This window comes from Adiantum capillus-veneris, chromosome 22 (genome assembly GCF_014529385.1).
Source record: "Adiantum capillus-veneris isolate H3 chromosome 22, ASM1452938v2, whole genome shotgun sequence".
In the NCBI taxonomy this organism is placed as follows: Eukaryota; Viridiplantae; Streptophyta; class Polypodiopsida; order Polypodiales; family Pteridaceae; genus Adiantum; species Adiantum capillus-veneris.
Genome location: NC_140952.1, coordinates 141,949,845 through 142,526,560, shown reverse-complemented (window position 1 = coordinate 142,526,560; position 576,716 = coordinate 141,949,845). Strand labels below are relative to the sequence as shown.

General features: G+C 43.5%; 4 protein-coding genes and 2 pseudogenes across 16 annotated transcripts; all 6 read left to right on the top strand.

The window, feature by feature from the left end:
- Positions 1-24,290: 24,290 nt before the first annotated feature.
- Positions 24,291-51,870, top strand: EMB1968 (ATPase family associated with various cellular activities (AAA)). 4 transcript variants are annotated; one of them, XM_086494823.1, is made up of 13 exons: positions 24,291-24,427; positions 24,513-24,591; positions 24,671-24,750; positions 24,832-24,948; positions 25,041-25,110; positions 25,186-25,259; positions 25,381-25,501; positions 25,576-25,638; positions 26,871-26,930; positions 27,021-27,146; positions 51,322-51,405; positions 51,494-51,602; positions 51,686-51,870. In XM_086494823.1, the coding sequence occupies exons 1-12, from the start codon at positions 24,384-24,386 to the stop codon at positions 51,593-51,595; spliced, it is 1,020 nt and encodes a 339-aa protein (XP_086350949.1). In that variant the 5' UTR covers positions 24,291-24,383; the 3' UTR covers positions 51,596-51,602; positions 51,686-51,870. The 4 variants fall into 4 exon arrangements, with proteins under 4 accessions (XP_086350949.1, XP_086350951.1, XP_086350948.1 ...); XM_086494825.1 differs by lacking the exon at positions 51,322-51,405; XM_086494822.1 differs by having other exon boundaries at positions 51,494-51,870.
- Positions 51,749-53,003, top strand: LOC147430349 (uncharacterized). Its single transcript, XM_086494827.1, has 3 exons — positions 51,749-51,838; positions 51,999-52,027; positions 52,104-53,003. The coding sequence occupies exons 1-3, from the start codon at positions 51,749-51,751 to the stop codon at positions 52,231-52,233; spliced, it is 249 nt and encodes an 82-aa protein (XP_086350953.1). The 3' UTR covers positions 52,234-53,003.
- Positions 53,004-111,209: 58,206 nt separating this feature from the next.
- On the top strand, positions 111,210-115,382 carry LOC147430348 (polyubiquitin 9-like). Its single transcript, XM_086495672.1, has 4 exons — positions 111,210-111,886; positions 112,170-112,358; positions 114,652-114,691; positions 114,930-115,382. The coding sequence occupies exons 1-4, from the start codon at positions 111,884-111,886 to the stop codon at positions 114,995-114,997; spliced, it is 300 nt and encodes a 99-aa protein (XP_086351798.1). The 5' UTR covers positions 111,210-111,883; the 3' UTR covers positions 114,998-115,382.
- A 113,401-nt stretch (positions 115,383-228,783) lies between these two features.
- On the top strand, positions 228,784-232,790 carry LOC147430347 (uncharacterized). Of its 9 annotated transcripts, none has more exons than XM_086494814.1 (4): positions 228,784-229,098; positions 230,334-230,358; positions 231,969-232,240; positions 232,431-232,790. In XM_086494814.1, exons 1-4 carry the CDS (start codon positions 228,784-228,786, stop codon positions 232,788-232,790), a joined length of 972 nt encoding a protein of 323 aa, XP_086350940.1. The 9 variants fall into 9 exon arrangements, 8 of the variants coding, with proteins under 8 accessions (XP_086350940.1, XP_086350945.1, XP_086350944.1 ...); XM_086494819.1 differs by lacking the exons at positions 228,784-229,098; positions 231,969-232,240; positions 232,431-232,790 and adding exons at positions 229,314-229,622; positions 230,798-231,690; positions 231,755-231,888 and having other exon boundaries at positions 230,159-230,358; XM_086494818.1 differs by lacking the exons at positions 228,784-229,098; positions 231,969-232,240; positions 232,431-232,790 and adding exons at positions 229,314-229,622; positions 230,798-231,690; positions 231,755-231,888 and having other exon boundaries at positions 230,156-230,358.
- An 18,281-nt stretch (positions 232,791-251,071) lies between these two features.
- Positions 251,072-251,481, top strand: LOC147430346 (guanosine deaminase pseudogene; annotated as a pseudogene).
- Positions 251,482-272,834: 21,353 nt separating this feature from the next.
- LOC147430345 (DNA ligase 4-like) lies at positions 272,835-500,431 on the top strand (annotated as a pseudogene). Its single transcript, XR_015185782.1, has 27 exons — positions 272,835-273,041; positions 323,861-324,025; positions 324,203-324,294; positions 324,373-324,458; positions 333,235-333,371; positions 336,205-336,279; positions 336,369-336,460; positions 336,554-336,625; positions 336,729-336,814; positions 376,218-376,255; positions 414,699-414,705; positions 414,944-415,075; positions 425,830-425,905; positions 425,985-426,109; positions 426,214-426,248; positions 426,383-426,432; positions 454,282-454,365; positions 454,475-454,573; positions 454,649-454,697; positions 454,783-454,870; positions 477,403-477,505; positions 477,668-477,773; positions 497,653-497,798; positions 497,880-498,044; positions 499,218-499,337; positions 499,418-499,702; positions 499,778-500,431. The product of XR_015185782.1 is annotated as a DNA ligase 4-like (transcript).
- The last annotated feature ends 76,285 nt before the right edge of the window (positions 500,432-576,716 follow it).

Here is a 576,716-nt window from a genome sequence, read left to right as displayed (position 1 = left end):
CCATGCCCTCGGTGATTGTTTTAAGCCATAAATACTCTTTAACAACTGCCATACCCAATCTTCCTTGCCTTTCTCAACAAACCCTTCTGGCTGCTGCATGTAAATTTCCACATCTAAATCACCATGCAAGAACGCTGTCTTGACATCCATTTGGTGCAACACCAAATCTAATATGGCAACCAATGCAAGAAAGCATCTCAATGTAGTCATCTTGACCACCGGAGAGAAGACTTCATCAAAGTCAATGCCTTGTTCTTGCTTAAAGCCCTTGGCAACAAGCCTTGCTTTGTACTTTGGCTGACTATCATGAGCGGTGATCTTATACCTGTAAACCCATTTACAAGGTAGAGCCTTTTTGCCCCGTGGTAATTTAACTAGCTTCCATGTCTGGTTTTTATGCAGAGCTGTCATCTCTGACTGCATGGCCAATTGCCAATTCCCGGAGTCCTTCATTTGCACTGCTTCCTTGTAACATGAAGGCTCATTGCAATCAGTCAACATGACATAGTTCATAGATGGAACAAACCTATTAGGAGGTCGCGTGACACGTCCAGATCTACGCACAATAGGTGGCTCAGGCTCAGCCACAACCTGTGGTTCCAATCTATCCTGTCCTTGCTCCTCTTGAGCCCTGACATTTTGTCTTGCACGTGCAGGTCCATCTTCTTGGAAGACAACTCTTCTAATCTCCTCAACCCTCTCTGGTTTAGAATGATATTTGGATTCATTAAAGTGAACATCATTGCTGCGGACAACCTTTTTGGATTCGGGATCCCAAAGTCTGTACCCCATCTCACCAGAATTATCATAGCCTAGAAAGATGCACTTTCTACTCTTTGGCTCAAGTTTGTTCCTAAATTCCTTTGGAACGTGAGTATATGCCTCACAGCCAAAGACTCTGAGATGCTTGTATGAGGGCATTTTGCCTGACCATACCATCTCTGGCACTGAATCCTTCTGCAAAACCTTGCTAGGAGATCTATTTACAAGATGAACAGCTGTTGATACAGCTTCAGCCCAAAACCCATTTGGCAGCTGTGCATTAGACAACATACTTCTGACCTTCTCTTGTATGGTCCTATTCATCCTCTCAGCAACACCATTTTGAGGAGGATTGTAAGGAGCAGTAAGTTCACGTTTTATACCTTTTGACTCACAAAAGTCCTGAAAGGCCTTTGAAACATACTCTCCACCATTGTCAGTGCGTAAGCATTTAAGCTTCTTGCCACTCTGATTCTCCACAAGTGTCACAAACGTTTTGAAAACACTAAACGCTTCATCCTTGTGCTTGAGAAAGTAAACCCATACTTTCCTCGAGTAATCATCTATAAATGTCATAACGTAAGAAGCTCCCTCTAGAGATAGGTTAGGCATAGGTCCACACAAATCACTATGAACAAGTGCCAACTGTGTATCTCTTCTACTGCTTCTATGCTTATGTGGCTGCTGTGTTTGCTTACCATACAGACAATGTTCACAGAATTCAAAATCATTAAATGAAAAGCCAGGCAAATAACCAGAACGAGACAAGATTTCCATTCCCTTCTTGGACATATGTCCTAACTGGCTATGCCACAAAGAAACGTTCGGCTGCTCGGTTACATTGATTACATTTTTAGAGACATTTGATACATAAATCATGTAAAGTCCTCCAGACTTTACTCCATGTGCTACTGTCATAGAACCCTTGGATATCTTCCACATGTTCTGTCCAAAACTGGTGACGTAGCCAGCATCATCAAGTAAACCTGTGATGATCAAGCTCTTTGTAATTGCGGGAACATGTCTCACATTCTTCAGCGTGAAAGAAGAGCCATTCTGAAACTTCAATTGAACATCTCCAACACCTAAGATCTCACATGTTTGCCCATTGCCTAGCCGAACATGATCTTTAGTGGTCACATAAGAGGTAAACCACTCCTTGTTTGGAGACACATGAAGTGATGCCCCTGAGTCTATAATCCAGTCACTCAGTGCATTTCCATCAGATGTTGTAAGAAGAGCTGAGTCCATTGTATTCTTCAAGAAGTAGATGTCTCCTGACACTAGACTGTCATTCTCTGCAACAGTGTTTGTCACATTTATTTCTTGAATCTTCACTGAGGACTTATTCTTCTCACCATGGTCTTCAGCTTTCTCTTTGCCTTTTTTCTGCTTTCCATTCTCTGCAGTCTCTTTTCATGTGACCCTTCTTGCCACAATGGTAGCATTCTATGTCACTCTTGCCTTTAGCACTGCGGGACTTGCTACGAGACTGATTCCTCTTTCCACCTTTGTACTTTTCTCTGGTCCTTCCCCTGACAACTAAGGCTGTTCCTTTGCCTTTTTCCATTGTCTTTCTATTGGTTTCTTCAGTAAGCAGACTTCCTTCTACACCTGCTATGTTCAAACCATCTGGAGGTGCATAATTACTCAAAGCTGTGCGAAAAGTGTCCCAACTTTCCGGCAATGTGATCAATAGGAACATAGCTCTAACAGGTTCATCAAACTTGACACCTTGAGCTGACAACTGACTATAGATTGTATTGAATTCATTCAGATGATTGGACATAGGTGTCCCTTCTTTCATCTTCAAGTCAACAAGCTTCTTAAGCCAGTATACCTGTGAAGCTGCACTCTGCTTCTCATAAAGATCACTCAGCTTTAACCATGCTTGATAAGCCGACATCTCGTCTGCTACATTGAAGTAAACGCTTTCTGCCAAAGTCAGCATAATGGTAGAAAGTGTCAATTCATCCATTTCGCTTCGTTCATCTTCGTCCATATCTTCTGGTTTTATCCCTTTGAGCTTTATAGGTTTTATCTGCTTCTTTTGTACCAACACGTGCCAAATCTGCTTCTTCCACAATGGGAAATTGGTTCCATCCATCTTCTTGATATTGTAAAGAGCAGTGTCCTGTGATCCAGCCATAGCTACGCTTCACAGTGGTTTACTTTCCTGGGAAAAACTCGGCAGAGTTTCCCCTGTAAACTGACCTCTGAACCAATATCAACCTGTCAAATGAACCAAAAAAGCTTCAGATTCTGCATAAATTTCGGCAGAGTCTCCTTTGTAAAATGGCTATGGTGTACTCAAAAACAGACCAAAAAACAGCTCAAAAAAACACTGTCTCTCTGACACTGTAAGCTGCGGGTAAACCTGTCTTGCACCTGTACTATCTCTGACTGTCCTGTAAGCATAGACTGCGACAATGCCTCAACGGTAGTAAAGCAAAGATGCAATCCCAACTGTCTAACTCACAGTCAATACATCCTAGCTGCCTATCTAAGGGTGCTCGAGGGATCGCTCCAAGACCTGTATCACCGAAAGGATCTCAACATTCGAAAATCCCCCAGCTCAATAAAACCTCACTCGACCCTCAACAAAGGCTGCAGTAAATCTGACAGTACATAGACTTCCCACAAAGTCATACATCCACAAATTTCCCACTGTATGCTGTAACCGCTGCGGCGGTTGTTTGCTGCGTGACTCGCATCCAGCAAACCCTCAACAGACATACATCATCTCTGACAATACACCCCATGTGGAAGTACCTGCAATGTCGGGATGAAATCTGGAATATCAAGCAGCAAACACAAGCTACCTGATGAACTAGTGGATGTCGCCTACAGACTGTGTAGATGCGCCCGTGTCGTATGTGACACGCCTCCAAGAACTGTGAGCCGTCCTTCGATGTGTAGACAGCCACAAATCAACACTATGGGAGTGTCGATATCCTCAACACCTGCAGTCATAGGCCGAAAACCCCAAATTTGCAGAGTCGGATCTGCACCCGCCGAGACCACGTAGTCGAAAATGGCCTGCGCAGACCTCTGTCGAAGCCGAACGGTGGCCGAGATGACCTTAGAATGAAATTCTGAGAACACCTAGCCCTTTGGGCTTTCCCACAGTATTTGGGGCCGTGTCTTCGCCTGTCGAATTTCACTCCAATCTGAGCTGGTGACTCTAGCCTCCTGCAGTGCTGCCCCAAGCCTCGATCTGAGCTCTGATACCAGTTGAAGGAGTACGAGCGGAAGTGCGACGCGAGAGAGAGTGCGAGAAGAAGAGCACGACGATATGGTGAACTCGCTCTACTGTAATGTGTAGAGCATAGTGAGTTCTTATTAGGTTTTTACAAAAGAATATGTGTATATACCTGGCGGCCCGCCCACTTACCTGGGCGACCACATTGGGCTTTATACCCCAACAGTTCTCCGGTGAGAGCAGCTGGGATTCATTTCTGAAGGTGATGCTCTTTAGCAGCACGTTGTAAAAGAAAGCCTCCGGATGATGCCCTGGGTGGAAGTTTGTGAAACGGACCAGTCGGTGTTGCCGCTCGGTTGGCCGTAGGTGTTCGCCTCTGAAATACTTTTTTTCCCTTCGTCACTGTGTAACTCTTGTGGAAGTCGTAGAACGTAAGATTCTCCACAATTTGTGGTTGTGCGCAGTATAGATCGACAAGGTGCAGCACGACATCGTTGTTGTGAGAAATTATTCGTTGCCGTAGTGCCGGGGGTGATGAGTCGACGTATTGGATGGTGTCACTCTTTGAAATTATTGGGATTTGCAAACAATTTAATGCCACTTTTGTTGCTGAGATAGGCTTCGACAGTAAAGAGGCTGAGATCAGCTTCAATTTCACAATGTCAAGGCCACCTAGGCCTAAGCGCTTTGCATCTTCTGAGTGGATGTTGAGATGGCCCATTGGTTCAGTTTTGAGTGCATACTTTAGGAGGTAGTAGGACAATGATGAATTGGTGACCCGCTGTATATTCATATGTGCACCCCATAGCAGAAGCAGTGTAGGGTGGTACGGTACGACATTTTTGTCTTCATGTCGGGGCCTGAAGTATTTCCATCTGTGATTTTATTCGTTGAAGACTGGGTTTGGATTTGGCTGCGCATGAAATGGAAAACCGTGTCTACATACTCCATCTCTTTGACCGTGGTAACAACTTGTACGGCACTTGTGAAGTTGTTTCCTGAGTACGAGTTGTCGGAGGCAGCTCACTTCTGGCAAAACCACACTGCTAGTTTCTTGCGGGATGTATGCAGTTATCTCAGCAGATAGTTGCTCTTTGTCTTCTTCATGCATCCACAGTATGACATGAGCATGTAGTGATCCTCTATTTTGGACCTCATATCTAACCAAGTGGTGTTGCACACACAGCCCAACACACCTTTCGCAAGTATATATTTGGACATAAGCATTTGGAACTTAGTGTGGAAGGTGAGGGCGCATTCAACTGGGCAGTCTGTCCAAGTGAAGGAGGTGTTCAAATGACGTGCAATTAGCTCGATCGTGTCAATCTCATGCCATCTTGTGTTTGTGACCTCATCGGCAGTGAAAGTCAAGAAGAAATCAGGCATTCCCCATTCGTCCACCATTGCTATCAAGTCCTTTAGGTTCTTGCAGTGCCACGAGCAGGAGCCTGGCATGCTGGAAGGGGTGCTGTACCGAAGCACATGTCTCACAGTATCCTCGTCAGTTGCTGTACGATTGGCCTTCTTGTAGTTGTCAATGTCCCTTTGCAACAAGCTCATGTGTGTATTGTTAGCCAACATAAGAGCCTGCTCTAGTTAGTACATTATGAGCAGGATGGCTTGTACAGGGTGTAAACGGAGAACAGAGTCGATGCACGTATCTTTACATATATACTGGAGTTGATTTTACCATTATACTGGCCTTCCCCAAAAGGGAACATGAATGGAAACGTTGTTGTCTCTATTGTGATGTCGTTCACGGAGCTTGATGCGGCAGGCATGTCATTGGTCTTGAAAGTAACTGTTCTCTCTAGCAATTGTTGATGGCCACAGAGCTGCAGAGAAGCAAATTTGTAAGTATCGCTAGCAGTGAATGCTCTTCTCCTGGCTGGTTCAATGATGTTTTCAATGATACCAAACATCAAACTCGTGTCCAATTGCGCCATCAGTGCAAAAGGTGCGTTGTCTTGTTGTTGTTGAATGATCTTGCTCACACTATCTTGACTTAGTATGCAGAGGCCAAGCTTCTTATTCAGCCGTTCAACCACCATCGACATGTACTTCTGTAGTACGAAGTTGTTCTCAAGATTGAATGCAAGTATGTCTGCCACTTGTGATGTAGCTAGATCTTGCTCTGTGAAGGTTGTTCTATGCTCTTTACTCCATGATAGCAGAGGGTTATCTAATATTGAACGTCTGTCTAGTGTACCTCGTGCAATTGTTGTCACTGTTGAGATGGCGTTGACAGATATGTCGATGATGCTCAATAACTGTATGTGAAGCTGATTTCCGATCAATATTCTTCTAATGTAGTCTGGAAGTAAGGGCACACAATATTTGCGACGTGCGCTTGAGTTCTCACAAGCGGAGCATTGCACCTATTGTGTTCCTATTTGTGTAGCCTCTAAGCTGGATACCAATAGAATGCTAGCAAACATTGCAATCGATGTCTTGTCTGGAGCTCGAGTACAATGAAAAGAGGCACTTCTTTGGATGAAAACTACACCACAAACAAAGCATATGCTTAAAGGTCTGAATGTCATTGCTATTTTTGAACTCCATCAGTGTACTAAATTGACGATATCAATCCATGCTTGTGAGCATGGTAGAAATCTAGCCTTATTCTCGATTGAAGTGCGATGTCTCGCTTTCGATCTGCTGAGGTGTATCCTATGATGTCGGTGATGGTCCATTGAAGGCTTCAGTCGAACTCAATCTTAATGGTTCAATGCGATCAGAACCTTGTGATATTTAGTTACTAGTCACGGCTAAGCAACGAACAGTTCAAGCGTTTGAAACAACTATGTACCTGCTGCTGCTGCTGGATTGTGTTGTTGTGGGGTGTCAGACCGAGAAGAGCAAGCGATAGCTGATTTCTTGAATGTCCCTTGCAAAGAATAAGTACAAAGAGTTAGAAAAGTGAGCGCACAATGCTGAAGGTTCTAAGAGTAATCTCATTATTTGTATGTGTTCTTTATCTCTTATGTTATAGAAAAAAAAAGAAAACATGCTAGTGTCCCTGCACGGGGGAGTTTGCACAGTCCTCCCCAATTTTTATAATACGAGGGAACGTGCCATTCCCACGGCAACGTGCAATTTTCAGTGTGTTCCTTTTTACTGTGTCCTCAGTGGTCAAGATAAAAATGTGGCACTTCTTACTCACCGCACGTTGGAGTATGTCGCTGTTGCAAATGTAGAGGAGTTGTGTCCAAGTTTCTCTTGATCTGTCTGCAGTGAAACACGGTAGAGTTAGGCCATAAGTAGTTGCGGCTACAGAAACGAGTTGAGTAAGGTAGTTGAAGGTGGACATACACACATAGCTGCTATGATTGCTACGCCGGGAAGGCGCAGAGGCTTTACTGCAGATGAAGGTCAATTCGAATATGGTGACGAGGCAAACAATGACATTGTCGACGTTCTACTGCTAGAATGAATAGGGAGGAGCTTGGCCTACAGAATCTATGGTATTGAGGCTTGAAGATTTCAGGGCTAAGAGGTGGGGTTTTCTGTAATTACATTTAGAAGACTTGTGGTATCAGTCAAACTTGGTCTCATGAGGCTCTAGTTGTCATCTCTTACCTTGAGTGATCAGTATCCGGGAGGTCGAATGTATAAGCTGTCTTGATACGTTTCCCGTTTTGATTGTTTACAAATTTATGATTGATATGAACATCGTGTCTTAGGAGGTATCATACTTGCTAGTGAAGGCATCAATGGAAGCATTTGCGGGACTCGAAATACAGTCAAAAAGGTTTTGAAGCACATAGAGTCCGATGAACGATTGATGAAGTTGAGGTGGACTAAGTCGCCTGCTACTACCGATGAAGAAGAGGAGCTTCATCATGGTCATACAGTTGGGGTCATGTCAGGGATAAGCTTAAAAATGAGGTGTGTAAACTACCTTTGTGGAGTCTCGTGCTCTTTTGAAAATTCCAGACTGTTCGTTGTTTAACACAAGGTCTATAGGCTATATTGGCAGGAAGAGTGTGCAAAGGCATATTATGCTGCTTTGATGCAAAGGCAACAAGCATGACCGGCTCTTTGGCCAACAATGACATCAACCTGCGGTTTGGTGGGTCCCCCTGCGCACTTGACATGGTAGAGCACACCGCAGCCTCTCTTCAGCGCTGCACGCTGCATCAGCAGAAGCTCTTGGCCGCACGTTCAAATCTTGTCAAGCGCCTTGGTTAACAGTTCTTAGAGCTGTGTGATAGATGCGAGGAACCCTGGCGAGGCAAAGCAAATCCACCTTATCATTCAAGCCTGGCAGGAGCTCCGCCATAGCTGCGCCTACACACAACCTCCACGCTCCTACACGAGGGCAACTGTGTGTTTCTTTCAAAACATTCTTTCCTGCTCGACAAGTTAATGGTCCGTTGCTCTCGTTACCAGCGGTGGACTCGCTCGCAGTGACCTACCACACGCTCACGGGGCCTGCTCTCTAGGTAATGCTTCTTTTCCTTTACGGTGGAAGAGAGAGAGAGAGAGAGAGAGAGAGAGAGAGAGAGAGAGAGAGAGAGAGAGAGAGAGAGAGAGAGAGAGAACCTGAAGCTGCGAACAGAGCCTACTGAAGCGCTCTGTTTTGCTTGTGTCGTTTGGTAGTGAGGCAATCCTTGAGGCATAGCAAGTACAAGAGTTTGCAATGGGCATCAAGGCAAGCGGAATTGTCAACCTGCTTCAAACTGCCTGTGGAGAAGATCGACGGACCTGCAATTTTTTTTATTCTGCTTGTTTGCTGCATTTGACGACGCTTTTTAGAGCTTTACAGCGCGTCGGCGCTGTTTTTTTTGCTTAACGGCGCTGCTTTTTTTAGAGCTTCACAGCGTCGGCGCTGTTTTTTTAAGAGAGATGAGGTGCAGCCACGTGGGCTGCTGAGGGGCCAAGGAGCGAAAACTCACCACTTCGCTAACGAAGTAATGAATGCATCTCAAGCAATGGCCTCTTAATGAATCTTAAAAGAATACACTTCTATAAACCCTTGCACAACATTTGACATGTTCACTTCTCTCTCTCTCTCTCTCTCTCTCTCTCTCACACACACACACACACACACACGTGTGAGCGCATGTACGCACTCACACACAGAGAGGTGCTTGAAGCATATCAATGGCTAAAATATACATGTGACTTGGGGCACCGTGCGATGGTGGGAGGAATTTTGTAATGAATTGGGGTAGATTTTGATGAGTTCAAATTAAGTGAAAGCAACTTTTGACATAATGCCACATGCCTTCAAGATGCAAGCATAGGTGGTTTCATCCAAAGAAAATCCTTTGTTTTGCTCATTTGAAAACATCCGAGATCTTCCTCAACCTTCTCCTACTCGGAATGTACTATAATAAGCTCAAATTCAAGAGACAATTGTTGAATAAGATGAACATCAAAGATGAAGATCAAGAACTTATTGTTCTTCAATAAATACATTACATTTGGTGCACATGTTGGCTGAAGCTTTGCCAAGCACAACATGTTTACCACTACGATCGAGTGCCATTCATAACAACCCATCAAGAACTTGTAGACCCATGTGCACTTCTCTCCTTATGCCACATGCCTTCAACTCTCTCTCTCTCTCTCCCTCTCTCTCTTTCTCATTAGTTGGCAAAGTGCATCCCTCAGTATGATTTCTCCCAAAGCTAGAATTTACTATCCCTAGTTTATGTCCCACCCAATTGAGTTGTATGAGTCATGTGACATAGCCACTTTGTAATGTTTTTTTTGGTCTTATAGGTCATATTTGTCGTCAGAGGACGATACTCTCTCTCTCTCTCTCTCTCTCTCTCTCTCTCTCTCTCTCTCTCTCTCTCTCTCTCTCTCTCTCTCTCTCTCTCTCACCCTCTCCCCCCCCATGACTTGCAATGTCGAAAACTCTCTTTGTTAGGAGCTGCCTTACCAAGATCGTCAAGCCACTTGAGAAAAAGTGAGCTCTTGAAGCCAAGAGAGTACACTCAACATGCACACACATTACTATCTCAACAAATGTACCACTACCCTTGGCGGCTTATCCTCGTGTAGGGAAGTAGGAAAACTACTTACACGCTCCACCATCATTGTTGTGAGCGACTTCTACGCACCCTAGCCCTTGCTCTACTCAAGACTTTCAAGTGTCCATGTGGTAGTTGGGAGCGCCACGCTCTTACTCTCTTGCAAGCCTCTAGACGTGATCGCAAGCTACTGCCACTACTGATAAAGAAGATGCCATGTAGCAAGCGTGAATGTGGTTTTTAAGTTATAGGTTGTATATGTACCTAATGGAGTGTCATTGTACTCCTCTCTAATTCAAGGGCATAAGAGGAAAACACCCACAAATCAAGGGCAAAGAGGAGTTTGGGAGGGGGAAGTACTCAAAAAACGCTGCAACAAAGGCCACGTGGATAGTGGAGGGCTCCCCCTGTACAAGGAGATAGGCTCGGAGATATAGTAGTATAGATTTAGAGAGCTATCGATCATCCCACACCAACACTCTTGGCTATGGAATGCAAATCCAACCAAGAGCCATGCTTCAATGCTTAAGCTTGCCATCTTCTCCATCTTCATTACTATGCTATTATGTAAACTAGCAAGAAGAGTGATGACAAGTGAGGAACTGGTTCTTTCCCCTATGAAATATTTATTTTTCCTCTTCCCTACCCTTATTCCTTGCTAGCTCTCTCCACCTTTGAAGGTGTTTGAGGTCTTGGGACTGAGGCTTGGGATAGTTAATGCTTTCCACAAAGCTTATGTTATGCTCATGATGCATGAAGCTTTCCATCTTCATTGCATCACCTAGGTCACAAGGAACACAAAGATTGTATTGTAACAAGTCTCTCTTGATGGGAGAAACTATAATACAGATGCCTATTGGAGGGGGGACCGGCTCCACATAAATCCGGTCCTCAACTGTTGTCATGTTCTCTAAACTCTCTCTCTCTCTTGCAAAAGTATTGTTCATGCCAAGTTAACTAAATGCTATATTTATGTTGCTACAATCAATTATGTTCACCTGCTATGCTCACAAAGTAATTTCACAAAAGTACTCTCTCTAATTTCGGCTACTCTCAAGTTAATAGGCCAATTCCATTACATTGGTACTAGAGCATTTGGTTTCTCTTTTCTTGCTCAAGAAGAGAGGTCCTTAAGTAGCCTATAAATGGTTGATTTTGTTAATTATATTAGGGTAAGTGGGACTGGGATCTATTATCGGTTTTGTTGAGCCCATTATGTGGGATATGGTGCATACCTCAAGAGCTTTGGACTTAATAATGGGGTCTTTTTAGACTTGCCTATGGCTTTACCATTATTGATCCATAAGAAGTCCGAAAGGAGCTAGCCCTCAACAATTCTACAATATTAGACCCACTCCACTACTCTCTATAATTAACCACCTCGAACCATGGGTGTAGATACTTAAGTGCCGATTTTCAAAGGCTAAGAGGAGTGGAAACTAAGTTTTGAATTGCCAAAGCATACACTAAGTACACTGTTGGGGTATAAAGCCCAATGTGGTCGCCCAGGTAAGTGGGCGGGCCGCCAGGTATGTACACATATTCTTTTGTAAAAACCTAATAAGAACTCACTATGCTCTACACATTACAGTAGAGCGAGTTCACCATATCGTCGTGCTCTTCTTCTCGCACTCTCTCTCGCGTTGCACTTCTGCTCGTACTCCTTCAACTGGTATCAGAGCTCAGATCGAGGCTCGGGGCAACACTGCAGGAGGCTACAGTCACCAACTCATATTGGAGTGAAATTTGACAGGCGAACACACGACCCCAAATCCTGTGGGATATTCCGAAGGGCTCGGTGTTCTCAGAATTTCATTCTGAGGTCATCTCGGCCACCGTTCGGCTTCGACAAAGGTCTGCGCGGGCCATTTTTGACTATGTGGTCTCGACGGGTGCAGATCCGACTGTGCAAATTTGGGGTTTTCGGCCTACGGCTGTAGGTGCTGAGGATATCGACACTCCCAGAGTGTTGATTTGTAGCTGTCTACACATCGAAGGACGACTCACATTTCTTGGAGGCGTGTCACATACGACACAGGCGCATCTACACACAGACTGTAGGCGACATCCACTAGTTCATCAGGTAGCTTGTGTTTGCTGCTTGATATTCCAGATTTCATCCTGACATTGCAGGTACTTCCACATGGGATGTATTGTCAGAGATGATGTATGTTTGTTGAGGGTTTGCTGGCTGTGAGTCACGCAGCAAACAACCGCCGCAGCGGTTACAGCATATAGTGGGAAATTTGTGGATGTATGACTTTGTGGGAAGTCTATGTACTGTTAGATTTACTGCAGCCTTTGTTGAGGGTCGAGTGAGGTTTTATTGAGCTGGGGGATTCTCGAATGTTGAGATCCTTTCGGTGATACAGGTCTTGGAGCGATCCCTCGAGCACCCTTAGATAGGCAGCTAGGATGTATTGACTGTGAGTTAGACAGTTGGGATTGCATCTTTGCTTTACTGCCATTGAGGCATTGTTGCAGTCTATGCTTACAGGACAGTCAGAGATAGTACAGGTGCAGGACAGGTTTACCCACAGCTTACAGTGTTAGAGAGACAGTGGTTTTTGGAGCTGTTTTTTGGTCTTTTTTTAGTACACCAGAGCCATTTTACAAAGGAGACTCTGCCAAAATTTCTGCAAAATCTGAAGCTTTCTTGGTTCATTTGACAGGTTGATATTGGTTCAGAGGTCAGTTTACAGGGGAAACTCTGCCGAATTTTTCCCAGGAAAGTAAACTACTGTGAAGCGTAGCTATGGCTGGATCACAGGACACTGCTCTTTACAATATCAAGAAGCTGGATGGAACCAATTTCCCATTGTGGAAGAAGCAGATTTGGCACGTGTTGGTACAAAAGAAGCAGATAAAACCTATAAAGCTCAAGGGGATAAAACCAGAAGATATGGACGAAGATGAATGGAGCGAAATGGATGAATTGGCACTTTCTACCATTATGCTGACTTTGGCAGAAAGCGTTTACTTCAATGTAGCAGACGAGATGACGGCTTATCAAGCATGGTTAAAGCTGAGTGATCTTTATGAGAAGCAGAGTGCAGCTTCACAGGTATACTGGCTTAAGAAGCTTGTTGACTTGAAGATGAAAGAAGGGACACCTATGTCCAATCATTTGAATGAATTCAACACAATCTATAGTCAGTTGTCAGCTCAATGTGTCAAGTTTGATGAACCTGTTAGAGCTATGTTCCTGTTGATCACATTGCCGGAAAGTTGAGACACTTTTCGCACAGCTTTGAGTAATTATGCACCTCCAGATGGTTTGAACATAGCAGGTGTAGAAGGAAGTCTGCTTACTGAAGAAACCAATAGAAAGACAATGGACAGAGACAAAGGAACAGCCTTAGTTGCCAGGGGAAGGACCAGAGAAAAGTACAAAGGTGGAAAGAGGAATCAGTCTCGTAGCAAGTCCCGCAGTGCTAAAGGAAAGAGTGACATAGAATGCTACCATTGTGGCAAGAAGGGTCACATGAAAAGAGACTACAGAGAATGGAAAGCAGAAAAAGGCAAAGAGAAAGCTGAAGACCATGGTGAGAAGAACAAGTCCTCAGTGAAGATTCAAGAAATAAATGTGACAAACACTGTTGCAGAGAATGACAGTCTAGTGTCAGGAGACATCTACTTCTTGAAGAATACAATGGACTCAGCTCTTCTCACAGCATCTGATGGAAATGCACTGAGTGACTGGATTATAGACTCAGGGGCATCACTTCATGTGTCTCCAAACAAGGAGTGGTTTACCTCTTATGTGACCACTAAAGATCATGTTCGGCTAGGCAATGGGCAGACATGTGAGATCTTAGGTGTTGGAGATGTTCAATTGAAGTTTCAGAATGGCTCTTCTTTCACGCTGAAGAATGTGAGACATGTTCCCGCAATTACCAAGAGCTTGATCAGCACACGTTTACTTGATGATGCTGGCTACGTCACCACTTTTGGACAGAACATGTGGAAGATATCCAAGGGTTCTATGACAGTAGCACATGGAGTAAAGTCTGGAGGACTTTACATGATTTATGTATCAAATGTCTCTAAAAATGTAATCAATGTAACCGAGCAGCCGAACGTTTCTTTGTGGCATAGCCGGTTAGGACATATGTCCAAGAAGGGAATGGAAATCTTGTCTCGTTCTGGTTATTTGCTTGGCTTTTCATTTAATGATTTTGAATTCTGTGAACATTGTCTGTATGGTAAGCAAACACAGCAGCCACATAAGCATAGAAGCAGTAGAAGAGATACACAGTTGGCACTTGTTCATAGTGATTTGTGTGGACCTATGCCTAACCTATCTCTAGAGGGAGCTTCTTACTTTATGACATTTATAGATGATTACTCGAGGAAAGTATGGGTTTACTTTCTCAAGCACAAGGATGAAGCGTTTAGTGTTTTCAAAACGTTTGTGACACTTGTGGAGAATCAGAGTGGCAAGAAGCTTAAATGCTTACCCACTGACAATGGTGGAGAGTATGTTTCAAAGGCCTTTCAGGACTTTTGTGAGTCAAAAGGTATAACACGTGAACTTACTGCTCCTTACAATCCTCCTCAAAATGGTGTTGCTGAGAGAATGAATAGGACCATACAAGAGAAGGTCAGAAGTATGTTGTCTAATGCACAGCTGCCAAATGGGTTTTGGGCTGAAGCTGTATCAACAGCTGTTCATCTTGTAAATAGATCTCCTAGCAAGGTTTTGCATAAGGATTCCGTGCCAGAGATGGTATGGTCAGGCAAAATGCCCTCATACAAGCATCTCAGAGTCTTTGGCTGTGAGGCATATACTCACGTTCCAAAGGAATTTAGGAACAAACTTGAGCCAAAGAGTAGAAAGTGCATCCTTCTAGGCTATCGTAATTCTGGTGAGATGGGGTACAGACTTTGGGATCCCGAATCCAGAAAGGTTGTCCGCAGCAATGATGTTCACTTTAATGAATCCAAATATCACTCTAAACCAGAGAGGGTTGAGGAGATTAGAAGAGTTGTCTTCCAAGAAGATGGACCTGCACGTGCAAGACAAAATGTCAGGGCTCAATAGGAGCAAGGACAGGATAGAGTGGAACCACAGGTTGTGGCTGAGCCTGAGCCACCTATTGTGCGCAGATCTGGACGTGTCACGCGACCTCCTGATAGGTTTGTTCCATCTATGAACTATGTCATGTTGACTGATTGCAATGAGCCTTGATGTTACAAGGAAGCAATGCAAATGAAGGACTCCGGGAATTGGCAATTGGCCATGCAGTCAGAGATGACAGCTCTGCATAAAAACCAGACATGGAAGCTAGTTAAATTGCCACGGGGCAAAAAGGCTCTACCTTGTAAATGGGTTTACAGGTATAAGATCACTGCTCATGATAGTCAGCCAAAGTACAAAGCAAGGCTTGTTGCCAAGGGCTTTAAGCAAGAACAAGGCATTGACTTTGATGAAGTCTTCTCTCCGGTGGTCAAGATGACTACATTGAGATGCTTTCTTGCATTGGTTGCCATATTAGATTTGGTGTTGCACCAAATGGATGTCAAGACAGCGTTCTTGCATGGTGATTTAGATGTGGAAATTTACATGCAGCAGCCAGAAGGGTTTGTTGAGAAAGGCAAGGAAGATTGGGTATGCCAGCTGTTAAAGAGTCTTTATGGCTTAAAACAATCACCGAGGGCATGGTACCATAAATTCCACAAGTTTATGCTTTCTCAAGGCTACAAACGTAGTGAGTTCGATCACTGTCTATATACAAAGAAGGCTAAGGATGGTAGTTGGCTGATCCTTATTTTGTATGTGGATGACATGTTGATTGCTGGCAAGCACTTGGAAGAAATTTCAGCTTTGAAGTCAAAGATGGCAAAATCGTTTGACATGAAAGACATGGGTGAGGCAAATCATATACTTGGTATGCGCATTGAGAGAGACAGATCAAAGAAGTTGATTTGGTTATCTCAAACAGAGTATATTGACAAGGTTTTGCAACGTTTCAATATGGAGAAGGGAAAGGCACTGAGTGTTCCATTGCCACCATATGTGAAACTTAGCAAACAAGATTGTCCTGTGTCTGAGGAAGAACAGGCTGAAATGGATAAGATTCCATATGCGTCTGCAGTGGGTAGTTTGATGTATGCAATGATTGCTACTCGCCCAGACATTGCATTTGCAGTGGGAGTAGTAAGTCGATACATGTCAAACCCAGGCAAGAAACATTGGGAGGCAGTGAAAGGAATATTGAGATACCTGAAAGCTACAAAGAGTATGCGTATATGCTATGGGAGTTAGGAGCTAAGTGTAAAGGGTTTTATAGACTCAGATTATGCAGGTGACTTAGACAACCGAAGGTCTACGTCAGGGTATGTCTTTACATTGGCTGGTGGAGCAGTATCATGGCGTTCTAGATTACAAGATTGTGTTACTCAGTCTACTACAGAGGCTGAATATGTTGCAGCATCAGAGGCATGCAAAGAATCAATTTGGCTTAATCGACTAGTAACAGATTTGGGAATCAAAGAAGAGATGCCTGTGTTATATTGTGATAGTCAAAGTGCTATACAATTGGCTCACAATCCAGTTTATCACTCAAAGACAAAGCATGTGGATGTGAAGTATCATTTCATCAGGGAAATGCTCGAGGATAAGCAACTTCAGCTTGTCAAAGTTCACACCACAGAAAATCCTACTGATCTACTTACAAAAGGACTTCCCTCAGAGAGCTTTGCGCATTTTCGTAAGCAGTTAGGTGTAGGGTAGTACATCACTTCTCTACATCTCTTGTATATTAGCTTGTATAGTAGCTTCTCTCACACTTAAAGTACCACATTGGACTTTAAGTGGGAGGTTGTTGTGGTATAAAGCCCAATGTGGTTGCCCAGGTAAGCCGGCCGCCAGGTATGTACACATATTCTTTTGTAAAAACCTAATAAGAACTCACTATGATCTACACATTACAGTAGAGCGAGTTCACCATATCGTTGTGCTCTTCTTCTCGCACTCTCTCTCGCATCGCACTTCCGCTCGTACTCCTTCATACACAAATTTTGTTAAGATGGTTGACAATAACCAAGAGAGTAGAATGAACATTGATAGCTTTGATTTTGCACATGGAGGTTCTAATGATGATGCCCCCATGTTTGTCAATTATCTCGTTACTAGGTTGGAGCAAGCTATGGGCACCCCTACTTTGCAAGCCGAAGTTACTCAACAACTTCGTGCTCATGGGATATTTCTTCCTCTCCAAGAAGAGAGAGAGCTTAGGAGGCCTCTTGAAGAGACCCCCAAAAGAAGTCTCTCTCCCATATGAGAGGAGGAATCCACTCCTCCCAAGAGGAAAAGATCGACACACAGTCCTTCTCCTCATCACTCCGAAAGGGAAGAGAGGAAACAAAGGAATTAAAGGGCAAGAAAGAGGTCACCCTCTTCTTCTTCTTCTTCACCTTCCTCGTCTTTCGATGAAAGCTATGGCTATTCTCCTAGAAAATACAAGAGGGGAGGACATCGCAAAACATACTCTACATGGCGAAGGACACAAAAGCTCAAGAAGTTCAAAGAGGGAGGAAAGAGTATCTCTTTTCTCACCTATGATGGCACCTTTGGTGCCACCAACAAAGCTTGACCTTCATCCAACAATTTGATGCGGCCTTTGGATATGAAGGCTTCACAAAGTCCTCCAAGCTACGCCATGTAGCTATGACTTCCAAAAATTGTCTCATCAATGGTGGGCTAACCTTCGTGCCAACGGCGAAGCCCCAAAGACATGGAAAATTCTACAAGTTTCCATCATGAAGCAATTGCTTGCAAAAAGCGATGCAAAGGACAAAGTGTTCACCGAATGGCGCAGCTTGAAACTTCTCTCTCATGAGTCTATCCACAAATATGTAGACAAGTTTTGGGATTTACATCTCAAGGCTACTGTCTTTTGACTTTCAAAAGATAGACTTCGCCGAGCAAAAGCAACAATTTTGTGCGGGATTACCTGAAGAGATGGCCAAATATGTCAACTCTCAACGGCCTGGTCCTATCACCAAAGTAATCCATCACACCATGGTTGCTTCACGCATCAATTTCCAACAAGGGGCTAGACAGAATGTCAAACCCCATGGAAAACAAAGACAAAAATGATACAAAGGGGAAAACCAATGCCCAAAATTCTTCCCAAGGCACTCCCACCAACAACAACAACATTAGGTCCAAGAAGAAGGGAGTTTACAATGGCAAAAATAAACTCTCTCCTGAAGAGCTCGAAGCTTTTTGCAAGGACCATAAGTGTTTTAAGTGTGGGGAGCAAGGACATGGCTATTGTTCTTGCCCCAAGAAAAATGCTCGCAATGAGACTCCTAGGGCTTCCACCATCGAAGCTCCAAAAGAGGATGCTCATTGCAAAGGATCATCTCTCTCCTATGCTTGGGGAAAGGTAAGGGAGCATGATGCCTTCATCTTGTTTGACCGTGGCTCTACTCACAACTTCATATCAAGGGAGTTGGCCACCAAGTTGGGCATTCAAGCTTTCGAGATGGGAGATATTGTAACAGCTGACACAACTTTCAAGGGACAGCAAGCCTCCGTTACTCCCTTGATTGGGAAGTTGAGGCTCCATATCCAAAGCTATGTCGATAAAGAAGACTTTTTTATCTCTCCTCTCCAACATGAGGATGCTATCCTAGGGGCGCCATGGTTTGATCACATGGCTGCCAACATGAAGTTCCCTGAAAGGAGAATCTACTTCACCTACATGGGAAAGGACATGTATATAGATGCTAGTGAGTGTGGTCGTTCTATACCACTTGCAAATCCCCTGCTTTTAATAAATCAATGAAGAGCTCAGTTTCTGCGTACATGATTTTTGTCAAAGAGTCCCTAAAAGATCCTAATGTTTCATCAAATGTAAATGGTAGGAATCAAGAAGAGTTAGACTTGTCTAATTTTCTAAAAGGATTCCAATGTGTTCATCGATGATTTCCCTATGGTTTTACCTCCAAAACGAGGGGATGATGACCATCGAATTGAGCTCCTACCAGGAAGCTCACCACCTAACAAGCCTCCTTATCGAGTTTCTCAAGCTCGACAAGAGGAGATCATGAGGCAAGTACAAGAATTGATTGACAAAGGGATGGTGAGGCCTAGCTCCTCTCCCTTTTGTTCTCCAGTCCTTTTGGTGCAAAAGAAAGATGGTACATATTGTATGTATGTGGACTATCGAGCACTAAACCATATCATTATCAAAAATAGATTTCCCGTGCCTCGGGTAGAAGATCTGTTTGATAAGCTACAAGGCTCCACCTACTTTAGTAGGATTGACCTTAAAAGTGGCTATTATCAAATAAGGATAGTGGATGAAGACATCTTAAAGACCACGTTTTGCACAGTTGTTTGGTCTTTATGAATATCTAGTTGTGCCTTTTGGCTTGAATAATGCACCGGCCACGTTAAATCGTCTAATGTAGAAAATTTTTAGACCTTACCGCAAATTCATTGGAGTGTTCTTTGATGATATCATCATCTACTCCAAGTCTTTGGAGGAACATAAGCAACATCTCCAAGTGTTTTTTCAAGCATCACGGGAGAACAAGCTTTTCCTCAACCAAAAGAAAAGCGAAATTTTCCTTCAAGAGATTCAATACTTAGGTCATATTATCTCTCAAGATGGTATCCGTATGGATCCATCAAAGTTAAAGGAGTTAATAAAAGCATGGCCTAATCCAAGGAATCTACATGAGCTAAGAAGCTTTATTGGTATGTGTGCATACTATAGACGCTTCATAGCAAAATTCTCTCAAATAGCAGGACCATTACATGACTTAACAAAGAAGAACATTAAGTATTTATGGATTGCTAAGGAGCAAAATGCTTTTGACAAGCTTAAAGAGAAGCTTACCTCCCAACCAGTCCTCATGCTTCCGGATCTCTCAAAGCCATTTGAGGTCCAATGTGATGCTTGTGGTGATTCCCTTGGATCAGTTTTGCTACAAGAAGGACATGCCATAGCATATGAGAGCCGAAGGCTCAATACGGATGAACACGTCTTGGGCATTTATGAGAAAGCGATTTTAGATGTTCTACATGCCCTAGACACATGGAAGCACTACTTATTGGGGACTCCATTTATTATACGAATTGACCACCAAAGTCTCAAGTATTTCATGATGCAAACCAAGATTTCCGACTAACAAATGAGGTGGGCAAATTTTCTTTCACAATTTAATTTCCATATTGCTCATGTTGTTGGTAAGCACAATCAAGTGGTTGATGCACTTTCACGACGACCAAAAGTTAATGCGGTGTCTATAGCTACTCACAATGATCTATCTTCTATGATAGATGAGTATGCTACTGACCCTGACTTTAGAAACATAATGTCAGTCCTTGATTTGGGAAAGAAAGAGGAACCATTCACCTTGCAGGATGGTTATCTTCTCCACGACAATAGGCTATGTGTTACCCATGCTCCTCCCTATGCGGGACATAGAGGCATTCAGCCTACTCTTCGAGGAGTAGAAACATACTTCTATTGGATTATCATGAAAGTGGACATATAAGAGTATGTTTCAAAATGTGTAGTATGCCAAAAGACAAAGTATGATAGAGGGAAGCAACTTGAATTACTCCAGCCATTGACTATCCCAAATTCACCATGGGAGAGTATATCCATGGATTTTATCTTTGGATTACCCAAGTCTATCCATGGGATTACGGGAATATGGACAATAGTCGACAGGTTTAGCAAGCAAGCACACTTTATTCCTGTCAAAAAGACTATTAAGGCACACCAAATGGCAACTCTCTGCATATCCCAGATTTCAAGCACCATGGATTACCAACATCCATCATGTCAGATAGAGATCCTAGAATGACCAGTAATTTTTGGAAAGGTCTCTTTGCAAATCTAAGAACAAGATTGAATTTCTCTTTGGCCTATCACCCACAAACGGATGGCCAAAATTAGATAGCCAATCTTACAATACTCGATCTACTAAAGACTTATGTTACAGAAGTAGATCAATGCTCACAATGGGAAACGTACTTACCTCTTGTGGATTATGCCTACAATAATACTGTACATACTTCTACGGGAAAAGCACCTTTTGAAATAATTGAGGAAAGACCTAAAAGTCCCTTGCTACTTAAAGTACATGGGAAAATCTTTGCTGTCAGTGAGTATATCCGTGACCTACAAGAATCTTTTCAAAAGATTAAGGAGGGTATATCCATCTCTCAACAAGTTGCTGCTGACAAGCATAGAAGGGCCTTAACGTTCAAAGAAAATAATTGGGTCTTACTTAAGTTTCATAAGGATCGATTGAGGCAAACGACGGCCAAAAATCCTACGGGCCATCAAAAGTATTATGTTACGCTAGCAAAAAGATACTATGGTCCTTTCCAAATCTTGAAGCTTATCAATGAGACTGCTTACCAACTCAAGTTGCCCAACCATTGGCTCATACATAGTGCTTTTCATGTGAACCTAGTTAAGCCCTACAAAGAAGAGCCACCAAGTGAACCAATCATTGAAGACCCTCCCAAAGTTGAAGACCAAGAAGAGGTGCTACAACATGAAGCTATCCTTTGGTATGAAGACAGGGTATTACGATATGGTAAGATTATCTTATTAAGTTCAAAAATTATCCTTTTTGAAGATGCTAAATGGATGCAAGGAACACAACTTAAGGATAATATGAACCTTGTCAATGCTTACAATGCTACATAAGCAAATGCACAAATTTCTTTTAAATGACCCATGTTTTTGTCTTATAAGACTAGTTCTCTTTTTCATTGTGCACAAATTCAAATAGTATGCATGCTTGGAATCATGTTTGTGGTCTCTCAAACACCAAGTAGAATTTGTCGCTCTACTTTGGAAGAATGAAATGGACTAAAGAGCAGACATGCTTGCGGCAGCTATGTCTCCCAAGCACCAAACGGATTAGTCATCCATCTCGGAAATATGTGGTAGGGTAAAAAGAAATCCTCTACTCGCTAAGCAAGATTGACTAATGACTACGGATTTATCTCTTCTACCTCATAGTCGAGGACGACTATGATTTCAAGAGAGAGATAATGTCATAAAATCTAATATCTAACTAACCCAAATGATTTTCTCTTATTAAATTGATCATTTAATATGGGAGAATAAACGGGAATAGGGGTTAGGATATGAAGATGCGCTTGTAGATCTATCTCAACACAGGGCCAATGGTAAAGGGACCCAAATGAGAGATGGTCTATCAAATAGCAAGGCTAACCAATGGAGCATAAAGACCTTAGGGTTAGCTTCATCGAAGACCTCCAATAGTTAGTGTTAAAAGTCCTTTGACCTTAGGTAAGCTAGGGCTGTGCTTGAGGTGGGAACCCGACCCTTGAGATACTAGGGCTGTACTTGAGGTGGGAACCCAACCCAAGCTTGAGGGGCTTAAGGGCCAAGCTTGTGGTGAGAACTAGGCCCAATGTTGAGGGGCTTGAGGTGGCACAAAATTAGAAGAAAATCCCTACAAGGAGGGGGCGAGCCATGTAAGAAGGGGGGTGGTTGCTTGACCACTCTCTCTCCCAAAGGGCACCCCTTGCCCAAGAGGCAAGCAGGACACATGTCAAGCCCCTAGCTAGGATACCCTCATGGTGTGCTTAAAGCCTATTGGTTGGCCTCCCAAGGGATCCAATGATAAATTAGTTAAACTAATTAATTGTTTTAACATTTATCAAGCCCTCTCTCTCAAAGGGGAACGGGGGACACTTGTCCCAAGGCTACCCTTGTTGCTTGGGATGACTCTTGCTTGTGATTGGCTAGGCCTGGAGGGTCCAATGAGCTTCAAGCATGAGCTACGAGGCGGGGGGGGGTCAACCAAAGCATGCTAGGGGGTTGCTTGAGAGGTATACTCTCCCACACTTATCACACATACACTCTCATTGTGTATTGTGCAAAGTGCAAGAGCTCCCTCTCCTTCTCCAAGCAAGTAGAGAGGTTGAGAGCTTACACCAACACTCTTGGCTATGGAATGCAAATCCAACCAAGAGCCATGCTTCAATGCTTAAGCTTTCCATCTTCTCCATCTTCATTACTATGCTAGTATGTATACTAGCAAGAAGAGTGATGACAAGTGAGGAACTAGTTCTTTCCCCTATGAAATGTTTATTCTTCTCTTCCCTATCCTGATTCCCTGCTAGCTCTCTCCACCTTTGAAGGTGTTCGAGGTCTTGGTACTGAGGCTTGGGATAGTTAATGCTTTCCACAGTTTATGTTATGCTCGTGATGCATGAAGCTTTCCATCTTCATTGCATCACCTAGGTCACAAAGAACAAAAAGATTGTATTGTAACAAGTCTCTCTTGATGGGAGAAACTGTAATACAAATGCCTATCGGAGGGGGAACTGGCTCCACATAAATTTGGTTCTCAACTGTTGTCATGTTCTCTAAACTCTCTCTCTTGCAAAAGTATTGTTCATGCCAAGTTAACTAAATGCTATGTTTATGTTGCTACCATCAACTATGTTCACCTGCTATGCTCACAAAGTAATTTCACAAAAGTACTCTCTTTAATTTTCGCCACTCTCAAGTTAATAGGCCAATTCTATTAGAGATGAACATCCAAGAGTCGAGTGGACAATACCTTAAAGATTGCAAGCAATGGAGATAAAGGACTTTGGAGTCCCTAATGTGGCAAGAGTGTGGCCCCTGAAGTCTAGCAAAGAGGGAAGGCAATGGCTACACGCATGACAATAGCACACTCCAAACTCTCTAGAGTCTTAAATTCAAAATTCCAAACCCCCCCCCCCGCCCGGGGCCTCCCGCCTGCCCAAACCCCACCCCACCCCACCCACGCGCCTCGGGGCCACACACACACACTCTCTCTTTCTCGACGCCTTGGGATAGTTTCCTACGACGTTAAAACTCTCTTCTTCTCGGGTGTGTGTGTGTGTGGGTGCGTGTGTGTGCCAATAAAAAGAGGAAAATGGAATAACCTTTCTATCACCCAAGTGTGGTAGATTGGTTATGCCATTTCCCTCTTGAATAACAGGTCTTGAGTTCAACTCCTCGTCGGCTAGATCTTTAAGGTCTCTTGGGATAGTTTCCTACGACGTTAAAACTCTCTTCTTCTTCTTCTTCTTCTCTTCTTCTCTAAGGCCAAGGCCGGATATGCAGATAAGTGGCAGTGGAAGCATTATATGAAAATATAGATATAAATAAATACTAGTACGACCAACCGCCTTCGGTGGCCTCTCTCTCTTTCTCTCTCCCTCTTTATCGTGTGTCCAAGAGCTTTTTGAAATCTAGCCTTTATCTCGTAGCTTGCGCCACGTGTAAAGGGGACTCCCTTCAGCCATATTATGTTAAGTATATAGACAAATACCGATATAGATGTTCTAGTTTTTTAATTTTGAAAAATTGAGCCCTAAATGGTGCACTATTTGCAAGCCAACAATTTGAGTTTTCCCGGTCTGGTGTTGGTAGGGAGGGAGGAAGATGGCTCCCGTTGCGCCAACGTCGCAGCAGTGGGTGGAGAAGTAGTAAGTTACGCATCGTTGATTCTCTCGTTCCTCTGTACCAACTTCCCGTGTTTGTGTCTTTGCGATATTTGCCTATGCTGTGCAGTCGACCTCGGCAGGTGAAGGACGTGGTGCATCAGGAGGAAGTTGTACTGACCCTCACCAATGCTCTTGAAACGGGAAATGTATGGTTTCAACGTTCATTTTTCTGCTTGAGGTTCAAATGTAAATGAGGTCCATGCGTTCCAAAATGACGTGATGCAGCTTCCGCATCTGCTGTTTTATGGACCCCCTGGCACTGGCAAGACTTCAACAGCTCTAGCAATCTCACATCAACTATTTGGGTAAACCACTGGATGCAGGGAAGCTTCATTTTGTTTTAAGTTTTTGTGTAATTTTCCAAGTTATCTCTTTCCGATTATCAGGCCAGAGCTCTACAAAACTCGGGTTTTGGAGCTGAATGCTAGTGATGACCGAGGTATTAATGTTGTTCGGACGAAGATAAAAGATTTTGCAGCTGTGGCTGTTGGACCTGGTGTAAGGTTCGGTCACTGTTAATCAACGGTTTGCAGTCTCATCTCGAGGTCATGCCATGGCTTACTGGTTTTCTTTTTTATTTGGTCCCTCGCATCAGTGGTTACCCTTGTCCACCATTCAAGATTATCATATTAGATGAAGCAGACTCCATGACAGAAGATGCACAGGTTGTTAGCTACCGTGTTAGGTACAAAGCTATTTAACTGCCCCACCGATTTTCATTATGTATGTTCTTTGTACAGAATGCTCTAAGGCGCACTATGGAAACATACTCCAAAGTCACGCGCTTTTGTTTTATCTGCAATTATGTGAGCAGGTATTTTTTACATGAGTGTGTTGCATTTGTGCCTCTGATTTGCTCTTTGGGTGTCAGACAGCATATCATGTCAACATGGTAGCAGACATACAAAAGGTTGAAAACTTGGTTTTTTCTGCAGGATCATTGAGCCCTTAACATCCAGGTGTGCTAAATTTAGATTTAAGCCTCTTCTTGACAATATGCTGAGTAGCCGCATCCAATTTATTTGCCGAGAAGAAGGGCTTTCTCTGGACTCAGAGGTATGTATGGGAGAAAGCTGCACGTGTTTCTGTGTTGGGAAGTTCAAACGGGCTGATTTATTATTTATGTAAAGGCTCTGACAACCTTGAACCATGTGTCCGAGGGAGATATGCGACGAGCAATCACTTACTTGCAGGTTCGATATTTCGTATTCAGTCCTTCTGTCTGCTAACGGATATTTATTATGGGTGGGTTGAATGTGTGTTATGGCCTGCTGCATGCTAATACAGAATGCAGGCTTTGGTGTTTTATCAAGCGGGTTGATTGGCTTTTACCTACATTAAATTCTTTCTTTTATGTGAAAGATTCTGTACTGGCATGTATCGAATTTTGGCCTCATCAGTCAATATTCTGAATGATGGAGCTGATGGTTATATTGTCTCGTGGATGACTACCATGAGTCTACAAATTTTCTCTTTCCTGTGAAGTGGATTTTCCCTAAATTTATCTATATACATGTACAAATACAAAAAAAAGGTGTGAAAATATGTCTATTTGCGTGAGTGCGCGTGTGTATATATATACATACGAACACACACGGACACGCACACACACACATATTCATAATGGTTTGGGTATGTATATGTATTATATTATACCATATACGTATAAACTATTTACATGTGTTCGTATATATGTATGTATTGAATTATATGTATAAACAATATACATGTGTGTATCTAATCAAATGTCCGTGTGTATGTATACACACTAGTTTTAAACATAAGAAAAGCATACACATACACGTATGGGTATGGAAGTATGTTGTAAAAGGGGCTGCTTGAAACATACGTGACCCTAATTCTAGCCAATTTTGTAGGCAAATAAGCTATCAAAATCATCAAAAGTTCAAACAATGTTGAAACGTACAAGTTACAACTTAACATTGAACATTCAATACTAGCTTTTATTGCTCATAAAAGCTACAGAGTCCAAAATTTTCAAGTTCTAAAAATGTTTAACTCTTTTCAAAAAGACAGATTCTCAAAAAGTTCCAACTGCTTGCAAACTTACAACATACATGTATGTACTAAAATATGACACACTCATATTTATGTACACATGCACACATATAAAGTGAGGAACATTATCTGTGGATTCTTTTACACCTTAGGCTTGGTCAAGCAGGCATAGTACTCTATTTTGGTTTAGAGGTCTAGATTTTAGGTTTGCAATTTTATGTGAGTTTATGTTCTTCAACACACAAGATAGAATCACTTGACACTTAGGAGATGTGCTCTAAAAATTAGCTCAGATGTTTGCTGCCATTAGGTATAGTATTTTTTGTATCGGAGTTTGCTCAATTTGTTTCTTGAATAAGAACTGTAAGTTGCAGAGATCTGACAGTGGTTTGTTGCTCTTGACAAGGGTGCAGCACGCCTGTATGGCTCAAGTCTCTCATCTGATAACATCATCAGCATATCAGGGGTACATCTTTATCGTGTTATTTTTGTATTCTCAGAGACTTTCATGACCAATAATTTAGATAGCTTTCTTTGTGTTGCATCATTTTAACAGGTGGTTTCAGATAATGTCGTTCACTCTTTCCTTCAAGCATGCAGAACAGGACTGTTTGATCAGGCTCAGAAAGCCGTAGCTGACATCATAGATGAAGGGTATCCAGTTTCACAAATACTCTCACAGGTATGCACGTACAAGCTGCTGCTGCTCCCCCCCCCCCCCGCCCACCCTTTTCCCTTCCTCACCCCTCCCTTTCTTTCCGTTTTATTATGTCCATGTCATAGGGGAGTTGATCTAGTCCAAGCCACAGTCTGTAGGGTGTTTGGTATCAGGATGGACATTAGTGTGAACATGGCTAGTATGGCCAAGCTGAAGCATGAAACCTGCCACAATTCCCGGTGGAAAATTTGGTGCTAAATGCGGGAGTGTATGGATTTGATGACGTTGCAGGTTTGCTATGCAAGCTTTTCAAGTAGTTCCCAAGTGGATTATTAATTAAAGTTGCTTTGAGGTCAAGTTATGAATAGCTTCAGGCGATTGCATTGGCTCAGTTTTAAATCAAGAATGCCACGCAATAGCTCATGAAAGTAGACGACTTCGTGATGAGAAGGAACTCATGGCAATTATTTATGTTCTCTCAGTTTGGAAACACTACTTCTCTCTAAATGCAAGTTGTCTAAGAAAAATGTGGTGGACCAATTTTCTCTCCATGTTTCACTTGGAAGTAAGAATGTGGTGGTAGATGCTCTCTCTTGATGGCCCCAAGTAAATGCCATAACAAGTATACATCATCAAGAGTTGGAATCTCTACCCGAGATGTACTCTTAACGATCCCGACTTTGGTGAAATCTGGCAACAGCTACTAACTGGTATTGAAATTTTTCCTTACTCTATTGAAGATGGTTACCTTTATGTTCATCAGGCTCTTTGTGTGGCGCGTCCACTTAGAACAAAGGTGATGGATGAAGCACATGCTTCTCCTTATGCAGGACACAGAGGGATAATGTCCACGACACAAGCCTTAGAAAGATATTTTTATGGGCCGACACTATGAGCTAACATAGACAAATATGTCAAAAAATGTGTACCATGCCAAAAGGCTAAGTATGATTGCCATAAGACTTCTGGCTTGCTTCAACCCCTATTGGTACCTCAAGTACCGTGGGAAAGTATTGCCATGGATTTTATAATGGATTTGCAAATTGCCACGAACTCCGAATGGAAATGATGGAAATGATGCAATCTGGACTATCATAGACAGATACAATAAGCAAGCTTATTTCATTCCAGTAAGAAAGACAATTAAAGCTGATCACATGGCGAAGATCGTTCTACCGTGATTTTCAAGTATCATGGCATGCTTAAACGATTATCAGTGATCGCGACCCACAAATGACTAGTAATATCTAACAAGCACTTTTTACGAACTTAGGAACTAAGCTGAATATTTCTACAGTTTATGATCCTCAAACAGGTGGACAAAACGAAATCGCTAACTCTAAAGTCCTAGACATTTTAAAGTGCTATGTCTCAGATAACCAACGAGAATGGGAGAAGTATCTACCTCGTATAATTTGCCTATAATAACAATGTACATTCCTCTACTGGAAAAGCATCGTTCGAGGTTATTTATGGCAAACCGCATCTTCCCCTAATCCTTCTCACCAAGGATAAGATATTCGCAGTTGATGAATTTGTTCGAGACCTGGATCCGGCTTAGACGCAAGTGAAACGTGCTATCCTTAGATCTCAAGAAAAACATAAGAAAGCAGCAGATAAACATTGTCGTGATCTCAAGCTAACTGAAGGACAATTTGTTCTTCTCAAGTTTGATAAAGCATGACTTAAGAAACAGGCCAATCAGAAAAGGAAAGTTTATTATGGCCCGTTTAAGATTACAAAACAGATAAACGACGTTGCATTTAGGTTGGATCTTCCATAGACTTGGAAAATCCATAGTGCTTTTCACATGAGCCTTCTATGACCTTACGTTGGTGAATCTCCTACAAAAAAAAATTACAGAAGATCCCTTTGAGGTAGATGAAACTGAAGAGATACTTCCTATCTCTAAACCCATCTACAAAAAACGCTTATGAAGACAAATCCGGATTTCGTAAGTGCTTAAAACTGAAACCTATGAGCACATGTGCGTAGCTTATGTCACCACGATTCTAATGACTACTTGCAAGCAAAAAACAGACATTGTTTGATATACTTACAACCGCAAATAGCTCGTAGATGCATGAGCGCGTTCGCTCCGTTCTACGAGGAATTCTTGGCGTTGTCGCATACCTCTTGTTGAGCCTAGCATGATGGTGTTGTCAGATCTCCAATGTGATGAACGAGCGGGGACTTGCGCCAAGAAGAAGCTCATGCTCTCGCAAATCATTCACCATGAGGAGCGCCAATAAAGTCTGGAAGAACTCATTGTAAGTACTTAGCAAAGCTTAAGAATTACTCTGCTCTAGATTCTCAGTGGATGACGAAATCAGAATTGCAAGATTTCTCAGATATCCTTCATCAGTATCATGAAACCTTACAATTGAGGACAAATGTTTAGAAGCTAGAGGGATGTAATATTTTTAGCTATGGCTACAAATAAATGAAAATGATTTTTGTGCACACAAATGAATTTATGAATTTATTGGTACCAATTATGAACGGGCAAATTTTCCGGTGCAATGTGCCATCTGGAAATTTATTCGTGTACGGATAGTATGATAAGTAGAACAGTAGTCGGATGCAGTGCAGCTGCTCCAAGGACTTGGCAAGCTTTCAAGAGTATTTTTGCACGACGTTATATGACCTCCCTGTTTAAAGGCCAAATTTTGTCCAAATGGGAAACTTGAAAATGCTTTGCTATAGAGACCATGGAAGAACAACCAAAGGTTTCTTGACATCTACCTTTCGATGTCTTTCTTCAAGTCGACTTCCTTGAAGGACCAATGCGAGGGATATACCATTGGATTGCCATCACCCTTATATGAATATTGTCTTTCTATAGAAGTATCGACAATGCAAGAGCTTATGGATCATGCTTCGGTCAGCTACAAGCTTATGAAAGGGAAGCTGTAACAGATCTGGACACTCCAAGTCGGAAATCTACCACGACACACGCAAGCAGACTGAAAGATATGAACAAAACTTTGAGAGAGACAATACGACACGGCATAGTCCTGCGCCCAAAGAGATTGGCCCCAAAGATTGGCGTCCCTTTCGGCATTTCTTTATTATTAATGCTTCACAAAGTACAATGTGCAAGGATCTTCGTCTCAACAATGCTCCCAAGCGTATCTGCGTAAGACTGAGGCCCTGTCACTTTATTTATAAGGCCTGGGCCTTCCAAAAGAAGTGTACATGAAAAGCTTCAAGTTTAGAAGCATCTGGGTTCCAAAAGCTAGTGCTCCAGTAGCCAACGCAAATTGCAGAAATCTGTACCGTCAGCCACGTCAATATTGTAAATCGTGGGTACGTACATTTACCACGTCATGAGCTAGCGCTCCAGTAGCGAGTGCAAATCGTAGGAATCCATACTATCAACCACATCAGTAGTGTAAATCGTGGGTCCGTCCATCTGCCACATCATCAACCCTTTTTACGCTTCTTTTTGAGCCTTTAGTCCTTTTGGGTCCCATCTGCAGGACCTATGTAAGGTGTAGCGGAAGTGAATGTTTGAGTGCTCCGAAGTGTGCTCAAGGTTCCTTTTACGTAGGGAAGGGAGAGCCTTCCGTTCTTTAATGAGAGAGTGCAAGTGATCACAAACAAAGTGGATAAACATTGTGAATAAAGGTGTTGAGACTGAGAGATAGAGAGAGAAGAGAATACGACACCGGAAAGTTGTAAAACCCTCCTCCAAGGGCCCCTCTCTCGATGGCGAGAGAGGTCTAAGCTATTGATTGCACAAATCTGGTACAAGTGTAGATGTGAGGCTAAGTGATGCTAATGTGGGGAACTGAATGCTTCGAAGACGACGGTGACGATGACGACGAGCCGCTATCTGCTGCTATGGCTTGAAGGCTGAAAACACCGTCTCCTTGCTGTCAAAACGCTGAATTGGATGATGGATGGATCGCTGATTTTGCTGCTGAAGGAAACGCTGTTCTGCTGCCCTGTAAAACGCTGGATTTCTGGTCTTCTTAGGGCAACAAAATGCTGAAGTTGTGGTTGTGAAAATGCTGAACTTAGGCTGAAATCGCTACTGCAAAACGCTGGCCTGATGGCTAAAAACGCTGCTGCAAAAACGTTGGCCTGAGGTTGCTGAAATCGCCAAGTGTAGGGCTGAAATCGCTGGTTCTCATGCTGCTGAAAACTCTGGGTTAGTCTTGTGGATAAACGCCAACCTAAGGGGGTGGATCTTGCTTGAGAGAGAGAGGGAGGAACGTGTTGCAACCTATGCTTGTGTTCTCTGTAACAAACTGCTGACGTGTCAAAGCCTTAAAGAATGGAGCCAACTTGCAGATGTTGGCCGAGGGGCCTAAACCCTAAGAAGAACAAGTAAGAGAAGAAGAAGTCCTACCAACTTATGGGGGCCTCGTCCGATGGGGCCCCAAGTGACATAAAGGATTAAAATAAAGCAAGACCCGCGCACACACACAAACTGATGACGTGGCAAATTCTTGAAAATTGTGTTGAAATGATGACGTGGCAGGTTGTACAAATTTCCAATGACATGATGATGTGGCAGGTTGTACTGATTTTCGTGTTTTTCGCTGACTGTTGTACGGATTTTTGTGATTTACACTGGCAGCTTTTTGGCTTTGCTTTTGGACCAGATGCTTTTGAGTTTGAAGGCTTTTCAATGTAATTGCTTTTTAGGCCAAGGGCCTTTAAATGAGGTTAGGGCTCATTCTTTGGCATGCTTCCTAGCGAAGCTGCAGAGTCTTGAGTACCAGCTTGTACTGTGTTGATGCAATATAAAGAAATACGGAAAGGGGCGCCAAGATTTGGAATTCCGCCACTCTGTGTCGCGTATTATCTCTCTCTCTCTCTCTCTCTCAGTTCAGTCATTAATGAAGTGCTAAAAGTCTATTCAATCCGTTCTTTTCTATTGGCACGTGGTGCCCGTCTTGTGACAGTGGTATTAGAGCATCAGGCATGTGCTTTTCTGAAAGTATACCGGTCCCACAAAAGAGCAGAGAGAGCTATTGGAATTTTATTTGAGGTATCTTGGCCCTCCAACGCAGACTTGTTAGCCACTCTCACCCTTACTTCATCGCGCATCGGGCGTGCTCTCGTCTTCATCGCTGTGTCTTATAGGGCATAAGCCATAAAGAACCCAAGATTTGGAATTCATGGATTCAACAGAATATTTGCAGTTTTTGCTCAACGAGCTTCACGACATTCTTTCGCGGTATCCTCAGTAGAATCTTCCGATGCTGCAAAGTTTTCAACAATTTTTGAGCTACATGTTACCCCTTGTGATGCCCCATGTGGTACCTCCTCCTCCGGCACGAGAAAGTACGAGAGCTTTCAACCGGCAACCTTCTCAGCCGTCTGTTCCGATTGGGGGAGTTTTCAGGAATATAGTGCAATCATCTGACCCTGATCCAGTGTAACCGCCTTTGCCACCGCCATTGCTCCCACCACCACCACCACCACCACCACCACCACCACCACCAAGCAACCAGGCTACAATGGTTGGAGCCCTCTTGGATACCCTTACTATCCATACTTAGGATATCCGCCTAACCAACCCAAAGATTTTAAAGATGGCGGCACGACAGTCAAATTTTTCACTTTTTTCGTGTTGAAAGATCGCAAGAAAGCATTGCAGTTCCTACAGCAATTCGACAACATTTATGCTTTAGGGAACTATACAGAAGAATCCAAGATTTCTCGAGCAGCAGAATTTCTTAAAGATAATGCTATGCAATGGTGGTGTAAGGTGCAACGAAATGAATGTTTGCGCTTTGCTGAAGATGAGTGCTCCGAATTGTGCTCAAGGTTCCTTTTGTTCTTATGGAAGGGAGAGCCTTCCGTTCTTAATGAGAGAATGCTAGGATCACAAACAAAGTGAATGGACAAAGTGAATGGAAGTGCATGAGACTAAGAGATAGAGAAGAGGATACGACACCAGAGACGTTGTAAAACCCTCCTCCGAAGGCCCCAACTCTCTATGGCGAGAGCGGTCTACTTATGATTGCACAAATCTCTACAATGCTTGGACTCGCCGACGATGAGGACGACCACGAGACGGGCTGAAAACTGAAAATCTTCTATCTGCTTAATTCTGACTCTATGTCGATGACGATGTCAATGGCGACGATGCGACGACGACGCGCTGAAAATGCAGATGCTGAAATCTGCGTTTTCTGGGCTGAAACTGTAAAACTTGCGGGATTTGACCGTGTGACGAGCATCTGCTGCGGGAAGGTGAGATTTGCGAGGTTCGAGACTTCTTCTGCGGCGTCTAAAGGCTGAAAACTGAAAACGCTGGTGGTTCTACTGATTTCGTCGCGCAGGAATTGCAAAACGCTAGGTGCTCTGCTGTCCCAAAAACGCTAGGGCTGAAATTGGTCTTGCTGTTGCCGATGGTTCTACAAATGCAAAACGCTAGGTTGATTTGCTGTGTCGTGATGACGCCGGGCTGATCTGCTGTGCACAAATCGCCAAGGCTGATCTGATGCAAAAACACTAGGTCTTCTGTGGAGAGAAAACGCTAGGGTACTTCGGGTGTTGGTCTTGTTGAGAAGTTGCCTGTTGAGCAAGGTGCTCCTGTTGCCTCTTCTGCCAATTAGTGCTAGCCTAGGTTTGCTTATATACAAACTTACTCAATTTGCCCTACCTACTTTTCAACAAAAGTCACTTAAAAATAACAAGTGAAAAATGTCAAAATTAGGGAAAATAGGTAAAATGCAATGGAAAATTCCCCTGAAGGATTCTGATGGATTCTGATGGGAATGCTTATGATCATGTTGTGTGCAACCAGAGGATATGCATCTACACTAAGTGACTGGGCATGCACGGTCTATGAATAGACTCACAAAAGTGCTATATCACCTCTAATCTAGACTGATTGGACTGATTGAACCCTTGTCGTGCTGTAGCTTGTCCACGGACACATAGGGTTGGATGTGTCACGTGACAGGTGGAGTTCAATTGCGACACAACCGCATGCTCCAAGGACCTGGCAAGCTTTTAAGATAGTTTTTGCACGTAGTTACATGACTTCGATGTTTGAAGTCCGGATTTTGGCAGAGTGGGGCAACTTGAAAATGCTTGCCATCGAAACCATGGACGACTATAACCAAAGGTTTCGACGTGTACCTTCCAGTGTCCTTAAGTTCATTCCCTTAGAGGACCAGTGCGAGCGCTACACCATTGGACTACTATCACCATTGCAGGAATATTGTCTCTCCAAGCATGTCTCTACCATGCAAGAGCTTATGGACCACGCTGCGGTCAGCTACAAGCTCATGAAAGGAAAGTTGGAATTTACCATAGAAGAACCTTCGGCCACTAACCAAAACTCTCGGCAACAAGAAACAAATTCTCGGGAATCCTGTGAAAACCAACCTCAACGGCCTCGTCTGACACAATGTCAATGAGACGCGTTGCTACAAGAAGGCCGATGCTTTGAATGTTTCCAAACAAGGTATACGTTCAATACATGTCCCGAGCGAGCCTCGACGTCCTCAGTGCAACCTTCTGCTCCCACGTCAGACAAATCCTCGGGGCCACCTCCGGTCAAGAAGGCTAGACTTGCTATTGGACTAGTACCCGATATTTATGGTATACACCTCGAGAGTTTTAATGAAATTATGCAGAGCTTATGGAAAAGTCAACGGCTTGAAAGCCCTTATTTACTTTGACCTCGGAGCTAGCTCAACACTTTGATTATGATGCAGAGGGTGGAGAAATTGAAGCTAAGCTAGCCACGGGGCAAACTCAAAAAGTGGTACCGCTCATTGGTGCACTTCCAGTGACTATAGAAGATTATCATGGAAAAGCCGATTTCCACATTATGAAGTTGGGCAATTGCGACGTTCTCTTGGGCATGCCCTAGCACGACAAGAATGATGCAACTCTCTAGGTCCGGAACCCAACCATCACCGTGATGCAGAAGGGCAAGCTCGTTGTCCTTAAAGTTCGGTTCCACGAACAAAACCCTGAATGACCTTTGTAGTTGTTTTCTAGCTAGATACTTTCGAACATTGTTTGAGAAAGTATTGTTTGAACTTTGTTTGAAATGGATGCTATTTGTTTTAAACCTGTCTTGGTGCCGATTTGGAATGTTTGACTCTGGTTTTAATACTGGTCTCATTGATTGGTGATTTTTACTCACTGGTGGAGAAGTGAGAAATGCTATTTTGGTATTGTTTGAACCTCGGAACGACGCAAGCCGATGCTTGGGGAACGTTTCGTTGTATGCTAGAAAACCTCGGAACGACGCAAATTGTGGTCTGGGGAGCGTTTGGTTGTACAGTCCTGTGAGCTCATGGCCCGGATCTTTTTAGGTTATTGGCGGGGGGGAGTGACGAGGTAGTTGTTGAGTAGCTTCATACCGCAGACCGTTTGTCTTGGGGGAGTGCTCAGCGGCGCTGTTTGTTGTGTCTTGTAACATGCATATGTAAGCATTTGTGTTGCATTGTGATGTGCCAATTATTGAATATTCCTAATTGGATGAGATTGCCTGGGTATGTAATTTTAGTGCATCAAGACACTCGTGGAAGATTAATACATTCTGGGTGTGATGGCTAATTTTACTACACCGGAATATCAAGAGTTCCGATCTGGACGAGAGGAGAAGCTAACTCCTTGATCAAATGAGTTGAAAGGAGAAGCTAACTCCTTAACAAAAAGAGCAAACTGATTGTCCCTCGGAATGACCCTCGGAAATTTTTTGAGCTAACTTGAGTTGTTTTGCAGATATGTTGTAATTGCGGACGATTACTCTCTTTCAAGAAGGGGAGATGTAACAAACTGTTGACGTGTCAAAGCCCTAAAGAATGGAGCCAACTTGCAGATGTTGGCTGAGGGGCCTAAACCCTAAGAAGAACAAGTAACAGAAGAAGAAGTCTTACCAACTTATGGGGACCCCGTTCGATGGGGCCCCAAGTGACATAAAGGATTAAAATAAAGCAAGACCCGCACACACACACACAAACTGATGACGTGGCAAATTCTAAAAAATTGCGTTGACATGATGACGTGGCAAGTTGTATGGATTTTCGCGTTTTGCGTTGACTGTTGTACGGATTTTCGTGATTTATGTTGACAGCTTTTCGGCTTTGCTTTTGGACCAGATGCTTTTGAGTTTGAAGGCTTTTCATTGTAATTGCTTTTTAGGCCAAGGGCCTTTAAATATGAGGTTAGGGCTCATTCTTTGGCGTGCTTCCTGGCGAAGGTGCAGAGTCTCGAGTACCGGCTTGTACTGTGTTGATGCAATATAAAGAAATACCGAAAGGGGCGCCAAGGTTTGGGGCCAATACTCTTTGGGGTGGAATTCCGCCACTCCATGTCACGTGTTGTCTCTCTCTCCGTGTCGCGTGTTGTCTCTCTCTCTCTCTCTCAGTTCAGTTGTTAATGAAGTGCTAAAAGTCTGTTCAATCTGTTCTTTTCTATTGGCACGTGGTGCCCGTCTTGTGACATTCTCCTTGCTTTTCTGCCAGAAATGCTAGCGCTAGGGATTGCTTATATATTATCTTAGCAAAATTGCCCTACCTAGTTTCCAATAAAAGTCATTTAAAAATAAGTGAAAAATATCAAAAATAGGGAAAATAGATCTATGCACTGTAAAAATACTCCTGATGGGTTCTAATGGAAATCTGATGATCATGCTATGTGCAACCAGAGGATATGCATCTACTCTAACTGTTTGGACATGCACGGTTTGCGAACAGACTCACAAAAGTGCTAGATCACTTCCTTTTCTAGACTGACTTGACTGAACTGAACGTTGGTCATGCTATAGCTTGTCCACGGACACATAGAGTTGGATGTGTCACTCGACAACCTATAAGTTGGTACAACTTATAAAAGTGAAAGTCCTTCCATTATTGGCTTCCCAGCTTGGTTTTGCAAGTTGATAACACTTTTTCTGTATCTTTTAGCGGGGCTCTCACCTCTGACCTCTTTTTGTCTAGAGTCCATCCTTTAGGTCATGCCACATGATATACCCCTATCTTGAAAGAAATGTAATCGCCCTCGATTATGCCTGCAAAACCAACATAAGCCAGCAACAAGTCCAGTAGACATTGATCCAAAGTACTGACGTACTAGACAACACATATCTAGTACTTGCACGAAGACGATTGTCACCGAACATCCACATCACATTCACATCACTATCCCCGACACTGTCCACCATTTACGGGTCACCGCAGCATTGATACCACCTTGAAAGGTGTGGAGCGATACTTCTTTTGGCTTAGACTCGAGAAGGATGTGGACGATTTTGTACGTAGTTGCTTGGTATGCCAGAAGGTCAAGTTTAACAGGCAGAAAGCACAGGGATTGTTACAGCCTTTACCCATTCCCACTTGCCCCTCGGAAAGTATTGCTATGGATTTCATTTTTGATCTCCCGAAGACACAGAGTGGGCACGATGGTATCTGGACTGCTATTGACAGATTTAGCAAGCAACCTCAATGAAGAAAACAGTCAAGCCGGATCACTTAGCGAGATTGTTCATTGCCCAAAAATTCAGATAACATGGCATGCCTGAGACAATTGCCTCTGACAGAGATCCCCGATTCATGTGAGTTTGTTTTGGAAGGCTATTTGGGAGAACATTGGCACACGGTTGCAGTTCTCGTCATCTTTCCACCCGCAGACAGATGGGTTATCTGAGATTGCAAATTCAGTCCTATTGGATTTATTGAAATCTTCTTCTTTGGATCAGAAGACTACATGGGAAAAGTATTTTGCCCTTGGTGGAATTTGCCTACAAAAACACGATCCACTCTTTGATGGGGAAGGCGCCATTTGAAATTATTGAATTTGCTACGAAGGTTCCACCCTTCCTTATTACACGAAAGATAATAAGATTATTATTCATCTTTCTTCTGACACCTTGCGCGTCATTCACGAATCTACCGTGAGCTTGGAGTCCTGTTCTTTGGCCTGTAAAGTGGTGGGAAGTCTATGCTCAGCAAGGCTATTGAAGGACTACTTTCAAGCTTCGCTTCTTCACGTCAATTTTAAGATTGTGAATGTCTCTCCTCTCGGGAGAGGCTTCTTCAGGGTGCAATTCGAGTCTGAAAGTCAAGCCATGGAGGTCTTAGAACAAGGTTGAAAGGGCATAGGGAGATGGACATACCAATAACCACCCAACCATACCTATATATAGGCCCTTGGCCCTCCTATATATAGCCCCTGTACCGCATGTGTATCCATCGGCCCTTGGCCAGGGCCGTGCCCTCCTATAGTCCTACCCTTGGCATGACATTACTCCCCTCTTTGGAGAAGCGTTTTTGTCTACGAAAACAAAAGTGGTAGGATCTTCATAAGAACACTAATGTTTTCCGAAGTGGTATCCGTCATGGATCCAATTGTTTGTTTGATCAAAACACGGCACAGTAGGAGGTTCAATGAAATCAAGAATAACATCGTGATTTTGCACATTGTTGTCCTTTTGGAACCATCTAGTGTGAAGACTGTAACAAACTGTTGACGTGTCGAAGCCTAAAGAATGGAGCCAACTTACAGATGCCGGCCGAGGGGCCTAAACCCTAAGAAGAACAAGCAACAGAAGAACTTAGAAGTGTCACAGAGTGAGGACGTGGTTGCCCGAGTGCAGAAAACCCTAACCCTAATTTCTGTCAGGAACCCTAATTGCTGAAACCCTAATTCTGGAAACCCTAACCCTAAAACCTGCAAACCCTAATTTCTGCCAAAAACCCTAATCCTAAGGCAACAGACAAATTTCGAAAATTGCGTTGACATGATGACGTGGCAGGCTGTATGGATTTCTATAAATTGCGCTGGCAGCTTTTGGCATTGCTTTTTGGACCAGAAGCTTTTGAAAACTTTTTATGCTTTTTGGAGCAGAAGCTTTTGAGTTTGAAAGCTTTTTATATAAACTGCTTTTTAGGCCAAGGGCCTTTAAATATAAGGCTAGGGCTCATTCTCTGGCATGCTTCCTGGAGAAGGTGTAGAGTCTGGAGTACCGGCTTGTACTATGATGATGCAATATAAAGAAATACCGAAAGGGGCGCCAAGGTTTGGGGCCAATACTCTCTGGGGTGGAATTCCACCACTCCTTGTCGCGTGTCGTCTCTCTCTCTTTCAGTTCAGTTGTTATTGAAGTGCTAAAAGTTTGTTCAGTCTGTTCTTTTCTATTGGCACGTGGTGCCTGCCTTGTGACATAGACTCCATTTAGAATGCACATGAGCATGCTTAAACGAGTTATCACAACAAAGATGTACCTGCAAAAGTACCGCTTTTTGCTTTCCGTGAAAGTAACTTGCTGACATAACTCATCAGCTAAGTATAAGTTCTTGACTTGTTCTCAAATTTCATCAGTAAACAACCCCACCATAAGTAGTGTTCAAGGTTGAGAACTTGATTTAAACATGAAGAGACTAAACCCAATCGCAAACTTGCTTTATCTGATGGTAAGCAAACTTCAAGTAGAGCAATAAATGCTTATTAATTAGATTGTGTGGTACTAATGTACGCACTTTGTATATCCTTTAGCACAAGATTACACTTTGTAATTTTCCTATCCCCTTGGATAACTGACAGTATTGAGGTGTGTTTCCCCCACGGTTTACAGACAGTCGTTTTAGATGACTGAGAATCAACAATGTACCATCGTGGTTAACATGAAAAATCCACAAGCACCCAAACCGAGCAATGACCTCTGTTGGTGATTGGTAGACTCAAAAGTAATCTCATAGAGATACTAGTAGCACATAGAGTGCAAAATGCTTCATAAGCAACAACTTGATGAATACGCATGCCGTTCCAAATCAGCTTTTGCTAAACACTAGGGTCCATAACACCTAGTGTGCATGTATTTAGCAAAAAACAGATCCAAACGTGTATATCCATGTTCATCCTTGCCAATACTTATGGCAAATGTGATGCTCCTAGCACACATTAAAGAGGAATGTAAATAGGTCTGAAAAGAAATTAAATACTTTCAGTTGCAATCATTTGCAAGCCTTACTGAAACGTCTGAACCCTAATAGAAGGTGAGACAATGATCACTTCTAGGTACAAACAATGAAACTTTTTCATTAACAACTCATAGCCTTTCTAAAACAACCATCTGTAATGTTGTTTAGCAACACTTGTACCTTAACAAGTCAAGTCTTTCTAAGTATCCTACATTTTCTGGCCACTGAAATTGCTCCTGACACGTCGTGTTGAAAATGGTCTAGAAAATAGATGAGACAAGCACCTAGGGACATCGTCGCGACACATAATTGAAATAGCGACGCCAGTGTCTGTCCCAAAGACTCATATTCTCCACATGTGGAATATGTCTCATGTAAGGATGTTTAAAAAAAAAAAGAACATCCTTAAAGTACAAGATGTACTTGTGTGCGGAGGTAATTGCCAACACTCTACGACGTGAGTGAGAGGGACCCTCATTAGCCTTGCTCCACACTGGGTAAACCGAACTCCTTGAGTTCCTAGACCATGGTGTATCCCATGTGACAACATGTGCCAAATTGAACACGACAAGTGGGTTCATAATAGCATAATGTATAGTGGACACGACGGCCCAAAATACTTGCTCCGACATGCCCTTGGCATGGCTCTAAAACGTTCAAGTGTATTTATACGACTTGAAAAGACCAAGCAAAGCATACTAAAAAATGGAATAACACCAAATCAATAGATGTGTACGTGGAGATTTGAACTGAATGTTCACTTATCCGTATTCAAATGCACAAGAGCACCTCACCCACCTGTGGAAAAAACAAGCAACATTGCACTGGAAACCCTGGGTGTTGCCTTCGCAATCTAAACCAGTTGGTTAGAATCTACGTAGTCCAACCCCTTGGTAAGACCCTTTGTAGGAACTGCTCAACTAGCAGGTAACGATAATCAACATAGTCAAATGTGTACAGAATGGTTGGAATCAACTTGAAAAGTTGAATTTGTTCGCTACCGCGTGGTAGTTTATTGCGGACCTTTCCTTGAAAATATAACGGGAATAGATCAAAGTAAATCACCCGCTGGGTCTTACCCCAAAACTGTGCTGCCATAGACGCTCGTAGTGCTATAGAGAGAGCAAGAGGTCTACACAAGGGAGATGCCTAGCTCTTATGGACAACCATGCTATCTCAACTGATTGCTGCATCCATACTCCGTGGTAGAGATCAACTGATGTGAGTTTAAGATTATCAGAAACTCAATTCGAGCATCGCACTAAAAACATCTAGTGCGTACAAAACACCGAAAAGATCTGTAATGACAAGACTCTTGCTTGGCCATTAACATCAATGGGAACTCCATGGGATAGATCTATTCAAGTTGGAGAACAATCACCCAAGAAATAACAGCATTGGGTCTTACCCTAGGTTTGACAATGGCTCTTAGCCTGTGTGGCTCATAGCCCTTATGCCAATAACAAATTAGTGTTTAGAAACCGATGAAGACTATTTGGAGTGGCGTCTTGGCCACTTACTAGCTGAGAGTCCGAGCACCTTGGCTGTAACAAACTGTTGACGTGTCGAAGCCCTAATGCTGTAGAAACCCTAACCCTAAAATTAGAAACCCTAATTTTGTTCGAAACTCTAATTCTGTTGAAACCCTAACCCTAAAATCAAAAACCCTAATTCAGTCCAAAAACCTAATCCTGTTGAAACCCTAACCTTAAAATCAAAAACCCTAATTCTGCCCAAAACCCTAATCCTAAAATAAAAAATCCTAACCCTAACCCTAATTTGCTGACGTGGCGGGCTGACACGTGGCCTGATGAATGGACACCATCGTGATTTTCAAAAAGCTGGTAGTTTTTGGCATTGCTTTTTGGACCAAAAGCTTTTGAGTTTTGAAGGCTTTTCACTGTAATTGCTTTTTAGGCCAAGGGCCTTTAAATATGAGGTTAGGGCTCATTTTTTGGCATGGTTCCTGGAGAAGGTGCAGAGTCTGGAGTACCGGCTTGTACTGTGTTGATGCAATATAAAGAAATACCGAAAGGGGCGCCAAGGTTTAGGGCCTATACTCTTTGGGGTGGAATTTCGCCACTCTGTGTCGCGTGTCGTCTCTCTCTCTCTCTCTCTCAGTTGTTATTGAAGTGCTAAAAGTCTGTTCAATCTGTTCTTTTCTATTGGAACCTAACCCTAATTTTTGGTACAGGTTTCAAGATGGAAAGTCAGTCGACTTTTCAAGCTCGACTGATGTCGAGATTGCTTTTTATGTTTGAGTTCTATTTGATCTTGTTTGGTGATCCTGTTTGGAATTTGTTTGAAATGGATGGTATCTATTTTGAACCTGTTTTGGTGCCGATTTGGATTGTTTGACTCTAGTTTAATATCGGTTTCAATGATTGGTGATTTTACTCCCGGGTGGAGAAGTGAGAAATACTGTTTTGGTATTGTTTGAACCTTGGAACGACGCAGGCCGATGCCTGGGGAGCGTTTCGTTGTATGTTTGAAAACCTCGGAACAACGCAGGTCGATGCCTCAGGAGCGTTTGGTTGTATGCTTGTAAAACAATTGTTGTTGTGACTCCCGGCCCAGACCTGGATGGTTATGCGGGAGGAGTATTAAGAAGTCTGAGTAGTGGTTACTCTCAGCACCTCCAAATGACGCAGGCTGCGGTTTGGGGGGCGTTTGGTTGTAAAAGGCCTCTATATCTCCCGGCCCAGACCTTTTTAGGTTATGCGGGAGGAATAATGAGAGAGTCGTTGAATATCTCCCGGCCCGGACCTTGTTAGGTTATGCGGGGGGAGTGTTCATCGGTGACTTTATGTTTCTCTGTCTTGTAACATGCATATGTAAGCATTTGTGTTGCATTGTGATGTGTCAACCACTGAATATTCCTAATTGGATGAGATTGCCTGGGTATGTAATCTTAGTGCATCAAGACACCTGTGGAAGATCAGTACGGTCTGGGTGTGATGGCTAATTACTACGCCGGAATATCAAGAGTTCCGATCTGGACGAAAGGAGAAGCTAACTCCTTGATCAAAACAACCGAAAGGAGAAGCTAACTCCTTGATCGAAACAACAGAAAGGAGAAGCTTACTCCTTAATAAAAAGAGCAAATTGATTGTCCCTCGGAAATTTTTGAGCTAACTTGAGTTGTTTTGCAGATATGCTGTAATTGCGGACGATTACTCTCTTTCAAGAAGGGGAGATGTAACAAACTGTTGATGTGTCGAAACCCTAATTCTGTTGAAACCCTAACCCTAAAATTAAAAACCCTAATTCTGCCCAAAATCCTAATTCCTACAGTCTCAAGGCCTTGGTCACTGCACACCAATACCAAAGGGTACTCGAGGACCAAGATCTGAAACAGAAACTAAAGCAATCAGAGGATGAGTGCAATGGCCTAGCAAAGCACTTGCCAGTCAAGAAATCAGGTAATAGAACAGGCTAAACAATTGAAAGAGCAGGAAGAAAAGATCCTGAAGGTTACTGAAGAATAGAAGGCACTGGATCAGAGGAATGTTGGTTTGCAGACACAAATGCAAGAGCTCCAGGCTAGTCATAACAATTACTAGAAAGTCTTGAATACAGCCATCATTGGAAGGGCCATTGAAAGTCTCTTGGCCAATCATGAAGTATATTCATTGACTGCAGTGAATTAGAAAATTGATCCTGGACACAGAGGTCAAAGTTGCAATAGCAAGTCTCAGAGAGCAGTGTACAACCAATAAGCCAGATGAGAAAGAATGACTTGGTCAAAGCTGCAATAGCAAGTCTCAGAGAGCAGTGTACAACCAGTAAGCCAGATGAGAAAGAACGACAACGACGACGATGTCGATGACGAGGTACTGATGGAGTCTATGTTGATGACAAGGTTTTGTGGATCTATGTCGACGACGACGAGGGTCTTGACGGGTGTCACGTGCGCACTTCACTTGCGCTACGTGGACATGCTTTTGCCATAGTCTAGCATGAGTCTTGTTAGGACTGAGCCTGGCACCTCTGTGAGCCTCTAGCAGGATGCGCATGTCCAGGCCGATCGCACTTGCATACCCTCCACACTATCTCTCATGGGCATGCTCAAATGGGATCGACGGCTGAGGTGATCTGGGCCGTCAAATGCGCGTTTGGTAAATTCGGAGCGTTTGGTAAATTCGGGGAGAAAAGTAAATTCTGCCAGGCTTGTAAATTCGGGTCGATCCGCACCCCAGACCTCCCCACCACAAGCCATGTGCACTAACCACTATGCCCTCATGTGTACGTTGAAATATAGGGTATTCGAGTATGTCATATTGTAAATGTGGGCCGATTAGTAAATTCGGGGAAAATTTGTAAATTCGGGGCAATCTCAGATCTGACGGTGCATGATTGACGCGCCCCGCCTTTTCCTCCTCCACCATTGATCCCATTTGACCATGCACGTGTGATATAGTGATGAGGCTTGCATACCGTCTCTTGCACATAACAATTATCCCATCATGAGCATTTTCGAGAGCATAGAACGCTTTTTTCCAAAGTACACATTTTTCACTTATTTATTAAAAAGTGATTTTTGTTGGAAAATTAAGTAGGGAAAATTGCTAAAGAAACTATAAAAGAAAACCGTCGGGCACTCAGTGGAAGCAAAGGAGGCAGCAGAAGGAAAAAGTGATTTTTGTTGGAAAAGTAGGTAGGGAAAATTGCTAAAGAAACTATAAAAGAAAACCATTGGGCACTCAGTAGAAGCAGAGGAGGCAAGAGAAGGTGGTGCACCAAGTGTTGCACCCGGCAGGTGGTCTCTCTCTCAGCAATATCCCAACAACACTAGCGTTTTTGGAGCAGATTTCATCCACCAGCATTTTTGCAACAGTATCATCCTTTAGCCTCGTTGCATCCTCGATTCCATTCCCGGCAGCAGATCCTCGCCGGAAAGCCATCCATCGTGACATATTTCAGTTTTCAGCTTTGACGTCGTCGTTGTCAACACCATCGTCGTCGTCGACATTGTCATTGTCATCGCAGGTCTTGGACGTCGTCATCGTCAGAGTCCCATTGTCGTCATCGTCATTGCCACGACACATTACCGCATTTTCAGCCCTTACACCAGTGCCAATTCTCAGCCTTACAGATCAGCCAGCGTTTTCAGTTTTCAGCCCTTAGAACAGCAGTCCTCGTCAACATCGTTGTCGTCGTTGGCACAGTACCTGATCGTAGCAGATTCCCAACAATCTCAGTTTTCAGCCCTAGCCTCGCGTCGTCGTCGTCACGGCGACATCGTCGTGTTCATGATGGTCGCCGTCGTCGTCAGCATCATCGTCGCCATCGACATCATCGTCTTTGACATAGACCAACAGTGCTCGTCGTCGACTTCATCGTCTTCGACATAGACGAGCAGTACCTGTCGTCGACATCATCGTCTTCGACATAGACCAGCAGTACCCGTCGTCGACATCATCTTGTCGACATAGACCATCAACACCTCGTCGACAACATCATCATCATCGACATAGAACCTCAGTACCCCTTTAGTACCTCAGTACCCAGTACCAAGCATCAATAGCATTAGTATCCATTAGCATCAACATCCTCAGCACTTAGTCATTGTAGTAGCATTTGTGAAAGAATAAAGAAAGTACTTTCTGTGGCAACAGAGGAAGGGGGCCCTCGAGGGTTGGGACCCGACAACCCCTGTGTCGTTTCTTTTCTCTCTCTCGTCTCTCTATCATTGAGTTCAGTTCATTTCTTTCAAGTGAAGTAAAGTGTCCCTTGTGTTTGTGTTGTGCACTCTCTATTTCTTTTAGTTCAGCTGCTATTTGAAGTGCTTAAAGTTGTTAAGTCTGTTCTTTTTCGTTTGCACGTGGTGCCCGTCCCCGTGACACTCCCCATCCACGTTGCATTCAGGTGCTTGAGAAACCTCGAGTACTAGTCCCGCCTCAAAATTTGCCCCCCAGTAGACATGGAGAGGATTTCAACGTATGATCTGAGAAGCATTGCTATGTCGAAGCACAATTGCATGGAGGACTATTGCTTGGTGTCACAAATTGCTGACGTGTCAAGCTATTGAAGAACTAAGCCAACCTGTAGGTCCCGGCCGAGGGGCCGAAACACTAGAAGCAATAGAAGAAGAAGGAAGTCCCACTAACTTACAAATCCTCGTCGAGTGGGGGGTCAAAATAATAAAGTTTGTACCAACTTATGGGACCCTGTCCGATGGGGCCAAGGAACTAGATGGAGAATTCACAAAAGACCTAGCATAAAAGCATGATGACGTGCGAGCTGTACGAACCTCTGCAATTGTTGTCGTTGGTTGCTTACATTTACGGATTTTCGTAATTTGTGCTGACAGCTTTGGGTGTTAGCTCTTGGGACCAAATGCTTTTTTAATATGATCCATGGGCTCTCACTGTTGCAGTCTACACGTGGGAGATGTAGAGCAGAGCCATGGGAGTCATACCTTGATGAAGCAGTATAAAGAAATACAGAAAGGGGTGCTAGGGTTTGGGGTAGTGCTCTCTTGGGGTGAAATTTCGCCACCCCCCGTCTCGTGTGTCATGCATCTCTTTTAGTTTAATGTTATTTGAAGTGCTTAAAGTTGTTCAATTTGTTCTTTCTGTTGGCACGTGGTGCTCGTCCCGTTACATTGGTATGAGAGCTCCAGTTGTGTGCTTTTCTGAAAGCGTACTGGTCCTACCAAAGAGCAGACAAAGCAAGATGGCACTTCTAGTTGAATTTTTGTTTTTTTCAAAGAATGTTTGTGTCCCTGCCCGGACTTATTAGCCACTCCCATCCTTAGTCCATTCCTCCATAGTTACCTGGAACGGGATCGGGGAGGCCGGAACGGTCGACCAAAATAAGGCTTGAATTACCTCCATTGAGCTTAGTCGCAAATCAACTTCTAATCAAGCCAAAAACTGCTCCCAAACTTGCCCTCAAACTGCCCCAAATATGTCCCCCAAACAGCCCCAAATCTACCCCTAAATGCCTACTTTTGCCCATTCTGCCCCGCATTCTGCCCGTTTTCCCCGCTTCAGAACATTGTTTTGGTTATACACCGTTCCAGAACGGTGTTCCATCCTTGACTTCGTTTCGAAAACGGGACTCGTCCGGAACGCCGATTCGGAACGTTTGGGTTACGTTCGGCCCGTTCCCTATTACAGTGCATCGCGCATTGGCCGCACTCCCGTCTTCATCACTACGTCTTACAAGGCATAAGCCATAAAGAACCCAATACCACTTGCAAGAGAAGGATTAAAGATTTTTCAAGCAATTATTTTTTTTAGAGGCTTTGCCATGAAGTGGTGGATGTTTATAGCTACCAAGCCGCACACTCCAAGGACTTGGTAAGCTTTCAAGAAAATTTTTCCCTGAAGTTACATACTTTCTAACATCTTTCTTCGGAGTGCAGCTTTTGGTACAGTGGGGTATCCAGAAATGCTTGCCACGGAAACCCTAGCAATTTACAACTTGAAATTTCTCGACATCTCTCAGCTGGTGTCTGTTCTTGAGCCGATCACCTTGGAGACCGAGCGTGGTTTCTATATCATTGGACTATCATCACTGCTACGGGAACATTGTCTTACCAAGCCACAATTTGGACGATTCAAGAGCTTATGGACCATGCTATGGTCGGCTATAAATTTTTGGAAGAAACCTACCCTAATTTTGTCGCAGGTTTGAGAATGGAAAGCCAATCTTCTTTTCGAGCTCGACTGATGTTGAAAATGCTTCTTCACTTTGATTTAGCAGTTTTCTGAATTTTGTTTGAGAACTTGTTTGGTGATTCTGTTTGGAATTTGTTTGAAATGGATGGTATTTGTTTTAAACCTGTCATGGTGCCGATTTGAAATGTTTTGACTCTGGTTTTAATACTGGTTTCAATGCTTGGTGATTTACTCTTGGATGGAGGAGTGAGAAATGTTGTTTTGGTATTGCTTGAAAATCAAAGCGACGCAGACGGGATGTCTGGGGAGCGTTTGGTTGTATGCTTGAAACCTCCAAGTGACGCAGGCTGCGGTGTGGGGAGCGTTTGGTTGTATTAGTCCTTGAGCTCATGGTCCGGACCTTTTTAGGTTATTTGTGGGGGGAGTGACGAGGTAGTAGTTGAGTAGGTTCATACCGTCTCGGGGGAGTGCTTAGCGGTGCTGTTCGTTTTGTCTTGTAACATGCATATGTTAGCATTTGTGTTGCATTGTGATGTGCCAACCACTGAATATTCCTAATTGGATGAGATTGCATGGGTATGGAATTTTAGTGCATCAAGACACCCTTTAGAGGTCAGCGCGGTTTAGGTGTGATGGTTAATTTTGCTACGCCTAAATATGAAGAGCTCCGATCTGGAATGAGAATATACTCCTTATTGGATGAGATTTCCTGGGAAGTTAACGACCCAAGCTATCAAGAACTCCAATTTGGAATGAGAAAAATGATTGTTCTTAGAAATGTTCCTCGGAACGACCCTTGGAAATTTTTGAGATAACTTGAGTGTTTTGCAGATGTGCTGCAATCGCAGACGATTGCTCTCTTCCAAGAAGAGGGGACGTCACAAACTGCTGATGTGTCAAGCTACTGAAGAACAAAGCCAACCCGCAGATTTTGGCCGAGGGCTCAGGGGCCTAAACGCTAGAAGGAGAAGAAGAAGGAAGCCCTACTAACTTACAAATCCTCGCTGAGTGGGAGAGTTAAAATAATAAAGTTTATACCAACTTGTGGAACCCTGTTTGATAGGGCCCAAGGGACTAGAAGCAAAACCCACAAAAGATCTAGCACAAAAACGTTGACGTGGCAGCTGTATGTACCTCCGCAATTGGCGTTGCTGGTTGTTGATGTGACAGGTGTACGGATTTCATAATTTGTGCTGGCAGCTCTGGGCCTCGGCTTTTGGGACCAAATGCTTTTAGAACTTGAAGCTTTTAATGTAAACTGCTTTTAGAGGCTAAGGGCCTTTAAATATGATCCATGGGCTCTCACTTTGGCAATATGCCCGTGGGAGATGCAAAGCAAAGCCATGGGAGTTGTACCTTGTTGAAGAAGCAATATAAAGAAATACCGAAAGAGGCGCCAGGGTTTGGGACCAATGCTCCTTTGGGGTGGAACTCCTCCACTCCGCGTCTTGTGTGTCGTGCATCTCTTTTAGTTCAGTGTTATTTGAAGTGCTTAAAGTTGTTCAGTCTGTCCTTTTTTGTTGGCACGTGGTGCCTGTTCCATTACTCTTGAAGATCATAAACATTCTGGAGGAAGCTGCAGCTGTACGCCTTGCTTTGATCAACATGTGGAGGCATTCCCGTTACCCTCAATCGGTAAGAATTGGTGGATCACCTCTGGGCTTTAGTGCGTTGTCTGTTGTTATAGACTTGAACACCCCAAGTCAAGAATCTGGCACGACACACGAGAGAATCACTGAAAATACTTCACAATTTTATCACACTTTTAAAACAGAGTCGACATGGCCAGTGTGGTTTTGTGCCCAGAGGTATTGGCCCCAAAATCTGGCGCCCCTTTCGGTATTTATTTTTATATTAGTGCTTGAGCAAAGTTACAACTCCTGCGGGACCTCTACTCTTAGACTCCGTGTCCAGATTCTCTGCAAAGTGAGGCCCCAAGGGCTCTATTTATTCTTAGAAGGATTGCCCCAAAAGCAAAGCCCCAAAAGCAGCCAGCGCAAATTGCGGAAATCCGTACAACTTGCCACGTGGCATGTCAGTGCAAAACGTGGGGGTCCATACTGCTGCCACATCAGCATGCCAATGCAATTTGCGGAGATCCGTATTGCTGTCCATGTCATCAGGTGGGTGGTCATGCTGCAACAGGTTTTGTGTCTTGTACATACAGATTACTCGCTAAGCCGTTCGGCAATTTTACTGTTGATATGGTATCAGTCAAGCTCTAGCCTTTTGTCTTATTGTCTCTGTTTGTCTCGTCTTAAGTATTCATGTCTATTGCTCTTTTATCAAGCTTCCGTTTTGTTTATACTTGTCATTAGCAATCAAGTCTTAAGTCACACCATCGCCAAGACCTCTCAGTTCAACACTGTCGAGGTCAAGGTCAACTTTGAATTCCCCTTTAGTTGACATCTTGGCACTTCAAACACACATCTCAGTTTCAACAGCGGGGTGGACGAATGGTGGGCACATACCAGCAAAACTGGATACACAGTAGCGAGCACAGCTAGCAATAGGCTGTCTGCATTAGGGCTTACTACGCAGCAATATGGCAGGGGTACACACACAGGATGCTGCAAGGTGACAGGCAGTGGTGACAGCAGAGTGTGTAAAGCGTGCAAGCTGATGGTGTCTGAGTGAGTAATGTGAAAGGTGATGGGTAGTTAGCACCAGCATGTGCAGGTGAAGAAGGTTGCATTGGGTGTGGCTGGGGAGGCACAGGGGATACAGCTGCTGGCGCAGGCAAACAGGTTATTTACTGTATTGGCTTGATCGGAAGCTTTTTCATGGGTTTTTATCTCAGTTCCGGTCATGCATATCGGGACTTTGGCTTAGCAGGGCGATTGCTTATTTTTTTTGGATGCTTGAACATACAGGACTCCCAGTGGGCACTTGGGCAGCTTGTGTGGTCACGATCCTGCTTATGGCCGTTTTTCATTACTGTCCCGTGACTCTGGTGCCCAAGTGCCAGTGGGCACTTGGGCAGCTTGTCTGGCCACCATCCTGCTTATGGCCGTTTTTCATTACTGTCCCGTGACTGTGGTGCCAAGAGTCCTTAGTCATTGCTTTTCAAATTGCCTTCATGCTCGTGGATGCTTGCACATACAGGACTGCCAGTGGGCACTTGGGCAGCTTGTGTTTCATGATTCTGCTTATGGCCATTTTTCATTACTGTCCCACGACTCTGGGGCCAAGAGTCTTCAGTCATTGCGGCACATCAGTGGATCAGGTTTTCACGCTAAACAGCCGAGACACTCTAAATATGCTACTTTGTACTTGCCACTGTAAATGATTTTGATATGCATCATGAGATGTTCTCTCTTCAGTATGATCTGCTGCATTTATTTGTGGATGATGTTGAAGGCTTAATGCGGAACCTTCCACTATGACTATTACTTCATCATATATATGTATTATGATTAGGAGCTTATGGCTCTGGCTTATGGCCATACCACATAGCATTTTGCTCCCTTGTATTTGTTCATTCTCACTCATCACAAGCCACCATGAGAGGTACCCATAGTCTTTGGGCCTTGGTCTGAGTAGTCTTTAGGAGTGGTATCTTCCTTGAGATGGGCTCATTTTAGTATCCCAGAGTATGCGTATACAGGTTACAGCACCTTTTTTTTTGTGAGAGATCGATCGATTGATTGATTGATTGTGTTGCAGCTCTATGATGTGGTTGTACCTGATGAGGAACTTTCAGATACCCAAAAGGCTCAGATTTGTGAAAGAATTGCACAAGCTGACAAAGTTAGGGGTGTTTTGTGGTGTTGTTAGTGATGATAAAAATGGTTCTTGAGGGTCCTTGGTTTACTGACCGTATCATTTCCTGATGCAGTGCCTAATTGATGGTGCAGACGAGTACTTGCAAATGCTTGATGTGGCTAGTGGTACCATGCGGTCTTTCTGTAATATGCCACAAGACTCTACTTTCGTATGACTACCTGGTATAAATGTGTGCAGCAGGATGGTCTACTTGTTTCCCCTGAATCAAGGGTGGTAAGATAATCAGTGTTTAATGCTTGTGCAGAAGCTTGAGGTTTTCTAGTTCTTATGATTTTGAAATTAGGGCCCAGGTAGAACAGCTAAACTCATGCCCAAGGTTGGGTCTACTGTTGACGAGACAGTTCATGTTACCGTGATCCTAAAAGTTCATATGCCTCCAGATGTTGAAAATTTTCAGGTGCAGCGGGTAATTATGTTACTTATTTTTTAGCATGGCGCCCCCCCCCCCCCCCCCCCCGCCCCTTTCTTCTTTTTGCAGTGGAAAAGATCCTTGTATTAGTTTTTTGAAACTGTCTACAGAGCTACTGAGTGTGGCTTGTTACATTGGACGTACTGAGCATTACAAAGATAATTGTCACTTTACAAGGTTTACTTGATGGTTCTTTCCCCCTCTTTATTTCGGTTATGCATAACTTAGGATCTGATTGTTATACTGGATGCAGGGAGGATCTCTCTACACTATTTTCACAGGTTTCCCCTCCTATTTTTATGCATAGCTTTTTTGGGACTGGGACCATAATCCCGATGCAAACAGACAGGCGCAAGAGCCCATGTGTGCAAAAGGTCCATTGAAATTCATGGTAGAGTGCAAAACAGTGAGCAAGTGTGCATAGCCATAGGCAAATTTAGAGGTCGCTCACAGTCATAGAAACCCGGACTTATTTTTGAGCTTTTCAGGGTTTGCTGCTTGCATGATTGCTGTGTGTGTGTGTGTGTGTGTGAGAGAGAGAGAGAGAGAGAGAGAGAGAGAGAGAGAGAGAGAGAGAGATTTTTATTGAAAGTCTTCTGGAGGCTGAAATCAGTCTGTGAGACAATTTGGTGTACATGAGTGCCCTTTGGCTTTGCAAAAACCGAAAAGCAAAAAAACAAAAGTACAAGTAGGGACTTGAGCTGTTGTAATGGGTGTCCGCAGAATGTGCGGGATTGTTAAGCAAATAGTCACAATTTTGAGTGTGCTCTTTGAATTGTAGTGGGTATCTGTGGAATGAAAGTCCTTGATTGTACTAATATAGCCAAGCAAGGATTATACTCTTGTCCAAATTTGAGAGCACAGGCCCAACGGATGAATAGTGTAGACAATTATGTACTCTTTTGATGTGGACGTGACATACAAAGCGACAAAGAAAACATTGGAACATTATGTCTGTTGTCAACGATGATGAGCACAAACCATCCACTATATTTAACATGTCTATTGTTGCGGCGAGCTGGTACCTTCCATCGTGGTTTTAACTTGTACACTGTCATGCCTTTTTTTTATTTCACATTCAGAGGAAGCTGCCGTGCTCTTCAAGAGGAGAGATCAGGCTATTAAGTTCGGGAGGTGAATGCACACACAACTTTGAAACTTCACTATGTACATCTACAAAGCTTATTGTTCAAGGAGAAATAGGTTGTTGCATAGATAGCTGCCATAAACTTGGTAGGTACCAGAGTGTCTAGAGGATGCCGAATACTTCTTATGGCCACTTTGTTCCCCTTGTTTGTTTAGAGGATGCCCTTTCCTCTCTTCCAACACTACTTCACGCCTGCTTTTGCCTCTTCTTCATCCCCATCATCTTCATCAAGGTTAAAAAGCAGCTTCGAGCTCAGCTTGTATGACCTTCCTTGAGCTGATACACTCACTTCTTAAAGGTTTGTAATCTCATATGAGCTTGCATTGATACCCTCAAAGCTTTGAAAGCTATGGTGCCTGGATGATCATTTATGTAGTGAAACGGATAGTTGAAGTGGATGATCATTTATGTTGTGAAAAGGATAGTTGAAGTGGGATTTTAGAGGGTGGGCTTGATCAGAAGAAAGGATAGGGTTAATGTGACATTATTGTTATCCTCTTCTATGACAAGTGTTGAAGTAGGTCAGAGTGGGAATATTGTTGAAGGATAAATGGTCGTATTTAAAGTGTTAGGAGTGCAATTGAGAGGCTAAGGGTAAAGAATGCAAAAGTAACGGTTTGGCCTACTCAGTAAGGAAAAATGTACTAATATTGGGTATTATATTATGCTTTACAACGCTCAATGATAAGTTTATGACAATGAGTCACGTGAGTATTTTTCTATGGATCTAGGATGCTTATGGGAATAATGCGGTGCGATTAAAAGGTGGCAAAAGTAGATTGTGAGCACTACAATAAGTGAAATTATATTATAAACAATATAGATAGAGGTACAATCTTGGGTTAAAGAAGTGTTTTGTAAGGTGTGCAACTCTAGTGCTAGAGGTTTAACCAAGTAGAAGTTGATTTTGAGGGAGGGAGGTGACGAATTGAATAGTTGGCCTTGGATCTAGGCTACATACAATTTGACTTATAGGATAAAGGAAGGGAGAAGCACTTTGTGAGAACTAATATATTTGTGCATAGTAGGTTGCATTTCCAAGAAGGGGTAGGGTTTCACGAGAGTATTTAACGTCGGGGATTATCCTTGAAATAGGGCGCTATTGTAAACATCCTTAATAAGGATAAATGAACATGGTTTGTTGCGTAGCAAGAGCTTTCATTGACTTTCATAATAATCAATTAGAAGCTACTTACTGTACGTGGATAAATGTGTGTCCGTGACTCGAGCATTTATCCGTTGCTTAAGAGGTGAGAGTTGATAATGTAACAATCGTGAGTATTTTGGAAAAGATGTTGCTACTCTATACATGTGGTAGTGATGTGTGTGAACACACTTAGGACTGTCGGGGCATTTGGATAGATAGATTGGATGGGGACAATAACCGTATGTGGGCATTGATGTACGTTCTGGTTCTGAGGATGTTGGCGATGTTGAGGATGTTGCTACAAGGATTGTTGCTGTTAGAGTTGTTTTGCCTACGGTAGAATAAGCTCGTTGGGATGTAAAGGATACGTAGGCCCATGCGTTGATTGCGTTGTTTGTGAAGCGCACCATTACTCTTTACATTCGTTTAACAAAATCTTCAAAACAGGTTTGGGATATTCTGGCTTGTCTTTATGCAAGCCGTAATGAGGTAAAAATTGCATTGCTGCGTAGAGAGTTGTAGTCGAAGATTATGCATGAGGAAGATGATATGGATACTTTCCTTTCTAGTGTCAAGGATATCAATGAGCAACTTATTTCTACAAATGAAGTCATTTGAGACAGTTTCCTTGTGTAGATTGTTCTTGATGCCTTACCAGATTCTTACCAAACTTTTGCTAGTACTTCAAGACTTATAACCCAAGGAAATCATGAAGTTGTTAAGTTTGATGCATTATGCACATTGCTATTGCAAGAGTGACTTTCCAGAAAAAACAGGATTAGACAGCATGCAGTCGAAGAGGCTTTTATTGCTACTCAAAGAAAGGGTGGCAACAACAATGTAACCACTTCTTATGGTTCTTTTGTGAGTGGAAAATCACATGTTCCTAATGCTTCTACTGGTATCAGTTCGTCTGGAAATTCTGGTGATAAGGACAAAAAGAAGATGTGTTGCCATTATTGTAAAGCTAATGATCACTTGATCAAGCAGTGTCCTAAGTTGAAGGCAAAAGAGGCTAAGAAGAAAGAGGGTGGTTCAGCTACTAATGCAGCTATTGTTGAGTCTTCTGTGAAAGGAGACAGTGATGTTGATGATGATGTAGAATAAGCTTTTAGTGCAGAGGGTACCTATAATCCTGTTGTCCATGATGTATGCATGCTAGTCGTTGCAAGTTCACATGTGGTATTTTGACAGTGGTGCTACAAAGCACATTACCTCACATTGTGATTTGTTCACCTCCCTTGAGTCTGTCCCTCATGCGAATTCAGTTACTTGTGCCAACAATGCCTCTTACCGGTTCATGGAGTTGGAAAGATTGTGCTTATTGCTGCAAATGACACTTCTTTTACACTTGTTGATGCACTTTATGTACCTAGAATCAAGAAGAATCTTTTGTTTGTATCTGCACTTGCTAGACTTGGCCTTGTAGTCAAATTTGTGGATGATAGATGTACAATACATGATCTCAGTTTTGGTGATGAAATTGTTGCATTTGGCATTCTATGTCGTGGGTTGTATAAGCTCACTTTGTATGACAAGTGGGCAGAATTTTGCAACTGCAGTTTTGGATTCAAAGACTATTTTAGATGCAAAACTTTGGCATGCACGTTTTGGTCATCTAATTTTACCAATCTGCTATGTTTGTAGAAATCTGATATGGTTGCTTCTTTACCGTCTCTTGAGACACTCATCAATCACGTTTTTGAAGATTGTATTTTGGGTAAGATGTAGCGTTCTACGTTTCCAAAGGATGGTTCAGTTAGATCCATGCAGGTTGCAGCTTGTGCATAGTGATGTTTGTGGGTCCATGCAAACTCCATCCTTGGGCATTTAATTTTACTTCGTGACTTTCATTGATGATTACTCCAGGCATGCATGGGTATTTTCGCTTAAAGCGAAGTTCGAAGTATTTATGTGGTTCAAACAATTTCTAGTTAAGGTTGGAAATGTCTCAAAATGTACTATGGGCACCCTTCGTTCCAATTGAGGGGAGGAGTATATGTCTCATGAATTTAATGCATTTCTGTCTAATCGTGGGATAAAACTCCAATGTAAAGTGCCTTATACGCCTTAGCAAAATGGTGTTATTGAGAGGAAAAACATGTCACTTACAGAAATGACACTATGTATGGTCAAAAGTGAAGCTTTGCCGCATTCTTTTTGGCTTGAGGCCATCATGTGTTCCACTAGCATCTATATACATGTTCTTTCGCCTGTAGGTAAAGTAGATTCTCCTTTTTATTGGTAGCCATGTGATCAAACCATGGCGCCCCTAGGATAGCATCCTCATGTTGGAGAGGAGAGATAAAAAAGTCTTCTTTGTTGACATAGCTTTGGACATGAAGCCATGGCGCCCCTAGGATAGCATCCTCATGTTGGAGAGGAGAGATAAAAAAGTCTTCTTTGTTGACATAGCTTTGGACATGAAGGCGCAACTTCCCAATCAAGGGAGTAACGGAGGCTTGCTGTCCCTTGAAAGCTGTGTTAGCCATTATCATATCTCCCATCTCGAAAGCTTGAATGCCCAACTTGGTGGCCAACTCCGTTGATATGAAGTTGTGAGTAGAGCCAGGGTAAAACAAGATGAAGGTATCATGCTCTCTTACCTTTCCCCAAGCATAAGAAAGTGATGATCGTTTGCAATGAGTATCTTCTTTTGGAGTTTAGTGGAAGCCGTAGGAGTCTCATTGTAAGCATTCTTCTTGGGGCAAGAACGATAGCCATGTCCTTGCTCCCCACACTTGAAACACTTATGGTCCTTGCGAAAAGCTTCAAGCTCTTCAAGGGAGAGTTTGTTTTTGCCTTCGTAAACTCTCTTCTCCATGGACCGATTGTTGTTGTTGTTGTTGGAAGTACCTTGGGAAGATTTTTAACATTGGTTTTCCCCTTTGCATCATTTTTGTCTTTGTTTTTCATGGGCTTGACATTTTGTCTAGCCCCTTGATGGAAATTGATGCGTGAAGCAACCATGGTGTGATGGATTACTTCGCTAATAGAACCGGGCCGTTGAGAGTTGATGTATTCGGCCATCTCTTCAGGTAATCTTGCACAGAATTGCTGCCTTTGCTCGGCAAAGTCTATCTTTTGAAAGACAGTAGCCTTGAGATGTAAATACCAAAACTTATCTACATATTTGTGGATAGACTCATGAGAGAGAAGCTTCAAGCTGCGCCATTCGGTAAACACTTTGTCCTTTGCATCGCTTGCAAGGAATTACTTCATGATAGAAACTCGTAGAGTTTTCCTTGTTTTTGGGGCTTCGCTGTTGCCACGAAGGTTAGCCCACCATTGACGAATTGATTTTTGAAAGTGCATAGCTACATGGTGTAGCTTGGAGGACTTTGTGAAACCCTCGTCACCAAAGGCTACATCAAATTGCTGGATGAAGGCCAACACTTTGTCGGTAGCACCAAAGGTGCCATCATAGGTGAGAAAAGAGATACTCTTTCCTCCCTCCTTGAACTTGTTTAGCTTTTGGGACCTTCGCCATGCAGGGTATGATTTGCGATGTCCTCCCCTCCTGTATTCTCTAGGAGAATAGCCATAGCTTTCATTGGAAGAGGAGAAAGGTGAAGAAGGAGAAGAGGGTGACCTCTTCGTAGATCTTTTATTCCTTTGTTTCCTCTCTTCTCTTTTGGAATGATGAGGAGAGGGACTGTGTGATGATCTTTTTCTCTTGGGAAAGTGGACGATTGTCTAGACCGCTGTCCTCGTGGAGCCATATCTTCAGAGGAACTTAAAGTTTCATTGCTTTCTTGATCTTTAGATTCCTCCTCTCGAATGGGAGAGAGTCTTCTTCTGGGGATCTCTTCAAGAGGCCTCCTAAGCTCTCTCCCCTCTTGGAGAGGAAGGGAAATTCCATAAGCACGAAGTTGTTGAGTAAGTTTGGTTTGCAAAGCAGGGTTGCCCATAGCTTGCTGCACCCTAGTAACGAGATAATTCACGAATATGGGGACATCATCAATAGCACCTTCATGTGCAAAATCAAAGCTATCAAAGAACATGACAACAATTGAGAACCGGATTTATGTAGAGCCAGTCCCCCCTCCAATAGGCATTTGTATTATGATTTCTCCCATTAAGAGAGAGACTTGTTACAATGCAATCTTTGTGTTCTTTGTGACCTAAGTGATGCAATGAAGATGGAAAGCTTTATGCATCACAAGCATAACATAAACTTTGTGGAAAGCTTTAACTATCCCAAGCCTCGGTCCCAAGACCTCAAACACCTTCAAAGGTGGAGAGAGCTAGTAGGGAATGAGGGTAGAGAAGAGGAAGAATAAACATTTGATAGAAGAAAGAATTAGTTCCTCACTTATCATAACTCTTCTTGCTAGCATACATAATAGCATAGTAATGAAGATGGAAAGCTTAAGCATTGAAGCATGTCTCTTGGTTGGATTTGCACTCCATAGCCAAGAGTATTGGTGTAGGCTCTCAACCTCTACTTGCTTGGAGAAGGAGAGGGAGCTCTTGCACTTTGCACAATGCATAATGAGAGTGTGTGTGAGTGTGTGTGGTAGAGTATACCCCCTAAGTAAGCCCCTAGCTTGCTTTGGTCGACCTCCCCTTGTAGCTCATGATTGAAGCTCATTGGACCCCTCCAGGCTTAGCCAATCACAAGCAGTAGGCATTACAAGCAACAAGGGTAGCCTTGGGACAAGTGTCCCCCTTTCCCCTTTGAGAGAGAGGACTTGATAAATACAAAGATAATTAATTAGATCTCATAAATTATCATTTGATCCCTTGGGTGGCCAACCAATAGGCTTTAGACACACCATGAGGGCAACATGAGGAGGAACTTGACAAGTGTCCCTTATGCTTTCTTTGTACCAAGTATGTCTTGTGTGAGTGTGTGGGTGTTCTCTCTCATTCCCCCTCATGTAGGGCTCGCCCCCTCCTTGTAGGGATTGGATCTTTGACTTTTGACACCTCAAGCCCCTCAAGCTTAGGCCCAGTTCCCACTAAAAACTTGGCCCTTAAGCACTTTAAGCTTGGGCTGGGTTCTCACCTCAAGTACCGCCCTAGCATCTCAAGCATGTCAAGCACCTCAAGCATCTCAGTCATCAAGCACCTCAAGCACCTTAAGCTTGGTCCGGGTTCCCACCTTAAGCTCAGTCCTAGCTTACCTAAAGGTCAAAGGACTTTTACACTAACTATTGGAGGTCTTCAATGAAGCTACCCTAAGGTCTTATGCTCCATTGGTTAGCCTTGCTCTTTGATATACCATCTCTCATTTGGCCCCCTTTACCATTGGCCCCGTGTTGAGATAGATCTATAAGCACATGTCTATATTTTAACCCTTGTTCTTGTTTATTTTCCCACATTAAATGATCAGTTGAATATGAGAAAATCATTTGGGTTGGTTAGATATTAGATTCTATGACATCCCTTTACTCATGTGCCAGCTCTCGTTCATCGCATCACTCCAGGGGGGATTTGTTTACCATATACATGTGGTAGTGATGTGTGTGAACACACTTAGGATAGCCGGGGCATTTTTCCCCTCTTTAGGAGGTTTTTTCCCCCGTGCATTGTATATACGCCCATTCATTCTAGGGCTATCAATTTTTCTATTACACACTAAGTAATACACTTTCTGTTGTGTGCCTTGAGCTTCCTTCGTCTTCTTCAAGCTGTGTGTGCTTTCCTGCAACCCTAATTCCAACAGCTGTAAAAAGGAGAGGATACAAACAAACAATCACCATGGGTGTATCCATTTCCATCAAGTATGGGATGAATAGAAGAGATTAGACTCAATGGCAAAAGTTTGATGAAAATGGGTTGCCTTTATTAAATGTGTAGAGGCGATTTTAAACAAGCCTAGTGGTGTGAAAATTTGGCAGAGGGTTAGTGCAAATGAAGCTTTTTTGCATCATAGTAGAGGCAAAGTTGAAGATACGATGACAAAGTGAACACCATGAAGCAAGTACTCCATTATCTAGCTTACTAAGGAGTTTGGTGAGTGCTCTTCTGTTGATGTGTTGAGACCATGAGCATCGTGAGAGACAACAATAAGATGTAGATGCTTGGGACAAAGTAGGTTCATTTATCTAAGTCAACAACCATCCAAAGGGAAGGGCGTTGTTTTGTGTTTTCCAGAAAGAATGTGTAGGGTAATGGAGCTTGTTGATTTTATGTTCTTGTTGGTTGTGTGCTAGGGTGAGCTAAGTGGGAATGTTACTTCTCCAAGCCGCATAAATGGGAAAGGCACTAGAGAAGCAAGTACCCCGATGGAGGAAACAAACAAGATGATTAAATGAACGCAGGGATTAATCAAATGGAGTGATCAATTATTATGATAGGAAAACGGTGACTTGTAGGGTTTTTGTTTGTTGACCTTTTATGTTCGTCCGTTTGGTAGAAGCAACATAATTAAGCATGGCTAATCTATCCGAAGCATAAATGCACACTAAAAGCGGACAAGCAAGAAGATATAGAGCACCCAAATGCACAAAGTATGAGTTAATTGTAATTATTAATTGGTTTTACAAGCTCAACATGTTTTGGCTAGTCTTGACCGACTATGATATCGAGGTAACAACTACAAATACACTTTTGAATGACACCCTTGGCAGTGTTGACAAACCCCCAATTGAAGTGGATTAGAGCTTCTCAGAGGAGCATGAGCTTTGTGAGAAGGATTGATTCCCAACCAACCATGGGGCCCAAGACCAAGACGTGAACATAGACGGGACCGATGTTGATAATGAAGGCAAAGTCGTTCCAGGAGAAAACGGTTGGGTGACAAGGTCTAAGCTAAGAAACACAATGGAAAAGATAAGTGGACCACTTTAATTTTGCTACAACTAAGATGCTTTAGTGACAAAAGATAAATCTCAAGCATTCGTTCTTTGAAGAGAATAAGGTACACTTGCTCATCACATCATGTAATTTGTGTTGTCAAAGAAGATCTAGCAACTTTTCCCAACGGGTCCACCTCAAATCGTGTTGCACATAAGCACATCGGAAAGATTTTTAATATTTCAAAGAGTAATACAATGACATTTACAAGTGGGATTAAAAAATATAATTTTGAAAAAAAGCTACGGGTCTATGAGGGAAAAGGGGTCATTTAATTCATGGTTTATCTTGGACGCACGTGCTATAGGTGATTTTTGGAAGGTGGACCTCCCAAGCACCTTCCTCAAGTGAAATTCATGTTCTTTCTCATTGTTTGAGTATAATAAAATATCATCGACGAAGACAACAACAAAGTCATTTAGGTAAGGCATAAAAATATATTGCATCATTCTATTGAATGTAGCCAATGGGTTAGTCAAACCAGATGACATCAATATAAATTTAAAATGGCCATATTGCTTGTTAAAGGATGTCTTTTGTATATCTGATTCCTTTAGTTTAATTTGGTAATACCCCAATCTCAGATCTATTTTTGAGAAGACCTTACTTCAATAGTTTATCAATGTATGATGGTATAGGATAGTTGTTCTTAATGTTTACCTGGTTTAGTCCTCTATAATCGATGTAGATTTGGAGAGTTCCATCTCTTTGTTTTGGAAGAGTACGGATGCTCCCCAACGTGATTCACTTGGTCTAATAAATCCTTGTTCTAGAAGTAGAAGAAGTTGCTTCTTCAGTTTGATGGACTTTGGTAGGGTCATTTGTGAGGTCTCTTTAATACACATTCACTTCTTGGAGAGTCTCGAACTTATGGTCAATTCTCAAGCAGGAGGAAGATTAGTGAGATCTTTGGGAAAGACATTAAAATACTCATGTAGCCATGAAGGTTTTGAATTGTTTAATTCTAATTCAACTTGACCATAAATATATGTTGTCCAACTCTTATACCCTTGAGTACATTTTATTTAACCAATTGAACCCTTGAATTTTCATTCTTCCGTTACACTTTGTAATGTATGTGAGTTCTTTTAAATAAATTATGTGTCCTCTCAAGGACTTTCAGAAAAAGTTAAGGAACAATATCAAGCATGTTAATTATTTAGGGCTCTATCCAAACAATTTTTTTTGAGATCAAACATTGTATGTAGAAGTTATGTTAATTCTATGGTTTAGGTCTTAATGAAAAAGAGAGTTATGGAAGTATCTACTTTCAGGAAAGTGGGTGTTCAATAATTTTGTGCTCCTCAAATAACCGAAAGAAAAGGACTTCAAAATGAGAGGCCAATGTGAATTTAGAGCCAAAGGTGGAGGACAACCAAAGTTGGCTGCATAAAAAGCAATGATGTGGGAGACATGTAGCCAATATAATGATACACAAGGCAAGGAACCAAAAATCATACGCCAAAAATAATGCAACTTGAAGGCCTATATAAGGAGCAAAGGCCAAGCACAAAAGAGAGGGAGCATGAGGACGCTGCAACAAAACTTCTACACGGTGATATCCTAGCACTATCGACACCATCACCTCCCCCTTCCTTGATTTCCTCTAATGTGGCGACCAACCAAGGCCTAGTTGTTTGCATACTTGGTAGTAATGAGGCTACAGAGGCTTTGTTGGCACCTTTGGCTACGCACAAGGGACAACCATTCTTTGCAACTCAAAACTTCTTAGGAGGTATGGATCCGAGTAGTGTTTTGGCCAAAGTGTTTTTAACAACAAGATAAATCACCAATAAGTTAAACCTCTTTGTTGTTTATATCCTCAAAAGAATATGGGATTAACCTTGAAATTTCTATACCTAACGTAAAGCATGTATAGAATAATCATATGAAGGATTATCTAGGATTAGCTAAGTATGCAAACCCTTTTCTTTGTGTGATTTTGTTTACCTTAATCACCCTCCACGTTATCACTATTGCTATATAATTTTTCCCTTTCCAATCACTTGAATGTGGTAGTTGGAGCATGGCTCTTATGGTTGTGTATACGTTAGGATGTGTTCTTAGATAAATAGATGCATAAACCTTGCACTAGAGTCATCTCCTTATAGATATTCCAAATTATTTATTTGCATACCTCCTTGTTGCAACTAACATCTATGTGGTTTTGATTGGTTATAGAGTACTCCGTGAGAGATGGACCCACCAAGGAAGAGAACATGAATCTCAATGCCATGCGTAAATCTCTAGCAAGCGTTCAATCTATGGCACCGAAAAATGAAGTTAGTGATGGCCATCCGTAGTCGCACGTTGTAGTTGCACCCACACCTATTTTGGTAAGTCAAATTGTCAATTTTTGCACTGTTCATACATAAGTTTATTTTAGTAAGGAAAGCTTAGGATGTCCCAAAAATGATCAAGAATGTGATTATCATCACAAGAGATAAGCATGTGTTTTCTAAACACTACTAGGAGGCTTTGTGCATAGGGACATCGTTTTGTGTTGCTTAAGTGATGTCTTCCAACAATTGCAAATAGATGTCTTGCAAGAGCCTTAGCCTCATGGAAATTATGAATTGCCCAATCGTCTATGGCCTCTAGTACATATATGTAATTATAGATACTATGGAGGATGGGATGATCGCTTCCTAGAGATGGAGAGGTTTTTAGCTTTTGGGATTCTTGTTACACGATAGCTGTTTTTAGCCTTCTGGATGAGGACAAGGCATATTCATTTCACATGATCTACAAGATCCACCACATTCACAGGTGATCCTTATGTGCTTCCATGGGCCCATATGAATGGGGTCCCTGGCACCTGTGGCGCGCTATGGCCATTGCGTGAGCATTGGTTTGTGTCTCAAGGTAGTCTCCCTTTTAGATTGAGGGATTACCCTGGGGGATAACCTTTCAAAATAACCATAGAACCTGAATTCTAGGGGTATTTATAAAACCCCTACATGCTAGCTTTTGAGGGTCAAAGGAAACTTATTTTTTTGATCCTTTAGCCTATCCTTTTGTAATCACTAAACTCAAAATATAGGAATATTTCAAAGCCTTGTACTCAAAGACTACCAACCTTGGTAGCAAATAATGTGTATATGATCCTTTAGCCTATCCTTTTGTATTCACTAAACTCAAAATATAGGAATATTTCAAAGCCTTGTACTCAAAGACTACCAATCTTGGTAGCAAATAATGTGTATATGAATAAAGTTTGGATCAATATTGAATTTTGCCTATACTATTGTTTGATCAAGTCTTATCTTAAAGTAGATTAAAGTTACTGTATCAAATAAATTTTCACTTAATCTATATTGCACAGAGTGCCGTGTACACATCTCTTCAAGAGGAAAAGCTACTTTTCAAGCAAGCTAAACTTCCCTCTTTCAAGGGGGAAGGAACTCTAGTTGAGCGCGATGCAAAAGTGTGGCTCGAAGAGATGGAGGATTATTTTGCTGTCGTACCACTCCCGATAACCAAGCAATGTTTGCTATGTTTTGTCTCACGGGGGATGCCAAGCTTTGGTGGAAACAACACAGCAAAGATAATCAAGTAGCTCAAAACACTCAAACTTGGGAAGACATTAAGTATGTTGTCAAAGGACGCTATCTTCCACCTGCACATGAATCCCTTAAGATGAATGAATTCAGTTTCATCTTACAATGGAAGAATAATACTCCAAATTTGTAACTCTTAGGCGCTATGCTTCACCAATGACCGCAGATCAACAAGAAGCCCGTTTCTGCCAAGGGCTAAATGCTCCTTTAAATACTGGTCTAGAAGCCATCCCGTAATGTGAGTAGGAAACCCATTAGATAAGTGGAGCGGGTAGTTGGGATTGCATGCCAATTTGCTACTTCGCTTACTATCTACTTTAGTAGAATCACCCCTAAGTTTATTTTTATGAGACTGAGAGAGTGTGTGTGCGCACGTGTGTGCGAGTTTATGTATTACAAGAGATTTCTATTTTCATCCATGTGCCCTACCTCATGATCCTTAAAAGGCTCTTTATAAGATAGCAAGTGCATTCAAACTACTAACCAATCTAGTAAGTGTGTTTTTTCTCTTATCCTTGTTAGCATTTTTCTCTTATCCATCCAAGCCTCATCGTAAGGTAGCAGGTGATCAAGGCTGGTGATAGGCTAAGTAATCTAATGTGTGTGTGTGTGTGTGTGTGTGGAAATCAATTTTTGGCATATAATTTAGCATGAAAATTTTATCTACATGTTCTGCTTCAAGGAATTGGTCAGAGACAATGTCCGTAGGTCAATGGGATGGTGTGCCAGAGAGAGAGAGAGAGAGAGAGAGAGAGAGAGAGAGAGAGAGAGAGAGAGAGAGAGAGAGAAACCCGCTTAATCTAGATTTACAATGAATGCCTAAGATCTTATACTAGAGCAAAGAGATGTCTATACTAACTTTGATACCATGTGTAGGAGTGATTAGACAAGGAGGGTGCACATTAGTGGCATTCCTCTCTAGTCATGGCTTAAGTTAAACACACACACTAATCATGAATCAAAGATAATCTTAAAACACCATATTAGAAAGTTTGAGGTTTTAGAGCCAATTTGGGAATTACCAATGTCTTGAAGATTCGGCCATATGGACAAATCTCAAACTATTTTTAAGGACAAAGTCTTCCACAAGGTAGTCCTTAAAAAGATCTTTCGAGCCATGCAATCTTTGGCTAAGATTTTGACCATGTTGTCAAATATTAAGCTCTTTTTGAAAGTGAATTCGAAAATTCCTGAATTCACTAATATGGTGTTTTAATGCAAAATACCAAGCTTGAAAGGTGGCCATGTAGGGTATGTTTTGAGATGTCCTCCCCTCTTGTATTCTCTAGAGAATAGCCATAGCTTTCATTGGAAGAGGAGGAAGGTGAAGAAGAAGAAGAAGAAGGAAGAAGAAGAGGGTGACCTCTTTCTTGCCCTTTTCTTCCTTTGTTTCCTCTCTTCCCTTTCGGAGTGACGAGGAGAAGGACTGGGTGTTGATCTTTTCCTCTTGGGAGGAGTTGGCGATCGTCTAGACCTCCGTCTACGTGGAGCCACATCTTTAGAGGAACTTAAAGTTTCATTGCTTTCTTGCTCTTTGGATTCTCCTCTCGTATGGGATAGAGTCTTCTTTTGGGGTCTCTTCAAGAGGCCTCCTAAGCTCTCTCTCCTCTTGGAGAGGAAGAGAAATCCCATAAGCACAAAGTTGTTGAGTAACTTCGGCTTGCAAAGCAGAGTTTCCCATAGCTTGCTACAACCTAGTAAGGAGATAATGGACAAACTAGGGGCATCATCATTAGAACCTTCATGTGCAAAATCAAAGCTATCAATGTTCATTCTACTCTCTTGGTTATTTTCAGCCATGTTAACAAAATTTGTATACTTTCTAAGTGTATGCTTTGGCAATTGAAAACCTTAGTTGTGACTCCTCTAAGCCTTTGAAAATTGGCACTTAATTATCTACACCTACGGATCAAAGTGGTTAATTATAGAGAGTAGTGGAGTGGGTCTAATATTGCAAAATTACTGACGGCTAGCTCCTTTCAGACTTCTTATGGCTCAATAAAGGTAAAGCCATAGGAAAAAAGACCCCATTTTTAAGTCCAAAGCTTCCGAGGTGTGCACCATATCCCACATAGTGGGCTCATTAAGACCGATAATAGATCCCAATCCCACTTACCCTAATATAATTAACAAAGTCAACCATTTATAGGCTACTTAAGGACCTCTCTTCTTAGGAAAAAATAGAGAAACCAAATGCTCTGATACCAATGTAATGGAATTGGCCTATTAACTTGAGAGTAGCGGAAATTAGAGAGAGTACTTTTGTGAAATTACTTTGTGAGCATATCGGGTGAACATAATTGATGGTAGAAACATAAACATAGCATTTAGATAACTTTGCATGAACAATACTTTTGCAAGAGAGAGAGTTTAGAGAACATGACAATAGTTGAGGATCGGATTTATGTGGAGCCAGCGGTCCCCCCTCTAATAGGCATTTGTATTATAGTTTCTCCCATAAAGAGAGACTTGTTACAATACAATCTTTGTGTTCCTTGTGACCTAGGTGATGCAATGAAGATGGAAAGATTCATGCATCACGAGCATAACATAAAATTTGTGGAAAGCATTAACTATCTCAACCCTCAGTCCCAAGACCTCAAACACCTTCAAAGGTGGAGAGAGCTAGCAGGGAATGAGGGTAGGGAAGAGGAATAAGAAACATTTCATAGGAGAAAGAACTAATTCCTCAATTCTCATCACTCTTCTTGCTATTATACATAATAACATAGTAATGAAGATGGAGAAGATGACAAGCTTAAGAATTGAAGCATGGCTCTTGGTTGGATTTGCATTCCATAGCCAAGAGTGTTGGTGTAGGCTCTCAACCTCTCTACTTGCTTGGAGAAGGAGAGGGAGCTCTTGAATTTTGCACAATACACAATGAGAGTGTGTGTGTGGTAAGTGTGGGAGAGTATACCCCTCAAGAAACCCCCTAGCATGCTTTGGTTGACCCCCCCTTGTAGCTCATGCTTGAAGCTCATTGGACCCCTCCAGGCCTAGCCAATCACAAGCAAGAGTCATACCAAGCAACAAGGGTAGCCTTGAGACAAGTATCACCCTTTCTCCTTTGAGAGAGAGAGGGCTTGATAAGTGATAAAACAATTAATTAAATTAACTAATTTATCATTGGATCCCTTGGGAGGCCAACCAATAGGCTTTAGGCACACCATGAGGGTAACCTAGCTAGGGGTTTGACATGTGTCCTACTTGCCTCTTGGTCAAGGGGTGCCCTTTGGGAGAGAGAGTGGTCAAGCAACCACCCCCCTTCTTACATGGATCTCCCCCTCCTTGTAGGGATTTGCTTTGAATTTTGTGCCACCTCAAGCCCCTCAACCTTGGGCCTAGTTCTCAGCACAAGCTTGGCCCTTAAGCCCCTCAAGCTTGAGTTGAGCTTGAGTTGGGTTCCTACCTCAAGTAAAACCCTAGAATCTCAAGCATCTCAATCATCAAGCACTTCAAGCATCTCAAGCATCTAAGCCATCAGGCATGATAAGCACCTAAAGCTTGGGCCAGGTTCCCACCTCAAGCACAACCCTAGCTTACCTAAGGTCAAAGGACTTGTAACGAGGTCTTCAATGAAGCTAACCCTAAGGTCCTTATGCTCCATTGGTTACCCTTTCTCTTTGATAGACCATCTCTCATTTGGGCCCCTCTACCATTGGCCCCGTGTTGAGATCGATCTATAAGCATATCCTAACCCTTGTTCCTAATTATTCTCCCACATTAAATGATCAGTTTAATATGAGAAAATCGTTTGGGTTGGTTAGATATTAGAGTCTATGACACAACACCTTTCATATCTGTATGTTCCCAAGCAAAGACATCCATATATTTTTGAAATTTTTGCATGGCTATTTCTTTGATCTCCAATTGTACATGCTTATTGATCTTTATTACTTTAGGCTTCAACTTCAAACCTCAAATCCATTCTTCTATTTCTTGATCATGTAGTAATACCCAACTTGGCATTCCACCCCTTTTTGTTTGGCTAGGGAATCAGCTTCTTTTTCTGTACATATACCTGCTGCATACTCATTGTAAGGGTTATCTGTGCTAGCTGAATTCTCATCTTAATGAACTGGTATCGTATTATGTTTAGGCGTCTGTGTTTTTTTTTGAAGGTTTCCTATGTTTGCCCCATCAGGTCTGGTTTCCCTAGTTGTTTGTCTTTCACCCTTGTTGAAGGCCTTCCATCCATACTAACTAGACTTTACCCTTGGTTTGGCTCAGTAAAGTTATCTAGCACGGTTTTCTTTGTTGTTTTGTACTCTATTGATCCAAAAGAAATACATTCAAGTCTATTTTAGCTATGGAAAAAATATTCATTGATTCTAATATGCGCTCTACCTTTTTGGTCCCATACTTCTTGCATAGCCCCTCTAGGTACATTTCCCTTCTCCATCTTTTGGTGTTATTGATTTTAATATGGATTGTATGGCCAGTCTTTGGCCTACATAATCATGAATGACTCCTACACATCTTAGCCATGGCCTTCCAAAGAGCATACTGTACGCACCCTGGACATCTAAAAGCAAAAAATGGTTTTAAAGTTTTTTTATCCAACTTGATTAGGAGGTTTTTTATCAGACCACTAGCTTGGACAATCCTCTGGTCTGCCATTCTAATTCTAAAAGGAGCAAGCTTCATCTCCTAAATCCCTAGCTTCTGCCTGACATGCTCCCCCAAAATATTCACTTTAGCACCACCATTCAGAATGACACCTGACAATGCTTTCTGACCTTGCAGTCAATCTCAATGACTAATACTTTGTCATGCTTAATTTCATATAGGTTAACTGCCATTGCATTTGACTCTCTCTTTTTTTATATCTTTTGATGAAATTGGTATCTTCATGTAACGTCCTTTTGATATCATTAAGTTCAATAGTCAAGTTCTAGATTCTTTCACATAACTTGACCTACATCTCATCTTGTTCATTCTAAGAATGACTATGTGAACTAGATGACCTCCACTTTGGAAAAAATGTCTTCAAAGTGGCATGCCTCTGTTGGCCTCTTGTGTCTCTTAGTTGATGAATCCTTTTGTGGATATTCAAATTGTTTTTGTTGAACATTTTCTATCTTTAAATACTTTTTATCAACTTCAACGTATCAAAGTCGATGATGCGAAAGGGTAGAGAGAGAGAGAGAGAGAGAGAGAGAGAGAGAGAGAGAGAGAGAGAGAGAGAGAGAGAGAGAGAGAGAGAGAGTCTCCTGAACCAATCAACCTTGGCAATGAATAACTGAATGTGTATACAATGGAGGCAAGGGGTTGCTTATATAGCACCTCACTAAATTACCCTACCCAAGACTTTGACACATAAGTAAAATAAATACCTAAAAGCCAAACTAAATAATGGGATCACATTGGGTAGTTCACTTGAGATGCCAAAACTCTAACACCCTCTCTGCAAACAGCTGATAGTGGATATCAATATGAGACCAAGTTGAGGAAGAAGCTACCATGGACACCCTAATAGTGGCCACCAACTGGAGACACCTTGGTGTTTCTCTCCAACTTTGAACCTGAAGATAATGCCATCTTGAGCATCAAAAAGTTTGAATTGTAGACCACACTACATCCAATAATCCCCATTTGTGAACTGTGAACACATCGTCCAGAATATAAAACTCTAAGATAATGAATTCTTGGAACACATCCTGTCCATAATTTGACCAACAACAATTGATTGGTGCACTCATCCATAGTGTTTTAGATGTCAGATTGGTTCGTTGCTATGTGCATGTGCATTGAACTCTGACCTATGGATCCAAACACCGATAGCTTGAACTCCAACACAAGGGTTCAATTAATTGTAGGGAGCATTCATTACCCCTCTCTTCGATCCACAAGCCTCTCTTTGGCTGAAGCTAGTGGTGACACCTGTCATTTGACTAGAAATCTGACGTCGAGGCCACTGTGGCCGCTGCCACATGTGCCATGCCGATCTCCTTCATTAAATCTTTATTACCGTAATCTCTTTCCAGCTTGCATTTATTCTTCTCTATCTGTGAGTTCCTGCTTTTGCCTTTGGCTTGAAACTCTTGAGCCAAACAAAGCGTCGACTCACATTTATAACAACTATGGTCGTACCTTGTGGGTACCAAGATAGATAATTGAGTACTGGTACTGCCATCCTTGTCCAACTGACCTTTGTCGTTGTACTCTAGCAAACTCTACCATTTTCTTTTGACTTCACAAACTGGAGCCAAACAATTTGCCGGGTTCCTTGAGAAATGTGCTGATGCATAGGCCGCTAACTGGATGGTTGACGATCCATTATCCATAGCTTTTGGTTGGTTTTGGTCGATGTTGTTGAGGGAACTCAAGAAAGGGGGTGCCATGTTGAAGTTGCAAAACTTGGTAATCTTGTACCTTCTCACACTCCAATAGGCTGCAATAAATCCCCAAGTTGCAATGTCTCCAGACTATCCCTCTCTTGCAATCCAAGTGGCTCTGCACCTCTCAAGCCGCTCCAAACTCCAAGCTCCCCACTCACTTTCCTTTGCAAGGCCACTTTCTTACTTTTGAAGGCACTATGGCAAGCCTTCCTGTCCAAAGAATTTCCCTATCACCTCAACCTATGGCATTTCAAAATGCTAGGTTCTTTGGGAGGGGAGGAAGTGGGCGTTAACCTCCAAGGAATGTGGCCTTCATCGTTTCAAAATGCTGGCCATTACAAAAGGGGGATGAGAAATTGCCTAGCTTGGCTAAGGCAGCGTTTTAAAATGCAGTAGACCTGGGGGGGCAATGGCGGCAGTTATGGAGATGGCTAGGCGCTGCCAGGTGGTGCTGGCATTATGAAACACCTTCAACAGAGGGGAAGGACTGTGCTGCTATTGGCTACGTTTCAAAACGCAAGGGCAGAGGGAGATGGGGAGTGGAACACCGGTGATGGGTAGACTTCTGTTCCTCTTCAAGACCGCTCCTCCATGCCAAGGCCTTCCATGTACACACTACTATGATACCATGTCAATGTCGAGGATGTGGAAACGTAGAGACCAAGGGGGGAGAGAGAGAGAGAGAGAGAGAGAGAGAGAGAGAGAGAGAGAGAGAGAGAGAGAGAGAGAGAGAGAGAGAGAGAGAGAGAGAGAGAGAGATTACCAATACTGGCTCCATTGTCTATGTTCTTAGATAGCCTCCAATTACCAAAACTGGCTCCATTGTCTATGTTCTTAGATAGCCGCTCTTGCTTGGCTGGTTTTGTTTTGTTGGAGCGATCATGGAAAAATATTTTCCTTCCTTAAAATGATGCATTTTGATATTGTAAATATTCCACGAGTGCCCAAAAGATTTGCAATAAGTAAATATAGCGACATCCATCAGACCAATATTCTTTTGATTTGCATTTTGTACACTAGGTCTCTATTTTTCCCACTGAAGGTGTGGTCTTAGAGGTATCAAATATCGACTCGGATAGCACCTCAATAAAAACGTAGACGGTCTTCGAAAACTGATTCTATGCCTACCGAAACCATTCGTAGTCCATTAGATAGTCTTTAGGCAATGTGAAAAGCGCGTATGGCAAGCCGTAGATCAAACGGATAGAAGAAACATCGAATACACAAGCCGTAGGTCAAATCCGATTGCATTTTTCTACGGAGAAACGCAAACGGACTTCGAAAACTGATTCTACGCCTACCGAAACCATCCTTAGTCCATTAAGTAGTCTTAAGGCAATTTCAAGATCGTGTATGGCAAGCCGTAGGTTAAACGGACATAAAAAACGTCAAATACACAAGCCGTAGGTCAACTCCGGTTGCGTTTTTCTATGAAAAAACGCAAACGGACTTCGGAAATGGCTTCTATGCCTACTGAAACCATCCGTAGATGATTAGGTAGTCTTTAGGCAATGTCGAGAGCGCGTATGACAAGCCGTAGGTCAAACGGACAGAAGAAACGCCAAATACACAAGCCGTAGGTCAAATCCGGTTACGTTTTTCACCGAAAAAACGCAAACGGACTTCGAAAACTAATTCTACGCCTACCGAAACCATCCGTAGTCTATTAAGTAGTTTCAAGGAAATTTCAAGAACATGTATGGTAAGCTGTAGATCAAACGGACAGAAGAAACGCCAAATACACAAGCCGTAGATCAAATCCGGTTGCGTTTTTTTACGATAAAACGCAAACGGACTTCGGAAATGGCTTCTATGCCTACTGAAACCATACGTAGACGATTAGGTAGGATCCCTTATTTCTACTCTTAAGCTAGTTGACAGTCCTTCAATAGATAATTCACTGAAACTGGAACTCTCTTTCTCTTTTTTGGCCCTTCTCTTTCTTAGCTTGTTGCTTCAGTCTTAGATCTCTTTGTACCAGATTATTAGAATTTTGGGTTGGTGCGAGTACCTCTTGTTATTTTAATTTCTTACTTCTAAACCCAGTCAAAAACCATGTATGCATGCATTTTTCTGATGGTGGCTCATTCAATTTCTTGGTTCTTTGATTTTCTCCACATAACTCCTAATAGATAGCCTACCTTGTTTGATTTTGTCCAGTAAGCAAAGGATATCCTCATCCTCATGGTTTTTACTATACTCCAACGAGAAAGACTTATTCAAATTACTTTAAGTTTTGAGCTTATAGAATGGGTAATGGTACTGTGATTTTGCTTGTTTACTATGCTTGTTGAGATCACTGACATCAATATAACTTGGTTCTTTGTCTTCCCCATCTAACTACTAAGATCCATATGAATAAAAGCATCTCTCAGCTTTCTGTGAATGTTTTCTTCTTGAGTGTGATGAGTGTTGAGAGGTTCAATGCTCCTCCCCCTCTTCTCCCTAAACTGGCATGAACTTTTTAATTCTAAAAATGTGGTCATTTATTAAAGCCCTACTCTAAATCCTCATCTATGGTCCTGATCCTCAAGAACACTTTAGTATCCTTCCTTCCTCACATTGGTGGACAATGTGGAGGCATTGCAAATAGTTGATTGACTCTAAATTCTAGGTAGGAGACTACAGCTTTAGCTCACCACCGTGATTGCCAAAATGAAATGAGTTGGTCACTTGCTAGCTATTCTATGGTTAGAAAATTAGAGTTAGATGAAAAATGTCAGATCATATTAGATGAACAACATCAAACTTCAAAAGGCCAGACGAAAAAGTGAGACAGACAACTGAAATGAAATGAAATACCAAATGACATGACATAAGACAACTCGACATATAGATTTAGATTCATAAATTGGTTCAAAAGTACAAAGTTTTGAAGTACAAGTGGTAGAACACTTAGTGCTCAAAAACTCTATAAAATGTCTAGCGACTAGTTACAAGAGATACAACAGTTCCAATCTATTGATAGACAAACTGACAAACTGACCCCCAAAATGGAAGTAATTGATCCTATTTATCGGTGCTCATAGTGGTGTTTGACTATCTGCATAGTCATATTGAGTCTAGTAATTTTGTCAGGTAACTTGTTGAGGTAATTTTTGTATGTGCTATCTCCAAAGGAAGGTTCCATCCAACTACAATGATAGAACCGTCATGGGGAACGAGATGAAAAGTACGGGTTTTCAGGTAGAGAATCATCTACGTCGACATGACCATTATACCAAATTGAATCAAACTTCTATAAGAGTCTTGCTAAGAGCCAATAACCATATCCATCCAACCATGTCATCCACTATTTCGAGGTGTCATAAGTTAGCAGAATTCTATTAGACAACCGTAAATAACAAATATATTTGCTAACGTGTACAAAATCAACGAAGAAGATTTATGCTGAGGTATATCCGCTAAACAAGAAGAATACTTACTTAATTATCAACACAAAACAAAAGCATCCCCTTATTAGCAACATAAATGGTTTCGATGCATTGTACCAGGTGAAGTTAGCATTAGGTCGAGACTTATGGTAGCTAAGGAGTTTAGTGTAAACCCATGCCTGTCTAGTAGAAAGAAGAGAGAGAGAGAGAGAGAGAGAGAGAGAGAGAGAGAGAGAGAGAGAGAGAGAGAGAGAGATTGTCTATGTAGAGAATAACCAAAAAAATGTAAAAACAAAGAGTTTTATATTCAAAAATAGGAAATAGGTAATTCTATAAGAGTCTAGCTAAGAGCCAGTAACCAAATCTATCCAGCCATGCCATTCACTATTTTGAGAAGTCATAAGTTAGCCGAATTCTATTAGACAACCGTAAATCGCAACTATTTTTGTTAATGTATACAGAATCAACCAAGAAGGCACTATGCTGAGCTATATCTGTTATATCTGAGCTATTACCTGGTTATCAATACAAACCAAAAGCAGCCCCATATGAGCAGCATAAATGGTTGCGGTGCTTTATGCCAGGTGAAGTTAGCATTAGGTCGAGACTTATTGTAGCTAAGGAGTTTAGTGTAACCCATGCCTGTCTAGTAGGAAGCAAAAAGAGTGGTTTCATTAGCCTACCAGTAAAAGGTACTCACCGGAAAGGAATCTACATAGCCTATCAACCCAAGGCATCCCTCCAAACAAATGACTTAGCCCAAATAGACCAGATCAACACTTTATTCACGAAGGCAAGTTTTCTCGACTGACTCTTGCATGCTTGTTATCAAAGAGACGAGAAACCCACCAACCTAATTCACAATAACCGTCTTAGGTTGAGATCCAATTTTGCCTCATATGAAAACCCAAAAAAGCGCTCAAGAATTTAGAGCATTACCATGCCAGCCCAGGAGGAAGCAAAAGAATGACTACATCTGCATACCGGCAAATGTACTTATCCAAACCGGGTCAGCTTAGCATACAATTAAACCCTAAACTGATACGACCAGCACAAGTACCAAGTTTTCACCAAAAAATATTCCTTCATGCACGTTTATCAAACAAGTCTTTGAGATTTTTTACATACCAAGCCAACACTAATCCAATCTTAAAGAACCATAACACACAGATATAATTTTAAGCCCTTAATATGGTTATCCACACCATATTCATTCAATCATTACAAGACCTATCAAGACCAAAGTCGCCCATCCAAACAACAAGCAGACCCATGCCACAAGCACATCACAACACATTTAGAAATGTCCATAAGTTCCCAATTACCAAGCAAAGAAGTATTGCTTTCAAAACTTAGCCCATCAAGCCAAAGATCTCCACGTGAGAAGAAGAAGCCAGAGAATGGACCTCCAAGGACTACTGCTGTTCTTTCCCTTTAGCCATAGTGTCACACACTCCGAGTACAATCACTTAAACAACCCTTCCTCACCACAACAACTACTAACATAGTATATACAAGCTTGTTAAGTAAGGGAGACCCTCACCTTTATATAGGATTTGACGGATCAGGCTCAGAGTAACCTACTGCTCGTAACAACCGAATGCAGCTCCGTCGCTCATCCTCGGCCAATCATTAGTCGAAAGATGTTTTGCCATAAATGGGGCCATGTGTATTGCTAGCAAACGACCTCCAAAATAGGGCGGAATCCACGAAATCAAGAATTGATATAATCAAAAAAGTTTGATTTGGCAAATCCAACTCAGAAAGCGTGCAAGTCCAAGGTAGGATCGGACCTGAACAAACGACAATAGTTGATGACGAGAGGCAACTCTAGCAACTCTTGACTATTTTTGAAGGTTTTTACACTAGATTTTCTTTGAGTTTTGAAGGTGCTTTGGCCTTCGAGTTGTCTTGGAATTTGAATGTAAATCTCAAATTTTGTAGGTGGGATTCCACTAAACTTAGGTTTTTTCAAGCGCTTAAAGGCAAATTATAATCTTTGAGACAAATCTTAGAAATTTGTAAGTAGGGCACAATGCTTTCTTCCAAAAACTTGTAAAACTTATGTTTGAGAAATCTAAGGGGAAACTTTATTATATTTAAAGGCTTTTACACTCAATTTCTCTATACATTGTAGGTTTCCTCACCTTCAAATCTACAATTTAATGATAACTTTCAAAATGTGCAAGAGCGATTACACTAAACCTAGGATTTTTCGAGCATTTGGCTATATTATATTTATTTTTTTAAAAAATTAGAGACAAATTTACTATATTTGAAGGATTTTGCACTAAACTTCTCCACCCTCTATAGATTCTCTAAACTTTAATTTAGATTCTTTGAACTTTGTAGTTTCTTTTAAGTTTGGAGGTATTCTCACCTTCAATTTAAAATTTAAGGTTAAGTACTCGACCTCCCTGGCGGCCCGGGTCATGGGTTCAAGTGCGACCCTACGCGCTCATAAGGACGTTTGCTTCAACTTTCATGGGATTTTTGTGATTGGAACAAAAAATTTGTTATTCTTTTTGCATCCATGCCTCTTTGGAAGCATGGGGATGTTGCATTTTTTATGTTTCTAATTCATTACAATTCACTATGTTAAGTGAGTGCCGCTAAAAAATAAAAAAAATTAAAATAGGGGTAAACTTAGAAGTTTGTAGGTGGGATTATGCTAAACTTAGGTTTTTTCCTCCAATTGTTGTTGGTGTTCTAACCTTCAAATTAAATCTTACGACTGTGTGGCTCCTATTAATCACACCACATGAAAGCCCATCCTTTTTTATAAGCCATTTCTCAAGAATTGCCAAGTGGGTAAGGTGTCTTGCATTGAAAGCATACAATTACTAGCTGATTAAGTGGAGTTAGCTTTTAGTAAGCTCTCCATGTGAGGTGGTCTTAATCAAGAACGACTATTTGTGTTTCTTGCCTCAAGTTAGTGAGGTTCTCACCCAAGCACACTAAGGAGTGTTTTTATTGCACGTTTGCAAAGCTCTCCCAATATGAAGCACAACTTTTTAAACTAAGAACACTAAAAAATATGGAATCAAATCTAGTCACTTTTAACTGACTTATGGTCAAATTCTTCTTTTGGAGATTTCTTGATAATCCAAAGTGTGAGTCAACACGTATGTATAAGGGGTGAGGAGTTCAAAAATGAAGATACAAATGGGTGCAATTCCATTGCATGAGAAATTTGTTCGAGGAGGGTGGGTGACAGTATGCTCATTAGGTTGAAGGAAGCTTTCAAAATCCATTTAAAATGACCCATTTTGTTAGTGAGAATGTGTGTGTGTGTGTGTGTGTGTGTGGGGTGGTGGGGGGGCAATATTAGCATGCTCATAAGGCTGAAGGTAGCTTTTGAAACCCATTTGTAATGACCCATTTTGTCGGTGAGAACATGTGTGTGTGTGTTGGGGGGGGGGGGGGGGGGGGGGGGGGGGTTATCAGCATGCTCGTTAGGCTAATACAGCTTAAAAAAGCTTTCAAGAGCCATTTATAATGACCCATTTTTTCATTGAGTGTGTGTGTGTGTGTGTGTGTGTGTGTGTGTGTGTGTGTGTGGCCCTCCCCCAACCCGAAGAGAGCGGTAAATTTTTTGCATTAACACTAAAAAATAGGTTCATGTCTCAGGAATTCATTTGAGTATACAAAACACTTAATAGGGTCAGAATATCTCTAACCAAACATCATATTTTCAATCATAGAATGATTACCATATTTATATAAGATCAAAATATTTAACAAAAATTGATTTTGGTGAAAAGAAATCCAAAATTCTATTGGTGAAATGACAATGAATGAAATTTGCACTACAGTCCCCAGTTTTGCTTGGTAGACAGCACCTCCCGATCTTAATAACCACTACTGCATAGTCACATTTTGAAAAGGTGTTTAATAGGCAACCCTCGACCCCTTCCTCTTGTAAAGCTTTTAGATTTTTCTCTTCCAAAACTAGAGTCAGAAGACGAAGAGGGGGGAAGAAAGGAAGTAAACGTGGAGTTTGGAGTTAGCAGTGTGTTGGGCCTTTTTTGAGAAGGGGACTCATCTTCTTCAAAGTTAGGCTTCAAAAGTCCCAGAATAGTTTTTATCCCTTTGTAAGAACCGTAAGTAGTAAGGAGCATCCCTAGTTCATTTGCTCTGAGCTCCTTGAGCATGTCAACCATTAATGTACAAAAATGTATGAGCGCAATTTGCACCAAAACCAACTCCTTGGCTTGTCCACCTAACCAGGAGCAGACGAGAGTAAGATGAAAGTATGTAGGATTTTCCGGGAAAATAGATTCCAGATTGTTGAGTGCATACCAAACTGCATGGTCAAACCATATAATGCTAGACTCATATGACGCTTTTGGGTCAAGAAATTTGCAAGCACACTTGAGATATGGTCTGTAAATATTCCATACTGATTCCGCATAATAATTTGCATTGTTTTTATTGAACTCCAGGAGACCTTTAGTTCTCACGTAAAGACCTGCATTAGAGCTACACTTCTTGGAATCAAGAAAATACATGTTGAATGGAGCTTCAATCATCTCTCCTTTGTCCAAACATTGCATTCCTTTGAGTGTCCTTAGCCGAGAATTCTCCATTGTAGCAGTTGGCACATTTGCCAAAAAACCCAGGTCTCTTTCGAGATAGGAGCCAGAAAACCTTTATTAGGGAGTAACCAAAGTTTGTGCTCCACCCCTAAAGATTCAACCTTCACTTGTCGAATTGGTAGAAATGGGAAGATCGTGGATACCTTAGGTACCAATTCCAAAAGCGAAGTCTCACTAAGAGAACATAAATCTCTCTAAAATTCTTTAATAGCTTTTGTAGCTGCAACATATCTACAAAAAAGACTGTTAGTAGGTGGGAGACTTGGAATAGTCAGGGTCATGACAAAACTCAGGTTGAGCCCACACTGCTTTCTGAGAAGGTTAGCAAGTTCAACACCATCAGACGAGATTTTGGCCAAATCCTCTTTATGAGCTTTAGAGATAGTTTGATCATTAGCAATAATGTCGGTAATAACAAAGAAACCCTCCTTACTGTTTTTGACCAAAACATCTAAAGTTTTGACCCATTTGTCAAAGAAGACTGTGTGAATCAAGGAAGTAGTAGGATTGCTAGACGAGGTTACAATAAGACCAGACGCTTCCGCATCTTGAATACATCTAAGAACCAAAAGAGAAGCTCGTGACATCAGCTCCATTGGTAAATCCAGTCCTTGATACAACGAAATTGCCTGAGGAGGCATAGTTACAAATGACCACAATTTTGAGATGTCCCAAAAATTTGAAAGGAAGTATACTAAAAGGCAGAATAAAAAACAAATGATACATTTAATAGTGTAGTGTAATATTCTCGTAGCCACCCCAACCTTCAACTGGTCAAAAAACATTCATATTGACCATGTGAGGCTAGCCCTTCCTAGCTCAGATTGACTGTTTTACCAGATCATCCTGACCTAGCACAATACTAGTAGCCTGGTCCTGACCCAGTTGTAAGACTGGATCTAAGTGCAGTTTGTGTGTGTTTTAGTTATTCACATATAATACTCACAAACGATCATACACATGTTCAAAGACCAAGGTACCAAGATACATACAAGGTTTATTATACTAAACAAACTTAAATAGATTGATTTTATACAAATGAATATCAATAGGTTGGTATAAGACACCATCCTAAAGGTGAAAACTCCTTCAAACTAGCTGCCAATCTTCCAAACAGTAAAGCACCAAAAAAGCTAAACCAAAGAAAGTAGCCCTCACTTGCACCCATAGAAAGCAACACAACATTCCGTTAGCATTGGCTCTGTATGCAGCTGATTGCATGGGCATCCTAGTTGTTATCCATGTCGCAAAGGTACAACTTTTTTGTGCACGTAAAGAGAAATTTCAAGAGACTTTGGTAGCCAATTACACCATCATAAACAAACCTTTACCAGTCTGGTATACTGGTACTGGTACTGGTACTGGTACTAGTCTCAAATTTGCAGTGCTAGTACTCGTATTGCTATACCACTATCCTAGTATATTGGTTCATTCAGTATTGATATAAGTCTCATTCTTTCAGTGCTGGTATTGGTAGTGGTACTAGTAGTGCTAGAACTGATACCGTTATACTACTATATTGTTATACTTGTATATCGGTTCCCAAACGTTTGTCTATGTCGAGAATACCAAAAAATAAAAAAACTAGTAGTTCTATACTTGAAAATAGGAAATAGGTAATTCTATACGAGTCTTGCAAAGAGCCGGTGTACTGGTATTGATATATGTCTGGTATACTGATTCTGGTACTGGTACCAATTTTTAGATTTGTAGTGCTAGTACCAGTATGGTTAGTCTTGGTACTGATATTGCTATACTACTAAATAGGTATACAGGTATACTAGTACTAGTACTAGTACTAGTTTCTAGATTGTCAAAATTAGTACTAATTCTAGTAGTACTAGAACTGGTACTGCTTTATTGCTATACTAATCTGTTTGTTTAGTGGTATACTAGTTCCCAGACATATTGTCATTGAGCGAATACCAGAATGAATGTATAACTAGAAGTTATATACTCGGAGAAGGAAAATAGGTAATTCTACGAGTCCTGCTGAGAGCCGGTGTACTGACATAGATACATATTTGATATAGTGGTACTGGTACAAGTACTAGTCTTCAGATTTTCAATGCTAGTACTGGTACCGGTAGCACTGGTATTGAAAATACTGCCATATTGACATATTCATAATGGTACTTGTTTCAGACTATCCATTCTAGTATCGGTGCTGATGGTACTGGTATACTGGTATACTGGTCAACAAACAGGTAATGGTATTCAACTCGCAGAGGGTTAACACCATCAATCATATTTCTTCCCTATGTGTTAATGACATTACTTCATTATATCTAACTTAAACAAAGGTCCAAGCAGTAGGTCCACAATATCAAATCGTTTCATCATCAAGTGTTATGAAGAACATCATCCTCATGCCTCAACTTTGTAAAGCGCCAAACAACCAGCTTAACAAGTTACAATACCCTCATTAATGTTAAAACTACCCAAGCACGAGATAGGACTGAATATGCATAACGACAGGAAATCCTTCATTTACGAAAGGGACATACAACCAATTCCGTTGATACAACTTTAAGCCTCAATGTTTTAACAAGTAATTGAAAGCTCTCTTACAGGAGCATACACCATGCAAGCCACAACAAAAGTGACATTGCAAATTGAGTATGAGGAATAGCACCATAATCTTAATCTAATCAAACTTTACCATTCGAATAGTAGTAAATACTAGAAAATTAACAAAAACATGAGTTTCCATACATGTCCTTAATGTGCATGAGAAACCAATCGGGGAAAAACATCATCATCTTGCTAGACACGAATCCATTTTAATGCCAATGTTCACCTGAGCTTGAGTCAGAGAAGCCAGCTCCACAATGGCCTGCTTCTCCTTGCCTTTAGCCATATATTTATTACTTAACATTACCAACCAATAGGCCAAGTCATAGAAAGTGCTACTATGCATATAAATACATCAAGAACACATGCACACATTACCAATGCTAAGTGAGTTAAAAAGGCTCACCTTTTATAGGGTTTAGGAGCAGGTAACACCTTCTTCGCAGTAGTATAACGGACCCATCCACAATAAGTTACTGGAGTAGTGGTGCCCCGCCAGGTACAGAGGCAAATGTAGGGAGGAAGAAAAAGGAGGTGTTATGGAGCAAGTGGCAGCCAAGTATCAGGACAGAACAACAGGCCCCCACACTAGATGTGGAGTTAAGCCACTCTGCAAGTTCTCATAATGGAGAGAGCACGAGGAAGGGAGCCGCCATGGTTTTGCAAAAAATGCTAATAAATGCAGAACCATGAAACCCGCATACCCTAATGTCCTTAATTAACTACAGGGTTAGGTATTTGTACAGTCCCACCTTAGTCAATACAAGCTCCTATCCCTGCACAATAAAATGTCTCCTTTATTTTACAAGGTAAAGATATCGTAAGGTCCTCAAAACATTCTTTACTAGAGCCAATAGTACACTCTGGGCATCATCGGCTAGTAGTCCCAACAAAATAAAAATTAAAGAAATTACAATCAAGCTGGAACTAGCCATAAGAGTGTGTGTGTGTTTCTGTGTGTGTGTGTGTGCGCGCGCATGCGTGCGCACCCACCCATACCCAAGCACATACCTAATAAGGTCGTAGACCCATTAGGTATGGGCCTACTTCCTTATTAGATTGCAAAGAAAAACAGGATCTACCTTGGCTCCTCACCAGTTATTTAAGCAAATTGCTTTTGATATACTAGCAACCAGTTCACTCCGCTAAAGACCAATTATTACAAAATTTACATATCAACTTGTTGATTTCTTCATAGGTGGAAAAGTTATCCGTCGATGAGTATATAATTAGTGACAGAATACCCAAGCAAGTGTTACACGCATTTTTTATAGGTCTGTTACTTTATCTTTTGACGAATTTAGTGGGATTAAGTGACAAATTATCCCGCTTCCAAAAGAAGCGTGTAGTGTATTGTCCAATGTAGGGAGAGTGAAGTTGAATTTCCATGTTCAAAAATCAGGTTTTTTAAATTAAAGTTCTACCTTCTACCTCCACTTCTTCTAGATAGGTAGGCTCTATCAAGAGGCAAGGTGGGTAAATCTTAGTCAGGTAGTCTTTGAAGTTATGATTGTTTATACTCAATAAATCATCCATGAATATAAACATGTTATTTAAGACTGAAATTTTTTTGGCCTCCTCATAATGTTTTATTTTTTAACACAACCATTTGTATTCAAAAAATAATAAGTATAGATTGCACAATATAGGTGAGCAGGAGAACCCCATAACTATTCCCTTCTTTTGTCTATAGCAGTTTGGTCCTAATTGGATAAAGAAGTTCTACAATATCCATTTGATTACCATCATTAGAGCAGTTTTGTCAAAGCACTACGGTTGTTTTTTGACAGAACTTTTAACTCAACATGTTGTTCTAACTAGTGAGATCTTTTCAAACCCTTGTGTTTTTTTGTTGGAAAAAGCTATGTTGATAATATCTTTAAGCACTCCAAAAAGGCCATTATTCCCTGAGAGAGGAATATTTTCATAATATTGTGTAATATTAGTGGTGAAGATACAATAGATATCCGTAGGTAGGTTGATAAACACCTTTGATAAATTCCTAACAAGCCAGAAAGTACATCAATCTATACCACTCAATTTTTTAGATCTGTCCTCCTTTTTGCACAAAGATTGTAGACTCTTCCATGACTAGGTTTAGGCAGGAAGTAATATCTTTTGTAACATAAGAAAAAATACAGTTTGAAGCATCGAAAATCCATATGAACTTTTGTTTGTGTTTTTTTTAAATTTGGAAATAAAACGGGAACCTTATTTGAAGTTTCATTGTACCACATATTGTCCAAATCCCTTAGCAAGGCTAAGGCCACATCCTTTAGTGTTTCGTTTGCCTTTTTAAATTCATTTCCACCCAACCTTACCAGAGCAGCTTCATAAATCAACTTTTTACAAATAACAGATACAGTGTTAGCTGCTTTATCAAGGCCAACAATAAACCAATCACGAGCAAGCTAACTTAGAAAAAAAAAGACTACTATAAGTTTCTCAACCAGATAATGTAGGATCTTCTGCTCCAGTTGGAGCTTTATGGCTAAGTCAGCCATACAATCCAGTAGTGTGGACAGTGTCATTCCAAGATTAAGAGGTTCTACAGGTATGTGATTCAAACCCATACCAAGTAAATCTCGAAGAGAAGAAGTCTTACTAATAGTCAGGTTTGTCGTACAGACATGCATATTAAGTAAACCAAAATCCTTGCAGCAGTAAGCGGTAAAAGTTCATGTCTCAGAAATTCATTTGAGTAAAAAAAACACTTAATAGGGTCAAAATATCTCCAACCAAACACCATATTTTCAATCATAGAATGATTACCATATATTAAATCAAAGCATTAAAAAAAAATTGATTTTGGTGAAAAGAAATCCGAAATTCTATCGGTGAAATGACAATGTATGAAATTTGCACTACAGTCCCTAGTTTTGCTTGGTAGACAGCGCCTCTTGATCTTAGTAACCACTACCTGCACAGTCATATTTCCAAAAGGTGTTTAATAGGCAACCCCCGACCCCTTCCTCTTGTAAAGCTTCTAGATTTTACTCTTCCAAAACTAGAGTTAGAAGACGAAGAGGGGCTAAGAAAGGAAGTAAACGTGGAGTTTGGAGTTAGCAGTGTGTTGGGTTTTTTTTGAGAAGGGGACTCATCTTCTTCAAAGTTAGGCTTCAAAAGTCCCAGAATAGTTTTTATCCCTTTTTGTAAGAACAATAAGTAGTAAGGAGCATCCCTGGTTCATTTTCTCTGAGCTCCTTGAGCATGTCAACCATTAATGTACAAAAATGTATGAATGCAATTTGTGCCAAAACCACCTCCTTGGCTTGTCTACCTAACAAGGAGCAGATGAGAATAAGATGAAAGGATGTAGGATTTTTTGGGAAAATCGATTCTAGATTGTTGAGTGCATACCAAACTGCATGGTCAAACCATATAATGCTAGACTCAATGACGCTTTTGGGTCAAGAAATCTGCAAGCACACATGACATATGGTCTGTAAATATTCCATATTGATTTTGCATAATAATCTGCATTGTTTTTATTGAACTCCATGAGACCTTTGGTTCTCACTAAAGGCCTGCATTAGAGCTACACTTCTTGGAATCCAAAAAATAAATGTTGAATGGAGCTTTAATTAGCTCTCCTTTGTCCAAACATTGCATTCCTTTGAATGTCCTTAGTCAAGAATCTTCCATTGTAGCAGCTGGCACATTTGCCCAAAAAACCCAGGTCTCTATTGAGATAGGAGCCATAAAACCTTTATTAGGGAGTAACCAAAGTTCGTGCTCCACCCCTAAAGATTCAGCCTCCACTTGTTGAATTGGTAGAAATGGGAAGATTCTTGATACCTTAGGTACCAATTCCAAAAGTGAAGTCTCACTAAGAGAACATAAATCTCTCTGAAATTCTTTAACAACTTCCAGAGCTACAACATCCCTACAAAAAAGACTGTTGGTAGGTGGGAGGCTTGGAATATTCGGGGTCGTGACAAAACTCAGGCTGAGCCCACACTGCTTTCTAGGAAGGTTAACAAGTTCAACTCCATCAGACGAGAACTTGGCCAAATCCTCTTTATGAGCTTTAGAGATAGTTGGAATATAAGCAATAATGTCGGTAATAACAGAGACACCGTGCTTACTACTTTTGACCAAATTAGCTAAAGTGTTGACCCATTTGTCAAAGGAGACTGTGTGAATCAGGGAAGTATTAGGATTACTTGACAAGGTCACAATAAGAGCATATGATTTCAGATCTTGAATACATCTAAGAACCAAAAGTGAAGCCCGTGATAGCGGCTCCATTGGTAAATCCACTCCTTGATACAACGAAATTGCCTGAAGGAGGAATAGTTACAAATGACCACAATTTTGAGATGTCCTAGAAATTTGAAAGGAAGTATAATAAAAGGTAGAATAAAAAACAAACGATACATTTAACGGTGTAGTGTAATATTTTGGTAGCCACCCCAACCTTCAACCGGTCTAAAAACATTCATATTGACCGTGTGAGGCTAGCCCCTCCTAGCTCAGATTGACTGTTTTACTAGATCATCCTGACCTAGCACAATCTTGGGAGCCTGGTCCTGACCCAGTTGTAAGACTGGATCTAAGTGCAATTTGTGTGTATTCTAGTTATTTATATATACTACCCACAAACGAACATATACATATTTATAGACCAAGGTACCCAGATAAATACAAGGTTTATTATACAAAACAAACTTAGATAGCTTGATTTTGTACAAATGAATATCAACAGGTTGGTATAAGACACCATCCAAAAAGTGAAAAGTCCTTCGAACTAGCTGCCAATCTTCCAAACAGTAAAGCACCAAAAAAGCTAAACCAAAGAAAGTAGCCCTCACCTGCAGCCATAGAAAACAACACAACATTCCGTTAGCATTGGCTCTGTATGCAGGTGATGCATGGGCATCCTAGTTGTTATCCATGTCACAAAGGTACAACTTTTTTATGCAAGTAAAGATAAATTTCAAGAGACTTTAGAAGCCAACTACGCCATCATAAACAAACCTTTACCAGTCTGGTATACTGGTTAAGGTTGTGGTACGAGTGTCATATCTACAGTGCTAGCACTAGTAGTGCTAGTATTGTTATACCACTATCCTAGTATATTGGTTCATCATTACTACTATTAGTCTCAGTCTTTCAGTGCTGGTACTAGTATTGGTAGTGTTGGAACTGATACCATTATACTACTATATTGTTATACTAGTATATCGGCTCCCAAACATTTGTCTATGTCGAGAATACCAAAAAATTCAAAAAACTATAGTTCTATACTTGAAAATAGAAAATTGATAATTCTATATGAGTCTTGCAAAGAGCCAATGTACTGGTATTGATATAGGTCTGGTATACTAATTCTGGTAGTACTGATACCAGTTTTCAGATTTGCAGTGCTAGTACCAGTATGGTTAGTCTTGGTACTGATATTGCTATACTGCTAAATAGGTATACATGTATACTAGTACTGGTACTAGTTCCTTGATTGTCAAAATTAGTAATGGTACTAGTAGTACTAGAACTGGTACTGCTTTATTGCTATACTAATCTATCGGTTTACTAGTAAACTGGTTTCCAGACATATTGTCATGCAGTGAATACCAGCATGAACGTATAACTAGGAGCTATATACTCGGAGAAGGGAAATAGGTAATTCTATGAGTCCTATTGAGAGCCGGTGTACTGATATAGATATAGATTTGATATAGTGGTATTGGTACAAGTACTAGTCTTCAAATTTTCAATGCTAGTACTGGTACCGGTAGCACTCGTATTGAAATTGCTATACTACCATACTGGCATATTTGTATTTTGTAGTTGTTTCAGACTATCCATTCTAGTATCGGTGCTAGTGGTACTGGTATGCTGGTACACTGGTCAATCAACAAGTAATGGTATTCAACTCTCAGAGGGTTAACACCATCAAACATATTTCATTCCTATGTGTTAATGACGTTACTTCATTATATCTAACTTAAACAGAGGCCCAAGTTAACAACTTCCAGTGTTTGCCAGAAGAAACCTTAAAACTCAAACCTCTGGTTGGTGCCAAACTATGCAAGCCAAAGTTACATACCAAACCAGTAGGTCCACAATATCAAATGGTTTTATCACCAAGTGTTATGAAAAACATCATCCTCAAGCCTCAACTTTATAAGGCAAAAAACAACCAGCTTAACACGCTACAATACCCTCATTAATGTCGAAACTACCCAAGCGCGGGATAGGATTGAATATGCATAACGAAAGGAAATCCTTCATTTACAAAAGGGACATACAACCAATGCCGCTGATACAACTTTGAACCTCAATGTTTTAACAAGTAATAGAAAGCTCTTTTACAGGAGCATACACCGTGCAACCCACAACAAAAGTGACATTGCAAATTGAGTATGAGGAATAACACCATAATCTTAATCTAATTAAACTTTACCATTTGGATAGCAGTAAATACTGGAAAATTAAGAAAAACATGAGTTGCCATACATGTCCTTAATGTGCATGAGAAACCAATCCAAGAACAACATCATCATCTTGCCGAAAAAGAATCCATTTTAATGCCAATATTCACCCGAGCTTGAGTTAGAGCAGCTTGCTCCACAATGGCATGCTTCTCCTTGTCTTTAGCCATAGATCTATTACTTGATAGTACCAACCAGTAGGCCAAGTCATAGAAGTGCTACTATGCAGATAAATACATCAAGAACACATGCACACATTACCAATGCTAAGTGAGATAAAAAGGCTCACCTTTTATAGGGTTTAGGAGCAGGTAACACCTTCTTCACGGTAGTATAGCGGGCCCATCCACAGTAAGTTACTGGAGTAGTGGTATGCCGCCAGCCCTACAGAGGCAAACGTAGGGAGGAAGAAAAAGGAGGTGTTATGGAGCAAGTGGCAACCAACTGTCAGCACAGAACAACATGCCCCTACACTAGATGTGGAGTTAAGCCATGCCGCAATTTCTCGTAATGGAGAGAGCGGTTCGAGAGGAGGGAGCCACCATGGTTTTGCAAAAAATGCCAGTAAATGCAGAGCCATGAAGCCCGCATACCCTTATGTCCTTAATTAACTACAGGGTTAGGTATTTGGACGGTCCCACCTTAGTCAATATAAGCTCCCTTTCCTGCAAGAAAAATGTCCCCTTTATTTTACAAGGTAAAGATACCATAAGGTCCTCAAAACATTCTTTACCGGAGCTAGTAGTAGTACACTCTAGGCATCACCAGCTAGTAGTCCCAACAAAAATAAAAATTAAAGAAATTACAATCAAGCTGGAACTAGTCATAAGAGTGTGTGTGTGTGTGTGAGTGAGTGAGAGAGAGAGAGAGAGAGAGAGAGAGAGAGAGAGAGAGAGAGAGAGAGAGAGAGAGAGAGAGAGAGAGAGAGAGAGAGAGAGAGAGAGAGAGAGAGAGAGAGAGAGAGAGAGAGAGAGAGAGAGAGAGAGAGAGAGAGAGAGAGAGAAATGAAATGAAACGGTAAATTAGGTCTTCAAAAGGCTTTAATGACCTATGAGACCAATCTGTTACAAACCGGTGAATTTGATACCATGTTTGAGTACAAAAAGATTTATACTAAAATGAGTCTAGGAGTGTTACTAGCTGGAACTGTGTGGGGTGTGTGTGATCATTGATACAATGGGTGCTGAATACAAGAGAGAGATACAATGGGTGATGAATCCATCCTCAAATGTACTCTGGATGTCGAGATAGTATGGCTCAAATCCTCTATTGTAGTCTCCATCGATGTTGAGAACCTCCTCTCCTCAATCGTGGGCGTCTTGATCTCCCTAGCTCCAATACAATGAGAGTACCATGGGTGTGAGTGTAAATTGAGCTTTGCAATGGTAGCTGCGCCTCTATTTGTCCAGTGTCTGGTGTGAAGAAATCGGTAATTTGTCTCTAGGATTGTCTCTCTCCAGATCTCCTTAGTAAACTATCTTTATGTCTATGTAGCTCAAGTAGATACATTCTAAGACATCTTTGGTCCTAATAGCTCATTACTCTGGAGAAGGGTTTGAAGCCTTCTCTGAACAAACAATGGAAGCAAACACTATAGCAATAATACATTGTGCACTTACATACATAATGCATCGTCATCTTTGGCTCTGTATGGCATAGGAGGCATATCCTATTAGTTGTTGGTATCACCAGTCTCAATCTCAAGCTGGTGTGAGGATGTTCATGAGAAAAATAAATGAGATGAAATGTTACATTCGTCTTCAAAAAGGCCAAAATGACCGATAGCTATGACACCAAATTGATACAATCTTGGTGGATCTAATCCAATGTCTGGGTACAAAAATCAAAATAAAATAAAAGTAAATGAAGTAAAATGAAAGACTAAAATCATCATCACCATCTTCATCATAAATGCCAAAGGATGCCCGACATCCGACGTTGTCTGAGAAAGTATTGCACGTGACACTGAAAAGCTTCGTCAATGGTGTCCACCTCTGTAAATAGTTTCACTGGATGTCTCCCATGTCATGCTAGAATAGTCTCAATTCTCTGATGGAGCCTCCGTTGATGTCGTGGTTACCCTAGTAGAAGTCGGCATCTAGCTCTTTCTAGCTCAATGGCTCTGTCAACTAATATACATCTGGTATAGGTGGGCTTTGAATTCTTTTGTGAAGCAATCTCATCTAGCTGTCAAGTCTTTGCTCTAAAATGATCTCCCTCTAGGAATTTCTCCCTTTGCGTGATCTCCTCTAGAGACTTTCCCTATGTCTGCACAGCTCTAGCAAAAACAACCCAAGGCATCTCTAATCTTGATATCTCATGAGTCTAGGGGAGAGAAAGGAATATGATTTAACTGGTATCCAATTGAATCAAATCATGACGTATAAGTCTAGTGATCTTTGTCATTATGAGAGAAAGGGAGGGTGCATCCAAGGAGTATTGGAATGGGGGAAATCTATCCATGCGAAAACTATGTTCCTGAAACCATGATGTCACCTGCTTGTACCAACATGATGTGTTCTCCTATAGCACACACTGTTGGGATGACTCAAGGGATGGACGAGCATATATGTCTCTAGGGAGGTCCCATAAATTGGCATTGAGGCCTGAGCCCGAATCAACCAAGAGATCATAAAGTTAGAGGCCTCTCCGTACATCTCCATCCATCAATGTTACCAGAACTTCCATGGTGGTCCACTGAGGGTCCCCATATTTGAACCCCATAAAGCATAGTTGAAGCAACTAGAGTGCCAAACAGCCACAACTTTGTTTGAGGCTTCTAATATTGAATCTGCAAACACATATTCTCCAATCCTCCAAGGTTGCATGAGCTCTCATTTATCTAGTCTCTATTGCTCTCCACAATGAAAACACCGGTCCACTGAAGAGTGGTGTATGCATCTGTATACTTCACAATCTCCTGGCCATATGTAAAAGTGGGTGTTGACCTCTTGACCCATTGTGATGTGGTGTTAAACACCACAACCTTGGTTTTCCTTAGGTTAACAGACAATCCACTATTGTGAGCAAAAGTGTACAAAGCATCTAAGTGACCATGCATCCCCTCTAGTGAGTTAGAAATCAACACAATATCATTAGCATATATATAGCAATAGTGAGATCCATGTCTTTACCAACTCTGCTCCTCTATCACCATCCCCCTCAATGTAGTCAGCAATCTCATCCACATACATGCTAAATAGTGTAGGAGATAGTAGGCAACCTTGTGTCACTCGAATAGTGGACTTAACCAAATAAAAAATGCCCTCTAGAAATGAAATGAAATGATATATTAAGGTCGTCAAAAGGCCAAAATGACCTAAGAGACCAAGTTGTTGCAACATAGTGAATCTAATATCGTGTTTGGATACAAAAAAGAACTAAAACCAAATATATATACTACAAGCTGGGACTGTATGGATGTGCCATTTAATACAAAAGATACAGAAGGTGTAGTACAATGGAAGAAGGGGGGGTATGGCAAGGATCCATCCTCATATGTACTCTAGACATTGAGAAAGTACGGCTCAAATCATCTATTGTAGCTCCTTTACTTACTCGTGGCCGTTTGGATCTCCCTATTTCTAGTGCTTTGTCTATGATAGTGCTAGTAGTGGTAGTGTGAGTGTGGAAGAGCTCTGCAATGGTGGTTTCTCTTTTGGTTTCTCCTCTAACTGTCCAATATCTAGTGTAAAGAAAGCTGTAATCTGTCTCTGGGATTGTCTCTCTCCATCTCTCCTAAGTAAAGTATCTCTATTCCTATGTAACTCAAGTAGATACAATCCAAGACATCTCTGGATCCTCGTAACTCGTGACCCTAGATAAAGGACCAAAACCCCCCTAAATAGACAATGGAAACAGCCTCTTATCTCATAGTACACTGTGCAATGACATATGTAATGTAGCTCTATCTCTAGCTCTAGATGACATATAAGTCGCATATCCTACTAACAGCTGCTGGCATCCCTATGAATCTACCAGTCTCAATCTCGAGCTGATGTGAGGATGTGTGTACCTGACCAATGGCACAACGCAGACCATGAGATAGATGTGTGTCCATATAGCTGGGTCTAATCACAAATCCATCTCCTGTGAGGTGGAGAAGATGCTCTCTATAGAAAGCCATCTTCATGCCCAACTCCTGTGCTAGCTCTATCCAGGTCCTCCTAGTGTTAAGTTGAATGAGGTCCTAACAAATGAGTCTAGTAATCTCTATCCATGTCAGAGACATCAAGGGTGCCTAAAGAGAGTACTAGAAAGGAGGTATCCTATCCATGGTGAAGCCCTTTGTCTGAAGCCATGATGTCATATGTGCATATGAGCATAATGTGTCCCCCTGTAGAGAAAATTGTCTAGAAGACTCAAGGGCCAATCTAGCATATCTATCTCTACTAGTATCCCATGGGATGTGTACAAAGGAGAATGATCTGGTAAGCACCTTGATCTCCATAGGGGGAGCAGCTAGCTCTGCTTGAATGATATCATGATTTACATAGGCCTTGGCTCTAATCCATTGAGAGATTATAGATACCAAGGGCCTCTTCATACTGTTCCAACCATCCTGGCCTAGAGAAGGTCCCCAAACATGCACCCCATATAGCATAGCTAATTCCACCAGAGTATCAAAGAGCCATAACTTTGTGCGAGGTTCCTGGAACTGAACCTGCAAACACATCCTCTTCAAACCTCCCAAAGCTGCATAAGCTCTAGTCAGTCTAGTGTCTGCTGCTCTCCTAAGAGAAAATCTCGGCCCAGTAGAACACTACCCCAAGGTAAGTGTATGCATATGTATACTCCACAATATCTTGACCATATGTGAAAGTAGGTGCTGATCTCCTGATCCATTGTGGTGTGGTCTTAAATACCATAGCCTTGCTTTTATCAAGGTTTACCTACAATCCACTATCCTTTGCAAAACTATGTAGTGCATCCAAATGCCGTTGGATACCCTCTAGTGAGTCAAAGATCAACACAATATCATCATCATATAAAAAAAAAGGGATCCACGTCCCTGCCAATTGGGCACCTCTATCACCCTCTCTGTCAATGTAATCAGACACCTCATCAACATACATATCAAATAGAGTAGGAGACAATGGGCAACCTTGTTTCACCCCAATAATAAAGTGAACTAAATCATATACCCATTCTAGAGTGCATACATGTCCCATCACTAATCTTTATAGAGCCATAATCCCCCAAATCAACACTATGGGCACCCCCATCTTTTGCAATCAGCGCATCAGTTGAGCTCTTGGTACCATGTCAATGTAATCAGACACCTCATCAACATACATACCAAATAGAGTAGGAGACAACGGGCAACCCTTTTTCACCCCAATAATAAAGTGAACTGAATCATATACCCATTCTGGAGTGCATACATGTCCCATCACTAATCTATATAGAGCCATAATCCCCCGAATCAACACTATGGGCACCCCCATCTTTTGCAATCAACACATCAGTTGAGCTCTTGGTACCATGTCAAATGCTTTACGAAAATCCACAAAGCTACAATAAATCCATCTCCCATGTGACCTTCCCTTCTCAATGATGGCTCTGAGTGTTAGAATATGATTAAGAGTGGAGAAACCCCTCTTGAAACCGGCTTGACCCTTTGCCCAGACACCCTCACTCTCTGCCCAATTACTCAATTGCTACTCAAGAATGGAAGCATACAACCGTGTCAATGTGTGTCCAACCATAATAGTGTGGTAGATCCCAGGATCTGTAGGATGACCTGCCTTGAAGATAGGCACAATAATAGACAACCTCCAAGTCTTAGGTAATCCCTCACACATGGCACGATTAAACAACACTGCAAGAACCTCTACCAACGTATCCCTAGCATGCATAAAATGCTCTGCTACTAGACCATCATGATCACATGCCCTCCTGGTCCTCATCCTATCAATGGCTCTCTTTACTATCTTAGTGGTAAAGAAGGTGCTCATAGCTGAGCATGGCTCTGTAGGATCTGGAAGGGGCTCCTCTCCTGGAACCGTATATAACAATGTCGCATATTGGCCCCATACATCAGGAGAAGTAATCACTGGGGGAGGGGAGTGGTCATGAAAGAGTCTCCATGTCTCTCTTGAGTCTCTACTCATGAGAAACCAATACAAGTCTCTCTCCATATGGGCTAGGTAAGCTCACTTCTTCCATCGCAGAAGGCGACGAGAAGCGATCTGAGACTGTTTGTGAGTGATGACTCCTAAAAGAAGTTCCCTCTGAAGCTAGGCTCTCATCTCTCTAAATTCCTAATCATACCAACTATTCTGGGGCATGCTCCTAGAATGTCGCTTCTGATTTGTCTCAGTGTGTGGGTATGTCTCTGATGCAATGCCATGTAGTGTCTTGGTAAGTAAAGTGGTGCACTCCTCCACTGATAGGCCTGGACCAGCTATGCATAGACAATCCCAGATCTCCTCTGTATAAATCGAGCTAGTCTCTGGTGTAAATGTATAATGGGTATGTGACCTGCCTCTTGATGTTTGGGTTGTACTATACTAAAATGAGATGGACATTGTCAAGAGAACACAGATATCTGCTACAAGTTTTGCAGACACACTATGGCAACATCAACTGGTCATAAATGCAAAAAGAGCGAGTTCTTTTTGCAAGAGATACACTTTTTGGGACGCATTGTCTCTTCAAGGTGTGAAAATGGATCCGTCCAAAATTGAGACTATTTGTGATTGGCCCGACTTAAAGAATCTTCATGAAGTGTGAACTTTTTAGGTTTGTGCTCATATTATCCGTGGTTCATAAGAAAATTTGGGAAGATATCTTCTCCTTTGCATATCAACTCAAAAAGGGGTTCCTTTCTCATGGGAGCATTCCTAATGCAGGAAGGCCTTGTGATAGCTTATGAGAGCAGGATGTTTTCACGTCCTTAGTGCATTGTACAAATTTATGAGAAAGAACTTTTGGCAGTTGTTCACACACTTACTCAGTGACACCATTTTCTACTCAGAGCTGTCTTTACAATTTTCACCGACCATTAGAGTTTATGCTACTTCTTGTCACAGAAGCTGCTATCAAAAAATCAAATGAGATGGGCAAATATTCTATCACAGTTTCATTTTCAGATAGTCCATGTACAGGGATAGAAAAAATGTGGTGGCAGACACGTTGTCTCCCAAGCCCTCGGTTTTAGCTATTTCCGTGATACAGCATAGAAGCCTCAAGGATATGGTAGACCACTACGCCATAGACTCAGATTTCTTAGATATCTTCTCCTGATTGCAAAGTAGGGAGACAGCTGCATGCTATTCCATACGGGACGTCCATTTGATGCGAAAAATGATGTTGCGGAAAAGGTTATGACAAAGTGCTATTGTCTGCCTTTTGTGGGTCACGCAGCATTTATACCACCTTGAAAGTTTCCTATCATGATCCGGTACGTAGGCAACCCATCGAGCCTCACCTCGGCCATTCCCTCACCGACAGTGAGTGCTCCATTGTTGTCCATCATTGGCATCGTCGAGATCATCCCTTTGTCCCTCTCACATCGGGAGTGCAATTCAGCCCGTGGTGGCCAACCGCATTGCCCACATCGAGGAGGATCTTAGGTGCATCAAATCAGCCCCGAGGGTGCCTCTTTTGGAGGAGTTACCACGGATACCATCATCCATCGAGTCTATAGAGTCTGCATTGAGGTATTGCATTGTGTGTACTTTTTGTTCACCGTTGATATTCTGTTGCACCTGACATTGGTATAAGATATATTTGTGCACTGCACCTGACATTGGTATCAGAGCTCTGTGCATGCTCCAGATTCACAAACTCAAGTGAAGAACCAAAGAAGAAGGAATGGGTGAAAATTTGGGAAAAATCCAATCATGCTGAATCATGCTGGGTACTAATGGTTGTGCAATCAGAGGGTATGCAAGTACACTAAGTGCCTAGACATGCACGTCTTGGGAACAAGCTCACAAGGGTGCCAGAACACTTCCTAAGCTATCCTAAACCCTAGAAGTAGAATACTCTATCCACATGCACATAGGGTTAGATGTGAACGTGACATGCAATTTTTTCACGGTAGGCCTATTCAAGTGGTTGTACTTGATCGCAAGGCAGAGTTAGCACAAAGGCTGGTCTTTTGCAATAGGAGTAAGGCAACCTAGTAACTTAGTTGGACGGAGTTTCCATTGGTTGGTGCATTCACAAGCATCCAAAGCAAACAACATCAGAAGGATAGATATCATCTTGACATTGTTTGAAGAACCATCTCTCCCATTTTTCTTGGATAATTCCATCATTCCCGAGGAGGCATTGCATCGTCCTTGATCTGTACATATCCTTGGGCAACACATTGGGTCCACACCATCTTCATCTTCTTTGCAATCAGTCAACATCAAACCAGAGCAGAGGACACGACTCTTCTGCTCTCTTATTCCCTCTCTTCACGAAAAGTAAAAGGAACCATCATTCATGCTAAAAGCAATCATTGAAGCAAGAAAAGAAGTAAAGATTTGTAGAAGTGTAAAGTCTCTCTCTTTTTCTTTAATAAGAGACAAAATGTCTTTAGAGAAGCTCTATGGATCGTGTTACCTTTGACTAAAACAACCTAAAATTTTCAAACAGATCATTTTGATGGCTTCCACCTCAGGTCGAGTAGGGCTACTATTGGCGCTGAAAAGCATGTTACAAGCTACTGGCGTTTCAAGGGAGCAGATAGCAGATGAAATCCTAGAGTACGAGCAGCTCCCAACAAGAAGTTGGAGGCTACCATACGCCGACTACAGGAGGTCTTGAGACCCGTACGCCCAGACGAGGGCTCTTCTCGAGATCCTTTAGCAAGAGCAACACACATGTTGCATCTCTTGTTATATAATATAAAGTATGTATGTATGCATATCTATATATATATATATATATATATATTATATATATATATATATATATATATATATATATATATATATATATATATATATATATATATATATATATATATATATATATATATATATAGACACACACACACACACACACACACACACACACACACACACACACACACACACACACACACACACACACACACACACACATATATTGCACATAGGTATATCACTTCTTCTCACCAAAATGTGATAAACTTGTGATAATAGGAGGACCGCTCTGCCAAAGCAAGCTACTGCCACAACTCAACTGCCACCAGTACATACTACTCAGCGGCCACCGGATGACGAGGTCATTCAGCTGGCCCTTGACACACACTAGACCCGACGAGTCTGACGGTGCACCTCTATGGCCTCAAGACCTTCTCCGACCCCGACACACTCTCAATCGGGGTCCCACGCCTCTGCCACACCCTGGCCAGGACCCAGTTCTGACCACCAAGGACCTTTTTGGACCCGTGTTGGCACTTACCGCATCACTTGCGACATCAACATTCATGGGCGGGTTGTGCCCCTTGGAGGTGGCGTCCTTATTTGTCAGCACATAGGGCGGCTAGACGAGCTATACATGCCTCGACTCCACATACTTTGGGCGTACGTATCTATGCGTTGTTTTAAATGTTTTCATATAACTATTCACTTGGTCTAATCTATCTTTTTGTAATGCAGAGATTAGCTAGATATCGACAAAAATTTTGTGATTGCTCAGCTACAGTACGAGTTTGGAGAGGGATGGGAACAAAAAAAGCTCGAGCCTGAAATGGCCAAGCTTTTACAACACATGCGAGACAATGCACGAATAGTAATTACTCACACACACACACACACACACACACACACACACACACACACACACACACACACACACACACACACACACACACACACACACACACACACACACACACACACACACACACACACACAAACACACACACAGATGAAATGAAATTAAATGTTATATTGAATGTTTTCAAAGGGAAAAAATGACCTTTGAGACCAAACTGATACAATCTTGGGGGATCTAATACAATGTCTGGGTACAACCAAATAAAAATACAATGTCTGAGTACCAAAAACAAAATACATTGTCAGTAATCGATCTGGAACTATCATGCCACCACAGGGTTGATCTGCAACAACCGTCGGTACAATGTGCAACAGAAGTGAATGATGGTGAACAATGATACTCAAGGGTTCCTTTCACTAACAAAAGGGAGAGCCTTCCATGCCTTAGAGAGAGAATGCTAGTGCAATGACAAACAAAGTGGGAAAAAATTGTGTGTGCTAGTGTATGAGAGTGCTAGAGAGAGAGAGAGAGAGAGAGAGAGAGAGAGAGAGAGAGAGAGAGAGAGAGAGAGAGAGAGAGAGAGAGAGAAGATACGACACCAGATGGGGTCCCAAACCCCCCTCCAAGGATCCCCCTCTCTATTTCTAGAGAGGTATTTGCTTTAGATTGCACAAGTTTTGAACAATGGCCGTAAATTCTATGATGCTAGAGGATGGACTATGTCGACGAGACGAAGACAATAACGACAACAATGACGACGAGGCTAAAATTTGAAATTTGAAATTTTATTGGCTAAAATTTGAAAACACTATGCTAATCTGCGAGGATCTGATGTTGTCGTGCTAGTATGGGACTGATCTACAACTATCATGTCGGGCATGGACTGAAAACCAAAAAGGCTAGGCTGATCTGGCTGAATATGAAAATGCTACTGTTCTTGATGTTGGGTACTAATGGTTGTGCAATTGATGGGTATGCAACTACTCTTAGTGCTTGGACATGCACAACTTGGGAATAAGCTCACAAGGTTTTCAGAACACTTCCTAAGTTGTCCTAAACCCTAGATGTAGAAATACTCTATCCACATGCACATAGGGTTAGATGTGCACGTGACATGCCCTCCTTTTCATGGTGAGGCACTAGTACTGAGCTGTGCGTTCTAGTGCTCGAACTTCATAAATGTCTGCAATGCTTGCTTCTTTGGGCTGTGCTGAAAGCGACTCCACTTCATCTGCTTCGGGTTCATGTCTTCAACTTGGTCTACGATCTCAGATCCATCTTCTTCTAGGATCTTCGTTGAGGGATCTTCCTGAAAACACTTAAAATTCAAGACCATAAACGCATTTGTTCGATACAAAAATTTCATCCTAAACTTAACTTTTTGACCTAATACTATCCACTATGGCAAACCCCAACAGGAATACCAATGCTTGTTGGACAATCGTGCTAATGCGTCTGCTATGACTGTGTTGTGCCAAGGAATGAGCATGCAAACATGACGTAAAATTGTGAAACACTGTGGATTCCTCGAAGAGGAGCTATCCATCTTTCCTAATGTGCTTTTCATGCATCTATGCTCATCCATGAGTGAATCCTGTGCAACTTGCAATATGGTTTCCTTGTGAAAAGGTCACACACATAGACGGTGACAAACATACAAGAAACTGTCACAAATAAGACACTCTAACAATGCAAACTAACTAACCATGAAAGAAAAGGGTACTTCATGAATCGATTCTTCTAACTCAACTCGAGAGTCAAGATCTGTCCTTCGTGACTAATCGTGTCTGCAAATCGGGTTAGTGCTACTAGACAAGCTAATTTTCTTATTTTTAAAAGAGATCCAAAAATTGAGGATCTTACACATCTTGCTGCTATGAATGGAATGTGGCTACTGGAAACAAAGCCTATAAAAGGTGAGCTTCCATTCTCACTTAGCATTAGTACAGGTGTGCGCATGTGGTGTGTGTACTAGTGAAAGGTTGTCTGTACCTTAAGATTGAGGATCTTACATGTCTTGCTATGAATGGAATGTGGCTACTGGCAACAAAGCCTATAAAAGCTGAGCTTCCATGCTCACTTAGCATTAGTACATGTGTGCATCTGTGGTGTGTATGTACTAATGAAAGGTTGTCTGTACCTTAAGATTGTGAGGATTTAACTTGCAAGGGGGTGTGTGTTGTTGACTCTATGGCAAAAGGCAAAGACAAGCAAGCTATTATGGAGCTAGCTGCATTGACTCAATCTCAGGTGACTTTGTCTCCAATATGGACTATTGTCTGAGCTGCTTGGTTGTGTTGTGCCATTGTGGAGCTCTACATGTGGTAGGGGCAAATGAATGGCACTTGGTCATGGGCTTTGCAAAGACCATAGCCCCTCCTTGCATGCTACATTGGAAGTTTTCCCTAATCTCGTCACCATTTTTCACAATGAATTCACCCCGCAAGGTTACTTCTTGGCGTGGTCATTCAAGGTCGTGAGCAAGATATTACACATTGGAATCATTTTCCAAACCACCCAGGTTTTGATCCTTGTGTACAAAATCCTAGCATGAATGTTACAACTGGCTCTCAGGGCAAGGTACTTGCACAAACAGGTATCCACTATTATATCAGGTTGACAAAACTTGAAAGACTGCATAGTCTATCTTGGTTGGCATGTTATGACTACATGTACCTCCACATGTAACCATCCGTAGATAATGCATATATGTGTGTATGTTCCGCATGTAATGCATCTGTATGTATGTACATGATGCATGTATGTATGTCATTGGCTATTGATGGAAAAACTTTCAGGTAGTTGTGGGCAACTTCATATCTAATGGCAAAAAGTCAAAGCAAGCAGGTTTCGATGCACGTGTGCCTTACACATCTCAATGCAAACACAGCTCCTCAAACTTTGGCAAACAAGCCCCTTTAAAACTCTCATAAATCTTTCAACCCAAAACATCCAACAAGTGCTAACAACACCTGCAATCTATATCTCATCCATGAGATGAATGAACACGTGGACTTGGATATTGAAAAAGGATGTCGGTAACTCTTTCTTTGTCAAACAAAGGATCTCAATGCATTGCCTTTCTTTTGCGGTATTGATCTTGTAGCAACCTCCTTAGACGTGATCCATCTATAAAAAAATAGAAGAACAATGTAAAAAATATTTATTGAAAGTACATATACAAACATCCGCAAGCTATACATATACCTTGCTAGCTTCCCTAAAACGATAAATAACATATTGGATACCACTTGTTAAGTAACCATCAATAGCAAAGTCCCGGGAGAACATGCTACACGTATTAATTTACAATCAAATTAGTATCTCCTGGTTTGAGGAACGATTTGTTACGATTAAAAAAATATTCGGTTATCTTGATGAAATTATGCCAATCATGTGTCTTCAAGTTCGCAAGACTCGTGTCATCCATAGTGAATATATTCTTCAATAAGACACCATATCCCGTAGGTGTGGATAGTCATATTTTTTTATTAACTATGTCAGTCTCTTTGGAGATAAGCACCCATGGTGCATGTGCATATTCTTTTTGACTCGTCTCTTCATCAACATGGGCCACAAGCTCCGTTTGTAATTTTGATCTTTTAAGCTGTTTCGAGCTGCTTCTGTGTCTTTCAAATTAATAAGATGTTTCCACAAAGAGTGGCCTACATTTTTGAATATATGCATAGGATCAAGAAGATGAGCGATCTTCAAATCCTTCCAATACTCCAAATAATACCATACAAAGATAGAGAGAGTTAGAGAGGGTCGTCCTTGAGATCGGTCATCATCTCTGTCATTTGTAAGCTCTAATTCTAGATCAATAATAGGACCTTCGGTCCATTTTAGATACATATCTTCGAGTGTCATCCGTTCTGGACATTGTCCACTCTCGACCTCTCTATTTAAATGTCTAGTTTGTGTGCTTCTATGTAGCAAATGATCTTCGTGTAAGAATCGTCTATGTCGAAGGTATATATTTTTATTGAGTTGCTTACCATACGTAGATTTCAACCAATCATCGCATGAGGGACAAGCTTTATAACCTTTGATTGAGCACCATACATCCATAGTGAAACACTTAGTATGATAATAAAAAATAGAATGAAATAAAAAGGCTTATCTGTCTGTATTACTTAAAATGAAATCAATACCAGCACATAATTGGTAGCCAAGAAAGTCGTGTATAGTCCATGCTAAAATTCCTTGCACTCTGAATCTCCTTTCATTTTTCGGTTTTTATATACCAAGCACGTCTATGTCTCTCCACAACTCTTGGAGTTTGTCACTTAGAGGTGTCAAATATACATTAATGGTTTTAACTCGACGTTTTCTTGGAATTATGAGAGACAAAAGTAAATGTTCTTTTTTAAAACAAATAAAGGGTGACAGATTGTAGTTAGCTAGAACTACTAGCCAAGTAGACCATTTATTTGAGTGCATGGAGAATGGATTTACACCATCCAAACCAACGCCCATTTTAATGTGTCGTGGTTCTGTTTCAAAATCATGCCATTTTGTATTGGCATGTTTGAAAGCAGGGCAATCCGAGGGAATTTTGATTATCCCATCCGTACTTGCATTCTTTGCTCCCTAGTCCATAAGTCTTGCTAAATCTGGGGTTCGAAATATGTATTGTATACATGGTGCCAATGAAAAATATTGAAGTATTCTACGAGGGATATGTGCTCGTATCTTTATAACAAGATGTTTTACATTTTGGACATGCTTTTTCATTTTTGTATTTGTTTCTATACAAAATACAATCATTGGGACATACGTGTATTCCATTGTAATCGAGTCCAATCTTGCTCAACATCTTGTTCACTTCATCTCTTGATGTGGGAAGGGTATTGTTTGACGGTAAGAACTTTTGAGATAGTAGCCTGCAACACTTTGAGCAAAGACCACATACAAATTAACTATTAAAGCATTCAAAAATATTTCAATAAATATTGACAATGGAGAAGACATTTACTTTAATAGTGCAGAAACGGATGCATTACTCCAAGCATAACAACTTTGGAGGTTCAAAATAAGCAAACTTGCCCTTAACCATGAAAAATTTTCTACTTTAATAGTGCAGAAACGGATGCATTACTCCAAGCATAACAACTTTGGAGGTTCAAAATAAGCAAACTTGCGCTTAACCATGACAAATTTTCTCCTTCATAGATTTGCTTTAACGTTTTTGCTCTAAGAAAACTTTCGTTATTATATGTTTCACTTCCTTCGTATCAATCATAAATAAAATCATCCATGCCATCATCGTCATCATAAACATCGTTATCTTTGTCAAAATGCAAACCATGTAGTTTCTTTAATCTTTCATAGCTGTTTGGATCACTTTTACAAAGGATTTTCATGCACTCAATTGACATACATGAGATGCCATGAGAAGGTAAACGCACATCATTTTCACCATCATACTCTGGAACCTATCACATAGACACAATTATGAGCATTTTATATCCAAAAATCAAACTCAATATTTTGTAACACATACTTAGCATTAAAAAAGAAACAAATTGATTAAGCAAAAAACTCAATAGTATCAAACACAAACGTGTAAATTTGAAAAATTTGATACATAATCCACAATTGTATGTTTTTTGTATGCACTTTTACTTATTCAATCTAGAGGTGGAGGTGCTCTTTCAAGCCTACAAAATCCGTAGTTTACTAATAGTTCATCACTGGCATGTAATGATCTAATGGTATTTACAAGAATGTAGCTTGGAACATCTCTGCTCATGTACTCTGGTTCATGTCCATTTTTGCATTCCACAAATATACAATTGGTTCTTGCATTTCATCTATGAATTCTATTTATTAAGCTGGCTATGTTTCCATGTGTACATAATCTACCATCTACATAAAGTCTTTGACTTTTTGCATGGGTAATGACTCTATCTAAAAGGGATGTTGCATTGAGACACAAACCACAAGTGGTCATGCTATGGATGTAGCACGCCAACTAATGCCAAGGGTCCCATCCATATATAGGCCCACAAAGGCACATAAGAGTCACCTCTGAATGTGGTGGACTTGTAGATTTTGTGCAATGAATAGGCCACATCCTCCATTTGAAAGGCTGGAAGGAGCGATCATGTAACGAGCACCCCAAATGCTAAACATCACTCCATCTCTAGGAAGAGATCTTCCATGCCATCCTCCATAGTGTCTGCAATGTATGCACTAAGACAATAGACGATTGGACAATGGATAATCGCCACGAGTCTTGCTCTCAAGGCCGGGAAGCAAAGGTTGTCTCGCAAGATGTCCATTTGTAATTCTTGGATTGCATGACCATGTCATGTGTAAGAATAACAAGCATCTTGATCATAGATGGCATCCTCATCATCAACTAGAGATGCATATCCCTACATGTGAAATATATTTATATTATTGACACAATTAACTATAAGAATGTAAATAGATATAAATTAGAGTGAACAATATTAACCATAGGCTCATCTCGGTGTGCGAGTGTTGGTGCATGAGCATAAACATCCCAATCCAACTCATGTGTACGACACTGACATCGTGACCTTTGATGTAAGCCTCAACATCTATCGCACCAACATGGAATCCGCTCCTCTTCATAATAAACTAAAGGCGCTCTCTCTGAAGGCTCTTCTTCATGTCCCATCGTATGAGAGTGGTATTCATGACTATAACATGGAGACAATGGAGTACAAGATGAATCTAAATCTGTATTATAAAAAAATAATAATAATTTAATTTGATCAAAGTACTAGTATGTGTGTGTGTGTTTGTGTGTGTATGTACATACGTAAATACTCAAATGCATATATACATGTATACATACATATAAAAACACATACATTTATACATACATACATATATTGTTTCCTCTTGTTGTGAACACAAACAGGAAGTATGCTATGGCCTTTTAAAATAAGAGACTTCGCGATTCCATGAGGGGTCATGGACCCACTTTCGATGGGAGATGCGATTACGGGAAGCATTCCTGTAGCAAAAAGTACGTCAATTTATAATTTGAATTTTTGATTAAATTACTTATATATATTCACCAATAATGTAGCTGTGATATCATTTTATTTTCAATGAATATAATGTAGGAGGCAACACAGGCTAGAGTTGCAAGCGGCCACACATCCCACTTGGGTTGCATGGACAAGACCGGCTTTATAGCCACTTTCGTAAATATATATGTATAGATTTTCATACCATACTTTTTAGAATGATGTGAATACAAAATAATCCTAAACTTTGGATCTATTTACAAACCAAAGATTACAGTCGACTTTCGGCTCCAGCAAAGATCGAGATGGCGACATACCAAGGATACAGAGCCTTGCAGTGCATCCTTCCACTAGCACATCCATTTGTGAGTAATATTTGTAACTTTGAGTTCTCCTTTTATGTTAAAATGATTTTCAAATTAGTTTTTAATTGTCAAGCAATTTAATTTAACTTTTATTAATGCAGGAGGTTCACGGCGAGAGAGATCTCGATCTTGTTGTGAGAGAGGAGGAGGAGGAGGGTGGGAGGATAAACGAGCAGCGGGCACGCGTTGCATCTTCTTCACATGCTAGGAGACATGAGGATTGTATGATGAGTCCGATACGTCAGAAACATAGGCGTAGCGGCATTTAGATAGATGGTTATGTTTGAGTATTGACATTGTATGTATACACACATTGATGATTTATATATTCGGTCTGCTTCACTCAGTTCTAGTCTACTTGTATGAATACTATTAAATTTCTTCATTCATATTCAGTTTGTTCCAATCATTTTCGTTTATACTGTCAAGTATTTTTGTTCATATGCAAATTATTTTAATCTTTTTTGTTTAATCGCAAAGTGTCAAGACCATACCGTGATCATTCATACTTTTGATTTTGTGTTCGCATAAATTCATCGATTGTCTTTTTGTTGTAGTGTACATAGAACGCTTCCGAGTGTACACTTTTTGCTTCAAATCTTGTTGTTTACGTAAGCAAAAGAGAGAGAGTTTGTGTAGAGAGAGAGAGAGAGAGAGAGAGAGAGAGAGAGAGAGAGAGAGAGCCTTGTGTGTGTTCCAATAACAATAACATATACACCAAAGAATCCTTTCAAATTACAAAAGACACTAGAAATTATGTCAATAAAAATATGGTATAATTCCCATTCATAGTACATAACAGTCTTTATACACAAGTGCTGAAATCAAGGGCCAGAAGATATAATAGTCCGCCATCTTCAAGCCAAGGAACTTTGAAAACCATAGTTGAGAAGGTTACCCTCACTTGCACCCATGGAAACAACACAACTTTTAGTTAGCATTGGCACCGTATGCAGGTGATGCATGGGTATCCCACATGTTATAGATGTCACTCAACTAAATTGCTTTCAAAGATAAATAATAAGAAAGGTGAAGCTACTCAAATATTCAGAGACGGAGCTCCTTTTGCTTTGCAAGCTCTCATGAGATAAGACAGGAGACAAGTTTTATGAGGAATTCAGCCTCGAAGTGGGCCACATATACCTGTTCCTAAATTTTACAGAGTTTGGCATTAATTGCTACTATTTTTTTAAGGTCAGTAACAATGCTCATACGTGCAATCAATCTATACTTTGGAGTCACTTGTAACATAAAAAGATGCTAGTAAGTAAGTCCTAAACCTCCCTAGATGGAATAAGCCACCATATTCGGCCACATGAGTAGCCATAAGGTATCATGTACAACCATACTTGGCAACCATATTCAGCCACAACCCTTTTTAACCATATTCACACCCGCTTGGCCATATGAGCATCCATATCCAGATGTAGCAACCATATTCGGCCACATGAGCAGCCTTAAGGTACCATGCACAACCATATTCGGCCACATTTCACACCCTTCACCACCATAATCATAACCATATTCGGCCACAACCATTTTTTACCATATTCTCGACCAATCATTCACAACTATTTTTGGCTACATGAGCATCTTTGCCCATGAAGTAGCCAACCATTCCCATAACAGTCATAGTCAGGAGCATGCATAAGTTCTATATTGCTATACTATTATACCGGTACTGGTGTACTGGTACTCCTAGACTGTAGGACTGGTATTTGCATACTGTTATACTGGTACTAGTCTTAGATTTGTAGTGCTAGTACTAGAACTAGTAGTATTGGTACTGGCAGTACTAGTATTGGCCAATACTGACAGTACTAGTACTGGCAATATTGGTATAACTAGCAGTACTGGTACTGGTTAGTACTAGTAGTACTTACCAGTACTGGTAGTACTAGTATACTGGTACTGATACACCAAAGAATCCTTTCAAATTACAAAATACACTAGAAACTATGTCAATGAAAAGGTGGTATAATTCCCATTCATAGTACAGAACAGTCTTTATACACAAGTATTAAAATCAAGAGCCTAAAGATATAAAAGTCCGCCCTCTTCAAGTCAAGGAACATTGAAAACCATGGTTGAAAAGGTAACCCTCACCAAAGGGTCAGAAGAAGTAGCCAAATATTCCCATAATAGTCATACATCGACTTAGTATAGTTAAGAACATGCATGAGTTCTACTACCATATCAAAGGTGAATCACAACACAACCAAGCAGCTCGGACATTAGTCCATATTGGAGACAAAGTCACTTGAGATTGAGTCTGAGCAGCTAGCTCCACAATAACTTGCTTGTCTTTGCCTTTTGCCATAGAGCCAACAACACACACCCCTTGCGAGTTAAAATCAAGAGCCTAAAGATATAAAAGTCCGCCCTCTTCAAGTCAAGGAACATTGAAAACTATAGTTGAGAAGGTAACCCTCACCAAAGGGTCAGAAGAACTTAGCCAAATATTCCCATAATAGTCATACATAAACTTAGTATAGTTAAGAACATGCATGAGTTCTACTACCATATCAAAGGTGAATCACAACACAACCAAGCAGCTCGGACATTAGTCCATATTGGAGACAAAGTCACTTGAGATTGAGTCGGAGTAGCTAGCTCCACAATAGCTTGCTTGTCTTTGCCTTTTGCCATAGAGCCAACAAGACACACCCCCTTGCGAGTTAAATCCTCACAATCTTAAGGTACAGACAACCTTTCACTAGTACACACACACACCACAGACGCACAACTATTCCAATGCTAAGTGAGCATGGAAGCTCACCTTTTATAGCCTTTGTTTTCAGTAGCCACATTCATTTCATAGTAGCAAGGCGGGTCCGTCTTCAAGAGGGCAAGGCCAGTCTCTCATCAAGAGGGGGAAGAACCAATAGTGCCGCCTTGGGGGAGAGAGAGAGAGAGAGAGAGAGAGAGAGAGAGAGAGAGAGATGCACGTAGAGCCAATGCCGCAGGAGGAAGCCACCGCGTCATCAAGCCTCATATTGTACAGAGTGAGCCCAGCTCGTAAAAACCCATTATCCTCCTTAACTCTCTAGGTTTTAGGTACGGTATATTACACAACCACCAACAAATTTCTTATTACGAATTTCACTTCATAAATACAAATCCCCTTTTTTTACAAGAGATTTCCTAGGTCAATACAAGATATTGAGGTTAATCCCCAGTTAATTATACCGAGGCCGTGGCAACAAGCCACTCCTATATCCGGAACTTGGAAGGAGTTTAATCCTTGTATTAGCAGTAGCATGTGTGTGTGTGTGTGTGTGTGTGTGTGTGTGTGTGTGTGTGTGTGCCCTCCCTTACCCAGGCACCATAACTAATGGGTATAGTAGGCCCATTAGATATGGCCCTACTTCCTCAATAAAAGAACAAGTAATGCAACATCAAACTTTGAGGCAACCATATTCACAACCATATTCGGCCACAACCCTTTTTAACCATATTCACACGCATTTGGCCATATGAGCAGCCATATCCAGAAGTAGCAACCATATTTGGCCACATGGGCATCCTTAAGGTACCATGCACAACCATATTGGGCCACATTTCACACCCTTCACCACCATAATCATAACCATATTTGGCTACAACCATTTTTAACCATATTCTCAACCAATCATTCGCAACTATTTTTGGCTACATGAGCATCTTTGCCCATGGAGTAGCCAACCATTCCCATAACAGTCATAGTGAGGAGCATGCATGAGTTCTATACTGTTATACTGGTACTGGTACTGCTATACTGCAATACTGGTATTTTGCCTACTAGAATACTGGTAATGGTCTTAGATTTGTAGTGCTAGTACTAGTACTAGTAGTACTGGTAGGGCCAGTATTAGTATAACTGGCAGTACTGGTACTGGTAGTACTAGTATACTAGTACTGATACACCAAAGAATCCTTTCAAATTACAAAAGACACTAGAAACTATGTCAATGAAAGGTGGTATAATTCCCATTCATAGTACAGAATAGTCTTTATACAGAAGTATTAAAATCAAGAGCCTGAAGATATAAAAGTCCGCCCTCTTCAAGTCAAGGAACATTGAAAACCATAGTTGAGAAGGTAACGCTCACCAAAGGGTCAGAAGAAGTAGCCACAAATTGTGGAATGTAAATTGGTATAAAGAAAAACGGCAAAAGTGTGTAAACAACATTTCGGAGGTAAAATGGACAAGCTCAATGAAGATATTCACTCAAAAGGTATTGTGGATGGCTATCCCAATTGAAAACAGAATTCTTCTTAGAGGGCTTGGCATAGACACTTGCTCTAAATGCAAAGCAACTTCAAAGGATCCCTTGCATACGTTTAAAGGATGCCCTTCCTCGCGGTTTCTTGCTACCAAAATCTACAGATGGGTGTAGAGGACTTGGAAGGTGCTTTTCTTTAGAAATGACTTTTTCTTGAGAGGGACAAGGTTTCAAAATGAAGCAATTTTGATACGCACACAAATTACCAAGTACCATTAGCTGAACAACATTTGGAAAGCAAGGAACATTCAGGTATTTGAGAGAAGCTTTATGGTAGCCCAATCCAAGGATATCGTGCGTATAAGCACAGAGCTTGTATCTGTAATAGGGTGAAGAGTAGGGTCTAATGCACAAGCCGAAGAATGGAAAGATGCACTAAATTGTATCAGTGACTCGAGTTGATAAATTGTATACCCTCTTTTGTGGAAATTTGTCTCCTCAAAGCACATGTAGTGCTTGAGGTTCATTGTACATTCTTTGTTGAATGAATATATCATTTCCCATGTTTATTACTTTATTTGAAAGAATTTTCAGAAGATACCCCCTCTGCGATCAAAGACGAAAAAAAAGGGCCGTCAGGTGTTGTTGCACGCGGTAGGGAAGCAGTGACGCGGGCAGAAAGAGGATGACCAAAAACTTGGGAGTAGGTGGCGGCTGAGCTTGCAAGGGAAGCGATCGAACCGAGAAATCGAGAGGAAGGTGGCGATTGAGCGTGTAGGGGAGGCAAGACGAGTGCACAGGCCAGGTGGTAGAGACGATGAGCAAACCTTTTTTAAAAAAAAATGTGCAAAGGCATAATTTTTGCAACCGCGACAGCTGGGCTAGTGGTTACTGCAATGGTGGTCGAGTTAATCGTTGATACGTGCAATTTTGAATTCCTTCATAGTTTTGGCTTGACATTAACAAAAAGGGGGGGGGGGGACTCTCAAGATTCTGGGTAATACAATAAAGAACCTACTAGTAGTAGGGTAGGGATTCTTACTATTTTGAGTATGAACCAAATAAAAAGCCCCTACAACAATTACCAGATTAGGATATATTTACAATGCTATAAAGAAGGTCAAAGAATTGTTGTAAAAAGGAGGTTGGAAGCCTATTTCTGAAGTAAAGAGAGTGTCTCAATTTCTATGAAGGGTGTATTGAATCTATTATTGCATGGATTGGTGGATCTATTGTAGCTCTTGCAAACCATTAGTGGGACGGGGCTCTAAGAGCTAGTATGCATAGACACATATTGCAAAACTCAAGGTGTAGCACCAGCAAATTTGCTAGCATGAAAAACATGGGAAGAGGCACATGTAACAACATTGCTCCCTCCCTCCCTCAGGTATCCAAGAGAATTTTGGCTCTTTGAATTATTTGATGGGACAATAGGAGCGAAGGTTCCAAAGGTATCCTAATTTTAGTGGGCTCTTTTCAACTTTAGAAGCAACACATTATTTGATTGAGTGTCTCTTGTCTATTTCAAGAATCTTTTTATGCATGAAAAAAAGGCAATGAAATGCTTATTAAAAATTTATGCGTCGACTTTGGGAGTGATCAAGGAAGGAAGCTAGCGCAAAGTGGTCATGCAAAGCTCTAGATACAAAAAGCCACAAAAAAATGAGCTTGCTTGTAAAGGCATAATCGGGGAATTTTGCCAGAACAACTTCTTTTTTTTTTTGGGGGGGGGGGGGGGGGGGGGGGGGCGGGGACCAAAATCAGTTCCATAAGTAAAAAATATGTCACCCTTACAACTTGCTACTGCGCAAAACTGTCATACACTCCTCTCTCTCTCGCTCTCTCTCTCGTCACCGTTACAACTTGCTACTACGCAAAACCGTGTCATACTCTCTCTCTCTCTCTCTCTCTCTCTCTCTCTCTCTCTCTAGCCCACACACGCGGTTTAGAGTCCCACGGCTAGAAAAATACATTTTTGCTAACCGAAGAAAATAAGGGCAAACTTGAAATTCTCTTGATTTTTAGGTCAAAATTTGAAGCTTTCGTTGGTAATCACACTAAAACTTGTGAAAATTTCCCGGTTTTCTTCAAGGCAAGCTCAAAAACTAACCAGGATTTTAGGATTTCAACCGGTTAAAATACATGAGACCCTGGTTTTGTTCTAACAGTGGTTTAGACGCTTTACCTACAAAAATGTAAAGCCATCGTAAAGTCTTGTCACAAAGGGAAGCACCACTCCTACATTTGCATTTCATAAAAGGAGGGCATTTATTCCTTGTTCTATGGGGCTCCCACATAGCCTAGCCTAATGGTCCCAATTCCAAAAGTAAAGAGTGAAGGAGCCTCTGCCTCTCCATGATTTGTGGAGCTGGTTTCATAGAAAATCACGTGAGCTAGATCTTCCCCAAGATGTGGGAGCTGTCTTCCTTTAGGCCCCTCTCTCTCTCTCTCTCTCTCTCTCTCTCTCTCTCATATGCACGGCTGTGAGGGCATCCATCACTTGATGCTCAAAAATCTGACGTGATAGCAATGTGAAAAAGGAGACGAGAGCATTATGAGAGCACCTACTGAAGCATCCATTAAAGTTGTCAATCAACCCATCAGCCATGGCCTTCCTATAAAAAATCCAAGTTCTTCACTCAAGCCTTGTAGAGCAGTTTCATCACCTTTGGGAATTAACCAAAGGGAGGTAGTACTGCTTTACACAATCAATTAACTGGCATTATAATTTCGTAGAAGGGGCTTTGGGTTTCCATCTTTCTTGTTCACATGGTGAGATCTCTCTCTCTCTCTCTCTCTCTCTCTCTCTCTCTCTCATATGCATACATTCAACTGCAAGAAAGTAATGCTCAGGCAAAAGAATCAAGATGTAATAAGCTTGCTTTTGCAATCTTGGGACAATACATAGAAAGGCGTAAATGTCTCTTCATCAATATACAAGTCTACTGTGTCTCTCTTTTGAAGGCCGAATGCGTGACAGACCAAAGATATATGTACAACTTTTGAAATTAGGCAGATATCATGTGGTTGGTTGTGATGATTTTGATTGGTGCAGGCAATGATCTTCATACGCGTGAAAAGGAAGAAAAGCACCTACTTTGTGCACTGCGAACCGAATGAGACCATCCTGGAGGTGAAAGCTAAACTGCAAACATTGAGCGACCACCCCATCTACACGCAACGCCTTATCCTCCTTGCCACCCATCAAGTGCTCGATGATGCTAGAACCCTTGCTGAGCAAAAGGTCCCTCGCACCCCCCCCCCCTCTCTCTCTCTCTCTCTCTCTCTCTCTCTCACTCTCACATTTAGAGCTTTGTACGATTCACAAAATACAGCTGCAAACAAAATTTCCTCTTTGCAACACCTACCCCACCCCCCTACAAATTTTGAGACTAATCTCTAAATTTTAAATTTGAATGTGAGAAAACCAAAAAAATTTAAAGAAAATTAGTGTTAATAAACCTTTGCATTTAGTTAATTTACCTCTACTATTTCTCATAGGTAGTTTGCCAAGTTTTTCAAAAACGTTATTTTTTTCCTGAGCACTACCTCTTTGCATGTTAGACATGCATACATGACTTGAAAGCTCTCCTTTTTGGCCTCTTCCTGTACAGAATGAGTAATAATTATAGAACAAGGAGTTGGGTCATGCAACGAAGTGATCCCATTATATAGGGCTAGAAAATTACATTTTTCTTGATCGGTGAAAATAAAGGCAAACTTGAAATTCTCTCGGTTTTTAGTCAAAATTTGAAGCTTTTGTTAGTAACTACTCTAAAAATTGTGTAAATATTTTAGTTTTCTTAAAGGCAAACTCAAAATCTAACCGGGATTTTACAATTTCAGCTGGTTAAAATACACTCGACCCAGTTTTTTTTCTAACAGTGAACCCATATAAGGCTTTTAAGGAAAGGACTCCATTACAAAGTATAATGTTAAAAAAAATGTAATAGTCAAATGTATGTCTTACTCCTCCTTCACTAGGTCTTGGTTTAGAAAGCCACTTCAGCGGATAGGCTCTAGGCTAGGTAATCAAAACCATTTCACCAAGTAAGTACTAAGTAAGTCACAATGACTCACATTAGGGCAGATCCGCCTGGCGGGGGTAGAACCATAGCCACTCATCATCAATTTCGTCTTCATGCGAAATTGCAGCCAGCAATACTTTTGCATAGTTCTTCAACGCGGCGGGGATAGAACAAGGATTTTCCAACTATGCCAATTTTGGCAGAGTTGAGAAGCTTTGGCTTCGTTTGCTTATGAAAGCAGGCTGGGGTTCTTACTCCAGCCCATGCAGATCCGCCCTCTACACAGAAAAGTCATATTCACGGACCATTCATTGTCTAAAGGACCCTTCGCAATCACAACAAGGTGAAAATTCACTATGGCTTACATAAAGCTATTGAGAAGAAATTCATAATAAGAGGCTTCTTGTGTTCGAGAAATATAGAAAGTGACACCAGTAATTTAAACCATGTGGTATCGCAAAAAAATATTATGCTTTCTGTAAAACAGTGTGACAATGGACTATTTGGTTTACAAAATGCATAAAAGAAATAATTCAAAGAAAAGTTTATTATCATTAGTTTGCCATGTGGAACTAATCTACAAGCTTTATCCAATGGTCTGTCTAGAGACGCACTCAAAATTCAACCCTTTAATAAGGCCTACTTATGTAGTCCAAAAAACATCCAACATTTCAATGTTTCACGAACATCACACATGCAAAGGTTCAGGAAAAGCTCCTTGAAAGTTGAAGACAAGGAGATTGGATTCTCGAAAATAAAATTTGCAAATGTATGTCAAATTGTCGATCTCACTTCTTCTTCTTTTTTTTCAACACACAAGAGGGTCCATAGGGGGAGGTACTTATCCCTTCCAAATATTAGCCATGTTACATGGTCGGGCAAGGGCCGCATACCATTGGGCAAGAGTCATGCGTAGGCATCACCATGGCCACCTACTTGATGCATTACATGCTCGGAACGATGAAGAAAACTCGTAGCAACCAGCTAGGAACCTCCTCCTCAGGTGACCACCCCCAAGAGGAGGATGCAATAGAGTGTCCAAGGGCAAGAGCTGTAGCAAGGTGAACCTATATGAGCACAAGGTCATGTCCCTCTAGAGTGTCACCAATAGAGGATATGAACCCACAACCCATAGGTTGAGAGGCCAAAGCCTTACCGTTAGACCAACTCTATGGGGACGTCAATCTTACTTCTTCGTTGAGGCTTGTTTTGGGAAGCTGAACATAAAAAAGACACATACTAATTAATATGAAATACAAATTAGAGAAGCCCTATCTCTTGAATGAGAGAGAGAGAGAGAGTGTAGAGAAGCTGGTATTTAAATTGGATCAAGAAAAGGTTTTTTGTGAGCACTGCGTTAAAAGATACTTCCTCAATTGAACAACTGGTGCTAGGCCTACCTTACTATCAAAACCTCTTTAACTTTTTTTTGTCAGTATGGAAGAAGTCAAGGTTATTTTGCAAAGATTTGACAATAATTGGAAAAAATGTTTTTGCTGTTAAATGCAGGTTGAGAATGATGCTGTAATAGCCATGACACTTAGAAAAAGTACTACTCCTTTTGCCCTCTTCCTCTTTGTTTGTCTCTGTTTAATGGGTCAATGTACGCATATGTCGATGTATGCATGCCGTTGCTCTCTCTCTCTCACACACACACACACACACACACACACACACACACACATTATTATTAGCATAATATAGAGATCTTTCTTTTTCTTGGTTGTTGGCTTATTAGGTAGAGAGAAAAATAAAAGAAAAAGTGATGTGTATGTATGATTGGATAGGCACCGGTGAATGGGAAGACATTGATATCCAGAAGGCAACCTACCAAACTCTTTATCCGGATAGCTAGATCCATGAGTTGATCGAGTGCAGGACATCCGAGGAGAACCAACTTATCTATTCATGAGCAAGAAGCATTATTGATGTCCATATAAACTGTACGCGATGAAGATGAAGCCTGTTAGTTGCTAGGATATTCTTGCTATTACCAATCTGAAGAAGCTTAAAACAAATTGTTACAAAGATTTTGTCCAATTATAATATTGTGGAGCTCGTCGGCCAAACAATAGTTTTATGGGTATGGCAAGTATTGTAATCCTAGTGTTCTTTTTTTGTCGAATGTTCTGACGAGGAAGATTGCATACCAGAACCATCAAAGTTTATGAAGCTTTAGATTTTGTACTCTCTACTCCTATCTACTCATATCGCTATTTTTTAAATGATGGAATGTTAAATTCTTTTTCTATGAATCCTCTTGTAGCTGTCTCTCATTTAGTTGTCTAAGTTATCATCTGCGAGTATTTATGGCCTTTGAGAATAATCATCTATCATTTACTAGAAAGATGTTCATTTGGCCAAAGGTGTTCCATATTGCACTAGGAAAGCATAGTGGTGCAAAAGGTTCAATAACCTTGAAATGATTTTTTTCCTTGCAAACATGGTTGAATTGAAGCACTGTTCTAAAGCTCCTCCCCATGACACACACACACACACACACACACACACACACACACACACACACACACACACACACACACACACGATCGACACAAAAATCGGTTGACCAATTTGGATTGTTCCCAAGGAGGATAAGGGCATTCACACAAAGGTGTTATGAGAAGGGCATTCTATTGTTTCAGAGGGCCTTCTCAAGAGAGACACCTTGCTCATATACTAGCTAACATCAAGTCTTCACCAAATGCCTTTCCCCCCACACAAAACCAACACACACACACACACCTACTCCTAAAATGTAGCTAACTCTCTAAGTGGTAAGTGAAGCACTATCAAAATCTACCGATCACATATGGCCTTTTGCATGCTTTACTCATCATGCCTCCCATCAACAAAACTACTTGTAGAAGCCTGTCACTTTGAATGTTCCATAACTACACTCTACAATAGACAAAGAGTAGCATGAATCTAGTAACACTTACATGACAAAAAATCATCCAAACATTCAGTACACGAAAGAAGGTGGCCAGCTACATTCACAACAGATGCATGGCAAGAAGGTAGACCTCTCTCATTCAGTACACAAAAGATAAGGTAGCCAGCTACATTCACCACAGATGCATGGCAAGAAGGTAGACCTCTCTCATACCACAACATGCATCAAAGGGATGCATCAATGGCCCATGACGAGCATACCTTGCAAATAGTGTTGCCCAAGAGATGACATCTTGGAGAAGAGGCTCTTCTTGCATGTGTTTTCATATCGCAATCCTCCTTCCCATTCAATAAAAATAACCAAGACCTTCCACACCATGCCCCTATTTGTGTACCCATAACTTCCTAGCATTGTGCTGATTATACACACCTAGCAAGGCATACAATCAATGATATGGCATTTTGTAGCAAAATTCTTGGGCCTATGAAATAATCCAAGAAATGGAGGTGCCGCCTTCGGCAAGGGCACCTCCGTAGTGCCACATGTCTTCAAGTGCAAGTGTATGTGATTGCATCTGGAGAGACACCCTTGCTTCGCATCTTCCGAAACCAGCCCAAAGTTTTTTGGCCCCATCAAAATGGGCATATCTCGCAATCATTGCATTCCAAGAGAAGACATCCTAGATAGGAAGCTCCTCAAGTACTTTTTGTGCTTTATGAAGTGCACCACATTTGGCATATATGTCGACCAAGGCAATGCCAATCACGACATTTCTTTCAACAACCCCTGAAATTTTTTGCCCATATCAACATCTTGTGTAATGCCACATGCCTTTAAGGCACAAGTGTACGTGGTTGCAATTGGAGAGATGCCCTCTCTCTGCACATGCTGAAAACAACCCAGAGCTTCCTGAGCCAGATCCTTGCCTTGAAGATGCAAGCACATGTGATTGCATGTAGAGAGACACCCTCGCTCCGCATTTACCAAAAATAGCCAGAGCTTCTTGGCCATGCCCAAGTAGGGCATATCCCACAATGGGTGCATTCGAAGAGACGATGACATCACAGACAAGAAGCTCCTCAAGCACTTCTTGTGATTTATGAAGTGCACCACATTTGGCATACATGTTGATCAAGGTAGTGCCAAGCACGACGTTTGCTTTCAAAAACCCCTGACTAACAATATCATCGTGAGTGTCATGGTGAGTTCTTTTGCCCATATCAACATCTTGTGTAATGCCACAGGCCTTCAAGGTGCAAGTGTACATGGTTGCATTTGGAGAGATGTCCTCTCTTTGCATCTATTGAAATAGCCCAAAACTTCTTGACCCTGACCCTTGCCTTCAAGATGCAAGCATATGTGATTGCATTTGGAGACACCCTCACTTCAAATCCGCCAAAGACAGCCCAGAGCTTCTTGGCCCTACCTAAGTTCGGCATATCTTGCAATCAGTGCATTCCAAGAGATGTGTGAAATGCACCAAAGGCAGTGTCTACGCAAGTACAAAGATGTAAATGCAAATAATTAATGCAAGTCTTAATTGATGCAAACTAAAATGACTAATGCAAGTCTTGAAAATATATGTACCTTGATTGGTATCAATGTTAGAGTATGGCCTTTTGATAAGGCAAGAGAGGAAACAAGGCTTTAACTCAATAAGACAAAAGTAAAATGTTGAAACTTGATAGCCAATAAACTAATGAAGATTGGAAGGCTGCCTAGTAGCACAAACTAATTCTGAGGGAAAATATGGCGCAACACATGTGTGTGTTGAGCACACGGTATTTGTGCCATGTGGGCATGACACTGGGAGGTAGTTGTTGGACATTGCAAAAATTGCAACATCATAGAGGAGGCTGGGTTGAGATGGCTTGCTTGATGAGGCCGAGAGGCAATCTGTGAAGCTCAATGATGCACTCTTGACACGATGGCAATAGAACTAAAGCCTTTGAGCTATTGATGGATCTTCAATGGCAAGCTAGTGGCAAGCTTGAAAATGATGGTGACTTGCAGAGATGACCACCTGGACCAGAATCAATGAAGGGTGTTGAGAGGGTCTGCATGAGGTGGGGTAGCTAGAGAGATAACCAAAAGATATGGCTTAGAAGATATGGTGAGGTTTCGGGTGTGTTGAATGCCATGTGAGGCTCTGCTGATGGCAAGGTTTGAGGGTTGACCGAGCCTTAATGGTGAGGTAGCGGTTTGTCACAAGCAGAACGGGCTCACTTCCTACAGGTATGGACTTTCCACCCTTGAATTAAGAGTGAGCTAATATCAACCTTTTAAATATAGCTACTTTATTAACTTAAGGTCATGGCTAATGGAGATGCTTGGCCACCTTCTTTTCCAAAATTAGCTAGGACTTGCAAAACTCATGGTTTGTTTATGCCAAAGGGTTAAAGAAAAATCTCTATAACTAAATAGTGCAACCTAACTAAGATGCAAGATATTGAATCAACAAGAAAAATTACCTAAATACTAACCTCTATATCTTCTGCCTGCTAATTACTATTAGGGTAGTGGAGCAGTTCAAGTCAGAGCCAAACATTCTTGAATCTTGCTCTTGGAGAAAATATTAGTGATCACTCTGAAAATGAGGGATTCATATCACTTGTCAACAATCAAAAAGTTACTCCCTAGGACAACAAATAAAACCCTTAAGCAAAGTCAAAGTCAAGCTAGTCTACAAACGGTACCAGATACCAAAGTAGCTACAATTTCACTTGGAGAACATCCTAGGAAGGGAGGAACCACTGTAGCATTAACTTCAACCGCTTTATCAAAAATCACACCGTCGCTTAGAAGTCTTAAATCTTCTAGCCAATCCCTTTTGAAGACGTCATTACACTACAACATAACCCAAAGTTATCGACGCACTATATATCGACGGCCGTACCTTTCCACGCGGATATCGACGTTCTTTTATCTCGTCGATATACGCGTCAAAATAGCCGTTGATATGCGCGTGGAAATACGCATGGCAAGGCATGCTTTTCCACGCGTATATCGACGGACATTACCATGCGTATATCGACGCTAAAAAATTGGGGAAAAAAAGGGGAACCCGCACAACGCAGGGGCCATTTTTGGTATTATGGAATTCTTCCCCCCCCCCCAACCCCTCTCTCTCTCTCTCTACATCGTGTGTGTGTGTGTGTGTGTAGGAAAGAGAGAGAGACACACACACACACATAGAGAGAGAGAGAGAGAGAGAGAGAGAGAGAGAGAGAGAGAGAGAGAGAGAGAGAGAGAAGTGTGTGTGCGTGTAGGAAATTAAAGAGAGAGAGAGAAAAATATATGCGTAGGAAATTAAAACTAGAGAGAGAGAGAGAGAGAGAGAGAGAGAGAGAGAGAGAGAGAGAGAGAGAGAATTAATGTATGCGTAGGAAATTAAAATTAAAGAAAGAGAAATTAAAGAGAGAAATGAAATGAAATGTTATATTAACGTCTTCAAAAGGCCAAAGTGACCTATGAGAACAGAAAGTTACAATGTGGTGGATCTGATACAAAGTTAGAATAACAAGATGACAAAATGACAAAATAAAATATTATGGAATCCTAAACTGTTGGGTGTGGACTAAGCAGCTAAAACAACTAGCTGGGATAGGTAGATCATAGGAGATACAACATCTCGCTGGCGGACCTCATCAATCTCCTCCATGGTCAGTAGTCTAACCGGGCGTTGTGCATGTCGAGCCAAAGTAACCTGGATCCTCTGATGCAGCCTCTGTCGATGTTGTGTAGTCTGGCCTCCGCAGTCGTGGGTGTCTGGATCTCCCTAGCTCAGTCGCTCGTTCGATCAGTAGAGAGATAGGGAAGTAGAAAGAGAGAGAGAGAGAGAGAGAGAGAGAGAGAGAGAGAGAGAGAGAGAGAGAGAGAAGTGGAGAGCAAGAGAGAGAGAGAGAGATAGGAAAATAGGGAGAGTGTTAGAAGCTGGACACACCCCACGGCATCTAACTACTCGGAGGACTATTATTTTTGTAATTATTCATTCATTAAGGAAAACTCGATTTTTCACCTTGTAATTATTGGGACTTACAGAAGTTTCCAGATTGTATCCCAGTTTTGATAGTTAGATTGAGTAGATGGTTGATTTTGTAACTTTAGGGTTTGAGAAGTTGTAAGGTATATATACGATTTTTGACTTTAATGAAACACCTTTTGTCATTTTAAACAAGTTGGAAGTCTGCGAGTGAGCGTACTGTGTACGAGAGAGAGAGTGTGAGCTTCATCGTGACGCTACGTGTGCTCCGGTGGTCGGAATCGAGTGCGGAGAAGTGTAGCGTGTTGCCTCCGACTAGAGCTACGTGCCAATACCAACATTGCGCGCGTACGGTCCGGTTTTGCGAGCTCCTTCTACGAGCTTCATCGATTGTTTGGGTGAGCATACGTTGTCCGATTTTGCATTGCAGCATATCCACGCGTTCACATTGAGTAGAACTACACATTAGGCACTTTAGATTTTGGAAACGAAGACCTGCAGATTTCGGCCAGACATCCTACGTGTTTCTGCACCGGGTGTTTTGGGTCGGGATTTTGGTTCATAGACCTTAGGGAGAGTGGCCTATTGGTATTAGTAGGGTCTCCTTCAAGTTCTATGGTGTTTCGAGATTGTTTGATGGGTGTTCGGCTCTAGAAAGCGTTGTAGGAAGTTTCCTCTTATGTACTCTTGAAGGCTGTGACTTAGACAATTGGTAGAGACCTCTTGTAGCCGGGCTACAGTGTCACTTTCACAGGACACAGTTAGTACAGTTGGTCCAGGCTGGTTCACACTGGACGGACCCTCTAGACCCTGTGGCCTAGGAGTGACATGTGGCAGGGTACTGACGGTGGTCTAGTGGACATCGTGGCCAGGTCACCACCACCACTCAGTTTGGAGATAGACTTAGCTGGCTGGACATTTATGGGCCGTTGGTGGCTCCTATGGTTGTACATATCAGTAGTCGTTTTGGGACAGTTCGATATTATCTTGCACGTAGTCGTCTAGAGAGTCTTACACAGAGCACTGCTACACCATCCATGCACATCTGAGCCTCGACACCCTATTTTGTACCTGTGAGTCTTGGACTGGAGCTGAGTGTGCTGCCACTCCAGAGTCTGTACATGGTCCTTTGAGTTAGTCGAGTCCACATGTTCTGGTCTACTGCTGTGTCTCTGTTATTATCCATTGTTTCTTGTATTTCATTTTGTTGAGAGAGTTTCTGTTTGTTGAGTGAGATTGTCACGCACATTGCACTGGGGGACACCCACACTGTAGAGAGCACGACACATTATCCGCGCTACAGGTGCTCTCATTTTGGCGATCACGGTGGGACCTCAACTGAAGTCTCACTCTGTTGAGTAGCTGGTTTCTTCGCTTCGCCTGTGCAGCCTGTTGGTCGCTTCGCCTGTGCAGCCTGTTGGTTTGGTCCAGTTTCACCCTTGATAGCTTAATCTAGTTGGTCTAGTCTCTCGCCTTGCTGGCCTGGTCCCCTCTCGCCCTGGTCCAACTTGCCTCGTCTCTGATCTAGACCCCTCGACCCTGGTCTAGTCCTCCTCGTCCCTCGTCCCTGGTCCAGCTAGTCTAGTCACTCGTCTGGTCTAGTAGAGTCTAGACCAGTCTTCAGCCAGTTCAAGGTTCTCTTGCCCAAAGCTTGGTTGGATTGGAGGTCACTGCATGACACATACAAGGAGGTCAGTTGAGCGTCAAAGCCCACTACTGAGCCCTCTGAAGTACTATCACAGAAGATGACGTTTGACACCTTGTAGAAATCCTTCAACCTCATCACCTATACCTCCACATATCACATCACCCATTCCTTCATCAGGTTCCCCATCTTCGCGATCACCTTTTCCAGAAAAGCTCTCTCCTATTCTTCTACAACAAGCTATTGTGCAACAGACTCAGCAAGGAATCATGGAGCCACTAGCTAGTGTTTTGGCCAAGGTGAACATCAAGTTCCCTACATTCAAAGGGCTGTCTTCAGAAGATGCTGACGACCATGCAAGGAGATTTGTATCTCTCTGTAGGGGACATGGGCTGAACAGAGAAGATGCTTACTTGGTACTATTTTCATCCACCCTGGATGGCCTAGCAGATAAATGGTACAGCCAATTTGCAGAGAACCATTTTGCAACTTGGGCAGCCTTAAGACAACAGTTTTGTGCAGCTTTCAGGCCAGGTGACTACCAGGAGAAGGTGTTGGATGAGTTGGCCAACATGGTGCTCAAACCTGAGGAGACTTTTGCGGAGCTTATGACGAAAACTAAGTCGCTGGTGGCCAAGCTTCCCCAACAACCCGATGAATTCATGGTTAAAAAGTGGGTGGAGAAGGCGCTTCCCAAAACTTCTCAACAAAAACTCCGAGAGAGTCTCCGACCCGACGCCACTCTCGAGGAGTTCATCGCAGCTGCTACTAGGATAGAGGGGGCTAGGAAGCTGTTCAACAACTCTCCTCACATAGAAACTCCCTCTGTGTTCTCGGAAGGTAGTCCTGCTGATCCTTTAACTTCTTTACGCAGGGAACTGGAATCCCTAAAGTTACAGCGAGCTCTTCAAGAGGAGAGGTCCTTCTCTCTTAGACAAGAGAAGCCTCCAAATCATGAGGCATTGGAACAGATTAAGCGCGAGCTAGAAGAGCTCAAGTGTCAGCAAGAGACCAAGGCTACAGTTTGGTGTAGCTCATGCCGCTCTCCAGGGCACCCTCCGCAGGAATGCCCCCTTCGGGTTTACTGCCACTTCTGTGAAAAATCTGGACATGAGGACAAGGATTGTTACTACCTAAAGGGATTGCACAAAATACAACAAAGTCTTGGTCCTTCTCTCCAACAAGGGTTAGCACCATCATCCAACATGGTTTCCCACTACGGCCATCCCAACTACATGCCACCTTTGCTCAATACCCCTGCTGTCCAAGGTATGTCAAGTACTTTCCCGACTCAAAGTTTTTATAATGCTAATGCCACCTCAACCCCTCAGAGCTTCTACACTTCAGCCTCCAACTCCATGCAGCAACCACCTCGTCCCCCGTTTCGTCCTTCCAATCGGCCCATACTCTGCTACAGATGCGGAGAGTATGGGCATTATCAGAGCAAATGCCCTCTGCCAGAAGGCTCTTCTCCGTGCCAACTTTGCCCTGAGGCTCAGGATCACTACACTAAGGATTGTCCAAAACAACTCGCCTCTACCTCTGCGAGCCCAAGTCAGAGCCAACCTGAATTCACCTTTCCCAAGATCAATTTGATAGCAGTTAGTACCAACCCCAAGCCATGCCTTTCTGCCCATATGATTGCCTCTCAAGACAAGTTGCAGCTGGTAGAGGAGCCAGCTGGTGTCCTCACACGAGCTCAGAGGGTAGCCCTCGGCCTCAATCTTCCAACAGGTACAGCCCTTTCCTCCCCAATGCCTACACCTCCTCCAACAGCTGACATGCCATCCCCTAGTGCTAAGAAAGGATCTTTTACTATGCTCTCTGATATTGATGCGACTTTCTTAGAAGCAGTTGCTGACTTACAAAAGATCAAAGTACCAGAGGAACAACAACAGGTAGAAAAAAAGAAGCTTACAGCAGAGACAGTCTTGAAAAACACTTTCCAACAAGTCTACCTCTATGACATGCTGCGACTAGATGCAAAGTTTAGAAGTGACACCCTTGCAGTTATTCAGTCACTTTACCCTAGAGCCGGTCCTAGTGGCGAGCACCTCCCAGTGCGACCATGAGAGTCCTATATGATATCCAACCCCGCTGCTCCACTCACTGATTATAAAAGCCCTCGCCTCACAGTGTCCGTTTTGGGTCGGCAATTCTCAGGAGTGATAGTGGATGGTGGATCTGGCATCAACCTGATGCCCGAGTTCACTATGTTAGCTCTAGGTCTACAGCCTACTCGCCCTTCTCCCTTCACAGTTACATTGGCCGATCAACGAACAGTCTACCCAGTGGGCATAGTGGACAATGTGCCTCTGCAGGTACAAGACTTTACTTTTAACTTGGATTTTGTTGTGGTTCGTCTTCCCCAGGTTGAGGGCGGATTTCCTTTGCTCATTGGAAGACCATGGCTGCGACACACTAAAGCACTTCATGATTGGGGAAACGACGCAATGTGGATACATGATTCTAGATCCTCGATGCAACCCATTCTCTTAGAAGGTGGTATGGATCCTGTGGTGCAGCAAGTTTCTTTGTCAATGGAAACCAACCCTGCACAGGAACAACCTACTACACCTGAAGGGGCAGACGAAGATCTACTGGAGTGGTTGGAGGCTACCAAATCTATGCCTTGTTATGGAGTCTCTATTCACTCTTTGCCTGAAAAAACACCCTCTTCAAATGATTCCACAGTAGCTAAATCTAATGTGCCACCTGAGCCTATGAAGCAGCATAGAAGCAGTAAGAAATCTCCTCTACAGGAGTTCACCCCCCCTCAAACATCAATCCCTTTGGTGTTTGCTTCTCCGACCAGAACAAAGCTCTTCTCTGTGTCTAGCAACAACCCTTTACAGAGCCAGTCCTGCAAGATGAATTCCAAGATCATGATGGCTGTCTCGCTCATGATAGCTGTGTGCTCGTTATTTGCACCTATCTACCCCTATCCCCTCAATCCTATACACAATCAGAATGCCCACATCCCCTACCCACCCCCTCATCCCCTCTCGCCCCTACCTACTCTCTCCCACTCGCCCCTACCCACCCTCTCCCTCCCCCTCTCGCCCCTACCTACTCTCTCCCACTCGTCCCTACCCTCCCCCTCTCGCCCCTACCCACCCTCTCCCTCCCCCTCTCGCCCCTACCCTCCCCCTCCCACTCGCCCCTACCCTCCCTCTCTCGCCCCTACCTGCCCTCTCCCACTCGCCCCTACCCTCCCCCTCTCGCCCCTACCCACCCTCCTTCTCACCCCTCTCGCCCCTACCCTCCCCCTACCCACCCCACTCGCCCCTACCCTCCCCCTCTCGCCCCTACCCACCCCCTCATTCCCTCTCGCCCCTACCCAGTTCCCCTCGCCCATACCCCCTCACTTCCCCTCTCACCACTACCCACCCCTCACTCCCCCTAAACCCTATCTAGCCCTCTCAAGTTCAGCTTTCATTCTGTTATCATCATGGAGCTTAACCCTATTTGCGGTGTTACTCGGGTTTATGGTCATCCATCTTTTTGAGAAGAGTGTTGTTGCAAAAAGAGTGGCAAAGTCATCTGCAACTACAAGCATGGCCCAGGCTTTACAATCATACTTACTGGGTTCCTGCCTAGTTAGAGGCTTAAGGCGATTGCAAGCAGTGCAGTGTTTTTAACTCCACTTTTGAAGTCTGTAAGGTCATGGGCCTAACACCTGCTTCAGAAAGATGTACGGATGCAGTACCTAGTGGTTTTCCTTCACAGTTTTTTCAGTATTCCTCACCGAGACGGTGAGCGGTCTTGTGGCGGGCAACTTGTAGCCGGGCTACAGTGTCACTTTCACAGGACACAGTTAGTACAGTTGGTCCAGGCTGGTTCACACTGGACGGACCCTCTGGACCCTCTGGCCTAGGAGTGACATGTGGCAGGGTACCGACGGTGGTCTAGTGGACGTCGTGGCCAGGTCACCACCACCACTCAGTTTGGAGATAGACTTAGCTGGCTGGACATTTATGGGCCGTTGGTGGCTCCTATGGTTGTACATATCAATAGTCGTTTTGGGACAGTTCGATATTATCTTGTACGTAGTCGTCTAGAGAGTCTTACACAGAGCACTGCTACACCATCCATGCACATCTGAGCCTCGACACCCTATTTTGTACCTGTGAGTCTTGGGCTGGAGCTGAGTGTGCTGCCACTCCAGAGTCTGTACATGGTCGTTTGAGTTAGTCGAGTCCACATGTTCTGGTCTACTGCTGTGTCTCTGTTATTATCCATTGTTTCTTGTATTTCATTCTGTTGAGAGAGTTTCTGTTTGTTGAGTGAGATTGTCACGCACATTGCACTGGGGGACACCCACACTGTAGAGAGCACGACACATTATCCGCGCTACACCTCTGTAGGAATTAGTTAGGAGTCGGTCGAGTGTAGGTTGACACCTTATGCTTGCTTCCACGTGTCTGCGGGTCGAGCTTCGTCCTTAGCTGACATTACATGTTAGGTGAGTTCTCGCTGTGCTGACGTCCGTTGCGGCGTATCCGTCCAACATTGGCGCCGCTGCCGGGGACGAAAACCTTAGGTAGGTGACCGAGACTAATCCTTGAGAATTGGGATTTTTGGCGTGCCAAGAGTCTTGCTTTACATTTAGATAGGATCAGAGGGTGGAGGACTCTCTAGGTCTTAGAGGGAGTCTAGGAAGCGTGTGTCTGGCCTAGATCCTTCGACTTAGGTAGACGAGGTTGACTTAGGTAGTTTTAGGTAGTAGTCGATTCCTAGAGTAGGAGTTGGAGTGGTAGAAGCTGTGAGAGGAGAGCTTGAGAGTCCGGAGAGGCCAAAAAGCAACCAAAAACACCAATATCACCATTTCACACGATAGGTAGGAGTAGAGTAAGTAGGACATCATGATTAAGAATCTAGAGCATTTCATGCATGTACACTTGCTTGGTAGAATCATTACAAGTTTGTAAAAGACGCAAAAAGACGCAAAAGTGTGTTTGAAAGCCTAATTGAAGTCCAAAAGTTACTGTGAGTGTTTCTAATAGATCTACAGAGCATCATGAGCATTCATGTCAGAAAAAAACTTTAATTTTAAGGAGGAGACATCCTACGCGTAGGATGTCTACAGGCTAATCTGGGAGGAATTTTGGGATTTTGAGTTGACCAGTGTGTTCAAAAGGTAGGGTGTACCCTAATTTCAACTGGAAAGTGAAAATTTGGCCATATCTTGATAGGATATGGCCAGATAGACTAAAATTGCTAGACATCCTACCCAAATAGTGCCAAAACATTATTTTGGGACCAAAACCATAAGATGGATGCATGAGCATGTCTTGCATGATATATTGAGTGACTGAAAGGGGTTTCACCTCATTTGGGTAAGAAAATTGGGTTCAAAGCAGACTTTAGCACTTTTGACTAAAAAAGCAAAAACAGCTGAAATTTGGGACTTTTGACATCCAAAACAAAAACTAAGCATACCACTGGATTACTGACATCAAGGGGAAGCTGTGGGACAAATATGGGGTCAAACAGGCCAAAAAGACATCCTGCGCATAGGATGTCTTTTGAGTGATTTGGGACTCCAAACTGAATTCTGAGTATGCCAAAGTGATCAGCAACTCAAGGGGAGCCTGGGCTTTGAGTTTGAAGCCATAATGATGAAAAAAGACATCCTACGCGTAGGATGTCTAATACAAGAAAATGAAGCCAGACTTTGACTTTGAGCATAGTAAGGTGTTATATAGCCTAAGGCAAGCCTCTTAGTCAATTTGGTCCAATTTGGAGTTGATTAGACTGATCAATACCATCAACAGGCCGTCGAAACAAATTTCTGACTCATTGACCAGCTAATAGGTGTCCAAATCAAAAAGTAAAACCATCTGTAAGCTCAGCACAACAAGAGGGAACAACAGTGCAAAAATCCAGGCAAAACACAGCAGGAGACATCCTATGCATAGGATGTCTACTGGGGCATACTGCAAAGAAAATTTGACCTGGCATAGACAATGAGGTCCCATTTGGCTTAAGGGTTCCAAAACTTCTCTCAGAAGTGAATTTGGACCTTGTTTGCCCATTTGACGAAGCAAAAGATTGAATTCAGACTTTTTCGCGTAAATTGACCAACAACGGAGGGTAGTACAGTTTCAAATTAGCAAACCTAATCCAGAACATCAGCAGTGTATAAAATACAGTAGTGGTTGAGATTAACTCTCCAGTTATACCAATCATTACTAAGATAACCTCTAGCAGATAAATTCTTTGATTCGATTGCCGAAATTAAAAGGCTTGTGAACAGGTATATTCAACAACATAGCAAGAAGTTGTGCAGAAACTGGCCCATTGCCAGGTGAGTGGTTGAATTTGTGATAAATTGCATTGATAAGTTTGATGAATTTAAGATCACAAAGATACATTGTTAGAGACCAGAAAGTGGCAGGTGACCAAGGTAGCTTAGTGTCCACAGAAGAGAGTGTAACTCAGGCAAGGCTAGATCAGCTAGCACCGATTATTGAGGAAGGTAGTGATACTGACACTTCGTCAGAAAAATCTTTCTTCATGATGGGTAGTCAACAACTAGGAGGTTTCACCTACGATGGACCTATGCGAGGAGGAAGCACCTCCCAAAATCCTTTGAATGAGTCCAAGCTCACGGAGATCTTCTTGGAGGGAACAAACTCGAGAGGAGCCCTAGTCTATTCAGACTATCGAGGCCGCAAGTGCATTTGTATCGAAGAGAGGCCAGCTCAAAGATTGGAGATAATCCGAGTGTATGATGATGGAGATAGATTCCGAGACGAAAAGGGGGACCACTATTTAATAGTTAGTAACCCTGAAGATTACAACAGATATGGAGATAACGTGGCTAAAGGGAAAATGGTTTCAGAAACTCAAGAACCGCCACCAAACATTGATCGGCAACGAATTAAGCAAAGACAAGGTTCTTTACTAATTTTCTTATGAAACTGCTATGGGAAAGGGCATAGTTTTTGTTGATAGATACGGGCGAGAATACCAACGTATTCTCCGAGAGGAAGTAGAGAGAGCAATAGGCCCAGGAGCATCAGCATATGCCCCTGAGGAAGTGCCAAGAGCCGCCCATACCCCAAGCAAGTCAACGAATCCTTTTTCAGATGAGTATGACACTACTTCACATTCCACCCGACCGCAAGCATTCAACAACCAAGACCAACCAGCAAACCAGCCATCATTGCAGGCATGGCTTCGACAGAGTGCAACAATGGAACCAGATCGAAACCGAGATGGTTATCAAGCCGCACGAGGGCTCAGGGATTTGCAAGAACCATCACTCTATTCAAGGTATCAGGCAGAGAGTAAGCCAAAGACTTAAGGGTCAACAGAGCCTAGAGGACCACCCATGGAACGAGTTCGAAGAGAAGAACCACCTCTAGCGAGAATCGTTAGAAATTATGGCTTAGGAGCACCATTGGGAGAGGAACCAGCCTATTACAGAAGGCCTGAGGAGGTGTATCGACTGGGACGGGGTGATCCAATGATGAGGTTTGTAGACCATCGAAGAATTAGACCCTCTCAAGTGCAAAAATGGGTAAACAAGAAATACACAGGAAGCAGAGACCCAAGAGATCATGTAGCAGCCTTTGTGCGTGTAATTAGAACCGAAGAGGTGTTAGATTTTCCCACCCAATTTGCAGGGTTTGGACTAACCCTAGAGGAAGATACTGCCACCTGGTTTGACTTTGTAGAGTGTAGAGACTTTGAGTCGATGGAGGAAGTGTTTGACGAGTTTATTGAGGAATTATCTCAAAGGGGAATAGCTCATAATACCGTCTCACAAATCCATAAATTCAAACAGAAAGATGGAGAATCTGTACGAAAGGCAGCCCTAAGACTAAAAAGATATGTTAAGTTCTGTCCTGTTGAAGAACTGCCAACTCAGTCCAGACTTATTGTTTTAGGGCAAAACTACTCCCCTGTTCATACTCACGAGCACGACACAGACAACATATTTATCATCCGATGACACGACCAACCCGTAGGTGCACGTAGGCAATCTCGTTAGCTTGTCAGGCTGAGACCAATCTACACATACGCACTTTTATGATGCATCAATCACTAACCCTGGTAGAATGCAACCCACTCTATCCCTAAACGCTCACAACACAGTTTACACGTCCAATGAACTCGAAATCGCATCAAACTTACTAGGCACCATCCTCTCACTAGGATATACTTACCTATAAGTCTAATCTCACCTGATTTGAACCCTAGTTATCTCGAATACAGTCGCGATAGACTAACAGGTCATAATCCAAAAGTGGGCGAAACTTAAGTTTATGAGTATCTATGTGTAGCTAATCTCTTTCTCATTCCATAAAGCACTTCATTATTGAAAACAGACACCGTTTGTGCTACTTACAAGCAAAACAAGCTCGAGGAAGGATCGATTGCGATCAACTCGAAACGGTGAATGCGTAGCGTGGGCGCGTAGCTCTCGGAGAGACTACCGCGATGGTGTGGTCACGTTGTGAATCCGGTGAGGGAGAAGCGCGTAGCAAAGAGGATAAGACACACTCACTCTCTCTCTCTCTCTCTATCTCTCTCTCTCTCTCTCTCAGACTCGTACGACACAGGATTAATATTCAAATGTTATTCAAAAATGGTTCTAAGGTGACTTTTATACTTTAGTCACCTTAGCTCAAAAATGTACATGGGGTTCTCTTACTCATTATTACAAAGTGGGAACAAATCTGAGTCCTGACTAACTGATTAATCTTTACATAACCGGGCGAATGGATCAAAATGATAAGACGTCTTTGACATAAAATGGGAATTTGATATGCTTTACAAGATGGGCTCATTACAACAGTTGGACCAATGGGGCTCCAACACTCCCCCCCTCCTAATTCATGTCTACCACGACATGATTGTCTTTGTCTTCATTGTCGTTGTCGTCTTTCTTGGTTGATTTGATGTAGAAACGCATCATATCAAATAGACTCGCTTGCCATTAATGGCCCAAAATATTTTGACTTGTACATGAAGAAGCCTGTGTAAAATGCTTCTTCAAAGGTTTGGAGATGGTAGCTTGGCAGAAACATTAGCCGTTTGAAATAGGCATACAATACTGGCTCCGTCGGTGGCCCACTTAGATCGTACGACAACTCTGAGATGCTTCTTTCAGTATTCATATACTCTGATGTCTAGCTTTCTGAGAAGACTGTGAGAGAGGCCAAAAATGTTCGAGCTATTTTACATAGCATCTTGCAGGATAGGTCGGGAGAGCCTCCGAATTCTGCAATGGCGCCCTGAAGGGTTTTCACCATGTAAGAACCAGATATTCTCTCTCCCTCTGTTGGCCCTGGCAATACTGGATAATTTAGCCATGTCGGATTTCTGCTCTGTAGTGCTTTATGTTGGTTGTAGGTGCATGTCCGTGGAGTTGGGCAAAAAGTTCTATCATTCCTCAGCTCGGGCGGTGCGTTGACTAAGTGGATTAGGTTATTAGGATGATCCAAGAGCCATTGATGCCTCCACTTTGGCTGGTTGTTTACTATTCTATTTTGCTGTTCCCCATCCTGTGCTTCTCCTTCAAACACTGGCACTTGTGCTTCGTTTTCGAGCTGCCTTTGATGTGTTAGAGTTTTGTATTTCAGCAGAGCATAGGGTAACATAGGGGCATTCCATTCACTCCGTAGCTCTGCTGCTATTTTCCCTGATCTGGAGAGCCCTTGTAGCAACTCCTTTTCTAGTTGCATCGCCTTGTACCATATCATTTCTGATTGTTTCTCCATATGCTCGGCCAGCCTCTGCTCTTCCAATCTCGTGACTGAATCTTCTTCTGTTTCTTGGTCTTTGGAGCCAGTTTGATCAGTTTGTGTATCTGGGGCATTCTGTTCATTTGTTTCTTCCTCGTACTCATCTTGACCCCCATATACTTTGGCGAGTCCAGCCAAATTCGTTGTTGCTTGCTCCAGGTGCACTCGTACATGTCCTTGGTGTTGCCTTGCAGTTTGTAGACTTGCAATTTGCGCGGCCATTGTTCTACTATTGATTTGTAGAGCTTGAAATTCCATTTCCTTTTGAGCGGCAGACTCCTCTAACTGTTTTAACCTGATGTGCAGGTTTTCATTTTCTTCCCTGAGTGATTTGGAAACAATGCTTTCCATTTCACTATCAGGAGCTGGTCCTTGTTGTTGTTCACTTTGTAAATCTGAAATTTGTCTTTGTAGTTGATCTTCTGCTCTAAGCGCACTTTCAGCAATCATTAAACGCTGTTTTCTTTCCAACTCCAGCTCCCTTTTTAGTGCAGCCACTTCTTCTTCTAGGTGGACTACCGGTAGTGTTGGTAGCGATGTTTTTTGCTTCTTAGCTCGTTCGATTTCTCTTGCTTGTATATCTGTTACTGCTCTCAAATCTTTGACTTAAATTTGTAAGTCATAGATGACGACTTGCAAACTTTTGATGGTCTCCAATGCATCTTGCTTTTCTTTTTCCAACTTTTGGATGTGTTCATCTCTGTCACTGACATCTTCAAGGAATACGTTTATTGTATCTTCACATATGGCATTGAAGTCTTTCGACTCCTGTAAATTGTCTTTGAGGAGATTTATTGTGCCTTTGAGCCCCAAGATCTCAGCAACTCTGATGCTGATCAGCTTTAGAGTGTCCTCCCTTTGCTCTTGCAGTCTCAGAACTTCCTCATGGGTTTTTTGTAACTTCATCTTGTTGGACCGGTTCTGATCAGCTAACCATTTACTGTGCAGTCTTGTCTTGTTTAGTATTGTCGCCATTGACTGCAAATCTTCATCTATAGTAGCTTCAAGCTCAATTTCTTGAGAGGAGGAAGCTTTTTCTTTAGTCTGATCCACCTCCTTCTGCTTGCCTTTATCACTTTGTGATATGGTTCCAATGTTTGGGTGTCCATCTGTTCTTTCTTCTTCTTCTTCTGCACTGGGAGGTGTGTGAACTCTGTCATCACGATGTGAAATTTCTGAATGCGAAGTAGAGTCAGCAGGTGGGCTAGATTGCCTTTCACTTGTATCTGGCCTTGGAGATGGCGGCGGTGTTTCCTGATCACGTGAAGTTGGCCTCAATTGATCTCTCAAAGTTTGGAGATCCTCCTCTTCTAATAGCAATTCTGGTTCGTCCCTAGCATTTCTTTCTTGGATGTACCTCTCGAACCAGTCCAACTCAAAAGCTGGGTTGTTTCTATTCTTCGTTCTCAATGTGTAAGTGCTACTAGAAGGTTTCCAAGTGGCGCCTACATCGCCTCGTAGAGATCTTTCTAGAGCAAATCCTTCTAGCATCCTTTCCATTTTTGCTATCTTCTGCAACCTGGTGTTGTTTTCCATTTTCGCTTTCCGCTTCTTTAGTCGGGCATCTTCCTCTTGGGTTCTTCTTTCTTCTTCCATCTTTTCTTGTGTACTTCTTGTTACTCTTTCCAACTTGCGTCCTCCAATGGTGTTAATAGAGGCTGGTACTTTCGTTTGTGATCTGTCTTCGATATTCTCCCTTAATACCAGCCAGTCGTTCTGATGAGGGGCAGGTGGCAACTCATCTACCGCGCCTTTGGCATGGTATATTACTCTGGTTAGGACTTCTCCTCCTGCAATGTAATTTGGTCTGTCTTGCCTTAGCTTTGTCATTTCTTCAAACAGATATGACGCATGATCTATATAGAACTCATGGGTCATTCCCATAGCCCATGTCAGTGTGGTTGAGATGCTCCCGTGTGGTGTAGTGTATCTTGGCGGTCTTTTGCTGTAGCTCAACAAACACTGAATGTAGATCTGTGTCAGTTCTCTTACTTCCGGGTTTGCTATGAGTTCGAAAGAAGGTAGTTTGGACTTTTGCAAGTAGACTGTGAGGTTTTTCCTTCTTTCTCTCATGTTGGCTCCTTGATCTGACAATTTCAATGCCTCTTTGATGATCTCTTTGGTGATCTGGATCTCCATCACTTCATTATCCATGCCTGCTACTCTGCAAGTTCCATCTTCTTGGATAGTCTCTATTAGGTGTTGTACCCTCTTGAAATCTATCCCTACGGGTGGTAGTGATACAAAGTTCCACAAGCCAACTTTTTTGAGCCATGACCTTTGCGGTGATCTTTTCAAGTAATTCTCTGCCTCCTTGGGAATCATCACTGTATCCACTAAGTTTCTTTTGTCATCCACATATGAACCTTGATAGATCTGAAAGGCTGTTGCCTGTTGCACGTCTGCAGGTATCCAGGTGGCTGCTGGCTTTAGGGAATTGGGTAGAAGTGCATAGGGTACTGCACCTTCCGTTGTCAGGTTCTTGCCTTTTCTTTTTCCCGGAGAAGCCTCCATAGATCCTGTATTCACAATTAACCGTTAATGCACAAACATAGTACTACTCTTCTAAATTGATTACCACTTAATCATGCATCTAGATGAGCCTTCTTAGTCCCAAGATTAGTTATGATAAAATGTTAGCAGATAGACAAGCTCTTCCATTGTGCGACTTTGGCGGCTTCAAATTGATGTTGTTGGTGAAGGAGAACAAGTCCAAATGCCTTGAAATTTGGTGTGGTGTATGCTCACAAGGCATGTAAGGTCACTCTATAAGCCTAGGCTCAAAATCTGTTCATTTGCAGCTTTTGCTCAGTCTATCGCGATAGACTAACCTTTTTTTGACCAAGGTCCTATTTTGCAGTTGTGCCTCCACTAATTGGTGTCCCATACCTTGCACATGATCTGATCTCATTTTCACCTCAAATGAATGTCACGTGACCCCTTTTTAGATCAACTCCCACTTTTCCAGATTCCTGCCAAGGAGATGTTGGTCTGTCTCCTTCATTTTGTGTTGTTTTGGGCTCAAACTTACTGAGTGGTCCTCTTGCATCATGTTGAAGACAACTGATAATTCAAATTTTTTGATAAGATGGTCCAGTATCCCTCTGCTTAGTCTATCGTGATAAAATGGTACTTAGTGCCAATTTGTCATTTTTTGGCTCTATGACCATCTGTTTGCCTTCTCCCAGTTGATGCAAGGTTTCTTGACCCCTCACATGAGAATTTTACCTGTCTGCCCTTGAGATGTCCTATTCTGACTCTGAGTTGTCTGCATGTCTTTCTCAGCTTGCCATATGAGTCCATCTTGTCACCAAATTTGGTGTACTGCCTTCATGTGCTTCCCCAAGTCTAGCTTGTAAAAATTTTGAAAAGTCTTTTCCCCAATAATTGGTGTAGCAAGTCTATCGCGATAGACTAAGTTTTTGGCCAGAAAAGATCCTTCTTGCACTTTGACTTGATATTGGTGGTTAATAATCCTTGTTAGCACCCCTCATGAAGCTAAAGTCAAAATTTCACTTGTCTAAGTGTAAATTCAAGTCTATCGCGATAGACTAGCACTTGGTCATTTCTACCAGTTTTTTCTTGATGTTAGTTGACCACCATGGTTTTAATAGGCCCTCCTAGACACACACATCAAGTTTTAATCAATTTAGCAGAGTGTACTCCCTGTTTGCAGCACTTAGCTGGTCCTGGAGTCGAAGTAGACCACTTAGGTGATGGTCGCGGTCCCTTTTGGTCATTGTATGATTCCGGCTGTCTTTTATTTCCTTTTGACCTTCCATCCAAGCAGTCAGTTGTTGTTTTGGTGTTTACAACACCAAGAACGACCATTTGGACATCCTTCTGGTCTGTTACCGGCATTTGCCCTAGTGGAAGAGCTTTTTTCCCAAGTGGACACATTCCATCTCGTAGTTGACCTCCTTTGGATGTACCTTGTTGAATTTGGTGTCATTTTGTCACTTGGTCGGCCCTTTAGAGTATCGTGACGCTTTGTGCGATTTTCGTCAGATAGGGACTTTAGGCTCCGTTTTGACGAACTTTTTCATAGTCTAACCCTTCAGTCGGTTTGTCGAGGTTATTGGCTTGCTGTCTATGAATTTTTGCTCATTTCCGATCACCTTGGTTCAGTTGCCCTTTTGCAGGTCCTGTGAAATTAGGGTTTTCTGAGCGGCTTCCTTCGCGCTTTCGGAGGTCATAGGCTCGATCCCTAAGCTATAGGCATTGTGCCTTTCAATTTTGGTCCCATTTGGTGGCCTCTAGGTCTCCCTAACAACCATTCTACCGTATGTGTGCACAGGTTGTGATTGTGATGCCGGCAAGGTTTTGCGACTAACTGTAGTAAACAACACTTAGAGTCAGTGTTGATGAGCATACCTCTCATATCTGATGTCGATCTGGTGACCGTGCGCGATGGATGAGCTCCTGGAAGTCTCAAATGCTGTAGGGAGCTCTCTCTCTCTCACTATGGAAAATGAGTCAAATGAGGGATTTCTAGCCTAGCCTCTCTATATGTAATCGAGACTCCGACACCAAATTTTCCAATCTTTTACCTGTGGTTATAACTTTTTGTGAGATGCGGTTTAGGCTCGCAAATTTCCTGATTTGGACTTCGATTGCTCCAGTTTTACCACTTTTGTAGATTTCTCCTGTTGGAGGTCCCTTCATGACGGTGGTCATTTTGCCCTGTCACCTTTGCAGTCCCTATTTTTTCTGTGTCTTCTTTACCTTGCTCTGATCAGGCGTCTCTTCTTTTGTGTTTCCATCTGGATTACAGATTTTTTTCTATAATTTTTGCTAGAAAATGGCTAAAATAAAGCAAATAAATCCCAAAATAACCCAAAAATAGCAATTCTAACCTAGAAAAATACCAATGAAAAGAAAAACACTTTGTAGCTCACTTTTCTCTCGTTTATGTACAATCTCGCTCATTATCGTCAACCTTGGCCTATTTTTTGCTGTTTTTTTTTATATTTTCTGGCCAGATTTGACTCTCTTTATAGTCTATACACATCCCTAGGGGCTCATGAATGATGATTTGGTCCCCAATTCTGATTAATTACGAGGGCATATTCTTTTTCCAAAAATCACACAATAAAACGCAAAAATGGTTGAAAAATTGCTCACAAACATTGCCCTCTAATATATGACATGAGTCCGCATTTGGAATGCCTCCCCTCCTCCTAGTTGGAGTCCTCCCGGATGACAGGGTATCGTCAAGGGTATGTGCTGTGCATGGGTTTGAACTCGTACTAATGCACGCCTTGTAATATAGCCCTATATGCATGTACAGTCAATGCATGTAGAAAGAATTTATGCGGTGCAGGAGGAAGGTATAAGCGATTCACTTATTGGCATTTGTCGTTGAGTCTTCCTGTGGTAGCTTGAGTTGGCTGGCAGATTTTCTTTGCAAGAAGTAGTTGTAGATCTGCCGCTCTTTGTTTGATTGTTTTCGACTGGTTTTGAATTGGCGTATGTGGTTCCTTTGAAGTCGATATTGTCGTATCTGGTGGAACATTCTTTCTTTCTGCTTTGATGACTTGGGTCTTAGACATCCTTGTAGTTTTTGTTGTTGATTCTGTTTGTTTCCTCGTGCTGTTTGCATGATGTTGCATGACCTTGACAGTTGTAGATAACTGCTCGTTTGTCATCTTTGGCCGCCCTTCTTGTGTTGTTGGCTCGTTTTGAATTGGCAATTTTGGCCGCCATACCAATATAGTCCGTTGCGTATTCGACAGATTGACTATTGTTCTTTGAAGTTTTGCTGGCTTTCGGTGTTTTTTCTGTTCTTCTGACTTCTTTTTTATAGGAATTAGGCTATCGTGCCTTATCCAAACTCTGTATTTCCGCTTATCGTGCCTTATCGTGCCTTATCCAAACTCTGTATTTCCGCTTTTGATGTAATTGTGCCTCGGTTATCTCTGTACGCCGTACCCAAACTTGCCTGGTTCCCTGCATGGTTGCTGATTTTTGATAAGACGTTGCTGGACTTGTAAACTTTGTTTGTTGTTGGGTAGATCTTTGCGGTTGTATTGACTTTTGTTTCCTCCTTGACATGAATTGGTTATATGATAAGAAGGGTTCTAAACAGTGCCTCATTAGTATCCAAATCAATGAATACCCTGTTAGCTTTCATCCATGACACTGCTAAGATACACGACATTGCTGATCTACTTGGTGGCAGTACATGGAATTTTGTAGTGTACGGGTGTGCCTGCACTGTGATTGGTATTATAATAGACCACAACGTGGTCACCTCATCACCCGATGCTACTTTCAACCGGTGTGTCTCTGGGATCGTCTTCATTGGTCCAAGTTTCTGAAAGAGCTCAAAGCTGATGACACTCATTTTTGCTCCAGTGTCAAGCAATGCATAGATTTCAACTTGTTTTGTGCCTGCATAAGCTTTTTATGTAAGGACTACACCATGTATCTTCCAAGTCGTCGATGATGCCATCGTCCTGAGCCCTAAGGTCTGTCATGGTCTTTTCTAATTCGTCGCTTTGTATATCCGCCTCAATTGTTTGGGATGTTGAAAGAGGATATTCGTCATTCATCATTGTGGTGACCATGTTTATTGTCCTGAGAAACTGCTTTCGTTTAGCAATCTGTTCCTTTGCTTTTTGTTGTGCCTAGTCCTGAATTCTTTGTTGTTCCTGTCTATAGGTTTTTCCATAATGCAGTTGAAACAACATTTCCGGTGTTAAAGGTAGATGATATTTTTTTAGACGACACCCACTAATCCAGTTCGCCATTTCTTTTCCATCTAGTGTCGACAGTTTTACTGCTCCGCTGGACGATATTTCTTGGATCAAATAAGGCCCCATTCCCCTTTTGTTTAGCTTTTTGGCATGCTGTTTAAGGGTGTATACCAAGACATAGTCTCCCGTTTTAAAGTCCTTGTTCTTGACATGTTTGTCAAAAAACTCTTTCTGTTGTCTTTTTTTTGCATATATGGCCGCTACAGCATTGAGTCGTAACTCATCTAATTTTTCAAGGTCCTCTAACCATTCTGAAAGTTGATGTCCCGTCCAGTCCAATTGTTTGGCTACCCTTAGTGTGGGGATCAAAAAGTCAATAGGCAATATTGCATTTAACCCATATACCATATTAAATGGTGTAGCATTGAGTGTTGTTTTATATGCAACTCGATAAGCCCACAATGCCGAATAGAGCATTTGATCCCAATCTGTTCTTGTTTCACTAACCAGTTTCGTAAGAACCGTGCACAATATTTTGTTGGTCGCTTCCGCTTGGCCATTGGCTTGTGGATGATAGGGTGCAGATTTGCGATGAATTACCATAAAATCATTTAAGAGATGTTGGATAACTTCATTTACAAAGTGTGTCCCTCTATCACTCACCAGCTCGATTGGAAGGCCATAACGTGTAAACACATATTCATATAAGAATTGTGCCGTGGTTTTAGCGTCAGCTTTCGTTGTGGCTTTTGCTTCCACCCATTTGGTCATGTAGTCCATGGCCACTATGATATATTGTGCTTGTGAACGATACGCTGGTGGAGTGATAGGACCAACAAAATCCAATCCCCATTTAGCGAATGCTCGAGCACGCATCATTGGTCTTAAGGGCATTTCGTCTCTTTTAACTGGTACCTTAGTGCGTTGGCATTCATCACACCTTTTCACGAATTCTGCTACATCTTGAATCATGGTCGGCCACCATATACCTGCAACCATAATGATTTTTACGGTTCTCTCTGCTGAAAAATGACCTCCTACTATGCCTGCATGAGCTTGTTCCAATAATGGAAAGTAGTCATTTTCATGAGGAACTAACCTCAACTGGTCATCAGTTCCTCTTTTATACAATTGGTCACTAATGAGGGTATACCTATTCGCTTCGATTTGTAGAGCCTTTTGTCTGGCTTGAGACCAATCTCCTGGCAGCTCCTTATTAGTCAAATATTCCACAATAGCATGACTCCATGCGGGTGCTACTGTCACTTAGTATAATGTGGCATAATCCACAGTGGTATTGGATGTGCAAAAGTCGCATTTCTTGATGTAATTTGCTACATCGCCTGCCATTCCTGGCCAATACACTCCAAGTCTTCTTAATTGTTCATACATCATTTGATTTCCTCTATGGAATCCCCCTGTTTGTGTGTGGGCCTCCTCTAGATACGCTTCGTACTCCTATGGGCCTATACACAACCTTAGAATCATATCGTTTCCATGATGGTACATTCTTCCCGCAATCATTGTGTAATTTCGTGCTTGTCTAACGTCTTCCACCGTGTGTTTGTCGTCAAGATTCATTCCATATGTCAGCAACGGAATAATTTGCTCTAACCATTTCGGTATCATCTCTATATTAAACAGGTATGCGTCTAGGAGATCATCATCTACCCCGGTAGCTTTTTCGCCATGTAGTAGTCGAGAAAGGTGGTCTGCTCTTTGATGAGTTTTTCCTTTCTTAACTACTACCGTAAAATCAAACTCCAGTAACACAATGAACCATCTTACAATTCGTCCCGTGTTACAAGGTTTGTTTACTAAGTACAAGAGTGTCTGATGATCCACAAAGAATGTGAATTTGTTCGCGAGTAAGTAATGCCGAAATTTCTTTACCGCATATATCATACCCAATCCTTCTCTTTCAGTGGTAGTATAATTCTTTTCTGCATTGTTGAGTTGTTTGCTAGCATAACTGATTGGAAAGTCCGTCTTACCCTCATCTGGTTGTGCTAATATACAGCCTATTGCAAATGCCGAAGCATCTACATGTACATGGAAGATCTTTGACCAATCTGGTGCTTTTAGAATTGGTGCAGATACCAGTGCATCTTTTAGTTTCTGGAATGACTCCTCACATTCATTGGTCCAAATGAAGAGCGTGATTAGACTATACAAGGGTTTTGCTATTACAACGTACATGTAGATAAAACATCGGTAGTATCCACAATGTCCCATAAATGATTGTACCTCTCGTACAGTGTTTGGTCTTGGCAATTCTATGATCACCTTTACCTTGTCTTCATCAGTGGTAATTCCATTAGCCGACACTATGTGGCCTAAGATTTTACCTTGTCATACCATGAATACACATTTTTTTGGGTTGAGGCAAATCCTATAAGTTCTGCATTTTTCGAATACCTTTCTCAGATGATCTATATGGTCTCCTCTCAATAGAGAATAGACACACAAGTCGTCCATGTAAATATCCAAGAATTTTCGCAAGTATTCTTTAAAAGCGTGTGTCATTAATCTCTGAAACGTGGCTGGAGCATTGGTCAAGCCAAATGGCATTACCCTAAACGCATATATGTCCCATTCTGTTGCAAATGCTGTTTTGTATTGATCTTCTAATTTGACCCCCAATTGGTTATAACCAGAGAATCCGTCCATAAAGCTATAGGTTTGCTTGCCTGCTACTCGTTCCAGGACGTGTTCAGTGATAGGAAGAGGATAGTTGTCCCTTATTGTGGCTGCGTTTACCTTCTTGAGATTTACACACACTCGTAATTTCCCGTTTTTCTTGGGTACCACCACTATCGGGGACACCCAGTCCGTGTGCTCTATCTCATAAATAAATTCAGCCTCCATAAGTTTGTCTATCTCCTCTTTTATCCTTTTGGCGAATGTCTCATTATACGTGTATGGACGTTGTTTGCTTGGCTTTGCATCAGACTTCAGAGGGATTGAATGTTCACAAATGTTAGGATCCACTCCCTTCAAATCTTTGTACGACCATGCAAATACATCTCGAAATTCCTTAAGTGTTTTGATCAGTAAGTCCTCTTCTTCTCGACTTAGATCTGTGGCAATGTAAGCAGGTCGCGGATTTTCTCCTTACTCTGCTAAGTCTATTTTCTTGGCGTTCTTTGGCCCATCGTAGGACTCATTTGATTTAGGCTCCCTCATTGGTTGCTGAACCACCAATCTGCTTTCTTGAATGGTGTACTTACAATAGTGAGGAGGTACATCTATCTTTTTACTCCCATCACTAGCGTTCATTCCATCGCTACTTTCCATTTCAGTTGTCCATACATTTTTCATTTTTTGTTTCAACTCATTGTATCTCGTTTTCAGTTCAATTTTCGTCATAATTGGACTACCACAGACATTCAGTTTTTCTGTTGCAACTCTTTTTTTTGTTTTGCTGGTTTTCTTAGGTTTCAACAGTCTGGACTTCAATCCTGAGTCTTCAACAACCTTAAGAAATATTCCTGACACTTTATCCTTAGCACAATCAACAGCATGAATGTTCATAAGGAAATGTGTCTTACCCTTAAACTCCGGCATGGGTCTCAGCCTGGTTGGTGGACTGATATGGTGCCGTTTACTCTTGTATCTTTTTTGGCGTCTCTCACTTTGGTTTGAGAAATTGTAGAAGACACCATTGTTTTGATCTCGATTGTCGTCTTTTTCCGTATTTTCCGACTTCTCGTCATCCGTGTTATCCTTGTTTTCACTTTGATTAGAAGAATCATAAAATTCTTCTCCCTCCTGCTTAATTTCTTTAGTGGGGATGTCCACATAGCCCACTATCTTAATCTCAAGTTTCGTTTCTGTTTTATTGGTCCTCATATTCTCAGTATCTCCATCGTTCTTATCCTCCTCCACAATTTTGCTCAACATGTAGTATGGTATGATATCGTAGCCATTCTCATCACAAAATTTGGTGGGAGTGACTTCATTGACGCATACATCCAATGTAGCCAAAATTTGAGACCATTCTAGGGGTTCAAGCTTCTCTTCAGGAAAAGGTTCTCTTATATAGGCATCGTCTTCCAAGACCCTCTCTAGTGTCCTTTCATTGTGGTCAAATTCACTACATTGAGATGCCCCGCACATCCATATCTCCTTTTTCTTACAAAGCCACGCTGGGACTTCTGATCCACTAATGGTGGCTGAGTCAAATTCTTCCACAGGGGTCCTCGTGACATCATGGTAGCTATGATTTTTCATGTTTATGCGTGTAGTAGTTTCAGCATGTCTTAGATACAAATAATCATACCCCCAGTCCTGCACCATTTTGAGTTGCCTCATGAACGGCCTACCAAGGATAATTTCATAGTTGTTCTTCTTACCGAAATCTACTGTGGCAAAGGTATGTTCGTACTCTATGCCACAAGAAGATACCACAATTGCCTCAAGCAATCCTATAGGCCTTTCTATGTGTCCATCCGCCAGTTGCAATTTCATTTTAGTTGTTCGTATTGCCGGTTTTCCCCATTTTTCCCATAGCATTTTGGTCGCAATGGCAATTCCAGCTCCACTATCAAGTATTGCCTTAGTCTCTATGCCGTTATACTCAACTGGTAGGGTTGTGTTGTCGTCTTCACCTTCACAATACTCTCCTACCTTGTTGAGTGGCACTGGTCTAGTGTTGACTTTCTTCGGTTCTGTGTCATTAAGCTCGGTTTCGAAGAACTTAAGAGGCGTCCTTATGCGAAATTTTTCAAGACATTTGTCCACTTCCGTCCACATGCTTGGCCTAATTTTTAACAATTCTGCCAATGTGATTGTACACTTGACCGGAGTGGTCAACAAGTCTGTCAGGATTTTAGTGTCCAATTGATTTGACCCGCCTATTCTTTGAGAAGGTACTCTTCGAATTTCTGACCTTGCCTCATAGTCCCCCATATATGATGGCAAAGTTCTGAGTGATTGTGGTCTGCTATCTTCGGATGCAACTGAACCATTATCCCCTTGAAATGATTTAACGTCTAAATCCCATGGAGGCTTATTCAAGTTCAACTCCGAGAAAGGCGCTGACTCGACTGTTTTTGTCTCATATTTTTCTTGAGCTTTTTGCACCGTTTCCCATAGCTCTTCAGGCCAATTTTCTTCCACAATAGGGGAATATGGTGGAAAATCTTTTAGTGATTCATCAGTGCTATTAGGTACGTCTTTTGCATCCTCTACATCCGACAAGGAGTTAATGTTTTCTATCTTGTCGGGTATCCTTTGTTCGGTTTTGTGAGGTGTTTCATTGTTTGGTGGTTTGATTACTCTATCTCCTGCTTCCATAGGTGGAGGCTCCAGTAAAGCTTGTGCAGTTTCAATCAGCTGTTTGCACATCTCTAGTCTCTGTTTTTCTATCTCTGGATATGGATATGTCATCCATCTTTGCTCTAGAGTCTGTCTGTTCTTCAATCTTGCTTCATATGCTTGCAAGATTGCATCTAAGGGTTCATTGATCTTATCTACCAATACCGACCCTCCTGAGCTTGCACTTCTTGGTCCTTCCGTTGATTTTAGAGAGTCGGTCTCTCTTTGCTGTTTAAGTTGCTCTCGAGCTATCGTTAGCTCAGCTTCTACATCTTTTTGTTTTTGCTCACGTCTAGCTTTCATTTTCGCTCTTCATTCTTTCCAAGGATTATCACGACTGACGCTAGACTTGTCAGTCTTGATTTCTTCTTGATTTTCATCGTTACTCTTGGGATGATTGTCATTTTTCCTTGCTTGGGCTCTCGTCAAGACCTTACCAGGAATCGGAGTTTCGTTTTCTGACCCTCCACTGGAAGGTAGCGCTCCCAGCATATTCAAGGTAGTTTTTGCTCCTTTGCTCGGGTTTTTAGGGCAATCAGAGATCAAGTGAGTAATTCCACACTCCGTGCAATATGCGTTGACCCTAACGATTTTGTCATGAGGGAAGTACCTCAGCCAATGGTCTCCACCACACTTGTAGCATGGTCCTTTAGGTTGTTGAGGTGCTCTTCGAGCTCCTCTTTGTTGGTGTGCAATTCTTTGCCCGCTCATGCCTCCGTTGGCTATGAACAACAGTGTTCTTTCATCCAGGATATATCGTCCTTCTCCCGCTGCCTGTGCAGCAGTTGGTGGTCCTGTATTTCCTATCATGGTCCATGGTTTTGGTGTAGAGGGTTCGTCCGGTGGATAATAGACAGAGTTTGCCGCATATCCATTGGGCTCGTCGTAGTATGGATGCATAGGTACCAAAGCCTTCTCATCCGACTCAGTTACTGTGGATGTGTACCTTATGCCGACTGGTCGTAATCCTGGTAGGGGTGGTTGTTGTCCCAACACTGGTTGTGGTCTTTCTGCACCTCTAGGTCCTCGTAGTTTGCCAGTCTGATATCTAGGCATCGGTGGGATTTGAGGAGATGTCGCTTGAGCTTGCAGAGCATATGGTCGTTCTCTCACATATCCCTTGTTATAATAACACCCCTCCGTCCCATGGTTTGTCCATTTTTGTTCAATCGCACACCATTTTGGTTGTTTAGCTTGTGGTTTGGAATACAAGTTATTCTTTTTAAGGACTTCCTCTACAAGCTGCTCTTGGCTTACCGCTACTTCTCCTTTCAGTGTTGTCTTAGCAGATTTGCTTCCGCTATGTTGCGAGGAAGAATCATCATCAAGATCCTTGAACTCACCCTCTTTGTAGACTGCACAATTGTCCACAAGGTATAGAGCTTCCTTGGTTAAATCATTCAACGTCGTGCTCCTTTTCATATGTAAATCCTTTTGAAGATCTGCATTCCTTAGTCCTTGGATAAATATAAGCATAAGTCTGGACTGAGTTGGCAGTTCTTCCATAGGGCAGAACTTAACATATCTTTTTAATCGGAGGGCCGCCTTTCGCACAGACTCTCCATCTTTCTGTTTGAATTTATGGATTTGTGAGACTGTATTATGAGCTATTCCTCTTTGTGAGAATTCCTCGATAAACTCGTCAAACACTTCCTCCATAGACTCAAAGTCTCTTCGCTCCACCGAGTCAAACCATGTAGCAGCATCATCCTCTAAGGTTAAACCGAATCCTACAAATTGAGTAGGAAAGTCTAACACCTCTTCAGCTCTAATTACACGCACAAAGGCTGCTACATGATCTCTTGGATCCCTGCTTCCCGTATATTTCTTGTTTACCCATTTTTGCACTTGAGAAGGTCTAATTCTACGATGGTCTACAAATCTCATCATGGGATCTCCCCGTCCTAGCCGATATACCTCCTCTGGTCTTCTGTAGTGGCCAGGTTCCTCTCCCAATGGTGCTCCTAATCCATAATTTCTAACAGTTCTCGTGAGAGATGGTTCATCTCTCCGAACTCGTTCTCGGGGTGTTCTTCCAAGCTCAGTTGACCCTTGAGTCTTTGGATTACTCTCTCCTTGATACTGTGCATAGAGTGGTGGTTCTTGTAGATCCCTTAATCCTCGTGCGGTTTGATAACCCTCTCGGGTTCGGTCTTGTTCTAATGTAGCACTCTGTCGAAGCCATGCCTGCAATGATGGCTGAGTAGCTGGTTGGTCCTGGTAGTTGGACGTCGGTGGTCGGGTAGAATGTGAGGTAGCGCCATACTCTTCTGAAAAGGGATTTATCGACTTGCTAGGGGTGTAGGTGGGTCTTGGTACTTTGTCCGAGCCATAGGTCGATGCTCCCGGAACTGTTGCCTTTTCAACCTCTTCTGGGAGAATACGTTTGTATTCTCGCTCGTATCTGTCAACAAAAACAATATCCTTCCCCATAGCAGTTTCATAAGAAAATAAGTAAAGAACCTTGTCTTTGCTTAATTCATTTGGGTAGGGTTCCTTGCATTGAAAGTAAGAGACTATTCCCTCGCTTTCATGCTTGTAAATCCCTACATTCTCATTATAGGTTGGGACCCTGGTTGTTTTCTTATCATACATAAAAAGCGCTCCAGGTCGATCAATGTTAGGAGGCGGTTCTTGGGTTTCTGAAACCATTTTCCCTTTTGCCACGTTATCCCCATATCTGTTGTAATCCTCAGGGTTACTCCCTATCAGATAGTGGTTCCCCTTTTCGTCTCAGAATCTGTCACCATCATCATAGACTCGAATTATCTCTAGTCTCTGAGCCAGTCTTTCTTCAATACAAATACACTTGTGTCCCCGATAGTCAGAATAAACTAAGGCTCCCCTCGAGTTAGATCCTTCCAAGAAGATTATAGTGAACTTGGTTTCGTTTAAAGGATGTAGGGAGGTGCTCCCCCTGGCATTGGTCCTCCACCGTTGAAACCTCCTGGCTGTTGACTCCCCATCATGAAGAAGGACTTTTCCAACAAAGTGTCAGTATCACTACCCTCTTCAATGATTGGTGCTAATGGGTCTAGTCTCTTCTGAGTTACACTCTCTTCGGTGGACGTGGTGCTAATTTGACTGTTGACACTTTTAGCTCCCGACTTAACAAAGGCTCCTGACCTTAAATACATAAGAATGAAAGTTTGGTTGCAAACTTAAAGCTTACCTGGACTCCTTCTTCCTGTATGGATTTGTGCTGATCTCCTTCTGGGATCTACACAAGGATGGTTAGTCTGTTCACAAGGGTTTTCCCTGAATTACCAAAAATCTTTCAAGTATATACAGCAACCCCTTAGTCAGTCTTCTGGTGGCCCAATTTCAAATATGAAGTGCTGGCTGGGATCTATATAGAGAGTATGTCCTAGCTGTATAGTCACAAATTGCAAAAAGTGTCTAATTCACTACTTTCTTAGTCTATTGCGATAGACTGACAATTTGCTCAGCACAAGTCAATTCAAAATTGTGACTTTACCCTTGAGTTCTAGTTACCCTCTATAGCCTATCCCTCAATTTTTATGAAGTTTGGACACTTGGGTTGGGTTTTGGTCCCATTTTAGTATTTCAGTCAGAGATTGATTCTCTATCTAACCCTCAGATTGACCTTCAGTGTTCTAAATGCCTTGAATTTTGGTGTGTCTGCTATTTAGGCCCTGATAAAACTCTCCCTAGGGAAAATTTGAAAGAAAAGTTCCCCAGCAACAATTTCCTTGGTCTATCGCGATAGACTAGGCACTTTCTGCAATTTTAGCATTTTTCTCAAGTTTTCACCACAGTTGGTTCAGCCTCCCCTTGTGTAGTGCATTGACCAATTTTGGCACTGTTTGGACATTTGGTCAAAGACTTCTTGCCCTTGTCTCTGAATTCAGATTCTTAACACCAGTTTTGAAGTTTTGTGGTCAAGATGGTGTTCAAATTCACCCAATTTTTGTGAGTACCCTTGTATTGATGTGTGAAACCTGTGGTGTAAAGGTTTTTTGCTTGTTGCTAGTCAATCACCACCTTCATCAGTCTATCGCGATAGACCAGGCAGAGAGCAATGGGGACTTAATTTTTTGTCTGTTTTTGCATAGTCTTGTTCCCTGTGCCCATATAAGTCTATCCCCCAAGTTTTATGAAGTTTGGACTTATTTTGACCTCAAACTCAAGCACTTCACAAATTTCACTTTTCTCTGACAATTCACAACTCCATTGCACTTGAAGTGATGCAAATTTGATGACACTTCATCTTAAACTTGTGAACATCAGTCATACCCCATGACACAGTCAGTTTACCCTTGGCTAATGGTTATATCTCTTCTTGGCCTCTTTAGGTTCGCTTAGTGTTTCCTTATGACAATCACCTGTTTCTTTTTTTGTTGGTTTTGGTCGCAGTTTTTATGTTTTCTCGAGTGTTGGATCATAAATTTCAATGTCGACTCTTTTCACCCCTTTCAAGGGTATATGGGGTGGGTTTTGCTTTCAAGGCAAGCAAACAGCCTTATTGTTTCTTCTTTTTGTTTTTTTTTTGCGGTTTTACAGCATTTTTCTACTCTATTTCTTCACAAGTATAACAAGCATTCAAAACCAAAAACCATAACTCCACATTATCCTACTTAACTAAATCTAACTAGTCGCAGACCCTCGGCAAGACACAGGCTTCCTGGCTATCCACTAGACCTCAGGATACTCTATCCTGGATCTTATTCTAAAAGTTTAAGCTCTCTCTAGTCAAAACTAAAGTAAGCTAACCATCACACGAGTGACGTAGATCTCCCTACTTAAGGTCTTGTGTCCCCGGCAGCGGCGCCAATGTTTTAGGGCAAAACTACTCCCCTGTTCATACTCACGAGCACGACACAGACAACATACTTATCATCCGATGACATGACTAACCCGTAGGTGCACGTAGGCAATCTCGTTAGCTTGTCAGGCTGAGACCAATCTACACATACGCACTTTTATGATGCATCAATCACTAACCTTGGTAGAATGCAACCCACTCTATCCCTAAACGCTCACAACACAGTTTACACGTCCAATGAACTCGGAATCGCATCAAACTTACTAGGCACAATCCTCTCACTAGGATATACTTACCTATAAGTCTAATCTCACCAGATTTGAACCCTAGTTATCTCGAATACAGTCGCGATAGACTAACAGGTCATAATCCAAAAGTGGGTGAAACTTAAGTTTATGAGTATCTATGTGTAGCTAATATCTTTCTCATTCCATAAAGCACTTGATTATTGACAACAGACACCGTTTGTGCTACTTACAAGCAAAACAAGCTTGAGGAAGGATCGATCGCGATCAACTCGAAACGGTGAATGCGTAGCGTGGGCGCGTAGCTCTCGGAGAGACTGCCGCGATGGTGTGGTCACGTCGTGAATCCGGTGAGGGAGAAGCGCGTAGCGAAGAGGATAAGACACACTCACTCTCTCTCTCTCTCTCTCTCAGACTCGTACGACACAGGATTAATATTCAAATGTTATTCAAAAATGGTTCTAAGGTGACTTTTATACTTTAGTCACCTTAGCTCAAAAATGTACATGGGGTTCTCTTACTCATTATTACAATGTGGGAACAAATCTGAGTCCTGACTAACTGATTAATCTTTACATAACCCAGACGAATGGATCAAAATGATAAGACGTCTTTGACATAAAATGGGAATTTGATATGCTTTACAAGATGGGATCATTACAACAGTTGGACCAATGGGGCTCCAACACTTATGCTGATATTCATCCAAGGACTAAGAAATGCAGATCTCCAGAAAGACTTACATATGAAGAGGAGCACGACGTTGAATGAGTTGACCAAGGAGGCTCTTTACCTTGTGGACAATTGTGTGGTTTACAAGGAAGGGGAGTTCAAGGACCTTGATGACGATTCATCTTCACAGCAAAGTGGAAGCAACTCTTCTAAGACAGTACCAAAAGGAGAAGTAACGGTAAACCAGGAGCAACTCGTAGATGAAGTGCTAAAAAAGATCAACTTGTACACCAAACCCCATGCTAAACAGCCCAAGTGGTGTGCTATTGAACAAAAATGGACAAACCATGGGACCGAGGAATGTTATTATAACAAGGGATATGTGAGAGAGAAACCTTACGCTCCCCAAGCTCCAGTAGCTTCCCCTCAAGTTCCACCGATGCCTAGATATCAAGCAGGCAACTTACCAGGACCTGTAGGTGTAGAAAGACCACAACCGGTGTTGGGACAACAATCACCCCTACTAGGATTACGGCCAGTTGGTATAAGATACACACCAACAGTAACTGAATCAGAAGAAAAGGCTTTGGTACCTATGCATGCATATTATGAAGATCCCAATGGATATGCGGAAAACCCTGTCTATTATCCACCAGAAGAACCCTCGACACCAGAACCATGGAGCATGATAGGGAATCAAGGACCACCAACTACTGCACAGGCCACGGGAGAAGAAAGATATAGCCTAGATGAACGAACACTGATGTTCATAGCCAATGGAGGCATGGGCGGACAGAGACATGCTTACCAACAAAGAGGAGCTCAAGGAGCACCTCAACAACCCAAGGGACCCTGCTACAAGTGTGGAGGAGACCATTGGTTGAGAGACTGCCCTCATGATGAAATCATTAGAGTCAATGCGTATTGCCCAGAATGCAGAATTACTCATTTCCGATTGCCCTAAAAACCCTAGCAAAGGAGCAAAAACCACCTTAAACATGTTAGAAACAGTACCTTCCAGTGAAGGATCGGAAAATGAAACAATCATACCTATTCAGGCGGTAACACGGGCCCAAGCCCAAAGGAGGACGAATGAACCCATAGTTGAAGAACCAAAAATCGATGCCCAAAGTCCAGAAACAAAAAATCAGAGAAGCACTTGGAAAGCTAGAAAGGCGCGTAGGAAAGCCAGGAAAGAACGAGAGCAAACAGCCCTATCCGAGGAGTTGAAACATACCAAGGACAGATTGGAGCGGTTAGAGGATTTAGCTAGCTTAAGCTCACACACCGCAGCTCACACACCACAGCAGCCGTAGCACCCAAGGAAATAGCAGAGCCCAAAAGTGCAGGATCAGGAGGATCTGTACTGGCAGACAAGGTAAACAAGCAGTTGGATGCGCTTCTAAAAGCTTATGAAGCTCGACTTAAAAAGAACCAAACCCAAGAGCAAAGGTGGATGACTTACACATATGCAAAAATAAAAAAACAGAGGTTGGATATGTGTAGAAAGATGATCGAGACGGCTCAATCATTGATGGAAGAACCGCTAGGTAAACCTGCAAATTGGCATGAGGCACCAGCTCTAACCCCTATCCAACCAACGCTAGAGAAACCTGAGGAAACAAAGGAAAGACTCACTAATGACTATGAGTCCAGAGGAGAGCCTATCATAGTGCCAAATACCAGCGATGGGGCAAGTGACGGGTTCCAGCTTAAAATATTGGCAGAAATGGGTAAGGACTGTAACGGTCTAGATGAATTGTGGAAGCAAATCCGTGACTCCAACGAGGCTAATAGGATGAGTAACCACATGACTAGCATGAGAAAAGAAAAGAATGTGATCTTACCTCCTATTGAAGAATTTGAGGCAAGATCTCATATGAACTTTGAGATACATTCACAAGGGGGAGATCAAGGATCAAGCCAACCAAACTCTTTGAGAACTTTACCCTCTTACCTGGGAGAGTACGAAGCTAAGTCGGAAGTGAGAGCAATCCCATCTCAAAGACTTTCTTCTAACAAGGTGATGGATTCGCAAGGATTGATTGAGTTGTTATCCACTTTGGTGGCATGCACAATCACGTTAGCAGAACTCCTAAGGTTAAGGCCAAACATGTGGACCACAGTAGGAAAATGCCTAGAAAAATTTGGAGTGAAAGACCCCACCTTGAAGCTACAAGAAGGGATCAGAGAGTTAGACAGGCCTCAACTAAACACTAGGCCAGTACCATTGAATAAGGTTGGAGAATATTGCGAGGGAGAAGACGAAAACACCACGCTACCGGTAGAATTCCAAGGAGTAGTTTCCAAGGCTATTCTTGACAGTGGAGCGGGGGTTTCAATCGCCACCAAGGAAATCTGGAAAAAATGGGGAAAACCAGCTTTGAAGGCTACCAGAATGAAACTGCAATTGGCAGATGGGTTCATGGAGAAGCCATTAGGACTCTTAGAAAAAGTGATTGTCGCTTCATGCGGAATTGAGTATGAGCATATATTTGCAATAGTCGATTTCGACAAAAAGAACAATTATGAGATCATCTTGGGACGACCATTCATGCGACAACTGAAGATGGTCCAAGATTGGGGTTATGACCACATATACCTCAGACATGGCGAGACAACAACTAAAATACACCTGAAAGACCATAGTTACAAAGATGTGAACCAAATACCTGTGGAAGAGTTTGATTTAGCTACAATAGCAGGATCAGAACTACCAGCATGGTTAGGGCAACCAAAAGAGCTATGGATGTGCGGAGCTTCACATTGTGGAAGCTTAAGAAAATAGGAATGCGTCTTAGAAATAGCAATTGAGGACAAGGAGTATATTCCGGAACCTTTCCCTGAAGATGCCTTGGAACCTTTAGAATGGGAACACATACTAACAACATTGGATGTCTGTACCATTACCGACAGTCCAACAACAAAATTTTGTGATAAGGATGGCTATGATGTGTTACCCTATTACATGGTAAGCGTTGTACCAGAAAAGGAGACGGTAGAACCACCAGAACAAGAAGAGTTTTACAACTCCTCTGAACATTTGGAAGTAAATGATGATGCAGATAATGAGTGTTCAGACACCTCAAGTGAGCATGGAAGGGAAGCCGAGAATATCAAGTTTTATGATTTTGCTAACCAACACCCTAGACGCCAAGAACGCTATAGGAGGAAACGAGTAGGAAACAAAGCGAGAGAGAACCTGATGCCCATGATAAAAGGTAAAACTCGCTACTTGATGCTTGTAAAAGCAGAGGATTGTGTGAAAGATCAAATATCAGGAAAATTCTCAAAAAATCGAATAGAACGAACGCAAGAGGAAATAAAACAGATACGAAAAGCTAAAACCGAAACAAAATCACAAAAATCTGAAAAATCAAAAAAAGGAATAACAAAGGACCAAGAGTGGACCAAACTAGAGCGTAAACAGAAATATCAAGAACTGAAATGGTCTTTGAGAGAGATATGGACTACGGAAGAAGATAGTGATGGTAAAGGGGAGTCAGAAAAGGGGAACATAAATGTACCATCACACTATCGGAAGTTTACTATCCAGGACAGAAAAATCATCATGACACCACCAGTCAGGGAAAGAACCAACCAAGAATCTTACGATGGGCCTGAAAATGCAAAAAAGATAGACCTCGCAGAACCAGGTGAAAAGCCTCAGCCGGTCTATATAGCTAACGATTTAGAGCCTAAGGAAAAAGCACAGCTAACACAACTTCTCAAGAAGTATAAAGATGTGTTCGCTTGGTCCTATAAAGACCTCAAAGGAGTTGATCCATTGATATGCCAACATACAATTCCTTTGAAATTGGATGCAAAACCTAGCAAACAACGTCCTTATACATATAATGACACATTTCCTAAATGAATCAAAGAAGAGATTGATAAACTGATGGAAGATGAATTCATCTATGAGATCGAACATACAGATTGGGTGTCACCAATTGTGGTAGTTCCCAAAAAGAATGAAAAATTGCGCGTGTGTGTAAACCTCAAGAAGGTGAATGCTACAACCATAAGGGATAATTATCCCTTGCCAATTACAGAACATGTACTTGAGCGAGTGGCCAGGAAACCGGCTTATTCCTTTATGGATGGGTTTTCAGGATACAACCAACTAGCAATAGCAAGGGAGGATCAACACAAAACAGCGTTTGCCACAGAATGGGGGATTTATGTGTATCAAGTTATGCCATTTGACTTAACTAATGCACCAGCCACTTTCCAAAGGTTAATGACTCACGCATTCAAGGAATACCTAAGAATATTCTTAGAACTTTACATGGATGACCTGTGTGTACACTCTCTTCTGCGAGAGGAACATATGGACCATTTGCAAAAGGTCTTTGAAAAATGCAGGACATTTCGAATCTGTCTTAACCCGGAAAAGTGTGTATATGGTTAAGCAAGGACAAATCTTAGGACACATTGTCTCAAAAAATGGCATAACCACAGACCTAGACAAAGTCAAAGTCATTGTAGACCTGCCCAGGCCTACTAATGCGAAACAAGTACAATCCTTCATGGGACACTGCGGATATTGTCAAAGATTCATATACATGTATGCGGTTATCGCACAACCTCTGTATCGTTTGCTAGTCAATTTCGAGTGGACCGAGGAGTGTGAAACTTCATTCCAAAAGCTGAAGGAAAACCTTATATCAGCACCTGTACTAAAGGCACCAGATTGGGAAAAGATATTCCATGTGCACATTGATGCTTCAGCATATGCCATTGGAATTATTCTAGCTCAACCTGGAGACGGAACAATGGATTTTCCGGTTTGCTATGCGAGCTGACAGTTCAACAGTGTAGAAAAGAACTACACAACCACCGAGAGGGAAGGGTTAGGAATGATTTATGCTGTAAAGAAATTTCGGCATTATTTGCTTGCAAACAAATTTGTGTTCTTCACAGATCATCAAGCTGTTTTGTACCTAGTAAATAAACCTTGCAATACAGGGAGAATCGTACGCTGGTTTATTATATTACTAGAATTTGACTTTACAGTGGTGGTCAAAAAGGGTAAATCCCATCTATGAGCGGATCATCTTTCAAGGATACACAACGGGGAAGCTCCTGAAGGAGTAGATGATGACATACCAGATGCTTATCTTTTCAACATTGAAATGGTACCCAAATGGTCTCAGGAAATTGTTAGTATTCTTTCCTTCGGAAGTGAGTTTGATAATACGGAATGCGGATTCAAACAGCAAACAATTCGACAAACAAAAAACTTCCAGTTGATAGCAGGACGGCTGTATCATCTTGGATCTGATCTAATCCTACGATTATGTATAAATCCGGAAGAATTCGAGTGCTACCTTGAAGAGGCACATGTCCAGGGTTGTGCATTTCATTGTTCAACAGTGAAGACACACCAGAGACTGAAACAGTTAGGGGTTTACTGGCCAACTATGTATGCGGATACACATTCTTATGTTACCAATTGTACGATATGTAGTGCCAAACGACCAGTGGATCACGCAACTTTGTTTCAGGTAAACATAACACCTGCATGGAGTCAATATATCATTGACTTCTTAACCACCAGGACGTTCCCTGAGAACATCACAAGAGCACGGGAAAAAGCTATAGAGCTGGAAGCTAGCGACTTTCAGTTAATTGAGAACCAACTCTATAAGCGGGGAAAGGACAATCAACTTAGAATCTGTGCAAGTGAAAGCGGAATAAGTGGAGGCCATTTTTCGGGCGATAAGACGGCAAAAATTGTCTTAACCGCAGGAATTTGGTGGCCTACATTGCACATGGATGCTGAAGAGCTTGTAAAGCATTGTGATGCATGTCAACGCACGAAGATGCCAATAAAAAGAGATAGCAGAATAAGTGGAGGCCATTTTTCGAAACATAGCGTAGAGGGTGTCTTGCCCAATTTCTAGTTGAGAGTTAGAGCACTTTGGCTCAAGCTGACTCCCAAACAAAACATGTATCAAAAGATTCTTAAAATGTTTTATTATTCTGCAAGAGAAATAAGAGAGAGAGAGAGAGAGAGAGAGAGAATGCTGGGATGAGGAACTTTCCTTAAATACACATCTTGACCTACCTACCGTGCAGTGGTCGTAATTGTATGAGAATGACTTAGCATTGACACTTTGCCTATGAATGAAGTCCAAATGTTAGGTTCCTTTTAGTGTTGTTGTGTGTCGACAGCAACCAACCAGCATGTGAAACAATCCAGAACTTATCTTATCCTTGACAAAGTGTCTGGTGTGATAGCGGAAGCGTAATCCATGATGTGGTGGAGTTCAGTCCACTTGGCTAGCATGCCTTTTGTGGGACCTATATCACTCCCTGCATATCGTATCCATACCCAATATATCATTGTGGCTACGGACTATCTCACAAAATGGGTCGAAGCAAAAGCAACACAAAAGCTGATGCACGCACCATAGAAATCTAGAACATGCACATAGCGGAATAAGTGGAGGCCATTTTTCGGGCGATAAGACGGAAAAAATTGTCTTAACCGCAGGAATTTGGTGGCCTACATTGCACATGGATGCTGAAGAGCTTGTAAAGCGTTGTGATGCATGTCAACGCACCAAGATGCCAATAAAAAGAGATGAGATGCCATTACGGCCAATGATGGGAGCAAGAGCATTTGCAAAATGGGGCATTGATTTTGTGGGACCTATATCACCCCCTGCATATCGCACCCATACCCAATATATCATTGTGGCTACGGACTATCTCACAAAATGGGTCAAAGCCAAAGCAACACAAAAAGCTGATGCACGCACCACGACACAATTTTTGTATGAGAATGTTTTTGTACGTTACGGGTTACCAATAGAAATTGTCTGTGACCGTGGAACACATTTTCTCAATGAAGTCATTGAATATCTGCTAGAGGAATTCATGGTCATACATAGGAAATCTGCACCATACCATCCACATGCCAATGGGCAAGCTGAGGACAAATAAAACACTATGCACGGTTCTCACTAAAATAGTGTCAGAATCAAGAACAGATTGGGATCAGCAGCTACACTCAACACTATGGGCATACAGGGTAGCTTACAAAACATCAATAAGAACAACACCATACAACATGGTATTTGGCATAAATGCTATACTACCCATAGAGTTTTTAATCCCAACTCTACGAGTAGCAAAAAGCTTGGAATGGACAGGGCATGAGCTCTCTTCAAGGATTGATGATCTTGAAAAGCTAGATGAACTCCGCTTACAAGTTGTCTCTTCAATCTATGCTAAAAAGAGAAGACAAAAGGAATTTTTTGACAAACATGTGCGTATCAAAGAGTTTAAAACAGGTGATTACGTACTTGTTTATACCTTGAAGCAACATGCCAAGAAACTTAAAAAGCGAGGGATGGGACCATTTGTGATTAGTGATCTATCACAAAGTGGAGCTCTCAAGCTTGCTACATTAGCAGGTGAAGAAATGCTAAACTGGATTAGTGGATGTCGACTGAGGAGGTATCATCGACCACTCACACAGGAGATGCTCCAACAAATTCATCAAGGAAAACAAAGAATGAAGGAAAAATAGCGAGTACGGGAGGAAGCTCAAGCCGAAGCACAAGAACGCATTGCAAAAAGACGGCTTCTACGACAACAACAACAAAGTGGACCACCATTGAGAATAAATGCCATTCGACTGACGAAGTTGGAGGAGGAAACAGTGGAGCCAATAATTACGGTAAAAGTGGGCAGCAATCAAGTTGAATCAACAGTATTGCTTGATTCGGGTGCTCAAGCAAATTTAATCTCTTACGGATTATACCAACAGCTCAAAGTCACAGATCAACTTCATCCTACTCCTCAAGTACTGGAAAGTAGCACATCACACCCATTGAAAACATTGGGATGGACTATATTGCATGTACAAATACATCAATATATTTACCCACACAAATTCTATGTGGTGACAGATGAAAGCACACAACACCAAATGATGCTGGGGCAACCTTGGCAAAAAGCATACAATGTGCAGATAGATTGGAAAGCAAAGACGGTCAAAATTCAACATGAACATGAACAACAGGTGATAGCTTTTGCTCAGCAATACAAGCATGATCAACTGCAAGCCATGCAATCACTGGAAACAAAGCCCAAAGTACAAATGCCATTAAAGAACAACATGATACCCGAGACCAAAAATCAGGTAAAAGCCAACCATACTAATTACAGTCATATGAAGTCACCGGCCGCAATGCAAAGATCTAGGCTACCAAAACCCGGGAAACAAGTATGGATGCGGAAAGATAGAAATGACATGGCAGACAAACAACAATGTAACAAAAGGATTCCAACAAAGCAGACGGTTAAACCACAAACCAAGGTCATAAAAAAGATGTGGATCCCAAAGAAAATGCTTAGCAAAACCCAAATGTCACTCACATTTGGATACCAAAGCAAAAGCCAAAGGAATTACCATCAGTACAAGCAACAATGGAAAGCATACAGCGGCATTTCAAAAAGGAAAACCGACATATATGGATTCCGATGAAAGACAAACCAGTGGCAAACAAGAAAGAGCCAAACCATCTACAAAAATCGGTAGCAACAAAATACCAATGGAAAGCCAAGGTCATAAGGTCCATAGCTATTACATCCCAGCCAATTCTATCCTTAGAAACAGCTACGACTCCATCAACAGTGTCGGCAAAGCAATTGCCTTTTGCAAAAAAGACAATTAAGCAGAGAGCAACAGAGTTACAGTTGTTACTTGCAAAGAAAGAAGGAAACCTCGACGGCGAATGCCAATAAGCATCTTGCTTATTCCCTTCTCTTGCACAGCATTAATTTTTCCATGCATTGACAGAGTATGCATAAAGTAGGGCCACATTAATCGGCCAGGCATTAGCACAATTCTTTTTAACCTATGCACAGCACATACTCCGAGGCAAAACCTTGTCGTCCAGGAGGACTCCGGCTAGGAGGGGGGGAGGCATTCTAGAGGCACTCTCAAATGCGGAACCAATGACAGAAACAACAAAAAAGGGCATGATTTTCGACTATTTTAAGGGTTGTTGTTTGATTGCGAAATTTTCTGGAGTAACCCAAGTACATATGCCCTTATACAGCATGAATCTACAAGTATATGGGGCCAAACGCCAAATCAAGCCCCTAGGTGTATGTATATAAGTAGAAATAGCCATTTTTCAGGCAAAATATTGGTAAAACGGAGAAATCCGGCCATAAAAATTGCATGTGAGTGTGTATAATGTGTTGCGGTGATGTTTGTGATTTACTATGATTTTTGGGGATTTTCTGGGTTTGATTTGCTATTTTCCTTTTAATTTTGCTAATTTTCGGTAGAAAAACTTCAAAAATACAAAAAGCAGGTGAAAAATAGTCGTAATGAAAAACAAAAAATATGGTGATGATCAACGACTATAGGACAACCTGTGGTACAGTGGGGGTGCAATTATGAGACTGGAGCGGAAAGCGTGTTTTGGCCAGGTTTTGACCAAAATGCCAAATTTCTGGTAAACAGAGCAAATGGAGTCCAAATCAAGAAATTTTTGAGCCTAAACCGCATCTCGCAAGAAGATAGGAGCACATGTCAAATTTCATGAAAAGTGGTTCGGGGACCTCCATTATAAGAAATTTTCACCCCATTTTTAGCTCATTCTCACTATTGACTTTGTGGAGAGAGCTTCTGCCACCTAGAGCGGATCGACCTTCGAGCAGCTTCTACGACGTGCACGACTACCCGACGAGCTCCAGACATGAGAGGTAGGCTCACCACCTTGAGCTTTTCGCGCATGTTTGTCATTATGTCGCGAAAACTAGCGTAGGGGTCACACACAAAGCGAGCGGTAGAGACCTACAAGTAGAGGCGGCGACCTAACGGCTAACCCGAAAGCAACAAGACTTCATCGGCAGCTTACCCTAGTCTAGGAGACCAGTCCTGGATGGCCAAAGGCAGTAGGAAACCATCGAGAAAAACCCTAATTCCCAGAAAACCGCAAGAGGGCACCAAAGGGGAAATCAGCGAAACGGCGACCAAATGCTACCAAAATTCATGGGTAGGAGCATCTCGACATGCTCGACAAGTCTATATGACCCGCATGACCAAAAGTGACCCAAAGCGGCACTAAACTTCAGAAACGGCATCAGACACACAAAGCGTCAAATTGCATTTGCGGCCAAACCGCAAGTCCGTTGGCCACCAAACTTCACGAACGGCTTTCCTAAACCATCAACAACCAAATCCTATGGTGGTAGACCACCACAAATCATCAAAGGTATGTAAACGCAACCACGGGTGCTTCTAGAGCGACAAATTGCCAAATGGAGCTCCAGTGAAGCCAAAGTCGACGGAAACCATACGGCAAGGATCCCCAAGGGGTCGGGAAGCTATGGAGATCAACATCGAGAAATTTCATCGCTAAAAAGCACTCCAAAAGTCAGAAAACGGCTCGGAGGCTCTGAAGTCCACACAGGGAGTTATACTCTATCCATTTGACTTTTTTGTTGAAATTAGGCTCAAAAGGGACTTAGGGGAGCAAAGGGCAAGCACTGGGAGCACTAGCACTGAGAAAATCACCAAGAGACATCCCTGACGCGTAGGATGTCTCAAGGGCACTTTTTGGCACAAACTCCAACATCTTTTATCATGCACATGTTCTGAATGACATTTACAAGCCATACACCAAGTTTCATCACATTTGGACCAAGTTTGACCTCATATGCATGGAAAAACGCAAAGTTATGGCATAGAGGCAATAATGGGCCAAAGACCTACCAAATCTTGTCCAAATCCCATGAAACTTGCACAACACATTCACCAACACATCAACAAACAATCTGTGTGGTCAGGGAGAAAAAAATGATGAAATAGACTGTCTACGCGTAGGATGTCTAATTGACCTTTTTGACATGCAAGGGATGTTTTATCATTCCAGATCCAATTACCTCATCATCAAGATCCCATATGTCAAGTTTGAAGCCATTCTAATCACTTTTGACCCTCAACACCTTCAAGATACACTTTTTGAGCCCAAAAATACCTCACAGAGCCTTACAAGCATCAAATCTTGTCCAAATTCAAATCCAAGAACATGGCCATGTTCCATAGTCCAAGGACAACCCACAGAACAAGTTTCATGTCATTTTGATTAAAAAGACATCCTACACGTAGGATGTCTCAAGCATAAATTTAGCCTTCTGTGCAAAGAATGACATCATGGGAGCCAATACCATGGTGCAATGAGCCCATATACCAATTTTTAACCCATTTGGACATCAATTGCTACCTATGATGGACATTCTACCCAAATTGTGACCTAAAGCCTGATTCAGCCCAAAAATCAACTTTTTTGATATCCAAATTCAAATCCAAGCCTATAGCCATGTTCCATGAGCCTTACACTACCTGCATGTCAAGTATGAACCAATTCTGATGAAAAGGACATCCTACGCGTAGGATGTCTAGATGGAAATTTTTGACCAGATTTGCACTGTGAGCACATGCACAGCTTCACAAGTTCCTTTTAAGCTTTAATTTCAATTTTCAAGTCATTTGGATAAGTAAAACTCAGTTTCGCAGCTAATATGGAAAAAACGCTAACTTCGGACTACTGAGTGCAACAGGATCTATGGCAGCCTCGAAGTCACCGGCAAAGAGGAAAAGAATGACCATCAAAGATTATCTGGATGAAGTGGAACCCTTTGTCATTCCAGAGGGAACACTAAAGCCCACCAGCACCTGGATACAAGAAGATTTGTTAGAGTCAAATGACCTAAAGATCTACCAGGGAGTGTTCAAAGACAATGAAGGCAATGTAATAGAGCTACCAATGATGCCAAGAGAACTCAATGAATTTGTACGAAGCAAAATGGCCGGCTACTTGGAGAAAATTGACCTCCACAACTACTTCGAAGCAATACCAACAGGAGTGGACATCAAAAGAGTATGGGAGTTTGTAACAAGCATCAAAGAGGATGGAGTGGCCAAGGTAACAGATTTACAAGGTAGACCAGATACAGAGATAATAATCACGGAACGGGTGGTAGCCCATGCACTAGACCTCTCCAATGAGGGAGACAGTGTGACAAAAAGAAGGGATGAAGTCAAAGTGTACAAAGAGAAAAAGGCAAATTACACCTTTGAAGACATTGCCAACCCAAAGGTGGCAATTATGAGCCAGTTGTACAACCAGTACTTCCACATGTGCACTAAGAGGCCACAGAAGTACAGGATGCCGCCAGGTACAATTGCCACAACGTTTACTTGGGCAATGACGAAGGGCACCCCAAAGATAATCAACTATGCGGCATACATACATGACAGCTTAGTAAAGATGGGCAACAAAAAGCCAACATACATAGTGCCAGGAGAACTGATCACCAAGGTGGTTTATGGGGCACTACACGCTAAAGGAAGGTGGCCTGACCCCCCATCTCAGAATGATTGGCTGAGAATCAAAGAAGACAAGGAAGATGAGCCGCAAAGGGCACCAAGGGTGGCTACGAGATTGAAGAGACGGCTGGATCCAGTTGAAGAGGAGCAACCCAAGCAGAAGAAAGGAAAGAAGGAGTTTGCTCAAGTGCCGGCCAAAGAAACCACGTCTCAGAAAGCGGCAAGACTCAAGAGGCTGATGGAGAGTTTCCGAGCAGAAAGAGCCCTCAAGGGTGATTTAAACGAACTCTGGAAGCCATCTCTCGAGTCTATGTCCGGATCTTCTAGAAGAGTGCAAAGGGACCGCTTTGAAGATTATATCAAGAATTTCGAGATTCTTGATGCTACAGCGGAAAACATTCCCCGTGTCCCTTTCACGAGGAGGAAGTGGAGCAGATAAGGCAGACACTGCTAGATGAACAAGAAAGCCAAGAAAGAGAAAGAAAAACAAAAGCAGACAGCGACTTAAAGGGCAAACCGGCAGCTTTACCAGATAGCCCTAAACCCAGCCCACAGCCATCTCCACCGCCCTCACCACCTCCCAGCAGCCCTCCACCAGAAGATAAGGAGGCTGAGGACAAACAAGATGAAAGGCAAGCTGAGGAGCAAGAGCAAAGGCAGGAACCTGAGCCAAAGGAAGAGGCCAAGCCTGAGTCTAAGCAAAAAGGATTAGATGAAGCCTACTACGCATTTTTGGACCTGCTAGCTGCACGCTATACAAAGGAAGAAGCCGCCACAGTTGCATTCGACTTGGCGAGGACAGGGCATAAAGAATAGATGCAAGGCATCCGGCTAGTGGAGCTAAAAGAAATTGCTACCGACACGGTAGACCTGCACCCACCCTCCAATGACTGGGACGTGGTGATGACAAAGCTAGCTCGATTGCGAGCACAATCCATGGCTTCAGAGAAAGAAATGACAACTCTCAAGGCCACTGAAGAACAGATCAAAAAGGAGGTAGATTCTCTACAAACACAAAGCCAAAGGCAAAAAGAGAGAGAAGATGACCTGCAGGCCAGCTTGGCAACGGCTCTACAAAACTGCCAAGCAATGGAAGAAGCAAATGAGGCAGCAGCAAAAAGAATACAAGCAGCTGAAGAAGAGTGTCTGCAGCTCAGCAAGTCATTGCTAGATGATGAAAGAGAAAGGGATAATCTGACACTACAGCTGGCCGAAGAATCGAAAGAAGTAGAGGCCATGAGAAATGCCAAAGAAAAAGCAGAGATAGAACAAGAAGCAAGCCTGGATGAGGTCCTTGAGCTCAAGGACCGACTAAAAGTCAAAGATCAAACCATCCAGAGGCTGCGAGCATCACCTGCTAGAGTCAGAGCTACGAGCTCGACTCAAATCATTTTCGAGAGTCAACTATATGAAGAGCAAATGCAGGAACTTCAGAAGGAGCTGACTCTCGAGAAAAAGCAGAGGTTAATGATTGATGAAGGTTCTATCGTAATGCAAACAAGAATGGAGGAGGGCCAAAAAGCCCTGCAAGAAGAAGTGGAAAACATAAAGAAAAAGCTCGAGGAGGCGGAAAGAGTAAACGCTGAACTTAATGACCTCCTCGTGAATATGGGCGGAGAAGCTGAAACGGAAAATCAAACACTCCTCAGGCAAATTGAGGAGTTGAAAGGCCAGCAAGGAGGAGAAGCAGAAAGCTCAGGGCCAGCCGCCAATGAGGGCATCGACCTCAAAAATGTGGCAGATCCTGTGGACACACACATGCAAGAGGAAAGTATAGCAGGATCCTCTCAAGAGCCACAGGATCTAACACAAAAAGAGGAGGAAAAATTGCGTAAGGCAATAGAGGAAGAGCTAAGAGAAAGCACGAAGGAAGCCTTGGAATGGAAGCAGAGGGTCTTCAAATCTATGACAATTCAGAAGATCGACGCCAGCAATCTCAGGCACGAGTGGCTTCAACCCTCTCTCCCATATCCATTGCTGAAATATGAGGCAGCAACAATAAACAAGCGGATCAGAGAAGAGCCAACGGAACCTCTCTACAATGCAGACACCTCAAACCCAGAAGGAGTTAAGCTTATAGTGGATTCTCAGCCAAAGTGGAGGAAGGCTTGGCTTACCAAGTACCCACAATACCTAATCCACCTGGTAGAGGCACCTAAAGATATCAGAGACAATCTCAGCTTCTGTCCCCTACCAAGGGTTAGGAAGTGGAAGGCACAACAAATTTTGCAAAGAAGCCAACCCACTTGGCTGAATTACCCAAAGCTATCGGGCGTGAAGGCAGGTGAGAGAATAAGTGTCCAATACATGGTGAAAACCCTACCGGGTGCCATAAAGTTGTTCACTGGCTCACCTGACCTTACATGCATTATGATACAGAAACTCTCTCTATCTCTCTCTCTCTCCCTCTAGAAGAAACTATGGAACTAAAAGAGGCAAAGGGGTTTTGCCCACTACATGAATTGCCATGTACACGTGGGAGTGCACGTATGTGTCTACCCATATAGGATTTTGACCAATAAAGACGAGATTTTGACCCGGTGGTCCTGATCTCCATACACCTCTGGACTGAGGTGTACGGAGATTGGGCAAGACTAGAGAATGCGAGGTAGTTTACATTGTGAGGAGTATATATATTAAAACAACATTCATAATCATTGTAGATGGCAATGTCATCAACTAACATGGAGGAAAAGATTGCATGCTCGTGCAAGATCTGCAAGTATCAAATCCTGCGCAAGCGTAGGATATGTAATGAGCACGTGCACAAGTACGGAGAGTTTGCTAGAGAAATCGTACAGAATCTACGATACGACTCCTACGGAACGGGCATTGATTTTTGCGACATAGCACCTACATCTGAGAGAGAGAGAGAGAGAGAGAGAGAGAGAGAGAGAGAAAAAGGATTATGCGTGAAGGTCCGACCAATATAGAGCCAAGGATGGAAGCAGAAAAGGGCTTACAGATAGAAGACGACTGCATGGAGGAGATGTTGGATGCCTTCTTCCAGACAAGCGAGGAGAACGCTAACGAAGCAGTACCAGAAGCCGTGCGCCTATCTCCTGAAGACATGTTGAGGAAGTTGGCACGTCAACCAATCTATGAAGGCACCAAAATATCCGTGCTTCGTACTTGTCTTGCGTTTTTGAATCTTCAGTCAGTGTACGGGTGGTCAGATACAAGCGTCACTGTTTTGTTTAGGTACGTAATTTACAAAAGAGATTTTCCGATTGCAGCGGTGACGTGCTTGGAGAGCTTTTTAATTTAATGTGGCTTAAACAGGTTGTTGGGGGAGAAACTTCTCCCGGCTGGCAATGAAATGGCCCCCTCCAGGCCAGACGCAAAGAAACTATTGACCTCAGTTGGCTTGGACTACAACAAGATTCATGCATGTCCAAATGATTGCATTCTTTTTCGCAATGAATTCGTTGATTGTCTGTCGTCTCCTAAGTGCGGAGCAATATGCTACAAACAAGATGCAGGGCGAGACAGTGCCAGCTAAAGTGTTGCGACATTTCCCTATTATTCCTAGGATAAAAAGCATGTTTCGTTGTGGTTCCATTGCAAAGTTGATGCGGTGGCATTCTACGAATAGATCCACTGACGCAACATTTAGGGTGACTGTTGATTCAAAGGCCTAGAGGCACATTGAAGATACCTGGCCACATTTTAAGAGTGAACCACGCAATTTGCGTTTGGGCATGGCAATGGATGGAGTTTATCCATTTGGCTTGAGAAGCTCGTCATGGAGCACTTGGCTTGTGTGCCTTATCAATTACAACCTCCTGCCGTGGCTTGCTATCAAGAAGGGTCATTTGATATTAAGCTTGATTGTACCTAGTAAGTTCAAGGCAAAAAACATGGATGTTTATCTAGCTCCACTAGTTGACGAGCTCCAGGAGTTATGGCATGGGATCAACATAGCAGATGCGGTTGAACCAGTAGGACAACATCATGCAAGGATCCATGGACTTCTTATGTGGACTATGCATGATTGGCCAGGATACGGAGAAGCTTCTGGTAATGGTTCTTAATTTACAAAATTCTCGCTATTCGCAAGCACTTTGCCTTGGCCTGATTCATGCTTTAATATATGCATGGCTAACAACTTCGGAATACAATGCATGTCCAATTTGCGGGAAGTCTTTGGATGTGCGCTATTCTGCCTCTCTTAAAAAGACAATTTATCAAGGCCACCACCGTTATCTTCCAGATGGCCATCACTTGCGCGAAGGTCAGCATGGTTGCGTCGAATGTCGTCCTATGCATGTACAATAGTGGTGTTGCCGATGGGAGCAACATGAGGGGCAACCTATTCCAGGAATGAAACGTTTATCCATTCTCCATACGTTGCCGTACTGGGGTGATCTACTAATTAACCATTTGCTGGATCCAATGCAAATATTCAAGAATGTGGGAGAGCTCCTCTGGAAGACAATCATGGGAATGAAAGACAATCGAGCTTCACGAGATGATTTGCAGTCAGTTGGAAAGATGCCAGAGCTATGGCCTTTCACCAATGCAGCTGGCCAAACAAAACTTCCAAGAAGCGCGTCCAGAGGGGAGCATGGCAGAAGGATGGCTGGTGCAAGAGTCTCTTGTCTTGACAACCGAATTTCTATCCGTTTCTGACCCAGAAATGCCTCGACCGTGGAGCGATGAGGAGGATGCAAGACTGGTGGGAGAGGAGCCGCAAGGGCAAGGGGTGCCGAAGAAAATGAACGACGCCATGCGAGAAAAGATCATGAAGTTCTGTATACTAAATTCAGCACCGATGCAAAAATGGCTTGAAAAGGTACAAAGAAGAGAGAGGGAGATGCAATAGGGAGCGACACGATTTCAGGCGAAGCCGAACGACTAGAGGCTTACCCTTGCCAGACTATCTCGCTAACCCATATCTCTAGAAGAGGAAGAGTTGGCTATTGGATGTGACTGGAAGTATCATACATACATGGCACTATGGTCGCATGGAAAGCATTTCAGAACACGACAAATTGACAGCAGAAGAAACACGTTTGATAGTGGGGTAATGGTTAGTTTCATGGAAAAGAGCAGGGCCAGTGCCAGAGACACGAATGAGAGCACTAGCAACCTGGATTACTGTGGTCTGGTTTCAGATATCCTGAAAGTCAGCTTCAAGCGGTTTGAGATGTTTTTGTTGGATATGAAGTGGTTCAAGGTGATTACTTCTGGTCGCAATGCAACGGTACACAGACATGGAAACAAGCTTGTGCAAATAGATTCTACAAAGGTTTGGACAGATGCGAGCGACACATTTGCTCTCCCCGAACATTGCAAGCAAGTGGTCTTTGTAACGGACCCTCGAGAGCGACAATGGTGGTTTGTGGTTCAGGTTGCTCCAAGAAATAAACAAGTATTTGAAGGGAAATCGGTCAGACGACGTCCATACTACTGTGACATTAGATGAGATGGACGAAGGTATGGCAGAGGAAGCTGACAGATATATAAGGGATGACGCAGAGGAGGTAGAATTGACACTTGTAGATGAAGATGCAATGGATGAAGACAATCTGCCAGAACGAGTTGGGACAGAGTTATGTCTGCAATTAGAGATAGACGATGATACGGTGCAAGATCTTATCGATGATGCCTCACTCGTCAAGGCCTAGGCCTGTAAGTGTTTGTGTGAAGACGTTGATTTAAAATTAAGCTTAAAGTTAATTTAAACAAAGGTGTTCTGACGCTTTATTTTACTTTCTTTGTGTAGGACTTTAGTATGGCATACCAGTTTCCAGATCCCGCTTCTATGAGTGCAGATGCATTTGTGGGCTTCGTCACACGGATGACGCCCAGCCAGATGGCAGAGGCTTCTCAGTACTGGGTAGCCAGAGGCATGGGTACTACGCCTTCGGGCTTCACACCCGAGGGTCCGACGCCTATGGGAGGGACACCTATGGGGGGGATGCCTATGGAGGGAGGGACGCCTATGGGGGGGAGACGCCTATGGGTACGACGCCTACGAGGTCTCCCATCACTTTTGCTTCAACACCTAGGGGTGCGACAGAGGTGGGTACGTCCTCATCTCCGCAGCACAGGCGCACTCGCCGATCTCGCCGATCGTCAGGTGGAGGTGGTGGTTGCTATGGAGGAGGGTCCACAGATGCTTCGACCGCTCCTCGCTCACGACCCCCGTCCTACCTAGGCACACCTCTCGACACACCTCTTGGCACACCTCGGACACCTTGGGGGGCACACGATCCTAGTGCCTCCAAGCTCTATACTATACGGGCAGATGGTTCTGTTGACATGGATAGAGTCGGGACTGAGATGAGACAACGAATTCGCCAGCTCGCGGAGCTACAGTTTTCGACCAGCATTCTGACGCCTTGGCTTGAGCAAGATGAGGACAAAGTTAGTTATATAGTGGAGACCATCATGAGAGAGTACCAGTCTACTCCGGGTTCAAAGACAGTTCCGAGGAGGTGGATCAAGGGTGTTGCACAGGACACCGTGAAACATCGACGAGATGCATCTCGGCAGGCTTTCAGGACCGGCTCGTCGAAGCCTTCGGGCATCCCACACGAGACGTGGCAGCAGATCAGGGAGGATGAGGGAACAGCGGACACGCGGTTCAGACAGCAGCGTCAGGCCGCGCAGATACGACAGATGACCATGGGGACATCTCATCTTGGCAGCGGAGGCTTCGACAGCTTTCGCTATGAGTTTGTGAGTTTCTAATCCAATCCTAGCTATGGCGTTTTTTAAAACGTGATGAATCATGTATTCTTATTACTTTGATTTTTGTATAAACACAGAATCTTGCGATGCATCGAGCCCCGACACGCCAGGAGGAGACAAATGGATATCGCAGAGGTATCTATGAAGTATTGAATGATCTTGATACTTCAGGAGAGCCTGTAGACTGGGAGGCCGTAGAGTCTCGCTGATCGCTTGAGGTGAGACGTTAATATGTGTGAGTTGATTTAATTAAATAAGTATATGTGAAGTAATATCAATACTAATTTTGTGACTTGTCCTATGTGCAGGTTGTGACGCCTAGTCATCAGTGGATTTCATATATATGCTTTGTGAGACACAGACACGCTTCTGTGTCTCTTTTTTGTATAGACATATATGGTTATGGTTATTGTTCAGACAATTATTGTTTTCCTTATGGTTATGGTTATTGTCATTGTCATTGTATAGACATGGTTATTTCTCCTATTCTTGTATAGACATGGTTATGGTTCTTGTTTTGTTTATGGTTATGTTTAACTTTCTGGTTATGCTTATGGTTATTGTTAATTTTGTTTATGGTTATGGTCATCTGCATTATGGTTTTGATCAAAGTGCTTATGGCCGGTTATGGTTTTAATTTGGTTATGGTTTTGCATAAATTAAGTTCGTTATGGTTATGGTTTTAAGTTGGTACGGTTATGGTTTTGCACAAATTTCATTTCATTTCTTTCATTGGCCTTAAATCCCATGTGAGATCCTACATGGATAGCATGTAGGAGGCGTATACATGATCTGGTTTTTTTTTTTGAAGTTTATGTAAAAACGAAGGGAACTCTGTCAAAATTTCTATGGGAGCACGGTTGATTTTGGTGCTGCTCGCTTTCTTGGGCAGAGGACAGGCAGTCTGGCTATGGCTGTGTCCATCTTTTCACTGGGCACAGGCCAGGCTGCCTGTCCTCTGCCCAAGAAAAAAAAATTATGTTATGGTCGTCGCTATATATGTCACTAAGCCCGTCGAAATATGCGTCGATAATATTACCTTTCGATGCGTATATCGACGCATATAGCGACGATTTTGTAGGGATGCGTATATCAACGGGCTTTTCGACGGGATGCGTTGAAACCTGCGTCGAAGGTCCCCTTTTTTGTTGTAGTGTTACTCAAATATATAGTTGTTGGAAGCTACCAATTGACATAGATTCCGTCAGAATTTATTGACAAATGCATGTATGAAGCACATGTCATTACACAAATATATGGTTGTTAGAAGTTACCAATTGACACAAATTCCATCCAAATTTGTTGACAAATGCATGTATGAAGATAGACAAGGAGTAAAGTTTTAGTTAATCTCTTCAAATCAAAGGTTGACCAACCCAATAGTGTTCAAACATTTGCATGTAACCAACCTTATATATATGCATATAAAGATACACATTGCAATGAGCACCAGCAACCTCATGGCCTCATACAAGCCCCTATATATGGAAAGGTTGAAATCAAAGATTTTTTCAAGTTGATGCAAAACCTCAAGTTAATAGAAATGGTTTCAAAAAGCTCAAAAGTGGTAGAAGCCAAAGCTACATAAAGTTTGCACAATGTCACTTTTCGATGGAAATATTCATCTCCAAAAGCTACACTAATGACCATTGAAGTCACCTCCCAAGAGATAAACTCTCTAAAAAACACAATGGATCTTTTAAGGTTAAAATCTACTCAAATGCAAGAAGACAATGTGCAATATTTGCAAGCAAACTCTGCAGTATCATAATCAACATCTATTGTGAAGAGTCATCAAATCAAAGAGGTTGTATAAAAAGTCAAAGTAAGGGAAATAATCATAATAGGAATAGTTAGTACCGAAGAAAGTCCCAATAAGATCAAGTGCGACATCATTTGTCAAAGTAGAGATAAGTTATCAAAGGAAAGCAAAGTCAAATTTTTAGCTCGACCAAAATCTCATGTCTTTTTGCACATGGATAAAATGTGGCCAACCATGCTCTAGAATTCATAATCATGTTTGGAAACAAATGAGGAGAATGTTGGGGAATAATTTCTCTCACCATTCAAATAGATTCTCAAATCCTACAATCTTAGTTTCATGTGATGACAGTAAAGGATGCATAGGATGACATGTTTTTGGAAATGCTACTAGCACAGATAGTTCTAGAGACAATGTTCACAAGAGATGCAATCTACAAAGACAACCATGATTAAAGAGAGCTCAAGATTGTCGTTGACAGAAGAGAACAAAATTTCCTTGAGTAAATCAGAAGTGAAGACCAATACAAAGGTAGATCCTATTGTAGATGTTTCAACCCAAGAGAACTCTAGATAGGCTGGAAGCAAATCAAGTAAAAGCAAGTGTTGTTAACACATAGAAGGTAATAGCCACAAAAGCTAATGAGAAGGAAGTACCACCAAAATAAGAGGTAATAGAGATTGAAGTTGTTGAAAATCAAGAAGTAGACCACCAAAACAATGCTGTCATAATTGAGTCAACCAAGACACAAGTGGAGATTCAAAATGGAAGTAAGAAGGTATCTCCATCACTCCTAAATGATTCAATAGATATAAATCTAGCACAAGAAAATTTCATAAAACACCTTTCTTAGAGGCCCAACTAGATCATGATGAAATCTCAACAAAAAAAATATCCTCAATAGTACAACCAACAAAGATTGCTATAGTACTTGGTAGTGAAAATGGAGCAAGTGTTCAATGCATTGTTCTATTGGATAGAGAATCAAAGTGAAATATGGTTTCACACAATATTCAAAGATTACTGGAGATTACTCAATGTAAGAATAGCATAACAATTAGGGAAGGTTGCAAGTCAAATGGAGTGGTTGCTACTCTCAATATCCAAAATCACAAATAGCGGGTAAAATTTCAAGTGATGCTCTCAAAGGAAACGGCTATAGATGTCATCCTTGGTCTCGTCAGTTATTAGATTGACACAAGAACTAAATAGTGCTATTACTATCCTTTTTGAGTGGTAGTAAGCAACTATTACAACCAAACATTACTAATGCCGGTTTCAAAGTTGCAAGTATCACAAGAAATTCCAAAAGATCATACAGTTATGGACAAAGGAGAAGCTAAAGTGGACTTTCGAAAGACAATCATGAAAGATACGATGGTGTATGCATCTAAATTAAAGAACCCTGGTATGTCATTTCCCTCAAGAAATTAAAGTTTCTTGATGTCCTAGTCATTAACAAACCCAAACACAATATACTCAATGGAAAAAAAGAGAAAAACAAATGTTTACTTGTCCAAGTATCCTTCATTATGCTCATTACAACAGAAACAAGTCAAAAAAGTATCTGTCTTGAGCAATCAAATAAAATTCGTTGATCCCATGTGGATTGAAGATGGAAGACAACAAAGAAAGACAAGAACAAGGGATGGATAGCTCACAATATAGTTTGGAAGAATAGGAGTACCACAAAAGTAAAAGACAGGTGTAGATACCAAAACCAAACATCACATTATATGAATTGAAATCAAGACCCTTCTGTGAAGAAGGTCAAACAAGTATCCACATTGATAATACTCCAAAAACCTAGGAGAGAGCAATACAAGAGAAGACACCGAATATTGCTAATCCTACGTCTATCCCCAAAAAGATACAAGACAAAGGTGGGTTCCAGAAGAGCTACTTCTTGGACAAGGATTTTACACAAGACATAAGAGAGTTTGGCTACCAATCAACCAAAGGCCAACTATAATTAAAAAAGAGCTACATAAAGATCTCAAGAGAAAAGACCTTACCTAGAGAAAGTCAACAAAGATGCTACAAAGGTAACAAGAGGATTTGGATTCCAAATTCTTCCAATGATCCCTCTCAAAATTCATTCGAGACAATCACGAAAGGCCTACAACAATATCAAAAGCTCCCTTCAGGAGGCATAATTGGAGAATAATGTGGACAATGGAGTCTTCATAGTCAAAGAAGGACAACCATAAAATCTAATATCTAGCTTGATCCAAATGATTTTCTCATGTTAAACTGATCATTTAATATGGGAAAATAAAAGGGAAACAAGAGCTAGAACATAGATATGTGTTTTTAGACCAAGCTTCGCACGGGGCCAAAAGGGAGATGGTTACATCTCAACAAGGGCTCAAAAGGACATGTTCTACTGAAGGACAATGTGTTAATAATGGAGCTTAAAAGACCTTAGGGTTAGCTCCATTAAAGACCTCCAAAGGTTAGTGTTACAAGTCCTTAGACCTAGGACCTTCAAATTAGGCAAGCTAGGCATGTGCTTGAGGTGTTCAAGTCAAATATGAGTCCTAACTAGGGGTATGAGAGAGAACACTTACACACACACACACACACACACACACACACACACAAAGCAAGCCCAAGACTCAAGAGGCAATAAGGCCACATGTCAGGCCCCTAGCAATATTACCCTCATAAGGTGCCTGAACCCTATTGGATGACCTATAGGAAGGTCCAATGAGAATTTAGATTCAATTAAAAAATCAAGATCTTTCTCTTAAAAATGGAAAAGGGGGACATTTTTTGTCATAAAGTCTAATATCTAGCCTTACCCAAATGATTTTCTCACGTTAAATTGATCATTTAATATGGGGAAATAAAAGGGAAACAAGAGCTAGAACATGGATATGTGTTTCTAGGCCAAGCTCACCACGGGGCCAAAAGGAGATGGGGCTTACAAGGAGTTGGGCTACTAAAGAACAATGCTTGCATAATGGAGCTTGGAAGACCTTAGCGTTAGCTTCATTAAAGACCTCCAATAGTTAGTGTAAAAGTCCTTAGATCTTATGTTAAAGCTAGGCCTATGCTTGAGGTGATTGATGATTAAAATGCATGAGATGCTTGATAAATAAGGTGCATGCTTGAACCTAGGCTTTTGCTTGAAGTCAAACCTAGTCCCTACAAGGAGGGGGCGAGCCCTTGAAGCTAGGGGCATGAGAGAGAGAGAGCCCATAACTCTTACTAACCCTATGCTTGATGACTAAGTGCGTAAGCAAGTAGGGGTCCAAGTTGCTTGGGCTTGAAATTCAGCATGCAAGCCTACAAAGGAGGGGGCCAGTCATGAAAGTAGGGGATGTGGTTGAATGGCCTCACCTTCTCCCAAAGGCACCCCTTGCTCAAAGCAGCAAATAGGACACGTGTCAAGCCACTAGCTAGGTTTCCCCCATAATGTGCCTAAAGCCTATTGGTTGACCCTTCGGGAGGTCCAATGAGAATTTAGCTCATTAAATTAAAAGTTTAAGCATTTATCAAGCCCTCTCTCTCAAAGGGGTAAGAAGGACACTTGTCCTAATGCTAGCATGGTTGCTTGATGTGACTAAAGCATGGTTGCTTGATGTGACTAAAGCATGTGATTGGCTAGGCTTGTAGGGGTCGAATCAAATTTCAGCTTGAGCTACATACAATGAGGGGTCGACCAAGGAAGCTAGGGGTGTGCTTGGGGGAGTATACTCTCTCTCACACACACACTTACAAGATCATTCTTGCTTGGAAAAGTGCAAGAGCTTGTATTGTATTGTATTGTATTGTACCAAGTCTCTCTTTACGGGAGAACCTATAATACAAAAGCATATTGGAGTGGGGACCGGCTCCACATAAATCCAGTCCTCAAGTGTTGTCAAGTTCTCTTATTCTCTCTCTTGCAAAATTATTATTCATGCCAATTTAATTAAGTATAATGGTTATGTTGTACAACTAATTAAGTTCACCCTCTATGATCACAAAGTAGTCTCATAAAAATGATCTCTATAATTCTCTTAATTCCGTTATTCTCAATGTTCATAGGCCATTTCCATTACATTGATATCAAAGCTATTGGTTTCTCTTTTCTTACCTAAGAAGAGAGGTCCTTAAGTTGTCCAAGAAAGTGGACCTGGTCATTGCAATAGGGTAAGTGGCACAGGGATCTATTATCTTGGTTAAAAAGGACTTAGTTCGAGGTACATCATTGGGAACTATAGTCTTAATAATGGAGTCTCTCGGGGCTTGCCTTTGGCTTAAGCTTAACCATTATTGAGCTACTAGCAAGCTCAACAGGAACCATAATCAACCGAGCAGTGTTAGACCCTCTCCACTAGTCTTTGCAATCAACAGTGTCTAAACCATGGGTGTGGCTGCTTGAGGACTGATTTTCAAAGGTAAATAAGAGTAGTGACAAAGGTTTTTGAGGGTACCAAAGCACACAGTAATGTATACATAATTTTAATTAGCATGGCTGACAATAACAAAGAGAGTAGAATGAATATTGACAACTTTGATTTTGCACATGAAGATTCTAATGATGATGCCCCCATGTTTGTTAATTATCTTGTTACTAGGTTGCAACAAGCTATGGGCAACCCTGCTTTGCAAGTCGAAGTTACTCAACAAATTCATGCTTATGGGATTTCCCTTCCTCTCCAAGATGAGAGAGAGCTTAGGAGTCCTCTTGATGAGACTCCCAGAAGAAGACTCCCTCACATAAGAGAGGAGGAATCCAAAGAACGAGAAAGAAGTGAATCACTAAGTTCCTCTGAAGATGTGGCTCTAGAAAGATGGTGGTCTAGATGATCGCCAACTCTACCCAAGAGGAAACAATCAACCCATAGTCCTTCTCCTCATCACTCCAAAAAGAAAGAGAGGAAACAAAGGAAGAAAAAGGTAGGAAAGGACATCGCAAATCCTACCTTGCATGGAGAAGGTCCAAAAGCTCAAGAAATTAAAAGAGAAAGGAAAGAGTATCTCTTTTCTTACTTATGATTGCACCTTTGGTGCAGCCAACGACAAAGTATTGGCCTTCGTCCAACAATTTCATGCGGCCTTTGGAGACGAGGGCTTCACAGAGTCCTCCAAGCTACACCATGTATCTATGCACTTCCAGAAATATGCTCGTCAATGGTGGGCTAGCCTTCGTGGCAACGACGAAGCCCCAAAGACATGGAAAACTCTACGAGTTTCCATCATGAAGTAATTCCTTGCAAGGAATGCAAAGGACAAAGTGCTTACCGAATGGCGGAGTTTGATGCTGCTCTCCAACGAGTGTATCCACAAATACGTGGACAAGTTTTGGGATTTACATCTCAAGGCTACCATATATTCAAAACATAGACTTCCTCGAGCAAAAGCAAAAATTTTGTGTGGGATTACCTAAAGAAATGACCGAGTATGTCAACTCCCAACGGTCTGGTTCTATCACCGAAGTAATCCACCACACTATGGTTTCTTCGCACATCAATTTCCAACAAGGGGATAAAAGGGATGCCAAGCCCATGGAAAACAAAGATGGAAATGATGCAAAGGGGAAAAACAATGCCCAAAACTCTTCCCAAGGCAACTCCAACAACAACGACAACAAAAACAATCGGTCCAAGGAGAAGGGAGTTTACAAAGGTAAAAATAAACTCTCTCCTAGCTAGAAGCTTTTCGTAAGGACCACAAATGCTTCAAGTGTGGGGAGCAAGGCCATGGCTACCATTCTTGCCCTAAAAGAAATGCCCACAATGAGACTCCTGAAGCTCCAAAAGAGGATGCTCATTGCAAAGGATCACCTTGAAGGAACTGAGCAGGAGAGAAGAGGAAGGAGAAGAGCACACGACACACAGATTTGGGTGGGGAGACTCAATCACTGAGCAGCCCCCTATACACTTATGCTATGTATAAGGTATCAAGTCAGTGGACGCTCAAACTCTGGGCGGTCAGGCAAGGCACACGCGCCTATACCCCAACAACCTCCCACTTAAAGGTGATTGTGCCTTTAAGCAAGGGAACCTAGTCTAAAGACTACAAAAGGCGAGAGAAAATCACTCTCAACCGATGTCCACTGGCTGGATGTGATCGTGTGCATCCGGTTGTCCTGCTCTCGTGTAAGTCCATACACCACCAGACGTACCGCACATGTACTGCAAGTATGTACGCAATACCTTCATATCTCCCTCGTGCACTATGCCATCATCAACCAACAAACGACTGACAACCCCAAGTGCAAATGCTCCCACTGCAGCTGCGATATCCGGTCTCAAGATCAGCATCTCATACATGAGACCACCAAATTCCGATGCAATGCTAGCGAGCCCTGCTAGCTCTACGCATCATGCATCAACATATATATCCCTGGAAATAGGCATCTCTGACTGACAAGGTGTGTCAGCCACATTCATCTCCTGATTGTCCGCAAAAGACGCATCAACCTGTCATGCAACCTCAGAGCAAACCAACTGCTCTAGGTGTCCGCTGCTGGAAGACATATCCTGCACAACTATATCCCCATGCTCACTGTCGAGCATAGAAAGGAATGATTGCATAATCGTTGACGTCTCAGCTTCCTCTGAAATCATCCACTGCAAACATGACCACTCAATCTGTTGTGACTCACTAGAGCTCTCATGCTCTAACTCCTTATGCATAGACTCTTGTACAACTTCCTCTTGTCGTGACTCACTAGAGCAAGACCGCTCGACCTATCTATCCTGCATAGAAGTATCTCACACAACTGATAATGGTGGAGAGTACGTTTCCAAAGCTTTTCAAGACTTTTGTGAAGCAAAAGGGATTAAGCGGAAACTTACTGCACCATACAATTCTTCACAAAATGGAGTTGCAGAACGTATGAATAGGACCATACAAGAGAAGGTCAGAAGCATGTTGTCAAATGTTGAATTGCCTGATGGATTTTGGGCGGAAGCAGTGGCTACTGCAGTCCATTTGATCAACAGGTCTCCTAGTAGGGTTCTGGATAAGAGTGAAGTGGCCGAGATGCTATGGACAGGCAAACCACCTTCGTATAAGCATCTCAAAGTCTTTGGTTGTGAAGCTTATAGCCATATTCCTAAGGAGTTCAGGAATAAGTTAGAACCAAAGAGCAAGAAGTGTATATTTCTTAGCTACGGAGAATCGGGCGAGATGGGTTATCGGCTTTGGGATCCTGAGTCCAGAAAATTTATTTGTAGCAATGATGTGCATTTCAATGAAGCCAAGTTTCATGCTAAGCCAGAGAAGACAGAGGAGATCAAAAGAGTTGTCTTCAGGGAAGATGGACCTGGGGTTAGCACATCAAGACAGCATGGTCAGGCTCAGGAACAGCCTATAGTGGCTAGAGAGGTAGAATCAGTTGCGGTGAGACGTTCTAAGCATGTCTCCAAACCACCTGATCGTTATGTGCCATCTCTAAATTATGTCATGCTCACAGATTGCGGAGAACCATCTTGTTACAAGGAAACATTACAAGTGGTTGACTCGAAAAAATGGCAGTTGGCCATGCAATCAGAAATGGACTCGTTGCATAAGAATCAAACTTGGAAGTTGGTTCGGTTACCTAAAGGTAAAAAGGCATTACCATGCAAATGGGGTGTACAAGAAGAAAATTACACCTCATGATAATAAACCCAAGTACAAGGCATGGCTTGTTGCTAAAGGATTTAAGCAGCAGCAGCGGGGTATTGATTTTGATGAGATCTTTTCTCCAGTTGTCAAGATGACTACTCTGCGGTGTGTACTTGTGTTGGTTGCTAAAGACGACATGGAACTTGACCAGATGGATGTCAAGACAGCGTTCTTGCATGGTGATCTTCAAGAAGAAGTTTATATGCAGCAGCCAAAAGGTTTTGTTGAGAAGGGCAATGAAGACTTGGTGTGTCAGCTTTACGGTCTAAAACAGTCATCAAGGGAGTGGTATCATAAATTCTACTCGTTCATGCTCTCTCAAGGCTACAAACGTAGCAATATGGACCATTGCCTCTACACTAAGCGAGCTAAAGATGGTAGTTTGCTGATTTTGGTCCTTTATGTGGATGATATGTTAATTGCCGAGAAATGCAGGGATGAAATTTCAGCTCTTAAGTCAAAAATGGCAAAAGTTTTTGACATGAAAGACATGGGTGAGGCAAGTCATATACTTGGTATGCGTATCCAACGAGATAGGTCAAAGAAGATGCTTTACTTATCTCAGGAAGAGTATATTGACAAGGTGTTGCAACGTTTCCAAATGGACAGGGAAAAGGCATTGATGACACCATTGCCGTCATATGTGAAACTAAGCAACCAAGATTTCCCACAGTCTGAGGTGGAAAAGGTTGAAATGGATAAGGTGCCATATGCGTCTGCATGTGGGAGTTTGATGTATGCAATGATTGCTACACGTCCGGATATTGCATTTGCAGTGGGAATGGTTAGCAGATATATGTCAAATCCCGGCAAGAAACATTGGGAGGCAGTGAAAGGTATCATGAGATACTTAAAACATACAAAGAGTATACACATATGCTATGGTAGTCAAGATTTGAGTGTCAAAGGATACACCGACTCAGATTATGCAGGAGACTTGGATAAGAGGAGATCTACATCAGGCTATGTCTTTACATTGGCTGGAGGTGCCATATCATGGCGATCTCGATTACAAGATTGTATCACGCAGTCTACTACAGAAGTTGAGTATGTTGCAGCAAATGAGGCATGCAAAGAAGCTATTTGGCTTGGTAGATTGGTAGCAGACTTGGGAATCAAAGTAGATATGCCAGAGTTATATTGTGATAGTCAAAGTGCTATACAATTGGCAAAGAATCCAGTGTTCCATTCGAAGACTAAGCATATTGATGTGAAATATCACTTCATTAGGGAAGTACTTGAAGACAAGCAGATACAACTGTTGAAGATCCAGACCAAGGACAATCCTGCTGATCTACTCACAAAGGGACTTCCAGGAGAGGGCTTTGTGCATTGTCGTGAGTTATTGGGCATTGGATAGATGGCAGCCATGTAAATCTTTGTACATTTATGTTCATAGATTTGCAGTTACTTAAAGTGCCACATTGGACTTTAAGTGGGAGGTTGTTGGGATTAAAGCCCAAGTGGCCTCTTATACGGATATGGTCGGCCGCCCGCCTAACTCACTTATAACTAACTCTTTGTATATATTCACTTATACTTTTGTGGATAATAAGATTTGGGAGATAACCCTTCAACGACTTCTCTGCGTACTGTGTAAGCTCTCTGTGGATCTGTGTGTGTGTGTGTGTGTGTGTGTGTGTGTGTGTGTGTGTGTGTGTGTGTGTGCGCGCGCACGTGACTCCACTCCGTGACTTTACACCTCTCTCCTTTGCCTGGGGAAAGGTAAGGGAGCATGATGCCTTCATCCTGTTTGACCGTGGCTCTACTCACAATTTCATATCCATGGAGTTGGCCACCAAGTTAGGAGTTCAAGCTCATGAGATGGGAGATGTAGTCGTAGCTGATGGAGCCTTCAAGAGGCAAGAATCCACAATTACTCCCTTGATTAGGAAATTGAGGATGCATGTCCAAGGCTATGCTGACAAAGAAGATTTCTTCATCTCTCCTCTCAAGCATGAAGATGTCATCCTAGGGGCACCATGGTTTGATCTTATGGCTGTTAATGTAAAGCTCTCTGAAAGAAGGTTGTATTTTAAGTATAGAAAAAAGAACATGTATATAGATGCTAATGAGTCTGGTCGTACCATACCCCTTGAAAATTCTCTTGCTTTTGACAAATGAATGGAAAGCTCAGTTTTTGCGTACATGATTTTTGTCAAACACTCAAAAAAAGGTCCTCATGTTTTATCAAATGAAGATGGTAGGAATCAAGAAGAGTTAGACTTGTCTAATTTTCTAAATGGATTCCAAGATGTTTTTATTAATGATATCCCTATGGGCTTACCTCCAAAACAAGGGGATGATGACCATTGAATTGAGCTCCTACCAAGAAGCTCACTGCCTAACAAGCCTCCTTATCGAGTTTCCCAATCTCAACAAGAGGAGATCATCAATCAAGTACAAGAATTAGTAGACAAAGGGATGGTGAGGCCTAGCTCCTCTCCCTTTTTTTCTCCAGTCCTTTTAGTGCAAAAGAAAGATGGTACATACCGTATGTGTGTGGACTATCGCGCGCTAAACCATATCACTATCAAAAACAGATTTTCTGTACCGCAACAAGTAGAAGGTCTGTTTGATAATCTACAAGGTTTGACCTACTTCAATAGGATTTAACTTAAAAGTGGATATTATCAAATAAGGATAGTGAATGAAGATATCCTAGAGACCGCGTCTCCTATAACGTTTGGTCTTTATGAATATATAGTCATGCCTTTTGGCTTGATTAATGCACCAGCCACATTCAATCATTCAATGGAGAAAATATTTAGACCCTATCGCAAGTTTACTAGAGTCATCATCTACTCCGAGTCCTTGGAGGAGCACAAGTTCCATCTCCAGGTGATTTTTCAAGCTTTGAGGGAGAACAAGCTTTTCATCAATCAAAAGAAGAGTGAATTTTTCCTTCAAGAGATTCAATACTTAGGTCATATCATCTCTTAAGATGGTATCCGTATGGATCCATGTAAGTTAGAGGTAATAAATGCATGGACTAATCCAAGGAATCTACATGAGCTACAAAGCTTTATTGGTATGTGTGCATACTATAGATGCTTCATAGCAAAATTCTCTCAAATAGAAGGACCATTGCATGACTTAACAAAGAAGAACATTAAGTACTCATGGACTGCTAAAGAGAAAAATGCTTTTGACAAGCTCAAAGATAAGCTTACCTCCCAACCAGTCCTTATTCTTTCGGATCTCTGAAAACCATTTGAGGTCCAATGTGATTCTTGTGGTGATTGCCTTGGAGCAGTCTTGCTTCAAAAAGGGCATGCCATAGCGTATGAGAGGTGAAGGCTCAATGCCAATGAACGGGTCTTGGGCATCGGGTCTTGGGCATATATGAAAAAGAGATTTTAGTTGTTCTACATACCCTAGACACATTGAAGCACTATCTATTGGGGACTCCATTTATTTTGTGAACTGACCACCAAAGTCTCAAGTACTTCATGACGCAAACCAAGCTTTTTGACAAATAAATCAGGTAGGCAAATTTTCTTTCATAATTTATTTTTATATTGCTCACATTGCTGGTAAGCACAATCAAGTGGTCGATTCACTTTCATGACAACCAAGACTCAATGCAGTGTCTATAGCAACTCACAATGATCTATCTTCTATGATAGATAAATATGCTATTGACCCTGACTTTAAAGATATAATGTTAGCCCTTGCATTGGGGAAGAAAAAAGAACCATTCACCTTGCAGGATGGTTATCTTCTCCATGGCAATAGGCTATGTGTTACCCACTCCCTTCGTGAGAAAGTCATGTATGAATCCCATGCTCCTCCCTATGTGGGGCATAGAGGTATTCAACCTACTCTTTGAGGAGTAAAGACGTACTTCTATTGGCCTACCATGAAAGTGGACATACCAAAGTATGTTGCAAAAAAATGTGTGGTATGCCAAAAGACCAAGTATGATAGAGGGAAGCAACCTGGATTACTCCAGCCATTGCCAATCCCTAATTCACCATGGGAGAGTATATCCATGGATTTTATCTTTGGATTACTCAAGTCTATCCATGGGAATATGGACAATAGGTGACAGGTTTAGCAAGCAACACACTTTATTCCTGTAAAAAAGACTATTAAGGCACACCAAATGGCAACTCTCTTCATATCTCAGATTTTCAAACACCGTGGATTGCCAACATGCATCGTGTCAGATAGAGATCCTAGAATGACAAGTAATTTTTGGAAAGGTCTCTTTGAAAATTTAGGTACAAGATTGAATTCCTCTTTGGCCTATCGCCCACAAACGGATGGCCAAAGTGAGATAGGCAATCTTACGATACTCGATCTACTAAAGACTTATGTTACAGAAGTAGATCAACGCTCACAATGAAAAAAGTACTTACCTCTTGTAGAGTATGCATACAATAATAATGTCCATACTATTATGAGAAAGGCTCCTTTTGATATCATAGAGGGAAGACCTAAAAGTCCCTTGCTACTTAAAGTACATGGGAAGATCTTTGCTGCCAATGAGTAAATAGTTGTGACCTATAAGAATCTTTCCAAAAGATTAAGGAGGCTATATCTATTTTTGAACAAAGGAAAAAAATTGCTACTCATAAGCATAGAAGGGCCTTAACGTTCAAAGAAAATTATTGGGTCTTACTCAAGTTTGCCAAGGCTTGATTAAGGCAAACAATGGGCAAAAATCCTATGGGCCATCAAAAGTATTATGCTAAACTAGCAAAAAGATACTATGGTCCTTTTCAAATCTTGAAGCCAATCAATGACATGGCTTATCAACTCAAGTTTCCCAACCATTAGATCATACACAATGCTTTTCATGTGAGCCTACTTAAGCCCTACACAGGAGAGCCACCAAGAGAACCAATTATTGAGAAGACCCCCCAGAAATCAAAGACCAAGAAGAGGTGCTACAACCCGAAGCTATCCTTCGGCATGAGGACGAGGTACTAGGACATGGTAAGATTATCCGATGGTACCTTATTAAGTTCACAAATTATCCTTTTGAAGATGCTAGATGGATGCAAGGAATACATCTTAAGGATAGTATGAACCTTGTCATTGCTTACAATGCTACATTAGAGTAAGCAAATGTAAATGTTTCCTTTAAATGATCAATGTTTTTGTCTTATAAGACTAGTTCTCTTTTTATTGTGCACAAATTTAGGTAGTTTGCATGCTTAGAATCAAGTTTGTGTTGACGATGTTTCTCAAACACCAACTAGAATTTGTCACTCTACTTTGGAAGATATGATATGGACTAAAGGAGGACGACTATGGTTTCAAGGGAGAGGTAATGTCATAAAATCTAATATCTAGCTTTACCCGAATGATTTTTTGATATTAAATTGATCATTTAATATGGGGAAATAAAAGGGAAACAAGAGCTAGAACATGGATATGTGTTTCTAGACCAAGCTCACCACAGGGCCAAAAGGAGATGGGTCTCACAAGGAGTTGGTCTACTAAAGGAAAATTCTTGCATAATGGATCTTGGAAGACCTTGGGGTTAGCTTCATTAAAGACCTCCAATGGTTAGCATGAAAGTACGTAGACCTTAGGTTAAAACTAGGCCTATTAAAATGCATGAGATGCTTGATAACTAAGGTGCATGCCTCAACCTAGGCATGTGCTTGAAGTCAAACCTAATCCCTACAAGGAGGGGGCGAGCCCTTGAAGCTAGGGGCATGAGAGAGAGAGAGAGAGAGAGAGAGAGAGAGATCCCATACTCTTACTAACCCTATGCTTGATGACTAAGTGCTTAAGCAAGTAGGGGGCCAATGTGCTTGGGCTAGAAAGTAAACATGCAAGCCTACAAAAGAGGGGGCAAGCCATGCAAGTAGGGGAGGTGGTTTAAATGGCCAGTCCTTCTCCCAAAGGGCGCCCCTTGCTCAAAGGGGCAAATAGGAAACATGTCAAGCCCCTAGCCAGGTTGCCCCTATAATGTGCCTAAAGCCTATTGGTTGACTCTTAGAGAGGTCCAATGAGAATTTAGCTCATTAATTAAAAGTTTAAGCATTTATCAAGTCCTCTCTCTCAAAGAAATACGAGGGACACTTGTCCTAATGCTAGCTTGGTTGCTTGATGTGACTAAAGCATGTGATTGGCTAGGCTTGTAGGGGTCCAATCAAATTTCAGCTTGAGCCACAATGAGGGGTCGACCAAGGAAGCTAGGGGTGTACTTGGGGGGGTATACTCTCTCTCACACACACACACACTCACAAGCTCATTCTTGCTTGGAAAAGTGCAAGAGCTCCATCTCCTTCTCCAAGCTTGTTGAGAAGTTGAGAGCCTACACCAACACTCTTGGCTATGGAATGCAAACCCAACCAAGAGCCATGCTTCAATGCTTAAGCTTGCCATCTTATCCTTCTTCATTACTATGCTATTATGCTATGCTAAGCAAGAAGAGTGATGATAAGTGAGGAACTATTTCTTTCTCCTATAGATGATTCTTCTTCCTTTTCCCTACTCTCATTCCCCGCTAGCTCTATCCACCTTCAAAGGTGTCTGAGGCCTTGGGAATGAGGTCGGAGATAGTTAATGCTTTTACAAATTTATGTTATGCTTGTGATGCATGAATCTTTCCATCTTCATAGCATCACCTACGTCACAAGGAACACAAAGATTGTATTGTACCAAGTCTCTCTTTATGGGAGAACGTATAATACAAAAGCCTATTGGAGGGGGGACCGGCTCCACATAAATCCGGTCCTCAACTGTTGTCAAGTTCTCTAATTCTCTCTCTTGCAAAAGTATTATTCATGCCAAGTTAATTAATTATAATAGTTATATTGCTACTGCTAATTAAGTTCACCCTCTATGATCTCAAAGTAGTCTCATAAAAATGCTCACTTTAATTCTCTTAATTCCGTTATTCTCAATGTTCGTAGGCCATTTCCGTTACATTTATCCAAATGCTACAATTTAAAAAGCTAAGGTCTTTCTCTTAAGCATGGAAAAGGAGGATATATGTCCAAATGCTACAATTCAGAAAATTAAGGTGTTTCTCTAAAAGGGAAAAAGGAGGACATCTATCCAAATGCTACAATTTAAAAAATTAAGTTCTTTCTCTTAAAGGGAAATAAGGAGGGTGCTTGTTAAAGAAGAGGCTACAATAAAATAAATAAGATCTCCCTCTCTTTTATATACTCCACAAGTCACACACACACACACACACACGCACACGCAGTGATTGTGTGTTTTGTACACAACTCCATCTCCTTCTTTAAGTTTGAGAAGTAGAGAGCCTACACCAACATCTCTTGGATATGAAATGCAAATCCAACCAAGAGTCAAGCTTCAATGGCATGCTCATTTTGTCTACCATCTATATTACTATGCTAAGCTAAGCTACAAGCGTAATCTGTGGTGAGGAAAGTATTTCTTTCTCATAAGAATACTTCTTCTTCCTCTTCCCTACCCTCATTCCCTGCTAGCTCTCTCCACCTTTGAAGGTGTTTGGAGACTTGGGATTGAGGCCGGGGACAAGTTAATGTTTTTGCAAAAGTTACGGGCATAGTTTCAATGCATGAAGCTTTCCATCTTCATTGCTTTAACTAGGTCTTAAGGAACACAAAGCTTGTATTGTACCAAGTCTCTCTTTATGGAAAAATCTATAATAGAAAAGCCTTTTGGAGGGGGGATTGGCTCCAAGTTAATCCGGTCCTCAACTTTTGTCAATTTCTCTAATTCTCTCTCTCTCTTTTACAAGTATCATTCCTGCCAAGCTAATTATGTATAAGGGTTATGTTGTTATCTCTAATCAAGTATTCTTCTTATGTTTATGATGAATTCTCTTAAGAAATGCTCACTACATTCATCTTAATTCCACTACTCTCAATGTTACAAGTCCAATTCTGTTACATTGGTATCAGAGCCATTGGTTTCTCTTTTCTTGCTTAAGAAGAGAGGTCCTTAAGTTGTCCATGAAAGGTTGGACATGTTCATTGCAAGAGGGTAAGTGGGACACGGATCTATTATCTTGGTTGAAAAGGACTTAGTTCGAGGCACACCGTTGGGAACTATAGACTTAATAAGGGAGTCTTTCAGGTCTTGCCTTTGGCTCAACCATTATTGAGCTACTAGCAAGCTCAACACGAACCATAATCAACCGAGCAATGTTAGACCCTCTCCACTACTCTTTGCAATCAACAGTCTCTAAACCACGGGTGTGGCTGCTTGAGAGCTAATTTTCAAAAGTAGAGAAGAATAACAACTAAGGTTTTTGAGGGTACCAAAGCACAAAATAGCAAATACATCAATTTAACAGCATGGGTGACAATAATAAAGAGATTTGAATGAATATTGACAACTTTGATTTTGCACATGAAGGTGCTATCTTGTTACTAGGTTGCAACAAGCTATGGGCAACCCTCCTTTGCAAGCCGAAGTTACCTAACAACTTTGTGCTTATGGAATTTCCCTATCTCTCCAAGAGGAGAGAGATCTTAGGAAGCCTCTTGTAGAGACTTCCAAAGAAGACTCTCTCCTGTGAGAGAAGAAGAGGAATCCAATGAACGAGAAAGAAGTGAATCATTGAATTTCTCTGAAGATGGGTCTCCACGCAGACGGCAATCTAGACGATCCCCAACTCCTCCCAAGAGGAAAATATTGTCCTATAGTCCTCCTCGTCGTCTCAAAAGGGAAGAGAGGAACCAAAGGAAGAAAAATGAGAGAAAGAGGTCACCCTCTTCTCCATCTTCATCATCTTCCTCCTCTTCTGACAAAAGCAGCGGCTATTCTCCTGGAGAATACAAGAGGAGAGGACATCGCAAATCCTACCCTACATGGAGAAGGTCCCAAAAGCTTAAGAAGTTCAAAGAGGAGGAAGGAGTATCTCTTTTCTCACCTATGATGGCACCTTTGGTGCTACCGACAAAGTTTTGGCCTTTATCCAACAATTTGATGCGACCTTTGGAGACGAGGGCATAGAGTCCTCAAAGCTACGTCATGTAGCTATGCACTTTCAAAAATTTGCTCGTCAATTGTGGGATAGCCTTGGTGGCAACAATAAAGCTCCAAAGACATGGCAAACTCTACAAGTTTCCATCATGAAGAAATTCCTTGCAAGCGACACCAAAGATAAAGTGCCCACCGAATGGTGGAGTTTGAAGTTACTCTCCAAAGAGTCTATCCACAAATATGTAGACAAATTTTTGGATTTACATCTCAAAGCTATAGTCTTTCAAAAGATAGACTTCACCAAGAAAAAGAAATTATTATGTGCGAGATTACCTGAAGGAATGTTCAAGTATGTCAACTTGCAACGACCTGGTCCATCGCTGAAGTTATCCACCACACTATGGTTGCTTTTTGTATTAATTTCCAACAAGGGGCTAAAAGGAATGCCAAGCCCATGGAAAACAAGGATCAAAATGATTCAAGGAGGCAATCCCAACAAAAACAACAACAAGACCAAGGAGAAAGGAGTTTACAAAGGTAGAAATAAACTCTCTCCTGAAGAGGTAGAGGTTTTTTGCAAAGATCACAAGTGCTTTAAGTGTGGGGAGCAAGGACATGGCTATCGTTCTTGCCCCAAAAGAAATGCCCGCAATGAGACTCCTAGAGCTTCTATGGTCAAAACTCCAAAAAAGGATGCTCATTGTTGCTAAGGATCGTCCCTTTCCTATTCTTGGGGGAAGGTGAGGGAGCATGATGCCTTCATCTTTTTTTATAATGGCTCTACTCACAACTTCATATCAATGGAGTTGGCCACAACGCTAGGCATACAAGCTTTCAAGATGGGAGATATTGTAACCAAGGGAGCTTTCAAGGGAGAGCAAGCCTCTGCTATGCCCTTGATTGGGAAATTGAGGTTTCAAAGAAGAATTTTTTATCTCTCCTCTCCAACATGAGGATGTTATCCTAGGGGCATCATGGTTCAATCACATGGATGCCAATATGAGGTTCCTTGAAAGGAGAATTTATTTCACGTACGAGGGAAAGAACATGTTTATAGACCCTAATGAGTTGGGTCATACTATACCTCTTGTAAATTCACCTGCTTTTGATAATTCAATGAAAATCTCGGTTTCCTCGTATATGATTTTTGTCAAAGAGTCTCTAAATGATGCTAATGTTGTACCAAAACAAAGTGGTAGAAATCAAGGAGAATTAGAGTTGTCTAATTTTCTAAATGGATTCCAAGATGTTTTTATCGATGATATCCCTATGGAGCTACCTCCAAAATGAGAAAATGATGACCATACAATAGAGCTTCTACCTGGGATCTCACCTCCTAATAAGCCTCCTTATTGAGTTTCTCAAGCTCAACAAGAGGAGATTAAGAGGCAGGTACAAGAGCTAGCTAGTAGACAAAGGGATGATGAGGCCTAGTTCCTCCCCCTTTTGTTCACCAGTCCTATTATTGCAAAAGAAAGACGGAACATATCGTATGTGTGTCAACTATAGAGCACTAAACCAGATCACTATCAAAAGTAGATTTCCCGTACCACGGGTAGAAGATCTATTCAATAAGCTACAAGACTCTACCTACTTCAGTAGGATTGACCTTAAAAGTGGTTATCATCAAATAAGGATAATGAATGAAGATATTGTAAAGGCTACTTATTGCACAAAATTTGGTCTTTATGAATATCTTGTCATGCCTTTTGGCTTGACAAATGCTCTAGCCACATTCAACCGCCTAATGGAGAAAATTTTTAGGCCCCACTGCAAGTTTACTGGAGTGTTCTTTGATGACATCATCATCTACTCCAATTTTTTCAAGGAGCATAAGCAACATCTCCAGGTAATCTTTCAAGCTTTGAAGGAGAATAAACTTTTCATTAAACATAGGAAGAGCGAATTTTTCCTTCAAGAGATTCATTACTTAGGTCACATTATCTCTTGAGATGATATCCGTATGGATCCATCAAAGCTAAAGGTAATAAAAGGATGGCCTAACCAAAGGAATCTACATGAGCTATGAAGCTTTATTGGTATGTGCGCATACTATACATGTTCATAGAAAACTTCTCTCAACTAGCAGGACCATAACATGACTCGACGAAGAGTAACTTTAAGTATTCATGGACTGCTAAAGAGAAAAATTCTTTTGACAAGCTTAAGAAAATCTTACCTCCCAACCAGTGCTTACACTACAGGATCTCTCAAAGCCATTTGAGGTCCAATGTGCTGCTTGTGGAGATTGCCTTAGAGCAGTCTTGCTCCAAGAAGGGCATGCCATAGCATATGAAAGTCGAAGACTCAATACCGATGACTGATCATTGGGCATATATAAAAAAGAGCTACTAGTTGTTCTACATGCCCTAGACATATGGAAGCACTATCTTTTGGGGACTCCATTCATCTTACGGATGGACCACCAAAGTCTCAAGTACTTCACGTCGCAAACCAAGCTTTTCGACAAATAAATGAGGTGGGAAATTTTTCTTTCACAATTCAATTTTTATATTGCTCATATTACTGGTAAACATAATCAAGTGGCTGATGCCCTATTAAGACGACCAAGGGCAAATGTGGTGTCTATAGTAACATACAATGATTGATCCCAATTTTAAGAACATAATGTAATCCCTTGCCTTAGGGAAGAAAGAGGAACCATTCACCTTGCAGGATGGTTATCTTCTCCATGGAAATAGGCTATGTGTTACTCACTCCCTTCGTGAAAAAGTGATGTATGAATCCCATGCTCCTCCCTATGCAGGGCATAGAGGGATTCAACCTACTCTTCGAGAAGTAGAGATGTAATTTTATTGGCCCACTATGAAATTGGAGATACAAGAGTATGTTTCAAAATGTGTGGTGTGCCAAAAAACAAAATATGATAGAGGGAAGCAACTTGGATTACTCTAGCCATTACCAATCCCTAATTCACCAATGGGAGAGTATATACATGGATATTATCTTTGGATTACTCAAGTCTATCCATGGGAATACAGGAATATGGACAATAGTCGATAGGTTTAGCAAGCAAGCACATTTTATTCCTGTCAAAAAGACTATTAAGGCACACCAAATGGCAACTCTCTTCATATCACAGATTTTCAAACACCATGGATTGCCAACATCCATCATGTCAGATAGAGATCCTAGAATGACCAGTAATTTTTGAAAGGTCTCTTTGAAAATCTAGGTACAAGGTTGAATTTATCTTTGGCCTATCACCCACAAACGGATGGCCAAAGTGAGATATCCAACCTTACAATTTTTGATCTACTAAAGACCTATGTTACAGAAGTAGATAACCGCTCACAATGGGAGGAGTATTTACCACTTGTAGAGTATGTGTACAATAACATTGTCCATACTACTTCAGGAAAGGGACCTTTTGAGATCATTGAGGGAAGACCTAAAAGTTCCTTGCTACGTAAGGTACATGGGAAGATCTTTGTTGTCGATGAGTATAGTCGAGACCTGCAAGAATCTTTCCAAAAGATTAAGTAGGTTATATCCATCTCTCAACAAAGACAAAAAGCTGCTGCTAATAAGCACAGAAGGGCCTTAACGTTCAAAGAGAATGATCGGGTCTTACTTAGGTTTCCCAAGGCCTGATTGAGAAAAACTGCATGCAAAAATCCTACAGGCCACCAAAAGTATTATGCTAAATTAGCAAAAAGATATTATGGTCCTTTCCAAATTTTAAAACCAATCAATGAGATGGCGTATCAACTCTAGTTGCCAAGCCATTGGCTCATACACAATTCTTTTAATGTGAGCCTACTCAAGCCTTACAAAGGAGAGCCACCAAAAGAACCAATCATTGAAGACCCCCCAGAGATCGAAGATCAAGAAGAGGTGCCACAACCCAAAGCTATCCTTCGACATGAGGACAAGGTACTATGCCATGGTAAGATTATCCGATGATATCTTGTTAAGTTCAAAAATTATCCTTTTGAAGATGCTAGATGGATGCAAGGAATGCAACCAGATAGTATGAACCTTGTCAATGCTGATGACAATGCTACATTAGAGTAAGCAACTGTAAATGTTTCTTTTAATTGATGAATGTTTGTGTCTTATAAGACTAGATCTCTATTTTTATTGTGCACAAATCTAAGTAGTATACATGCTTAGAATTGTGTTTGTGTTGACAATGTCTCTCAAACACTAAGTAGAATTTGTCACTCTACTTTGGAACTATGATATGGACTAAAGGGCAGACATGCTTGTGGCAGCTAAGTCTCTCAAGCACCAAATGGATTAGTCATCCATTCTCGAATGATGTCGTAGGGTAAAAAGGGATCCTCTACCCGCTAAGAAACATGGACTAATGACTAAGACTTTATCTTCTCTACCATAGTCGTCCTTGAAACCATTGTCAAGGAAGACTATAGTTTCAAGGGAGAGGTAATGTCATAAAATCTAATATCTAACTTTATCCAAATGATTTTCTCATGTTAAACTGATCATTTAATATGGAAAATAAAAGGGAAACAAGAGCTAGAACATAGATATGTACTTTTAGACCAAGCTCAGCATGGGGCCAAAAGGGAGATGGTTACATCTCGGCATGGGCCCAAAAGAAGATAGTCTACTGAAGAACAATGTGTTAATAATGGAGCTTAAAAGACCTTACGGTTAGCTCCATTAAAGACCTCCAAAGGTTAGTGTTACAAGTCCTTAGACCTAGGATCTTTAGGTTAGGCAAGCTAGGCATGTGCTTGAGGTGTTCAAGTCAAATATGAGCCCTAATTAGGGGTATGAGAGAGAACACACACACACACACACACACTCAAGGCAAGCCCAAGACTCAAGATGAACTACGGCCACATGTCAAGTGCCTATCAATATTGCCCTCATAAGGTGTATGAACCCCATTGGATGACCTCTAGGAAGGTCCAATGAGAATTTAGATTCAATTAAAAAATCAAGATCTTTCTCTTAAAAATGGAAAACGAGGACCTTTGTCCAAATGCTACAATTTGAAAAGTTAAGGTCTTTCTCTAAAAAATGGAAAAGGAGGACATTTGTCCAAATGCTACAATTTTGATAATTAAGGATTTTCTCTAAAAGGGAAAAATGAGAACATTTGTCCAAATGCTACAATTTAAAAATTTAAGGTCTTTCTCTTAAAGGGAAATAAGGAGGGCGCTTGTTGAAGAGGCTACAATAAAATAAATAAGATCTCGCTCTCTTTTATATACTCCACAAGTCACACACACACACACACACACACACACTCTGATTGTGTATTGTGTACACAACTCCATCTCCTTCTCCAAGTTTGAGAAGTAGAGAGCCTACACCAACACCTCTTGGATATGGAATGTAAATCCAACACAAGGGTCAAGCTTCAATGGCATGATCACATTCTTTACCATCTACATTACTGTGCTAAGCTAAGTTATGGTGAGGAAAGTATTTCTTTTTTGTAAGAATACTTCTTCTTCCTCTTCCCTACCCTCATTCCCTGCTAGCTCTCTCCACCTTTAAAGGTGTTTGAGGTCTTGGGACTGAGGTCCGGGACAAGTTAATGGGCATAATTTTGATGCATGAAGCTTTTTATCTTCATTGCATCAACTAGGTCTTAAGTTACTCAAATCTTGTATTGTACCAAGTCTCTTTTTATAGGAGAATCTATAATACAAAAGTCTTTTGGAGGGGGGACAATCTCCAAGTAAATCCGATCTTTAACTGTTGTCAAATTCTCTAATTCTCTCTCTCTCTTTTACAAGTATTGTTCATGCCAAGCTAACTATGTATAAGGGTTATGTTGCTATCGCTAATTAAGTACTCTTCTTGTGCTTATGATGAATTCTCTTAAGAAATGCTCACTACAACCATCTTAATTCCGCTACTCTCAATGTTACAAGTCCAATTCCGTTACACAACACAACTATAATACTTACAAATTTAAAGGTGATTCAATAGGTATGGAAAAAGAAACCTTCCTGCCAACTTGGTTTTTCAATAATCCACTCTTTAAGGACTCAAACTTACTTGTATCAAAAGAAATTTTTGTAGTAAGCACAAGAATGTAAACTTCAAGTTGCGAGGGTGTTAAAAACACTCTTTGTCATAGTCAAATTGGATTGCTGAGCCGCAAAATGAGAAAAGCGTTAGTTTCAAAGCTTCAAGTCTCAATAAGCTTTGTGCTAAGAGTTGTAGTTGTTCGGCTTATGCTCAAGCTGGAAAATGTGATCTTATTTAATTCATGCCACTCATGCTAGAAGAGATGAATGTAAGTGTCAAACACTATTAAATTAACAATGGTGGAGTGTCGTAGAGTCCTACACTGATGCACCATGCATAGTAAAAGGAGAGCACAAATCCTCAACATGCAAAGATCATTTTTAAAGTCATTCCAGCTTGTAAATCCATGTCATCTGCTTTTATAGCTACACCTTTGAGTTGAAGAGCCCCTCAAAAATATTTTTAGACAACATATTGTTTTTCATGCATTTACGTGTATGTAAATCCATGTCATATTCTTTTATAGCTACACCTTTGAGTTGAAGAGCCCCTCAAAAATATTTTTAGACAACATATTGTTTTTCATGCATTTACGTGTATGTATATAGGATGTCCCATCATTTGGACACTCTTTTTGCTTCCACACATGCACCTTGAGTGGACTACAGTAAGCAAAAAAATTCGCATATACCTTGAGTGCTGCCATTTTATTCCAATATACATAAAAAATAATCAGTTTAGTACTTTGTTAATACTTCCCATTTAACATAGTATTGCAATAATACCTGCATCCCAAAGAAACTTTTTTCTTGATGGGTTTCTTCCCTTTGGTTATCTAGATGTAAAACCCTAATCTAGATCCCTTGCCTCTCTACTTTTCTAGTACATACCTCTACTAAATAATGAGCAAATCTAAGCATTGATATACTGTTAAAACACACACTGCTACATCATTGACTCATACTTTACATGTTTTCACAAATTTGGATCTTCAAGATGCTATAGCAAGATGAACCTCACCATTAAATTCAATGATCGATTAAGATATCCCATAAACACCCAATCAATAACCTTCCAATCTCCACGGACACTTATCAATAATGCCCGGTGACACACACTAAAATGGGAAGCACGAATCTAAACTCATGTGACATCAATTGAAAGGATTTTGCTAAAGTCCGAAGCCTAGCAATGACATATCAGGATTGGGAACAAAGAAATAGAAAATATTGGATGTACACATTTTTCCAATATAGCCATATTGTAATGTCTCAAGTTATTTTCATCCATTGTAATAATTACGAGAGAAAGAGAGAAGAAGAGAGATTGCTTGAGAAAAGCAAATCTATGAAGCTTTTCAAAAATTAAAGCAAGTTAGATTTAAGAGAGCCTATATAAAGAGGTATTGGGTAACTATTTTTTAAATTGAAGACCTTTCAATAGAGGAGACAAGCACCACACTCAAGGTACCATCACCTACTCTCCCCCCTCTCTCTCCCTATCCCTCCATTGCCCTCTCTCTTGCGCATCAATTTGGATGAGCGCTAGCGCTCGCTCATATTGATGTTTGAGAGAGAGAGAGAGAGAGAGAGAGAGAGAGAGAGAGAGAGAGAGAGAGAGAGAGAGAGGTCATTATCTTAGATGATTGTTGTACGATTATTAGATTGTGATCAACTAGTAAAATTGAATTCTCAATAAATTGGTTTCCCACCCAATATATCCACCACTGACCCTCCAACCCTCTCTCCCTCTCTCTCTCTCTCTCTCTCTCTCTCTCTCTGTGAGAGATACCCCTCCCCGAGGTCTATGCACAAAATATACAATTTACACTTTTATACAATTTTCAATATATATCAGAGTTGCGGAAGCATTTGCATAGGGGAGGAGTTCTCAGCGCCCGACCAAGCATGGAGTTTAGGCCATGAGCCGGACTGCATCCAGAGGTAGCTAGCGACTAGTGCTACCCATGAATGAGTGTTATGAATGAAAGTGTACTCAAGAAAAATATAACATTGTGGAGGATGATTATATGTGTACACCACGTTGCGGGAAGAGAGAGAGAGAGAGAGAGAGAGAGAGAGAATATGGTGGAGGGTGAAATAGAGTGCATAGAGACAGGAGAAGATGACAACAAAGAATCTTTAAATGCCCATCTAAATGGAACAGGCAACCATGTATTAATGCAATGACAACATTTGGGTATACCATAACATCAAAAAGTTTATGACAAAACAACTAGCAGAGCACCGGACCCTGTGTAGGGATTGACCGGTCCACCCATCCACTTCCGCTCTACTACGGACAGAGAGAATTTAACTTCGCCGGAAGCGAGCCTAAACACCTCCATCCTACCTGAGCCAGAGATAGGTGAGGCCGCTTTGCCTCCCTCCATGAACCGGAGCTCTGAAAGGATCCCGACCATACCGTACCAGTTTAGGCGCCACGCGTCTTCGATGCCCAACACCAGGTATTTAGGCCAAGCCAAGATAAGATCTCCGACGCGTTAGCCGTGTAGGTCATTCAACCCTCGACGCACTAATTGTGTAGATGAGCCTAACAAAAAGAATAAGACCTAGGCAACACCCCCGATCCAGCAAAGACCCAGGTCAACGACCCTTTAGTCTAAGGCTAAGCGATGTAGGTGATCCTAGTCTTGTAGCGACGCTGCCATGGGAAACATAACACATGAGTCCAATCACAATAGCACTTCCCAGATGCACAAACAATCCTTTTCCAAATAGTTAGACTATACAGGGTCTCTACCCTTACACGTCTACCATAAACCATCTTGATCAATTCATGATCCAATCCAAAAACCATAAACCATAATCCAATCACACCACACAGTTGAGCACTCCACCCTACTTGGGTGAGGCACGAACAATCCTGCATAACCACTTTAGAGCATAACATGGCTGCAAAAATTTTGGCAGCATAACTCAATCTAGAGAAAAAACCATAAGCCACACCGGCTTCCCCCATAAAATTTCAACCATAATCCATGAGGGAATCTCATCCCTTAACCATAAATCATAATCACACTGAACCAACTCCCACACTTGGAGTTTGATCCATCTCCTACAATCAATCGGAGTCTACACACATCTGCACTTCACCACTCTAGCACATAAGGCTAGTTTTTACCTAGAAAGGTGGAAAGCAATCATAACCATGCATATGAGGCATCCACATCAATCCATGAGTTTCCATACATCATATGATATAATTCCAACACCGTAAACATGATGCAAAACAACTCCGATCTTTAGGTCAACCATAAACCATAACTTCACACATATGCTTCATCTTTTTGGTCAAGAGGCAGACCGGTGCTCAATGAGCCTAAAAGGTACCCTTCTGCAATGTACCTTACTTCAACGAGTAGGTAAGCTCATATCAAGACTTCCAGGCCTACATGAGCACTTAGTAAGTACTTCAAGAAGGAAAATCCAAAGGCCAAATCTTTAGAAGGACTCGTGGTGGTTGCTCGGTAATCAAGCCCAAGGATCCAATTCACCAGAGTAACTTATTCTCCATGGAACGCAAAGCGAGCAAATCTTTTCGGTGCGCAGGATGCAACTCTGCACCATGCAATCAACTCAGCTAAATGCGAAGTGGACCTTCATCACCATTCAGGAAGGAATCAGGACGAAGTCAGTCAATCACATTCCAAGAAGCAGTGGGAATCAACGCGACTTGGTTCTCACCCTCAAGACGAGAGCTGCATCGTCACTCCAGCAACAAGTATAATATTCGGAACAGACAAGTTCCTCGGCATGGATCAACGCAGCAACGTGGTCTATGCCACTCAATGTATATACACCTATCATCAAGCCCCAGCAAAAGTGCCAAGCGGACTTGGTACCCACAGCTTTTTCTGCATTCTTCAAGCACGACTGTTTGGAATAGACACTGCCTTCTCGGTAAGACCGCTCATGCAGCCCATTTTGGATTTCGTAGACGCACGTAGCTCTACACCCTCCAAAGCATTAACCAGGGAAATTCCTGCCCTAACAATGCTACTCTCGGGACGAGAGTTTTCTAAGGGGGGGGTGTAAGACTCCGGTTGATTCGGAGGTCCCGGGGTGACGATGGACGGTGACCACCCGATCTTGGCAAACCACGACTCGGTGCTGCGGGGACGCACAATGGACCCGGTTGGGGACGACGGACGATGGGACATAGTCCTGACCTTGATTTTCTCCTCACCTCACTGTTCTAGGTACTACAGACGCGTGCGGGGGTTTGAGAGTGCCCGGTAACAAGAGTGTCCCCCTCCACTTCATCACGTGGAGGTAATCCGGGGAGTCTGCCACACACGGGGACTCCATGACCCAGTTTCAGGGCCGTCGGCTCGTAGCCAGTGGGTCTCATCGGCGAGCGTCGGCAAGGCGCTACACGCGGACGGGTTGTCCATTTTGGACGTTCAAGTACTCCACGCGGAGATCTTGACTTCCTCCTTGAGCTCAGCCATGGACATTCACGAACACGCGCCCAAGGTGCTCCTCGTTCGCAGACAAAGGTTGTGGAAGATTCGTAGTCGGTTGTTTTCGGCGAGCGTCGGCTCGACGCTACACGCGGACGACATGGCCGTTTTGGACGTTTAGGTACTCCACGCAGAGACCTCAGCTTCCTCTTCGAGATCAGCCATTCACATTCATGAACGCATGCATGTGGCGCTCCTCGTTCTCAACCGACGGGCTGCTGGCAAGTTCAGTCCACCCAGACCCGAGGCGGGGACCTGAGGCGGTCCGGGACTTTTCGGCATTTTTCCAAGTTAGCCCAAAGTGGCCTGAGAGAGTTCCAGGGTGGACCTCTTAGATATGCGCTCAAGGCCGGAATAGCCTCGTTCGCTCAACATTGATCCTAAAGGCGCTTCCGCACTCAACTAAACTTCAACTCCGCGCGGTGCCACAAAGGCTCCCGCGTGCGTCAACAAGCAAGGCGTGATCTCGGGCCATTTTTTGGATGAGCCCCTCAGCGAGCCTGCCAAAGGGACTCAAGTCAGTGGACGCAAGCCTCCCAGCATGCGAGCTCCAAGTTGCGGGCCCTTGGCCCAATTTTCATCAGTATCTGAATCTATCTAAAAGGGGAAATTGGTGCAGGCAATTTGCTCAATTTTACAGGTACTCTTTTGCTTTGTTTTGACCTCACTTACACCTTTAGTGTTACGTCTCCTTGATGCTTGTCTTTCACTTTCTTCCGGACTTCCTTCTGTTTTAGCTGGCTTTCGAATAGAGTCTTAAAAAGTTCCATTTGCTGTTGTGGCTTGTGGGGTAGCTTCATACTCTTCCCCTAATCCTACTCCATGAATCTTTTGAAGGAAACAAACCATTTTTCCTTTGATTACTGCCAAAAGACCATTTGCAAACTAAAGGTAACAAACCATAAGGATTTGATGATTTTACTAGCCCTTTTTGTTACTATTTTTGCTTGGTTAGTCTTACTTTTGCATCCCCCAGCTAGTGAACCACTCATGTCCTGATTTTAGCAAAAAGGTACATGGATCGCGATCCATGTGAGGAGGCATTTTGAAATTGCAACTAGTGGAAGTTGTTCCTGGACATATGGGGATGCTACTGTGCAAATTTTTTCTAAATTTTAGGGTTTGAGGAACATGGATTGCGATCCATGTTCACCACCTTTTGCAACATTTTTTGCACCCATTGATTGTTCCAAATACCAAGGGTCTGCTACTGAAAAGTTTTTGGTTTTGGGTGAGTTTTGAAGTCCCCCATTGGCCTTGACAGTTTGCAGATTTTGCGACTTTGATGTGCTCTAATCTGTAGTTTTGGTATTTGTTTGTGCAGTATGGGGCATAGACAAATGTTCTTGTAGGGTTAATGATCATACCTATCGAATTCGGTGTAGTAAGAGCTACGAAGAAATCACAGCCGCGACAGAAACAAAGCAAAAAGCCCTATGCTTATGTCTCTCTCTCTCTCTCTCTCTCTCTCTCTCTCTCTCTCTCTCTCTCTCTCTCTCTCTCTCTCTCTCTCTCTCTCTCTCTCTCAATGGAAATGAGCTTATGTTGCCCCATTTGGCTATATGTTCCCAATCTACCCGGAATGCCCCATTCATACTTACCTCCATTGATACCTATCTTGTTTTTCATACCACTTGCAGTTTGAACCGTTCTTCATTCTGATTTTCAGTCGAAAAATGGCCTTCATCTGCAGTTTTAATCCTTTAGAAGTTGGCTCAAAATCCGTCGTGTGTCGAATCTTTCCATATTTGCCATGTTCGAAGCCCTTGCTTTGAAGTTTCGGTGTTTGCTTTAAAAAATCACTTCCGACTTTCCTACCTCAACTTATTAATTTTTGTTGATTATTTGTCGTTTTTAGCTTTTCAGTAAAGGAAAATTAGTTATAGTTATTATTAGTTGGCCAAAATTTTGCCAAAATTAGTGTAATCTCTCATACATACATATTCTTAACTTGGCATTTAGATGGTGTCAATATGGCTCATGATTATGCCTGCTAAGAGTTAAAAGATTCTGAAAATCTGTTAAAGGAAAAGAAATGATGCTAATATATACAAAATGATGATCTTGTTGCATTTTCTCCCCTTCCTAGAGTGAGTCACTCCAGATGAACATGTGTCAGAGTGCATGGGAACGAAGTATGTGTCTATGCATAGCCGTATATTGTGGCTCTATGATGAGAATCAAGGATATGCATGTGGTAACAAAATATTGTGCAAGAGATGGGTTCTGAACAATAAGTCCAGTGGTTTTCGACGGTGAGGTTATGTTGAAGGTGCGTGGTCCAAACAAAAGTAATTGTAGAAAACGCGCCCATTGTTGGATAGTGGCCTCTAGAAGTTGTGTCCCTACCCTGTCTTGTGATTGAGGGCTCTGTTTTGGTCGCCACTAAAATTGCTTGGATGTGGTCTTCATTGTCGAGGCATGTGGTGAGCTAGTCTGTTTTGGTTTCCATACCCACTTGTTGTCGATGTTGAGATTGGATTGGCCTAGGTTGCTTGACAAAAGCCTTGGGCAGTTTGTCGAGGTCAGGTTTCTGGTGATGCATTGTGGGTGGGATTGCATTGTCATGTCGTTTGGGTATCCATAATTTCTTTGAATTGGTTTGCATAATGGACTTTTTTACCCAAATTTTTCTACCTGCCGTTGGAGAACATCTCTGGATTGGATCGGGTGTTGATTGAAGAGGTTCCCATACAGTCTGTTTGTACAAAGGGTGTGGAAAAATATTGGTCATCTTGCATGAGCTGCAAAGCATTATCATGGTAGTTTGGTGTGGCTTGATAAGTGCGCATCCACGGCACTCTCGAAATAAATGCTTTGTTAAGATCCTTATCCTTGACTATATGAAACTGATGAGGATAAACTATGCCATCAACCGTTATTGGTAAATTTACATGTCTTAGACTGTCCATTGTGCCTTCGTTGGCCACTTTGAACCCCATAGTATTTGGCGTTAGAGATTCCTTTGTTAATTTCTTGAAAGTGGAGTAGTTGACATTTGCTCTTGCCCCAGTTTCCACTAATGCACGCTCGGTGGTGCCATCGGCAAGTTGCAGCATAATGCGTGAATCCATGCCACCTAACCATGTAGCCTTCGCTTGTATGGATGCTTGTTCCTTCCGCTTTAATATTCTGATTTTGGTTTCTTGTTGTGCATGTTCCTGAATGTCATGGACTCAAATTTTGCGCTGAGTTGCCGCATGTATTGCTTGGAGTTCTTCTGGTGTCAGCGGAAGAAGGTATTTCTTTAATCTGCAGCCACTCATCCAAATAGGCATCTCCTCTCCTGCCAATGTTGCAAGCTTGATGGCACCACTTTGTAATATATCATGCATGTATTACAAAAGGTCCCATCCCTTGCTTTTTTTTTTGGAGTGTTGTTCAAGGGTATACATCAAAACTAATCCCTTTTTTGGCACTCCTTGCTAATCACATGTTGATCATGGAAGCTTTCATTTGTCCTTTCTGAGCATATATCCCGGCTACTGCTCTTACTATGGTTTCATCCAATTTCTCCAGGGTGTCTAGTCTCTCCGATAGCTCGTGTCCCGTCCATCCTAATTGTGTTGCAACTCATAGTGTTTTAATTAAGAATTCCATGGGTAGAATTGCATTAATCCCAAACACAAGGTTTAAAGGAGTCCTCTCGATGGAAGCTTTTAAAGCTACTCTATAAGCCCATTATGCAATGTGTAGCTTTTGATCCCAATAATTTCTTGAGTCACCGACTATTTTGGTGAGCACCGTGCATAAGATTTTATTGGTGCTCTCAGCTTGTCTATTAGCTTGTGGGTGATAGGGTGCTGATTTTTGATGGATCACCATGAATTCGTCAAGTAAGCTTTCAATGATGTTGTTCAGGAAGTGTGTTCCCCTATCGCTCACTATTTCAATGGGTAGACCATATTTTGTAAAGATATGTTCAAAAAGGAACTGAGCTGCGGTCCGTGCATTGTCTTTCGGTGTTGCCTTTACTTCTACCGATTTGGCCATGTAATATGTTGCTACTATGATGTATTGTGCATGCAACCTATATGCAGGAGGTATTATGGGGCCAATAAAGTTGATGCTTCATTTGGCAAAAGCGTGTACGCCCATCATTGGTTGTAATGGCATTTCATCTCATCGTAGGGATGGTTTTGTGCGTTGACATTCATCACATTGTTTGACATAGGTCTCTGCATCCCTAAACAGGGTTGGCCATCATATGCATAAGTGAAGTGCTAGCTTTGTTGTTTTATCAACAGAAAAATGTCCCCCTGGTTGGCCCGAGTGTGCTTATTCTAGGATAACATAATATTCGCTTTCCATAGTACACAATTGTAGTTGTTCTTCCTTTCCCTCCCTATAAAGTTGGTTTGCGATTAGCAAATAATCTTTTGCTTCTTCTTCTACAATTCTCATTCTTGCCTTGCCCCATCCCTTTGGGAAGTTCTTGTTTCTTAAGTACTCAGTTATATGAGTACTACATTTGGGTCTTGCCCCATCCCTCTGGGAAGGTCTTGTTTCTTAAGTACTCAGTTATGTGCGTACTCAATTTGGGTGCTTTTGCTACTCGAAGCAGAGTGGTATGTTCCGCTGGAGGTTGTTTTGTACAGATATTACATTATTTTACATAAGTATGGATGCTATGTTCCATGTTTTGCCAGTAGACTCCTAGTCTCTTTAGCCTTTGGTATGATTGCGTTTTCCCATTGTGAAACCCCGTATGTTGTATATGAGCCTATTTGAGGTAGTATTCGTAATCTTCTTACTATACACATACTCTCAAAATTCCATCCTTACCATGCTTGTATAGTCGTCTTGCTAAAAGCTGGAGATTTCTTGTTCGATGTATTATTGTTGGTTGTCTTTCCACCTGTAACGGTCCGATCGTGAGTAGAGGGATGACCTCTTCACTCCACCTCGGAACCATTTCAATGTTAAACAGGTACAAATCTGGAAGATCATCATCAATACCTTCAGGTGCTTCCCCATGGAACAGTCTCAAAAGATGATATGCTTCTGTGTGTGTGTGTGTGTGTGTGTGTGTGTGTGTGTGTAGTCTCCTTTTTTATGACTACTGTGAAATCAAACTCAAGAAATAGTATAAAGCGGCGAACAATCCTTCCAGTGTTGCAAGGTTTGTTTACCAGATATAACAGTGCTTGGTGATCTACAAAGAAAACGAACTTGTTTGCAAGAAGGTAGTGTATAAATTTTTTGACAGCATATATCATTTCTAGACCTTCTCTTTCCATAGTGGTATAATTTTTCTCCGTATTGTTCAGCTACTACCGACTAGAGTAGCAAATGGGAAAATCCATTTTTTTCTCTCCTGGCTGGGCTAATATGCATCCTATGGTATAGGCTGATGCATCAACATGAACGTGAAAGATCTTGCTCCATTCAAGGGCTTGCAAAATTGGAGCAAAAATTAGTTGCTACTTCAATTTGTGAAAAGCCTTCTCGCGTTCTTATGTCCATTCAAACTTAGCAATGAGGGCATACAATGGCTTAGCTATTATAGCACACATGTATTTGAAGCACCTGTAGTACCCACAATGTCTCATAAATGCTTGCACTTCTTTCATTTTCGTTGGTCTCGGTAGTGCAACAATTATTTGTATCTTTTCTTGATCAGAGGAAATCCCGTTTTTGAACACAATGTGGCCCAAAATTTTACCTTGTCTTACCATGAAGACGCATTTTTCAGGATTTAAGCAATTACAATAAGTTCTTCACTTTTCAAAGACTTTTCCTAGATGCGTTATGTAATCACTTCTTATGTAGGAATGAACACAAAGATCCTCCATGTATATCTCTAAAAATTATCTGAGATATTCCTTGAATGCATGACTCATTAGTCTATAAAAAGTGGCGGGTGCATTGGTCAGGCTGAAAGGAATTACTTTGTATGCAAATATACCCACTATGTTGCAAAAGTTGTCTTATGCTGATCTTCTGCTTTGATGGTGAATTGGTTGTAGCCGGAGAACCCATCTAAAAAACTATAGGCCTCTTTCCTTGCTACTCTCTCAATAACATGATATGTTATTAGTAGTAGATAGTTGTCTCTAATGGTGGCAGCATTTACCTATTTGAGGTTTACACAGACACGCAATTTGCCATTCTTTTTGGGTACTACCACAATCAGAGATACCCAATTTGTGTGTTCAATCTTGTAGATAAACTCCGTATCCTTCAATTTGTCTATCTCCTCCTTAATTTTCTTGGCAAAAGTCTCATTGTATGTATAACGACGTTGTTTGCGTGGTCTGGTATCACTTTTAAGCGGTATCATGTGTTGATAGATCTCTGGATCTATTCCCTTTAGGTCTTTGTATGACCAACCAAACACATATTTATATCGTCTGAGTGTATCTATCAAAAGGCGCTCTTCTTCTTCGGTGAGGTCCGTGACAATGTATGCCGATTTAGGTTCCTCGCCTGGTTCTGCTAAGTTCATGCATTTGGATTTTTCAGACCCATTGTATGAAGTTCCAAGCTCTTTCGTATCTAGTTTAGGTTTCTGCACCACAATTTTTCTATATTGAATAGTGTACTTCTTGTAATGGGAAGGTGCATCAAATTTATCGTCGTTTGATTCCTCGTTAGTTTCCATTTCTGTTGTCCAAACTTCCTTCAAAGCTCGTTTCAATTCATTGTACTTTTTTTTGCGCTTAGTTTTGGACAACTTCGTTGCTCTTTCAGAAATTCTCTCCATTATGTTTGTTCTTCTTTTTCAGTTTTTGTTTTGTTTCAGTCAGGTTTTATGTACCTCTTCGATATCCCATCTTTAAGGCAATCGGTTGCTTCAACCAACCTTAAGTACTGCGTTTTGTCGGTTAATAGAGATACTAAGTATTCTTCCATCTTCTTTCTTTTGTTCATGCGTTTATTCTAATACCTAAAGGTGCCGCGGAAAGCGTGTGCGAGTGCAAGTGCGAGAGCAGAGAGAGAGAGAGAGAGAGAGAGAGAGAGAGAGAGAGAGAGAGAGAGAGAGAGAGACCTGCTTTGGGTGGAGCGCACGCTTCTTGCGTCACCTTCAACCGGTATCAGAGCAGGGCTTGTGCTTGTTGTTTTCGCGTCCGCCGCGCGCACTTTCAAAAGTGCAAACAGGTTTCCGATATTGGCATCGGAAAATTCAACGTTCCAAGATCGTTTCCAGGAGGTGTCCTGAAGTTTTACCCCCCTTTTGAAGCTGTTTGTGCAATTGAAAGCTTCATTCGAGCTACACTTTAGGAGTTGTATTTCTCAACTCCACTTTTGCTACAGCTACAAGTACAGGTACACGTTGTTCAGAGACTATTTTTGGATGGTATATAGTCATTTTATGGCTATTATGTGTTATTGAGATAGTGTTTATGGGCTGATTAGGAGCACTTTTTGGCATCGACATTGTCTCGGATTTTTCAGGCATCCATCTCCTCATAGGTTCATGCATACATACAGGACATCCAAGTTTCTTATAGGTTGCAGTGTTTTGCATCAGCATAGATTACAGTGGGAGTACTTGATGCGCATATGCATTGCTTTGGCACTTTTGATAGTGCTTGAGCTCTTTTAAGAGCGTTTTTACTCCCCGCATCACATTTTGTTTGGCACTTGTTTGAGTGCGTATACTGCACCTTGCAGTACTGTTGACAGTGGATGTACGTTGAGTTGCAGAAACTGCCATATGTACCTTTTGTGGAGCCGATTTGGCTTGTTTCTGGCAGTCCCGACAGTTTTTGAGACTCGTTTTGGAGGCCCTTTCTGAGACTGGGCTGGTTTCTTGTCTGCATAACCTTTTGTGAGGGTGATACCATGAGGTTTTCTTGAGCTGGGGGATTCTCGAATGTTGAGATCCTTTCGGTGATACAGGTGGCTGGAGTACCCCTTTTTTGTGGCCTCTCCATAGGACATGTATAGAGAGGGCTAGGTGCATTTAACGTCGTGTTGGCAGTCTTGGGTCAGCTTTTGACTTTTTATGCACAGTTAGTGGTTGATGCGCCTGTCTTATGCTCTGAGAGCATTACTTTTGATGCGTTACTGATCTCTTGTGATAGTTTTGGATTGAGATTCTGTCACTTTTTCTGGGAAAACTCTGCCAAATTTTTCCCAAAATTACCAGCGTTTATCGCCATGTTATCTTTAGCTTGCAGCCATGTCATCTAGCAGTGAAAAGGATTTACAATATCCAGAAACTTAATGGGACGAATTTTGCTATCTGGAAAGAGTAGATTCAAGATGTTCTTATACAAAAAGGCCAGTTGGATCCTATCATGGAGCACCCAGAGGGCGAGTATACAGATGTTGAGTGGGAGAGACTTGATGCTAAAGCCAAATCTACCCTCCGTTTGCTTTTGGCCGAATCTGTGTACTTTACTATAGTTGGAGAAAGGACTGCTAGAGATGTATGGGATAAGTTGTGTTCCAGTTATGAGAACAAAAGTGCCACTAATAAGGTTTACTTGATGAAGAAGCTGTTTGACCTTCATATGAAGGAAGAGGGCATTATTTCTACTCATTTTCACTCAGTTGACCACTCAGGGTTTGGTCTTCGATGAGGAAATCAAATGTATCTTCTTGCTATGCAGTTAACCCTTGTCTTGGGATATGTTCTGTACTGCGATTACCAACTCACCACCTGGTACCGGTCTAGTGTACAATGACTTCCTTGGGAGTCTGTTTACCGAAGAGATTCACAAGAAATCTCTTGAAGTCAAGAAGGATGGCGATGCATATGTTGCTAGTGATAGACAGAGGGTCACACTCAAAGTCGTGCCAAAAGCAAGGAACATGGGGGCTCACGCAGTAAGTCTCGGGGTTCTATGTAGAATGTCGAGTGCTATCACAGCCAAAAAAAAGGGCACATGAAGAAGGATTGCAAGGAATGGCAACAAAGAAAGAAGGATAAACAATTCGGTGACACTTCTAAGTCTGATGATTCAAACACGGGCAAAGCAAAGTTAGAGGAGATCGATGTGATAGAGTCTTCAAATGCTCCTATTGTAGAGACTCTTCCAACGGTTGTTATGCCACTTACCTCTGACGTATTGGTCTTCACAGTAGATCTACCTATCGAGGCTCTTGTTACAGAAGATGCGCAATATGCATAGAATTGGATAGTAGATTCTGGTGTGAGTTTCCATGTGACACCACATAGAGAGTGGTTCTCTACTTATTCTCACTCTTGTGGCAAAGTGAGACTTGGTGATGCTTATGAACTAGACATTGAGGGTGTCAAAAACGTCAAATTGCATCTAAGGAATGGCATACACTTTACTTTATGTAATGTCAGACATGTGCCCAAGTTGACTAAAAGCTTGATTTTTGTTGGTCAGCTTGATGATTTGGGCTACAGCACCACATTTGGCAATGGTTCGTGGATAGTATGCAAAAGTAATCTTGTTGTACTCAAAGTTCAGAAGCATGGTACCTTGTATTCCATGCATGTGTCAGATGTTGGTCATGATTACATATCTATAGCTGAGCTGCCGTCTACTGAGTTGTGGCATTGCCAGCTAGGTCATATTAGCCAAAAAGGATGAGAACTCTGACTTGTTTTGGCTACTTACCTGTCTTGTCTTATGTTGAATTTCTTGTTTGTGAGCACTGTATCTATGGCAAACATACTAGGTCCGTGCACTTACCATCGGGTCAAAAGCGTGTTGAACCTCTAGATTTAGTACATAGTGATGCTTGTGGTCCTATGTCAACCAAACCTCTAGGGGGGGCAGCTATTATGAGACATTCATAGATGACTCTACTGGTGGGAAAATCCTTTGAAACATAAGGATCAAGTTCTTCCTATGCTCCAGAAATTCTTAGCACTCGTTGAGAATCAGTCTGGCAAGAAACTCAAGAGGTTGCCGACGAACAACGAGTTTGACAATTTTTGTGCTAAAAGGGGGATTAAAAGGCAGTTTACTGCACCATACCCATTAGCTCGGAATGGAGTTGTTGAGTGCATGAATCGTACGATTCAGGAAAGAGTCACAACCATGCTTTCTAGGGAAAATCTCACACAAGGATTTTGGGCAGAAGCCGTCTTGACCGCAGTCCACATTATAAATTGTTCTCCTAGTACGCCATTGAATTATGAGATTCCAAAAGAGTTATGGTCTAAATGTAAGCCCCACTATGACCATCTATGTGTTTTTGGTTGTGAAGCTTATGCTCACGTGCCTAAACAACTTCGATAGAAGCTAGAGCCAAAGTCAAACAAATGTATTTTCATTGGATATGGTGCAGATGGAGAGATGGGATATCGTCTCTGGCAGCTAAAATCTCATCGAATCATCCATAGTTTAGATGTGATCTTGAATGAGTCAAAGATACATAAACAACCTATCAAGGAAATAGAGGTTCAGAGAGTCACTTTTGAGGATGTTGCCTCCGAAACAATGAAATCAACTCAGTGGGCTAGTGATGTACCTTACACTAGCAATGCTCCAGAGGGAGCGAATAGCAATGGTCAAGGAGTGAGATGGTCTTCTAGAGTCTCTCATCCACCTGCGCGTTTCAAGCCAGGTCTTGATTACATCATGTTGACGGATTGCGGTGAGCCAAGCTGCTACCAAGAAGCCATGATGACGAATGATGTGGTGAAGTGGGAGCAGGCTATGGAATGAATATAACCCAATTCTAGGTAATGACACTTGGGACTTGGTAGAACTGCCAAATGATGAAAAATCTTTACCTTGCAAATGGGTTTACAAGAAGAAATTTACCTCAGGTGATCCAAATCCAAAGTACAAGGCTAGACTTGTAGCCAAAGGGTTCAAACAGCAAAAGGGAGTCGATTTTGATGAAATCTTCTCGTCTATGGTCAAGATGACAACACTTAGAACTGTACTTGGTCTTGTAGAGATTAAGAACATGGACTTGTCCAAATGGATGTGAATACATCATTTCTTCACAGGGATCTCGATGAGGATGTTTACATGCAGCATCCTGAAGGGTTTGTTCAAGAGAACGCATCTCGTGAGGAGCTAGTATGTAAGCTCAAAAAGGCACTTTATGGCTTAAAGCAGGGTTCAAGGCAGAGGTATCATAAATTTGATGCATGTATGAGGTCTCAAGGGTATAAAAGGAGCGAAGAGGATCACTGCTTGTACACAAGAAAGCTAGATCATGGCTCGATGATCATTCTAGTTTTGTATGTTGATGACATGCTTATAGCTGGGAAATCCATTGTGGTAATTGCCAACTTGAAGAAAACACTTAGCAATAATTTTGCAATGAAAGATTCAGGGGATGGTACACACTTTCTTGGTATGCGAAACAAAAGAGATCGCAAACATCGTATTCTTGAGTTATCTCAGGAAACATACATTGAGAAAGTTTTGCAGCGTTTCAATATGCAGGGGGGGGAAAGAATTGAGTACCCCAATGCAGGCATTCTTGAAACTCGGCAAGGAAGATGCACCCAAATCTGATGCTGAGAGAGCAGAAATGGCTAAGGTACCATATTCTTTGGCAGTGGGCAGTCTCATGTATGCTATGGTGGCCACAAGACCAGACATTGCTTTTGGGAAGCCGATATATGGCAAATCCTGGCAGCAAGCTTTGGGAAGCAGTGAAGCACATTCTTAGGTACCTCAAAGGTATGGTCGGCAGGTGTTTACGCTTTGGGAACGGTGATGCATCCATTGTGGGTTATGTGGATGCAGACTATGCGGGTTGTGTCGAGAATAGGAGATTGACACTGGCTATGTTTTCATATTTGTTGGAGTAGTAGTATCTTGGAGGTCATGTCTTCAAGATTGTACGTCGTCTTACACTATGAAAGCAGAGTACTTTGCATTGTCAGATACAAGTAAAGAGTTGTATGGTTATCTCGCTTGGTCAGAAATCTTGGCATTGATGAGACCCCAGTGTTATATTGTGATAGTCAAAGTGCTCTTGCATTGGCAAGGAATCCCGTGTTTCACTCCAAATCAAAACACATTGAAGTCAGGTATCATCTCGTGAGAGATTTCTTGGCCAAAAAGCTCATTGATTTGGTCAAGGTACACACTGACAACAACTCAGCAAATGCTTTGACAAAAGGCTTAGCTTTGAAGTGGTTTACACATTGCAGTGAGTTGATGGGTATAGGTTGAAGGCACTATATTGCTTCACGGCTGTACATACCAGGTCACTTGGGCTGCGTTGGCCTTCAAGTGGGAGTTTGTTGGGATTCAGGCCAACAGTACGGACATCCCATTTACTACTAACCCATCTACTAACTTAACACTTATTCTTTAATACAATAGAATAAGGAGCTGCAACAAGATACCATTGATGTGCGCTTCACCCAAAGCATCTCTCTCTCTCTCTCTCTCTCTCTCTCTCTCTCTCTCTCTCTCTCTCTCTCTCTCTCTCTCTCTCTCTCTCTCTCTCTCTCTCTCTCTCTGTCTGCTCTTGCACTTGCACTTACACTCGCACACGCTTCCCATGGCACCTTCAACATGATACCAGTTGAAGGTGCCGCGGAAAACATGTGCGAGTGCAAGTGTGAGAGCAGAGAGAGACACATGCTTCCCGCGGCACCTTCAACATGATACCAGTTGAAGGTGCCGCAGGAAGCTATTGGAATTAGGGTTGCAAAGAAACGCACACAGCTTGGAGAAGACGAAGGAAGCTCAAGGCACACAATAGAGAGTGTGTAACTTAGTGTGCAATAGAAAGACAGATAGCCCTAGAGTGATGGGCGTATACACAATGCACGGGGGAAAAAACCTCCTAAAGAGGGAAAAAATTCCCCGGTGGTCCTAGTGTGTTCACACATCACTACCACATGTATATGGTAACAAATCCCCCCTGGAGTGATGCGGTGATGAACGAGAGCTGGCACATGAGTAAAGGGAAGTTCCATGCGTTGAGGACATATCAGTCCACAAAGGGGAGTAAGCCCAAAGCTTTGCGGAAAGCTTCAAGCTTCTCACGAGACAATGCCTTTGTGAAAAGATCTGCAAGGTTGTCCTGTGTTGGCACATAAGCCAAGCTGATCTCTCCTGCTAAAAGCCTCTCCCTGACATAGTGGTAATGCACCTCAATGTGCTTTGTGCGAGCATGAAAAACTGGGTTCCTTGCAACTGCCAATGCGCTCTGACTGTCAGTGTAGATAGTGTTGGCAATGTCCTGTCCAACACCCAAATCAGCCATAAGGCGTCTGAGCCATACACACTCAACCGTAGCTGTGAAGACTGCCCTGTACTCATCCTCACAACTCAAAGTGGCCACAGTAGGTTGCTTCTTGCTCAACCATGATATACACAAACTGCCAAGCATGAAACAAAAACCAATTGTGGACACTCGCGTGTCAAAACAGCCAACCCAATCTGAGTCTGAAAAAGCATGTAAGTCTGGCAGCAATGATCCCCCCTTGGGATAAAACAAGCCAAGGTGTAAAGTGCCACTAAGGTAGCGAAAAATACTCCTGAGAGCCTGCCAATGCTTAGACCCTGGGCTATGCATGAATCTGCTGACCTGTGAGACTGCAAACTGAATATCTGGCCTCGTGTTGCATACATAAATGAGGCATCCAACAGCAATTTGGTCAAGAGTGACATCAGCAGGATCACCAGCATCATGTAGACTCAACTTCAAACCTGTTTCCATGGGAGTGGCAATAGGTTTGCAATCCTCAAGTCCAAACTTACATAGCAATGTCTCTATGTAACTTTTCTAACACAAGGCAATACCACCATCACACTGCTTAAACTGTATACCCAAGTAATGATGTAACAGCCCCAAATCTTTCATCTTGAAAGTAGCATTCAAATCAGCCTTAAATTCAGCAATATGTCTCTCATTTGGTCTAGTCATCAGCAAATCATCAACATAAAGAACCACAATGAGAAGTACATCATCCTCACGCTTTACATACAATGTGCTTTCTGTTGGACTGTTATGAAAGCCTTGTTTAACCAAATGAGTGTCAGCTTTCTCATACCAAGCATGAGGAGATTGCTTCAACCCATACAAAGCCTTCTTACATTTGCACACCTTGTCCTCTTGTCCTTTTATGACAAAACCGCGAGGTTGCGTTACATAAACTTCCTCAAATATGTCACCATTCAAGAAAGCAGTAACAATGTCTGATTGATGTACATCCCAACCAAAATGAGCTGCCAATGCACATAGAAAACGCACAGTAGTCATACGACAAGTGGGAGCAAAAGTCTCTTCATAATCAATGCTTTTTTGTTATGCATAACCCTTTGCAACAAGTCGAGCCTTATGGCGATCGATCTCACCATCCGGCTTGCGTTTCAACTTGTAAACCCACTTCGTACCAATGGCCTTTTTGCCAGGAGGCAAATCACATAAAGTCCATGTGTCATTTTCTATAAGTGCATCATATTCTGATTGCATGGAAGCCATCCAATTTTCTAAATTTTGTGCTTCATCAAAAGACAGAGGTTCCTCAACATCATGTAAGCTAGACACATCCAAAGCATAACAATCTAATCCATAAGATGCATGGCGAGAGCCTGAACGAGTACGACTAGACAAAGGTGCATCCAATTTACTGTCACACAAAGTGTGCATCAGCCATTTTGGCATACCTCTAGCCTGCTCATTTTCAGTCCTTTCCTCATCAAGAACATCATGTACATCTGCATCAGTAATAGGTTGATCTAAAACATTTTCAGATTCCGCCATAGGCTGTACATTTGCCTCATTGGAACTTACATTTGTATTTCCACCACTGAAAAGAGGCAACAAAGTGTCATAAATGTCCTGTGAGCTTACATTATTGTCTCTAGTACATGACAGCAAGGGTTGAACTGAATCTTCCACAAACACTACATCCCGTGAAACCAGAATACGTTTTGTTTGTGGACGATACAACCTGTAACCTTTGCTTTCAGCACTATAACCAACAAAAATACATTTGACAGCCTTATCATCCAACAAAAATACATTTGACAGCCTTATCATCCAATTTTCTGCGCTGCACTTGTGGCACCAAAGCATATGCCAAACAGCCAAAAACACGCATGTGCTCAATAGAAGGCTTTCTATCATGTCATGCTTCATATGGAGTAATAGACTGCAGAGCTTTCGTAGGACGACTGTTTAGTACATAAGTGGCACACATGATGGCCTCAAGCCAAAAAGAATGCGGCAAAGCTTGACTTTTGACCATACATCGTGCCATTTCCGTTGGTGACCTGTTTTTCCTCTCAGCAACACCATTTTGTTGAGGTGTATAAGGCACTGTACATTGGTGTTTTATCCCACGACTAGCCAGAAATGCATTAAATTCATGAGACATATACTCCCCCCCTCGATCGGAACGGAGGGTGTCCATAGTACATTTCGAGACATTTTCAGCCATAGCCAGAAAATGTTTGAAGCACATAAAAACTTCGAACTTCGCTTTAAGCGGAAATACCCATGCATGCCTGGAGTAATCATCAATGAAAGTCACGAAGTACAGGTAATTACCCAAGGACGGAGTTTGCATGGGCCCACAAACATCACTATGCACAAGCTGCAACCTGCATGTGGCCCGAACTCAACCATCCTTTGGAAACTTAGAACGCTACATCTTACCCAAAATACAGCCTTCACAAACATGTTTGACAGGTGCTTCAAGAGGCGGCAAAGAAGCAACCATATCAGATTTTTGCAAACGCAGCAAACTAACAAAATTCAGATGACCAAAACGTGCATGCCAAAGTTTTGCATCTGAAATAGCCCTTGAATCTGCAACAGCATTTGCAAAATTTTGTCCACACTTGTCATACAAAGTGAGCTTATACAGCCCACGGCACAAAAGGCCAGATTCAACAATTTCATCACCAAAACTGAGATCATGAACTGTACATCTGTCATCCACAAATTTGACTACAAGTCCAAGTCTAGCATGTGTGGATACAGACAAGAGATTCTTCTTGATCCCAGGTACATAAAGTGCATCAACAAGTGTGAAAGAACTGCCATTAGCAGCAGTAAGCACAATCTTTCCAACTCCCTGAACTGGATAAGAGGCATTGTTGGCACAAGTGACAGAATTCCCATGAGGGACAGACTCGAAAGAAGTAAACAATTCACGATGTGAGGTAATGTGCTTTGTAGCACCACTGTCAAAATACCACACATGTGAATCTGCTGCAACAACTGACAAGCATGCATCATGGACAGCAGGATTGTAAGTGCACTTTGCGCTAAAATCCCATTCTGCATCAACATTAGCATCACGGTCTCCTTTCACAGAAGACTCAACAATGGCTGCGTTTGTAGTGGAACCAGCATTTGCAGTGGAACCACCCTCTTTCTTCTTAGCCTCTTTGGCCTTCAACTTAGGACACGACTTTATCAAGTGATCATTAGCTTTACAACAATGGCAACGCATCTTCTTTTTGCCCTTATCACCAGAATTGCCAGACGAAGTGCTGCCAGCAGAAGCATTAGGAACAGAATTTTTGCCACTCACAGCAAAACCATAAGAAGTGGCTGCATTACTGTTACCACCCTTTCTTTGAGAAGCAATCAAAGCCTGTTCAATTGCACGCTACCTAGTCCTGTTTTTTCTGGAAAGTGACTCTTGCAACAGCAATGTGCATAATGCATCAAACTTGACAACTTCAGGATTTCCTTGGGTCATCAGTCTCCAAGTACTAGCAAAAGTCTGGTAGGAATCTGGTACGGCATCAAGAACAGTCTGCACAAGGGAACTATCTGAAATGACTTCACCTGCAGAAATAAGTTGCTCATTGATATCCTTGACACTAGCAAGGAAAGTGTCCATATCATCTTCCTCATGCATAATCTTCAACTCCAGCTCTTTACGCAGCAAAGCAATTTTAGCCTCATTGCGACTTGCATAAATACCAGCCAAAATATCCCAAGCCTGTTTTGCATATTTTGCTGAACGGATGTGAGGAACAATGGTGCGCTTCACAGACAACACAATCAATGCATGAGCCTGCGCATCCTTAACATCCCTACGAGCTTGTTCTGTCGTAGGCAAAACAACTCTAACAACAGCAATCCTTGCAGCAAGACCTGCAACATCCTCAACATCGCCTACATCCTCAAAACCAGGACGTACACCAATGCCCTGCACAATGTTCCAGACACCCTTTGACACAAGAACATTTTGCATCATATAAGCCCACATAAGGTAGTTGTCCCCATCCAACCTGTCCTCAGCAGCAAACATCTTGAACACATCTGTGTTGTTGTTGTCAGCCATGGTAAATGTTGCACATGATGTGAAAACTGCCTGAAAATAGGAGAAACGGAGCGGGAACAACATGTGCTATATAGCACAAACTGTAGAAGACTATAAGGCACCTGTTATGCAGAAAACGGCACTGACAGAAATTTTGCACAAAATGACAAAATAGCCTGTGCAGTACTGCATGTAGTGTAAAAGGAGGCTTAAATGATCCCAAATCAAAAATCTGAGCCCGAAGTATTTGTCGACTTGCGAACGCTTGCCAAAGCTCACTGAAATCGAAGAAAGTAAGCAGGCGTGTGCTGGATCAGCTGGCGACTAAGCCCGAGAGGACGCAACGTGCTCTGATACCAATTGTTGGAATTAGGGTTGCAGAGAAACGCACACAGCTTGGAGAAGATGAAGGAAGCTCAAGGCACACAATAGAGAGTGTATAACTTAGTGTGCAATAGAAAGACAGATAGCCCTAGAGTGATGGGCGTATATACAATGGACGGGGGGAAAAACCTCCTAAAGAGGGAAAAAATGCCCCAGCGGTCCTAGTGTGTTCACACACATCACTACCACATGTATAGGGTAACAGAAGCGTGTGCAAGTGCAAGTGCGAGAGCACACACACACACACAGAGAGAGACCTGCTTTGGGTGGAGCGCACAGCAACGTTATCCTGTTGCAGCTCCTTATTTTGTTGTATTAAAGAATAAGTGTATACATGGGTTAAGTTAGTAGATGGGTTAGTTGTAAGTGGTATGTTCAGCCAGTTGGCCTTATCCCAACAATACCTACACTGTCTTTGAGGATTTTGGTTTGGAAAATCATAGTAGATCACTTGTCGATCCTTCCGTTTGATTTTCTAAACTGAGCTACTAGAAAGCTCGTCGTCTGCGTTGTCCTCTAACAGCTTATCCGTGGAGTCCTGGAATGCTTCTTCATCCATTTGGTCAAGGTCCCTAACTGAGATCTCATCCACTAAGCATCGACAATCTGCAACTTCTTCCCTATCAAGAACTTCCAATTCTGATTTTGGATTTAGGCTGATATTCATCATCTGGAATGGAATGATATCATATCCTTCCAGAATTTGGTTAGGGTCACCTCATTCACGCATACATCAAGAGTGGCCAGTATTTGCTGCCATCCAAAAGGTTCGAACATCTCTTTTGGAAAAGGCTCTGGTACATATGCCTCGTCTTGTGTTGACCTATCACAAATGCAATCCTCTTTTTTTAAACTACCGCCCTCAGAAATTTCACCTGTCCAATTGTGAGCTTTGTTTTGTAGCCAAGCGGGTATTTCTCCTTCTTGGTTAGTTGTGGAGTTTAGTTCCTCTTCTGGGGGCTCATTCCACATCTCTATAGCTATGGTCCGTGGCACTGATCTTTGTAGTGACATCCTTGTTTCTTAGGTGGATGTAGTCGTAATCCCAATCTTGCACCATTTTGAGATGATGCATAAATGGTCTGCCCAATATGATATCAAAATTGCTGCTCTCATCAAAATTCATAATGGTGAATGTGTGTTCATATGCAATTTAGCAAGAGGTTACTACGATTTGCTCCAATATGCCAATAGGTCTCTCCAGATACCCATCTGCTAATTGAAGTTTCATTCTAGTTTTTTAGAGAGTGGGTTTTCCTCGTTTTTCCCACATTGCTTTGGTGGCTATGGATATTCCGGCTCCACTATCCAATATTGCTATTGACTTTATGTCTTTGTACTCTAGGTAGGGTAGTATTTCCTTCTTCCCGTTCACAATAATCTTCTACCTTGTTCACGGGCACTAGCGCATGTTTAGCTTGTTTTGAGATTTGGGTATTCAATGTTTTTGGAGAAGCATTTGGTGGCGGAATTACCAGCCCTATTTAGTCCAAAAAAGTTTCCACCTCTGTCCAGAGATGAGGTCTTATTTGTAGTAACTCTGATAGAGTTAGCATACAATGGATAAGGGATGACATCAGCTCATGAAGAGTTTGGTATCCATCATCTTAGGATTAGCCTTCCATTGAGATGGTACTTTCTTTACCTCTAATTTGGTTTCATGGTTGCCAATAAATGAAGGTGAAGTCTTCAATGACTGAGGTTTGCTGTATTCCGATATCTCCGTGTCTGCATCACCATACAATGATCGAATATCATTTGGGTAGAGCTCATGTTTGAGGTGGATCTTCATGACAGGGGCTGACTGAAGCATTGCACTTCCATCTTTTCTGTTTCTGATATGCTCCCACAAATCTTGTGGCCGTTGTTCTTCCACCCCAAGGATTGGTAGAGGTGCTTGCAAATACATTCCATATGTCGTATTGGTTGTTATCCTCGTATCTAATGGTGTTTTATTTACAGAATTTGTTTGGTCTCGAACTTCGATTCCACGTTCCCTTAACTCTTGAATTTTTTTTGTGGATTAAACCTCAATTTTTGGAGCGGTTCCATAAGCGCTTGAGCGGCTTGGATGAGCTCCTTGCACATCTTTAACCTCTCTTTTTCATACCCTGGGTGAGGGTACATTAGCCACCTATCCTCTTAGGTTTGTTTAGGGTTTAACCTAGCATCGTAAGCTTTTAAGATCGCGTCCAAGGGTTCAAAGACCTTGTCCACCAAGGCAGATCCTCCTGACGGTATTGCAGATGGCTTTGCTACATCTTTTTCCTTAAGGTCTCTTTCCATCCTCAATTTTTCCTCTGTTTGCAGTAATTTGGTTTCCAACGCCATTTTTTCTTTCTCTCTTTTGGCTTTTATATTGTCTCGTTTTGCCTTCCAAGATTTGCTAGGGGTTCTGACAGACAAATTTTCTATCTCTGTTTGGTTGGCTGAGGCGTTCCTTGCAACCTCATGTGCTTGGACTCTTGTTATCGCATTTATCGGAATGGTTGGTTATGTTTCTAATCCACTTGAGCTTGGCACAATTCCAATTTTGTTCTTGGTTGCTTTTCGTTTGTTATAGGGTGTTTTGGACAATGTGGAATGAGATGGTCATTTGTACACCCTTCACAAAACCTAGAAATTTTGATTCATCCTCCTTTGTGTGGACAAATCCTTGCCCAATGATCCCGCCACATTCATAGCATGGTCCTACAGGTGGTGAAGAATCCTTTGAAGTCCCCATTGGTTGTCCTGTTCTAGGAGGATATCCCCTAGGTTTGTAGTTCTGGTTTTCCATGAACATAAGCATATTTTCATCGACCAAGTAATGGTTTTTCGTTGGTTGTGCTATGTATGAGGGCTTTGGCATCTCTTTAGGAACCATCCATGGAATTTGTCCCTCCAAAACATATCCATTCCCATCAAACCCCCTCTCATAGGTATTGTCTAAATCTTCTCGGTATGAAACTACCTAGACCATACTATGATTAGAAGGTGCTTCTATAGGTTGAGAAATCCTTACCATGGCTCTGTTTTCCTAGGGTAAAGGAGACTAATTTCCCAACACAGGTTGAGTTTTTTCCTACCCTTGGATTGCTTTATTTGTCCCTACTTGGTATCTTGGAGGGGGCGAAAACTGTTGCCCTCCGTGTGGCCAGTATTGTCTCTCTCTAACATAGTTTCTATTATTAAAATATTCATGGGTTTCATGGTTTTTCCATTTTTGTTCAATAGCACACCACTTCAGTACACGTCATACGTTTACTCCTGGCCTCTATTGAAGGTTGCACCACTGAGTTGGATGATCTCCTCCACAAGTGTCACATTTTTGGGTGGACGGTTGTCATGTGTTTGGGTTCGTCATGTTTCCTAGGTTCATCCTTCTGATCACTTCCGCGATCATTTGATCAACGTCCGGCACAGTTGGGTTTTGCCCACATCGTGGACTCACTAGTGGTTGAAGAGGTGTTACTCATCCCCTGGTCTGTGTCTTCTGTCACCTCTCCTATGCCTTGCAATTGTCTACCAAATACAACGTCTTTTTCGTGACTTGCTCAAAAGTAGCACATGCCTTTAAGTGCAAGTCTTTTTTAAGAGTTTCATTTTGCAATCCTTCTATGAAAAGGACTGGTAGTCTCTCATCCTGAAATAGTTCTCTAGCAGAGAATCTTCCTATGTATTGCTTGAAATGAAACGAGGCTTCCTTCACCTTTTCCTTCTCCTTTTGTCTAAATGCATAGATCTAGGAGATAGTATTATGCTTTCTCTTTGAGAATTCCTCAACGAATTCTTGGAGAAGTTGCTCAATATTTGGGAATTCCAGGTTGTGTAAAGGTTGAAACCAGGTCAAAACAATCCCTTCTAAAGTCAACCCAAAACCTTCATATTGAGTATGGAAATCAGTTACCTGTTCCACCCTCAACACTTGTTTGAAGATCGAAACATGGGCATACGGATCTCCCAATCCACTATACTTTTTGGGTACACATTTTGTCACTTGAGATGGTCACATCCATGTGGACTCCGCAACCATCCTCACCACCCCTGGTCCTCCTGGTGTGGTCTCTCTAGGTTCATAATCTCCCCTTGGCACTATAGTTGGTATCCTATTTGCTATACGTTCGATCTCGTATAATAGTCGAAGGGATTCTAGTCGTGTAAGTCACGTCAGGTGCTGCACTGCCCCTGTGTGTGTTCATAGAAGCTCTAGATCCCATTGATCCCATAGGCCCTGTGTTCGAAAATTGTTCATGTCCAAAAGAATCTTCCACTCTGGTTCTCGCTGGACTTACATGCCCAGTCTCTGATCGCATGTGAGTAGTCGTGGTTTTCACTTCTTCTTGATTTACATAATATCGGTGGAGTGGTCCCCCAAAATATGTATATCGTTCTAACTCCTTGCAATCCATAGGAGAGTATTTTTTGCTATACTTGTCCATTATGACCACTTGAATACTTCTCCCCTTTGTTTAAGTGAATACGCATAGTTTTTTGTAGTCAGTCACTTCCTCGATGCAGGGTTCATCACATCTATAATAGAGTGTTTGTTATCCATTATTGAATTTATATAGCCCCACGTAAGTGTTGTCTCTCTCATTGAAGCGTCTGAGCATCATGTTTTGCTTGTCCATTTTGGGTGGTTCATCTGCTGCTAGCTCTTCATCTACCTTGTCCTTGGTGCCAGTCATCCCCCATTTGTCCACAACAACAAAGGGGTTGTGAACCACTAAGTACATCATTCCCTCTCTGTCAAAATACCTATCCCTTTCATAATCCACATCTGCAAGGTCTCTAAACTTTCTTGGCTTATTTTCCAGCTTAACACAGTAGTGGTCCATTTCATCCTTATAGATTTTGGCCTTACGCATATTTTCAATTTGAAACTTCAAGTACAAGAATTTTACATCAGATGCAGGTTGAGAAGGACCCGCCCTCATGGAAGCTGTTTCCGGAGGGTTCAACTTGTTGGAGTCCTTAGTCATTAGGTTGTATGATCTTTCTGACAAGGTGTCAGAAAAGCTTTCCTCTACAATGGGTTCTAAAGGATGCAGTGGTCTTTGGTTCAGGCTACCTTCAGTTGAATGATTGCTCGCTTGGTCTATGATGTTGGGATTCCTATTCTGGTACAATCTTCCTGATCGCAAATTCATGAAGAATTGGTATTGCAAAATCCAAACCAGGTTACCTCATTAACTAGCCTTTGATCTTACTTGTTGGATGTATTCACTAGTACCTGCAATCTGTCAAAAAATTATTGATAGCTATGAGTTTATAGCCGTTCCTGTTAGTTCTAGCTTTCAAACGACAAAATTTAACAAGGTCTTTCAATAGCACACAATTTTACTCACAACATCAACAATTCAGGTCCAATTTCAATTTTGAAAAAGCCAACAGGTTTCTGTGGACTACCTCTCTGTGTGGTAAAATTCTACTTTTATTCCGACTTAGAGGAACATGGATCGCGATCCACATTGGGAAGCCAAATTGACTTTTCTTGGTACCATCAGATTCAGCATGATTAGTAGGTACTATGGCATCAAAAAATTTGGAAATGGACCTCTGGATTGGAAATTAGGTCAATTCTGACACTTTGCCAGAGTTCTTGACAAGTTTGGGCTTTTGGTAATTGTGTTAGAGGAACATGGATCGCGATCCATGTACCTCAGTGCTAGAATGTACTGAAACTTAACACACATCTAGTCCTTGGTCTACTGATGATGGCTATATGGTTTTGAGAGTTTTGGAGTTTTTTAAGTCAACCAAAAGTCAATTTTAGGGTCTGTTCCAGTGGTTTCCCCCTTTATCTATTTTTTGCCCTTTTGGCCCACTTTTTGACCTTTTTTTATGAAAGTGATTTGGGAGAAAGTACTTCAAATGTTATCACTTCTCTACCTGCCAATTATCAGCTCAAAATTCCAAGAAGGTACCCGGATCGCGATCCATGTTTGGCAAGATTTTGGCATGCTCTTTTGTGAGTTTGTGATAGAGGGTATGGTGATGCTCTTCCCCAAATATTTTTGGATTTGACCAACTTTTTACAGAAAACTGAAATAGAACTATGCAGAAAGGTCCCCCTTAAGCATAGAGACACTTATCCAAGGTCAAAACATCAAAAAACAACCATTTAAGTACTCAAATCAATGCATCTAGCTCACAAGCAAGACTTTACGAACCACAATAGAATTGAGAATGATTACACGTAGATTGTAGAGCAACAGACAAGGAACATAATGTGCGATTCAAAAATGAATTCTGATTATTACCAGACAAGGAGAAAAGTGGATTACAAATTGTAGCAACAAGAGGCTCTCCCAGTGGACGTCCAATACTCCTTCAAGCTAATGATAATGTGTTAGTCAAACACTAAGGGTTTTGACTTAAGAGCTAAGAGTGCTTTCTCGCGGCCATTCGGCCACTTAGTAGGGGTGTAGACTCAGAGAGGCTAAGAGGGCATGACAAAATATATTACAATTAGGAATCCTCATTATCTAGATAACACCGCTTCTTTCAAAAAAATGAGCAAGTGCTATAAGGTTTGGTGTGCAGCCGCCTTTTATGTGTCAGTCCACTGTGTCCACCAAACAATCTTCAAGCTCTACACGAGCTTAAATTGCACCCTCAAGCTTTATATTTATACTCTGAGAACTTCGAGTGCAACATTCTATGTGCAAACAATCTCCGAAGATGGATCCTCGAACCGCAAAGCGATGACTCTGATATCCCTTGAAAGGAGCCAAAGTAGGGCAAGAGAAGAGGGAGAGATAAGAGAGAGGGCTACAATTTGTAGCCACTGCTCCAATGGGAGATCCCTTAGTCTTGATTCCTTAGTTTACTACTAATTTACTAAAGCATGAATACACTATGTGTGTATATGCGATGGGCATGTGTGTGTGTGTGTGTGTGTGTGTGTGTGTGTGTGTGTGTGTGTGTGTGTGTGTGTGTGTGTGTGTGTGTGTGTGTGTGTGTGTGTCCAAACTGGCCAACTAGCCACTTGGCCTCTTAACCCCACACACACACACACACACACACACAGCTCTTTTTGTCCCCAAAATTGCTTCCCCATTGTTATCTACTTGATAAATTATCTATTTATTTATGTATATAGATTGAGTATATATAGAAGTCTGTGACCCATTTCTCAATGAATACACTCCAATAGATGATGCTCTTGACATGAATCCCTTTGAAATTTCTTGTTCTTTTGTGAATAAGCCAAACAAATTATAGATTCATCTTGAAGTTGTTTGCCCATGGACCATGGTAACGTCTTGCATTTTACTACATCTTCATGATGCAAGAGAAACCCTCTCTGCACTCTTTTAAAATAGCCTAGCATTACTCGGACCTATAACGCCCCCTATTAGCATATCTTACACTCAATGGACCCCTAAAAGAGAAAATTTTAGACATGAGGTTTGTGAGACATTTTGTGCCTTTGTAACGAGCATAGGACACACTTGGCATACACATTGACCAAAGAAATGTCAACATTATCAAAGTGCTATCCTTGATTAACAATGTGATCCATGAATGTGTGTTCTTGTGTCACCTTCTTGTCAAATTAGCATGGTTTTATAACTCAAAGTCAAGGCAGAGTAGTGCTAGGCATGCCCTCTAGTCAATACACTTTTCAAACATGACATTCACATAAAGTGCACCAAGGCCTTTTTTGTTGTGTGGATGGACTACACTTGGCATATATGTAAGCCAAAGCAGCTCCGTGGAGGGCATTTTTAGCTTTCTAAAAGAAACCTTAGTGTTGTGTTGGGTTAGGGAGATTTTCATTGTTTTCAGTGCCACGATGGAGACTTACCTTTCATTTCATATCTTGACATGTCTTTACTTTTCTTGCATTCTATTGTTTTAGAATGCTAAAGTGAAGCTTCACCTTGCATAATTTTAGTAAATTTTTACACACACACACACATATGTTTTTTTTTTTTGCATTCTATTGTTTTAGAATGCTAAAGTGAAACTTCACCTTGCATAATTTTAGTAAATTTACACACTCACATATATTAATTAGTTCTTTTTATTTCACCTTTCATTTCACAACTTCACATGGCTTTACATTTCTTGTATTCCATAGCTTGATTCCAATCAGTGTTAACGTTCGAGAAAGGCTCTTTTATTAAGCGGCTATTGGTCAAGTTTTCTCCTCACAAAGAAGAAAACCGGAAATACTAGCAAAAATTTTGAGATTTGTAAATTTTTTGAACGACTGTCTCACATATTTCATCGATTTTTCTTTCGTTTACCATGGTTTGTAGCTAGCTAGTTTTGATTTTCAATCGGCTCAAGACTAAGCTGAGACAATCCTTTTCCAAACACCGATACCAGTTTAATTTAACCTAACAAATTTATCACTTTCTTATTGTTTTTGAAAGCCGTCGTGACCCTTTCATCTTTTTTTTGCCATGTAGAAGGCCATAGGGGACCGTTGAGAAAAAGTGCAAACTTTGAGCTCGTGATGCAAAGCATGCCAATGGTGGACACATGTCGTCTTTGGTTGAAAAGGAGAGTTTTATAAATATCATATCTTTCTTTTATATTCTAAACGGGTCTTTCTATCTCATTGTAACTTGGTATCTTCACTTAAGTCTTTCTTGACTTTCTTTTCTTTTATCTTTGTTTACTTTTTGGCTTTATAAAAGAAGCCCGATAGGAGAGTTGGATTAGGCGTACTTTCAATGTTTTCAGTGATGACTAAAACTTATCTTAAATGTTATTTTAATTTTAAAATAGTAAATGGATCTTTTTTATGTCACCTTCCATTTCACATCAGGACATGTCTTGACTTTTCTTGCATTCTATTCTTTTACAATATTAAAGTGAAGCTTCACCTTTTATATTCTAGAAAATTATTTAGAGACACACACATATTGATGAGATCTTTTTATTTCACATTTCATTTTACACCCTTGCATGGATTAAATTTTCTTGCATTCTATAAATTAAATATAGTCAATATTCGAGAAATTCTTTTACGATCGTCAGCCGAGTTTCCTCCTTAGAAAGAACTGAACTAAAAATACGAGCATAAATTTGTAAGATTTTTGAACTATTTTATCACGTACGTCATCGTTTTTTTTCCCTTTACTATGGTTTGCAACTAGCTAGTCTCCATTTTGAATTGGCTCAAGGCTAAGCTAAGGCAATCCTTTTTCGAACACCGATTCTAGTTAAACTAAGGCAATTCTTTTTCGAACACCGATTCTAGTTAAACTCATGACTTCATCAATTTTTTTTCTTGCAAAACTCATAATGATGAGTGGATTATATTGATATATCCAACAAATTACATATTCATCCATGCTTGTGACAATCCATTGCCATTTTTATTTTTTTTAGAAAACCACCGTGACTCTTTCACTTGTTTCTGTTATAAATGCACCATACTATTAATGAATATCTCTAGTAGGGATCATATTTTGATTTTTGCAAATCTTTTCAAATGTCCTCTGCCTTTGTCCTTGTTTTCATGATGAATAAGTAAAAGCTCCTTCTGCTCTATCTTAACCTTACTCCACACATTTTGTCGCATAGGACTTCTAGAGGGTTATCTCTGTCCTCTTGGTTTTCTCTTGTCTCACAGTGGTGCGTTTAACTTGAAGAGCATTGTTGCCAATTAGGAAACCCCCAATCTTGTCTTATTGTAAGCAACCTCCACAAGAATTCTATGCATATAATGGTTAGACATTTGGAGCTTTGTCATGGGAACTTTGGTGTGTGAGAGAGAGAGATTAGGCATTGTGGTGGAGTCTCAATGTGCTCTATGTTTTCACAAGGTCTTAGCTTGCATTGCCCTCATGAGACGTCTCCCCCTAATTTTCCACTATTGTGTGTTAACTCAACGTGCCCTTGGCATCGTCCAACCATATTTACATGCTTGTACCCTCTCTCTCTCTCTCTCTCTCTCTCTCTCTCTCTCTCTCTCTCTCCAAACCCCCCCAACGTCTAGTTGAAAGGGGAAAGAAGTGGACTGAAGGGAAGGAACGGAGCTAGTCAAAAAAATACTTGAGTTGCATTATATTTCCCTGGTTGTCTTGAGATTCATGCACACTAAGATTACAACAAGGAACATCAAATGCAATGAATACTAGTTGTTAATGTGTTGGTCACTCCACATTTGGTTGTGTGCCATGTGGATGAGAGAGTGAGAGTGAGAGTGGTGGCATCTTGGTTGGGCAATTGGTGTCTCTCAAGGGGAATTAGCCGATGGAGAGAGAGAGAGAGAGAGAGGAGCTCAAAGTTGGTGGACACTTAGAGAAGGAGGGCATTATAATGAAAATGGGTCAAAACTTTCTTCCTTAAACATGCTCCATTTTCTAACGCATAATGGAGGGGGATGAAATGTGGTGCGCTTTTGTAAAGATAAAAAGTTTTGGACAAGATTCCTACTAAGGATGTCATCTTTAAATGGAATGATTGCAAGGTATGCTAGCTAAGCCTCAAAGCTTTAGCTTTTTGTGGGAACGACATATTGAATTTAGGGAAAATCGTACAAACTTGGAGCAAATAGGTGGCCAAAACGTTTTTTCAAGTGCTTGGTTAAGAGGAATCTAGGGAGATGCTATGATTGCTTTGATGAGTAAACAGGATTAGTTGGCACGTGGAGGAGAGAGAGGCCAACAGGGGATTTTTTTCTCTATTAGATCCGGCCAACCCTCTCTATGTTCAATGCAAGTGGGCGAATGCATGCTCTCTCTCTCTCTTGCTCGATCGCGCTCGCGTTGGTCTACAGGTGGGCCTAGGAACCTCTCTCTCGTTTGCGTTGGTCTATAGGTGGGCCTAGCAACATCTCTCTCTCCCCCTCCCTCTGTCTGCTCCAGGTGATGCATCATCTTTCCTATTGAATAGACAAATGAGTGAGACAAAGATGCCACACGTTATGGCAAGGTGGCAGAGACAAAGATGATTTTATTGCTTTGCTTGGTGGAAGCAAATGGTCTGTGTCTCTCTTTCACTCCGGCGTTGCTCTCTCGGTGCACTAGCTCGCTCTCTCTCTCTCTCTCTCTCTCTCTCTCTCTCTCTCTCTCATCGCTTCACTGCCTGCAATGGATCAGGGGGACCCACCCTGTTTTGACTCACTCGTGAGCGATTGCAACTCAGTTCTACATTGCCATGTAGGGAGAAGATGGGACATACAAGAAGTGAGATAGAGCGAGAGTGAGATATGGTGTCTCTGTTGCCAATTGAACGCAGGAGTGAGATGAAAGAGAAAGAGAAAGAGATGGGAACAGATAGCGAGGGATTAATGGATGCTCTCAGGTCTTTTGTGAGAGAAAAAGGGAGGCAATGGCACGTGGCTCTGTCTGTGTGTTTTTTGCTTTGGTCGTGAAGGAGACGATAGCAAGCAACAAAGGCCTGCTGTCTAGTGCAAAGCGGTTGTGGAACAACATGCCCGTGCGATGGTAGAGCACTTTGAGGCTCGCCTACCTTTGGAACAATGTGTCCGTGGTAGAGCAAGCCCGTTTGACGGAAGAGTTTTGCCTTTGAACTTTTGATTCCAAAAGGAATCTTGCCCAAGGAGTGTGTTGCTTGCCCACCTGCAGGTTGCTCATGGTATGAGTTGTGCAGATAAGACAGCGAGCAAGCTGGGTGAGAGATGGTGGAGCCTGTGTGTGTGTGTGTGTGTGTGTGTGTGTGTGTGTGTGTGTGTGTGTGTGTGTGTGTGTGTTTTGAAAGCATGCAAGAGGTGGGCGTGCTACAAGACAGCCTCAGGTGGGCGGCAAGGCATCGAATGGACAATTTTGTCCGATTCACGCAGGGAAAAGTGGAGAGGGGGCAGCTTAGAATGATGGGATTGGAAGTGATGAGATCGGGCAGGGGAAGAGAGGAAATGACACGCATGCATCACCTCCATGTTAGATCTCAGTGTTGAAATTCATTAGGCTTTTAGAGCTAAAGGAATCTTGAGCGTTAATTAATTAATGAAAGTGGGAATTAGACCCAATTGCTAATTCGTTGTGTCAAAAGATCTTAAAAAGATTGTGCTAAGTTGTTGCACATAAGGGTAAGAAAGATCTAGTAAATTTCAACCTGCTTCTTCTCTTCCCATACCCACAAAAATGTCAATCTCAACCTCTACACAAGCTTAAATTGCACCCTCAAGTTTACATTCATGCTCTTGAGAACTCTGAGTGCAACATTTCAGAAACGGATATAACTAGCAGATTTAGAGCATGTCAAGACCCTGGGTTAGACTCCTAGATCCTATGTGTTTGAATTCCTTAAAGAGGAATAGGCAAAAAATATGTTCAGAGCCAAATAAAAAACAAAAACCCAAGCTGCACCATATATTCCATACCCACAAGAAACTCAATCTTCAAGCTCTACACAAGCTTAAATTGCCCGCTCAAGTTTACATTTATACTTTGAGAACTCCGAGTGCAACATTCTATGTGCACACAATCTTCAAAGATAGATATGTGGACCGTAAAGCGATGACTCTAATATCCCTTGAAAGGAACAAAAGCGAGTGCAAGAGGAGAAGGAAAGATAAGAGAGAGGGCCACTATTTGTAGCCACAGCTCCAATGGGAGATCCCTTAGAGTCTTATTCCTTAGTATACTTCTAAACCATGAATACACTATGTGTGTATATGTGATGGTCATGTGTGTGTGTGTGTGTGTGTGTGTGTGTAAACTTGCCAACTAGCCACTTGGCCTTTTAACCACACACACAAAGAGAGAGAGAGAGAGAGAGAGAGAGGGAGGGAGGGGAGGAGAGAGAGAGGGAGAGAGCTCTTTTTGTCCTCAAAATTGTTTCCCCATTGTTATCTACTAATACGGCCGGTCGCCTTCGGTGGCCTCTCTCTTTCCCTCTTTATCGCATGCAAAGGGGCTCGTTTTTGTTTTGGACTTTAACCTTCAGTTCGCAGATTGCGACACGTGTAAAGAGCTCTCCCTTCTGCCATATTATGTTAGTAGATATGATGATTTTTCTATTTATTTATATATGTAGATTGTATAGATTGAGTATATACAAAAATGAGTGACCCATCCTCAATTAATACACAGGTTTGTGAGATATTTTGTGCCTTTGTGATGAATAGGACACACTTGGCATACAATGTGATATCCTTGATTACCAATGTGATCCATGATCCATGAATGTGTGTTCTTGTGTCACCTTCTTGTCAAATCAGAATGGTTTTACAACTCAAGTCAGGGCAGGGTAGTGTTAGGCACGCCCTCTAGCCTAGTCAATCCACTTTTCAAATGACATTCACTTAAAGTGCACCAAGGCCTTTTCTTGTTGTGTGGATGGGATGCACTTGGCATATATGTTAGCCAAAGAAACTCCATACATGGCAAATTTTTTTGTTAGACCTTCACCATATCTCTAGTAGGGATCGTATTTAGATTTTTGCTAATCTTTTCCACACTACATTTTGACGCATAAGACTTCTAGAGGATTATCTCTGTCCTCTTGGTTTTCTCTTGTCTCCTAGTGGTGAATTTAACTTGAAGAGCTTTGCTGCCGATTGCGAACCCCCCAATCTTGTCTTATTGTGAGCAACCTCCACAAGAATTCTATTCATATAATGCTTATACATTTGGAGCTTTCATCGAACTTTGGTGTGTGTGTGAGAGATTAGGTGCTATGGTGGAGTCTCAATGAGCTCGATGTTTTCCCAAGGTCTTAGCTGGCATTGCCCTCGTGACACTTTTGCCCTTAATTGTCCATTGTTGTGTGTTGATTCAGCTTGCCCTTGGCACCGCCTAGCTATATGCTTGTACTTGCAAGAGCTCTCTCTCTCTCTCTCTCTCTCTCTCTCTCTCTCACTCACACACACACACACACTCAATCCCCCCCCCCCCCCCTATGTTGCCTCTAGTTGAAAGGGGAGAAAAGTGGATTGAAGGAAGCAATGGAGCTAGTCGAAGCAGACTTGAATTTCATTATATGTCCCTAGTTGTCTTGAGAATCACGCACACTAAGATTAAAACAAGGAACATGAAATGCAATGAACACAAACTTTTATTGTGTTGGTCACCTCACATTTGGTTGTGTGTCGTGTGGATCTGACACACACACACACACGAGAGAGAGAGAGAGAGAAAGAGAGAGAGAGATGAGAGTGGTGGCATCTTGGTTGGGTAGTTGGTGGCTCTCAAGGGGAATTAGCCGAAGGGGATGGAAAGAGAGAGGAGTTGGAAAGAGAGAGGAGTTGGAGTCTGGTGGACACTTAGAGAAGGACAGCATTATAAAGAAAATGGCTCAAAAATTTCTTCCTTGAACTTGCTCCATTTTCTAATGCATATTGGAGGGGGATGAAATGTGGTGCGCTTTTATCTTATCTTATATCTTATATCTATATTAAAAAGAGAAGGTCAACTGCCACATGGCTGCAAATGCTTCAAGCTCCAACCTCCACGATGCCGCTTCCCCTTCTTGCCGCTTGCCATCCAGGCGGGCACTTAGCGTCGAGCTGGCAGTCCACCTCCATGCGCGTGTGTTTGCTTCGCTGGAAGCAACACCCCCGCTGCCCGAGGTAGTGCAGGATAATAACCACACCCCGCAGCACGAGGCAGTGGAGGCTCACTCAGCACGAGGCAGTGCTTCAGCCACCTTGAGTCGCGGGAAGAGCTGGCCTTTCTCTCCCGATGCCCTCATCTTGAGAGGCGCCCAGAGGAGAGGAGATGGAGAGCGTTGCAAGGTAGGGCACTGGCTGTCGAGGTCTGAAGCAGACCTTGACGACTGGCATTGTCCCCTCTTTGCACATTTCTGCGTGCATGCTCAGCTTCTTCTACATCAGAACGTGGCTGGCCCTCCTCACTCGCCTTGGCCTCCCCCGCTCCGCCTTTACTCGCCAGGAGAACACAGTCATCCAGGCCTACATCGTAGCTTGCTATGGGGTTGCTTATAGCTGTACTCACTGCATGCTCTTGAAGCCTCTTAGGTGTAGTATGGAGGCAGTCATGTCCAATACATCGCCGCAATATGAGTACTGGAAAATGGGTTCAGCATAGTTGAAGTTAGCTTGGCTGTACTCAGATGCTCCAAATGCTATCGAGAAGCCTCAAACTAGAGTGATTGCATCCGGACAAACCTCACCCCACTAGCATCGACGTCCTCTTCCGCCATGGGCTGCCAACGTAGCACACAAACAGGGTTGCTAGCACTGGCCTTGAGCAGCAGGCGCAGTTCAGGTGTCAATGCACACCTTGACCTGCGGGACAGGTGTATCTTCTCTACCTTGCAAGCTGCGGGACCCCACTTCAAGGCCATTGCGGGAGCCTACATGGCTACACACTTAAGGAAACTGAGTGTAAAAATCTTCAAATATACTAGATGTAGCAAATCACCGCTGCTTCTGTGATGTTCCTCTTCTTTCAACTTGCTCAAGCTCCTATCTTTGATTTTACCTCTAACATCAAGGACGACAAACCCACGGAAGGTTGATCTACCGTTTTATACATAGGCTTGGTTTGCAAGACCTATCCATTGCAAAATCACCTGTTAAAAGCTTTTGCTACACTTGACAATCAAAGTTCTAATGCAAACAATAAGAAAAAGCATGAAGGATGTATGCACATGCATCCTCCTCTGCCCTCATTTCAAAAAAAGCCTCAAATAGTTTTGCCTATGAGACTATATTAAGAGATTAAGACTATAAAGTTATATATCTTTTGATCAATGCAGTTGCTTGAGAATTCAAAATAGTTTAGTTTATCCCCAACATTGATGCAAGTATGTTGTCCCAATCTTTGCAGCAGGACACATTAATCGCAATCAACCTAGATGCGGTATGCTTGACCTTGGCGTGAAATCGAAAAGAACCATGGATTGCGACATGGCGCTCGCCAATGTGGGCGTGGACAGATCGTAGCAGTTGGCGGACCGCGCATTCTTTATGTGTGCTGGAACGTCGCCATGTTGGTTTTGTGGCAGTGCTTCGGAAGAGTGAGCACACGAGGTGAGTACAATCAGCTTTTTCTTTTTAAATAGATGTCTGTGCTGTGTGAAACGCTCTTGTGGTGTCGTTGTATTGCATTGGTGTGGGATTGTGTCTCCGTATTAGTTGTGTCAAGCACTGTTGTGGTGCAGTCGTACTTGACTGCTTTTGCTTGTTGTGGTAGTGGGACGGAGATGAGCATGGACTGCTTACAGAGTTGTGTCCGTATTAGTTGTGTCAAGGACCGTTGTGGTGCAGTCCTAGTCGACTGCTTTTGCTTGCTTTGGTAGTGGGACAGAGATGAGCATGGACTGCTTACAGAGTTGTGTCCGTATTAGGCTGTGTCAAGGACCGTTTTGCTGCAGTCCTAGTCGATTGGTGTTGCTTGCTGTGGTAGGGACTAGTTACAGAGCAAATACTCATCTGCTGTTGTTATGTTGCTTGCTGGTGGTACACACAGCAATAGTGCAGTGTACTTGCAATGCCTAGATTGAAATCTGAAGCACGGGCAAAGGGCAAGGAAGATGAATCTGTTGTTCCAAAAAGGGAAAAGCGTACCAAGGTGCAACGACTGATTGGTAGACGAGCGAAAGCTACTAGCAAAGTCATGGAGATTAGTGTCACTGTCTCCGTAGGGGGTGGTGATATAGATGTTAACTTGCTGTAGCGGATGGAATCGTTTCTTGAAAATGAAGCTCTTGTTGGCTTGTGCGCAGTAGAGAGGGGAGGTGCTCTCTGCCATTTACACTTTCAAATGGTTGTACGTTTGTGGACGCCGTCATTGGTTGCAGTCAACAAGAAGATCAAAGGTTATTTGGGTTGGGATAGAGAAACGCCTACAGGTGGCATGGTGTTGTGCCGGGGATTGAAGCAACAAAAGCTACACACTTTTGAGGGAATGGTGGGATATTGTTTGAAGGAAAGCGGTGAGGTGTACTTCCAAAAAGTGATGCACAACATCACTGCTGACGATGTAAACAAAGGGATAGAACTATATTTCCTATATGGTGCGGACGAAGTCAAAAACAAGGTCTGCTTAACGCCGGCAAATATCTTTGATAGAGCACTAATGTTCTGGAAGTACAAGATGCGCCACCCAGCCGGGAATGATTTCCTATCAACGTTGCATAGCATGGTGAAGACAGGGAGATACTATCCGTCGTCTTCATGGATAACTCCATACCAAGGACGAGAGATGCAACTAAGGAAGATAAAAGCGCTTTGGCATTGTATGGTGCATCCAAGCACTGCTACCTATCAAGACATTGTCAATATCTTTGTCAATGATGAAATGTATGCGACAACACATCTGCGATCGGATTGGTTCCTGTCACGTTGGCAAGAAAGACAAAGGTAATGCGTCAAGTTTGCATTCTTGGAAACTCAAGTAGCATCTCATTCTCGATCTCTCTAACAGCCCAAGATATGCGATTGTTGATGATTGTGACGATGATGTCGACTTGGGAGATACAAACACACCAAATGCAGAGATAGGCGACGAGTATATCCCGTTGGTGCATGGAATTGGTGTTACGACAGTTGCTTAGAGATGTATTCGTTGTTGCTATGTTGTTGCTTCAGTCTATTTTTTATCAAAATGTGTCTCTAACTTTGTATATTGTATCTTGCAGACAAAAAAATGGATGACACATGCCAAAATGAAGCGATGCTGCAAGAGGAGACACAAGCAGATGAAGACCTACGGATAGATAGAATTGAGGATGCATTGGTTGCAATCATGAAAGAGTTTCTTGGAGATCGAACAACGAGCCAACCATCTTTGCGAGCGGTGCTACTTGGAGCAATCGAGACTATCAAAGAACCTGTCAATATCTACAACGTCAATGTCGCTGATGTGCAAGGGACGAGATTGGAGGAACAAATCTTTTTGTTACGCAAAGAGGTCAATGTTTTGAAAACACCACTAAACCGCCTAAATGCAATTGCGTCGAGGATGTCAAATGTGCTCTCTAGGCACGCTATGTAACAGCTGTTTTGCAATGAGATTCGAATACTAATTTTTGATGGAACAAACAGTATTTTGAAATCCATGTATTTTGGCTCAAATACACAGTTTGTACTTGGTTGTCCAGTTATCTTCTCTTCCTTGCATGAACAGTGAATCCATTCTGTGTCATTTGAATCAAACACCAGGGCTCCTTCTCTCTGTTGTCACAGATTCGGACTGCACACATGCCAGCCCATTGAACCCAGCCCTAAGAGAAAATACTTCATGCATTGTCTATGATCTCAATGAAGCACAGCATCTGCTTCTGTGTCCTGACGCAGAGCACCCCACTGAAGGCAGCGCTGAAATAAACACAGGGCCTCCTCGTCTCTGCTATGACAGATTTGCACTGCACGTAGAGGACCCCATTGAACGCAGCCAAATAATTGCGTGCGGGAAACACAGCCAGCAACACTTTTCCTTCTTGCGAGAATTTCGGCGGTGAATATAGCGGCCTAATAAATTAATGTGCGGGCAGTTAGACCCAGTATGATGACGTTTTGAAATGATTTGGGAGCATGCAACAATTTATAATGCCTGATTGTTGTTGTATATGCTAAGCTTGGCTCACGACATAGCTTGTACCATTCTCTAGACACATGAAAGGCTTGAAGTCAGTCTTTAGAAAACATAAATTTTCACTTTCATTCAAGGAATGACAAAACTATCATAGGAACAAATATAAGAGGCCTCAACGTTCTATTTGGTGAGATTGGTCAGATCCAATGTGCCTTGCAGCCTCGACGACTATGCACGAGAGGGAGAGAGGGGTTGCTGGTGCATGCGATAAAGGAGGAGAGAGAGAAAGAGAGAGAGAGAGAGAGAGAGAGAGAGAGAGAGGCCGCCAGAGGCGGCCGGCCATACTAGTAAAGATAAAAAGTGTTAGAAAAGATTCCTATTAAGGATGTCATCTTGGATGGCATCGATCGCAAGGTATGCTAGCTAGGCCTTGCTTTTTGTGGGAAAGACATAATGAATTTAGGGAGAAGTGTACAATTTTGAAGCAATTCTTTGTGTCAAAACTTCTTTAAAAAATGTTTCATTGAGCTAAGTTGTTGCACATAAGGGTGTGCGGAACCTCTTCAATATACATTATTGAGTTAGAGAGCTCTAGTATGTTGTCCCAATCTTTGCAGCAGGACACATTAATCCGAATCGACCTAGATGCGGTATGTTTGACCTTGGCGTGCAATTGAAAAGAACCATGGACTGCGATGTGGCGCTCGCCAACGTGGGCGCGGACAGATCGCAGCAGCTGGCCGACCGCGCATTCTTTATGTGTGCTGGAACGTCGCCATATTGGTTTTGTGGCAGTGCTTCCGAGGAGTGAGCACACGAGGTGAGTACAGTCAGTGTTTTTTTCGAAAATACATGTATGCACTGTGTGAAACGCTCTTGTGGTGCCGTTGTATTGCATTGGTGTGGGATTGTGTCTCCGTATTAGTTGTGTCAAGCACCGTTGTGGTGCAGTCGTAGTCGACTGCTTTTGCTTGCTATGGTACTGGGACGGAGATGAGCATGGACTGCTTACATAGTAGTGTCCGTATTAACTGTGTCAAGGACCGTTGTGGTGCAGTCCTAGTCAACTGCTTTTGCTTGCTTTGATAGTGTGACGGAGATGAGCATGGACTGCTTACAGAGTTGTGTCCGTATTAGGCTGTGTCAAGGACCGTTTTGCTGCAGTCTTAGTCGACTGGTGTTGCTTGCTGTGGTAGGGACTGGTTACAGAGAAAATACTCATCTGTTGTTGTTATGTTGCTTGCTGGTGGTACATACAGCAATAGTGCAGTGTACTTGCAATGCCTAGATTGAAATCCGAAGCACGCGCAAAGGGCAAGGAAGATGAATCTGTTGTTCCAAAAAGGGAAAAGCGTACCAAGGTGCAACGACTGATTGGTAGACGAGCGAAAGCTACTAGCAAAGTCATGGAGATTAGTGTCATTGTCTCCGTAGGGGGTGGCGATATAGATGTTAACTTGCTGCAGCGGATGGAATCGTTTCTTGAAAATGAAGCTCTTGTTGGCTTGTGCGCAGTAGAGAGGGGAGGTGCTTTCTGCCACTTACACTTTCAAATGGTTGTGCGTTTGTGGACGCCGTCATTGGTTGCAGTCAACAAGAAGATCAAAGGTTATTTGGGTTGGGATAGAGAAACGCCTGCAGGTGGCATGATGTTGTGCCGGGGATTGAAGCAACAAAAGCTACACACTTTTGAGGGAATGGTGGGATATTGTTTGAAGGAAAGCGGTGAGGTGTACTTCCAAAAAGTGATGCACAACATCACTGCTGACGATGTAAACAAAGGGATAGAACTATATTGCCTATATGGTGCAGACGAAGTCAAAAACAAGGTCTGCTTAACGCCGGCGAATATCTTTGATAGAGCACTAATGTTCTGGAAGTACAAGATGCGCCACCCAACCGGGAATGATTTCCTATCACCACTGCATAGCATGGTGAAGACAAGGAGATACTATTCGTCGTCTTCATGGATAACTCCATACCAAGGACGAGGGATGCAACTAAGGAAGATAAAAGCGCTTTGGCGTTGTACGGTGCATCCAAGCACCGCTACCTATCAAGACATTGTCAGTATCTTTGTCAATGATGAAATGTACGGGACAGCACATCCACGATCAGATTGGTTCCTGTCATGTTGGCAAGAACGACAAAGGTAATGCGTCAAGTTTGCATTCTTGGAAACTCAAGTAGCATCTCATTCTCGATCTCTCTAACAGCCCAAGATATGCGATTGTTGATGATTGTGACACTGATGTCGACTGGGGAGATACAAACACACCAAATGCAAAGATAGGCGACGAGTATATCCCGTTGGTGCATGGAATTGGTGTTACGACAGTTGCTTAGAGATGTATTCGTTGTGCTATGTTGTTGCTTCATTGTGTCTCTAACTAAGTATATTGTATCTTGCAGACAAAAAAATGGATGACACATGCCAAAATGAAGCATGTCTTGTTGGTTTTGTGGCAGTGCTTCCGAGGAGTGAGCACACGAGGTGAGTACAGTCAGTGTTTTTTTCGAAAATACATGTATGCACTGTGTGAAACGCTCTTGTGGTGCCGTTGTATTGCATTGGTGTGGGATTGTGTCTCCGTATTAGTTGTGTCAAGCACCGTTGTGGTGCAGTCGTAGTCGACTGCTTTTGCTTGTTGTGGTAGTGGGACGGAGATGAGCATGGACTGCTTACAGAGTTGTGTCCGTATTAGTTGTGTCAAGGACCATTGTGGTGCAGTCCTAGTCGACTGCTTTTGCTTGCTTTGGTAGTGGGACGGAGATGAGCATGGACTGCTTACAGAGTTGTGTCCGTATTAGGCTGTGTCAAGGACCGTTTTGCTGCAGTCCTAGTCGATTGGTGTTGCTTGCTGTGGTAGGGACTAGTTACAGAGCAAATACTCATCTGCTGTTGTTATGTTGCTTGCTGGTGGTACACACAGCAATAGTGCAGTGTACTTGCAATGCCTAGATTGAAATCCGAAGCACGGGCAAAGGGCAAGGAAGATGAATCTGTTGTTCCAAAAAGGGAAAAGCGTACCAAGGTGCAACGACTGATTGGTAGACGAGCGAAAGCTACTAGCAAAGTCATGGAGATTAGTGTCACTGTCTCCGTAGAGGTTGGTGATATAGATGTTAACTTGCTGTAGCGGATGGAATCGTTTCTTGAAAATGAAGCTCTTGTTGGCTTGTGCGCAATAGAGAGGGGAGGTGCTCTCTGCCATTTACACTTTCAAATGGTTGTGCGTTTGTGGACGCCGTCATTGGTTGCAGTCAACAAGAAGATCAAAGGTTATTTGGGTTGGGATAGAGAAACGCCTGCAGGTGGCATGGTGTTGTGCCGGGGATTGAAGCAACAAAAGCTACACACTTTTGAGGGAATGGTGGGATATTGTTTGAAGGAAAGCGGTGAGGTGTACTTCCAAAAAGTGATGCACAACATCACTACTGACGATGTAAACAAAGGGATAGAACTATATTTCCTATATGGTGCGGACGAAGTCAAAAACAAGGTCTGCTTAACGCCGACAAATATCTTTGATAGAGCACTAATGTTCTGGAAGTACAAGATGCGCCACCCAGCCGGGAATGATTTCCTATCAACGTTGCATAGCATGGTGAAGACAGGGAGATACTATCCGTCGTCTTCATGGATAACTCCATACCAAGGACGAGGGATGCAACTAAGGAAGATAAAAGCGCTTTGGCATTGTATGGTGCATCCAAGCACTGCTACCTATCAAGACATTGTCAGTATCTTTGTCAATGATGAAATGTACGCGACAACACATCTGCGATCGGATTGGTTCCTGTCACGTTGGCAAGAAAGACAAAGGTAATGCGTCAAGTTTGCATTCTTGGAAACTCAAGTAGCATCTCATTCTCGATCTCTCTAACAGCCCAAGATATGCGATTGTTGATGATTGTGACGATGATGTCGACTTGGGAGATACAAACACACCAAATGCAGAGATAGGCGACGAGTATATCCCGTTGGTGCGTGGAATTGGTGTTACGACAGTTGCTTAGAGATGTATTCGTTGTTGCTATGTTGTTGCTTCGGTATATTTTTTATCAAAATGTGTCTCTAACTTTGTATATTGTATCTTGCAGACAAAAAAATGGATGACACATGCCAAAATGAAGCGATGCTGCAAGAGGAGACACAAGCAGATGAAGACCTACGGATAGATAGAATTGAGGATGCGTTGGTTGCAATCATGAAAGAGTTTCTTGGAGATCGAACAACGAGCCAACCATCTTTGCGAGCTGTGCTACTTGGAGCAATCGAGACTATCAAAGAAACCGTCAATACCTACAACATCAATGTCGCTGATGTGCAAGTGACGAAATTGGAGGACCAAATCTTTTTGTTACGCAAAGAGGTCAATGTTTTGAAAACACAACTAAACCGCCTAAATGCAATTGCGTCGAGGATGTCAAATGTGCTCGCTAGGCACGCTATGTAACAGCTGTTTTGTAATGAGATTCGAATACTAATTTTTGCTGGAACAGACAGTATTTTGAAATCCATGTATTTTGGCTCAAATTCACAGTTTGTACTGGAACAGACAGTATTTTGAAATCCATGTATTTTGGCTCAAATACACAGTTTGCACAGGAACAGACAGTATTTTGAAATCCATGTATTTTGGCTCAAATACACAGTTTGTACTTGGTTGTCCAGTTATCTTCTCTTCCTTGCATGAACAGTGAATCCATTCTGTGTCATTTGAATCAAACACCAGGGCTCCTTCTCTCTGCTGTCACAGATTCGGACTGCACACATGCCAGCCCACTGAACCCAGTCCTAAGAGAAAATACTTCATGCATTGTCTATGATCTCAATGAAGCACATCGTCTGCTTCTGTGTCCTGACGCAGAGCACCCCACTGAAGGCAGCGCTGAAATAAACACAGGGCCTCCTCGTCTCTTCTGTGACAGATTTGCACTGCACACAGAGGACCCCACTGAACGCAGCCAAATGATTGCGCGCAGGAAACACAGCCAGCAGCACTTTTCCTTCTGGCAAGAATTTCGACGGCGAATATAGCGGCCTAATACATTAATGTGCAGGCAGTTAGACCCAGCATGTGAACAATTGTATTTGTGGCACTTATGTGTATGCACGTGCTAGGATACAAATACCTAAACACCTACGATCTAGCTCACACAAGCCACATATACATGCCCACCACACAATGTCACGATTTATTAGTTAAGCAAGTGACCATGGTAAACTTCGTTGAAATGGAAAAAAAAGTTTGATGTTGAGAGAGAGCTTTTGTTAAATTTCAAAGAACATTCAACAAGATTGTATTGTTCTTGAATCTTTGTCGAGTATTGATATAAGATTACATTTTTGCAACCGTACGGGGGTGAAGAATCAGGAGAGAGAGATTGGGACAGATCAATGCTTGGGGTGCAGATTGGCTAGTGAAGATCTGGCCCACCTATTCATGGAATGCCCAGCTATCAAAGGTCTCGTAGGGAAAATATGCTAGTGGGTCCAAAGGACATGGAAAATTGGTTTTTTTCAAGACTGAGTTATTCCTTGGAGGTAAGAATTTGAGAGGTCATGCCCTCCTCATCAGCACTCAAATTGTCAGATACTTCTTCTTACATAATGTATGGCAGACAAGGAACCGCTGTGTGTTTGAAGGAGACCTTGAGGTGGCATGCTTCGCAAAAATTATACAAGAAAGCAAAGTGCTAATATGGACGCTCGGGTGCAAGCAAAACTCGGATAATTGGTCTAGAACTACCCATGCCTTGTTGTCAGCATACGGAATGCTTAGGAAGGGGAAAAATCTTGGCCACTGGGAAACGAAAGATCTCTGAAGAATGGAACATGATAATTGGCCTCGCGTATCAAAGATAAGGGGGCGGGCCGTTAGGGGTGGCTCCCCAGATAACCAATGTAATTATGGTCTCTCGATGATGTCATGACTCGACACGAGCAAAGCAAGATCTCGTAATTTTTTGGGATGACTCACTTTGGTAAACTGGGTCTATTCTACACCCATTAATTAATTCCTACATAGATTCCCTCAATATCTCAACTCTGAACACTAGTCTCCTAGTTGGAGTCACTGCACACACTCCCTTCTATTTGCATGTCGTCCTAAATCCACCTCGGGGTTGCATCAAAATGTGTAACATACTCTCGCCTGTGTTGTAGTCGTCCTCCTCGTCCGCATTCCCCCTCACGAGACAGAGCAGGCAAAGAGAGACGAATTGGGAGGGGACACTGACATGCACCCTTCTACCCTTGCGCAAGGCTTCCAGCCTGTTTGCATCGCCCTCAATGGTGGCCCTGGCAGCACACTGCTCACAAAACTCTTTCTTCTGTTGGTTGAGCCCCCCACTCCTCGGTTCACTTTCGTGTTGCAGCTGCATCTCATGATGCCACAAAGACACGCCTTGCACAAACGCTCCTGCCCCTTGCTTTTCTCCCTATAACACACACACACACACACACACACCACGTGCCAGTTAAGAGCATCCTGTGATATCGTGCTTTGCATGTGTTACAAACACATTCTTTCAGCAACGCGTACTTTTCGAGCAGATAAGCGATGCAGGCCTGTACCGAGGCACCCTGTAAAGAAAAGAGAGAGAGAGAGAGAGAGAGAGGCCTGGCTCCCTCTCACTGCCCTGCCATGGTCTATGTAGGCTTGCATCTCCCATACATCACCCACAACACAAGCATTGTAGCACAATGGTCGTTGAATGCCTTGACGTCCAAGCCGGGAAGATCTTGTAGGCATAGGTGTGGCACCCTCATGGGCCAGTGAGGGGAAGGCATCGGGGCTTTCATCCTTGATGCCGCCCATCATGGTCTTGTGGCTCAGCAGCCCCAAAATGCGAGGGCCAAAGAGCTTTCGAAGGGTGGACACCAGTCACAAAAGCTTTTGGATGCATCTAGGGTTGCCCATCTAGAACCTGCCGCACCTTGTGTCGCGAGTTGGCATGCTGATGTCTGCACCAACCAAGGGAGAGAGAGATCAAACATAAGATACTCCTCCTCCTCTCTCAACTCGCTTGCGGGCGTATTAGAGGTCCTCTCTCCCCCTCTCTCTCTCTCTCTCTCTCTCCATCCATCAAAAAAGATATTTCTCTCTTTCTTCATTTCTTTCCTCCACGTGCTACCTTGCTCCGTTTTGCCTTCAAAGCCACAGCAGGTATTTGCCTAGATTCCGCTTAATAAGCACCTCAAAAAAGATCGTACAAATATACTTTGTGAGTTTTGCCAAAAAAAAATTACATTTTTGCATTTTAAAGTTTAGCTAATCAAGTATTCCTCCTCATCTAGGATTAATTTGATGGAGCCTCAATTTGATCCACTTTTGGGTTCTTTTTTGCCTTGAGCATTGATGACATTGGAATCTTACTTTTGTTAGGTTCGTGTCCACCCTCGGGCTTCCATGCTCAAACTAAGAAGCTAGTGTCGTCCCAACATTGTGGATTAGTTTTGTGATAGGACAAAAAAAGAAAGAGAGAGTAGAGAGAGGGACACTCTATGTAGCAGAAGCTCCAACGATGAATTCCTCTAGTTTGAATACACTATGTGTGTTTATGTGATGGGTATATGTGTGCCTCCACACTGGGCAACTGACTGCTCGACCTTTAACCCCAAAAACCTCACACTTAAAGAACAATGTTCCTTTCAAGTAAAAATGACCATGAGAAACCTCATCATATGCCCATCACCTCACGGCTATGCAGAGGTGAACAAAGACTGGAAGTAGAAAACTTGATGTCTACAACCCATTTGTGCACCAAAAGTTCTGCGGGTGAGATTTGTCAATCGACAAGAGCCTTGGTTAATGGGAATTGTGTAGCTACGAGGATTGATGATACAAAGGGTAAGAATCTTATGTAGAAGATATATATAGTTTTGGATTTTACCTTGCTGGATTTTGGGAGCCATTGTGAGCAAAACAAAACTAAACAAAAAAAAAATTATTTTTTTTTTAACTTTTTTTTTTTTGGGGGGGGGGGGGGGGGGGGGGGGGGGGTGTGGGCTAAATTGACCCTTGAGGTAAGCTGGTTTGACATTCAATGGGCAACCGACAAAGGAATGGAGCTAATAAGGGCCACACTTTTGAACTAAAGCATGTGGGAAAGAGAAGTGGAGAGTTGGAAGCACTGGCAAAGTCAAGGACGATAGCACACGGGGCTTTTGGGGTGAAGACGACCAGCAGAAAGCGTTCTAGCTCACGTGCAAGAAAAGTAAAGTGGTCAGTAACCCAAGGCAACCAACTTGACAACTTTTGTGTGCACTTTGATGGAGGTCAAGAGAAAATCTTGAATGTGTGTAAGGGTCCGATCCTACAAAAGTTTTCCAAAAAGCCAAAAGAAGCTCAAATTATGTCAATTAGTTATCCCCAATCCCCTCTTGAGCAACAAGAGTTTGAGAGCAGTTAGGTACATCTTCGAGGCTTCTCAAAATCGAGTGCAAGCACTTTGGTAAACCTCGGTCGCGGAACTCATTGGAGTTCTCAATCCCGTTAATGATCGCTGGAGCTTCAAATCTCTTGGTAAAGCCTTTGACGCCTTACAATCATTGGCTAGCTTCTTTTCCAACCCGCTTCTAAAATGGTCTACTCTCCTTTTCTTTACTCGAGCAAAATTTGACTCTTCGAAAGCTTGTTTAAAATTCCTCTATCTCGAGCTTGATTATTGTTTAATCAAATTTCTTAGAAATCTTCTTCTTCTCATTTTCGTGTATATGCCATGCCGTCTTCACAAATCCATGACAATTAGCAAATCTTGTGAATTGAGAGCTTGCCATACACGTGCACAAACATTTATAAGTGCAATTTGATGGAGAATCTACCAATTGTATTTCACTCGATGCCAATTAAACTTCAATTTTCAAATTCAATGTTATCAATTTGATGTTCTTCTTCAATAATTGAAATCATGTTGCCAATTGCTGCAAAACATGGGCTCTAATACCGTTGTTGGGAGTTCAAGAGAACGGGTGTCAAATATCTTCAAGCTTTCCCCCCCCCCCCCCCCCCCCCCCCCCCCCCCCCCCCCCCCCACACACACACACCCACACCCATCAAACCTCTCACCATCTCTCCCTTAATCAAGTACATTGACAAGTAGACAAGATAACACTATACACACACACACACACACACACACACACACACACACGCACGCACACACACACACACACATGCACACGTGAATCGCTTTGAGCTTGTTAGAGAGAAGAATGTAGACACAATTACTACACACACACACACCCATCAAACCTCTCATAGGACAAGAGAGAATGAATCCCATACACACACACACACACACACACCCATCAAACCTCTCGTCATCTCTCCCTTAATCAAGTACATAGACAGCAGACAAGATAACACTATACACACACACATACACACACACACATGCACACATGAATCGCTTTGAGCTTGTTAGAGAGAAGAATGTAGACACAATTACTACATATAACGTAGCATAGGACAAGAGAGAATGAATCTTACAAGAGAATGGCCTAAAGTGGTAGCCCCCAAACTTCTTGTGGACTTGGGTATTTGATTGCTTTATTAATTTAAATGGGTGTCAAAAAATAGAAGTCCCTCTTTGTTCATGGGTGGTACCTATCACTTTTTGCATGAACCTTCACAAGGTGGGTATTTAATAGCTTCATACAATGGAGCCACATGAGCTTATTGAGAACCATAACTACAGCACTATGGTAAAATAAATAGCCGAGAATTATTGGTCTTATTGTTGACTCCTCCTCTTCAAATCCCATAGTTCCAATCTACAGAACATCAACTCATGCAAGATGGAATCCAAGTTGGAAGTGTTGTGCTCTATGGAATGTATGAAGTAATTGAGACTTCTAAAAATGAGGAGGAGTTCAATGTCAATGAAGGACCGGAAGTGCGAGTTATGACCAAGTATAATGTCAATGGGGAGGATTTCAATGTCAATGAAGGACCAAAAGTGCAGGTAGAAACCAAGTACAATGTCAATGTCAATGATGCAAAGAAGGATCGAAAGTGCAGGTAGAGACCAAGTACAATGTCAATGGGGAGGATTTCAATGTCAATGAAGGACCGTAGAGACCAAGTAGAAAACTATGGAATAGCAAGTAAGACCAATGGCCTTACCTTTACCATCGAAATGTAGAGAGAAGCTAGAGAAAAAGCTTCTTTGCATCCAAACTTAGGGATAAAAAAGAGTTGGGGCACAAGTTCACAATGGAACCTCTAAAAGAAATAAGGTTGGTTGTAAGGAGTTCTTAACACAAGAAGAAAAGAAGTGTTTTAAATAAATGTTTTCAAGATACGTAAGCCTTTTTCTTTTCATTTTTTGTTCTAAAAGCACATTTGCAAAAGCTAACAGAGCTACTCAATGAGAAGATCGGCATGGATATTTTGGAGCCTGCTTGCACAACATACTCAAACTGGTGGTTTATTGTGCCCAAGAAGAATGGAGCTTTGCGTTTCATACAAGATAAGCAGCTCATAACAAGGTTATTATTAAGAATGTGGTACAAGGCCAATTATGGATAAATTTATAGAGATGTTTATAGAAAGGAAATTTTACTTAATGGGAGATCTCTATTCAAATATGATAAATTTCAGCTAGCCATAAAAAGGAGAGATTTCACCACCATGAAAACACCTTTGGGATTGGTAAGGTTGTGTACCTTAGCTCAAGGATCAAGTAATTCAATAGCACATATGATGAAGATGATGAATAAGGTTGTTTGGGTCATTCATACCTAGAATCACAATACCATTTCTTGATGGTGGGCATATCAAAGGTTATGAAGAAAAAGACAAAGATGAGACTGTAGGTTTGAGGGGGTGTCGTATACTTGTTGTAGACCATACTAAAGATTGTGAGAAGATTTTGTCAAGGTTGGAAGAAGTTAATCCCCCCTATAAGGGCAAAAAGTCTGTATTTGGTATCAATGAAGTGTCGAGATGGGGTAAATGTGTGGTCCTTATGACAAAAGGCTTTGTCCCCAAAAAGATGCAGGCAATAAAAAATATGACATAAATATGAACAACAATAACTGAAGTACAAAGATTTTTGGACGCAAGTGTCAAAATTCTAACTTATTTGGAAACAACCACAATATGCACATGTAGCACATCCTCACTTTCAATTATTGAGAAAGAATCAAAAGTTTCAATGCCAAAAAGAGCATATAAAAGCCATGAGAAAGTTAAAAAGCCACTTCTTTCATCATCGATCTTGAGGAAGGTAGCCTATGCATGTGGAAGACACGTAATTGTGATAGTAGATAGCACAAGATGACAAAGAATAAAATAGATATGTGGTGAGGTTTGGTGCTAAGGTGACTAGTTTGAAATAAGTATAGTGACATAAGTACTAGAAACTAATTATTGGCATATAGTTTTATGGTCATGTATGTAAGGAGAGTAACAAAGCATACAAAGGAGGATGGAATAGTTTTTCCTTTTAGGTTTTATAAATTCAACTGAGTACCTTGGGTATGGTACAAGATGGGAACTAGCTCTTAGAGATTTCGTGCATCGGGGTTTACATAAACAAGTTACTCGGCGGAGTTACCACCATCAGTTACCCGATGCTGTGTGACTGGTTACAGACACCAGTGTGGACACCTATAAGTAAGACCCACTAATCCCAATTTGGGGACTCTAGACACGCTAGAATCTCGACGCTAGGCCCTCTTGACTATTGACTCGAGGCTTTGTAATTTGTGGAGCTTAGGAGCACTCAATGATGAGCCTTATAGTAGTTGTACTTTCATATTAATTATTCCAAAACCCTTGTATCTTGACCTGATTGTGAATCCAAATATACATTTCCAATTGTCTTATTCCATGTCTATAGTCTGAAGTCTTTCAGTTCAATTCAATTCCTTTTGTTCATTTGGTTTGATATCGAGTCATCTAAAGTCTGAAGTTCTCATCTAGTCATCTGAGAGTGTGAACTCATTCAGTACTTTGAGTCTAAATCTGGAATAGCTATCAGAGCATAGTCAGCTCATTCCATTTTGGTAATCACTGTGGTGAGCTAAAGCTCTTGACAAGTACCAATCTCCCAATTAGAACTCAATAGTCAGTAGATCAGTCACAATGCCTATACAATGCTCAACATGAGGAAGAAGAGCTACCACAATGTTTTTTAAAAATCAGGATCACATCAGCATAGTTGCAAAGAATCAGCACAAGGATAAAACGATGAGAAGTTGCACTCTCAAAACAAGAAAACCAAAGGGAATTCAAGTTTTGGAGGTGGTGAGGAATTTCTAAACACTCAGTCCCAGACATAGGTGATCAGCTTCACTGACAAAACTTGGCCTGGAAAAGGAAGCTAACATAGTCACAAAGACTGATCACGACTACAATGAGAAACGGGAGGCAGACACACGGACCATCGTGACAAGCACAAACATCATGAAATAAAACATGATCACAATGATAAATTTAGACGTCCAGAAAGGGAGTCAGATCGTTACATGAACTTCAAATGAACTTCAAACATGAGGAGAGGTCCAGTGATATGAAAATAGCATTTTCCACTTTCACAAGTAGTTGCAAAGATGATCCAAATGTTTATATTCAATCATCTTAGTATGTTAATCTGAAAGATATAGATGAAGATGGTCGGGTTGAGTATTTTTCACAAACTCTAAAAGGTGTTGCACAAAAACTACTATCATTATCCAGCCTCTAAACTAAGGACATGAAGTAAGCCGATGAAATCCTTCTTGCTAAAACGTAGTGAGAATGAAGGGGACAAAAATATCTCTTGTGAAGTAGATAAAATCAAGCAAGGTAAGCTTTCAGTTAGGAATTATGTGAAGAAAATTAAAGAGCTGACTAGATAGATGAACAAGCCACCCTCAAAGAAGCGTATGTGTGCTTGGTTTCTAAGTGGATTCGGAAGCAAGAAGATCAAGGAATAGGAAGTGCCAACACCCACTATAAAATTTAATGATATGGTGCAAAGAGCTTTGAAATCTAGAACAACAAGCTAAGAAGGAGTAGGGACAGAGAGAAAAATCAAGCTCCAATTCCAGCGAGTCAACAAATGAGAAATCATCAAACAACTCTAGTTCTTGGATGATAAGGAGTCAAAATATACATCCAAGAGCAAGAAGGGCATGCATTAAAAAATATCAAGGAATTGTCCAAACAAATCTCAAAGATCTCTAGGACCAAACCTCCAATGGGGAAAGTAGAGACTTGGTTTATAAAATGTAAATCCAAACACCATCGGTCTAATGAATGCTACCAATGTACCTATTGCAAAGATTTTGGGTGCCTGTGGAATAACTACAAGGTTAGAATTCATCACTTTAAGGAGGGGAAGGATGTGTCCATGATAGCATTAACCAATCTAGAGCAGCAGGAGAAGGCATCTAAAAGTATAAAGAACAGAGCAAGGACTAGTGGGATGGTTGGAAGAGTTAGGTACTAGGATTTTTGTTAGCCAAGGATAGCACAGGGTTGATTTTCCTAGATGAAATTTTAATTTCTATACCTGTGGAAAGTATGGACACTTTGCAGCTCTATGTCCAAACAATGTAAATGCTAAAGTGGCCAAGGGAAAGGTGGCAGATCCAATTCCAGTGTGCCTGATCACTAGGAGCGTTGGTGTTGTCATTGAAGAAATACTAGCAGATGAGTTGACAAGTCAAACAAATCAAAGTGAAGAGGATCAAAATTGGAAGAAACAAAGGGCTATTTGGAAGGCTAAGGGAAAGTGGTAGGAGCAACGGGTACTAGCAACTCAGCTCGAGATCGAGAGAGAAGGAGGTCAGAGAGACCAGAATGCTCACAAGCCCAATCCATTTAGAGGCTTTTGCCCGTAGGCTCAAAAGCTCAGAGAGAGTAAATCCCAACTTCTGGATCTTGCAAGGAGAAGACAACAAATGCAGCTAGAGGGTCTCGTGAGAATCCTATGAATGAGGTACGGCAAGTCAATAAGGGTGACTTGGCTAGGACCATTAAAAAGGATCTGGGGATAGAAAATGCTTAGAAGGAATCATCTAGATCTCCACACAAGGATCCAAGCTCATAACGAAGTAGATATAAGGAATCTAAAGTGATGGCAGCAGCATGGACTGATAATAAGGACAATGAGGTATTGGACATTCAGATTGACTACAAGGTAAGGAACCAAAAAGAAAGAATGCTAGCCTCGATGAACATCTTCCCTATTGTAGAAATAGATATAAACGTAGTACTACTAGATCAGAAGAAGGCTTGAAAATATTGAGAATAGTACCCACCCAGATAACCTCACTAAACTAAACCAAGGGGAGCAATCAATTAATCTAAATGATAGAGCTTCAATTGAGGGAGAGGGCCATATACGTGGGAAAACCTCATATAAGAATGCAGGGGGAGGAACAAATCAAATAGAGGTGACACAAACTTTAGGAATCAGAGTATGGGAATATCATATGCTGCATGCCATATAGTATCTGAAGATAAATAATCTTTAAGTAGTTCAAATACGCCCAGTATTGAGAATTCAACCAAAATTCAAACTGAGAAAGAAGTTGAATCCTTGACCAGAAGAAAAGGGAATGGGATGCCAAATTGGTTATTACCAGATGAACAAGAAATTAAAGCATGGAACCTAGGACCGGAGTTAGATCCAAGTCATAAAAATCAAGAAAAATTTGAAGATGGAGAATAAAGAGAAATCTATGAAATTATTTCATAAATATAAAGACTTTTTTGCCTAGGAGCACATGAATTTGAGAGGTGTCGACCCAGAAATATTCCAACATCAGATATCATTGAAACCATATGCTCGGCCAGTTTGATTACTGAGATACTAAATGAACCCAAACTATCTATAGTACTCTATTACGGAGATGGGGATTCATGCAAGCCACGTGGCACAACTAGAGGTTGGGTTGGTGGAGGGCAGGTGAGGAGCAAGAATGTCAAAGAAGAAATCGACAACCTTTTGAAGGCGGATTTCATTATTAAAGTGGCTAGCAGTGACTGGTTGTTCCCAATTGTGGTAGTCCCAAAGAAGAATGGGAAGATCAAGACATGTTGATTAAAAAAAACTAAACACTCAGACAATTAAAGACCCATTTCCACTACCTTGTATAGGCATGATGTTGGATGAGATATCTGGACATGAGATGTATAGCTTTCTGGATGGGTACAATGGGTATAACCAGTTAAAGATAGCACCTAAAGATCGAGAAAAAACAACGTTTATTACTGAATGGGGAGTATTTATGTATCTAGTAATGCCATTTGGTCTTTACTATGCTCCAACAACCTTTCAATGATGTATTCATATGGAGATCTTCAGTGAGTTCTTGCACAAGTTTTTGGCAATTTTTGTGGATGACTTCACAATCTTCTCGTCCAAAGACATGCATATCCTATTTTTTATTATGGTATTTAAAAGAAGAGGATCTATCTGAATCCCTATTAGTATTCATGGTTTATAAGGGAGATCTACTAGGACATGTTGTGTCCAAAAATGGTATGGACATTGCTGAGGATAAAATTTGAAGTGTAGGTCAGAGTGCCAACGAATGTATGTAACTTAGTTGGTTTTGTGGATACATCAATTAATAAGGGAGAATTATTTATATGTTCAGAAGGAAGCCCATTTCGTTGTATAAACTAACCTAGAAAGGAGTTAAGTTAACCTAGCCAATTTCCAATCTCCAAAAGAAGCCATTAGCACAAAGCCGATTCTTTGCCAACCAAGCTGGGTTATTATCTTTCATGTGTATGCTGATGCTTCTCGCATGGTGATGGGTGTTATTTTAGCTCAAGCAAATGGACAAACTAATTATCCCATGTACTTTGCCAATCAGAGATTCAGTAAGGTAGAGCAAGGGTATTCTACTATGTAAAGAGAGGCACTGGGAATGGTTTCCAACGCCACAAAGTTTAGACATTAGTTGTTGGGAAAGCTCTTTCACTTCTATGCTGATCATTAGGATTTTATTTATTTGATTAATAAGGTTGTCATCCAAGGGAGATTAATCAAATGGATGATGTTCCTTTTGGAATTTGATTTTAAGATATTTCATGAGCTTGGCAAGACTCACTGTGGTGCAAACTTCCTATCCAGAAGTAAGAAAGGTATCTCATTGACGTCCCTAAGGGATGAACTTCATCACCTACTCCATATCACTCCTCTTTCCCAATTTATCTCCTCTCTCTCTCTCTCTCTCTCTCTCTCTCTCTCTCTCTCTCTCTCTCTCTCTCTCTCTCTCTCTCTCTCTCTCTCTCTCTCTCTCTCTCTCTCTCTCTCTCTATGTGTGGCACACATCAAGTCTCTATATCTCTCTCACAGATCACGCAAAGGGTTACAGGAATAGAAAAATCCATAACTACAAGATCAAACCATTTCACAATAAACATATCTCTATTCAAAAGCATGTTAAAAGAGACCGTTCATAACAGTTCACAAAAAAGATCATTGTTTACATAATGCGAGGTGCAACTTGAAATGTCTACTCTCTAAGTCATGGACTCGTGGATCTAACTCCACAATTTTGGAAGCAAGACTGGAGCCAGACATGTAAGAAGGCCCCCATTCTCAAAAATCTAAAGTTTACTATCATCGCAAGATCTTTATGTAGACTAGGCATGGATGGAAATTTGAGAAGATGTATACCAATGTAAGGTAGGATGCAAGTAATTACTGAAGCTTACATTGGAAGCTCAAGAGGCACTTTCCTATTGACATCACCTACAAGAAAATTCTTCAAGCTGGCTTATGGTGACATTATATGATATCAGATGTGAGAGATTTTTGCAAAACATGTGACATTTACCAACCAATGGGTAGGTCAACAACAATAGACATGACACCTCTAACCATTATTCAACCCTTGGGAATATTCATGAAGTAGTTTTAGTAATGCGATTTGGTTTTGTTATATCAATCCAAGCTAGGTCCTAAGAACCCCAACCTGAAAATAGCATGGTAAGGATCCTATGAAGTGGATTGAGTGTTTTCTAGTTGAGCAATAAAACTGAAGGATTTATATGGAGTAATGCTACCTCATGTGTATAATGGGGCCAAGATAAAACTTTACAATTTAACATCAAAATCCCCATCACATCCAACTCAATTATCAAATACATTAGATTCAAAATTTGAGATCATGAATTTATTCTTGATAGGATTTGACTTTAATTAAACAGGGCATTGGAGTTTGAAGCGCCTAATGGTAAATGGAAAATCATTAAATACCAAATCTTTTTGGGAATTAGGCTAATAATAATTACAAGGACTAGCGAATGCATGCATGACACGCCAATAATGACTATTATATCCCCAAGGCCCCAGAGGAGTGGGGCATTCATGGCTCAAATTAGAGTTACCATGCAACGAGTGCGTGACCCTAACACCATTTCATCACCTTTTTGTGCTCACACAACCCTGTGCACAAGAGTCCTCTATGCAAGTAAGCAACCATGTTCATGCTTGGTTTCCATTGCAACGCTCCTCTAATGAGTTCTTGTTCTCCATGCAAGGCACTTCTCAGACTTCAAATATGGTAAAGAGAGCTACCAAGAGTGTAATAGCTATGTACAATGGTGTTGGGTTTCCAAGCCCTAGATCAGTGTCGAGCCCATGTGGGAACATACCCCTATAGCATGCAGTTGCAGTTTCAGTCTTGCATGGCAGTCGCATGAAAAAAAAACTCTCCATATATATGTAAGGTTGTTATAATGCAAATTAACAATAACGTGTATACAGTGTCGTCTCTCTCTCTCTCTCTCTCTCTCTCTCTCTCTCTCTCTCTCTCTCTCTCTCTCTCTCTCTCTCTCTCTCTCTCTCTCTCTCTCTCTCTCTCTCTCTCTCTCTCTCTCTCCCGTTTCTCTCTTCTGCACGCTCCTCCTCAGTCACCATGTTTCCTTCTCAATGGCACCCACCATAGGCTGCATCATTACGTGGTATCAGAGCCAAGTTGGCTAGGGTGCTACAAAAGAGGTGACTCGGCACTCAAGTCGGCTCACAGCAGGCCGGATGCGAGCTTGAGAAGATTGCATGCCCAACAGAGCCAGGAGGGCTAGGAGAGAGTGCGTTTCAGCACACAGTTAGTTTCTCGGCATGGGTAGGTGCAAGTTGTTGGTGTTACTTCTCAAAACGCTGACGGTGCACTAGGTTCACAGTGGTGGTGCTAGGAGCAAAGCGACTATAAAAGTTCTCTTTTCTCTTCTTCTAAGCGGAGTCATGGATGATATTGTTGCTGGTCATCATGAGGAGGTTCAAGACAGGGATTGCAACCAGGAAGCCTATGAAGGTGTGAATTGCGGCCATGGAGGACCTTTTGGTGCAGTGGTGATGTTGAAGGATGAGATTGTTGTTAGCCGTCACAAATGGTCCTTAAATACATGGATCCAAAAACTCATGCAAAGGTCACAACCATTCAAGAGGCACGTAAAAAGCTCCGGTGCATCGAGTTGTCAAACTGCAAGATGTATGCTTTGTGTGAGCCTTACCTAATGTATTTTGGTGCTATACATCTTTCTCGAATCAGGCCGCTGATCTATGGAGCTCAAGCTGAAGCAACGATCGCAATTGTCTTTGATGAATTCATTGCAAAAAAGGTGTTTAAAGATTCTCAAACCAATTGTGCTTGACAGTATTCTTCATCGTCAAGCTCTTTTACAGATTCACATATGATATCAAAGATCAACAACTTCTCCAGAACCTACTCAAGCAACAATATGTTGAGTTCAAAATTAGTTTTACCTATTCAGTCTCATAGGTCTACCATGATTTTGTTCATATCATCATCTATATTTTGTCAGTTGTCAGTCATGGTCATGTCCCTTTTGTATGGGTTATAGACACTGCCACATGACAAGTGGTAAGACCGCCCTTTTATTTTGTCAATTGTCAATCATGGTCATGTCCCTTTTGTACGGGTTATAGACACTGCCACATAACAAGTGGTAAGACATCCCTTTTGTTGTTTGGTCGAGTTTTGGTATGTCTCACCCTGATGGTTGTTTGAGGGAAGTGTACACACACACACACACCTATGCTATAGTCAAGGGGGGGGGGGGGGGGGGGGGGGGACTTCTAATCATGGTTTCAGGTGATTGGACTCTGCCATGGTCTGTATCAAGTCCATAGTTAGGGGTTTGGGCTTGAGGGGGGGGGGGGGTGTTGTTGGGTTTCCAAGCCCTAGATCAGTGTTGAGCCCACGTGGGAACATACCCCTATAGCATGCAGTTGCAGTTTCAGTCTTGCATGGCAGTTGCATGAAAAAAAAAACTCTCCATATATATGTAAGGTTGTTATAATGCAAATTAACAATAGCGTGTATACAGTGTCGTCTCTCTCTCTCTCTCTCTCTCTCTCTCTCTCTCTCTCTCTCTCTCTCTCTCTCTCTCTCTCTCTCTCTCTCTCTCTCTCTCTCTCTCTCTCTCTCTCTCTCTCTCTCTCTCTCTCTCTCCCCGTTTCTCTATTCTGCACGCTCCTCCACAGTCGCCATGTTTCCTTCTCGGTGGCACCCACCATAGGCTGCATCAACAAATGGTTGGATCTTGTAGAAGTACTCCAACCTACAACAACAATAGAACAACAAACCACCATCTCTTATCAGGTCATAGGAAAGTACGCCTTCAAAGATGAAAAGAAGCAACTACTAAATTGTTGGGTATGCCACTTCTGCTAGAGGCAACACAAATCCCCATTGTTTTGTTGCTAATTAAATAGGTAGTGGAAACCTTCAACACAGACATAACAATAGTGACGATCAAGGGAAGGAAGCTTTGGTTGACTGTAGTAGTCATTTTTCACATCTTCATATTGATATTTGGTCGGAAGGCTAAACCATGTACAATTGATCAAATCATTAGTTTTTTGAATGAGACACTAGAGGCCATAAAGAAAATGAAATCAAGTGGCCATGAGAGTTTAGTTTTAGCTTTACAGAAAAATCATCATACAAGTTCTCTACCGAAGCCATTAGTCTAAAGGATAATCCTACATACATTTTTGAGAAGCTCTTCAACATGCTTATAGCTAGAGCTCTGGATAGAAACTATCCAATCAATGTGAGCTCGATCTTGCATAACAGTGTGGTTGCCCAGATTGACAAAGTAAAAATCTAGCACCTTTTCAAGGCTTGGTATGTATGGAAAATTTTTTATTGGATGACATGTGAGCCAGAAAGTCCCAACTTAGTGACTTTGAAGCCAAAGAAACCAGAGGCCTAGACATTGGCCATGATAGGACTAGAGGGACAATTTGAACAAACAAAATCAACTACAAAGAAGCATAGCCTAGGATATGAAACAACAAAGGTACTCAAAACACCCACAGAGAAACAAAGGCTCTCAAAAGAGTATTGGGACCAGCTCAGTGCTTGGCCAAAGCAAATAGGGGGTACCTTTGAAGAAAATAAGATAGAATATACAATTGAAGTGGTTGAAGGGACATCAAAAGGCATGTCAATAATAACAGTACCGGGCACTACTCCAAAAAATACCATCGATGTACAAGGAATCTCATTCCAGACAAGTGAGAATCCAAAAACATCAAGAGAGGCAACCGTAGATATGACACAGGCCCATACAATATCTACGGTTGTGGTTCAATGCCTCCCTAAAGAACTTTAGGCTTTATAGAGTCAACAATTGGTGGCAATTTGATAATCAATACTACACATTGGATGGTTGTGCCATACAATGTTCTGGTGATCAGATATGGGACTGCAACAACTGATCTTTATACCATTACATATGGGTAAATAGCCATGATCTAGATAGGGCGAAATAGAAATTTAAATGTTGTAGGCTAAACGATGGAAGCTCGTGCAAGCATCCAAAGTTTTGATATTGACTAGCTCAAGCAACAACTGGAACAAGAGATGCTCAATGCCAACAAATGGAGGGTTGAAGACGTTAAACTCAAGGAGATTCTGATAGAGGAAAAGAGGTCGAGAGAGAACAACACAGGAAGACCATTAAAAAGTTTCATAAGCAACAAAATGAACATCTAAAGAAGTGAAAGAGCATCAGTCAATGATAGACTGGAAGTAGGTGGCTATAGAAATTTTAGAATAAGGTCTCCACTATCATAAAGCAATCCCTTATGGATAAGTATATCTACCAAACTCTAGTAGATATCACAAACTCTAAAGGCAACCTAACCCTGAATTTGGAGGATTTACAGAATTTGGTTACCAACATGAAAGAAGACCCAGAGGAAAAATCTACCATGTATACAAGTGCTCTAGCCAATCAAGCACTACTAGGGCACATCCAGACGAGCCAAAAGGAAGACGAGGAACAGGATGACAAGAAGGAGTATGAAACTACAGAGGCTGAGCTAGATTCAAAGAAAGATGATGATGATGATCCTACAAATCCTCCACAACAGAGTCAGGGAGCAGATGAAGCTAATCAAACACCTGACCAATCTCAACAGCCCCTTGATCAAACACCAAAAAATAGGCCAGATCAAACACCTAGAAACCAAGTAGACCAAACCCTAGACCACCAACATGCTTATGCCAACCAGCAGCAAATGGTCTTTATGTGCAGGAAAAAAGGGAAAGTGATCCAAGTAGAACCAAACTCAAATCATACCTCTAATTTTTCCAATCAATGTCTCAGTTTGAGCAAGAAAGAAAGTAGCTCTAGATTAGAACCTACCTATAAGACGACGATGCTTATTCATACCTAGAGAGGTATCAAATGCCATGTATTGGTGCCAAGGGGATGGTGAAGCAATGGAGGGCTACAAATCACCACGAGCAAAAAATCTGCCAATGTCCTCCTCATCCAAATGTAACACAAGTGTGCGATCAAATACCTGAATATTTGCTGACACATGGTGATAGTAATGGGAATCCTATGATGGAAGCTGACAATGATGAGTGTTCAAAGGATGAAAATTGATCTAGAAGTTCCGCTAGGCAATAAACCAACTTACATGTATATGCATAATATTCAGGCTAAAGTTAGAGACACTACTGAAATTACATATTGCTTGAAGGGTCTTGGACCAAAGAGTTGCTGCCCTGCTAAAAAACAATGAGTGCAACATTAAAGGAAAGCTCACTAGAATGACAACAAGTAGGATCAAGCTCAGAGAATTTTATTCCATGTGGTCAAAGTCCTTGGAAAGATGATACAACAGGAGAATCGGATTGTGATGAATTATATTGAGATTGTATCCGATTCTCCAATTTCGATGTATGTCATGTCCATGAAGGAGGATGAACTACCCATGATTTATCCAGCTCTATACCCGATCTACAATGAACCAAAAGATAAAATGAGATACGTCCACATTGTAGATCAGATCAGAGCATGGTATGAGCAAAGTGTTGCCTTATGGGTGGCATGGAAGTCAGTGCTCAATGACACTAAAAAGAAGCATGCGTTCTCAGAGCTCAAAGATGACCTTATCAACTTCACATGCATATGACCCAATGGAAATTTTAGGTCAACTAGTTGATAATGTACACAAATGAATTACTTCAGCCTCTCAGTTGAGGCTTTGAAAATCCCTAAAAAGGAACTGGCCAACAAAAGCCAATTCAGAGCCACAATTCAGAGATATGTTTGAAGTTCTATTCGAAGCTCATATCAAAGCTAATCAACTAGACCCAGCTAGGTGGATCCAGACTGCATCCATCTATCACAAGCTATCAAAGGCAAGACTGACAAAGGGCAAGAAGACATTATATGATCTAGACACGAAGACCTTGCATGCCTTGACACCCTATGAAGTGGAGATACTGACAAAAAAGAGCAATGGAGCAAGAAGCAATTTATTCAGTATGGCCTTCTACACTTCCCAATAGCAACTAGTGGCTAGACCTGTGCAACCACTAGTTCGACAAGTTCCGAGGCTTGCAATGAAGAAGGCTCTAGATATGCGGAAGCCTAAGCAAAAGAGGTGAAGTCAGAATTTGAAATTTTGTATACGAAAAAATTCAAGAAAGGGGAGAAGGGATGCAAAAGGTGGGAACCAGCTCTTAGAGATGCATTGGATGGGGGTTTACCTGGACAAGTAACCAGGCAGTGTTACCATCAATTACTTGATGCCATGTGAATGTGTAACTAGTCAGATTCCAGTGTGGACACTTATAAATAGGACACACTAATTCCATTTTGGGGACTCTAGACACGATATACTCTGCACACTAGACGCTCTTAACTCTTGACTCGAGGCTTTGTATTTTGTAGAGCTTAGGAGCCCTCAACGTCGAGCCTTGTAACAATTGTAATTTTGGAATCCTTGTATCTGAACCTGATTGTGAATCTGAATATATATTTCCAGTTGTCTTATTCTATGTCTATGATCTAAAGTCTTTGAGTTCAACTCAGTTCCTATTGTTCATCTGGTATGATGTCAAGTCATCTGAAGTCTAAAGTTCTCAATGGGTCATATGAGATTCTGAACTCATTCAATACTCTGAGTCTAACTCTGGAATAGCTGTCAAGGCGATCCAACTCATTCCAGGTATGTAAGGTCTCAAAGCTTTTCATCAAAGCCAACGAGGTGATCCATATGATTTCATCATCTGATATTCCTCTATTTTAGTCTCCTTTTATAATTAGTTCACATACATATCCTTGAGAAAATTACCCAGCACAACATAATGCTTCAACAATCTCTCTATTCTCTCCAAGTCGTCGTCTCTTGGAGTGCGATGATTGCAAATATGCCCAACATGGATGTGACAAGGAAACTCTAGTCAAATTTCAAGCAGACATGAAGAGAAGGCCTTTCTCTACACGTAATTACTTATGTTTGTGCCTTGAAGGCCTTTAGCCTTATGCAAGACATTCACACGCGTAAGAGAATTCACAATGAGATTTTCAGTCAATCAGTAGTTGTTGGAGAAAGATGCCATGCTTGACAATGCTTTCATAGATATGTATGCCAAATGTGGTGCCATTATGGAACAACAAAATATTCCAGCCTTCAACATTTGTGAACTAACGCGGTTTTGATAGGCATCCTCTTCAGGATATCGTCTCTTGGAGCACTTTCATTGCAGATACGCCCAACATGGTAGTGGCAAGGAAGCCCCTCTCTCTCAATGTGCACAAGAAGGGGCATGGTAGTCTCTCTCTCTCTCAATGTAGTTTGCTTCCATTCAAAATGAGCATCTTTGTAGATTCCAATCATTTAGGGAGCAATGTGGGTGCTCTATTTTTTTGGGCGGTGGGGGTGAGGCTTGAGCCACCTTACAACAACAACCCCTCTCTCCCTCTCGTGCATAGTCATCAAGGTTGCAAGGCACATTGGATCTGACCAATCTCACCAAATAGAACATTGAGGCCTCTTATGTTTGTTCCTATGATAGTTTTGTCATTCCTTGAATGAAAGTGAAAATTTATGTTTTCTAAAGACTTACTTCAAGCCTTTCATGTGTCTAGAGAATGGTAAAAGCTGTGTCGTGAGCCAAGCTTAGCATATCCAACAACAATCAGGCATTATAAATTGTTGCATGCTACCAAAGCATTTCAAAACGTCATCATTGCATCAATGTTGGGGATAAACTATTTTGAATTCCTAAGCAACTCCATTGATCAAAAGATATATAACTTTATAGTCTTAACCTCTTAATATAGTCTCATAGGGTAAACGATTGGAGGCTTTTTTTGAAATTAGGGCAGAGGACGATGCATGTGCATACATCCTCCATGCTTTTTCTTATCGTTTGCATTAGAACTTTGATTGTCGAGTGCAGCAAAAGCTTTAACAGGTGATTTTGCAATGGATAGGTCTTACAAACCAAGCCTATGCATAAAATGGTAGATCAACCTTCCCTCGGTTTGTCGTCCTTGATGACAGAGGTAAAATCAAAGATAGGAGCTTGAGCAAGTTGAAAGAAGAGGAACATCACAGAAGCAGCGGTGATTTTGCTACATCTAATATATTTGAATATTTTTACACTTGTTTTCCTTAAGTGTGTAGCCATGTAGGCTCCCACAATGGCCTTGAAGTGGGGTCCCGCAACTTGCAAGATAGAGAAGATACACCTGTCCCGCAGGTCAAGGTGTGCATTGACACCTGAACTGCGCCTACTGCTCAAGGCCAATGCTGGCAACCCTGTTTGTGTGCTACATTGGTAGCCCATGGCGGAAGAGGACGTCGATGCTAGTGGGGTGAGGTTTGTCCAGATGCAATCACTCTAGTTTGAGGCTCCTCGATAGCATTTGGAGCATCTGAGTACAGCCAAGCTAACTTCAACTATGTTGAACCCATTTTCCAGTACTCATATTGCAACGATGTATTGGACATGACTGCCTCCATACTGCACCTAAGAGCATGCAATGAGTACAGCTATAAGCAACCCCATAGCAAGCTACGATGCAGGCCTGGATTACTGTGTTATCCTGGCGAGTAAAGGGGGAGCGGGGGAGGCCAAGGCGAGCGAGGAGGGCCAGCCACGTTCTGATGCAGAAGAAGCTGAGCAGGCAGGCAGAAATGTGCAAAGAGGGGACAATGCCAATCGTCAAGGTCTGCTTCAGACCTCGGCAGCTAGTGCCCTACCTTGCAACGCTTTCCGTCTCCTCTCCTCTGGGCGCCTCTCAAGATGAGGGCATCGGGAGAGAGAGGCCAGCTCTTCCCGCAACTCAAAGTGGCTGAAAAGCACTGCCTCGTGCTGAGTGAGCCTCCACTGCCTCGTGCTGCGGGGTGTGGTTATTATCCTGCACTACCTCGGGCAGCGGAGGTGTTGCTTCCAACGAAGCAAACACACGCGCATGGAGGTGGACTCCCAGCTGGGCGCTAAGTGCCCGCTTGGATGGCAAGCGGCTAGAAGGGGAAGCGGCATCGTGGAGGTTGGAGGTTGGAGCTTGAAGCATTTGCATCCACATGGCAGTTGACCTTCTCCTTTCAATATAGACTAGCTTGCGCGACCCGCCTATCGACGGGTCTCGCTCGCTCTTACTATGACACAAATTATTAAATTAATTAATGATATTTGTTTACATGCTGTCAGATCTCGGTTACTCCATGACACAAATTATTAAATTGATTAATGATATTTGTTTACATGTTGTTAGATCTCGGTTACTCCATGTTGGGTGCGAGAGAGAGAGAGAGAGAGAGAGAGAGAGAGAGAGAGAGAGAGAGAGAGAGAGAGAGAGAGAGAGAGAGAGAGAGAGAGAAGGGGAGAGAGAGAGAGAGAGGGGGAGGGAGAATATTATCGTGCATTTGTGTCATGTTTTGACTTATGCTTGCAAACATTTCATACGGATTGTCTTTTCTCCCTCTACATCATTGCCAAAAAGGCTGTGCTATTTCAACAAAATCAAGATATTGAGCTGGAGCTTGACATACTTCTCTTTAATCTTTTTTTTTTTAACACTATCACCAATAACTTACGAATACTTATTCACCCATTGTTCAAATGCGAGTTTTTGTCTCAGGTTGTCTTTGGCCCCTTTAGACTACTCCTGTTACATTTAACCTTTTTGCATCGTTCTCTTCTTCTCCCTTTCGCGCGCGCACACACGCACACACACACACAAAGAGAGAGAGAGAGAGAGAGAGAGAGAGAGAGAGAGAGAGAGAGAGAGAGAGAGATTACATATTAGCACATCACTAAAGAGACATTTCAAACCAAACAAAATCAGTTCTTACATTATTTCCAGAAAGGCTCAAGAATATATCTACATAACACTCTTAGTCGTGCTATTTCAACATGATCAAGATATTGAGTTGGAGCTCTACAAACTTCTCTTAAATCTATTTTTTGAACCCAGCTCAAGTAAATGTTGTAATGACAAATCAATCCAAGCTCTTGCTTTAAGAGCATGAGTCTAAGATTGGGAAAGAAATAGGGATCAAGCAACCTGATGTAAAACGTGTCCAACTCTTCATCTATACATGACCCCCAAAAAGTGCAGTTTTTCTTGATCACTTCCCATGCCCATTGCCATCCCCATTTAGCAGGTAACAAACTTTCTTCAAGGGCATCAACAATAAGATTTTTTACACTTGGAAAAATATTCACAATTTCATGGGCCATTTAATTGGCTGCAAGAAAAGAAGGCAACATTAGTACTGAAAGCTTAAAATTATATATATATATATATATATATATATATAGAGAGAGAGAGAGAGAGAGAAAGAGAGAGAGAGATGATCAACATGGCCACTTGTTGAAAGTGCACTTAAACACTTAAAAAAAGTATAAGCGCAATACGAAAGTATAGCAGCCATGCCAAAATAGAGCTGCATTGCCAAAAAGTGTCAAGAGATCCATAAGGTTAAAGTCTTTACAACAACCTCGATGTTTTTGTTTACAACAACGATTCATATTCTACTTTATAATTGGACGGTTGAGGATCACTCCAATATATCCCATTGATAAACTTCACAATCAATTTCAAAACTTGAAACTCTTCATCTGAAATATAAGATTTATGATTGTGATATATCTTTCGCAACTGAATATCACAACCACAAACATTGACATAATAAATATCAATCATATGTAGTTCTTGTAGGACTCTCATAAATTTTATTTCGCTCAATATTTGTGACACTTTGCATAGTGAAATGCTTAAGCGTCCACAATTTCCATACCACCCATCTGCATATGAATACACCCAATGATGCCACCAACACCATGTACCATTTCCTTGACAAATGTACTCTTCCTTAACTTTCAAATAGATCATCATCTTTATATGTATTGGTAGAATAGCCAATACATCATGACCCATGTTGACCTACATCAACAATTAGCAAAGTTCTCTCTCTCTCTCTCTCTCTCTCTCTCTCTCTCTCTCTCTCTCTCTCTCTCTCTCATTAACCTATGTAGTAGATAAAAACCCACTTCAATAAGCCAACAATAAGTAAAAAATATATGGTTCTTAGAATTCTTAGACAATGGACCAAAGTGTTCGATCGGCTAAAGAAGTTGAGCGTACAACACACTCTACTTGGAACTCTCAAGATCCAAGGTCCAACATGTTGAACACTGTGACCGAGGCGTCGAGGTGCGTCACCCAAAGAATAGATTCTAAACATCCATTCATTCACTCCATAGGGACCGTATGAAAATTTGCAATTGAGAGGCCGTTGCATACCTAACTCTCGAACAGTGATTCGCATATCATTTATATCAAACTCTATATGATAATAACCTACAACACTTCTAAAGTATTGTGCTTCATATAATGCCAAGACAAAATGTCTGCAATAATATTGAAGCCTACAATCAAGATAACAACCAACCATTCATGCATATAAAGTAACAACACATTTAGTGTCACATGGATTCAAGTTCAAGGTATACGCACCGAAGGATCTCAAAATCTTCGATAATACAAACAATATCATCAGCATGTGCAGGAACCCTCCACAATGGAGGATCTAGAAAAAAAACATCGCACGTGTAAATATACAAAATAAAGACCACAAAGTTTCATGGTAAAAGTAAGTAGCAATATGCAAAATAAAGACCACAAAGTTTCACGGTAAAAGTAAATATCAATATACAAAATAAAGACCACAAAGTTCCCATTCATGGTAAAAGTAATTAGATAAGATTTTACATACCTCTAATATAAGAAGGTACATCATTCAGGGTGTACGATGTATCATGCCATTCTTTATCTGCTCTAACTGCAGAGACTTAAAAGTTTAAGAGCAAGAGAGATGAAATAGAATAAAGAAGACTTTGATGATCATACTGTAAAGATGTAAAATTTAAGTGAAGGATTTAAGAGAGAGAGAGAGAGAGAGAGAGAGAGAGAAGAATGAAAGCAATTCAAAAGACTTTGAAATTTCATAACTTCACAAAGATGCTTTGAATATTTTGAATATAGTAGAGCTAATACAAAAGAGTTATTCAAAGTGTAGCCTGAGAGAGAGAGAGAGAGAGAGGAATGAAAGCAATTCAAAAGACTTTGAAATTCCACTTCACAAAGATGCTTTGAATATTTTGAATGTAGCAGAGCTAATACAAAATAGTTATTCAAAGTGTAGCCTTCGAGAGACCACGTTAGGGATTCTATAAGTCCAAGGACCTATATTGTATACATTTTGCAAGATACGGGGGGGTGTTTCAACTTGAGTAAATATCCTCAATCGATATGGTGTAGTGCGGTCCCCAGCAACCCCCACCTGTTGTGCATTGGCTAGCCTCTCGTCACTCACAAATCAAATATTAATTTGGATCTGACAATGCTCACGGTCCAAAGAAAAGGCTACATGGTAATATCCAAGAACTTCCATAGCCATATCTCTACCTAAGTATAGCATTTTATAAACACCTACAATGATAAATCCTCGATGGCAGTGATCTCTACAATGGCATCCATGAATTATGTAGAGCATTAAAAGCTTAAAACTACCAATATACCATATAAAAACTCTTACAATATAATATGAGTTGTATCAAATAAGATCACCAAAAACCTAGCAGGAACTCTTCCCCTCCATTGCGGTGGATCTTCAACAAAGTAAGTCGATGTATAAGCCAATCTTTTCAAGAAAATAATAGGTCAAGTTAATACACTAAATTAAAAAAGAAGATAAATACCTCGAATGAATTCAGTGATATGACCCACTACATAGGATGCACTGCATCGAGGATCCATTTGTGGCCAATTATTTGATCTAAGAGATATCAATAAAATTTAACATCAACTGTGTCGGACATTAACCGAGACCCACAATGTCAATTTGAACTTATTGTTATGAGTTCGCTAGTTGCAATACTTCCTTGAATACAATGTTTGGAGTGTAGTAACACTCCGCTAATTGAGTGTTTTCAGTATTGACAACAATCCTCATGTCAGCTGCACTTCGCACACGTGACATTGCAACATACAATTGTCCGTGAGAGAAGATCGATGATGCAAGATATAGTCCAAGAATTCCCAGTGTTTGTCCTTATGCTTTGTTGATAGTCATCCCAAAAGCAAGCCTGATTGGAAATTGACGACGCTTCATTTGAAATGGAAGCCCCTGACGGTTTCCAATAATAAAGTCAATCCTTGGAATAAAAACTCTCTCTCAAATATTCGATCCTGTAACTATCTCTGCCTCAATTACCTTATGATGAAATTGCTTGCATATCAATCTGGTTTCGTTACACAAACCACGCCTTGGATCCAAATTCCGCAGCAACATGATAGGAGCATTCTCTTTCAAGACTAAAGCATGATGTGGAAAACTACCACCAAGAGTAAGGCTATTCAGATATTCAATTGTGTACAAACGTGTGTTTTCCTCTGACATACAAATTGAATATGCACTAAGATACTCTTTGCAAACTCCATGCATTGTTTGCAATGCATAGTCATTGATTAAATCCACCTCTTTATTCCGCGGTGCAAGTATTGCTCGATCTCTGAAAAAACTTGCATGATCTTGCACATGACACAAATCTCCATATATAAAGCCTAGAAGATCCACCAAAGTATTTCTTGGAAGCATCATGTGTGAAGGTATTTTGACTCTATCTGAGTCTCCTCTATCAGCCATATCCCCATTGCCAATATCAAGCACCCAGCACGAAAAACTTTGTTGAAGAGCATTTTGACCACATTCAAGTATGCACATATTCCTGGTAAGCCTCAATATCTTCGTACATTTTCATATATGAGAATGACACAATGAAGCATTTACAATGTCTGCACGACTACCTTTTGGTACAACAAGTACTATTGTCGAAAATCGCCTCCAAACAAAACGACTTTTCCACCAAACAAAGTATTTCGCTACATAATATCTCTTAAAGTTCTGTCCACTGCTTCAAATGCATAGCAATGTGTCATGGGAGCTTCATCCCATATAAGCAAAGCTACATTCCTTGGAAGTTATGCAAGTTGACTATTTACCTTTATATTGCAAGTTGCTTCAAAGTGAAGATCCAAAGGTATCTTAAACCTAGAATGAGCAGTTCTTCCATTAGTCAAAAGCAAAGCTGCAATACCTGAAGATGCACATGCAAGAGAAATTCTACAACTTCCTCGCAATAGTGAAAGAAGTGCATTGTATAGGTAAGTTTTTCATGAGCCACCAGGACCATCTAAGAAAAATACCTTCCCTGAATGTGTGTCAAAACAGCTTGCAGCACTTGGTGGTAGGCATCTCGCTGATCCTCATTTAAGGAAGTCTCCATACGATCTGCTATATTACGCTACTCATCAACATTAAACATCGTCTCTTCAGCCATAGCACCGGTTTCACTTTAGGATACCATTGTTGAGTCTATTGCAGGCAACATATAATCGCAAAGTCTCTTCTCATGTTGTTGCAAAAAGCACTCTATATGAAGCAAAGCTTGATTTTTTGCCCCACCAAATTGTACACTTGCATCTAAAATACACATCCTTAGGGCATAAACATAGTCCTCACATAATTTGGTACAAAATGTGTCCCAAAGAGCAGCCGTATGTAGTGGCTCACAAAACACTAATATGATTGCAAAGAGTTGTCTCAACTGCATTCCATTTTGAAAAAAAGATGCCTCTTGGAGGCAAAGTGACCATTCTTCATCGTCTTGCAATAATCCTCTAGCTATACATGCCTCCTTATATGTATCAAAAATGCGACCATCATACATCCGCAAGTCTTCAAAAGATTTACATCCTTTGCAAATACTGAGTAGCATACGTAGATAATAAACCTCACCAGCAGTTGGGACAATATTATACATTCTTTCAATCGAAATACCATGTTGTCTTGGAGACCATGCCTTTTGACTTTTATCCATACCCAACCACTTGGAAAGTCATTATATGTGAGGCTATTTGCTTCTGGATAATTTTGATTTGCAACAAACCATTCTGTCAAGGTAGTTTTTTTATTTTGCTTGTTATCCAGTAAATCTGATACATCATCACCATCTTGAAATGTAACCATATTCTGCAATGGAAGGTGTACTTGCATTCGTTGAATAGCTGGTTTTTCACTATGCATGTCAAAGCCAAATATTCTCCACATAGCCTCGATTGCAGAAACATAACGTGCATTGAGATAACTCTTGATCTCATCAATAGGCCCTTCAAAATCTTGAAGAACAACAATGGCTCTATCATGTCCCTTGTAGACATACTTATAAAGATATTTAACGGCAGTGACAGTTGAGCAGATATCGACATTACTATGGGCTTTGTATCTTAGTGATAAGAGAGGGCTATAAGGAACAACCCAACGATTATCTAAATTGTAATTTTTAGAGGGATCAAACCTTCCATCATCTCGTCTCATATACACAGGATATCCACTTTCATTTACAGACGTAGACGTAGAGAATGTTCGTGGAAACCCGAATCTACACTTTCCATCAACCATTCATGGAGAACTTGGGTTCAAAGGACCACATGGACTATGAACATTACAATGGCTAACCACATCGAATAATTCTGGAAACACATTCTTATCAGGGAGCTCTGCACAAACCAACTTGTCATAGTGGAATGTATCTGTGGGCTTATATTCAGATGCAAGTATCAACAATATATGAGCATGAGGAAGACCTCGTTTTTGAAACTCTATCACTGAAACATGTCTAATCACCTCACCAAATACGGCTTGCTTGATAAGTAAATGCATCAAATCTTGGAACTTCTGATAAAACACACGTGCAGTCACATCAGGACGATCAACAACACTTTGTCTAGGTAGTAAGGCATTATCTATTTCCTTCCATCGTGGATTACATGTGAATGTGATAAGGAGTGTTTACCCCTACTACAAACAATTGCCATTGCATCTTGGAATAGTTGGCACATATATCTTGGACCTCCAACAAAAGACGAAGGGAGAACAATTCTACGCCCAGCATTCTGACCTTCGGTCCTCTCTAAGCCATCTCTTGCCTCAACCATGTCAACCAATCCTTGGTACACCTCAGCACGAAGTGTTCTTTGGTTATTTCACATCCACAATAGTCGTGACTCCTCTATAGTACTATAAGCATCCACGATATATTGTTGTAGTAGCCTACCCCCTCAAAGAAGACACTCCACTGTATCATATCTTATTTGTAGGCGAAAGCCATAATATTGCTTCTGACTCAAACTTTTTTCCATCGCTAGTTTGTAGATAAAGATGCTACCCATCCTCTCCAGTTGGAAATAATAAAACACACAACAAGGACATGTAAGCTCGATGCATGCTGGAGATTCTTTTCAAGCCCCTGTGTTGAAAATTTAGTACAATGTCGTGATGGCCAATATTTCTATCATCCCCATGCCCAGGCATAATTGCAGCAACTTCCGAACCCCTTGGAGCGAGATATTGCCAGCCATCACAATGATGCTCCACAATAACCATCCTAACATTGGGTACAATAGCATCTCCATACAAAGAAGCAGCAGATCGTAGAGCATTCGCATAGTGATTTACTCTATGCATCATCAATTGCAAGCACTCTAGAATACTACGATCTAGATTTGAAACATGATGCAATCTGTTGCTCAACTCATGTTCAATATCAAAAAAATATAATTGTGTAAAGCGAGGAACTTCATTTTGTCCTTCTGCAGGCGCTAAAGAACCAATGCTATGATACACAGATCCATGTACCTTAAAAGTGTATACACCTCTTCCACCACAATTAATAGTCTCATTGACATGGGCACCAAGAGACACAAATGCCAATGCATTATTATAATCCCAAATGTTTTGCAAGAACTGTCTACTTCTTGTTGTGTTTGAACTCATCAAATCTTTCAATTCATTTGGTGGCTCATTCAAAGGAAGTAATCTAACTCTTCCAGAGCAACAGTATTTACCCACAAATGTTTGGATGGTCTTTCCTTCAGCCTTCCAGGCCTTTGCTCTGCATTTGGAGCAAACAAAATCTAAGCTTCCTAAGTTGTGAAACACACACTTTTTGGATAGAATAGGTGCCATCAACTTGTGATGTAAAAGGAGAGAAGTTGGGTATTCAAAGCGGATGGACAAACAACACTTTGCTACTTTAGTATAGTTTCCCTCTTCAAGGATAACTATAGGCTCTGCAGTCTCTTGATTACATCACAATGCTATGTTCTCAGTCGTACCAACATCCATGGCTTCAAAGTTTTCTTCATGTACATTAGGCAAGCATAGTCTCTCCTTGCACTCCAGTATAGTTCCAATGGTATTTTGTAGTGAATGCCTTGTTCTCTCTCGTGCTATTTGGCGTCTCACCTTTCGCGATTCATCACATAGTCGGCTTCGTCGTGCATGACTAGGTGATAATATACGTGGTCCTGATACCATCTATCAAATCACGTGCAAGTAGATATTCTCATATAAGCTACTTTCTATAGTTTTAATTAAAATTAATTTTATCCATTTTGCATAATAAACAATCAATATAAACAAAATCAAATTCTCTCCTCTGAACTACAATTTTAAAAAAAAGTTCGATGGAAATACAACATAGCATTACATATTTCTTCCATTATGAAGATTAGGTCGTTCAGCAACTTGGCGTTGCTTTGGTCAAACCAATCTAGCCAAAGCACTTAATTTATTTGTAGTAGCTCGCATATCAGAAAGTCTTGAACCTTGAACCTTTGTCAACGCATCTAGCTTGTTGACAATACTCCTCAATCCTGTCACAATATGTCGTTGAGTATTTTCTTGATTTCTTCCTTTTGATTCGCGTTGACTCCTTGAAACCTCTTTTCGAAGATTCTCAATAGATGCCAATATCATCTTTTGAGAATCTTCAACTTGAGAGATTTTCTCTCTCAAATATGTCTCACTCTCTAATCTCTGCAAGTTTGTTGCTTTTGCCTCTTCTCGCAATTTCCATAGTATCCCACTTTCAATCTCCAATGCAGAGCTTAATGTTTCAACCACATCAGAGTCGTTGGTTTGCATCGTCTCGATCCTTTTGCAGGAGGCTTTGATCTCTAGCAGAGTTTCAATAATAGGCTTTTTAGAATTCCACCCAACATTTCGAGCTGCTCTCTTTGCCACACACACATTGCGAATAGGAAGAGATGACAATATCCCCTCTTCATTAGCTGATGCACTTGCAGCTATCTGAGAAGCTATCAAGCCATTGGTTGCAATAGCGAGAGGAATGGCATGACTATTCTCTATTCTACTGTACACAAAAAACTACAGTGGTTGCAAATAGAAAGGTTTGAATGCTTGTAAATAAAAAATAATTCTCTAAAAAATTCATATGGTTTAAGTGGCCGCAAATAAAGAAACAAAGAAAATACATCATCTCTTTCTAGTTTTGGAAAATAACAAAGGATCGCATGAGAAGTGGCAAACAAACGCATGAATAAAAGTTTTGCTTGATACATGTTCAACCCCATCTACATTTGAAAATGGGAAAAGAGCGTTTAGCGCTATGACGCTTGAAAGCAGGCTCCTTGTGATTCTCAATCCTATCAGGTCCAACAATGCTTTTTAAAGCATTAATTTTGCTATAAGCTTCACATATAGAACAACAACCTAACTCATAATCAAGGTAGAGTGCATCCGAGTACCCCAGTTTTACTCGTATTTGCAATAGGCGTAGGTTGCGGAACAATTGACTAGGATTATTTTGGATTTTGACAAACACCCGGTGAAAGGGCACCCCGTCTCGAGTCATGGAAGTGCGATCGTAGGTTCTCCAAGCTTCTTCTACAGTAACACCCGGAAAGAAACCTCGAACAATGCTTTGAAAGAAGTCAGCTTTCTTTTCCGGAGAGTAATGAATCATTATGTGATCCAATACTATCTCCATTGCTTCCAATCCATGACCAAAACATTTAGCAGATACCCTAGGTGCCATAAGGTTCCTAATGGAAAAAATGGGATAAAATAAGAGACAATGTAACTGTACTCACTCTAGGACTTCATCCACAAAACTTGACATTCAATACGTCTCTTCAAATAAGTGCTCAAAGCATTAGAGATTTCTAGCTCTCTCTCTCTCTCTCTCTCTCTCTCTCTCTCTCTCTCTCTCTCTCTCTCTCTATTTTCCATCTATTTCACTAAGCATGTTGAAGAGTGGCCTTTGAAAATTGTAGGCTTCGAAAGCAACATAGAATCTCTCAATCACACTTGTTCTCGTCTCTATCTAACCCTGTCTGAAATCTATCTCCAAGTTTTATGAGTTCTCTATCCATTTGGTCACCTCTTAGTGATCAAACTGTGGTTTTTCTTTTTGAACTATAATGCATGTGTCTATGGTAATTGCATCTGTAGAGATGTTGGGAGCTTGTTGGCAATGGTGCTAACATCATCTCCTCGTGAGCTTGAGACTTTCTTCATGAGGTAAAAGTTACCAAACCCAATACAACATTTAGATTTGTTGGATTTCTCCACGGGTTTTAAGTTCAACCTAAAGTGGCAGAATGTATAGAACACCCGGGTGTGGTAGCTTATTGTCAAGAATAGGAGCTTGATTGTTGCAATGCATTCTTGAGTATCCATAGTTGAATTGCATTGCCCTACCATTAGATAGTTCTTTCAATTCAATACCACCATAGACAGGATGCTCAAAATCTCTTCCCATCTTAGGTTCCTTGAATTTTGACCCAATTGTAGTACATTCTACAACTATTTTGAATATTCAAGTACCGTCGTGAAGAAAATATTGAGTTCAAGGCCCTTTCAATAGATACAGAAGGCATCTTGGTTTAATACCATGCTCTCTTGGGATTGTCCTTAGAGTATTATGCCTTGAGTACTACTCAAAGATATCATAGTTCTGCTAGGATTGCTCAACACATTTACCATAGGCCCAAGATCTTCTAAAACCATTTCTATTTCTATGACATTAAATCTATGCCTATGTAACTTTATATATATATATGTTTTAGAGTTTAACTGCGCAAGGACTCGAATACCCTAAGTGAACTTGTAAGGTTTGCTCTCATAGGCATCGTTAGTCAGATAACGTTTTATTTTAATTCATCTCTCTCTCTCTCTCTCTCTCTCTCTCTCTCTCTCTCTCTCTCAAGCTGCGTGGGGTTTTGTTTCTTTGTGGAGTCTTTTGGATGTAGCCTTGTAGCCTCATTGTGGGTGTTCATCTCCCTCGCTCTACCTATCTTTATGGTCACATGGTCATCTTTATGTCTGTGTGTGTATCTTTATGAAATCTTTTAAATTAGGTTAATTTACGATAGCAGTTCCTGTCATTGTTATGTGTGTGTGTGTGTGTGTGTTTATGTATGTGTGTGTGTGAGCAAATCATCATAACATTTCATTTCATTGTCATCTCCATCTCTAGACCTATGTTTATGGTCACATGGATCTACTCTTTTGAGCACACCATCATAACATTTCATTCATTGTCACCTTCAAATGTGTGTGTGTATCTTTATGAAATCTTTTTATATTATTAGCAGTTATGTTATATTCTCTCTCTCTCTATGTGTTTTGTAAGTGTATCTTTAAAACTGAATATTCTTCTTTCTATGTGTGTGTGTGTGTGTGTATCTTTACAAACAACAGTTCATGTCATTGTCGTTTCTCTCTCTCTCTCTCTCTCTCTCTCTCTCTCTCTCTCTCTCTCTCTCTCTCTCTCTCTCTCTCTTACAGGTTATTTTTGGCAATAGGAAGACATTACGATAACATTTCATCACCCTCTATCTCTCAGGTCCACTCTCTCTCTCTCTCTCTCTCTCTCTCTCTCTCTACCCCTTTTTTCCCCTTTTTTTGTCTTTTATTTCTTTCTATGTGTGTGTATCTTTAAATTTAATTTAATAGAATTAATAAATTGAAAAATCTTCTTTCCATGTGTGTGTGTGTGAACATTTCATCACCCTCTCTCTCAAGTCTACTCTCTCTCTCTCTCTCTCTCTCTCTCTCTCTCTCTCTCTCCCCCCTTGTTTTTTCATTGTTCTTTGTCTTTTTTTCTTTCTATGTGTGTGTGTATCTTTAAATCTTTAAATGATTGAATGAAAACAATAATCAAATAAACAAATTAAAATAATTGAAATGAATCTAAATCTAAATCTAAAATAAAAAATAAAAAATCCAACATACTTTTTAAAAAATTTACCTGGTTGAGTTGCTTCACGCACACCGTCGACTATTGCGTCCCCACTTGAATTGGCTTGCGCACTTGCTGCCTACGATAAAAAGAGAATGTTAAGTGTAGATCGTTGATAGAGCATGCCATTGAACAAACAAACATTTCATAACTCACCTTGCTTCACAAACACCTCAATAACGGTCGACGCACTCACTTCGATTTGCGTGCGACTGGAGCTGCGTAGAACAACATAACATTTCATTTCACGGTATCTCTCTCTCTCACAGGAGATGTTTATAAATTTCCATTTCTCTCTCTCTCTCTCTCTCATAGAAGATGGTAATATAACTTTCCATTTCTCTCTCTCTCTCTCTCTCTCTCATTTCATTCTCTCTCAAAAGAGAAGAAGCAAAAGAAACGTTAGTATAACATTTCATTTCTTTCATTCTCTCTCTTTGTAGAACGTGCAACACACACACGCGCGCGCTATAGATGCTTCTCTTTCTTTGTACAACGTGCAACACACACACACACACACACACACACACGTGCTACAACCTCTACCTCTCTCTCTCTCTCTCTCTCTCTCACACACACACACACACACACACACACACACACACACACACACACACACACACACACAGGCGGCTACACATGCTTATAGATGCGCTGCGAGCTGGCGGTTGCAATGAACGGAACGGCAACACACAGAGACACATACACACTTTGCTGCGCAACCACACACACACACACACGTGCTACCTTTCTCTCTCTCTCTCTCTCACACACACACACACACACACACACACACACACACACACACACACACACACACACACACACACACACACAGGCGCTGCGAGCTGGTGGTTGATAAGTGATAGATAGGGCCCTAATGAAGGACCCCTCTTCTATTCTAAATGCGCTGCGAGCTGGCACACAGACACATACAGTTTGCCTGCACAACACACACATACACACTCCATTTTTAAGGCGTGCATGCACATGTGCGCTTGGTGCGAGACACAAACGCTTTATCGACGTCATCCTGCTTGCAAACGGCCTCACAGCTCCATTCTTAAGGTGTGCATGCACACACGCGCTTGGTGCGAGACACACATGCTAGCCCACATCAGCTGCGCACAAACGGCGAAAGAGAGAAAGCGTGCAATCGACGTAGATACCGTGACCGTGCAGAGAAAGCGTGCAAGGCGATGGTGATGGCGATAGTTGAGAAAGCGTGCAGGGCGATGGTCGACGCCTTTCGTAGCTCTCTCTCTCTCTCTCTCAGCTCGTTGTCGATTGTGGATTGACGCTCTCCTCAGTTTACGCAAAGCCTCATATTCGGAGCCAGCCGAAATTCCTTGGCAGCGAGTCAGTTAAGCTTGCCAGCGAGCTGCAAATGCTCCGCTGCCCGCGCCTGGCCTCATTCAAAGTCCTTGCAATTCTCTTTTAAAAAAAAAAACTTTTACGTAGAAAATTGTACTTTCTCGCAAATGCGGACCCGTGGTGGGGGTACTTTGCCGCCATATTATGTTGGGTAGATATAAGATATAGGGAAAATTACCAAAATACCCCTCTAATTTGTGAATATTCCCAAAATACCCCTCAAATCTCAAAAATTCCCGAAGTACCCCCATAAATTCCCAAAATGCCCTTCAAATTTTCCAAAATTCCCAAAGTACCCCTAGTTGTGAGAGTAAATTTCTCCAAAAACAAAAAAATTTGTAACTTGATTGTCTACCATACGGATGCTACTAAAACTAAAATTTGAGTTGGTTATGTAGGCTTTGGAGATGAATTGCTTCATTATTTTTAGACATAATTGCCTTTTTTTGCGAGGTAATTTGCGACAAATTACATGCTAAGCACTCAAAAACCGATCTCAATTGTCAAACAAGAATAAAGGTTAGAAGGATCCAACGAAAATAGATACAAGGGTATTTTGGGACTTTTTGAAATTTGAGGGGTATATTGGGAATTTTCACAAATTAGAGAGGTATTTTGGTAATTTTCCCTCAGATATAAGATAAGATAGACGACCTTCTCTAGATATAAGATATAAGATACGTAAAGTTCAGGTTTCGCGCCATTTCACTTCAGCACCGATGGACTTTGCCTTGCTATGCACCTATTTGGAAAAGCTGGAGATTAACAGCCGTAGCACAGGGCGAAGAGGGAGCAACCTGCAGCTCCTTCATTGTCTCCTAGAAGCTGCCCGCAGCCATGGGGAGGTACCTATACGCAATTGTTCGCCTTCTCATACCCAAAGTAAATGTTTCTTTTTCTATGCATGCAATCTTTGGGGCAAGGAGCCAAGCATGAGTGCAATGTCTAACCAAAAATGAGTAGAAGCATTGTTTGGATACAAAACGTCACAGGCTAAGTTTCTAGTCCCATTCTCATTATAATACGTGGTTTGCAATTACACGACCACTTAGGGTATTCTAAACAAATTTAGTTTATCTTGTTTTTGTATCAGCTTAGCAGTCAACATATCTTTAACATTTGTGACGTTGCCTTTGCTGATCATGGAAGAGCACTTAAAACAGCATTCTTTGACCACACAGGGTGTTTGCCAAAAATCAGAACAAAGGCTCACCATTTGGGTCGTTAAGGATTGTGATCAAAATGGTTCAAGGTGTCCATCTTTCAGAGTTGTTGGATCTCCTCTGTTTTCCGCTTAGGTGGCTAGGGCACTTTGACTCTCTTTGGGAGAGGTTTTTTCTGCTGGCCTTTTCAATTTCCAGATCTAAGCCCTCGAGGATAAGTTGTAACAGGTTTACATGTTTTCCTTGGGGCTCAGTTGTATCAGACGCTCATAGTTTTCAGTGTACAGGCTTGTTCCTGTATTCAACAGAATATTGTGCTTCTTTAAGTTTCCTTGAAATGTTAAAAGAAATGACTTTATTCCATCAAGGCAACCCGTGAATTAGGTTCCATTTGGATGTTCTCCAGAAAAGCTTGCCCTTCTTGGATGCATTTCATCACCTTCCTAATGTCATCTCCAATCTCGATGGACCAGTCATCATGGTCAGCAAGTTAGCTTTTCTAATTTGAACATCAAAGGAGCGGAGTAACTCTCCTCTTGTGCAGTTTGCACCGCACTGGTAACTCTTGGAATAGTCGATGCTTACTTCAAGGTAAAGCTTTAGTATTTGAGGCGTATCTGCTAAGTCCTCCTCCATCCACTTGGCATCAAGAGCTTGATAATTCTTGAACTTGATCAAATACCGTCGTATCAGCTTAGCTTTCACTTTCCTTTCCTTGTGATCCAGGACATGTTCGGGAATAAGTATTTCTTCCGTCTCTTCCACTTTTATTTGCTCATGTGGCCTTGTGTCCACCGGCACTTCACCTTTGAAAGGTCGAAATAGACTTACACGAAATGCATTGTAAATCTTATACGTATTTGGTAACTTCAGTATGAAGAATACATCATTTATCTTTTCTTGTTTCTGGTAAGGTCCAAGTATCGCATACTTAGTTTGGGAAAAAGCCTCTTCTTACCCTTCGGTTGTCATAATCGTGCCTTCTCAAACCGGAGGAGCACTCAATTATCTTCCTTCAATTGCAAGTCACGTCGATAGTTGTTTGTTGCCTTCTTATGTCGTGCTTGAGACTTCTCCAAAGCCTCCTACACCTTGGCAAAAGCAGTGTCTACATCTTGTGTATACCGATTTGCTTCAAAAATCTTATCTTTGGTACTTAGAATGGGTGGAATCTTCTTGACACCCTCGATAATCTCAAATGGTGCCTTCTTAGTAGACGTATGAACTGTGTTATTGTAAACAAACTCCACCAAGGACAAAAACTTTCCCTCTGAGTCTTCTGATTAAAGATATAAGACTTCAACAAATCTAAGACAGCTGAATTGGCTATATCTGATTGCCCGTTTGTCTGTGGATGAAACACGGGCGAAAATTCAAGCCGTGTGTCTATATTCTCCTAGATTGCTCTCCAAAACAAACTAGTAAAATGGAGATCTCTATTTGACACTATAGATTTAAGGCCTAGGCATACCATGTAATCTAAAAATTTGCGAGACAAACAACTTAGTCAGATGGTTGGCTTTGAACTGTCTTTTTTACCGGAATAAAGTGAGCGTGTTTATTGAATCGGTCGATGATGGTCCTGTTAGAGTTTCCTATCCGATGGTAGCTCCAATATCTCCGAGGAGCAAATTAGGTGAGGGTTGTTTTGTGGTTGTGCCCAGCCGCACTTGAGGTAAATGTGCCTGCTCACGGCGGTGCACTTCTTTGTCTTGCTCACCCGGTAGGTTGGCATGAGGCGGGACCCCATTCCAAGGGTTTCTCGAGGTCAAAGTCTTGAGTCTGTTGCAGTTCTGCTACTAAATATGTGTGTCAGGTCACTTTTAGCGAGTTAATATATTTATTAGCATTATTTAGCCATTTATCAGGATCGTGGTGTTTTGTTGGAGGTAGGGCAAACCTGAGGTTTGCCTATGTATGCATCCCTCCCCCCTCACTCGTACTTTTGGCATATGTTCAGTGCAGAGATCCAACATTTGGGCACACTCTCTCTATATAGGCTCCATTCTCTTTCTTCAGCAACTCGGATACCCATAGGTGATCTTTGGCATTACAGATTTGGTCATTTGAGCATGATGCTCTTCAGCTTGCTTTTCTCGAGTAGATGCTTATAGGCGTACTAGATGTTGGGAGTAAGCATGAAAAATGCATTACTTGCATTCGTGGGAAGCAACATCGAGAATTTATTCAGAGACTTGCTACATGTCGAGCCATTGCCGTTTTGAAGTTGGTTCACACTGACCTTTGTGGACTTATGCGACCCCTTCCCTCGGCAAGGCTCTTTATTTTATGTTATTGGTGGATGATTTCAGCCGCTTTACTTGGGTATACTTTCTACAGCACAAGTATGAGGCATTTGGCCTCTTCAAGAATTGATGTTCTTGTCACGTGACACATCCCAACCCTATGTGTCCGTGGAAAAGCTACACCATAGCAAGGTTCCCGTCAGTCCAGTTGGTTTAGATTAGAAGTGATCTGGCACATTTGTGAGTCTATTCGTAGACCGTGCATGCCTAGTCACTTAGTGTAGATGCATATCCTCTGAATGCACACCGCATAAGCATAAGCATTTCCATCAGATTCCATTAGAGTCAGTTTGGGGATTTTTCAAGTGACTTTATCCTATTTTTCCCTATTTTTAACATTTTTCACTTATTTATTAAGTGACTTTTGTTGGGAACTCAGTAGGGCAAATTGGGTAAGTTAATATATAAGCAAACCCAAGTTAGCACAATTGGGCAGATGAGCAAAGAGCACATCAGGCTTCTCAAGCACCAGGTGCTCCCTCGTGAGCGCGACGAAAGAAATGTAAAACTTGCCGCAAAACAAGAAGACAATCGCCTTGCTTTAGAACGCAAGCGCAATGAATGGAAACAACAAAGAAAGGCGGACGAGGCGGCAAGAAATGCGGCCTTGGAGGCCGATCGTACAGCTCAAAGATTGGCTTTGGAGACCGAGCGTGAAGCTCAATGAGAGCTACGCACTCAAGAATTGCTTCGACAAGCGGTAGCCTCGAAAATCGAACCACCCAAAGATCGTGGGAGTTCCTCAAGTGGTGCAAGACAGGAAATAGCAAAGTTTTGACGGCAGCCATGTACCTTGCTGGTGATGCCATCAATTGATACCACGCATGGCAAGAGGCACAGCTAGCCGCGCACCTAGAGGAAGCCGACAGATTCATGCCCCTTTCCTTCGATTGGGTTGATTTCCAAGACAAGCTCAAGGCGCGGTTTATGCCACCTCAGTACCTTGCACGATTGAAGGACGATTGGCGCGCTCTCAAGCAAAACGGTATGCCGGTTATGTCTTTCTCTAATCGTGTTTTGCAGCTCGGCACTCAATTACGCAAATCGGATGCGGAGTGCAAGGAGGCATTTCTTTACGGATTGGACGAGTATATCAAGTATGATGTCGAGGTACTTGATCCAATCGATCTTAACAAAGCGGTAGCAATCGCTCTCGCCCAAGAGATGAAGCACAACAAGGGAAAGCCTAAGGAGAACAAGACTTCCATAAGTACCTTGCAGACTCCTCAGAACCCTCAGAACGGTAAGAATGATAACTCTTCTAACCAATCTTCCAACAGTCTCTCATCAAAGAATTCTTCCAATGAATCTAAGGGTAAGGCTAACACAATTGCTAAACCTAAGCTTACTCCATATGAAAAGGTAGCACAAGGAATTGTAGGAGGATACATCACATCGGAAGAGCAAAGCACTTATTCTAAGGAAGGTCCTTGTTTTCATTGTCACATTAAGGGTCACATAGAAAGAACATGTCCTAAGCTTGAATCGAATGAATCTAAAAAACCCACAGCACCCACTTCTTCTGTCAATGCAATGAATAATAACACGAGTGTGCCCCAAGTTGCTCATGACCCTCCCATTGATGATTCTCTCATTAAATGTTATGGTCGTACGTCGGGGCATCGTATTGTCATATTGTTTGACCCAGGTAGTATGCATAATGTGATCAGTTCCTCTCTTGTTGAGAGAGTCCGCCTTGAAGTTAGTCTGAGATCTCCTATCAAGGTCTTTGGCTTTCGTCCCGGTATGGACGCTCTCATCACGGAGGAGTGCCCTGATGTGTTGTTTGCAATTCAACAGATTGCCTTCACTAGAAGATTTGTTGTGTCTCCTCTCTGAGGATGTGATATGATTTTGGGTATTAAATGGTTTCGTGATACTAAGGCTCTCATTGATTTTGAGGCTAACACTTTAACTCTCAATGCCAAAAGTGATTCTCCTATTGTCATTCAGGGAGAGGACATTGGTCATTCTCCATCTCTCATTGCTACTATGCAGGACAAGATTGAAAGGATCCGGGAAAAGGACTCTTTCAATCTCTTCTTCTCCAAAGCATTTACATGATTGTGTGAAGCATGATGATGATTTGATTGACAATGATAAGCATGATGATTTGGATGCCAATGATTTGCATAATGATTTGGATGACAATGACAAGCATGATGATTTGCATGATCAAGATGTGATTTCTCCCAAGCATGATGAGTTGCATGAAGATGATGTGATTGTTCACAAGGATGATGTGTTAGTGGATGCTTTTTCTAGCGAAGCTAACCTCGTTGTAGATTCGATCAATCACGAAGAAGCGATCTTGGCTCTCGAGCCTAGGTCCAAAGAACCCCCACAGGAAGTATTATGTGTTCGCATGATTGATACGCACGAATTGTTCGAATGTTTCATTCGTGACCATTTCCTGTATTTTAGTCAGCATCTTTATGTGATCCCTTTTCTTAGGCATGACATTGTATGTTGAACACGTTTCTCTCATGGATGAGCACGAATGTATGCGGATTTTTCATGAAAAGCTGAAAAGTATGTATGTAAGGAAGTCACATTCCATGTCTCTTCCTTGGCATGACACAATTTCCGAACGAGCACATGAAAGTATGAGCACCAAGCGTGGGCATTTCCATTGTGTTTTGCCACAATTGATTGCTCTCGATCATAAGAGAAAGATTCGATCTCATTGTATGCATGTATGTGGTTAACGGTTTGGCATTCCGTCTATTGGTTCATTGACATTGCATGCACAGTCTTTAGAGAAGACTAGATTTTTTCCACTCACTTTACATGGAACGGGTATGTTCATGGTTTTGTGTTGGAAATGGTTTCAAGAATTTTCAGCCATGGAGATTCTTGAAGACGAAAGAAGCAGGTCTCTAGACGAAGTTGAAGCATCGAAGGAACCACAGAAGACTTTGTGTCGCTTTCGGCGCAGCCCAAAGAAGCAAGCGTTGCAGACCTTTATGAAGTTCAAGTACCGGACGACCCACACATCATAGTGGGCCGGCGAAGAGTCCCTTCCAGGATTCCGGATGTTGTTGGCGATCTCCCTTGACGCCATACAGTTCGGTAACAATACCTCACTTTGAAAAGGAGGGGATGTCACGTGACACATCCCAACCCTATGTGTCCGTGGACAAGCTACACCATAGCAGGTTTCCCGTCAGTCCAGTCGGTTTAGATTAGAAGTGATCTGGCACGTTTGTGAGTCTATTCGTAGACCGTGCATGCCCAGTCACTTAGTGTAGATGCATATCCTCTGGTTGCACACCGCATAAGCATAAGCATTTCCATCAGATTCCATCAGAGTCAGTTTGGGGATTTTTCAAGTGACTTTATCCTATTTTTCTCTATTTTTAACATTTTTCACTTATTTATTAAGTGACTTTTGTTGGGAACTCAGTAGGGCAAATTGGGTAAGTTAATATATAAGCAAACCCAAGTTAGCACAATTGGGCAGATGAGCAGAGAGCACAGCAGGCTTCTCAAGCAACAGGTGCTCCCTCCCTCTCTCAACAAGAACCTCTTCAAGCCCGGCCACCTCCTTCAGCCCTAGAGTTTTGGGATCGCCTACACCTTCTCCCTTGGCGTTTCCTTCCCTAGCAAGCCATCGCCATCAAGTTCCCCTGCTTGGCGTTTTTCCCCGCGACCAACAACCTCAGCCACTAGCGTTTTTGATCGCCAGCCCCATAGCAACTTCAACATTTTAGATCAGCAATTTTAGCATTGAAAACGCAGCTTGAACATGCTACAACCTCAGTGTTTTTATCATCAGCATGACCCTTGACAAACCCGTCATTTTTAGCCATAAAAACAGCAGTAAAACAGTCATTTTCAGCCACCGAAACAGCCCTGAAATTCAGCAAATAGAAGACCACAGATTTCAGCCCTAAGTCGTCGTCATCATCACCGTTGTCGTCATCGGCATAGTCCCCGTTTGCATCAGGCCATGCATCATCATTGTACACCTTTGTGCAATCAAAAGTAGACCACTCTCGCCGACGAGAGTGGGTCCTTCGGAGGAGGGTTTTACAAACTGTCGGGTGTCGTATCTCTCTTCTCTCTTTCTCTCAGTCTCATACACTTGCATGCACAATATCCCCTCACTTTGTTCGTGATCATAGCACTCTCCATAAAGACGGAAGGCTCTCTCCTTCCCTCGGAACTAAAAAGAACCTTGAGCAAATATAGATCACTAATCTTGAGAAAAAACAACATTCATTCCGTTGCACCTTACAGTTCTCTTGTGGAGAAAGAAAGCAATCAAGTGTTGAAGAGTATTCGATCGGACAAAGGTGGGGAGTTTACCTTAATTCCTTATTCAGTTTTGTGCGGACCATGGCATCAAGCCAGTGCTTGCGAATATTGGATCCCCTTCAGAGAATGGTGTTCTGGAGCGGAAGAATAGGACATTGGTAGAAATGTCACGGACCATGCTTGAGCATGGAGACTTGCCAAAGTTCTTATGGGCATAGGCAGTTGCGTCGGTACCATAAACCAATCTCCGACCTCTTCAGTTTTTAAGAAGACCCCATTTAAAGCCTATTTTGGTAAGAAGCCTGACGTCTCCCACTTTTGGATTTTTGGGAGCGATGCCTATGTCCATGTACTGAAAGAGCAAAGGGGGAAGTTTGACCCCAAGTCCCGGAGAATGTTTTTTGTCGGCTACAACTCTCTTTCTTAGGGATATCGACTTTATGATCGAGAAAAGGAGGATGTTGTACTCAGTCGCGATGTTGTCTTTGATTAGATTTTACTTTCAGAGGGGGCTTCCGCTCCCAAGTCTTCCACGGGGACCCTTGATTTGCCGATACTTGGGAGACTCTGATTTGATTTGACTCTTGATGAACCCTCTTCTCCTATCTCTGTTTCTCAGGCACCTCTCTCACCATAGAGAGGGGGGGCCTTGGAGGAGGGTTTGAGAACCGTTTGGTGTCGTATTCTTCTCTCTCTTTGTCTCAGTTTGAGCACCTTCATTCATAGTATCATTCACTTTGTATGTGGTCATTGCACTCTCTCAATAAAGGAACGGAAGGCTCTCCCTTCTCAAGTAAAACAAACCCTTGAGCACAGTTCGGAGCACTCATCTTGAGCAAAGCCAACATTCACTTTCGCTGCACCTTACATTGGTATCAGAGCTTTGGCAGTGTTCTGTATCACTCAAGGAAAGAACCACAATTTTCTTTTTGCTTGTTGCGGTCGTACGTAACCCAAGTCCACTTGGGCGTGTCAATTGCTAATCGTGTTTTTGAAGAGTGACATGTAACCCAAGAAAGAAGGTGTTACGTGACACATCCAGCCCTATGTGTCCGTGGACAAGCTACAGCATGATCAGGGTTCAGTCAGTCCAGACAGTCTAGAGTAGAAGTGATCTGACACTTTTTGTGAGTCTATTCGTAGACCGTGCATGCCCAGTCACTTAGTGTAGATGCATATCCTCTGGTTGCACACAGCATGGTCATCGGTATTCCCATCAGAATCCATCAGATTCCATCAAGGGATTTTTCCAGTGCATTTAGCCTATTTTCCCTATTTTTGACATTTTTCATTTATTAATTTAAGTGACTTCCCAACAAAAGTAGGTAGGGTAATTTTGCTAAGTTTGTATATAAGCAAACTAGAGCTAGCACTATTTGGCAGAAGAGGCAGCAGGAGCACCGCTCAACAGGCACCTTCTCAGCAGGACCCCAAAGGCTTCTAGCGTTTTTGCTCCAACGCAGCTTGGCTAGTGTTTTTGGACAAGATAGCAGCAGATCAGCCAGCGTTTTGCCCTTGCAGATCCCTGGCGACAAGACGACAGCAGATCAGCCTAGCGTTTTTGCATTTGCAGAACCTCGGCGACAGAAACACCATTTTCAGCCCTACCGTTTTTGCATCTGCCAGCAACCTCAGCGTTTTGCAGATCTATCGCGACAGAATCAGCCCTAGGACCAGCGTTTTCAGTTTTCAGCAGTTAGACTTCGCAGATCAAGTCCCGAACCTCGCAGATCTCACCTTCCCGTAGCAGTTCCTCGCCGCACGGTCAATTTCCGCAAGGTTTACAACTTCAGCCCGAAAAAACGCAGATTTCAGCATCTGCGTTTTCAGCGCGTCTTCGTCGGATCATCGCCATCGACGTCGTCATCGACATAGAGTCAGAATTCAGCAGATAGAAGATTTGCAGATTTCAGCCCATAGCGTTTTTGGACAGCAGATAAAAGATTGCAGATTTCAGCCCTTAGGTCGACTTCGTCATCACCGTCGTCGTCATCGGCATAGTCCCAAGTTGCATCAGTCCATTGCATCCGCATGTTACCACTTTGTGCAATCAATAGTAGACCACTCTCGCCGACGAGAGTGGGGCCTTTGGAGGAGGGTTTTACGTCTCTGGTGTCGTATCTCTCTTCTCTCTCTATCTCTCAGTCTCATACACTTGCACGCACAATGTCCATTCACTTTGTTTGTGATCATAGCACTTTCCATTAAGAACGGAAGGCTCTCCCTTCCATAAGAACTAAAAGGAACCTTGAGCACAGTTCGGAGCACTCATCTTGAGCAAAGTGCAAACATTCATTCGGTTGCACCTAACAGAAGGCTTGTGTAGCCTCCCCTTGTTCCTCTTTTTACTGATTGAGAGCGGACCGTGCACTTAGTGACCGGTCTATTGACGTTAGGTGGGAAAAAACAACTTTGGTGTGAGTGCAAGGCCGCCAAGGGGTGCGCCCGCAGGGAAGAGTCGAGCTCGGGTAAGAGAAAAGCCTTCTCAAACACCGATTCAAGCTAAGGAACTCAAGAACCTCAAGAACCCAAGTTCCTCGCAAACTTAAGTACCCAAGATCTCAATATATGGTCATCACCCGAAACGGAATGGATACTTTGCGTGAAGGTAATGAGCATGGTGGTGGTGAAGAAGAATTTTCCTCACCAGGAGGTTTTTCCGACCCTCCCCCTTCCCCATCTACGCCACGGGTTGTATCAAATTCTATGAAGGCTTTGGTCAAGACGATGATGGACATGATGCTACAACAAGAGGCGCAATGCAACACCTTGGATCGCGAGCGTGATCAAGCGTGCTTGGCAGTCGAAGAAAGAAAGGCAGTCTTGGATTGCAAGCGCGAAAAAAGAACGGCAGACTTGGATCGCAAGCGCGAAGAAAGAAGGGTAGCCTTGGAACGTGAGCGTGAGCAAGCACGCCTGGCGACCGAAGAAAGACGAGGGGCCTTGGAATTAGAACATGAGGCGCGGAGAGACCAACGCATGCAAGAGTTGGTCCTATAGGTACTCACCTCGAAGTCCAAGCCACTCAAGGATGTGGGCGAATCATGAGGTAGCACACGTCGAGACGCGGATTCCAACAACTTCGTCACTGAGAAGTTGACGTTCAGTAAGTACGACGGTAAGATGGATGCTACTATTCTTCATTCTTGGCTGCATCAATTTAATGCTTACTTTGCGACAACTAAGAAAGCAGGAAATAGCAAGATTTTGATGGAGCCATGTATCTTGTTGGTGATTCCATTAATTGGTATCACGCATAGCAAGAGGCACAATTGACCACGCACCTAAAGAAGCCGAAGAAGGCGTGTCCCTTTCTTTCAATTGGGTCGACTTCCAAGACAAGCTCAAGGCGCGGTTTATGCCATCTCAATACCTAGCGCGGTTGAAAGACGATTGGCGCAGTCTGAAGCAAAATGGTATGCCAGTTATGTCTTTCTCTAATCATGTTTTGCAGCTCGGCACCCAATTACGCATATCGGATGATGAGCGTAAAGAGGCATTCCTTTATGGATTGTGAAACGAACGAGGAGATGGATCTCCCGGCTACACAGACCGTCTACAGATACGCGTCGGACGAACCACCCGACCATAGCCACCATCCGGCAGCTCCCTCGTGCTGGGGCAGTGTCCGAGGACGTAGGCTTGCACCTGTAAGACCGGGCGTCCTATACCACCCGGCCTCACCTCCTCGAGGTGACCTCGTACACTCCTAGCCTCGCGGGCTAACGACTGGCACTCTGCCAGTGGGGGTCGATAACTGCAAATGAGGCTTTGGCCTCCCTTTTATAATAATGGTCGGCCACACTGGTCGTGTTCGCACTACGTCCGCCCAAACACTGGACGCCCATCCCGACGGCATCTGGGCTAGATCCCCTCTCCTGTGAGCGGGACATAACATACTTCCCCCTTAAGAACCATTGATGTCCTCATCAATGAAGTGGGGATATTGAGCCTTCAAAGCTCTAACAGGTTCCCAAGTAGCAAACCTTTCAGATTGATCCTTCCATTTAATTAAGTACTCGTCATAAGCCTTTTGGCGCGAATGACGGGTATGATGATCTAAAACTGCTTCTGGTTCTCGAGGAATATACTCAGTTTGCATATCTTGCCATACATTTTCCTCGATAGGCACAACAACGTCGGCTTCGCCCAATTTCACTTTAAGGCGGCTGACATGAAACACTGGATGTACGCTAACATCCGAAGGAAGAGCCAGTTTGTAGGCAACTTGGCCAATTTTCTTTGTGATCAAGAAGGGACCACAATATCTAGCTGAAAGCTTATAATGCTTTCCCGTTCGCATAGTCTTGGAATCCTTGGGTATCTTCAGATAGACCCATTGTCCCACATCTAGAGTCCTTGGAGATCTCTTTGGATTAGCATAAGTAGTGACTCGATCACGAGCCGTCCTTATACTATCCTTAGCCAATTCGAGCGTTTCTTGCATGTCATACTAGAAATCACGAGCTTGGCGTTCTTGGACTTTTTCCAGGCCAATAGCAATCGGGGATTTAGGCTCGAATCCATACATCAGCATGAATGGGCTAAATCCAGTAGCAGAATGCTTGCTACTATTATAGGCAAACTCTAACTGTGGAAGATACCTTTCCCAGTCAGACTGCCTATGAGAGACATAGGCCCTCAACATGTCCTCTAATGTCTGATTCATCCTCTCAATTTGTCCGTCGGACTCAGGATGGTCAGAAGACGACATACTCAACTTCGTCTGAAGATGAGCAAACACATCTCGCCAAAATCGGCCAGTGAACTTAGTATCTCGATCACAGACGATATCCTCTGGCAGACCATATAGCTTATAAAGCTGATCAACAAATAAAACTGCCAACTCATGGCTTTTTACTGTCGACGTTGTTGGTATAAACTTCGCCATTTTTGTGAGTTTATCGACTACAACCCAAACAGCGTCATTGCCCTGACTAATATTTGTCAAACCAACGATAAAGTCCATGGAAATACTCTGCCACTTGGCTATGGGATTTCCAATGGATGTAGCAGGCCAGCTTTCCTAAGGCGCTCTGCCTTATTGACCTGACACTGAGCGCATCTCTTCACATAACTCTCTATGTAAGAGCGCATTCTTGGCCAATAGAAATATCGTTTGACCAAAGCCAAAGTTCTCTGGATGCCTGGGTGCCCAACGCTAGGAACATCGTGGCATTCGCACAAAATCCTTTGTCGAACCTCATCTATTTCCGGCACACAGACTTTACAATTTCTCAACAAATAGTCCACGTCTAATGGAATATTGTCGCTGTCTCGTCTCTCCAGCACGACTCACTTGGGTCTCCGGACCACCCAAGCCTGTATGCGAGTCATGCCCCGCTTCGACCTCGTTCCATATCTTGCCAAAATAGCCATCGGAACGACATAGCCCTCGGAGAGAGATAGAAATCCGTCGAGATTTCAGCCATAGACAAGGCATTAACCTCAGGAATCCGGTTGAGTGCATCGGCAACTCGATTGTTGGATCCTTTTCTATATTGGATCTCAAAGTCGAACTCTTGCATAAGCTCAACCCATCTAGCCTTCCTGCCTCTGAGATCACCCTGATCACAGATATAGCGCAAGGAGTGATGATCTGTCCATGCAACAAACGTAGAGCCATATAAGTAGTGCCGCCATTTCCTCAAGGCGTGGACTACGGCGTAAAGCTCCTTTTCATATGTTGGGTAACGCGTCTTAGCGTCAGAAAGCTTCTTACGTTCAAACGCAACAGGACGTCCATCCTGGTATAATGCCACACCAATCGCATAATCACTAGCATCCGTTTCAACCACAAACAGTTTGCTAGGATCCACAATGTGCAATATCGGCGCAGTAGTCACCAAGTGCTTTAGTGTCCGAAAGCTCTCGTCGAGACGCTCATTCCAGACAACAAGGGGGTTACCTTTAGGGTGAGGACCCGAAGTCTTTGGCCCTTTTACCTCTCCTTTTAAAAGTTGCGTAAGTGGAGCAACAACTTTAGAGTAATCCTTGATAAACTTGTGAAAGAATCCAATAAAGCCTAAAAAGGACTTTACTTGGCGTACATTCTTCAGAATGGGCCAATTTCGCACTTTATCCAACTTTTCAGGGTCAACGCGAATTCCATCGCTAGTAATCATATGACCCAAGTACAGAAGCTCTTTCCTAAAGAATTCACACTTAGAAGCCTTAGCATAAAGCTTCTCAGTCCTCAGTACTTCGAGAACAGTGCGTATATGCGCTAGGTGCTCAGGCAAACTTCGGCTGTAGATCAAGATATCATCAAGAAATACAACAACGAAGTTGCTTAAAAATGGTCTCAGCAGATCATTCATCATCTGCTGAAACGTAGCTGGAGCATTGGTCAAACCAAAATGCAAGACTAAAAATTCGTAGTGACCATAACGCGTATGGAAGTCTGTCTTAGGAATATCTTCCAGTTTGATCCGTATCTGATGATAGCCCGATCGCACGTCTATCTTTGTAAAATACAACGCTCCATGGAGCCGATCTATCAGATCGTCCATGTGCTGGAGCGGATACTTGTTCTTGACAGTGAGCTTATTCAACCCCTTATAATCCACGCAGAAGCGCATAGTGTTATCCTTCTTTCGAGAAAGTAACACTGGCGCTCCCCACGGGGACTTACTTGGTCGAACAAAGCCCTTGTCGAAATAATCTTTCAGCTGTCGCTGAATTTCGTCCTCCTCGGTTTTACTAAACCGATAGGATTGCTTTGAGAAGGGCTGGCTACTAGCCACCAACTCAATGCCATGATCTACTCCTCTCGTAGGCGGCAGGCCAGGAGGTAGATCATCAGGGAAAACATCCTCGAAATCAGTCATGATTTCTCGGATAAGGTTGGATTTGTCGGAATCCCAAGTTTAACAGAAGAACATGAAACATTTTTACGAAATTTAGTGACAGAAGTACCAAGCACTAATGAATCAAACCAAGCAGATGATACACATTGATAAAAGTCAACATCAGAAGACTTTATTTCTTTATACATTTCCAAAGCAGTAACAACTGGTATTGCAAAACCATTATTCTGATTATAAAGCGACACAGATACATGAGGCATGTTTTGCTTAACAAAAACAAGAGAGTGATGTACATAGTCTATATACAATGAGTCTTGTTTATCATAAAACCATGGAATCCCTCAATTAACATCTGCTCTGTCTAGGCGCATGATGTGGAAATCCAGGTTCTCTTTGTAATCAGCCAGCTCGAGCGACAAGTCTGGAACCATGTGATTCCATACATCCGTATCCTCGCCACGAGCCATCTTCACACGATACTCATGGTCACTGTCCCGCGTCTGCAGGCTCAGTTTCTGCACCAATTTTCAATCCACAAAATTGTGTGAGCTTCCATTATCAAGGAGTACGGTCATGTTGTGACCATTGATCTTCCCGGGGAAACGGAGAAGATCGTGCTTATCAAACACTTTGGTGCTAAAAGTACAGTTAGTGCATGAACAATGCACTAAATGATGGATTTCAACTTGAACAATATCAGAGTTACTTGAGAGCTCGTGAATCTAAACCGAAGGACGACCTTGCGGTTTCTTTGTCTTCTTCTTGGGGCAATCCTTGATTTGGTGACCCGTCCGGCCACATCCGAAGCAAGCCCCCTTCTTCACTGCATCAGCAACTGAAGCATTTTTGGCTTTCTTCTTCTCCTAAGAAGATCTCGGTGGTGATTGGACTTATATTGGAATCGAGGTCGCTTCCTCGAAGCACCCTCACCGGATTGATGGTCTGCAGTTCTTTTCTTCTCATAGTTTGCTCCATTTATCAAATGGAACGTCCCGGCCTTTGCCACTGCATCCTCGACATCAGTCAGGGCTTTGTCGTTGATCAAGGCCCAACGGTAATCTTCATGTAACCCGAGCAAGTACATGTGCATAGCGTGCGTGGAATCCACCTTGTAGAAGGTGAGCACCTTTTTGAAAGCTGTCGTATACTTATCAAAAGATAGAGTTTTCATCGAAAGACTCTGCAGTTTGGCATAAGCTTTCAAAGGATCCATTTTGGCGAAATCCCTCTTGAATTTCACACAAAAATAAGCCCACGTTGTAGGCTTCTCTGTCATGTCGCGCCACCAGGTAAGCGCCTTACTGCGCAGATCAAGAGGAATTGTCTGAATCCTCCGTTCATCATGCTCCCCATGGAGGTCAAAATACGTGGTCCATTGATGCGGCCAGTTATTTACCGCCAATTCCGTACACTCCTTCTCTTCCCATGAGAAATTTGTAGTTTTTTTACGGAATTGTGGCAGTCGGACCACCCTGTGAACGCTCAAAAGCAGCAATTTGCATCCGCAATTGTTGGAGATGGGTTTCATCCTCGGAAATACGCGCAGTCATCGACTGAGCCATATTTTCGAGAGTAGAGAGTCGGGAACTGAGCGCTTGCACGACCCCTTCGAGAGAGGCCAAGCGAAGGTTCCTCTAAACGTTCGCGTTTTCCAGAGCGATAACACGCTGGTCGAAACTTTGGAAAGTACTTGTAATCCATGTGTAGAGAGCATGCGTGAATGGAATTTGAACATTACGTGGCGCGTCATCATGTTGCACATCCGAGTTGGAGGAATCCATGGCAAAGTGCGTGAAAAACGTGAAATTTCAAGTGAAACTGGGCCTTTGCTGCACTCTCCGTTCGCGAAAAGTTGAACTTCGAGAAGCTCTACACGTCGGTGTGAGCGTCCGAAGGCGAGCAGGTGATGGCGGGAGCGCGGGAGCACGAACAGGTGAGAGAGAGCAGGCTCGAGAGAGAAGCAGGAGAGTTTTTAAAAAACTCAATTCTCTGCAACTTACAAGTCTGTGTAAGTGAGTTATTGATAATATGCAGGGTTCACACTTAACTTAAAATATATAAAGTGTCCCGAGCATACTTTAAAAAAAACCCCAAGTGACCAGCCACTTTAAAAAAAGTCCTTGGCCACTACACCAAAGGGTAGCTATAGCGTTTTTTTTAAAAAAACTCAATGCTAAGGGCTGAGGCAGCGTGGAAAAAAATCTAGCGAAGCGTGGGCATCTGCAGACGCGTGGAGAAGAGAAATTGGCTCCGTGGGCTTGTGCCTTCCCGTGCCCAACACACGAAGGACTACCCACCTCAGATGCCAACGCATAGAGGGCTGCCCACGTTGGAAAATCAACCAGCGTTTTCTTTTGTTATGCATCAACGTAAACTTTCTTCAAGCCAACGGAGAGAGGTAACTCTGTGTGTGTGTGTGTGTGTGTACAACACACAAAAGAGGAGCACAGAGAAGGATTAGAGAAAGATTAGAACTTTTATGTGCTGAATTTAGTCTAAAGTCAGCAAATAAATAAATAAACCCGATGAAAATCAGCAAAAGCAATAAACAATTTTCAACACTTTCACCTGCCAATTTGCTGATTTTCATAAAAAATCAGCACCTGCATATCCGCTCATGAGGAGAAAAGTAATTATTTTTTTTTTTGAGAAAAAGATCCTTCTATTAGTTAATGAAAACTGCCCATAGGGCTACATCCACCTTTGCAAGAGAGGGCTACAACAAGCATGATGGGGAGACTCTCCCAATGAAAAAACAACATATATACAATGAGGCTAAATCAAGAGATGGGAGGAGGGAAGAGCCACACAGGTGGACAGTAGTGCCATCTGAGCACCCCCTGGACTATGGTGTAGAAAGGCCCAGGGCGCCAGAGTCGAAGGAAAGCCTCGTGGCGCTCCCGCATGCGGTCGGAGCTACCCTGTAGTCCCATCAAGCTGTCCTCTGAGAGTATGTATCAGCTCTAGCCAAAAGTCACGAACAGTCTTTGCCGGTGGCACAGGGAGAGCCTCAAAGATGCGGAAACAGCGGGCCCGCCAGATGAACCAAAGTGTCAGGCCACTGATGAGCTCCCAACACTCCTCTCTCTCACTACACCACTCCTGTGGAGTAAGCTCTGTAGGCAGGCTGGAGTGTAGGTCGCCCCCCGCATCACTATCATCCTGCTGGTGGAAGATAGCCCAAACTGAAGTGCCGGGCCCGTGAGGGTGGACCAAGCCGCTGCCCCCCAAGTGTTCTGTCGAGCCGTGGAGAGGGCAGGCATCAGCCGAAGAACTCGTAGCCACACCTGCTGGGCCGAGGGACAGTCCCAAAGACAATGACGTTGACTCTCCACCAACTGGTCACAGGCTGCACATGCGGCCGAGAGACCACTATGCACAAGCCAGCTCCCTACTGCTGTGGCTCTGTGTGCAACCAGCCACTGAAACAAAGTGACGCGCCTCCGCTGTCTGGAGTCCCACAGCCTCTACCAAAAGGCTGCCAAGAACTCGACTGTGAGGCTCTCCTCCTGCCAATGACGTGCTGCAGCGGGGCGGGCCTCTCTGTGTGCTGCAAGTATATGACGTCCAAGCTGAACAGTGTACTGAAAGAAGGGGACTCCTGGGCGATCTGCAGAAGAGAAGGGGTCCCTCCATAGCCACTCACCAGGATCCCACTGTACTCGTGCCAGTGGACAACACTCCCAAGCCCATAGCCTCCAGTGTCCTGTCTCAAGAGCTGCTGGGTTAGGGTCTATGATGCAAGTCCTCCCACAGATGCCCACAACTCGGATCCTCTGGAAACAGCACTCTGCGACCTGCGGGGCCTCTACTGCAACTCGCTGTAATCGTCCCCCACCTTGAAGCTCGAAGAACAGGGCTGGGACAGTCTCTGAGCAGGCCCTGACTGAAATGAGAACCTCCAGTCGTGTGAAGGCTCCCATCCATCGGGGTGCTACTGGCTCTAGAGGCGTGAGCCACTCAGCTGGAACTGACTCTGAGATGTCCTGACACATGCTCTGCACCCCTCTCATGCCTTGTAGCTGGAAACCCTGCACCTCCTCTGACAAACCTGTGAACTCTAGCCAGTCACCTAGAGAGCGCGCTGGACCTGCTGCCATGGGACCCCAAGAAACATGAGGCCGACTCCCAACCAAGTGGCCTCTCTGAGTGGTGACCATGGGGTTCCAGATGAGGGGCTGCCGTAGGCGCTCCTCCGTGCACGTCGGCTGTCTCTGCTCTAGGCCACGCCGTAAGAGCTCCCAGGATCGAAGCAAACTCACAGCGAAGCGGTCCTCCAGTCTCTTGCTCAAACCAACTCGGCGCAACTCTGTAAAGATCCATCTGGTCGAAGGTTGCCAAGGGCCTCCTGATCGAGGCACCCTTGCACGAAGCCTCTATAGCAAGAACTCCTTCCAGGGCTCCTCGCCTGGAAGAAGTCCTTTGACGACGAACTTCCCAAGAAGGGCTCTGCTCTGCTGTGCTGGATCAATGTTCCCAAGCCCTCCCTGAGAACAAGGAAGTGTGATGACCGACCAAGCCACCTTGGCTCGGGCAATCTGAGTGTCACGACCTGACCAAAGGAAGTTCCTGATCAGCCTCTCTACCTGGCTGATACAAGAACTCGAGAAGATCCAGCAAGAAGTGATGTACCACATAGTCGCCGACAACACCTGGTTGGCAACTACTACTCTACCTGCCAGCGAAAGCAGTGCTGAGCTCCAATGTAGCAGCTTTCTCCTGATGGACAGGAGAAGAGGAGCAATCTGCTGCTCGGGGGACAAGTCCAAACCAACCTGACAACCCAAGTATCGAACTGCAGTCCCTGGGGGAATCCACCTGAAACCCTCTCCTGGCATCCAATCTGGCACAGGAGCACTGCCAACCGAGAAAGCCACTGTCTTTCTCCAGTTGATCAGTGCGCCCGATGCACAGCAGAAGGTCTCCAAAGCCTGCTCACATCTGTGTAGATTGGCCTCCTGGCCCTCTAAGTACAAGGCTGAGTCGTCGGAAAACTTAGCGTCCAGAAGCTCATCTCCCCGTATAGGGAGTGCTAAGCCCCTTAGACCAACCTGCTGACACCAAAAATCTGCTCATCGCCTCCGCATAGAACAGAAAGAGAAAGGGGGCAAGAGGACAACCCTGTCTGACCGATCGTGTGAACATGAAGCGCTCACCTCTACCTCCTGCCAAAAGCACCTGACTGTGAGCCTGTCTGTACAAAGCTGACACCCCTTTGATCCAAGCATCTGAGAAGCCCATCCTGCGCAGAGTGCCCTCTAGAAAGTCCCAGTCAACTCTGTCGTATGCCTTCTCAAAATCGAGAAGAAGAATCACAAGGTCCTCCCCACGGAGCCGTGCCAGGGCAGAAGCCTCCCAGAAAGTGAAGATGTTGTCAAGGATACTGCGTTCCTTGACAAAACTTGTTTGAGTCCCATGTATAAGGCTCTCCAAAAGTGGCTGAATCCTCAAACTCAGAGCCTTGGCAAGAATTTTGTAGGCTGAGTTGAGGATGGTGATGGGACGCCACTGTCGAATCTCATCCAAGGAGCCACCCTCCTTTGGAATGAGGTAAATCAGGCCCTCACTCATGCTATCCGGCATCACTCCTGTGTGCAAAATGTACTGAAATGCACTACAAAGATCTGGGCCAAGCAGGTCCTAGTACTCCAAGAAGAAGCTGGGAGTCAGTCCATCCTCACCTGGACAGCTACCACGAGGAAGGGCCCTTAGAGCCGTGTGCAGCTCCTCAAGCTGAAGAGGCATCTCTAGCCTGTGGCGCATCTCCTCAGTCACAAGACAAGGCAACTGTGCCCAAACCTGCTCCCTGCATGCATCCTGCCGCTCTGACTGGGGCTCAGCCGACAGTAACTCACGGTAAAAGTCAGTAGCGACTGCACGCATATCCTCGGGCTCACAAACAACTGACCCATCGGGTCTCCTCAACCGATTGACCTTGGCATGCGAATGCCGAGGTCCCACTGTCTCCAAAAAAGCACCAGTCACTCTGTCACCCACCTGAGTCCACTGAGATGCCTGGCGGTGAAAGGAAAACTCATGACGCCTCTCCTCTGTGCAAGCAAGCTCCTGTCGAGCCTGCTGTAACTGCTCCTCCAACCATGGACTGTCTGGATGCTGCTCCTGCATCCTCTGTAGTGAAGCAATGCCTCGTCTGAGACGCTGCTCCTCCTCTCTCGCTGCAGCCCGTCGAGCCAGAGACTCCTGGAGAAAAAAGTGGCTAAGCTGAGCTAGGCCTAAAGCCACTCTGTCTGCAGGCAGAGCCTGGCTGTCCATGCCCTCTGTCCAGAGAGCCTCTACCCTCTCTTTGAGTGCTGAGTCCAACAAGACCCGCTCTGGGATGCGAAGCATCGTGCTCCCACTCCTCTGCCTGTCTGCCACTGTGAGGATCACTGGTGCATGGTCCGAGAAGGATGTCCCTGCCAGGATGCCCACTGATCCCCCCAAGTCACTGAAGTGGTCACTAGTGTAGAAGCGATCTATCCGCGATAGATTCACTCCTCCCACTCTGCGGTCCGATCTAGAGAAGGCAAGACTCTCTGGAGGCCTCACAAAGCCAGAGTGCTCCCATGTATCCGAGACCCTCAAAGTCATACACAACCTCTCCCAAGCTGCTAACTCGACTCCATGCACAGTAGCATGGCTGCCTCCAATCCTGTCAGAAGGGTCCTCCAACATGTTGAAGTCCCCTCCTACACACCAATGGTCAGCCAGTGGCAAAGACTCAACAATTTGTGACCAAAACTCTGCACGAGCACTCGCCACATTGGGCGCATAGATGTTCAGGAAGCCCACAAGGCCACCCTGAACCTGCATAGTAATCCATTGAGCCCTGCCTGGCACAATAATCCCTCTGCCCACAATGGCCTGCTGCAATGAGTCCGCAATAGTCATACATACCCCACCCTGGATGCCTCCAGGTCCAAAAGCAGCTGACCAAAAGGTATCATATCGTCCACGCAAAATCTGACCACATCGTCGAATGCGGCTCTCAGAAAGATGGTGCTCCTGAAGCATAAGGAGATCAATCTCTCCTCCCACAAGGCAACGCTGAAGCTCCTGACGCATCGGCCCCGCTGTCGTTGAAACTGGGCCCACCTAGTCCCTGCATGTTCCACGAGATGATCCTCATGGGGAGCGAGAGAGAACAGATGCTGCCGCAGCAGCAAGGGACTATCTTCGAGGCTGGCTTGGATGGGGAGTAATCCGCATCCGAACGTCCTCTAGATAGGCGAGACTGCAGTGAGTGCCTAGCCCAAGCCCAAGTAGAGCGAGCCGTGCGTAAAGCAACCTCCTCTGTCCAGGAGTCCTCATGAATGTATACATAGCAAGGCAAACACTGCGTATCAGCAAAAAAGTACACCACAATGTGCCTACATCTTGCTGAGTCTGGGGGTGTCACCGCAAACTTGGCCAGTGGCCACAAAGCTGCAGCAAATCTGTAACTCCAAGTTCTCCCATGTGGTGAGAGAACTCGAGAACCTGTGTATGCAACCATCCCACCACTGAGTCGAGGGACCGCTCTGTCTCGGTCCTACCACAGAGGGGGAAGGAGATGACTAAACCAACCCCCACTCACCCGAGGCAGAAGGATGACCTTCGGGAGCGTGTGGGTATCTCTGACCAAAACTCGAACTGAGGGGATGCCAGCCGCCTTGGCAACTACTGATGCTGCCGTACGAGGTGATCCAGGACAGTCCCGATGGCGGAGCCAATCCTGGAGAGAAGTGGTAGGTACTCCCTCCGTAAACCCGGAAAGCAGACTGAGATGGGGATGTCTGCCTCCTCTACTAGCACATCCGAAGTCGGGTCAAAACCATGTCGCCACTGTCGGAAGTGGGCGCGTGATGCTCGGATGGCCAGTGGACTCATAGCTATGACCTTGGAAGCCATCTCGGAGGTCTCGAACTCGATCTGGTAGTACCCCTGTCCGAGAATCTGGACATCCAAGATCTTGCCCACCTCTGCGAGAAGGCGGGCCTGGAGAAGGTCTCGCAACTCTCCTCTGCTAGGACGGGTGCCGAGAATTTTGCAGATGACCGAAGTCGCCTGCAAACGCTCAACCTCAGCGGCTAGGCTCGCTTGCTCGGACGGCAATAGAGCAAGTCGAATGGTGGGCTCAGCGGGGTCGGGCGAGGGGGCTTCGGACGAGTCCCTCTGTGGCGGAGCTGGAGCCTCCATCTGTGTCTACTGCTGTGGCGAAGAAGCGGGCGGTGAAGAGACTCTGCAACCGAGCACGCCGAGCACTGTCTGAAGAAACAGTGTTGCAGAGCCAAGTGCAGGAACCTTCGGGAATGACGAAGATGGGGGGGGGGGGGTGCGGGAGAGGAAGGATAAGGCAGTGAGCGAGAATTCAAGGGGCAGCGGGCGGGGGGGGATGGCAGCGCGAGAAGGGGCAGCGGACGGGCTGGGGGGCAGCGCGAGGTGGGGGCAGCGGGCTGCTGCGCGCAAGGGCAGGCGGGGTGGGCTGGGCTGGGCTGGGCTGGGCTGATGCACGCGGGCGGGCGGGCTGGGCAGGGTAGAATCACGCAAGGGCAGGCGGGGGACGGGAGGCAGCAAGGGGGGGGGGGGGGGGCAGCAGTAGCGAGCCGTCTTCCCGAAAGAGCTAGTTGTTGTGTCCTCCAAACGTTGTATATTGAGAAAAGTAATCAATTAAACAATTATATCATCAAAAATTACATAAAAAACAGTGATTATCCGACTCGAACCAGTCTGTAGGTGTGCACACAGTCCTTCGTGCAGCCAAGCTGGCTCTGATACCATGAAACGAACAAGGAGATGGATCTCCCGGCTACACAGACCGGGCGTCCCATACCACCCGGCCTCACCTCGAGGTGACCTCGCGCACTCCTAGCCTCGCGGGCTAACCACTGGCACTCTGCCAGGGAGGGTCGATAACTGCAAATGAGGCTTTGGCCTCCCTTTTATAATAATGGCCGGCCACACTAGCCGTGTTCACACCACGTCCGCCCGGACATTGGATGCCCATCCTGACGGCATCGGGGCTAGATTCCCTCTCCTGTGAGCGGGACATAACAGATTGGATAAGTATATCAAGTTTGATGTCGAAGTACTCGATCCGATAGATCTCAACAAGGCGGTAGCGATTGCTCTTGCACAGGAGATGAAGCACAACAAAGGAAAACCTAAGGAGAACAAGTCTTCTCACAGTATCTCTCAGACTTCTCAAAACCCTTAGAACGGTAAGAATGGTAAGAACGGTAACTCTTTTAGCCAACCTTCCTCTAATCCTTCGGAAAAGAATTCTCAAAATGAATCTAAGGGTAAAGCTAAAACACTGCTAAACCTAAGCTAACCCTAGATGAAAAAGCCGCACAAGGAATTATAGGAGGATACATAATGGCAGAAGAACAAGTCATTTATGCTAAGGAAGGTTGATATTATCAATGTCACGTCAAGGGTCACATTAAGAAGGCTTGTCCTAAGACAACACCACATAAAGAACCCAAAGCACCGACAGCTACTACAAGCACTCTAATGAACCAATCTGAGTTTTCACATGTTTCTGACACACATTGATGAGTCTCTCTTTAAATGTTATGGGCATGTGAAGGGTCAGCGTTTTGTCATATTGTTTGATTCAGACAGTATGCATGATGTGATTGATGACTCTCTTGTAGAGAGAGCCCGCCTAGAGGTTGTCGGGCTTCGTTTCCGATATGGACTCTCTCATCACGCAAGAGTGCCTTGATGTGTTTCTCACTGTTCAACAAGCTGCCTTCTGTAGAAAATTTGTCGTGTCTCCTCTCTTAGGATGTGAGATAATTTTGGGTATTAGATGGTTTCGTGAGCATAACCCTTTGATTGATTGGGCATACAATACTCGTTGTAAATGCCAAAAGTGACTCTCCCATGATCATTTGTGGTGAGGAAAGTTTGCATTCTTTACCTCTGGCATTCATCTATGCCTCTCTAGTTACCCAGAGGATTCAGGCTCCAGACAGGTATTCAACTTTGTTTACCAAGTATAAGCACCTCTTTTTGCAGGATGATCTTCCACCCCGTCTCCCTCCCGAGCGGTCGGAGGACCATCGTATCGAACTCATGGAGGGGACACAGCCAGTCAGTAAGGCTCCCTACTGTTTGAACAAGACTAAAGAAGAAGAGTCAGAGCGGCAACTTATGGAGTTGGTGGCCAGAGGATTCATACGTCCTAGTGTAAGTCCTTTTGCTGCTCCTATCTTATCTGTCCGCAAGAAGGATGGTTCGTCTCGTTTGTGTGTTGATTACAGGGCATTGAACAAGATGACGGTCAAGAACAAGTTCTCGATGCCTCGCATTGAGTATATCCTCGATAGGCTGAATGGGGCAAAGGTTTTCAGGAAGGTCGATCTCAAAAGTAGATATTATCAAGTGAGGGTATTCAAAGGCGACATCTACAAGACCGCTTTTTGCGCAGAGCGAGGGCAATGGGAGTATGTGGTCATGCCTTTTGGATTGACAGGTGACGTGGGTACATTTAATTGTCTCATGGTAGGCTGTTTTGACAATATGATTGGCGTGTGTGTTCATCTTTCTTGATGATATTCTCATTTTTTTGCATTGTGAGAACAACATGAAAAGGATGTAGAAAGGGTTTTAACCCGTTTGGATGAGTGTCAGCTGTACATTGCAGCTAAGAATTTTGAGTTTTTTCTCACTGAAGTTACTTATTAGGGTTATATCATTTCTGCAAACGGCGTCAAGCTAGATCCCGCAAAGGTGGAACATGTACGTAATTGGGATTTGCCCAAAATTGCATATAATGTGCGTTCTTTTTTTGGTTTATGTCAAGCATATAGTTCGCACAGAGAATTTTGCATGCATTGCCGCACCCATGACAAATGGTTTGAAAGAGGTAAAGACTCGCCAATAGCGCGTGGATTTACTCGAAGTAGCCATTGAGGCTTTCGTAGCTCTCAAGGTTGCGGTGACAGAAGCGCCGTGTCTTATCCTTGCCTCTTGGGACGACCCCTTTGAGGTATGGACGGATGCGAGCAATGTCGCTATAGGTGCCATGCTTCAGCAGTAATGCCGTCCAGTTGCATTACTTAGTCGGAAGCTAAACAGTGTAGAAAAGAATTATTCAGTTTATGACAAAGAACTTCTGTCTGTTATTCAATCTCTTAAGCATTAGAAGCATTTTTTGTATGGTAGAGAGTTCACAGTTCGCATAGATCACCAAGCCCTCAAGTAGCTCTAGTGTATGTCTAGTGCACATTGGAGTGATTGCCAAGCATGGTGGTCACAATTTTTTGAGCAATTTGGAGGTTTGATTGAGTATGCTTGGTAAAGCTAACCCTGTTGCAGATGCGTTAAGTGACAAAGGAGAGATCTTGGCTCTTGAGTCAAGATCCACAGTTTCTCTTCAGGATGTGTCTTTCGACAGCATGAAGAATCAATATGCAGATTTCGAGTTTGGTAAGCAATGGTTGCAAGCTCTTGCTTTTCAAGGGCCTAGCAACTATTTCATTTGTGAAGGTTTGTTGTATTTTCATCATTGTCTATGTGTGTTGCCTTCTCTCAGGACAACCATATTGAACGATGTGTTAGGGAATAAAGGCCTAAGTGCCTTGTACTTACTAACTTATAAGTTAAAAGACTTATAAGTGAGGGGGCCCAAGTGTGAATGGCCCCCTAGTCACTTACTCATATACTCAAAGGTGAAGCCCAAATAAAACATAGCGTGGCTTTTCCTAAAAATTCAACGAGCTCTCTCTCTCTCTCACGTTTTCTCTGCGTGTGCTCTTTCTGCGCCAATCTCCTCTTCTCCTTCTCTCTCATTGCATATAACAGCAAGTGGGCTCTCTCTCCTGCTCCCCCACACATGGTATCAGAGCTTTAGGGTTTCCAAGAGAGCCATTTTCGCAACACAAATCAGAATTCTATTCTTGCTCGCTGCGGGAAGGATATTCAACCGTTTTCGATCAACTCCGTCGCGAAGGGATCCCCTCACCGTGTAGAATCGACCTCCGGTGACAGTTTCCCCAAAATTAGGGTTTCAAAAACTGGCGAACAGCAGCCTATTTCTGCTGAAATTGACCAATTTCGGGGTCAATTTGATGCAATTTCATTTGGGCAAGTCTCACAGGTTAATCTTACAGGTGTTTCCACCAACGAGGTTCTGAAAATTCAGCAAAACAGGTGTTTACAGGTCTGATTTTTGCCCTAAAACAGGGAATTTCAGCAAGCAAATGATGTATACACCTTGTGGAAACCTTTGGTAAGGGTTTGGCAGTGAATGTATGCCGTTTTGGGGTGATTTCGCGTGAAATTTGCTCGCTGTTTTTCTGTAACAGCAAGCTGTTTTTTGCCCGATTGCGCACATTTGGGCGTGTTTAGGTCGGCAAAACAGGGTTTCAGTGTTTGCAATCACTCAGAATGGCTTCTAGCAGTGAAAGTGGCAATTTGTTGCACATTCGCAAGCTTGAAGGTGCCCATAACTTTGCTATATGGAAGAAGCAATGTTATAATGTGATGTTGCAGAAGAAACAGGCGAAACCTATTAAGTTACAGGGTGTGAAACCGGTTGATATGGAGGTTGAAGAATGGGAAGAAGTGGACGAGTTGGCTCGCTCCACGATCATGCTTTCGGTGTCTGACAATTTACTCTTCAATGTAGAGAATGAGCAGACAGCATGGGGCATGTGGAAGCGTTTAGACGAGTTGTATGCACAGCAGAGTGCTGCCAGTAAAGTGTATTGGCTTAAGAAGCTTATGGATCTCCGCATGAAGGAGGGCACGCACATGTCAGTGCACCTCAATGAATTCAATTCTATTTTCAGCCAACTGACAGAGCTGAAATTCACGATTGATGAGGAGTTCAAAGCTACTTTTCTGCTATGCACATTGCCCGAGAGTTGGGATGTATTCCGGACAGCTCTTAGTAACTCAAGTGCGTCACTTAAGTATGCAGATGTAGAGAGTTCTCTCTTGATGGAAGAGATGAACAGGAAGAACACCACAGGTGGGTCTTCTAATGCATTGCACTTGAGAGGCAGGTCTCAACAGAGGGAGAAATCTGACAGTAAGGACAGAGCACGCAGCAAATCTCGTAGGAAAGATGTTGTGTGTCATCATTGTGGAAAGAAAGGGCATTATAAACGGGAATGCTATGAGTGGAAGAAAGAGAAGAACAAGGGTGCTGAAACTGATGCAAAGGACAAGGGAAATGCCAAGAAGAGCACTGTGTTGATTGAGGAAATCAATGTTGCTAGTAGTTGTGACAGTGACAGCAGCACTGATGTACTCAATGCCTCTTCTGTGGATGCACATACCCTTGCTATGGGTTCTGATGTGGACATGCATACTTGGATTCTTGATTCAGGTGCCTCCTTTCATGTAACACCTCATAGGGATTGGTTTACACAGTACTCAGGTGAGGTGCAGGGCACTGTTTATTTGGGAGACAACTATGCATGTGACATTGCAAGTATTGGCAGTGTCCAATTTTCCTTTGCTGATGGTATGACTTTTGTTTTGCACAAAGTGCGCCATGTGCCACAGCTCAAGAAGAGTTTGATTAGTACAGGGCAGCTAGATGATGCAGGCTATCACACCACTTTTGGTGATAGCAAGTGGAAAATTTGTAAAGGGGCCCGGATTGTAGCCAAGGGTTGTAAATCGGACACTTTGTATCCTTTGCATGTATCTAGTGTGCGTGACTATGTTGTCGCCGTAACCGAGCAGCCAAGTGTTTCTTTGTGGCATGGCCGGTTGGGACACATGAGTAAAAGAGGAATGGAAACTCTGTCTCGCTGTGGTTATTTGCCGTGTTTGAGGTATGCTGATTTTTCTCATTGTGAGCATTGTATTTATGGTAAGCACAGTCAAACACCGCACAAAAGGTCACTTTCTTTGAAGTCTGACAGGTTAGACTTAGTGCATTCCGATGTATGTGAAATGCCACAGTTGTCCTTAGGGGGAAAGAAATATTTTGTCTCGTTTATCGATGATGCTACACGTAAGGTGTGGGTGTATCCAATACGTGCTAAAAGCGATGTTTTGGATACTTTCAAGAAGTTTCTTGCGTTTGTTGAGAATCAAACTGACAAGAAGCTTAGGTCTTTGCGCTCAGACAATGGGGGGGAGTATGTATCAAAAGCATTTATTGACTTTTGTGCTACTAAAGGTATTAAAAGAGAGCTCACGGCTCCTTTTAATCCCTCTCAGAATGGAGTTGCAGAGAGGTTGAACTGGACTATCCAAGAGAAAGTTCGGAGTATGCTGTCACATGCTGCATTACCTCATGGTTTTTGGGCAGAAGCTGTGCAAACAGCTATTCACTTGATTAATCGCTCACCTAGCAAGGCTTTGGGTGGAAAGGTGCCTGAGGAGGTGTGGTCCGGCAAGCCACCCTCATATGCACATTTAAGAGTGTTTGGTTGTGAGGCCTATGTTCACATCCGGAGTGAACTGCGCACCAAACTAGAACCAAAGTCTCATAAATGCATTTTCCTAGGATATGGTGAGGATGGTGAAATGGGGTATAGATTATGGGATCCCGCATTACGGAAAATCATACGCAGCAATGATGTCATCTTCAATGAGAATTGCATGCACAAACAGCCCACAAAGGTCGAGGAAGTGCGCCGGGTTGTTTTTCGTGAAGATGTTACATATGGACAGCCAAGAAGGCCCAATGTTCAGCAGCCTTTACATGCTGAAAATGGTGCTGAAAATCAGCCATTAGCTGCTGAAAATCAGCCCCAACAAGTTGCCATTGATGCACCACAGGTAGGGGAACAGGTTGATGCTCCTAGACCGCCCGTTGTTGCGATGCAACCGGCTGAACAGCCTGTTGTTTTTGATGGTTTACAGGCTGAAAATCCACCTGTTATGGATCATTGGGTGCGTAGGTCTACTCGGGTGACAAGGCCCCCCGATAGATATGAACCGTCTTTGGACTATGTCATGCTTACTGATTGTGGTGAGCCGTCTTGCTATAAAGAGGCTATGCAACGGGAAGACAGTAAGAAATGGTTCAAAGCAATGGTTTCAGAAATGCAGTCTTTGGAGAAAAACCATACATGGGACTTGGTTGATTTGCCTAAAGGGCATAAGGCTCTGCCATGTAAATGGGTTTACAAGACCAAGGTCACATCTGATGCTTCTTCTAAGTACAAGGCACGTTTGGTTGCTAAAGGGTACAAGCAAAAGCATGGTGTGGATTTTGATGAGATTTTTTCTCCTGTTGTAAAGCTTACCACATTACGTCTTGTTTTAGGCCTGGTTGCTTCTGAAGATATGGAGTTAAAGCAAATGGATGTCAAAACAGCGTTTTTGCATGGCGATTTGCTTGAGATGATCTATATGATGCAGCCAGAAGGTTTTGTATCAAAGGGGCAAGAGAAGAAAGTATGTAGACTCTTGAAGAGCTTGTATGGTTTGAAACAGTCTCCCCGTGCATGGTATCACAAGTTTGATACATTCATGAGGTCTCAAGGATACAAAAGAAGTAATTCTGATCACTGTTTGTATATCAAAACGGCAAGTGATGGATCTCTTCTATTGCTGATTTTGTATGTTGATGACATGCTCATTGCGGGTAACAATGTCACGGAGTTGGATGCACTACAGCAAAGCTTAAAGAATCGCTTTGACATGAAGGATCTTGGTGATGCTAATCATATTTTGGGCATGCGTATCTCTCGAGATAGACTTAACAGGCGTCTGTATCTATCTCAACGAGATTATGTTAATAAGGTGCTACATCGTTTTCATATGGATGGGGGAAAGGCACTTGGTACTCCGCTGCCTCCATATGTAAAACTGACTGCACATGACTGCCCAAACACAGATGATATGCGGGCTGAAATGGCCAAGATTCCTTATGCATCAGCCGTTGGCAGTTTGATGTATGCTATGGTTGCTACACGTCCGGACATTGCATTTGTGGTGGGAGTAGTAAGCAGGTACATGAGCAATCCTGGCAAAAAGCATTGGGAAGCAGTGAAGTGTATCTTGAGATACTTGAAAGGCACTAAAGACTTGTGCATTTGTTTTGGGAAGAGTGAGACATCTGTGCATGGCTTTACAGATGCAGATTTTGCTGGACATCCAGATTGCAGGAAGTCTACCTCTGGATATGTGTTTACATTCACAGGAGGTGCAGTTTCTTGGATTTCTAGACTGCAAAAATGTGTTGCTTTGTCTACCACTGAGGCTGAGTATGTGGCTGCCACTGAGGCATGCAAAGAAGCTTTGTGGCTCATGCGTTTGGTAGAAGAGCTTGGCATTGAGTCACCGGTTCCTGTGCTACACTGTGATAGTCAGAGTGCTATTATGCTTGCAAGGAATCCTGTTTTTCATGCCAAGACAAAGCACATAGAGGTGAAGTATCATTTTATCAGGAGTGTGCTTGATGACAAGAGCATTACACTTGTCAAGGTGCACACAGATGACAATCCTGCAGATCTTTTGACCAAGAGTCTTCCAGCAGAGCGGTTTGCATATTGCCGTCAGATGATGGGTGTTGGATGAGTAAGTGCATGATCAGCTGTTGTATCATAGTTAGCTGATTCTTTGATCTCCCAAGGTACATTGCCTTTAGGTGGGAGGTTGTTAGGGAATAAAGGCCTAAGTGCCTTGTACTTACTAACTTATAAGTTAAAAGACTTATAAGTGAGGGGGCCCAAGTGTGAATGGCCCCCTAGTCACTTACTCATATACTCAAAGGTGAAGCCCAAATAAAACATAGCGTGGCTTTTTCTAAAAATTCAACGAGCTCTCTCTCTCTCTCACGTTTTCTCTGCGTGTGCTCTTTCTGCGCCAATCTCCTCTTCTCCTTCTCTCTCATTGCATATAACAGCAAGTGGGCTCTCTCTCCTGCTCCCCCACACGATGCTTATGACTCTCATGGGTGGGCACAGGGGAATGAACACCACTCTGGAAAAAATAGAAAGATTCTTTTATTGGCCTTAAATGCGAAAGGATGTGTTTCGTTATGTCACATAGTGCACCATTTGTCAAAAGGTAAAAGCTCTTCGAGATAAGCAGCAAGGCCTCTTGCTTCCGCTGCCTATTCTTGATGGACCTTATAGGATATTTCTATGGATTTTGTGACTAACCTTCCATCTAGTTTGCATTCAAGAAACACTCAATGTTTGACAATTGTTGACCGTTTCAACAAGTTTTACATGTTGATTCCTTGTAAGGCCACGGTCACCGCACAAGATGTAGCACGGTTGTTCATAAAGCATTGGTACCCCCTCTGTGGTTTGCCAAAGTCACTTGTTTCAGATAGGGATGTTAAGTTCGCGTCCAATTTTTTGCGCGCACTTTTTGAAAATTTTGGCATTAAGTTGAATTTTTCATTGGCTTTTCATCCACAGTTAGATAGTCAAACAGAGATTTACAATCAGTTGGCTTTTGATGTTTTGAAGTCATATGTGCATGATCAACAGTCTCATTGGGAGCTCTATCTCCCTTTGGTTCAAGCAATTTTGAATGACTCGTATTCCTCTGCCATTGGTAGAAGTAAGGTGCAACGGAATGAATGTTTGAACTTTGCTCAAGATAAGTGCTCGAACTGTGCTCAAGGTTCCTTTTGTTCTTATGGAAGGGAGAGCCTTTCGTTCTTAATGAGAGAGTGCAATGATCACAACAAGTGAATGGACACTGTGCGTGAAAGTGTATGAGACTGAGAGATAGAGAGAGAAGAGAATACGACACCAGAGACGTTGTAAAACTCTCCTTCGAAGGCCCCACTCTCGTTGGCGAGAGTGGTCTACGATTGATTGCATAAATTGGTACAAAGTGAATGCATGTGACTGATGCAAGTCTAAGCTAGACAAATGTCGACCACGGGGATGAGGAGACCGTTCTAAGGGTTGAAAACTGATGCAACCTTACTGCTGTCCACAAACGCTACTGGCTGAAATTTGATGCCGATCTGCTGCTGTCCCAAAAACGCTAATGGCTGAAAATTACTGGAACCGAAAACGTTGATGTGGGCTGGTCTCTGCTGGCTGAAATCTGCTGGTTTTTAGGTGGTCAAAGGCTGAAATCTGCTGATGCTTTATCTGTTGAAAACGCCATGCAAAGGGGGCGATTTGGGGTTTCTGGAAACGCTAGGGCTAAGGTTGTCTTGCGAGGAAGTCTTGATGAAAAACGCCAATGCTTGGGAGGCTATGGCGATGCTGATGGCTGCTGAAAACGTTAAGTGCTGAAGTCTTCCGGCGATGATGCTTGCTGATGAAAAACGCTAGGTGAAGGGGTGTCTTGCTTGGAGGAGAAACGCCACCAAGGGGGATCTTGCTGAAAAGTTGCCTGTTGAGCAAGGTGCTCCTGCTGCCTCTTCTGCCAATTAGTGCTAACCTAGGTTTGCTTATATACAAACTTACTCAATTTGTTCTACCTACTTTTCAACAAAAGTCACTTAAATTAATAAGTGAAAAATGTCAAAAATAGGGAAAATAGGTTAAATGCACTGGAAAATTCCCCTGAAGGATTCTGATGGGAATGCTTATGATCATGCTATGTGCAACCAGAGGATATGCATCTACACTAAGTGCCTGGGCATGCACGATCTGCGAACAGACTCACAAAAGTGTCAGAACACTTCTAAATCTAGACTGACTGGACTGATTGAACCCTTGTCGTGCTGTAGCTTGTCCACGGACACATAGGGTTGGATGTGTCACGTGACATCCCCTCCTTTTCAAAGTGAGGTACTAGTACCGAACTGTATGGCATCGAGGGAGATCGCCAATAGCATCCGGAATCCTAGAAAGGACTCTTCGTCGACCCATTGTGATGTGTAGGTCGTGCGGTACTTGAACTTCATAAAGGTCTGCAACGCTTGCTTCTTTGGGCCGCGTCGAAAGCGACACAAAGTCTTCTGTGGCTCCTTCAATGCTTCTACTTCGTCGAGAGTCATGCTTCTTTCTTCTTCAAGAATCTCCATGGCTGAGAATTCCTGGAACCATTTCCAACACAAAACCATGAACATACCTATTCCATGTAAAGTGACTGGAAAAAATCTCATCTTCCTCAAAGGCTGTGCATGCAATGTAGATGAACAAATAGACGGAGTGCCAAACGGTTCACCACACACAGGCAAACAATGAGATCGACTCTTGTCTTGTTGATCTAAATCAATCAACTGTGGCAATTTACAACGGAAATGTCCATGCTTGATGCTCAAACTTTCTTCTGCTCTTTCTGAAACCGTGTCGTGCAAAGGAAGAAACATGGAATGTGACTTCCTTGAATGCATACTTTTGAGCTTTTCATGAAAAATCCGCATACATTTGTGCTCATTCATGAGTGAAACATGCTCAACGTACAATATGTCATGCCTAGGAAAAGGGACCACATAGAGACTTTGACGAAAATACAGGAAACGATCACGAATGAAACACTCGTACAATGCGTGCATACTAATCATGTGAACACATAATACTTCCTGTGAGGGTTCTATGGACCTAGGCTCGAGAGCCAAGATCGGTTCTTCCTGAGGGGGTTCTTTGGACCTAGGCTCGAGAGCCAAGATCGGTTCTTCGTGACTGATCGAATCTGCAATGAGGTTAGCGTCACTAAAGAAAGTATCAACTAACACATCATCCTTGTGAACAATCACATCATCTTCATGCAAAGCATCATGCTTGTGAGAAATCACATCTTGATCATGCAAATCATCATGCCTTTCATTACCATTCAAATCATCAGGCTTATCATCATGCAAATTCTGTGTGTCATGCTTGGGAAAAGAAGAGACTGAGAGAGTCTCCTTTTCTTGATTCTGTTCAAACTGTGTCTGCACAATTGAAAAGAGTCGCAAGAACTCTTTAATGTGTTGGTCGCTCTTCTCTTTTCTTGCTTTGTCTTCCAAGTGGGATTGCTCGTACTTATGCTCGATGGTTGCCAATCTTTCTTCGCGTTCACGTGCTATGGTTGCCATTCGTTCTTCGTATTTCCGTTTTATGGCTACCATTTTTTCATCACCTTCTAGCTTATTGTCCATCATCATCTACGACAACTCCTTCATAGGAGTTAGTGCAATCCTTGGTGTAGATGGGGAAGGGGGAGAGTCGGAAAAACCTCCTAGTGGGGAAAATTCTTCTTCGCCTCTCTCATGCTCATCACCTCCAAGCAAAGTATCCATTCTGCTTCGAGTGATGACCATCCACTGAAGTTGTGGGTTCTTGTGGTCTTTGGTTCTTAAGTTCACGAGGAACTTGGGTTCTTGTGGGTCTTTGGGTTCTTGGGTTCTTGGGGGTCTTGAAGGTCTTGAGTTCTTGGGGGTCTTGAGGTTCTTCTTTCGCTTGCAATCTGTTTTTGAGAAGGATCTTATCTTCACCCGAGTTCTTCTCTTTTCTGCGGGCGCACCCCTTGGCGGCCTTGCGCTCACACCAAGGTTGCTTTTTCCCACCTCACGTCGATTGGCCGGCCGCTAAGTGCACGGTCCGCTCTCAATGATTGAAAAGAGGCACAAGTAGAGGCTGGACAAGCCCTTCTTTCCTGGGATTCCTGTCACTCTTCAAAAACACGATTAGGAATCGACACGCCCAAGCGAACTTGGGTTTGTGCGACCGCAACAAGCAAAAAAAATTCTGTGGTTCTTTCCTTGAGTTATACAGAACACTGCCAAAGCTCTGATACCAATGTAAGGTGCAACGGAATGAATGTTTGAACTTTGCTCAAGATGAGTGCTCCGAATTGTGCTCAAGGTTCCTTTTGTTCTTATGGAAGGGAGAGCCTTCCGTTCTTAATGAGAGAGTGCAATGATCACAACAAGTGAATGGACACTGCGTGAAAGTGTATGAGATTGAGAGATAGAGAGTGAAGAGAATACGACACCAGAGACGTTGTAAAACCCTCCTCCGAAGGCCCCACTCTCGTTGGCGAGAGTAGTCTACGATTGATTGCACAAACTGGTACAAAGTGAATGCATGTGACTGATGCAAGTCTAGGCTAGACCGATGTCGACCACTGGGATGACGAGACCGAACTAAGGGCTGAAAACTGATGGAAACTTACTGCTGTCCAAAAATGCTATTGGCTGAAATTTGATGCCGATCTGCTGCTGTCCCAAAAACGCTAATGGCTGAAAATTACTGGAACCAAAAACGCTGATGTGGGCTGGTCTCTGTTGGCTGAAATCTACTGGTTTTTAGGTGGTCAAAGACTGAAATTTGCTGATGCTTTATCTGTTGAAAACGCCATGCAAAGGGGGCGATTTGGGGTTTCTGGAAACGCTAGGGCTGAGGTTGTCTTGCGAGGAAGTCTTGATGAAAAACGCCAATGCTTGGGAGGCTATGGCGATGCTGATGGCTGCTGAAAACGCTAAGTGCTGAAGTCTTCCGGCGATGATGCTTGCTGATGAAAAACGCTAGGTGAAGGGGTGTCTTGCTTGGAGGAGAAACGCCACCAAGGGGGGATCTTGCTGAGAAGTTGCCTGTTGAGCAAGGTGCTCCTGCTGCCTCTTCTGCCAATTAGTGCTAACCTAGGTTTGCTTATATACAAACTTACTCAATTTGTTCTACCTACTTTTCAACAAAAGTCACTTAAATTAATAAGTGAAAAATGTCAAAACTAGGGAAAATAGGTTAAATGTGCTGGAAAATTTTCCTGAAGGATTCTGATGGGAATGCTTATAATCATGCTGTGTGCAACCAGAGGATATGCATCTACACTAAGTGCCTGGGCATGCACGGTCTGCGAACAGACTCACAAAAGTGCCAGAACACTTCTAAATCTAGACTGACTGGACTGATTGAACCCTTGTCGTGCTGTAGCTTGTCCACGGACACGTATGGTTGGATGTGTCACGTGACAATAGAACTCCGTATGAGGCAGCTTTTGGACGTCCATTCCAGTCACTTTTGACTCGCTCGATCAGCCCAATCCCTGATGCCAAAGCTGAAAGTCAGTCGTTGGATGAGATTTCTGAGAGTGTGAAGCTTTGGTTAAGCAAGGCTCAGGAGTCTTACTTCCGATAGGCTAACAAGCATTGTTAGGATGTTTCTATCAAGAAAGGGGATTGGGTTTATTTAAGGATCATGAAGCAACGTCTTAAGCAAGTCGGAAAGAAGTGTCCTAAGTTGTCTTTCAGAATGTATGGTCCATTTTTTTCATTAAAAAGATCAATGAGGTTTCTATGAAATTGCAGTTGTCTAACTCATGGTCAATGCACAACGTTTACCATGTTTCTTAGTTGAAAGTGCTTCATGGTACACCTCCAAAGGACATTTCCGAAGAAGAAGAGCCGGAGATCATCGATGAAGTTGAAGTCATGGAGCTGGAGCAGGTGTTGTTGCATCAGTTTCGCCACGGTTCAAAGAAGCAAGTCAGACAATACTTTTTGAAGTTCAAGGATCGAGGAACCCATGAGGCAGTGTGGGTCGATGAAGAGTTTTTCAAAGATTACCTAGAGTTGTTGGCAAACTATAAGGAAGCCATGCAGCTTGATACCAGTACCTCACTTTGAAAAGGAGGGGATGTCACGTGCACATCTAACCCTACGTGTATGTGGACAAGCTACTTCAGGTCTAGGGTTCAGGTTAGCTTAGGAAGTGTTCTGGCATCTTTATGAGCCTGTGCGTAGGCCGTGCATGTCCAGACACTTAGAGTAGTTGCATAACCTCTGATTCCACACAACATGATTGTCAGTATGACAGCCAATATCCATCATGAGCATTTTACAGTGCACAGAATCCATTTTCCCTATTGATCAATTTTTCACTTATTATTTAATAAGTGACTTTTGTTGAAAAACTGGGTACGGCAAATTTGCTAAGCTACTATAAAAGAAACCTAGCGCTAACACTTTCTGGCAGAAGAGGCAACAGAAGTTCCAGCAACTTGCAATGTACCTTTTCAGCAAGACCGACAGGAGACCTAGCGTTTTCAGCTAATAGAAGCAAGACAGCCTAGCGTTTACATCTACAGATTCTGCAACAGACTTGGATACTCCAAGTCGAGAATCTACCGCGACACCACAATAAATCACTTCAAACAGTTCATAGTTCACAATTTTCCGTGCCTAGAGATATTGGTCCCAAAGACTGGCATCCCTATTGGTATTTCTTTTTATATTAATCTGTGTTCAAAGTACAAGAGAGTAGGCATGCGCTCACTCTCAGACTCTGTGTCCAGATGCTCTGCAGAGTGGGAGGCTTGCCCACTTATTTATAGGTCTTACAAGGGATGCCAAAAGCAGAGCCCCAAAAGCTGTTCCCAAAAGCATTCAAAGTTAAAAGCTTTGAAAAATAAAGCAAGAGATTTCTCTCTCTCTCTCTCTCTCTCTCTCTCTCTCTCTCTCATCTTCTTGTATAGCAAAAAGCAAAAGAGTTATCTCTCGCTCCCAAATTGCGTAGAAAAAAGAAGAAAACTGCATGTCGTAAATTCTGCCGCAAAACACGGGCGTCCGTATAGCCTGCCATGTGTCACTGGTTCCGCTTTTTCTAGGGACTGCCGTACTACCTTGCCATGTAAGCATTTCAGCGTAATGTCCGATGTTGGCCAGGCTGCATTCCATGCTAGGAGAGGATGTGTGTGTGTACTGGGCAGCCACGTCACGAGTTTGTGACATACCCCCCTCTTGAAAGCATTGTAATCGCCCTCAATTACGCCTGCAAAACAGACAGAAGCCATAAACTGTCTTAGCAGACAATGATTGTTAGTACCGACGCACTAGGAACACACATCTAGCACATGTACCAATCGACAGTCACATCACACAACATCACAGGAGATCACTTGATATCACAGGACATCACATGACAAATCACATTGAACATTCATTCGGATCTTAGACCATGATTTATCGGCAATGCAATTAGCAATCGCATTTAGATCCACTCAGGACCTTATAGATGCCCGATTGACTAATCCCTATTGCAACCATGTCTATTGAGTTCATTCAGACTAAAATGCTACAATCATTTCGTCTATCAGTTCTTGCACTTAAACAAGTCAAGAACAAACCAGTTTCAAATTATCCGGAATTCCTTCATAAAGTCATATAGCAGAATACTGTCAGCTCTCAGTATCCTTGAAGCTCAAAGAGACATCTGTGACTTTAGTATTAAAAAATCGAGGCATCTGTTGACAAAGGAGCGGAGTAACTCCCGTCTTGTGCAACCTACTGCACCAGATCTCCGGTCAAGCTAAATTGAGGGTTCCATTTGGAGTAGACTATGCTAAACCAAAAGCTTCAAGGTAAAGTTTCACAATCTGAGGAGTATTTGCTAGGTCCTCCTTCTCTATCCACTTCGCATCCAATGCAGGATAGTTCTTGAATTTAACCAAGAACCGCCTTCTTACTTTACCCTTATTCTTTTTGTCCTTATGTGCCAAAATCTGTTCAGGTTCAAGGATCTCCTCGTTTTCTTCCACTTCGGGTTGCTCATCAGGCTCCCCATCTTCGGGCACATCACCTTTAAAAGGTTTCAAGAGACTCACATGAAATGCATTGTGAATCCTTCAAGTGTTAGGCAGTTTCAATCGGAAGGAGACATCATTGATCTTTTCGAAGATCTGGAAAGGTCCGTAGTATCGCATACTAAGCTTTGGAAAAAGCCTCTCCTTTCCCTTTTTCTTTCTCAGGCGTGCCTTCTCAAAACTTAAGAGCACCCAATCATTCTCCTTCAATTTCAAATCGCGACGATGGTAATCTGATGTCTTTTTCTGTCTTTCCGAAGATTTTTGCAAAGCCTCGTGGACCTTGGCAAAAGCCGTGTCCAAGTTAGTCGCGCGTATACTCATCGGTTTCAAAAATCTTATCTTTCGCAGCATCTTTAATAATCTCAAATGGCGCCTTTGTCGTCGAAGAGTGTATCGTGTTGTTGTAGGAAAATTCCACCAAAGGTAGATACTTTTCCCATCGAGTCTTCTGATCCGAGATGTAAGACTTCAATAAATCTAAAACCACTGAATTGGTAATCTCAGATTGCCCGTCAGTCTGTGAATGGAAAGATGACGAGAACTGCAACCGTATGCCAATGTTCTCCCAAATTGCCTTCCGATACAAACTCGGAGACATTCGTCTCAGGCATGCCATGTAATCGGAAAATCTGGGCCACAAACAGTCTCACTAAGTGATCCGGCTTGACTGTTTTCTTCACTGGAATGAAATGAGCTTGCTTGCTAAATCTGTCAATAACAATAGATACCATCGTGACCATTCTGAGTCCTTGAGAGATCAAAAATGAAATCTATTGCAATACTTTCCCAGGGGCGGGTGGGTATGGGAAAAGGCTGTAACAATCCCTGTGCTTTATGCCTGTCAAACTTGACCTTTTGGCATACCAAGCAACTGCGCACAAACTCGTCCACATCCTTCTTGAGTCTCGGCCAAAAGAAGTATCTCTTTACCCCTTTCAAGGTGGTAGCAATGCCGCGGTGACTCGTAAAAGGTGGACATTGGCATTCGGTCATAACCTTTTCCCTCAACGGCTGTGTAACGCACAACACGGTCTTCTTCATCAAGTTGCCATCCCGAATGGAATATCCGGCTACTGTCTCCCCATCCCGTATCTGCGTGAAAATGTCTGCAAAATCTGTATCTGTGGCATACTGATCGACCTTATCCTCGAAGCTCCTATGGTGTATCGCGGAAATAGCCAGAACCAACGGCTTCCGAGACAAAGCATCTGTCACCAAATTCTTCTCTCCCTGAACATGGACAATTTGGAAGTGACACTGTGACAAGATGTTCGCCCAGTGCATCTGCTTTTCCGATAGTTGCTTCTGTGACAAGAAGTAGCATAAACTCTGATGGTCTGTAAAGACAGGAAAATCCGCTTCGAGTAGGTAATGCCGCCACTGAGTAAGAGCATGGATAACTGCCAAAAGCTCTTTCTCATAAATCTGTGGTGTCAATTCCGGCCTTGAGAACAATCGGCTCTCGTAAGCAATGACATGGCCTTCTTGCATTAAGACCGCACCGAGACTACGACCACAAGCATCTTAATATACTTCAAATGACTTCTGCAAGTCCGGGAAAGTCAAAACTGGTGGCGTAGTCAATTTCTCTTTCAATGTCTGAAAGGTAGTCATCTGTGTGGGTCCCCACGAGAAAGGGACTCCTTTCTGTGTCAAGATATGCAAAGGGGAAGCAACCTCTGCAAACTTTCTAATTTCTAATGAACCGCCTGTAGTACGAACACAATGCCAAGAAGCTTCTAACTTCATGGACATTCTTTAAATCGGGCCAATCACAGATAGTCTCTATCTTTGCCGGATCCATCTGCACTCCCTTTGCTGAGACAATGTGTTCCAAAAAGTGTATCTCTGGTAGGAAAAATTATATTTTCTTCGTGTTAATCACCAACTTGTGATCTCGTAATGCCTAAAAGACCTGAAGCAGATGTTCTTTATGTTCTGTCTCATCTTTGGAGAAAACAATGATGTCGTCAAAGAAAGTGCTAACAATAGTCTGTACTCTCGAAAAATCATGTCCATCATCCGGTTAAATGTCTCAGGAGCATTGGTTAGGCCAAAAGGCATCACCAAAAACTCAAATAACCCAAAAGTCGTCCGAAAGGCTGTCTTGTAGACGTCTCCCGATGCTATTCGGATCTGATGATATCCACTTTTCAAGTCGATCCTGCCAAGCACGAGGATCCTTGAAGTCGGTCAAGTATATCATCAATTCTAGGAATCGGAAATTTGTTCTTGATGGTGATTTTGTTGAGAGCTCTATAATTGATGCACATTCTCCAAGATCTGTCTTTCTTCAAAACCAACAACACTAGAGAGCAGTACAGTGAAGTACTAAGCTGGACAAGACCCTTTTCTAAGAGGTCTTTCACTTGGTTCATAATCTCTTCGTTCTGGGCTCGGCCCACACGGTAAGGTGACCGGTTCGATGGTGTGCTTCCAAGTATCAGATCAATGGTATGATCTTCAGGACGAGCGGGTGGTAACTCGCCTGGCAGGCCCTCTGAGAAGCAATCGGCATGAGCGTGGAGAAAATCATGGCGTCTTTATCAAGTTCAGACATATTTGTCCTATCCTCATCACTCAATTCTTTCAAAAAGATCGAGTAAACAAATAGGCTGGATTTCATTAAGTTGGAAATGGCCGAAGTTGATACAATAGGGACAGACTCGCCCTTAAGTTTTACATCGAGTACAATGGTTCTGCCCTTCTTTGTGGTCAAAGTTGCTTTCCTTGCCCGATAGTCGACCATGGCGTTGTTCTTGTGGTACCAGGAAATTCCCAAGAGAACATCACAACCTTCCAAAGGAATTATGTAGAAGTCCTCATGCCCCAAATACTCCTGACAATGCAACCGAAGTTTGCCAATGACAGGTGAAATGGCTACGTCCCTGCCGGGTGCTGCCAGAACTGCCTCTGCTAGTGGTCCCATCCGATCGGGAGTCATCTCGAGCCGCGCCGCCAATTCCTGTGAAATGAAGTTGGCCTTGGCTCCTCCATCAAAGAAGATCAGGGCTTCTTGGTCTTTTACTTTGCCCCAAGCTCGGCAAAGTTTTGTACTCTCGTCCATCGTGCTAGGATTAGTACCCACGCAATTTGGAACCAGTCCTGTTTTCATCTTGCCTTTTCTTCCACAGTCCTCAGCTGCTCTCGAACTCTCAGGCCTTTCGTCATCCTTGTCGTTCTGTTCTTTCTGTGCCTTTTTAGGGCACTTCGCGGAGATATGCCCAGTTTCCCCGCATCCAAAGCACTTCCCCTCCTTGATGTAGCGAGTCCTCTCTTGAGGAGTGAGCTTGGGTCGTGCATTTTTTTCTTTCTTTTCCGAATTGCTCTTCCTCTTTCTACTTTCATTTGTCGAAGTCTGTTCAGCTCTTTGTGTCATGATTCCGTCTGTGGGGTAGGTCAAACTGCCCGAGTGTATGACAAAACCCCGTTTCGCATGACTCATCAACTCCTAAATGGAAACTTACTTTTGTTCTAAGCAGTGATCTCGGATCTCTGTAGGAAGACCCAAGGTAAACCGCTCAATCTGTTCCTTAAACGAGATCTTCTTAAATGAAGAGGCGGGTAGAAAAGAGCTCCAGAATCTCTCGCAATAAGCGTCCACTGTATCCTTCTTGGTCATCCGTAGATGGTTCCAAGTAGTTCGTATGTTGCGTTCATACTCTCGAGTCAGCCAAGAAGAAATAAAAAGCCTTTTGAATTTCAGCCATTTAACTAGCGCAATGAAGCGTGGACCACCAAGTTCGAGCATTCCCCTTAAAGTAAGAGGCAGCCCTCCGAATCTTAGAGTGCTCTGAGTAACGCCCTCCAGAGAAAGCTATGTCAAACTGCTGTATAAAAGACAAAGCCTTCGAAGCATCTTTTTAACTAGAAAACTTGTCAAATTTAATTGACTGTCCACCTTCCTTAAACTCTCGGACTTTCTTGCTTTTGTCATACTGGTTGGCTTTATAAAAATTCTTCTTCTTTGTGTAAAAGATGCTGTCATCAGAGTCCGAACTATGAAGACGAGCCCTCTGTAGAACTGTCAACCACGGGGTGGGATTTAGGCTTCTTTGCCTTTTTCTTGCTCTTGCCGAAGCTTTGCTTTTTGTCTTTTTTGTCTTCTTCGCTCGAGTCAGAGGAGCTAGAAGAACTGTCAGAAGAAGAAGAAGAAGAACTGGATACTCCTTCAAATGGAACACGCTTCTTCTGCTTTCTTGTCGATTCAAATGTGGACTGACGACTTAAATAACCTGGGAAGTCAACGCCTTTCTTCTGCTTTTTGTCGTGCTTTTTAGCTTTGTTCTGCGCGTCAAAAAGCTAAGCAATTCGTGCATCAACCACCCCTTTCGATTCTTGCTCTGTGTACATCCTGGGAGTAGGAGGTTTCTTGAGGGCCGGTTTGAGGGGTGGTTATGTGGTCTGCCGCCACTGTGTGTGCACCTCATCGAAAGAAGTCTGGCTCATATATTTTGCAAATTTTGGGTCCTTCGCAAAATTAAGCATCATCTTTGTTGCATCGTCGATCAATTGTCGACGCTCCATCTCTTAGAGCTCCGCCTGAATAGGCCGAGGCGGGCCATACTCCTCGCGTGAATCTTCGTTGTGATCTCTTCCCGCATCTCCGGATGTAGAGGAAGTCGACTAATCTCTGCCTGAAGCCATAAGTGCCGCGTAAAAAGGATCGGATTTCCCGTAGAAGAGAAATCGGCCGTGCTCTGATACCACTCTAACAGACTTGGACACTCCAAGTCGAGAATCTACCGCGACACCACAATAAATCACTTCAAATAGTTCACAATTCACAATTGATTCGACACTGGCGATATTGGCCCCAAAGATTGGCGTCCCTTTCGGTATTTTTTTTATATTAATTTGTGTTCAAAGTACAAGAGAGTAGGTAGGCGCTCATTCTCAGAATCTGCGTCCAGATGCTCTGCAGAGTGGGAGGCCTGCCCACTTATTTATTGATCTTACAAGGGATGCCAAAAGCAGAGCCCCAAAAGCTGTTTCCAAAAGCATTCAAAGTTAAAAGCTTTGAAAAATAAAGCAAGAGAACTCTTTCTCTCTCTCTCTCTCTCTCTCTCTCTCTCTCTCTCTCTCTCTCATTGGTCTTCTTGCTTACCAAAAAGCAAAAGAGTTATCTCTCTCTCTCTCTCTCTCTCTCTCTCTCTCTCAAATTGTGTAGGAAAAAGCAGAAAACTGCATGCCGTAAATTCCGCCGCAAAACGCGGGCGTCCGTACAGCCTGCCACGTGTCACCGGTTCCGCTTTTTCCGGGGACTGCCATACTGCCTTGCCACGTCAGCATTTCAGCGTAATGTCCGATGCTGGCCAGGTTGCATTCCATGCTAGGAGAGGATGTGTGTGTGTGTGTGTACTGGGCAGCCACGTCACTAGTTTGTGACAGATTCAGCCTAGCGTTTCTGGTACATATCAAGACCAACGTTTTTGCTACAGATCACCTGGCGTTTTTCAATTGCAGACCTTGCCTAGCGTTTTGCAGTTTTCAGCGTCAGATCAGCCCCAGTGCATCAGCGTTTTCAGTTTTCAGCACTTAGACACAGCAGATCAGCCCCTAGCCTCGCAAATCTCGCCTACTGGCAACAGATCCTCGCCGTACCGTCAGATCAACCGGCGTTTTCAGCTTGAGCCCGTTGTCCGCAGATTTCAGCATCTGCGTTTTCAGCACATCGTCGCCTCGCCGTCCTCGCCGACACAATGTAAGTATTCAACAGAAAGTCAGAAGTTGCAGATTTTCAGATTTTCAGCCCTAGCGTTTTTAGATATCAGCCCATTCTTGTCGTTGTCGTCACTGCCATCAACATTGTCGGCAAGTCCATTGCATCTAGACCATTGTACCATATTTGTGCAATCAATAGCATAGACCTCTCTCACCATAGAGAGGGGGGCCCTTGGAGGGTTTGAGAACCGTTTGGTGTCATATTCTTCTCTCTCTTTCTCTCAGTCTCCGCACCTTCATTCATAGTAGCATTCACTTTGTTTGTGATCATTGCAATCTCTCACTAAAGGAACGGAACGCTCTCCCTTCCTAAGTAAAAGGAACCCTTGAGCACAGTTCGGAGCACTCATCTTGAGCAAAGTCAACATTCACTTCCGCTGCACCTTACAATTTTCATCGTAATTCGTGACAGTCTCTTGTTGCATGTAGCATTCTCATAGGAAAGCCATATTGCATGATGCCCATGATTCACTCACGGGTGAACACAAAAGCATGAAGATCTTGCTAGAAAAGGATACACGGTGTTGCATCATTGTTGATCATGTCAATAAGTTTTGCATGCTCATTCCTTGGCATGACACAGTCATAGCACAAGCATTAGCACGATTGTCCATCAAGCATTGGTATTCTCGTTGTGGTTTCCCAGAGTCGATTGTTTTAGGTAGAAAAATCAAGTTTAGATTATATTTTTGGCAAGCACTCTTTGGAAAGTATGGCACGTCGTCACATTTTTCATTTGCATCTACCCATTGTCTTTTAGGTTTGGTTGACGTTGTTTCAAGGACATTCCCCATGTAACGTGCACATCTAACCCTATGTGTACGTGGACAAGCTACTTCATGACATGGGTTCAGTTCAGTCTAGAATAGGAAGTGATCTGGCACTTCCGTGAGTTTGTTCGCAGACCGTGCATGTCCAGACACTTAGATTAGATGCATATCCTCTGGTTGCACACAACATGATCATCTGATTACCATCGGAACCCATCAGGAGCATTTTTACAATGCATAGACCTATTTTTCCTATTTTTGACATTTTCACTTATTATTTTTAAGTGACTTTTGTTGGAAACTGGGTAGGGCAGTTTGACTAAGTGAATATATATAGAAACCTAGCGCTAGCACTTTCTGGCAAACGAGGCAGCAGGAGCATTCGCTCAAGAGGCAACTTCTCAGCAAAACCCCTAGATGTTTTTGCATCACAGCAGAAGGCTAGCGTTTTTGGACTAGATCAGCCAGTGTTTTTGCTTTGACAACAGCCTGGCGACAGCAAGAAGCAGCAGACTCCCCAACGTTAGCAGATTTCCACGGCAAGGACAAAGATCAGCCCTAGCGTTTTTGCATCTGCAAGGCACTTCAGCGTTTTTGCAGATCTTCGCGATGGAATCCCCACAAGCATCAGCGTTTTCAGTTTTCGGTAGTCAGACTCCACAGTAGAACCCCTGAACCTCGCAGATCTCACATTCCCGCAGTAGTTCCTCGCCGTACGGTCAGATTCCGCAAGGTTTACAGATTCAGCCCGGAAAACGCAGATTTCAGCATCTGTGTTTTTAGCGCGTCGTCGTCGTACCGTCGTCTTCGACATCGTCACCGACATAGAGTCCGAATTCAGTAGATAAATATTTGCAGATTTCAGCCCATAGCATTTTCAGATTTCAGCCGTCTCGTCGTTGTCGTCGACATCGTCAGCAAGTCCAAACATTTAGAGATTTGTGCAATCAATATTAGACCACTCTCGCCATAGAGAGTGGGGCCTTCGGAGGAGGGTTTGACAACATTCTGGTGTCGTATTCTTCTCTCTCTATCTCTCAGTCTCAACACCTTCATTCACAGTGTTTATCCACTTTGTTTGTGATCACTTGCACTCTCTCACTAAAGGAACGGAAGGCTCTCCCTTCCGTAAGTAAAAGGAACCTTGAGCACAGTTCGGAGCACTCATCTTGAGCAAAGTTCAACATTCACTTCCGCTTCACCTTACATTGGTATCAGAGCTTTGGCAGTGTTCTGTATCACTCAAGGATAAACCCACAAGAATTTTTGTTTGCTTGTTGAGGTCGCACATAACCCAAGACCTCTTGGGCGTGTCGATTCCTAGTCGTGTTTTTGAAGAGTGACAGGAAAAACCCAAGAAAGAAGGGCTTGTCCAGCCTCCCCTTGTGCCTCTTTTCACTCATTGAGAGCGGACTGTGCACTTAGCGGCCGGCCAATTGATGTGAGGTGGGAAAAAGCAACCTTGGTGTGAGCGCAAGGCCGCTAATGGGTGCGCCCGCAGGAAAGAGAAGAACTTGGGTGAAGAGAAGATCCTTCTCTAACACAGATTGCAAGTGAAAGCAAAAACGCAAGAACTCAAGAACCTCAAGAACCTCAAGACCCTCAAGAACCAAGACCCCCAAGAATCCAAGTTCCTTGTGAACTTAAGAACCCAAGACCCACAAGAACCCAAGTTCCTCGTGAAGTTAAGAACCCAAGACTTCAGTGGATGGTCATCACCCGAAGCGGCATGGATACTTTGCATGGACGTGATGAGCATGAGGGTGGTGAAGAAGAATTTTCTCCACCAGGAGGTTTTTTCGACCCTCCTTCCCCATCTACGCCAAGGATTGCACTAACTCCTATGGAGGCTTTCGATAAGATGATTATGGACAGGAGGATAGAACGAGAAGCGCAACGCGTCGCCTTGGAGCGCGAGCGCAAAGCAAGAACAACAGAAAGAAGGGCAGCCATGGACCGTGAATCTGAAGAAAGAATGGCAGTCATAGCGTGAGCACGAAGAAAGAAAAGCAGAAATGGATCGCGAGAACAAAGCAAGAAAAGCAATGAACGACCGACACATGACGGAGACGTTGCGACTCTTTTCTCAAGTGCAGGTACAGATGCAAGAGATTCGAGAAAAGGAGACTCTCTCAGTCTCTTCTTTTCCAAAGCACGACATACAGGATTTGCATGATGATAAGCATGATGATTTGAATGACAATGACAAGCCTGATGATTTGGATGATCAAGCCTGATGATTTGCATGAAGATGATGTGATTGTTCACAAGGATGATGTGTTAGTTGATGCTTTTTCTAGCGAAGCTAACCTCATTGCAGATTCGATCAATCACGATGAATTGATCTTGGCTTTTGAGTCGAGGTCCAAAGAACCCCTTGAGGAAGAACCCCCTCAGGAAGAACCGATCTTGGCTCTCGAGCGTAGGTCCAAAGAACCTTCACAGGAAGTATTGTGTGTTCGAATGATTAGTCAGCACGCATTGTTCGAGTGTTTCATTCGTGATGGTTTCTTGTATTTTGGTCAGCGTCTTTATGTGATCCCTTTTCATAGGCATGCCATATTGTACGTTGAGCACGATTCACTCATGAATGAGCACGGATGTATGCGGATTTCCCATGAAAAGCTGAAAAGTATGCATTCAAGGAAGTCACATTCCATGTCTCTTCCTTGGCATGACACAATCGTAGAAAGATCACAAGAAGAATTGAGCATCAAGCTTCGGCATGTCTATTGTGATTTGCCACAGTTGATTGATTTAGATCAGTAAAACGAGTTTAGATTCCATGTTTTGCACGTGTTTGATGAACAATTTGGCACTTCGTCTCTTTGTTCATCTACATTGCATACATAGTCTTTTAGGAAGAATAGATTTTTTCCAGTCACTTTACATGGAATGGGTATGTTCATGTTTTTGTGTTGGAAGTGGTTTTAGGAATTTTCAGCCTCGGAGATTCTTGACGAAGGTAGACGCATGATCTCGAGGAGCTACAGAAGACTTTGCGTCGCTTTCGGCGCGGCCCAAAGAAGCAAGCGTTGCAGACCTTTATGAAGTTCAAGTATCGCATGACCCATGCATCAGAGTGGATCGGCGAAGAGTCCTTTCTAGGTTTCCAGACGCTGTTGGCGATCTCCCTCGATGCCATACAGTTCGGTACCAGTACCTCACTTTGAAAATGAGGGGATGTCACGTGCACATCTAACCCTATGTGTACGTGGACAAGCTACTTCATGACATGGGTTCAGTTTAGTCTAGAATAGGAAGTGATCTGGCACTTTCGTGAGTTTGTTCGCAGACATTGCATGTCCAGACACTTAGATTAGATGCATATCCTCTGGTTGCACACAGCATGATCATCAGATTACCATCGGAACCCATCACGAGCATTTTTATAGTGCATAGACCTATTTTCCCTATTTGTGACATTTTTCACTTATTATTTTTAAGTGACTTTTGTTGGAAACTGAGTAGGGCAATTTGACTAAGTGTATATATGTAGAAACCTAGCGCCAGCACTTTCTGGCAAAAGAGGCAGCTGAAGCATTCGCTCAACAGGCAACTTCTTAGCAGAACCCCCAGATGCCCTAGCGTTTTTGCATCACAGCAGAAGGCTAGCGTTTTTGGACCAGATCAGCCAGCGTTTTTGCTTTGACAACAGCTTGGCGACAGCAAGAAGCAGCAGACTCCCCAACGTTAGCAGATTTCCACCCCAAGGACAAAGATCAGCCCTAGCGTTTTTGCATCTGCAAGGCACTTCAGCGTTTTTGCAGATCTTTGCGACGGAATCTCCACAAGCATCAGCGTTTTCAGTTTTCGACAATTAGACTCCATAGTAGAACCCTCGAACCTCGCAGATCTCACATTCCCGCAGCAGTTCCTGGCCGCACGGTCAGATTCCGCAAGGTTTTTACAGATTCAGCCCGGAAAACGCAGATTTCAGCATCTGCGTTTTGAGCGCGTCGTCACCGACATCGTCACCGACATAGAGTCCGAATTCTGCAGATAAATATTTGCAGATTTCAGCCCTTAGCATTTTCATATTTCAGCCGTCTCGTCGTCGTCGTCGACATCGTCGGCAAGTCCAAGCATTGTAGAGATTTGTGCAATCAATAGTATACTGCTCTCGCCATAGAGAGTGGGGCCTTTGGAGGAGGGTTTGACAACATTCTGGTGTCGAATTCTTCTCTTTCTATCTCTCAGTCTCAACACCTTCATTCACAGTGTTTATCCAGTTTGTTTGTGATCACTTGCACTCTCTCACTAAAGGAACGGAAGGCTCTCCCTTCCATAAGTAAAAGGAACCTTGAGCACAGTTCGGAGCACTCATCTTGAGCAAAGTTCAACATTCACTTCCGTTGCACCTTACACCCCAAATGAGATTCTTGAAGAAGCTAAACCCAAGATCGTAGACGAAGTTGATAACATGGAGCCAGAGCAGTTTTTCTTGCATCGCTTTTGGCGCGGCTCAAAGAAGCAAACATTGCAGTCCTTTTTGAAGTTCAAGTATCGCAATAGCCATTTGGCAAAGTGAGTCAACGAAGGTTTCTTCATAGAATTCGCGAAGCTGTTGGCGGACTACATAGAAGCCATGGAGCTCGGTACTAGTACCTCACCTTGAAAAGGGCGGGAGGGATGTCACGTGCACATATAACCCTAGGTGCACGTGGACAAGCTAACTTCTACTTCTGGGTTTTAGGAAAGCCTGGGAAGTGTTCTAGCACCCTTGTGAGCGTGTATGCAGGACATGCATGTCCAGATACTCTAGAGTAGCTGCATACCCTTTGATTGCACATGAGCACAGCCAGTGTCTAGACACTCTAGAGTATTTGCATACCCTCTGATTGCACATGAGTACAGCCAGTGTCTGCTAGGCGTAGACATTGGGGAGTGTTCCTATACAGTTGCATTAGTACCTAGCCTAGGTATTTAGGAGTATGTGAAGCACCTCTTATGAGTGAGTTCATTAACTTACTAATAAGTGACATTTTAGCCAGCCATTTAAGATCCTGGGTATTTTATTGGCATTGCCTGACCCAACTTTAATTCCATATATAAGAGGCCCTAGGGGTCACTCTCAAGCATAAGCTCGTACCCTCAGTACATACAAGCACCAAGTACCTGCAGTACCTCAGCATTCTAGCGTTTCCTTTACGAGCACCCTGGCATTTTCATGAGCATGATCATCAGCCAGCGTTTTTCACTAGAGCAGCAAAAGCAACACCAGTCTTCTCCTCTATCACTCTTCACTCAGAGTGTCATTCTCTCCTCTCTCTAGTCTATTACACATCTCTCTTATGAAGTAAAAGGAATTTTGAGTACGCACTGAGCTCTCATGTTGAGCATTCATCATCAATCACTTCCGCTGCACAATATACAGGTAGCCTCCCAAATCTGCATCCGCCCATTAAATTGCAGTCAAGAAAAGGCAGCGATAGGCTACCCCATCAGGTACAGTTTTTGTCGTGGAAAGTTGCAGTTTCAACCCTATCCATCTATGTTTTTGCAAGTAGCCTCCCAAATCTGCGACTGCCGAGTCAGCCAGGAAAAAGGCATTGATAGGCTACCCCATCAAGTACCATTTTTGTTGTGGAAAAGTTGCAGACTCAACCCTACCCATCCATGTTTTTGCAGTGTACGTCAGCCCCTTGGAGCTGGAAAATTCAGCCTTGAGACTTGCATCATTATGAGCCCAAAGAAGCCTCAGATAGACAAGGGATCTGGTCAGTCCTTGAGATCCTCATTTTTAGCCCAAATAACACTTAGATGTAGCCTCTCAGAGAGCAGACAAGCGGTGCCAATTCCTCATTTGGTTGGATCTCTATCAAAGGTACCATCCTTGTTGCATGAGCATCAAACTACGGCTCTTGTACACATCGTATGTGCAATTCAGAAGCAAATATCACTCTAGTAACAAAGTGGGGGACCCTTGAGAGGGTTGGTTGGACCTCATCTTTGTCACCTTCATCATCTGCTACACATCACATTGAGGACAACTTTCTATTCGGCATCGGCACTTTTGTAATTAATAAGTGCATGGGTGGTTTACCCTTGCTGGTGCTTCTAAAAGGTGTGCCCAAGGGAATTCCACACATTGTTTTGCAAGGTCGCATGATTTTTCTATTAGACCTGAATGAAATGTGGACCTGGGGAATCACCATTCATATATGAAGAGCAGGGACTAATATTTATGTGTAGTACTATTAATATGCCTAACAACTTGCATGACTTTGTGTTGATTCATGTGCTTGCAACTTGCTGAAGCTTGGATGGATTTGTTACCAGCGTGATGTGGAGCGACAACACTACAACTTGAAGGAGAATTCTCTTGCGATTCTTCTGATGCATGCACTCGGTATAGGTGCAGATTCCAAAGATGGAATGCTCTTGAGCAATTGGAGGAGTACAACTAATTTTGCTGCAGGGGACTTCTCAGGGCTGGCTATGCAGGTATTTTTTGTTTTAACCAGTTCCTTCAAGCCCGTACTTGCCATAATAAGTTCATGCTTTGTAGAGACTCAGTTAAGGGAACTTGTGAAAGAGGAGACCTTTGCTTCATGTTTATTCTTTGTTTCTAAGTTAGGTCCATTGAAAGAATCTTTTTGCTTAAATGCTGTTCTTTTGCAGGTGGTTTCTCGGCGCCAAAGTTCAATAGCAGCTACGCTATCTGTTGCAAATGTTAATACATTGCTGGATAGTCTTGCAAAATCAAACAAAAGGTATCACCGGAAAATTGGCAATTGTAAGGACATACATTTCATGTCTTCTGAAGTTTTGAGACTCCTCTTTCTTATCAGAAAAGTGCGGGTGGAATTAGTACAAGAAATTGTGAGGAAAGCTACAATTCTAGAATTCAAGTGGTTTATGCGCATATTGTTTAAAGGTCAGTTAATACATTCCTTTTGGCTATCTCTTTAGGGAAGGTGGGGATTTCTAACCATCATTTGAGGATCTTTTATCATGTATCAAAGTACGTTTCTTTGGGAGGAAACAAAACTATATAAATCAAGTAGTGAATTGGCTATATAGAATTTGTGCATTTCCTCCTCATGATTGTGAGCAAGAGAATTATTCCACACGAGGGCTTTGCTGAAGCAAAATGTCTGCTGTGAGAATTGAATACCTTTTGCTTATTTCTATGGCTGGTGTAGTATTAGTGCTCGATAATGTTAGCATGAGTTTAAGGTCACTTGAGTTTTAGGTGCATGCATGGGTGGCAAATACAGGCACTAAGACTGAAGGGTATTACTGCAAAATGTGTATGCATGCACAAGGCCTTGAAAACTTGCTGTCAAAAGTACACTAACGTGCACACGGTTTTATAGTACAGCAGTTGGTATTTTTGAGAGTGTGGGAGGAGGGAAGAGGGTACCATCTTATGAACACAAGGACATAGAGACATCGTTTTCCTAGGTCAAAGTGGCTCCATAGAATGACTGAGGCAAGCATAGGAGGGTGACATATGAACACTATTGTTTGCTCAACTTGAAGGAAGGTTATGTGATTGGGTTTAGTTGAAATCTGGGGGGCTAGATTGAGAAAGATGCGGGGTAAAGAGAAGCTTGACCATGTATCTTTTATTTGAAGCTTAACGGAGTGTTTGATATGAGTTTTTGTTATGTTTGAGGTATGGTGACCTAAGGTTGACGAGATAGGTCAATACTTCAGTCTAAATAGATTTTGGCACAAAACGTAAAGATAATGAACACTCCAACATTTTTCTGAAGTTTAAGAACTCTCCTTAAGTGGATGCCAAGTTGATGGAGGGTCACTCGGTAGAAATCCTTCAGATATTGATCTTCACCTTGAGGTCTTTGGTGCGAGCCTATTTTTGTAAGGGCTTCATAAGGTATTTCCTGTTAGATTTCAAGCAGAGCCTGATGCTTAAAGAGGGGAGTCACTGCTTTAAAAGGGCTTCATCATCGGCTATTTGCAGCTAGATTTGTGGCAATGCCTGATGCTCAACAAGGGAGTTACTCGCTTCTTATAAAAAAATCTAGAAGACAGAATTATAGAGTAGTAGTTGTCATGAGGTGTTAGTCTCTTATGACTCACCCTAGGTGTTTCGCCTATGGGAGTTTTGTCAGTTCCTTTGCATAAAATCTTCCATGTTTTTGCTCGAGCTATTGCTTCTAATGTGGCTTAGGAGGTGTGGAATCTGTGGGAGTTTGTCGCTGGAGACTCGGACGTTGTTCTTGGATTGTTTAAACTCTCAAACTTCAATCACTTCCATGCAGATGAATAGGTGTGCATACAAGATACAGTTTCTGAGTGCTGTGAAATGTCCATAATTGGTTGCTTATATATGAAGGCATTCTGTTGGATTCCTTTTAAGGTTAATTGAGAAAGGTATGCAAGTGTATAACTTTGTCTCATACTAAACCATACATCTATAATCTGAATGAGTTTGGCTGTTTGAAACAAGATGGCATAGGGTGATTTTATTGACTTGTTTATTCACAGAGGTGGCAAACTAAGAGACAATAATGGGTAGTTGTATCACTTGCATGCTGAATTTACTCATGAAGGGAAGTTTGGTGCTAATTATTAAATTGAATCTATGGACAAAATTTTGAAAGCAACTGTATTTTGGATGCTATTCCCTTATTGGAAGCTCAAGTGACTTTGTCTGAACAAACCTCAGAGTTCGAATGGCAAGATCAGGACCCCTCTGTTGTGTAGTCATTTGAAGCAGGTGTTTTGTTTAAGCGTTTTTTGAGCTTCCTTTGCATAGTCAATTGTACGAGGTGTAGTCAGGTGTTGTTTCCCTTTTGTGAGCATTATGCAGCTTCACCATGTAGCCTAGAACATGTGGGTCTTAGGTATGTGATCAACATGCACCCTAGAACATGTAGGTGCCTGGCTGTGATTTTGTGAAAAACAAACATTGGTAGCCAACGGTCATGCACATACTTATGGCATTGATTATGAGTAGGCATTGGCCCTACCTCCCACCATGTGGACCTTCTCCTAGGGTTGGGGGAGGGCCACACACACACACACACACACATCTACATGGACAAAAACTAGGGCCCCATTCTTTCAGACATATTGACTTGCTTCACTCTCCCTTGCAACTTCATACCCTTCTCTCACCGAGATATGTCTTTGAGCCAAATTTTGTTTCGCATTTGGGTGCATGCCTGCATCTTTTAGAGTGTGGCCTCTGGCAACACTATCATCTTTTGAGCAAGCAATAGACTTGATCTAATAAACTCCTAGGCAAGCCTAACGTGGATATTCATAAGTGAGTGAATACATGCACACAGGGGTTGTTCAGCCTCGTAGCCAAGATGGCTACCGTATGCACCATTATTGCAATGGGTGCAACATAAGGTTGGGTTTTGCATCAAATTGATGTGAAGAATGCATTCTTGCATGGTGACTTGCCGGAAGAGGTGTATATGGCGCAGCCATAGGGATGTGAGACATCCCGAGTGTGTATGCAGCTCTCATGCTATCCTTGTTTATGCTTTTCTTAAAGAAAAGAACTATATATATGTTTGTAACTGCAGGCCTAGGGGCGATCAGCAATTTCCCTTCTTGCATAGTAGTTTCTTGGCTATGTTTTTGGGAAGAACAAATGGTGCCTTCACACCCTCCTTGCTCTTGCTTGCTTCTTTTTCAGGCCTTGGGGAATCAGCCAGTTCCTTTCTTCCATGGCATTTTTCCAGCCAAGTGTTCCATCCTCTTCAGTTTTCTCTGAATCTAGGTAGTAGGTGCCTATGAAGGGTCTGAAGGAAGGTAATCTTACCATCTCCACTTTCCCCTCTGTGTTTGCAATTGAATCAGCCACTACAAATCTAAATGACCTCCCTTTGGCTCTGCTGTTCTTGCGCTTTTGCATGAATAAGCCAGCCCCATCACTCAGCCCTACCTATTGTTGAATCAGCCTGGAGGAGCCTCTTCTGCAAGAAGTTATTGCAGTCGGTGGAGTTTCCGAGTAGACTGTTTATGGGAGTCTATCTCAGAGGTACATTTTTGCATGAACTCTGAGTATCTCACTGGTAGGATCTGCTTTATACAGTTGAAATGCAAATACCCGTCTAGTAACATGAAGGGGAACCCTTCAGAGAGTTGGTTGTGACACTTTTGAGGTGCCGGCTCTCTCTCTCTCTCTCTCTCTCTCTCTCTGCTCGCCCCCCCACCCCCCTCTCGCCCTGCCCTGCGTGCGCTCTGCTCGCTGCCCTGACCTGCGCGCTCGCGTCTTACCCTGCTCGCAGCCCACCCCCCTCATAACCTGCAGCGCACCCCCCCATCCCGTTTTCGTTTTCGCGTTTTTTCGCAAGCGCCCTCTGCATTTTCCGTGCCCGTTCCCACAGCCCAACGATTTCCAACCCCCCCCCGGGTAGGTGCAGGTTCCCATGCGATTTTTTCCAGATAGCCTTCTAAACCCTGGAGGAAAACAGTGACGGCACGCAATTCAGAAATTTACAGAATTTTCAAAATCTCAAGAATTTACAGAGCTTACAGAAATTGCAGAATCGGCAGTTGTAGAAAGTGGGAATTTGTAGAAATTGCAGGAAAGGCAAAAACGTATGCCATGTATGCTTAAAGTGGGGAAAACATGTATGCATAGTGCGGGGCATGTAAGGCCGTCTCCTACATCCATCGCAAATTCCCCTCTCGTTTTTTGCGGCGACCAAGAATGCGGAAACAAAGTGACAAGCTTGACCCTTTAGAGGATGCAGTTCAAAAATGCAAAGAAGAAATGACCGAAACAATTAACAAGATCAACTGCAACTTACTGGGCACAATAAAAATGCTCGACGAACGCGTGTTGGCCCAAGAAAGCAAGATAGCTACACTCGGAGATCGGGTGACGGCCCAAGACGAAGAGATTTCGTCACTCAAGAGGGAGCTCATAGAGGCACGATCACGAAATACACTTGAAGAGGGAGAATTGCAACCTTCAATAATAGAAGAGCTAAACACGATCAAAGAGCAAGTGCGAGCCATCAAAGAGGGGGAAGAGCAACACAAAGAAATGACGACCTCTTGGGTGGACATTATTACAAAGACCCAGCAGAAGGCAGATGAGGCCGAGAAGTGGATTGAGGTTGCCAAGAAAGGGAAAAGCAAGGAAACAACTACGTCCACACCCACCATCATTAACTTGACACTTGAAGAGGAGAAAAGAAGGCGTGTGCGCTCTCTACATGTGAGGATTTGCGGTTTTAAAGGCAAAGATAATGTGGACGAAGAGGTAAAAGAACTCATGGCTTTGATGGGGATTCATGAGCCGATGGAAAGAAGGGCTTTTTGAAGAAGAGACCAACTCTTAAGAAAACGGGCATCTTCCTCGGGGATGACCTTACCCTCTCACAGATAGCGCATATGCAAGAGGTAATGCCAAAGATTAGAGCGGCAAGGGAAAAAGGTAAGATTGCTTTTTACCGAGATGGAAGAGTGGTGATATTGGAGCCACGCTCCACATGACGGTGTGAGACCTATGGGACCACACTCAAAGTTGCTACCTGGAATTGTAATGGATCTATGCGTTTAGATGTGGGTGCTTTTGAGGAAAGTTTTAGTGGGAGAGATATCATCTTTTACTCTGAGACACATCAGGCCCCTGGGCAGTCTATGCCTCACGTTAGTGGGTACAGATGGGAGACCGCATGTAGACAGGAGACACGATCAGAGCACAGACGGCGGGGCTCAGGTAGAGTGGCAGTGTTATTCAGGGAGGAGTTGTAGCCATTGATACACATACCTCGCAGGGATGAGCAAGCTAGGTACATGTGGATGAGATTGAGAGCAGAGACAGGCAGATATCTTTTCATTGCTATTTGCTACTTTCCCCCGAGTACGTCAGTGTATGCACCACCCAGAGGACAGTCCCCCTTTTCTATTTTGGATGATGACATCTGGGAGTTCTCTAGAGATGGTGACATCATCATTCTAGGGGATTTCAATGCTAGGACTGCCCATCATCAGACAGTTTTTTATGATACTTCAGAAGAGATGTTGAGAGAGCTAGATGTTGCAGAGACAGGCCTATCCAGACTATCACATGATGGGGAGCATACTGAGTATGGACGACACTTGATAGACATGGGGACTGCACATGGATTGGTCATCTTGAATGGCCTATAGAGATTTCCCGCTGCAGGGGGTTTTACATGCTTTCCACACAGACATGGAGCTAGCACAATGGATTATGTCATCGCACAGCCGAGTCTCATCTCTAGTATCCAGGACCTCACAGTTGGACCCGGACCTATTAGTGTGGCAGTGGACCATGCTCTTGTGTCGCTGACCATATCTTTCGACTTTAGTGTAGCACACAGGCCACAGGTGGCAGCTCCTACTCGCTACACCTTCACGTAGGAGACGGACTCTGTATACATAGATGGGATCTACAACTGCTTGTGTACAGAAGAGCCAGGGCGACCTTTGGAGAAAGCTTACTACTATACTGACGCAGACGTTACATGATGCAGCAGCAGAGGCATACCCACACACACAGCCTGAGCAGAGACGTCGTTCTGGGAGCATGCCCCAGAACAGCTGGTATGATGAGGAATGCCGAGAGACCAAAGCTAGCCTTCAGAGGGAGGTGCTTTTGGGGGACATCACTCACAGACGGTCACAGATTGACTTCCGATGACTAGTGCGGCGAAAGAAGAGGGCATTCTTGGCTCACCTAGAGCAGGATCTATACCAGCTATTCTTGAGTCAGGACTCACGTAGGCATGGCGGCTCTTTCATGAGCACTCGCCTCCCCCTGCCATTACCTCCACAGACGCTTGGGGCCAGTACGCGTCATCTCTGTACACAGTTCCTGGACAGCCGCCCCTTTCCGACCCTCCCGATCCATGCCCCCATACATGTGCTTTTTTCACCGTTGAGATGGTGAGGAAGGCCATTGACAGGATGAGGACTGGGAGATCATATGGTCATGATGGTTTAGTGGCTGAGCACTTCATGCATGCCAGAGATCTACTAGCAGAGCTCCTAGCAGTTATGTTTAACCGTGCCATGTGTGAGGGCTTGCCTGATACTTGGAGCCTATCTACTATTGTACCTATCTTCAAGTCAGGAGACCCTATGGAGCCTGGGAATTATCGCACTATCATGATCGGACACACATTGGCACGGTTGTACGCATCCATTCTTGAGCAGCAGCTGAGTAGATGGGCAGAGAGGGAAGGGATACGCGCAGCCGGGCAGGCAGGATTTAAGAGAGGTTTTTCTACTCTTGACCATATCTTGACACTCAGAGCAATCATTGAGGAGGGCAGATCACATGGGAGACGGATCTATTGCAGCTTTGTGGACTTCCGCAAAGCATTGACACCGTACCCAGAGCTAGATTGATGCGCAGATTAGAGGAGATGGGAGTACCCACAGAGCTCATTTGGGGGGTCATGGCACTGTACAGGTCAGTAAGTGGGGCATGTACGCACCTGAGAGGGCCTATCTACAGCGGTTTACTCCACTATTGGGGTGAAGCAGGGTTGGCCGCTCTCTCCTACTCTGTTTGGTATGTATGTGGATGAGGTTTCTGACTACATTGAGAGGGATGGTGATAGAGGTGCACAACTGGCAGGAACATGGATCCCACTATTGTTATATGCTGATGATATTGTGTTGATCTCCGACTCTCTAGAGGGGATGCAACGTCACTTGGATGCTTTGCATAGCTTTGCCCATGAAAGTGGTTTGTCTGTCAACCTTGGTAAAACCAAGGTCATGGTATTTAATACGACCCCACAGTGGATCAGGAGGTCAGCGCCCGCATTCACATACGGCTAGGAGACGGTGGAGTATACAGATGCTTACACCTACCTTGGAGTGGTTTTTAGTGGACCAACATTTTCGTTGAGAAGAGCAGCAGAGACTAGACTGACTAGACCCCATGCAGCATTGGGTAGATTGGAGAGGATGTGTTCACATGTTCAGTTTCAGGAGCCTCGGACGAAGCTCTGGCTCTTTGATACCTTGGTGGCTTCTGCATTGCTCTATGGAGTTGAGATTTGGGGACACAGGTCGCACTGATGGATGGGGGGACATGGAGAAGCCACTAGTTTCTATGATCTCACGGCTCATTAGAGCCAAGGCTTTAGTACCACGTGCCATTATACGAGTAGAGCTAGCTGCCCCTCCACTAGTGGTTGAGGCGCTCACCAGATTCGTCTCCTTCATACACTGCATCTGGGAACTTCCTAGAAACAGATATGGCCGCCTTGCACTTAAGTCCTCTCGACAGTTAGCCATGCAGGGAGATACAACATGCTGGTATGGGGAGATGACATCATGGTTTCAAGCGCATGGGTTCAGCATAGACAGACTGCCACCCTTCCAGTACTCACTGGATGCACCCTCTTTGACTCTCACACAGTGTGAGATTACCAAGCTCATCCGCCAGGACCCGACTCAGCTAGACATCAGGAGGACATGGATACAGCCAGCACAGGAGCTGGGCACGAAGATGGCTTTCTACAGAGAGCATCTTCTCCAGCTTACGGAGGATGGTTTTGTGACGAGACCTAGATACATGGACACCCGCTTGTCTCATGGGATACGATGTGCTATTGGCCAGATACGCACATCTTCACACCAGCTGCGGATCGAGACTGGGAGATACAACAGAGTATTAGCAGAGGCCAGGACATTTCTCCTATGTAACCTGGAGCCTGAGACAGAGTTGCACTACACATGCCATTGCCCCGTCTACTACGAGATACGCGGCTGCTTCCACTGCTTGTTCAGAGAGGGCTTCGGACCACTCTCCAGAGTCATGCGGTACGAGGATCAGAGATGCTTGGGTCTGTCTTTGCTCGAGCTGCGCAGACACAGAGAGAGCCTGATGAGAGGAGAGGTCAGCAAGTCTCAGAGACGGATCACAGACTTCTTTAGAGCAGACACTGGACACCCGGAGGAGCTACTACCACAGGAGAGCTCGCTGCCTCACACTGGAGGCACACTGATCGACCGAGCGATCGAGCTAGGGAGATCCAGACGCCCACGACTGCGGAGGACTACACAGCATCGACCGAGGTTGCATCAGAGGATTCGGATCACTTTGGCCTAGCATGCACGACGCCCGGTCAGGCTATTGACCATGGAGGAGATTAATGAGATCCGCCAGCGACCGATGCTGGATCTTTTGTGATCTGTGATTTAGCTATCCCACCTAGCTGGATCTTTTGTGATTTGTGATTTAGCTATCCCACCTATCTGCTTAGATCACACCTAGCTGTTTCAGATTCCATAGCATTTTATTCTATCATTTTATTTTGTCATTTTTGTTACTCTGACTTTGTATCAGATCCACCACATTGTAACTTTCTGGTCTCATAGGTCATTCTGGCCTTCTGAAGATGTTAATATAACATTTCATTTCATTTCATTTCTCTCTCTCTCTGAATCCCCCCCCCCCCCCCCCAAACATTGAACATTAGCGCTGCTTGCAGAAAGCCATTATCCCTCTCTCCATCTATGTTTCACCCTTCCCTCCTCACTCCTCTACCTAGTCATCTCTCTGTCTCTTTGCCATGCACGTCTTTGCATTTGTTAAATAAATTTTAAGTATAAACATGTTTTGACTTTTGGTTTCTAAATAACGTCCTTTTCATTCATACGCTTTGTGACTTCCCTTGGATTTGAACATAGGCTAAAATAGTTAATAATGTCTATGTCATTGGGAACAGACTTGAAGATTGGTCTAGGAGAAAATACAATCCTGGATGTGCTGCATGACGATGCTAGAGCAATGATGGCAACATGTGTAGATTTGAAGCGTGTCTGTTCCAAACTCCATAATCGTGATTCTCATCCTTTCCGCAAGGTAAACTCTTTTTCTTTCACTTAGTTTGTGAAAGCTATGAATTTTGAAAATTTTGAGCTTGGATTTTCATCACATTTTGGCTTTGTCCAACATTGATAAGAACATTAACGAGTTTCCGTTCTAACTAGGGTCTAGGTCCACAATGTACACTTTTCAATAAATAACCAAAGGCTGGTGGAAATGAATCAAATTAATATATAAGACTTGTTGAAAGTTTGCCCGTCATCAATTTTGTTGCTTCGGTGAGTCACTTGAGCGCCTGAAAAAATCAGTGGTTGTAGGAGGAAAACTGTGTCGTCTCTCTAGTGTGGATGTCTTTCAATGCAGTTGGCACAAGAGCCACAATGATTATAGCCAGCTACAAAATGACAACAACAGCTGAAAGACTGGAAAGGAAAAGAACACAGTAAACTTACTGCACAACTGAAATTTGTATTCTCAATGTACCATCTACAGTGACTCGCTGGCAGTACACTTGAAACCAAGGAGTACCAGGATACGAAGGGGGTGTAGAGGCTTAACTGTGCAATGGAGACTATGTTGGTAGTAAGGTGCGATTCTAGACACAAGAACACTAGACTCAATGATAGACAAGATATTGTTGGTCCCAACTGATATCTTTAGACTGATATATACCATGATTTTATATCTCCCAGATATTGTTGGTCCCAACTGATATCTTTAGACTGATATATACCATGATTTTATATCTCCCACAAGTGCTGAGTAGATGAGGTAGATTGGAAGGCTATGGTCAATGATCCACCAGGTAGGTGCTAGGCGATGATGGTGGCCTAGCTATCACTCGTCCACCTCCCACCAAACTGCTCATCCAAAAGTCACTTGGTCAACATCTCAACTAGATCCCCTAGTCCAACGGTCTTAGACTCTGGCCCACGACAATCCCCATATGCTGACAATCGATTGAAGAGACTACCAGCATTATAGCTTGGCTGTAGGTTGCCTGCCATAAGGCCACTCATCGTCCTCGTGGGTTTGTAACAGTGGACAAACTGAAAATCACCAGAAACCAAGGCGAAAACAAGAACGGCAAGTGGAATGGAAAAGAACCCAGTAAACTCAATGCTGAGATGAACTCTAGTACTCTCTCTACCATTTATAGTGACTGGCTGGCAGCACACTCAGCTCCAGACCAAGGACTTGTTAGAGTTTCATCTTCTGTCTAGTGGCAGCTTCAGTACTCTCAGGAGCAGATTTGGGAGTGAGGGCTGTTTTGTGGCTGTGCCTTGCCGTATTTGAGGTATGCGTACCTTTTCTGATGGTACGAGTCATGTATGTGCCCACTTGAGAGGTTGGCTTGAGGCAAGATTTGTGTTCCTAGGTCATTGTTGGGTCAAAGTCTCAACTCATTGCAGTTTCTAGCCATGTTTACGCTATGGCTGATGTGGCATATTTTTCCCTAGTGCTCCCCCATTTTGGGGTTGTGGGGTTTTTAGAGGGGGAGTTCATCAGTGGCCGGTGGTCCCTATATAGGGACCCCCCCCCCCCCCCCCCCCCCCCCCCCCAAAAAAAAAAAAAAGAAAACCCCACACCTTGGATTCATTCATCACTTGCAATATAACCGGCTTTTGGGTTCATCTGCGATCTCTCTCTCTAGCTTTTCTTGTCTTTTTGCACTTGCAGATCCAGATCGGATCTCCCTTCTCTCTAGAGTTTTCATTTGCAGCGTCTTCTCTCTCCTCCTTGTGCGATCTCAGTATCTCTCCTCAACGCTCTCCCTCCCTTTTGTGCTTTGTGTTGCCATTGTAGGTTTGCACATTGAGAGGGCCGCCCTAGGCCTTGCAGGTTTTCTATGGAGTCCTGCCCACTGTTCGAGACTGATTTGGAGGAGTTTCATCATGGTAGATCGGAGGTTTGGTGGCTGTCCTTGATCAAGAGGAACGTTGCTTGCGGTTGCAGACTTGATCATCATGCGAATCACCTTTTTTGTGGCACCTTTGACATGGTATCAGAGCCACCATGTGCTCTCGAGTAGGATTGGTAATGTGTGCACGTTTTCGGTGCTGATTTTTTGCGACAAAGATGAATGTACGCTGGTTGCTGCTGTTTTTCACCCTCTTGGGGCTAATTGGTGCTGTTGTTTGATTTGGAAAACCTTGTTTATTTCAACTGTTCCTTGTTGATTCACATGCCCAAGTATTCTTCATCGTGGAGATGGATAAATGTTCCAAGAAGAATTCAGTTTTCGGTGAAGAATTACGAAATGTGTTTGAGATGACGGAGCAAAGAGCGAAGAGGAGTGGGGAGATTGGTTGCAATTCTACTATGATGGTGGAGATCAACCAATCAAGATTCCTACTCTACCCATATTTCCTACAAATTGGCAATGGGATGGCGAGAATTATGCCACTTGGAAAGCGACGATGATTGCGGTCTTTGACTCATACGAGCTTGGAGGCTTCGTTAGTACCGGCTTCAAGATCTAGCGAGAGTGAAGTTGTGGGGATGTGTCAATGCTCAGATTCGATCTTTCGTTATTTTCAATAGTTGTACACCATTAGTTAGACTTGCCTCTCTATATGATCGAGTGTCTCCAATGAAGCGGATTGCTTTAAAGGTGTAGATGCGGACTTTGGATGCCAAGCAAACAACCATAAGGGACCATATCAAATTCTTTGCTACTGCACTTTGGTAGGTAGTGGTATCTCTCTATAAAGGGAATTCAGCTTTCTTAGTTTGATAAGCTTCATCATTATTCTTTGCCCTTTTTTGATAATCCTGTACTACCATTGAAAGGTTTCTTATATGTCGTTGATAGTCTTGGATAAACACAAGTGCAAGTTTCTTCTCTCAAATTTTGTCCCTCTTGCAGGAGCTAACACTTGGAAAGGTCCTGAAATGTCAGCATTCCAAACGAATGAACTCAATTGAGGCAGCTTGGCTAGCTGTAAGGGTGCTAGTTCTGTAGCTTTCAGCATTAAAATAGAAACAATAAACTAACTAGTGTAATGTGCTGATGTGTAATATGTAAGGCAGATGAAACGAAGTGAAGTAGTTGCCGAGTGCAAATTTGATGGTGATCGCATGCAAATACACCGAGATGGGCCTAAGATATGGTTCTGGTCGAGGTATTTTCCTTCGAAATTATTGCACTTCCATTCATCTTTTAGATGCTATTGATAGACGCAAGCAGTGTCACTGAAGAGGATACAATGAAGCAGAAATGGCAAAGAGCATCCGGAGTACACAGTTGCCCTTCAAGATGCATTGTACTGTTGCTTGTCAAGTGAAAGGTTGTTGCCTCCCATTGTCTTTTCACATACAAGCATCCCTCAAACCAATTATCATGTCATGAACTGCTGTAGCTATTGTTTTCAAAGTTGGTGGTTCATGCAGGTGTATACTTGATGGTGAACTACTGGTTTGGGACGTGGAAGACTCAGGTTTCAAGGCCCGTACAAAAGCTCTTAATCATGATGCAGGTACTTGTAGAATTATACAAATACAATATTTTCAGAAAACTAGAATTTTATTAGGCACATCCTTTTTCTCTCTGACACGAGAGAGATGAAATGAAATGTACTAGTAACTTTGGCTAATGACCAAACTGACCTATAAGACTTAAAGATACAACTGTCATTAGACTGATATGACCGTCTGTGAGTAAAGTATCTAAAAAGATGGATAACCTAAGGACCATTGCTAACACTGTATAGTTAAAAAGGGGGGAAGATTGGTGATTGGTAATGGAGAAGCAATATAAAGGATGATGATAAAGAAGCTAAATGGGAAGCGGCTGGAGGGTGAACATGACAGAAAAACTGATACAAGTGGAGGTAATGGGTATGCGTACTTGGATTTGTGGTTCTCCAATGTGGCACGGGTCACTGTTGTAGTATTGAAGACCCAAGGAGGCCTAGAGTAGTCTCGAGCAATTATAGCTGGCACTTTAGTAATCGGTGTTTGAATTGATGAGAGCCTGGTGAGAGCCCCTGGGGGTGGTTGGATTTTATGATAGGGCAGACGTCTATCACCTTCCTTTGTACTAGCCCTCTGTCTGTTGGTGCCCTACCCCCCCAACAGTGTCTCATTGAGTTCCCAGATCTCTTTCCTTCAAGGCGTAAAAATTGCCAACCACCACCTCCCCCTTCTCTTGCTAAATGAGAGCCACGAGCCATGCTTTCACTTAATTTCTCTAATTACACTCTCTCTAGCTTCATCTACACACTTGCTTGCCTAATTGCTCTTTTAATATCATAGATGTTCTTGGCAATACCTTGAACCCTACCTTCTTGGTAGAGTTCAATTACGTTGATTAGTGTATATATGCGCTTTTTAGTCAAGCATTAGCATTAGCATGCAGTTAATTTCATAAAGTTTGCATCAGTAATTTCTATCATGCCCTTGCCGTTGCAGTTTCAAAAGTGTATGTGTGCAACTCTCTCTTTGAGCTCAACCATGTTGAGTTTGAGTATTTATAACCAATTCAATTCTTCTTGGAAAATTGTAGAAAAGTCAATCTCTTTTTGCACTAATCAAGATCCTCCAGTTAATTCAAAATCTCACTTCATCTAGGCTTAAAAATTCTTGTACAATTTTGTACGAACTTTTGTCTGTCCATGCAAGATATGTAGGAGTACCAGGGCTAAATAAAAAAATTGACACATCTTTTCTTGTCATCAAAGGTTTGGCCCTTGAAAGCCATCTTCTGTCCATAAGCACATGAAGTTGGAGATTGGCAGTCTTCACACAGTCAAGGTGGAATCAAAGGAGCTGACAACATTAATCTTTTGGGGGTGACTCAATTGATGAAGCATTTCACGGAGCAAAACTAATGTGCCAACTTTGGATCATCTGAAACAGCAACATAATGACAGGAACGGCATCTCAAAACACACAGATGGGGGCCACTCTTCTTGTAGCCCCCAACGAATTCACAATTGTCCACTGCTTCTGGTTCAACAAAAGGCGGCCGGCCATATTAGGCAAAATTAGAAATTTACAGAGCGGCATCTCTTTTGATTTGCTCAACAAATCTCCTTAATAGGCTTTTTCCAGGCTGCTCCTTTTTGGCTGTAGTGGGTTCATTTGATGTATTTTGTTATTTCCCTGTTATTTCAGGGGCTGCCATATCTGGATCAAATGGCCAGCATTTTCGGTCTCGGCATATAGGGTTCCCCATTAAGTCTCTTAGAGGCGTACGTGGGGGACTTCTCCAATTTTCGCAGGGGGAGCCCCATACTTGGACGGTCCTCTCGTACATTTATGCACCCTTGCTGCAGTTTCACTGGTGGGTGTCTCCCTCACCCTTCACACCATACAAGTCCTATAGTAGAGTACTGTCAACTTGGTTGCTCTTGACATCCTAAAACGCAATGTCAAATGACTACTATGTACACCAGAGCTGATCTGTTGACAAAAAAGTGGAGTGACTCCCCCCTATGAAACAAACATTGCTTTGGGTAAAGCTCCTTCTTTCTTCTCATATGTCTTGAGTCTGGCTGTCACGAGGACGTGGCAGTTATTAACCATGTCACAGAGATGTGGCAACTGCTAACCTTGGTTGTTGGTTTCTTTCCAATGGGGTTTATTTTATTTATTTTGAGACCCTCTTTTTGAAGTTGCAAATGGTCGGACATTGTATGGCCAATGTGAACGGTAGATTCACCCGCAGATGGGAAGTGGTCGGCACTGGAATTCGTATGGTAAGAGGATGTCTAGGCTCAGAGCAAGATCATATAGGTCCCCCCGTCGCACTTAGCAAGTTGGTGGATACTAGGAAGTGAACTCAATTAAGGCGTAAAGTCAAGGTGGGACTTCCAACAAAAAGTATCCGACAGTTGGGCCACATTGCACTTTTGGATGCGGTCCCAATGAGGATAGGTGGTCAGAAGACCAGTGGGAGCCCAACGGAAGCATCTCCTGAAATTTAGGGAACTGCTATTTTGGGCCACGAAATGTGTTCGCGTCATTACCTTCGGTATGACTAGGGGAACACTTTACAACTCTGCCGCGAAGTCAACTGACGCATCAGTTGAGATATTTTTAGCAGGGAAAGCCCAAACTCGGAAACTGGGCGACGTGTCAGCTTGTGAGCGATTCTGCCACTCTGGGAGGCAAAAACGAGCTGCATATCATCAAAGGGGGCGCCATTTTCAGCCACAGGCGGATTGCAACAGGTACAGAAGCTATGGAATGCTTACCTTGCCCTCTATGCACAGTATGGTGACGGGAGTGATGCCCCGCACGCTACATACTGCTCTCTTTCTCCCCTACGTGCAGTTATGTGATGCCCCACAAGAGGGCTACTCATTTGACTGATGTACAGTTGTGTGGGTTCATGCTTTTGTGCTGAGGCAAGAGCCTCCTTGAGCAGGAACAGGGGTAGCTAACTGCTGCTCCAAAGCAGGCACTGGTGAGGGTCATAACCTCACCGTACAGGTGCAAAATCAGCGCTGTGTATGCGCTGTAATTTGACTGTTTTTCAGCCATACGGACGCCAGGATCATTGGGAATCGTGCCCCACTGGCAAAGGACAGTTAGGGGACTGTTTGGGGCTGAAAACAAGGCAAAAACCAGTAAATACAGCGTGCTGAATTTACTGTTTTTGGACAGGAATCAGAGGGTATACGACAGTGCAAGCGAGTTCCAGCAGGGGAATTGGTTTCGCGCAAGTTTTGGGGCTGTTATGTTGCCGAAATTTGGCCAAATCAAATGGTATCTAGGTGGATACACGTGAAAGATTCCCAGGACCTTACCTTGTAATTTACCCTCCTAAAGAATAAAGAAATACCGAAAGGGGCGCCAATTTTGGGGCCTACAGGTTGTCGGCGTCTGCTCGGAGCATTCTAGCTTCCGAGCCGTGTGTGTGATTAAGTGTTAACTCCCGTCGCAGGTTTTCTTTGCAAAGTGCTCTGTGTGTGTGTTTAAAGTAAAGAATTTCGTGTGAAAGCCGACGCCTACCGCCCTACGGGCCGGTTACATGGTTCCATTGCCGGGATATCAATCACTTTTTCCTCAAAGAGTGATCCTGGATTGTTCAGGGTAAAGACACACAGTGCAAGAACGCGGGGATTACACTATGGCCGACAAGGGGAAGGGAATTATGGAAGAGGGTTCCTCTCCAAAGGTCAGGCAGGAGATTCCTATGGTTTTTGAGATTGGCGAGAGCTCACGGCCACGTCAGTCTGTACCTCCTGTCAACGTGAATGTCCCTCCAGTAGTACAGGGCTTTATGACAGGGCAACTTGAGGATGATGCGTTTAAGACTCAGTTAGTTGCCGCGGTGAATGTCTTTTCGCAGCTGGTGCAGAATCCGAGGTTTATGGAATTCTTGCAAGCGCCACCAGTGCAACATCAAAATAGGCAACCTACGCCGCGTACAGAGCTTGTTGAAGCTCAAGCCCAGGTACTTCATGAGGCGCAGGAGGAAAGGGAACACTCGCATGTTGCGGAGTCGGGGGCTCCAAAGCAGGTTCCTCCCGTGCTTGAACAGGTGGCTAGAACGCCTATTCCACAGGTTATGCCAGTTCAGCCCGCCACCTTTCAGAGCCAGCATGCTGTCTTGAATGGATAGGGAGCTGGATACCAGGCTATGCACTCAGTTTTTCCACCACCCACGGTACATCCTGGGTATTTCGGGAGTGGATCAGTGTTCCAAAGTATGGCTGGTTATGCGTCTGGAAGTCAGCCGTACATGCCAGGAACAGTGTTCGGGGGTATGCAAGGCATCATGCTAAACCCCATGTATGGTACTATCGGCATGCAGCAAGGTTTCCACGGCAACCAGGGCCAGTTTGGGGTGCCACAGGGTCATTTTGGCATGGCTGGTTTTTCTGGACAGCAGCTAGATATCGCACCTCTTACGCAAAATGTGAATGGCCAAGGCGTGCCGATCATGCCTAGTACAGTGCCCATGTTGCAGACCATTCCGTATGACAACTTGGGGGCACTAGAGAAGCCGAAGGCTTACAAAGAAGGTGGTGCAGCGGTAAAGTTCAGTACCTTCAGTGGTTTCGAGGACAAGACCAAGGCACTCACTTTCCTCCAGCAGTTTGATACAGCTTATGCGGGAGGGAATTTTACAGAGGCCTCGAAGGTCAGGAAAGCTGCCACTTTCTTAAAGGACAATGCGCTTACATGGTGGACGACATTGTTAATGCAAGGACAGGCACCCGCCACTTGGGTTTACTTCAAGCAAATGTTTGCATCTGCTTGGCTATCAAATGAATTTGAAGCCGATGTCCTGACAGATTGGCACCAGCTTACAGCAGCTTCGTGCAAGAGCTTGCTGGAGTACAATAGGAGGTTTTGTAAAGCATTACTCTCAGTGACCTCCTACAGATTTGTGCCATTGACAGAGCAGATAGAGAAGTATTGTTGTGGGTTGCCTAAAGGGCTTCGCGATTATTGTACAAAGAATAGAGTGGCTACCCTTACTCAGCTTATGGAAGTTGCGAACACTGGTCTTGCCCTGTTGAAAGGAGAGGACAGTGGATTTCCGAGCAGTGATAAAGGAGGGCAGCAAAAGAAAAATTCAGCGAAGAAGCCCTTTGTGAAGACGGCTCCTGATGCGTCACAGGGGTCAGAACAGGCCACCAAAGACAAGGATTCAGCTGGGACTTCTGGAGCGCAGGCAAAGAAACAGAAAAGGAAGCCTTTTGTGCGCAAGTCGCTCGAGGAAAAGAAGGTCCTAATGGCTGAAAACAAATGCTTTATATGCGAGCAACCTGGTCATATTTCTATCCATTGTCCACAAAGGAAAAGGCCAGCTGACTCAGAGGATAAAGAAGACCAGAAAGGCAAGAAGCCTAAACCCACGGCAGGTTTAGTGCCAAACATGGTGGGTGACAGGCCCAGCACAGATGCCAGTGAGTTATGCAGGGCATGGGGTAAAGTTAAAGATCAGACGGCACTCATCTTCTTTGATCCAGGTGCCAAAGCCAACTTTATCTCACCAGAGTTAGCTATGAAGCTCGGCATCAAAGCTGAAGAGATGGGGTACACAGCAGAGGCAGGGTTGGCATGTCCTGGCCACTCAGAGTGTGTTACTCCCATCATTGGAAAACTGCGTCTGCATATTCAGTCGTATGTGGACACTGAAGAGTTTTACATCATGCCGCTGGAAGGTTGTGACGCCTTGTTGGGGATCCCGTGGATGTTCCGAGTGCATGGAGTCTTGGATGCCTACAACAAAAAGATCACTGTACAGCATAGGGGCAAAACTCACATCTTGGATGTAAAGCTTAAAGGAGAGTCAGTCCCTATTGTATCTGCTTCTGCTATCACTTCTGTAATAAAGAATCATCTTTCTGTGTACTTGATTTTTGCACGTGATGTCTCAGATAGTGATCAGTCAAATTTATCTGTGTTAGATAAAGAAAGGTCAGCATTTTTGCAAAAGTTTAGTGACTGTTTTTCTGATTCATTACCGTCGCAATTGCCGCCAGAGAGACCTGAGGACCATCGGATAGATTTGGTGCCAGGGTGTAGCCCACCAAATAGACCTCCCTACAGGGTTAGTGCGGCGCAGCAGAAAGAGATTATGGGCCAGGTTGAGGAGTTATTAGAGAAGGGGCTGATTCAGCCTAGTTCTTCACCCTTTTGCTCCCCAGTGCTCCTAGTGCAGAAGAAGGATGGCTCATGGCGCATGTGTATTGATTACCGTGCGTTGAATAAGAATACCATCAAGAATAGGTTTCCTATTCCTCGCATTGATGATATTCTCGATCGTTTAGAGGGTGCTGCAATTTTCAGCAGGATAGACCTGAAGAGTGGGTACCATCAGATTCGTATAAGCCCAGAGGATGTGCACAAGACTGCGTTTAGAACGACATTTGGTCTTTATGAGTTTCTAGTGATGCCGTTTGGGCTAACAAATGCTCCTGCCACGTTCAACAGAATGATGGACCGGATTTTCCGCTCGCATCAACAGTTTGTTGGAACATTCTTCGATGACATGATTGTGTATTCGAAGAATGAAGAGGAGCATAGGCATCACTTGACCATTGTGTTCGAAGAGCTGCGCAGTCACAGGTTACTTGTCAATCCTAAGAAAAGTGAATTCTTCCTCGAAGAGATCCACTTTCTGGGCCACATAGTCTCAAAGGATGGTGTAAGAATGGATCCCGCAAAGGTCGAAGCTATCAAGACATGGCCAGACTTGAAGACTGTGCACGATGTCAGAAGCTTCTTGGGATTGTGTTCCTACTATAGAAGGTTTATCAGAAATTTTGCAGAGATAGCATCGCCTCTTCACGCATTGCAAAAGAAAGAGGTCACTTTCAGATGGACCCAAAAAGAGATTTCAGCTTTTAGTCTCTTAAAGGAAAAGTTGACTTCAGATCCAGTCATTGTTTTGCCAGATCTCAGGAAGTCATTTGTGGTCCAGTGTGACGCGTGTGGCAGTAGCATCGGAGCAGTGCTAATGCAAGATGGACGGGTAGTAGCATATGAAAGCCGAATTTTGCAAGGGCCAGAGAGGACTATGCAAGTCTATGAGAAAGAACTCTTGGCCGTTATTCATGCGCTTTCTAGTTGGAAGCACTACCTCTTAGGTGCTGATTTTGTTGTCCAAACAGATCATCAGACCTTGCGATACTTCTTGACACAGTCAAAGTTATCCAAAAAGCACATGCGATGGGCAAACATTCTTTCCATGTTCCACTTCCAGATTATGCATGTGGAAGGCAAGAAGAATGTTGTGGCTGATGCGTTATCAAGAAAGCCACAAATTTCAGCTGTGTCAATTCCTTATCATCATGAGTTAGATGACATGAAGGAACAGTATACTGCTGATGAAGATTTTGCAAGGATCTTTGAACAGTTACAAGAGGGGCAACATCACGAGCACTACCTCCTCAGAGACGGTTTTATGATGATGCATGGCAGACTTTGTGTCACTAGGCCACTGCGACATAAGGTCATGGAAGAGAGTCATGTCCCACCGTATGCAGGGCATCGTGGCATTGATGCAACAGTTAAAGCGGTAGAGACGTTCTTCTATTGGCCTACCTTGAGGAGAGATGTGGATGCCTTAGTGCGAGCATGCATAGTTTGCCAAAAGGTCAAGTTTGACAGGCAAAAGGCACCAGGGTTGTTACAACCATTGCCGATTCCGGATAAGCCATGGGAAAGCATTGCTATGGACTTTATCTTTGATCTTCCAAGGACGCCAACAGGGAATGATGGTATATGGACCATTATCTGCAGGTTCAGCAAGCAGGCCCATTTTATCCCTGTCAGGAAGAAGATAAAATCTGATCAGATGGCACGCTTGTTCATGTACAATGTGTTTAAGTACCATGGTATGCCACAATCGATTATTAGTGATCGTGATCCTCGCATGACTAGTTTGTTCTGGAGAGGATTGTTTGAGAACATGGGTACTACGCTCAAGTTCTCGTCTTCGTTTCATCCACAAACTGATGGACAGTCAGAAGAGGCCAATTCTACTGTCTTAGATCTGCTGAAATGCTATGTGTCAGATAATAAGGGCAAGTGGGAACAGTATTTGCCTATGCTTGAGTATGCGTACAATAATACGGTGCATTCGTCTACTGGCAAAGCACCTTTTGAAATTGTTGAAGGCGGCAAAAAGGTTCCTCCCATTTTGCATACAAAGGACAAGATCTTTGAGGCAGATCGATATGTTGAGAACATGGATGAGATGTATAAGAAGATTAAAGTTGCCTTGGAGAAGACTCAGGCAAAACAGAAAAAGGCTGCTGATCGTCACCGTCGTGAATTGTTACTATCACCTGGTGATTGGGTTCTCTTAAGGTTCGAAAAGGCAAGGTTAAAGAAGATGAAGGGCAAGGAACGGCTGTTTCCTAAGCTCAGCATGCGTTACTATGGGCCTTTTCAAGTGCTTGACAAGATCAGCGATGTGGCTTACAGGCTGAAATTGCCTGATGCGTGGAAGATTCATAATGCGTTTCACGTGAGTCTTCTAAGACCCTTCGTGGGTGATGTGCCAGAAGATATGTCAGTTGAGGATCAGCCAGAAGTTAAGGAACTTGATGAGATCCTGGTACCTGAGCAAGTTTTGGCACATAAGGACAGAAAAGTTAAAGGACAAGTTGCAAGACGTTATTTGGTGAAGTTCAAGAACTATCCGCCTATGGATGCAAAGTGGATGGAAGAGCATGAACTGTCAGAGTCACCAAATGTATTGCAGCTTTACCTTGAAGCCTTTGGGTTACAGCCTACTTATGCCCCAACCCAACGTGTGCAAAGGAGGGGTAATGATAGAGCTAGTACATCAAATGTACATATGAATTCAGTGCCATAGATGGAAATGGCAAAAGTATGAAGGCCTCATTAAGTCATTTGTATCTATGTATGTTACGACCTTTCTTGCGGATACATGCGCTGATAAAAGAGTGTTAATAGCACAAGATCATCAGTGGCGTGTATTTATGGTATGCAATCGAGGACGTTTGCGATTTCAAGAGGGGGGTATGTCACGAGGACGTGGCAGTTATTAACCATGTCACAGAGATGTGGCAACTGCTAACCTTGGTTGTTGGTTTCTTTTCAATGGGGTTTATTTTATTTATTTTGAGACCCTCTTTTTGAAGTTGCAAATGGTCGGACATTGTATGGCCAATGTGAACGGTAGATTCACCCGCAGACGGGAAGTGGTCGGCACTGGAATTCGTATGGTAAGAGGATGTCTAGGCTCAGAGCAAGATCATATAGGTCCCCCCGTCGCACTTAGCAAGTTGGTGGATACTAGGAAGTGAACTCAATTAAGGCGTAAAGTCAAGGTGGGACTTCCAACAAAAAGTATCCGACAGTTGGGCCACATTGCACTTTTGGATGCGGTCCCAATGAGGATAGGTGGTCAGAAGACCAGTGGGAGCCCAACGGAAGCATCTCCTGAAATTTAGGGAACTGCTATTTTGGGCCACGAAATGTGTTCGCGTCATTACCTTCGGTATGACTAGGGGAACACTTTACAACTCTGCCGCGAAGTCAACTGACGCACCAGTTGAGATATTTTTAGCAGGGAAAGCCCAAACTCGGAAACTGGGCGACGTGTCAGCTTGTGAGCGATTCTGCCACTCTGGGAGGCAAAAACGAGCTGCATATCATCAAAGGGGGCGCCATTTTCAGCCACAGGCGGATTGCAACAGGTACAGAAGCTATGGAATGCTTACCTTGCCCTCTATGCACAGTATGGTGACGGGAGTGATGCCCCGCACGCTACATACTGCTCTCTTTCTCCCCTACGTGCAGTTATGTGATGCCCCACAAGAGGGCTACTCACCTTGCCCTCTATGCACAGTATGGTGACGGGAGTGATGCCCCGCACGCTACATATTGCTCTCTTTCTCCCCTACGTGCAGTTATGTGATGCCCCACAAGAGGGCTACTCATTTGACTGATGTACAGTTGTGTGGGTTCATGCTTTTGTGCTGAGGCAAGAGCCTCCTTGAGCAGGAACAGGGGTAGCTAACTGCTGCTCCAAAGCAGGCACTGGTGAGGGTCATAACCTCACCGTACAGGTGCAAAATCAGCGCTGTGTATGCGCTGTAATTTGACTGTTTTTCAGCCATACGGACGCCAGGATCATTGGGAATCGTGCCCCACTGGCAAAGGACAGTTAGGGGATTGTTTGGGGCTGAAAACAGGGCAAAAACCAGTAAATACAGCGTGCTGAATTTACTGTTTTTGGACAGGAATCAGAGGGTATACGACAGTGCAAGCGAGTTCCAGCAGGGGAATTGGTTTCGCGCAAGTTTTGGGGCTGTTATGCTGCCGAAATTTGGCCAAATCAAATGGTATCTAGGTGGATACACGTGAAAGATTCCCAGGACCTTACCTTGTAATTTACCCTCCTAAAGAATAAAGAAATACCGAAAGGGGCGCCAATTTTGGGGCCTACAGGTTGTCGGCGTCTGCTCGGAGCATTCTAGCTTCCGAGCCGTGTGTGTGATTAAGTGTTAACTCCCGTCGCAGGTTCTCTTTGCAAAGTGCTCTGTGTGTGTGTTTAAAGTAAAGAATTTCGGGTGAAAGCCGACGCCTACCGCCCTACGGGCCGGTTACACTGGCCTTCTCAAACCTTAGGACCCAATCATCTTCCTTTAGTTATGAGTCCCTGTGATGTTTATCTACTGCCTTCTTGTGCCTTTGTTGAGACTTTTGGAAAGTCTCTTTTACCTTGACAAAGGATGTAGCCAAATCCTCTGCAAAGTGATCTGCTTGGAAAGTCTTGTCCTTGGTTCACAAGATGGGTGGAAGCTTCTTCATAGTCACATGGATTGCAAATGAGAACGGGGAATGCAAAGGGACAAGAATTGCCATTCCATGTGCTAACATGCTCACAACTATCACATGGAACGGCTATCTGAGCGGGAAAAGGGAACGGGGAAGGAAACTCAAAAAATGGCCATTCTTGAGAGGCCAAGGCCTCATTTGTAGACATCGACCTCCACTGGTAGAGTGCCAATGGTCAACGTGTGAGGTTAGGCGCGGACGAGGTCACCTCGAGGAGGTGAGATCGGGTGGTATGGGACGGTCGGACTTATAGGTGCATGACTGTGTCTTTGGACATTGGTCCTAGCTAGGGGGTGCTGTTGGATGGTGGCTATGTTTGGGTGGTTGGTCCGACATGTGTTCCATAGGCGACCGGTACAGGTAGTTGGGAGATCCTCTTCTATTATTCTAGGTTTGGTATTAGACCGGGCTTGGCTACATGGTGGACTTGTCCACACCTATCGACTCGGTGAGAGAATGACAATGTTGTTTTTCACATAACTATTAATCTACTGATTTTTCTTCTCGTAAGTAATTGTGCAGGTGATAAACCTTGGTGATTTTCTGATCAAAATCAGATTTCGACAAGTGTTTTTACTAATGTCCGAGGGAAATCAGTGAATTTTCAGCAAATTTTATCGATTTTTGAGAAAAACCAGAATTCTCAGGACCTGTTTTGCTGATTGTATGCTAAAATTCAGAATTTTGAGAGTCTGTTTGCTGATTTTACCTCAAAATTCTGAGTTTTCATAACCTGCAAACAGGTGTAACTTTCTTTTTCTCCTCCTTCCTCTTGCTAACGCATGCATGCATGCGCGTGTGCACTCACACACTCTTTTTTTTTTTTTTTTTGTAAATCTGTTTTGATTAATTTAGAAGTGGGAAAGCTCAAAATGAGGAAAACCCACCAGAAAGATCAGATACAAAGGGAGGAACACAGATGGGAAAGCTCTAAAAGCAAACATAGAAGAGCTGTAATATGTCCAGGGATATGTCCTCAACATCAAAGGCGAAATGTAAGGATTGCCTAAGCGAAATCTTGAACGAAGGAAAAGGGCCCCCCTCCTGTTGATGGAACATGCGAAAATTGTGTTGGCGCTGCAAAGCTTGGTGAAGCGACAATCCCAAAGCAGATATCTGACAGTCTCATCACGGGCGGAAAACATATCACAACAAGAAGAGTTGATGTGACGCACCGCAAGGAGAGTTCCAATAACAAACAACGCCAAGAAACAGATGCTCCTTAAAAGGCAAGTGGCATTTCCAAATTGCAATAAGAGCCTTTTTCCATCATAGATCAGATTTATGCAAAGACCAAAGCACATTACAATGGTCAGCCAGCCAAGACTCCTGCAGAAGAGAAGCATAAATGTTGCGGGCAAAAATGGCATCAAGAGGAGTGTCCCATCAAGTTCAATCTGGCATACGGCATCCACTGGCGAGTGGCAGAATGGGAAGGAAATCAGCCAGCATATGCGCAAGTGCACTCCAAATGTGAGGATAATGCGTGCCCAACTAAAGTGTGCAGTTGCATGAGAAAAAGGAAGCATATTCCCAGATGAATCCACCACATCATCCACCGTGTGTATGCCTTGGCAAGAAAGGAAGTATTCCTGGGAAGGCAACCAATCAACAAGAGTAAGAGAGAATGCCCTACTCCAGTGAATTCTTTCGAGCGCAACGAATTTCCATCCGCTTGTTGTGTGCCATGATGCCAGGAAAGATGATCCGTAACGGCTTTCCAAGCAAAGAGCAAACTAGAGGTGATCGAGCAACTAGGAATCTTGCCGACCATCTTGCCAAACACAATCTCTGAGAGGGAAGTCTGCTAGTGACTAAAGACGGAAGTGGTAGCATGTCGACATAGTGTAGCAATCATAACTGTCCATGGCTGAGACTGCTATGCAAGAGTAGGCCATAACATGGCCTTCCTCGCTAAAGCGCGGCGGTGAAGGTCCAAAATATTCAGCCCCCCGAAATGCTTCGGAGTGCAAAATTTCTCCATTGATAACAAATGGAGGCCTTTCTTGTGAGAACTAGTGCGCCACAAATGAGATACAATATCAAACATAAGCGAGGAGAGGCGAGGAGGCGGCCAATGCAACAATGGCAAGTAAAATTGAACATATGCCATCATAATGCTCTAGGCAATACGGAGTCGAACATGTAACGGCCATGTAGATAGTTTTCGATAGCTGCAATTTTACATTCCGTTATTGCATGACCCAATCCACTTGCGGAGTATTGGTTAACTGTTAGCCAATAGGATACCCCAAGTATCTGACAACCACATGCGGATCAAGAATTTTTCCGAGCCACAATGGAGTATGCTAGTCACATGCACTGCGGGGCACGAGTTTGGATTTTTGGAAATCAACGCTGCCAGACCGAATATATCCAATGCCTGCATAATCTCTCATACATATCCTGGTTGTTGCGGGGCATGAACAATGAGTCATTGGTATAAGCGTGCCCAATAGTCATTTCCAGAGGCTAATTTCAACCTGTCACAAATTGTTGACGTATCAAGCCACTGAAGAACGGAGCCAACTTGCAGATCGTGGCCGAGGAGCCTATACCCTAGAAGCAGCAGAAGAAGCAAAAGCAACAGAAGAAGTTTCACCCAACTCGTAAAGTCTTGCCGAGTGGCGTATTTTAAAGAAGAGTTCCCACCAACTTATAGGACCCCGTCCGATGGGCCCAAGTGACTTAAAGAGATTAAATAAAACAGGACCCACAAACACACAAACCTCTTGCGTAATGTGTTGATGATGTGGTGGTTGTACGACACTCCCACAAAACGCGCTGACATGGCAGACTGTACGAACAATCCCGAAATTCGCGTTGACAGTGCCACGTGGCAGTTGTACGGATTTCCGCTAAATGCATTAGAAGCTTTTGGGTGCTAGTGCTTTTGGGATTAGATGCTTTTGAGTTTGAAGCTTTTCATGTAATTGCTTTTCATTGGCCGAGGGCCTTTAAATATGTGCAGGGGGACTTAGTCTTTGGCGCAGAGCGTGAGTACCAGCATTGTACTGAGTTCAAATAATATAAAGAGATATCGAAAGGGGCGCCAAGGTTTGGGGCCAGTGCTCTCTCTCGGGGTGGAACTCCGCCACTCCCCGTCTCGTGTCGTGCATCTCTTTGAATTCAGTTGTTATTTGAAGTGCTTAAAGTTGTTTAGTCTGCTCTTTTCTGTTGGCACGTGATGCCCTTGTCCGTCCCGTGACAATGGTATCAGAGCTTCAGGCGTGTGATTTTTTGAAAGCATACCGGTCCCACCAAAGAGCAGACAAAGCAGACCGGCATTTCCAAAGTCTATTGGAATTTTCTTTGAAGTATCTTCGTGGCCCGCCGACCCCGGACTTATTAGCGACTCCCACCCTTACTTCATCGCGCGTGCTCCCGTCTTCATCGCTCTATCTTATAGGGCATAAGCCATAAGATCACTTGCAAAGAAGGATCAAAATTTTTTTTTCAAGCCGCTGTTTTTCTCAGAGGCTGTGCCATGCAGTGGTGGATGTTTATTTCTACCAAGCCGCACACTCCAAGGACTTGGCAAGCTTTCAAGAAAATTTTTGCCCGAAGCAATATGTCTTCAAACATCTTTCTTCGGATTGCAACTTCTGGCAAAGTGGGGTATCCTGAAAGGCTTGCTACAGAAACCCTAGCAGATTAAAACTTGAAATTTCTCGACATCTCTTAGCAGGTGTCTCCTCTCGAGCTGATAACCTTGGAGGTCCAATATGATTGGTATTGCATTTTGATGTGCCAACCACTGAATATTCCTTATTGGATGAGATACTTTTGGGAAACCAACGACCCAGGATGTCAAGAGCTCCGATCTGGAATGAGACATCTTATTGGATGAGATACTTTTGGGAAATCAATAAACCAGGATATCAAGAGCTTCAATTTGGAATGAGAAAACTAATTATCCCTCAGATATGACCCTTTTTTTTGCAGATATGCTGCAATCGCGGACGATTACTTTCTTTCAAGAAGGGGGGATGTCACAAATTGTTGACGTATTAAGCCATTGAAGAACGGAGCCAACTTGCAGATTGTGGCCGAGGAGCCTATACCCTAGAAGCAACAGAAGAAGCAAAAGCAGCAGAAGAAGTTTCACCAACTTGTAAAGTCTTGCCGAGTGGCCTATTTTAAAGAAGAGTTCCCACGAACTTATGGGACCCCGTCCGATGGGGCCTAAGTGACTTAAAGAGATTAAATAACACAGGACTCACATCCACACAAATTTCTTGCGTAAAGTGTTGATGATGTGGCTGCTGTACAGTACTCCCGTAAAATGCGCTAACATGCTGACGTGGCAGACTGTATGGATAGTCCCGAAATTCGTGTTGGCAGTTGTACGGATTTTCACAAAATACGCTGGCAGCTTTTGGGCGCTAGTGCTTTTGGGACCAGGTGCTTTTGAGTTTGAAGCTTTTCATGTATCTGTTTTTCATTGGCCAAGGGCCTTTAAATATATGCAGAGGGCTTAGTCTCTGGTACTCTTTTGGGTGAAGGTGCAGAGCGTGAGTACCAACATTGTACCGAGTTCAAGTAATATAAAGAAATACAGAAAGGGGCACCAAGGTTTGGGGCCAGTGCTCTCTCGGGGTGGAACTCCGCCACTCCCCATCTCGTGTTCAGATGTTAATTGAAGTGCTTAGAGTTGTTTAGTTTGTTCTTTTCCGTTGGCAAGTGGTGCCCGTCCCGTGACACACAATCCATGAAGATGACCAAGCAAAGTCAAATGATCCAAATGCAACAACAAGGGGTGAGTGGCAATGGAATACAACAAGGCATTGAGTGGGCAATTCTGCCTGACGGAGTGTAATATTTTAGCTACGGCTTCAAATATATCAAAATGATTTTTGTGCACACAAAATGAATATATGAATTTATTGACATCAATTATGAACGGGTAACTCGCTGCTGCTCATGCTCCTCCCTTGCCATCGCTAACCCCCTCCTCCCTGCCCAGCCTCCTGCCCTCCCGCCTTTGCTGTCCCTTGTCCTTGCGCTCTCGCCATCTGTCCCAGCCAGCCAGCTAGCCTGCCCACCCGCGCTCGTGCTGCCCCCCTGTCGGCTGCCGCGCTGAGATAGCCCGCCTGGCGCCTTGCCTTGTGCTGCCTGCCCTGCATTCCTCGCCCATCCCCCCCTCCCCTTCTCCTGTTGCTCGTTGGTTTGCTCACCTAAGCCTAGCCTTGGTGTTGTTTCCCAGTGGCAACGGCTCAGCCATTTGCCTCATTTAGCCTCTTCTTCGACGCTCTCGTTCGCCTTCACCCGTCTTCAGAGCAGCAGACATAGATGGAGGATTCTACTTCGCCACAAAGGGACTCCACTAAAGCCCCCTCGCCTAACCCCGCGGAACCCACTATCCAACTTGCTCTTTTGTCGACAGAGCAAGCGAGTTTAGAGGCAGAAGTGGCGCACCTCCATGCCACCTCTGTTATCTGCAAGATTCTCGGCACGAGACCCAGTAGAGGGGAGGTGCGTGATCTCCTCCAGGTCCGCCTTCTCGCAGAGGTGGGCAAGATCCTTGATGTTCAGCTTCTTGGACGTGGCTACTACCAGATAGAGTTTGAGACTACTGAGATGGTGTCCAAGGTCATTGCGATGAGCCCCCTGGCCATCCGAGCAGTTTGAGCACACTTTCGACAGTGGCGCCATGGTTTCATCGACCCAGCTACCGACGTTCTTGTCGAGGAGGCAAACATGCCCATCTCGGTCTGCTTCCTCAGCTTGAGGATAGAGTACCTTCCGCTCCTTTCCAGGATAGGCTTAGCAAGTGGGACTGTCCTGGAGACACCTCGCACGGCAGCCTCTGTAGCTGCCAAGGCGGCCGGCATACCCACAATATGTGTTCTGGTTATGGACACCCATACTCTCCCGAAGGTCATCCTACTACCTCGAGTGAGTGGTGGTTGGTTCCGTCAGAGCATGGAGTATTCGGGCCTCCCGAATCAGTGTTTCATTTGGAGACAGATGGGCCATTTGGCAAAGGCTTGTCCTCGCAGGAGACCTCGACCTACAGCGCATGCGCAGCCTCCCAAGGCTGAGCCTACCCAGCAGCCAGCTACACAGGATGCACAGGCTGGTATCTCGATTGAGACTAGCGATCAGACAGCTAACGGTTGGCAGCAGGTGCCTGGCCGCCGCCGACAGGGGCGAGCTCGCCCCACTGCTCCCCTTGGTGGCCGACTTTATGCAGCTCAGCAGCATTGGGTTCCGACTGGGAACCGTTTTGACCCCCTTCAGCAGGACCCGCCTGAGGAGGCCCCGTCCACTTCAGTTCCTCCACCTTCACCTCCCTCAGATGCTCCCTCTCCGCCTCCCCCGCCTCCTCCCTCTCCCCCACCTCCACCTTCGTCCCTCGCCCCTCCTCTCTCCCTGTTGGGGCCCACAGCCTCATCTCCCGACCCCTCCTCCACGTCTCCTTAGACGCAGGGGACTCGACACACTTCTGCCGCGGCGCGTTCTCTTGGTAATGCTTTCGCTACGAGCCGTGTTGCTCAAGAGGGACAATCGCACCTGAGGCCACCTTTTTTGGTGCAAACTTCTCCCTTTGCAACAGTCTCTAGAGGTTTGACTAGCTTCGACATTTGCAGACGCTGGGACTTCTTCGACTACAGCTTCTCTCAATTTCTGGGTGACTCTTCTCCTGACCTGGAGGAGGCTTGCTTTCGAGTCCACGTCCTCTTTCTTGCAGCTAGAGGCATTGAGGCTTTGGACATAGCGGTGGGTTTCTCCTTTCCGCTGTGTGGTAGGGATCTCACAGAGTGGACCCAGCACACAGTTCCTAACTGGCTCTAGATTCAGGCTACCGAGTTCTCTCACCACACAGGGGACTTAGGGGTGACAAATCTGGTGCAGACACTTTGGCCTCTTGCAAGGTTCAACGTGACGCCTCTGGATGTAGTGGGTTGTAGGCACATTGTGGTGCTTTTGTTTGCTGACACTTAGAGCCCTCCTTGTTACGTATTTGTACATGAGGATTCTTGGATAGAGGATGTAGCGCTTCGAGCTGCACGCTCGGCTTGGGCCTGGGCGGGACAGTCACGTCTTTTGTGCTTGTCTACTCCCCATCCAAACCGGCCTCAAAGATAGTGAGGTTGGTTGCTGTGGCAACATCTGTTTTCTCTCACCGACTCCATGAGGATCATCTCATGGAATTTACAGGGATTAGGAGGGCCCCAGTTTCAGCGTCAGAGGGGTCGGTTGTGATAGGAGCTTCAGAGATGCCTTGTGGGTGGTGAGATTGACATTCTTATGCTATAGGAGCATCATCTTTGTGACAGCTGCATTAGACGGTGTTGTCAGATTTTGCGTGGTCGCTATGAGATGTTTTGGTCAGCTGCACTTGGACCTGGAGGCGTCCAGGGTGGGGTATGTATGACTATCGCGGATTCTTTGCAGCAGGCCATTGTGGGCAGAGGGATTATTGTGCCAGGCAGGGCTTAGTGGATTACTATGCAGGTTTAGGGTTGCCTCATGGGCTTCTTGAACATGTATGCGCCCAATGTGGCGAGTGCACGTGCAGAGTTTTGGTCTCATATTGTAGACTCCCTACCGCAGGCAGAGCAAGTGCATTGGGGGTGACTTCAACATGTTGGAGGACCCCTTTGACAGGATTGGAGGTAGCCATACTACTGTACATGGAGTTGAGTTGGCAGCTTGGGAGAGGTTATGTATGACTGTGGGTTTCAGATGTGTGCCAACACTCTAGCTTTGTGAGGCTCCCAGACAGCTTGACCTTTTCTCGTTCGGACCGCAGAGTGGGAGGAGTGAATCTATCTCAGATAGATCGCTTCTACACGAGTGACCACTTCTGTGACTTGGGTGGATCAATTTGCATTCTGGTTGGGACTTCTTTTTCGGACCATGCACCAGTGATCCTTAGAGTGATAGATAGACAGAGGGGGGGGAGCACGATGCTTCGCATCCCTGAGAGGGTCTTGCTGGACTCTGCGCTCAGAGAGCGAGTGGTGGCTCTTTGGAAAGAGGGCTTAGACATGCAGGACTCTCCTGTTGACAGAGTGGCATCTGGACTTGCTCAGCTTAATCGACTATTTCTCTCTCTAGGAGTCTACGGCCCGCCTGGCTGCAGCGAGAGAGAGAGGAGCAGCGTCTCTGACGAGGCGCCGCTTCCTTGCAAAGGATGCAGGAGCAGCTCCCAGACAATCCTTGGTTGGAGGAGCAGTTGCAGCAGGCTCGCCAGGAGCTTGCCAGCACAGAGGAGAGGCGCCAAGAGTTTGCTTTTCATGGACATGCATCTCAGTGGACCCAGGTGGGTGACAGAGTGACAGGGGTTTTCTTTGAGACAATGGGTCTCTGACATGCGCATGTCAGGGTCAGCCCTGTGAGGAGGCTTGATGGGTTAGTTGCTTCAGAGCCAGAGGACGTGTGCAGTTGCTACCGACTTTTACCGTGACCTGCTATAAGCAGAGCCTCAGTCAGAGCGTCAGGATGCATGCAGAGAGCATGTGTGGGCACAGATGCCTTGTTTTGTGATTGAGGAGATGCACGAGAGGCTTGAGCTGCCTCTTCAGTTAGAGGAGCTCCACGCGGCCCTTAGAGCACTTCCCGGTGGTAGTTGTGTGAGGATGGTTTGACTCCCAGCTTTTTCTTAGCGTAATGGGACTTGCTTGGCTCAGATCTCTGCAACGTTTTTTAGTACATCCTTCACATAGGACTCTAGGAGAGATGCCTGATAGCATGAGTGAGGGCTTGATCTACCTCATTCTCAAGGAGGCTGGCTCCTTGGATGAGATTTGACATTGGCGGCTCATCACCATTATCAACTCAGCCTATAAAATTCTTGCCAAGGCCCTGAGTTTGAGGATTCAACCACTTCTAGAGAGCATCATACATGGGACACAAACAGGTTTTGTCAAGGAGCGTAGTATCTTGACAACATCTTTACTTTCTGGGAGGCTTTTGCCCTCGCACGCCTCCGTGGTGAGGATTTGGTGATTCTTCTTCTCGATTTTGAGAAGGCCTCCGATAGAGTTGATTGGGATTTTTTGGAGGGCACTTTACGTAGGATGGGCTTCTCAGATGCCTGGATCAGAGGTGTGTCAGCTCTTTACAGACGGACGTACAATCAAGTACTTTTGTCAGGTGGTAGAGGAGATCGTTTCATGCTCACACGTTCGGTTAGACAGGGCTGCTCTCTTGTCCCCTTCCTCTTTCTGTTCTATGTTGAGGCGATGAGGAGGTTTTTGGTTTCACAGCAGGTTGGTCTTCGAGGCTTAGCGCTACCTATTCGAGGAGATGAGCTACTTGATACCGAGTTTGTAGACGACTCAGCCTTGTACTTGGAGGGCCAGGAGGCCAACCTTCACAGGTGTGAGCAGGATCTTGAGACCTTTTGTTGTGCATCGGGCGCACTAATCAACTGGAGAAATACAATGGCTTTCTCAGTTGGTAGTGCTCCTACGCTTGATTGGCTGCCAGGTGAGGGTTTCATATGGATTTCCCCAAGGATTGCAGTTCGATACTTGGGCTGTCAGGTTGGCTTTGACTTGTCTCCTAAGCAGCTGATTGCTCCCCTCCTTTTGTCCATCAAGAGGAAGTTGCTACATTAGAACTCCGCACGACTTTCTCTGGCAGCCAGAGTTGTAGTGGCCAACCAAGTGTTGTTGGCTACTATGTGGTACGTCACTTCTTGTTGGATCTTCTGGAGTTCTTGCATCAGGTAGGTAGAGAGGCTGATCAGGAACTTCCTTTGGTCAGGGCGTGACACTCAGATAGCCCCGGCCAAAGTGATGTGGCCGGTCATCACTCTTCCTTGTTCTCAGGGAGGGTTGGGGATCATAGACCTAGCACAGTAGAGTAGAGCCCTTCTTCGGAAGTTTGTTGTCAAACGATTGCTTCCAGGGGAGGAGCCCTGGAAGGAGTTTTTGCTTCAGCGGCGTAGAGCTAGAGTGCCTCAGGTTGGAGGCCCCTGGCGACCTTCGACCATATGGATTTTCACAGAGATGCGCAGAGTTGGCCTGAGCAAGAGACCGAAGGACCGTTTTGCTTGCTCTGAGTCTGCTCCTCTCCTAAGAGCAGCTGCGGAGAGGCCTGGAGCAGTATCAGCCTACTTACACGGAGGAGCGCCTGAGACAGCCCCTTGCTTGGAACCCCATGGTTAGCACTTAGAGAGGCCACTTGGTTGGTAGTAGGCCTCATGTTTCCTGGGGTCGCATGTCAGAGGGTCCAACACGCACTGTAGGTGACTAGCTACAGTTCTCAGGCTTGTCAGAGGAGCTTTAGAGCATCCAGCTATAAAGCATGAGAGGGGTGCAGAGCATGTGTCAGGACATCACAGAGGTAGTACCAGCTGAGTGGCTCACGCCTCGAGTCAGCAGCGCTCAATTGATGGGGGCCTTCACGCGACTGTAGGTTCTCATCGCAGTTTGGGCTTGCTCAGAGACTGTACCCTCCCTGTTTTTTGATCTACAGGGTGAGGGTCATCTACACCGAGTGTTTGTAGAGGCCCCGCAGGTGGCAGAGTGCTGTTTTCAGAGGATCTGAGTTGTGGGCATCTGTGGGAGGACTTGTGTCATAGATCTTGACCCAAGAGCTCTTGAGACTAGCCACTGGAGGTTGTGGGCTTGGGAGAGCTGTCCACTGGCACGAGTGCAGTGGGATCCTAGAGAGTGGTTTTGGAGGGACCCTTTCTCCTCAGTCGACCATCCAGCTGTCCCTTTCTTTCGGTACACCGTACGATTTAGACGTCACATACTGGCAGCGCGGAGAGATGAGCACCTCATTGGCAGGAGGAGGGTCTCGCAGTTGAGTTCTTGTCAGCTTTTTGGGCGAGGTTGTGGGACTCCCGATAGCTGCGGCGAGTCACTTTGTTCCGGTGGCTGGTTGCATATCAAGCTAGCTGGTTGCACATCGAGCTACAGCAGTTGGAAGCTGGCCCATACATATTGGTCTCTCAGCAGCATGCGCAGCTTGTGACCATCCTATGGAGAGTTAGCGTCATTGCCTTTGGGATTGTCCTTTGGCACAACAGGTTTGGCTTGGTGTCCTTCAGCTGATGCCATCTCTTTCCACAGCACGGTAGTACACTTTGGGGGCAGCTGCTTGGTCCACTCTCACGAGCCCGAAACTTCAGTTTGAGCTATCTTTAACCAGGAGGATGATAGTGATGCAGGGGGGTCGACCTACACTCCAACCTGTTTACAGAGCTTATTCCACAGGAGTATGTAGTGAGAGAGAGGAGTGTTGGGAGCTCATCTGCGGCCTGACACTCTGGCTCATCTGGCGGGCTTGCTGCTTCCGCATCTTTGAAGCTCGCCTTGTGCCACCAGCAGAGACTGTTCGAGATTTGTGGCTAGAGCTGATCCATACTCTCAGAGGACAGTTTGAGAGACTTCAGGGCAACTCTGATCGCATGCGGGAGCGTAGAGAGACTTTCCTTCGACTCTAGCGCCCTGGGCCTTTCTTCACCATGGTCCAGGGTGTGCTGAGATGGCACTACCGTCCACCTGTGTGGCTTTTCCGTCCTCCCATCTCTTGATTTACCCTCATTGTACATATGTTGTTTTTCATTTGGAGAGTCTCCCCCTTATGATTATTGTAGCCCTCTCTGGTAGAGGTGGTTGTAGCTCTATGGGCAGTCTCATTAACTAATAGAAGGATCTTTTTCTCGGAAAAAAAAAATGAACGGGTAAATTTTTCGATGCAATGTGCCTTTGGGAAATTTACTCGTGTCTGGATAGTATGATAAGTAGAACAATAGCCGGACGCAGTGCATAATAGTTCAGAACAAGCACATGAATAAGATGGTGCCTCGAGTTTGCTCAGAAAAGCTATAACGTAATAGTTTTGGCAGTGGCGGTCCACGAAGTGGCCGGCTGGACACAGTGGAAATACAATCCGGCAGGAGCCAACAGACCGAGTCGGGAGAGTCAGGAAATCGGCCTAGTTATAAAAGCTCCAGATTGGCCAGAAAACTAGGTTTTAATGTTTGTTTTTAAGTGAAAGGTTTAAAACCTTTAAAAACAAGTGGCCGGGCGAGTTTGAACTTTAAAGCATTAAAAAAAAGAACTCTCGAAAAAAATCCAACGCTAGCAGTTTTACGAGCAAATTCTCCCTCTGGCGCCATCTGGCAGGCAAAAACCAAGCGCTAGGCATAAAAGCAGGTAGCGTTGCATATTAAGGACTCTCTGCAGCAGTTTCCACCCACGTAGAGGCTCTCCTCTTGCGGCTCTCAGTTCAGCCCGTTCTCTTTCTCTCATGATTTCCTTACTCTGAAGTTTGTGTAGGCCGTGGAGAGGCTGTGAAGCTTATGACGGAGGCAGAGTGCAACCATAAGAGCTTGTGTACATTCCTACTTGTGTACATTCCGACGGGGAAAAATTCCATGAAAATTTCAGCACTCTGACGCGTTCCAAAAGTAAAATTCAGTTAAGGGGAACTCGTGTGGGCATCCCCTACGCGAGCAGACACCAAAAGAAGCCGCTCCGGTGCAGAAATTCTCGGTATGAAGCAGACTTAGCCGTTCATGGCCACAGGTTTGAAAATTTTCAGCAAATAGGCTTATGAGTGTCATGCATTCTTATGCATTAGAATAGTACTTGGGATACAAACAACATATGTTGTTTTGGATTTATGTGCTTGTAATTGTTGAAAAGTAATAAGAAAAACTCCTTCAAGGGGGAAGGGGGGGGGGCAGCCCATCTTGTAGTCCTTAGTGTTGTGTCTGTCTTCTTCGTCATTTTCTTTTTCTTGTGTGGAATCTCATATGGAAAAGTTAGATTAACTTTAAAGTTACAGGTTCACACTTCCGTATCTGTGACATTGGTATCAGCAAGGTCCTCTTGTTTCCTTTCTTTAGGAGAGACTGTCCTTGGCAAAATAATACCCATCATGGTAGGATAAGGAGAAGAGCTTGAGCGGCTCAGGCAACAGATGGTAGAATTGCAAGCTGCTCTTACTTAGCTAGATGTGCAGAAATTGCTTATGACCCTTGAAAAAGGGAAAGCAAAGATGGTGGAAGAGCCACCTCAAAATCCCCCTGTACCAGCTCAAGGTCCGGTTCATACCTCTCAAGTTATTTATGTTATTTATAATATTCACGATAGTTCTATGATGTATGATGGCCAAACCTTTCGAAGAGCTTTTGTCCGTTTTCAGGAACATGTAAGAGAAGCGAGAAAAGTTCAAAGTAAGAGCATTGTACGTGAAAGTGTGAAACCCTTGTATGCGGCAATAGCAAAACATGGGTTTGAGTCTTTCTGTTGTTTTCCCATTGAGCACATAGAAGGTAATTTTAGAAATTCTAAAGAGGTCTATAAATCAGCGTGGCCTCGAGAGTTGTTTTGGATGAGAACTTTGCATACTTTTTTCCCTAAAGGTTTCAACTTTGAAGGATAGTCTTCTTCAGGTAAAAATAAGACAATTTACCATAAGAAACCTATGCTTTGGCGAAGGCATCCCAAACCTGAGTTAGTTCTCCCTTTAAGTCAGTTTAAAAGAACTTGGATTCCTAAAGGTTCTCGTTCAGATCCGCCTTCTATCCCTGAAATCAATCCAGTTGTCTTACACAACACTATTTCTAGTAGAGTACAAGGTCTCCCTAGGGCTTCAATCTCTAGAATTGAGAGTGATGACCCTTCTAACCATAGAATTTTTTCTTATAGAGATTTCAAACGGAGATTGATTTACCTATCTAGAGCCATGGAATTGGGTTCTTTTTCTTATAAATTATCTGAAAGGTATAATATAAGGATCCTATTTAAGCTCTTTTATACCCTTGAGAACTACTCTTATGAAGATTTGGAGCTAAGAGAGTCTCATAGTACTCAACTTCGAGTACTGTTAGGCAAATTTCTGAAGTCCAAATGTCCTAGTCTGAAAAATCCCTTGGTTGGAAAGAAAGATTTGTTGATAACTATCTTTACCTCCCCTGACTTAGACAAGCTCTATTTTGAGATCTCAAGAAGCTTTGGATGCTCTCCCTCCTTGTGTGAGAAAGGTATGGAACCATCTTGTCGTAGCTTTCAAATATGTGAAAACTTTAGGACAAAAAGCTTTCAACTATAGTGACATAGGACGTAATCTTAAAAAGCAAGAGAGGCTAGCAATCTCAAGTATTGATTGCCTTTGTAGTAAAACTGCCTTTTCTTCTTACGTAATCGAAGCTTTGGGTCATGTAGTTACTGCCGATTGTTCTATCCTTCCTTCGGATTCCTTGAAAGACCTTTTCTCAAGAGGTACTAAATATAGGCTCCCTTCCTCAAACGACTCTTGCCTTCTCAAATCCATAGAAAAAGGAATTTCTAGTTTCATAGTAAAGTTTGAGGAGTCTTTAGGAGTTCAAGGTATTTTACCCATTGGAAGTCTGTAATCCTCAAGAATGCTTTTTTGAAATTAGCATCTTGCTCTCGGAACGTTTCTTCAGGAAGGAATAGCTTATCTTCTTCTGATCGTGATGCTCTTAGGAAATTTCATCGTGATTTTGTAATCTCTTATGTAGATAAGTGCTCTAATAGCTAAGTGCTCTAATAGCTGTGTTGTTACGTGCAAAAAGTTCTATTTAGAATGCTTGTTAGGTGAAGTAAACCCTCAGACTTACAATGATTGTGATCTTTCAATGCAAGAGGTTATCTTGAAACATCAAGACTTTTGTAAGTCTTTTGGTTTCAAGTGCCAGCCGAAATTACCTTTTTTATATACCGTTTGGAAGTTCCACAAGAACCCTATAAAGCCTAGATTTATAGCTGCTTCTTGTAACACCTCTTTGACCGAGGTTTTCAAATGGCTTAGTTATTGTTTCAAAGCCATTTTACCTCGTAAATGAATTGTGGAAAAATATGCTAAAGGAAGCAGACGTACCTACTGATTCAAGTTGGATTTTAAATGATTCAGTAGGTGTTATTCCCGTTTTAAAGTTTTTGAACTCTTCAAGAAGCCTTAAGGAGAAATCTTCTCCTTTGTGTCTCCAAACTTTTGACTTTACAACGCTATATAGGAAACTAAATTTGGAGGACCTTAAATTTAGAGTCAAGTCTCTTATTTCAAAAGTTTTTGCGTACAAGCTTGAGAAGGATAGGTACAAGGCATTGCTAGTAGATGTAGACAAAGGAAGAAAGAGATTCACCAGGATTGTAGATGACATTGACATTATATCTTGGTTAGATTTTCTTTTGGACAATTTATATATAACCATCGGCGACTCTCTTTTCAAGCAAACAATTGGTATCCCTATGGGTACCAATTGTGCTGTTTTTCTTGCTAATTTCTATCTTTTTACTTATGAGTTTGATTTTATGGAGCGTCTTGTCCTTGCTAACACTTGCCCAATATTTTTGCACAAGTTATGCAATGTAAAACGCTTTGTAGATGATCTTTTTGTCCTTGACGTTCCTTCTTTTTAAGATTTTATGTACAGAATTCGAGTTTTGTAGGCGGAGGAATGTATCCCAAGGAGTTTTGTGAACTTAACTCTACCACAAATAGTGATTGTTGTGCCTTTTTAGACCTTAAGATTTTTCAAACTCCCTTGGGATTAGAAGTAGATATCTATGATAAGCCCTTGAACCAGAATATGCCAATCTAAAAATCATCCATATGCCTCACATTTCTTCGAACATTTCTCTTTTAGGTAAGTACGGTGTCATTTGCTCTCAACTATTTAGATTTTCTCGTCTTTGTTCTATTAAATCTACTTTTGTTGTTCAATCTTGCCATCTTATTTCTTTACTAGTTGAAAGAGGATACTTATTCAAAAGAATCATGAAAAACGTTTGTTCATTTTTGCATCGTAGTAAGTTTATTTTTAATGTTTCTTCCTTTGAATTGTTCAAGATAATCAGTAGTAAATTCAATAGAAGTGGGGAGCTAAAAAGCCCACTTATTGTTTGACTTAATAACTCCTTATGTTGTTGTTTTGATCTTTATCGCTTCTACTATTTTTACTATAGCTTGACAAATGCTAGCCTTTATCATGGCTAAGTATGCCCATCACCTCCGGAGGGTGATAGAAACTCAGCTCGTTGGTTTTGTAGAGTACGTTCAAAGCATGAATGACCTCTATATAAACCTGCACCTACTCTTGGGCACTGTCGACGTGAGTAGGGATGTCATAGCTGTTGTCCAAGCCAGAGTTACCGGGGAACGCCTATATGGGGGCTTGGAACGCCGGAATGGCGTTCCGGCTGGTCAAAAATCCCTGGAATGCATCGGAACGGACTGTCGTTCCGACAGACAGGCCATCACCGGAACGGACCGGCTGGAACGGGCCGGAACGGCAGCAACGGGTAGTTTTCTAACTTTTAAAAATGTAGCTGTTTGGGAAATTTGGGCAGCCAACGGCCATTTACAGCCCTATATAAATCCCCCTTCCCCCATTCTTCACCAAAGCATCAAGGAAGTTTGAAGGGGGCCATCTCTCCCTTGCTCTCAACTCTCGAGTCTCAAGCCATAGGGGCCTAGCCTCTAGCTCTCAAGTTTCAACCTCTCTCTCTCTTGGGCTAACCCTCAAGGCTCAAGGGTCAAACTCTCTCTCTCGGTCTCAACTTCCAAGAGGTGAAGCCTCTCTCTCAAGCTCTCTATCTCAACTTCTCATTGCTCAAGCCTCAAGCAAGAACGGAATCAAGCCTCTCTCTCTCTCTCAAATCCTCAAAGATCAAGCTCTCTCTCTTTCACGGATAATCCATGGCCTCTTCTTCTCGTTCAACCCCCTCCGTTCATGCGGGCAACACTCAAAAGGCAAAGGAATGGTCGTGGTGGGATGAAGTGACCTCGGAGGGCACCTTGTCGGCGGCGGGAGGTTCTCGTGCATGGGGATGCAAGCTATGCTCTTACACACGGAAAAGGGGGCATGACAAAGTGAGGGCACACTTTCTTCGAGTGCCGGGACATGAGGTGAAATTTTGTGCCAACGTAACCATCGAGAAGAGGAAGGAGCTCGAGGAAAAGGATCGGCAATTCTACCATAAAGCCAAGCCGGCACGCAAAGGTATTGATCCAAAGACCCTCATTTTCCCTTCTTCCTCTCTACCCGGTGTAGGTGTTGGTGCATCTTCACAAGGTCCAATTCGTCGCCAAAAGACCCTTGCCACCTCTTGGGACCCAAAGAAGAAGGAAGAGGTGGATGCGGCCGTGGCCCGATTCTTCTATCACGACCATATCCCATTTGTCGGAGCGAGGTATGTTCATTGTTTTATGATTTATCAATCTTCTCTCTCATTTCTTCCGTTATCGTCGGTTCCACTTTTTTGATACTAACCTCTTCTATGTTTGATCGAAATAGGTCGGAGTATTGGAAAGTCATGGTGCAACGGATAGGAGAGTATGGCACCGGCTATGTGCCGCCATCTTCAGAGGCTCTCCGAACCACCTTGCTCGATCGAGAGAAGGCTATCGTGGAGCAAGCAACCCTCAACATTCAGCGTCAAAGGATGTTGGTATTAGAGTCAAAGGACTCTAATACTACTTGTATTCAAACACATAATGCTAAAAAAAAAAATATTTGGGTGTTTTTTTAGCCTGCCTTTCCGCGCCGTTCCCGTTCCGGGCCCATTCCCGTTCCGCGTTCCGGGTAACTCTGGTCCAAGCTATGCATGATAAAGGTGATAATCTTATTCTTCCTGTATGGACAAGCAGCGAAGTTGAGATCACATATTGTCAAGTTTGGTTCTTTGCTCTTTGTAGATTTGTAGTAGTATTTATTTTTCGATTTCGTATTTAGCTTACCTGAGGACTTAAGAATGTGTTCCGTTAGAAGTTGTTGTGTGAAGTTTGATTTCTAGGATTAAGTTTTTAAGATGTCTTATCCTTTTTTTGCTTAAAGTTGAGTACTTGTTTTAAGCCAAGTAAGTTGCGTCACCTTATTTTACACATGCCTTATCTAAAAACATTTTTAAGTTAATAATGTTTTGTTTATCTAGTTTTGTTTCGTAGCAAACAAAGTGATTTAGTTAGTTTGTTTGTTTGTTTTTGTTTTTCTTTTCTTTTCTTGTGTCCCTTGCTTTTATAGTTTTATGAGTGCTTTATTCCCTCTTATAATTCGTGAGTTCAGACTACTCTGAACTTATAAAGGTATATTACGGGTGTCAGTGTCTTGCCAACAAGACTTTTTAAAATCCTTCGGCACCAAAGTAGACACCTTGAACTGCTTGGCGTTGAAGAAGGAAGTCTACCCACTGACCCACGTCTTGGGCAGTAGGTATCTTGCCCGGAAAGAACAAAATCATTGCATTAAGAGTCTACTGCGTCACTGGGTCCATGAGAGCTTGAACAAGAATGAGCACTTCAGTAGTGGGTTCTTGACCCTCCCAAGCGTTCCGTGCACGTTCAAAATCTCGCAGTAAGCAGGCTCGGATTTCACCCATTTCCGAAGACTCAGCAGACATCTGTTCCCTATGCTTATAGGAGGTGATAATGGGCATGCCGGAATTCGACGCACGCTAAAGGGAGCCTTGCATTTATAGAGCTTTCCACAATTTTATACAAAGTCCAGACTATGTATTCAAGCAAACCAAGCATTGCACACCTGCCTTACCTGCCCACAATTCTATACAAGAAACCACACCTCTGTACAATCTCCAACACACCAAAGGCAAAGGACTGTTGCAACCTCACTAACTTGAGGGCTTAAACAACTGGTCGCTAGAAAACTTTGACACCGACTGTGCGATTGATACACCTCTCACACACTCGCTTACATACACTTTTAATTTCGTAAGCTCCCTAATAAACACACTCACTCGGTGCTCTGTACACACTACACACAGGAAAGAAGACGAGGATGCGTTGACTCACACCCAAGCAACACACACACCATACCTTGTGCAGCAGTAAGACTGCAGGTTCGTGGCGAACAAGCATTACACAGGGCAACGAAGTCGAGAGTCACGCCGCTAGTGGGAGGCAGTAGACTTGCGAAACTGGGTTGCTTGCGAGTGTTGGGATAGTTTGCGTTGAACCGAGAGAGCCTTCCCTAGGGTTCGCGCTCTCACGACACACACACCTCCTCTTACAGACACACACATTAAACTTACACACACACACACACACACACACACACACACACACACACAGAAGAAGAAGAAGAAGAGAGTTTTAACGTCGTAGGAAACTATCCCAAGAGACCTTAAAGATCTAGCTGACGAGAAGAGTTGAACTCAAGACCTGGTATTATATATATATACACAGAGAGAGAGAGAGAGAGAGAGAGAGAGAGAGAGAGAGAGAGAGAGAGAGAGAGAGAGAGAGAGAGAGAGAGAGAGAGAGAGAGAGAGAGAGAGAGAGAGAGAGAGAGAGAGAGAGAGAGAGAGAGAGAGAGAGAGAGAGAGAGAGAGAGAGAGAGAGAGAAATGAAATGAAATGTTATATTAACGTCTTCAAAAGGCCAAAGTGACCAAAGAGACCAGGAAGTTACAATGCGGTGTATCTGATACCAAGTCAGATTAACAAAGGCGAATAGGTGTGAAAGGCAAAAGGCGTGAGATGTGTGAACTGAGCTATACAATGTGTAGACAATTTGGGAGGGAAGTAGAGATCTATCTTCATAGAGATCCATCTTCATCTGCACTCTGGACGACGAAAAAGTATGGCTCGAATCCTTTGCTGTAGCCTCCTTTGAAACTGTGTAGCTCCTCTTCTCCATCGGGGTCGTCTAGATCTCCCTAGCTCCAATGCTCGGTCAATGAGAATGCCAGTAGTGCGGGTAGACCTCTCCACTGTTGGTTGCTCCTCTGTCTGTTCTTCTGGGTGTACAATATCTAGTGTAAAGAAATCTGTGATTTGTCTCTGGGGTTGTCTCTCTTCAGCTCTCCTCAGTAAAGTTTCTCTATGCCTGTGTAGCTCAAGTAGATATAGCCCAAGACATCTCTGATCCTCGTATCTCATGACCCTAGATAGAGGCCCAAAACCTTCTCTGAATAGACAATGAAAACGGCCTCGTATCTCATAGTCCTAGGTTCTTGGAACTGAACCTGCGAACACATCCTCTCCATTCCTCCCAGAGCCGCACCAGCTCTAGTTAGTCTAGTCTCTGCCCTCTTCTCAAGGAAAATCTCGGCCCAGTAAAGACTACCCTCAGGTAAGTGTATGCATCTGTATACTCCACAATCTCCTGACCATATTTGAAAGTGGGTACTGATCTCCTGACCCATTGCGGTGTGGTGTTAAACACCATAACCTTGGTTTTACCTAGCTTTACACACAATCCACTATCCTCTGCAAATTTTGAAGACTCTCCCGTGCCATCACTTTTCTTACCTACCCTCCATGCCTTTGTGTGCAAAGGCTTTTCCATCCCCATCATGGATGTAAGGCTTGTGACCTCTTTCTCCACATTGTTTATGTCCTTGAGACCGGTCACTCTCACATGCAGTGCTCGCATCCGCCTTCTTTGTTCCTCTTCGAGAGTCATGTTGATAAGCGTCGGTGTACAAGGAGTTTCTTGACCTTTTCCTTTCTTGGCGACCTCAATTCATTTTTCAGCCTCGTCCGCCTTTTTCTGTGTCCTTGTTATCATCTCCGCCCATGAAGATGTCTTTGCCACACTCAGTTTCTCTTCCTCTGTGATCATCCTTACCTGTTCCTTAATTTCCTTGATTTCATCTATTACCGAGGGTTGAAATTCGCCTTCCTCTAGTCCATTGCTTACTCTATCAGCAAGCTCCTGTTTAAGGGCTGAGACTTCTTTTTTGAGTACCCGTATCTCGGCGTTTGGGTTCTCCTGTTTGAGGGCTGAGACTTCTTCTTTGAGTGTCTGTATTTCTGCGTTAAGGCTCTCTTTCTCCTCCTTCCACTGTGCGCCCTCATTGAAGACCATCTGAAGGAGGTTGGCCTTCTCCTTCCACCATCCTTCCATCTCTGTTTTCCACTCCTTCATTTCCCTCTCCATCTGCGCCATCCGCTTATTTGTGAGCATGAAGGTTGCCTTTGCTCGTGGCTTGCAAAGAGGTGAGACATTGGCGGCTTTCGTGTCCTGTGCAGGGTCTTCTTCAAGTGGATCCATTACGGTGAGGCCCAAAGAATGAGAGAGAGAGAGAGAGAGAGAGAGAGAGAGAGAGAGAGAGAGAGAGAGAGAGAGAGAGAGAGAGAGAGAGGTTGAGGAGAGGGGGGGGGGGCGATAGATAGGGGGAGGGGGAGTAGTTGAAAAAATTAAAGTTTAAGTTAAATTAAATTAAATGGGGGGGGGGGGGGGGGGGGGGGTTTGATAGACGGAGGAGAGGGGCGATAGACTGAGGAGGGGGATTAAAAGTAACATTAAATTAAAAATTAAAAAGGGGGGGAGGGGGGCGCGCACGATAGACTGAAGGGGGGGGGGGGGGGGGGGGGCGCGATAGGCAGAGGGGGGGGGGGGGGGGGGGGGGGGGGGCAGCGCGATAGAGAGGGAGCAGCAGGGGGTGCGGGACAGCGTGCGAGAGAGAGAGGGTGCAGGAGCCGCAGGGGGGAAGGGCAAGGGGCAGGGGCGGGCAAGGAGCGCGAGGGGCAGGTGCAGCAGGGGGTGCAGAGCGGGCAGCGATAGACGGGGGGGGGGGGGGGGGGGGGGGGGGCGGCGCGATAGAGAGGGAGCGGGGGGGCAGAGAGAGAGAGAGAGAGAGAGAGAGAGAGAGAGAGAGAGAGAGAGAGAGAGAGAGAGAGGAGAGAGAGAGAGAGAGAGAGAGAGAGAGAGAGAGAGAGAGAGAGAGAGAGAGAGAGAGAGATGTTATATCAAATGTCTTCAAAAGGCCAAAATGATCTATGAGATCAAACTGATACAATCTTGGTGGATCTAATGTCTGGGTACAAAAAATAAACATGAAATGAAGTAAAGTGAAAGACTAAAATCATCATCATCATCATCAATGCCCGAGGATGCTCGGCATCCGGGCGTTGTCTGAGAAAGTACTGCATCGGTCGTTGAAGAGCTTCGTCAATATCGGCCTCTGTAAATAGTCATACTAGGCATCTCCTGTCGTGCTAGAATAGTCATGATCCTCTGATAGAGCCTCCGTCGACGTTGTGGTCGTCCTCGTAGACGTGGACATCTAGCTCTCCCAAGCTCAATGGCTCTGTCAACTAATATACCTCTTGTAACTGCCCTGTTAACTCCAAAAAGGGCGGTAGACTTTACTTCAAACCTTGATTTAGCTTTCACCCATTATTAGTCGTCTATTCTACCTGTGCTATAATGACACAAGAGAGGGGAATGGGATACAGATGCTAGAATGCATCTGTATGCGAGTCAGACACCGGATTGGCCCCTAAATAGGCGCCCCTTTCGGTATTTCTTTATTCTTTAAAAGAGGGAATAAACGCTGTGGTTCCCTACAAGCTGCCCCGCACAACCTTGGCTGAATTTCAACTATTCTTGCCCGATTTCGGCAGCATAACTGTACTAGGACCCTTCACAGTCAGTATTCCCACGCATTGGATGACTTTCCCGACGCATACGGACACTTTGCAAAACCTGGCGAGAATCTGCAGCACGCTGAATTCTCTGTTTTCTGCCCCGAAAATGCGCCAGATCACCTGTACAACGGTCCCCTTGCGTCCCCAAACCTCCTGGGGTTATTAGGGTCCGTTTAGGGCCGAAACCCTAAACCTGCAGAAATACACAGCAGGCTGTAATTCACTGTTTCGGGCTCCGTTTCGCGTGCCGGTCGCGCTCCCGCACTTGTAGGGCTACTTGCCCTTTGGATCGGACGAGATTTCGCACGTGAAACCTCTCCGAATCACCTGTACCTGCGGGGGATTAGCCGCTAGCTAATCCAGTACCTGTGCAAGAGGCTCTTGCCTCGGCAATCGCGCATGAACCCACACAATTGTACATGGTCAATCTGATGAGCCCACTAGAGGGGCATAACCATAAAGAATAGGGGAGAGAGAGCAGTGAGAGGTGTGCAGGTCATGACATCCTGCACCTCACTGTACATAGAGGGTAAGCCAACACTCCATTGAAGCTCTCCCACCTGTGACAGCACTCAAAAACGAGCTCATAGCTGAAAATCACGTTTTTGCCTTCTCTTTAAGTAGTAAACTGGCCTCAGAGTGCCAAGTGTCACTCATTTGTGCATTTTCCCGCTTTAGACCCTCGGGTCTAAAAATATCTCACCTGCTGACTTGGCCACAGAGTAACAAAGTGATCCGCATGTCAAACTGCACGTAATGACGCGAAGACATTTTGCCGTCCAAAAATAGCAATCCCTAAAATTTAGGAGTTTCTGCCATTACATTCTTCTAGGTCATCTGACCCTCTTTGTACACTGCAGCCACACCCAGAACTGAAATGTAGCCTATGTAGCAAAGGATTCCGCTTTGGCTGGCCAATGACCCCACTTTGGCTAACCATAGTTCTTGTCCAACCTTAGTGCTCTTTAGCCCTCAGGCCTGGACTCTCTCTGAATAGTTCTACACTGGCTATGCAATGCAGGGCAGTTAGATTTCCAGAGGGGTGTTTCCAAAAGATAAAACAAACGAAATTCCCCAAAGAAAGAGAAAATAAACAAAAATGGAATTGCCACTAGCTGGTGACATACCCCCCTCTTGAAATCTCAAACGTCCTCGTTTGCACCTATGTCGTACATGCTCACAGTCAACAGTGGTGTATTCAACACCTGTCGACACATGCACGACACATACATGCTCATTGTCAACCCTGGTGTATTCAACACCTCGTCGACACATGTATTGCTTGCGTGTGAACCCTGTTCCAATGACATAGTTGTAGCTTCGCACTCTGCCATTGCTCTGAGTCATTAACTTTCCAATGACAAAATGGTAGCGACGCATTTTGCCACTGTCTTTTAGTACACGTTGGATCCAGTAACACTTTCGAGCATACCCAAACCGACAGTTTAAGAATGCAGTTATACATGTACCCTTTAATAGAAGCAATTACTGTATCCTTGACAAACTGACAAGAAATACACACTAACCAAACTTTTGGACATTCCATAAGAGCAATTGCCAAACTGACAATCTGTACAGCTCTAACATTCATGTAACATGCACTTCATTTGAGCTCACTGTAAGTAACATGTACATCATTTCTTTCACAAGCCATTGTCACACTGACAATCCATGTAGCTCTAAATCTCAAGGGGTCAAGGTAGGTTGCAAACCAAGGTTTAAGTTCCCATACTTTTAGTGACTCTGTAAGTTCACTTTTTTTTTCCATCCACTTGACATCCAGAGATGAATAGCTTTTGAACTTTACTAAACAACACCTTGCAACCTTGCCTTTTCTTTTGTTTCTTTATGTGCCAAAATCTGTTCCGGGACCAAGATCTCGTCAAGTTCCTCGACTTCGGGCTGATCTTTAGCTGGCATATCTTCTGGCACATCACCCACATAGGGTTTGAGAAGACTCACGTGAAACGCTTTGTGAATCTTTCAACTCTCAGGCAATTTCAACCTTTATGCAATATCACTGATTTGCATACTGAGCATCGAAAACAATCTTTCTCTGCTCTTCATCTTGATCTTTGGAGATTAACCTGTGATCTACCCTTATGCTGTCACTTTTATTGGGCTGAGAATTCTCTTTTTGACCCAATTTTGGCAGCATAACTGTAGTAGAAACCTTCACAACCAAAAATCCACATATCCAAGTGATTATCCACGTATAATAGAGCACTTTTGCAAACCTGTCCTGGAAATTCAGCACGCTGAATTCTCTGTTTTTAGCTCCTAAAATGCTCTAGATCACTTGTATTACTGTCCTCTTGCTTCCCCGAAGCTCTTGGGACAAAAAGGCATCAAATAGGGTCAAAACCCTAAATCTGCAGAAAAATACAGCAAGCTGTATTTTCTTCTTTCGGGCTTTGTTTTGCGTGCCAATCGCACCAATTCGTAGCCTTTGATCTTCTGCATCAGTAGGACTACTTGCCCTTTGATTTACACGAGGTTCTCGCAAGAAATCTTGTTAAATCATCCCGTACCTGTTTGGAATTAGCCTTTAGCTAATTCGGTACCTGTATGAAATCATTCCAAGTGGAAGGAGTCTGTCCTTGTAACAACAGTGTATTCCACCACTGACTTGCATTTTTTTTTCCAGAAAAGTGGCAGCTTTCTTGACTTTAAATGCTCCTTTCAACAAATGCTTTGTCAAACTGTTCGTGGAAAGAGAAAACCTTTGTCCTCTCATCAAAACCATTGAATGTGTCAATGGACTCACTGATCATCTTCTTTGTATGGTTTTATCTTATCCATTGACTCCAAATTGTCAAAAGAGACAGTTTGCATAATGGGTACACCTGTGGGAGCCATCTGTACTCCTTGGCCAGTAACATGTCGATGTCCAGGTGTCATATTCACTGATGGGATTGAAAATCCAGCCATATCCAAGTTGCCTTGTGACCCCAAACTGACCTTGTGTGCCCTGAAATCCTGGGTGCAAACCAATGTTTGCATACATGGGGTTGGGCACCATGCCTTGCATACCCCTAAACACTGTTCCTGGCATGCCAAAACTGCCTTGAACTTGATGTGCTATTGATGAAGATCGTATGAACTCCATAAATCTTGGATTCTCCATCAATTGCTTGAACATGGTCACAGCAGTAACAACCTGCAAAGCTTTCTCTGCTTGGCTTGAACTCTTGCCAATTTCATGTGCAATTGGAATAGGCTGTCTATCCTCTGAAGAGGAACCCTCTTCCTTGTTGCCATCCATCCTGTATCCAAAGAAAGACTCGTAGCCTTTCTCACCTGTATCCAAAGAAAGACTCTCGTAGTCTTTCTCACCTGTAAATCCAAAGAAAGACTCGTAGCCTTTCTCACCTGTATCCAAAGAAAGACTCTCGTAGCCTTTCTCACCTGTAAATCCACTCGATCTACTTTCAAACTCTCTGTGTTTTCAAGGTTATCCCAAACTCTCTCTGTGTCTTTAACCCAAACTGACTAAGGCTCACTTTTTGAGGAAAAAGTGATTTAATCCCGTCGATGGAACCATGTAACCGGCCTGTTAACTCCAAAAAGGGCGGTAGACTTTACTTCAAACCTTGATTTAGCTTTCACCCATTATTAGTCGTCTATTCTACGTGTGCTATAATGACACAAGAGAGGGGAATGGGATACAGATGCTAGAATGCATCTGTATGCGAGTCAGACACCAGATTGGCCCCTAAATAGGCGCCCCTTTCGGTATTTCTTTATTCTTTAAAAGAGGGAATAAACGCTGTGGTTCCCTACAAGCTGCCCCGCACAACCTTGGCTGAATTTCAACTATTCTTGCTCGATTTCGGCAGCATAACTGTACTAGGACCCTTCACAGTCAGTATTCCCACGCATTGGATGACTTTCCCGACGCATACGGACACTTTGCAAAACCTGGCGAGAATCTGCAGCACGCTGAATTCTCTGTTTTCTGCCCCGAAAATGCGCCAGATCACCTGTACAACGGTCCCCTTGCGTCCCCGAACCTCCTGGGGGTATTAGGGTCCGTTTAGGGCCAAAACCCTAAACCTGCAGAAATACACAGCAGGCTGTAATTCACTGTTTCGGGCTCCGTTTCGCGTGCCGGTCGCATCCGTAGCAAGTCCTCGAGCTCCCGCACTTGTAGGGCTACTTGCCCTTTGGATCGGACGAGATTTCGCACGTGAAACCTCTCCGAATCACCTGTACCTGCGGGGGATTAGCCACTAGCTAATCCAGTACCTGTGCAAGAGGCTCTTGCCTCGGCAATCGCGCATGAACCCACACAATTGTACATGGTCAATTTGATGAGCCCACTAGAGGGGCATAACCATAAAGAATAGGGGAGAGAGAGCAGTGAGAGGTGTGCAGGTCATGACATCCTGCACCTCACTGTACATAGAGGGTAAGCCAACACTCCATTGAAGCTCTCCCACCTGTGACAGCACTCAAAAACGAGCTCACAGCTGAAAATCACGTTTTTGCCTTCTCTTTAAGTAGTAAACTGGCCTCAGAGTGCCAAGTGTCACTCATTTGTGCATTTTCCCGCTTTAGACCCTCGGGTCTAAAAATATCTCACATGCTGACTTGGCCACAGAGTAACAAAGTGATCCGCATGTCAAACTGCACGTAATGACGCGAAGACATTTTGCCGTCCAAAAATAGCAGTCCCTAAAATTTAGGAGTTTCTGCCATTACATTCTTCTAGGTCATCTGACCCTCTTTGTACACTGCAGCCACACCCAGAACTGAAATGTAGCCTATGTAGCAAAGGATTCCGCTTTGGCTGGCCAATGACCCCACTTTGGCTAACCATAGTCCTTGTCCAACCTTAGTGCTCTTTAGCCCTCAGGCCTGGACTCTCTCTGAATAGTTCTACACTGGCTATGCAATGCAGGGCAGTTAGATTTCCAGAGGGGTGTTTCCAAAAGATAAAACAAACGAAATTCCCCAAAGAAAGAGAAAATAAACAAAAATGGAATTGCCACTAGCTGGTGACACCTCTGGTATAAGTGGGCTCTAAAGTCTGCTTTGAAGCATGCTCATGTGGTTGTTGAGTCCTTGCTCTAAAGAAGTCAGTAATCTGCCTCTGTGAATGTCTCCTATTGCTTGATCTCCTCAAGAGACTCTCCCTGTGTTTGCGCAATTCTAGCAAAACCAACCCGAGGCATCTCTGATCATGTTATCTCATGACTCTAGCCAATTGTCCAAAGCCGTTTCTGAATAGACGATGAAACGATACAAGTTTAGAGAGCTCTTTGCTTCAAGAGTTAAAGGAAGCTCAGTCTGAGGACCCTTTTTTACGATCAATAAGGTCTAGGATTGATCCACAGTTTGTTGATCTTGATGGTGGATCATAGTCTTACTTGTCAAGTAGACCTACTCAAAGTCGTTTCGGAGTTTCTCAAGGGAGAATGTATTTTTAAAATAGTATACCAATTAACAGAATCAGCAAAGTATAGCCATGGATTATATTGGAGCGCTATCATGAATGCAGAGAGCAAAGGATGCTATCTTGGTAGTAGTTGATAGCTTGACAAGATGGCTTACTTTCATTCCTATGAGTGAGATTGGGGAAGCTCCACAAGTTGCTTATTTGTTTATTCAGAATATGTTCAGACTACAGGGATTACCACAATCCATAGTGTCTGATAGACATCAAAAGTTTACCCATCATTTTTGGTGCCATAGTCTAGAAATAGCAATGCACAAGATTCTCAACGACAAGCCATCACAATCTTGAGCTTGAGTTTACTATGTTTGTCTATTGTGAGAGGTTGCATGTCGTGTTTTGGACCACATAGGTCACTAAGAGCAGCACGGTGTCTCCTCTAGGAATAGAGATTGCTTATTGAGCATGGTTGAGAGCCTCGAGAAATGCTTCTAACAGATTTAGGGTGAAGCTTTCTACTTGTCTCGCTAGGGGAAGACCATAGTCCTTTTGAGGATCAAAGTGTTGGCTTTTGTATTTTCCATGGTAGCGGGAGAGATTTCACTTGCTTTTGTTATGCGAAGATGGATTTTTTGTAAGGAGATGGCAATGTTGGGCACTGTCATTACATTTTGATAGTGTAGTAATGGGGCTATTTCTTGTAGTTGTTATACTACTAGTGTGTATATTTGTTGGTATGATCTCATGTGATGTCATGACCAGCTTTATCATACTTCTACACTATGCTCAAGGACTTAATAAAGCAGTTATGTTTTTCAGACCGTGAAGTATTAAGACTGATTAACTTAATATTGCTGATTGTTGATGCAGCAAGGGCAGCTCGAAAGGGCTTGAACACCAGTCACCGGGTAGCTCTTTGAACTTGTCACTGTTTTTGTAGGTAACTTTGGAAATTGTTTAGGAATCAGAAGATGCATGGTTCAGCGATTAACAAGATTGCTTTGAAGCCTTTTCACTGAAGATAAAAAATAAGTTAATTAGCAATGGTACATTCTTGGAAGCGAGAGATATATAGAAGACTATCCTCCATTAGGCTTTTCAAAAATCGACGTGATTCGAAAATTTTTAATGGCTTTATCCTAGATGAAGTGTGACGATGGACTCTGAATACTTTTTCACACAAAAACTTTTGGGAAAGGGAAAAGGGGGGGTTGGGAGGTAAGTGAACGTGATGCTTGAACCAGAAAGCTTAGTGAGATCTCGAGCTGCCTTAAAGGCTTGTTAGTTTCTTTGGCATCAGCTTTGATGGATAGATTCCCAAGGATTGTCCAGGGGCATTTGAATAGTTTTCTTGTAGGAGGACAATGTTTTTGTTTTCTCAAACATCCATATTGCAGTTTTGACAAATTAAGTAATCCAGAATAGTAGTAACCAAGAATGGCTACAAGAATTCTGTGAATGGATGATGTTTTTGGACATAGTAAGTTAAATCTGTGGGGGTCTTGATGGCGGGGGGGGGGGGGGGGGGGGGGGAGGGGGGGCGGGGCGGGGCGGGGAAATTGAATGACTTGAACCTCTCTTGCCTCTTTGTCAACAGACAGTGGCTTGTGATTTTATTGATGGCAGGCAGGCCTTTAACTTAGATAACATGTGCCATTGACTAGTATCTGTTGATACAGTCCATGTGGCTGAGACTGCTACACTTTTTGTCACAAAGCTGCATGGGTATTCTCTGACTTGCGATTGACTGGTTTTAACACAAGATAGATACCATGCCTGACAGTCATGTTGTATTGTAAATATCTCATGTATCACCCTTTTATCATGTATTGCAAACATCCCATTTTATACTTCTCAATTAGATCCACAAAAGAAATGTCCCTAAAAGTGGAATTGGTTGTAAGAGTCCCAAAATCTTTGGTTGTAGGATGCGAGAGTGTCAAGGGTTTGGAAGATAAGGCAGCCCACCACGTCATGGCACTATCCTTGAGGAAGGAGGTAACTCCAATCAACTTAGATTCCTTTGTGAAGTTACCAATATTGAAAAGAACGTCGGATTGCTGCAAAAACTTGAGAGCATTGTGAGAATCTTGGACGCTTGAAAAGGTAAAGAACTTGACTATAGCACCACCATCCTTGAAAGGTTTGGGACCAGAAGTTGTCGGAGGCGTTGAATAATAATAATAGTGATGATGCTGCTTATCAAATGAAAAAGAAGGCGGAGAATGAGCAAGGGGTGGTGGTGGTGGAAACAAAAGATGGAGGTCTAGAAGGCAACGGAGGTTGCACTTCGGGGGCGGGGGGGGGGGGAGACGTTCTCCTAAAGCCATATGTTGAAGATACCTCCCAAGAATTGGGAAACACCTCCAGAACTTTGATGTGAAGAGGTAACAAGGGGATTGTGAGAAAGGACAGGAACTTGGTTTCTCTTAATTCCCCTATTACTGCTGCCATTCATGAACAAAATTCTCAGACTTGCTTTGTTCGTTTTGGTTATCTCCATGTCCTCCTTCCATGTTGTTAGGATTGTGCTTGGGTTTATAGAGGGCAAGGAAGCAACTGAAGCTCTGATACCACTAAAATCACTTTTGATGAGTGCTATCATTGAATACACAGATAAAACCACAATTTGCATAACTTTGGAACACTTTATCACTTCAACAACTTGAACAAATTAACCGTAACAGAGAGTGAAGAGGGAAAAGAAAGAGAAGACGTCGAAGCGGGATGCCCCTTTACATAGTTGGTGGCCTTGAACTGCCATTGTTAGTGCCCCTATTTCTTTATTGATTAAACTCTTCTTGTACAAGACGTGGGAGGGTTGAAGTCCAAAAGCTGGTGCTCATGCAATCACACTGTGTCAATGTGCAAGTACTTTGTGTGCAGGTGATGCCCTAGAGGGTTGCTTTTATAGGCCTAGAGGACCTGCAACAACAATAGCAAGGGGCGCTGCAAAAACAACGCCCCATTGCTTGTTGGCACTTGGGCTGCGGTCATTGGTCATGATCCGACTTGTCAGAGATGTACTTTATAGCTTGAGTCTTTGAGGCACTGTTTGTCACGCACACACACATACATAAACAAAGAATGCACACACACATTGAGAGAGAAAAAGAGAGAGAGAGCATGCATAAACAAAAAACGCACGCATTGAGAGAGGAAAAGAGAGAGAGAACATGCATAAACAAAAAACGCACACATTGAGAGAGGAAAAGAGAGAGAAAACATGCATACGATCCAAAAAAACGCACACATTGAGAAAGAAAGAGAGAGAAACTAATTTAACGTCGTAGGAAACTAATTAAAATTAAAAGACCTAAAGATCTAGCCGACGAGGAGTTGAACTCAAGACCTATTATTCAAGAGGGAAATGGCTAGATACAACCCTCACTCATGCTGTCAGGCATCTCTTGTGTGTGTAAGATGTATTGAAAAGTGCTGCAAAGGTCTGTGCCAATCAAGTCCCAGTACTCTAAGAAAAAACTGGGAGTCAAACCATCCTCACCTGGACAGCTACCACGGGGAAGTGCTCTGGGGGCCCCGTGAAGCTCCTCTTGCTAAAAAGGCAGCTCAAGCCTCTAGTGCATCTCCTCAATCCACAGGACAAGGGATCTGTGCCCAAACGTGCTCTGTGCATGCATCGTGAGCTCTCACTGAGGCTCTGTTGATAGCAGGTCATGGTAAAAGTCAGTAGCAACTGCTGGCATGTCCTCAGGCTCTAGAGCAACTGACCCGTCGGGCCTCCTCAATTGGCTTGCCTTGGCATGCGTATGTCGGGGTCCCACTGCCTCAAAGAACGCCCCTGTCACTCTGTCACCCACTTGGGTCCACTGGGATGCCTGTTGATGGAAAGCAAACTCATGGCACCTCTCCTCTGTGCTGGCAATCTCCTGGCGAGCCTGCTGCATTGCTCCTCCAACCAAGGACTGTCTGGGTGCTGCTCTTGCATCCTCTACAAGGAAGCAACGCCCCGTCGGAGACGTTGCTCTTCCTCTCTCGTTGCAGCCAGGCGGGCCGAAGACTCCTGAAGAAAGAGCCGACTAAGTCGAGCAAGTCCAGAGGCCACTCTGTCAGAAGGAGAGTCCTGCATGTCTAAGCTCTCTGTCCAAAGAGCCACCACTCACTCTCTGAGCGCAGAGTCCAGCAAGACCCTCTTAGGGATGCCTAGCATCGTGCTCCCCCTCCTGTGTCTATCTGTCACTGTGAGGATCACTGGTGCATGGTTCAAAAAGGAAGTCCTAGCCAGAATGCAAACTGTCCCACCCAAGTCACAGAAGTGGTCACTAGTGTAGAAGCGATCTATACGAGATAGATTCACTCCCTACGCTGCGGTCCAAAGGAGAGAAGGCCAGGCTGTCTGGGGGCCTCACAAAGCTAGAATGTTGCCACACATTTGAAACGCGTAGAGTCATACAAAACCTCTCCCAAGCTCTCAACTCAACTCCATGCACAGTAGTATGGCTACCTCCAATCCTGTCAGAGGGGTCCTCCAACATGTTGAAGTCACTCCCAATGCACCATTGCTGTGCCTGCGGCAGAGACTAAACAATATGAGACCAAAACTCTGCACGTGCACTCGCCACATTGGGTGCGTAGATGTTCAGGAAGCCCACGAGGCAACCGTGAACTTGCGTATTGATCCAGTGAGCCCTGCCTGGCACAATAATCCCTCTGCCCACAATGACCTGTTGCAAAGAATCCGCAATAGTCAAACGTAACCCTCCTTGGATGCCTCCAGATCCAAATGCAGCTGACCAAAACGTCTCATAGGAACCACACAAAATCTGACCACACCGTCTAATGCGGCTCTCTCAAAGATGATGCTCCTGTAGCATAAGAATGTCAATCTCACCACCCACAAGGCATCTCTGAAGCTCCTAACGCAACCGACCCCCCTGACGTTGAAACTGGGGCCCTCCTAATCCGTGCACATTCCATGAGATGATCCTCATGGAGTCAATGAGAGAAAACAGATGCTGCCACAGTAGCCAACCTCGCTATCTTTCAGGCCAGTTTGGATGGGCATCCGAACGACCTCTAGACAAGCGCAAAAGGAGTGACTGTCCCGCCTAGGCCCAAGCCGAGCGTGCGACCTGAAGGGCTACATCCTCTATCCAAGAATCCTCATGTACAAATACATAACAAGGAGGGCTCTGAGTTTCAGCAAACAAATGCACCACAATGTGCTTGCAACCCGCTGCATCCAGAGGCGTCACGCTGAACTTGGCAAGAGGCCAAAGTGTCTGCACCAAATCTGTCACTCCTAAGTCCCGTGTGTGGTGTGAGAACTTAGTAGCCTGAATCTCGAGCTAGTCAAGAACAGTGTGTTGGGTCCACTCTGTGGAATCCTTGCCGCACAGCGGAAAGGAGAAATATAACCGGCCCGTACAACGTAGAGGGCGGTACTATTTCAATTACCTGTTAACTTTACACAGAGCACTGAGAAGGGAAGAGAACACAATTGCGTCCAGCGACTAGAATGTCACTGCGCACACGAGACCGACACCCTGTAGGCCCCAAAGACTGGTGCCCCTTTCGGTATTTCTTTATTCAAATTAAGGTAGACGATCCGACCACTTAGCACAAGCTTTCACAAAGCTGTCCAAACCTGGCGAGGGCTGAAAACGCAGATTTTTGACCGGATTTCGACAGCATAACGGCGCAAAAACCCCTGTAGGTCAAAAACACCTGTCTAGGACGGATTCCCTCGATATCTGGAAGCTTTCTGGTGAGCTGTCACAGAAATTCAGCGGGCTGTAATTCTCTGTTTTTCACTGCCGGGAGCCCAAAAGCACAGCTGTACACGCATCCCAAGGCTCTCATGAGGCTCCCCCGATGTTCCCTTGCAGTTTAGGTGCAAAACCCTAAACCTGCAGAAGAACACAGCAGGCTGTAATTCCTTGTTTCGGATCGTTTTTAGTGGAGCGAACACGCCTACGCGTGTCCCAAGGGCTCCCGCACGCAATGGGACAGTTCCCCTGTGAATTGGACGAGTTTTCACGCAAGAAAACTCTCCAAACTCACAATCTTTCGTGATGGAACTGTGCGTACCTGTGGGGGATTAGCAATTAGCTAATCCGGTTCCTGTTCAGAAGGCTCTTGCCTTGGCAAACGCGCATAAACCCCCAGAACTGTACATAGGTCAAATGAGAAGCCCACTAGTGGGGCATAACATACTGTACGTAGGGGAGAAAGAGAGCAGTATGTAGCGTGCGAGGGATCACTCCCGTCACCATATTGTGCATAGAGGGCAAGGTAAGCATTCCATAGCTTCTATACTTGCTACAATCCACCTGAGGCTGAAAATGGCGTCCCCTTTGTTGATATGCAGCTCGTTTTTGCCTCCCAGAGTGGCAGAATCGCTCACAGGCTGACACGTCGCCTAGTTTCCGAGTTTGGGCTTTCCCTGCTAAAAATATCTCAACTGGTGCGTCAGTTGACTTGGCAGCAGAGCAATAAAATGTTCCCCTTGTCATTCCAGAGCTAATGACGCGACCACATTTTCCGGTCAAAAATAGCAGTTCCCTAAATTTTAGGAGATGCTTCCATGGCGTCCCTATCGGTCTCCTGACCATCATTGAAGACTACCATTTGACGAACATCTACAATGTGGGTTAATTTACTGGCCCCTTTCAACTTATAAAGTTGCAGTGACTTGACAAGTGGCCCAAATTCCAGTTTGGTGCACACGAGCTTCCATACTCATCAGAATTCAGTGCTAACTGGCCCGGGCAGTCCCTGTCTGACCCACCTAGATCCCCGATGTGAGAAACCCATTTGGCTGCAGCCGTTTCACACTGGCCATGCAATGTCCACTTGCACCGTTTCAAGGGTTTTGGGACAAAGAAGTAAAAATAAAATAAATATATCTAATACTTATTTACGGAAGGCAACAGGAAAAATACACCTCCTGGTGACACACCCCACCCTTGAAATACTGCAAGCGACCTCGCTTGCATGCCAATAATACATGCAGATATCTCCTGATATCACATATATTCTATGATGGGAATCCAAGATATACATGCTTCTGGAAATGTAGCGTTGAACGATTAAACAATCTCACCAACCTGGCTACGACACATATATCAAGCATAGAAGTCTTCTAGTGTACTCTTGAGCACAAACTTCTCTAGCTAAATTCTGCATGGAAAGAGTAGATACAATTGCTTAACTACTCTCTTGAGCATCATGAACCATGCTCTTGCCTTGCTCCAAAAAGGCTGCATCAAGTCACTGTGGGTTCCATTTGAAAGGCTTCAAGATACAATTGCAATAGCTGAGGTGAATCAAGCAATTCAGACTCTTCCATCCATTTGGCATCTAACGATGGATAGTTCTTGAACTTCACCAAATAGCGTCTTGCAACTTTTCCTCTAACCTTTCTTTCTTTATGTGCCAATATCTGTTCAGGAACAAGGATTTCATCCAATTCTTCCACTTCGGGTTGTTCCTCATCAAGCATATTCTCTGGCATATCACCAACAAAGGGCCTTAGAAGGCTTACATGAAAAGCATTGTGTATTTTCCAGCCTTCTGGTAGCTTTAACCTGTAAGCTACATCGCTGATCTTTTCTGAAATCTGAAAAGGATTATAATATCGCATACTGAGCTTAGGAAACAAGCGTTCCTTGCCTTTCCTTTTCCTTAACCTGGCCTTTTCAAAGCGCAAAAGTACCCAATCACCAAGTGAAAATACAAGTTCACGACGGTGACGATCAGCAGCTTTCTTTTGCTTAGCATGAGTCTTCTCAAGAGCAATCTTTATCTTCCTGTATGTTTCATCCATATCTTGCACATACTTGTCTGCCTCAAATATCTTGTCCTTAGTCTGCAAAATGGGTGGGACTTTCTTTCCTCCTTCCACTATCTCTAATGGTGCCTTACCTGTTGATGTATGCACAGTGTTATTGTAAGCATATTCAACCAATGGGAGATGGTGTTCCCAAGTTGCCTTGTGCTCTGAGACATAACATTTGAGTAGGTCCAAGACAGTAGAATTTGCCTCTTCTGACTGTCCATCAGTTTGCGGATGAAACGAAGAAGAGAACTTGAGCGTAGTGCCCATGTTCTCAAACAATGCCTTCCAAAAAAGACTCGTCATACGTGGATCCCTGTCACCGACAATTGACTGAGGCATCCCATGATATTTAAAGATATTGCTCATGAATATCTTGACCATGTGTTCTGGCTTTATCTTCTTCCTAACAAGAATGAAATGGGCCTGCTTACTGAACCTACAAATGATAGTCCAAATCCCATCATTTCCTGTTTGCGTCCTTGGAAGATCAAAGATAAAGTCCATTGCTATACTTTCCCATGGCCTATCAGGGATCGGCAATGGCTGCAACAATCCTGGTTGCTTTTGTCTGTCAAATTTGACTTTTTGGCATACTAAGCATGATCTTACAAATGTGTCAACATCTTGACGCAAAGCTGGCCAATAGAAGAATGCCTCAACCCCTTTCACTGTCGCATCAATTCCACGATGCCCAGCATAAGGTGGAGCATGACTTTCCATCAAAATCTTTGGCCGTAACTGTTTAGTAACGCATAACTTTCCATGCATCATGAGAAAGTCATTATTAAGCATATAGTGCTCATGATGTTGCCCATCAACAAGCTGGTCATAGATCCTTGCAAAATCTGAATCTTCAGCATATTGTGTCTTCATTTCGTCTAGTTCACAATGGTACAGAATTGACACTGCTGAAATTTGGGGCTTTCGTGACAACGCATCAGCCACCACGTTCTTTTCCCCTTGCACATGCACAATCTGAAAATGGAACATTGACAAGATGTTTGCCCATCGCATGTGCTTCTCAGACAACTTCGTCTGTGTAAGAAAATATCGCAAGGTTTGATGATCCGTCCAAATAGTGAGAGCATGAATTACTGCCAGCAATTCTTTCTCATAGACTTGCAAGTTCCTTTCAGTCTTCAAAAGAATTCTGCTCTCATATGCGACTACTCGGCCATTCTGCATTAGAACTGCACCAAGACTATGGCCACACGCATCACATTGAACCACAAAAGGTTTAGAAAGATCTGGCACAATAATTACCGGATCTGAAGTCAGCTTCTCTTTCAAGTGTTTGAACGCTAAAATTTCCTTGGCTGTCCACTTGAAAGTAACTCCTTTTCCTTGCAGTGCATGGAGTGGAGAAGCAATCTCAGCAAAATTTCGGATGAACCTCTTGTAATAGGAACATAAGCCTAGAAAGCTTCGAATGTTATGTACGGACTTCAAGTCTGGCCATGACCTAATTGCTTCCACTTTAGCGGGATCCATGCGTACCCCATCCTTTGAAACAATGTGCCCAAGGAAGTGAATCTCTTGCAAAAAGAACTCACTTTTCTTCGCATTAATGAGTAGCCTATTCTTGCGTAGCTCATTGAAAACTGCGGTCAAGTGATCCCTATGCTCCTATTCAGACTTTGAGTAGACAATCATGTCATCAAAGAAGGTACCCACGAAGTTTCTATTTGGTCTAAAAATTCTGTCCATCATTCTATTAAATGTGGCAGGAGCATTTGTGAGACCAAATGGCATGACAAGAAACTCATAGAGACCAAATGTTGTCCTGAACGCAGTCTTATGGACATCTTCTGGTCTAATGCGTATCTGATGATACCCGCTCTTTAGGTCTATTCTTGTAAACAATGACGCTCCCTCAAGCCGATTAAGAATGTCATCTATCCTCGGTATGGGGAACCTGTTCTTGATAGTATTCTTATTCAAGGCGCGATAGTCAATGCACATGCGCCATGAACCATCCTTTTCTGCACTAAGAGTACAGGCGAACAAAAAGGGGATGAACTGGGCTGAATCAGCCCCTTCTCTAAAAGCTCGTCGACCTGACCCATAGTCTCTTTCTGCTGGGCTGCACTAACCCTGTATGGTGGTCTATTCGGTGGACTAGAACCTGGCACAAGATCTATAGTATGATCCTCAGGTCTCTCAGGAGGTAACTCCCCTGGAAAAGAGTCCGAAAAACAATCACTGAAACCACTCAAAAAAGTTGACCTGTCTTTATCTAAGGTAGACAAATTAGATACAACTTGAGGTACTTCTTTTGCAAAGATCAAGTACGCAGAAAGATGATTCTTTATTACAGATGAAATAGCAGAAGCAGAAACAACTGGAACAGACTCGCCTTTAAGCTTTACATCAAGGACATGAGTCTTTCCTCTATGTACAAGGGTAATCTTTTTGTTGTAAGTATCCACCATAGCATGCAACCTGTAACACCATGGGATACCCAATAACACATCACAACCCTCAAGCGGCATAATATAAAATTCTTCCGCATCCACATAGCTCTGAATGTGTAGACGAAGCTTTCCCATAATGGGAGTAACAGGCTCTGAATGTCCTGGGCATGCCAAACCTGCTTCACCTGTCATACCCATCTCCTCTGCACGAATGCCCAACTTTGATGCCAATTCTGATGATATGAAATTTGCACGGGCTCCTGGATCAAAGAAAACCAGCACTGTCTGGTCTCTAACTTTGCCCCAAGCTCTGCACAGCTCCGTGGCATCTGTGTTTGGCTGCTCTCCAACCAAATCTGGAACAAGTCCTGCACTCGGCTTTGGCTTCTTCCCTTTATGGTCTGACTTATCATCCTTATCATGTGACTTCTTCTGTGGGCACTCATTTGCAAAGTGTCCTCCTTGTTCACAAATGTAGCATTTCTTGGCCTCCCTAAGAGCTTTCCGTTCTTCAAAAGTTTTGCGAGAAAAATGCCTCTTTTGTCCTTGTCCTCGTCCCGAAGAAGACTTAGACTGCTTCTTGGACTTATCACCTTCTTCAGTGGAGGGCTTCTTTGTGGGAGGCTCAGAAGGCTTGAAAACTGTTTGCCCTGGGACCCTTTCTTGTGGCTATTAAATCCATCGGAATCTCCCTTCGACAGATTGCTGGCCACTCTTGCATTCTCTATCAACTGAAACATATTCATGACAGTAGTCTTTGTGCAGTAGTCCCTGATTTTCTTGGGCAATCCGCAACAGTACTTCTCAATCTGTTCTGACAATGGCACAAACCTGGAAGAGGTGACTGGCAACAGTGCGGCCCAAAACTGTTTATTGTACTCTTCCAAATTCGCACACTGTTTAGCATTCAACTCGTGCCATTCTGTCATCACATCCACTTCAAAAGTGTTTGTCAACCATGTAGGCGCAAAAAGCTGTTTGAATTGGACCCACGTTGTTGGGGCTTGACCTTGGTTCAACAATGCGGTCCACCATTGAAGCGCATTCCCTTTCAAGAAAGTGGCAGCCTTGCGTATCTTTGAAGATTCCGTGAAGTTTCCTCCAGCATAAGCTGCATCGAACTGCTGTATGAAGGTCAAAGCCTTTAATTGGTCCTCAGTTCCTCTGAAAGTTTCAAACTTCACTCCCTGCCCACCTTCCTTGTAATCCTTAGGTTGACTCAAAGGAGCCACATTATCATAAACAGGTGCCTGTAACAATGGTGCTCCATGAGTGTTCATTCCAGCACTCGCATCAACTGTTTTCCCTGTCATATCTGCATTTTGTACGTATGGCTGCGAAAAACCAGCCATACCAAATTGTGTTCCAGGCACTTGAAACTGGCCATAGGCACCCTGAAAACCTGGTTGGACACCCATGTTCGCGTACATAGGGTTACCCATGCCTGTTTGCATTGTCCCGAACACATTCCTTGGCATATAACCTGTGGAAGGTCCAGCCATAGCTTGAAACACTGAACCACCTCCAAAATAACCAGGATAAGTATTAGGTAATGGAAGGGTCTGACGCATAGCCTGTTCATTGCTCCCTTGACCATTCACAAACGGTTCTTGTCCAGCTAAAGCAAGTTGCTTTGGATCATTGGACATCGCTAGTTGCTCAACCACATGGGCTTTCCCTCGAGCATCATGAGTCCTCTGCGCATTGGAAATCTCCTTTTCTTGCAACGGTTCAGTCATGCCCTGTGTAGGAGGCTGAAAACCCTGTGTCGGAGCCTGTAAGAACTCCTGCATCCTTGGGTTGTTAGCCAACTGCTGAAACATGTCCATGCAACAACGCAGTAGAATTCTAAACAACCTGTCCTCTTCTTGAAGAGTTGAAGGAATTTTCTCTGTGCCATGTGAGGAAGATCCCTCTTCAGGTACTTGGTCTCTCTTCTCTGCCATATCGACAAGCTCCGTGTTGCTTTCACCCACAACAATCCACGCTGCACTTTTTGAAGAAAAAGTGACTAATACGTCGATGGAACCATATAACCGGCCCGTACAACATAGAGGGCGGTACTATTTCAATTACCTGTTAACTCTACACAGAGCACCGAGAAGGGAAGAGAACACAGTTGCGTCCAGCGACTAGAATGTCACTGCGCACACGAGACCGACACCCTGTAGGCCCCAAAGACTGGCGCCCCTTTCGGTATTTCTTTATTCAAATTAAGGTAGACGATCCGACCACTTAGCACAAGCTTTCACAAAGCTGTCCAAACTTGGCGAGGGCTGAAAACGCAGATTTTTGACCGGATTTCGACAGCATAACGACGCAAAAACCCCTGTAGGTCAAAAACACCTGTCTAGGACGGATTCCCTCGATATCTGGAAGCTTTCTGGTGAGCTGTCACAGAAATTCAGCGGGCTGTAATTCTCTGTTTTCACTGCCGGGAGCCCAAAAGCACAGCTGTACACGCATCCCAAGGCTCTCATGAGGCTCCCCCGATGTTCCCTTGCAGTTTAGGTGCAAAACCCTAAACCTGCAGAAAAACACAGCAGGCTGTAATTCTCTGTTTCAGATCGTTTTTAGCGGAGCAAACACGCCTACGCGTGTCCCAAGGGCTCCCACACGCAATGGGATAGTTCCCCTGTGAATTGGACGAGTTTTCACGCAAGAAAACTCTCCAAACTCGCAATCTTTCGTGATGGAACTGTGCGTACCTGTGGGGGATTAGCAATTAGCTAATCCGGTTCCTGTTCAGAAGGCTCTTGCCTTGGCAAACGCGCATAAACCCCCAGAACTGTACATAGGTCGAATCAGAAGCGCACTAGTGGGGCATAACATATTGTACGTAGGGGAGAAAGAGAACAGTATGTAGCGTGCGGGGCATCACTCCCGTCACCATACTGTGCATAGAGGGCAAGGTAAGCATTCCATAGCTTCTGTACCTGCCACAATCCACCTGAGGTTGAAAATGGCGCCCCCTTTGTTGATATGCAGCTAGTTTTTGCCTCCGAGAGTGGCAGAATCGCTCACAGGCTGACACGTCGCCCAGTTTCCGAGTTTGGGCTTTCCCTGCTAAAAATATCTCAACTGGTGCGTCAGTTGACTTGGCAGCAGAGCAATAAAATGTTCCCCTTGTCATTCCAGAGCTAATGACGCGAACACATTTTCCGGTCAAAAATAGCAGTTCCCTAAATTTTAGGAGATGCTTCCATGGCGTCCCTATTGGTCTCCTGACCATCATTGAAGACTATCATTTGACCAACATCTACAATGTGGGTTAATTTACTGGCCCCTTTCAACTTATAAAGTTGCAGTGACTTGACGAGTGGCCCAAATTCCAGTTTGGCGCACACGAGCTTCCATACTCATCAGAATTCAGTGCTAACTGGCCCGGGCAATCCCTGTCTGACCGACCTAGATCCCCAATGCGAGAAACCCATTTGGCTGCAGCCGTTTCACACTGGCCATGCAATGTCCACTTGCACCTTTTCAAGGGTTTTGGGACAAACAAGTAAAAATAAAATAAATATATCTAATACTTATTTACGGAAGGCAACAGGAAAAATACACCTCCTGGTGACAAGAAACCCACCGCTGTGTCCAAAGCCTCAATGCCTCTAGCTGCTAGAAAGAGGAGGTGGACTCGAAAGCAAGCCTCCTCCAAGTCAGGAGAAGAGTCACCCACCAGGAACCGTGTGAAGCTTTAGTTGAGGAAGTCCCAACGTCTGCGAATGTCAAAGCTTGTCAAACCTCTAGGGACTGTTGCAAAAAGAGAAGTTTGCACCAAAAAAGACGGCCTCAGGTGGGGAAGTCCCTCTCGAGCCACTCGGCTCGTGGCGAAAGTACTACCAAGAGATCGCCTCGCGGCAGACGCATGTCCAGTTCCCTGCGTGAGGAGGAGTGGAGGAGGGATTGGGAGATGAGGTTGTGGGGCCCAATGGGGAAAAGGGCGGCCTGAGGTGGGGAAGTCCCTCTCAAGCCATTCGGCTCATGGCGAATGCACTACCAAGAGATCCCTCGCGGCAGACGCGTGTCTGGTCCTCAATCCCTTGCGTCTGGGGAGGAGTAGAGGAGGGGTCGGGAGATGAGGGTGTGGGTCTCACATGGGAAAAAGGGGGGACGGGAGGTGGAGGTGGGGGAGGAGGAGGAGGCGGAGCGGCAGCGTCTGAGGGAGGAGGAGGTGGAGGAACTGAAGTGGACGGGGCCTTCTTAGGGGGGTCGTGTTGAAGGGGGTCAAAACGGTTCTCAATCGGAACCCAATGCTGTTGAGTTGTAGAAGGTCGGCCACCAGGGGAGCAATAGGGCGAGCCCTCCCCTGTCGGCGGCGGCCAGGCAACTGTTGGCAACCGTCAGTTGTCTGATCGCTGGTCTCAGTCGAGGTACCAGCTTGTGCGTCCTATGTGTCTGGCTCTTGGGCATGGTCAGCCTTGGGAGGCTGCGCCTGTTGGGTTTCAAGCCCTAGTGATCGGTCGTCGAACCTATGGGAATTGCTCTTTGTAGCATGTAGTTACACACCAAAACGTTGCTGCCGGCAAAGGCATTTCAAAGCGTGCAGCCTGGTGGAAGTTGAAGAGATGCCATCATTGGCACAGTGCCTAGGGCGTAAGGTGGAAAGGCAAGGTGGTTGTGGGCATTCTAAAACGTAGGTACATAGACGACAATTCTACATTCGGCACTTTGGTGCATATCCAAACGCACAGGTGTTTGGGTGTGGCGCAGTGCTCGTAAATGGTTCAAAACACTACCAAAAAGGTGCTAGGCAGTGGTGGCTAACAACGATATCTCAAAACGTTGACGTGCTACTTTGCAGAGGTCTGAGAGCTCAAGTAACGTAGGCAGTCTTCAATTGTGTTTTGAATTGCTCCATTAGCCAAAGCTAGACACGACAACTAGTTGGCGAGGACGAAGCATCGAATTTTGGCAATTTGCAAGCATCACCTGGTATCAGAGCCTAAGAGGCCTCTCAAAAAGCTGCCGTTTTTGTCGTGCTGGCAAGGCAAGCGTAGGCAAGGCATATCAAAACATCGTCATCCCCCTTAGCGTAGATCCTAACAGTGCCTGCGCTGTGGGTCGAGGTCTCCTGCGAGGATAGGCCTTTGCCAAATGGCCCATCCGTCTGCAAATGAAACACTAATCCAGAAGGCCCGAATACTCCATGCTCTTACGAAACCAACCTCCACTCACCCTAGGTAGTAGGATGACCTTCGGGTGAGTGTGGGTGTTCCAAACCAGAACACGTATTGTGGGGATGTCCGCCGCCTTGGCAACTATAGAGGCTGCCGTGTGAGGTGTCTCTAGGACAGCCCAATCTCTGAGCCTATCCTGGACAGAGTGGCAGGTACTCCCTCCTCAAACCGAGAAAGCAAACAGAGATGAGAAGGTCTGCCTCCTCTACCAGAACATCTGTAGCTGGATCAAAACCATGCCATTACTATCGAAAGTGGGATGGAACTGCTCTGATGGCCAAGGAACTCCTCGCGATGACCTTGGACGCCATCTCCGAGGCCTTGAACTCTATCTGACAGTAGCCACATCCGAGGAACTGAACATCCAAGATCTTGCCCACCTCTTCAAGAAGGCGGGCCTGGAGAAGATCGCGCACCTCTCCTCTATTGGATCTGGTGCCGAGAATCTTGCAGATGATGGAAGTCGCCTGCAGTCGTTCCACCTCTGCTACGAGGCTCACTTGCTTTGTCTGTGAAAGAGCAAGTCGGATGGTGGGCTCTGCGAGGTTGGGCGAGGGGGCTTCCTGAGAGTCCCTTTGAGGTGGAGCATGAGCCTCTATCAGTGTCTGCTGCCATGGGGAAAGGGCGAAATGACGATGACGAGAGGTATTCCTGTGTTGGCCGAGCTCGTCGTAAGTGCTGACGAATTCAGCCAAGCAAGACCAGGGGGGAGGGGGTGGGGGTTGCGATGTGGAAAGAGCGGAAGTGCGAGGTTGGGACGGGCGGTGGTGCAGAGGGAGGGGGGATTGAGATGTGGCAGGCTGGGGCGGATGCGTTGAGGGCTGACTGTGCGCTGTAGCTGCTGCGGGCTGGTGCAGATTGTAGGCAGCGGGCCGGCAAGGCAGGGCAGCGTGAGGGAGGCTGTGGGGGGGGGGGGGAGGGGGGTGCAGATCGTGCGCATGTGAATTGGGCGAGGGCAGCAGCGAGCATAACAGAGAGTCAGACCTATAACCTAACGATATTGTGTGATACCAGACCACCTTGATATCTACATAGCCCTCACATGGTTATCCCTCTTTTGTACATCCTCTGGGTAATAGACCATTGAGCATCTCCAGATATCTCTTTTGTACACAATATACAACCACTGTTCCTGCCAAAAGAAAAAAAGAAAAGAAATATTTTATTAACGTTTTCTAGAGGCCAAAATGACCTATGAGTCTGAAGAGTTACATCATGGTGGATCTGATACAAGGGCTGGATAAAAGACAGAAACTAAACTTAACAAGAACACTGAGAGAGAGAGAGAGAGAGAGAGAGAGAGAGAGAGAGAGAGAGAGAGAGAGAGAGAGAGAGAGAGAGGATATATTAACGTCTTCAAGAGGGCAAAATAACCTATGAGACCAAACCATTACAAACTGGTGAATTTGATACCATGTCTGGGTACAAAAAGAAATAAAATGAAACTAGGCTGGAACAATGTTGGGTATGAGTGATCGTGTACATATATATCAGTATCCAAAGACATCTGTCATGGGATGATGGTGGATAACATCAATGTCCTCCATAGTGATCACTCTGGCGACTCCTGTGTCGCGCTAGTATGGTGTGGATGCTCTGTTGTAGTCTCCGTCGTCATTGAGACGGCCTACAAAAAGAAATAAAATGAAACTAGAAGTACTACTAGGTGGAACTGTGTGGGGTATGAGTGATCATGTACATATACATCAGTATCCAAAGATATCTCTCATGGGATGATGGTGGATAACATCAGTGTCCTCCATAGTGAGCACTTTGGCGACTCGTGTCGCGCTAGTATGGTGTGGATCCTCTGTCGTAGTCTCTGTCGCCGTTGAGACGGCCTGGTGCCGCTATACTGAGGGGCCTACGGGCTGACTTCTCTGTCTGTGACCGAAAGAAATCCGTAATCTGCCGTTGTAGCTGTATCTCCCTCTCTTGGACCCCTCCTCAAGAGGTCCTCTCTATGCTTGCGTGGTTCCAATAAGTATAGTCCGAGGCATGTCTAATCTTGATATCTCATGACCCTAGAAAGTGGTCCAAAACCCTCTCTGAATAGACAATGGAAGCGGCCTGGTATCTCATAGTTTACTGGATAGTGATATTTCTAGTGTAACTTTGTCTCGAGCTCCATTTGACAGGTCCCAGACTCGGTTGGCACTCCTCTAAATCTCCTTGTCTTGATCTCTAGCTGGTGTGAGGATGTGCGTAACTGATCAATAGCACACCGTATCCCGTGAGATAGATGAGTATACATGTATCTGGGTCTGATCACAAATCCATCCTCCGTAAGTTGAAGAAATTGCTTTATATAGAAAGCCATCTTTGTACCCAACTCATGTATAGGCTGCATCCATGTCCTCCTGGTATCCAGCTGAGTCAAATCGTGCCTGATGAGCCTAGTAATCTCTACCCGAGTGAGGGAGATGGAGGTGCATCCAAAGAGTATTGAAATGGGGGTAGTATGTCCATACTAAAACCATGCAGCTGGAACCAAGATGCCATCTGTGCATACCAACATGATCTATCTCACTGTGATGCCAGCTGTCGTGAAGACTCCAAGGCTAATCGAGTATATCTATCTCTGGGGAGAGTCCGGGTGCTATGCATAAAGGAGAGTGCTCGAATGAGCGCCTCCACTATTGACGGAGGGGCAGCAAGCTCCGCCCTAACAATCTCATGTGGAACTGAGGCCTTGACCCTAATCATCCAAGAGATCATAGAAACCAAAGGCCTCTCCATACATCTCCAGCCATCAACACTACCAACTTTGCTGTGATGGTCCACTGAGGGTCCCCATGTCTTCATTCTGTATAACATGGCAGAAGTGACTAGAGTGTCAAAGAGTTAGAGCTTTGTTCGAGGGTCCTAGAACTGAACCTGGAAACACATTCTCTCCAGTCTCCCTAATGTTGCGTAAGCCTTGGTCAATCTCGTCTCTGCTGCTCTCCTCAAGGAAAATACTGGGCCACTGAAGACCACCTCGAGATATGTGTATGCATCTATATACTCCACAGTCTCTTGACCATATGTAAAGGTGGGAGCTGACCTCCTGACCCATTGTGCCTTGGTGTTAAACACTATTACCTTGGTCTTACCAAGGTTCACTGACAATCCACTATCCTGGGCAAACACATGCAATGCATCCAAATGACGCTGCATCCCCTCTAGAGAGTTTGAAATCAGCACAATATCATCAACGTATAACAACAGTGGAATCCATGTCCCTGCTAGTTGAGCACCTCTGTCTCCCACTCGCTCTACATAGTCTGAAAATTCATCCACACACATCCCAAAAAGATTCGGAGATAGGGGACATCCCTGCTTCACACCAATAGTGGAGTAAACTATGTAAGACATGCCTTGAGTAGTGCATACCCGGCCTAGAATTGTCCTGTATAAAGCCAAGATCCCCCATCTTGTCAATGTATTTCCTTACCCTCTCAGCAATAAAAAAAGTACATGTCTCTGGTGGATCGGGCAAGGGTGGCTGCCTTGACGCTGTGTATAGAGATGTAGCATATTCCCCCATGTCTCTATGGAGGTGATGGCGAGTGCTCATGGAATAACCTCCATGCCTTGCGTGAATCTTGACTCATAAATCACTGGTACAGATTCCGCTCTAACTAAGATAGATGAGCGTCTCTCTCTGTAGTCTGATCTTCGTCTCTCCACACTAGTGCCTCATCATACCAGCTGTTCTGGGGTATGCTCCCAGATCGTCTCCGTGTAGGCTAACTGTGGGAATGTGTCTCCGATGCTGCATCATGAAGCGTCTTTGTCAATGTATAAGTGAGCTCATCTAATGACCGCCTTTGTTGTTAGAGTACATAGATGTTTGTATATCTCATCTGTGTATACAGAGTTTGTCTCCCTTGTGAAGGTATACCGAGTGTGTGTGAAGACCTCTCCTAATGAAGCTGTACTGAATTGAAACGTGAGAGTGAAAGACAAGATAGCATGATCAACTGCTATTCCAATTGGTCTTGGGCCCACCATGAAATCATGAAAAGATGGAATGAGAACTGGCTTGGCCATGACATAATCCATTGTACTAGCACCATGTCGATGTGGAAAGCAAGTCAAACCTCTCGTTGTCGGGAATCTCTGTATGCCATTCAAAATGGCCAGTCCATGCGTAGTCCCATGTCTATTAGGCATCGTCTATACTTAGTGTGCTCCTCATCTTGTGAAAGTCTAGATAGGCCCATCTCTGTGACATCAAGCTCCCTCAGCATCTCCTCTGAAGTGTCATGGAATACTGTGTGGTGATGGGCAATCCGAGCATCGAAGTCCCCTAGGATGATAATGTTACCATCCCTGGAGAAATCCCATAAGTCATCATCCAAAATAGAAAAGGCGGATTGTCCCCTAAGTTACACTGACGTACTGGGAGGAAAAAAACAAATAGCAATGTAGAGGTATTTGCTTGGCTCTGCCCTCAGTCTCACTTACATGTACCTAGCATGCTCACCCTGCGGGTTATATGTATCAATGGCTGCAACTCCTCTCTAAATAAAATTGCCACTCCTCATGAGTTCTGTCCTCTATGCCATGATCGAGTCTCCTATCCTCGAGTTGTCTCCCATCTGTATCTGCGAACATGTGGCATGGACTGCCCAAGGGCATGATGTGTCTCAAAGTAGAAGATGATGTTTCTCCTAGTGAAACTATGCTCAAAGGCACCTCATCAAGGCGTAGAGATCCATTACAATTCCAAGTAGCAACTTTGAGTGTGGTCCCATAGGACTCGCGCTGTCATGCGGAGCGCCTCTCCATAGTAACCACTCTTCCATATCTAGAGAATCCCCTTCGTTTTCTTTAGTGCAGGACGCTTCTTCAAGAAGTCCTTCCCTTCCATGGAGGGTAAACGAATGATCAATGCTCTCTCCTTTTGAAGTCTCCCCATTTCCTTCTCTTTTCTTCCCTACCCTCCATGCCTTTGTGTGAGTAGCCTCACTTTTCATCATGAAAAGAAGTTTCTTGACTTCCCTCTCCACATCATCACAATCTTATAGTCCGGATACTCGTACATGTAAAGCTCTAGTCTTCCTCCCCTACTCTTCTTCTAAGGTCATGTTGATGACTATGGAAGTGGGGATGGTTGTTGTTTCTTTCCCTTTCCTTTTCTTCTCGACTTCTATCCATTTTTCGGCCTCATCACCTTCTTCTGTGACTTCGTGATGGTATCCACCCACAAGGATGTTTTTGACTCATGTGGCTTCTCTTCCTCCGTGATCTTCTGTACCTGTTCCTTGATGACTTTGGGTTCCTCTATCATCGAAGGCTGGATTTCTCGTTCTTCAAGTATATATATATATATATATATATATATATATATATATATATATATATATATATAGAGAGAGAGAGAGAGAGAGAGAGAGAGAGAGAGAGAGAGAGAGAGAGAGAGAGAGAGAGAGAGAGAGAGAGAGAGAGAGAGAGAGAGAGAAGAAGAAGAAGAAGAAGAAGAAGAAGAAGAGAATTTTTAACATTGTGGGAAACTATCCTGAGAGATTCAGAAATGAAATGAAATGTAATATTAACATCTTCAAAAGGCCAAAATGACCTATGAGACCAAACGGTTATATGTGGTGAATCTAATACCAAGTCAAGGTACAAAAAGTACAAAGAACCGAAAAGAAAATAGTGGGTAGGGGTGGGGTGAAAGCTGATACAATGGGAATACAAAGGGTGAGCTGATACAATGGAGCTCTCTGACAGGCAAGGCATCATATACATAGATATACATCAGTCACCAAAAGGCTACAGAGATTCAATGTCCTCCAAGGTAGGCACTCTGTCGGGATGGCTCCTATGTCGCAATCTGCGTCGATGTCGAGAGGGCCCCCTCATCCGTGGGCGACGGGACTCCCCCACTCTATCGCCCGATCAAGCAGTATGCCTCTGGTGCCTCTGGTGTCGTTATGCAGTGGGGGTTGCTCGGACTCCTTTGTCTATGACTGAAAGAAATCTGTAATTTTTCACTGTTGCTGGATCTCTCTCGTTGTGCCCCTCTTCAAGAGGTCCTCTTTGTGTTTGCGAATCTCCAGTAAGTATAATCCGAGGCATCTCTGATCCTCGTATCTCATGACTCTAGAAAGTGGCCCAAAACCCTCTCTGAATAGACAGTGAAAGCGGCCTCGTATTTCATAGTATGCTGGGCAGTGACACATGTAGTGTAGCTCTGTCTCTGGCTCTATTTGGCACACCTGACAAATCCTGGACTCAACGGGTACTCCTAAATCTGCCTGTCTCAATCTCTAGCTGATGTGAGGATGTGCGTATCTGACCAATAGCACATCGTATCCCGTGGGATAGATGAGTATCCATGTATCCTGGTCTGATCACAAAACCATCCTCCGTGAGTTGGAGAAGATGCTCTCTATAGAAAGTCATCTTCGTACCTAGCTCATGTGTAGGTTGTATCCATGTCCTCTTCGTATCCAACTAAATCAAGTCCTGTCTGATGAGCCTGGTAATCTCTGCCCTTGTGAGGGGGATGGAGGGTGCATCCAGAGAGTATTGAAATGGGGGTAGCCGGTCCATACTAAAGCCATGTAATTGAAACCAAGATGCCATCTTTGCATACCAACATGATCTATCTCCCTGCAATGCCAGCTGTCGCGAAGACTCTAGTGCTAATTGAGCATATCTGTCTCTAGGGAGAGCCTAAGTGCTATGCATAAATGAAACTGATCGAGTGAGTTCCTCTACTACCAATGGAGGAGCAGCGAGCTCCGCCCAAACAATGTCATGTGGTACTGAGGCCTTGGCCCTAATCATCCAAGAAATCATAGACACCATGGCTTCTTCATACATCTCCATCCATCAGTATTGCCAGCTCTGCTATGATGATCAACTGAGAGGCCCCATATCTCCACTCCGTACAGCATGGCCGAAGTGACCAAAGTGTCAAAGACCCAAAGCTTTGTCCGAGGTTCCTGGAACTGAACCTGCGAACATATCCTCTCAAGTCTCCACAATGTTGCATAGATGCGTATCTGCAACATGCCTCAGGGAAAATACTGGACCACTGAAAACCGCCCCAAGATAAGTGTATGTATCTCTCAACCATTTGTAAAAGTGGGGGCGGACCTCCTTATGCACTACGCCGTGGTGTTAAACACCATTACCTTGGTCTTACCAAGATTCACAGACAATCCATTGTCCTGTGCAAATACATACAATGCATCCAAATGATGCTGCATCCCCTCTCGAGAATCTGAGATCAGCACAATATCATCGGCATATAATAGCAACGAAATCCACGTCCCTGCAAGCTGAGCACCTCTATCACCCTCTGCGTGTACATAATCTGAAAACTCATGTACATATACCCCAAATCTGGTCTGATATAACTGGTCTTTTCATATGGATAATGATCTGGTTTTTTTTGTGTGCTTTGCTACCTTAGTTTGTTATGGTATTATGATTGGGGGAAGGCAGTTGAGACTTACAAAACTTCTAAACTTCACCTGCTGCTTGGTTATCTGGCATAGATCTGGTTCTTTACTTACTTATTCCACTACATTTAGTGATGATGCTACCAAAAAATAAATTCTGGTTTTTACTGCTTGCTCTGACTTACTATAATGGTACCTTTTGCTTGTTCCTTGGATGCCTGGCTTTGCTCTGGTCCAGGTTTGATGAAATTGTAAATACAAAAATCCCCATATTTGGCAGGGGGTACTGGTCCTTTTATCACTACTCCTGGTCTTCTAAACCTGCTCTCCACTTATGGATAAATGATTTGGTGCTGTAGATACCTAAGTTTTTTATGGTATTATGATTTGGGAAACTGTTTTGACTTACTAAACTGACTGTCACCGAATGCTTGGTTGTCGGGCTTAGATCTGGTTTTCCATTATAGCTTGAAGAGTCGGAGATAGGGGACAACCCTGCTTCACCCCAATGCTGGAGTGAACCACGTCGCACATGCCCTGAGTAGTGCGTACCTGTCCTACCACTGTCCTGTATAAAGCTAAGATCCCCCAGATCAGCTTTGTGGGCACCCATGTCTTGCAATCTGCGTAGGAGTCTGGCTCGTCGCACTGTATCAAAGGCTTTGCGGAAATCCACAAAGCTACAATATATCCTCCTGCCATGGTGTCTACCCTCCTCAATAATGGCTTTGAGTGTCAAAATCTGGTCAAGAGTGGAGAAACCTCTCTTGAAACTTGCCTGTCCTGCTGCCCGTATGCCCTCTCTCGTTGCCCATCCACTCAGTTCATGCTCAAGAATTGATGCATATAGCCTAGCCAGAGTGTGAACAACCATGATGGTTCAGTAATTCCCGGGAAGCATAGGATCTCCCGACTTGAAGATAGGCACAATAGTGGACATACTCCAAGTCTCAGGGAAACCCTCGTGTCACGTGACACATCCCAACCCTATGTGTCCGTGGACAAGCTACACCATAGCAGGGTTTCCGTCAAGTCCAATCAAGTTAGATTAGAAGTGATCTGGCACTTTTGTGAGTCTATTCGTAGACCGTGCATGCCCAGTCACTCAGTGTAGACGCATATCCTCTCGTTGCACCTTGCATAAGCATAAGAATTTCCATCAGATTCTATCAGAGTCAGTTTGGGGATTTTTCAGATGACTTTATCCCATTATTCCCTATTTTTGACATTTTTCACTTATTTATTAAGTGACTTTTGTTGGGTAGTCAGTAGGGCAAATTGGGTAAGTTAATTTATAAGCAAATCCAAGTTAGCACTAATTGGCAGATGAGCAGAGAGCACAACAGGCTTCCCCAAGCAGCAGGTGTTCCCTCCCTCTCAGCAAGAACCTCTCCAACCTTGGTGAGGCCATTTCCCCCGCATCCTCAACCCTTTGGTGTCGCCCTCTATTCTTGCAGTGCTAGCGCTTTCCCCTCTTGGAGCCATCGCCAGCAAACAGACAGATTCAGCGATTCCTTCATCAAACCACTAACGCCAGGCCATCCTCAGCATAACCATCGTTTTGCTATTCCTTGGCAGCCGTACCCCACATTTACTAACGCTAGGAAGCAGGGGCAGATCTGCAGCAAATCAGCACTACAAACGCAGGGGAAACTATCAGCAGCAGCAGCGTTTTTCACCATCAGTCGCAGCAGAAGATCCACAGCCAGTAAGGTGATTTGACGCTTGCAAAACAGTCAATTTTCAGCAATAAAAACCCTGCTGTATCAGCGTTTTCTCAGCCAAAGTTTATCCCCCAAAAACGCAGCCTCAGGGAAGCCTAAAGCTAGCGTTTTTCCAGCACCCAGATTCAGCCCTTAGCCCACAAGAAACAGTCTATTTTCAGCAACGAAAACAGTCCCAGTTTCACCCACGAAGCCGTCGACATCGTCACCGTCGTCGTCACCGTCGTTGTCATCGGCATAGTCCAACAGCATCAGTCCTTTGCATTCGCATTGTACTCTTTCGTGCAATCAAGTAGACCACTCTCACCGACGAGAGTGGGGCCTTCGGAGGAGGGTTTTACAACCTCTCGGTGTCGTAACTTTCTCTCTCCTTCTCTCAGTCTCATTCACTTGCATGCACTAGATCCACTCACTTTGTTCGTGATCACCGCACTCTCTATAAGACGGAAAGCTCTCTCTTTCCCTAAGAACTAAAAGGAACCTTGAGCAGTAAAGATCACTCATCTTGAGAAAATACAACATTCATTCCGCTGCACCTTACATTGGTATCAGAGCTTTGGAAGTGTTCTGCATTACTCAAGGGAAGAACCACAAGAATTTTTTTGCTTCTTGTGATTGCACGAACCCAAGTTTACTTGGGCGTGGCGATTCCTAATCGTGTTTTGTTGAAGAGTGACAAGAATCCCAAGAAAGAAGGGCTTGTCCAGCCTCCCCTTGTGTCTCTTTTCAGTCATTGAGAGCGGACCGTGCACTTAGCGGCCGACCAATCGACGTGAGGTGGGAAAAAGCAACCTTGGTGTGAGCGCAAGGCTGCCAAGGGGTGCGTCCGCAGAAAAGGGTAGAACTCGTGTGAAGATAAGATCCTTCTCCAACGCGATTTGTAAGCAAACGGAAACCTCAAGAACCTCAAGAACCAAGTTCCTCGTGGACTTAAGAACCAAAGACCCTAGTGCATGGCCGTCACCCGAAGCGGCATGGATACTTCGCATTCAGGTGATGAGCATGAGAGAGGCGACGAAGGATTCTCCCCACCAGGAGATTTTTCCAACCCTCCCCCTTGGCCATCTAGGCCACGAGTTGTCCTCACTCCTATTGAGAGGATGGTCAAATCGATGTTGGACATGATGGCACAACAACAAGAAATGAATCGAGTTGCATTGGCACAACTCGCAAGCAAAGCACAAGCACAAGAAGCCAAGGACCGCGAGCGCGATGACAATCGCCTTGCTCAAGAACGTGAGCGCATTGCTCTTGCCGCAAAACAAGAAGAAAATTGGCTTGCTTTCGAACGCGAGCACGATGAATGAGAAGCTCAAAGGGACATTCGCCATCAAGAATTTCTTTCCCACATGCTAGCATCGAAGACCGAACCACCCAAAGATCGTGGGAGTTCCTCTAGTGGTGCAAGCCACGATGCGGATTCCAACAACCCCGTCACCAAAAAGTTGACTTTCAGTAAGTATGATGGTAAGATGGATGCTACGGTGATTCATTCTTGGTTGCATCAATTTAATGCTTATTTTGCGACAACTAAGAAAACAGGAAATAGCAAAGTTTTGACGGCAGCTATGTACCTTGCCGGTGATGCCATCAATTGGTACCATGCATGGTAAGAGGCACAGCTAGCCGCGCACCTAGAGGCAGCCGACGATTTCACGCCCCTCTCTTTTAGTTGGGCTGATTTCCAAGACAAGCTCAAGGCGCGGTTTATGCCACCTCAGTATCTTGCACGCTTGAAAGAGGATTGGCGTAATCTCAAGCAACATGGTATGCCAGTCATGTCTTTTTCTAACCGTGTTTTGCAGCTAGGCACTCAACTACGCAAGTCAGATGATGAGCACAAAGAGGCTTTTCTCTTTGGGTTAGACGAATAGATCAAGTTTGATGTTGAAGTCTTTGACCCTGCGGATCTCAACAAGGTGGTAGCAATCGCTCTCACCCAAGAGATGAAGCACAAGGGAAAGCCTAAGGAGAACAAGTCTTCTCAAGGGACATCTCAGAATTCTCAGAACGGCAAGAACGGTAAGAATGGTAATTCTTCTAGCCCTTCTTCCTCTAATTCCTCGGAAAAGAACTCTCACAATGAATCTAAGGGTAAAGCTAAAGCACCTGCAAAACCTAAGCTAACCCTTGATGAAAAAGCTTCTCAAGGAATTATAGGAGGATACATCACGGCGGAAGAACAAGTGATTTATGCTAAAGAAGGTAGATGTTTTCAATGTCACATTAAGGGTCACATTAAGAAAAACTGTCCTAAGACAGTCCCACCTAAAGAACCAAAGACACCCACAACAACCACAAACTCTGTTACAACACAACCTGCATCTTCTCATTACTCTGACACACACATTGATGAATCTCTCGTGAAGTGTTATGGTCATGTAAAAGAACATCGTTTTATCATATTGTTTGATCCAGACAGTATGCATGATGTGATTAGTCCCCCTCTTGTTGAGAGAGCCCGCCTAGAGGTTAGTCAGAAATCTCCTATCGAGGTTTCTGGCTTCGCTCCTGGGATGGACTCTCTCATCACGAAGGAGTGCCTTGATGTGATGTTTACCGTTTAGCAAGCTTCTTTTCGTAGGAAATTTCTTGCGTCTCCTCTCTCAGGATGTGATATGATTTTGGGCATGAAATGGTTTCGTGAACTGAACCCTCTCGTTGATTGGGAGGCTCTCACTCTCACTTTGCATGTCAAAACAGATTTTCCCCTTATCATTCGTGTTGAGGAGGGCTTGCATTCTTTGCCTCTCATCTCGCATGTTCAGGTAAAGCGTGAATTACGACGAGGAGCACAAGCGGCATTCATTTATGCTGCCCCAGTTTCCCAGAGCATTCAGGTTCCAGGTAAGTATTCGGAGTTGTTTACGAAATTTAAACATCTCTTTTTGCAGGATGATCTTCCACCTCGTCTCCCACTAGAGCGGCCGGAGGACCACCGCATCGAGCTTATGGAGGGAGCGCAGCCGGTCAGTAAGGCTCCCTACCGTTTGAACAAGTCACAGGAGGAAGAGTTAGAGCGACAACTCACGGAGTTGGTGGCTAGAGGAATCATACGCCCTAGTGTAAGTCCTTTTGCTGCCCCTATTTTGTTCGTTCGCAAGAAGGATGGTTCGTCTCGTTTGTGTGTTGATTACAGGGTATTAAACAAGATGACCGTCAAGAACAAGTTTCCGATGCCTCGCATTGAGTATATCCTCGATAGGCTCAATGGGACAAAGGTTTTCAGCAAGGTCGATCTCAAAAGTGGATACCATAAGGTACGGGTATTCAAAGGCGACATTTTCAAGACCGCCTTTCGCACCGAACGAGGGTAATGAGAGTATATTGTTATGCCTTTTGGATTGACAGGAGCCGTGGGTACATTCAATCGTCTCATGGTAGGTCGTTTCGGCGATATGGTAGGTGTATGTGTGTTCATCTTTTTAGATGATATTCTCACTTTTTCTGCATCGTGGGAACAACATGAAAGAGATGTTGAAAGGGTACTAACTCGTTTGGATGAGTGTCAGTTGTACATTGCAGCTAAGAAATCTGCATTTTTTTCTTACTGAAGTCACTTATCTGGGTTATATCATTTCTGCAGCAGATGGCGTCAAGCTAGACCCCGTGAAGGTGGAACAGGTTCGTAATTGGGATTTGCCCAAAACTGCATATGATGTGCGTTCTTTTCTTGGGTTATGTCAAGCATATAGTTCGCACATAGAGAATTTTGCACGCATTGCTGCACCTATGACTGATGTTTTGAAAGGGGTAAAGACTCGCCGTCAGCGCGTAGAGTTGCCCGAGTTAGCCATTGAGGCTTTCGCAGCTCTCAAGGTTGCGGTGACAGAAGCACCGTGTCTTATCCTTGCCTCTTGGGATGATCCCTTTGAGGTATGGATGGATGCGAGCAATGTTGCCATAGGCGCTGTGCTCCAGCAGCATGGTCGCCCAGTAGCTTTCCTTAGACGGAAGCTCAATAGGACAGAAAAGAATTATTCAGTTTATGATAAAGAACTTTTGTCTGTCATTCACTCTCTTAAGCATTGGAAGCATTTTTTGTATGGTAGAGAGTTTACAATGCGCACAAATCATCAAGCCCTCAAGTGGCTCCAGTCTATGCATGTGCACATTGGAGTGATCGCCAAGCGCGGTGGTCACAATTTTTTGAGCAATTTGGAGGTTTGATTGAATATCTGCCTGGAAAAGCTAACCCTATTGCAGATACGTTGAGTTGCAAAGGACAGATTTTGGCTCTTGAGTCAAGAACCACATTCTCTATACAGAGTGAGTCTTTTGACAACATGAAGAATCAGTATGCAGATTCGGAGTTTGGTAAGTATTGGTTGCAGGCTCTTGCTTCCCAAGGGCCCAACAACTATCTCATTCGTGATGGATTGTTATTTTTTCGTCAGCGTCTATGTGTGTTGCCCTCTCTCAGGCCAACCATATTGCATGATGCACATGACTCTCTCACGGGTGGACACAGGGGTATGAACACCACATTGGAAAAGATTGAACGATTTTTCTATTGGCCTAAAATGCGAAAAGATGTGTTTAGTTATGTCACACATTGCACTATTTGTCAAAAAGTGAAAGCTCCTCGGGGTAAGCAGCAAGGCCTCTTTCTTCCGCTGCCTATTCCCGAGGGACCTTTCCAGGATATCTCTATGGATTTTGTGACTAACTTACCACCAAGTCAGCATTCAAGGAACACTCAATGTTTAACTATTGTTGATCGTTTCAGCAAATTCTGCATGTTGATTCCTTGTAAGGCCACAGTTACTGCACAAGATGTTGCACGATTGTTCATAAGGCATTGGTACCCCCTCTGTGGTTTGCCAAAGTCCATTGTTTCAGATAGGGATGTTAAGTTTACGTCCAACTTTTGGCGTGCACTCTTTGAAAATTTTGGCGCAAAGTTGATTTTTTCATCCGCTTTTCATCCACAGTCAGATGGTCAAACGGAAATTTATAATCAGTTAGCTTTTGATGTGTTGAAGTCTTATATTCATGATCAACAGTCTCAATGGGAGCTCTATCTCCCATTGGTACAGGCTATTCTCAATGATTCCTTCTCTTCTACTATTGGTCGAACTCCGTATGAGGCAGCTTTTGGCCGCCGATTCCAGTCATTGTTGACTCGATCAGTCAGTCAAATGCCTGATGCCAATGCTGAGAGTCAGTCATTGGATGAGATTTCTGAGAGTGTGAAGCTTCGGTTAAGCAAGGCTCAGGAATCTTATTCTCGACAGGCTAACAAGCATCGTCAGGAGGTCTCGATCAAGGAAGGAGATTGGGTATATCTACGGATTATGAAACAGCGTCTTAAGCAAGTTGGAAAGAAATGTCCTAAATTATCTTTTCGTATGTATGGTCCTTTTCCAGTCATCAAAAAGATTAATGAGGTTTCAATGAAATTGAAGTTGCCTAACTCATGTTCAATGCACAACGTTTTCCATGTTTCTTGGTTGAAAGTGTTTCAGGGAACACCTCCAAAGGACGTTTCGGAAGAAGAAGAGCCGGAGATCATCGATGAAACAGAAGTCATGGAGCCGGAGCAAGTCTTGCTGCATCGGTTTCGCCATGGTTCGAAGAAACAAGTACGACAGTATTTTTTGAAGTTCAAAGATCGAGGAACCCATGAAGCGGTGTGGGTAGACGAAGAGTTCTTCAAGGATTATATAGAGTTGTTGGCAAACTACAAGGAAGCCATGCAGCTCGGTAACCAGTACCTCACTTTAAAAAGGAGGGGATGTCACGTGACACATCCCAACCCTATGTGTCCGTGGACAAGCTACACCATAGCAGGGTTTCCGTCAAGTCCAGTCAAGTTAGATTAGAAGTGATCTGGCACTTTTGTGAGTCTATTCGTAGACCGTGCATGCCCAGTCACTCAGTGTAGACGCATATCCTCTCGTTGCACCTTGCATAAGCATAAGCATTTCCATCAGATTCTATCAGAGTCAGTTTGGGGATTTTTCAGATGACTTTATCCCATTATTCCCTATTTTTGACATTTTTCACTTATTTATTAAGTGACTTTTGTTGGGTAGTCAGTAGGGCAAATTGGGTAAGTTAATTTATAAGCAAATCCAAGTTAGCACTAATTGGCAGATGAGCAGAGAGCACAACAGGCTTCTCCAAGCAGCAGGTGTTCCCTCCCTCTCAGCAAGAACCTCTCCAACCTTGGTGAGGCCATTTCCCCCGCATCCTCAGCCCTTTGGTGTCGCCCTCTTCTCTTGCAGTGCTAGCGCTTTCCCCTCCTGGAGCCGTCACCAGCAAACAGGTAGATTCAGTGTTTCCTTCATCAAACCACTAACGCCAGGCCATCCTCAGCATAACCAGCGTTTTGCTATTCCTTGGCAGTCGTACCCCGCATTTACTAACGCTAGGAAGCAGGGGCAGATCTGTAGCAAATCAGCACTACAAACGCAGGGAAACTATCAGCAGCAGCAGCGTTTTTCACCATCAGTCGCAGCAGAAGATCCACAGCCAGTAAGGGTGATTTGACACTTGCAAAACAGTCAATTTTCAGCAATAAAAACCCTGGTGTATCAGGGTTTTCTCAGCCAAAGTTTATCCCCCAAAAATGCAGCCTCAGGGAACCCTAAAGCTAGCGTTTTTCCAGCACCCAGATTCAGCCCTTAGCCCACAAGAAACAGTCTATTTTCAGCAACGAAAACAGTCCCAGTTTCAGCCACGAAGCCGTCGACATCATCACTGTCGTCGTCATTGGCATAGTCCAACAACATCAGTCCTTTGCATTCGCATTGCACTCTTTCGTGCAATCAAGTAGACCACTCTCGCCGGCGAGAGTGGGGCCTTCGGAGGAGGGTTTTACAACCTCTCGGTGTCGTAACTTTCTCTCTCCTTCTCTCAGTCTCATTCACTTGCATGCACTAGATCCACTCACTTTGTTCGTGATCACCGCACTCTCTATAAGACGGAAAGCTCTCTCTTTCTCTAAGAACTAAAAGGAACCTTGAGCAGTAAAGATCACTAATCTTGAGAAAATACAACATTCATTCCGCTGCACCTTACACCTTGTGCATGGCTCTATTAAACATCATAGCAAGGGGCTTTGCAAGCATATCTCGGGCATGGATAAAGTGCTGTGCTACCAGACCATCATGATCTTGTGCTCTTCCTGTCTTCATCTTGTCAATGGCTTTCCTTACCCTCTCAGCAGTAAAGAAAGTACATGCTTTTGGGCATGCCTCTGGAGGGTCAGGTAAAGGTGGCTGCCCCGATGCTGTATAGAGAGATGTAGCATATTCCCCCCATGTCTCTGTGGAAGTGATGGCTGGGGGTGGAGAGTGCTCATTGAAAAGCCTCCATGCCTCACTAGAGTCCTGACTCATAAACACCTGATACAGAGCACGCTCTAATTGAGATAGGTAAGCCCTCTTCTTTCGTCGCGCTAGGGGGCGAAAGATAATCCGTGACTGTCTATGTGTAGTAGTATCCATGAGCACCTCTCTTTGTAATCTGATCCGCATCTCTCTACATACTCATCATACTGACTGTTCTGAGGCTGTCTTCTAGATCGTCTGCGTGTAGGCTTGCTGTGGGGATATGCCTCTGATGCTGCACCATGTAGCGTCTCTGTCAGAATTTGGGTGAGCTCATCTAGTGGTCGTCTTGGCTTCTGAGTGCATAGAAACTTGTATATCTCATCTGTGTACATGTGATCCCATCTCCCTCGTGAAGGTATATCGAGTATGTGTGGAGGCCTCTCCCAATGGAGCTGTGTTGAATTGGAACGATAGAGTGAAAGACAAGATAGCATGATCGATTGCTACCCCAACCGGCCTAGTTCCCACCACGAAATCTTGAAAGGAAGGAATGAGCCCTGGTGGAGCCATAACATAATCCACTGTACTAGCGCCATGCCGATATGGAAAGCATGTAAAACCACCAGCTGCATGGAATCTCTGTAGGGCATTCAAAATGGCCAATCCATGTGCAATCCCCATATCAATCAATTTTCTGCCATACTCAGTGTGCTCCTCATCCTGTGATAATCTAGACAGGTCCATTTCTATAATATCAAGCTCCCGCATCAACTCCTCTGAGGTATCATAGAATACTGTCTGGTGATGGGCAGTCCTAGCATTGAAATCCCCCAAGATAATAATGTCGCCATTTCTGGAAAACTCCCATATATCATCATCTAAAATAGAGAAGGGGGACTGTCCTCTAGGTGATGCATATACTGACGTACTAGGAGGGAAATAGCAAATTGCGATGTAGAGATATCTGCCTGTCTCTGCCTTCAGTCTCACCCACATGTACCTAGCATGCTCATCCCTCCGAGCTATATGTATCAGAGATTGTAGCTCCTTCCTCAATAAGACTGCCACTCCTCTTGTACCTCGTGTGCTCTGATCGAGTCTCCTGTCTGCAAGTTGTCTCCCATCTGTATCCGCTCACATGGAGCATGGACTGCCTCGGGGCCTGATACGTCTCATAGTAGAAAATGATGTCTCTCCCTGTGAAACTATCCTCAAAGGTCCCTACATCAAGGCGCAGAGATCCATTACAATTCCATGTAGCCACTCTGAGTGTGGCCCACAGGTCTCGCACCGTCATGCGGGACGCTTCTCCAGAATAACCACTCGTCCATCCCTGTAGAAGGCCACTTTCCCCTTCTCTCAAGCTGTCATTATCTCGGGTATAACTTCTTTCATATGAGCAAGCTGTGTGAGTATGAGGTCATCTCCAAGAAATATGCCCGTTTTCTTTAGTGTAGGACGCTTCTTCAAGAAGTCCTTCTTTGCCTCCATGGATGGGAAGCGCATGATTAGAGCTCTTTCCTTTGATTTCCTTGTGTCTTCTTCCCTACCCTCCATGCCTTTATATGATTAGCCTCACTACCCATCATGCGGAGAAGTTCTTTGACTTCCCCTTCCACATCATCTCGGTCTTTTAGACCGGTTATTCGTATGTGCAGAGCTCTAGTCTTCCTTCGCTGCTCTTCTTCTAAAGTCATGTTGATGATTGTAGGAGTGGGGATAGTCTTTCCCTTTCCCTTTCTTAGCGACTTCTATCCATTTCTCGGCCTCATCCGCCTTTTTCTGTGTCTTCGTGATCACATCCACCCACGAAGATGTCTTTGCCCCATTTTGTTTCTCTTCCTCTTTGATCATCCGTACCTGTTCCTTGATGACCTTGATTTCCTCGATCACCGAGGGCTGGAACTCACCTTCCTCTAGTCCGTTGCTTGCTCTATTAGCAAGCTCTCGCTTGAGGGCTGAGACCTCTTCTTTGAGTGCTTATGAATCCGCCTTAAGTGCTTGTATCTCTACGTGCAGGTCCTCTTTCTCCTTTTTCCATTTCGTGCCTTCGTTTGAGGAACATTTGAAGAAGGTTTGCCTTCTCCTTCCACCATCCTTTCATCTTTGCTTTCCACTCCTTCATCTCCCTTTCCACTTGTGTTATCCGCTTGTTTGTAAGCATGAAGGTTGCCTTCGTACGGGACTTGCAAACGGGTGAAGCGCTCATGACCTCCATCATAACGGTCCTTGTTTTCTATTCTTGCAAGCACTAAATCTACGCGAGTCCCCCTTCCTTTGCTTCTACCGTGAGGGCGTGCTGCACAGTCGCTCGTCTTTTTAGTCGACGCACCCTATTTGAACTTGGTGGAGAGAGCTGCTTTGCTGTTCCAATGCACAAGCAGCGTGCGAACCTGCCCTCTGTGTTCATTGGTGGGCAATGGGGCAGCAGCGCGCACGAGTAGCAGGGGCTTCAACGCAGCAAACACCCGCTACCACCTCTGCAATTACACAATCATGCTGCTCGCAACAGACTGCGCACGCGCTGTCTGCTGCTACAAGGTGCGAAGTTTGTGGGCTTCTTTGTCCACTCGCTTTGCCTGCTGTAACCTCTGAAGCTCACTCCCTAGACCTGCACGCGTTGCCTACCTGCCTGTTGTAACCACCTGCGCGCAGGCGAGAGGGAGAGAGAGCTACTGGCGGGGCGGGGCTGACTTGCGCGCATTGCCTGCTTGCTAGCTATAACCACCTGCGTGCAACGTGCGCGCGCGCGCGCGAGAGAGAGAGAGAGAGAGAGAGAGAGAGAGAGAGAGAGAGAGAGAGAGAGAGAGAGAGAGAGAGAGAGAGAGAGAGAGAGAGAGAGAGAGAGAGAGAGAGAGAGAGATGAAATGAAATGTTATATTAACGTCTTCAAAAGTGGTGAATCTGTTACAATGTCTGGGTACCTTAGTACTAAAGTACTAAGTGTGAAAGTGTGAAAATAAATGTGAAAAACTAAATACAAAGTATTAAATAAACTTCTTAGGAGCATTCTAGGTGTCTGGCTAGAATGTTTCTAATTCTTTGTTGTAGTCTCCTCCGGTGAAGTGTGCTTCTACATCTTGGCCATGGTCGTCTCGATTTCCTAAGCTCAAGTGCTTTGTCAATTAGCGTGCCTTTGGTATGACTGTGGATATTCCTTTGTGCTGGCTGTTGGCCTCTTGCTTCTCCTTCCACTCCTGCTTCTCTCGATCCGAAGAAATCTGTGATCGGCCTTTGAGGCTGTAGTGCTCTTTGTCTTCTCATTAGATTATCCCTGTGCCGATGTAGTTCCAGTAGGTACAAGCCTAAGCATCTTTGATCTTGGTATTGCATGATTCTATCTAGAGGTCCAAAGCCTTCTTTAAAGAGGCAATGAAAACGCCCCCGTATCTCATAGTATATTGTGCAGTGGCATATATAGTGTAATTCTGTCTCCGGCTCCATTCCGCATAACTTGCAAATTCTGCTCTTAGGTGGGATTCCCCTAAATCTGCCAAATTCAATTTCCAACTGGTGTGAGGATGTACGAGTCTGACCAATAGCACATCTCAAACCATGAGACAGGTGGATATCCATGTAACTCGGGCGAATCACAAATCCATCTTCAGATAGTTGTAGGAAGTTTTCTTTGTAGTCGGCCATCTTCGTGCCCAATTCTTGTGTAGGGTCTACCCATGTCCTCGTAGTATCCAACTGTATAAGATCCTGTCGGATGATTTTATTAATCTCCGTTCGTGTAATTGCCAGTGATGGAGGCTCAAGAGAGTATTGGAAGGGGGGTAATCTTTCCATACTGAACCCGTGTCTCCGAAACCACGAGGACAGTTGCGCATACCAGCATGATGTATCCCCTTTCATTGCTAATTGTTGAGAGGATTCGAGGGCTAGTCTAGTATATCGGCAATTATTTGTATCCCACAAACCATGTATAAAGGACATTGATCGGGTAAGAGCTTCAATTTCTATCGGAGGGGCCGCTAGTTCCGCTCGGGTAATCGCGTGTGGTACGGAGGCCTTGGCTCTAATCATTCGGGAAATCATAGATACCACAGGTCTCTCCATTGACTTCCAATTATCCTGATCCACAGATGGTCCCCAAATCTGGACCCCATAAAGCATAGCCGAAGCCACCATAGTATCAAAGAGCCAAAGTTTTGTTCGTGGTTCCTGAAACTGCACTTGTGAACACATCCTCTCCAACCCTCCCAAGGCCGCAGAGGCTCTGGATAATCTATCATCCGCTGCTTTCTTAAGAGTAAACTTTGGTCCTGCAAATACCACCCCAAGGTATGTGTATGCATCTGTGTACTCTACTGTATCCTGGCCATATGCAAATGTAGGTGCCGATCTCCTGACCCACTGCGGTGTGGTGTTAAACACCATAACTTTGGTTTTACCCAAGTTTACCGACAGTCCACTGTCCTCCGCGAATTTATGTAATGCATCTAGCTGCCTCTGCATTCCATCTGGTGATTCTACTATCAATACAATATCATCTGCATACAACAACAAAGGGATCCATGACCCTGCAAGTTGAGCCCCTCTGTCACCCTCTCTATCAATGTAATCTGATACCTCATCTATGTACATACCAAATAAAGTAGGGGACAGTGGGCATCCTTGCTTTACTCCAACGGTGGAATGAACAATGTTGGACTCCCCTTTTGGAGTACGTACATAACCAGTTACTGACCCGTATAAGGCCATGATCCCCCAAATAATCTCTTTGGGGACCCCTAACTCTTGCATCCTGCGCATCAATCTGGCCCTTGGTACTGTATCAAAAGCTTTCCGAAAATCCACAAAGCAACAATACATCCTTCTCCCGTTTGCTCTTCCTTCCTCAATAATGGCTCTGAGCGTAAGAATATGATCTAAAGTGGAATAACCCCTTCTGAATCCAGCTTGTCCTGTTGCTCTTATGCTCTCATTCTCTGCCTATCTACTCAATTTTTGTTCAAGAATGGGTGCGTACAGTCGGGTCAAAGTGTGACCTACCATAATGGTGCGGTAGTTCCCGGGTATCATAGGGTCCCCTGACTTGAAAATAGGTACGATAGTAGATAATTTCCAAGATTCAGGTAATCCTTCACACATGACCCGATTAAACAGCCGAGCAAGGACTTCTGAAAGTAGATCCCTGGCATGGATCAGATGTTCTGCTACTAAACCTTCATGATCATATGCTCTTCTTGTCTTCATCTTATCAATGGCTTTTTCCACCATTTCCGTAGTAAAGAAAGTACTAGCAGCAAGACATGGCTCTAGCGGATCTGGTAATGGAGGCTGTCCAGATACCATATATAATGATGTTACATATTGACCCCAGATCTCAGGAGAAGTAATCGTCGGAGGTGGTGAGTGCTCTTGAAATAAGCGCCATGCCTCATGTGAGTCCTGACTCAAGAAGAGCTGATATAAATCCTTCTCTAGTTTGGCTAAAAATGTCCTTTTCTTGCGACGTACTATACGCGGAAGAGAAATCCGAGACTGCTTATATGTGATGATCCCAAGTGTAAGCTCTTTCTGGACCTGGATTCTCGTCTCTCTGCATTCCTCGTCATACCAACTGCTCCTCTCTTTTGATCAGGTTGAGTATGTGGGTATGCCTCTTGTGCTGCTCCATGTACTATCTCTGTTAACTGAGAAGTAATCTCCTCTACAGTATATACTGGCTCGGCTGCCCACATCCTATTATAGATCTTTTCCACATATACTGAATCAGTTTCTGGCGTGAAAGTATATCTTGTGTGTGTCTTCTTCCTTTGTACTTGAGAGGCATTGTATTGGAAGGAGATTGATAAGGTCAAGAGAGCATGATCCACTGCAATCCCAACCGGTTTGGGTCCCACCTTAAAGTCCTTGATACTAGAAATAAAGCTTGGTGAAGTCATGACATAATCCACTGTACTGGCCCCATGCCTGTGTGGGAAGCATGTGAATCCCCCAGATAACGGGAAATTTTCTAGACCATTAAGTATGGCCAAACCATGTATGGTTGCCATCTCCATGAGATGTCTCCCATATTCAATGTGTTCTTTATCCTGTGAGTTTCTAGTAAGCCCCCTTTGTGATAAATCCACTTCTCTGAGCATTTCCTCAGAAGTATCATAGAACACTGCTTGAGAGCTGGCCGTTCTGGCATTAAAGTCTCCTAAGAGAACTATGTCTCCATCTCTAGAGAACTCCCATATGTCATTATTCAGTATGGAGAAAGGGGACTGTCCTTTAGGTGAGGAGTAGATTGAGGTACTTGGAGGGAAGTAGCATATAGCGATATATAGAAATCTACCTGTCTCGGCTCTCATTCTCACCCACATATACCTTGCTTGCTCATCTTTCCTAATAATCTGTAGTAGTGGTTTCAGCTCCTCTTTAAATAAGACTGCTGCTCCTCCTGACCCCCGGCTACCCTGTAGAGATCTCTTGTCTGGTCGACCAGCTGTTTCCCATAAATAACCCTTCACATGTGGCATACGCTGTCCCGGTATCTGGTGTGTCTCTGAGTAGAAAACTATGTCTCTGTCCCTAAAGCTATCTTCAAAGGCACCTACATCTAGCCTATATGACCCATTACAATTCCACGCCGCTATCTGGAGCGTCGCCCCATACGTCTCGCACCGTCATGCTGAGCGCTTTTCCAGAACCACTACTTTCCCTCCTCTATAAAAGGCGATTTTCCCCTTTTCTCTTGCTGCCCTGATCTCTGGCATCAACTCTTGCATGTGTGCCACTTGTGCCAATGTAAGGTCATCTCCCAGGAAAATACCGGTTTTCTTAAGAGTTGGCCTCTTCTTTAGAAATTCTTTCCTTATTTCTATATTTGGGAAGTGGAGAATAAGTGCCCGATCCTTTACGTTTCCCTTCTCATCGATTCCTTTCTTGCCCACTCTCCATGCACTTGTGTGAGTAGGCTCTGTGATGTCCATGCGTTGTAGCATTTCCTTCACTTCTTCATCTACATTCTCTCTGTCTTTGACTCCTGTGACCCGCACATGCAGAGCCCGATTCTTCCTTTCCTGCTCTTCCTCAATGGTCATATTAATAATGGTAGAAGTAGGTGTGGTCTCGAGCATCTGGGCCTGCCCTTTCTTCGCATCCTCAATCCATTTCTGTGCTTCATCAACCTTTTCTTGTGTCTTAAAAAGACGTTCCGCCCATGAAGATGCCGTTTTCGATTTCTGTTCATCTCCTTCCCGTAGATCTTTCATGTCCTCGAGCTCCTTCAGCACCGAAGGTTGGTCGTCTCCCTTCTCCTTAGTTGCAGATTTGCAAGCCGCAAGTTCTCCTTTTAGCTCCTCAATTATTGCATCTTTTTCCCCCATGTGCTTTTCCATATTTGTTCTCCATGCTTCAAAACTTGCTACTGCCTCATCGAGTTTCTTTTGCATAACGCATTCTGTTACGAGAGAGAGAGAGAGAGAGAGAGAGAGAGAGAGAGAGAGAGAGAGAGAGAGAGAGAGAGAGAGAGAGAGAGAGAGAGAGAGAGAGAGAGAGAGAGAGAGAGAGAGAGAGAGAGAGAGAGAGAGAGTCAGTCTTTTATGACCAGGTATGCTGTATCCTATGAGTGTTTGAATAATCTTTTTACAAGAAAGGCATCTTGTGGCTGGTAGGTGGTGTTGCAATATTTCTAATGGAGAAAGGTGTGGATTTTTTTTCGCATTTCAAAATGACTAAATCTTTACTGTATAGAGTTATGTGTGTTGCACGGCAGTGGATAATCCGTTGTTGTTTGTGAGTGGTAACGTCTCAGACACTTCTTGTTTGTTGTGCTTAACTTTAGAAAAATTTCAGATGTGGTCTTTGATATATTGTATGAAGGAAATCATGGCAGCCTGATGCATGTTCCTCTAAAGAAACGAAGAGAAGTGCTTAGACAAGTTTTACATCACCAACGTTCCCCACAAATTTTTTCCACAGTGGCAGGTATCATTTAACAAAGGTGTTTTGTAGAAGTTTGACCTTTCTAACTTCAAAGTAAGTGCCCTGAAGGGGTTGTGGTAACATTATGTTGAAATGTTAAGCAGTTTTTTTGATAATGAAGCAATTGGTTGCAGGAGGGGATGTTTAACAGTCTGAGTTAAGTAGTTTTTCTATAATGAAGCAATTGGTTTTAGGAGGGGATGATTAACAGTCTGGGTTTTTGTTTGCAGCAGGGCAATACAAGATGCTTATGTGAAGTGGTAGATTGTCTAGTTAAGATACGCCAAATGTGATGGGTGTCTCATATGACTTTTTGTTTTTGGTAGAATGACAAGAATATGCCAGGCCTGAAGTAAATGGGTGAGATTACATGAACCTGAGACTTTCCCATAGACGATTGTTTTTGCATCAAGTAATGTGTGTGAAAGCAATGCACACCTAGAAATGAGGTACTACAATCGTATGTACAAGATAGTCATACATAGTAAACATGACACCTTTGATTGATATGATTGTTTTATTGCCAAAGAAGAATTCTTTTATTAGTTTTTAATACGCTCAATGGGCTACATCCCCCTATCAAGAAGGTACACTCTACAAAAGAAAAGGGAGACTCTCTCATGATAAAAAAATACATACTACGGCTAAATCACAATCTAGGAGGAGGGGGGAGTGCCACATAGTTGGGTTGTAGTGCTAGTGGATCCCATGGTCCACCTTAAAGAAAGGTCCTTACTGGTGTTGTGTGCATTTTGAGAACCCCATTTCTTGTTTGTATTGTACATGTGGTGATGCCATGGAGTGATATGAGTCTTAATGAGTTTGTTTTGTGGTCTTTTTGGCTTGGTGTATTAGGTGCATGTGCATACAAGGCAAGTTGCCTGTGCAGTGCTAGTTGGCGGGTCATTGTATGTGTACATACGGGTGTTGTTTCAATTAAAACTTGTATGTAAGTGATATGTGAGTTGGAAGCAAGCAAGGGGGTAGCTTATCATCAAAATTTTGCAAGTTTTTGGTCGTCGTGTTATTTCATGCTTTCTGATGCAATTCTAGCCTTCTCTTCGTGTAGTCGGCGGGCCATGGCAGCTTGCTCTTCACGCCAGTTTTGTACATAGCGGTGCATAGATTTGAAAAGTGGTGTCTTCAGAGCTTTTGTTGCAAAAAATGCAGTGAATTTTTGAGGCTTGAAAGAATCCCTTTTGAAGTTGTGGTTTAAAAAATACAGTTTGTTTTCCGGAGGTCACAGGGTATCACAGCTTGCAGGCAGTTTGATGTAGAGTAAGTTGTGAAAGCTTTTATGTTTTGTGGCATTTGTACACTTTGAGATTGTGTTGTAAAGAGGATATTGGTGAAGGGGGAAGCTCTTTTCCTCAAGTGCATTGGTTGGCATGTGCCGTAATTTCGTGCCAGGTTATGGGTTTTCATGGTGATCTTTTGGGTGGGCGTTTGCTTGTAAATTCTCAAGGGATCACTTGCCTTTGAGTTGTGGTTTTGTGGAAGTTATTTTGATATGGTTTGTGGTGTAGATTTTGTGGGTTGAGCCCTATTGGGAGACATTTCTATTGAGATCAGTTTGCTACTCAAACTTTACATTTTGCTCTCTTTCTTGTTTTTCATCGTAGTATCAGACTGTCAGTGTTTTCACTACAAGGATGCTTGTGCGGCCCTTGTTGCTAGATCTTGATGCTTTATCGTTGGTAGTTTGGTTTGAGGATCCCGGGACCAAACGAGCTGGGCACTAGCGTGGTGTATGCCATTTAATGGTTTAGACTTTACTCTGTTGTGGTATTGTGGACTTGAATGTGGTCACATGGAATGCCAATGAGTTGCATCGTGCTAGCAACAGTGGTCCTAGGAAGATTTTGATGAGATAGGACTTTCACAGGCATGTAGTGGGTGATTTGGATGTACTTTTGGTGCAGAAGCACAAGCTTTCCTTGGCACACACTAGTCCTTGTAGAAAACTACTTCGTGGAGCATTTTACATTGTGGGAGCTTGCAGGTGGAGCTATACATCATAGTGGAAGTATATGTATATGTGTGGGACATAGATGGATGCGTCATGTCTGTGACGATGGTTTGTTGATACGAGATAAATCTCTATCAGTTTCTTTGCAGTTTGGGGAGACATTGGTTGGGTTTATATATGTTTATGGCGCATTGACACACGTACTCGATCTTTGTTTTGACAACAACTTACAATTGTATATGCTCAACCAATGTGGAGGGCAACTTGTTGTGTGTTGATTAGAGTGGGCATGCATGATGAGCTTGTGACGTGGGGGGCATTTGCATGGATTTTACAATTTTCGGGTCATACATCTTTTTCCAGGGCTCGTTGACAGATCCGGTCTTCATGCTTACTTCATTGGGATATAGACCAGGCACTCTATAGATGATTCGAGATGCAAGTCATCAGTTAGATCTTTACCAACGGGATACAATTTTTACTACAATGTGCAACATCACTCTCTTGAACATGTGGAAGGCTCGTTGTACTGACATTTTGGGCTCACTATCTTCTCCTACATCCACCACTCTGACAACCATTTGGACTGAGCTGCTACATACTCTTTGTAGCCAGTGGGATATTTCTGTAGGCTCCTCCAAGGCAGCGTACATGCTCTTTTCTTCACACATGGGCGAGATCTTTAGTATTTTTAGTCGGGACTATGGTCACATCACATGGCATTATGCACCTCCCTAGTCGTTCATTTTGCATTCCTCATACACGGCATCTTGATATCTATATAGCCCTCACATTGTTATTCCTCTTTTGTGCATCCTCTGGGTGACAAGCCATTGAGCACCTCGAGAGGTCTCTTTTGTACACAATATATAGCCACTTTTCGCGCGCGCGCACACACACACAAAGAGAGAGAGAGAGAGAGAGAGAGAGAGAGAGAGAGAGAGAGAGAGAGAGAGAGAGAGAGAGAGAGAGAGAGAGAGAGAGAGAGAGAGATATGAGTTCTTGGGAGAGCGCGAGGTCAACACGAGAGAGACACTTAGCCACATTCAGATTGAGAAATGGAAATTTGCCTATCATGCTCGTTCTCGATATGGATCTTTAAAGTGGATAAAATGAATAAGAATTTCTTTGCTCACTTTTGAGAACGTCCAAGGGGACTTCCATTAGTGCATTACGTGATTTTGCAGAGAAGTTACATATGCATCTTGATGAGGTCCTTGACATAGCTTTAGATTATTTTGAGCATTTGTTTATAGCTGACCAGCTTACTGACGATATTTTGCGTGCCAGAGAAGAGTTTGGTCTCATGTGCAGTTAGTTTGCTTGCATGATTAGTATTCTCTTATTCTATATGCCCGATCTCATTCATGTGTCATAGGCAGTTTTTGTGCAGGACTGCTGTATTTTGGACAACATTTACACTTTCTATGAGGCAGTGGAATGGGCTCGTTCAACATATCAGCCTATAGCATTCTTGCATTGATTTTGAGAAGGCTAATGATAGAGTAGATTGGGGTTTCTTGGAGGGCACTATTCAAAGGATGGGTTTCCCCTTGCAGTGGATTAGAGGTGTATCTTTACTTTCTATGAGGCAGTTGAATGGGTTCGTCAGACCCTATGGCGCTCTTGCTTCTTGATTTTGAGAAGGCTATTGATAGAGTAGATTGAGATTTCTTGGAGGGAACTATTCAAAGGATGGGTTTCTTCTTGTAGCGGATCAGAGGTGTATCTGCATTATATCGTATTGCTTCTAGCGTTGTGACAATTAGAGGCCACATTGGACGGCGCTTTCATCGTTCCCATTCAGTCCGTCAAGGATGTCTCGTGGCAGCCTACTTCTTTCTATTTTTTGCTAAGGCCATGTCTCTCTTCTTGCACTGCAGGACACCACAATGGAGAGATTTGACTATGCCTTTTGCTGACTTGCCAGATTTGTTGGATTAGGAGTATGCAGATGACAGTATGCTCTTTGTACGATATGACATACCCACCTTGGACAGTTCATAGGATGCTCTTGCTACCTTTTGCTTGGATAGTGGTGCTCTCATAAATTGGCACAAGTCTTTTTGGTTTTGTATGAGTTGATGAGGATTGTGAGTGGGGTGCTCGAATAAATTCACTTGGCTACCTAGAGGGCAGACTGGCAGATATTTGGGTTTCCATGTTGGCATTGATGTGTCAGTTGAGAAGTAGTTTGCACTCGTACTACAGACTAACAGGAAGAAACTTTTCCATTGGTCATCCTTGTGCTTATCTCTAGCTGGCAGAGCCCTTGTGGTGAATTAGGTTCTTCTTGCGAGGGCTTGGTTCACCACATCTTGCATGACTTTCACTTAGGCATCATGGTGAGTTTGAAGTGCCTTATATCGCAACTTCTTGTGGGGTGGCCTAGATGACTCTACTGACACTTGGCCAAGAGTCCATTGGGACACAACTATTTTGCCTCGAGAGGAGGGAGGATCGGGGATTATTGATCCAGATATGCAAAGCAAGGCATTGCTTGCGATGCTCATAGTACGCAGATAGTTTTAAGGGGCCGAGTCTTGGAAACAGTTTCTGCACCATGCTTTGTCACATACCTCTCCTCGTTTTGGATCTCTATATATAGCAGATGTTTGGCGCTCGACCATCAAATTCATCTTCTCAAATGCACCCTTGGATACGTTGCCCCTACCAAGGAAGCATCCGGCCAACAGTGTAAAGAGCATGCTGGCCCATCATCCCATCTAGCCTAGTCAATGTGTCCTCCCGCCTAGTTGACGGCCTTATTCTCTCACATATGCATTCCATACGAGTGGCTGCCTCGCTACTCCTTGACACTCAAAGGCGGATGGCGAATCAAAGCAAGATGTAAATCTTTCCAAATCCGCAGCAAGCAGCGCATAAATGATAACAAATGATGCTACCTACGAGATCTACAAAGGGGTTGCTACCCATATGAGAGAGATTGATGAGGTTATTCCACCCAACTGGCACGCCCTCTTCGGGGGACAAACTCTTTTACCTTCTCATTACGGTTGGTGGATGTACTTTGATTCTCACTCGGAGACCCAATTGTTGCTCAACAAGGAACTCTCTTCTTTAGCATTGCGGAGATTGGCCATTATGGTTGTCACATAAGACTAGAGTTTCAGGGTGAGGTTTCACTTGATCAACAATTGAATGTTCATTGGCAGCCTCTTGAAGTGGTAGACTCTTTCAAGACGAGGTCATGTGTTGACCTTGTTTCTACTAACGAGGCACCACTCTGGAGATTGTGGATTTGGCAAGGAAAGCCGCTTGTTCAATTGGATTGCGATCCTGGTGAGTGGCTATGGCCTTCGTTGAACGATGAAGGAGCCCCTCTATCCTTTTGTGAGTACCCTGTCTTCCTTGGGAGGAGGCTTCTTTTGCAGATTCGACACCCTCCTTACCGTCCATGCCAATCTAAGGTATGGCAGGATCAAAGCATCCTCCCTGCTTTCCAGAGATAGTTTTGGTCATGCATTTGGACCCTTTGGATTAGCATAAGGATATGTTTTTTTATGTGGATGATAGCCCATGCATGATTGCCAATTGGTACTTGGTCGACAATCACTGGTCATGATCCGATTTGTCAGAGATGTACTTCAGATCCTGAGGTCTTTGAGGCACCGTTTTTGGGTTTGTCCTTTTGCACAGCTAGTGTGGATGGCAGTTTGTTGTTTGTTGATTAGAGTGGGCATCCATGATGGGTTCGTGATGTGGGGGCAATTGCATGGCTTCTGCAATTTCCGAGGTCACATACTTTTATATAGGGCTTGCCAAAGGATTTGATCTTCCTGCTTACTCCCTCGGGCTATAGACCGAGCACTCTACAGATGATCCTAGATGCAGGTCACGAATTGGATTTCTGCTAGTGACACTTTTCACCACGATATGTAGCATCACACTTTGGAGCATGGGGAGGCTCGATGTGCCCACATTTTGGGCTCACAGTCTCCCCTTACGTCCAAAATTTTGATAGCCATCTGGACAGAGCTGATGCATACTCTTTGCAATTAGTGGGGTTCTTGAGCAGGCTCCTCCAGGGCAGCGGAGTAGCGCCGATGCATCTTTCTTCACACCTGGGAGCGGTCTTCATTTCTTTTCTGTCGTGATCACGGTCACATTACATGGATGCACCCCCATAGTTGTTCATTCTACATTCAACGTACAGACCAACTTGATGTTTACATAGCCTACACATTGTCACTTCTCTTTTGTACTTTCTCTGGTTGATAGGCCATTGAGCATCTCCCGCGGTCTCTTATGTGTACAAAATACAACCCCTTTGCGCGAGAGAGAGAGAGAGAGAGAGAGAGAGAGAGAGAGAGAGAGAGAGAGAGAGAGAGAGAGAGAGAGAGAGAGAGAGAGAGAGAGAGAGAGAGAGAGAGAGAGAGAGAGAGAGAGAGAGAGAGAGAGAGAGAGAGAGAGATGAAATGAAATGAAATGATATATTAACCTCTTCAAAAGGCCAAAATGACCTATGAGACCAAGCTGTTACAACATAGTGAATCTGATACCATGTCTTGAATAAAAAAGAACTGAAACAAAATACAACTACTACAAACTGGGACTGTATGGATGTGCCTACTAATACAAGGTGCCCAGTACATTGTGTAGTCCAATGAGAGAAGGGTGGGGGGGAAGATAGATATTGTAGAGATCCATCATTATCCGCACTATGGTCATCGAAAAAGTATGGCTCGAATCCTTTGTTGTAGTCTCCGTCTATACTATGTAGCTCCTCTCCTCAATCGCGGTCTTCTAGATCTCCATAGCTCCAATGCTCGGTCTATGAGAATGCCAGTAGTGGTAGTATGAGTGCGGGCAAAGCTCTGCAATGGTGGTTGCTCCTCTGGGTGCCCAATATCTAGTGTAAAGAAATCTGTAATCTGTCTCTGGGACTGTCTCTCTCTGGCTCTCCTCAGTAAAGTGTCTCTATGCCTGTGTAACTGAAGTAGATACAGTCCAAGACATCGCTGAACTTCATAACTCATGACCCTAGATAGAGGCCCAAAACCCTCTCTGAATAGACAATGGAAACGGCCTCGTATCTCATAGTACAGTGTGCAATGGCATATGTAATGTAACTCTGTCTCTGGCTCTAGATGACATAAGCGACATATCCAGCTATGTGCTGGTATCCCTCTGCATCTGCCAGTCTCAATCTCGAGCTGATGTGAGGATGTGCGTATCTGGCCAATGGCACACGCAAACCATGAGAAAGATGTGTGTCCATATAGCTAAGTCGAATCACAAAACGTCCTCTGTGAAGTGGCGAAGATGTGCTCTATAGAAAGCCATCTTCGTACCCAACTCTTGTACCGGCTCTATCCATGTCCTCCTCGTGTTCAACTGGATCAAATCCTGACGAATGAGTCTAGTCATCTCCACCTGTGTTAGAGGCATCAAGGGTGCCTGTAGAGAGTACTGAAAAGGAGGCAACTTGTCCATGGTGAAGCCATGTGTCTGAAACCATGATGTCATTTGTGCATACCAGCATGATGTATCCCCCTGTAGAGCTAACTGTCTGGAGGACTCTAGGGCCAACCTGGCATATCTATCTCTGGTAGTATCCCATAGCTGTGTACAAAGGAGACTGATCTGGTAAGCACCTCAATCTCCATAGGGGGGCAACTAACTCTGCTTGAATGATATCATGCGGTACGGAGGCCTTGGCTCTAATCAGCCGAGAGATCATAGATACCGAGGGACCTCTCCATATGTCTCCAGCCTTCCTGGCCTACAGAAGGTCCCCAAACCTGCACCCCATATAGCATAGTAGAGGCAACCAAAGTATCAAAGAGCCATAACTTTGTCCTAGGTTCCTGGAACTGAACCTGCAAACACATCCTCTCCAATCCTCCCAAAGCCACATAAGCTCTAGTCAGTCTAGTCTCTGCTGCTCTTTTCAAAGAAAATCTCGGCCCAGTAAAGACTGGTAGTTAAGTATACATGATTGATAGGTGGGAGGTGTAACTGAGTAAACATTGTGAACAGGGTAGGGGGAACGAGAGCTAGAGACTATCATATACATCAATACATCAATGCATGAGAGGAGTGGTAAATAGGGGGGTAGAGGCTCAAGGTGTACAACACCTTATCTCAAGAGATCAAGCATTGGTCTTTGTGGTAGGGTGTCAATGTTCTCCATGCTGAGAAGCATGACAGGTCGTGCTTGATACCGATCAATGATGATCGTGATCTGCCTATGTATGCGTCTCGGGTGATGTGAGAATCCTTGTAGCCTAGGGCGTCTGTCTTGTTGTAGGTGGACAACTCTATCAAGTGATGTCCCCTGTCTAATATGTGGTGTCTCCTCTCTACTAGGTTGCTGTTGAGCGAGGACTCTAAAGAAAAGTGTGATCTATCTTTGTGTAGACCCTGACTCAGTGGGGTGTCCACCCTTGAGGCGAGTCTTTGTGAATTTGTGTATCTCTAAGAGGCATAGCCTCAGACATCTTTGGTCACAGTAATCCATGACCCTAGCCAATGGTCCCTCTGAGCAGGCAGAAGCATCCTCCAATCTCATAATAGGCGGTACATCGACATATGTAGTGTCCCTCTGTCTCTGGCTCATGCTAGCATACATGAAAAATTCTCTCCTTTGGTGGTACTCTTGTATCTGCCTATCTCTTCCTTGAGTTGGTGTGGAGAAGTGCGGATCTGGCCAAATGACACATCTCAGGCCGTGTGATATGTGTGTGCTTGTAGCAGGAAAAGTGCGTTGTGCTTTTTACTATGGGTGCTTCTTAGTGCAATATGCGTGAAACGTCACTCCAACAGAAAGAAAACACAACAGAGCAATGAATTGAGCAACTCAAAGACACAACAATAGACTCAAATGTCAATGGAATTTGACTAACTCATGGAACCAGTACAGACTGTGGCTGGCAACACACTCAACTCCAAGCCCAAGACTCATAGGTACAATGGGGTGTCGATGCTCCAATGTGCAGGGAGAGTGCAGATGTGTGGTGCTAGACCCAAGATATGAGACTCAAATGCCAGACCATAGAAAGTAAATGAAGCATACGACGACTAGAACCAACTAGGGATATATACAATTATAAAGAGCCACCAACGGCTACCAAAATATCCCTGACAGTCCAGCTACGTCTATCTCTAGACTGTGGTGGTGGTGATGTGCCCACGGTGTCCAATAGACCACCACGCGTATCTCTGCCACGTGTCATTGCCCAGGCGACAGTGTGAACCGTGACCAAGTGTTACTAACTGCGTGTCTTATGCAAGTGACAATGTAGCCCTGATGCAGGTTGCCCGCCACAAGACCACTCACAGTCTCGGTGAGAGAAAACATTGATTATTGTGAAAGGAATTTGCATGCACTAAGTAAGTTGAAAAAAATATGCACCATGCAATGTCACAATCAGTAAAGCTGTGCATTCTTCCACTGAGAGGCCAGGACCAGCTGTGCATAGACGGCTATAGATCTCCTCTGTATAAACCGAGTCAGTCTCTGGTGTATATGTATAACGGGTATGTGACCGGCCTCCCGATGTTTGGGCTGTACTATATTGAAATGAAACAGACACCGGCCTCCTGAACCTCTACTCCCATGCTTAGGTCTCACGACTGTCCTGTGGGCTGTCTCCCATCTGTATCCCACCACATGTGGCATAAGTTGTGTAGGGGCATGATGAGTCTTTGAGAAGAAAACAATGTCTCCGTCTCTGAAACTGTCCTCGAAGGCACCAATGTCCAACGTCATAGATCCATTACAATTCCAAGTAGCCATCTTTAGTGTGGTCCCATAGGTCTCACACCGTCATGTAGAGCGCCGCTCTACAATCACCACCCGACCATCTCTGCAAAAGGCCATCTTTCCTTCTCCCTTGCCGCCGTAATCTTTGGCATTACCTCTCTTATATGCGCAAGCTATGAGAGAGTGAGATCATCACCGAGGAAAATACATGTCTTCTTGAGAGTAGGCCTCTTTCTCAAGAATTCCTTCTTCTCTTCCAAGGAGGAGAAGCGTAGTATGAGAGCTCTCCCTTTTGAAGATCCTCCCGGGCCATCACTCTTCTTGTCCGCTCTCCATGCCTTTGTGGTGAAGGCTTGTCCACCCCCATCATGGATTTGAGGCTTGTGACCTCTTTTTCCACATTGTTTATGTCCTTGAGGCCGGTTACCCTCACATGTAGAGCCTGCATCCTCCTTCTTTGTTCCTCTTCGAGGGTCCTATTAATAAGAGTGGGTGTACAAGGAGCTTCCTTACCTTTCCCTTTCTTGGCAACCTCAATCCATTTTACGGCCTCCTCTACTTTCTTTTGTGTTGCGGAGATGACCGTGGCCCATGACTTTTTCTCCTCACCTTCCTTGCCCGTATTTTTCCTCTCATGGTATTCAATTCTTCCATCATGGATGGCTGAATTTCGCCTTCTTCGAGCCGTCCACTTTTTGCTTGTAGATTTCGGATGATGGAATCTTGGATGACCACTTTCTCCTCGAGCGAAGCGATCCTCCTACACATGCCATCTCTTTCTTCGGTCCATCTTTGAAGAATAGTGCTCCTCTCCTTCCTCCACTCTTCCACTTCGTTTCTCTATTCTCTCATTTCCTTCTCTATTGCCGACATCCTCTTCCCTGTCCGCATGAAAGAGGCTTTGTGGGTGGTCGGCGAGGGATGCGTCTGCTTACATGTGGGGAAATCCGTTGGCACTTCTCTGATGCTTCCCACGAGAGAGAGAGAGAGAGAGAGAGAGAGAGAGAGAGAGAGAGAGAGAGAGAGAGAGAGAGAGAGAGAGTTCTCCGGTTCTTGCAGAAGGATCTGAATGGGCAATTGTGCCTAGTAGCTTAGAAGAGCTAAATCTTTTTTTCTGGAAGATGGTAGAGAAGGGGTAAGATTGCTGTTCTGGTTTGTTTGGTTTCTAATCTTGCTGTTGATATTTGGTATATTCATTTCAATTCCATTGTTAGAAATGAGGGCATAGTTCTTAAAAGGCTCGACTCGCAATGGGCCCCGGATAATCGTGATGGGCGTTGGAGCAAAATAAAGCCGGACTATGTTTTTATGGGCAGTGATCTTGACCTACTTATTATTGGTAGATCCTATCCACCCGTAAATGATGTGACAAATGATTCTGTATGATTCTATACATGTTCTAAATTTTGTTTCGTTTACAAGACATATTTTTATTCTCGACAGGTGGGTATTATGGCTCAGGATCACGGGGAGGAAAGGTAAGCTGGTTATTTTTATGGTGTTCAATGCAAAAGTTTGTTGGTATTTTGAATCCACGTCCCAATGGATCAAGTGTAACTGAGCGAGAGGTTTGTCTTCTTTGGTATTTGACTTGTGCCCTGTTCTATGACAGATAGCATCGTTTCTGTTGGCACTTGTTGATCAGTGTACAAATGCAACCAGGTTTGTGTTGATTTTAATCTGAGGTTAACCTCAGGGTTTTGTTGATATCTCCACATCTGTAAATTAAATGACTCTCAATTTCTGCTTTAGTCTTCGGCTTGAAAGTAGCATGGCGTGTATGATTGTTTGTGATACAGGTAAGTCAACAAAAGTTTTTGTAAAGCTCCATTCTCTTCAACTACAATAAAAGGGAGAACGTGGTTCCCTACGTGAAAAACTACCTGAGGAAATCTGTTAATGAGTGGTTTTTCACAAACTTTGTCTTTTTTTCTTTTGGGTCATTTTTAATGCTTAACAACTTGACACTGAAATATTTAACCTTCCGCCTCGTACTTGCTGGTCGAGGCTCTTGCATCATCAAATATCTTCTGCATGATAGCTGCTGGTCAAGATTGTGATGCACCATGAAAACCGTTGAGTGATTTAGTATTATTTGTGGATATGGATAAAAACCGAAAATAGCAATGGTTGTCTTTGCTAAAGATCCAACTTATATGTGTTGATTTTTGGATGTTAGTAAGCGTTGAAGTAGAGAAGGGTAGCGTAGGATCTTCATTCGTAATTTTGTAAACAAGCCTTCCCGCTCACTAGCAAGAAAGAAAGCTACACTGAATGCTTTCAAAGGTCGAAGCCACTTTGAACATCCTCGCTCATAAACAACTGAAAGAGGTTCTTCTCCAGCTCAGCTAGAAGAGCTTGTTTCTTCCGAGTGACCAGGCATTGGAAACAATCCCGTGACTGAGTGTGATTGATGAGCCCCAAGGTCATGTCTGGTGCAATGCCTAATGCATAAGGAGAGCCACTCTATTGTCCGTAATAGATCAACAGGATTGTGAATGGAAGTCTTATCGTTATATCTTTTCAGCATAATCATGGGTACTTTGTGGCTGACGTTAGTCTTGGCTGATGGTATGGTAACTAAGGACTTCTATGAGAATGAATGGCTGTCGCATTCTGTCTCAAGAAAAATCACCGGTGAGGTGAATCTAGTTCATAAGAGATATCTGTATAGATATCAATGTAGAGTGATGTAATGACTAGATAGATAGATCTAGTGCAGGTTTAATGTGTTGTCTAAAATCTGGTGCGGACCAGCATGAGATGTGAACGTGGATTTGTCACGCGCGCACTGCAGTTGTGCCACGTGGACAAGCTACTGCTACAGTCTAGCATCAGTCTTAGTTTATCGTAGGACCTAGTGTCGCACCTTGTAAGCCTCTAGCAAGACGTACATGTTCAGGCAGGTCATAGTTGCATACCCTCTCTTGCACAGTAGAATCATTTAAGCATTCAGGCATGTGAACAGTCCCTTAAGGCAATTAGTAATAAGTGACATTTCCTTGCATTATTTTCTCAAGGTCGTGGGGCTGAAGAGAAGGCTGCTCCATCAGCATCGTTTGCCTACATAAGTGACGTCATTGCTTAAGGCAAGAAGTAGCAGAAGGACCAGTAACAGCCAAGTATCCGGAGCACCGCAGTACTAGAACCCGTAGTACCAGCATTTTCAGCATCCACACCAGCGTTTTCACTCTCAGCCAGCGATCAGCCTTTCAGCGTTTTTGCCATTGTCGCCAGCACCAATCAGCCCATTCAGCCAGCGTTTTTAGCCCTGCAGAAGACCAGCCTTTTAGCATCAGCATCACTTCAGCATCATCGTATTTCAGCCCGTAGCCTCAAAGTACTCAGTATCCACAGCAAGTACCGATCAGCATCTACCGCGGTACGAAGCATCTACCTACCATCAGCATCTCAGCATTTAGTCATTGTAACAACATTGTGCAAGTAAATAAAGCAAGTACTTGCTGTGGCAACAGAGCAAGGGGGCTCTTGAGGGTGGTTAGAACCCGACATGCCGTGTCGTCTCTCTCTCTCTCTCTCTCTCTCTCTCTCTCTCTCTCTCTCTCTCTCTCCCTCCATTGTGTTTAGTTCAGTTTCTCTTTTCAAGTGAAGTAAAGTAATCTTGTGTTTGTGCGGAATACTAGATCTGAGCTAAATTCTTAAACACTTCCACTGCACCTGACACGAATGTCATCTAAAATCCAGTTTAGATAACAACGTGAACTATGTGATAGTTGATTGTTATATGTGCTCGTCGATGCTTTGGGATGGTCATTGGCATGTCTACATGGAGTGAGTGTCTATTGAAGATTGGTATTATGCTGGTTTTGCAAGCATATTTGCGTGTGATTTCTCTTCTTTTCTAGGGTGCATACTGTCTCAAAGTGATGATATGTAACAACAACCCGATTGGAGCAGAGTAGAGACTGAGTGGGATAAGACTTTGATTGTCCATATCACAACGCAGCTGTCTGGATTTTGGGCTGCAAAACATGGGTGTATGGACAGGCTGATATGGTAGGCAGGTGTATGGATTTTCTGATGTGGAAATTGTGGCATTGGGAAAAAGTTGTTGGGCAATTCTTATGAAAGCAGAGGACTTTTTAAGTGCTTTTGGGTATAAGTTATTAATATTAGTGATTTATATGCTTTTGAGCACTTAAATAAAAAAATAGCTAGTGATTCCTAAGTGGCTTTTGGGGCCAAGTGCCTATAGAAGACAGGTCAGGGCACCAATTTTCTCCAAGTAGCATCTTTGTGACTATATCAGAGCATGCGTATGTGGAAACAGAGAACTATTGTAACCTTGATGGTTCATCAATAAAATTAGAGAAATATTGCCAAGGGTGCCTAGTTGATGGGCGAGTGCTCTGAGAGTGGAACTACATCAAGTCGTGTGTCTTGTCTACAATGTGTTTTCAAGTTTAGTTTGTTGTTTTTTTGTTGAAGTTTAGTATTGTTGCAATGTTTTACCACCTTGTCAGGTGACTTGCCGGTTTCACATACTTAGTTTGATAGTCACAAACTGACTGGAATCCATTAGCTTTGAAATGGGTGGACAATTCTCAAGCACTTCAATGAACCTAGTGGTAGCTCTATACCAAGAAGAGTAAAGTTAGCTTTAGGCTTGTTTGGAAATATTAAAGCTTGAGAATAGCTGTAATAGAAGATACACTTAAAATTTTCGTATCTTTGCAATGTTTTACCACCTTGTCAGGTGACTTGCCGGTTTCACATACTTAGTTTGACAGTCACAAACTGACTGGAATCCATTAGCTTTGAAATGGGTGGACAATGCTCAAGCACTTCAATGAACCTAGTGGTAGCTCTATACCAAGAAGAGTAAGGTTAGCTTTAGGCTTGTTTGGAAATATTAAAGCTTGAGAATAGCTGTAATAGAAGATACACTTAAAATTTTTGTATCTCCATGGGGCTCCAAAAATAAGGTAGCATGCCTTTTGTAATCATGGATAATAATAAGACTCCAATGAGAATTGCAAATAAAGAATGGAGGTACCTTGAAAAGACTTTAGCATCATGCAGACAATCATATACTAGCATCATACTAGTAATGCTTAGCAAAACAACTTGTTTCTCATGGAAGGGAATGAAGATGAGCTCACTGAGCTCAAGATCCATTCTATTGGTCCATCTGACAAACTAGGTCGCTGCCCTTTGCTTGTGTCCTCAAGGAGTAGGAAATAGTGGGATCAATCACCTCAATTTTCTTCTGGATGCCTGGCATAATCTCATGCATTATTAGTCTGTGGAAACAAGACAAGCTCGTTACAATTTGATCAAGGTCATCAATGAGGATACACAAGGTCAATAAAGAGAGACAAACTTTATGGTTTCTAGGACAATAGGATGAATTATTTGCAATTGTCACAAACTGTTGACGCGTCAATGTCACTGAAGACCAATTGGGTTGGGCACCCTAGTCTTAACCCTAGCCAACCTGTAGATCAGGCCGAGGGCCTAAACCCTAGCAGAAGCAAAAGAAGAAGAAGTACCAAGTTATAGATCCTCGCCGAGTGGCCCAAAGAACAAGTTGGGTTAGGATTAATAATCCTAACCCCTAGTAGCTTATGGGACCCCGTGCGATGGGGCCTCAAGTAAAGTGAACACTCACACACAAACAACTTGCATAGATATGCCATGGTTGCTGTACCGATGCCCGCATAATGCGCTGACATGCTGATCTTACAGGTGTACGAACCTATAGCGCCAACTTTTGGGACCAGATGCTTTTGGATTTGATGCTTTTCATGTAAACTCTTTTAGGTAGGCTAAGGGCCTTTAAATATAAACTGTGGGCTCTCTCTTTCTCTCTCTCTCTGGCATTCTACCGTGTGCAGATGCAAGAAGAGCCACAGGTGTTGTACTGTGTTAAGGCAATATAAAGAAATACCGAAAAGGGTGCCATTGTTTCGGGCCAGTGCTCTCTTGGGGTGGAACTTCGCCACTCTATGTCTCATGGACAATGTATCTCTTTTAGCTGAGTTGTTTTGAAGCAACTAAAGTTTGTGTAATCTGTTCTTTTCCATTGGTAGGTGGTGCCGTTCCATTTGGTATCAGAGCTCCAATTGTGCGCTTTTCTGAAAGCATGCCGGTCCTACCAAGAATAGACAGAGCACAATGGCATTTCTCAATTCTATGAAGTGTTTGCAGTTTCTTCTCGACGAGCTTCGAGACATGCTTTTGCGGCATCCTCAGTAGAATCTCCCGATGCTGCAAAGTTTCAAGCAGTTCTTGAGTTAAATGTTACCCCCTCTGATGCCCTAGGTAGTACCACTTCCTCGCACCAGAAAGTGCAAGAGCCTCTAACCGACAACCCTTCAAACCTTTTGTTGCAATTGGGGGTGTTTTTTGGAACATGTTACAACTGTCTTACCTTGATCTACTGACCTTGATTTAGTGCAGTTGCCTCTGCCACCACCTCCCCCACCACCACCGCCTCCTGGGTACAATGGTTGGAGCCCTTACGGATATCCCTTCTATCCACATCTTGGAACGACAATAAAATTTTTCACTATTTCTGGAGTGAAAGATCGAAAGAAAACTTTAAGACTTCCTCCAACAATTTGATAACATCTATGCTTTGGGGAACTACACTGAAGAATAAAAAATCTCTCGAGCTGTAGTATTTCTCAAAGGCAATTCTGAGTCCTTTTATTTGATATCTTCACGTTGTTCATTGAAGCATGTGATATCATGTCTGATATTTGTTATTATTGCCATTCTAGTGCTCTCTACATGAATTTTAACCCTGATTAACTGTTCTCTAGAAAAATTCTAGCAATTTTTTCCTATTCAAGGGATGCACATCTCTTTGCTTGACTACCCAAGGGCCAACCCCTAGACCCTCACCCTCTCTAGCCTAGTCCCCTTGCCCTCTCTTACCCCCCTCGCCTAGCCCCCTCACCCTCTCACCCCTCTCGCCTAGTGCTCTTGCCCCCCCCACCCACTCCCGCCTAGCCCCGTCCTCCCCCCTCGCCCCCCCCTTGCCTTCTCTCGCGTCCCCCCCCATCCCCCCTTTCCCTCTCTCGCCTCACCATCTCTCGCTCTCTCATTTCACTCCCCTCGCCATCCCTCCCTTCACCCCCTCTCGCCTTCCTTGGTCCTCTCTTGCCCTCCCTCTTGCCCACTCTCGCTCTGGCTCATCCATCTTGCCTCATAGTCAGCATTTTTTTTTATGCCCGCAAAAGAACAAAGCATACATTAAAACACAAAGAACAAAAAGAAAAACAAAAGTGATTACTTCGCCACCACCTTGCTGTCTATCTTGGCCGCATGTTCTCCATCGCTCACCGCTTGTGCTCAGTAGCTCTATGCTCTAGATCAGTCTCTTGTGACCTGTTTGCAGACTACAATGTCACAGTTGGCCTTGGACAACAGTTACAGTTGGCCTTGGGTTCACACTTGGTGGACTCTTGCGTGGGTAGTGATACTAGTAGTCTAGGACATGTGGCTGATAGAGGGGGTGGCGGGCGAGAGGACACTGGCCAATTCACCACCACCACAATTTAGAGATAGATGTAGTTGTGTTGTCAAAGATATTTGGGTGAGCCATTGGTTGCCCTTTTTGTTTTTATATATGCTAGACTTTGTGTCTTCACTCTAGCACTTGAACTCGCCAGCCAGAGTCTGTATCAGTTCTTTGAGTATAGCGACTAGTCTTGCCTCAATGTTAATTTTGTGTGTGGAGTGAGGTTTTTTGCATATTGCACTGAGGAGCACTGACAATAGACAACACGATGTAGATTTCTTGCTACTACACTCTAAGTTGGTGTCTAGCAACCCTCCATTGAATTACACATATGGAAATGAATGTTGGATTCACTTTCCATGTGGTATAATGGGATGTCTGGGAAGCGTTTGGTTATATGCTTGAACCTCCAAACGACGCAGACTGCGATCTGGGAGGTGTTTGGTTGTAAAAGGCTTCTCTATCTCTCGGCCTGAACCTTGTTAGGTTATGCGGGAGGAATAATGAGGGAGTCGTTGAACAGCTCATGGCCCGGACTTGGATGGTTATTTGCAGGGGGAGTGTTCATCGGCGATTTTTTTTTTCCGAGAAAAAGATCGTTCTATTAGTTACTGAAACTTCCCGTAGGGCTACAACGACCTCTACTAGAGAGGGCTACAACAATCATACGGGAAGAGTCGAGACTCTTCCAATGAAAAAACAGCATATGTACAATGAGGGCTGAATCAGGAGATGGGAGGAGGGAAAAGCCACACAAGTGGACTGTAGTGCAATCCGAGCTCGCCCGGGACCATGGTGAAGAAAGGCCCAGGGCGCCAGAGTTGAACGAACGCCTCTCTACACTCCCGCATGCGGTCGGAGCTGCCTTGAAGTCTCTTGAATTGCCCCTGAGATTATGGACCAACTCTAGCCAAAAATCTCGAACAATCTCAGTTGGTGGCACAAGACAGGCCTCGAAGATGCGGAAGCAACGGGCCCGCCAGATGAGATTGTCAGGCCACAGATGAGCTCCCAATACACCTCTCTTTCACTGCACCACTCCTGAGGAGTAAGCTCTGTAGCAGAAAGGAGTGTAGGTCGACCCCCCTGTATCACTATCATCCTGCTAGTAGAGGATAGCTCATAGTGTAGTGCAGAGCCCGTAAGAGTGGACCAAGCAGCTGGCCCCCAGGTGTACTGCCGTGCTGTGGAAAGAGCTGGCCTTAGCTGAAGGACTTGAAGCCACACCTGCTGTACCATAGGGCAGTCCCAAAGACAGTGACGCTGACTCTCCAAAGGATGAACACAAGCTGCACATGCTGCCCAGAGGCCTCTATGTGAAAGCCAGCTCCCCACTGCTGTAGATTTATGTGCAACCAGCCATTGGAACAACATGACTCGTCGCGGGTATCTGGCATCCCACAACCTCGCTCAATAAATGACAAGAACGCAGTTGTGAGACCCTCCTCCTGCCAATGGGGCGTTGCAGTAGGACGAGCCACTCTCCGTGCTGCCAGTATATGACGTCCCAATCGAACAGTGTACTGAAAGAAAGGGACCCCTGGGTGGTCGAGAAAGGGTCCCTCCAAAACCACTCTCTAGGATCCCAGTGCACTCGTGCCAGGGGACAGCTCTCCCAAGCCCACAGCCTCCAACACAAGTCCTTCCACAAATGCCCACAACTCGTATCCTTTGAAAACAACACTCTGCAACCAATGGGCCCTCTAGACTCTGTGTAAACGACCCTTCCCCTGTAGCTCGAAAAACATGGAGGGTACAGTCTTTGAGCAAGCTCGAACTGCGATGAGGACCTCTAGTCACGTGAAGGCCCCCATCCATCTGGGGTTGCTGATTCGAGAGGTGTAAGCCACTTAGCTGGTACTGCCTCTGTGATGTCTTGACACATGCTCTGCACCCCTCTCATGCCCTATAAATGGATGCTCTGAAGCTCCTTTGACAAACCTGAGAACTGTAGCCAATCACCTAGAGTGCGTGGTGAACCCTTAGCCATGGGACCTTAAGAAACATGAGGCCTACTACCAACCAAGTGGCCTCTCTGAGTGCTGACCATGGGGTTCCAAACAAGGGGCTGTCTCAGGTGCTCCTCTGTGCAAGTGGGATGGTTCTCTCTGCAGCTGCTCCCAACAGCGAAGCAGGCTCACCGCAAAACGATCCTCCGATCTCCTGCTCAAGCCAACTCTGCGCATCTCTGTGAAAATCCATCTGGTGGAAGGTCTCCAAGGGCCTCCTGCCTGAGGCACTCTAACTCTGAGCCGCTGAAAACTCCTTCCAGGGCTCCTCCCTCGAAGCAGACCTCTGACAACAAACTTCCCAAGAAGGGCTCTGCTCTGTTGTGCTGGGTCTATGATCCCCAACCCCCCCTGAGAACAAGGTAGAGTGATGACCTGCCAGGTCACTTTTGACCCGGACTATCTGAGTGTCGCGCCGTGATCAAAGGCAGTTCCTGATCAGCCTCTCTACTTGGCTGATGCAAGAGCTCGAGAAGATCATCCAACAAGAAGTGATGTACCACATAGTAGCCAACAACACGTGGTCGGCCACTACAACTCTCCCTGCCAAAGAAAGTCGTGCCGAGTTCTAATGTAACAGCTTCCTCTTGATGGACAGGAGGAGGGGAGCAATCTACTGCTCAAGAGACAAGTTCAAGCCAACTTGACGGCCCAAGTATCGAACTGCAGCCCCTGGAGGGATCTATCTAAAACCCTCACCTGGCAGCCAATTAGGCGTAGGAGCACTGCGAACTGAGAAAGCCACTGTCTTCCTCCAGTTGATCAGTGGACCTGATACACAACAAAACGTCTCAAGAGCCTACTCACACCTGTGCAGGTTGGCCTCCTGATCCTCAGCGTACAAAGCTGAGTCGTCTGCAAACTCAGCATCCAGTAGCTCATCGCCCCGAATTGGGAGCGCTAAGCCATGCAAACCAACCTGTTGTGAAACCAAAAATCTGCTCGTCGCCTCTGCATTGAACAGAAAGAGTAAGGGGGTAATAGGGCAGCCCTATATGACCGAATGTGTGAGCATGAAACAATCTCCTCCACCTCCTGCCAAAAGCACCTGACTCTGTTCACGTCTGTAAATAGCTGACACACCTCTGATCCAGGCATCTAAGAAGCCCATCCTATGTATAGTGCCCTCCAAAAAGTCCAAGTCAACTCTATCGTAGGCCTTCTCAAAATTGAGAAGAAGTATCACCAGATCCTCACCAGAGAGGAGCGCGAGGGCAAATGCCTCCCAAAAAATAAAGATGTTGTCAAGGATATTGCGCTCCTTGACAAAACGTGTCTGGGTCCCATGTATAATGCTCTCTAGAAGTGGCTGAATGCTCAAACTCAGAGCCTTGGCAAGAATTTTGTAGGTTGAGTTGAGGATGGTGATGGGCCACTACTGCGGAATCTCTTCCAAGGAGCCACCCTCATTGGGAATGAGGTAGATACAGCCCTCACTCATGCTGTTAGACATCTCTCCTGTGTGTAAGATGTACTGAAAAGCGCTACAGAGGTCTGTGCCAAGCTAGTCCCAGTACTCTAAGAAAAAACTGGGAGTCAAACCATCCTCACTGGGACAGCTACCACGGGGAAGTTCTTTGAGGGCCCCGTGAAGCTTCTCTAGCTGAAAAGCCAGCTCAAGCCTCTGGCGCATCTCCTCAGTCACAAGACAAGGCATCTGTGCCCAAATCTGCTCTCTGCATGCATCTTGATGCTCTGCTGACAACAGGTCACGATAACAGTCAGTTGCAATTGCACGCATTTCCTCTGGCTCTGAAACAACTGACACGTCAGGCCTTCTCAACTGGCTAACACTGGCGTGCACATGTCGGGGTCCCACTGTCTCAAAGAACGCCCCGGTCACTTTGTCACCCACCTGGGTTCACTGAGATGCCTGTTGATGGAAAGCAAATTTATGACGCCTCTCCTCTGTGCTGCCCGTTGCAACTGCTCCTCCAACCAGGGACCGTCTGGGTGCTGGTCCTGTATGCTCTGCAAGGAAGCAACGCCCCGTCGGAGACGTTGCTCCTCTCTCCTTGCAGTTAGGCGGCGGGCCGTAGCCTCCTGAAGAAAGAACCGACTAAGCTGAGCAAGTCCAGAGGCCACTCTGTCAGCACGAGTCTTGCGTGTCCAAGCCCTCTGTCCAAAGAGCCACTATTCGCTCTCTGAGCTCAAAGTTCAGCAAGATCCTCTCAGGGATGCGTAGCATCGTGCTTCCCCTCCTCTGTCTACCTGTCATTGTGAGGATCGCTGGTGCATGGTCCAAAAAAGATATCCCAGTTAGAATGCAAAGTGTCTCACCCAAGTCACAGAAGTGGTCACTAGTGTAGAAGCGATCTATCCGAGATAGATTCACACCTCCCACTCTGCGGTCCCGAACGAGAGAAGACCATGCTATCTGGGGGCCTCACAAAGCCAGTGTGCTGCTAAAAATCTGAAACCCGCGAAGTCATACATAGCCTCTCCCAAGCTGCCAACTCAACTCCATGCACAGTAGCATGGCTACCTTCAATCCTGTGAAAGGGGTCCTTCATCATGTTGAAGTCACCCCCAATGTACCATTGCTCTGTCTGCGGCAGAGAGTCTACAATGTGAGGCCATAACTCTGCACGTGCACTCGCCACATTGGGCGCATAGATGTTCAGGATTCCCAAGAGGTAACGTTGAACCTGCATAATAATCCAGTGAGCCCTGCCAGGTACAATAATACCTCTGTTCACAATGGCCTGCTTCCCAAGAGGTAACCATGAACCTGCTTAGTAATCCACTGAGCCCTGCCAGGTACAATGATACCTCTGTTCACAATGGCCTGCTACCAAGAGTTCGCAATAGTCATACATACCCCTCCGTGGATGCCACTAGGTCCAAATGTAGTTGACGAAAATGTCTCATACCGCCCACGTTGCTGGCAACATTGTCTAATGCGGCTCTCGCACAAATGATGCTCCTATAGCATAAGAAGTTCAATCTCTCCTCCCACAAGGCATCGTTGAATCTCCTGACGTAATCGGCCCCTCTGGCGTTGAAACTTAGTCCCACCTAATCCCTGCATGTTCCATGAGACGATCTTCATGGAGAGCGAGAGAGAACTGATGCTACAGCAGCAACTAATCGTGCTATCTTCGAGGCTGCCTTGGATTGGGAATAATTCGCATCCGAGCGTCCCCGAGATAGGCGTGACTGCAAAGAGTGTCTAGCCCAAGCCCAAGAAGAATGAGCCGTGCGCAAGGCAACCTGCTCTGTCCAGGAGTCCTCATGTATGTGTGCATAGCATGGCGGGCTCTGCGTGTCAGCAAAGAAGTGAACCATAATGTGCCTACATTCTGCCGAGTCTAGAGGTGTCACTGAGAACTTGGCCAACGGCCACGGGGGGGCGGGGGGGGGGGGGTGCTGTCGGAGGTGAGGTTGAGGTGGAGGGTGGAGCGGGGACCTCGTCTTGCTTAAGAGGGTCGAAACGGTTTCTTGTGGGAACCCACTGCTGTTGGACTCGAGCCTGGGAACCACTTTGAGTGCCAGGCTTGCGTGGTGGCCCCTGTCTCGACGCCGACCACGTGCCTGCTGCCAATCCTCCGCTTCAGCCCCAGGCTCGGAGGGTGGCTCTGCTTGCGTACCTTGTGACTCTATTTGCTGCTGCTGGCCAGCCATTGAAAGCTAGGGCTGAGCCCGGAAGGTTGGGGTCTCCTCCGTGGACAGTCCTTCGCAAGATGGCCCATCTGACGACGTAAAACACTGATTGGGAGGCGCGAATACTCCACGCTCTGACGGAATCAACCGCCACTTACCCGAGATAGTAGAATGACCTTCGGGAGAGTGTGGGTGTCTCGAACCAGAACACGTACTGTGGGGATGTCGGTCGCCTTGGGAGCTACAAAGGTTGCTGTGGGTGTCACAAGACGGGCACCACGTGCCAATAGAAAAGAGCAGACTGAACAAACTTTTAGCACTTCAATAACAACTGAACTGAGAGAGAGAGAGAGACGACACACCACACGGAGTGGCTGAATTCCACCCCAGAGAGTATTGTCCCCAAACCTTGGCGTCCCTTTCGGTATTTCTTTATATTGCATCAACACAGTACAAGCCGGTACTCCAGACTTTGCACCTTCTCCAGGAAGCATGCCAGAGAATGAGCCCATGGCCTCATATTTAAAGGCCCTAGGCCCCAAAAGCAGTTTATAGTGAAAAGCCTTCAAACTCAAAAGCATTTGGTCCAAAAGCAATGCCCAAAAAGCTGCCAGCGTAAATCACAGAAATCCGTACAACTGCCATGCTATCAGCCAACGCACAACACGGAAATCCGTACGCCTGTCACGTCAGCAGCCAACGTATTTTTTGGAAAGCTGCCACGTCATCAACAGCTACGCAATCTTCGAAAATCTGTTGCTGCTTCTTTTGTTGCTTTTGCTTCTTCTAGGGTTTAGGCCCCTAAGCCGGTGGCTCCGTTCTTCAGTATGTCGACACGTTAGCAGTTTGTTACAGTGCGAGGTGTCTCCAGGCCCAATCTCTGAGCCTATCGTGGAAAGGAGCGGAAGGTACTCCCGGGAAAGCAGACTGAGATCGGCAGGTCTGCCTCCTTGACAAGAACGTCGCTAGCTTGGTCGAAACCATGACGCCACTGTCGAAAGTGTGCCCGAACTGCTCGGATGGCCAAGGGGCTCATGGCAATGACCTTGGATGCCATCTTGGAGTCTCAAACTCTATCTGGTAGTAGCCACGCCCAAGAAACTGAACATTGAGAATCTTGCCTACCTCTGCTAAAAGGTGGGCTTGGAGAAGATCACGCACCTCTCCTCTGCTAGGTTGGGTGCCAATGATCTTGCAGATGACAGAAGTCGCCTGTTGGAGGCGTTCCACCTCTGTGGCTAGGCTTGCTTGCTCTGTCGGTGAGAGAGCAAGTCGGATGGTGGGCTCTGCAGGGTTGGGCGAGGGGGCTTCTGCATAGTCTAGGGCGGAGCATGAGCCTCCATCTGTGTCTACTGGTGTGAGTGGGGCGAATAACCAGAACCAAATGACTTTTGAGGAGCTTTGACTTCGAAGGACAGCCCCTCAAGTTCGAGGCGCAAGGAGAAACCGATAGCCCAAGGGGGGGTTTGTGCGAGGGAGAAGTGAGATGGGGGAGTTGAAGGCAGCGAGCAGGGGGTGGGGGGCTGATGCGTGAGGGCAAAAGAGCGAGCAGGGTGGTGGGTTGCGCGCAAGAGCAGGCAGCACTTGCGCGCATGCAGCGCAGCGCGAGGGCGAAGGGAGGGAGTTGAGCGATGGCGGCAGGGGCAATGTACAACAGTAGCCAGCGTTCTGTATTGCTTGTGTCTTTTTGTTTATCGACGACTTTATGTTTCTATGTCTTGTAACATGCATATGTGAGCATTTGTGTTGCATTGTGATTTGCCAACCACTGAATATTCCTTATTGGATGAGATTTTTTTGGGAAGCCAACGACCTAGGATATAAAGAGCTCCCATCTGGAATGAGACTCCTTATTGGATGAGATTCTTCTGGGAAGCCAACAACCTAGGAAATCAAGAGCTCCGATCTGGAATGAGACTTCTTATTGGATGAGATACTTTTGGGAAATCAACGACTCAGGATATCAAGAGCTCCGATTTGGATTGAGAAAACTGGTTGTCCCTCGGAATGACCATTTTGATTGTGCTTCCATTTTGAAAATTCTCGTTTGATAGGGAGGAGCCAGCATGGGGCTTATGTACGAGCTTGCAGATCGCATAGTAGAGCAAATTGAAAACATGCAAGGCATTGATGTTGCAAAGATGAGAGAGATTAGGGATCTATGCATTGAAAGATGGAATATGATGCACACACTGCTACATGCTGTTGGATACATGTTGCATCCTATATGGCGAGGAAGAGTGAAAGAAAGTGATGGCAAGGTGCATGAAGGATGGATGACAGGTACACCAAGGGTGATTTGACCTTGCAAGACACCCTAATTGATGAGTTTGACATTTATAAAGCTGAAAGCAATATGATGCACACACTGTTACATGGTGTTGGATACATGTTGCATCCTATATGGCGATGAAGAGGGCAAGAAAGTGATGGTGAGGTGCATGAAGGATGGATGATAGGTACACTAAGGGTGATTTGACCTGGCAAGGCATCCTAATTGATGAGTTTGACATTTATAAAGCTGAAAGCAAGTCATTTGCTCATCCATTTGCAAAGAGATCAAAACAGGGTGCAAGAGGGAGTGAAATGGTGGGAAACTTTTGGGGCTTGCACACCCGCTTTGCAAGCTCTTGCTCTAAGGGTTCTTTCTCAAGGGACATGTGCCTCTCCATGTGAGAGAAATTGGAGCACCTTCTCTTTCATTCATATCAAGAGAAGAAACAGGCTACTCCCATCTCATACAGAGAAGCTTGTGTATATACACACGAACTTGAGGCTCATATCAAAAGTAAAGAGCGCGGCTATGAGCGAATGGAGGGCACATTAGAAATGCTCAATAAGGAAAAAGATGACCGCTTGCTTGCCTTGCAAGAGGTTCAGGAGGCCATTGCACAATGCAGAGAGTACTACATATGCAGTAGAGCCTATTTCCATTGCTCGTACCAATCATATTGGACATCATGCTCAATTGGTGGTGATGAGGATGAGGATGAGGACGAGAACAAGGACGAGGATGATGGTGATGACTGCGCCGCTTATGACGATGAGGATGTGAGCTATGGTTAGAGTCAGAGCTCATTGCGGTTGGCCGCCTGCTTATGGTGTTGGACCTCTACTTATGGTGTTGACTCTACAGTTTAGATTCTAGCCTCTAGTCTCTACTTATGTTTTGGATTCAGGAGACTACGCTCCTGAATATTTCTTTGCTTCCTTCTACAATCCTGACTCCTTTTTGTTTGGAGGTTACTTCATTACTTTGAGGCTCCATCTCTCCACTTTTTGTTCTACTACATGCCTGATTGACTGATGGTCATTGATTGATTGGTGTACCGTGTGCAGCTTGAGCAACAAGCTAGTCTCTAAATTCTAAATTCTTAAGTTTCTATGGTTTTGTGTTTGTGCATAAAGTTTTAAACATGGTGGTGTAGTATGTAGGCTTTTAAGCATCCTATGTAGTAGGCTATGTGACATGTGGAATTTCTGGGTAGTAAACTCCAAACAAAAAGGAGTTGGGACTGTAGAAGGAAGCCAAATAATTCTTTAGTAACCTTTGTTTAGTACCTTATTATTTTTGGTACTCAAACATTGTATCAGATTCACCGCGTTGTAACTTTTTGGTCTCATAGGTCATTTTGGCCTTTTGAAGACATTAATATAGCATTTCGTAGTAAACTGGGCAATGGCATGTGTAGTGCAACTCTGCCTCAGGCTCTATGTGACATAGGGGACATGTGCTGGCCTATGCTGGTACTCCACTGTATCTACCAGTCTCAATTCGAAGCTGGTGTGAAGATGTGTGTATCTGGCCAATAGCACATCATATCCCATGAGATAAGTGGGTGTCCATGTATCTGGGCCTCGTCACAAAACCATCCTCAATAAGCTGGAGAAGATGCTCTCTATAGAAAGCCATCTTCGTGCCCATCTCTTGTGCTTGCTGTATCCAAGTCCTCTTGGTATCTAGCTGAGTTAGGTCCTAGCGGACAAGCCTAGTGATCTCGGATTGTGTACGAGTCAGAGAGGGTGTATCCTATGAGTATTGGAAGGGGGGCAATTTGTCCATGCTGAACACATGTACCTCAAACCATGATGTCATCTCCCCATACTAGCATGCTATATCTCCTTGCATAGCTAACTTTCGAGAGGACTCAAGTGCTAGGCGGGCATATCTGTCTCTAGGGAGGTCCCACAAGCGGTGTATAAAGGAGACTGATCTGGTAATCGCCTCAACCACTAGTGGGGGCGTAGCTAGCTCTGCTCGAATAATGTCATGTGGTACTAAAGCCTTGGCTCTAATAAGCCGCGAGATCTTAGAGACCAGAGGCTTCTCCATGTCTCCCTATCCATCGATGCGACCCGACCTCCCGTGATGGTCCAATGAAGGTCCCCATATCCTAACTCCATATAGCAATGCGGAAGCCAGTAGAGTGTTAAAAAGCCAGAGCTTCGTCCGAGGCTCCTGAAACTGAATCTGTGAACACATCCTCTCCAATCCACCCAATGTAGCATATGCTCTGGTCAGTCTAGTCTTTGCTGCTCTCCTCAATGAAAATGATGGTCCACTAAAGACCACCCCAAGGTAGGTGGGTGCTGATCTCTTGGTCCACTGTGGATGGTGTTAAACACCATAGCCTTGGTTTTACCAATGTTGACAGACAAACCACTGTCTTGGGCAAACATATGTAAAGCATCCAAGTGACTTTGCATCCCCTTTGGAGAGTGAGAAATCAACACAATATCATTAACATATAATAATAGTGGAATCCATGTCCTTGCTTGTTGTGCACCTCTACCTCCCTCTCTCTCTCAATATAGTTAGAAATCTCATCTACATACATACCAAATAGAGTAGGAGAGAGCGGGCAGCATGCTTCGCCTCAATAGTGGAGTGAACTAATGTAGATAACCCCTCTATAGTGGGTACATGCCCCACTACTGACCTGTATAATGCCATGATCCCCCAAATCAACTCTGTGGGTACTCCCATCTCCTGTAGTCTACTTATCAATCTAGCTCTGGGCATTCTCTCAATTGCTTTGCGGAAGTCCACAAAGCTACAATAAATCCGTCTCCCATGTGATCTGTCCTCTTCAATAATGGCTCTATGTGTCAGAATGTGGTCAAGAGTAGAAAAACCTCTCCTGAACCTTGCTTGCTCGGCTGTGCGTATACCCTCTCTTTTTGCCCATATACTCAGTTGCTGCTTAAGAATGGATGTGTACATCCGTGCCAATGTGTGTCCGATCATGACAGTGCGATAATCCCAAGCTCCATAGGGTCTCCTGACTTGAAGATAGGTACAATAGTAGATAAACTCCAAGTATCAGGCAGGCCCTCACAGATAGCACAACTGAACATCACTGCTAGAAGCTCTGCGAGCAGATCCTTGGCATGTATAAAATGCTCAGCCACGAAGCCATCATGATCATATGCTCTCCCTGTTCTCATCTTATCAATGGCCTTCTTCACCATCTCAACAGCGAAAAAAGCACATGTATGTGGGCATGGCTCGGGGGGGTCGGGAAGAGGTGGTTGTCCAGGAACTGTGTATAGAGATGTTGCATACTGGCCCCAAGCCTCTGTAGAAGTAATGGCAGGAAAGGGGGAGTGCTCATGAAAGAGTCGCCATGCCTCACCTGAGTCCTGACTTAAGAATAGCTAATATAAATCCTGCTCTAGTCGAGCCAAAAATGCCCTGTTCTTTTGCGGCACTAGGCGTCGGAAGGCAATCTGTGACTGTCTATGAGGGAAGTCCCCCAAAAGCACCTCCCTCTAAAGCTTGGCTCTCGTCTCACAGCACTCTTCATCAAACCAGTTATTCTGGGGTATGCTCTCAGAATGTTGTCTTTGCTCAGGCTGGGTGTGTGGGTATATGCCTCTGTTGCTGCATCATGCAATGTTTATACTCTTCGAGATGCGTTCACTGTGGTGCAGGAATTGAGAATATATCACATCTTCTGTGGTCTTGTTCTCGTATGCAACAGTTTGTGGATAGCATCTCTTCAGCTCTTTGCTCGGGTTTCCCTGGATCACAATCTGGTAAATTTTTTTGGATCTTTGGAGTGATTTCGCCTTTGCTTCGGCCGTATGCATACTATCGGCTGGGTTAGATTCTGGGTACTATGGACAGTGTGGAAAGCAGGGAATTCCCTCATGTTTCAGCAGATTCAAGTGGAATATGTTTCTTTCTTCAAGATATCTCTTAGACAGTCTCTTCAAGTTGCCTATGACTTGGATGAGCTCCCTATTAGCCATTACCAGCTCTACTTTGAATGTTTCTGAGTTACAGCTTGGGTTTTCCTCGCTTTGAGGTTTCCCACTTGTAATTCAATCTGATATAACAAAAAAAAAGTCAGTATAGTAGTAAGCTCCTCTAGAGGTCGTCTAAGCTCAACCGGTGCACAGGCGTCTGTAGATACCATCCATGTAGACAGAGTCCGTCTCCCGTGTAAAGGTGTAGTGAGTAGGGGCTGCTATCCATGATATGTATGCTACACTATACTGGAAAGAGATGGTCATCAACACAAGGGCATGATCTCTTGCCACACCAACATGTCTGCGTCCAACTGTGAGGTCTTGGATACTAGAGATAAAGCTCGGCTGTGCCATGACATAATCCATTGTACTTGCTCCATGTCTATGTGGAAAGCATGTAAAACCTCCCGCAGTGGGAAATCTCTGTAGGTCATTCAAAACGGCCAATCCATGTGCAGTCCCCATGTCGATCAAGTACCGTCCGTACTTGGTATGCTCCAGATCCTGTGATAATCTAGATAGGCCCTTCTCTGCAACATCGAGCTCCCTCAGCATCTCCTCCGAAGTATCATAAAATATTGTTTGGTGATGGGGCAGTCCTAGCATTGAAGTCCCCCAGGATGATAATGTCACCATCCCTACAGAACTCTCATATCTCATCATCCAAAATAGAAAAGGGGGACGTCCTTTGGGTGGTGGATATACTGACGTACTCGGAGGAAAGTAGCAAATAGCAATGTAGAGGTATATTCCTGTCTCTTCCACACACATTTTTTTTTTTTTTTGTAAATCGATTGATTAATTTACTAGTGGGAAACCTCAAAGCGAGGAAAACCCACTGAAAAGATCATATACAAGGGGAAGAGCACATAACTCCTCAACTGTAGAACGTAACTAAAAACATTCATATGAAAGCTGATGCATCTCTGAGGTGATATCACTAGCTTCCAAAGCAAATCGTAATGATTGCCGAAGAGAAAGCCTGAAGAGAGGAAACGGATCCGCATGAGTACGATGGAACATGTAAGCATTACGCTGACTCCAGCCAGTATCTGACCCACATGAAGAAGACCGCAAAACGTTGTAACGTCGGTGAGAAAATGCCAAATGCCCAGAACCTTTTGTGAAAGACAACCCCAGGAAAACGGAGCCGCATACACGCCGATACATGGCGAAGGAAGTCTCTAGTAACGTAGCAATCCCACAACAAGTGACAAATATCCTCTTCTGCAGTCGAACAACGAACGCAAGGAGGAGGACGAATATGACGCGCCCGAAGGAAAGTGCCAACGGGAAGCACTCCAAGCAAACAACGCCAAAGAAACAGACGCTCCTTCAAAGGCAAATGGCTTTTCCACAAGGTAGAGAGGAGCCTCCTCCACCAGAGGTCAGATTTGTGCATGCGCCAAATGGCATTACAATGACCATCAAGCCATGCTCGTGGTAGAAGAATAGCATAAATTCAAGCTGCAGACATATCTTGAAAAGGCGTCTCCTGAAAGGCCCAATCAAACATGCGATTGCCATCAGGCAAAGGCGAAACAGGCAAAAAGTCGAGCAACATGCTTTGAAGCTCTCTCCAAAACTGACGGTAATGCATGCCCAACCCAAAACGACGAGCAGTAAAGGAAAACTCAAAAGTATACCCAGCCTCATCGACCACATCCTCAACCACACGAATGCCACGTCCAGGGAGAAAGTAAGCCTGACGATGTGAGCGGTCGACCAAATTAAGAGAGAATGCCCGATCCCAATGGAGACTTTCCAATCGGATCGAATCACCTTCCTGTCGAGGATTCCATGATAAATGCATCGTAACCTCTTTCCAAGCAGATACTAAAGAGGAAGCAAGTGGACATCCAGGAATGTGTCCTTCCATCTTGCCAAAAACCACCTCCCAGAGAGAGGGTTGCCAATGGCCAAAAGCAGAAGTAACAACATGCTGACCGAGGAATGCAAACATCAAAGTCCAAGGCTGAGTTGGTTGCATAAGAGTGGGCAACAACATAGCTTTCCGCGCAAACACATGCCTGCGTAAATCCAAGATATTAAGTCCACCAAAACGTTTAGGAGTGCAAAGCTTCTCCATCGACATCAAGCGTAAGCCTTTTTTCGTAGCATGAGTCTGCCACAAATGAGACATAATGTCCGACATAAGAGAATCAAGACATCGCCGAGGCCAATGCATCAATGGCAAAAAGAACTGAACATACGCCAACAGGATACTTTGAACAATTCGTAGACGAACATGCAAAGGCCAAGTAGAAAGCTTCCAGTAATGCAATTTGGCATTCAAGCGTTGCATGACCCAATTGACTTTCTGAGAGTGAGTAACATTCCAGCCAATTGGATAACCCAAATGCCTAGTGATCACATTTGAAGACACAATCTCACCTGGCCACAACAGACTATGCCAATCACAAGAACGGAGAGGCAAAAGCTTCGATTTACATAAATTGACTTTAAGCCCAGCCGCAATGCCAAACAGTTCCAAGGCTTCCATAATCACCTTGACATTCGCCTGTTGATTACGAGGCATAAATAATGAATCATCAGCGTAAGCCTGGCCAACGAATGTACGACCCGAAGGTAACTGCAGACCATGCAGACTCTGAACAGAGGTCAAGTGATCAAGATAAGTCAACAATGGGTGAGTAGCAACAGCATACAACAGAGCACTAAGGGGGCAGCCCTGCCGGACCGAACAACCAAGAGGCCACGATTCAGTTAATTCACCTTCCAAAATCCCTGAAGACGTGCTACATGCATACAAAAAATAAACCACATTGGCGAATTTAGGACCAAACCCTAAACACGTCATGGTGGCGACAATGAAGTCCCATTGTACAGTGTCAAAGGCCTTTTCAATGTCAACTTGCATAACCAATACATCTTGTTGAGTGTACTTAGCGTACTCCATGCCGATCAAAACATTAGCCAAATTATCCATAAACTGGCGACGTGGAATGATACCATATTGAGCTTGATGGAGTCCTGCAAAAAGATGGTCCTTAATGCGGTGCACCAGCATCTTAGCCAATATCTTATAAACCACCGGCATCAGAGTAATCGGACTCCAATGAGAGAATCGCTCACAAAGTGCTTGCTTAGGCAGCAATTTAAGTAAACCTTCTTTCCAAGATATCGGCAAATCTTGTTTCTCCCATGCCGCATTAATCATGTAAAGCAGAGGACGTTCAAGGTCCTCCCAGAAGGAGAGGAAAAATTCCACAGTAAGCCCATCCCAGCCGGGAGACCGCCAACGGCCCAAAGCAAGCAACGCACTATGCAATTTTGAAGCAGTGAAGGAGTCCTCAAGATCACATGCATCTTGCGGGGATATAATCGGAGTAACAAAGGAAAGCATCAATTGACGAGCATGGCAAGCAGCCAAAGATGTCTGAGAAGGAGCAGCAAACACCTGTCGATAATGCAAAACCATGGCATCCGCAAGTTCCTGCTTTGAAGAAGTCCAAACACTCGAGGAAAGCATAACACGCTTGATTGCACATGAGACTCTAGAATGATGTAAATGCTTAAAAAATTGCTTTGAAGCACAGCCTTTGTCCATGAAAGCCTGTTGACGAGCACGCGTCTGCCATTTAGCTAGCTTTCACTTGTCATTACGCTAAATACACACAGAGGCTTCACATAGCTCCGACAACTCAGAATCGGACAGAGGCCGCAAATCAATCAACTCTTGCAGTCGTTGACAAGCATGCTTCGCATCTTTGACTTCGCCTCGAGTGCACTGCATGTAATGCTTGCCATAGTCACAAATAACACTTTGCACCCTCATCACAAAGCGATACCAAGCGGCATCAAGATCCAGATGCATATGAACCAACAGAGGAGGAATAACCTCAGAGATCATTCCCCGAAAAACCTCATGTGTGAGATGAGCATTATTGACAAGTAGCAAACGTTTCCTGGGAAGAGCCCGATCACAATGAGTCTGCCCAAATCTCACATCCAACAAAACAGGGTGATGATCCGATAACTGCAAGGTGTAATTGATGTGAACCTCACATACAAATTCCTCATATTATTGCAAATTAAGCAAATACCATCTATCCAACCGCGCTCGATAAGAAGAATGGGCAACATGCTGAAAAGTAAAACCAGATGCATTGGGATGCAAATGCCGCCATATATCAGTCATATGAGTAACAGCAAAGAGATTATCCCATGCTTGCCTTTCCGCAAACAACATATGTGAATTGCCAGTAGTACTATCATCCATGTCAGGGGTATTATTAAAATCACCGCAAAGGAATGCACTCGAGGTCCATGAGCGAGAAGAGATGTCTCGCCATAGAGCGGCCCTTTGTCCAGATGATGTATACGCATAAACACCTCCAAATTCATACACCTGACCGTTCAACAAGCATTGAATCACCATCCAACGGCCGTTCGGATCATTATACAAGAGAACTAGCTGAAGCTCATGCCGAACCAACATCAATAAACCTGAGTAATCATGCTAATCAGCATATGCAATCTAGTAACCTACAAAATAAGAACACTGACCAACGAAGTCATGCTGGTTGTGTTCTTGCAAAACCACTATATCTGCCTTACATGTATGTACATAGTACAAGGTCAGTCGCCATTTGTCCAGGTTACATAACCCACGCACATTATATGAAATGCATTTAATGCGACTGTGCATTAAAACCCATATTTACAACGGCACGAAACGGAAGGATCAAGTCGAGATGCCCATATGGACATCTCCATCCACCACATCCATGCTAGTACCCATCCGTTGAGTCAAAGCAGGAAACTTTTCCATAGAGACTGCCTGAGAAGTGGAAGCCTCGTCCAAAAGTACATCCTTATAAGAGTGCATTGCTTTTTCCCAAGCGTCAATCAACGTGCGATTGTCATTGCAGGGAAGTTGCTTAAATGATACATTCTTATTGGCATTAACCAGAGGAACATAATTACGAGATGAAGGTGGAGTACGAATTTTTACTGTCTTTTTAGGTATCGCCCACGAGCCAACATCAGTGGACGCAACATTTTTTCCTTTCCCTGTATTTACATTCCCAACATCTGCAGACGGCGAATTTTTGTTTTTCCCTTTATCTGCATTAGAAGCCACCTTCATTACAGGGATTCCATTCGATTTAGCTTCAACAACAGATTTGCCTACAGGGGCAGGGGCAGGAGCAGAGGAAGGAACAACCGAAAGAGGGGGTTGCAAAACAGGTTCAGGACATTCAGATTGCATGTGACCGAATTTACCACATCTAAAACAGGAGTTAGCAAATTTGCCCCATTTAAGTTTAAAAGGGTGCTTGCCCCCCAAGGATCCCTTGAATCCACCATAATTCCATCCGGAGTTTGCTTATCTGTATCCCACAGAATGCAAAACCTGTTAGTGTTCGTGTCCAATTTCGGCGGGCAAATGACCTTGCCAAGTTGAGCAGCCAACAAAGGAAGGAAATGCCTCCACGTACGTGGAAAATCAACAATTTCCACCCACATAGGACATTCATGACGAATAAGACTTTGATAGTCCTTCGTAAGTGCCCAAGGCAGAACATGAGTCATCTGCGTGCCAAAAAAGAGAGGAGACATCTCCAGCAAGAGATTTCTGGCCTCGGTATCTGCCAACAATACCTCATAGAAACCCCGAGCACCAAAATAAACGCCTCGGACACCCTGGCGTTTGAGTAGTAAATCAACCCACTGTCCGACATCCTGTACAACAGGCATTTTTCCAGGGAAAAACAATATGACCGTATTCATGGCATATTGCGCTACCGGATCCATCAGGTCCTGTACTGGAATTCGCACGTCAAGGGCAGGTGCCTGACCATTCCAAGCTTTTCGGGCCTCTTCGAAGTCTTCATACAGACAAGTTTTGATTTCAGAAGCGCTCTCCGAAACACTCTCCATGGCTCTACGACGCTTGAAGATGCACGGGAACTCTGACTGCATCAACTAGACCACAATCGAGAACTAAAGCAAACACTATTTTTCCTTTTCTTTTTTTCTTTTTTTGGTAATTTGACGCTTTATCTATTTACAAAGACCTCAGAGATATGTACATCTCCCATAGAACTCATACATGTGCTAAAAAAATTTGCTTGCAATACTGTAATTTAAACTTTGTCTGTAATACTATAATTTGTGCGTAAATGCAAACTCTCTAACTCTGTTTCTGCAGCAGTTCGATCCAAATTCTGACAGCAACGAGCAGGTATTGGTTGTCTAAATCTGCAGGCCTGAATTATGTAGCCAGTTGTCTCTGCCTATTGGCTGTGCGCAGTAAAACAGAGGCATGCACAAAACCTGTTCCTTGCGTGGGGCAGCCTTGATACTCAACTGGCGCTGTCTGTAAGGGTTTGCCGCTGTAGTAGTGATGGCTCACGCCCACTGACATTGGCGCCGGGCAAGAGGAGGCCCTCGTCTGCAACACAAGGCAGAAAGTCGCGCTAGGCAGAAGTCTCCCGCAACAGACTCGTGCAGGGCAGACTCACGCTGGACAACAGACTCGCGCAGGCGCAGAGAATTGCAGCAGGGCGTAGAGGTCAGAGGGCTGAATTTCGTCACGCGATAGCAACAGCTCACCACCTCTCTCCCCACACACAGTGCACACACCACGCACGCGCGCGCGCGCACACACACACACACACACACACACACACACACACACACACACTCACAGACACCTGCCGCGACGCAGGCGCAGTGGGCTGGAGCAGCGTGCAGATTGGTTCGCGACAGAGCGCAGAGAATTGCCTCGCGTAATTTCTCACACACACCACACACACACACACACGTCTCTTCCCCACACACACACACACACACACACACACACACACACACACACACACACACACACACACACAGAGAGAGAGAGAGAGAGAGAGAGAGAGAGAGAGAGAGAGAGAGAGAGAGAGAGAGAGATTGTATTCGGCACTGATTGTATCAGTGATCACACATACTTGACATAGTTCCAACTAGTAGCACTTCAAGATTCATTTTAGCATCTCTTTTCTATACCGAGACATCGTATCAAATTCATCAGTTTGTAATATAGTGGTCTCATAGGTCATTTTGGCCTTTTTACGATGTTAATATATCATTTCAAGGGTAATAAAATGGGTCATGTTTCTATCCCCATCTGTATTGTGGATGCCGGTTTAGGATGGCTCAAATCCTCTGTTGCAGTCTCCGTCGATGTTGTGAAGCTCCTCTTCTAAGTTGCGGGCGTCTCGATCTCTCTAGCTCCAATGCTCGGTCAATGAGAGTACCGCGGGTGTGAGTATGAGCGGAGCTTTGCAGTGGTGGTACTCCTCTATCTGTTGAGTGTTTGGTGTGAAGAAATCAGTAGTCTGTCGCAAGGATTGTTTCTCTTTAGATCTCCTTAGTAAACTCTCTGTGTCTGTGTAACTCAATTAGATACAGTTCAAGGCATCTCTGATCCTAATAGCTCATGACTCTGGAAAAGGGTCCGAAGCCTTCTTTGAATAGACAGTTTTGGAAAGCGACATGAAACAAAAACCAATTGTGGACACTGACGTGTCATAACAACCAGCCCAATTTGAGTCTAAAAAAGCAGGTAAATCTGGCATCCCCCTTGGGATAAAACAAGCCAAGATGCAAAGTGCCACTCAAGTAGCGAAAAATCCTCTTGATTGCCTGCCAATGCTTAGACCGTGGCTATGCATAAATCTGTTGATCTGTGAGACTGCAAATTGAATATCCAGCCTCGTGTTGCATACATAAATGAGGAAGACCCCTTGTCGACCCCTCGCCCCCTACCCACCCCCTACCTAGGCCTCGTCCCTACCCACCCCCTATCTAGCCCCCCCTCGCCCCTATCTAGCCCTCAACCCCCCTACCCACCCTTTCCACTCTGCTCTGTCAGGGCTGCTAGCTTTGGAGTTTCTACTAGCTTTGTAGTTTCTGAAGCAGGTCTTTTGGTGTTTCACAGCATACGAGCAAGATGAAGATCCTTATAGCTGTTTCCTTGTGGCTTTCTAGCATTCACCTGGTTGCCATTCCGTTGCTATAAATGCTTTTCGTTCTGCCATCACGATGGCGCTTAACCTTAGTTGCGGTATTACTGGAGCTTCTGGTCATCCCTATTTTCGAGCAACTTCATCTGCAAGCATGGACCATGTCATTTTCCTCTCACAATGGTTATGGAGGATAAAGATGCGCTGGATCCAACCAAGTATATCTCTTCGTTGTGAAGCCTCATTCTGTTTTGCCAATTGGGATTCTTGGACTATGCAATCATGCTGGGTTCGTGCCTATTCAAAGGCTTAAGGTGTTTGCAAGCAGTGCAGTGTTTTTAACTCCACTTTTGAGGCATGTAAGCTCATGGCTGGGCCTAGCACTTGCTTCAAGAAAGACGTACAAATGCGGTACCTAGTGGTTTTCTTTCACAGTTTTTTTAGTATTTCGTCTCACCGAGATGGTGAGCGGTTTTGTGGCGGGCAATCTGTAGCAGGCTACAGTGTCACTTTCACAAGACACACAGTTAGTACAGTTGGTCTGATTTGGTTCACACTGCACGGACTCTCTGGGCTGGCCAGCGACACGTGGCAGGGATACGATGGTGGTTCTAGTGGACATCGTGGCCAGGTCACCATCACCACTTAGTCTGGAGATAGACTTAATTGGCTGACATTTATGAGCCGTTGGTGGCTCTTTATGGTGGGACATGAGTAGTAGTTGTTGGGTCATCGGATTATCTTCTTCATATATGGTCCAGCGTCGTCGTGAGGAGTAGGAGTCTATACACACAGCACTTCATTACCATCCCTGCACATTTTTGAGCCTTGACACCCCATTGTACCTGTGAGTCTTGGGCTGGAGTTGAGTGTGCTACCACGCCAGAGTCTGTATCAGTTCTTTGAGATAGTCGAGTCATATGTTGTGGTCTGCTGTTGTGTCTCTGTGAGCTCAATTGTTGTCTATTTGTTCCTTTGTTTTCAGTCTGTTTGAGTGAGATTGTCACGCACATTGCATTGACGAGCATCCACTGTAGAGAGCACGACACACTATCCGCGCTACACCTTTCACACCTATCAGCTTAGTTTAGGATTCCGCAGTATTTATATTTTGTTATCCTAGTTTAATTTATTTTGTTAATCTGACTTTGTATCAGATACATCGCATTGTAACATTTGTTGTCTATGTGATGAGGCACCAACCTTCTAGATATAGTGGCTCAACAGGATGTTCAAATTTCCCATTAGCGTCCTTGTTGCTTTAAAATGAGGGATGCAATTTTGCATATAGCTCTACCCATTTCAAACCTTCATGAGAAATTACGAGCATCTTTACAATACAACTTGCAAATTTCTCCATAGGAGGCTATAACGACAAATGAGGCATTGGTTGTATTGCAAGCATATACAATCCGTAAAGTACCAAACTCTCATTGAGACTAGATGCAATGTCATTTGATGTATGATGCTTGTATTGATTTGGATTTTGTTGTGTGTAAGATTGGTGACCAATTATTGGTGAGTTATTAGCACACTCTAATCTTCACTTGTATTTTATCGTCCAAACTCATGTGTCATTAATTAAGGAGATCTCAAGATCTTGGAAGGTTTCTCTTGGACAATGTGTTTGCTCGTGAAGTTTTTCTCGGTGTTTGGAATTCCTCGCTCTACATGCTTAGAAGACCTAACACATGTAAGAGGTTTTATTCCTAATAGAGACCACTTTTGATCGTTAAATTATAGTTATTATTATAATTATACTAAAACCCATTGGGCATGTCTTCAAACCATATGGTTTTTTTTGCATGCATGGAAATAACCCTGGGATAGTTACTTGGATGGAGTCTAGGACTGACACCCACTGACAAGCATTGTTCAGTATGTTGCTCATTTTGAGGTGGGATAGTAATGCATTCAGGAAATTATGGAGGAAATATGCAGGAGAGCCCTACTCAGTTGTTGCAAGCATTAAAAGGGGGAGGAGAGTGCTTGAATAGAGTCCAGGTTAACATATCCAATGTTTGGAATGACGGACTCCCATGCCCTGTTTCTAATTATTTTTTATAATTTGTACGCCCTTTCTTTGTTGGACGATTGTGTTTATGTGTTTATGGTTGATATAACGAGATGTTTTGCTGGTCAGAAGAAAAAAAGCAAAAATTGTCATTTCTGGCAGCAGGTTTGTTTCCATATGTAGATGTGGGCAAGGTCTCTCTGAAGATGAGTTTTCTTTGCTGGAAAGCAAACTTTCCCCCTACTTCATGTAAGGTGTCCAGAAGTTTATGTGATATGTTTCCCTTATTAATTAAGATTGAAGTGGATATGATAACATTATAATGCTGTGAATTTTGTTTCTTTTGACCTTTTTTTAGACAAAACACAAAAGGAGGGCGGCCTCCGCCAACATGTGGTTATTTGGTCACCAATAGTCGTTATGAATGTCCTGATGTATGGATATCAAGGCCAGAAATGTAAGTTGCTTTGTTGGCTTGAATTATACAACGGTTGCTTGGCTGCTCAATTCTAACCTCTCCTTTATGTTTTAGATCGATTGTGCTACAAATTTGTTCTGAGAAACGAATATATCCCACTCAGGCAAGTCAATGTTGGTGCATGGAATGAGATATCATTATCCATATGTTGCTGACAAGTTGTCATTGTTTGACTGCAACATTTTTAGTCATTCAAAGCAGGATGGACATTTCGCTTTCCACGAATTGTCAAAGTACGATATGATAAGTGCTGGAAGGAAGCTCTTGGAGTGCAAGGTTAGGCATTGGCTATTATATCCTATGTAAATTGGCAGATTCTTTGACAGACAGGCTAAGCACGTGATGCAATGGCAATGAGCAACTGTGGAAATTTGTTTGACCTCCCTGAGCTTGGTTTATCACTCTTGTTTCTTTGTAGAGTTCCAAGACATAGTCAGAGCCGCTAAAGAGCATGGAAATAGCTTGTTGCATGGATTTCAAGGGCATAGTCAACTTTACGAACCTAGACAAATTCGAAAATGTTTACAAGCCAAACGGCATCAGGCAGTTTTGCCTCACCTGCAGAACTTGGATGTGTCACACATTGAGAAACTTGACAGATTTTTTGAGGATCTTATATTCTGTATCCTGTCAATCTGCATGATTGCTGAATTTCTTTTGAGTCACACAAAAGCAATAGAGATCCTTGAAATCATCTAAAAGATATTTGCAGTACTGAAAACTTTGAGGAGAAGGAAGCTCTGCAAATACAGATAAAACGCTGTGGAGGAAAGACAGTGCCCAATTTTGTTCAGTGTGTCACTCACATTGTGGCGTTTGAAGCAAAAGGTTTATTTATACTGATCGTTTGCCTTGAATTGATAAAGAGCTAGCTTAGCCATTGCAAGAAGCTTTGTTGAGATGCATCATGGCTACTCACTAAACAGTGGTGGCCTTCTCCATAACCTGGATAAAGAGTAGCACCTGCCTCAATTAAAATCACAATGTATCAACTGAAGTAAACAATGAGATGTTTTCTGGGAAGGTAGGTGCAAATATGAAGAAGATCTTGTGCGTACAGTGGTGTCGTGCAGGGTGACACTAAGAATCACTCCTGAAAGGTAAACCTGGCCCAACAGTAACTTTGTTTCCCCGCTTAGTTTGGAATGTATATGATGGTGTAGTGGTTGGAGCATTGGCCTCCAGTTGAGTCTATCTTGGATCCAAGTTAGCCAGGGATAGATAGTTCTCTTGAGTTAATTTATGGTGCTTAAGGTGCCTCACGATCTGTGAACCCTTGTCACGAGTACAAACCTCACACTAGGGAGTAGCCACTTATACGGTTTCCTGAGTGGTCTTGTAGCCATTGATAAGTATTCTGGGGTCTGGCTTCTGCTCTGCAAATCTGTGGGCAGAAGTCTGAGGATGCTCTAGCACATTAGTAGAGGAATATATTAGGCTAGACTGACTAGTTTCCCATTTAAGTTTCAAATGTCGATTTTAAGGCAATGAACTAGGCAATTGAGATTCTTGCATGGATTTCCCATGGATTCTCGTCAATTTCTATGATGCAATGTGAGATAGGGAGGATCTTCAAATATTAAGACCATATAGGATCTTTCTTGACATTCGCATTCTACAATGTGACTCTTTGCTAGATGGACACTATGAATGGAGCATGCGATCTTAAACAATGGGGTTGACTTTGTCTCGAAACTGTTATCAGAGTTTATTTAAGATGTCTAGGAGATGATATATTGGGTTTGTGTCTGGCAACATCATACTATTGGATAATATCCATACATGGAATCAAAATGAAAATGATGCGTGTGTCAAGGATATAGGCACAAAACTCCTTGGTATAGAGGTCTACTCCCCTACGTGTATTCCCTCTTCTTGTGCTACTTTGCATAATCCATATTTTAAGCGATGGTTTGATGAGAAGTTGGCTGAAAGGAGTAAGTTCCGTGGTTAATGGATAGTAATCTCCAGCAGCCAGCTGCATGAGGAAGACCTTTTGGCCACCAGCACACTTTGCTTTGTTAGTACCAGATGGCTTGGGTCGAGGCACCTGGCTATGAGCTTGATTGTTGATCCATAGAGTGCCCCTTGTTGTGCATTTATCTATGAGGAATCTTGGCTTGAGGCAGAGGCATAGCGGGTAGCCAAGAGATATTGGTCTATAATTCACAAACGTTTTAGCCACATTTGGACTTCCGCAGCCTCAGAGGCGTTCATACGTGGACTACTCCATGTTCAAAACCTTGGCAAAAATTATGTGTTTCCCCTGCTACAGCAGCTTTAATTTTCAGTTTCCCCGTAAGACTCGTCTCATTGAATGGATAGGGACTCGGTGGACCAATAAAGTGCTTTTGAACCTGACGCTTTTGGGGCTCTGCTTTGGGGCATCCCTTGTACTGTTTATAAGGATCCTTGGGCCTCACTCTATAGAGCATCTGGACGTAGAGTCTAAGAGCAGAGGACCGTCGGGAGTTGTACCGTTGTGACTCGTAATAATAAAGAAATATCGGAAGGGGCGTTAGTCTTTGGGGCTAGTGCATCTAGGCGTGGAACTCTGCCGTTCGCCAACGACTGATGCTAGATCTCTTGTGATTCAGCTATCCCAACAAGCCGCCTATCTTTCTGCTTAGTTTTTGCTTGACTCACATCGACCAACTTAGGACCCCATAGTATATATCTTTGTTTTGTACTGTTGTTAGGTTATTTTGTTACTCTGACTTTGTATCAGATCCACCACTTTGTAACTTTCGGGTCTCATAGGTCATTATGGCCTTTTGAAGACGTTAATATAACATTTCATTTCATTTCTCTCTCTCTCTCTCTCTCTCTCTCTCTCTCTCTCCGCCCTTTGTAAAGTTCAGTAATTTTGCAGTTTTTGTTCGTGTGTTACTATTGATTTCTTGCTTGGAGTGTCCAAGCCTGAACAAGTGCCTCTTCTCATTGGTGATGAGAGCTTGCTGCATTTGCTCCTTCATCCAAGGGGTACGTGGGTGACGCTCTTGCATCCTCTTTAAGGAAGCAATGTCCTGTTGGAGCTGGTTTTCCTCCTTCATGGTCGCAGCCAAATGAGCGGTAGAGGAAGAAATGACCAAGGTCCACAAGGCCAAAGGCAGCTCTAGTAGCACAGTCCCTGGTGTCTCCATACTCATTGTTCAAAGCGTCGCAACCTGCTCTTTGAGCTCTGTATCCAGCAAAATGCCCTCTGGGATGCGTAGCATTATACTACCACTCCTCTATCTATCTGACACAGTAAGATTCATTGGCGCATGATCGGAAAAAGTAGTCCTTGCCAAAATGCATATTGAATTGCCCATGTCACAAATGTGGTCACTAATGTAGAAACGATCTATCCTCGATAGATTCTCGCCCCCTACTCTGCGGTCAGGCAGACTAAGACAGAGAGAGGCTATATGAGGGCAGTACAAAGCCTGCATGCTGCCATACATCCAAAATCCTCAAAGTCATACATAGGCGCTCCCAAGGAGCAAGCTCATTGTAGCATGGCTGCCTCTAATCCTATCCGAGGCGTTCTCTAGCACGTTTAACCCCCCCCCCCCCCCCCCCCCCCCCTTCCTTCAATGCACCATTGCTCTGCATGAGGCAAGGACTCCACAACATGTGACTAAAACTAAGCCCTTGTATTTTGTCTAATGAATTATTTGAACTTAGTGCATCTAGACATCTGTTAGAGATCAACGAGATCTGGATGTGATGGCTAATTAAATGTAAACTGAATGAGATTCTAGTGCATCGAGATGTCTATGTGGATGAGCTGATTGGATACTAGTGTGAGTGTATCAAGAGTTCTAGGTGGAATGAGATGGCTAGATTGAATGATTGAAACACGGTGTTCAATGTGAACTAAGTGTGTGATTTGTGGATTGCATACTATGTGGATGTACTGTCTTGTGGGGATGGTCATGGGCATGGTTTGCTTGATTGAGATGTGAAAAGAAAGGATATCAATCTGATAGTAATAAGATTTACTATCAAGACATCCATGAAAAGATCAACGTGGTCTGGATATGATTGCTAAGTGGTTACAATGATTAGAATCTGTATCTGAGACCCTCGTTAGAAATGTGATGCAGAAACGTTGATTAACTTTACCTCTACTTTATGACACAAAGTAACGTCACAGATAAACCTATGATTGGAATTCAACACTTCATAACAATCACGACTTTGCAGCTAGAGTGCTCCCAAGTAGACAGTGACACCGTGTTGGCCCCAAAGGTTAGCGTCCCTTTTGATATTTTCTTTATTGGAAAACCAGTTATTTCTTTATTTCTTTATTGTTGGAGAAAACATGTTAGCTTCTACGTGTTGTCCGACTTTTATTGGGCTGAAAATGGCCTACTCTATCCCAATTTCGGCATCAACGATAGTTGAAGGATTCCTAGAAGAAATCTTCATGCATTGGGTGACTTCCCGCGCTCATTAGAGAGAAAATACAGCACGTTGAAATCTCTATTTTTCGCCTTTAAATGCACCAGAACACCTGCTTTGCTTCGCAGTCACCTACTAGAAAGTGACTCTAACAGTTCACTCTCTTCCATCCACTTTGCATCCATAGGTTGATAGTTTTTGAACTTCACCAAATAATGTCTTGCAACTTTTCCCTTAACTTTTCTTTTTTTATGTGCCAAAATCTGCTTAGATACCAAGATCTCATCAAGTTTCTCAACTTCCGGTTGATCTTCATCTGGCATATCTTCTGGTACATCACTCACAAAGGGTCTTAGAAGACTCATGTGAAACGCATCATGAATCTCCCAAGTGTCAGGCATTTTCAGCCTATAAGCAACATCGCTGATCTTGTCAAGTACTTGAAAAGGTCCATAGTAACGCATGCTGAGCTTTGGAAACAACCTTTCCTTGCCCTTCATCTTCTTTAACCTTGCCTATTCAAACCGCAAAAGAATCCAATCACCACTGGTGAAAACAAGAGTTCATGATGGTGACGATCAACAAGTTTTTTCTACTTTGCTCGAGTCTTCTCAAGTCAAGCTTGATTTTCTCATACATTTCAGCCATATGTTTTACATATCGATCTGCTTCAAAAATCTTATCCTTTGTGTGCAAAATGGGAGGAACATTTTTGCCACCCTCAACAATTTCAAAAGGTGCCTTACTTGTTGACGAATGCACCATATTGTTCTATGCATACTCAAGCATGGGTAAATAGTGTTTCCACTTGCCCTTATTATCTGACACATAGCGTTTCAGCAGATCTAAGACAATACAATTAGCCTCTTCTGATTACCCATCAGTTTGTGGATGAAATGAGGATGAAAACTTGAGCATAGTGTCAATGTTTTCAAACAAGCTCCAAAACAGACTCCTCGTACAAGGATCACGATCATTGATAATAGATTGTGGCATACCATGGTACTTCAAACACTATGTACATAAACAATCGTGCCATCTGATCAGATTTAAATCTTCCTGACACAAATGAAATGGGCTTGTTTGCTAAACATGCAAATAATGATTCATATACCATCATTTCCTCTGGGCATTCTCGGTAGATCAAAGATAAAATCCATAGCAATACTTTTCCATGGCTTATCTAGAATAGGCAATGGTTGCAATAAGCTTGGTGCCTTTTGTCACCAGCGTGTGACTACTATCTATCCTTTTTGTTGATTTCTTTCTTATTATCTATTTACTTTCACTTTTTGGAAACACCCCTCGGGAAATCTAACTGCCCTGCATTGCATAGCTAGTGTGGAACTGACCAGAGGGAGTCCAGGCCTGAGGGCAAGAGAGCACTAAGGTTGGACAAGGACTATGGTTAGCCAAAGTGGGGTCATTGACTAGCCAAAGCGAATCCTTTGCTACAGAGGCTACATTTCAGTTCTGGATGTGGCCACAGTGTACAAAGAGGGTCGGATGACCTAGAAAGATACAATGGTAGCATCTCCTAAAATTTAGGGAACTGCTATTTTGGGACTTGAAAATGTGTTTGCGTCATTACCTCCGGAATGACAAGGGGAACATTTTCTTACTCTGCCGTGAAGTCAACTGGGCAACCGGTTGGGAGATTTTTAGGCGGCAACCTCGAAACGGGAAAATGCTTATAAATGTGCCAAGTGGCACCTTGTGGTGCACTTTCCTCATGCAACAAGAAGTGGCGCTGATTTTTAAGTTGGGAGAGGCTCATTTTCAGCTTCTATCACAGGTTAAGAGCTATGGAGTGCTTGCTTTCCCTCCTATGTACAGTGCGGTGCCAGGAGTGATGCCTTGCACGCTACGCACTGCCCTCTCTCTCCCCTATGGCAGTATGTTATGCCCCACTAGTGGGCTTTTCATTTGACCAATGTACAGTTGTGTGGGTTCATGAGCGATTGCCGAGGCAAGAGCCTCTTGCACAGGTATTGGATTAGCTAGTGGCTAATCCCCCGCAGGTACAGGTGAATTCGGAGAGGTTTCACTCCAGAAATCTCGTCCAATTCAAAGGGCAAGTAGCCCTACAGGTGCGCGAGCTCGAGGACTTGCTACGGATGCGACCGGCACGCGAAACGGAGCCCGAAACAGTAAATTACAGCCTGCTGTGTATTTTTGCAGGTTTAGGGTTTTGGCCCTAAACGGTCCCTAATACCCCCAAGAGGTTCGGGGACGCGAGGGGACCGCTGTACAGGTGATCTGGCGCATTTTCGGGGCTGAAAACAGAGAATTCAACGTGCTGCAGATTCTGGCCAGGTTTTGCAAAGTGCCCGTATGCGTCGGGAAAGTCAGTCAATGCGTGGGAATACTGACTGTGAAGGGTCCTAGCACAGTTATGTTGCCGAAATCGGGCTGGAACAGTTGAAATTCAGCCAAGTGTATGCGGGGCAGCTTGTAGGGAACCACAACGTTTATTCCCTCTTTTGAACAATAAAGAAATACCGAAAGGGGCGCCTAAGTTAGGGGCCAATCTGGTGTCGGTCTACTCATACAGGTGCAATCTAGCAGCCTGTATCCCTCTCCCCTTTGTTGTGTCTTGAAAGTACAGGTAAAGTGGACGACAAATTAAATGCGTGAAAGCTAAATCAAGGTTTGAAGTAAAGTCTACCGCCTTTTTTGGATTAAACAGGCCGGTTTCATGGTTCCATCGACGGGATTAAATCACTTTTTCCCATAGAAGTGAGCCTTGGTCAGTTTGGGCTTGAAGACACAAGGGATCATAGACCAGACACAGGGAATTGTAATTATGGCTGACAGACCAGATGATGTGACTGAAGAGGTTTCCTCTTCACAGGGTCAACAGACACATGAAGTGGGTGAGTCCTCAAGACCACCACAGACGGATGATAATATATTCTGGACCCAGTTGGCTACGGATGTGGCTATGTTCACACAAGTAATGCAGAATCCGAGGTTTTTAGCCTTTCTGCAACCTCCTGTTTCGTCTCAGCAAGTTGGGTCACTGGATCATATTCAAAAGCCTGTTAAGGCTCAAGCACAAGTGATTCATACTGCACAGTCAATGGAAACACCTGTACACTTTACGGAGAACATGCAGTCTCCACAACCTGTGCCTAAGGTGCAAGAACAGGTGGCTGAGATGCCAGTCTTTCAAGCTCTACCAGTTCAGCCCGCCACCTTTCAGCAGCCTATAGCTAGTTCTAATGGGCAGGGAAGCAACCTACATGCTATGCAACAGGTCTTCCCACCACCTTCAGTACACCCTGGCTATTTTGGAGGTGGATCGGTATTCCAGAGCATGGCTGGTCATGCACCTGGAAATCAGTTTTACACGCCAGGAATAGTGTTTGGGGGTGCTCAAACGATGATGCCTAACCCCATGTATGGTGTCACAAGCATGCTACCAGGGTTTCAAAGCACTCAGGGCCAATTTGGGATGCCACAGGCAAATTTTGGCATGGTTGGAATTACAAATCAACAGCCAAATATGGCATTTCCAGGTCAACTTAATTGCGGTCAGGGAACACAAATGAACCCTAACAGTGTTCCCATGTTTCAGTCACTTCCATATGACAATTTAACGCCGTTGGAGAGGCCAACTCCATACAAAGAAGGTGGCAAAGGTGTGACTTTCACGACCTTTACAGGGTTTGATGACAGGAAGAAGGCTCTCTCATTCCTCCAGCAGTTTGACAAGGCCTATGCAGGGGGAAACTTTACAGAGGCTTCAAAGGTCCGCAAGGAAGCCACTTTCTTGACAGGGAATGCGGGACAATGGTAGAAAACTTTATTGCTTCAAGGGCAAGCTCTGTCCACATGGATTTACTTCAAACAGATTTTTTCAGCAGCATGGTTATCTGATGACTTTGAAGCAGATGTCATGACAGAATGGCACCAACTTAATGCTGCTACTTGCAAGAATCTCGATGACTACAATCGGAAGTTTTGGAAAGCTCTACTTCCAGTAACTTCCTATAGGTTTGTGCCATTGACAAAACAGATTGAAAAATATTGTTGTGGCCTACCCAAAGGATTGAGAAAATACTGTACGAAGACCAAAGTCACTACTTTGACGCAGCTCATCGAGGTAGCAAACACTGGCAATGGTTTGCTCAAGGGAGAAGACTGTGAATTCAATACTGGCGTCAAGGATGGATGAGCCAAGAAAAATTCAGCGAAGAAGTATGTTCCCAAGGAAGCTCGGAAAGCGACTCAGGAGCCAGCCAATGCAGGGAAAGACAAAGCTATGGCTAAATCAGAAAAGGGACCAGCGAAGAAATGGAAAAGACATTTTCCTCGCAAGTCGGAAGAGCAAAAGAAGGTCCTGAGGTCAGAGAACAAATGCTTCATCTGTGAGCAGCCTGGCCACATTGCTTACAAGTGTCCTACAAAGAAAAGGCCAGCTGATTCTGAAGACAAGGAGGACACGAAAGGAAAGAAGCCCATGGCTGGTCTAGTGCCAGATATGGTGGGCGATAAGCCGAATTCAGATGCAAGTGAGCTTTGCAGAGCATGGGGAAAGATCAGGGATCAAACAGTGCTTATCTTCTTTGATCCAGGTGCCAAAGCCAACTTCATTTCCCCAGAATTGGCTTCAAAGTTGGGAATCAGACCCGAAGAGATGGGGTATACAACAGAGGCAGGTTTGGCATGTCCTGGCCATACAGAGGCTGTGACACCCATCATTGGAAAATTGCGCCTACATATTCAGTCCTATGTAGATGCTGAAGAATTTTACATCATGCCACTGGACGGATGTGATGTGTTGCTAGGTATTCCTTGGTTGTTTCGTGTACAGGGAATCATGGATGCCTACAACAAAAAGATCACTGTACAGAGCAGGGGAAAGACTCACATTCTGGATGTAAAACTTAAAGGGGAGTCTATTCCCACTGTATCAGATTCTGCTATTACTTCTGTAATGAAAAAGCATCTTTTTGCGTACTTGGTTTTTGCACGTGAAGTGTCAGATTGTGATGAATCAAATTTATCTGTGTTAGATAAAGAAAGGTCAATGTTTTTACAACAGTATAGTGACTGCTTTTCCGATTCATTACCGTCTCAATTACCGCCAGAGAGACCCGAGGACCATGTGATAGATTTGGTACCAGGCAGTAGCCCACCAAATAAGCCTCCGTATAGGGTTAGTGCGGCTCAGCAGAAAGAGATAATGGGCCAAGTACAGGAGCTGTTAGAAAAGGGGCTGATTCAGCCCAGTTCATCTCCATTCTGTTCTCCAGTATTGTTGGTGCAGAAAAAGGATGGCTCATGGCGTATGTGCATCGACTACCGTGCACTGAACAAGAATACCATCAAGAATATGTTCCCTATACCTAGAATTGATGATATTATGGACAAATTAGAAGGAGCAGCTATGTTGAGCAGGATAGATCTAAAGAGTGGGTACCATCAGATCCGCATTAGATCAGAGGATGTGCACAAGACTGCTTTTAGAACAACGTTTGGCCTTTACGAATTTTTAGTGATGCCCTTTGGTCTCACAAATGCTCCTGCTACGTTCAATAGGATGATGGACAGAATTTTCCGTCCACACCAGCAATTTGTTGGTACATTCTTTGATGACATGATAGTCTACTCAAAGAATAAAGAGGAGCATAGGCATCACTTTGCCATTGTGTTCGAAGAGCTACGCAGTCATAGGTTGCTCATCAATGCAAAGAAAAATGAATTTTTTCTGGAAGAGATCCACTTTCTGGGACACATTGTCTCAAAGGATGGTGTCAGAATGGATCCTGCAAAAGTTGAAGCGATCAAGTCATGGCCAGATTTGAAGACGGTGCATGATGTCCGAAGCTTCTTGGGACTATGCTCCTATTATAGAAGGTTTATCCGAAATTTCGTTGAGATTGCTTCACCTTTACATGCTCTTCAAAAGAAGGCAGTCACCTTTAGATGGACACAGAAAGAGAATTCAGCTTTTAATCTCTTAAAGGAAAAGATGACTTCGGATCCCGTCATTGTGTTGCCAGATCTTAGGAGTCATTTATGGTCCAGTGTGACGCCTGTGGTAGAAGCATTGGTGCAGTGCTAATGCAAGATGGCAGGGTAGTAGCCTATGAGAGCAGAATTTTGCAAGGGCCAGAGATGACCATGCAGGTCTATGAGAAAGAGTTACTAGCTGTGATTCATGCGCTCTTAAGTTGGAAACACTACCTGCTAGGTGCAGATTTCGTTGTCCAAACGGACCATCAGACCTTGCGATACTTCTTGACACAGACAAAGTTATCTGAGAAGCATATGCGATGGGCAAATATCTTGTCCATATTCCATTTTCAGATTGTGCATGTGGAAGGCAAGAAGAACGTTGTGGCTGATGCCTTGTCAAGGAAGCCACAAATTTCAGCTGTGTCAATTCCTTATCATCATGAACTTGATGATATGAGAGAACAGTATGCAAATGATGAAGGTTTTGCAAGGGTCTTCGAGCAGCTAATGAATGGACAACGTCATGAACACTATCTTCTCAAAGATGGGTTCATGATGATGCATGGCAGATTGTGTGTCACAAAGCCAATGCGACGCAAAGTTATGGAAGACAGTCATGTCCCACCGTATGCAGGGCATCGTGGTATCGATGCTACAGTTAAAGCGGTTGAGACATTCTTCTACTGGCCTACATTGAGAAGAGATGTGGATGCCTTTGTGCGAGAATGCCTAATTTGCCAGAAGGTCAAGTTTGACAGGCAAAAGGCACCAGGGTTATTGCAACCACTACCTATTCCAGATAAACCATGGGAAAGTAATGCTATGGATTTTATCTTTGATCTTCCGAGAACGCAGACAGGAAACGATGGTATTTGGACCATTATTTGCAGATTCAGCAAATAGGCTCATTTTATTCCTGTCAGGAAGAAGATAAAGCCAGATCAGATGGCACGCTTGTTTATGAGCAATATTTTCAAGTATCATGGCATGCCACAGTCGATTGTTAGCGACCGTGATCCACGCATGACAAGTTTGTTCTGGAGAGGCTTGTTTGAGAATATGGGCACAACGCTCAAATTCTCTTCGTCATTTCATCCTCAAACAGATGGGCAGTCAGAAGAGGCAAATTCTACTGTCCTAGATCTACTGAAGTGTTATGTGTTAGAGCATAAAGGAAAGTGGGAGCAGTATTTGCCATTGGTGGAGTATGCATACAATAATATAGTGCATTCATCAACTGGCAAGGCACCTTTTGAGATAGTTGGAGGTGGCAAGAAAGTTCCTCCCATACTGCATACAAACGACAAGATATTTGAAGCAGATAAGTATGTTCAGGACATGGTTGAAATGTACAAGAAGGTCAAAGTGGCCTTAGAAAAGACTCAGGCAAAGCAAAAGAAAGCAGCTGATCATCACCGTCGTGAAGTGGTATATTCACTTGGTGATTGGGTGCTTTTGCGCTTTGAAAAGGCAAGGTTAAAGAAGATGAAGGGCAAGGAAAGACTGTTTCCAAAGCTCAGCATGCGTTACTATGGGCCTTTTCAAGTGTGCGACATAATCAGTGATGTTGCATATAGGCTGAAATTGCCTGACAGTTGGAAGATTCACAATGCGTTTCATGTGAGTCTTCTCAGACCCTATGTGGGTGATGTGCCAGAGGATATGCCAGCTGAAGATCAGCCGGAAGTCGAGGAACTTGACGAGATCTTGGTCCCGGAACAGATTTTGGCACTTAAGGAAAGAAAAGTGAAAGGCAAGCTTGCTAGGCGTTACTTGGTAAAGTTCAGAAACTATCCACCAATGGATGCTAAGTGGATGGAAGAAGGTGAACTTGCAGAGTCACCAACTGTGTTATCACTTTACCTGGAAGCCTTCGATTTGCAACCTACCTTGACCCCTTGAGTTTCAGAGCTACATGGATTGTCAGTGTGACAATGGCTTTTGAAACAAATGATGTACATGGTATTTAAAGTGAGCTCAAATGAAATACCTGTTACATGAATGTTAGAGCTGTGCAGATTGTCAGTTTGGCGATTGCTCTTATGGAATGTCCAAAAGTTTGGTTAGTGCTATAGAAGTGAGTATTTCTTGTCAGTTTGTCAAGGATACAATAATTGCTTCTACTAAAGAGTACATGTGTAACTGCATTCTTAAACTGTCGGTTTGGGTATGCGCGAAAGTGTTACGGGATCCAACGTGTACTATAAGACAGTGGCAAAATGTGTCGCTACCATTTTGTCATTGGAAAGTTAGTGACTCGGAGCAATGGCAGAGTGCGAAGCTACCACTATGTCATTGGGAGAGGGTTCACACGCAGGCAATACATGTGTCGACGAGGTGTTGAATACACCAGGGTTGACAATGAGCATGTATGTGTTGTACATGTGTCGACAGGTGTTGAATACATCAGTGTTGACTAGGAGCATGTACGACATAGATGCAAACGAGGACGTTTGAGATTTCAAGAGGGGGGTATGTCACCAGCGTGTGACTACTATCTATCCTTTTTGTTGATTTCTTTCTTATTATCTATTTACTTTCACTTTTTGGAAACACCCCTCGGGAAATCTAACTGCCCTACATTGCATAGCAAGTGTGGAACTGACCAGAGGAACTCCAGGCCTGAGGGCAAGAGAGCACTAAGGTTGGACAAGGACTATGGTTAGCCAAAGTGGGGTCATTGACTAGCCAAAGCGAATCCTTTGCTACAGAGGCTACATTTCAGTTCTGGATGTGGCCACAGTGTACAAAGAGGGTCGGATGACCTAGAAAGATACAATGGCAGCATCTCCTAAAATTTAGGGAACTGCTATTTTGGGACTTGAAAATGTGTTTGCGTCATTACCTCCGGAATGACAAGGGGAACATTTTCTTGCTCTGCCGTGAAGTCAATTGGGCAACCGGTTGGGAGATTTTTAGGCGGCAACCCCGAAATGGGAAAATGCTTATAAATGTGCCAAGTGGCACCTTCTGGTGCACTTTCCTCATGCAACAAGAAGTGGCGCTGATTTTTAAGCTGGGAGAGGCTCATTTTCAGCTTCTGTCACAGGTTAAGAGCTATGGAGTGCTTGCTTTCCCTCCTATGTACAGTGCGGTGCCAGGAGTGATGCCCTGCACGCTACGCACTGTCCTCTCTCTCCCCTATGGCAATATGTTATGCCCCACTAGTGGACTTTTCATTTGACCAATGTACAGTTGTGTGGGTTCATGCGCGATTGCCGAGGCAAGAGCCTCTTGCACAAGTACTAGATTAGCTAGCGGCTAATCCCCTGCAGGTACAGGTGAATTCGGAGAGGTTTCACGCCAGAAATCTCGTTCGATTCAAAGGGCAAGTAGCCCTACAGGTGCGGGAGCTCGAGGACTTGCTACGGATGCGACCAGCACGCGAAACGGAGCCCGAAACAGTAAATTACAGCCTGCTGTGTATTTTTGCGGGTTTAGGGTTTTGGCCCTAAACGGTCCCTAATACCCCCAAGAGGTTCGGGGACGCGAGGGGACCGCTGTACAGTTGATCTGGCGCATTTTCGGGGCTCAAAACAGAGAATTCAACGTGCTGCAGATTCTGGCCAGGTTTTGCAAAGTGCCCGTATGCGTCGGGAAAGTCAGTCAATGCGTGGGAATACTGACTGTGAAGGGTCCTAGCACAGTTATGTTGCCGAAATCGGGCCGGAACAGTTGAAATTCAGCCAAGTGTGTGCGGGGCAGCTTGTAGGGAACCACAACGTTTATTCCCTCTTTTGAACAATAAAGAAATACCGAAAGGGGCGCCTAAGTTAGGGGCCAATCTGGTGTCGGTCTACTCATACAGGTGCAATCTAGCAGCCTGTATCCCTCTCCCCTTTGTTGTGTCTTGAAAGTACAGGTAAAGTGGACGACAAATTAAATGGGTGAAAGCTAAATCAAGGTTTGAAGTAAAGTCTACCGCCCTTTTTGGATTAAACAGGCCGGTTTCGCCTTTTGCCTGTCAAACTTGACGTTTTGGCAAGTTGGTAAAACTTCTTCTGCAGCTTCTTCTAGGGTTTAAGCTCCTTGGCCGCGATCTGCATGTTCGCTCCGTTCTTTAGTTGCTTGAGACATCAACAGTTTGTGACAAAAGAGCTCTAGACATTCTCTTATTGGCCTTCTTTGAGGAGAGATGTGGATGCCTTTGTGCGAGCATGCATAATTTGCCAAAAGGTCAAGTTTGACAGGCAAAAGGCACCAAGCTTATTGCAACCATTGCCTATTCTAGATAAGCCATGGAAAAGTATTGCTATGGATTTTATCTTTGATCTTCCGAGAACGCCGAGAGGAAATGATGGTATATGGATCATTATTTGCATGTTTAGCAAACAGGCCCATTTCATTTGTGTCAGGAAGAATAAATTTGATCAGATGGCACGATTGTGTATGTACATAGTGTTTGAAGTACCATGGTATGCCACAGTCTATAATCAACGATCGTGATCCTCGTACGAGGAGTCTGTTTTGGAGCTTGTTTGAAAACATTGACACTACGCTCAAGTTTTCATCCACATTTCATCCACAAATTATGCATGCTCGCACAAAGGCATCCACATCTCTCCTCAAAGTAGGCCAATAAGAGTGTCTAGAGCTCTTTTGTCACAAACTGTTGATGTGTGAAGCTAGTAAAGAATGGAGCCAACATGCAGATCGCGGCCGAGGAGCCTAAACCCTAGAAGAAGCAGCAGAAGAAGTTTTACCAACTTGCGGGACCCCGTGCGATGGGGCCCAAGTGACCTAAAGGGATTAAATAAAGCAAGATCCACACACACGAAGGAAGTGCGTGGAGAATTGATGACGTGGCAGGACCGTACGGCAGCCCCGGATTTCGTGTTGGTGACAGTGCTGACGTGGGGTTGTACGGATTCCCGTAGAACGCGTTCACATGCTGACGTGGCAATTGTATGGATTTTCGCAAAACGCGTTGGCAGCTTTTGGCGCTAGTGGTTTTGGGACCAGATGCTTTTGAGTTTGAAGCTTTTCATCTAAACTGCTTTTCTTAGGCCAAGGGCCTTCAAATATGTGTAGAGGGCTCTGTCTCTCACACTCTTTCGAGTGAAGGTGCAGAGCGGGAGTACCGTCATTGTACTGAGTTGAAGCAGTATAAAGAAATGCCGAAAGGGGCGCCAAGGTTTGGGGCCAGTGCTCTCGTGGGGGGGTGGAACTCCGCCACTCCCGTCTTGTGTCATGCATCTCTTTTAGTTGAGTTGTTATTTGAAGCGCTTAAAGTTGCTCGGTCTGTTCTTTTCGGTTGGCATGTGGTGTTCATCCCCGTGGCAGTTGTATCAGAGTTTCAGGCGTGTGCTTTTCTGAAAGCATACCTGTCCTACCAAAGAGCAGACGAAGCAAGATGGCGCTTCCAAGTTTTACAGGAAATTTCAATAAGGAATCTTTGTGTCCCGACCTTGGACTTGTTAGCCACTCCCACCCTTACTCCATTGCGCATCGGACGCACTCCCGTCTTCATCGCTCTATCTTACAGGGCATAAGCCATAAACATTACTTGCAAGAAAAGAATCAATTTTTTTTTCTTTTAAACCGTTGTTTTCTTAGAAGCAATGCCATATAGTGGTGGATGTCTATAGCTACCAAGCCACACACTCCAAGGACTTTTTTTTCCGAGAAAAAGATCCTTCTATTAGTTACTAAAATTGCCCATAGGGCTACAATCACCTCTACTAGAGAGGTCTATATCAACAGCAAGGGAGACTCGCCCAATGAAACAACAGAATATGTATAATGGGGGCTAAATCACGAAATGGGAGGAGGAAAGAGCCACATAGGTGGACGATAGTGCCACAGAATGGGCCGATTCAATGGGCGAGTCGAAGGGCGAGGTGGTCCTTGCTCCTGGTGCATGGAGTTGGAGGTGGAGGCATAGAAGTTTTGAGGTGATGAGGGAGCATGGGTATGATAAAAGCTCTGAGACGGAAAAGTACTTTGCATACCTTGCATAGGAGGGGCTGTCAGCAAAGGTGGCATATGGTGTGGATGATCACAGGATGTTGGATGCAGGTGTTGGTCCTTGTTGAAGAGTAGGACCAAGATTCTGCTGTATTTGTCGCAATCCCTTGAGGTAGTAACAGTTCTTGTCCTCATGTCCAGATTTTTCACAGAAGTGGTAGTAAACCCGAAGGGGGCATTCCTATGGAGGGTGTCCTGGAGAGCGGCATGAGCTACACCAAACCATAGCTTTAGTCTCCTGCTGACACTTGAGCTCTTCTAGCTCGCGCTTGATCTGTTCCAATGCCTCGTGATGTGGAGGCTTCTCCTGTCGAAGAGAGAAGGACCTCTCCTCTTGAAGAGCTCGCTTTAACTTTAGGGCTTTCAGTTCCCTACGTAAAGAAGTTAAAGGATCAGAAGGACTTTCTAAAGACGCTGAGGGGGTTTCTACCCGAGGAGAGTTGGTGAACAGTTTCCTAGCCCCCTCTATCCTAGTAGCAGCTGCGATGAACTCCTCCAGAGTGGCGTCGGGTCAGAGGCTCTCTCGGAGTTTTTGCTGAGAAGTTTTTGGAAGCGCCTTCTCCACCCACTTCTTAACCATAAATTCACCGGGTTGCTGGGGAAGCTTGGCAACCATAGACTTGGTTTTAGTCATAGCTCTGCAAAAGTCTCCTCTGGTTGGAGCACCATGTTGGCCAACTCATCCAACACCTTCTCCTGGTAGTCACCTGGCCTAAAAGCTGCACAGAACTGTTGTCTTAAGGATGCCCAAGTTGCAAAATGGTTCTCTGCAAACTGGCTGTACCATTTGTTTGCTAAGCCATCCAAGGTGGATGGAAAGAGAACCAAATAAGCATCTTCTCTGTTAAGACCACGACCCCTACAGAGAGATACCAACCTCCTTGCATGGTCGTCAGCATCTTCTGAAGAGAGTCCTTTGAAGGTGGGAAACTTGATGTTTACCTTGGCCAAAACACTAGCCAACGCCTCCATGGCCCCTTGCTGAGCCTGTTGCTCAATGGCCTGCTGAATAGGGGAGAGCTTTACTGGAGAAGGTGATCTGGAAGATGTGGAACCGGATGAAGGAATGGGGGATGTCGTATGTGGAAGTATGGGTGATGAGGTTAATGGACTTCTACTAGGTACCAAAGGTCGTCTTCTGTTATAGTACTTCAGAGGGCTCAGTAGTGCGCTTTGACGCTTGACTGACCGCCTTGTATGTGTCATGCAGTGACCACCAATCCAACCAAGCTTTGGGCAAGAAGACCTTGAATTGGCTGAAGACTGGTCTAGACTCTACTAGACCAGGCTGGACCAGGGACGAGGAGGACTAGACTAGGGACGAGGACTGGTTGGACCAGGGCGAGAGATGACTAGGGCAAGGGAGGACTAGACCAGTTGGACCAGGCGAGAGGAGAACAGTGCAAGGCAAGGTAGGTGAAGCTAGATAAACCCAACTAGCTTCAAGATTTGTACCTCACAAAGTGAGATTTCAATTGAGGTTCCACCGTGATCGCCAAAATGAAAGCACTTGTAGCACGGATAATGTGTCGTGCTCTCTACAGTGGGTGGTCCTCAGTGCAATGTGCGTGACAATCTCACTCAAACAGACTGAAAAAAAAAGAAACAATAGACATCAACTGAGCTCACAAAGACACAACAGCAGACCAGAACATATGACTCGACTATCTCAAAGAACTGATACAGACTCTGGCCTGGTAGCACTCTCAGCTTCAACCCAGGACTCACAGGTACAATGGGGGTGTCGAGGCTCAGATGTGTCGGGATGTTGAAGACGTGCTCTGTGTATAGACTCACTCTAGCCGACTACGTCTAGATAATGATGTACAAACAGCTGCTAGCCATATGTATAATCATAAAGAGCCACCAACGGCTCATAAATGCCGGCCATCTTAATCTATCTCCAATTGATAACTGAGTAGTGGTGACCTGGCCACGATGTCCACTAGACCACCTAGACCACCGTCCGTATCCCCTGCCACGTGGCACTGCCCAGCCAAGAGAGTCTGTCCAGTCCGGTGTGAACCAGCCTCGGCCAATTGTAACTTGTCCTGTGAAAGTGACACTGTAGCCTGCTACAGCTGTGCACCCCTCTCATGCCCTGTAGTTGGATGCTCTGAAGCTCCTCTGACAAACCTGAGAACTGCAGCCAGTCACCTAGAGTGCGTAATGAAACCTCTGCCATGGGACCCCAAGAAACATGAGGCCGACTACCAACCAAGTGGCCTCTCTGAGTGCTGACCATGGGGTTCCAAACAAGGGCTATCTCTGGCGCTCCTCCGAGCAAGTAGGTTGGTGCTACTCCAAGCCTCTACGTAGCTGCTCCTCGAAGCAAAGCAAGCTCACAACAAAACAGTCCTCCAATCTCCTGCTTAGACCAACTCTGCGCATCTTTGTGAAAATCCATCTGATGGAAGGTCTTCAGGGGCCTCTTGCTTGAGGCACTCTAGCTCTAAGCCGCTGAAGCAAAACCCCTTCCAGGGCTCCTCCCCTAGAAGCAATCCTCTCACAACAAACTTCCCAAGAAGGGCTCTGCTGTGCTGTGCTGGGTCTATGATCCCCAACCCCCCCTGAGAACAAGGTAGAGTGCCCTCCTCTCTCGTTGCAGCTAGACAAACTGTAGGCTCCTAAAGAAAGAGTCGATTAAGCTGAGCAAGTCCAGAGGCCACTCTGTCAGCATGAGACTCCTGCGTGTCCAAGCCCTCTATCCATAGAGCCACCACTCACTCTCCGAGCTCTGAATCCAACAAGATCCTCTCAGGGATGCGAAGCATCATGCTCCCCTACTTCTGTCTATCTTTCACAATGAGGATCGCTGGTGCATGGTCCGAAAAAGATGTCGTAGCCAGAATGCAAACTGACCCACTCAAGTCACAGAAGTGGTCAGTGGCGTAAAAGCAATCTATCCTAGATAGATCGCTCCTCCCACTCTACGGTCCAAGTGAGAGAAGGCCAAGCTGTCTGGGGGCCTCACAAAACCAGAGTGCTGCCAAACATGTGAAACCCTCAAAGTCATACATAGCCTCTCCCAAGCTGCCAACTCAGCCCCGTACACAGTAGCATGGCTATCTCCAGTCCTGTCAGCGAGGTCCTCTAGCATGTTGAAGTCACCCTTAATGCACCATTGCTTTGCATGCGGCAGAGACTCTACAACGTGAGACCAAAACTCAGCACGTGCACTTGCCACATTGGACGTATAGATCTTCAGGAAGCCCAAGAGACGGCCCCGAACCTGTAAAGTAATCCACTGAGCCCTACCAGGCACAGTAATGCCTCTGCCCGCAATGGCCTGTTGTCAAGAGTCCGAAATAGTCATACTTACCCCTCCCTGAATACCACTAGGTCCAAATGCAGCTGACCAAGATGTCTCATATCGTCCACACAAAAGCTGACCACAAAGTCTAATGCGGCTCTCACAAAGATGATGCTCTTGCAGCATAAGAATACCAATCTCGCCGCCCACGAGGCATTGCTGAAGCTCCTGACGCAATCGACCCCGCTGGCGTTGAAACTGGGACCCACCTAATCCATGCACGTTCCATGAGACAATCCTCATGGAGAATTAGAAAGAATTGATGTTGCAGCAACAGTTAACCGCGCTATCTTTGAGGCTGGCTTGAATGGGGAATAATCCGCATCCAAGCGTCCCCTGGATAGGCGTGACTGCAAATAGTGTTTGGCCTAGGCCAAAGAAGAGCGTGCCGTGCACAGGGAAACCTCCTCTGTCCAGGAGTCCTTATGTATGTATACATAGCATGGTGGGAGTTGTGTGTCAGCAAAGAAGTGTACCTTACGACAAGTGTCGAAGCTCATAAGTCCACAAGGAACTGTTGCAAAGGTAGACGTATGCACCTGAAGGGGGGGTACGCAAGAAAGGTTGGCCCTCTCTCGCCAAGTGACTCATGGCAAAAACGTTGCCAAGAGATCTCCTAGCAGCCGAGGAAGGTCCTACCCCATGGGTCGGCTGTGGGGTAGGAAAGGGTGGAGAGGAGGAAGTGGGGGGGGGGGGGGGGGGGGGGGGGGGGGGGATGGAGGGGTGGGAGGGCGGGAGCGGCGGAAGGAGAGGGGCGAGGTGGGGAGGAGGAAGAGGGTTGGGGGGAGGGACAGAAGGAAACTTGGGGGGGGGGGAGGGGTTGTCGAAGGAGAGGCTGAGGTGGAGTGAGGAACGGGGACCTCGTCTTGCTGAAGAGGATCAAAACGGTTCCTTGTGGGAACCCATTGCTGCTGACATGGAGCCCGGTGACCACCCGGAGGGCCAGACTGGCGTGGTGGCCCTTGACGACACCGACCACAAACCTGCTGCGAGCTCTCCTCTGTGTGAGCCCCAAGCTCAAAGGGTGAGGCTGCCTGAGTACCCTGTGACCTGTCTGCTACTGCTAGCCAGTCCTAGTAGGCTGGGACTGAGCTTGAGGTGAAGGTTGGGGGCCTCCTTCGTGGACAGGCCTTCGCAAGATGGCCCATCTTGCGAAAATGAAACACTAATTTGGAAGGGCCGAATACTCCACGCTCTGGCAGAGCCAACCACCACTCACCCGAGGTAGAAGAATGACCTTTGGGAGGGTGTGGGTGTCCCGCACCAGAACACGTATTGTGGGAATGCCAGCTGCCTTGGCAGCTACAGAGGCTGTCGTACAAGGTGTCTCCAAGACGGTCCCAATCTCTAAGCCAATCCTAGACAGGAGCGGAAGGTACTCTCTCCTCAAGCCAGGGAAGCACACCAAGATGGGAAGGTCTGCCTCCTCGACAAGAACATCGGTAGCTGGGTCGAAACCGTGACGCCACTATTGAAAGTGAGGTCGAACTGTGGGGATGGCCAGGGGGCTCATTGCAATGACCTTTGATGCCATCTCGGGAGTCTCAAACTCTATCTGGTAGTAGCCACGTCCGAGAAGCTGAACATCGAGGATCTTGCCCACCTCCGCGAGAAGGTGGGCCTAAAGGAGATCACATACCTCCCCTCTGTTGGTGTCAAGTTGGATGGTGGGTTCTGCGGGGTCGGGCGAGGGGGACGTCAGTGGAGTCCCTATGTAAGGGAGCAAAATCCTCCATCTGTGTCTGCTGCTGCGAAGGCGAACGAAGGGGAGTCGAAGGTGTCGAGGCGAACGAAGTGAGTCGGTGTCGCTGTGAACCAACTCTGACAGAGACATGAGGTGGGTGTGGGGGAATGCGGGCGACGTGAGGAGGGGGGAGTGGGGTCAAGCGGACAGCTCAGGGCAGCGCGCGCGAAAGGCAGGCAGCTCAGGGCAGCGCGAGGGGGGGCTGAAGGCAATGGCGAGCGCGAGCGTGAGCAGCAGCAGCGAGCGTTGGGTTTATGATCAAGAGAAATTGGCCTTGTTCATTCCTTGCCTGCTCTCCTTTGGAAATATCCCCTGAGCTTAGCCTTGGGCTTCCATACCCCTCGCCACGTATGCTTGGTCGTGGACCAACTCGACCACCTTGATCGGTTCTTAAACTTATCCTTAAATTCTCTGTCTTCTAACACGGGCCAGCACCTGGATATTAGACAGAGCATGGCAACTTCGTGATTATGCTTTGTGCAGGTCAGCCTAACAGTGTCCGATGCCTGATTTTCTGCAGTAGTTTGGACACATGAGACACTACAAATTGGAGGTGATCAGTAGCCTAGGTTAGTGATTTGTATGACAGAACTGCCGCTTTCGAGTGTTCAAACTAGACTTCAGCCTGTAGCAGTGAGAGGACGTGCTTTCTAATTGGAGCTCATACACATTCTTCGAGGCGAGTATTATAGGATTTAGGGTAGCTGGGAAAGTACAGAGAGACAGCGCCAAGCTTTCACGCAGCTGGGGCGTCCAGGGCATTCAGTGGCATTATTGGCCACCTGTGTGGCTTTCCCCCCCCCCTCCCATTTTGCGATTTAACCGTTGTATATTTATATGTTCAGCATTGGACATACTCCACAGTTTTCTTGTATCATGTACCCTCTTGATAGGGAGTTTTAGACCATTGGGAAGTTTCAAAAAACTAATAGAACGATTTTTTCACGCAGATAAAAACTGTTCACTTTTGCTATGGAATAGTCATGTGCTTTGTGTTTTAGCATTTCTACAGCATGCGTATGTTCCCTTATCACAGTGTGTATAAATTATGTGGCCTCAAAGAGAACTACATGTCTTGCTCATTTAAATCTCCCATGGTTTTCATGTTGGAAGTCTTAGTTTTCAGACATTAGCTTCAGGTATTTTCACGCTGCTGTTATGTCATAGTATCTACCTGTAAGCACTGAGCAATATGCTGAAGTGGCTTCTCCATCGCACCTCTGCTTATACATTGCGTCTTTTGTTTTAATTCTTAGCCCACACACAAACTCGTGATATGGCAATATTGCAAGAAAAACTTGCAGCAACTATGACTTGTGACAGATGATTTGTAGAGTTGCTTTGTTTTGATCTCTCTTCTTACCTTAGCAGAGAAGTCTATTGATATACACCATTGATAAACTGTTTTTTTATAACAAATGGCTGCAGGTCTTCATTTTCAAGTAGCTGTTGAAAACAATAGAGATATTATATGTCTCAGCTGGGTTTCAGAATGCTTCAATGCTAAAGCTCGCTTACCCTTGTGTCCAAGGTGAGTGCTGCAATTAGCAAGTTTCAAGGTTTCCAACCAGAGAAAAACTCATATAGATTGGTCAGCCCTATTTTCATGCATATGCTAAAGATATTTAGATTAATTTGCACCATGTAACACACATCACTGTCACTGTTTTAGAGAGCTTATGACTGTATACAGGCACTATCTCTTTCAAAGTTCAACTACACGGAGTAACCTGCAGACAGCGATTGATATGTATGGGGATCCTTGGTTTAGAGATGTGGATACACTGGATCTGCAAAAGGTAAATGCTTCACAAGTGCTTTATTTCTCACCCCATATTCATGCATTTCAGTTTCATGCTGGATGTTCGATTCTCTTGAAATCTGGGTTCTGTGTAGCCACAATTCGATGTGGGACCCTGTCCAACACAGATTTCAAGTAAACTCTACCATCGAGCATGGAACTAGCAGGTTGGATAGCTTGCTTACTATTATTGCCAGTCAATAATGATGTGCGAGCATTCTGCTAGTCTGAACATCAAAAACTTGGACCTTCCACCTTGTTCCTTATCCGTGTATTATTTATGTTTTCTATGTCAGTCTTTGATCTGAACTTGTCAGGTCCTTTGTGTGAGACCGCTAGCTAGGAGAATTGAGTGTTATATGATCCATTACAATTCCATGCCGCCATCCGGAGTGTGGTCCCATATGTCTCGCACTGTCATGTTGTGCGTCTTTCCAAAACTACTACTTTCCCTCCTCTATAAAAGGCAATTTTTCCCTTCTCCCTTGCTACCTTGATCTCTGGCATCAACTCTTGCGTGCTATTTGTGCTAAAGTAAGGTCATCCCCCATAAATATCCCAGTTTTCTTAAGTGCTCGTCTCTTCTTCAGGAATTCCTTCCTTGTTTCCAAAGTTGGGAAACGCAAAATAAGTGCTCTCTCTTTGACGTTTCCCTTCTCATCCACTCCCTTCTTTCCTACTCTCCAAGCACCTGTGTGCATAGGTTCCAGGATGCCCATGCCCTGCAAGAGTTCCTTCACTTCTTCTTCTACCTTTTCAGTGTCTTTGATACCAGTAATACGCACATGGAGGGCTCTATTCCTCCTCTTCTGTTCCTCCTCAATGGTCATATTGATGATGGTAGAAGTCTGTGCGGCTTCTGGCATCCGGGCCTTCCCTTTCTTTGCACCTTCAATCCATTTTTCTGCTTCGTCAACCTTCTCCTGTGTTTTAAAAAGGCGCTCCGCCCATGAGGAAGCCTCTTTCGAGTTTTGTTCTTCCCCTTCGCGCAGAGTTTTCACCTGCTCCTTAATTTCTTCGAGCTCCTTTAACATCGAGGGCTGATTTCCCCCCTCCATTTTGGGCATAATAAAGAGAGAGAGAGAGAGAGAGAGAGAGAGAGAGAGAGAGAGAGAGAGAGGGATCTGATAAAGAAACAAAGTTTCTTTATTAGTATGATAGTATAGCAGAATAGATAGTGTGTGCTATGAGCAGCAGGCTAAGTGTGAACTAAAACATGTGATAAGAGCAGGTAAGGAACATGGGAGGTGTGCAATGCGAGGAGGTGTTTTATGTATGTGTAGCTCGGCTGATCACAAGCTGTGGGTGGGAACTAAAACAAAAGGAAAAAGTAAGACTTACAGTAGGTGGCGAGAAAACAGGTTGACGCATGCGTACAAGCCTACGGGGGCAGCCTTAGGCGGATAGCCTACAACATGACAACATGTGGCATACAAGATAGGAGGGCGAGGGCTGGCAGAGGTGGAAGCGTTGGAGGGCTAGAATATGTGAAGGGTTGCTGATGACCATGCAACCTTAAGTAGCCCCTTTCGGTATTTCTTTATATTGCTTGAACAAGGTACAATGCTGATACTCACGCTCTGCATCTTCACCCGGAAGAGTGCCAGAGAATGAGCTCTCTGCACATATTAAAGGCTCTTGGCCTTGAAAAGCAACTACATGAAAAGCTTGAAACTCAAAAAGCATCAAGCCCAAAAGCTAACGTTGGAAATCAGCCAACGTAAATAACAAAAATCCGTACAAGCTGCCACGTCAGCAAGTCAACGCACATTGTGGAAATCATGAGTATGTGCAAGCATTTTCAAACATCATTTCTCACTACTCCGCCCGGGAGTAAATCACTAATCATTGAAACTGGTATTAAAACCAGAGTCAAACAATTCAAATCAGCACCAAGACATGTTCAAAACAGATACCATCCATTTCAATCAGATTCCAAACAGGATCATCAAACAAGATTACCAAACAAGTTCTCAAACAGAATTCAAACTTATAAAACAATCTTGACATCAGTTGAGCTCGAAAAGACGACTAGCTTTCCATCCTGAAACCTGCACCAAGATTAGGGTTAGATTTCTTTCATAAGGTTCTAGCCAACTGCAACATGGTCCATAAGCTCTTGAATAGTCGAAACAAGCCTCGACATGCAATGTTCTTGTGGCGGTGATGGTAGTCCCAAGACATGGCAATCACACTGGACCTCCAAGGTTTTTAGCTCAGGAAGAGACACCTGATGAGAGATGTTGAGAAATTTCAAGTCATAATTTGCAAGGGTTTCTATGGCAAGCATTTCAGGATACCCCATTGCCAAAAGCTGCCAGAAACGATAGCGATGAAGACAAGAGCACGCCCGATGCGCGATGAAGTAAGGGTGGGAGTGGCTAAAAGATCCAAGGTCGGGACACAAATATATTCAAATAAAATTCCAGTAGACTTTGTAAGCCCCGGTTTGCTCTGTCTGCTCTTTGGTAGGACCGGTATGCTTCCAGAAAAGCATACGCCTGAAGCTCTGATACCACTGTCACGGGAGACTGGCACCACGTGCTAACGGAAAAGAATAGACTGATCACTTTTAGCACCTCAAATAACACTGAATTGAAAGAAAGAGAGTGAGTGAACGACACAAGAGACGGGGAGTGGCGGAGTTCCACCTCGAGAAAGCACTGGCCCCAAACCTTGGCATCCCTTTCGGTATTTATTTATATTGCTTGAACAAGGTACAATGCCGGTACTACTCATGCTCTACACCTTCACCCGGAAGAGTGCCAAAGAATGAGGCCTTTGCACATATTTAAAGGCCCTTGGCCTTGAAAAGCAGCTACATGAAAAGCTTGAAACTCAAAAAGAAGATCGCCCAAAAGAATCCTGCGCTGCAAAGAACCGCCTCACCGCCACAGTGGATCAAGAGGTCAGCGCCAGCATTCACATACAGCCAGGAGATTGTGGAATATACAAAGGCGTACACTTACCTCGGAGTGGTTTTTAGTGGGCCAGCATTTTCATTGAGGAGGGCAGCAGACACTAGATTGACCAGAGCCCATGCAGCATTGGGTAGATTGGAAAGGATGTGTTCACAAGTTCAGTTTCAGGAGCCTCGGACGAAGCTCTGGCTCTTTGACACTCTGGTGGCTTCTGCATTGCTTTATGGAGCTGAGATTTGGTAACCTTCATTAGATCATCACGGGAGGACAGGCCGTAGTGATGGATGGGGGGACATGGAGAAGCCTCTGGTCTCTATGATCTCACGGCTCATTAGAGCCAAGGCCTCAGTACCACATGCTATTGTTCGAGCAGAGCTAGCTGCCCCCCCACTAGTGATTGAGGCGCTCACCAAATCGGTCTCCTTCATACACCGCATGTGGGAACTTCCCAGAGACAGATATGCCCGCCTTGCACTTGAGTCCTCTCGATAGTTAGCCATGCAGGGAGATACAGCATGCTGGTATGGGGAGATGACATCATGGTTTCAGGCGCATGGGCTCAACATAGACAGATTGCCTCCCTTCCAGTACTCACTGGATGCACCCTCTCTGACTCTTACATAGTCCGAGATCACCGAGCTCAGCCGCCAGGACTTGACTCAGCTAGACACCAGGAGGACATGGATACAACCAGCACAGGAGCTGGGCATGAAGATGGCTTTCTACATAGAGCATCTTCTCCAGCTTACGGTTGATGGTTTTGTGACGAGGCCCAGATACATGGACACCCACTTGTCTCATGGGATACGATGCGCTATCGGCCAGATACGTACATCGTCACACCAGCTGCGGATCGAGACTGGGAGATACATCGGAGTACCAGCAGAGGCTAGGACACGCCCACTCTGTGACATCGAGCCTGAGACAGAGTTGCACTACACATGCCACTGTCCCGTCTACTACGAGATACGAGGCCGCTTCCATTGCTTGTTTAGAGAGGGCTTTGGACCATTCTCCAGAGTCATGCAGTACGAGGATCAGAGATGCTTGGGTTTGTTTTTGCTCGAGCTACGCAGACATAGAGAGAGCCTGATGAGAGGAGAGGCTAGCCAGTCCCAGAGACAGATCACAGATTTCTTTAGAGCTGCCACTGGACACCCGGAGGAGTTACTACCACAGTAGAGCTCGTCGTCTCACACCAGAGGCACACTAATCGACCGAGCGACTGAGCTGGGAAGATCGAGATGCCCACGAGTGCGGAGGACTACACAGCATCGGCGGAGGCTACATCAGAGGATTCGGATCACTTTGGCTCGACATGCACGACGCCCGGTCAGACTACTGACCATGGAGGAGATTGATGAGATCCGCCAGCGACCGATGCTGGATCTCTTGTGATCTAGCTATCCCAGCTAGTTGCTTAGTTCACACCTAGTAGTTTAGGATTCCATAGTATTTTATTATGACATTTGTCATTTCATTTTTGTCATACTCTAACTTTGTATCAGATCCACCACATTGTAACTTTCTGGTCTCATAGGTCACTTTGGCCTTTTGAAGACGTTAATATAACATTTCATTTCATTTCTCTCTCTCTCTCTCTCTCTCTCTCTCTCTCTCTCTCTCTCTCTCTCTCTCTCTCTCTCTCTTTGGTCCCATAGGTAATATTTGACCTTTGAGGGCGATAATAAAATCTCTCTCTCTCTCTCAAGCATACACGTGTGAGCATACGAAGGAGGAGAAACAGAGATGGAGCAAGAGCACTTCTTAGCTTACCCTCAAAGAATGAGGATTTTTAGATCAAATGGACCTTTTGTAAGAGTTTGACCCATTCACACATGGACGCCCACAGTGGCCGGTGGTTGCAAAACTACTGTAAAAATAAGATAGGTGGTGCACCTCTCATCGGCACACCTATTGGACCGACAAGCCCGGTCCATGACTCAATCAAATAAATAATAAGGCGTCTGTCCTCGAAGGTACTTGGGATGAGAACGAGCATAGCTTTGCGTGAAGAAAAGCTCACGAACTGGGAGGTGGACATAAATTTAGTGGACAGCTCTTCTGCGACCTCGTCGCCAATCCCTTCACAAACCTTAGAAAGAGGAAGTGCCTGCTAGCATAGCGTGCCCCAGGTCGCAGGTCGCACAGAGAGAGAGAGAGAGAGAGAGAGAGAGAGAGAGAGAGAGAGAGAGAGAGAGAGAGAGAGAGAGAGAGAGAGAGAGAGAGAGAGAGAGAGAGAGAGAAGCCTCTTGCCACCTGCCGCATGTTGGACCTTCTCTGCTTGCCCCTGCTTCCCCTCTGCAGACCAACCGACGACACCTAAGCGCGCAATGCGAGAGAAGGAGAAGTAATGTGTGTGATAGAGACAGGGAGGTGGGCGCACAGAAGTTGGTGGAAGTCGCGAAAGAGACAAAGAGCAATCAAAGAGGGCGACAAAGTGCGATCGCAAGCATGCTATCCCTGTCCCGATCTCGGAACCAATCCTGGAGAGAAGCAGTAAGTACTCCCTCCGAAGGCCAGGGAAGCATATCAAAATAGGCAAGTCTACCTCCTCGACAAGAACATCCGATGTTGGATCGAAACCATGACGTCACTGTCAGAAATCAGCTCTGATCGCGCGAATGTCCGACGGGCTCATCAGGATCACCTGGCATCTATCTCGGGAGTCTCAAACTCTATCTGATAGTATTCTCGCCCGAGAAGCTGGATGTCAATGATCTTCCCCACCTTTGATAAATGGCGGGCCTGTAGAAGGTCGCGTACCTCTCCGCAAATGGGACGATTGCCAATAATCTTGCAGATGACAGAGGTAACCTGAAGGCGCTCCACCTCTGCAACGAGGCTTGCTTGCTCTGTTGGGGACATAGCAAGTCGGATGGTGGGCTCGGCCAGGTCGGACAAGGGGGCTTCGTCTAAGTCCCTTTGAGGCGGAGCACAAGCATCAATCCGTGTTTGCTACTGCGAGTAAGGGCGAAGAGGATAAGGCGTTCTCTTGCTGGACTAAACACGCCAAGCAAAAACTGTTGAGTTGCTAGCGAAGCCCGACAAACAGAACCGGGGAAGGGGTTGGGGGGGTGCCTACGATGCAGAAGAGGGAGAAGACGCGGGGAGGGCGCAGCTGCGGCAACAAACAGGGCAAGGAGGGGAGAGGCCGCGGGGGAACAGGTGGGAAGGATAGCAATGAGGCGAGGATGGCGAGGAGGTGAACTGGAAAGGCTGAGGGTGATGGCGAGCAAGGAAGGGGGACGCGTAAGCAGTAGCAACAAGCGTTCGAAGTGTTACTTGATGTGTTCAGAAGGCGGGAACTTCTCTTTAAAAATAGGCCACTCAGGAAGATTTTGCAAGTTGGTGAAACTTCTTCTGTTGCTTCTATTTTTTTGTTTTCGGAGTCGAGTAGGGCACGCCCGGCCGCTCTCCTCATACACCAGAAAAGTGCACAAGAAGAACGACCAGGACTATGCACCCAGAAACTGAAGGCAGACACTTTTGTCACTAGTTTTCTCTAGACTACGAGAGGCCAGAATTATCTACACTCTTAGGGCCATGACTATTCCCTTGAGAGATCCATTTCGCCAACTTGATTTGGGCGTGACAGAGACCAAGTACCTCTGTTTAGAGGCCCAGGTATTGCGGGACTTGCTTATTCCCTTGAGAGATCCATTTCGCCAACTTGATTTGGGCGTGACAGAGACCAGGTACCTCTGTTTAGAGGCCCAGGTACCTCTGTTTAGAGGCCCAGGTATTGCGGGACTTGCTTCGGTCTTCCCTTTGAAGTTGCCTCCTCGAGGTAACTTATCGCTCACCTCACTAAACTCCCTTTGTAACCCGACGGTTTTCCCCTAGGAAATGCCATACCTGCTTGGAAGGGTGTCGGCTCATAGGTGGCGTCCGCTGAGGTTGGTGGTGTCTCCCCTCCCTTTTGCACCTCCCAACCCCTTTTAGGTGAAGTTGACTCCCTCGGGGAGAAATGGCACTTGGGCGCTCTTGTAGCTCATCTGGCTTCGCTTGCGGAGAATTACGTCATTTCCCTCGGAAGGGATCGAATTCAAAATAACAGCATAGTAAGGGGAGCATTATCTCCCCATCCGCCTATGCAGAGCACCCAAGTACCGGGTACAACTTCACCGAGGAACTTCGCCACAGGCACGTGCCCTGCGGTTCCGTCCCTCGAGTGCGGATCACAGCGTACCCAGAAGGGCGTCCGCTTCCCGTGAGCCTCCCCACCAAGGAGGATAACGGTCCTTTCTTCAGGGTCCAACGAAGGGTCAATTGTGTTGAAGGTGGAGTTGAATCGGTTTTGCCATCTCCCCCTAGAGTCATCAACCGCCGAACAGTTCATCAGCAAATGCGAAAGCGAACGTTCTTCACTTAGGGTTTAGGCCCCTCGGTCGAGATCTAAAAGTTGGCTCCGTTCTTCAATGACTTGACACGTCAGCAATTTGTGGCATCCCCCCTTCTTGAAAGAAAGTAATCGTCCGCGATTATAGCATATCTGCAAAACAGCTCAAGTTAGCTCAAAATTTTCCAAGGGTCATTCCGAGAGACAATCATTTTTCTCATTCCAAATCGGACCTCTTGATTTCCTGCGTGGTTGGCTTCCAGAAGAATCTCATCCAATAAGGAGTCTCATTCCAGATTACAGCTCTTAATATCCTGGGTCATTGGTTTCCCAAAAGTATCTCATCCAATAAGGAGTCTCATTCTAAATCGGAACTCTTGATATCCTTAATCGTTGGTTCCAAGAAGTATCTCATCCAATAAGGAATATTCAGTGGTTGGCACATCACAATGCAACACAAATGCTCACATATGCATGTTGACAGACGGTCTGCGGTACGAAGCTACTCAATGACTATCTCGTCTCCTCCCGCAAATAACCTAAAAAGGTCCGGGCCATGAGATCAAAGGACTGATCAAAGGCCTGCGTCGCTTGGAGGTTCAAGCATACAAACAAACGCTCCCAAGACATCCCGTTTGCGTCGTTCGGAGGTTTTCCAACATACAACGAAGCACTCCCCAGACATCCCATCTGTGTCGTTCCGAGGTTTTCAAGCAGACAACGAAACGCTCCCCAGACATCCCATCTGCATCGCTTCGAGCTTCAGACAATACCAAAACAGAATTTCTCGCTACTCTACCCGGGAGTAAATCACCAATCATTGAAACCACTATTAAAACCAGAGTCAAACAGTTCAATCGGCACCAAGACAGATTCAAAACAGAGACCATCCATTTCAAACAAATTCCAAACAGGATCACCAAAGTTCTCAAACAGATTCTTAGACAAAATTCAAACTTAAAAAGCAATATCGACATCAATTGAGATTGAAAAGACGAGTGGCTCTCCATCTTGAAACTTGCACCAAAATTAGGGTTAGATTTGCTCCATAAGGTTGAAGCCGATTGCACCATGGTCCATAAGCTCTTGGACAGACAGTGTTCCTTTAGCAGTGATGGTAGTCTCAAGACATAGCAATCACATTGGACCTCCAAGGTTATCAGCTCGAGAAGAGACACCTGTTGAGAGATGTCAAGAAATTTCAAGTTTTAATCTGCTAGGATTTCTATAGCAAGCCTTACAAGATACCCCACTTTGCGAGAAGTTGCAATCCAGAGGAAGATGTCTGAAGGCATGTAACTTCGGGCAAAAATTTTCTTGAAAGCTTGCCAAGTGCTTGGAGTGTCCGGCTTGGAAGCTATAAACATCCACCACTGCGAGGCAGTGCACTGCATGGCACTGCCTCTGAGAAAATCAGAGGCTTGAAAAATCCTTGATTCTTCTTTGCAAGTGATCTTTATGGCTTATGCCTTGTAAAACAGAGCGATGAAGACGAAAGCGGGCCCGATGCGTGACGAAGTAAGGGTGGGAGTGGCTTATAAGTCCGGGGTCAAGACACGAAGGTACTTCAAATAGAATTCCAGTAGACTTTGGAAGCGCCGGTTTGCCTTGTCTACTCTTTGGTGAGACCGGTATGCTTTCAAAAAAGCACACACCTGAAGCTTTGATACCATTGTCACGGACGACGGGCACCACGTGCCAACGGAAAAGAACAAATTGAACAACTTTAAGCACTTTAAATAACAACTGAACTGAAAGAGATGCATGACACAAGACGGGGAGTGGTGGAGTTCCACCCCGAGAGAGCACTAGTCCCAAACCTTGGCGCCCCTTTCGCTATTTCTTTATATTACTTGAACTCGGTCCAATGCTGATACTCACGCTCTGCACCTGCCAGAGACTGAGCCCTCTGCACATATTTAAAGGCCCTTGGCCTAAGAAAATCGATTACATGAAAAGCTTCAAACTCAAAAGCATCTCGCCTCAAAGCTGGCATAAAAAGCTGCCAACGCAAATCGCGGAAATCCGTACAAGTGCCACGTCAACACAGTCAGCGCAAATTGCGGAATTCCGTATTGTCTGCCACGACAACATTCCAACACAAATTTTGGCATGTTCGTACAGCTGCCACATCATCAACTTTCACGCTATCTATGTGTGTGTGGGTCCAGCTTTACTTGGCGCCCCTTTCGCTATTTCTTTATATTACTTGAACTTGGTCCAATGTCGATACTCATGCTCTGCACCTACCAGAGACTGAGCCCTCTGCACATATTTAAAGGCCCTTGGCCTATGAAAATCGATTACATGAAAAGCTTTAAACTCAAAAGCATCTCGCTCAAAGCTGGCATAAAAAGCTGCCAACACAAATCGCGGAAATCCGTACAAGTGCCACGTCAACACAGTCAACGCAAATTGCGGAATTCCGTACTATTTGCCACGTCAAAATTCCAACGCAAATTTTGGCATGTCCGTACAGCTACCACGTCATCAACTTTCACGCTATCTATGTGTGTGTGGGTCCAGCTTTATTTCTTCTTTGTGTCACTTGGACCGAGGTCCCATAAGTTGGCGGGAACTTCTCTTTAAAAATAGGCGACTCAGCTGGTAAAACTTATTCTGTTGCTTCTGCTTCTTCACTTAGGGTTTAGGCCCCTCAGTCGGGATCTGAAGGTTGGCTCCGTTCTTCAGTGACTTGACACGTCAACACTAACCCATACAAAGCTTTCTTACATTTGCACATTTTATCTTCCCACCCTTAAATGACAAAACGAGGAGGCTGCGTTACATAAACTCAAATATGTCACCATTCAAGAAATCAGTAACAATGTCTAATTGATGTACATTCCATCCAAAATGAGCAGCCAATGCACATAGAAAAGGGACAGTAGGTTGTTGGTACTTTAGAGGATACCCATCGTCGCCTTGCCCAGTAAAATAATGATTCTCTGTTGGTGGTGGTGGTGGCAGTAGAATCAATGGAGATGAGTTCATAGGTAATGCGGTACATATGTGGGTCTTCCCACCATCTTTCAGATGACACCCCCGAGTGGAAAAGAACCTGACCCTGAGTGAAGCTCGAAAATTGCCAGGTGGAAAAGTTTTGAAGATGACAATGAAACCAATTTTCTTGTGCAAAAAGTAAATTCTGGAGCTTTGATACCACTATAACTGGTCCGCACCACACGCCAAGCGGGAAATCACTGTTAGACTCAAACATGACTGAATAGAAGTGCAGAGACACATCACACTTAAATTCTGCAGAGACACATAGAGGCGGAGTTTCTTTCTCTCTTGAGAGTATTGGACCCCAAATAGGGATTGTGGGCAGTATTTCTTGGACAAGGACAACTGTGGAGTGAGACCACTCACCATAACTAGAGTTTACAACTGGCACTCTGGAACTTATAGGTCCTGTCCTAAAGAAAAAACTTAACAGTCTGCTATTGACAATCTCACGGCACTTCCCATCTAAGTTCGTCAATCACCCAAACAAAATGTGAAGTGCTACTCTCACCTAAACAAAATAATTGTTGCAATGTATAACCCCATAGACTCTCAGAAACTTTGTGGGAAACCCTCTGAATGCTTTCTTATACTCATGAGGGTCTCCCCTCTGCTCATTATCTCCTAAGGAGTGCTAATTAGCCTAATCTACAGAGTCTTACGTATTGAAAAAAAGTCTGGACAGACGATGCCAAGTGTGATTGGTTATTCATGGGAGACAGCTTGTCGGTCAGACACTAGATCCCAGCATGGGAGTCGAGGTTCAGGAGGGGTAGCAGTCTTATTCAAGGAGTTGCAACCGCTATTACAGATTGTCCGGAGAGATGACCAAGCGAGATACATGTGGGTGAGACTGAGAGCTGAGACGGGCAGATTCTTATACATTGCTATATGTTACTTTCCCCCTAGCACATCAGTCTATACCTCACCTAGAGGGCAATCCCCTTTCTCTATACTTGATGATGACATATGGGAGTTCTCTAGAGATGGAGATATCATTCTCTTGGGAGACTTTAATGCCAGGACAGCCAACTCCCAAATGGTATTTTATGATACCTCGGGGAGATGCTTAGAGAGATGGATATATCGGAGATGGGGCTTGACAGACACTCACAAGATAGAGAGCACACAGAGTATGGGAGATATCTCATGGAGATGACAACTACGCATGGTTTGGCCATACTTAATGGTCTAGAGATTTTTCCGTCGTCTGGGGGATTCACATGCTTTCCACACAGACATGGGGCCAGTACAGTGGACTATGTCATGACTTCACCGAGCTTCATCTCCAGTATTCAGGATCTCGGTGTGGGACCTAGACCTGTTGGAGTAGCAGTGGACCATGCTCTCCTGACTTTTTCAGTCTCTTTCCAGTATAGTGCCTCTCAGACACCACGGAGGATTGCACACACACGGTATACTTTTACACCAGAGACGGACTGAGTTTATGTGGAGGAGATTTACAGGCGGATGAGGGCAGCCGAGCCTGTATATACCGTGGAGGAGATCACCACTCTATTGACGGAGATCTTGCATGGGGCAGCAGCAGAGGCATACCCACACACTCAACCAGATCAGAGAAGACGTTCTGGGAACATGCCTTAGAATAGTTGGTATGATGAGGAGTGCTGAGAGATGAGAGTTCAGATTCAGAGCGAGCTTATACTTGGAGTCATTACATATAGACAGTCTCGGATTGCCCTCCGACATTTAGTGCGACGGAAGAAGCGGGCCTTTTTAGCCCAGATGGAACGTGATTTGTATTAGCTCTTTTTGAGTCGAGATTGAGGTGAGGCCTGGCGTCTCTTCCATGAGCACTCACCTCCTCCAGTGATTACCTCTCCCGAGATTTGGGGTCAGTATGCAGCATCATTATATACAGTCTCTGCGCAACCACCACTACCAGACCCTCTAGAGCCATGTCCAGCCACTAGTACCTTCTTTACCACTGAGATGGTGAAGAACGCCATTGACAGGATGAGGACTAGGAGCATATGATCATGATGGTTTGGTGGCAGAGCACTTGATACATGCTAGAGATTTACTGTCAAAGGTTCCTGCGCGGTTGTTTAACCGTGTCATGTGTGAGGGACCACCTGAGTCTTGGATATTATCTACTATTGTACCTCTCTTCAAGGCAGGGGACCCCATGGTGCCAGGGAACTGCCGTACTATTATGATAGGGCACACATTGGCATGGTTGTATGCATCCATTCTTGAACAGCAACTGAGTAAATGGGCAGAAAATGAGGGCATACGAGCAGCAAGACAGGCTGGATTCAAGAGGGGTTTCTCCACTTTGGACCATATTCTTACACTCAGAGCCATTATTGAGGAGGCTCAGGCACATGGGAGACGGATGTACTGTTGCTTTGTGGACTTCCACAAAGCATCTGACACAGTGCCGAGGGCCAGATTGATGCGCAGGCTATTGAAGTTGGGAGTACCCACAGAGATTATATGGGGGATCATGGCTTTATACGGCTCAGTGACTGGTCAGGTACGCACTCTTGAGGGGATTTCTGACATTGTTCATTCCACTATTGGAGTGAAACAGGGGTGTCCTTTGTCCCCTACACTTTTTGGTATGTATGTAGATGAGGTCTCTGACTACATGGACAGAGGGCGACAGAGGCGCTCAGCTAGCAGGGACATGGATCCCTTTATTATTATATGCTGATGATATTGTGTTGATATCAGAGTCACCAGAGGGCATGCAGAGACAGTTGGATGCATTGCACAGCTTTGCAGAGGATAGTGGATTGTCTGTGAACCTTGGTAAAACCAAGGTTATGGTGTTTAACACCACACCACAGTGGGTCAAGAGATCGGCACCTACACTCGTATATGGCCAGGACACTGTGGAGTACACAGATGAATATACATATCTGGGGGTGGTATTCACGGGACCGAGGTTTACTCTGAGGAGAGCAGCAGAGACTAGACTGTCCAGAGCCTATGCGGCATTGGGAGGGCTAGAGAGGATGTGTTCGCAGGTTCAGTTTCAAGAACCACGAACAAAGCTATGGCTCTTTGATACTTTGGTTGCTTCAGCTATGCTTTATGGGGTCCAGGTTTGGGGACCATCTGTGAATTATGACAGTTGGAGGAGCATGGAGAGACCCTTGGTATTTATGATATCCCGGATGATTAGAGCCAAGGCCTCCGTACCACATACGATTATTCGAGCGGAGGTAGCCGCCCCTCCTATAGAGATTGAGGCTCTTACCAGATCAGTGTCCTTTATGTAGAGTCTATGGGATACACATAGAGACAGATATACTAGATTGGCTCTTGAGTCCTCTAGACAGTTAGCGATGCAGGGAGACGCATCATGTTGGTATGCGCAGATGACCTCATGGTTTCAACATGGATAGGTTGCCTCCTTTTCAGTATTTCCTTGGATGCACCCTCCCTGCCAGTCACACGGACGGAGATCACTAGACTCATTCGTCAGGATCTTATACAGTTGGACACCAGGAGGACATGGGTAGAGCCGATGCAGGAGTTGGTCACGAAGATGGCTTTCTACAAAGAGCATCTTCTCCAACTTTCGGGAGATGGGTTTGTGATTCGTCCGAGCTACATGGACACTCATTTGTCTCATGGTCTCCGATGTGCTATTGGTCTTTCACATTGATACTATTACCTGGCTTTGTGGTCTCCAAGTAGCATAATTCCAACCTATTCACTCCACATGCCAAACACTCTCCCATCAGGCATTCCCTTCTATGGAAAGCTGCATCTGCGGGCTTTGGACAAAGAACAGACTCCCACATATGTGTGTTTAAATATGAAAAGGTACACACAAAAAATTGCGTAAAGGACTAATGACGTGGTAGTTGTATGGACCTTCGTGAATAGCTGTACAGACCCCCGATGGCTGATGATGTGGCATGGTGTACGGATTTCCGCACATTGTGTTGGCTGTTTTGGGTAGTTTTAGCCTAGCTTTTGAGTGCAAATGCTTTTGAGTTTGAGTGCTTTGAGGTTAATGCTTTTGGGGCTCTGCTTTTAGCATCCCTGGTACTCTTTATAAGTGCCTAGAGTATGGACGCAGAGTCTCGGAGAGAGTCGAACCCTCGGGAGTTGTACCTTGTCCAAATAATAATAAAGACATACCACAGGGACGCCAATCTTTGGGGCCAACGAGTATTGGCTCGGAACTCTGTCGCGCAGTGTCGTCTTCTCTTCTCTCTTTTTTTCTCTCTTTCCAAGTTGTTTTGAAGTATTAAGAGTGTTGACAAGTGCGTAGATTGCGGCTATCTCATTTCATTTCATTTCTCTCTCTCTCTCTCTCTCTCTCTCTCTCTCTCTCTCTCTCTCTCTCTCTCTCTCTCTCTCTCTCTCTCTCTCTCTCTCTCTCTCCGCCCGCGAGCAAGTGAGAGAGACAGAGAGTTGCCTCCTCCATGCGACAAAGAATCAAGGGGCTCCTCACGTTTGCATCCGATCGCGAGAGTGAGATCTGTGCACAATCTCGAGAGAGTGGTCCTACGTCTTCTCTCGACATGGAGAGAGAGAGAGAGAGAGAGAGAGAGAGAGAGAGAGAGAGAGAGAGAGAGAGAGAGAGAGAGAAATGAAATGATATATTAACGTCTTCAAAAGGCCAAAATGACCTATGAGACCATCAGATACAAAGTGGTGAATCTAATACAATGTCTGAAGTACAAGTACAAAAAGTACTGAATGTAAAAATGAAAACTGAAAATGAAGTGTGAAATGTGAAATGTGAAAATGTAGAATGGGCCCTCAATGACACTCTGGGTGTCGTACTAGAATGCCTCTAATCCTCTGTTGGAGTCTCCGTCGATGGAGTGTGGTCCTGTGTCTCGGTTGTGGTCGTCTCGATCTCCCGAGCTCAGTCGCCCTGTCAATGAGGGTGCCTCTGGTATGAATGTGGGTACAACCTTGTGCTGGTGGTTGGTCTCCTGGCTCCCTCGATCCAAAGAAGTCTGTGATCTATCTCTGTGACTGTCGTACTCCATGTCTCCTCAACAGACTATCTCTATGTCGGTGTAGCTCAAGTAGATATAAGCCAAGGCATCTCTGATCCTGATACCTCATGACTCTATCTAGGGGTCCAAAACCCTCCCTGAATAAGCAATGGAAGCGCCCTCGTATCTCATAATACACAGTGCAGTGGCATATGTAGTGTAGCTTTGTCTCTGGCTCTCTATCTCATAGTTGGCATATCCTAGACTCCGGTTGTATCCCTCTGAATCTACCTATCTCAATCTCCAGCTGGTGTGAGGGTGTGCGTGGCAAGAACCTTATAAGTTGGTAATTCTTCTTTCGTCTATGTTTTAGTCCCCTCAGTCAGAATCTGCAAAACAGAGTCAAGTTAGTTCTAGACCCTAAGGTCACTCAGATGTTGTAATGATGCAATGTCACATACAGAGAATAGTTCACTCATAGAGGATTTTGGCTTTGATCAAGAGATTGACATGGACCACGTTTCTAGGGAGAGTGAATTTGAGGCAGGCCAAACAAACGATGCGTCTATGACCTTGACACAAAAACCCTAACCCTAAAACCCCTCACATACCGCCTTCAAAAATCAAAGCAATCGTCCTCGATTGCACGTTACAAATGCTCATACTTCTAACATTCATGCAGCTTAAAACCTCACAAATAATCATTCATTCATGCATTCTTGTGTCGTGATGGTTGTGCACACATAAAGCTAGTTGCAGACACCTCGGTTGCATTTGAAAATTTGTCTTATGACCGGTATCTTAGCCAATGCTTGTAAAAGGTCATTGGATCTTGCTTGGATGTCGATCACACACTCCATATATAAGCCAATGCCTATAAAAGGTCATTGGATCCTGCTTGTGGTGCGTGCATACACCCAAGATCATAATCATAATCATAATTCGTACAAAAGAATTCTCAGTTCATCATCAATCTTTATTCATAGTCTTCCTCCTTCGATTCATGATTCTTAGTCTACCGTCGCTTCTTGAGTAGCTTGATTACGGAAGTTTAGCACCAACTCTTTGTTCTTGTGCTTCAATTGGATGGTTCCTTCTCTAGCGTCAAAACGGGCATGATACTTGTAGAACCAAGTCATGCCCAGTAGAACATCACATCCTTCCAATTCCACAATGTGGAAGTCAACTGGATCCGTAAATGTCTGAACTTGTAGTCGAAATGATTCAATCAATGTTGCCGATGATGTGAAGGTTCTATTAGCCATTTGTGCTTCATTTTGTGTCCCCTTGGGATATTCTTTAACTCCTAATCTTGTAGCTAATGCTGGGGAGATAAAATTTGCATAGGGCCTGAGTCGAAGAGGATAAGGTCATCTTGATCTTTGACTTTTTCCATAGCTTTACTTGGTTCATTGGGGGCCTTGCACAATAGCACGATAGAGATCAAGGGGGTCAAAGTCAGTAGTAGCACTGTGTTGATCAGATACAGAGACAGAGACAGGTAGGTAGACAGGTACAAGCATAGCCTATCCTTGTTTATAGATGCGTAGTTGAGATAGAGGTTGGAAGAGACGGAACGGCCAGTGTAACAAGGAACGGGCGGAACGCAGCCCAAACGTTCCGAAACGGCGTTCAAGACGAATCCCGTTCCCGAAACGAAGTCAGGAATGGAACATCGTTCCGGAACGGGGTGTTTTCAAAATGATGTTTCGGAACGGGGGGTAATGGGCGGAACATGAGGCGGAATGGTGGAACAGGTAAAAGTAGGCATTTGGGGCCAAATTTGGGACGGTTTAGGGCACATGCTTGGGGCTGTTTGAGGGCAGGTTTGGGGGCAATTCTGGGGATGTTTAAGAGTTGATTTGAGACTAAGCTGAATGGAGGTAATTCAAGCCTTACCGTTCCGTTTCCGCCCCCCCCCCGTTCCCGTTCTCGTTCCGAGTAACTATGGGAGCAGCCCCCAAACAGACCTCTTGAGGAGAGGTTATCAAATGGGGATCAAGAGGAGGTCTCAAAGCAACTGGACAAGGGATAGAGCATAAGGACCAGCAATCGATGGTAGTTTAAGAGCAGCATGAGTTACCCCAGGATAGGCAAGCCCAGTAGGCTTTGGATTTCTTGGAGATTTAGTGATAGGTGCTTCTAAGGGTTCGCTCTGTGCTTAGTTTGAAGAGGAGTTTGACTATTCAGCCCCATCCAAGCAAATGTCGTGTTATTTGAGATTTTACCTGCACCGCTATTTGCGGTTGGTCCATGGAGATTTCTAGATGTCTCTTTGAGGAGTAGCTCAATATATGTCAACATGTTCTTGCAGTTGTCAAGAATATGTCACTTTTTCTCGGTCGAGAGAGAGTTCCCATGATTAGATTCAAAGCGTAGGTTTTACGTGAGGACTCCTTGTGGATGAGGGAGGTTGTTAATTATACAATACACAAGCAAACAATGGTTTGAGTCCATCTACTTTATGGATACCAGATAGTTTACAGATTTGTTTGAGAGTTAGTTTAGTGAGGCCTTCAAGAAGTTGGTTTTATCAAACAAATGTGCATCTTGGTACCTTCCCTTGGCTTTTGAGGTGGATAACGAGTGGGTCCCCCTTGCCTCTCTTATCGTATGGTTGTTCTGTAGATCTGCATCCTTTTTTTGGGATACATCATCAAAAAATGTTAAGAGTAGAGATTTCATAGTCCATTGGCTTTTGCGAGTTGCTACAAGTGGTTTTTATAGCGGATGCTTTATATTAATAGATACATGACTTTGTGGTTTTTGTTGCATCGCATGAGGTGGATAGAGCTTCATGCAGATTTGTGTAGACATGATCACAATCCAGATGACTGCATTTCACCATCTGATTAGAGTATCTTTATCCCTATATGTATCCTGCTGTTTGTTTTGGGATTTCTCCCCATGATCTCATTGTGTATATTTTTTAGGGTTTTTCCCATATTTCGTGAATCTATACCTCTGGTCAATTCTAATAATGCAAAGGGTCAAAACTCCCACTTTTATTGCACGAGAGAGAGAAATGAAATGAAATGGAATGCTATATTAACGTCTTCAAAAGGCCAAAATGACCTATGAGATACAAAGTCAAAGTAACAAAATGAAATGACAAGATGATAAACTGATAAAATAAAAGCACTATGGGATCCTAAAGTGATAGGCGTGAACTAAGCAGCTAGCTGGGGGTAGCTAAATCACAAGTCATAGGAGATCCAGCATCGGTCGCTGGCGGATCTCATCAATCTCCTCCATGGACAACAGTCTGACCGGGCGCCGTGCATGTGGGGCCAAAGTGGTCCGAATCCTCTGATGTAGCCTCCGTCGATGCTGTGTAGTCCTCCGGAGTCGTGGGCGTCTCGATCTCCCTAGCTCAGTCGCTCGATCGATGAGTGCACCTCTGGTGTGAGGCGACAAGATCTGCTGTGGTAGTAGCTCCTCTGGGTGTCCAGTGTCTGCTCTAAAGAAGTCTGTGATGTGTCTCTGAGACTGGCTAGGCTCTCCTCTCATCAAGCTCTCTCTGTGTCTACGTAGCTCGAGCAGAAATAAAACCCAGGCATCTCTGATACTCGTACCTCATGACTCTGGAGAGTGGTCCAAAGCCCTCTTTGAACAAGCAGTGGAAGCGGCCTCGTATCTCGTAGTAGACGGGGCAGTGGCATGTGTAGTGTAGAGAGAGAGAGAGAGAGAGAGAGAGAGAGAGATGTTATATTAACGTCTTCAAAAGGCCAAAATGACCTATGAGAGGAGAAATTTGAACATAATAGCAACAATTTTTTGGATGGGTTAAGAAGTGGGCGGAGGCAACCAGCTCAAGTTGAGTCATCTCCACATGTCATCAAATTGGTGATAGGATATGCATGTGTCATGACCACCTCGACACTGGATGCTATAAGCCCAGCTAGATAACAAGGCTATTTCTATCACAACTCCATAGATTGGCCCTATGATAGCTCGCTCTTATAGACCTCAACACATGCAAATCCCTCACTACCTCACCATAGACTCTCTTTCTCCCTCACTCATGTTCAATTTCTCACCCAAATTCTCTCATATATGTGCTGCTAGAAGTATCCAACACATCACATGCTATACCTCTCATAGGACAAGAAAAAACCAAGAGAGCTCAAAGACCCCAAAATGATGTATTCTCCTCTTGTTTGGTTGTCGATACACATAGAACATACACATGAGTCATCATTCCATCTTCGTGAACATCAATGAAACGATTTGACATCCAAGTGTGCTGCCCTTATCTCTGATGCACCTTCCATTTTCTTGTGGACCTAGGAGGAGAAACTTTCTAAAGCGATCACATTTCTGCCTGACATTCCGACATGAAGGCACATGTGTGTCAGTCATATATACATCCAAGCTCTTACAAATAAGACATCTCGGTTGGCATCATTGCCCGCATGCATTCTCAATGCTCGGTCTGGCTGTTATGTTGTTCTTTGGCGCACCACCCTGCCTATGAGCTCATCTGCAAAGTGACCTCATCTCCAAACTGAGTTCTTCATTATTTCTGGATTCTGTAATATCCATCCTGCTCTAGTAACCTATCTATACTTTGACCACCTTGAATGCTTTAAGCAGAGGTCTCATTGAAGTGTTCTTGAAACAAAAACGTAGCATGTCTTTGCAGCAATACAATTGATTGTGCCCATGGATCAGATCTTGACAGGTATAAATGGCAAGGAATCTTCCTTTACAGAGCAAGAATTAAGACAAAAACTGAAAGAGAGAAAGCTTACCAAGGATTGGTTCTGGGATCTTTTCAAAGGTTGCTCCTTTTACTTCCATAAGCCTCTTCATTCTGTGTAAGTACGTAGAAAACCTCCAATTTGCATAAATTATTTTGCTTTTGAATGGAGAATGAACTAATCCTTGTACTTTGGCAGGAACCCTGATTCCCAGACTTTGGCCAATATGACCCTTGACAGACTTAGACTTGCTGCTGAAATGCTTGGTGCTTCAACTTCTTGTGACATCATGCTGAACACAACGCATGTAATTGTGTATGTTCCATTAGAATCAACCATTCCCCTTAGGAGGCTACTTCGAAGGTAAATACCGATCGGTATCCTATGAAAGAAAGTGTTTACTTATTTCAATGGCACACTTTGTCCTTTTAATCACTCTTATGTGCAATTGTCATAGATGTTATGGTAGACGGGGTAAAGTCTGAAAATTTGTAATATAATGGGATGATGATGTGAGTTTGCTTCAAAAAGCAAGAGAAGAGCTTAAAAGCCCAGAGAGAGAGCTGGCATGGTGTGGAAAAGAAACTAGTGCGGGGTACATTGTCAGATGGCTGAGGCCTAAAGCCTTGAGCCACGAGGACTAATTCACTTCAAAGGTTACAAACGACCTCTGACATTCACAAATGGAATGCTGATGAAGCATCATATTGTTATCCACAAGGGACTTGCTGGTCTTGAGAAAATGAATACTGCTGCTTAGCAAAGTGCTCCAATTATTGGCCACTTTCCTTTTACTATGGGAATCATGATGATCACGTAAGGGTGCATTTCAAATATTGATGTATGGTCCTGAGAGAAACTATTAAACAAATGTAGATAAACATTGCACTCATTGAAATAAGAGTCTTACAGTTGAGGTGGGTTCTCACACTGAAGGCGATGTTAGCAAGAGAAGAGGCCAGCACTATGTTCAATTATTGTGGTCTTGATTATCACCGGAAGTAATTTCCAACGTCAAGACACAGATGCTCTTTTTTCAACTCCGAGCTTCGTGGATGTCAGTGAAGGCATGCGAAGGGGTTTAAAGTGACAATGTCTTCACACATGGGCAATGCTTCTCAATCATCAACATTACTTGCTTTAGTCTTTGTTCACTGGGGTGGGGGGGACACGAAGGGCATCTGAGTTTGTACTTGTACACAAGATCCAGTTGCAACATTGTGTGTTTTGAAGGAAGGTTGACCTGCAGTCAAGTATGTTTTCATGGTTCTCGGTTCAATTAAAACTCTCAAGAGAAGAAACAGTGTAATGATATTATTCTGTGTAGTACAGATGTGAATCGCACAGAAGATGCTTTAACACAGCAGTTCAGTGAATAGTCTGTGGTCCTCGTGATTGTTTACTGAGAATCGTTCTTCTGCAAAAAGATCCAAGGCTGAGTTATTTGTATTCGTATTCGACTAACTGCATGAAACAGTATATGCAAGATTGCCAAGTTGGTAACCTTTCTCATTTGTTAGCTCAATGTTTCTGTAGTTTGAAGCAGTCCAAGAAAGTCCTATCAGAATCGCCTCACATCAACATTGTCAGACACTCGTGGCTTGAAGACTGTCTGAGGAGGAAGGAGAGGCTCTGTGTCAAATCTCACTCGCTAAGGTAAAGCTGAAAATATATCTGTTATCCTTCTAGAACCTACATATATCGGTTTGAGCTATTCAAATCTTTTTCTTTGGTAGGGAGGGAGTCCATGTATCAACTGAAAGTGAATCCCTCAAACAGCAATGTACAAAAGCCAACAGCTCAGGAAGCAGTGATATGAATTCTCTGTCATCAACAAGAAGTCAATCCTTATCTGTCCTTGAGCTCGATGATGATGAGAGCACTACAAACTCCACTCATCCAGTGAGAGAGAAGCAATCTTGGGCAGCAGAAGAAAACTTAGACAATGATGATGGAAGAAAGAGGCACTGTAAAGGGATTTTAAAGTCTCCCAATTGCCTCTCTGGGGTGCTTCCTTGGAGGTAGAAAATCTAAACATGTCTAAAGGTGTTTGTACCATTGAGGACGAAAATCAGAGCAGGCTTTTATTCATTCAGGTGCCCACAGATTGTTCAAATTTGCGAGAAAGTTTGAATGTGTGCAACATTTCAGCTAGGCAGGCAGAGGATACAAAATTGCAGAAGGATTCCATGTTGAAGCTAATCTGGGAATCACAATGCCTACAAGACATTGCTCAAGTGTACTTGGGAAGCCATTGTGACAAGCTCTCATGAACAACCGGCCGCTGGGCTCCAAATAAAAGAGTAAAGAAGCCTCTGATGACACGAATCTTTTACTAACGTTAGCGTGGATCCTCCCTGATAAATAACCTTCACAACCAGAGATGTATCTTTTACTCGTAACCTTATCAACTTGGGGTGGCCATTCGGTGATTGGACAGTCACTATTTGACATCTCACACTCTCCACTTGTAGTCCACATAGAGGATGTGGCACACAAGAGTAACCATTTCTTATAGCTTATGTTACCAGTAAATGGGTCTGATCTTCATTTATTCTGTGGCAGGCATGATCTTTAACTGCTCTTTTGCCTGCTATTGGAAGGCATTTGCATAGCATCTCTAGTGGATTTGGGTTGATCTTGAGCCTTGTATGATGTCATCCATGATGCCAAAGGAGGTGCTTAGTTTAGCTCTATATAATGAGCTTTTTTGTACTCATTTTCAATCAATTTGGCTATCATTTTATGTCTGCACTCTAATTTTCGTTAACTGATTAAGCTTGTGGTTAGCATGTCATTAACATGAATGCAACACTCTCTCACCTTCTTAATCCTTACAAATGGTATCAAAGCTTGAAGGGGATTATTATGCTTAGCTAACTAGTCCTAATCTAGTAGTAATCACTTTACATGCATATGCATGATTAGTACTCTAAGTTAGTGTGAGCATGTTCTACTCTCGAGTCACTATTGTCCTAGTTGATTAGGAGGCTAACTAGCATTTAGCAATTGATCTTTAGGGTTTTCTAGTTGCCAAAGTATGTCCATTTTTGGGGCAATTTGTTGCATAATTTTCTCATAACAAAAAATGAGTACTTTGTGTTGTGGAATCTTTAGCTCATAGCCTTTGTTGCAAGCTTTCATTTGCACCCCTAATGTTTGCATTTATATATGTTTAGCTCATTCAATCAAGAGCTTAATCGTACACTATTTTTAGGTGTATCTATTAAGTAGAGAATGAAATCTCATTTCAAAGGCAATCCCCTACAAGTAGCACGTGTCCACTTGGCTAGCTTGGATAGTCCCATCTTTGTGGAGAAATTTGAGTGAACCCGAAAGATCATCAACTGGGCTAATATTCCCCAAGTGGGCTCGTTGGACGAGCTACAAGAAGTGGGACATGGCCACCTGGCTAGCTTGGATAGTCTATCTTTGGTGCGAGGAGTTCATGTGGTCGATACTCAATTTGGCTTTTGTGGAGAAATCTTAGTAAACCTCAAAAGATCTTTGATTAGGCCTATAATCTCTAGGCGGGCTCGTTGGACGAGTTTCACTCGCTACCAACTCTTTGACAAGTCCTTGAATTTGGACATGAATCATGCCTTCAAACTTGTCTTACTGGCTTAGTCAGGTCCATTAGGGATTGTTCTTGCAAGCAGTTCTCACCCAAGGAGATCCTAGACCCCTTCAAAAGGAGGATTCACACATCCATATTGTCAATCTCTTTTCTCCTCTAAGGAGAGCGTTCTCATGGTACAAAAAACAAAGCCATCTTCTGTTTAGAGCTAGTTTTCACACGATAGGTTGAGACCTAAAGGCTTAAAAAGATTCTTCTAAAGCTTCAAGCAAAGGAAGTTTGAGCGAACAAGTGGTTCTTTAAGTCAAAGGGAAATCCTTCAACTCTCTCTCTCTCTCTCTCTCTCTCTCTCTCTCACACACACACACACACACACACACATCTAAATCAACTTCAAAATCTTATCATAAGCAAAGATAGATTGCAATGTATTTTCTCATATGCATCTATCGGGATGATTTCATCTTGGTGGTGTAATTTGTAAAGAGGATAGACATTGAGAAAGAGTCTCATTGGTGAAGATCCCTTTGTACCACAATGTTGTGATATTTAAGGGAGATAGGTTTCACACCTGACAAACTAAGCTCAAGTGTTACCTAATGAAGAAGCAATTATGAGGCATAGTTACGCCAGTTATTATCGGTCCCTCTTCAAATGACATTGCACAAACACAAACACAATTCATGAGTGCACAAAAGGAAACAAAGGATGAGCAAGCTCTATGGATTATCATCACATCATTGCACAACCCTGAATACAAATGGCAGGCTTCATCATTTGTATGGGAGGTTTTAGAAAAGAATTATAGTTACATGAGGAAAATGAGCTAAAATCTTAGGGCTATGAGTAATGACACACCACAAGATTAATCACTTAACGGAAAGTCGAGTAGTGTCGATACAAATTGGTAAGTAGATTGATTGAAAATGAATACAACAAGGCTTATTATATGGAGCTAAACTAAGCATCTCCTCTGTCATCATGGACATAATTGCTTGTTTTGATAAGTAAGAAAGATCCCTTGCGAGGCAAATTTTCAACCGATGTGAGCTACGGTAGCAAGTGTTCATGCCAATAAAACTTGTAAGGTATTGCTACTTTCTTGGATCACCATAAGAACAAAAACCTCTCATTGCAAGGTCATGTTGATTTTTGTTTGTTCGAAATTGTCAAGACCTACTCATAAGGGCTGCATAAATGGAGCACAAGAGAAACGTTCATCACTATCAAACAAGTGAGAAAAAGAATTTTTTGAAGATGAACTAAAGCTAATGGAGAGCTTGAATGTTTGTGGCATTGTTTTTAGTGAACGAAGAAGGCTCCAAATCTTGCTGACATTTCTTCTCGCTAACATTATTGCGAATTACTTGTCTTGGAGATTCTAGCTTGTGTTGCACTCTTTTTTAAATCTCAAGCAGCCCAATTCGGACAATATGTGGGAGTGCCTATCGCTGTACGCACTTAGGCGTGCGAGTGGGCAAAGTTGTGACACCAAGTAGCTTGAGATACATAATTATAAACGATGACCTCTCTCTCTCTCTCTCTCTCTCTCTCTCTCTCTCTCATGCACACTCACGTAGCTCGCACAAAAGTTGTGCTTTGATACGAAAGGTAATGAGCACACTCACACAACCTACATAGAAATTGCATACAAACATTCAGGAGGTGCAACTGACTGCTTGAGAAGAGCCAGAACAATCAGGGGTGCACACCCAACATCACACAACAAGAGCAGGCCGATGATGTTGGAGCCCAATTGTCTCTCTCTCTCTCTCTCTCTCTCTCTCTCTCTCTCTCTCTCTCACAACGGGTAGATTCAAAGGGATACCACCGGAGTATAGGATATGCCAACTATGCGATAGAGAGCCAGAGACAGAGCTACACTACATATGCCACTGCACTGTGTATTATGAGATAGGAGGGCGCTTCCATTGCTTATTCAGGGAGGGTTTTGGACCCCTAGATAGAGTCGTGAGGTATCAGGATTAGAGATGCCTTGGCTTATATCTACTTGAGCTACATCGACATAGAGATAGTCTGTTGAGGAGACATGGAGTACGACAGTCACACAGACAGATTATAGATTTCTTTGGATCGAGGGAGCCAAGAGACCAACCACCAGCACAGAGTTGTACCCACATTCATATCAGAGGCACCCTCATTGACAGGCGACTGAGCTCGGGACGACCACGATTGAGACACAGGAGCACACTCCATCGACGGAGACTCCAACAGAGTATCAGAGGCATTCTAGCACGACACCCAGAGTGTCATTGAGGGCCTATTCTACATTTCACATTTTACATTCATTACTTTTTGTACTTGTACTTCAGACATTGTATTAGATTCACCACTTTGTGAGACGGGTAGATTCAGAGGGATACCACCGGAGTATAGGGAGCCAGGAGACCAACCACCAGCACAAAGTTGTACGCACATCATACCAGAGGCACCCTCATTGACAGGGCGACTGAGCTCGGGAGATCGAGACGACCACGGCCGAGACACAGGAGCACACTCCATTGACGGAGACTCCAGCAGAGGATCATAGGCATTCTAGCACGACACCCAAAGTGTCATTGAGGGCCTATTCTACATTTCACATTTCACACTTCATTTTTCACATTTTACATTCAGTACTTTTTGTACTTGTACTTCAGACATTGTGTTAGATTCACCACTTTGTGAGATGGGTAGATTCAGAGGGATACCACCAGAGTATAGGATATGCCAACTATGCAATAGAGAGCAAGAGACAGAGCTACACTACATATGCCACTGCACTGTGTATTATGAGATACGAAGGCGCTTCCATTGCTTATTCATGGAGGGTTTTGGACCCCTAGATAGAGTCATGAGGTATCAGGATCAGAGATGCCTTGGCTTATATCTACTTGAGCTACATCGACATAGAGATAGTCTGCTGAGGAGACATGGAGTACGACAGTCACAGAGAAAGACCACAGATTTCTTTGGATCAAGGGAGCCAAGAGACCAACCACCAGCACAAGGTTGTACCCACATTCATACCAGAGGCGCCCTCATTGACAGGGCGACTGAGCTCGGGTAATCGAGACGACCGCGGCCGAGACACAGGAGCACACTCCATCGACGGAGACTCCAACAGAGGATCATAGGCATTTAGCACGACACCCAAAGTGTCATTGATGGCCTATTCTACATTTCACACTTCACACTTCATTTTTCATTTTTCACATTTTACATTCAGTACTTTTTGTACTTGTACTCCAGACATTGTATTAGATTCACCACTTTGTATCTGATGGTCTCATAGGTCATTTGGCCTTTTGAAGACGTTAATATATCATTTCATTTCATTTCATTCCTCTCTCATCCAAACGGCATACAGCCAAATGTGGAGTGACCAACACATTAAAAGTTTGTAAAATCATTACATTTGATGTTCTTTGTTGTGATCTTAGTGTGCATGAACCTCAAGACAACCAGGGACATATAATGCAACTCAAACATGCTTTGACTAGCTCCATTGCTTCCCTTCAATCCACTTTTCTCCCCTTTTAGCTAGAGGCGACATTGGGGGGGGTTGGGGGAGGGAAGAAGAAGAAGAAGAGAGTTTTAACGTTGTAGGAAACTATCCCACGAGACCTTAAAGATCTAGCCGACGAGGAGAGTTGAACTCAAGACCGGTTATTCAAGAGGGAAATGGCATAACCAATCTACCACACTTGGGTGATAGAAAGGTTATACCATTTTCCTCTTTTCATTAGCGCATGTGCACACACACACGCCCACCCCCGAGAAGAAGAGAGTTTTAACGTCATTTGAAACTATCCGGAGAGAGAGAGAGAGAGAGAGAGAGAGAGAGAGAGAGAGAGAGAGAGAGAGAGAGAGAGAGAGAGAGAGAGAGAGAGAGAGAGAGAGAGAGAGAGAGAGAGCTCTTGTAGGTACAAGCATGGAAATATGCATTTTATGGCTAGACTCTAACTTAGGTATGTGGGGGAGATGAGGGTCGGATGGTGCCAACAAGGGTAGGCTAAGTCAACACACAATAGTGGACAATCAGGGGCAGACGTCTCATGACGGCAATGCAAGCTAAGACCTTGGGAAAACATCGAGCTCATTGAGACCACCATAAGCGCCTACTCTCTCACCAACACCGAAGTTCCCATGACAAAGCTCCAAATGTCTAAGCACTATATGCATAGAATTCTTGTGGAGATTGCTAACAATAAGACAAGATTGGGGGGGTTCTTGATTGGTAACAAGCAATGCACCACTGCGAGACGAGAGAAAACCAAGAGGACAAAGATAACCCTCTAGAAGCCCTATGCATCGAAATGTAGTGTGGAGTATGGCTAAGGTAGAACAGAAAATACAATGCCTAGTAGAGATATTCATTAATGATAGGGTGTAGGTCTAACAAAAAAATGCCATGTGCATGGAGTTCTTTGGCTTACATATATGCCAACTATAGTCCATCCACACAACAAAAAAGGGCCTTGTTGCAATTTATGTAAATTTCATGTTTGAAAAGTGCATTGACTAGAGGGCATGCATGCCTAACACTACTCTGCCTTGAATTTTAGTTATAAAACCATGCTGATTTGACAAGAAGGTTACACAAGAACGCACGTTCATGGATCACATTGTTGATTAAGGATAGCACTTTGGAAAAAACATAATGTCGACATTGCTTTGGCCAACGTGTATGCCAGGTGTGTCCTATTCATCACAAAGGCTCAAAAAGTTTCATAAACCTCATGTCTAAAACTTTTCTCTCATGGGTCCATTGAGTGTAAGATATGCCAATAGGCGGAGGTATAGGTCCGAGTAATGCTATGCTATTTTGAAAGAGTGCAGAGAGGGTTTATCTTGCATCATGAAGGGATGTAGCAATATGCAAGACGTTACCATGATCCATGGGCAAGCAACTTCATGATGAAACTATAATTTGTTTGGATTATTCACAGAAGAACAAGGATTCTCAAAGGAATTCATGTCAAGAGCATCATCTATTGGAGTGTATGCATTAAGAATGGGTCACACACTTCTCTATATACTCAATCTATACAATCTATATACATAAATAAATAGATAAATAGATAAATCATCAAGTAGATAACAATGGGGAAGCAATTTTGGGGACAAAAAGCTCTCGCTCTCTCTCTCTCTCTCTCTCTCTCTCTCTCTCTCTCTCTCTCTCTCTCTCTCTCTCTCTCTCTCTCTCTCTCTCTCTCTCTCTCTCTCTCTCTCTCTCTCTCTCTCTCTCTCTCTCTCGTTAAAAGGCCAAGTGGCTAGTTGGCAAGTTGGACACACGCACACACACATGCCCATTGCATATACACACATAGTGTATTCATGCTTTAGTAGTATACTAAGGAATAAGAGATCTCCCATTGGAGCTTTGTCTACAAATTTTGGCCCTCTCTCTTATCTCTCCTTCTCCTCTTGTGCCCGCTTTTGCTCCTTTCAAGGAATATCAAAGTCATTGGCTTGATGTTCGTCGACGATCCATCTTTGGAGATTGTGTGCACATAGAATGTTGCACTCGGAGTTATCAGAGTATAAATGTAAGCTTGAGGGTGCAATTTAAGCTTGTGTAGAGATTGAAGATTGAGTTTTTTGTGAGTATGGGAAGAGAAAAAGCAGGTTGAAATATATGATGCAGCTTGTTTTTTTGTTTTTTGGGCTTTGATTACATTTTTTGCATATCCCTCTTATAGGAACTCAAACACATATGACCTAGGAGTCTAACCCATGGTATTGGCATGCTCTAAATGTGCTAGTTATATGAGTTTATGAAACTTTGCATAGTTTTTTCTATAGCTACAATAGCTTCAATGCAATAGGTGTGTAAGATCAATCGCTAGGTATGGTCCACGTATGCATGGTGTACATTTGAAAACTATTGGATTGTCCTCTAGTGATAACGCTATGTTGTAGGGTGTGAGGCTTTAGAGGGAGTATGCCATGAATATGATTTAATTGGAGGTAGTCTCCATGGTGAGAGTAGTGGATCAACACACATTTTGTTGCAATATGAGGCTATAAGAGTAGAGCTTCACCTTTTGAGGTACTTGGGTTGATGTTCAGCTCTAAACATTTCCAAAGTCTGACCCTATTTACCAAAGTTCATTGAATTTTTTTTGAAAATCTTAAGGACGTGACTCATTATTTTGTGGTTTTCTTTATTGATTGCCACCTACAACTAGGAAAAGTTAGTTTGGACGTGACAAATTTAAATCTCTCACATACCAACCTACTCAACTTCTCACCGACCTCAACCTCGTCTATGTGATGCACACGTGGATTAAGCAATCACCTACAAAGTTACAGCTAAGAAAAAATGATTTCACTTTCAGAAATTTTGATGGCACTAAAGATGCTAGTACTGTTTTGGTGTGGGTTAGTCAATTAGACAATTATTTTCATGACTAAGACTTTCCTAAATGTTAAATGGTCAAATTTGTATCAAATCACCTCACCAATAGCGTTGCACTTCGGTGAAATGCCACCAACAACACGGTAGATGACCTCAAATATCGTTAAAGATATTCCACTTATACCTAGAACTGTTAACCTTGTGTTGACAACAACCCTGTAAAACATTTCAATTGTACAGATGTGTTGCCAATATCAACTTTAATTATGTAAGACTAAATAAATCAATACCAAAACAAAGCTTAAATTTTTTGTCTCAAACTATGCTCATGCAATTTTGTGTCTCAATCCTTGCTCATGCAATAAAACCTTGTTCTAGATTTTATGTTAGTTGAATCCATTTACTGCCATCTTTGCAGAGACCCTCACCTGAGGTTGAAGGCATGATGTTTATATATAGATCATGTTTTCAAAACATTCAGTCATTACCATATCCTGATCAAGGGTTCACAACATATCTGTTATACTCAATATTATGCAGCTATCCATATTATTCAAGGCCAGAACTAGAATGATCCTCATATGTAGACATGACTGTATAGATCAGGATGAGCAATTATTAAAAACATCAGTGGTCATTTTATTTTAGCGGAGTAGGTTTTGATTGGAGGTCAAAACATAAACCTCGAACTCTTTCTCCAATTCGTATGAGAAAAAGCAATGCTATTATTACTCTGCTATCAATGTGTTTTAGAGTTATCGCAATCGGTGAACTCAAAGCAAGAACCCACAAGCATTGAAAAGTGTTACAAACCAGAGAAACCTGCAAGTAAAAAAGCTACATGTACTGAGTAAGGTGCACAAGCACCAATCTATATGCCGATCAAAATGTTGCAAAAGCTCGATCTAATGAAGATATGTCTATTGGTTTCATCCATGGTGCAAAGATCATAAGATGTTTTCATATACATGTAATGCCATCCTTGGATTATCCAAAGTTTTTTTTAGCTTATGATTTGTACCTATATGTGTACGCGCTCGCATGGTGATATGTGTGTGCGCCAGAGAGAGAGAGAGAGAGAGAGAGAGAGAGAGAGAGAGAGAGAGAGAGAGAGAGAGAGAGAGAGAGAGAGAGAGAGAGAGAGAGAGAGAGAGAGAGAGAGTTGACCCACTACGCAAGGAGGCATTCCCTTCATGTGTTTGGGAGGCATGTCAATACAAGAGAGAGAGGTATGATGAAGGATATTCTCAATCCCATCCATGAATCATGAAGAATCTACAATCATAAGATAAATATTGCCAACCAGGGTGGATCCGATTAGTAGGGATGAGTGTCGGTCGGTTGATTAGAAGAGGGCAAGGATGGTGAGGTTGCAATGTCGATTCGATATACATAAAGGGGGAGATAACACACCTGAAGCTTTTTTTTTTTGGGGGGGGGGGGGGGGGGGGGGGGAGGAGAGAGAGAGAGAGAGAGAGAGAGAGAGAGAGAGAGAGAGAGAGAGAGAGAGAGAGAGAGCATTGAATGCCCGTCAAGTGGCCATCCTTTTGTTAATGGATCTTCCCACCAAGGAAAATAAGATTGACAAGAGTCCAAGGATGTCCCAAGGGGGTAGTCCAACATAGGAGAGAAAGTTATTTAAAAATAACCATCAAGTCACGCTCTAGCATATGCAGGTTCATAAGTATATTACAACAAGGAAGTAGTGACAAAGTTAGGTTGAGTTTCAAAGAACCAAGGCTTAGTGTGAATATGTATTTATAACCCTATGTTTGTGACAAAACTTGACCAAATCTACCTAGATTGTCTCAAAACAGAGGATAGATATTTTTGATACCAATTATACTTAAAGAAGGCAAGATATAGATTTGTAGGTGAATATGAGAATCCTATTGTGGTTCTTTAAATAGAGAGCTACCTGATTGTATTATGTTATGGTTAAGCATGATTAGTTTTTCTAAATCATACTAATTTAAATGAAGAAGTGCATATTTTTTGGAAGTCTTTATCCATTTAGGTTCCCAAACTAAGGATGTTTTTTTATACCCCTCCTCTCTCTTAGAATGATAGGAATAATAGGCTAGCTCAATAAGCTCTTCTAGCGATGCTTTTAAAGATGCAATTGGGTGCATTTGAGATCCACCAAAATTTATATTTATGTATTTTATAGATGGGAAAAAGAACGAGGCGTTTTTGTAGGGGGGTGTGATGCACTAAGATGGCTAGTTCTTCTTATAATTGAGTAGTAAGAGAGAGAATCACGTGGTTAAGGTGACAAAACTTAGAGTCATTGAGTCTTACTTTGGCTAGTAAGCAAATAAGCCTTTGACATAAGAAAGATGAAATTTTTTGGAGCCTTATCTATCCTTGAAATATAGTATTTCCTAGTCCATTTTTGTATTTGCAACATAGAGAAAAATGTTACCCAGTAAGTATCTTGGACAAGCCAATAGTGTGGAATCTTGTTAATTTTATGAGAGAAGATATCACAAATAATGTGAGATGTCATGTTTGAAATTTTCCTTTAGTTGGAGTAGTTCTATTAAATTAGCAAAGAGATTAATAAATGCAATCAATGCTAGGTGAGGGTTAAGAGATTCTTTAGGGAAACCAAGGTTATGATAAATCCCTTTTCATTAAAATTAGGATCCATGGTACATCAATGCTAGGTGAGGGTTAAGAGATTCTTTAGGGAAACCAAGGTTATGATAAATCCCTTTTCATTAAAATTAGGATCCATGGTACATAAATGACATCCAATACTCCCCAATCTTTACAAAATCCATTGTGATTGTTATAAAAATGAGGAGAACAATCATACCTTTTAGTAAAACTTTCTACAAAAGATATTTTTGATAGGTCCCAAATACTTACAACCAAACAAAACATTTTCAAGAAAGTGATGATTGTCAAATTCAGTATCAAAGACTTCATCAAAGATAAGTTTAAGTGTCTATACATCAAAAAGGCTGTTGAAAAAAAGGCAATGGACATAGACGAGGCTACTTGGACCCTCATTACGGTCAAGTATCCTTCTTCTAGAGAAGCTTAACAAGACCTATAAGAGTTTATAAGTCAATTAGCTGCCTAATCAAAGGAATTCTCCCTCTTCCTTTAGTAAATCTTCTTGCTACCTCTCAAAAAGTTAGAATTAGATGAATATACTTAGGTCTCTTCAAAGAGAGAGAAGCTACTATAGGAAGCCAAAAAATTTCCTAGTTCATCAACCTTTATTTCCTTGAATACTTGAGCATCATATTTCTAAAATGCATGAATGCAATACGAGCAATGCCGAGCATGGCTCCCAATCCAAGAACAAAAGAAAGATGGAATTCTACAGGTTTGTCAAGAAAGCTTAACTCGAGATGGTTAAGAATATACCAAACCACGTGTCCGACCACATAATACTTGACTCATATGGAGCCCTATTGTCCAAGAATTTGCATCCACACTTAACACATAAGTGATATGCATTCTTGAAAAATTCATAGAGTATTCAATTGTGGCTTTGAAGAAATCCATCACACCCTTGGTTCATAAAGCCTAGTGCTTGAAGAGCATTTTGCCATATCCAAATAAGATAGCTGTGAGATGCATGTGTGTGCTCATGTAGGGAAGGGGAGAAGTAGGAACACAAAGTTTAGGTGGAGCACTGAGTGAGGATAATGAATCCCTCACCGCTTCTTATTCTATTAGGTATTAAAGAATAAGGTTAGATGGGTTAGAAATGGATGTGGGCATTCGGCTAGGTGGACTGAACCCAAAAAATCTCCCACTTGAAGGCCAACGTGGCCCAAGTGGCCTATGTATGTACAACGTGTATCAAACTCTACATGCTACAGCATAGGATATGTTGACAAATCATGGGCTTTGTGGAGATTCCCTCATGAATATTTAGGAAATCTAGTGTTGCTTCTCTTCATGCTTCAAAGGATTCTAGCTTAGATTTGTGGTAGACCTTGCTTTTCTCTATGGTTCAATGAAGCCGAGGTTAGACAAGTGGATGTGGATAAGTGTTCAACCTTGAAATGAAACCTCTCTTGTTACAACCATCATAGACTATACACATGGTGGACCTTGCAATTCTTTTATATGATTATCTTGGAGAAGTGGTGGAACCTTGATTATCTCCATACATCAAGCCAAGGTTGGACAAGTGGTGAAACTTGCTTCTCTCCATGTTTCAGTGGATCCTAACTCGGACAAGTGGTGGAGCTCTACCTCTCTAAATGTTGCAAAGAAATCTAGATTAAAAAAGTGGTGCACCTTGAAACAAAACCACTTATGCCCAACATATCATGGGTTTTTCATGTTTCAATGGAACCTAGCTTGGACAAGTGGTAGCGCTCGCTCTCTCCATGTTTCAATGGAGCTTAGCTTATACAAGTGGTGGAGATTTATTTATTTCCATGTTTCAATGGAACCTATCTTGGACAAGAGGTGGACCTTGAAAAAAAAATCCATGCACAACATATCATGGATTTTCAAAGTGGTGGAAAAAAGTACTAGCTTGGGTGGTGGATCTTGCTTCTCTCCATGCTTCAATGGGACCTTGGTTGGACAAGTGGTGGAGAGGAGATGGTAGACCTTGAAGGAAGTCCTTGCATGCTATAGCCCCTCATATGTTGTGCATGTGTTGGACCTTGAAATTGTGTTATAAGCCTAGCTTGGAAACTGGTGGACCCTTGATTATCTTCATACATCAACAAGCCAAGTTTGGACAAGTGGTGGACCTAAAAACCAAAATCTCTATGATACAAAAGAGTATATGTTGAATATGTGTTGAAACTTGAGATCAAAGCACCCATGTTATTAGAGAGGATAAGTTGCACATGTGGTGGAGAATTATACCAATGTCCTATGCCTAATTTTTTACTATAGTGATGACTTTGAACATGCTACAATAGAGTATATGTTAAGCATGTGGTGAAACTTGAGATCAAAGCACCCATGTTATTAGAGAGGATAAGTTGCACATGTGGTGGAGAATTATATCAATGTCCTATGTCTAATTTTTTACTACATTGATGACTTTGAAACTTATCCTAGGGCCCTAGTCTACAAGAACATAGATGGACCAAGAGGTTAGGCTAACCTTGTTGCATTAATGCATCCTATTGGATAATTATTGGACCTTGTATCAATGCTCAATGTCTAGCTTGTACAAGTGGTGGAACTTGGTTGTCTCTATGCTTCAAATGGAAAATATATTGGAGACATGGTGTGCTTTGTTTCTCAAAGATTTTCTTTTTTTTACTTTTGGAGGCATTGTGTAAGAGGCACTCTAAGTCTTCCATATGATGGACATCCAAGGGGTCATCCACCCATGCACTTGTGAAGCTTAAATGGTGATATTAACTAGAGCAAGTAGACATGCATACAAGGGGCTTGTTATCCTTCAATATGGATTCCCTTCAATGTGGGATGTACAATGGTACATGGAGATGGACTCCTTATATAGATGTGAAGGAGCCTCTATGGGTTTCCCTCTCTCATGAGAGACAATCATCCATGCACCCATGTGTAGCCAAGTCCACCTAGAAGTTTCCTACCGGTTGATGATTGCCACCCACCAACCATTCACTATCGGCCACCGAATGACCGTTTTTGGGTCACTTTTGACCATTGTTTAGCCATATATTCCAACATCTAGCCATAATAGCTCAATAATGGACATGAATTCCACTTTTTTGTCAAGTGATTTCTCACGCATGATGGGCAAACAATTTGCTTTGTACCAACCACGATCACAAATAAAGACCTCATCAACATCGTGTAAGCTAAAATCCACCAAATATATGTGCACTATTGGATTCTCCTCATATAGGGGCCTTCTAAAATATGCAACATACATTATGGTGGGCAAAATTGACGAGTGGGAATTAGAGGTATACTAACACCCCTCCTCATAAATACCCAAAGATGCTTTGTGTTAGCCGTGCACCAACTCCTAGTTGATGAAGGTGTCAAAGTAGAGTTGATCTTTCCCAAGAGTTTTGGTGAAGATAGCTACACAATTATTTTCAGTAGGACAATACTCTAGCTCCACAATCTCATCCTCAATAAGCTCTCAAAGATTATGATATTGAACCTCAATATGATCTTTGCATGCATGGAAGACATGGTTCTTAGCAATCACCATGCAACTCTGGTTGTCACATTGAAGTGTTGCTTCTAAATCAACAGGAAAACCTAAGTCCATGGGAACTCCCTTGAGCCAAAATGCTTCACAAACTGCAAAATAAGCAAATTTATATTCTGCTTCCATCAAAGAAAGAATGATGGTTGGATGCTTCTTGATAATCCAAGAAACAACTCTAGAACCAAGTGAGAAACAATATCCATAAACTAACTTTCTAGAATCACAATCACCTTCCCAATCAAAGTCACAATACCCACTTAGAGTATTTTTGTCAATGACATGGATAATGCCATGGCACAAAGTACCTTTAATATACTTTAGCACATGAATGTCTACCTTCCAATGAGATTCCCTAAGCTGGTTGGAAAACCTACTAGAAACACCAACTGCAAAACAAGTGTCTCGTTTAGTATTACACAAGAAAATCAAATGTCCCACGCATTTCTTGTACTTCTTGATGTCGACTAAGGGAGAAGAATCTTCCATGGAGAGTTTACATTCACCTCCATTGGAGCTGTCACAGATTTAAAATGAATCATCCCAAATGCTTCTAGAATTTCTATTGCGTACTTTTGTTGAGAGATGAAGATGCCCTTTGTGGATTGCCAAACCTTAATCCCCAAACAATAATGTAAAAGTCCCAAGTTTGTCATTTCAAACTCGGAGCTCAAACTCTTCCAAGTTTTTGAATGAGATCTTCACGATTACCTATGATAATTAAGTCATTTACATACAATATAGCAATAACTTGCTTTCCATTCTCTCTTAGTACATACAAATTTGCATTAGAAGCACATCTTTAAAAGAAGTCTTACCATAGCCCAAGTAAGATTTCTAGAGAAAACTAAAACTCAAGCGAATATCAAAATGGAATCTACCCATGTTGTGCTATGTATGCTCTTAATGTTTTGCTTACTTGCATTTTGTTTGATGCCTTGAACATGCATTTGAGTCAATCTCTGTAGAGAGGGTATGAATAAGAGCCAGCAAAAGTTTCCCAAGGTTGAGTACACAAGATGGATGACATCCAGATTATGATCTTCTATATAAAGATCCGAATGAGGCACAACAGTGGAAGTCAAGTGTTATCCATCAAAAGAAAAAAAATTTAAAAATGAGGTTACTAACCCACAAAATAGTCCTGCCACAATGAATGTACAAAGATCCATCAAAGCGTGCTTGAGTCATTTGCTCATAAATGGGGATCCAAGCCAAGTGGTGCACACTCATTGTAAATTCAATCATTATAGCAATGCATTTTCCACAAATAACCATGCATCAAGAATCATGCAAAGAGAATAGAAAATGCACAAGAGTCTCCACAAGTTGGATGATATAAAATCACTCCCTAGCAATAACTATGCGAGGAGTTATTATTATAATGAAGCAAAGTAGAATCACATTGTGGCATAGTGAAGTAGCTCCAACTCATCAGCATGAACACGACCTTTTGACATGTCTTTCCACCAAGGGCATAAAATGGCAATGAACATATGGAAGAGGTAACATGTCAATGAAACCTATGGAAGAGGTAGTTGCAACTCATTGGGCATGAACATGACCTTTTGACATGTCAATGAAAGAGGTAGCTGCAACTCATCAGGCATGAACATAACCTTTTGATATGTCTATCCACTAGGGGCAATAATTTATCTCCCAAGAAGTGAGGGAATGCATGGAAGCACAATACATATATGTGTCCACTATGGTTTTTTGTGTCTAGTACTTACATACAAGGAAGGTTATAGTTTGTAGCAAAATCTTGGACACCAAGAATAATAGGAGAGAGAATGACACCAAGAATGGGTATTGTCCTCCCCCCATTTGTTATTGTAGGGTTAGCAGGCGGCACCAATCTCTCTTTGCCACATTGGTTACATGCGGCCTGTGAGTCAGTTCCCTCTTGCCATCATAGGCGAGTGTGGGCACCTGATAGCGTATTTGGGCCGAGACTTTCATAATTCTCTCTCTCTATTGTCTCCCTCCCTCCCTCTCTCACCTTGTCGTAGGAAGGGGTTGACACTCGCGATCGCATCTGGGCAGGGACTCTCACCATAGTCTCTCAGTGTTTTGGAGTCAAAGTTGCCGGCCTCGGGGCAACTCCAGAGGGAGTGGATGAGGTAGGCTCATAGGTGGCAGAGAGGCAAAGACCTGAAGAACATCTCACGGGCACAGAGCATGACAGTAGAGCAGATTTCTAAAGGCACTCAAGTGAGGGAGGCACTCAAAAGCTTGCGCTGCAGGGTATGGGTATAGCAAGGCAGGACAGACAACGTAGGCATGAGAACACGATGCAACCAAACATTTTAATGTTGGGGAAAGGGAAGATAGAGGAATCGCTTGAGATTTTTCTTAATGAAATGTAGTATAGAGCGAGTAGTCGTGTTTCTTTGGTTTCTAAAGTAGTCATTCTTTTATCTCTTTACAAAATAGTATTAATGCTCAGCACAAGTTTTTGTAGTTATTTCTATTGAAAGGTTCTTGGATTTAGTCTTAATGCTCTCATTGCTAGTACATTTTGCATATGTGTTTATTTTTATTACAAGGTTCTTGGATTTAGTATCAATGCTCTCATTGCCAGTACATTTTGTGACTATGTATCAATGTGTGTGTGTGTGTGTGTGTGTGTGTGTGTGTGTGTGTGTGTGTGTGTGTGTGTGTGTGTGTGTGTGTGTGTGTGCATTAAAGTAAGAGTATGATTCTTCTATTTAAGAATATTTGAGATAGAACATGTTAACTTTTCTACACTATCCTCTATAGAGCAACTATTTTCTTCATCTAATCTTTTTCATTGTATGTGATCACTCGGTTTCTTTTCCGCTCGAAAGTTCTTGCTCAAGTATTGGGATTCCTCCTTTTAAAGCCAAGCTTTATGAAAATCTATCCTGACATATCATGCTCTTGGTGATTACTTTAGGACATATAAAGCAATTTTCAACCTGAAACCTTTCGTTTTAAATGGGTGATTCAAACCTTGGTGGCTACTCTACATAAACCTCCTCCTTGAGAAGTCCATTCAAAAAGGTGGATATTACATCCATTTGGAAAACAATCCAACAAAAGATAGTACCAAGAGCAAGTACAAGGCAAATAATGGTCATTCAAGTTGTGAAAGCAAAGGTTTCACTCACGTAAAACACTTGTGATATTAACCTTGCTTTGTACTTCTCCAACTAACCATCAACCTTGTGTTTGACTTTGCAAACCCATTTGGTGCCAATGACCTTCTTCTTTGGTGGACGATTTATTATATCCCATATTCTTTGTTATATTATCATACTCTAACTACATTGCTTCTTTTCACTTTGGATTAGTCATGGCCTTTTTGATAGAGGTTGGCTTCTTTATAGAACCCACAATTTGGGGATTGATACGAAGCGAGCATTGGGGGTGAGCTTTCTTCGTCTTTTTGCTTACATTTCATAACTTGGTACATAAGCTTTTGGGATTGATATGGAGCGAGATTTTTTTTTTCATTTTTCCCTCTCCCATTCACACGCATAATCTTCAAAAAAAGTGAATGTTATCACCCCCTTGAGTTGGCATCAAAGAGCAGGAGGAGTCATGTCTTGGTGTCAGTGTCACGCGGGAGGGATATTAAGAATCGTGGTGTATCCATTTGGAGATGGTGCAGCCAATGGTCCTTGGCATGGCCCTCACAATTGGTATCAAAGCGTAGTTTCTATCCTTGGCCAGATAAAGATTTGAGTAGAGGTTTTGTAGAAAGAAGTGACATATAGACAAAAGAAAAATTAAAAATGGCATGGAACTCTCAGAAAGGAGAAGTTCTCATAAACATTGTGCAAGAGCAAATGAAAATATAAAATGGAAAAGAATTCTTGAGAAGGAGTTCTCGGAATTGTGCAAGAGGAAATGGAAGTAACTTCTCTAGGAAATGAAATGGAAACCATGCTATGACATTTTGTCCCCTCATCTTTCCTACAAAAGAGACTATTTCTTTTCAAAACGCAAATGGTGAACAAGTTTTAGTGCAAGGTAGAGCAAGAGGAGATTCCTTGAAAGCACTCACACCACTGAGTTTTTGTTTAAAAAAATTGTAACAAAATCAGATGTTAATAAGACCATTTTGGAGATTAAGTTTTTAAGGGACAAAGAAACACAAAAGGAAAAAAGATTGTTCAAGATAAGTTCAAATCTAATTTTCTCATTCAGAGGCTGCAACTCGAGGCTTGGCCCGTGGGTAAGGATTTGAGAACATCACTGAGCTAGTAGGTCCACTATTTTCATAGACAAGGAGGACATAGACCTTCCTTTCAGCTTAAAAGGTCATTCTAGTTCTCATTCAATTTTGTGTACGCAAGATGGAAATATATATATATATATAAGGTGTTATAAAATCTAATATCCAACTTTACCAATTAATTTTCTCATTTTAAATTGATCATTTAATATGAGAAGATAAAAATGGGAAAAGAGTTAGGATATAGATATGTGCTTTTAGACCTATCTCATCAGGGGACCAAAAGGAGAGATGGTTGTATCTCAATAGTGGTCCAAAAGGAGATGGTCTACCAAAGAGCAAAGTGCATCTAATGGAGCTTAAAAGACCTTGATCAAACAGGATCCTGTGCAATTCCCGGTACCAAGAGTCAAATTGGCAACAACACCCTATCCTCTAATAGAAAAGACCAACCTGGCTTAACTACCCCCAATTTTCACCACCTCCAAATAACCAACCGACATAGTCATACATGGTGGAGACATTATCTTTGACTATACAGCTATTTTGGGGCATCCCAGATTTGGCATGCATTATGCTAGTAAAGATTGCAAAGATGCTCCTCACTTGTTTACAAACCTTTCATAGAGAAGAACAAATGGATGCCACATGGATGTCCTTCATCGAAGGTACACAAGGTCTATGCTATGATCTCTCTGGTCAACCATTTGAAGAAGTCCTTCATGGATTCTACACAAGGGCCATGTTTCTCCCATCATATTATATGTAGACATTTGAAGAAGTATTCTACACGGGATTTTTCACTTACAGATCAAAGATCTTCGGCCTTGTCATCACAAACATGCGGGCCTCGATTTGTCAGCTATTCAACAATGGAGTTGAAGAATGCAATCAACATGCATTTCATGTCCAATAAAAACAAAGATCTGAGTATCAAGTACCAACAAGGTCTTGAGCATCAAGCAAAGAGAACAGTGATGCAAAAGCCCGGACCACTACTTAGTACCCAAAGTAGTTGTGTTGCGGATGACACAGGCAAGGAGGGGGGGAATGTTAGTTGCTAGCTAACAAGAGCAAAAGAAGAGTATCAAGCAGGGCATCAAGCAGGACTCCATACATTTTTTCAAGCATAATGATTGTAATCAAACCCATTTTATTATTGTGAATAATCCCACAAGTTCAAAGCCGTTGTAATGTTATCGAGTACCGATGAGTCTAAAGGGGCCAATGGCTTCCATGTTTGTAATTATATGCAATCTCTTAATCTTATACTAGAGGATCCTTCTAGGATTTCCTCTTGCATAGGTGTGTCCACCATAGGATCTGCCACATTTTCTAAATATATGCCTTCATTGGCTGTTGGCCCTGTGCCCTCTTGCTCTCCGGCTTGCTGTCCTCTCAGCTCCTCAATCTGCTTTAGGAGGTTCTGTTTTTCTGTTTCAGCTTCTTCGCCCATATTTACGAGGAGGTCGTTCAATTTGGCGTTTATCTTTTCCGCCTCCTCGAGCTTTCTTTTGATACTTTCTAACTGCTCTTGCATGGCTTTTTGTTCTTCTTCCATTCGTGTTTGCAGAACAATAGACCCTTCTGCCATCATCAATCTTTGCTTTTTCTCTAGAGTCAGCTCCTTCTGAAGTTCTTGCATCTATTCTTCATAAAGTTGGCTTTCTGTAGTGATGTGAGTCGAGCTAGTAGCTCGAACTCTGGCAAGAGATGCCCCCAGCCTCTGGATGGTTTGATCTTTCACTTTGAGCTGGTCCTTGAGCTCAAGGACCTCATCCTGGCTGGCTTCTTGATCTATCTCCTCCTTTTCTTTGGCGTTTCGCATGGCTTCAACTTCTTTAGATTCCTCAGCCAGCTGTAGGGTCAGGTTATCCCTTTCCCTCTCGGCATCTATCAATGAATTGCTGAGTTGCTTACATTCCTCTTCAACTCCTTGCATTCTTTGTGCTGCTGCCTGATTTTCTTTCTCCATTTCCTGGCATCTTTGCAATGCCCTTGCTAGGCTGGCCTGTAGCTCCGCTTCTCTCTCTTTATGCCTTTGACTTTGTCCTTGTAGAGATCCTACTTCCAGCTTTATCTTCACTTCAGTGGCCTTGAGAGCTGCCATCTCACTTTTTGAGGCCATGGACTGCGCTCTTAACCCAGTTAACTTTGTCATCACCACATCCCAGTCGTTGGAGGGCAGATGCAGGTCCACTGTATCTGTTGCCATCTCTTTTAGTTCTACTAACCTGATGCTTTGCATTTGTTCCTTAGGCCCTGTGCGGCTTGCCAAGCGAATGCGATTGTGGCAGCCTCTTCTTTCGTGTATCCTACTGCTAGCAGGTCCAAAAATGTGTTATATAAATCATTTGGCTCTTGTTGCCCACTTCGAGGCTTAGCCTCTTCCTTTGGGTCCGGCTCCTGGCTCTGCTCTTGCTTGGCCTCTTCTCGTTCTTCTGGTTTGTCTTCAGCCTCTTTATCTTCTTGTGGAGGGCTGCTAGGAGGTGGTGAGGGCTGTGGGCTGGCCGGTAGAGATGTAGGCTTTTTCTTTAGATCTCGGTCTGCCTTTTTTTTCTTTCTCTCTCTTGGCTCTCTTGCTCTTCTAGCAGTTTCTGCCATACCTGCTCCACTTCCTCTTCTGTAAAAGGTACATGCGGTATATTTTCTGATGCGGCATCAAGAATCTCAAAATTTTTGATGTAATCTTCCAATCTATCCCTTTGCACCCTTCGGGATGATCCCGATATTGCTTCTAGAGACGGCTTCCAAAGTTCACTCAAATCGCCTTTAAGGGCTCTTTCTGCTCTGAAGCTCTCCATCAGCCGCTCTAGTCTTGCCGCTTTTTGTGACTTTGTCTCTTTTGCCGGCACTTGGGCAAATTCTTTCGTTCCTTTCTTTTGTTCTGGCTGCTCTTCTTGAACAGGCTCTAGCCGTCTTTTCAGTCTTGTGGCAACCCTTGGTGCTCTTTGTGGCTCATCTTCTTTGTCTTCTTTTAGCCTCAGCCAGTCGTTCTGTGAGACGGGGGGTCAGGCCATCTTCCTTTTGCGTGCAATGCCCCATAAATCACCTTAGTGATTAGTTCTCCTGGCACAATATACGTTGGCTTCTTATTACCCATCTTCACTAGGTTGTCATGTATATATACTACATAATTGATTATCTTTGGAGTGCTCTTCATCATTGCCCAAGTGAATGTCGTGGTAATTACACCTGGCGGCATTCTGTACTTTTGTGGCCGCTTCGTGCACATATGGAAGTATTGGTTGTACAACTAACTCATGATTGCCACTCTTGGGTTGGCAATATCTTCAAAAGTGTAGTTTCCTTTCTTCTTATTGTACACCTTGACATCATCCCTTCTTTTAAAAAGTTACACTATTCCCCTTGTTGGAGAGGTCTAGTGCATCTACTACAACTTGCTCAGTGATGATTATTTATGTTTACGGCCTACCTTGTAGATTGGTTACTCTGGCCACTCCGTCTTCTTTGATGGTCGTCACAAACTCCCAGACTCTCTTTATGTCAACCCCTGCCGGCACTTCTTCAAAATAGCTGTGGAGATCAATCTTCTCCAAGTACCCGGCCATCTTGCTTCTTACAAACTCATTGAGTTCTTGCGGCAGCATTGGTAGCTCGATCACATTCCCTTCAGTGTCTTTGAACACTCCTTGGTAGATCTTTAGGTCGTTGGACTCTAACAGATCTTCTTGGATCCATTGTGCTGGTGGGCTTTAGTGTTCCTTCTGGTATGACGAAGGGCTCCACTTCTTCTAGGTAATCCTTAATAGTCATTCTTTTCTTCTTTGCCGGTGACTTCGCGGCTGCCATAGATCCTGTTGCACTCAGTAGTCCGAAGTTAGCGTTTTTTCCATATTAGCTGAGAAACTGAGTTTTAACTATCCAAATGACTTGAAAATTGAAAATAAAGCTTAAAAGGAACTTGTGAAAATGTGCATGTGCTCACAGTGCAAATCTGGCCAAAATTTTCCGTTTAGACATCCTACGCGTAGGATGTTTTTTTCATCAGAATTAGTTGATACTTGACATGCTGGTAGTGCATGGCTTATGGAACATGGCTATGTGCTTGGATATGGATTTGGATATCAAAAAGTGGATTTTTTGGGTTGATTCAGGCTTTAGGTCACAAATTGGGTAGAAAGTCCATAACAAGTAGCACTTGATGTCCAATTTTTGCTTCTGACCACGCAGATTGGTTGGTGAGGTGCTTGTGAATGTGTTGTGCAAGTTTCATGTGATTTGGACAAGATTTGGTAGGTCTATGGCCCATTATTGCCTCTATGCCCTAACTTTGCGTTTTTTCATGCATATGAGGTCAATGTTGGTCCAAATGTGATGAAACTTGGTGGATAGCATGTAAAGGTCATTCAAAAAATGTGTATGATGAAAAATGTTGGGATCTGTGCCTAGAAATGCCCTTGAGACATCCTACGCGTAGGATGTCTCCTGATGATTTTTTCATGGATTGTGCCACTAGTGCCTGCCCTTAGTCCCCCTGAGTCCCTTTTAAGCCTAATTTCAACAAAAAAGTCAAATGGATAGAAAGTAACTCCCTCTGTGTGTGGACTTCAGAGCCTCCAAGCCGTTTTCTGACTTTTGGAGTGCTTTTTGGCGACGATGAAATTTCTTGATGTTGGTCTCCATAGCTTCCCGATCCGTTGGGGATCTTCGCCGTATGGTTTTTGTCGACTTTGGCTTTACCGAAGCTTCATTTGGCAATTTGTCGCTCTAGAAGCACCCGTGGTTGCGTTTACATGTCTTCGATGATTTGTGGTGGTCTACCACCATAGGACTTGGTTGTTGATGGTCTAGGAAAGCCACTCGTGGAGTTTGGTGGCAAACTGGCATGCTGTTTGGCAACGAGAGCAATTTGACGCTTTGTGTGTCTGATGCCATTTCTAAAGTTTAGTGCCGCTTCGGGTCACTTGTTGGTCATGTGGGTCACAAAGACTTGTCGGGCATGTCGAGATGCTCCTACCCATGAATTTTGGTAGCATTTGGGCGCCTTTTCGCCGATTTCCCATTTGGTGGCCTCTTGCGGGATTCTAGGAATTAGGGTTTTTCCCGATGGTTTTCTACTGCCTTTGGACATCCAAGACTGGTCTCCTATGCTAGGGTAAGCTGCCGATGAAGTCTCGTTGCTTTTGGGTTAGCCGTTAGGTCACCGCCTCTACTTGTAGGTCTCTACCGCCCGCTTTGTGTGTGAACCCTACACTAGTTTTCGCGACAAAACGACAAACATGTGTGAAAAGCTCAAGGTGGTGAGCCTACCTCTCATGTCTGAAGCTCGTCGGGTAGTCGTGCGCGTCGTAGAAGTTGCTAGAAGGTCCATCCGCTCTAGGTGGCAGAAGCTCTCTTCAAAAGGTCAATAGTGAGGAGTCTTACCATAGCTCGAGCGAGATTTCTCGAGCGAACTAAAATCCGAGCAAATATCAAAGCTTACTTGCATTTCATTCCATGTCTTGAACATGTATTTGAGTCGATCTTTGTCTCTAGCCCCTTGCACAAACATGAAGGAACATAGAAAACTCCTTGCTTCCATATTATTTTTAAAAAGATTTACACACTGATCAAATGATTTGTGGCATGTATGATTCATGGTTGGTTGCGGGTCCTATTTTTGGTTGCTAATTGAGAAATATTTCCTTTTCTCTCCACCTCTTAAGCGTGAAGTGGGAGGGAAACCATAAAAATGATAAACATGGCGTAGTCTACATGCTCTCTTTTTGGTTAAAAATAGTATTTTTTAAAAATCTAAAAAATCATATGTTCATGTTCTCTTTGTTTCTCACACCAAATAAACTAAAATTGCTTTGCTGCCATTTGCAAATCAATAACCTTGTGAATTGTCTCTTAGCTTCCATACATTAGGGCCACAAATGGCCAGTGCAATGAAGCGTTTGAAGAAAATTGTGGTCTAGTGTATCTTTACTGGCTAAAATTGCAAAAATTTTGAGTACATTCTGAGCTTGTCTTCAAGAAAACTAGTAAAAAATTAAATTTTTTAGTATAAATACCAGCAAATGCTTCAAATTTGACCTATGAGCCAAAAGAATTATTAAGTGTGCCCACCGTGTGTCTTTATTTTCTTTTGTTAGAAAAAATGTTCTTGGGAAGCCCTGGTGTGGTGTATTACCCATAACAAAGATACAATCTCCCAGTAGACCCCTATATTGGTGCAAGGGCCTTGTGGGCAGTGCGACGTTTAGGGAGCAGATGTCAACATCTTGTGTAGAGAGATAATTTATCCCCATGAGAACCCCTAAACACTAGGTGCAGTACTCTGTCAAGATGCAAGCGTACGTGATTGAAAATCTCTTGTTTCACGCTTGACAAAAACAAGCTCCTCCAAGTTGGCCTTCACCATGCATGATGGCACCGATCACAATAGTGTTGCCTCCCCTCCATCACCATTTTATTGAATTGCTTTGAGAAGTTTTCTTTTCTTATATGTACATTTGGAAGCTAAGAGCCAAGAAGCGGTTTGGTTGGTCTGCTTATGAGAATTACCATTGCAATCTTGTGCGTGAGTTCAAATCCCTCTAATGAGCAAATGACTCCTTGGCCCCATGAGCTTGTCACTGCCAATGAATTCATGAACAAAGCTAAATACACATCAATAAAACCAACATGGGGCAACGCAGAACCAAATCAACTCAAATCGAAAAGTCGATCATCACTAGTGGAAGGGTGCAAAAAAGCTAAAAACATATAGGATGTAACAAATCAGGAGGATCCATGCTTTATCTTGTAATCATGAAGGTGGTACAAGGCGCAATATAGGATGTAACAAATCAGCCTCTGACCGAATTGGCACATGTCTCCCCAAGGGAAATTATAAAGCAAGCATTGAGCAGGCAAACAAAAGAGTCCCATGATCGACAGGCCGCACTCTTTAATAAGGTGAATGGTGACGTTAACCCTTTATGCTTATTTCCGAGCAGTAGCACTCTTTAGGGCAATCTGGCGGGCTTGCAAAGCAATTAAGGGATATTGTGTAACATACTTAAGTAGAGTTGGCCGGGCTTAGGAGAGCTCATCGCAGTAGATCTACCTACATATATTCTCTAGCTAGCTATGCATATAATCCAATATCCACACTCATATCTTTTACTCACATCATTACCAATATGAGCTCGCAACTAGCAATGGGATCATCAGCCTCCATGAATCCTACAATGTCCGCTCTTTATGGCAAGAAGCCTCATGCACATGAGGACTAAGTCTCCCAAGCCTTGGAGTAGCTACTCACGAGTCCAAAGTTGATGGATGCGTCGCTGCAGCACCTTGCGCTGCAGCATGAGGAAGCATTAACTGATCTTCATGAGCCTCGTCAATATGCACAAGCTAAATTAGCAGCTATCGCCGCTGGCCGCCAGCTTGGATCAGAGACGGTAGCTACAGCTAGCCAAGCTGCCAAAATTGGTGAGAGAGTACCCCATGCCTGACGCACGCAAGACCCACGAGATGGCAGTGGTAGGCGAAAATCTATTGGTGGTGACGCAGCAATCCAATAGCACGATAATCAAAGTCCAGTTGGACCCTTCCATTGGCCGCCCCTGGTGGGCGACTTCTGGCACGGCCTCCATGGTCTGGCCGCCTCACTCTTCTATCATAGCCTTCAGTTCAAGTCGCTGCTCATCCGCATCAACCCAGGCTCGGACCTGCTCACACAGCCCAGCAAGATCTCAGAAGCAAGATCTGGCGCCTTCAGCACGCAAGATCTTCCCGCTCTTCCTCTGACTGGCCACCACTTCAACTATTTCCCGTCCCTTTTATCTCGCTAGCCTATCCCTTTTATCTCGCTAGCCTCTCAGTTGAGTTGACTCTGCTCTTATGAAACCTGTCAAAACCAGTTCGCGCCGGCGTGGAATGGTTCCAGCAAGTTTTTGTTTTGTTTTTTTTTAAATCCTCTACGTTGCGCAGCTGCGGCAAGGCACGTCTCGGGCTCCATTTCATTGGCCAGTCAAGTATGGCACTGCTACTTGCTGATTAAAGATTTCCCCTAATGACCTGCTGATCAATGGCCGTGGACCTCTACAGCCAGTTTCTCATGTCGATGGTAGCCAGCTCCCCGCCCTCCTCGACTACGCCAACATGGACATCAATAGTACCTAATTGCGGGGCCGCGCCATGGCCTGCTTCTAGAGCCTCTGCCTCTAGTGCCTCAGCCTCAGCTTGTACAGCAGGGTCGAAAGGTCATCATGATAAGAAGCTTTTATATCAAGTTCTTAGACCCGATTCGGGCTCGGTTGAGATGATGAGCAGGGCATCTGCTCATCACATTCTTCAAGGCTCGGTTGAGATGATGAGCAGGGCATCTGCCCTCACATTCTTCAAGGCACTCACCGTTCCCATTCCCTGCAACCGCTACCGACACCCGATTTCGATACTTCAACAACTGCTCCTCCTCGACCACCCTCCAGCCGCGCTATCCCTACAATAACACAGCTTGTCCCATCAAGGAGTTCACTTGGAATGTCAATGGCAAACCTCGGAGGCCATACAGCCCCAGATCAAAATGGAGATCGTACAAATACTGGCCCGGTACGTCGTAAAGCTAGCATTGACGTCATCGACATGTCGACCAGCCTGGTTGCGAAATCGGCTGCATCGGCCGCGGCACCAGAATGCAAGAAGAGGAGATTATTGCATCATAATTCATGTGTCATGAGCAACAACTTAAGTACATTCACCTTGTGAAACCTGCCGAAACCACTCCGTGCCAGCGCGGAATGGTTCCAGTAGGTTTTTCTTTTTCTTTTTAAAATCATCTACGTTGCGCAGCTGCGGCAAGGCAGGTCTCGAGCTCCATTTTATTGGCCAGTCGAGTACAGCATGCTGGTTGGAGTTTTGGGTTCATTGGGCTTTGATCAGGTTGCGTTTGACTTTCGAGGAAAGAAGGCCCGAAGAGCAACAAGGGCCACGTGCCCGAACTCTCAAGTGTAGGGAGCCAACCTCGAGGTCTATGCAAGGGTAAGGGATTGGACGAGGATGGATTGGGAGAAGATAGGCATGGGTTTTTTACTTATACTATACGCACAGGGAAGCCAGGCCTTTACTAAGCGGAGGCATAATTTTCTTGAACACTGGCGCCGCCGCCACCTTGAAGACCAAAGTAATACTTTTTATTAAAAAAAGCCACCCTACCCTCATGACCCTTCCCCTCCCTAGTATGTTTGTTGCAACCAGTCCGTGCCGCCGCAGATTGGTTGCAGCAACAGACCACCAAGGAGGGGAAGGGTCATGAGGGTCATTTCTTTAAAACAAAATGGTTGCAAGAAGGCTAGGGAGGTGTAGGGTCATACGGGCAGGGAGAAGACGAGGGAGGGGTAGAGTCATTTCTTTTTAAAAAACGTCAAGCAAACTAGGGATGTGTTGTATCATGCGGTGCCACTAGCAAAGAAAGCGACGTACCAGGCAGAGAAAGCGGTGCCACAGACATGTAAATAGATCAATTGTTTGCCTCTTGGGAAAATGATGGCGACATGGCATGATGTTGAGGTGTTGACAACAAATGACAATACAACGACACCTACAATGTGATGGCAAACAATGCAATGGCTTTTTTATCATGTTTAAAGGAACTAGGGCATAGGATCAAGTGATCAAATCAAGCAGCCTTCTGGAGGTCCCTTCAAGGCACCTATTCAAGCTTTATTTTAACCTTAAATTTGCAATTAGAAGGTCTCAGAGAAGTAAGAGGTAGCTTAGAAAACAATGTTGCACAAGTTGCCAGGGAACTTAAGCAAGACAAGAACTTTTGGTAGCTAGTCAACAGTAGCTTGCCACAACCCTTTTACTGCCTCTTATCAAAATACCTTGCCTCTTTGCTTTTAACATGGACTCCTCCCTAAAATATTGTCTAAGACCTCATGCATGTCAGCAGCTATGTTCATAAATCTAGAAGACAACAATCAGATCCATAACAGCTAGACATGTTAACCTCTCAATCAATTTAACTAATTGCTTTGTACAAGCACTTGCTAAATTTTATGAAATGAGTTCTGTTTCACTCAAATTTTCCACTATAACTATGATTGTATCACTTTCTCTCTCAAGCATAGATATCCAATTTCCTTCACAAGTATTAACTTCCAAAGGAACACTCTCTATGTGATGCAACCATTTTAAAAAGAGATGACAACCTACTATGCTCCCTTGGTTGATTTCTCCCATTTCATGGTCTTGTCTATTCAGACAAGCCCCAATTTGCACTTGCAAGCTTCCCTTAAAGAATGTCATTGTCTGTAAATCTGTTTGAGTAAAGGAGACTTTAGAAATCCATTTTTTTCACAACTAAGCAAAGCAACAACTAATCATCTACCTATTTCACATGAGCCTCATAGAATGGGCCCTTCTCTTGTGTTCCTAGCAAATCTAAACATGGATTAATTGTTAGTCAAGTCTGGTAAAAATCATACCTCAAGAATCTCGTTGAGATGGTCATGAGGCAGTTGGGTATACTTGAGCTCATCATGTATTCAGTGGGCACATCACTTCATCCTTTCCACTACATATTCCATCGATGTAGTTACAGCAGGTGCATCCACACCTTACTACTCACATTTCCTCCACCATTTTATTGTTGAGCTAGCAAGAGGAAAGGGAGGGCCGCTCAAGGGTGCTGCACTATGAAGCTGAGAGAGAGAGAGAGAGAGAGAGAGAGAGAGAGAGAGTGCTTGTTTTTTCTTGATTTAGGAACTTGTTTTTTCTTGCTTACAAAAGTGGAGTTGTTTATGCTTTAGGAGGTTCTCGGATAGTATTGTAAGCTACGAGGTTACTTTTTTGCAAAATCTAGGTGCCAGGTTTTTGGTGGGCTATTTCGGAGAGGAGGTATGCCACATGGAATTGAATTATATATGTTTCGAGTATGAAGAGATCTTGCTTGTGTCTCGAGTATTCAATTTTCATAAAGCTTCTAAAATCTCATTTTTTGTCAATTAAGTGTCAGATTTGTGGTAGTGAAAGTAATGTGCATGGCATAATTTTTGCCTTTCACCATTGTTGATCTTGTATCAATTTTCTCGGATTTATCTTCGCTCGGTATTTTTTGCTCGATGATTAGAAACCCCCAATAGTGAGAATGAGCTAAAAATGAGGTGAAAATTTCTTATAATGGAGGTCCCCGAACCACTTTTCATGAAATTTGACATGTGCTCCCAACTTCTTGCGAGATGCAGTTTAGGCTCAAAAATTTCTTGATTTGGACTCCATTTGGCCTGTTTACCAGAAATTTAGCATTTCGGTCAAAACCTGGCCAAAACACGCTTTCTGCTCCAGTCTCATAATTGCACCCCCATTGTTCCATAGGTTGTCCTATAGTCACTGATGATCCTCATATTTTTTGTTTTTCATTACGACCGTTTTTCACCTGCTTTTTGTATTTTTGAAGTTTTTATGCCGAAAATTAACAAAATTAAAAGGAAAATAGCAAATCAAACCCAAAAAATCCCCAAAAATCATAATAAATCACAAAAATCTCCGCAAAACATTGTATACACTTGCATACAATTTTTATGGCCAGATTTCTCCGTTTTACCAATATTTTGCCCGAAAAATGGTTATTTTTACTTATATATACGTGTACACACCTAGGGGCTTGATTTGGCGTTTGGCCCCATATACCTATAGATACATGCTGTATAAGGGCATATATACTTGGGTTAGTCCAAAAAATTTCGCAATCAAACAACAACCCTTAAAATAGTCGAAAATCATGCCCTTTTTTTCTCTTTTTGCTATTGCTTCCGCATTTGAGAATGCCTCCCCCCCTCCTAGCCAGAGTCCTCCGGGACGACAAAGTATCGCCTCGGAGTATGTGTCGTGCATAGGTTGAAAAATTTATGCTAATGCTTGGCCGATTAATGTGGCCCTAATTTATGCATACTCGGTCAATGCATGGAAAAATTAATGTTGTGCAAGAGAAGGGAATAAGCAAGATGCTTATTGGCATTCGCCGTCGAGGTTTCCTGTTTTCTTTGCAAGTAACAGCTGTTTTATTTGCAAGTAACAGTTGTAACTCTACTGCTCTCTGTTTAATTGTCTTTTTTGTAAAAGGCAGTCGCTTTGCTGCTACTGTTGATATAACCGTAGTTGTTTCTATGGAGAGGATTGGCTTGGCCGGAATGTCCGTGGACCGTATTTCTTTTGCTATCCATTGGTAGCTTGTTTTGGCCGGTTTTTGTAGGTGTTTTGCTACTTCCTTGGTTGCCACTGTTTTGTTGCGGATTGGCATCCACACAAGTCGGTTGTCCTTTTGCAAATGCAGTTGTCTGCTTTCCGTTGTTGCTTGTACTGAAGAGAGTTACTCTTGCTTTTGTTTCGGTATCCAAATGCGAGTAACCTTTGGGTTATTGCTGAGCATTTTCTTTGTGATCCATATATGTTTTATGCCCTTGGTTTTTGGTTGAACTATCGGCTTCGGTTGAATTCTTTCGTTGCATTGTTGTTTGTCTGCCATGTCATTTCTATCCTTTCGCATCCATACTTGTTTCTCTTGTTTTGGTAATCTAGATCTTTGCACTACGGTCGGGGACTTTGTATGTATTTAGTTAGCATGGTTGGCTTTTACCTGTCTGTTGGCCTTGGGTATCATGTTGTTCTTTGGTGGCATTCTTGCTTTTGGCTCTTTTTCCAGTGATTGCATTGCTTGCAGCTGAATATTCCGGTATTGCTGAGCAAAGGCTATCACCTGTTGTTCGTGTGCATGCTGAATTTTGACTGCATTCTCATTTCAATCGATCTGCACATTGTACTTTTTTTGCCAAGGTTGTCCCAACATCATTGGGTGTTGTGTGCTTTCATCCTCCGCCACATAGAATTTGTGTGGGTAAATATATTGATGTACTTGTACATGCAATATAGTCCATCCCAATGTTTTCAATGGTTGTGATGTACTACTTTCCAGCACTTGAGGAGTAGGATGAAGTTGACCTGCGGATTTGAGCTGTTGGTATAATCCGTAAGAGATCAAATTTGCTTGAGCTCCAGAATCAAGCAATGCCGTCGATTCAACTTGATTGCTACCCACTTTGACTGCAAGTATTGGCTCCACTGTGTCTTCATCCAACTTCGTTAGTCGAATGGCATTGATTCGCAATGGTGCTCCACTTTGTTGTTGTTGTCGCAGAAGTCTTCTTTTTGCAATGCGTTCTTGTGCTTCTGCTTGAGCTTCCTCTCGTACTCTCTGTTTTTCCTTCATTCGTTGTTTTCCTTGATTTGTTGGATCATCCTGTGTGAGTGGTAGATGATATTTCCTCAGTCGACATCCACTAATCCAGTTCGGAATTTCTTCACCTGCTAATATAGCAAGCTTGACAGCTCCACTTTGTGATAGATCACTAATCACAAATGGTCCCATCCCTCGCTTTTTAATTTTCTTGGCATGTTGCTTCAAAGTATAAACAAGTACATAATCACCTGTTTTGAACTCTTTAGTGTGCACATGCTTGTCAAAAAACTCTTTTTGTCTTCTCTTTTTAGTATAGATTGAAGCTACAGCTCTCAAGCGGAGTTTATCTAGCTTTTCAAGATCACTATTCTTGAAGAGAGCTCATCCGTGTCCATTCTAAGCGTTTCGCTACTTGTAGAGTTGGAATTAAAAACTCTATGGGTAGTATAGCATTTAGACCAAACACCATGTTGTACGGTGTTGTTCCTATTGATGTTTTGTAAGCTACTCTGTATGCCCATAGTGTTGAGTGTAGCTGCTGATCCCAATCTGTTCTTGACTCTGACACTATTTTAGTGAGAACCGTGCATAGTGTTTTATTTGTGGCCTCAGCCTGTCCATTTGCCTATGGATGGTATGGAGCAGATTTCCTATGTATGACCATGAATTCCTCTAGCAGATATTCAATGACTTCATTAAGAAAATGTGTCCCACGATCACTGACAATTTCTATTGGTAACCTGTATCGTACAAAAACATTCTCATACAAAAATTGTGCAGTGGTCCGTGCATCTGCTTTTTGCGTTGCCTTGGCTTCCGTCCATTTTGTGAGATAGTCCGTAGCCACAATGATATATTGGGTATGGGTGTGATATGCACGGGGTGAGATAGGTCCCAAAAAATCAATGCCCCATTTTGAAAATGCTCTTGCTCCCATCATTGGCTGTAGTGGCATCTCATCTCTCTTTATCGACACCTTGGTGCGCTGACATACGTCACAACGCTTTACAAACTCTTCAGCATCCATGTGCAATGTAGGCCACCATATACCTGCGTTAAGACAATTTTTGTCGTCTTATCGTACGAAAAATGGCCTCCACTTATTCCGCTATGTGCATGTTCTAGAATCAGCAGGTATTCGCTTTCACTTGCACAGATTCTAATTTGATTGTCCTTTCCTTGCTTATAGAGTTGGTTTTCAATTAACTGAAAGTCACGGGCTTCTAGCTCTATAGCTTTTTTCCGTGCTCTTGTGATGTTCTCAGGAAATGTCCTGGTGATTAAGAAATCAATGATATATTGACTCCATGCAAGTGCAATGTTTACTTGAAACAATGTCGCGTGATCCACTGGTCGTTTGGCACTACATATAGTACAATTGGTAACATAAGAATGTGTGTCCGCATACATAGTTGGCCAATAAACCCCTAACTGTTTCAGTCTCTGGTGTGTTTTCATTGTTGAACAATGAAATGCACAATCCTGGATATGTGCTTCTTAAAGGTAGCACTAGAATTCTTCCGTATTTATACATAATCGTAGGATTTGGTCCGATCCTAGATGATATAGCCATCCTGCTATCAACTGGAAGTTTTTTGTTTGTCAAATTGTTTGTTGTTTGGATCTGTACTCCGTATTATCAAACCTACTTCCAAAGGAAAGAATGCTAACAATTTCCTTTGACCATTTGGGTATCATTTCAACATTGAAAAGATAAGCATCTGGTATGTCATCATCTACTTCTTCAGGAGCTTCCCCATTGTGTATCCTTGAAAGATGATCCGCTCGTAGATGGGTTTTACCCTTTTTGACCACCACTGTGAAGTCAAACTCTAGCAATATAATAAACCAGCGTACAATTCTCCTTGTATTGCATGGTTTATTTACCAGATACAAAAGAGCTTGATGATCTGTAAAGAACACAAATTTGTTTGCGAGCAAATAATGCCGGAATTTCTTTACAGCATAAATCATTCCTAACCCTTCTCGTTCGATGGTTGTGTAGTTCTTTTCCGCACTGTTTAACTGTCGGCTTGCATAACACACTGGAAAATCCATTGTTCCGTCTCTAGGTTGAGCCAGAATACTCCCGATTGCATACGCAGAAGCATCAATGTGAACATGGAATATCTTTTCCCAATCTGGTGCTTTAAGTACAAGTGCTGATATAAGGTTTTCCTTCAGCTTTTGGAATGAAGTTTCACACTCCTCGGTCCAATCGAAATTGACTAGCAAACGATACAGAGGTTGTGCGATAACCACATACATGTATATGAATCTTCGATAATATCCGCAGTGTCCCATGAAGGATTGCACTTGTTTCGCATTAGTAGGCTTGGGTAGGTCTACAATGACTTTGACTTTGTCTAGGTCAGTGGTTATGCCATTTCTTGAGACAATGTGTCCTAAGATGCGGCCTTGCTTAACCATAAATATACACTTTTTCGGGTTAAGGCAGATTCGATATGCCCTGCATTTTTCAAAAACCTTTTGCAAATGGTCAATATGTTCCTCTCGTAGAAGAGAGTGTACACAAAGATCATCCATGTATATTTCTAAGAATATTCTTAGGTATTCTTTCAACGCGTGCGTCATTAACCTTTGGAAGGTAGCTGGGGCATTAGTTAATCCAAACGACATAACTCGATACGCATAAATTTCCCATTCTGTGGCAAACGTTGTTTTGTGTTGATCCTCCCTTGCAATTGCCAGCTGGTTGTATCCTGAAAACCCATCCAGAAAGGAATAAGCCCGTTTTCCAGCCACCCGCTCAAGTACATGTTCTGTGATGATTGGCAAGGGATAATTATCCCTTATGGTGGCTGCATTTACCGTTTACACACACTCGCAATTTTTCGTTCTTTTTGGGAACTACCACAATGGGTGACACCCAATCTGTATGTTCAATTTCATAGATGAATTCAGCTTCCATCAGCTTGTCAATCTCCTCTTTGATTCGTTTAGCAAATGTGTCATTATATGTATAAGGACGTTGTTTGCTAGGTTTTGCATCTGATTTCAAAGGAATTGTATGTTGGCATATCGATAGATCAACTCCTTTTGAGGTCTTTATAGGACCATGCAAACACATCTTTATACTTCTTGAGAAGTTGTGTTAGCCGTTCTTCTTCTTCAGGCTCTAAATCGTTTGCTATATAGACCGGCTGAGGCTTTTCACCTGGTTCTGCGAGGTCTATCCTTTTTACATTTTCAGGCCCATCGTAAGATTCTTGGTTGGTTCTTTCCTTGACTGGTGGTGTCATGATAATTTTTCTGTCCTGGATGGTAAATTTCCGATAGTGTGATGGTACATTCATGTTTCCCTTTTCTGACTCTCCTCTACCATCACTATCTTCTTCAGTAGTCCATATCTCACGTAAAGACCGTTTCAGTTCTTGGTATTTCTGTATACGCTCCAGTTTGGTCCACTCTTGGTCTTTTGTTGTTTCTTTTTTTTATTTTTGAGATTTTTGTGATTTTGTTTCTGTTTTAGCTTTTCATTCCTGTTTTATTTCCTCTCGCGTTCTTTCTCTTCGATCTTTTGAGAATCTTCCTGATATTTGATCTTTTACACAATCCTCTGCTTTAACAAGCATCAAATAGTGAGTTTTACCTTTTATCCTGGGCATCAGGTTCTCTCTCACTTTGTTTCCTGCTCATTTCCTCCTATAGCGTTCCTGGCGTCTAGGGTGCTAATTAGCAAAATCATAAAACTTGATATTCTCGGTTTCCCTTCCATGCTCACTTGAGGTGTCTGAACACTCATTATCTGCATCATCATTTACTTCCAGATGTTCAGAGGAGTTATAAAACTCTTCTTGTCCTGATGGTTCTATCATCTTATCTTCTCCTGGTATAATGTTTACCATATAGTAGGGTAGCACATCATAGCCATCCTTATCCCAAAATTTTGTTGTTGGACTATCTGTAATGGTACAGACATCCAATGTTGCTAGTATGTGTTCCCATTCTAAAGGTTCCAAAGCATCTTCAGGGAAAGGTTCCGGAATATACTCCTTGTCCTCTATCGCTCTTTCTAAGACGCATTCCTCCCTTCTTAAGCTTCCACAATGTGAAGCTCCACACATCCATAGCTCTTTTTGTTACCCTAACCATGCTGGGAGTTCCGATCCTACTACTGTAGCTGAATCAAACCCTTCCACAGGTGTTTGGTTCACATCTTTGTAACTATGATCTTTCAGGTGTATTTTAGTTGTTATCTCGCCATGTCTGAGGTATATGTGGTCATAACCCCAATCTTGGACCATTTTCAATTGTCGCATGAATGGTCTTCCCAAGATGATCTCATAATTGTTCTTTTTGTCGAAATCGACTATCGCAAATGTATGCTCATACTCGATTCCACACGAAGTGACAATCACTTTTTCTAAGAGTCCTAAAGGCTTCTCCATGAACCCAGCTGCCAATTGCAATTTCATTCTGGTAGCTCTTAAAGCTGGTTTTCCCCATTTTTTCCAGATTTCCTTGGTGGCGATAGCAACTCCCGCTCCACTGTCAAGAATAGGTTTGGAAACTACTCCTTGGAATTCTACTGGTAGCGTGGTGTTTCCATCTTCTCCCTCGCAATACTCTCCAACCTTGTTTAATGGTACTGGCCTGGTGTTTAGTTGAGGCATGTCCAACTCTCTGATCCCTTCCTGTAGCCTCAAGGTGGGGTCTCTTACTCCAAATTTTTCTAGGCATTTATCTACTATGGTCCACATGTTTGGTCGTAACCTGAGGAGTTCTGCTAATGTGATTGTGCATGTCACCGGCGTGGACAATAACTCAATCAACCCTTGTGAATCCATCACTTTGTTAGAAGAAAGTCTTTGAGATGGGATTGCTCTCACTTCAGACTTGGCTTCATACTCTCCGAGGTAAGAGGGTAAAGTTTTCAGCGAGTCTGGTTGGCTGTGCCCCGAACTAATTGATCCTTGGTCTCCCCCTTCTGAATGTATCTCAAAGTTCATTTGTGACCTTGCCTCAAATTCTTCAATAGGAGGTAAGATTACATACTTTTCTTTTCTCGTGCTATTTATGTGGTTACTCATCCTATTAGCCTCGTTGGCCTCACGGATTTGCTTCCACAGATCGTCTAGACCGTTACAGTCCTTACCCATTTTTGTGAATGTTTTAGGCTGAAACCCGTCACTTGCCTCGTCTATTGTATTTGGCACTATGATAGGCTCTCCTCTGGACTCATAGGCATTAGTGAGTCTTTCCTTTGTTTCTACTTGTCCCTCTAAAGTTGGTTGGATAGGGGTTGGAGCTGGTGCCTCATGCCAATTTGCACGTTTACCCATCGGGTCTTCCATCAATGATTGAGCTGTTTCGATCATCTTTTTACACATTTCCAACCTTTCTTTTTCTATTTCTGCATATGGATAAGTCATCCACCTTTGCTCCTGGGTTTGGTTCTTTTTGAGTCTGGCTTCATAAGCTTTTAGAAGCGCATCCAACTGCTCATTTACCTTGTCTTCCAGTACAGATCTTCCTGATCCTGCACTTTTGGGCTCTACTATTTCCTTGGGTGCTATGGTTGCCGTGGTGTGTGAGCTTAAGCTAGCTAGATCGTCTAATCGCTCTAATCTATCCTTTGTATGTTTCAACTCCTCGAATAGAGCAATTTGCTCTCGTTTTTTCCTGGCTTTCATACGCGCCTTTCTAGCTTTCCAAGTGCTTCTCTGATTTTTCGTTTCTAAACTTTGGGCATCGGTTTTTGGCTCTTCAACTATGGTTTGTTCGTCATTCTTTGAGCTTGGGCTCGTGTTACCGCCTGAATAGGTATGATTGTTTCATTTTCTGACCCTCCACTAGAAGGTACTGTTCCTAGCATGTTCAAGGTAGGGCAATCGGGAATCAAATGAGTAACTCCACACTCGGTGCAATATGCGTTGACTCTAATGATTTCATCATGAGGACAGTCTCTTAGCCAATGGTCTCCACCACACTTGTAGCAGGGTCCCTTGGGTTGTTGAGGTGCTCCTTGAGCTGCTCTCTGTTGGTATGCATGCCTCTGTCCGCCCATGCCTCCGTTGGCTATGAATAACAATGTTCGTTCATCTAAGCTATATCTTCCTTCTCCTGCTGCCTGTGCAGCTGTTGGTGGTCCTGTACTTCATATCATGCTCCATGGTTCTAGAGTCGAGGGTTCTTCCGGTGGATAATAGACAAGGTTTACCACATATCCGTTGGGATCTTCATAATATGCATGCATAGGCACCAAAGCCTTATCCTTTGATTTGGTTACGGTTGGTGTGTATCTTATACCGACTGGTCGTAATCCTGGTAGGGGTGGTTGTTGCCCCAACACCGGTTGTGGTCTTTCTACACCTACAGGTCCTGGTAGGTTTCCTGCTTGATACCTAGGCATCGGTGGAACTTGAGGAGAAGCTATCAGAGCTTGGGGAGCGTAAGGTCTCTCTCTCACATATCCCTTATTATAATAACATTCCTCAGTCCCATGGTTTGTCCATTTTTGTTCAATAGCACACCACTTGGGTTGTTTAGCTTGGGGTTTGGTATACAAGTTAATCTTTTTTAGCACTTCATCTACAAGCAGCTCTTGGTTTACAGCTACTTCTCCCTTAGGTGTTGTCTTAGAAGACTTGCTTCCACTTTGTTGTGAAGATGAATCGTCGTCAAGGTCCTTGAACTCTCCCTCTTTGTAGACCGCACAATTGTCCACAAGGTAAAGAGCCTCCTTGGTCAATTCATTCAACGTCGTGCTCCTCTTCATATGTAAGTCTTTCTGGAGATCAGCATTCCTTAGTCCTTGGATAAATATAAGCATAAGTCTGGACTGAGTTGGCAGTTCTTCCACAGGACAGAACTTAACATATCTTTTTAGTCTTAGGTCTGCCTTTCGTACAGATTCTCCATCTTTCTGTTTGAATTTATGGATTTGTGAGACGGTATTATGAGCTATTCCCCTTTGAGAGAATTCCTCAATAAACTCGTCAAACACGTCCTCCATCGACTCAAAGTCTCTACGCTCTACAGAGTCAAACCAAGTGGCAGCGTCATCCTCTAGGGTTAGTCCAAACCCTGCAAATTGGGAAGGAAATTCTAACACCTCTTCGGCTCTAATTACACGCACAAAGGCTGCTACATGGTCTCTTGGGTCTCTGTTTCCTATGTATTTCTTGTTTACCCATTTTTGCACTTGAGAAGGTCTAATTCTCCAATGGTCTACAAACCTCATCATTGGATCTCCACGTCCTAATCGATATACCTCCTCAGGTCTTCGGTAGTAGACTGGTTCCTCTCCCAGTGGTGCTTCTAAGCCATAATTTCTAACAGTTCTCGCCAGAGATGGTTCCTCTCTTCGAACTCGTTCTAAGGGTGGCCCTCCAGGCTCTGTTGACCCTTGAGTCTTTGGCTTACTCTCTCCTTGATACCTTGAATAGAGTGGTGGTTCTTGCAAATCCCTTAGCCCTCGTGCGGCTTGATAACCATCTTGGCTTTGGTCTTGTTCCATTGTTGCACTCTGTCGAAGCCATGCCTGCGATGATGGCTGAGTTGCTGGTTGGTTTTGGTTGTTGAATGCCTGCGATCGGGTGGAATGTGAGGTAACGTCATAATCTTCTGAAAAAGTATTTGTTGACTTGCTTTGGGTGTAGGTGGCTCTTGGCACTTCCTCAAGGCCATATGCTGATACTCTTGGACCTATTTCCCTTTCTACCTCCTCTGGGAGAATACGTTGGTATTCTCGCCCACTGTCAACAAAAATTATACCCTTCCCCATAGCAGTTTCATAAGAGAATAAGTAAAGAACCTTGTCTTTGCTTAATTCGTTTACGTATGGTTCTTTGCTGCGAAAGTAAGTGACTATACCCTCACTCTCATGCTTGTAGATTCCCACGTTCTCATTATAAGGTGGAACCCTCGTTGTTTTCTTATCATACATAAAAATAGCTCCGGGCCGATCAATGTTTGGTGGCGGTTCTTGAGCTTCTGAAACCATTTTCCCTTTTACCACATTATCTCCATATCTGTTGTAACTCAGGGTTACTGACTATTAGATAGTGGTTCCCTTTTTCGTCTCGGAATCTATCTCCATCATCATAGACTCGGATTATCTCCAATCTCTGTGCTGGCCTCTCTTGGATACAAATGCACTTGCGTCCTCGATAGTCAGAATAGACTAGGGCTCCCCTCGAGTTTGTTCCCTCTAAGAAGATCACAGTGAGTTTGGAATCATTCAAAGGATTTAGGGAGGTGCTTCCTCCGGGCATTGGTCCGTCATAGATGAAACCTCCTGGATGTTGACTACCCATCATGAAGAAAGATTTGTCTGACGAAGTGTCAGTATCACTACCTTCCTCAATAATCGGTGCTAGTGGATCTAGCGTTGCCTGAGTTACACTCTCCTCGATGGACACTAAGCTACCTTGGTCACCTGCCACCTTCTGGTCTCTAAATATGTATCTTCCTGATCTTAAATTCATCAAACTTATCAATGCAATTTATCACAAATCCAACCACTCACCTGGCAAAGGATCAGTCTCCGCACAACTTCTTGCTTTGTTGTTGAATATACTTGTACACAAGCGTTTAATTTCGGAAATCGAATCAAAGCATTTATCTGCTAGAGGTTATCTTAGTAATGATTGGTATAACTGGAGAGTTAATCTCAACCACTACTGTATTTTATATATTGCTAATGTTCTAGATTAGGTCTGCCAATCTCGAACTGTACTTCCCTCGGCTGTTGGTCAATTTACGAGAAAAAGTCTGAATTCAGTCTTTGCTCCGTCAAATGGACAAACAAGGTCCAAAATCACTTGTGAAAGAAGTTCTGGAACCCTTAAGCCAAATGGAATCTCACTCTCTAAGCCCAGTCAAATTTTCTCTTCGGTAGGCCCCAGTAGACATCCTACGCGTAGGATGTCTCCTGCTTTGTTTTGCCTGGATTTTTGCACTAAGGATTCCCCTTTATGTGCTGAGTCCACAGCTGTTTTTACTTTTTGATTTGGACACCTATAAGCTGGTCAATGAGTCAAAAATCTGTTCTGACAGCCTGTTGCTGATCTTGATCAGTCTAACCAACTCCAATTTGTACCAAAATTGACCAGGAGGCTTGCCTTAGGCTATACAACACCTTGCTATGCCCCCAGTCAGTATCTGGCTTCAATTTCTTGCTTTAGACATCCTACGCGTAGGATGTCTTTTTCATCAGAATGGATTCAAATTCAAAACACAGGCTCCCTTTGAGTTGCTGATCACTTTGGTATGCTCAAAATTTGGTTTAGAGTGCAAAATCACACAGAAGACATCCTACGCGTAGGATGTCTTTTTGGCATGTTTGACCCCAGACTTAACCCACAGCTTCCCCTTGATGTCAACAACCCAGTGGTATGCTTAGATTTTGGTTTGGATTTCAAAAGTCCCCAAGTTTAGCTGTTCTTGCCTTTTTTCAGTCAAAAGTGCTAAAGTCTGCTTTGAACCCAATTTTCTCACCCAAATGAGATGAAATCCCTCTCAGTCACTCAATATATCATGCAAGTCATGCTCATGCAGCCATCTTATGGTTTTGGTCTTAAAATAATGCTTTGGCAAAATTTGGGTAGGATGTCTGGCAATTTCAGTCTATCTGGCCTTATCCTGTCAAGATATGGTCAAATTTCCACTTTCCAGTTGAAATTAGGGTAAACCCCACCTTCTGAACACATTGGTCAACTCAAAATCCCAAAATTCCCACCAGATTAGTCTGTAGACATCCTACGCGTAGGATGTCTCCTGCCTTGAAATTAATTTTTTTCCTGACAGAAATGCTCCTGATGCTCTATAGCTCTATCAGAAACACTCACAATAACTTTTGGACTTCACTTCAGCTTTCAAACACACTTTTGCGTCTTTTATAAACTTGTGATGAATTTACCAAGCAAGTATACATGCATGAAGTGCTCTAGATCCTGAATCATGATGTCCTACTTACTCTACTCCTACTTATCATGTGAAATTGTGATAATGGTGTTTTGGTTGCTTTTTGACCTCTCCGGACTCTCAAGCTCTCCTCTCACCGCTTCTACCACTCCAGCTCCTACTCAAGAACTCAACTAATACCTAAAACTGTCTTAGTCTACCTAAATCTACCTAAGTCGAAGGATCTAGGCCAAACACACGCTTCCTAGACTCCCTCTAAGACCTAGAGAGTCCTCCACCCTCTGATCCTATCTAAATGTAAAACAAGACTCTTGGCAAGCCCAAAAATCCCTATCCTCAAGGACTAGTCTCGGTCACCTACCTAAGGTTTTCGTCCCCGACAGCGGCGCCAATGTTGGACAAATACGCCGCGACGAACGTCAGCACAGCGAGAACTCACCTAACATATAATGTCAGCTAAGGACGAAGCTCGACCCGCAGGCGCATGGAAGCAAGCATAAGGTGTCAACCTACACTTGACCGACTCCTAACTAATTCCTACAGAGGTCTCTACCAATTGTCTAAGTCACAGCCTTCAAGAGTGCATAAGAGGAAACCTCCTACAATGCGGTCTAGAGCCGAACACCCATCAAAAAATCTCGAAACACCATAGAACTTGAAGGAGACCCTACTAATACCAATAGGTCCTCTCCCTAAGGTCTATGAACCAAAACCCCAACCCAAAACACCCGGTGCAACATCACGTAGGATGTCTGGCCGAAATTTTTCGATCTTCGTTTCTAAAATCTAAAGTGCCTAATGTGTAGCTCTACTCAATGTGAACGCGTGGATATGCTGCAAAGCAAAATCGGACAACGTATGCTCACCAAATCACCAGATGAAGCTAGTAGAAGAAGCTCGCAAAACCGGACCGTAAGCGCGCAATGTAGGTATCGGCGCGTAGCTCTCGTCGGGGGCAACACGCTGCACTTCTCCGCACTCGATTCCGACCACCGGTGCACACGTAGCAACAAGATGAAGCTCAGACTCTCTCTCGTACACAGTACGCTCACTCACACACTTCAAAACTTGTTTTTAAAATGACAAAAGGTTTTTTCATTAAGGTCAAAAAGTGGTATATATACCTTACAATTCTTAAACCCTAAAGTTCCAAAATCAACCGTCTACTCAATCTAACTATCAAAACTGGGATACAATCTGGAAACTTTTGTAAGCCTCAATATTTACAAGGTGAAAAATCAGGTTTCCTCAATAAATGAATAGTTACAAAAAATGATAATCCTCCGAGTAGTTAGTTTCCGTGGGGTGTGTCCAACTTCTAACACTATTGTTGGCCTATGTGATGCTTTTTGGATTCTTTACATGAGTTAGGGTTGTGTAGATGTATTGTGCGTGGTTCACCTCTGTCATCCCCTCTTTCTTTGTTGATGTTTGTGTGAAGGTGGAAGCCACGGCATGATTGGGAACTGTATACCTTGGTGATCTCTTGGCAGTGAAGTGAAAATGTTGGTGATAGAGCCGCAATGCCCGCTCTATTTCCCTTTGCTTCAAAAAGGAGGATGATCGACTGGTGAAAATACTGCTAGTTGCTAACTGTTTGTCCCTCATAGGTTTTCCTCCTTTCTGAATCTTGAGTGCTTCTATCACTTGGTCCTTTGTTATGTTAACTTCAAAAAGAGAACCATTGAGGTCAAATATAGTGGGTTGTCTTTCCTAAGTGATATTGGCCAAGAGCTTATATGCTCTTTTGTAATTGACACCATAGGGGTCCATCTCTGTGTAGTCCCCAATCTTTTCCCAAAGTGGTCGGACTGCCTATTCTTTGATGAGGTCCTAAGCTTCCCTTGGTAGCATCTGTACTTTGACTTTGGTTCCATGAGCACTCTTGAATGATATGTGGTAGACAATGACATGTTGGCTATCCAATAGGTCTCTTGCCAACCAGGTGACGTTTGCCTCTCTCAAGTAGTCTTCCTCTAGCTGATATGGTGGGAGTTCAGCAAATTTCTGCTTCATGGTCTTTTTCTTTGGAGATCCCGATGTAGATGACAAATAACCTGACAGTGTTTTAGCACATTGAGATATTAGACCATTCTAGCAAGTGACAACCAAGTAGCACAACTAAATAAGCAAAAATGAGCCCTAAATTTTACAATTTTGGCAAAGTCTATCTTCGACGCACCGAAGATGCAGATGGGTGTAGGTGCATGCAAAAATGGTGTCAGATGGACTGTATAGAAAACATAATTACTAGTAATGATCTGAAAGAATCATGAGAGCTTTTAGACTTTTAGGATGGGAGTTGTGAACCATTATATGTCCGCTTAACCGCATTATGTACTTTTGGTAATTGACCAAGTGAGGATTTGTCAAACTTGATGAAACTTGGGCAATTGTTTAATGCGATCACTGTGAACATATATGTGTATCACAAATGCAAGTTAGGCTCTTCCATTGGCATTTCTATCTTAGGTGCACCGAAGATAAAAAGAGGGTGATTTAGGGCCATTTCTTATTTTTGGTGCTTTGATGGGTTCCAAAGCAAAAATTATTTATGATGGGTGAAGTTGGTTTGATTTGGAAAGCTAAAAGTGAGAATTGGGCATTGATGGCTATGGGATGTGGCACAGTGCGTTTTATGAGGTTTTGCATGAAAAAAATGTTATAGTGTGATGTAGTGCTTATGATGGGGAGGGAAACCATGCTAGTGTAGAAGTGGGTGCCAAAAAATGGTGCGAGTCATCTTCGGCGCGCTGAAGATAGAAGTTACACTTTATTGCACTTTAGGCCTTGCTTTTGCCCTATCTAGCTTCTACTAGGTCAGTGATGGTAGTTGGAACCCTTGGTTTGTTTCTTGGTAGTTGATGTAGTTCCCAATGAGGTTGACCGTCTTTTTTTGAGCAAGGTTTGACTTGGAGTCACTAATCACTAGTTACTTGCTCCCTGGAGGTTGGTGGAGGTCCAATATGGTGTAGAGAGTGACCCCCTTGATTTTGAGGTGAGTTGGGTCAATATTTTTTATTGTGGTGCAAAATGTTTCTTTGCGGTGTGAATATGGTCTTTTTGTCCTATACTGATGATTGAGCCTCAGTTGCACCCCTAAATCTCCATAGTTCCTTAACATAATGGCCTCAAAACATTTATAAATTATGGTCTCCATCTGACTCCTTTATCTTTGATGCGCTGAATGTAAAGAAAGAGGATGCAAGAGAGCTACACAAGACAAGCACAAAGCACATAGAGATGGAAAGCTTCTTCTTCTTCTCACAGAAAAGAGAGTACAAAATGACTAAGTGCTAAAGCTAAAAAGTAGCACATATGTACATGCGGTCACTAAGTGTGAACACGCTAGAAGCATACTAGGCTGGCACTATAAGTGTAGTCCAGCTGTAGAATCACTGGCAGAGATCCTCCTTGTCGGTCACCTAACGCGCCAGTGAGTAAATTCCGTAAGCGGCCAAGACCCGTAGTGGATGCCTGCTCAAGATGTAGAGCTCGACATCTCAACACTCCCCCTCGAGCTCTGCATGTCGCAGGGTCCAAGCATAGTCCGGAAACGTCGAAGCTTCTCAGCTCCGAGGGCCTTGGTAAATATATCCGCTATCTGCTCCTCTGTGCTGACGTAGACCAAGTCGATTTCGCCCACCAACACTCGCTCTCGAACGTAGTGGTAATGGACCTCTATGTGCTTGGTCCTGGCATGGAACACTGGGTTCCTAGACAACTGCATGCTGCTGAGGTTGTCACAATGGATGACAATCTGCTGGTCCACCTGCACTCCCAAGTCCTCAAGTAATGTGTGTAGCCAAGCTACCTCGCACGCTGCAACTGTTGCACCTCTGTACTCGGCCTTTGTGCTCGATAAAGCAACCGTAGGCTGCTTTTTGCTGCTCCGAGTAACAGCAACACTCCCAAAAGAGAACATGAAACCACTCGTAGATCTCCTATCAATAATGCTACCTGCCCAATCTGCATCTGTATACCCATACAATGCTAATGGCGCATCTGCTGCATAGAATAATGCGTAGTCAAGAGTCCCTTGCACATACCAAAGTGTGCGTCGTACTCCATCCAAATGTGGCTTCCTCGGAAGCTGCATGAACTGAATCTCCAAGCCTACTGTGTAGCTCAAGTCTAGCCTCGTGATAGTCAAGTAGATTAGACTACCCACAATTTTCCTGTACATATTGACATCCTCAACAACATCACCCTTCTCTGCACTCAGCTTTGCATTCACATCCAAGGGAATAGAAATTGGCTTACAATCAGCCATACCATACTTTGACAACATGTCCAAAGCATATGTCTCTGTGACAGCCATACACCCTCTGGAGTCCTGATCACCTCAATGCCAAGAAAGTAGGCAACTCACCCAAATCTTTCATTTCAAACTCCTGTTTGAGAAGACCCTTCACATGGTCAATCTCCATAGCATTGTCACCCACAATAATAAGGTCATCTACATATATGGTAATGACCACAATCCCCACATCACTCTCACGTACATAGAGTGAATGATCAGCATGAGCTCTCCTAAACCCAATACTGACAAGATACTTGGCAATCCTGTCATACCATGCTCTAGAGCCCTGCTTCAAACCATACAAAGCTTTGAGAAGTCTGCATACATAATCTGGGTAACCTGGATCGACATAACCAGGTGGCTGATCCATATGTACACTTCCTCTTGCAACTCACCATTCAAGAAGGCATTCTTTACATCCATTTGATGCATAATCCATCCTCTAGATGCAGCCACTGCTATGACAGCTCTCACAGTCGTCATCTTTGCCACTGGAGCAAAGGTCTCCTCATAGTCTATGCCATACGTCTGTGCATAGCCCTTTGCGACCAGCCTTGCCTTGTGACTCTCAATGTTACCATCAGCCTTATGCTTGGTTTTATACACCCATTTACAGCCAATAGCTTTTGCCACTTGGCAATGGCACCAACTCCCATGTGTCGTTTGCTTCCAATGCATCCATCTCTTCATTCATTGCTTCATCCCAATGCACATTTCCAATTACATCCTCAAAACATGTGGGCTCAACATCGTGTATCACCTTAGCCATGTAGGCTTGGTGATGCGCTAGATACCCATCATAAGTCAATTTCTAAACTGGATTTCTGACTCTGCTAGATCTGCGCGGTCCTGGGTCACTCCTTTGCCCTCTAACATCTTCTTGTACTTTCCTTACACCAGGTGTCCTGACAGCCGGAATTCCAAATTCCTCATCAAGACTTTGTTCAGAACCATCTAAATCCATGTCTACATGTGAAAAACCTGATGATGCATCAGCCATAAAGGGAGGTTCATCAACCTTTTCCTTTCCTTTTCGTGATACATTCAATGTACCTGCTGGTGGAGTAACCTGCGTACGTAGTCTACCATTCCATGGCTTCTCAACAGACCCACGAGAAGACGACTCTTGTGGTCCACTCAAAACCTGTGACTGTGGCCTCACATTTTGTACAACCACATCATCTTTTACATCAGCCCCAATAGTGCCATGTGCATTACTGTACCAGCTGCTCATCTCATCAAAGACTACATCTCTGCTCACTCGTAATTCTCGTGTAGTAGGATTGTAGCACCTGTACCCCTTTTGTTCAAGGGAATATCCCACAAGAATACATTTCTCTGCTTTAGGATCCAATTTCCTACGCAACTCATCCGGTACATGCACGTAAGCTATGCAGCCAAACACTTTCAAGTGTGCCAAATCAGGCTTTGTACCTGTAAACTTTTCCTTAGGTGTTACATCACGCACCGCAGCTGTAGGTGTCCTGTTCATAATGTACACACCTGTATTTACAGCTTCATCCCAAAAATGATGAGGCATGTTCTTCTCATTCATCAATGCACGTGCAACCTCTGCAATGTGCCTGTTTTTCCTTTCTGCGACCCCATTCTGCTGTGGAGTATATCTGCATGTAAACTGCCTGCGTATACCATGCATTCACAGAAAATCTGAAAAATCATTGGAGAAGTACTCTCCCCCTCCATCTGACCTCAATGTCTTGATTTGCATATCTGTCTCCTTCTCAATCATGACTTTGAAGTCCTGAAAGTGACCAAACACTTCACTTTTGTTACGCATGAAGTAGACCCATACTTTCCTTGTATGGTCATCAATGAAAGAGACATAATACTTGCAGTATCGTTTGGACCCCAAACATCTGTGTGCACCACCTCAAGTGGCTTTTTACATACATTGCGCTCATGTGGAAATGAGCCCTTTGACTGTTTTCCAAACTGGCATGCTGCACACACTTTATGCATACCATCCACATTGAATTTGGACAAACCTTTTACAATCTGTTTTGATTGCATGGTGCGCAATCTCTGCTCATTGACATGGCCAATGCGTTTGTGCCAAATGTCAACATCAGCCACAACACATGTGCCCTGTACAAATAATGCAGCTTTTACCTCAGGCATGTCTACATTCAGCTTTTACCTCAGGCATGTCCACATTCAGCGTAAATATTCTGCCCACACATTTGCCCTCTGTGATCAGCTTACAGCCATTCTGGAAATCTTCTACATAACAGCCATTGGGATTGAAGCGAACCTGCAAACCCTGCTCAACCATTTGTCCAACAGAAACAAGATTCTTTGTAATGTTTGGGACATGAAGTACATCTGCTAAGTACTTTGATTTCCCACTCTTCGTATTTAGAGGTATGTCCCCTACATGAGCAATGGGGTGAGCTGTGTCATCTCCTGTCTGCACATAGCCTGACACATCTGGTTTGCGCATATCTCTAAACCACTCTCCACAAGACGTCATGCGATTAGAGGCACCTGAATCCACATACCAAACATCATCTTGGGTGGAATTCTCTGCAGTCATTGTATTCATTACATGCTGCATAACAAACATGCGCTCGTTTTTGTTGTCATCTGCATCTCTGCTAGTAGATGCATAGTTGCCCTGTTCTCTCTTTCCACTTGCTTTTCCCTTTGGACAGTCACGTGACATGTGACCTCTTTCACCACAAGTCCAACATTCTCTGCTATCTGCAGTATGTTGCTGCCTGCTTGATCCTGCACCACGACCTCTTTGACTCCCCCTGCCTTGAGACTGGTTTCCCCTGCCACCTGTATTGTTTTGATTTGATTGACCTTCTTGAAATTGGCCCCTGCAACCCCTTGGGCCTCGACCACGACCTCTACCTCTACCTCTGTTGGAGTTAGAATAGAAGGCCGGTTCAGACCTATTTCTGCCACGAGAAGAAGACGTGTCAAGACCAAGGTTCTTCTCCTCAAGAATAATCATAGAAATCAAATCTTGGAACACGGGGATGTCGTCTCTTGTATTCATGGAAGACCTGAAATGTACATACTCATCTCTTAGACCATCCAAGCATGCACGGAAAATGTCATCGTCTTCCACTGAGACTTTAATAGATCCAAGAGCCTCTATGATACTCTTGATCTTCAAAGCATAATCATTGATGGAGAGGTTGTTCCTCTTAACCTGATTTAGCTCCGACTTTAGTTGAAGCTTCCTGGCCTTGGTGTTCACCTCGAACACTCTACCTAAGTATTCCCATGCAATGGCGAGGATTTCAGCATCCTGTAGATAGCCCATCATGCCATCTGTGATGCTCATAGAAAGCCAATACATCACTTTGCTCTGGCCTTTTTGCCAGTCCCTCAAATCTTTTCTTTGTTCTGTTGTAGCATTTGCCTCGGGAATCTCTGGTTCCTTTTCATTGTCTCCTTCTACATAGTCCCAATAACCTTTTCCTTTTAGGAAATTAGTTATTCTAAACTTCCATGCAGGGTAGTTATTTTTCTCAAGCTTCTCAGTGACAATCTGACTGGAACCGTCAGACATCTTGAAGCACTAAGACAAAATAGCTGCAATCTGCAAAAACCTGCAAATCTGCTGAACCTGTTATCGTGGTACCTGTAACGCTTTCTACACTCAACGAGTGTCCACAATCAAGCGTACATACAACCACTGTACTTGTACAGTAAATCTCTGTATACTGCACTTTGGAGACCTGTTCAGAAACTTGTACGAAAAACCACTGTACTGTACGAAAAATCTCTGGTCGTGGAGTGTGAACGAAGGGATTGTGATGCTCTTGCTCTCTTAGCCTCTCTTGCCTGCACCAGGCTCTGATACCATGTAAAGAATGAGGATGCAAGAGAGCTACACAAGACAAGCACAAAGCACACAGAGATGGAAATCTTCTTCTTCTTCTCACAGAAAAGAGAGTACAAAATGACTAAGTGCTAAAGCTGAAAAGTAGCACATATGTACATGTGGTCACTAAGTGTGAACACGCTAGAAGCGTACTAGGCTGGCACTATAAGTGTAGTCCAGCTGTAGAATCACTGGCAGAGATCCTCCGTGTCGATCACCTAATGCGCCAGTGAGTAAATGCCGTAAGCGGCCAAGACCCGTAGTGGATGCCAGCTCAAGATGTAGAGCTCGACATCTCAACACTGAAGATGCTAGGTCATATTTTTTGACTACCTTTGGACTTTGGAGCTTAGCAATGTGTTGCCCCCCTAGTGATGAGCTTCTGGTTCAGTTTTGATGCAATTTAGGTATTAGGTGTAGCCGGTATTAGCATTTTTGCCCCTAACCGTTCCCAGATTGCCATGTGTAGGTGCCCCTTATAGCTCCTACGGTTGACAATGTGGTAAGCAAAACACTTATAGATGTAGTTAGGAACTTACCCCTCATGGTTGAAGTGAGTAGGAGTCAGCAGGCAGTGCGTAGGAGAGCATGGAAGGTCGCCAAAATCCACCACTCGGAGCTCTTTCTCTAAGGTCTAGAATGCAAATGAGAAAAATTATTGGCCTACAGGGATATACACACCTGGACTTTCCCAACACCTCCTCTCAATTACCTACCCAATGAGCTCATCAGGTCTAATTGCATACTCTTGGATTGAAAATTTCTGAAAACTAACATCCCTCGATCATTTTGTCGTGATTTGTCTCAGTGACTGACTTCAGTTAAAAAGGACGCTAAACTTTTTAATCCGATTTGCTTCAAAAAAAATTTGACTCTTCCCTTGAAATTTGAGATTTGGCGTTTGAAATCGGAATCCAATTTGACATTCTTGCTTACTTATTTTATTTATTTTGGATTTTATTAGCTTTTATTAGCAAAAATCAAAGAAAAATAGCTAAATCATCAAAAGAATTATATTCGATCCTCAAAAAACTCTAAAACACTTCCACTCTTATTATTCAGCCATATTTTTGTGGCTTGCTCCATTTTTTTCATTATTTCGATCGAATTACACACTAACAAATGAAATTACTATATTATAAGTATTAGAAGATATGTACAATATATACACACACCTAGGGGTTATCATATGGCAATCCCCATTCATCTCATTATTAGGGCAATCACTTAATTGGTTCAACAAAAATCAGACATTAACACACAATTACGTCAAATCATTGCCCTTTTTTCTTTCCAGATTCATATGCTTCTGCTCTTTTGAGATTGTCTCCCCCCCTATTGGCTTCAATTCATCCTGGGTTGTGCAATGTAGAGGGTAGAAAGTTGTGTCTATGCATGGCCCTGATTGGCTCTATAGTGTTGTGGAGGTCAATGCAAATAAACACATTATGTTGTACAAGAAGTGGGTCTTGAGTATGGAACTCATGACCTATGCCTCAGCCCGCTTAGTTAAGTAATCTGTGGCCACAATAATATATTGTGCTTGAGTTTTGTAAGTTGGTGGTTGGATTGGTCCCATGAAGTCTATACCCCACTTAGTGGTTCTAGCATTGTTCTTCCTGGTGGCACGTACCTCAACCCACTTGGTTAAGTAATTTGTGGCCACAATAATACATTGTGCTTGAGTTTTGTAAGTTTGTGGTTAGATTGGTCCCATGAAGTCTATACCCCACTTAGCAAAGACTCGTGCTCCATCATTGTTGGGGTAAAGGCGCTACGCCTTTTGCTTGACCCGAACGTCCAGTGTCCAGCCGCCCACCCAGATGTGTACATACCCTTATTCTACATATACATGAGAATAAAGAGCTCCTCACTACTAGTTCTAGAGGTTACTCTACCCACAGTGGGTCTCTTGCTTCTCCCCTTCCCCGCACGCATCGCATCGTGCACGCACGCATGCATCCGTGCACATGCGCATTCACAAGTGGTATCGCAGCTATGGCTTGGTGGCAACAGCGATCTCTCGATGGCAACAGAGCTCAACGCTTTGCAGCACCAAATCCAATTGATTCAAGGCGAATCTGGCACACATCGGGCAAGATCGCGGATCTCGGCACCCCAGTGCGTGCAGCCCCTCTCGGGCATGTGAGCAATCTTGAAGATTCTCAGGGAATCGAAGCAAGAAAGAGGAGATCTCTGCTGCCTGCAGGTCGACACAGAGAGCAACCAAACATGGAATTTCCTAGAGAGGCAGTCAGTCAAGATCTTGAATCTTGGTAGAGCTTGAAGCTCTGCAACGAATCGGGGTAGACATCCACTGAGCAATCTAAAAGCAATGGAATCGAGTTGCAGCACATAGGAAAGGGAAATTTGAAGTCAGATTGGGAAAATTAAGCGAGTTGATTGGGCACGAGGAGCTCACAGAGCATCGAGCAGGAGCAGCTACATCTCAGGCAATCGAGCAAGACTTGGGGCAGCCAAAGTTCAACAAGCAAGACTAGGGAATCGAGCTTAACCAAAGGGACTGAAGGCGATTGGGGGAATGCTTGAGAGAAAAGTTAGCAGGGACGGCAGCAGAGAACAGAGAGTAGGTGAAGGCAATCGAGGGACATCCACCTCATGAGAAAATCTTGAAAGTTTTTTGCAAACTGAGCAAGCTTAGGGTCCCCCGTGACTCTCCAAGCCCCCTCTCTACCACACCCTGAATCTACAACTAAAGCTCAACAACTGAGAATGAGATTGAGAGCAAACGAGCATGAGAGAGAGAGAGAGAGAGAGAGAGAGAGAGAGAGCGAGTGAGGTAGATAGAGAGCCCTCTCTTTTGGCATGCACTCATGCGCACACACATAGAGTCATTTGTGACATTGCAAGCCTCAGCGAGTAAGCCCGAACATCACTTGACATCGGCCCGACATTGACTTCTCCTCGGCTACAGTTTTTCGATGATTCAGCATCGGTTTTGACACCGATTTTGGCATTTTCTCGGCGTCTTGGTGATTTTCCTCTCCAACCTCGGCATCGACGGCTCGATGCATCGGTTTTGACACCGATTTGCGGCTATTTGACTAGCGTGCTTTTGCCCAGCGATGGAAGCCGACATAGAGTGTTCTCTTGGCATAGCATCGACAGTTGCGCGACACGGCAGAAGACGGCTCCGACGGCCATCCTCGGCTTTTTGACTTTGATATTCTGCAATTTCCGGCTTTGATGGCACATACCGGCCATACGGCCCTAATGGCTCATTCCAGAGCGGATTTTTCCTAGAGCGCACTCAGCTCTTGACACGTTTTTTTGGTCGACGTGTTTACCGATTGATGAGGTAGTAGTTGCCATTTTCCCAACGGTTTTGCTCACAAGTTGGAGTGCAGCTTGTGTGGAGTACTAGAGAGCAGTTTTTGTACGGTTTGGTGTAGTTCCATGCTATGTATGCATTATGCGGATACAATTTGAGCTAGCCATAGCTTGCAGGTAGCAGGTTTGTAGGTTTGTAGGTGTTTTTGAATAGGTATAGGTCCATAGAGCCACTCGGTCAGGAGTGAGCTGTTTTGCCAGGGTTTTGGCAGTGCTATGTATGCCATTTGTGGATCTTGCTACTAAGACACTGATTGTCTATTTCCATGCGTATTTGGTGAGATTTTTTGAATTTTTTCTCAGTTTCTAGGGAAAACTCTACTGGATTTTTCCCAGGATTTCTTGCCATGGTTTATGTGTATTTATAGTTTACTCTCTAATGGTTTAGTGGTCGATATATTCCCACTTTGACAGTGATCGAGTGTTCACTCTCACTTTTGATAGGTTTTGTTAGTTTGGACAAAATTTGGTGTTCTTGTACCCACTCTCACATGAGTGAGGATTTGCATGTGCTTGTGTGGCTACAGTACAGGCAGTCATAGGTTCACAAGTTTATGTGCTTTACGCTTGGTTGAGCAGTTTGCCCTATGTTGTTTTGCTTGCAGAGCGTGCAGATTGTGGAGTTTCTTTTACGCACATGTGAGCGTCAGTTTTGATGCTTTTGATAATCGTGTAGTGGTCAAGTTACCTCCCACTTTTTTGCCAGTTTGGCATGGTTTATGGTTGAAATTTTACTTAAGGTTTTTCTCAGTTTTTACAGGGGATATTTTGCAAGATTTTTCCCAGATTTCTTGCCATACTTTGGTTCTTAGCCATTCACTTATGGTTGCAGATATGTGTGGCAGTATAGAGTCTACTATGATGACTTTTGAGAGATGGCGGTCTCAATCTTGCCAATACTTGCATTGTTGGCATTGCGGTCACAAAGGGCACATTAGACACCGTTGTTTCATATGTATGAGATAGCAACGGAGATGTATACGTGATGCGAATATGGATTTGACACATGTTAGAGAGTCACTTACAGTGGCAGTCTATGCCAGTGAGGATGATGTCATGCTTTCCTCGAGTGTACCTCTTGCAAATATGTATATGGATAACACACTTTCTCCACAATGGTTACTAGATATTGATGTTGCTTTCCACGTCACACCGTGTCATGAGTGGCTCAACACATTTTCTAGTGGGAGACTCGGTTGTGTGCACTTGTCTAATGGTTTGGCGTATGACATAGAGGGTGTAGGAGACGTTTGTTTGTCTTTGCCTAGTGTGCATCATACACGCTACGGCGTGTGCACTATGTTCCTGAACTGAGAGAGAGCTTAATCTTAGTGAGACAGTTAGCAGACTTTGGTTGTCAAATACTGCTTAGAGAGTAGTATTTCCAAATGCATTGTGGTTCATTAGTGATTGCCAGAGGAGCCCGCAGCGGCTTGGTATATCCTATGCATGTGTCTGAGGTTCGAAACAGCATAGTTTTGGTTTTGTTGTTGGCATGCTTTGAGCGAGAGGCGAGACGTGTCTCTTTTGCAGGTGAGATCCACCATGCTCACGAGACAGAGCATTTAGCTGTGTAGGACGTGCCAGTAGACTCTATAAAGACAAAGATAGAGCAACATTGCTCTTGTGAGGCACAGCAGGTGTTTTTAGACATTGTGCATGCAGAGGTAGAGCAGGTATGCTCCCTAGAGACACAGATAGAGCTAACAGATATGGAGGTTTTTGATATGCTCTTGCTAGAGGCTGATGAGTTTGTGCCAGGATGCACAGTTTTGCCTATGTGTGACAAAGACATAGGTTTCCCAGTGCCGACAGTGACACATCCATACACGATGGGTAGTTGCAGATAGCGCAAGGGAGGTGAGTACAGCCAGGTTTGCACAAATTCTATCATTGTTCGGGCGTCTCATGTTTGACTTGTTAGTGCAGAGGCCCAATATAGCAGCTACAATGGGAGCATTTACAGCAAGAGTTGTCAGTCGTGTGATGGATCACACTAGCATGATGCATAGTGGAGTTTTGCAGACCATATAGAGTAGTCTATATGATTTACATGCAGGCTCTAGCATGGGTACACATGCTCTCCTACCACCAGATTCGATACGACTGCATGTAGATCGATAGAGTGAGCCAGTGGGCATAGGTTGAGATAGTCCCTCACCTAGTTTCTTGTACATACTAGTAGTTTAGCTAGTAGGTCTCACTTATTGGTGCATCGCCTTTAAGTGGGAGATTGTTGGGGTAAAGGCACTACGCCTTTTTCTTGGCCCGGGACGTCCAGTGTCTGGCCGCCCACCCACAAGTGTACATACCCTTATTCTCCATATACATGAGAGTAAGGAGCTCCTCACTACTAGTTCTAGAGGTTGCCTCCACCCACACATGGTCTCTTGCTTCTCCCCTTCCCCGCATGCACCGCACCACACATTCACGCATACATCACACACACGTGCACTCACAATCAGAGGTCGCAATGGCAAATTATTGACTCTTGTCGGAATTTTTTCTCTTTGACATGCATCACATCGTCGAACAAACTCTTTTGTGTCCGCAAATAAAGTTGGCCACCATATGCCTACCATCAATATAGCTTTGGCCGTGGTTTCATGAGAGAAGTGACCTCCAACTAGACCTACATGTGCTTGTTCTAAAATAAAAAGATATTCCTCATCAATTGCGCACAGTCTAAGATGTTGTTCATTCCCTCGTTGATAGAGCTGGTTTCCAATCAAGATGTAGTTGGTGGCTTCTGTTTCTATTTCCCTCCTTCGTCTTTTACTCATGTTTTTTGGAAAGATTCTGTTGGTTAGATATTCTACGAGGTAACCGCTCCACTATGGTGTGGCTATAATGTGGAATAACTTGGCATGGGATATGGTAGATTCTACTTTACATTGAGAGAACTCATTCACATATTGATGAATGTCCTTCTTCATAGTGGGCCAATAAACCCCCAACCAAGTTAATCGTTGTAAGGTTTGGTCTTGTGCAAATTGTAGTCCTACTATTGTGGTATGTGCTTAAATCAAGTAGGCTTCTTGTTCCTTAGGATTGATGCACAAGACCAGGATCCCATCTTTGTTTTTTTTATACAACCGTCCAACTGGCAATTGATACAATGCGGATTGCTCAATCAGTCCTGGTGTCATGGGAATTGATACTTGAGAATCTACTTGTATGATGGTCATTAGGGTCACAAGGTCTTCTTACCATCTTGGAACCATTTCCATAAAGAACAAATATACATCTGGCAAATCATCATCTACTCCCTTAGGTGCTTCCCCTATTGTGAGTCTCGACAGATGATCCACTCTTTGGTGTGTGGTGCCTTTTTTAACCACCACTGTGAAGTCAAATTCAAGTAGGATGATGAACCATCTTATTATTCTTCCACTACTGCAAGAATTTTTTCACCAAATAGAGTAAGGCTTGATGGTCTATAAAAAAGACAAACTTGTTGGCTAACAAGTAGTGTCGGGATTTCTTGATCGAATACACCATACCAAGGCCTTCTCTTTCCGTGGTTGTATAATTCTTTTCTGCCAAGTTTAATTGTCGGCTAGCATAGGAGATAGGAAAATCCATGGTCCCCTCTTCTGGCTGAGCTAAGATATAGCCTATAGCAAAACTTGACACATCAACGTGTACATGAAATACATTGTCCCAGTCGAGAGCTTTCAGTATCGGTGTTGAGGTCAAATATTGCTTAAGCTTTTGAAATGACTCTTCACATTTGTTTGTCCATTCAAAATGAGTGATAAGGCTATAAATGGGCTTAGCAATCACAGCATACATGTAGATAAATCTATGATAGTAACCACAATGTCCCATAAATGCTTGAACCCCTTTGTCTGTTGTTGGTCTAGCCATCTCAGTAATAACTGCTACCTTTTCCATGTCTGTTGCTATGCCATTTTTAGACACAATATGTTCAAGAATTTTGCCTTGTCTAACCATAAAAAAACATTTTTTAGGGTTTAGGCAAATCCTATATAAGTGGCATTTCTAAAAGACACATCTTAAATGCTCAAAAATACTTTCTGGTTTGGTGGAGTGCCCACAAAGGTCATCCATGTATACTTCTAAGAAATTTCGTAGATATTCTTTGAAGGCATGGCTCATTAGCCTTTGGAATGTTTTTCATGCATTGGTCAATCCAAAGGGCATGACTCTATAGGTAAAAATCCCCCATTCTGTAGCAAAGGCTATTTAATGTTGGTCCTTGGGATCTATTGTCAGTTGGTTGTACCCAGAGAAGCCGTCTAAAACGCTATAAGCTTCCTTGCCAGCTACCCGTTCTAGCACGTGATCAGTGATGGGAAGAGGATAGCTATCTCGTATAGTGGTAGAGTTCACTTTTTTGAGATTTACACACACTATGAGTTTGCCATTTTTTTAGGCACCACAACAATTGGTGATACCCAATCTTTGTGTTCTATCTCATAGATAAACTCTACTTCCTTGAGTTTTCTATCTCTTCTTTGAATTTTTTGGCAAAGGTCTCATTATACGTATATGGTCTTTGTTGACTTGGCTTTGCATCATCTCTCATAGAGATGGTATGATGGCGTATTGTAGGATCCACTCCTTTAAGATATTTATATGACCATGCAAAAACACCTCTATATTCCTTTAATGTCCTTATGAGAATCTCTTCCTATTCTTGCAATAGATCCATAGTTATGTATGCAGGTCTCGTCTCTTCTCTAGGCTCTGCTAGGTCAATTCATTTTGCATTTTTTGGTCCTTCATAGGATTTCCCTAGGTTTTGTTGACTGTTGTGATGCTTGCTTGACAACAATCCTGCGATCTTGCAAAGTGTATTTTCTATAGTGAGATGGAACATTGATTTCTCCATGTTTATCACTATCAAATTCCATTTTCGTTATCCAAATTTCTTTCAAGGTCCTTTTCAACTCTTTGTATTTAGCCTTACACTTTATTTTTGTCATTGGAGGCTCTTTCCCCTTGGTTGTTTCACGCCTGTAAACTTTTTGTTTCTTTTGGGTTTGTCGCTCTTTAAGTGCCGATTTGGGATACCTTCCAGTTACCTTATCTTTTATGCAATCTGCAGTGTTTACTTTCATTAAGAATTGGGTTTTTGTATCCACCGGGCTGTTTTGTGATTTTCTTCCTCAAGTTTTTTTCTCGCTTTCTATGGTATCTCTAATGACGTCTTCGACGTTGGGATTGGAAACTCAAAATATAATTCTTCCCCTCCTCAAAGTAGAAGTTTGGCCCTTACATGCTCTTTTTCTGAGTCTAATTCTTCAGTTGTAAATGTTTCTTCTTCCAACTCGTCCGTGGAATCTTAGTGGAGATCCAAGTAGACCTGTTGCTCCTCAATCATCTTGATGAATACCATTTGGATGGGGACTATGTCATAGCCTTCTACATCATAGAATTGTGTAGGTGTTGATTCATTAACACATACATCCATTGTGGCCAAGATCTCAGTCCATTCAAAAGGTTTGAACAAATGTTCAGGGAATGGTTCAGGTATATATTTTGCGTTATTCACCTCTCTATCTAGATTGTAGTCTTCCCTTTGCAAACTCCCTAACTGAGAAGCCCCACACATCTAGATTGGGGTGTCTTTATGTATCCTTAAAAGTAGTTTAGTCTCTACAGAGGTCTTAGAGTCTAATTCTTGTATTGGTGTCCTCGAGACATCCCCATAAGAATGATCTTTCAAGTTTACTCGGGTAATTGCCCCTACTTGTTTTAGGTAGAGGTAATCATTGCCCCAGTCTTGAACTAGTATATGTCTCATGAATGGTCTTCCCAAGATGACTTCATAGTTGAGTTTCTTTCCAAAATCTACAATGGCAAAAGTGTGTTGGTAGTCAATTCTGTAGGAACTGACTATCACATTCTCAAGTAAGCCCATTGGTTTCTCTATGTGTCCATCTGCCCAATTGCAATTCCATTCTTGTTTACATGATTGATGGTTTTCCCCAAGCTTCCCACATAGCTTTGGTTGCTATGGAAATGCCTGGACCACTGTCTAAAATAGCCATGGTAGTTATATCATTGTACTGTAACGAAAGGGTAGTGTTTCCCTCATTCCCTTCATAGTAGTCCCCTACCCTGTTTATAGGTAATGACCTAACAATTTTAGTATGTATGTCTTTGTTTTGCAATTTTTTCAAGTCCATTTGAGATACTTCTTTTAGCCCCATCTTTTCCATGGTGGTTTGTATATCTCCCCACAATTCCGGTTTTAACCTCAGTAGTTCTCCCAAAGTGATTGTGATTGAACTGGTGTTGACATAATGGATTGTAGATTAGCCACATCCAAGGTTTATCTTGGCCTTTCTATTTTGGTTGTTTTGCATACCATCCATTTCTCTTCATTCTCTCCTAAGTAGGATGGTAGCTTTCGCAAAGTTCCATCTTTTGAAGAGCATGACTGCTCGGATCCCCAATCTCCATATAATGATTGTTTATTCAGTACCATGGGGAATCTATCAAACTGAACTTCCTCAATTGGAGTTGATTTCAAGGTTATACTCCCATATTTTGCTTCTCTAACCCTTTTCCATAGGTAATTCGTTCAATCTCCTTCAACTATCGGCACCTCGTCCCATCCTTCCTCACTATCAGGAACTTCCAGTTTAGGCAATGGTGCGTTATTGTTTGCCATGTTTCCCAACTTGTCCTTCTCTTGAACTCTTTCCTTCATCATTTTCAGTCAGTTTTTTCACAACCTCCTATTGTGGGTTCTGTTTTTCCATCATGGTTTTTGTGATTTGTACAAGATTTCTGTAAGCTTCTAGTCTAGCTGCTTCCATATCTGGTGCTGAATAATTTTTTCATTGATTTTCCAGGGTTTGTGACCCGCTTTCAACCCATCTTGGAAAGCCTCTAGAGTTGCATTGATTGGTTCGTAGATTTGGTCAACCAGTACTAATCTAGCTAATTTTGATTTTGGCTCTTTGTATTTTGTTGAAGGAGTCTGAATTCTTTCTTCCGTTTCCTTCCGTATCTACTCTTCAGTCTCTTTTTGTTGTCTTTGTCTCTTAAGTTCGGATCTCTTACATATTTCTTTCTTGGAATTTTATAGGATTTAGTGGATTTGTCAAATCCACTTGTTTTTTTGCTTGTTCTCCTTGTCATGGGCTCTAGTCATCACTTGAACAGGAATTGTTGGTCCCCATTTTGATGAACTACTTGGCCTGATTTGAATTATGTTTATAGCGGTTCTTCCTTTGTTGGTTGGGTTCCTAGGACAATCTTCAGGAAAATGTCCTCCCTTTCGTCCACATGCCCCACAATAAGCCTCTATAGGTTGTGCATTCTTATCCGATTCACGACAACCATTCTTTCAATGATCATCAGCTCCACAGTTATGATAATTTCCAGTTTTTGATTTGGGCATTGGCTTGACCATTGGTGGTCTTGCCCCATGATTTGCAATAAAGTTAACAGATGACGTTTTATTAGGTGCTTGAAACATCGGCTCTATAGGGACTAGAGCAAGTTGGCTATACCACTCTTCTTTTAATCCCATTGTTATGGAGCTTGTTTCAGGGTATGGAGTAATAGGTACTAGAGCTTGCGCATCCATCTGTCCCTCGGGTTGCATATACTTGATTGGTACAGCATTATTCCCAGGGAGTGGTGGTTGTTGGCCTAATTTTGGTTGTGGTCTCTCTATGTTCATTGGAGATCTCTGCAAGGGTGCCACATTTGGCGGGTAGTGATACATGTGTTGTCCTTGTGGCCTCATTGGCATGTACTAAACATTCCCATTGTATTTAGGCTTGTAGTAACACTCATCTGTCTCATGATTTTTCCATTTCCCTTCAATGGTGCACCATTTTAATTGCCTTTGCACTTTTCCTTGATTTGGTCCCTGCATTGGGCCTCTCAAGGACACCCTTGCATGTTGATCATCATATTGTTCATGCGGTTCAACATGTCCTCTATAGAACTGTAAGAAGCCGCAATAGCTAGTCCGACTTGTGCTGGCATAGTAATTGTTTTTTGTTCGCTTCGTACATCTTTAGCTTTACTTTCCTCATTATAAATCTCATAATTATCACTCAGGTCGATCGTGTTTAAACTACATGCTTCCCAAGTCATATGTTTTTTGTTGTACAAGATAGCATGTAATTCCTTGTTAAAAAGTCCTTCCAAAAATAATGAGACGAATCTTTCCTCGGTTGGAATTTCCAACTCCAGACATTTGTCTATATAATGCCTCATTTGACTCACACTATCCCTTACAGTCTCTCCCTGCTTCTGCATGAAACTATAGATTTGTGTCATTGTACTATGCTTTATCCCCATTTTGAAACAAGTAGAAAAAAATCTTATTTTTGCCAAGGTTGGCAAGTCGGTTATCAATCCACGCGGTATGGTTTGAAACCAAGTCGAAGCTTTGCCTTCCAAGGTCATCCCAAACCCGTCAAACTACATATGGAAGTCGGTTAAGCGCTCGCTTTCAAAACATGTCTGAAGCTGGCCAAATGGTCATATGGTCATCACTGGTTTTGGCTTCGTGATCGTGTGATCCACCATAGTGAGTTCTCTTAGGTGCCATTTCCACTACTAGATACTTAACTTAACTTGAGAGTTGTAAGCTAAAGTATAAGAATACAATGGAAGTAGGGTAAATGATTATAAGTATTTTAATTCCAAAACACTGTATGGTTACTCTACACATCAACTCAAAACATATGCTTGCTTGATCCTGCCATAATCTTATGATACCATGCGTCATAACCCATACACTGATCACATGATTAATCACTTATATATACTTGCAAGAACAATCCATCATTTTAGTTGCACCATTTCTTGAATATGACCAGCTAATACATGCAAACATCTAGGTTACAATGGAGAAGAATTGGACATGCAATCAACACAATTGATTATGTAATTGAACAACGGGACCTTCATTACTTTGTAATGTAGAGATATTAACATAAAATAGATATAATGATTGTTGATTTCCAATTAAGAATAGGTAAATAAGAGTATAGCATTTGATAATAGAGTAGCAATTGGAAAGGATTCCAATTTAACCTTGATTAATTAAGTGATTTACATTACCCGAATGTGCTTTAGAGTTATTGATCTCTCAAAGCCTTGTTCAAGCTTCACCAACGAGTAGCCACAGTAGCAGAGTCTCCCTATCTCCAATGTGTGTTCAAGTGTGTGTAAACTTGAGTGTGAATGCGCTTTATATAGGGTTTGGAGATTCCTTGTTGCCCAATTCAGCCCCATACCTCCCTAGCTAGCCCCCTCTTGCTAAAATAAAGAGTAGAGGTGTCACAAGCTCCTACTTAGCCATTAGAGGTGTCCCTCTTTAACCTTTTGGGTGATACACCTCATGTAGTGCCCCCATGCTCATAGTCAATTATTATATAAGAGATGGGTCCATGGATATGGGTCATTTATGGGCATACATGGACATACATACACATGCACATACATGCACATGCACATGCATACCCATGCACATGCATACATATGCATACCTTAGACTAAGAAATTAATTTATTAGCACTATGATGAAAGTTAATTGCCTAGAGTGAGCTTGGCTTACCAGAATTTAATTATAAAACTTGTTATTAAAAGACAATATAGAGGATGACAATCTAAGGTGTTGGATGCACACACCTGTTGTCATAATAACTAATATCTATTTCTCCTAAATGATTTTCTTATGTTAAACTGATCATTTAATATGGGGAAGAGCCAGGGGAGAAAAAGCTAGAATATTGGTTAAGTTGGCAAACCGGCCATAGTAGGAATCCAAAGGAGGGAAAATAGGGATCCAAATGGGGGGCCATCTGCAAAAGATCTATGTGCAACAACGGGCTCCAAAGACCTAAGGGTTTAGCCCATTAAGACTTCCAAAATTCAAAGGTTGTGTCCAATGGTCAAATGCTTACGAAATTGGATGCTCTGTGTGTGTCCCAAAAAGTCTTCACAAACTCCTACATAGGAGGGGGCGAGCCCAAGACGTACGGGATGAGAGAGAAACACACACACACACACTCACAAGCTTCATTTGTACACGAGGGGAAAGAGTGACACATGTCATCTCCCTAGGCCAGATGCCCACAAGGTGTACTCAAATCCTATTGGATCGCCATGGAGGTCGACCAATGAGAATTAGGCTAAAGTAAATCTAGGTTAATTAATTAAAAATTGCCTAATAAAAGAACCAATAGGAATTAAGCTCTCTAGACAACTATTGGACAGTCTCCCAAGGGGTCCAATGAGCATTCAGCAGCCCAATGGCTTGCCTGATTCCTATTGGCCAAGAGGCAAAGGGGTCCAATAAGCATTCAGCAGCCCAATGGCTTGCCTGATTCCTATTGGCCAGGAGGCAAAGGGGTCCAATAAGAGTTTTTAGTTGAATTAATTAATTATCTAAAGCTCTCACAAAAGGGGAAAGGGGGACACATGTCAGAAGGCTATCACTTATGCTCCTGAAATCCTATTGGCTAAGCTTGGGGAGGTCCAATGAGGTGCTAGGAAGAGCAATTAGCAAGAGGGGTCGACCAAGAGAGAGAGGGGGCTGATTTTTTTCAAAGGGAATTATCCACACCCACTCACACAAGCTCATGTGTAGAGTAACAAGACTCTCTCTCTCTCTCTCTCTCTCTCTCTCTCTCTCTCTCTCTCTCTCTCTCTCTCTCTCTCTCTCTCTCTCTCTCTCTCTCTCTTCTCAAGCTTCACTGGAAAGCTTATCACCTACTCCAAGCTAGTGAGAAGGGAGGCCTACTCCAACAACTCTTGGCTTTGTGATGCAAATCCAACCAAGAGCCAAGCTTCAATGCATGCTCATCTCCTGAAGTTTCCATCTTCATTGCACTAGCTAGTATTGAAGGAACACAAAGAATTGTATTGTAAAATGTCTCTCTTGATGGGAGAAACCATAATACAAAGCCTTTTGGAGGGGGAACCGGCTCCGTGCAAATCCGGTCCTCAACTGTTGTCAATTGCTTAATTTCTCTTTTTTTTGAAGTATTGTTCATGCTATCTAACTAGGTGTTATACTTTTTGTTGCTCTCTCCACCCAAGCACTCTTGTTATTCTCATTAGGAATCGATTCTAATGAAATGCTCACTATGTTCATGCTATTTTCCGCTACACACAAGTTACTAGGCCATTAAATGTTACACCTGCTATATTTAGCAGTTTTCAAGACAGACAGCTATTTTTATGGAAATTCAGGACAGGGTAGATTTTGACGAGAGGATCGCATCTAGGTGGGTGTAAGCACCTTAAAACTTTCTATTTTAGGAAAAAAATGATAAAAAAGTAAAATTTTTATTTTTGAAAATCTTACAACAATGTTTTTATCGTTAGCTCATCAGAGGTGGAAAAACTATCAAAAATAATAACTTTTTCTATATGGCTAGAATGGCCTGATATGTGTTCCTTTGCATGGGAATCCCCTCTCCAAGGGTGACAAAGACCTTACATTCTCCCCAACTTGAAGAATTGAGATGTCATCATCTCAAAGGTAAGTTCGGATGATCTTTAAGGAGAGATGTTTCATCTTCCCACGTTGCGTCTTCTTCAGGAAAATCTTTCCATTTGACGAGGTGTTCGATGATGCTTTTGTTCCTAAGTTTTCTCTCCCCCGTTTCTAGGATATAGTCAGGCTGAAGTTCGAGGACTCCTTGGGTTGGAACAAGTATTTGTTTGGTATCCAAAAGTTGATCAGGGTTAGGAACATAAGGTTTTAATAGACTAGCATGAAAGACATCATGTATTTTAAGGTTAGAAGGTAGCTTTAGCTTGTAAGCTTGATCACTTATCACTTTGACAATCTCATAGGGTCCACAGTATCTCGGGCTGAGCTTCTTGTACTTTCCCAAGGATAGGTTGCTTTTCTTGGGCCTGACCCTAAGAAATACCTTATCTCCTTCTTTAAAGATTCGATTTGATCTCTTCTTATCCGCATAATATTTTTGTATGTCCTGAGCGGCTTGAATATCCTTACGAATCACCTTGGTTTGAGCTTCCATGTCTTGGAGCATTTGCTTTGAGGCTTCTACCTTGATAGTAGGATATAAGAAGTTTAATGGAGCAAAACATTCTTGTCCATAAAGAGCCTTAAATGGTGACATGCATATGCTTCTATGGTCAAAGGAATTATAGGCATATTCAACCAAAGGAAGGTATTGGATCCATTTCTTTGGTTCATGTCTCGTTCCTGTGAACAATATGCTCTAAGAATGTCCTCAATCACTCGGTTTACTCTTTCAGTCTGACCATCTGTCTGAGGATGATATGCTGTGCTAAAACACAGTTGTGTTCCAATGGCTTGAAAAAGTGAATTCCAAACTTTGAGGTAAATTTTGCATCCCTGTCGCTAACAATTCTCTTAGGTAGACCATGAAGTCTAATGGTTTCCTTTACGAAGATTCGGCTAATATCAGAGGTAGTGAAGGTAGTTTTTACAGGCATCAAATGAGGTACCTTAGTAAGCATATCAACAAAAAAAAATACTGAATCATAGCCTCCAACGGAGGGTAATCCTGTGACAAAGTCCATACTGATACACTCCCATTTCATTTGAGGTATATCAAGAGGTTGAAGTTGTCAAGGTAGTTTGATTCTTTCAGCTGTAATCCATTGGCAGGAGAGACATTGTTTCACATAGTGAAGAACATCCCCCTTCATTCGTGGCCAAAAGTAGCTTCTTCTAATAGCATTTAAGGTCTTTGCATACCCAGGGTGACATGAAGTTGGGCTATCATGAGCCTCAAATAGGATTGCTTTCTTCAGTGTTGGGTCCTTAGGTACACAAAGCCTTTGTCAAAAATAAAGACATCCCTCTTGAACAGAGTGGTCCATTATCGATTTATTTTTTGTCTTAGGTGTTATGCCTTGTTGAATCTGCAAGGATAACTGCTGATAATCTGGGTCTTTCAAGGCTGCTTCCTTAATTCTTTCCCATAGAGGATAATTAGGTATATAGATAGCACTAATGAAAGCTTTGCAACTAAGTCTATCTGCAACTACATTGTCCTTCCCTAGTCTAAACTTTATGTCGAAGTCGTATTCTTGAAGAAGTTCAATCCATCTTCTTTGCCTCATGTTGAGATTGGGTTGTGTAAAGATCCACTTCAAGCTTTTACGATCAGTGACTAGCTGGAATTTGCGATTGAGAAGATAATGTCTCCATAGCCTTAATGCATGGACAATTGCTAAGAGTTCCAAGTCATGGGTCGGGTAATTCTTCTCATGATCTCGGAGCTTTTGAGAAGTATAGGCTACAGGCCTACCTTCTTGAGTAAGGACTCCCCCTAAGCAAGTTTGCTAGCATCTGCTATAACTTCGAACTTCTTGCTGAAATCCGAAAGTTTAAGAATTGGGGCTGATACTAGGTATCCTTTTAACTTTGCAAAACTGGCCTCATGTTCTACTCTCCATTCAATCCGCATTCCTTTCTTTTGCGATTAAAGGTGCTACGATGAGAGCATAATCCTTGACAAATATCTTATGACATCCTGTGATTCCAAGAAATCCCCTTATTTCACTGACAGAAGTAGGTTGAGGCCATTCTACGATATACTTAACTTTATTTGGGTTGACTGAGATACCCTTGGAAGATATAATAATGCCAAGATAGCTGACTTGGGAAGAACAAAAGGTACATTTACTCTTCTTAGCATAAAGCTGATGCTGTCGTAAGAGTTGTAGTACTTTACAAACATGCTCTTCATGATCTGCCTCATCTTTAGAATAGATCAAGATGTTGTCGAAGAAAACCAAGACAAAATCATCTAGGTAAGGTCTAAAAATATCTTGCATTAGTCGATTGAAGCTTGCAAGAGCATTAGTAAGACCAAAAGACATTACTGTGAACTCATAATGTCCATACCTAGTATCGAAAGCCGTCTTTGGAATGTCTGATTCTTTGATCCTTATCTGATAATACCTAGAGCGAAGATCGATCTTTGTGAAGATCTTAGCCCCATGTAGCCTATCCAATAGCTCATCAATCCTAGGAATGGGGTACTTGTTCTTAACAATAGCTTGATTAAGCCCTTGGTAGTCTATGCAAAGTCGTAAAGACCCATCCTTCTTCTTTTGGTGGGGCACCCCACGGAGAAGTACTTGGTTTGATAAATCCTTGCTCAATAAGCTGTCTAAGTTGCTCTTTGAGTTCAATTGCTTCAGAGAGTGACATTTTATATGGTCTCTTTGAAACGGGTTCACAACCAGGGATAGTCTCAATTTCACGGTCAACTTCTCTAGGTGGTGGAAGACTTGTAAGACCCTTAAGGAACACATCTGAATAACCTCTCAACCATTCAGGTTGAAAGTTTGAATCTGTGTCTTCTACCTTGTTAAGTTTAACTGCAAAGATCTACTGACCCTTTCGTAAACCCTTAAGAAGTCTACTAGCTTTGACTAGGTTTCCCATTCTTCCCTTGAACTAGAACTTCATTCCCTAATTTGTCTGTAAAGGTAAAATTACCTTGTGCACAGTGAATATGAGCTTGGTTTTGCTTCAACTAGTCCATTCCCAATAACCCATCGTATATACCTAGAGGTAAAGTACGAAAGTGAACAAAAGTAGAGTATCCCTTTAGTTCAAATTCTAGCTGTCATGTTGTATGTTGAGTTAGGACTTCCTTTCCATTTGCTAGTTCTACAATTAAGCTTTTAGCAAGATAGTGGTCTAGTTTTAGTTTGCTCATGCTTTAGGAGAGAGAAATGAGTGTGTGCTTCCACAATCAATTAAGAATTCGACTTGTTCACAATGGCAAGATCATGGTGCTTGAACTGCATATTGCTAGAGAGCATTAGGGTTGTCAATAGTGACATGTAAAGTTGCTCTCTCTTCAGCTTGGTCTCCTACTGTTGGCTCTTCCATTATAATGTTAGGAAATAAGACGTAGCTAAATAGGTAATTGAGTAGATTACTTAATGGAGAGAGACAAATTTATATACACGAGATTATAGTGTAGAGAGAGAGAGAGAGAGAGTACACACGATATACGTGGTTCACCCAATGTGGGCTACGTCCACGGGAAAGCAGCCACTCAATGGCTTTGGTACTTCAAAACAAGAAGTAGTTTACAAAGGGATTATACCCTTAATGGAGCTCCCGCCTTGCTTCACTCTCACCACCTCACACTCACCTTGTTGCATCAACTTCACACTATGAAATGTGTGTAGAAATGGCCTCCTTTTATAGGCCAAAAGGGCTGCCCTCTCTTATGAGAGACAGCCATGTGTAGCCGCCCTTGTGCGAATAAGTCCAAATCGGACCCTCCAATCCGCCCATGTGTGGCCGCCCTTGAGAAGACAAGTCCGCTTTTGAATTCGGCCACCGGCCATTGAATTCGGCCACCGGCCATTGACTTCCGACCACCGGCCACCGGCCATTGACTTCCGACCATCGGCCATTGGCCATTGACTACCGGCTACCGGCCAACCGACCGGTTGTTTTTCGACCACTTTCCGATCGCCGTCCGGTCATAATATTCCGGCGAAAAGGAATATTCCGGCCTTTAAAGTTGCCCCTGATTCTTGTCCGTGAAAATTTTGGTTTTCGGTGAGTGATTTTCCTTCACGCACGATGGCTTCTCCTCATAATGGGGGCCTTACAAATGTGCGCTTTTACCACAGAAAATTACAAGGGTAAATCAGGCTCCATACTTAACAATCTCCCACTTGGAGACTGATCTCCAAACCAAACCTGTGACTGCTTTCCATTCTGGCTTTTTATCCTTGAATGCCGATTGAAGATGAGCAAAAGCTCAACTTCTCCTTGTTGACCACCTTTGTAAACATGTCTGCAGGATTTTCACTTGTATGCACCTTTCCTAGCTTTAGTTGTCCCTCTTCCAAAAGAGTGCGTATGAAGTGATATCTCACCTCAATGTGCTTTGTCCTTGAATGAAAGGCTGAGTTCTTCGCAAGATGGATAGCGCTTTGGCTATCACTGTACAAGACACAATTGTCTTGTTTCAATCCAAGCTCTTCTAAGAATCTGTGAAGCCACAGAATTTCTTTGCTTGCCTCCGTCGTTGCTACATACTCTGCTTCCGTGGTAGAAAGTGAAACCACTTTCTGCAGCTTTGAAGCCCAGCTTACTGATGTGCCTCCAACCGTGAACACATAGCCAGTAGTGCTCCTTCGAGTATCTTTGTCACCTGCCATATCTGCATCAGCATACCCTTCTAGAAAAATATCAGTTCCTCCAAAATACAAAGCATTTGTTGTTGTCCCTTTTAGATACCTAAGTATCCACTTCACAGCTTGCCAATGCTCTTTACCTGGGTTGTCCATGAACCTACTCACAACTCCCACTGCATGTGCAATGTCTGGCCTTGTCCAGACCATAGCATACATTAGAGAACCTACCGCTGCAGCATATGGAACTTTAGACATATAGGCTATCTCCTCTTGTGTCTTTGGACACATATCCTTCGTTAGTTTAAAATGACCAGCGAAAGGTGTAGAAACTGGTTTTGCATTTTGCATTGCAAACCTTTCTAGTACCTTCTTGATGTAATCTTCTTGAGATAGCTTTATTGTCTTCTTCGTCCTGTCCCTTGATATTTTCATACCAAGTATCCTCTTTGCAGCACCTAAATCTTTCATTGAAAAAGATTTGGACAGCTCCTCTTTTAGGTCTTTGATGTCCTGCATGTTAGCACTTGCAATCAACATGTCATCAACATACAACATTAGGATGATGAATTTCCCATCTCCCAAATTCTTCGTGTAGACGCAGTGATCCGAGTTGCATCTTGTGAATCCATGATCCAACATCCATCGATCAAACTTCAAGTACCATTGTCTTGATGCTTGCTTTAAACCATACAAGCTCTTCTTTAATCTGCAAACCATTTTCTCCTTACCTTTTACTTCATACCCCTTTGGTTGAAGCATGTAGATTTCCTCCTCTAAGTCACCGTGAGGGAATGCCGTATTTACATCCATTTGCTCGAGATTTAGATCATGAGCAGCCACAAGGCTTAAGACAAGCCTAATTGAGTTCATTTTTACAACAGGAGAAAATATTTCATTGAAGTCAATACCTTTCTTTTGAGAAAAACCTTTTACCACAAGCCTAGATTTGTACCTTTTCTTCCCACCTTCTTCTTCCTTTATCTTGTACACCCATTTGTTTTGAAGTGCCCGCTTACCTTTAGGCAACTCAACCAACTCCCATGTTTGGTTCTGATGTAGTGAGTCCATCTCCACTTGCATGCTCTTCGTCCATTCTTCTTTGGATTCATGTTGCATAGCTTCTTCATATGATTCCGGCTCTCCAGAATCTGAGATCAAGAGATGGTTGAAGGAAGGAACAAACCTTTCTGGAGGTCTACTTGCTCTTGTAGATCTTCGGGGAATAGGTTGAGGCTCCTCATTTGGTTGATGTTGTTGCACATTGTCACCGTTTGCAGTCCTTGAGTCTTCACCGTCCTCAAGCTCCATGTACTCATCACCTGTTTCTTTTGTTTGTTTTCTTTCCAAGTAATCTTTGTACATATTTTGTTCATTAAAAATTACATCCCTACTCCTTAAGATTTTACCATCTTCAGGATTCCATAGGCGATACCCAAAGTCTCCTTCTCCATAGCCAATGAAGAAACACTTTTTGGACTTTGCATCTAACTTTGATCTTAGGCTTCTATCTATGTGCATGAAAGCCTCACACCCAAACACTTTGAGAAATGCATAATTCACCGGTTTACCTGTCCATGCCTCTTCTGGAACTCCCCCATCCAATGCCGTTGAGGGTGACCGATTGATTAAGTACACAGACGTACTTACAGCTTCCGCCCAAAGTTCAAGCGGTAGGCCTGCATGTAGCCGCATGCTTCGTGCTCGTTCCATAATTGTCCTGTTCATCCTTTCCGAAATCCCATTTTGTTGAGGTGTCCTTGGGGTTGTCCTTTGCCTCCGAATTCCATTGCTAGCACAAAAGCTTTCAAAAGCTTGGCTGCAATATTCACCTCCATTGTCGGATCTGAGGCATTTAACCTTGGTACCTGTTTCATTCTCCACAAAGGCTTTCCACCTTTGAAATATGGAAAATACATCGGATTTATTCTTCATGACATAAACCCATGTTTTTCTAGTCGCATCGTCTATGAATGTTACATAGTACAATGAGCCACCAAGTGATGGTGTACTTGCAGGACCCCAAACATCAGAATGAACCAACTCAAGTTTTTTATTTTTTCTTTCATTTCCTGATTTTTGAAATTTTACCCTCTTTTGTTTACCATAAACACAATCTTCACAGAACTCTAAGTCCACTTCTTTCAAACCTAGTAGAAGCTTCTTTGTTTGAAGGATTTGCATTCCTTTGGCACTCATATGCCCAAGTCGGTAGTGCCACACCGCACTGTCAACTTCTGTAGTTGCTGCACAAGCTGAAGGTTGCGTGCTAACAGCACACAAGTAAAGTGTACTGACTTTTTCACCCTTGGCAACCACCAAAGATCCCTTTGAGATCTTCCACCGTTTGTTTCCGAATGCAATGTTGTGACCTTCATCGTCCAATTGTCCTGTAGAGATCAAATTTTTGCGAAGAGAAGGAACATGCCTAACATCTTTCAGCTTCCATTCATTTCCGTTAGCAGTTTTGATAGAAACTGTACCTTTGCCGACAATCTCACAAGCTTCATCATCTCCCAAGTATACATACCCAAAATTACCTTTGGTGTAGTCTTGGAAATGTTGCTTGTGTGGTGTCGCATGGAATGAAGCCCCGGAATCTACTATCCAGGAATTAGACACATTGTCTAATGAGAGAATTAGAGCATCTTGCTCTACTTTACCTGCCACATTGGCCTCCGATGTTGGCTTGTTGTCTTGAGACTCTGTCTCCTTCTTCTTCTTGGACCAGCAATCCTTCTTGACGTGGCCCTTCTTGCCGCAGTTCCAACATTCAAGAACTGACTTTGTTCGTGATTTGCTCCGTCTTGAGCGATCACGACCCTTTTGGTTTTTGAACCTCTCCTTAGGCCTTCCTCTTGTTTCCACTGATAGTGCAGCACTTGATGATTCTCCTGTGCTTCTCCTTCGCATTTCCTCGCTTAGAAGAACACCCACAACATCATCAAACTTAAGAGTATTTGTGCCAGAGATAGAATTACTTACAGCCATCACAAGGCTGTCCCAACTATCCGGTAGAGATGATAGTATAAGGAGAGCTCGCACTTCGTCATCGAAATTGACTTTCACTGATCGAAGTTGACTTATGTTTGTGTTAAAGTCATTTAGGTGTTCTGCAACTGAACCATTCTCTGCCATCTTTAGATTGAACAAGCGCTTCATAAGAAATACCTTATTGGATGCCGATGGTTTCTCGTAGAAGTCGTCAAGTGACTTCATCAAGTCCTCCGTGGTCTTCATCTCCGAAACATTGAAGGCCACCGTTGACGCCAAGCTTAACCGGATTGTTCCCAGTGCCTTTCGATCAAGGACAATCCATGCTTCATCTGCCATTGTTGCGGGCTTCTTCGCAAGACCGCCTAGTGGCAAATAGAGGTCCTTCTGGTAGAGATAGTCTTCAATCTGCATCTTCCAATGTTGGTAGTTTGTGCCGTTGAACTTCTCAATCTTGAGCTTCCCCTCCTCCGCCATAACTCCCACTCAATTCAAGGAATCCTTTCCTTGAGATAATTTAGCTACGAGCAAACCTTGCTCTGATACCAGTTGTTAGGAAATAAGACGTAGCTAAATAGGTAATTGAGTAGATTACTTAATGGAGAGAGACAAATTTATATACACGAGATTATAGTGTAGAGAGAGAGAGAGAGAGAGAGTACACACGATATACGTGGTTCACCCAATGTGGGCTACGTCCACGGGAAAGCAGCCACTCAATGGCTTTGGTACTTCAAAACAAGAAGTAGTTTACAAAGGGATTATACCCTTAATGGAGCTCCCGCCTTGCTTCACTCTCACCACCTCACACTCACCTTGTTGCATCAACTTCACACTATGAAATGTGTGTAGAAATGGCCTCCTTTTATAGGCCAAAAGGGCTGCCCTCTCTTATGAGAGACAGCCATGTGTAGCCGCCCTTGTGCGAATAAGTCCAAATCGGACCCTGCAATCCGCCCATGTGTGGCCGCCCTTGAGAAGACAAGTCCGCTTTTGAATTCGGCCACCGGCCATTGAATTCGGCCACCGGCCATTGACTTCCGACCACCGGCCACCGGCCATTGACTTCCGACCATCGGCCATTGGCCATTGACTACCGGCCACCGGCCAACCGACCGGTTGTTTTTCGACCACTTTCCGATCGCCGTCCGGTCATAATATTCCGGCGAAAAGGAATATTCCGGCAAAAAAAAGTCTCGGGGGCCTCCGCCCCCGAGGCCTTTAAAGTTGCCCCTGATTCTTGTCCGTGAAAATTTTGGTTTTCGGTGAGTGATTTTCCTTCACGCACGATGGCTTCTCCTCATAATGGGGGCCTTACAAATGTGCGCTTTTACCACAGAAAATTACAAGGGTAAATCAGGCTCCATACTTAACATATAATGGCATGAGTTTGAGCCATCTCTCCTCTTCCACAACCTCTTCATGTCTTCCTTCCTCCACGACGAACAGGTTGGCCTCTACTATTTGGTGCTACAGGAATGGCATTTGCAGTTGTTGCTACATTTCTTCTAGGACGGTGACTCTTGTAATTGCCCAACTCATTACACTCAAAGCAACAAACATTTGGATACTATGGTTGAGTTATTGTAGTTGCTTCTACTATAGGGCAAGGTTGATAAGCTTGATTAGCAGGTCTAGGGCTCCAATTGTTTGGCCTGGCCTTTTGGTTTCTAAAGTTTCCTCTTCCTTGATTCCCAGTCGTCTCTTTAGCCATAGGTGTTTCCCTTAAGAGAGTAGCCTGAAGTGATGTGGGTCTCATTGCTTCAAGACGGGTATCCAAGGGATTATTCAATCCTTGACAAAATTGTGCTACCTATTGCTCAATGGACATTTTTGGGGCATATCTTTGCAAGGTTACAAATTTGGAGTAGTACTCTCCCACCGATAACGATAACTGTTTTAGAGCAAAGAACTCATTCATTTTGGCGTCACGATGAGCGAGTGGAAGATATTGTGTTGTAATCGCTTCTTTTATATCCTCCCAAGATTGAGAAGATCATGAAACACCCAAGTCCTTACAATGTTGTTTCCACCATATTTTTGCATCGCCACTTAGACGAAACATTGCAAGCATAGTTTGGTTTACAAATTGGGTCCCTTCAGCTTCAAAATAGTCTTTCATTGCCTCAATCCAGGCTTCAGCATCGCGCTCGACATGGGTTCCATCGCCTTTGAATGTGGGTGGTTGGGCTTGTTTCAGGAGAAGTTTTTTCTCTTGTACGGTCGTGTATAACACATTTGACGGTACCTACGCAATAGTATGCTTGTTGATGGTTTGATTTAAAGACTTAACACAATATAAGTGCTTTAAACTTTCACAACTCAAGAAAAACTCTAGAAAAAAACTATCTTTATTAAATTCAAGATGCCATAGCTTTATTTATATCAAGATATGTGCAAAGTTGAGGTCTCATGAAGAAGCTAGGTGAGCATCTTTTTATTCTATTACAATATATACAAAGGTTAGCTCTGCTACAATAATCGATAAGTATTTGTGGACAAGTTTTTACAATCCACTATTTCATCTATGTAGTAGCTTTTGTTGGGGTATAAAGCCCAATGTGGTCGCCTAGGTGAGTGGGCGGGCCACCAGGTATGTACACATATTATTTTGTAAAAACCTAATAAGAACTCACTATGCTCTACACATTATAGTAGAGCGAGTTCACCATATCGTCGTGCTCTTCTTCTCGCACTCTCTCTCGCGTCACACTTTCGCTCGTACTCCTTCAATTGGTATCAGAGCTCAGATCGAGGCTCGGGGCAGCATTTGCAGGTAGCCAGAGTCACCTGCTCAGATTGGAGTGAGATTCGACAGGCGAAGACACGGCCCCAAATCTTGTGGGTGAGCCTGAAGGACTCGGTGTTCTCAGAATTTCATTCTGAGGTCATCTCGGCTACCGTTCGGCTTCGACAAAGTTCTGCGCAGGCCATTTTCGACTACGTGGTCTCAGCGGGTGCAGATCCGACTCTGCAAGTTTGGGGTTTCGGTCTACGACTGCAAGTGCTGAGGATATCGGCACTCCCAGAGTGTTGATTTGTGGTTGTCTACACATCGAAGGACGGCTCACAGTTCTTGGAGGCGTGTCACATACAACACGGGCGCATCTACACACAAACTGTAGGCGACATTCACTAGTTCATCAGGTAGCTTGTGTTTGCTGCTTGATATTCTAGATTTCATCCTGACATTGCAGGTACTTCCACATGGGATGTATTGTCAGAGATGATGTATGTCTGTTGAGGGTTTGCTGGCTGTGAGTCACGCAGCAAACAACCGCCGTAGCGGTTACAGCATATAGTGGGAAATTTGTGGATGTATGACTTTGTGGGAAGTCTATGTACTGTCAGATTTACTGCAGCCTTTGTTGAGGATCGAGTGAGGTTTTATTGAGCTGGGGGATTCTCGAATGTTGAGATCCTTTCGGTGATACAGGTCTTGGAGCGATCCCTCGAGCACCCTTAGATAGGGAGCTAGGATGTATTGACTGTGAGTTAGACAGTTGGGATTGCATCTTTGCTTTATTGCTGTTGAGGCATTGTCGCAGTCTATGCTTACAGGACAGTGACAGGACAGTGAGAGACAGTACAGGTGCAGGACAAGTTTACCCACAGCTTACAGTGTTAGAGAGACAGTGGTTTTTTGAGCTGTTTTTTGGTCTGTTTTTTTAGTACACCAGAGCTATTTTACAAAGGAGACTCTGCCAAAATTTATGCAGAATCTGAAGCTTTCTTGGTTCATTTGACAGGTTGATATTGGTTTAGAGGTCAGTTTACAGGGGAAACTCTGCCGAATTTTTCCCAGGAAAGTAAACTACTGTGAAGCGTAGCTATGGCTGGTGGATCACAGGACACTGCTCTTTACAATATCAAGAAGCTGGATGGAACCAATTTCCCATTGTGGAAGAAGCAGATTTGGCACGTGTTGGTACAAAAGAAGCAGATAAAACCTATAAAGCTCAAGGGGATAAAACCAGAAGATATGGACGAAGATGAATGGAGAGAAATGGATGAATTGGCACTTTCTACCATTATGCTGACTTTGGCAGAAAGCGTTTACTTCAATGTAGCAGACGAGATGTCGGCTTATCAAGCATGGTTAAAGCTGAGTGATCTTTATGAGAAGCAAAGTGCAGCTTCACAGGTATACTGGCTTAAGAAGCTTGTTGACTTGAAGATGAAAGAAGGGACACCTATGTCCAATCATTTGAATGAATTCAACACAATCTATAGTCAGTTGTCAGCTCAATGTGTCAAGTTTGATGAACCTGTTAGAGCTATGTTCCTGTTGATCACATTGCCGGAAAGTTGAGACACTTTTCGCACAGCTTTGAGTAATTATGCACCTCCAGATGGTTTGAACATAGCAGGTGTAGAAGGAAGTCTGCTTACTGAAGAAACCAATAGAAAGACAATGGACAGAGACAAAGGAACAGCCTTAGTTGCCAGGGGAAGGACCAAAGAAAAGTACAAAGGTGGAAAGAGGAATCAGTCTCGTAGCAAGTCCCGCAGTGCTAAAGGAAAGAGTGACATAGAATGCTACCATTGTGGCAAGAAGGGTCACATGAAAAGAGACTACAGAGAATGGAAAGCAGAAAAAGGCAAAGAGAAAGCTGAAGACCATGGTGAGAAGAACAAGTCCTCAGTGAAGATTCAAGAAATAAATGTGACAAACACTGTTGCAGAGAATGACAGTCTAGTGTCAGGAGACATCTACTTCTTGAAGAATACAATGGACTCAGCTCTTCTCACAGCATCTGATGGAAATGCACTGAGTGACTGGATTATAGACTCAGGGGCATCACTTCATGTGTCTCCAAACAAGGAGTGGTTTACCTCTTATGTGACCACTAAAGTTCATGTTCGCCTAGGAAATGGGCAGAGATGTGAGATCTTAGGTGTTGGAGATGTTCAATTGAAGTTTCAGAATGGCTCTTCTTTCACGCTGAAGAATGTGAGACATGTTCCCGCAATTACCAAGAGCTTGATCAGCACACGTTTACTTGATGATGCTGGCTACGTCACCACTTTTGGACAGAACATGTGGAAGA

Bases quoted from the DNA above. Each gene is read 5' to 3' on its own strand.
- EMB1968 (XM_086494823.1), top strand. From the start codon at position 24,384: ATGGCTCCCGTTGCGCCAACGTCGCAGCAGTGGGTGGAGAAGTA. The intron at 24,428-24,512 runs GTAAGTTACGCA...TATGCTGTGCAG, and splicing joins CAGCAGTGGGTGGAGAAGTA to TCGACCTCGGCAGGTGAAGG. The intron at 25,111-25,185 runs GTTGTTAGCTAC...TTCTTTGTACAG, and splicing joins CCATGACAGAAGATGCACAG to AATGCTCTAAGGCGCACTAT.
- LOC147430349 (XM_086494827.1), top strand. From the start codon at position 51,749: ATGCCCAAGGTTGGGTCTACTGTTGACGAGACAGTTCATGTTACCGTG. The intron at 51,839-51,998 runs GTGCAGCGGGTA...GGACGTACTGAG, and splicing joins CAGATGTTGAAAATTTTCAG to CATTACAAAGATAATTGTCA. The intron at 52,028-52,103 runs GTTTACTTGATG...TACTGGATGCAG, and splicing joins GATAATTGTCACTTTACAAG to GGAGGATCTCTCTACACTAT.
- LOC147430348 (XM_086495672.1), top strand. The intron at 112,359-114,651 runs GTCCCTCGCACC...TGTTAAATGCAG, and splicing joins GAACCCTTGCTGAGCAAAAG to GTTGAGAATGATGCTGTAAT. The intron at 114,692-114,929 runs GTACTACTCCTT...ATGATTGGATAG, and splicing joins AGCCATGACACTTAGAAAAA to GCACCGGTGAATGGGAAGAC.
- LOC147430347 (XM_086494814.1), top strand. From the start codon at position 228,784: ATGGCTGCAAATGCTTCAAGCTCCAACCTCCACGATGCCGCTTCCCCT. The intron at 230,359-231,968 runs GTGAGTACAATC...TGTATCTTGCAG, and splicing joins CGGAAGAGTGAGCACACGAG to ACAAAAAAATGGATGACACA. The intron at 232,241-232,430 runs GTCAATGTTTTG...TTGGTTGTCCAG, and splicing joins TCTTTTTGTTACGCAAAGAG to TTATCTTCTCTTCCTTGCAT.